Source organism: Somniosus microcephalus, chromosome 32, assembly GCF_052327205.1.
Source record: "Somniosus microcephalus isolate GS21.2 chromosome 32, FLI_Smic_1.0, whole genome shotgun sequence".
In the NCBI taxonomy this organism is placed as follows: domain Eukaryota; kingdom Metazoa; phylum Chordata; class Chondrichthyes; order Squaliformes; family Somniosidae; genus Somniosus; species Somniosus microcephalus.
In genome coordinates this window covers 29,308,875-29,795,430 of record NC_141018.1, presented here as the reverse complement: position 1 = coordinate 29,795,430, position 486,556 = coordinate 29,308,875, and the positions used below count along the sequence as shown (strand labels likewise).

The 486,556-nt window shown below is 48.8% G+C and overlaps 2 protein-coding genes across 2 annotated transcripts; both read right to left on the bottom strand.

Annotated features, from left to right (window-relative positions):
* Nucleotides 1-11,335: 11,335 nt before the first annotated feature.
* LOC147097355 (synaptotagmin-11) lies at nt 11,336-35,760 on the bottom strand. Its single transcript, XM_085972263.1, has 4 exons — nt 34,912-35,760; nt 21,096-21,264; nt 17,458-17,624; nt 11,336-14,367 (listed from the first exon to the last, which is right to left on the bottom strand). The coding sequence occupies exons 1-4, from the start codon at nt 35,680-35,682 to the stop codon at nt 14,218-14,220; spliced, it is 1,257 nt and encodes a 418-aa protein (XP_085828389.1). The 5' UTR covers nt 35,683-35,760; the 3' UTR covers nt 11,336-14,217.
* A 117,208-nt stretch (nt 35,761-152,968) lies between these two features.
* Nucleotides 152,969-455,076, bottom strand: LOC147097354 (AT-rich interactive domain-containing protein 3B-like). The gene is made up of 10 exons (XM_085972262.1): nt 454,886-455,076; nt 442,567-443,193; nt 350,858-350,965; nt 309,565-309,636; nt 297,263-297,335; nt 195,383-195,566; nt 188,977-189,221; nt 176,553-176,804; nt 159,302-159,391; nt 152,969-154,808 (listed from the first exon to the last, which is right to left on the bottom strand). The coding sequence occupies exons 1-10, from the start codon at nt 454,922-454,924 to the stop codon at nt 154,669-154,671; spliced, it is 1,830 nt and encodes a 609-aa protein (XP_085828388.1). The 5' UTR covers nt 454,925-455,076; the 3' UTR covers nt 152,969-154,668.
* Between the last annotated feature and the right edge of the window lie 31,480 nt (nt 455,077-486,556).

Sequence of the window (486,556 nt, the reverse complement as noted above, 5' to 3'; positions counted from 1 at the left end):
GGATGTTCCCGATGGCGGGGGAGTCCAGAAGCAATGGTCACAGTCTAAGGATAAGGGGTAAGCCATTTAGGACAGAGAGGAGGAGGAATTTCTTCACCCAGAGAGTTGTGAACCTGCGGAATTCTCTAACGCACAAGGCAGTTGAGGTCAACTTATTAAATATATTCAAGAATGAGTTAGATATATTTCTTAAGGCTAAAGGGACCAAGGGATATGGGGAGAAAGCAGGGACAGGGTACTGAATTTGGATGATCAGCCATGATCTCATTAAATGGCGGAGCAGGCTCGAAGGGCCAAATGGCCTACTCCTGCTCCTATCTTCTATGTTTCTATCCCCTTGGATTCCTCCACCATTGCCTCCTCACAATACATTGAGCTGGTAGACTGGGCAATTTGGGCTACATGTTTTCTGTAAAATTGTTGCCATAATCAAGGCTTGCATTTCTACAGCGTCTTTCACAACCTCAGGACGTCCCAAAGCGCTTTACAGCCAATGAAGTACTTTTTGAAGTGTAGTCACTGTCGTAATGCAGGAAACGCGGCAGCCAATTTGCACACCGCAAGCTCCCACAAACAGCAATGTGATAATGACCAGATAATCGGTTTTTAGTGATGCTGATTGAGGGATAAATATTGGCCAGGTATTCCCCTGCTCTTCTTCGAAACAGTGCTGTGGGATCTTTTACATCCTCCTGAGAGAGCAGACGGGGGTCTCAGTTTGACGTCTCGTCCAAAAGATGGCACCTCTGACAGTGCAGCACTCCCTCAGTTACTGCACTGGAGAGTCGGCCTAGATTTATACGCTCAAGCCTCTGGATGATGATGCCGGCTAGATCACAGGTTTTCAACAACCAGGCCCTATCTACACCTCTACTCTTTCCAACTATTATTGGTTTTCTGCCCCCTAGTACAGTGAGTTCAAAATCCATCCCCGCCCCCACCTCTCCCCACACTTTACAGCCAGCGTATTGTCCAACCATATCCAACTGTGCATTTTATACTTCTAGCTTACGGTTTTCATCGTAACACTCAATGACTGACAGAATATAACTAACCTAAGAGAATCCACTCGCCTCACTTACCCTTCCAATAAAAGTTTTCAACGTAAATCGAAATCTGGAATGAACAGTGCAATTCAATTAAACAGACTGGGTTAAAGTCTTTCCATGAAAAACCAGAGAGTGGCTGTAATTAATGGCCCATTAACGAAATTGTGGCAATTCTTGGCTATGAGTCGTGCCATTCCGTAAGAGGGTTGTTAAGCGTACCGAGACTAACGGACATTTTCCATTGAGAAGAATTTCACTTGTTTTAGATATTTATACAGTGTCAAGGCAAATGGGTGTCTCAAATCGGATCTTTGTTAATTTTATACTCGTGCCAATCGTGCTGGAGAGGTGATATGCGGAATATGTGTTTGATTCCTTATTTTATTGACTTTGTAAAGGCACATATTGAGCATGAATTTTTTTTTGACTTGTGTCATATACTTTATAATAACCAGAGCTGTAGCTATATTGATGTATCGCATTGTGTTTTGCTGGAATACTGATTCTGTTTTATGATAAAATACTCTAATATTCACCTATTGTCTTTCAAATGCTAGTAATTTTGATTTTCTTTCCTCCTCTCCTGAAGGTGCCTTCTTGTACTTGGGTATCAGCAACCAAAATATAGCTCTTTAGTGCCTTTGGCACCCCATCCACCACCTTAAACATTCACTCCCTCCACCACCGGCGCACCGTGGCTGCAGTGTGTACCATCTACAAGATGCACTGCAGCAACTCGCCAAGGCTTCTTCAGCAGCACCTCCCAAACCCGCGACCTCTTCCACCTAGAAGGACAAGGGCAGCAGGCGCATGGGAACACCACCACCTCCAAGTTCCCCTCCAAGTCACACACCATCCTGACTTAGAAATATATCGCTGATCCTTCATCGTCGCTGGGTCAAAATCCTGGAACTCCCTCCCTACCAGCACTGTGGGAGCACCTTCACCACACAGACCGCAGCAGTTCAAGAAGGCGGTTCACTACCACCTTCTCAAGGGCAACTAGGGACGGGCAATAAATGCTGGCCTTGCCAGCGACGCCCACATCCCAGGAACGAATAAAAAAAAGTGCTTTGCCCAGCTGGACATTTTTCTTGTAAGACCTTCAGCTGGAAGTCTAGGTGATGTAAGAAAACTCACTACGCACTTGGTTCGAGTATAAAGCAAGGCTTTAATCAACTTGTTTCAAAACATGGAGGTCTAGTTGTCTTTCACTAGTTCCTGTTTACACAATGTCCTGGGAAAGCTGGGCCCACACCCGAGTATTTATACTCCTTGGATGGTGCCACCAGCTGGCCGTCCAGTGTTATTTCATGGGTCTTTCTTCATGGATCATAAGATTCATAACACTAGGTTTGACTATTATCTGACTCTGGAGCCACACAACTGTTTGGCTCCACTGTCCCATTCACTCTTTGGATGAAGATGTTCTCCTGCCAGCTGTTGGATGAAGTAGGGTGGGAGGAAGCTCGTGTGGAGCATAAACGCCGACATGGACTGGTTGGGCTGAATGGCCTGTTCCTGTGCTGTATATCCTATGTAATTGTACGTAGAATTAGCCTTTTGCCAGATGCCCTACTATCGCGGCTTACCTTGAAGTAGATGTATCTTTTCTATATCTTTTAACAGCTTTTATGCTTCTGCGAGGTTCCCTCTCGGCCGTCTCCATTCAAGGCTAAACCAGCCTGAACTTCTCCAGTTTTCCCTTGTGTTTCAATCTTTTTTTGAACCCGGGATCATCGTTGAGGCTCTTCCCTGTACCGCCTATGAGGCTTGAATGTTTCCCTTATGTAGTGGTGACTGTAACTGAATATAGTCCTCAAGTATTACTGTTCGGGAAGCAAAACAATCCAAAGATTTGGTGGCTATAAAATGGTCAAACAAAAGGGAATAATGGAGGGAGGTTCTCCACTGAGATAATTGAGGTTTTAGAGTTGGAGGAGCAAAGTGAACCAAAAAGGTCAGCTTTCCCTCAGGCTCGATGGGCCGAAATGGCCTCTATCTTCACTGTGGGGTTTCTGTGATTCTGTGATTCTGTGACAGTCAGTACCTGCAGGGCAGAAGAGGGACGGCCCATCTAACTGCCACTATGCTGTCCATCTGACATCAAGTTGCGGATGAACCAGCGCCTTCTGCTGCTCGACGCTGGCACAATGGAAGTCACCTATGTTGACCCTCGGCAGAAACTCTGATGTCTAGCTCCTGATTCCACTCCTCTCCTGGAGGTCAACATGAGTTCAACGGTGTAGTGCGCAAACCTGGTGCCATCCTAGATCTTTGACTGTGGCGGGGGGGGGCGGTGGGGAAGACAGGAAATGGGGGAAACATAGAAGTAGGAGTAGGCCATTCGGCCCCTCGAGCCTGCTCCACCATTCAATGAGATCATGGCTGATCATCCAAATTCAGTACCCTGTCCCTGCTTTCTCCCCATATCCCTTGATCCCTTTAGACTTAAGAAATATATCTAACTCCTTCTTGAATATATTTAATGAATTGGCCTCAACAGCCTTGTGTGGTAGAGAATTCCACAGGTTCACCACTCTCTGGGTGAAGAAATTCCTCCTCATCTCTGTCCTAAATGGCTTACCCCTTATCCTTAGACTGTGACCACTGGTTCTGGACTCCCCTGCCATCGGGAACATCTTTCCTGCATCTAGTCTGTCTAGTCCTGTTAGAATTTTATAAGTTTCAATGGGATCCCCTCTCATTCTTCTAAACTCTAGCGAATATAAGCCTAATCGACCCAATCACTCCTCATACGTCATTCCTGCCATTCCAGGTATCAGTCTGGTGAATCTTCGCTGCACTCCCTCCATGGCAAGAACATCCTTCCTCAGATAAGGCGACCAAAACTGCACACAATACTCAAGATGTGGTCTCACCAAGGCCCTGTACAACTGCAGCAAGACATCCTTGCTGCTGTACTCAAAAGAGGTGGGGGAGGAAGGGAAGGAGGGAGAAAGAGATGGGGATCAACTTATTCCTCATTCCTACGCTACTGGAAGCCGTTTGCGGGCCACTTAGGTGAGGACAGCATCGAGCTCGAGTTTAATGCCTTGCTGACACTCATTTCTAGGTTCCCACATGAGGAATGGCCACTCGCTGAGGTAGCAGAGGGCCACAACAGGTGCCCATGATGAGCCTGTTCCCCAGCGAGAGTCAGCGCCTGCAGGGGAGGAGGGGAGAAAAATTGAACATTACGCAGGGACTTCTGTGAATAAAGAAACGCATGCGACAAAGGAAAAAAAGGAAAGCAATGGTTTGCATTTACAAGATTTAATTGAGATAACATTTGCACAAAATATACGTTAACAAAGCAATATATAAGGAAGAGTCCAAAAAATGTATACATACTTTGACTATTGACTCACCACAACCATTCAGTTTTATTTAAGTGAGATATTCTGGTTCACACAGTGAAAGACCCCTAACTACCATTGACCAATCAAAAGCACAACGTTTGATATTTCTCTTGGCGATCTAGCGAAGCTTGTGATATTACGTTATCTGAAGTTGTGCACAATGTGGAATAAGTAATCACCTTTGCATGTTACCAGCCACTTGATGAACCCTGTAACTGGTGCTAACAGACGGAGGTGATCTGGGAGCAGGAATGGGCTGCGATCACAAGGTCCCCCCTGTGATCCAGCCAAGATATAAAAATGCGTTTGTACAATGCATCCTGCAGAAGGTGCGTGCGTGATCATTTATCTACGTATCTGTCAAAGGAAGCCTTTATATTTAATGTAACTAGGCCACGGGGGGGGCAGCTTATGATGGATGTTTCTTCTACTGTGAAAAGCAACAGGAGTACCAGCAGGCATACAAACGTAATACTGGGCCTTCTCTCCTGTGCGCTGATATTCCTGTTAAAAGTCCGTGGGAGTGACTTGGGGCCTAAGCAGCCATCAGCCTACAGTTGCCTGGACCCTAAGCTCTGGAATGAACTCCCTAACCCTCTCTGCCCCTCTCTCTCCTGATTTAAGTCCCTCCTTAAAATCTACCTCTTTGACCAAGCTTTTTAGTCATCTGTCCTAATATCACCTTATGTGGCTCGTGGTCAAATTTTGTCTGATAATCGATCCTGTGAAGCGCCTTGTGGACGTTTTAGTACGTTAAAAGCGCTATATAAATACAAGTTGTTATTGTGTGTTTGCAGGTGAACAGGTTCCAGATCCACCTGCTGTGTGATTGAAATTGATACGGGTATCAGTGTTCCTATTTAATGTGGGGAAGATTTCCTTTAGTCCACACGTGTTATTGACTTAGTAAGATTTATCTATTCACTTTTTGTTAATGCGTCAAACACTGGGGCTCATGATCTTGCTAGAAATGGCACAGGAGGAAATTTCCCGACAAAACACACATTGGCACCAATATACCAGAGGAAACTGTACACATAAGCCAAGCCCCCTTAATGTTGCATGATACTCTTAATCCGCAAATCCCTTCCATTGGTGGCAGACCTACACCCACCCCCGAATGTTACATCGTTCCAGATGAAGAGACAGATGGGAATATTCACCTGTGTTTGTAAAGCTAAAGAATGGTTTCCTTGTTTGTTTATAATCGAGATTTGAGAGAATAAATGTTCTTTAACTGTTCACGGACTGCAATCACTCTCTGCAAATGTAATACTGGGCTGGGTGTTTTATCACAGGTCAGCTGGACGTAATGTGGCTCGGTGTCAAATTTTGTGTGATAATCGCTCCTGTGAAGCGCCATGGGATGTTTTACTATGTTAAAGGCGCTATATAAATGCAAGTTGTTGTTGTGGGGTAACTTTTCAGAAGCGAGCTTGGTCTGTTGGCACGGCCCAACAGGAAGTTATAGACAGCGTGCTTTTCCGATGCACCCCTGGTCGAACTCTCATCTTCTACTCTCCGTCAACTTGAGCTCATCCAAAACTCTGCTGCCCCGTGTCCTAACCCGCACCAATTCCCATTCACCCATCACCCCCCTGTGCTCGCTGACCTACATTGGCTTCCAGTCCGGCAACGCCTCGATTTTAAAATTCTCTTCTTGTTTTTCAAATCCCTCCGTGGCCTCATCTCTGTAACCTCCCTCCGGCCCTGCAAGCCTCTGAGATCTCGGCGCTCCTTCCATTCTGGCCTCTTGCGCCTCTCTCCTCTTTTAAAGACGCTCCTTAAAACCTGCCTCTTTGTCCAAGCCTTTGGTCACCTGTCCTAATATCTCCTTAATAACAACAGAAAATGCTGGAAAAACTCAGCAGGCCAGGCAACATCAGTGGAGAGAGAAATAGAGTCAACGTTTCAGGTCGAAACCCTTCGTCAGAACTGAGAGAAAACACAGGAAATGAAACAGATTAAAAGGCCAGTTTGGGGGCTGGGAAATGGGGATGAAAGAACAAAAGAGAAGTGACGAGACATTAAGAGGTATTCAAAACCAGATGAGATGGTGATAGGACTAGCGGAGACAAAAGACGGCTCGATCACCATCTCGTCTCGTCTTGAATACCTCTTAATGTCTCTTCACTTCTCTTTTGTTCTTTCATCCCCATTTCTCAACCCCCAAACTGGCCTTTTAATCTGTTTCATTTCCTGTGTTTCCTCTCAGTCCTGACGAAGGGTTTCGACCTGAAACGTTAACTCTGTTTCTCTCTCCACGGATGTTGCCTGGCCTGCTGAGTTTTTTCAGCGTTTTCTGTTGTTATTTCGAATTTCCAGCATCCGCAGTATTTTGCTATCGTACTAATATCTCCTTATGTGGCTCGGTGTCATTTGTTTTGAAAACGCTCCCATGAAGCGCCTTGGGAGATTTCAATCCCTTAAAGGCGCTATATAAATACAAGTTGTTGTTGTGTTGCTGGCAGCCGAGGTTCGTCACTGGCAGCACCAACTCAGCAGATCGGTGAAAATTGCTCCCGCTTTACTGAAAAGCCCAGTGACCGTGCATCAATAATCTAGAATTTACTGACAGTTTGAAGTATCACTGAAAGGCTAGCCGCAGGAATAGAGAGAAGAGCTGGCTTTAAGTTGGATATACTGTATATTACATTTAATTTCTAAGGTACTGTAATATTAAAGTGTTAGGCCCACGTGTGGCACATGTCTCTCAATGTCGGATACGTGCCGCATTAAGCCTTTGGGGTTTGGCCTACAGCGGACATGTTTACAATGCAAGGGTAGTTGCTCACGGTTACAGAGCAAGCGAGGAACCTGGGCTTCATTGCTGCCAAGTCATCAAAGGTCCACAGCAGTCTAATGAGACCATTGCAAAGACAAACCGGGCCTTGGGTTGTATTGCCAGGACAATACAATTGCAAACTAAGGACGCCATGCTTATGTTATACAAGGCTTTGGTGCAATATTGCGTCCAGCTTTGGTCCACACACATGGCAGGGGATATTACAGCCCTTGGGGAGCGATGGCCAGCATAACACCCAGTCTTAGGGCTCTTAATCGTCAGGCGAGCTTCCAGGAGTTAGGCTATTTTCATTGCAGAAATGCAGGCCCAGGGACAATATGATCGAGGTTTTTAAAATAATGAAGGAATTAGATTTTGTCCAGTTGACCAGATTATTTGAGATGGTTGGTGATGAGAGGACTAAAGACCATGCATATCTAAAACCCCTTAGGCAAGGAGTAATACGTAGAAATACATAGAAGTTAAAATAATGGAAACAGGCATTTACCCTCCACACAAGCCAATAGTTCTAATCACATTTACCTGTTCCCATATCCCTTCCACTTCTTTGCCTTCATCCTCCTATCCAATTTAATCTTGAATGTTGGCATAGTTTCTGCTTCGACCATTAACCCTGGAAGTGAATTCCACAGCCTCCCAACTCTCTGTGTGAAGAAGATTTACCTGCCCGCTGTTCTAAATCTGTTACATTTAATCTTGCATCGAAGGCCCCTCGTTCTTGACCCTCTGAACTGCTGGAAATAGCCTGCTTCTATCTACTGTACCTTGTCCCATCCTTTTATATTTTGAAATACTTCCATCATATTGCCCTATAAGCTGCATTGTTCTAACAAAGAAAAAGGACCCAATTTTTCAAGTCCTTTGTATTTCACACAAGAACACACAAGAACACAAGAAATAGGAGCAGGAGTAGGCCAATCGGCCCCTCGAGCCTGCTCCACCATTCAATAAGATCATGGCTGATCTGATCCTAACCTCAAATCTACTATCACTCTACATCCCTCCCGAACCCGTGTGATCTCCTGGGAGAGGCGAAAAACCAGATAAAAAAACCCAATGGCCAATTTGGGAGAAAAAAATCTGGGAAATTCCTCTCCGACCCATCTAGGCGATCGAAACTCGTCCAGGAGATCACTGTCCCTATATTTTCTACAGTACTTACCTTCTGTAAAAGGTGATCTCATAACAGGCAGCATCCTAGTGAATCTATATTGTGTTCTCTTCGCTGAAACCTCAATATCCTTTCTATAAATTGGCACCCATGATCTGAAGCTGAGAATGTTTGATGATCAATATTTACGCTGTTATTTTATGGGCCCCAGTGGAAAACTATTAATAACCTCCTACAAAGTTGTCATTCAAACCACATCTGAAACACAACCATAACTTGAAACTTCAGTGATAACAGATACCTGTTACCAGAGAATACCACGCCCTGGCAAAAAGTACAGCAATCGGCGTCCCCCCCGTCTGCCCTCTTAGGGGGACGTAAGAGATCCTATCACATTATTTGAAGAAGAGCAGCTTCTCCCCAGTGTCCTGGCCAATGTTCAACCAATACTGCTCAAAAAAACAATTAACTGGCCATTCATCTCATGGCTGTTGCTTTGCCTACCAAGGACAGATTACAGCTCTAGAATTGATAGACAGGCCAGCTTAATCCTCTACACAATGTGATACTGGCGTAGTGCTCCAGTGGGCTGTGGCAGCATTTCATTACTGCACTAACTCTGACGGGTGAAGTAATTAGTGCAGTGTGTAACCGATGACATGCGTTGCAGCGCCACACAGATTGTGGAGACGCCAAGCGTGTTGCCCCAGGGCGGTCCTACCACCCGCAGAGTGACACCCGGCTGCAGTCTGTATCATGAAGCAGTAGGGCCTGGGTTGTGCCCACCCTTGCTCCCTGACACACGGTGACCACCTGTCCTCAGGCATGGCATTGCAGAGAGCTGCTAAATGGAGGCCACCTGAGGCACAAATCGCACCACCTTTAAATGAGGTGGAGCATTGGCAGGTCACCCTTATGAACGCCCAGTCAGGGAACATGGATTTGAATTCAATATATTTGTCCCCTCTCCAAAACCTCCAGCAAAGCGACACACAAAGACATCATTGCATGGCAGAAAGCAAAAAGAATCGGCATTTATTTAGCGCCACATATGGTTTGCCAGCAATGCCCCAAATTGCATCACCTTCAGTGAATTACTTTTCGAAGTGTAGTCATTGTTGCTGTGTAGGAAAATGCAGCAGCAGTAGGCAAGAGAGCCCCAGGTGGGCAGAGGACACTCTTCAAGGACACCCTCAAAGCCTCCTTGAAAAAGTGCAACATCCCCACCGACACCTGGGAATCCCTGGCCCAAGACCGCACAAAGTGGAGGAGAAGCATCCGGGAAGGCGCCGAACACCTCGAGTCTCTTCGCCGGGAGCAAGCGGAAGCCAAGCGCAGGCAGCGGACGTCAACCCAAGCACCCCACCCACCCGCCCCTTCAACCACCGTCTGCCCCACCTGTGACAGAGACTGTAGGTCCCGCATTGGACTCATCAGTCACCTGAGAACTCATTTTTAATGTGGAAGCAAGTCATCCTCGGTTCCGAGGGACTGCCTAAGAAGAAGAAGAAGTAGGAAAATGCAGCAGCCATTTTGCACACAGCTACAGCATCAGCCATGAGATGAATGGCCAGCTAATTGTTTTTTGAGCAGTATTGGTTGAACATTGGTCAGGACACTGGGGAGAAGCTGCTCTTCTTCAAAGAGTGTGATAGGATCTCTTACGTCCCCCTAAGAGGGCAGAAGGGAGGGACGCCGGTTGCTATTTCGGTACTTTTTGCCAGGGCATGGTATTCTCTTGTAACAGGTATCTGTTATCACTGAAGTTCAAGTTATGGTTGTGTTTCAGATCATGAAAAGCCTACAGTCCATTCGATGCAGGAAATAAAAACAGGAATGAACAGCAGATTAGTCAGAATCTGATAGGGAAAAGATAAGTTGTCATTGTGGGTAAAGGACATTAATTGGAACTGTCCTGAGTGGTCTGGGTGAAGGGGCCCTTCTGGAACATGTCCTCTCTCAGGAGCTCTCTGCATTTTCTATTGTATTTCTGTTTCTCCAGCCTTTGCGGCTTTTCATTTTAGACATCCCCTTGAAAATGGGGCTGTCCTACTAACTGGGTTGAAATTTGTTGAGAAATAATGAAAGATATCATGAAGAATAATACAGACGAGGCTGTATAAATGCAGAAACATATCTTGGGATACCTATGAATTTTCGCTCGTGGGATGTGGACATCGCTGGCAAGGCCGGCACTTATTGCCCATCCCTAATTGCCCTTGAGAAGGTGGTGGTGAGCTGCCTTCTTGAACCGCTGCAGTCCGTGTGGTGAAAGTATCCTGTACGCCTTCTTAACCACCTTATCTACCTGTCCTGCTACCTTCAGGGACCTGTGGACATGGACTCCAAACTCCCTCTGTCCCTCTACACTTCTCAGTGTTCTACCATTTATTGTGTATTCCCTTGCCTTGTTAGCCCTCCCCAAATGCATTACCTCACAGATTGAATTCCATTTGCCACTTTTCTGCCCACCTGACCAGTCCATTGATATCTTCCTGCAGTCTACAGCATTCTTCCTCACTATCAACCACACGGCCAATTTTTGTATCATCTGCAAACTTCTTTATCATAACCCCTACATGACATCCCTAATCCAACAAAAATAATTGTAAACAGAATAAAACCATTCCCACTTGGGTACAGAAGCATAGACTGAGCGTGTTCTAAGGATTTAATATCTCAAAGTTCAGATATTGTGGGTCATCCACTTGGAAAAGGCCTCAGCCCAGCTCTAGGCTTATCTATGCCCGTCAAACAGTGAGAAGTGGTGAATTAACTTAAGGTTAGGCTGCTGTCGATCATTCAGCTGTTGATCATTCTGCCATCGCCATTTACACTTCATCTAGAGCCATCTTTTGTTTCTTAACTTGTCCCATTACCATCTCCTTTTGCCTCGCACCATCATCCCTTTTGTCTCTTAATCTCTCCTGCCTTCCACCCTATCACAGACCTTCCCTTTTGTTCTTTCCTCCCCTCCCCCCTTTCCCTGCCCCTACACTTGCTTAAAAACCTGTTCCATCTCCAACTTTTTCCAGTTCTGACGAAGGGTCATCGACCTGAAACGTTAACTCTGTTTCTCTCTCCACGGATGCTGCCTGACCTGCTGAGTGTTTCCAGCATTTTCTGTTTTTATTTCAGATTTCCAGCCTCCGCAGTATTTTGCTGTTGTAATAAGGTTAGGAACGTGCTTCAATGCATTAACGCATCTTGAAGTTTTGATGTTCCTGAATGTAACATCGTCTGAACCGCCTTCTAATTAGGGCAAGTGAATTGGTGCAGCACCATATCCCGCGGCAAAACATTCAAACGTTTAGATTCCTCACGTGCCACTTTCTGGCCGCAATTTTTAAAAAAGTTTGTGAGGCAGTGAAATGCGCACAAACAGCTCACTTACTGTGTAAATCAGTTACATAGACATAGAAGATAGGAGCAGGAGTAGGCCATTCGGCCCTTCGAGCCTGCTCCGCCATTCAATGAGATCATGGCTGATCATCCAAATTCAGTACCCTGTCCCTGCCTTCTCCCCATATCCCTTGATCCCTTTAGCCTTAAGAAATATATCTAACTCCTTCTTGAATATATTTAATGAACTGGCCTCCACCGCCCTCTGTGGCAGAGAATTCCACAGGTTCACCACTCTCTGGGTGAAGAAATTCCTCCTCATTTCAGTCCTAAATGGCTTACCCCTTATCCTTAGACTATGACCCCTGGTCCTGGACTCCCCGGCCATCAGAAACATCCTTCCTGCATCCAGTCTGTCCAGGCCTGACAGAATTTTATAGGTTTCGATGAGATCCCCTCTCAATCTTCTAAACTCCAGTGAGTATAAGCCCAATCGACACAATCTCTCCTCATACGTCATTCCTGCCATCCCAGGTATCAGTCTGGAGAATCTTCACTGCACTCCCTCCATGGCAAGAATGTCCTTCCTCAGAAAAGGCGACCAAAACTGCACACAATACTCAAGCTGCGGTCTCACCAAGGCCCTCCTAATACACCCAAATCCCTGTATGTTATACACTCCGGTGTATATCTGACGTGGGTCAGTACAAGTTATCAATACCAATTCTGACGAAGGGTCATCGAGCTGAAACGTTAACTCTGTTTCTCTCTCTCCGCAGATGCTGCCTGACCCGCTGAGTGTCTCCAGCATTTTCTGTTTGTATTTCAGATTTCCAACATCCGCAGTATTTCGCTGTTTTCGATATCAGTGCATTTTTTTGCCTCGTTACAAACTAGTAACTTGCCTGCAGTGATGAGCTGTTTGTGGGTTTTCATCCATCTCCTTATTTCAGGTTTATCTTCCTTTCTCTTTGGTCCTAGGGCGGAACGCTTGCTACCACGCGTCCTGCTTCTGGAAGGAAGCAGGGCCGCAGATGTTTCCATGACTGACCACTAGGTTTGCCCTGTGACCGATGGGCAGGAGGTGCGATCTGCATGGGGGCACGTCCAACCATCTCAGTACAGGAAACTTTTTTTTATCCAGCACGGATGGGACCGACGTGGTGCCGGTTCATCAAAAATTCCGGATAACCGAAAGCTATAGTAAAAGATACGAGAGCGGAGAGCTCCGTATAAAGCAACAAATCCTGTTGCTTAGCAACAGCTTCAGAACAATGGTCACAAGTTGCAAGCGTCTCTGTAGCTTAGCAACAGCTGCAGCCACACCCTTGCACAGCAACAAATGGAGGAAGGCAAGTAATAAAAGTTACCTGAACCTACTCCTGAATTTTGCCAGTTAACCGCGATTTCCGGTTATTTAGGTGCCGGTAAATCAAAAGTTTCCTGTATATCACTTCCCCTTAAAATGGGAGCCTTGGTCTCCTATAGTGCTCTACACACGGCTGAGCACTCACGAATCCACCCGCCGCCGCCCCCCTCATGGCATTTTGGAGATCAAACTCACAACCTTCTCTTGAGGATCACTTGTGCATCTTGACCTCCGTAAACTTGAGCTCATCCAAAACTCTGCTGGCCATGTCCTAACTCGCACAGGGTCCCGTTCGCCCATCACCCCCCTGAGCTCGCTGACCTACATTGGCTCCCGGTCGGGCAACGCCTCGATTTAAAAATCCTCATCCTTGTTTTCGAATCCCTCCGTGGTCTCACCCCCTCTCCCTATCTCTGTAACCACCCACATCCCCACAACCCTCCGCGATCTCTGCGCTCCTCCAATTCTGCCCTCTTGGGCGTCCCCGATTTTCATCGCTCCACCATTGGCGGCCGTGCCTTCAGCTGCCTGGGCCCTAAGCTCTGGAATTCTCTCCCTAAACCTCTCCACCTCCTTACCTCTCTCTCCTCCTTTAAGACGCTCCTTAAAACCTACCTCTTTGACCAAACTTTTGATCACCTGTCCTAATATCTCCTTATGTGGCTCGGTGTCAAATTTTGTTTGATAATCGCTCCTGTGAAGTGCCTTGGGGACGTTTTACTACGTTAAAGATACAAGTTGTCGTTGCGGCACTGTCTTTTCTCCCCCTGTGGTTGGCCAGCAGGAGGAAGACTTATTTCACTCCGTAAAGAATGTCTTGTTAACGCTTCTCACCACAAAGCTTTCATTCAGTGCTCTCCTAACATAGGATCAACAGGAGTAAATGGCTTTACACTGCAGACTGTGAGCCTCTGGGATCAAAGCTGAAACTGCCTCAACCTATTCCACCTGTATCCCTTAGCAACCAGCCATCAGTGGAAAAAAATGGCTGCACTCAACTGGGACCTGGACCTGCGCCTACAGAATGAAAGGGTAACATCTGGGACCGTTTACTTTGCCCGTGCAACACCAAGCTCCTAACGGACAAATGGTTTTTAGTACATTTTATTACATTTCACTGAACAGGTCGGGTGGAGGGGTGGGTGTACGGGATACCAAATGAATGCGTACGCGGGTGTCTAGAAAGTGTCTGGTTGGATGGTGTGCCACCTGGCGGATTCCACGTGACCCCGACTGGACATCTCCTTCCAATGCATCCTTCCCGTCTCTGAGGCATTTGCACCAATGAGCACACGGCCAAGGACACAGCTTCGAGTGTAAATGCGTCCCTGTAAGTTAAAAAGAAATTTACATAGAGTAACCCGTACTAAATCCATCTCCCTTTCCCTTCGAAAAGGGGGGGGGGTGCTGAGACTTCTATTGATCAGAGTCGGAACTGGTCCACGTCGGGGAATAAAGAATCGCACCGAACACTTTCCGAGCGGGAATAGAAAGAAAGACTTGCATTTCTATAGCGCCTTTCATGACCACCGGACGTCTGAAAGCGCTTTACAGCCAATGAAGTACTTTTTGGAGTGTAGTCACTGTTGTAATGTGGGAAACGCGGCAGCCAATCTGCACATAGCAAGCTCCCACAAACAGCAATATGAAAATGACCAGATTAATCTGTTTTAGTGATGTTGGTTGAGGGATAAATATTGGCCCAGGACACCGGGGATAACTCCCCTGTTCTTCTTCGAAATAGTGCCGCGGGATCTTTTACATCCACCTGAGAGAGAGCGGACGGGGCCTCGGTTTAACGTCTCATCCGAAAGACGGCACCCCTGACAGTGCAGCACTCCCTCAGCACTGCACTGGGAGTGTCAGCCTAGATTTTTGTGCTCAAGTCCCTGGAGTGGGACGTGAACCCACGACCTTCTGACTCAGAGGCGAGGGTGCTCCCCACCGAGCCACGGCTGACACAATGCCTCTCTTCCGCGGCTATGCCCGGGGACGAATTTAAGAAACAGCTGTAACGGAAAGATGGTCAGGTTGAAATTCCTAATTAAAACCCTTCATTCTGAATTTAACAAAGTTATGGGATGATTCCATTGTGCCATTTAAACTCATCATTCTATCACCCTTGTAGGATAATAATGTTATTCTACGGGAGAGGGAAGCATGCGGTGGGCGGCGGTACGATTGGGGGCCCCCTGCGACCGGTGGACACCGCAGGGACTGGAGGGCGTTGTCGATAGGAGGAACAAAATTATAATTTAAAAAGTTTAATTATAATTTGGAATTCATTGGGGTTTTTTTTTCTCACGTTACCGAAGTGGAAGAGTTTCCCCGAAGAGGTGCGCCGGCAGGAAAGGACGGTTGGTTGCCTTGTGTCTTGAAAAGACAGAGGACAGCCTGATCTTAAAAGAAAAAAGAAACAAAAAGCAAAAAAAAAAGCAAAAAACAAGCTGGGCCCTCATTCTGAACACACATCCCACCACCCCCAACCAAAAAAAAATAATAAATTTGTCCCAGGATCTGAACACAAACCCCTCCCCAAGAAAGAACGCAATGTTTGGAAGACTGTGAGCAGCTCACCCCCCAAATATTCCAACACGCACTCACGTTGCACAAAGCTGCCCCGTCATATTTGGAAAAATACCGGGCCTGTATAGTTACCTCACCTCAGAGCAAAGGCCAGGCTTTTTGCCTCAGCCGCCTAGCCCGTTTGAAGGTGGCGGTAATATTCCATTGAGAATAATCTGCTGCTCGGATGAGACGTTAAACCGAGGCCCCGTCCGCTCTCTCTCAGGTGGATGTAAAAGATCCCGCGGCACTATTTCGAAGAAGAGCAGGGGAGTTCTCCCCGGTGTCCTGGGCCAATATTTATCCCTCAACCAACATCACTAAAACAGATTAATCTGGTCATTTTCATATTGCTGTTTGTGGGAGCTTGCTATGTGCAGATTGGCTGCCGCGTTTCCCACATTACAACAGTGACTACACTCCAAAAAGTACTTCATTGGCTGTAAAGCGCTTTCAGACGTCCGGTGGTCGTGAAAGGCGCTATAGAAATGCAAGTCTTTCTTTCTATTCCCGCTGATGTTTCTGCAGCCAGTTCCTCGTAACTGTATCAAACCACCAGATCATTGGGGAAAAATTCAGTATCGCCCCGTTTGGGGTGCCATTATCGGCCGTGCGCAAAGTTTAGCGCCTGGCGCTAATTATCGCCTCCGACGGCAAACTTGGCTTTTATCGCCCCTGGAGGTGATTGGAGCGCTAAATCAGGTGCTTCACACCTGTCTTAAGGCGCTAACGCTGAGGAGCGAGGCGCTACCTCAGAGCGCTGGCGAAGCAAGGAAGGGCAAATCAAAATGAACCTGCAAAGTGCTGCTCAGTACCCAAAACTCCTTCACACAGCGTTGAATCTCTCCAGAAGTCTCTCTCTCTCTCTCTCAGAATGCGTGGTGCAAAAATGTCACCAACAAAAAAAGGCAGGAAGCGGTTGCCTTTAAATAACGCTCCCCTAGTCCCTTCCTGACTGCAAAACGCTCCCCTCAACCTGTCGTTGCTAGCGGCAGGCGGTAAGGCAGGGGGCGCCACTCACTAGCTGGTCCGGGGCGCTACTGGGGCGATGCGCACTCGACTGACGTCACGTTCTGCCGGCGCAGGAGATCGTGGCAGTAGTGTTTAGCGCCGCTGCAAAATGTCTAGTTAGTTTCGCGAGCGGCGCAAACATCGCCGCGCCCGGGCGCTAGTTGCTTTACGCCCTGTTAGCGCCCTCTTAAGGCGCTAACGGGAGGCGCAAACAACTGAATTTTTCCCCCATATCTGTTATGAGTCAAATATCAAATTCCTAATTAAAACCCGTCATCCTTAATTCAACAAAGTTATGGGACGATGCTATCGTGCCATTTAAACTCCTCATTCTATCACCCAGGGCTTTTTCCCTTGTAGGATAGTAATGTCATTCAACTCATTGAATTTTGTCCCCGGCCCTAACAACCCTTGATGGGGATGAATTTCCGCTTCAAGTGGTAAAGTTCAGACGAGGAAGAGTGAGGAGTGATTGCATTGTTCACTCATTAGGCTTTGTGCACAGGATTGGTTTGGATGAAGGTGACCTCTTCGGCCAATTTGGTCTCGTGGTTTCTCAATATCTACCCTACCATTTTTCCGTTACAGCTGTTTCTTAAACGAGTCAATTTTTTTGATTGCCTTATAACGCTCCTGTGCAGCGCCTGGGGACGTTTTACTGTGTTAAAGGCGCTATAGAAATGCAAGTTTGTTGTTAAGTCCAGTGTCCTGACCTCCATCGCCCTTTCTGGCTTTCCTATTTTTCACCTCTATCCAATCTCGGTTGAGTAAGGCCCAATATTGGCCATTACTTTGTTGAAACTGATGGGTTAGATAAACTGCAATCTTGACGCTGCCCTCACCTGCATGATAATAAACTCCAAAGAGAGCTGCAGACTTTCGATGTCTCCTGGGGGAATGCCAAACAGAAAGGGCGCGTTCCACACTGGATTGTAGCCACTTGAAGTTTTGGTTTCCTTGGTTGACAGTACTTGGCCATCTTGGTAAAGATTTATAATGACATAATGATCTACGCAGAAGCAGAAAAAGACAACAGTTTAAGCAATGACTTCCTTAGGAAATCAATGGGGTGAGCCCTCCCTCCGATGGCAGCGTTGGTTCATTGGCTGCGCTGCTTGGTGTTGAGCCAATCGAGACCAGCAAGGTCACCAGGTTCGATTCCCTTGCTCTACCTTCGTTCAGCTGATCTCTGGCCGCACAGGATGTTCTTGCCATGGAGGGAGTGCAGCGAAGATTCACCAGACTGATACCTGGGATGGCAGGAATGACGTATGAAGAGAGATTGGGTCGATTAGGCTTATATTCACTAGAGTTTAGAAGAATGAGAGGGGACCTCATTGAAACGTATAAAATTCTAACAGGACTAGACAGACTAGATGCAGGAAGGATGTTCCCGATGGTGGGGGAGTCCAGAACCAGGGGTCACAGTCTAAGGATAAGGGGTAAGACATTTAGGACTGAGATGAGGAGGAATTTCTTCACCCAGAGAGTGGTGAACCTGTGGAATTCTCTACCACAGAAGACAGTGGAGGCCAATTCATTAAATATATTCAAGAAGGAGTTGGATATATTTCTTAAGGCTAAAGGGATCAAGGGGTATGGGGAGAAAGCAGGGACAGGGTACTGAGTTTGGATGATCAGCCATGATCGCATTGAATGGCGGAGCAGGCTCGAGGGGCCGAATGGCCTACTCCTGCTCCTATCTTCTATGTTTCTATGTAGGGGCGTCACAATTATCCTCAGGACTTTAGGTTGCGGCCCAACAATCCCTGATGGACGTGCACGCATGTGAATAGACCTGCCCCCTGCCGTGTGGGCCACCATGGCCAATAGCCTGCCGCCACTCCCAGCCTACGTTTGCGTGAGTACTGGTCACTTGGACGAGGTACCAGAGGATGATGGGTGCTCACGCAATTGTCCCCTAGCAAGGAGTCAACACCGTCAGGAGGGGAGGATGAAAATCAGCAGAGGTTTAAAAAGGAAACTGTCATAAATCTCATCATCGAGAAACTACCTATGAAATAACACTGGACGGCCAGCTGGTGGCGCCGTCCAAGGAGTATAAATACTCGGGCGTTGGCCCCAGCTTGCCAGGGACATTCTGTAAGACAAGGAACTAGTGAAGTACAACTAGACCTCCATGTTCTGAAACAAGTTGATTAAAGCCTTGCTTTATGCTCAAACCAAGTGTGTAGTGAGTTTTATTACGTCACAAACCCTCTGCATTTGAACTTTTGCCATACAATGGCCTCTTGTGCATCCTTGATTTTCATCGTTCCACCTTTGGTGGCCGTGCCTTCAGCCGCCTGGGCCCTAAGCTCTGGAATTCCCTCCCTAAACCTCTCCGCCTCTCTCTCCCTTTAAGTCCCTCCTTAAAACCTGCCTCTTTGACCAAGCTTTTGGTCGCCTGTCCTAATATCTCCTTATGTGACTCGGTGTCAAATTTTGTTTGATAATCGCTCCTGTGAAGCACCTTAGGATGTTTTACTATGTTAAAAGTGCTATATAAACACAAGTTGTTGTTGTGCGCCACACTGCGGAGAAGAAGTGTGTCAAGGTTTGCCACAATCTCGTGCCATTTGATTTGATTTGCCGAGAATATTGAGATGCATGAGTCTTTTGTGCCATAAACTCAAAAGTTTTCCCAAAGACAGGAAGGCGATTCTAGAAGGACAATCCATCCCAGGCTGCTGCCTAGAGGCCAGTTTCTCAGCAGGGCTGGTTGAGGTCTCACCACCATCACTGCCTGTCCTATCGGCCATGATGGCACAAAGCATAGAGAGAGACCCAATTGGGAAATGCTCTTTCCAGCCAGAGGCCCAAAATGGTCTTCAACAGGGAGACTTTAAAGGAGGCAATTTGGTCTAGAAATTGGTTTGTGCTGGCCTGTTTGCACTAACTCGATCCCTGTGCTGGAATGGGTAGACCCGAGGCCCACCCGATATTGGGATTCAGGCCTCATTTACATCAGACCAGCGAGCTGCAGACACCTCCTGGGCCTCCCCAGGCAACTGCCTGAGGCTGACCCAGTCTGTTCGCAACCTTGGTGTTATATTTGACGATGAGATGAGCTTCCTACCTCATATCCGCGCCATCACCAAGACCACCCACTTCCACCTTCCTAATACCACCTGCCTCCGCCCCTTGCCTCAGCTCATCCGCTGCTGGAACCCTCATCCATGCCTTTGTTACCTCTAGACTTGACTAATCCAATGCACTCCCTAGTCCCACCCTCCATAAACTTGAGGTCATCCAAAACTCGGCTGCCCGTGTCCTAACTCGCAGCAAGTTTGAATATTTTTAAGGCAGAGGTAGATCGATTCTTGATTAGCAAGGGGGTGAAAGGTTATCGGGGGGTAGGCAGGAATGTGGAGTAATTGGATCAGCCATGATCTTATTGAATGGCGGAGCAGGCTCGAGGGGCCGAGTGGCCTACTCCTGCTCCTAATTCGTATGTAAGTCCCGTTCGCCCATCACCCCTGTGCTCGCTGACCTACACTGGCTCCCAGTTAAGCAACGCCTCGATTTTAAACTTTAAATGTGAAATGCCTTGGGATGTTTTAGTTTTACTGCATTAAAGGCGCTGTATAAATGCTGCTGTTGAAACCGAGTTGAATTTCGCAGCCTCATCAAATTTTTAGCCCTTCAGTTTTTTATTTATAAAGCAGTATTTCTGAGCGAAAGCAACCGATCTCAAAACATTACTTTGAATTGGGTAACCACTTTGCGGAACACCTCCGTTCAGTCCGTAAGGGAGACCCCGAGCTTCCGGTCGCCTGTCACTTTAATTCACCATTCCACTCCCACTCAGACCTCACTGTACTCGGGCTCTTGCATTGTTCCATGGAAGCTCAGCGTAAACTCGAGGAACAGCACCTCATCTTCCGATTAGGCACTCTACAACCTTCCGGACTCAATATCGAGTTCAACAATTTCAGATCATAACCTCGGCCCCCATCATATTTCTATATATTTTTTATCCACACTTTTGGTTTGTGCCTTTTCCTTTTCCTTTTTCTCTCTCCCACATGGCAGCTGTCTCTCACTCTGCCAGCGCATTTCACACTTCATCCAGAGCCATCCTTTGTCTCTTTACCTGTCTTATTACCATCTCGTCTCGCCTTGAATATCTCTTAATGTCTCTTCACCTCCCACAGACCTTCCCTTTTGTTCTTTCATCCCCTCCCCCATTTCCCAGCCCCCAAACTTGCTTTTTAATCTGTTTCATTTCCTGCTTTTTTCTCAGTTCTGATGAAGGGTTTCGACCTGAAACGTTAACTCTGTTTCTCTCTCCACGGATGTTGCCTGGCCTGCTGAGTTTTTCCAGCGTTTTCTGTTGTTACTTTGAAATAGCTTCTGCTTCTGTGTAACGAGATTAGGAAGATTGGCACGCAGCCCCATGCGCATCTATTGGACGAGCAATGCTTAGCGCAGGTTGTAAGAGTCTATCCCGCGGTTAATTCTCCCTGCGGCGCCTCACCTGGTGAGCCTGGCATACGAGTCAGCCTGCCCAGAGTCTCGGCCTTTCGCACCATGACCTTGATTCGGTTAGCCAGGGTCTGATACTGCAGCAGGACGAAGAGCTGACCCAACAGCTTGGGTTGCGCCGTGCCGCTTGAAGGTCCCATCACGTCTTGAGAGCTGAGACACTGAAAAATGACGCAAGGCGATTTAGTTACCACAGAATCGGAGAAACTGACAGCACAGGAGGAGGCCATTCGGCCCATCGTGCCTGTGCCGGCTCTTCGAAAGAGCAGTCATGCTCAGTCCCACATCCCCCCGCTTGTTGTCCGTATCCCTGTGAGTTCCTCATCCTCGAGTACCTGCCCAACTCCCTGTTAAAATGATTTATGTTACAGCTTCCACCACCTTTTCAGGTCGAGTGTTCCAGATCCCGACAACTCTCCGAGTGAAAATAATTCTCCTCATCTCCCGCCTAGATTTTTTGCCAGTGATTTTAAATCTATTTTCTCTGGTTATTGATCCACTCGCCACCAGAGGGAATAGCTTCTCTCTCTCTACTCTATCAAAACCTCTCATCATCTTGAAACCTCCATCAGGTCGCTTCTTAACCTTCTCTGTTCCAAGGAGAACAGTCCTAACTTTTCCAACCTCTCCTCATGACTGAAGACCCTCATCCCTGGTAACGTATGAGGAGAGATTGGGTCAATTAGGCTTATATTCGCTAGAGTTTAGAAGAATGAGAGGGGATCTCATTGAAACTTATAAAATTCTAACAGGACTAGACAGACTAGATGCAGGAAGGCTGTTCCTGATGGCGGGGGAGTCCAGAACCAGGGGTCACAGTCTAAAGATAAGGGGTAAGCCATTTAGGACTGAGATGAGGAGGAATTTCTTCACCCAGAGAGTGGTGAACCTGTGGAATTCTCTACCACAGAAGGCAGTTAAGGCCAATACATTAAATATATTCAAGAAGGAGTTAGATATATTTCTTAAGGCTAAAGTGATCAAGGGATGTGGGGAGAAAGCAGGGACAGGGTACTGAATTTGGATGATCAGCCATGATCTCATTAAATGGCGGAGCAGGCTCGAGGGGCCGAATGGCCTACTCCTGCTCCTATCTTCTATGTTTCTACACCTCTGTGTCCTTTCTAATCCTTTATATCTTTCCTGAAGTAGAATCCTTTATAGAATCATTGAAATGACAGTACATTATGGAAAGTATTGCGGCTCCGGTGTGCACTGTCTACAGGATGCACTGCAACAACTCGCCAAAGCTTCTCCGACAGTGCCTCCCAAACCCAAGGGCCTGCACCACCTAGAAGGACAAGGGCAGCAGGTGCGTGGGAACCTGTTTTGGTCCAGGCAGCAAGTGCCAACGCTAGACCCGTACAAAATGAATTGGGTCAGTTTCAGTGCAGAACTAAGAGGGTCTGAATCCACAGCTCGAAATAAAACCACCGGCAACTTGCCTAATTCAGCGGTAACGTTCAATCTTGGCGCCCACAGGACGACTGGTGTGGGAAATGGGGGGAATAAAATGTAACATTTGTGCCATGGAGGGAGTGCTGCGAAGATTCACCAGACTGATACATGGGATGGCAGGAATGACGTATGAGGAGAGATTGGGTCGATTGGGCTTATACTCGCTGGAGTTTAGAAGAATGAGAGGGGATCTCATTGAAACGTATAAAATTCTAACAGGACTGGACAGACTGGATGCAGGAAGGATGTTCCCGATGGCGGGGGAGTCCAGAACCAGGGGTCACAGCCTAAGGATAAGGGGTAAGCCATTTAGGACAGAGATGAGGAGGAATTTCTTCACCCAGAGAGTGGTGAACCTGTGGAATTCTCTACCACAGAAGGCAGTTGAGGCCAATTCATTAAATATATTCAAGAAGGAGTTGGATATATTTCTTAAGGCTAAAGGGATCAAGGGATATGGGGAGAAAGCAGGGACAGGGTACTGAATTTGGATGAATAGCCATGATCTCATTGAATGGCGGAGCAGGCTCGAGGGGCCGAATGGCCTACTCCTGCTCCTATCTTCTATGTTTCTATGTTTGTCTGAGGTTGGCATTGTTGGAGTGGAGTACAGGAAACTTCACTCTTGATTGAACTGTCGCCATAACCGGTGCCGGGAGCACCTGAGAGTGACGCTGGGTGACGGAAAACAAAAGTGTCGCATTGCACCTCACTTTGATGAGTGCAACATTAACAGAAATAAACACAAGATAAATGACCGTTCAAATGCGATGAGACAGAATTGGAACATAACCAGCCCCTGAGTTTGAGCAAAGTGCGTCATAAATAAGAATGAATGTTTCTTGTTATCAGCTCACTGCTGTCTGGCATGATTCAGGCCTATTGATAAAAGATAGTGTTCGTGCTTTCTAAAAATAAACAGGCACTGGCTAATAATTTATGTATATTCGCAATTATGAAATATTTACACAAACTGATGTGCACAAGGGCAAGCTACTGACCCAACTCCCGGTAGTGGAGTGACACGTAATAAGGGAAAACAGTGGGCTTAAATTATCATTAAATGGTTGCTCACAAATACACCCACGCTATCAAGGGTATCAGTGACAAGCACATAACTTCGAGGAAATTGTATCTGGTGCAAAATCTGTACAGAACTCCACTTGTTTCCAAATCCCTCCATCTCTACCTCTGTAATCTCCTTCAGCCCCACAACCCTCCGAGATCTCCGCGCTCCTCCATTTCTGCCCTCTTGAGCATCCCCGATTTTAATCGCTCCACCTATTGGCGGCCCTGCTTTCAGCTGCCTGGGCCCTAAGCTCTGGAATTCCCTGCCTAAGCCTCTCCGCCTCTCTACCTCTCTCTCCTCCTTTAAGACGCTCCTTAAAACCTACCTCTTTGACCAAGCTTTTGGTCACCTGTGCTAATAGCTCCTTATGTGGCTCGGCGTCAAATTTTGTCTGATAATCGCTCCTGTGAAACGCCTTGGGATGCTGTACTACATTAAAGGTGCTATATAAATGCAAGTCGTTGTAAAAAAGATAGGATGGATTTGATGACTTAGTGCTCCAGACACAGAACTTCATGGTAATTTTCCAGGACGGAAATCATATGGATTGCCCTGACCCCCGTGTTCAAATTCCCTAAATGCGCTCGACACTGGGAATGCTAATTCCTAAAAACCATCCCATAATTTGAAGACTATAGGGCTGATTCCCCACTCGAGTGGTGCTGGCTCCTGGTCCGTTTAAAATGGATGGAAAACACGGGCCTGGGACCTCCCGATTTCCCAATCACCACTTCCTTCCAAGGCCTCTCCTTGCTGGGCTCGTCCGCTCGGGGAACCATCCCTTATATTTATCCGTCGACGCTGATCCTTTTCTCTAGAGTCCACTCTTGTACTTTTTTTTTTACTGCTGTGGGATCTTTTACGTCCACCCAAGAGAGCAGCTGGGGCCTCGGTTTAACGTCTCATCCAGAATGACGGAGAGGTAGAGAGACCAAACATAACGAGAAAATTCACGGAACCGTGTTTTTTCATTTTTTTGCAAAACAATTGGTTTTGTCGCCAACATCCTTCTGATGATCTCATCACCTCACCTCTACTTTAGAAATGACAAACAGCAAATGTGAGAACATTGGTGCCATTGTTAGTGAAGGGACACATAAAAGCCCATCCCTCCTAATCTTCCCTTCCTGCCTCGACGTCCTCGTTTTTATTGTGCTGTTGTGTAAGTGCCTGGGGATGTTTCATTGGGGGAGAAATTCGGTATCGCCCCGTTTGGGGCGCGATTATCGGCCGGGCACAAAGTTTAGCGCCTGGCGCTAATTATCGCCTCCGACTGCAAACTTGGCTTTTATCGCCCCTGGAGGTGAATGGAGCGCTAAATCAGGTGCTGCACACCTGTCTTAAGGCGCAGAGGTCGAGGAGCGAGGCGCTACCTCAGAGCGCTGGCGAAGCTCATGTGATGTCAGCGATGGAACACAGACACACTGGCGCCGGCCAGTTCTTAAAGGGGAGGCTCGATCTTGCTCTCCAGCCACACCCTGCTCATTGCAGCCTTGAATCTAGGCCTGGAGAGACCTGTACATCAAATCTGTTGGAAAGAACAATGGAGAGGCCCAGGGAAAGAGCTCAGAGTGCAGCCCCCATAGACTCTTCTAAATCGAAGCAAGGAAGATCAAATAAAAAAGAACCTGCAAAGTGCTGCTCAGTACCAAAACTCCTCAACACAGCATTGAATCTCTCCAGAAGTCTCTCTCTCTCTCTCTCAGAATGCATGGTGAAAAAATTTCACCGACAAAAAAAGGCAGGAAGTGGTCGCCTTTAAATAGCGCTGCCCCAGTCCCTTCCCAACTGCAAAACGCTCCCCTCAACCTGTCATTGCTAGCGGCAGGCGGTAAGGAAGGGGGCGCCACTCAATATCCGGTCTGGGGCGCTAACGGGGCGTTGCACGCTCGACTGACGTCGCGATCTGCCGGCGCAGGAGGTCGTGGCGGTAGTGTTTAGCGCCACCGCAAAATGTCTAGTCAATTTCATGTGCGGCGCAAACATCGCCGCGCACGGGCGCTAGTTGCTTTGTGTCACATTAGCGCCCTCTTAAGGCGCTAATGGGAGGCGCAAACCAAACGAATTTTCCCCCCATTATGTTAAAGGCTGTAGATAAATGGGATTGTTGCTCAGACCTTCCAACCAAGGGGGAATCATGAATCATGTTAATAGACAATCAGGGTCACTCCAGTGCAGTGTTGAGGGAGTCCTGCACTGTTGGAGGTGCCGTCTTTCAGCTGAGATGCTAAAACCGAGGCTCGCTCAGGTGGACGTGAAAGATCCCTTGGCACTATTTCGAAGAAGAGCAGGTTCTCCCCGGTGTCCTGGCCAATATTTATCCCTCAATCAACATAACAAAAAAACAGATTATCTGGTCATTGTTGCATTGCTGTTTGTGGGAGCTTGCTGTGCGCAAATTGGCTGCCGTGTTTCCCACATTACAACAGTGACTACACTTCAAAAAAGTACTGCATTGGCTGTAAAGCACTTTGGACATCCTGAGGTCGTGAAAGGCGCTGTAGAAATGTATGTTCTTTCTTTTATCTGTATCATTTCTTTGTTTGTTGTGTCTGTAGCTTCAGCTTTGAGCTTTCTGGTTGGTTCAGCGTAGGCTCGTGTCTGAGTGCTCTAACTGGTTGACTTTCATGATAGAAGCACTGAGTCAATCAGAATCATAGAAATTTACAGCACAGAAGGAGGCCATTCGGCCCATCGTGTCTGTGCCGGCCGACAAAGGTCTATCCAGCCTAATCCCACTTTCCAGCTCTTGGTCTGTAGCCCTGTAGGTTACGGCACTTCACGTGCATATCCAAGTACTTTTTATTGAAACATATAGGATTCTGAAGGGGCTTGACAGGGTAGATGCAGAGAGGATGTTTCCCCTCGTGGGGGAATCTAGAACTAGGGAGGCATAATTTCAGAATAAGGGGGCACCCTTTTAAATCGGAAATGAGGAGGAATTTCTTCTCTCAGAGGGTCGTGAATCTTTGGAATTCTCTTCCCCAGAGAGCTGTGGAGGCTGGGTCATTGAATATATTTAAGGTGCAGATAGACAGATTTTTGAACGATAAGGGGGTCAAGGGTTATGGGGAGCGGGCAGGGAAGTGGAGTTGAGGCCAAGATCAGATCAGCCACGATCTTATTGAATGGCGGAGCAGGCTCGAGGGGCCAAATGACCGACTCCTGCTCCTACGTCTTATGTTCTTATGTTCTTATTAAATGCAATGAGGGTTTCTGCCTCTAACATCCTTTCAGGCAGTGAGTTCCAGACCCCCACCACCCTCTGGGTGAAAAAAGTTCTCAACTTCCCTCTAATCCTTCTACCAAATACAGGAAACTCTTTTTTATCTGGCACCGACGGGACCGGCGTGTTGCCGGTTTATCAAAATTTCCGGATGACAGAGAGGGTTATCTACCGAGGCTATTTTTAACAAAGAAAAATAAAAAAAATCAAGAAATGTGCATTATACAGTAATTGGGTACTCACCTACAGAATGTTGTGTTAAATGGATGGTGGAAGATGCTTGATTAAGTACAGTACTGCCAGTTGAGGGTAATGCAATGCCAAGACTACCAGCAGCGTGGGAGACACACAGTACCCCTGTAAAATGGCGGATCAGAAGAGACTAGCGGCAGCGCGGGAGAGTCAGACTCCTGTTACAGGGGTATTGAGGTGTTCCGACTTCCGACAGCGCCAAGAAGCCGAGTAGTGGCAGCTTGGAGAACTACCCCCACTGACTAACTCGCCCACCGCGGGAGACTCGGATTCGGCAACATTGCCGGTTATTGAGGTGTTGTTTTCGGAGTATGAATTTTGCCGGTTAATAGAGAATTCCGGATATTTAGGTGCCATTTAAACGAGAGTCTCCTGTACTTTAAATCTATGCCCCCTGGTTATTGACCTCTCTGCTAAGGGCAATAGGTCCTTCCGATCCACTCTGTCTAGGCCCCTCATAGTTTTATACACCTCGATCAAACCGCCGCTCTGTTCCAAAGAAAACAACCCCAGCCTATCCAATCTGCTCAATCAGCTAGCATGATAAACCAATTCCACTCTCTTTACAGCCACCTTGAGATTTCCTGCTCCAATCTACGCAGGCTGCTTCAGCAAACAGGCAAAAAACAAAAGAGGTAGGTCGGAACTTATCTCCCTCACAACTGCCAGCAGCTTCCTGGCGCCATAGCTACCAGCGCTGCCTCAGCCCTGCTCGCTCCCCAGACCGTCCAGCCCCCATCCCACCCCCCCCACCCCGCCTCCCAGCCTCGGCCCTCGACTGGCTCCTTACTTCCTGATGTATTTCAACTCTGACCTTCCGCTCACTCCATCACCTGTAACAATTCCCCTGCGGAGTTTATCAAAAGATATCTAAAGCTGGTTGCTAAAAATTGGACTCCTGGTTTAGTTGGAAGATCTCCAAGTTCCGTGCAAATCCAGAAACGGCAGTCTTGAGCATGTTGCAGGCCACCTCGCCCTTTGATTAGAATCGAGAGTAATTGAAAAATGGAGAAGGCCACGCAAGTTCGGCTTCTTGATTTGCTAGCACGCAATCAGATTCACAAAAAGGGAGAATGTTCAAAGGAAACTAATTGCAGCATCAGTGAATTGCAATTAAAAAAAAACCCACCCAAAGCAAGCGTTTTGCCACTGGCACATGTCACTGAAGTGAAACGGCGTAGATTAACCCTTTTGGGTGCTGGATGTCTTTTGGAACTTGCACGTTTTGCTAACTGTCAAAAGTGATTTTTCTTATTCACTGCTTATCAAAAAAGTATTTGCAATCAGAAAAAAATCTGCTGATGTGTTATTGCTGTGTTGAAATAGATTTCCAAACACTTCGATATTAATTGACAAGTTGTTCAACTTCTAGCTTTTGACATTTGGTGTGTCAGCTGTGGCTTAGTTGTGACTCTCGCCTCTGAGTCAGAAGGTTGTGGGTTCGAGTCCCACTCCAGAGCACACAATCCCAGGCTGACACTCCCAGTGCAGTACTGAGGGAGTGCTGCACTGTCGGAGGTGCCGTCTTTCGGATGAGACGTTAAACCAAGGCCCCGTCTGCTCTTTCTCGGGTGGACGTGAAAGATCTCATGGCACTATTTCGAAGAAGAGCAGGGGGAGTTCTCCCCGGTGTCCTGGGGCCAATATTTATCCCTCAACCAACATCACTAAAAACAGATTATCTGGTCATTATCACCTTGCTGTTTGTGGGAGCTTGCTGTGCACCAATTGGCTGCTGCCTTTCCCACATTACAACAGTGACTCCACTCCAAAAAATACTTCATTGGCTGTAAAACACTTTGGAATGTCTTGAGGTTGTGAAAGGTGCTATATAAATGCAAGTCTTTCTTTATATTGTATATGTTATGTTATTAGCAGAATCAGTAATGCAGACTCTATATTAGAAATGAAATAATTGGAAAGCGGACTTAATGGTGCTGGGTTAGGGATAGAGTTCACCTCTGGATCTCAGGTTTGAATCCAATCCAGATTGACGGAATGAAAATGTTTCTCTCTTTCTCTTGTTATCTCACTCTCTCATTGTCTGTCTCCCTCTCACTCCCCCCTCACTCTAGCACCCCGTTTAAAGGCAAAAGGAGCGCGGGAGGCAGCCTAAGTTGGTGTATTTATGGTTAAAGCATAAAATTGATCGTAGATTTCAGTCTTGCTCAAAACGAAAGGGCTCGCATTGATACATATCGTGTTTTCGCAGCTTCAAAGCGTTTCACAGCCAAGGAAGCCATCTCGAAGTGTCGTCACCGTGACGACAGTGCGGTAAAGAAACACTGAGGGGAGCTTTACTTTTTAACACTGATACTGAGGAAGTTAAGGAGAAAAGTGTTTCATTCCTTGGGACTAAAATCCCCCACCTTGATCAGCGGAAAATTCTTCTTAACAACAAACCGAATGCAACACATGGTTTCGCCGTGGCAGAATGGAACGTTCCATTCCAGATCCCAGGGGTGAAAGGACAGTGTTCCTTCTCGTGGTACCACCCTATACCTAGATCTCCATTGCTACCCTTCTCTACATAACAAATGTCTCTCCCCAGAATGCCTCTGACCAACAGTACAAACTAGAAAATAAGCAAAAGCAAATATCATTAAATCCATTGATATCTCACTGTATAATAGACAGGGCTATTACCTACAGATAACTGTTGGTGATATAGATATATGAGCTCTTGATGTGCTCATTATGATATTCAGAGCAGTAGTGATACCCGCCCTGCTGTATGCCTCAGAGACATGGACCATGTACAGCAGGCACCTCAAAGCACTGGAGAGGTACCACCAACGCTGCCTCCGCAAGATCCTGCAAATCCATTGGCAGGATAGGTGCACCAATGTCAGTGTTCTTGCTAAGGCCAACATCCCCAGTATCGAAGCTTTGACCACGCTTGATCAGCTCCGATGGACGGGTCACATCGTCTGCGTGCCTGATACGAGACTCCCAAAGCAAACGCTATACTTGGAGCTCCGACACGGCCAGAGAGCCCCAGGTGGGCAGAGGAAATGCTTCAAGGACACCCTCAAAGCCTCCTTGAAAAAGTGCAACATCCCCACCGACACCTGAGAATCCCTGGCCCAAGACCACACAAAGTGGAGGAGAAGCATCCGGGAAGGCACCGAACACCTCGAGTCTCTTCGCCGGGAGCAAGCGGAAGCCAAGCGCAAACAGCGGGAGGAGCACCCGTCAACCCAAGCACCCCACCCACCCGCCCCTTCAACCACCGTCTGCCCCACCTGTGACAGAGACTGTAGGTCCCACATTGGACTCAGCAGTCACCTGAGAACTCATTCTTAATGTGGAAGCAAGTCATCCTCGGTTCCGAGGGACTGCCTAAGAAGAAGATTCCTTTGTCTATTGTTTTAACAAAATGTGTTAACCGATTACAACAACAACTTGTATTTATATAGCGCCTTTAACATACTGAAACATCCCAAGGCGCTTCACAGGAGCGTTACCAAGCAAAATTTGACACCGAGACACATAAGGAGATATATGGGCAGATAAAGAGGTAGATTTTAAGGAGCATCTTAAAGGAGGAGAGGTTTAGGAAGGGAATTCCAGAGCTTAGGGGCTTGGCAGCTGAAGGCACGGCCTCCAACGGTGGCGCGACTAAAATTGGGGACGTTCAAGAGACCAGAATTAGAGGAGCGCAGATATTTTGGGGGGGGTTGCGGGGCTGGAGGAGATTACAGAGATAGGGAGTGCAAGGCCATGGAGGGATTTAATCTTAAGTGGGTTAATGTCTCTGTTAAGGGAATTCCATATGGAGGTGTTCATCTACAATTCTCGCAGACAGCAATTTCTATGTTAATGTAGAGTTGTAAAATAACAACCGAGCTCACGTAGTTGAGTCTACAGTATCGCTCTCCACATCTGAGCTTAGACAATACGTGATCAGGAGAGGAGAATTAGCATCCTCTCTATATCCAGCTACATGGGTGGGGGTGTTCCTTTGCCAACCCAGACCAGAACGGACTATCCAACTGGATGGCAATGGGCCAGCGCCCAATATAATTAAAACCCACGGCAAGGGAAAGCCATACTTAACGATAGCAAAATACTGCAGATGCTGGAAATCCAAAATAACAACAGAAAATGCTGGAAAAACTCAGCAGGCCAGGCAACATCCGTGGAGAGAAAATAGAGTCAATGTTTTGGGTCAAAACCCTTTGTCAAGACTGAAAAAGCACAGGAAATGAAATAGATTAAAAGGCCAGTTTTGGGGCTGGGAGAGAACAAAAGAGAAGTGAAGAGACATTAAGAGGTATTCAAAACCAGACGAGATGGTGATAGGACTAGTGGAGACAAAAGACGGCTCTAGATTAGGTATGAATGGCGCTGGCAGAATGAGAGACAGCTGCCATGTGGGAGAGAGAAAAAAAGCGGGGGGGGGGGGAAGACCAAAACAAAGGTGTGGATAAAAAATATAAGTAAAAATGTAATAGGGGCCGAGGTTATGATCTGAAATTGTTGAACTCGATATTGAGTCCAGAAGGCTGTAAGCCATACTTAATATTGAGCTCTGTGAAGACCAAGTCGATGTGGCTTCCCTTGGTCAGATTCACAGCTGGATATATGGAGATTGATGTTGAACTAAGGTCACCTGTTTCTGGCTGGGGTGGAGATCACCTCTTACAGAAGGTGGGTACTGCAAAGAATTCAGGGCCAGAGTTATCTTCTGAGCTAGTTTCGATCACCTAGATGGGTCGGAGAGGAATTTCCCAGATCTTTTATCCCCAAATTGGCCCTGGGTTTTTTATCTGTTTTTTTTTGCCTCTCCCAGGAGATCACATGGTTTTGGGTGGGGCGGAGTATATATATTGAGATCTTCTTCTTATGCAGTCCCTCGGAACCGAGGATGACTTGCTTCCACATTAAAAATGAGTTTGCAGGTGACCGATGAGCCCAATGCGGGACCTACAGTCTCTGTCACAGGTGGGGCAGATGGTGGTTGAAGGGGCGGGTGGGTGGGGTGCTTGGGTTGACGTGCGCTCCTTGCGCTGCCTGCGCTTGGCTTCCGCTTGCTCCCGGCGAAGAGACTCGAGGTGTTCGGCACCTTCTCGGATGCTTCTCCTCCACTTTGGGATACGCATATTGGGATACACAAGGTGTCGCGATTGTGTGGGACAGGCTTGGATGGACCAGAGGGTTGTTACTTGTCCATCATTGTTCGTACGTTTGTGTGCTCGCCCTCTGCCTGTTCAGGTGGATGTTAAAGATCCCAGGCAAATGCTCCACCCGCAATCAACAAAGCAGATTAACTGGTCATTCACCTCATAGTGGCCCATGGGTTGTTTCTGCCGTGGGAAATGGGCTGCTGTGGAGCAAAACAATCGCCGCATTTCAAAGTAAGTCATTGAGATGTTTCGATGTGATAAGGCACGGCCTAAATGTGAATATAATTATATCATTAAAAACCTACTAACGTCATAGTTTGGATTCCAAATGGATTGCTACAATGAGCAAACATTGCAACAAGATGTCAAACTTGAATAAATATTAACTTGGTAAAATGCCCTGACCTTGACATTGTTATGGTGGGTGGGGTACGTATGAAGGAAGGCCACAGAGACTCCCAGTTTTGATGAAGAATTGCCCCCAAACCTCTCTCTTCTCTTTACAGGTGCTGATGGACCTGCTGTGTATATTCAGCAATTTCTGGTTTTTGTTTCAGGTATCACTGGAACCACAGCAATAGGGCAGGTAATGCTTAGCTCTACTAATCTCCTGCCTTTAGTCTACAACAACAACAACAACTTGTATTTATATAGCACCTTTAACATGGTAAAACGTCCCACGGCACTGCACAGGAGTATTTTAAGACAACAAATCTGACACCGATCCAGATAAGGATAAATTAGGGCAGGTGACCAAAAGCTTGGTCAAAGAGGTAGGTTTTAAGGAGAGTCTTAAAGGAGGAGAGAGAGGTAGCGAGGCGGAGAGGTTTAGGGAGGGAATTCCAGAGCTTAGGGCCTAGGCAACAGAAGGCACGGCCACCAATGGTGGAGCGATGATAATCAGGGATGCTCAAGAGGGCAGAATTAGAGGAGCGCAGAGATCTCGGGGGGGTTGTGGGGTTGGAGGAGATTACAGAGATAGGGAGGGGCGAGGGTCATGGAGGGATTTGAAAACAAGGATGAGAATTTTGAAATCGAGGCGCTGCTTAACCGGGAGCCAATGTAGGTCAGCGAGCACAGGGGGTGATGGGTGACGGGACTTGGTGCGGGTTAGGACACGGGCAGCCGAGTTTTGGATGACCTCAGGTTTACGTAGGGAACATCTACTTTGCATCGAATCTGAATGCTCAGTTACTGACTTTGGGTGCCTGAAATGAATGTGTTCCAATATTAATACCCCTCACCCCTGTGCATTTCCCAGGATCTTTCACTTTTCATTTTAACCAGTTAGACAGTTCACAATTCATCCACCATGGATATGAGAATGACCACTATAAGCAACGGCAGAGCTGACATTTATCTTCACTGATCTAATGCCATTCAGTTGACTCAAAGAGTGTCTGCTGGTGCCCTGATTCGGCTCCCACTGCATAAGGTTATCTGTCATTGTTCATTATGCTCCCACTGAGGAGAATCAAGCTAAAAGGACATGTTAATACTTCTGGGTTTGGATGGGAATGTTGTGTTGCTTGAGGGATACCTATTGGCCGGACACCTGGGAGAACGCCCCTGTTCTTCTTCGAAATAGCGCCGTGGAATCTTTTACGTCACCCGAGAGGGCAGAGGAGAGAAACATAGAAACATAGAAGATAGGAGCAGGAGTAGGCCATTCGGCCCCTCGAGCCTGCTCCGCCATTCAATGAGATCATGGCTGATCATCCAAACTCAGTACCCTGTCCCTGCCTTCTCCCCATATCCCTTGATCCCTTTAGCCTTAAGAAATATATCCAACTCCTTCTTGAATATATTTAATGAATTGGCCTCCACCGCCCTCTGTGGTAGAGAATTCCACAGGTTCACCACTCTCTGGGTGAAGAAATTCCTCCTCATTTCAGTTCTAAATGACTTACCCCTTATCCTTAGACTATGACCCCTGGTTCTGGACTCCCCGGCCATCGGGAACATCCTTCCTGCATCTAGTCTGTCCAGTCCTGTTAGAATTTTATAAGTTTCAATGAGATCCCCTCTCATTCTTCTAAACTCCAGCGAGTATAAGCCCAATCGACCCAATCTCTCCTCATACGTCATTCCTGCCATCCCAGGTATCAGTCTGAAAACACCCTTTTCTTTGAAGAATTGAGTGAAACAAGATTTCTATTACACAATGAAGAGCATGTTGGAGATGAATATGCAGTAATTCAGCCATTGTACTACAAGAAGACTGAAGTTTAAGGTTTGTAACCTGAACAATTCACCACCAAGATTAGAATAGTAAAAGAAATGAAGTGTGAGCCAAAGAGGTCAGCTTGTTATTTAAGAGAATACAAATTGGCATGAAAGAGGACTGTAAAAGCTAAATGACTTTTGCAACACATCAGATTCCTTACAGGGAAAAAAAATCAGAAAGATAATGCAAGACCAATCATTTCAATGTCTTTTCTTGGAATTATATGCACTAATTTTCTAATAATATTTAGTCACAGACAGCCAATACCTTACCTTCAAACTTTTCTACAGGACTATACCCAGGGAAAACCATTGGAAAACTTCAGATAATATTCAGTCTGGGCTGGATGGGAACACAGACGATATAACTGATTTACCGCACCGCCCTTCGTCTGCAGCCCAGACGTCTGACGCTTAACCCACGCAGTCAGCTTTCGGAGGCGCTTACCTTTTTGAGCTTCGTCTTAGTGGCGGTCAGTTCCCTTGTGTAGGTCGAGGGAACATCTAGCTTCCAGTCTCCCTGCTCACAGGCGAAGAGCACCTCGCCGACAAAAGTGTCCTTAAAATTGTGGAACTCCTTGACATAGGTGGCAAAGCGAAGCTTGAAACACTTTACCTCCTCTAGCGTGTAGCCCGAGAATTGAAAGCTCTCCCGGAACTCTGGGTTCAGGCTCTTCCTGCAGACGGCGGTTTGCTGCGGCTCCATGAACTTCGGCAGGAGGTAGACCTTCACGTACGAGTCACAGCCTGCGCCAAATTTCTTGGGGAGGTTGGAGACGCTGACGACAGCCACCGTCAGGGTGACCTCGTAAGCCGAGTAGAACAGCGTGAAGTGCAGGATGGGCCGCTGCTTCGGTTTGACGCCCAAGAGGTCGTCGGGCACGGTCTGGGAATGGCCCATCACTGGGCCTGAGGGTGTGGAAGCTGAGCTTCTGAACGTGCCTTGTTCGCTGTAGACCGAGCAGTCGCCAGAAACGGTGCAACGTCTCTCCAGCATTCGCCTGGTTTTCTTGCTGGCCAAGCTGGCCTTTTGGACAACCGGGATGAACGGTAGGGACGCCCTGCCGTGTAGGCTTGGCTTGTATTGGGCGCCAGGCTCAAAGTCTGGCAGATTGCTGACAGCACACGGTGGGTAGTCCAACACAGACCCTTCTACCTCCTCGTACTGCTGCTTGATGGGCGTGCTGGTATTCCCAGGCATCGTCAGATTAGGGTCCATTATGATGCGCTCCGATGCCTGGTCTTTGCCATTGAGGTAATTGCGCTGTTTTCCTTTCCGCCAACAGATGGCACAGCCAATGATCAGACAGAAGCAGAGAAAGGCGAGACCAGCACCGAGGAGGACCTGCAGATGCACTGAACCAAAACATAGATGTTAATGCAACATTAAGCACCCTCATAGAGTCATAGGGCTGGATTTTCATTGAGGATTGGGGTAGGAGGCGGGACTACAGCTTTCGGGGTTGTAGTCCCGCCTCCATTGAGTTCTAGCCAATCCACGTGATTTAGACTTGATTGACCTTGTTGAGCCCGCCCAGCGGGCTCAGCAGGCAAATTAAGGGCCACCCAGCAACAGGTGACATCACAGATTGATATTTCCTCTGTGAAGAGCTTTTGACAGATGAAATATCAGCGTTTGACAGCTGTTTGAAGCTGTCAACCACTGACAATCTGTACTCAAATTAATTCCTTCCTGTCAGGATGATTTAGAGATCTCCCTGGAACAGAAAGCTGAATGCTGGAACTTTTGACAGATTGCGGCCATTCTGCTTTCTGTGCCAGTGAGATGAGGGACTCCCGAGACCTGAAGGAAGGAAGGCTGTTAAGGTAAGTAAAGGTAAGTAAAACTTCTTTAAACACTTTACACACACCAAACACACTTACCTCTGCACTCATGCACCCATCACTCACCTGGACACCGGACATCTTAAACCCTCCAAGCCCTTTATCCCGACGGTCCGCCTCCTCTAACTTGGCGTGGTTTGGAGCCGTCGGGAATCCCACATTTCAACAATGAAAATAGGGATTAGGCTAAAAACTGCCTGTTCACTACCTGTTAACAGGCAGTTAATTGGCACTAATCCCCTTCCTGGCTCGGGAAGGTGGGTCCCAGTGCGGGTTGGGTACCTGCCTCCTTTGAAACTGGCATGGAGGTGGATTGGGGGCGGGATGGGTTCATGCCCCCCGATTTCTGGATTTTAACCCCCCGCACGCCTCCAAGCCCGCCTCCACGGCTCAATGAAAATCGAGGCCATAGAGTTATACAGCACAAAAAGAGGCCCTTCGGCCCATCGTGTCCACGCCAGCCATCAAGCCCTGTCTATTCTAATCCCATTTTCCAGCACTTGGCCCGTAGCCTTGTATGCTATGGAATTTCAAGTGCTCATCTAAATGCTTCTTGAATGTTGTGAGGGTTCCTGCCTCTACCAGCCTTTCAGGCAGTGAATTCTGGATTCCAACCACCCTCTGGGTGAAAATGTTTTTCCTCAAATCCCCCTCTAAACCTCCTGCCCCTTACCTTGAAACTATGCCCCCTGGTTATTGACCCCTCTACTAAGGGGAAAAGTTCCTTTCTATCTACCCTATCTTTGCCCCTCATAATTTTGTACACCTCAATCAGGTCAAAAGGTCAGGTCACAGGAGCAAAGGCCTCCTGATTGCCCGGCCATTTTGAAGTGTCTACGGATAATTGTACTGTAGCTTGTAAGAGATTACTCAGTTTCACATATTCAATAGCAATCTTTCTTCAAAGCAAAAACTCAGTTCACAAATATTGAAAAGTAAACAATTTATCAATGACTTTTATGTCACGCTGCTACATCAACTTGCATTTACCTAGCGCCTTTAACGCAGTAAAACATCCCAAGGTGCTTCACAGGAGCGATTATCAAACAACATTTGACACCGAGCCAACACGAGGAGAAATTAGGGCAGGTGACCAAAAGCTTGGTCAAAGAGGTAGGTTTTAAGGAGCGTCCGCCCGTTATACGCAGCGCCGGATATTCAGTTCATTTGCAGTCATGACGGGCGGCCGATCCGATCCCGCCCGCTTTGCGCCACCTTCCGTGATGAATTTCTAGGCCAAGTTATGTTGTTGTAAAATGTAGCTCGCCACAACGTAAGAACATAAGAAATCGGAGCAAGAGGAGGCCTATTTGGGCCTTCGAGCCTGCTCCGCCATTCAATGAGATCATGGCTGATCATCGACCTCAACTCCACTTTCCTGCCTGATCCCCGTATCCCTTGATTCCATTAGAGTCCAAAAATCGATCGATCTCAGCCTTGAATATACTCAACGACTGAGCATCCACAGCCCTCTGGGGTCGAGAATTCCAAAGATTCACAACCCTATTAAAAACTATTATGGATTCTGCTCCCACCACTGTTTCCATGGGCTCTATAAATATAATCGAGATCTGGCCAGCTCTGCCACCACCCCCCTTGATTGAGAAATGGTGCATTGAATGGGCACACCTTGGACAGGGAGGGGCTGCAATACAGTTTACTTTATTGATGTCAACTTGCAGGATCATATTCGGTTTAACTGGGCTGAAAGTCTGTAATCTAGACGTATTAAATATCTAATATATGCATGATCCAATTCCTATATCCACTGTTTATACAGAGGCATTATCAAATACATTTTCCCTGCTGTCTACAGCTCCTCAACCTTTCAAAGGATGTTCAAGAAAATCCCCAAATGGTGTCAGTGGCAAATAATGGAAGGTTCAGCTTTGAGGCAAGAAAACAGATATGTGACTAGATAGCTCGCCAACCTTCAGTCGTTAAAGTAACATTCTCCTTGTGCTGGCCTATCCAGTTCCCATATTAAATATCACGTGTGTACAATGGTCTCTTTCTCACATCTAGGTCCATTCATAAGGGCAAAAGGTCATTGGGTCAAACAAGTCTTCTCCTTTTCGATGGGTCAGTCCCATCTAACCACCTTCTCGCCATATCCCTCCATCTCCTTTCTCTCCAGAGGCACAGCTAAATGTACCTTGAACTCATTTATATGAGGATATTGGCCAGGCTACACTACTAGTGCGTAGCCTTGTTAGATCGAAGTGTGGATTGCAGAATCGACCCATTGGTGCTGGGGCCTTATCTCCAATCCACCTCCCATCCTGCAACCTTTGTAAATTTTCAGCTTATCCAAAACTCTGTTGTCCAAATCCTAGCCTGTATCAACTTTCACTCACCCATCACCCCAGTCCTCAGTGACCTGCACTGGCTCCTAGTTCTCCAACGCCTCCAATGTAAACTTCTCATCCCCGTGTTCAAATCCCTTCTGGCTTCGTCCCTCCCCATCTCTGTAACCTCCTCCGGCCCTACAATCCCTCCCCTCCAAACTTCCTTTGCCTCTGGCCTCTTGTGTCTTTGCCCCACCTTTGGTGGCCATGCCTTCAGCTGCCTAGGCCCCATGCTATGGATTTCCCCACCTAAGCCCCTCTACCTCTCCACCATCTTTAAGACCCTCCTTAAACCATTCCACCGCCCCCGTCCCCGCCCCCTCCTCTATGACCAAGCTTTTGGTCGCTCCTCATACCTCCTTCTCGGGCTCAGCACTCATTTTTCTGATTACACTTCTGTGAAGCACCTTAAGGCGGTTTTCAGCGCTAAAAGCGTTTTTCTACACTAAAGGCACTATATAAATGCAAGTAGATGTATTCACTAATCTAAAATATAAAATTAAACTCACACCTTTAAAACTAAGTGTCAGCTCAGTGGGCAGTACCCTCGCCTCTGAGTCAGAAGATTTGTGGGCTCACAGTCCCACTCCAGCGTCTTGAGCACAAAATCCAGGCTGACACTCCCAGTGCAGTGCTGAGGGAGTGCCACACTGTCGGAGGTGCCGTCTTTCGGAGGAGATGTTAAACCAAGGCCCTGTCTGCTCTCTCTCAGGTGGACTCAGGTAAATGATCGCGTGGCACTATTTCGAAGAAGAGCAGGGGGAGTTCTCCCCGGTGTCCTGGGGCCAATGCTTATCCCTCAATCAATACCATTACAACAGATTATCTGGTCATTATCACAGTGCTGTTTGTGGGAGCTTGCTGTGCACAAATTGGCTGCTGCGTTGCCCACATTACAACAGTGACTACACTTGAAAAAGTGCTTAATTTGCTGTAAACACTTTGGGACGTCCGGTGGTTGTGAAAGGCCGCTGTAGAATTGCAAGACTTTTTTCTTTTACTAATCAACTTACTAAACAGTAAATGATACCGCAGCTCATAGCCTTTAAAGTATCTGATCACCCGCAACCCAGTTTCCTACCTGCAGTGTCCAGATGCGCAGTGGCTTCCATACAGCTGAGTGTTAAGCAGCACAGGGGACCAAGTACATGCTGCGAGGATCGGTCTCCGTGAGACCGAAGGAAAGCTGAGGTAAAGGTGAGCAGCTCTCTAAAAGCTCACCCGCTTTGTTCCTATCCTTACGTCAGCCGTTCCCCTGTGAAAATCTTCAGATGTTGCTTCTGAAGATTGTTCATATCAGCACAGCCAATGGAAACACATTCCATTGACGTTCAGAAAAATAACATTAAAAAAAAACTTAGCTTAAAATTAACTTGCCCAGCGTACCTGTAGCCAGCTGTTACCTGTCGATGACCGAGACCATTAATGAATGTAAACTTTTCCTTTGGTTCGGAACAGAAAGGAAAGCTTGCCAGAGGTTCTAAAACAGCTTTGACCTTCCTATGAACCACATTGATAAATATGGCTATCATTCTATTATGTAATTGCATCCATAAAAGAGAGTGTTAATATTTACAGATCCAATTTAGGGCAGACTAATTTCAAATGTTTAAACGTGTTAGCTCCCTTGATGGTTCCATGTGTAGGAGCTCCATGTCGTGCTTTCCTAACTCGCACCAAGTCCCGTTCACCCATCACCCCAGTGCTCGCTGACCTACATTGCCTCCTGGTCCGGCAACGCTTTGATGTTAAAATTCTCATCCTTGTTTTCCAATCCCTCCGTGGCCTCGCCCCCCTCTCCCTGGGCTGGATTTTCATTCAGCAGTCGGGAAGGAGGCGAGACTACAACTTTCGGGTTTTAGTCCCGCCTACATCGACGTCCAGCCAATCCACGTGATTTTAACTTGTTTGACCTTGTTAAGCCCGCCCAGCAGGCTCAGCAGGCCAATTAAGGGCCACCCGGCAACAGGTGATGTCACAGACTGAAATTTCATCTGTCAAGAGGTGTTGACAGATGAAATATCAGCATTTCACAGCTGTTTGAAGCTGTCAAACACTAACAGTCTGTATTCTAACCTGAGTCCTTCTCCACAGACTCAGTTAGAACTCACACCGGCACTGAAAGCTGAAGGCTGTCACTTTTGACAGCTCGCGGCCATTCTGCTTTCAGTGCCGGCTGAATGATGGACTCCCGAAACCTAGAGGAAGAAAGGCTGTTAAGATAAGTACAGGTAATTTAAACTTCTTTACACACTTTAGACACACCAAACACACTTACCTTTGCACTCATGCACACATCACTCACCTGAACACCGACATCGCGACCCCTCCAAGTCCTTCAACCCGACGGCCCGCCTGCTCTAACCTGGCGTGGTTTGGAGCCGTCGGGAATCCCACACGACACCCCTCAAAATAGGGATTAGGCTAAAAACTGCCTGTTAACTACCTGTTAACAGGCAGTTAATTGGCACTAATCCCTTCCCACCTCGGGTCGGCGAGTCCCAGTGCGGGGCGGGTACCCACCTCCTGTGAAACTTACGTGGAGGCGGGTTTTGGGCGGGATGGTGTCGGGACCCCCGAATTCGGGATTTTAGCCCCCCGCATGCCTAAAAGCCCGCCTCACGGCACACTGAAAATCTAGGCCCCTATCTCTGTAACCTCCTCCAGCCCCACAACCCTTCGAGATCTCTGCGCTCCTCCAATTCTGGCCTCTTGGGGGTCCCCGATTTTAATCAAGTTTTCCATCTTCTAAACCTTGTAGTATTGAGAACGTTTCTTCTTTATCCCCGCACACCACCCCCCCCCCCCACCGCCGACCCCCCCAACTCTCCTCATTTGGCTCCTCTGCTCTCCTGTAGAAGCTGACTGTTGCTGGGATACCAGCAGCGCCCCGTTTTCCACCCAAGTGGCCATTCTTAACGTGTAAGCCTCGGCCAATGATACTCTTATTATCCAACGAGATCTCTGCGCTCCTCCAATTCTGGCCTCTTGCATAACCCCCGATTTTCATCGCTCTACCATTGGTGGCCGTGCCTCCAGCTGCCTGGGCCCCAAGCTCTGGAATTCCCTCCCTAAACCTCTCCGCCTCTCCATCATGCAGGTGCAGCAAGCAGTTAGGAAGGCAAACGGCATGTTGGCCTTCATTGCAAGAGGATTTGAGTACAGGAGCAAGGATGTCTTACTACAGTTATACAGGGTCTTGGTGAGACCACACCTGGAGTACTGTGTGCAGTTTTGGTCTCCTTACCTAAGAAAGGATATACTTGCCATAGAGGGAGTGCAGCGAAGGTTCACCAGACTGATTCCTGGGATGGCAGGACTGTCGTATGAGGAGAGATTGGGTCGACTAGGCCTGTATTCACTAGAGTTTAGAAGAATGGGAGGGGATCTCATTGAAACGTCTAAAATTCTGACAGGGCTAGACAGACTGGATGCAGGGAGGATGTTTCCCCTGACTGGGGTGTCTAGAACGAGGGGTCACAGTCTCAGGATACGGGGTGGGACATTTAGGGCTGAGATGAGGAGAAATTTCTTCACCCAGAGGGTGGTGAACCTGTGGAATTCTCTACCACAGAAGGCCATGGAGGCCAAGTCACTGAATATATTAAGAAGGAGATAGATAGATTTCTAGACACAAAAGGCATCAAGGAGTATAGGGAGGGAGCGGGAATATGGTATTGAGATAGAGGATCAGCCATGATCGTATTGAATGGCGGAGCAGGCTCGAAGGGCCGAATGGCCTATTCCTGCTCCTATTTTTCCATGTTTCTATGTTTCTATCACTCTCTCTTCCTTTAAGACGCTCCTTAAAACCTACCTCTCTGTCCAAGCTTTTGGTCGCCTCTCCTAATATCTCCTTATGTGGCTTGGTGTCAAATTTAGTTTGACTACGCTCCTGTGAAGCACCTTGGGATGCTTGAGTACGTTAAAGGCGCTATATTAATGCAAGATGTTGTTTTGTAGTGTTCTTAGTTGGTTTCTAGATTTTAAATTTATAAATAAATGATGTTACAAATGTTTAATTAATGTTTAATATTTATTTCCAGCAATCATAAATAATCTTGGTCTGTCTTTACATCTAACGTGGTGACTGTATTGTTGTGGTAGAAATAAAATCTGGTTGACATTTAAATTGACTTCCATCGTGCGAAGACTGAAGCTGGAAAATAAACACACCTTCTAATACAAATGACTCACTTATCAAATAAGATGCGCGTGAGGATGACTACTAACTTCAAGATGAGCCACAAGACATCAATATTTTACCTTCAGCACACGCAAGTTGTGGTTATCATAGAACCATACAGCACAGAAGGAGGCCATTCGGCCCATCGTGCCTGTGCCGGCTCTTTGAAAGAGCGATCCAATTAGTCCCACTCCCCCCCTGTCTGTTCCCCATAGCCCTGCCTGTTGTGAGCCCAGTGTTACCACGGAACCAAGCCTGACACCTTAGGTACGTACTGTGGCCCCAAAGCGACTACATGTAAAGTTTAAATCTCGTCCTATTAATTTGCATATATCACGAATTGCTGATACGTATATATCTGGATGTTCTGAATTAGGATTTTATTCATCATCAAGACCACAGTGCTAAAAACAGACCTTTATCAACCTGCGGGCCCATGAAAGTCAACCAGCGAATTCTCCTCATCTCCCCCCTCAGTTCTTTTGCCAATTATCTTAAATCTCTGTCCTTTGGTTACTGACCCTCCTGCCAGTGGAAACACTTTGGGGGTGTGTGATATCCGAGTGGTAAGGTCAGAAACTGAGATAAGCGAAATATAAGGAACAAAACCCAACTGTTTATTACACGGTGTAGCAGAGAGACATAGCTCTTACAGGCTGGAAGCAAAGCACACAATTTCTTACTGCAAGATGGCAAGATGGAGGATTCACCTCTGAGTCATACCCATAATGCAATGCCACATTACCTTAATAACTGGTGTACCAGGACATTGACTACATGACCCATTACCTTAAATACTGGTGAATGTGAAACCTTACTCTTTGGCTCCATCTGGTGGATAACTTAAGCATTACATCCCAGATTACTATAGGGTGAAATTGGGTGCCCTTGCGCCTCCTGTAAGCACCCCCGGGGAGGGCACAATTGGCTTTGCAAGCGGGCGTGGTGCTGACATCGACTCCCGCCATATTCGGCGGGAGTTTTGCCACGGCGCTACGGCGTTGCGCCCCGATCTCCTTCGCCCGGAGATCGTGACGTCATCGCCGTGCGCATCGCCCCGGTAGCGCCCCGGACCCGAAACTGACTTCCGCCCCCTGCAGCAGCACCGGTTGAAAACACCGTGGCACTATTTCGAGGAAGAGCAGGGGAGTTATCACTGGTGTCGTGGCCAATGTTTGCCCCTCAATCAACATCGCTAACAAAAACAGATTATCTGGTCATTATCAAATTATTTGTGGGAGCTTGCTGTGCACAAATTGGCTGCCGCGTTTCCTATATTACAACAGTGACTACACTTCAAAAAGTACTTCATTGGCTGTAAAGCGCTTTGGGACGTCTGGCAGTTGTGAAAGGCGCTATTTAAATGGAAGTCTTTCTTTATTACTGTGAAGAACATCAATCAAAAGCAGCAGTAATCTTTAAATGAGCTTGTAGGGACTTGATTGGTCAATTGATTGATGATCTCATGCTTATTTCCTCACAATCATTCCCATGGAATGCAGGCAATTTGCTAACATCAGGCAAAATTAAGCCTGTAGAACTAGGGTCACAGTCTCAGACTACGGTGTTGGCCATTTAGGACTGAGATGAGGAGGAATTCCCTACCCCAGAGGGCTGTGGAGGCTCAGTCGTTGAGTATATTCAAGACAGAGATCGATAGATTTTTGGATATTAAGGGAATCAAGGGATATGGGGATAGTGCAGGAAAGTGGAGATGAGGTAGAAGATCAGCCTTGATGTTAATTTTTTTTATTCGTTCCTGAGATGTGGGCATCGCTGGCAAGGCCAGCATTTATTGCCCCTCCCGAGTTGCCCTTGAGAAGGTTGGTGGTGAGCTGCCTTCTTGAACCGCTGCAGTCCGTGTGGTGAAGGTACTCCCACAGTGCTGTTAGGGAGGGAGTTGCAGAATTTTGACCCAGCGACGATGAAGGAACGGCCGATATATTCCCGTCAGGATGGTGTGTGACATGAAGGGGAACTTGGAGGTTGCCCGATGTTAGCAAATTGCCTCCATTCAGTGGGAATGATTGTGAGGAAATATTCATGAGATCATCAATCAATGTTCCCATGCATCTGCTGCCCTTGTCCTTCTAGGTGGTGGAGATCGAGTTTGGGAGGTGCTGTCGAAGAAGCCTTGGCGAGTTGCTGCAGTGCATCTTGTAGATGGTACAGACTGCAGCCATGGTACGCCGGTGGTGGAAGGAATGAATGTTTAAGGTGGTGGATGGGGTGCCAATCAAGCGAGCTGCTTTGTCTTGGATGGTGCCGAGCTTCTTGAATGTTGTTGTAGCTGCACTCATCCAGGCAAGTGGAGAGTATTCCATCATTGTGCTAACTTGTGACTTGTAGATGGTGAAAAGGCTTTGGGGAGTTAGGAGATGAGACACTCGCCGCAGAATACCCAGCCGGTCCTGATAAGTTTCTGGTCAATGGTGACCCCCAGGATGTTGATGGTGGGGGATTCGATGATGGTAATGCTGTTGAATGTCAAGGGGTGCTGGTTTGACTCTCTCTTGTTAGAGATAGTCATTGCCTGGCATTTGTGTGGCGCGAATGTTACTTGCCACTTATCAGTCCGAGCCTGAATGTCATCTAGGTCTTGCTGGATGCGGGCATGGACTGCTTCAGTATCTGGGGTGTTGCCAATGGAACTGAACATTACTGAACACTTAAGCTCGAGGTGCCTAATACATAAGAACATAGAAACAGGATGGCCTACTACTGCTCTTATTTCTTATGCTCTTATGTTTATGTGTCTTTCTGAAGTTGTGGACCTTTATAAAGACAAATGAATATTGGTCGACAACTAAGCATTTCAAGTTAGACATTCCACTTGAAGAATATATATGCCAAACAATAATTATGTGTGTGTCCCTTTAAATGTATTTTCTATTAAAATATCTCTGAAGCTAGATATATTAATAATGAACATGGTGTACTGGAAGACACCGATGAGTACACTGCCATCCACTTTAATGGGTTATCCATAAATTTCAATCCATTTATATTTTTCTTAAAAATTGAAAATGTAATCTAGCCTTCTCTTCACATTAGGTTTTAATGCAGGTGGGATTTGAGTAGCAGTGAGTGTGCCAGCGAGTTATCATTGCATATTCTGACTTCATCCATGCTTGATTTACTTTGAAAGAAAGAAAGACTTGCATTTCTATAGCACCTCTCACCACCACCAGATGTCTCAAAGCGCTTCACAGCCAATGAAGTACTTTTGAAGTGGAGTCACTGTTGTAATGTGGGAAACGCAGCAGCCAATTTGCGCACAGCAAGCTCCCACAAACAGCAATGTGATAATGACCAGATCATCTGTTTTAGTGATGTTGGTTGAGGGATAAAACATTGGCCCAGGACACCGGGAAGAACTCCCCCTGCTCTTCTTCGAAATAGTGCCATGGGATCTTCTACATCCACCTGAGAGAGCAGGCGGGGCCTCGGTTTAACGTCTCATCCAAAAGACGGCACCTCTGACAGTGCAGCTCTCCCTCAGCACTGCACTGGAGTGTCAGCCTAGCTTTATGTGCTCAAGTCTCTGGAGTGGGGATTGTGAACCCACAATCTTCTGACTCAGAGGCGAGAGTGCTACCCACTGAGCCACAGCTGACACTTTGCTAAGTTTATCATTTCCTTTCCCTCAATCTCAGTGGTCCTGCACTAATGGGCCTTGGCCCTTCACCAAAGCTAAGCCTGGGAACCAATCTCAGGGCTTGCTGTTGCAAGTCCAATGCATTACGGTTATGCACTGTATGCCACCTTACATCTATTAGAAAGAACAAAAAATAAAATAAAATCTTGCATTTCTATAGCGTCTTTCATGACCTCAGGGCTTCCCCAAAGCGCTTTACAGCCAATGAAGTGTCGTCACTGTTGTAATGTAGGAAATGCACCTCGCAAGGCCCCACAAACAGAAATGAGATAATGACCAGATCGTTTGTTTCAGTGATGGTGGTTGAGGGCTAAACATTGGCCCAGGACACTGGGGAGAACTCCCCCTGCTGGTCTATCGAAAAAGTGCCACAGCACCTGAAAGGGAGGGCAGGGCCTCGGGTTTAACATCTCTTCCGAAAGACAGCACAGCCCCTCTGAACAGCACAGCACTGCACTGGGAGTGTCAGCCTAGACTTGTGCACGCAAGTCTCATGGAGGCAGGACTTTGAACCCACAACCGTCTGACTCCCAAGTGAGAATGCTAACTATTGAGCCACAGTTGACACCTCACAGCATCAGCAAGAGGTGTTAACACTGGGAGATGCCTGATAACTGATATTAGTACCTTGTTGGTGAGAATGCTATCCTTTCCTCTGACTCAAACCTGCAGAGGCACTTTACAGCCTTCTGGACTCAACATAGAGTTCAACAATTTCGGACTGTGATGAAATATATGTCTTCATCAGCCCCTGTGTTTTACCTGCATTGTATTGTGTGTACCGCCCCCTTTTCCCCTATTGTGTGTATTGGCTCCGCCCCTGTCTTTTGTCATATAAAGGTCTCAAGAGCTGTATGAGTCATTCTGCCAGACGAATCCGATGTGGAATGATGTGCAATGTTCTTAGCGATTAAAAGCCTTCAGTTGAATCCTTTAACTTCTTGTCCTTGAGTTATCGATGGCACATCACGGACTATAACCCCATTTTTTCAGGCGGCAGCTGTTGATGATTCTGCCATCCCCATTTGCAACATTTTTATCTCTCCTGAGTTCAGTCCTAGCACAGGCTGTCCTTTTAATTCCTTCCTCCACCTCCCCCCACGCTCCCCCCCCACCTTTCCCTGCCTCCGCACCTGCTTAAAACCCGTTACATCTCCAACTTTTACCTGTTCTGACGAAGGGTCACAGACCTGAAACGTTGGGCTAGATTTTCGGGGAGCCATCAGGCGGGGTTTGAGGCATGTGGGGGGGGGGGGAAATCCCGAATTCGGGGGTCCCGACACCAGCCCGCCCAAAACCCCGCCCCACGTAAGTTTCAGGGGCGGCGGGTACCCGCCCCGCACTGGGACCCGCCGAAACCAAGTGGGAAGGGATTAGTGCCAATTAATTGCCTGTTAACAGGTAGTTTACAGGCAGTTTTTAGCCTAATCCCTATTTTGAGGGGTTTCGTGTGGGTTTCCCGACGACTCCAAACCACGCCAGGTAGAGCAGGCGGGCCGTCGGGTTGAAGGAGTTGGAGGGGTCGTGATGTCGGCGCTCAGGTGAGTGATGAGTGCATGAGTGTAAAGGTAAGTGTGCTTGGTGTGTCTAAAGTGTGTAAGGAACTTTTACTTACCTGTACTTACCTGTTGCGTCCGTGTATAATAAGACACAGACTGCGGAGAACGGTACAACAGGTGTTTACTCAACGTGGCTCACACTGCAACTGATCTGTACTCAGTGCTATATACAGGTGTGGTCACTGCCGGTACTGCAGTATACATGAGCTGTAAAACGTAGTTCCCCCCTTAAAGGTATATACATTACAATTCCTCCCCTTTTAGATTAACAGTACCATAACACTCATTTAACAATTAAATATCAAACTAATTACAATTAACACTTTTAACATGCAACATTAGCTGAAAATAGTCTATTTATATATTCAGTCTTTGGGGAGGCTTCCTGATCCTTTCTGGATAGCGCCTTTCCCGAGTGTCTTGCTCTTGGTGCGGAGGCGATTCTGGCCCCCTGTCGTCGGTTGGTTCATCAGCTTCCGATACTACTGTTTGTGGGGTAGATGCGACCTGTACGTCGGGTTCCTCACCAGGTACGTATGGGCGAGGCATGGGGTTGACTTGTTCCTGTGACTCTAGGATCTGGTCAGCATGGCATCTCACGATGCTCTCCCCAACGTCCACTGTGTACATTAGTGGGCCCTGCCGTGTGCATATCGTTCCTGGCTGCCATTTTTCTGTTTGGTAGTCGCGGGCCAAGACTGGTTGCCCTACATTGAAGCTCCTTGTTGGCTTCTTATGGATGTGCTGGAATTGCTTACTCTCAACATCTCTTCGTACGTTTGGTCTGAGCAAATCCAGGCGAGATATTAACCTTCGGTTAAAGAACATCATGGCTGGGGCCTGGTTGGTGACTGCATGTGTCGCATTCCGGTAGGCGAACAGGAAATTGTCCACCTTGTGCTGCAGCGGAATGTTGTCATTGTACATAGCCTTTATTGCCTTCTTAAAGGTTTGTACGAACCTCTCAGCCAATCTATTTGTGGCTGGATGATATGGGGCGGATGTGTAATGCCTTACCCCATTCTTTTTCAAGAACCTCCGGAACTCTTCGGACACAAACTGTGGTCCGTTGTCAGAGCAAATCTGTTCTGGCAAGCCATTCCTGGCAAAAATGGTCCGTAGGACTGCAATAGTTTTCTCCGTGGTGGTGGAGGCCATTTTGATGACCTCAGGCCATTTCGAGTGCGCATCCACGGCTATTAAAAACATTGAGTCCATGAATGGACCAGCAAAATCAATATGCACCTGTTGCCATGGAGATGAGGGCCACTCCCATGGGTGTAGAGGGGCCTGTGGTGGTGCATTTTGGACTTTCTGGCATCCTGAGCAGCTCTTGGTCAGGTCCTCGATTTGTTTATCGATTCCCGGCCACCACACATAAGCCCTGGCTAGGCTTTTCATTTTTACCCCTCCCAGATGACCCTCATGAAGCTCATTGAGCACTCTATCCCTTAACTTGGGTGGAATTACCACTCGGGATCCACACATCAAGGTCCCCCGGCACACTGACAGCTGTTCTCTCAAGGGTATGTGTGAGAATAGCCGCTCGTAGTCCCGTCGGTTTATGACTGTTAGGGCTGATCCTGTGTCCAATTCCATCTTTACCTGGACTCCTTCTAACTTGAGAGTGACCCAAATGGTTCGGTGATCCTCCATTGTGATCACATTATGTAATTTCAGACAACTCAGTTCCCTGCTTTCGGAGTCGTTATCACTCTTTTGTTCATCTGAACTATTCTCCGTCATCTTATGTACCTTCTTGTACTTTCTTTTGGTAGGTTTCTTATTGCTGGTTTTCTTTCCTGACCTGCAGACTCGTGCTATGTGTCCTACTTTTCCACACTGTCTGCACACTTTCTCTTTGAACCAGCAATCATTCTGGTCGTGTGTTGTTCTGCCGCAGCGATAGCACTTCTCTGTTCCATATGACATTTTGTCTGTGCCATATTCTTGCGGTCTCCATTGTATCTCTGCAGCGCCCCGTGCTGCTGCTTCATATGATACCACAATGCTGAAAGCCTTTTCCAGCGTAAGGTCCTTTTCAGATAAAAGCCGTTTCTGGGTTCCTTCACTTTGAAGCCCACACACAAACTTGTCCCTTAAGGTATCTGCCAGTCCCGCTCCAAACTGGCAGTGTTTTGATAGTTTGCGCAGTTCTGTTAAATAATCAGCATTGCTTTCATCCTTATGCTGGTTCCGTTTGTGAAACTTGAATCTTTCTGCTATCAGCAGCGGTGTGGGGTTTAAATGTTCCTTTAGTATCGTTACTATGTCTTCAAAACTCTTTTCCATTGGCTTCATTGGGGTTACTAGATTTCGTAATAAACCATACGTCTTTGCACCCATTAAATTTAACAATACCGACGCTTTCTTGTCATTTGACACCTCATTTGCCTTGCAGTACACCTCTATTCGTTCGACATATGTAGTCCAATCTTCGACTTCATTGTCAAATGCGGTGATACTGCCACTCTTCGGCATTTTGGGTGTGGTTTAAAATGGCGTCTCCCAATGGCTTAAAATGGCGTCTCCCGCGCTTTCCTTCCTCCCCCACTCCCGGCGGTTCTCGTGGCAATAGCGGCGCCCTGTAGGTTTCGTGCGCTTCTCCTGCGCTGCTGCCAACGCCGCTCTCGGCGGTCCTCGTGGCAATGGCGGCGCCTTGCGGGTTTCTGCACATCTCTCTCTCCCTCTCTCCCCCGTTGATGCTGCTCGGCCCCTGAACACCGGCTGCGCCCTGTGCGCTCTGCCCTCTCTCTCTCTCCCCCGTCGACGCTGCTCGGCCCTTTGCTGTGCCGCTCGGTCGGGCTCTAGCCCGCCGCTGTCCGGGAAGGGTCTGCGCACTACCTGTTGCCAGCCCGTTTCGCTGGACCACCTCGACTGGAAAGCCAAGCCTGGCTCTCGACAGCCTCCCCCACAATTCTCGAGTCTCTGCTGGATGACTGGGCGGTTGCCCGTGGTTGACGCCCGAGTCTCTGGCCTTGACCTCCAATCCACTGCTCTCCAGGAACGAATCCCCGGGAGGTGATGCAGAGTTGCAGGTAGGTTCAAACCTGCCTCGTCGCCAATGTTGCGTCCGTGTATAATAAGACACAGACTGCGGAGAACGGTACAACAGGTGTTTACTCAACGTGGCTCACACTGCAACTGATCTGTACAGATTACTACTCAGTGCTATATACAGGTGTGGTCACTGCCGGTACTGCAGTATACATGAGCTGTAAAACATAGTTCCCCCCTTAAAGGTATATACATTACATTACCTTAACAGCCTTTCTTCCTCTAGGCGTCGGGAATGCATCACTCAGCCGGCACTTAAAGCTGAATGGCTGCGATCTGTCAAAAGTGACAGCCTGCAGCTTTGAGTGTCAGTGAGAGTTCTAACTGAGTCTGCGTAGAATGACTCAGCTTAGAAATCAGACTGTCAGTGTTTGACAGCTTCAAACAGCTGTGAAATGCTGATATTTCATCTGTCAGGAAATCTTGACAGATGAAATTTCAGTCTGTGACGTCATCTGTTGCCGGGTGGCCCTTAATTGGCCTGCTGAGCCCGCTGGGCAGGCTTAACAAGGTCAATCAAGGGAAAATCGCGCGGATTGGCCAGACGTCGAAGTAGGTGGGTCAAAAACCCGAAAAGGGAAGTCCCGCCTTCTTCCCGACAGGTTCCACAAAATCGACCTCGATATCTCTGTTTCTCTCTCCACGGATGCTGCCTGACCTGCTGAGGGTTTCCTGCATTTTCTGTTGTTACTGCAGTGGCAGCGCTGTTTTGAGATGATGACTACATCACTTTCAGTCAGCTATTCCTGATCACTGTACTTTATAGCCACAATAGATTTAATTGGAGACACTTGACTCTGATACACTTAAAATAAACTCAGAAACAGATGGGCAATGGGAAATTCATCTATCTAGTGTCAATCTGCCACATGACAGTGACCATATTGGTTGTTTGACAGCCATTTGTTTCCTGAAGCAGACAATTAAACACACCTTCAGCCCACAATAGGTTGGGAAACTGAAAACAGCTTGACCTTTACAGATACTATGGTGACATAATCTCTTTTTGTCAGCCAAGATAAGATAGGTATTGAGCTATTAGCGATAAGGCCAGTAGACTCCCATACACATCGCCCCTTCCCTAAACAAAGTTAAATTAAATTAAAGAATGGGTGTTGCCAATGCTCATAATTTGTTGGTTTTTGCCAATTTATTTTAGAGCACAAGATACAGCAAGACAGTAACCCATACCAGGGCAATGTTGACGTTTGAAAGAAAGAAAGAAAGACTTGCATTTCTATAGCGCCTTTCACAACCTCAGGGTGTCCCAAAGCGCTTTACAGCCAATGAAGTACTTTCTGAAGTGGAGTCACTGTTGTAATGTGGGAAACGCGGCAGCCAATCAGCGCACAGCAAGCTCCCGCAAACAGCAATGTGATAATGACCAGATAATCTGTTTTAGTGATGTTGGTTGAGGGATAAATATTGGCCCCAAGATACCGGGGAGAACTCCCCTGCTCTTCTTCGAAATAGTGCCATGGGATCTTTTACGTTCACCCGAGAGAGCAGACGGGGCCTCGGTTTAACGTCTCATCCGAAAGACGGCACCGCTGATAGTGCATCACTCCCTCAGCACTGCACTGGGAGTGTCAGCCTGGATTTATGTGCTCAAGTCCCTGGAGTGGGGACTGTGAACCCACAATCTGCTGACTCAGAGGCGAGGGTGCTGCCAGGAACAGGAAAGATAAAGTTATAAAAGTGCTTAGAAATTATTACTGTACCATCTTTAAATTTATAATGACAAGGAGAAGTTGACAATCATCTGCAGTAAGTGTATGGTTTTTGTATGCATGGGGGTGAGTTTCTTGGTCATACCAGAGGGTTAGGGGGGTATTTTTAAGCAGCTACACTCAGGGCTGTGTTGCTACAGGCTGAGAGCAGCCTGTTAGAATATTCTTAGTTGGTTTTCTGATATCCTGGGTGAGAATGGGCGAGTGTCTCAACAGGGAAGCTCAGATAGTTCAGCCTCCAAACTCGTCCCCTGCTCTCTCTCGCCGTGCGAGGTTAGGAAGAAGATTCAGTGTCGTATTGAGTCGGAGAGGAGCATGGGAGACTCTAAGGAGCAAGCAGCAAGGTGGAAGAGATATTAAGAAGCAGTATAGAGATGTTGGGCTGGATTTTGACTTTGCGCAATAGTGTAAAACGGGCGGTAGCGAATTGGCGGCCCGTTTAGCTCTCTCCCGAGTGTTATTTCCATTGCAGTCAACAGAAATAAAAATGGGATCTTGAGAGATGTAAAACAGTCTGCCGATTCATTATTACCCATTTTACACTATCCCACAAAGTCAAGTATATCCCCGCCGAGAGTGAAGCATTAAAGACCATCGTGGACAAGAGGAAAGGATAGGAACCGGAAGCACATGGGAGAGAGGATGAGAGACATGGAGCTGGCGGAGAAAATAACCATGAGTTGTCATTTTTCACAATGAACTGCAAAACAAGAGATCTGGAAATAATTTTAAAAATTGGTAAAAATTCAAAATAGTACCCACTGTTTACGAACGCAAGTTGGGGCCTCAGTAAGGTAAGCTCTGTGCAAAGATTTCCCTACAGTGCTGAAAAGCTGACGTTAAGTCCGTGTTAAGATGGCAGTTCCTGCCATAGTTCCCACACAGTGAGTCCTCAACACTTGCCGGGCTATTGGGGAGCGGCACCGATTGTTGGCAATTCAACCTGCACCGCCCGCGCAACTGACTGGCAGCAGCGTGCCGGTGGGCTGGGCGATCCCCATGCCATACAGGGGAATGTAGAAAAGGAGACAGTAAGACGAAAAGGGAACGCAGTAAATGCAAGCTTGCTGCTACGGTGTCGGATGTGGATCAGAGGGCCAGTTAAGAGTCAACCACATTGCCGTGGGTCTGGAGTCACATACAGGCCAGACCGGGTAAGGACGGCAGATTTCCCTCCCCATTGAAAGCCCTCGCGCTTTTGAGTCAGACGGTCGTGAGTTCAAGTCTTGCTCCAAGGAGGTGCCGTCTTTCGGATGAGACGTTAAACCGAGGCCCCCGTCTGCTCTCTCAGGTGGACGTAAAAGATCCCGCGGCACTATTTCGAAGAAGAGCAGGGGAGTTGTCCCCGGTGTCCTGGCCAATATTTATCCCTCAACCGACACCTTGATGTGCCTCAATGAATCCGAGACTCGACGTTAACGGAGCAAAGCAAGGCTTTTATTAACTCAGAAAGTAATACACATTGGAGAAGTGTCTCTCATCCAGAGATCTGCTGTACTGCTGTGAGACACGCTGGGGCTTGCTTAAGTAGGGGCCAGGTATGGGCGGAGCCCTACACACAATACAATACAGGTAAGGAAATGAAACTGAAACTAAACTAAACACAGGGAATACAGTGCCTGATGAATGGCATATTTCATCACACACCTTAAAGCAGATTATCTGGTTAGCAGATTACTGTTTGTGGGAGCTTGCTGTGCGCAAATTGGCTGCTGCGTTTCCATTACAACAGTGACTGCACTTCAAAAAATCATTGGTTGTAAAGCGCTTTGTTTGTGAAAGGCGTTGTATCAATACAAGTCTTCCTTTGCTATTATTTGAACTTATTTTATATTTTCTATCTTAAAAAGAGAACTCTAATAGTTCTTAAAGGGTTAAATGCAGGGGGAGATATGTTCTGATCTGAATCCTTGGCAGGATGTTCAAAAGTTTCTGATGTGCAATAACAGAATGAGCAAATATTACACCTACACCTCACGTGACTCGCCAAGTAATCGAATTGTCTTTCATGTTAACCCACCGATTCATCTCTAAATGCATTGTCTGCTCACTTGAAATCAAAGGTTGATTTTCTGTGGGTGCTCTTCCAACGTAATTAGCAATCCTGGCCAACGTTAAAGGGCAACGTCGTTTTTTTGCAGGGTTATTAATGAATACGTAGGCTGTGCCTCAACGTCAAGACTTTGCAATCGCTGCGCCAGCTGTTGAAACAATCGGTTGTGATTTTTCTAAGCTTTGTGCCTCGGTAGAGTGGGTTAGAGTGCTGTCTGTTCACCTCTAGTCGCCTGGCTTTCAATCTGGGCCTTGCGGGCTGGGTGAGGCCTTTCCCTCTGAGAGATGCTAAGTATCCCCAGGGAAAGTAGCCTGGAAGTTTCCAATCCATTTATTAGTGACTGCGAGTAAACACTGCAAATATTCCAGTATATTGGAACTGTTGTGTGTAAAGGAAACACTAATCCTGTTTCTACGAAGAGTGTTTTACATTCCTTTCGCCATTGTCACATGGGAGTCTGCCCAAACAGTTTGAATACGTGCTATTAAAATATTTTATATATTCTGAAAGTTGTTGGTCAATAATTGTCCAATAGGTAGATAATTTCTATGTTTCTATAGGCATCAAGGGCTATGGGGAGAGAGCGGGAATATGGTTTTGAGATAGAGGATCAGCCATGATCATATTGAATGGCGGAGCAGTCTCGAAGGGCCAAATGGCCTACTCCTGCTCCTATTTTTCTATGTTTCTAATTGAACTGAATTTTAACCACCTCCCTTAATGGTTACGGAACCAAGGCAGCGAGCTGGAGTTGAGAGACAGATCAGCCATGGTCTCATTGAATGGCGGAACAGGCTCGAGGGGCTGAATGGCCTCCTCCTGTTCCTATGCTCCTTTGAGCAGGTGAGCAGGGCACCTGCAGGAAGGCAGTGGGGTCCTCTTTAAACCGGCCGATCGGGTCCCGCTGATGTAACCGGGCCAGACCAGCTGGGAGTTGGATCCAGGCCCAGGTAGGCCCAGTTTTTTAAATGTTCTTTTAGGCTTCTTTGTGGGCCAGGAGGGGGGCAGGGGGTTTCCTCTGGCCCTCACAAGGAAGCCTTGGGCTTCCCCCCTCCCCCCCCCGATTGTGTCCAAATTGCACCCCCCGCCCCCCGCCCGTACCATTTGCCTAACTGCTGGGAACCATTCCCGTGGGTCCTTGGCAGTGGCTTCCTGTCACTAAGATTGCTGATTAATTTTCCTGTGTATTAAAATGTTCCGGCGAACCATTCTCAGACTGGCACCTGTACAGAGTGACCGGGGGTGGCAAGGCAGAGCCAACGTACACTGCCAGCTCCTGCATTGCACCCTGGCCAAGGAGAAGCGAAGATCTCCCACATCCGACCGTTGGTTACATTTGGACGTTCACACCGGTTTCCTACATTACAACAGCAACTGCACTCTCCAAAAAAGTACTTCATTGGCTGTGAAGCGCTGAGGCACGCCCTGAGGTGGCGATAGGCGCTATAGAAATGTTCTTGCAAGTCTTTCTTTTAATGTTCAAAATGAAGGTGAAAAAGCTGCCAAGCAAAGAAAAAGAATTTCCAAAGTTGTAATGTAGGAAAAGCGACAGCCAATTTGCACACAGCAAGCTCCCACAAACACCAGATCATCTGTTTTTCGTGATGTTGATTGAGGGATAAATCTTAGCCAAGGCACCAGGGATAAGTCCCCTGCTCTTCTTTGAATAGTGCCATGGCATCTTTTAATTGGTTAAAAAGGCATACGGAATGCTTGCCTTTATTAGCCGTGGCATAGAATACAAGAGCAGGGGGGTTATGCTTCAACTGTACAAAACACTAGTTAGGCCTCAGCTAGAGTACTGCGTGCTGTTCTGGTCACCACATTACAGGAAGGATGTGATTGCACTAGAGAGGGTACAGAGGAGATTTACAAGGATGTTGCCGGGAGTAGAGAATCTTAGCTATGAGGAAAGACTGGATAGGCTGGGTCTGTTTTCCTTGGAACAGAGGAGGCTGAGGGGAGACCTTATTGAGGTGTATAAAATTATGAGGGGTATAGATAAAGTGGATAGGAAGGACCTATTTCCCTTAGCAGAGGGGTCAAAAACCAGGAGGCACAGATTTAAAGTAATTGGGGGAAGGTTTAGAGGGGATTTGAGGGGAAATTTCTTCACCCAGAGGGTTGTGGGGATCTGGAACTCACTGCCTGAAAGGGTGGTAGAGGCAGGAACCCTCACCACATTTAAAAAGTACTTGGATGTGCACTTAGGATGCTCTAACCTGCAGGGCTACGGACCAAGAGCTGGGAAGTGGGATTAGGCTGGATAGCTCCTTGTTGGCCGGCGTGGACACGATGGGCCGAAATGGCCTCCTTCCGTGCTGTAATTTTCTATGATATACATCCACCTAAGAGAGCAGACGGGGCCTTGGTTTAATGTCTCACCCAAAAGACAGCACCTCCGACAGTGCAGCGCTCCCTCAGCGCTGCACTGGGAGTGTCAGCCTAGAATTTGCGCTCAAGGTCCAGCTGGAGTGGGACTTGAACCCACAACTTTCCAGCATCGAGGGAGTGAGAGTGCCACCCACTGAGCTGATTAGCAGCTCACTGTCTTCCAGGTGGAGTAGTGGAGGCGAAGGAAAAAGAGGCAGTTTGATGCTGCGATGTCCTGCCCCGGTCTCCATGCAAGGATAAGCTCGATCGACCAAATGGTGCCCCCTGCCCCATAATCTGTACTTTGTGATCTTCGTAACCTCCCCTTTTGTTTCTTTTGAGTAGCCTCTGCATAAATAATGCACAAATATTCGTGCAAGAACACAGGGGTGGGAACAGCATCTGTGAACATTAACAGAACTCACAGGAGCAGTGAATGCCGACCTCGCTATCAAAGTGCATGAGAGAAGATCAAAGTACCACCAACATCAGTTGAGGCCAGTCCATGGAGCAGCGAGGGACTCTGCTAACGTGGTTTTATCATTCGCTATCTTGAATTCCTTGCAATATTAAAGGAATCCATCTATTGGTATTTAAATGTATGGGAATAAAATATTATTGGTCTGTAATTACTGGGCTGTGTGCAAATCAAATCACTGCAATGTACTGTGAAAGGGAGGTCAGCATGGTGGGTTTAATTGAAACAGCAGAGAATTGAAACATTCAGTGCAGCGCATTCATTGAAAGAATTAAGCCGCGTTCTATAATCTCCACATTTTTTTAATTCATTCGTGGGATGTGGGCGTCGCTGGCAAGGCCAGCATTTATTGCCCAACTTGACCAACTGAGTGGCTTCCTGGGCCATTTCGGAGGGGCAGTTAAAAGTCAACCACGTTGCTGTGGGTCCGGAGTCACATACAGGCCAGACCGGGTAAGGACGGCAGATTTCCTTCCCCATTGAAGCATACAAAATGATTACAGGGCTTGATAGGGTGGATGCTGGGAGAATGTTTCCCTTGGCTGGGGAATCTAGAACCAGGGGCCACAGCCTCAGGACAAAGGGCTCAGCCATTCAGGACTGAGGTGAGAAGAAATTTCTTCACACAGAGGGTGGTGAATCTTTGGAATTCTCTACCCCAGATGGCTGTGGAGGCTCAGTCGTTGGGTATATTCAAGACAGAAGTCGGTAGATTTCTGACTAGTAAGGGCATCAAGGGATATGGCGATAGGGCCGGTGAATGGAATTGAGGCAGAAGATCAGCCATGATCTCATTGAACGGCGGAGCAGGCTCGAAGGGCCGAATGGCCTACTCCTGCTCCTATTTCTTATGTTCTTAAAGGGCATTAGTGAACCAGATGGATTTTTACAACAATCCGCTAGTTACATGGTCAACATTACTGATACTAGCTTTTTTAAATTCCAGATTTATTATACAAATTTAAATTCCCCAGCTGCCATGGCAGGATTTGAATTCATGCTCTCACCCTCGCAAGCTCCCACAAACAGCAATGTGATGATGACCAGATAGTCTGTTTTAGCGATGTTGATTGAGGGATAAATATTGGTCAGGAGACTGGGGAGAACTCCCCTGCTCTTCTTCGAAATAGTGGCTGTGGGATCTTTTACATCCACCTGAGAGAAAAGGCAAGGCTTTGGTTTAACGTCTCATCCGAAAGACGGCACCTCCCTCAGTACTGGAGTGTTAACCTAGATTTATTGTGCTACAAGTCTCATGGAGTGGGACTTGAACCCACAACCTTCAAACTGTGAAACTCAAATCAGCAAGGAGTGCTAACCACTGAGCCACAGCTGACACTGTATAGATCACCGACCAGTTAGGGGAATAAAAAGAAGCTTGCCCATCATTTTTTTTATGTAATAACGTCTTGACGTGCAATAAATCAATAAAACACTTTCAAAAGGCAACGACACCCATCACAGAAATCATGCCTAACATCACCCTGAAGGACTACTACGAGGTAAACATGAAACAAACACTTACTGCCGCACACATAGAGCTCTGGAGATGAAGATTCCACATCTGAAATCAGCCTCAGTAATGGAGGGAGTAGAATTGGCGCTGATCAAACACTGACAAGATGTATAAAGGTTGGGAAATGTTACACCCAGTGAAGAATGCACCAAACTACCCAGATTTGCATTAGAACAAGTGGGCCCCTGTATGAGGCATGTTCAGAAACTTGATAGATGAAACTTTTGCCCTGAATGTTTCTGTATTCACAGGTAATTTAATAAGCCGCAGTGCAGGAGAGAGGGGCACCTCCGCCCTGCTGGATGGCATCAGGGGCTGAGTCTAATAAAATCATCTCGGTCTCTCTATCAGAAGCACCTAACAGCAAAGCAGCACCTCCGATAGCTCAGGGGCAGTGACAAGTCCCAGCCAATGCAGCCATGAAGGTCGAAGATTCAATCCCCTTGCTCTGCCTGGAGCTGAGCTCAGGTAGGGCTGAAGTTGGGTTAGGAAAAGGAATAATAGCTCCTGGATTATCGCTGCATTTACATGCAAAGAACGGCCAAGTTGGCACTGTCAAGATGTTCGGGAAAAGGGAGCAAACTGGGGAATTAAAAAATGAAAAGAAAAGCTTATCATAAGCCTTGCAGCGGGTAGTCAAAACTGCCCAATGCATTACCGGCACCCGGCTACCGACCATAGAGCACATATACTAGAAACGCTGTCTACGGAGGTCACGGTCCATCATCAAAGACCCTACCCACCCCAGCCACAGTCTGTTCGCCCTCCTGCCATCTGGGAGACGCTGCAGATGCATTCGCACCCGTACGACCAGATTTAGGAACAGCTTCTTTCCCAGGGCTGTCATCCTACTGAACTCCACAAATAAACTCTAAAGCCTGCACATCTGCCAATGCACTTTATTATGGTTATGTTTATGTTAATGTATGTGGAATGTTTAAATGTCTTAATCTAAATGTACAATCTCGGGAGCCGCAAGCCTACATTTCGTTGTACTGCACTTGTGCACAACAATGACAATAAAAGTTGATTTGATTTGATTTGATTTGACAGATCTAAAATCAAGGAGGTAGAGTGTTGATCTTCATTTATAGGCTGAGTTTTTAATACAATGATGATCTAAAGGGCAGCACGGTGGCATGGTGGTTAGCACTGTTGCCTCACAGCGCCAGGGACCCGGGTTCGAATCCGGCCTCGGGTGACTGTCTGTGTGGAGTTTGCACATTCTCCCCGTGTTTGCGTGGGTTTTCTCCGGGTGCTCCGGTTTCCTCCCACAGTCCAAAGATGTGCGGATTAGGTTGATTGGCTATGATAAATTGACCCTTAGTGTTAGGGGGATTAAATACGTGGGGTTACGGGGATAGGGTGGGATATGTGTTGGTGTAGGGGTTACGGGGATCGGGTGGGATATGTGTCGGTGCAGGCTTGATGGGCCGAAATGGCCTCTATCTGCACTGTGGGGTTTCTGTGATTCTGTGATACTGTGATTGTATATAAAGCACCAATACACAATGTCAGCTATGACTCAATTGGTAGCACTCGTGCCTCTGAGTCAGAAGGTCGTAGGTTCATAGTCCCACTCCAGAGACTTGAGTGCAAAATCTAGGCTGACTCACCCAGTGCAGTGCTGAGGGAGTGCCGCACTGTCGGAGGTGCTGTCTTTCAGATGAGACGTTAAACCGAGGCCCCGTCTGCCCTCCCAGGTGAATGTAAAAGATCTTGTGGCACTATTTTGAAGAAGAGCAGGGGAGCCCTGGCCAATATTTATTCCTCAACCAACATCACTAAAACAGATTATCTGGTCGTTTTTCTCATTGCTGTTTGTGGGAACTTGCTGTGTGCCAATTGGCTGCCGCATTTCCTATATTACAACAGTGACAACACTTCTAAAGTACTTCATTGGTTGTAGAGTGCTTTCGGATGTACTGAGGTCATGAAAGGCGCTATATAAATGCAAATCTCCCCTTGACATTCAACGGCATTACCATCGCCGAATCCCCCACCAACAACATCCTGGGGGTCACCATTGACCAGAAAATTAACTGGACCAGCCACATGAATACTGTGGCAACAAGAGCAGGGCAGAGGCTGGGCATTCTGTGGCGAGTGTCTCACCTCCAGACTCTCAAAGCCTTCCCGCCATCTACAAGGCACAAGTAAGGAGTGTGATAGAATACTCTCCACTTGCCTGGATGAGTGCAGCTGCAACAACACTCAAGAAGCTCGACACCATCCAGGACAAAGCAACCCGCTTGATTGGCACCCCATCCACCACCTTAAACATCCACTCCCTCCACCACCGGTGTACTGTGGCTGCAGTGTGTACCATCTACAAGATGCACTGCACAACTCGCCAAGGGTTCTTCGGCAGCACCTCCCTAACCCGTGACCTCAAACCACCTAGAAGGACAAGGGCAGCAGGCGCATGGGAACACCACCACCTCCAAGTTCCCCTCCAAGTCACACACCATCCTGACTTATAAGTATATCGCCAATCCTTCTTCATTGCTGGATCAAGATCCTGGAACTCCCTCCCTAACAGCACTGTGGGAGCACCTTCACCACACGGACTGCAGCGGTTCAAGAAGGAGGCTCACCACCACCTTCTCAAGGGCAACTAGGGATGGGCAATAAATGCTGGCCTTGCCAGCAACACCCAGATCCCATAAACAAATTTTTTAAAAGTCTTTTTTTTTATAACAATCAGATGAATGTCCAGTCAAAGGCATCACTTTACACCCCAGATCACCCTGCCCCACTCCGCTCCTCTCTCCGCCACCTCACTGCGGTTCACTCCGCTTAACCCCATCATCAGTCACAGAGCCTTAGTACCTTTCTGGCCTCCTTCAGAAACCTCCTCCAAACCTACCTCTTCAACCATACTGCCACCCACTCTCCTTCAAATCGCTGCTTTACCTGCAACCCCTGAACTCACAACACCCATCGCATTTGTCAAGTGCCTTCGAACTTTTTGCAATGAAAGGCGCTGCATAAATGGAAGTTGCTATTGCCTACAAACACTGAGAAATAGCAGTGCTCAAATGATCAAAACTATTTTGTGGGGCTTAGCGCAAACATGCAAATTGCATTCAAATCACACTTTCCCTCATTGGAGCATGTCACCCTACCAAATTTAGGTCACTCAGGCATTTCCATTAACCGTGGCATTGCATTAATAACTGTTTAAGTTCTTATATTTTAATCAGTTGTTCTGTGCCGGACAAGATTAGCCCAAAGAGGCTTTGTCATAATTAATGTAATCCCTGGTATTCAGCGGTTGATGAAAGATTATTTTCTTTCGTGAGCTTGTTGGCTCACGGTGCAGAGGCATCACTGGGCTGCACTGTGCTCTCCCGTATGTTACTTCTAAATCCTGTTTCGGTACAAAGCTTGCAGAACTCAAAAGGCCGTATCAAACCCGACACTGTCGTCTTTAAATAGTAATCAGAATGGATTGCTTGAAAAAGAAAGACTTGCGTTTATATAGCGCCTTTCACGACCACCGGACGTCTCAAAGCACTTTACAGCCAATGAAGTACTTCTGAAGTGGAGTCACTGTTGTAATTTGGTAAACACAGCAGCCAATTTGCACACAGCAAGCTCCCACAAGCAGCAATGTGATAATGACCAGATACAGGAAACTTTCTGGTATCCGGCACGGACGGGACCGACGTGGTGCCGGTTCAGCAACAATTCCGGATAACCGAACGCTATAGTAAAAGATACGGACCTTAGAGCTCCGTGTGAAGCGACAAACCCTGTTGCTTAGCAACAGCTTCAGAACAACGTCCACAAGTTGCAAGCGTCTCTGTAGCTTAGCAACAGCTGCAGCCAAACCCTTGCCTTCCTCAATTTGTTGCTGTGCAAGTAATAAAAGTTAGCTGAAACTGACTCCTGAATTTTGCCGGTTAACTGACATTTCCGGTTATTTAGGGGCCGGTTAATCGAAAGTTTCCTGTAATCTGTTTATAGGGATGTTGGTTGAGGGATAAATATTGGCCCTAGGACACCGGGGAGAACTCCCCTGCTCTTCTTCAAAATAGTGCCGCGGGATCTTTTACGTCCACCCGAGAGGGCAGACGGGGACTCGGTTTAACGTCTCATCCGAAAGACGGCACCTCCAACAGTGCAGCACTCCCTCAGCACTGCACTGGAGTCTCAGCCTAGATTTTTGTGTTGCAATTCTCTGGAGTGGGTACTTGAACCCACAAACCTTCTTGACTCTAGAAGGCGAGAGAATGTGCTGCCCACTGAGCCACGGCTGGCACTAGCAGCGTTGCACCTCAAAGCTAATTTTTAGTTCGCAGTGGCGAAGCAAATTGATTATTACTACTACTCTGCCTCTAGTGACAATGGGATCTGCAGAAATCAAACCAAGTTTAAAAGAGATAAAAGAATATGGCTCACATTCCAAAAGGCAAAAAAAAAGGAGTGCATTAGTCAGCATGCTCGGCTATGTGTTCAGATAACAATTGATTCGTTGACTCAGAAAGGACAAAGAGAGCCAGAAAGGCATTTGAGAGCATCGATTAATCAAGAGTGTTGTTGTTAATGTAGAAGTTTGGAGGCTCTACAGACAGTCATGTACATGGCTTCTGGGCACAATTCAAAGCAACAGGTCATAAATATGGGCAGAGAATGGTTGTATTGAATACAAACACAGAATAGGGAGAGGCAGAAAACTCTGTGGAATTCTGCCCTGCAAAGCAAGGTAAAAAAAAAATGATTTGTAATCAGATTTACACAGCTCACGAGCGATTACATTCTGACAATATTCAGAAATAAATTAGCTTTGATAAGCGTTTGTTTTTATGGATTTCAATGTCTATTAATGCTATTTCAATCACTGCGTACTTTAGTACTAACTGCATGATTGCTGTAGTAGTAATGTTATTATTTTGATCTCGTTTCAGGGGTTATTGTGACCAGAGATTGAGCATAAAGGAATTATTACTTTACCAAGGTTTAAATATTACTTGCAACTGCAGTTTAGCTACCAGAGCTCCAGCTTCAATGCTTTGGCTGCAGCAGGCAGTGTCAAACTGGTTGAAACATTGCCAGATAATGATTGTTAAGGGAATGTCTCCACATTATACACTGAAGTTAATATGCAGGTAACCTTGGAGTACGGGCATGCAGTCCCCACCAGTTCACTAGTCACGCTCCATGACTGATAGGCACCATTGACTGCTTCCTTCATTCTGATCTGATGGTTGCGACTGAAGTTACCATTTATTTATGTTGGCATCAGTTACCTTAGTTTGCTCCTGCGGCCATAAAAGATCCCGCGGCACTGTTTCGAAGAAGACATAGAAACATAGAAACATAGAAGATAGGAGCAGGAGTAGGCCATTCGGCCCCTCGAGCCTGCTCCGCCATTCAATGAGATCATGGCTGATCATCCAAATTCAGTACCCTGTCCCTGCCTTCTCCCCATATCCCTTGATCCCTTTAGCCTTAAGAAATATATCTAACTCCTTCTTGAATATATTTAATGAATTGGCCTCAACGGCCTTCTGTGGTAGAGAATTCCACAGGTTCACCACTCTCTGGGTGAAGAAATTCCTCCTCATCTCAGTCCTAAATGGCTTACCCCTTATCCTTAGACTGTGACCCTTGGTTCTGGACTCCCCCGCCATCAGGAACATCCTTCCTGCATCTAGTCTGTCTAGTCCTGTTAGAATTTTATAAGTTTCAATGAGATCCCCTCACATTCTTCTAAACTCCAGCGAGTACAAGCCCAATCGACCCAATACAATGCACACAATACTCAAGATGTGGTCTCACCAAGGCCCTCTCGCTACGAAGGCCAACATACCATTTGCCTTCTTAACCGCCTGCTGCACCTGCATGCTTACCTTCAGCGACTGGTGCACAAGGACACCCAGGTCTCATTGCACTTCCCCTTCTCCCAATCTATTGCCATTCAGATAATAATCTGCCTTCCTGTTTTTGCTACTAAAGTGGATAACCTCACATTTATCCACGTTATATCTCTGTCCTAAATGGCTTACCCCTTATCTTTAGACTGTGACCCCACCATTGGGAACATCCTTCCTGCATCTAGTCTGTCTAGTCCTGTTAGAATTTTATAAGTTTCAATGAGATCCCCTCTCATTCTTCTAAATTCCAGCGAGTATAAGCCCAATCGACCCAATCTCTCCTCATACGTCATTCCTGCCATCCCAGGTATCAGTCTGGTGAATCTTTGCTGCACTCCCTCCATGGCAAGAACATCCTTCCTCAGATAAGGCGACCAAAACTGCACACAATACTCAAGCTGTGGTTTCACCAAGGCCCTGTACAACTGCAGCAAGACATCCTTGTTCCTGTACTCGAAGACCAGGGGGGAGTTCGCCCCGGTATCCTGGGGCCAGCATTTCTCCCTCAACCAACGCCACTCAAACAGATTATCTGGGTCATTGTCACGTTGCTGTTTTGTGGGAGCTTGCTGTGCGCAAATTGGCTGCTGCGTTTCCCACATTACAGCAGTGACCACACTTCAAATAAAAAGTACTTCGTTTGGCTGTAAAGCGCTTTGGGACGTCCTGAGGTCGTGAAAGGTGCTGTAGAAATGCAAGTCTTTCTGGGTTTCAGATGCTTGTGGAAGTGCTGCCCATGTCCGATCCCACCAATCTGTACAAGACATGATGTAATGGACCTCTATAAACACTATATTGTTCCGGCAGTCATTATGTACACTATTGAAATGCTCTATTGGTTTATCTTTATGTGCGACCAACGTTAGGACACCATTTATTTTCACCATTTGGTGTTTCAACTGTTTGCTACTCATGTCTGGTTCTCCAGTTAATGTTTCCCTAAGTTAAATATTAAACTTTATTTCAAACAAAGGAATAAACGAATGGCTCAGCAAGTTCATTCAGTCAACAGCTAAGCTGTTGAGACCCGGGAGGTCCCAGGTTGAATCCCTGGCCAGTGCTGATTTTTTTTTACATTCATTCCTGGGATGTGGGCGTCGCTGGTGAGGCCCAGCATTTATTGCCCATCCCTAATTGCCCTTGAGAAGGTGGTGGTGAGCCGCCTTCTTGAACCGCTGCAGTCCGTGTGGTGAAGGTGCTCCCACGGTGCTGTTAGGGAGGGAGTTCCAGGATTTTGACCCAGCGACGATGAAGGATCGTCGATATACTTCCAAGTCAGGATGGTGTGTGACTTGGAGGGAAACTTGGAGGTGGTGGTGTTCCCATGCGCCTGCTGCCCTTGTCCTTCTAGGTGGAAGAGGTCGCGGGTTTGGGAGGTGCTGCCGAAGAAGCCTTGGTGAGTTGCTGCAGTGCATCTTGTAGATGGTACACACTGCAGCCACGGTGCGCCGTTGGTGGAGGGAGTGAATGTTTAAGGTGGTGGATGGGGTGCCAATCAAGCGGGCTGCTTTGTCCTGGATGGTGTCGAGCTTCTTGAGTGTTGTTGAAGCTGCACTCATCCAGGCAAATGGAGAGTATTCCATCACACTCCTGACTTGTGCCTTGTAGATGGTGGAAAGGCTTTGGGGAGTCAGGAGGTGAGACACTCGCCGCAGAATACCTAGCCTCTGGCCTGCTCTTGAAGCCACAGTATTTATGTGGCTGGTCCAGTTAAGTTTCTGGTCAATGGGTCCCCCAGGATGTTGTTGTTGTGGGATTCGGCGATGGTGATGGCATGAATGTCAAGGAGAGGTGGTTAGACTCTCCCTTGTTGATGTTAGCTGGAAAGGTGGCAGAGGTCTTGGGATGTGCCAATCGAGCTGCCTTGGGATGTGCAGGGTACAAAATGCCCTTTCTGCTTGTTATCCAGTGACCCCTGCTGCAAGTATGTGGGTGTTGGGTGTGGGCAGGATTGGGTTTGGCATTGATGCTCCTGCCAACACTCACTGTCCAGCCTTGCACAGGAATAATGGCCACTTGAGATGGCACAGGCTGCCTGGCATCATGGATCTGTACCCCAGCAACAAGCCAAGCCTGCAGGAGGTGAGGTGAGAGAAGGAAGGTAATTTTTTTTCCAAAAACATGAATGAGTAAAAAGAATAAACCAGGAACGATTCAAAAATAAGACACAAGAGGGAGGCTGGTAAGGATTTGCCTACACATAATCTAAATTGGCACCCCAGAGAATAGTGGGCCTCTGGAACAGGCTGCCTTCTCGTGCGGTGGATGCTGATTCGCTGAATTCCTTCAAGCGAGAGCTTGACCTGTTTCTGGCTCGGGCGGAGATCCCCTCTTACAGAAGGTGGGTACTGCAGGGAATTCTGGGCCCGAGTGGTCTCCTGGACTAGCTTCGATCGCCTGCATGGGTCGGAGAGGAATTTCCCAGATTTTTTCCCCCCAAATTGGCCTTTTTTTAAAAATTGGATTTTCACCTCTCTCAGGAGATCACATGGCTTCGGGTGGGGCGGAGTGTATATATTGGGATACACAAGGTATCGCGATTGTGTGGGACAAGCTGGATGGGCCAGAGGGTCTTTACCTGTCCGTCACCTGTCGTATGTTCCTATGTACAATACTGAGGGAGTGCTGCATTGTTGGAGTAGCTTTCATTCAGATGAGATGTTAAACCAATATCCCGTCCGTCTGGACTTTAAAGATCCCATGGCACTATTCGACGAAGAGCAGGGCATTCCGCAGGAGTCCTGGCCAATGTTCCACCTCAACCACCAAGACCCAAAACAGATTAAGAGGCCATTTATCTCATTCTTTGCGGGAGATGGCAGAATGGCCACAGTATTTGCCTAATTAACAACAGATACTGCGCTTCAAACCAAATTTATTGTGTGAAGTGCTTTGAGTCATTTCAATAATAGGTTGAGACGCTCTATGAATGCAAGTATTATTATTACCAGTGGGCCAATGTGCGAAAGTCAAAATGGCGATGGTTCTTGATGCGCCTCAATAACTTCAAGGCTCAAAGTTAACTGGATAAAACAAGGCTTTTATTAGCAAAGAAAGATGCCCGTGTCTTCACCTAGCTTCACCTAGCATTCTGCTGTTCTGCTGCAAGACAAGCCTGGGCTTGTCTTAAGTAGGTCCAGGTATGGGCGGAGCCGACACACCCAATGGGGAGAAAGGGGGCGGTGCACTATATACAATACAAGGTAAAACACAGGAGCAGGCAATACAATATATGTAGTTAAATACAGAGTCTGATGAATGACATATTAGAGTCTGATGAATGACATATTTCATCACAGTTCTTACCCATACTCCTTAGCATCAGCGAAAGTGCTGTAAATGTTACTAAGAGCACAGAACCAGGCCATTCGGCCCAACTGGTCTATGCCAGCGTTTATGTTCCACACGAGCATCCTCCCACCTCTTTTCATCTAACTCTATCAGTATATCCCTCTATTCCCTTCTCCCTCATATGCTTATCCAGCATCCCCTTAAATGCATCTATATTATTCACCTCAACCACTCCCTGTGGTAGCGAGTTCCACATTCTCACCACTCTTTGGGTAAAGAAGTTTCTCCTAGATTCCCTATTAGATTTATTAGTGACTATCTTATATTTGTGACCTCTAGTTTTGGACTCCCCCACAAGTAGAAACATCTTCTCTACGTCTACCCTGTCAAATCCTTTCATAATCTTAAAGACTTCTATCAGGTCACCCCTCAGCCTTCTCTGTTCTATTGAAAAGAGCCCCAGCCTGTTCAGCCTTTCCTGATAAGTATATCCTCTCAGTTCTGCGATCATCCTTGTGAATCTTTTTTTGCACCTTCTCCAGTGCCTCTATATCCTTTGTATCAGTGTCAGCTGAGGCTCAGTGGGTAGCACACTCGACTCTGAGTCAGAAGGTTGTGGGTTCAAATCCCACTCCAGAGACTTGAGCACATAAACCTGGGCTGACACTCCCAGTGCAGTGCTGAGGGAGTGCCGCACTGTCGGAGGTGCCATCTTTCAGATGAGACATTAAACTGAGGCCCCGCCTGCTCTCTCCGGTGGATGTAAAAGATCCCACGGCACTATTTCAAAGAAGAGCAGGGGGGTTATCCCTGGTGTCCCGGCCAATATCTATCCCTCAATCACCAGAACAAAAACAGATGATCTGGTCATTATCACATTGCTGTTTGTGGGAGCTTGCTGTGCACAAATTGGCTGCTGCGTTTCCCACATTACAACAGTGGCTACACTTTGAAAAGTACTTCTTTGGCTGTAAAGCACTTTGAGATGTCCGGTGGTTGTGAAAGGCGCTATAGAAATGCAAGTCTTTCTTTATAATATGGAGACCAGAACTGTGCGCAGTGTTTGGAGTCACAAGGAGTGGTTGTGAGCAAAATGCATTTAAATCGATCAAGACTGTGGTAAATATGAAATAGAAGTGTAAACTTCAAACAATTAAGTGAACAAATAGTAGTTTAACACAACTGGGGTTGTGAAGTTACTGCTGTAAATAGCCCATACACTGAAAAAAGTTACACTTAATCGATACAATATAAACTAAGCTCTCAATTGTGGTGTATGTAACCTGTTCCACCTTAAGAGAACTACCTTAAGAGATGTACTACTTTCTCTTGGCTGCTGTATACTGTAATACCGGTGGTGACCACACCGGTATATAAGTGTTGTGTAGGGATTTGCTGGGCAGTTCAGCCCTGACCTCCGAATAGTAAAGACCTGTTAAAAGTTATTCTTGTTGTCTGTGTCCAGTGATTGATCATAAGCATAACTGGGACACACAGACTCAACAGTGGCGACGAGTCCGATCTTACCCTGCGGCAGTTTTACATCCAAGGCAGCTTCATCCTCAGAACGGGCGTCGAGAAGAGGCATCCGCCCTCATCATCCTGCTGAGCACCATCGCACGGGAGGCATCGAGAACCCGGGTTAAAAAGAAAAATTCTGACCACGAAGCCCTCCATCAGCGACAGGCAGTGATCATCCCTTCTACCACGGTGGTGGGTAAGCCGATCAGTGACACGAGCAGAAAGTCGGCCGCGTTGGCTGTGGAGTAGGGGAGGGAAAATGGAGGAATAAGGGCGGAGAACTCGACCACGGCCGGTAAAAAGGGCCGGGCTGCAATCGAGGCCGAGAGGCGCAGCGACTGGGGCAGCTTAAGGCACGAGAGCCGCGGAGAACTCAAACGCAGCCGGTGTAAAGGACCGGGCTGCAAGCGGGGCTGCGAGGCAAAGCAGCGTCGGGGAATTGAGAACCGCTGGGGAGGCGAGAACGGCAGCAGCACGGCAATCGCCATTGCAGCCAGTGGGGGAAGAAGGCAAACGCGGGAATCCGCCATTGTAGTCGGCGGGGGAAGAAGACGAGCGCGGGCAAGACCGCCAAGCGCGGGAAGCCGCCATTTTAGTAGGCGGGGGAAGAAGACAAGCGCGGGAAGCCGCCATTTTGAGAAAAAGAAAAATTAAAAAACTTGCAAGGATGCCTAAACATGGGAACATTAATACCTTTGATAGCGATATCGAAGATTGGACCACGTATGTAGAACGCATGGAAGTTTATTGTAAAGCAAATAAGGTACCAGATGATGAGAAAGCACTAACCTTATTAAGCTCAATGGGTGCGAAGACATACGGGCTATTGAAGCACCTTCTATCACCAAATAAACCGGCGGATCAGATTTTCGCGAATATTGTTACTGTCCTGAAAAATCATTTAAACCCCACGCCGCTGATGATAGCGGAACGATTTAAATTTTACAGAAGAACGCAGCTGAAAGACGAAAGCAACGCTGAATTTTTAATTGAACTGCGTAAGCTATCAAAGTACTGTCAGTTTGGAACAGGACTAGCAGATGCGCTGAGAGATAAATTTGTGTGTGGATTGTTAAAAGAAGGAACACAAAAGCGACTGCTTGAGAAGAATGATCTTACGCTTGATAAAGCTGTCACTATTGCAGCATCGCAAGAAGCCGCAGCGAGAGGCACGGCAGAAATGCAGCTATGGTCACCGGAACTCAGCACCAATCAAATGGTCTTGGGTACAGTAAAATGTTATCGTTGTGGAAAGACAACGCACGATCAGAACCAGTGCTGGTTCAAAAATCAGGAATGCAGAAAATGTGGCAGGCTTGGTCACATAGCTAAAGTATGCCGGTCAGGAAAGAAGACCAGCAACAAAAAGTCACCGCAGGAAAAGTACAGAAAGGTACACAAGGTGACAGAGAACAGTTCGAACGAACAGAAGTCAGATTCAGACTCCAGCAGTAATGAACTGGGTAGTCTAAGAGTACACAATGTTGGTAAGGAAGCAGACCTCCAAACAATTTGGGTCACACTTCAGATAGCAGGAGTCCAAGTGAAGATGGAATTGGACACTGGATCGGCATTGACGGTCATGAATAAGCAAGATTACAAGAGGTTATTCCCACATATTCCCCTACGGGATACGGAGATTGTATTGAAAACATACACGGGGCAAAGAGTATACCCTATTGGGAAGATAGAGGTAAAGGTGGTCCACAAGGGCAAAGAAAGCCGAGGAATGGACTTATATGTGCTACCTGAGGGAGGTCCACCACTACTGGGACGGGAGTGGATTAGGAAAATAAATATGGACTGGCATTCCTTAAAAGCACTAACGGTAGATTCCGGTAAAAAAGATGTCAAACCTAAACGATTGTCCAGAATATTGGACGATGCTAAAGAGGTGTTCCAACAGGGACTGGGAACACTGAGAGGAATTACGGCAAACATCAAGGTTGAAGAACATGCAAACCCGAAATTTTTCAAAGCCAGACCGTTACCTTATGCGATACGACCTGCTGTGGAAGCTGAGCTGGAAGGGCTAGAACGTTCAGGAGTACTGTCTAAGGTAGACTGGAGTGAGTGGGCCACGCCCATTGTTCCCGTCATGAAGCGTTCATCGAGCAACAAGCCAGGGGAACCGGGGAAGGTTCGCATCTGTAGAGATTTCAAGATCACTGTTAATCCAGTGCTTCACACGGTGCAGTATCCGCTTCCGCGGATTGAGGATATCTTCGCTTCGTTGTCTGGCGGGAAACACTTCACCAAGATAGACCTGGCGCAGGCGTACTTACAGATGGAAGTTGAGGAAGAGTCACGCCAGTATCTCACGATCAACACGCATAGAGGCTTGTACCGGTATAATAGACTGGTTTTTGGAGTGGCATCGGCTCCAGCAATTTGGCAGAGGGCCATGGAGCAGGTATTACAGGGAATTCCAGGCACACAATGTTACCTGGACGATATTCTGATTACAGGAGATGATGACGAGGAACACCTTGCAAATTTGGAACTGGTGCTCACCAGATTGAAAGAATATGGACTTCGAGTTAATCGCCAGAAATGTGAGTTCTTTCAGAAGCGGATCTCGTACTGTGGTCATGTCATTGACCAGGAGTGGCTTCATAAGTCTCCTGACAAGATCGAAGCTGTTGTGAAGGCTCCCGCTCCGGATAATGTATCCCAGTTGAGGTCGTTCCTAGGGTTGATTAACTATTACCATAAGTTTCTGCCAAATTTATCCACGGTGCTGCACCCGCTGAACGCTCTTTTGCAGAAGGGAGTACCATGGAAGTGGAGCGAGGACTGTAAGAGGGCCTTTCGCAAAAGCAAGGCATTGATCACCTCAGAGGAAGTATTGGCTCACTTCAACCCAACGCTGCCTATTCGTTTGGCTTGTGATGCTTCTCCATATGGTATTGGGGCAGTACTCTCACACAAGTTGCCAAATGGCCTGAAGAGGCCAGTCGCGTTCGCATCCAGATCATTGACCTCCGCGGAGCACAACTATGCTCAGATAGATAGGGAGGCTCTCAGCCTTGTGTGGGGAGTAAAGAAGTTTAATCATTACCTGCAGGGCCAAAAGTTTACGCTTCTGACAGACCACCAGCCGTTGGTATCCATTTTTAACCCTAAGAAGGGTGTTTCGGTGATGACAGCACAGAGACTCCAGAGATGGTCCCTTTTCCTAGGGGCACATCAATATCAGATAGAATTCAAAGGTACAAAGCAGCATGGTAATGCTGATGGGCTGTCGCGCCTGCCACTACCTACAGAGGAGGAGGCACCGACGGTTGACCCTGTTGAGTTATTTCACTCGACCATCATCGAATGTTTACCAGTCACCAATGCAAGTATTGAAAGAGAAACCAGGAACGACCCGACACTGTCCCGGGTCTACGAAGTGACAGTGAAGGGATGGCCAGCACATGGTGATCCACTGTTACCGGCATTCTCAGCAAGACGAGAACAGCTGTTCGTCTGTCAAGGAACATTGATGTATGGAACAAGGGTGATTATTCCTCCTAAGTTAAGAGAGAGAGTTCTAAAGGAACTGCATGAAGGTCATCTGGGGGGAGTCAAGATGAAAGGCCTTGCTAGGGCTTATGTGTGGTGGCCGGGTATCGACCAACAGATAGAGGATCTGACGAAAAGCTGCTCAGGGTGCCAAAAAGTGCAAAATGCACCTCCGATTGCACCGCTGCATCCATGGGAATGGCCTTCAACCCCATGGCAACATGTACATATTGACTTTGCTGGTCCATTCATGGACTCCATGTTTTTAATTGCGGTGGACGCACATTCTAAATGGCCAGAAGTGCCACCACTACCTCGGAAAAGACGATCGCGGTGCTAAGAACGATATTTGCAAGAAATGGATTGCCAGAACAAATATGTTCAGACAACGGACCGCAGTTCGTGTCAGAAGAATTCCAGAAATTCATGAAGAAGAATGGGGTGAAACATTATACCTCTGCCCCATATCATCCGGCTACAAACGGGTTGGCCGAGAGATTTGTACAAACGTTCAAAAAAGCAATAAAGGCCATGAGCGAAGATCAGATTCCACTACAACACAAGATGGACAAATTCCTACTGGCATATCAAAACGCCACTCATGCAGTGACAAACCAAAGTCCTGCCATGATGTTCTATAACAGGAGGTTGCGGTCCAGGTTGGACTTGTTAAAACCAAATGTGCGGAGGGAAGTTGAAAACAAACAGTTCCAGCATATAAATAACAAGACCACTCGGAGTTTCGAAATAGGACAACCAGTGTTAGCCCGGGATTATAAAAACGAGAAATGGCAATCTGGAACAATTCGGGCCAGACAAGGACCCCTGATGTACACGGTAGATATTGGTGAAAATGTAATACGGCGTCATGCTGACCAACTGGTAGAATCGAGAACAAGGGTCGAACCCATGGTTACGGCAGAGACAACCGTGGAAGAAGTTAGTGAACCTGAAGCATCTACCTCAGAGGTGAATGTACCTGATGATGATGTCCAATCCATAAGAGACCAACTAGATGAGTCACCCCAGCAACGAGGATCAGAGACCCCTGAAAGGCGTTATCCAACTCGAATCAGGAGGCCTCCTCAGAGACTGAATCTTTGAACTGTTTTGCATGAAGTTGTATATATATATGTTATTATGTTATGTTAAATGGGGATATAACTGTTAAGCTAAAAAGGGAGGATTGTGGTGTATGTAACCTGTTCCACCTTAAGAGAACTACCTTAAGAGATGTACTACTTTCTCTTGGCTGCTGTATACTGTAATACCGGTGGTGACCACACCGGTATATAAGTGTTGTGTAGGGATTTGCTGGGCAGTTCAGCCCTGACCTCCGAATAGTAAAGACCTGTTAAAAGTTATTCTTGTTGTCTGTGTCCAGTGATTGATCATAAGCATAACTGGGACACACAGACTCAACATCAATAGTCTCATCTTTATGTTTCCAGGTGAAATCTCTTATCTTACAGTGAATCCCATTATAGTGTTATTTTGCAGTTGTCATACAGAAACATAGAAACATAGGAGCAGGAGTCGGCCATTCGGCCCTTCGAGCCTGCTCCGCCATTCAATATGATCATGGCTGATCCTCTATTTCAATACCATATTCCCGCTCTCTCCCCATACCCTTGATGCCTTTGTGTCTAGAAATCTATCTATCTTCTTCTTAAATATATTCAGTGACTTGGCCTCCACAGCCTTCTTGGTAGAGAATTCCACAGGTTCACCGCCCTCTGAGTGAAGAAATTTCTCCTCATCTCAGTCCTAAATGGCCTACCCCGTATCCTGAGACTGTGACCCATACAACTACAGCCTCCCACAGTCATTAATTAGAGTAATCTTGCCAACTTTGTCCATCAATTTCCTTCCCCTGTTGTCCTCTTTGGAAACCACCGCCCCATTGCTGGTGTACAGGTATCTCACCCAGATGTGCAAGCCTTGGCAGTGACCATCAGAGATGAGCTGGGTCCAGTCCACACCCCAACAGTAACATAGACGCCTGTCCAGCAGTGGCCATGGGGCAGTGGCCAGGAGCGAGAGCCGTGCATTGTTCCCTGTAATTTCTTTTTATTTTTGGGTGCGCGGTCCCTTTAAACGGGCTGCGCGGCCCAGTGGGATTTTCGCGCCAACACGGTTTCTTGCATTGAAAGGCCGGTGAGCGGCCTGCGCGTGACCTCCAGGCTGCTGCCTGGCCAGGAGGCCACACAGCTCAGCGGGAACATCACAACCAATGACCAATTTTTTGTACCCTAACCCAGAAATAACTGAGTCTAAAATGTAGCCTCCGCATTCCCCGTACTGACAGAGATCTTCAGCTTTGGAAAATTGTTATTCATTCAGACCATCATATTGAAAAATGGCTTAGAACCATGGAGCGCGGAAGGAAGCTATCCAGGATGATTTGGACAGGTTGGGTGATTGGGCAGATGCATGGCAGATGCAGTATAATGTGGATAAATGCGAGGTTATCCACTTTGTTGGCAAAAACAGAAAGGCAGAATATTATCTGAACTGCAATAGATTGGGAGAAGGGGAAGTGCAACGAGACCTGGGTGTCCTTGTGCACCAGTCGCTGAAGGTAAGCATGCAGGTGCAGCAGGCGGTTAAGAAGGCAAATGGTATGTTGGCCTTCGTAGCGAGAGGGTTCAAGTACAGGAACAAGGATGTCTTGCTGCAGTTGTACAGGGCCTTGGTGAGACCACACCTTCAGTATTGTGTGCAGTTTTGGTCGCCTTATCTGAGGAAGGATGTTCTTGCCATGGAGGGAGTGCAGCGAAGATTCACCAGACTGATACCTGGGATGGCAGGAATGACGTATGAGGAGAGATTGTGTCGATTGGGCTTATACTCGCTGGAGTGTAAAAGAATGAGAGGGGATCTCATTGAAACTTATAAATTCTAACAGGACTAGACAGACTAGATGCAGGAAGGATGTTCCCGATGGCGGGGGAGTCCAGAACCAGGGGTCACAGTCTAAAGATAAGGGGTAAGCCATTTAGGACAGAGATGAGGAGGAATTTCTTCACCCAGAGAGTGGTGAACCTGTGGAATTCTCTACCACAGAAGGCAGTTGAGGCCAATTCATTAAATATATTCAAGAAGGAGTTAGATATATTTCTTAAGGCTAAAGGGATCAAGGGATATGGGGAGAAGGCAGGGACAGGGTACTGAGTTTGGATGATCAGCCATGATCTCATTAAATGGCGGAGCAGGCTCGAGGGGCCGAATGGCCTACTCCTGCTCCTATCTTCTATGTTTCTATGTATTCAGCCCATCGTGCCTGTGATGGCTCTTTGAAAGAATCTGCTTCCACCACTTTTCAGACAGTGCGTTCCAGATCATAACATGGAAGAGTGTGAGAAACACTGTAACCTAGGGGCTGAATTTGGAGAATGTTTTCAAATTAGGTGGCTTTGTTTTTGCAGTTTGACGTCATGTGAAGCTTGTAATTAAATTAAAATGTTTTTATACCCTTTGAATATTAGCTCTGTGGAAAAAAGATGTCTTTCGTAGAAATGAATGGGAGGAAATGTCAGATGATAATTAGCAATTAGCTACAGAAAGCATACACCTTAATGAGATGGAAATATCAAGCATCAAGGGATAAAGGAATGACTTTCTAAAAATAGATTTCATTCAAAGAAACACTCCTTCCCAATTGGCCTCACAGACGTTACTACGAACACAGAGGAGATGATTACAGCTGGCAGAACCTCAGCCCTGAGGGAAGTTTGCGGAAGCCATGGCTTCTTTCCCTCTGGGGAGAGGAGGAGTTGCGTGTCCCAGTTGAATTATTCGAAATTATGAAGGGAATTGGCAAAAAAATTAAAATAGATTCAGGCAAATCGTTCATCGTGCTGAAGGGTTGAAATACTGAGGTTGGGGGGGGATGACTGGGGGTGTGGGAGCGCGGAGAGAGGCAGGCTAACAGTTAGGAATTAAAAGGAAAATGATGCCGAGACGTCAATGTAAATGAAGATCGGGAGAGTTGGATAATGGGCAGCTGATCCGATAGCGTCCGCTTCGTGCAATCGCCAAAGGTTCAAATGACACCTCCCCCTTCCCCCCGCCGCCCCGTCCCTGATGTGGTTCCAAGGTGGAGGGAACTGATGAGGAAGCAGCTGGGTGGCATTGGTGGATGAAGGAAGGATCGGGTTACTGGATCTAATGGTCTCTGCGGCTTTGTCAAGTTTTTTTTATGCTTTTAAATATCAGTATTTGGTCGCAGGTTAGAAAACACATTTCACATGTTACTCTTACTGGCGGTGAGTATCAGTATTATAAAATTGCCTGCGGCACTGTCCATGGTTAGTTGGTGATAGGATTGACTTGGGAGTCTCCAGCAATTAAAAATTAATCTCCAGGATATTGCTGCCAGCAACGCAGGAGAAAAAAATCATTGGGGCATTCCAAAAGAAAAAGGTGTTCTTTTATCATTTTCTACATTAAAGGCGCTATATAAATACAAGTTGTTGTTGTTGTTGTGTTGAGTATACAAGATGGCCGTGAAGGTGGGAGCGAGCTTTCAAAAACCACTCCACTGCAGCACCTACTGGCCAGAGTCTGCAACTACATCATTACAGACAACTGGTTAACAAACTGGGTTTCTATTCTCAAACGCAGATCGGGCGACCGCTTTGCGGAACACCTCCGTTCAGCCTGTAAGGGGGTCCCCGAGCTTCCGGTCGCCTGTCACTTTAATTCTCCGCTCCATTCCCACTCAGACCTCTCCGACCTCGGCCTCTTACACTGTTCCACTGAAGCTCAGCGGAAGCTCGAGGAACAGCACCTCATCTTTCGATTAGGCACTTTACAGCCTTCTGGACTCGACATAGAGTTCAACAATTTCAGACTATAACCTCGGCCCCTTATCATATATATATTTTTCATCCACACTTTTTGTTTGTGTCTTTTCTTCTCTCCCACAGGGCAGCTGTCTTTCATTCTGCCAGCGCAATTCACACTTCATCTAGAGCCATCCTTTGTTTCTTAACCTGTCCCATTACCATCTCCTCTCGCCTTGAATATCTCTTAACGTCTCTTAACCTCTTCCGCCTTCCATCCTATCACAGACCTTCCCTTTGGTTCTTTCACCCCCTCCCCCATTTCCCAGCCCCTACACCTGCTTAAATATCTGTTCCATTTCCAGCTTTTTTCCAGTTCTGACGAAAGGTCATCGACCCTGAAACGTTAACTCTGTTTCTCTCTCCACGGATGCTGCCTGACCTGCTGAGTATCTCCAGCATTTTCTGTTTTTATTTCAGATTTCCAGCACCTGCAGCCTTTTCTTTTCCTATTCTCAATGTTTACAGAGGCAGTTTCAATGTTTAATGTTGACAAAAAAGCACGACCAAAAATCACGGCTCAGGAAGTTGGACAGGAATTGCATATATCCACAAGATATTTATTGATAACATATACGTAGATGAAGGGTTTTGATAGAGTAAATAAGGAGAAACTGTTTCCACTGGCGGGAGGGTCAGTAACCAGAGGACACAGATTTAATGTGATTGGCAAAAGAACCAGGGGGCAGAGGAGGAGGATTTTTTTTTAACTCAGCGAGTTGTTGTGATCTGGAACGCGCTGCCTGAAAGGGCGGGGGAAGCAGATTCAACAGTGACTTTCAAAAGGGAATTTGATAATACTTGAAAAGGAACATTTGGCAGGGTTTTGGTGAGCGAGCAGGGGAGTGGGACTAATGGCTAGTGGGACAAGGAGCCGGCACAGGCACGATGGGCCGAATGGCCTCCTCCTGTGCTGTATGATTCTATGATTCAATATACTTTTCTGAAAAGTGGAAGTACAAATCATATTATTCCTCACTACACATCACCATGTTTGTCATTTAGAACATATCAAGAATGAAGAAATAAAGACTTGCATTTATATAGCACCTTTCACAACCTGCCAACGCGCTTTACAGTCAATGAAGTGTAGTCACTGTTGTAATGTAGCAGCCAAGTTGCACGCAGCAAGCTCCCACAAACAGCACCGTGATAATCTGTTTTTTTTGGTGATGTTGATTGAGAGATAGATCTTGACCAGGACGCTGGGGAAAAACTCCCCTGCTCTTCTTCGAAACAGTGCCACGGGATCTTTTACATCCACCTGAGAGAGAGCAGACGGGGCCTCGGTTTAACGTCTCATCCGACAGTGCGGCGCTCCCTCAGCACCGCACTGGGAGCGTCAGCCTAGATTTTTGTGCTCAAGTCTCTGGAGTGGGATTCGAACACACAACCCTCTGACTCAGGGTGCCGCCCACCGAGCCACGGCTGACACTGCAATGAGACAAGCAGCTGACCCAATGTCATCAAGTTCCAGGCACCATTGCCGGAGTTCAGATCGAGAAACCCGTTTCACCCTTTACAGTTTATGCCCTAGTGACATCAAGAATGACAAGTGCTGCTCACAACCCTTTGTTTCCATTCCAGACTTTCCATTTTATGCAATGACTCAGCCAAGAGCCAAAGCGCCGTGGTGTAGTGCAACTTGCTGGAGATTGAAGGGCTGTGTGCCTTCAGCTGCCTGGGCCCTAAGCTCTGGAACTCCCTCCCTGAACCTCTCTGCCTCTCTACCCCTCTCTCTCCTGCTTTAAGACGGTCCTTAAAAGCAAGTACTGAAAGAAAGACTTGCATTTATATAGCGCCTTTCACGACCACCGGACGTCCCAAAGCGCTTTACAGCCAACGAAGTGCTTTTGAAGTGTAGTCACTGTTGCAATTTGCGCACAGCAAGCTCCCACAAACAGCACTGTGATAATGACCAGATAATCTGTTTTAGTGATGTTGATTGAGGGATGAATATTGGCCCCAGGACACCGGGGAGAACTCCCCTGCTCTTCTTCGAAATAGTGCCGTGGGATCTTTTGCGTCCACCTGAGAGGGCAGACGGGGTCTCGGTTTAACGTCTCATCCGAAAGACGGCACCTCCGACAGTGCCGCGCTCCCTCAGCACTTTATTGGGAGTGTCAGCTTTGATTTGTGTGCTCAAGTCTCTGGAGTGGGACTGAACAGTAACCACCCCCCCCCTCCATATTTAATATATTTATCTCATTATTCTAGTTTTCTGGGATATTTTGTATCAAACAGAATAAATAAATGGTTTGTGGCATCTCAAAGCTTTGGGGGACTCTAACACAACAACATGCATTTATATAGCACCTTGAACGTCCCGCTCCTGATCCTTAAAGAGAAGACAGTCTTACAATCACTTCCAGACCTATTATTCTGTATTAAATTGCTGGTCTATACAGTACGTTTAGAGAGTGACAGTGCATTCAGAAAGCCAGCATAGTACGATGGACTGAATGGCCTCTGTGTCTGCTGTTCGATTCTTTTATTTGTACATAATCAGTTGCAGAGGATCTTTAATTGCCCTCCCATAAAATATAATAATTCATATGTAAGAGGTCGTGTGCTGGAACATCTAGGATAGGCCCTCCCTCAAGGGTTACCTGCCCACAGCAGTTGCCTCGTGAGCTGTGGGCTAGCCTCCCCTGGGGTCGACAGAGTTAAAACCCTGCACCTCGACACTGAACCGGAAAGCAGCCACGTTATAAAGTGCTTGCTGGAAGGAGATTGCAGGTGACAAAATATTAAAGGTTTATTTCACTAGCTCTTGTAATACTGCTGTTTATATGTCAAAGCTTTGGGGAAATCTAACACAACATAGTGCCTTGAACGAAGTAAAATGTACTGCTCCTGATCCTTAAAGAGAAGACTATCTTACAATCACCTTACTCTGTGTTAAATTGCTGGTCTATACCGTATTAGAAAAAAACGCTGCAGAAATTGAAAAGCAGTAGAAAGACTTGTTATGGGAGGGTGGGGTTAATTAAACACAAGGGAATCAGCACGCGAGAGATTAATGATTATGACTTACATACATTCCATATAACAACCACTGTGCATAAAGCGATGCCCTCTCTACATGGTAGCTGAACCTGGGCTGCACACAGACACAGGGCGTATTTAATCTAAAATAAGCCGTATAAATCCTGGCTCCTTGTAAACCTTCGGACCCATAATAAACTCCCCACTGCGCCGCCTGCAAATACCACCATCAGAATTTTTTTTTTAAACGGGACACTTAAGACGACAGCTGTCTCGGTAAAGACACGAGCCCGCATTAAATTTTGAGTTCAGGTACTTACTCACGTTGGTGCCAAAGGAGCGTCGTGCTGCTGCAGTTGAATCAACTTTTTTTTAGCTTCCAGCTGACAATTGACAAGAGTTGATGCGAAGCCACACGAAAAAAAAAATGATAAAGTCCAGAGACTGGTTGTGTGAGGTGGGGGGTCTAACCAATCCACAAGCTTTCCCCCCTCTCTCTCTCTCTCTCTGTTTAACTGAGCAAATGTATCTTTAATGTCTCAGAGACAGACCGAGGGGGAAAAAAAATCTCCTGCCTCTGATCACCATAGAGTCCGAGGCCTATCTATGTCCAATTGATTTTCATTCAGTAGCCGTTCAGCAGTGATTTGGACAAACCTGTGGGAGGTTTTAGACAAACAGCAAAGTATGATTCATCCTCTCCCCGACCCACTCTCCGCTTCATTCAGAAAAAAAAATGCTCAGATGGCAGAGATAGGGGCCAGAGAGTAGAGAAAGGAGCAGCCTTACTGCCGCAGTCATTTATTTATTCCCCCCAGAATAAAACTATTTAACCATTTAGCCTCGATTGATCAGTCCTTTTTTTCCTCCACCCCACACAAATTTAAAGGGTTCTGTTCAGCTTGTAAGTCCCCAAAGGACTCATTTAATCAGTCGACCTCGGAATCATTTAAAAAAAAAACAGCCAGACTTCGTAAGTAAAACAGAAAATGATGGAATTGCCCAGCGGGGCTGTGAGAATCTGAAAAGAGCCGGGTTAGTGTTACAGGTCGAGACCCTTTGTCAGAGTTCAGATAACGCACTGGACGTGAGAACTTCACCTTTTACCTTTTCAGGAGCTGTGCATTTCCAACACTCAGACTATGTTTCTTTGTCTCTCCAGGGTGTATTTTCGGGTAGGGGGAGCTAGGATGTTCCGAGTGGTCTTCTACATCATATCAATCTTGTGAAAGGGTCCCACTAACTGTCACATTGTTGGCAGAAATTGATGGAAGCAACTGTTCACTCCCTCCCTTCCACAGGACCCCCACACACACACCCACACACACACTCACACACACTCACACACAGACAGACACATATAAACACACACATACACACACACACACACTCACACACAGACACCCACACCCACACACACACTCACACACAGACAGACACATATAAACACACACACACACCCACACACACACTCACACACAGACACACACATATAAACACACACATACCCACACACACACTCACACACACACACACACACTCACACACACACCCACACACACACCCACACACACACTCACACACAGACAGACACATATAAACACACACATACACACAGACACACACTCACACACAGACACACACACTCACACACAGACAGACACATATAAACACACACACACACACACACACTCACACACAGACACACACACTCACACACAGACACGCACATAAACATGCACACTCACACACACACACATATAAACACACACACACACACATATAAACACACACACAAACACACACAGACACACACACACAGACACACACATATAAACATACAAACAAACATACACATACACACACACAAACATATACACACACAAACACACACACACAAACATGCGCACAAACATACACACACATAAACATACATACACACTCACACACACACACACACACCCATACACACATACACAAACATATACATACACACATACACACTCACATACATACACACACACAAAAACACATGCAAAAACATACACACACACAAACATACATACACACAAACATACATACACACACAAACATACACACACACAAACATGCATACACAAACATACATACACATACACAAACATACACACACATACACAAACACATATGCACACACACATACATACACAAACATACACACATACACACACAAACATACATATACAAACATGCATACACACATAAACATACATACACACACAAGCATACATACACACACATACACAAACATGCATACACACAAACATACACAAACGTACATACACATAAGCATACATACACACATACACACACAAACATACATACACACATACATGCAGAAACATGCATACACACAAACATACACAAGCATACATGCACATAAACATACATACACACATACGCACAAACATACACAAACATACATATACAAACATGCATACACACACACATACACACACAAACATGCATACACACAAACATACATACACACACACAAACATACATATACACATAAACATACATGCACACACAAATATACATACACACACAAATATACACACACACAAACATACATACACACACATACACACACAAACATGCATACACACATACACAAATGTACATACACACATAAACATACATACACACATACACAGACAAACATACATACACACAAACATACATACACACAAACATACACACACACAAACATACACACACACACAAACCATTCATACACACACAAACATACACAAACATACATACACACAAACATACACACACACACAAACATACACACACACACAAACATACACACACACACAAACCATTCATACACACACAAACATACACAAACATACATACACACAAACATACACACACACAAACATACACACACACAAACCATTCATACACACACAAACATACACACACATACACAGACAAGCATACATACACACAAACATACATACACACAAACATACACACACACAAACATACACACACACAAACATACACACACACACAAACCATTCATACACACACAAACATACACAAACATACATACACACAAACATACACACACACACAAACATACACACACAAACATACACACACAAACATACACACACACACAAATATACACACACACAAACCATTCATACACACACAAACATACACAAACATACATACACACAAACATACACACACACAAACATACACACACACACAAACCATTCATACACACACAAACATACACACACAAACATACATACACACAAATATACATACGCATAAACATACATACACACACAAACATACATACACACAGATATATACGCACATACACACAAACATGCATGCACACATACACACACAAACATTCACACACACATACATACACACACATACACAAACCATATACACACGCATACACAGAACTTGCTTCCTTCCTATCTTCTGTCCCAACAAAAAACCTCACTGGACTTCCAGTGTCAAAAACCCTTCCTCCAATTTTTGATTGCAGTCATCTTTTAGCATTGGCACTGGATTAACTCATTGAAAGGATTTATTTGTGCCTGTCAGTTTTTGTTCTAATGAAAACCTGGGAGAGTTCAAAAGCAGCGGGAGCGGAGCGAGAGCGCCAAAACCCGGGAGAGTGCGGGAGCAGCGGGAGCGGAGTGAGAGTGCCAAAACCCGGGAGAGTTCAGGAACAGCGGGGAGCGGAGCGAGAGTGCCAAAACCCGGGAGAGCTCAAAAGCAGCGGGAGCAGAATGAGAGCAGAGCGGCAGCAGAGCGATAGCGCCAAAACCCGGGAGAGTTCGGGAGCAGCAGGAGCAGAGCGAGAGCGCCAAAACCCGGGAGAGTTCGGGAGCAGCAGGAGCAGAGCGAGAGCGCCAAAACCCGGGAGAGTTCGGGAGCAGCAGGAGCAGAGCGAGAGCACCAAAACCCGGGAGAGTTCGGGAGCAGCAGGAGCAGAGCGAGAGCGCCAAAACCCGGGAGCACAGCGAGAGCGCCAAAACCCGGGAGAGTTCGGGAGCAGCGGGAGCAGAGTGAGAGCGCCAAAACCCGGGAGAGTTCGGGAGCAGCGGGAGACGCTGAGATAAAAAGGACCGGTGAGTGTAAAGAAGAAAAAAGTAATCGAAGTGTGACGTCACCAGAAAGCAGGTAAGTGATTGGTTGGTGAGTATTTCTCTATTTCTCGCTTTTTTTCCAAACTTGGGAGACCAGGCAATGTGTTGTTGTTGTTGCATGTGGGAGCTGGCGGACACCATTGGGGTCCAGGGCGACCACATCTGCAGCAAATGTTGGCTGCTCGAGGAACTTCAGCTCAGAGTTGATGAGCTGGAGTCCGAGCTTCAGACACTGCGACACATTAGGGAGAGGGCACGTTACCAGGACACTGTTCCAGGAGACAGTCACACCCACTAGAATAATTACTTCCAATTTGGCCCATGATCAGGGACAGGAGGGTGTGACTACCAGCGAGGCAGGTATTGGGATCCAGGAGGTAGTGGTGGAGGAGCCTCAGCCCTTGGCCTTGACCAACAGGTATGAGATTCTTGCTCCCTGTATGGACGAGGCCAGGGACTGCAGGCAGGATGAGCAAACTGACCACAGCACTGTGGTACAGGGAGCCATTCAAGCGGGGGGAGCAAAAAGAAATATTGTAGTGATTGGGGACAGTATAGTGAGGGGGATAGATACTGTTCTCTGCAGCCGAGAGCGTGAGTCCCAAAGGCTGTGTTGCCTGCCCGGTGCCAGGGTTAAGTACATCTCCTCTGGGCTAGAGAGAAACTTGGAGTGGGAGGGGGAGGATCCAGTTGTCATGGTCCACGTAGGTACCAATGACATAGGTAGGACAAAGAAAGAGGTTCTGCTGAGAGAGTATGAGCAGCTAGGGGCTAAATTAAAAAGCAGAACCACAATGGTAATAATCTCTGGATTACTACCTGAGCCACGAGTGAATTTGCATAGGGTAAATAAGATCAGAGGAATGACCGAGTGGCTCAAAGACTGGTGTGGGAGAAATGGGTTTTGATTTGTGGGACACTGGCACCAGTACTGGGATAAGAGGGAGCTGTTCCGTTTGGATGGGCTTCACTTGAACCATGCTGGGGCTAGAGTCCTGGCAAATCGAATAACTAGGGCTGTAGAGAGGGCTTGAAACTAAATAGTGGGGGGGAGGATCCAGGTGAGCGGGAAAATAAAAAGTCAATGAGAAATGAGAAAGCAATAGAGCAGGCTAAAGATGGGGAAATAATAACCAGAGTGTGACAGGAAGGGACAGAACGTTTAAAAATAAGAGTGTAACAGAACAAAACAAGGAAAAATGGTAAAAAGACAAAGTTAAAAGCTCTATATCTGAATGCACGCAGCATTCATAACAAGATAGATGAGTTGAGATACAAATGGGTATGATCTGATCGCCATTACAGAGACGTGGTTGCAAGGTGACCAGGGCTGGGAACTGAATATTCCAGGGTATTTGACAATTTGGAAGGATAGACAGAAAGGAAAGGGAGGTGGGATGGCTTTGTTGCTAAAGGATGGGATCAGTGCAGTGGTGAGAAGTGATATTGGCTCAAAAGATCAAGATGTAGAATCGGTTTGGGTGGAGATAAAAAATAATAAGGGGAAAAAGTCTCTGGTGGGCGTAGTCTACAGGCCCCCGAACAGTAGCAATGCTGTTGGACAGAGTATAAATCAACAAATAATGGAGGCCTGTAAAAAAGGTACGGTAATAATCATGGGTGATTTTAATCTCCATATTGATTGGACAAATCAAATTGGCCATGGTAGCCTGGTGGAGGAGTTCATAGAGTGCATCCGGGATGTTTTCCTAGAACAGTATGTAATGGAACCAACCAGGGAGCAGGCTATCTTGGATCTGGTACTATGTAATGAGACAGAATTAATAAATGATCTCATAGTGAAGGATCCTCTAGGAAAGAGTGATCATAGCATGGTTGAATTTCAAATTCAGTTGGAGGGTGAGAAAGTTGTATCCCAAACCAGTGTCCTGATCTTAAACAAAGGCAATTATAATGGCATGAGGGCAGAACTGGCTAAAGTGGACTGGAAAAACAAATTAAAGGGTAAGACTGTTGAAATGCAGTGGCGGACATTTAAGGAGATATTTCATAACTCTCAACAAAAATATATTCCAGTGAGAAAGAAAGATTTTAAGACAAGGGAGCACCATCCGTGGCTAACTAAGGAAGTAAAGGATGGTATCAAATTGAAAATGAAGGCATACAATGTTGCCAAGATTGGTGGGAGACCAGAGGATTGGGAAATTTAAAAAAAACCAGCAAAGGATGACTAAAAAAAAATAAAGAGAGAGAAGATGAATTATGAGAGTAAGCTGGCAAGAAACATTAAAACAGATAGTAAGAGCTTCTACAGGTATACAAAAAGGAAGAGGGTAGTTAAAGTAAACGTTGGTCCCTTAGAGGATGAGCCTGGGGAATTAATAATGGGGAATGGGGAAAGGGCAGAGACTCTGAACAAATATTTTGTACCTGTCTTCACTGTAGAAAACATTAACAACATCCCAATAATGGATAATCAAGTGGCCACAGGGAGGGGGGAACTAAAGACAGTCACTATCACTAAGGAAATAGTACTTGGTAAAATAATGGGACTAAAAGACGACAAGTCCCCTGAACCAGATGGCCTGCATCCCAGGGTCTTAAAAGAAGTGGCTGCAGAGATAGTGGATGCATTGGTTGCAATATACCAAAAGTCCCTGGACTCTGGAGAGGTCCCAGCGGATTGGAAAACTGCAAATGTAACACCCCTATTTAAGAAAGGAGGGAGACAGAAAGCAGGAAACTATAGACCAGTTAGCCTAACATCTGTCGTTGGGAAAATGCTGGAGTCCTTCATTAAGGAAGCAGTAGCAGGGCATTTAGAAAAACATACTGCAGTCAAACAGAGTCAGCGTGGTTTTAGGAAAAGGAAATCATGTTTAACAAATTTGCTAGAGTTCTTTGAGGATGTAACAAGCAGGGTGGACAAGGGTGAGCCAGTGGATGTGGTGTATTTGGATTTCCAGAAGGCATTCGATAAGGTGCCACATAAAAGGTTACTGCATAAGATAAGAGCTCACGGAGTTGGGGGTAATATATTAGCATGGATAGAGAATTGGCTAACTAACAGAAAGCAGAGTCGTGATAATTGGGTCATTATCTGGTTGGCAAATGGTAACTAGTGGGGTGCCACAAGGATCGGTGCTGGGGCCTCAACTATTTACAATCTACATTAATGACTTGGATGAAGAGATCGAGTGTAATGTAGCCAAGTTTGCGGATGATACAAAGATGGGTGGGAAAGCAAGTTGTGCAGAGGACTCAAAGAATCTGCAAAGGGATATAGACAGGCTAGGTGAGTGGGCAAACATTTGGCAGATGGAGTATAATGTGGGAAAGTGCGAGGTTATCCACTTTGGCAGGAAAAATAAAAAAGCAAACTATTATTTAAATGGAGAGAGATTACAAAATGCTACAGTTTAGAGGGACCTGGGGGTCCTTGTGCATGAAACACAAAAAGTTAGCATGCAGGTACAGCAAGTAATCAAAAAGGCAAATGGAATGTTGGCCTTTATTTCAAAGGGGTTGGAGTATAAAAGCAGGGAAGTCCTGCTATAACTGTACAGGGTATTGGTGAGACCACACCTTGAGTACTGCGTACAGTTTTGGTCACCTTATTTAAGGAAGGATATACTTGCATTGGAGGCAGTTCAGAGACGATTCACTAGGTTAATTCCAGAGATGAGGGGTTTGACTTTTGAGGAAATGTTGAGCAGGCTGGGCCTATACTCATTGGAATTTAGAAGAATGAGAGGTGATCTTATCGAAACATATAAGGTACTGAGGGGGCTCGACAAGGTAGATACAGAGAGGATGTTTCCCCTCGTGGGGAAATCTAGAACTCGGGGGCATAGTTTCAGAATAAAGGGTCGCCCTTTTAGAACTGAGATGAGGAGGAATTTCTTCTCTCAGAGGGTCGGAAACCTGTGGAATTCTCTGCCCCAGAGAGCCGTGGAGGCTGGGTCATTAAATACATTTAAGGTGGAGATAAACAGATTTTTGCAAGATAAGGGAGTGAAGGGTTATGGGGAGCAGGCTGGGAAGTGGCTTTGAGCCCAAGGTCAGCCGTGATCTTATTGAATGGCGGAGCAGGCTCGAGGGGCCAAGTTGGCTATTCCTGCTCCTATTTCTTATGTTCTTATGATGTCCAGACGATTTTAATAAATGAAGCTCTCAAAATGAGAGCCACTTGACACCTCGGGGACATACCTCTTGTTGTGAATCTAAGGGGGTCAGGTTTAAACATGTCCTCACAGTGAATGTTCAGAAAGAGTCTTCTCACACATGCCTCAGACTTCATCTCATGCTCCATTTTCTGAGGTGAAAGACAACAAGGTCTCCATTGGTTAGATTCATGGACTTTGTTTAATTCCAATATTTAATAGCCCTCTTATGTGTGTGGCAGTAAACCAGCAGTTAAGAGCTGCATTGATTAAGTCCTCCAGCATTAGCGGCCGTGCCTTCAGCCACCGAGACCCTAAGCTTTGGAATTCCCTCCCTACACATCTCCACCTCTCTCTCCTCCTTTAAGACTCTCCTTAAAACCTACCTCTTTGACCAAGCTTTTGGTCGCCTGCCCTAATATCTTTCTGTGTGGCTTGGTGTCAAATCTTGTCTGAGAACCGCTCCTGTGAAAGCGCCTTGGGACATTTTTACTATGTTAAAGGCGCTATATAAATGGAAGTTGTTGTTGTTGTTGTTGCCTGCTTCCAGGCCTCTGCTGCTGATGCGCTCAAACCTACCTCTACGAAGCAATGCACAAGAACAGCCGCAGACAACATGCCTTCCTAATCTCCTCCTGCCCTTGTTTGTGGGTGGGTTGAAAAGATGACCCATCTTCTGCTTGTGTCCTCCCATCCTTATTGGCAGTGCCCAAGGCCCAGAGTTTGACTGGCTAGGACTCACAGGTTCAGGCTGGCATTCCGCTGCTGTATAGCAGTGGGTCTCACACTTTTCCGTGTAGGGATCCCTCTTCAACTCTCGTGGAACGCCCCCCACCTCCTCCCATCTTCACTTCCCAAAGACAGTGTCAACGGCCCAAAGTAGACAGTGCAGTCATTGCAAATGAAGATTTTTATTGGTACTTCTGTTCGTCAAATAATACAGAAAAATTCAGTAACAGACAGAAATTCGATGAACTTGAGGACCCCTGAGATCTCTCCGTTGCCCCCTAGTACTGAGGGAGTGCTGCACTGTCGGAGATGCCGTCTTTTGAGACGTTAAACCGAGGCCCCGTCTGCCCTCTCAGGTGGATGTAAAAGATCCTACGGCACTATTGGAAGAGGAGCAGGGCCTGTCCATTGGAGCTGATCGAGCTGATTGATATTAATGATCCCATGGCACTATTTAAAGAGCTCTGGCCAGCAGGTCTCCCATAGGTGTCAGATGGTGGCACTCTTGCCTCTGAGTCAGAAGGTTGTGAGGTCAAGTCCCACTCCAAAGACTTGAGCACAAAATCTAAGCTGACACTCCCAGTGCCAGTGCTGAGGGAGTGCTGCACTGTCGGAGGTGCCGTCTTTCGGATGAGACGTTAAACTGATGCCTGCCCTCCCAAGTGGACGTAAAAGATCCCATGGCAGAAGGAGAGCAGGGGAGTTCTCCCCAGTGTCCCTGGGCCAATATTTATCTCTCAACCAACATCACTAAAAAAAGATCATCTGGTCATTATCACATTGCTGTTTGTGGGAGCTTGCTGTGCAGTAAAATGGCTGCTGCATTTCCCTACATTACAACAGTGACCGCACTTCAAAAGTACGTCATTGGCTGTAAAGCGCTTTGGGACACCCTGAGGTCGTGAAAGGTGCTATATAAATGCAAGTCTTTCGTTTTGTTTTTCCTCAATGCACTGCTCAGCCAGAAGCCTGTACACAAAATTCCTCTTTTACAGGAAAATGGAACCTTGCTTTTTTTCCTCCCTAATTCATGAAAAATCTTTCAAAGCCACACATTCTCTTGATTTTGCTTATCCGTTGGTTAGTTATGGAGGAAAACAGGAATTTTCCCCATTATTAGTTAAAGCAGAAATGTCACGCCTTTCAACTAAAATCTCTACAAGATTGTCCGTGGAGCTACCAGACTTGGCTCAATCACTGCAAAGAGCGGCCAGCTTTGACTCATGTCTTCCAACTCCTGTTTGATCTGACTTAAATCTATTCAAAGACTTTGAAGTTCATTCCGCAGAAAAGACACGGAGCCTGTTAATCCCTTCAGTAGCATCGAACTGAAAAATCCACCCGACGCGCTGGACCAGAAGTAAAGATTACAGGCTGTTGCGTCAGAATAATGTATTGACTTTATTAAATTGATCATCGGATAACCCACGTAAGATCTTCCAATAAGGATCACTCTGCAACCAGAAGGAGGGGGGATTCCACCTCCAAAATTCCCATCAGAAGGATAACACCACACCACAACAGGTCTATCTGCCTTGCCTCCCTCTCCTCCTGCTCTGGAGAAGCTGTGCTCCAGTGTTGGAATGCAATGCCCATCACAGGAGACTTTGAACAGTCAATCATGTAAAAGCATTGAACTGTTTACCATTCTGGATTTCCTTTCATTTTGATTCATATATTTTTCTTCTTTCTATTTTTTTAATTCATTCCGGCCCTGGCAAGGCCAGCATTTATTGCCCATTCCTAGTTGCCCTCGAGAAGGTGGTAGTGAGCCGCCTTCTTCAACCACTGCAGTCCGTGTGGTGAAGGTGCTCCCACAGTGCTGTTAGGGAGGGAGTTCAGGATTTTGACCCAGTGGCGATGAAGGATCAGCGATATATTTCCAAGTCAGGATGGTGTGTGACTTGGAGGGGAACTTGGAGGTGGTGGTGTTCCCATGCGCCTGCTGCCCTTGTCCTTCCAGGTGGTAGAGGTCGCAGGTTTGGGAGGTGCTGCCGAAGAAGCCTTGGCGAGTTGCTGCAGTGCATCTTGTAGATGGTCCACACTGCAGCCACGGTGCGCCGGTGGTGGAGGGAGTGAATGTTTAAGGTGGTGGATGGGGTGCCAATCAAGCGGGCTGCTTTGTCCTGGATGGTGTCGAGCTTCTTGAGTGTTGTTGAAGCTGCACTCATCCAGGCAAATGGAGAGTATTCCATCACACTCCTGACTTGTGCCTTGTAGATGGTGGAAAGGCTTTGGGGAGTCCGGAGGTGAGACACTCCCTGCAGAATACCCAGCCTCTGACCTGCTCTTGTTGCCACAGTATTTATGTGGCTGGTCCAGTTAAGTTTCTAGTCAATGGTGACCCCCAGGATGTTGATGGTGGGGGAGTCGGCGATGGTAATGCCGTTGAATGTCAGGGGGCGGTGGTTAGACTCTCGCTTGTTGGAGATAGTCATTGCCTGGCATTTTATAATGATGATATCAGAACTGAGAGGTTATAACTATCAGGAAAGATTGAACAGGTTGGGACTCTTCTCTAGAGAAGAGAAGGCTGTGGGGTGACCTGATAGAGATCTTAAAAATTATGAAAGGGTTTGATAGTGTCGACGTAGAGATGTTTCCACTTGTGGGAGTCCAACACTAGGGGCCATAAATATATAACTGTCACTAATAAATCTAATAAGAAGTTCAGGAGGAACGTCTTTACCCAGAGAGTGGTGAGAATGTGGAACTCGCTACCACAGGGAGTGGTTGAGGCGAATAGTTTAGATGTCTTTAAGGGGAAGCTAGATAAACACATGAGGGAGACAGGAATAGAAGGATGTGTTGACAGGGTGAGATGAAGAGGGGTGGGAGGAGGCTTGGAACATAAACGCCGGCATAGTCCCGTTGGGCCGAATGGCCTGTTTCTGTGCTGTAATTTCTATGTAATTCTACGTATTCTTATCTATGCTTCTCAAACTATGGGGCCTATAAACATGGGTCCCAGAATAGTGGGAGGGGCAGAGAAGATATGTCTCTGTTGCTGTTACCTCTGCTTTTTATTGGTCACTCGTGAACTCTACTTTCTTATTGAAAGCATTCGGCACTATGGGAACCCACAAAGGAACTGCCGCCCACACCACTTTTTTACGATGTTATTTGAATGGCAAGTAAGAATAATGAAGTATTAACGAAAATAAAGTGTTTAACAATGCAAAATGGTGGACGACCCCACCAAACCAGCGAATGCATGGAGCAAATATCATTGTCAGGCGTGGCTCAGTGGTGGCACTCTACAGCGCCGAGGGAGTGCTGCACTGTTGGAGGTGCCGTCTTTCGGATGAGACGTTAAACCGAGGCCCCCAGTCTGCCCTTTCAAGTGGACGTAAAAGACCCGATGGCCACTATGTCGAAGAAGAGCAGGGGGTGTTCTCGCCCCGGTCTCCTGCCCAACATTTATCCCTCAGCCAGCATCACTAAAAAACAGATCGCAGTGCTGTTAGTGGGATCTTGCTGTGCACACATTGACGGCCGCGCTTCCGACATAACAACAGTGGCTGCGTGTCAAAGAAAGTACTTCATTAGCTGTAAAGTGCTATGGGATGTCCTGAGGTTGTGAATGTGTAAATGCAAGTCTTTCTTTCTTTCTTCTTCCTAACTTTGGCAGGAACCCTGGGGAAAGGACCGTTTGCAGCTACAGCGAGAGATCGGAGAACCTTGGTTTCTTGGCTTGAAGAAGGGCGAAGAGTTATAAAGCATATAAGGCCTGTTGATGCCAATTCCCAGGGCAATGCTATCAGTTACCAAAGTTTCTCTTTATTGACCGATCTCTGAAGAGCACCAGGATGCGACATATTGACCTGTTTTAAGAACATAAGAACATAAGAAATAGGAGCAGCAATAGGCCATTCGGCCCTTCGAGCCTGCTCCACCATTCAATGAGATCAAGGCTGATCTTCTGCCTCAACTCCATTCACCGACCCTATCGCCATATCCCTTGATGCCCTTACTAGTCAGAAATCTATCGACTTCTGTTTTGAATATACCCAATGACTGAGCCTCCACAACCCTCTGGGGTAGAGAATTCCAAAGATTCACCACCCTCTGTGTGAAGAAATTTCTCCTCATCTCAGTCCTGAATGGCCTACCCTTTATCTTGAGGCTGTGGCCACTGGTTCTAGACTCCCCAGCCAAGGGAAACATTCTCCCAGCATCCACCCTATCAAGCCCTGTAATAATTGTGTATGCTTCAATGAGATCCCCTCTCATTCTTCTGAATTCAAGAGAATACAGGCCTAGTTTACTCAATCTCTTCTCATACGACAGTCCCGCCATCCCAGGAAGCAATCTCGTGAACCTTCGTTGCACTCCCTCTATGGCAAGTATATCCTTCCTTAGGCAAGGAGACCAAAATGGTACACAGTACTCCAGGTGTGGTCTCACCAAGGCCCTATATAATTGGAGTAAGACTTCTTTACTCCTGTACTCAAATCCTCTTGTAATGGCTTGCTGCAGCTGCACATTCACTTTCAGTGACTCATGTACAAGGACACCCAGGTCCCTTTGAGCATCTGCAATCTTTCACCATTTAGGAAATACTCTGCCTTTCTGTTTTTTACACCAAAGTGGATAACTTCACATTTATCCACATTATATTCCATCTGCCATGTTCTCGCCCACTCACTGAGCCTGTCGAGATCCCCTTGAAGCCTCTTCACATCCTCTTTGCAACTGACACTGCCACCTAGCTTTGTATCATCTGCAAATTTGGAACTGTTACATTTAGTCCCCTCATCCAAATCATTGATATAGATTGTGAATAGCTGGGACCCAAGCACCAATCCTTGCGGTACCCCACTAGTCACAGCCTGCCATCCTGAAAAAGACCCGTTTATCCCTACTTTTTGTTTTCTGTCTGTTAACCAATTCTCAATCCATGCTAGTATATTACCCGCAATTCCATGTGCCCTAATTTTGTTCACCAACCTTTTGTGTGGGGCCTTATCGAAGGCCTTCTGAAAATCCAAATACACATCTACTGGTTCCCCTTTGTCTACTCCACTAGTTACATCCTCAAAGAACTCCAATAGGTTTGTCAAACAGGATTTCCCTTTCATAAATCCATGTTGACTCTGCCCAATCTTACTATTAGTTTCTAAGTGCCCAGTTATTGCATCCTTTATAATAGATTCCAGCATTTTCCCAACTACTGTTGTGAGGCTAACAGGTCTGTAGTTCCCCGTTTTCTCTCTCCCTCCTTTCTTAAATAGCGGGGTTACATTTGCTATCCTCCAATCTGCCGGAACCATTCCAGAATCTATAGAATTTTGGAAGATGACAACCAATGCATCCACTATCCCAATGGCCACCTCTTTCAAAACCCTAGGATGTAGGTCATCCGGTCCTTGGGATTTATCGACTTTTAGTCCCATTAATTTTGCTAATACTGTTTTATTACTAATAATAATTTCTTTAAGTTCCTCATTCTCGCCACACCCTTGGTTTTCTCGTATTTCTGGGAGGTTTTTTGTGTCTTCCTCCGTGAAGACAGAAACAAAGTATTTATTTAATTTCTCTACCATTTCCTCATTCCCCATTATAAATTCTCCCACCTCTGACTGTAAAGGACCTACATTTACCTTCGCCAGTCTTTTCCTTTTCACATACCTATATAAAAACAATCCGTTTTTATATTTTTCGCTAGTTTGTGCTCATATTCCATTTTCCCTTTCTTTATCAATTTCTTGGTCCCCCTTTGCTGATTTCTAAAAAGATCCCAATCCTCAGGCTGACCGCTTTTTCTGGCAACTTTATAAGCTTCCTCCTTTGACTTAATACTAGCTTTAATTTCTTTTGTTAGCCATGGTTGGATCACTTTTCCTTTTGGATTTTTATGCCCTAGAGGAATATATGTTTGTTGCAAATTATGCATTATTTCCTTGAATGTTAGCCGTTGTATGTCCACCTTCATACCTTTTAGTGTAGTCTCCCAATCTACCATGGCCAACTTGTCCCTCATACCCTTGTAGTTTCCTCTGTTTAGATTGAAGACCTTAGTTTCAGATTGGACTACATCACTCTCAAACTTAATATAAAATTCAATCATATTATGGTCACTTGTCCCTAACGGCCCCTTTACCACAAGATTATTGATTAGCCCTTTCTCATTACACAGTACCAGATCCAGAATAGCCTGTTCCCTGGTTGGTTCCTCCACATACTGATCCAGGAAACCATCTTGCATGCATTCCAAGAATTCGTCCTCCACACCATTAGTGGTAATTTGATTTGCCCAGTCAATATGTAGATTAAAGTCCCTCATGATTACCGTATTGCCCTTGTTACATGCACTTCTAATCTCTTTGATTAATACTGTGCCCTACATTACCATTACTGTTTGGTGGCCTATACACAACTCCCACCAATGTTTTCCGCCCTTTGCTGTTTCTTAGCTCCACCCAAACTGATTCCAGTTCTACATCACGATCTGCCAAGCCAAGATCTTTTATCTCTACCGTACCGATCTCATCCCTTATTAACAGCGCTACGCCACCTCCTTTTCCTTTTTGTCTGTCCTTCCTAAATGTTGAGTACCCTGGAACATTCAGTTCCCAGCTTTGGTAACCCTGCAGCCATGTTCTGTAATGGCAATTACATCATACCCATTTAGTTCTATTAGTGCCATTAATTCATCCACCTTGTTGCGAATGCTACGTGCATTTAGATAAAGTGCCTTCAACTTTGCCTGTTTAATATTTTTCTGCACTTTGACTCTCTTTACTGTTGGCCTTTGTTTCTGCTCCCTACTAGTTTTGCTGACTACTTTTCTAACTTGCACTTCCAGCTTTGTTTCTCTCTGTTCTGGGCCCACACTTAGGTTCCCAGCCCCCTGACAAACTAGTTTAAATCCTTCCCAACAGCACTAGCAAACCCCCCTGTGAGGATATTGGTCCCGGTTCTGCTGAGGTGTAACCTGTCCAACTTGTACAGGTCCCACCTTCCCCAGCATCAGTCCCAATGCCTCAGGAATTTAAACCCATCCCCCTGACACTGTTGTATCCGTGTGTTAATGGAGACACGGAATGCAGGAGTAGGTTTCACAGGTGTTTACTGAACAAAGTCTGGAGGTGAACTAACAGATACAAGACATTATACAGGCTTTACGAAGGAAGACACAAAAAACCTCCCTGGGATATCGGGAAAAATAGGGACATTGGCAAAGGAGGAACTGACGCAAATCAATATCTCTAAGGATATGGTGTTAAGGAAGCTAAAGGGATTGAAGGTGGACAAATCCCCAGGGCCTGATAACATGCATCCTAGGGTACTGAAGGAGGTGGCCCTAGAGATAGCGGATGCACTAAGGATGATTTTTCAGAATTCATTAGACTCGGGAACAGTGCCGATGGATTGGAGGGTAGCTAACGTTACCCCACTATTCAAAAAGGGGGGTAGGGAAAAAGCAGGTAATTACAGACCTGTAAGCCTTACATCAGTTGTGGGCAAAATGCTGGAGTCCATCATTAAGGATGAAATAGCGGAGCACTTAGCAAATGGGGACAGGATAGGACAGAGTCAACATGGATTTACAAAGGGTAAATCGTGCTTGACTAATCTATTGGAATTTTTTGAGGGAGTAACTGGTAGAATAGATGGGGGAGAGCCAGTAGATGTGGTGTACCTGGACTTCCAAAAGGCCTTCGATAAGGTCCCACATAAAAGATTAGCATGGAAAATTGAGGCTCATGGGATAAAGGGGAAAGTGTTGGCGTGGATAGGGAACTGGCTGTCAGATAGAAAACAGAGAGTTGGAATAAACGGCTCATTTTCTGAATGGCAGGCAGTAACAAGTGGGGTACCACAGGGATCTGTCCTGGGCCCCCAGCTGTTCACAATTTACATTAATGACCTGGATCAGGGAGTCGGATGCAGCATTTCCAAATTTGCAGACGACACTAAACTAGGAGGTGGGGTGGGCTCAGAGGAAGAGACCAGGAAGCTCCAGAGCGATTTGGACAGACTGGGCGATTGGGCGGATAAATGGCAGATGCACTATAATGTGGACAAGTGCGAAGTTATCCACCTTGGGTGCAGGAACGGGAGGGCAAATTATTATTTAAATGGCAATAGATTGGGAGAGGGGGAAGTACAGAGAGACCTGGGTGTTCTTGTACACCAGTCACTGAAGGCGAGCATGCAGGTGCAACAGGCGGTCAAGAAGGCAAACGGTATGCTGGCCTTCATAGCAAAAGGGTTAGAATACAGGAACAGGGATACCTTGCTGCAGCTGTACAGGGCACTGGTGAGACCACACCTCGAGTACTGTGTACAGTTTTGGTCGCCTCATCTGAGGAAGGATGTTCTTGCCATGGAGGGGGTGCAGCGGCGATTCACCAGGCTGATACCAGGAATGGCGGGAATGACCTATGAGGAGAGACTATGTAGTTTAGGGATGTACACACTGGAGTTTAGAAGATTGAGAGGGGACCTCATAGAAGTGTATAAAATTCTGACAGGTCTAGACAGACTGGATGCAGAAGGAATGTTTCCCTTGGCGGGTGAGAACAGAACTAGAGGACATAATTTAAGGATAAGGGCTAAACCATTTAGGACAGAGATGAGGGGGAATTTCTTCACTCAGAGAGTGGTGAACCTGTGGAACTCATTGCCACAGAGGGCAGTGTACGCCAGCTCATTAAATATATTTAAGAGGGAATTAGATATATTTCTACGGGCAAAAGGGGTTAAGGGTTACGGAGAGAAGGCGGGGACGGGATACTGAATTAAAGGATCAGCCATGATCTCATTAAATGGCGGAGCAGGCACGAAGGGCCGAATGGCCTACTCCTGCTCCTATCTTCTATGTATCTATGTATCTATATATAGCCCGAGTGGCCACTACCGGCATTACAGTATACAGGGGCTCTTAAAGGCACATACACCACAATTCCTCCCCTTTTAGACAACCAGTACATAATATTTTAAGTAATCATTAATTAACATATTACAAGAACAATAATCTACACATTTGCTGCAGTTAATCAATTATAAGTCAGTCTCTCTGGAGGCTTCCTGACTCGGTCCGGATAACGCCTTGGTGGTGTAGTAGGTTTTGGTGGTGCAGTAGGTTCTTTTGGCAAGGTCGATTCGGCTGGAATGCCAGTGTCGGGTTCATCTGGTTCCAGTATCACCGGATCGGAGGTAGATACCATGGGCATCTCTGCCTCATCATCAGGCATATAGAGTTGTGGTGTAGGTTGTCCCTTTTCGGATGACTCTATGATCTGGTCAGCATGGCGCCTTATTATGCTTTCTCCAATGTCCACGGTATACATCAGCGGTCCTAGTCGTGTGCAAATAGTTCCAGGCTGCCATTTCTCGGTACGGTAGTCCCGGGCCAAAACTTGTTGACCTATCTGGAAGGTTCTAGTTGGCCTTTCATTCATGCCTTGAAATTGCCGGTTCTCCACGTCCCTTCTGATGTTTGGCTTGATCAAATCCAGCCGGCATCTTAGGCTTCTATTGAAGAACATCATGGCGGGAGTTTGGTTTGTAACCACATGTGTTGCATTCCTGTATGCAAACAAGAAGTTATCTACCTTATGCTGAAGCTTTATGTCTTCATTACCCATGGCCTTTATGGCCTTCTTGAAGGTCTGGACAAACCTTTCAGCCAATCCATTGGTGGCGGGATGGTATGGGGCGGACATGTAGTGCTTCACCCCATTGTTTTTTAAGAACTTCCTATCAACAGCGGTGTTGGGTTTAAGTGCTCCTGTAGGGTATCAACAATCTCCTTAAAATTCTTGTCCTTTGGTTTGGTTGGAGTGATTAAGTTTCGTAACAGCCCGTATGTCCTTGCGCCCATTAGATTTAGAAGTACTGATGCCTTTTTATCATCTTCTATTTCATTTGCTGTGCAATATACCTCCACTCTTTCCACATATGTGGTCCAATCCTCTATATCGCTATCGAAAGCATTAATATTGCCAGCCTTAGGCATCCTGAAAAAAAAATGGCGCCTCCCGCGCTTTCCTTTCTTCCCTGCAGAAAAAAATGGCGCTTCCCGCGCTTTCCCGCCACTGCTGCTGCTGACAACGCTGTTCTCCGCGGTTTTTATTTACATAGGGTTTTTTTTTTCAATAGGTGGAGACTCGTTCCCGCCGGACTCTCTGGGACTTTTCCCTCCCTCTGCTTGGTCCGAACGCCGACCTGCTTTGCAGCGCCGGCCGTCTCCCGAGTGCTCCCCCCTTCTGTCTCTGTTTGCCTCCGCCTTCGCTGCTCGGCTCCGCTGCAGAGCCAGCCGATGGAGCCCCAGCCCGCCGCCCAGGAAGGACCACTGCAGTACCTGCCACCAGCTCGGCCAGCCGGTGAAACCACAGCCTTTCACTTTTCTCTTTTCTTTCTTGTTTTTCTTCGACTTTCGTCTGAGGAATCGACCTCCTTGAGGTGCTGCCGAATTGCAGGTAAGTCCGTTTCCAATTCGTCGCCACTGTTGTATCCGTGTGTTAATGGAGACATGGAATGCAGGAGTAGGTTTCACAGGTGTTTACTGAACAAAGTCTGGAGGTGAACTAACAGATACAAGACACTATACAGGCTTATATAGCCCAAGTGGCCACTACCGGCATTACAGTATACACGGGCTCTTAAAGGCACATACACCACAGACACCATCTCTCCAGCCACACATTCATCTGGTCTATTCTCCTATTTCTGCTCTCGCTAGCACGTGGCATTAGGAGTAATCCTGAGATTACTACCTTTGAGGTCCTGCTTTTTAATTTATTTGCTAGCTCCCTATATTCTGCTTGCAGGACCTCGTCCCTCTTTCTACCTATGTCGTTGGTACCGATATGCATGGCCACGACCTCTGGCTGTTCACCCACCCCCTTCAGAATGTCCTGCAGCCGCTCAGTGACATCCTTGACCCTGGTACCAGGGAGGCAACATACCATCCTGGAGTCAAGTCTGCGGCCACAAAAACGAAGGTAAGCATGCAGGTGCAGCAGGCGGTTAAGAAGGCAAATGGTATGTTGGCCTTCATAGCGAGAGGGTTCGAGTACAGGAACAAGGATGTCTTGCTGCAGTTGTACAGGGCCTTGGTGAGACCACACCTTGAGTATTGTGTGCAGTTTTGGTCACCTTATCTGAGGAAGGATGTTCTTGCCATGGAGGGAGTGCAGCGAAGATTCACCAGACTGATACCTGGGATGGCAGGAATGACGTATGAGGAGAGATTGGGTCGATTGGGTTTGTACTCGCTGGAGTTTAGAAGAATGAGAGGGGATCTCATTGAAACTTATAAAATTCTAACAGGACTAGACAGACTAGATGCAGGAAGGATGTTCCCGATGGCGGGGGAGTCCAGAACCAGGGGTCACAGTCTAAGGATAAGGGGTAAGCCATTTAGGACTGAGATGAGGAGGAATTTCTTCACCCAGAGAGTGGAGAACCTGTGAAATTCTCCACCACAGAGGGCGGTGGAGGCCAATTCATTTAATATATTCAAGAAGGAGTTGAATATATTTCTTAAGGCTAAAGGGATCAAGGGATATGGGGAGAAGGCAGGGACAGGGTACTGAATTTGGATGATCAGCCATGATCTCATTGAATGGCGGAGCAGGCTCGAGGGGCCGAACGGCCTACTCCTGCTCCTATCTTCTATGTTTCTATGTTTCTATCTGTTCCCCTTACGATAGAATCCCCTATCACTATTGCTCTCCCACTCTTTTTCCTCCCCTCCTTTTGTGGTAGTATGTGTCTTGAGTCCTTGTCAATGTTGAATAGACCTCCTCTCTCTTCTCTTTTTATGCTTTTGACACTTTTGAAGTGTGACAGACAGGTGCCAAGATGCGAGATACAGGCAAAAACATAAAATAATTGAAATTAATTCATCCCTAATAGTGTAAAAAAAAACAAGCAAAAGGACAGATCACTGGCTGCTCAACCTCTGATGCACCAGGATTGAAACACTCCGGATTTCTCTTTGTTGAAACGCTAACAAGGGCTCATTCTTTCCAATCAGTTTATGACATGTTTCCCCAGCATGGTCCTTAAGCATTGATGTCATTCACTGTGGTATCCATGGCAGCTTAGAACCATTTCCTGTCCATTAATGTGCTTGATTGTTGAGTGGAATTGTTATGAATGTGTTCAGGATAACAGCTACCTGGGAGTGAGCTGCAAGGCTTTAATTCAATTCAGGACGCTAATTGGTGCCAGCACTGGGAAATGAATCACAGAGGCTATTTTTCTTACCAGCGTTCTCCCTTTTCTTTCCTGGAGGTGCTTATTCTTAGAATCACAGAAGGAGGCCATTTGGCCCATCATGCCTGTGCCGGCTCTTTGAAAGAAAGAAAAAGACTTGCATTTCTATAGCGCCTTTCACGACCACCGGACGTCCCAAAGCGCTTTACAGCCAACGAAGTACTTTTTGAAGTGTAGTCACTGTTGTAATGTAGGAAACGCGGCAGCCAGTTTGCGCACAGCAAGCTCCCACAAACAGCATGATAATGACCAGATAATCTGTTCTTTGGTGATGTTGATTGAGGGATAAATATTGGCCCCGGACACTGGAGAGAACACCCCTTGTTCTTCTTTGAAGTAGTGCCATGGGATCTTTTACGAGAGGGCAGACGGTGCCTCGGCTTAACGTCTCAACTGAATGACCGGCTATCCAATTAGTCCCACTCCCCCGCTCTTTCCCCGTAGCCCTGCAGTTTTCTGCCCTGCAAGTATTTATCCAGTTCCCATTTGAAAGTTACTATTGAATCTGCTTCCACCGCCCTTTCAGGCAGCGCATTCCAGATCACAACAACTTGCTGCGTAAAAGAAATTCTCATCTCACCTCTGGCTCTTTTGTCAATTCCCTTCAATCTGTGTCCTCTGGTTACCGACCCTCCTGCCAGTGGAAACAGTTTCTCCTTATTTACTCTAACCAAACCCTTCATGATTTTGAACGCCTCTGTGAAATCTCCCCTTAACCTTCTCTGCTCTAAGGAGGGCTTGTTGGGATATGAGGGGTAATTCCATGATCTCATGGTCCCAGCTAAACAGCTTGAAGGAAGCATGGGTCAAAGGTAGAGCGACAGCAGTATAGTCCCAATTCTCTGACCCATGCTTCGGTCAAATGTGGCTTCCCCCTGGGCCTGTGGGAATCACACAATCGCCCTGATGGCCACGTCCAAACTACTGTAACATTCTTGATGTGCGAGCCTAGACAATGAGTGTTGGCAGGCTATATAACGATGGGAGCTGAATCTGATCTTACCCCCTCTCCCCCATGCTAGCCCAGGAGGCAATAGCAGGCTCTCTAATCATCCTCAGCATCCCTGAGCCACAGAGGGAACAATCAGCCAGGGTTCCCACTCCTGTTTGCTATCCAGGGATGTCTGGAGATTTCAGGTGTGGATATCTGGCGAGGAAAGGATTGAGCTCTGATGTGATGCCTCTTACAGTTGATAAGCTCACACATGAAGCTTGCTCAAGCTTTGTTAATGAGCTGTAACTACCCTGTCCTGCTTACCGCAACCCGACTCTTGAATTCAAGACTCATCGCACATCTCTAAATCGACCTCATTTTTCCCGTTCAATTTGGTTTCTCTTATAAACCTTGTTCTTGGGGCATTGGCAATGCTGGCAAGGATGCTTCAGAGAGCATCAACCAATCACACAGTGTGGATTAGAGCCGCGTATAGGCCACGCCAAGTAGAGGTGGCAGGTTTCCATCCCTGAAGGATATTAGTGAACCACAAATTACTAAATTGCCATGGTGGGTTTATGAACTCACAGCCTTTGAGTTGCTAGTCCAGTCCCGTAACTGCTATACCACACTATGCTACACTAAAGCACACTATACTACACTACAGTACACTACGCTACACTAAAACACACTATACTAAACTACAGTACACTATGCTACACTAAAGTACACTATACTACACTACAGTACACTATGCTACACTAAAGCACACTATACTACACTACAGTACATTACACTACACTACGCTACACTACACTACAGTACATTACACTACACTACGCTACACTACACTATTCTAAACTATGCTCAGTGGGTAGCACTCTCGCCTCTGAGTCAGAAGGTTGTGGGTTCACAGTCCCCACTCCAGAGACTTCAGCACAAAAATCTAGGCTGACACTCCAGTGCAGTGCTGAGGGAGCGCCGCACTGTCGGAGGTGCCGTCTTTTGGATGAGATGTTAAACCGAGGCCCCGTCTGCTCTCTTAGGTGGATGTAAAAGATCCCACAACACTATTTCGAAGAAGAGCAGGGGGAGATCTCCCTGGTGTCTTGGGGCCAATATTTATCCCTCAATCAACATCACAAAAACACATTGCTGTTTGTGGGAGCTTGCTGTGCGCAAATTGGCTGTCGCATTTCCTACATTTCTCTCTCTTTCTTTCTTTCTATTCTATGCTACAGTACACTATACTATGTCACATTACTCTAGTCTATGCTACGCTATTCTATGCCACACTACTTTACACTACATTATACTACGTCATGCTACGCTATACTATATTACGCTACAATACACTATAAAGGATACTATTATGAGGTAGCAGTGGGTTGCCGCTGCCCATGGTCCTGAGCAAACACCTTTAGGAGAAGATGGGAAAAATCCAGAACAGAAAACATGTATTGAAAATGAGCCGCAGATCGTTTATCTAAAAAGCAAAAAAAATCAGTGGCTGCTGAAAATCTGATACAGAAGCAGAAACTCGAAGCAGGGTCGGTCAGTATCTGTGGAGAAAACAGGCAAATTTAGCTTTCGGGGTGGATCTTTCATCAGAACTGAGGAGAAGACAGATGCATGCTCGTCGAGTCTCTTCACATGGCTTCTGGATTGGCTCACGGGAGCTGAGCTAAAACTATCAATGGTCACTCAGGTTGTTTGCTTTTTTTGTCCCCTTGTTGGGACGATGGGGGTTCTGGGATGTTCCTTGGCACCTTGCCCAACAGCTGGACTAGGATCGGGAGCTTGCCCAGTTGTTGAATTGCAGAGGCAGGCTCCCTGGGCTACAATGTGAAGGCCCACTGTGCAACTCAATATTATCAGCGTTATTCAAATTACCCAATTTAATTCATCAATGGAAGGATTTGGCTTCTGACATTAATTTCTCCAGCACTATTTTTTTACTAATACTAATTTCCTTTAATTCCTCCTTCTCACTAGGGAACCAAGGGTCTAGTGAGAAAGAGGAATTAAAGGAAATTGGTATTAGTAAAAATAGTGCTGGAGAAATTAATGGGACTGAAAGCCGATAAATCCCAAGGGCCTGATAATCTGCATCCCAGAGTACTAACAGAGGTAGCTGTGGAAATAGTGGATGCATTGGTTGTCATCTTCCAAAATTCTATAGATTATGGAACAGTTCCTGCAGATTGGAGGGTGGCAAATGTAACCCCACTATTTAAAAATGGAGGGAGAGAGAAAACAGGGAACTACAGACCGGTTAGCCTAACATCAGTAGTAGGGAAAATGCTAGAGTCTATTATAAAGGATGTGATAACAAGACACTTAGAAAATATCAATGGGATTAGACAAAGTCAACATGGATTTATGAAAGGGAAATCATGTTTGACAAACCTACTGAAGTTTTTTGAGGATGTAACTGGTAGACTAGATAAAGGAGAACCAGTGGATGTGGTGTACTTGGACTTTCAGAAGGCCTTTGATAAAGTCCCACATAAGAGGTTAGTGTGCAAAATTAAAGCACATGGGATTGGGGGTAATATACTGGCATGGATTGAAAATTGGTTAACAGACAGGAAACAGAGAGTAGGAATAAATGGGTCTTTTTCGGGGTAGCAGGCGGTGACTAGTGGGGTACCGCAGGGATCAGTGCTTCGGCCCCAGCTATTCACAATATATATCAATGATTTGGATGAGGGAACCAAATGTAATATTTCCAAGTTTGCTGATGACACCAAACTAGGTGGGATTGTGAGTTGTGAGGAGGATGCAAAGAGGCTTCAAGGCGATTTAGCCAAGTTGAGTAAGTGGGCAAATACATGGCAGATGCAGTATAACGTGGATAAATGTGAAGTTCTCCACTTCGGTGGGAAAATAGAAAGGCAGAGTATTATTTAAATGGTGATAGATTGGGAAATGTTGATGTGCAGAGGGACCTGGGTGTCTTTGTACACCAGTCACTTAAAGCAAACATGCAGGTGCAGCAAGCAGTTAGGAAGGCAAATGGTATGTTGGCCTTCATTGCAAGGATGTCTTACTACAGTTATACAGGGCCTTGGTGAGACTGTGGTGTATGTAACCGTTCCACCTTTAAGAGAACTATTTTAAGAGATGCACTACTTTATCTTGGCTGCTGTATACTGTAATACCGGTGGTGACCACACCGGTATATAAGTGCTGTGTAATGATTTATTGGGCAGTTCAGCCTGACCTTCGACTAAGTAAAGACCTGTTGAATTTATTCTTGTGGTCTGTGTGCAGTGATTCTTATTAACAATAATTAGAACACACAGACTTAACAGTGGCGACGATGACAATCTTACCCTGCGGCAGAGATATATCCAAGGCAGAGATATATCCAAGGCAGTTTAACGGGCGTCGAGAAGAGGCATCCGCCCTCATCATCCTGCTGAGAAAAGACTCGGGTCTGAAGAGCAAGGAAGAATCCTGACACGAAGCCTTCCATCAGCAACAGGTAGTGATCATCCCTTCTACCACGGTGGTGGGTATGCCGATCAGCGACGAGCAGCAAGTCGGCCACGTTGGCTGTGAAGTAGGGGAGGGAAAAACGGAGGATATAAGGGCGGAGAACTCGACCACGGCCGGGGAAAAGAGCCGGACAGAAGTCGGGGCCGGAGGCGCTGAGACTGGGGCAGCGTAAGGCATGGGAGCCGCGGTGAATGCAAACGCAGCCGGTGTAAAAGACCGGGCTGCAAGCGGGCTGGGAGATGCAACAGCGTCGAGAGAGAGCTCGACCACGACCGGGGAAAAAGGCCGGGCAGCTACCGAGGCCGCGAGGCGCGGGAGAAAATAAAAATAATTTTAAAAAACCGCGGAGAACTCAGCCGCAGCCGGGGGAAAGGACCGGACTGCAAGAGGGGCTGGGAGGCACAATTTGAAAACCGCTGGGGAGGGCGAACGCAGCAATACGGCAATCGCCATTACAGCCAGCAGGGGAGAAAGGCAAACGCGGGAAGCCACCATTTTCGTAGGCGGGGGAAGAAGACAAGCGCGGGAAACTGCCATTTTGAAAAAAAAAAGAAAAGAAAAATTTCTTTTTGTTTCTCAAGAAGATTGCGAGGATGCCTAAGCGTGGTAACATCAACGATTTCGATGCCGATGTTGAAGATTGGGCCACGTATGTAGAACGCATAGAGATTTATTGTAAGGCAAATAAAATATCAGATGAAGATAAAGCACTAACCGTACTAAACTCAATGGGTGTGAAGACATACGGGCTATTGAAGCATCTTCTATCACCAGCTAAACCGACGGATCAGGCTTTCGCTAATATTGTTGCTGTCCTGAGAAATCATTTGAACCCCACACCGCTGATGTTAGCGGAACAATTTAAATTTTATGCGAGAACGCAACAGAAAGAGGAAAGCAACGCGGAGTATTTAGTTGAACTGCGTAAGCTAGCGAAATACTGTCAGTTTGGGGAAAGACTGACAGAGGCACTGAGAGACAAATTCGTGTGTGGATTGTCGAAAGAAGGAACACAAAAGCGGCTGCTTGAAGAGAATGATCTTACACTTGATAAGGCTGTCACTATTGCAGCATCGCACGAAGCTGCAGCGAGAGGCACTGCGGAAATGCAGCTGAAGGCAGCGGTACTCAGCGTAGATCAAATGGCTTTGGGTACAGCGAAATGTTATCGTTGTGGAAAGACAACACACGATCAGAACCAATGCTGGTTTAAAAATCAGGAATGTAGAAAATGTGGCAAGCTTGGTCACATAGCTAAAGTATGCCGGTCAGGAAAGAAGACCAGCAACAAAAAGTCACCGCAGGAAAAGTGCAGAAAGGTACATAAGGTGGCTGAGAAGAGTTCGGATGAACAGAATTTGGATTCAGACTCCAACAGCAAGGAACTGGGTAGTCTGAGAATTCACAATGTGAGTAAGGAAGCTGACCTACAAACTATCTGGGTCACACTTCAGATAGCAGGAGTCCAAGTGAAGATGGAATTGGACACCGGATCGGCGTTGACGGTCATGAATAAGCAAGATTACAAAAGGTTATTCACATATATTCCCCTATGGGATACGGAGATAGTATTGCAGACATACACGGGGCAAAGAGTATACCCCATCGGAAAGATAAAAGTCAAGGTGGTACACAAGGGCAAAGAACACCAAGGAATGGACTTATATGTACTACCTGAGGGAGGTCCGCCACTTCTGGGACGGGAGTGGATCAGGAAAATAAATATGGACTGGCACTCCCTAAAAGCAATAACGGTAGATTCCGGAAAAAAAGATGTCAAACCTGAACGATTGTCCAGAATATTGGATGAGGCTAAAGAGGTGTTCCAACAGGGACTGGGAACACTGAGAGGAATTACGGCAAAAATCAAGATTGCAGAACATGCAAACCCAAAATTTTTCAAAGCCAGACCGGTACCTTATGCGATACGACCTGCTGTGGAAGCTGAGCTGGAAGGGCTAGAACGTTCAGGAGTACTGTCTAAGGTGGACTGGAGTGAGTGGGCCACGCCCATTGTTCCCGTCATGAAGCGTTCATCGAGTAACAAGCCAGGGGAACCGGGGAAGGTCCGCATCTGTGGAGACTTCAAGATCACGGTTAATCCGGTGCTTCACACGGTGCAATATCCGCTTCCGCGGATTGAGGATATCTTTGCTTCATTGTCTGGCGGGAAACACTTCACCAAGATAGACCTGGCGCAAGCGTACTTACAGATGGAAGTTGAGGAAGAGTCGCGCCAGTATCTCACAATCAACACGCACAGAGGCTTGTATCGATATAATAGACTGGTTTTTGGAGTGGCTTCGGCTCCAGCAATTTGGCAGAGGGCCATGGAGCAGGTATTACAGGGAATTCCAAGCACTCAATGTTACTTGGACGATATCCTGATTACAGGAGATGACGATGAGGAACACCTTGCAAATTTGAAACTGGTGATCACCAGATTGAAGGAATATGGACTTCGAGTTAATCGCCAGAAATGTGAGTTCTTTCAGAAACGGATCTCGTACTGTGGTCATGTCATTGATCAGGAGGGGCTGCACAAGTCACCTGACAAGATCGAAGCTGTTGTGAAGGCTCCCGCTCCGGAAAATGTATCCCAGTTGAGGTCGTTCCTAGGGTTGATTAACTATTACCATAAGTTTCTGCCAAATCTATCCACGGTGCTGCACCCGCTGAACGCTCTTTTGCAGAAAGAAGTACCATGGAAGTGGAGCGAGGACTGTAAGAAGGCCTTTCGCAAAAGCAAGGCATTGATCACCTCAGAGGAAGTGTTGGCTCACTTCAACCCAACGCTACCTATTCGTTTAGCTTGTGATGCTTCTCCTTATGGTATTGGAGCAGTACTCTCACACAAGTTGCCAAATGGCTTGGAAAGGCCAGTCGCATTTGCATCCAGATCATTGACCTCCGCTGAGCGCAACTATGCTCAGATAGATAGGGAGGCTCTCAGCCTTGTGTGGGGAGTAAAGAAGTTTAATCATTACCTGCAGGGCCAGAAGTTTACACTGCTGACAGACCACCAGCCGTTGGTATCCATTTTTAACCCTAAGAAGGGTGTTTCGGTGATGACAGCACAGAGGCTCCAGAGATGGTCCCTTTTCCTAGGGGCACATCAATATCAGATAGAATTCAAAGGTACAAAGCAGCATGGTAATGCTGATGGGCTGTCGCGCCTGCCACTACCTACTGAGGAGGAGGCACCGACGGTTGACCCGGTGGAGTTATTTCACTCGACCATCATCGAATGTTTACCTGTCACCAATGCAAATAATGAAAGGGAGACTAGGAATGACCCGACACTGTCCCGGGTCTACGAATTGACAGTAAAGGGATGGCCAGCCCATGGTGATCCACTGTTACCGGCATTCTCAGCAAGACGAGAACAGCTGTCCATCTGTCAGGGAACATTGATGTATGGAACAAGGGTGATTATCCCTCCTAAGTTAAGAGAGAGAGTTCTAAAAGAACTACATGAAGGTCATCTGGGGGGAGTCAAGATGAAAAGCCTTGCTAGGGCTTATGTGTGGTGGCCGGGTATCGACCAACAGATAGAGGATCTGACGAAAAGCTGCTCAGGGTGCCAAAAAGTCCAAAATGCACCTCCAATTGCACCGCTGCATCCATGGGAATGGCCTTCAACCCCATGGCAACGTGTACACATTGACTTTGCTGGTCCATTCATGGACTCCATGTTTTTAATTGCGGTGGACGCACATTCTAAATGGCCAGAAGTGATTAAAATGACTACCACTACCTCGGAGAAGACGATCGCGGTTAAAGAACGATATTTGCAAGAAATGGATTGCCAGAGCAAATATGTTCAGACAACGGACCACAGTTCGTGTCAGAGGAATTCCAGAAATTCCTGAAGAAGAATGGGGTGAAACATTATACCTCTGCCCCATATCATCCAGCTACGAATGGGCTGGCCGAGAGGTTTGTACAGACGTTCAAAAAGGCAATAAAGGCCATGAGCGAAGATCAGATTCCAATGCAACACAAGGTGGACAATTTCCTACTGGCATATCGAAACGCCACCCATGCAACAACAAACCAAAGTCCTGCCATGATGTTCTATAACAGGAGGTTGCGGTCCAGGTTGGACTTGTTAAAACCAAATGTGTGGAGGGAAGTCGAAAACAAACAGTTCCAGCATATCAATAACAAGCCCACTCGGAGTTTTGAAATAGGACAACCGGTGTTAGCCAGGGACTATAAAAACGAGAAATGGCAATCTGGAACAATTCGGGCCAGACAAGAACCCTTGATGTACACGGTAGATGTTGGTGAAAACGTAATGCGACGTCATGCTGACCAACTGGTGGGATCGAGAACAAGGGTCGAGCCCATGGTTACGACAGAGACAACCGTGGAGGAAGTTAGTGAACCTGAAGCATCTACCTCAGAAGTGAATATACCTGATGATGATGTCCTATCCATAGGGGATCAACTAGATGAGTCACCCCAGCAACGAGAACCAGAGACCCCTGAAAGGCGTTATCCGTCTCGGATCAGGAGGCCTCCTCAGAGACTGAATCTGTGAACTGTTTTTACATGAAGTTGTGTATATATGTTATTATGTTATGTTAAATGGGGAATATATATTGTTAAGCTAAAAAGGGAGGATTGTGGTGTATGTAACCGTTCCACCTTTAAGAGAACTATTTTAAGAGATGCACTACTTTATCTTGGCTGCTGTATACTGTAATACCGGTGGTGACCACACCGGTATATAAGTGCTGTGTAATGATTTATTGGGCAGTTCAGCCTGACCTTCGACTAAGTAAAGACCTGTTGAATTTATTCTTGTGGTCTGTGTGCAGTGATTCTTATTAACAATAATTAGAACACACAGACTTAACAGAGACCACACCTGGAGTACTGTGTTTAGTTTTGGTCTCCTTACCTAAGACAGGATATACTTGCCAGACTGATTCCTGAGATGGCAGGACTGTCGTATGAGGAGAGATTGGGTCGACTAGGCCAGTATTCACTAGGGTTTAGAAGAATGAGAGGGGATCTCATTGAAACATATAAAATTCTGACCAGACTAAACAGACTGGATGCAGGGAGGATGTTTCCCCTGGCTGGGGGGTCTAGAACGAGGGGTCACAGTCTCAGGATACGGGGTAGGACATTTAGGACTGAGATGAGGAGAAATTTCTTCACTCAGAGGGTGGTGAACCTGTGGAATTCTCTACCACAGAAGGCTGTGGAGGCCAAGTCACTGAATATATTTAAGAAGGAGATAGATAGATTTCTAGATACAAAAGGCATCAAGGGGTATGGGGAGAGAGCGGGAATATGGTATTGAGATAGAGGATCAGCCATGATCATATTGAATGGCGGAGCAGGCTTGAAGGGCCGAATGGCCTACTCCTGCTCCTATTTTTCTATGTTTCTATGAATGATATATCATACAGGAATCATATTTGTAGCGATCACGTGTCTGTAAAGATCAGCTGTAACTTCATACGAAGGGCTTTTATTCTCAATTTCTGTGGCAAAAATTTGTCGCAATTGTTGAAAGGATCAACATCCTCGAGCTGAAATGTTAACTCTGTTTCTCTCTCCGCACACACTGCCATGATCTTTGAGTGTTTCCAGCATTTTCTGTTTTTATTTCAGATTTCCGGCATCCGCAGTATTTTGTTTAAGTAATTTTGAACGTTGCCCTCAGCAAGGGCCCACAAACAGCAACGTGATAATGACCAGATCATCTGTTTTAATGATGTTGGTTGAGGGATAAACATTGGCCAGGACACCGGGGACAATTCCTCCCCCGCTCTTCTTCAAAATAGTGGCCGCGGGACCTTTTACGTCCACCAGAGGGGGCAGGCGAGGCCTCGGTTTAAAGTCTCAACTGAAAGACGGCACCTCCAACAGTGCAGCACTCCCTCAGCACTGCACTGGAGTGTCAGCCTAGATTATGCATTCTGGAGTGGGACTTTGAACCCACAACCTTTTAACTCAGAGTCAAAGGGCTGGATTTTGATACTGGAGGCGTGTAGGAGGCGGGACTACAACTTTTGGGGTTGTAGTCCCGCCTCCATCGAGTTGTGGCCAAACCACTCGATTTTCCCTTGATTGACCTTGTTGAGCCCGCCCAGCGGGCTCAGCAGGCCAATTAAGGGCCACCCGGCAACAGGTGATGTCACAGATTGACATTTCATCTGTCAAGAGCTTTTGACAGATGAAATATCAGCGTTTGACAGCTCTTTGAAGCTGTCAAACACTGACAATCTGTACTCCAAGTTAATTCCTTCCTCTCAGGCTGATTTAGAGATCTCGCCAGAACAGAAAGCTGAATGCTGCAATTTTTGACAGCTCGCGGCCATTCTGCTTTCTGTGCCGGTGAGATGAGGGACTCCCGAGACCTGAAGGAAGGAAGGCTGTAAAGGTAAGTAAAGTAAGTAAAACTTCTTTAAACACTTTACACACATCAAACACACTTACCTCTGCACTCATGCACCCATCACTCACCTGAACACCGGACATCTCAAACCTTCCAAGCCCTTCAGCCCGACGGTCCGCCTCGCTAACTTGGCGTGGTTTGGAGCCGTCGGGAATCCCACATTTCAGGGATAAAAATAAGGATTAGGCTAAAAACTGCCTGTTAACTACCTGTTAACTACCTGTTAACAGGCAGTTAATTGGCACTAATCCCTTTCCCGCCTCGGGGAGACGGCTCCCAGCACAGGTCGGTTATCCGCCTCCTTTGAAACTGGCATGGAGGCGGTTTGGGGGCGGGATGGGTTCATGCACCCCGATTTCGCGGTTTTAAACCCCCACACGCCTCCAATCCCGCCTCCACGTCCCAATGAAAATCCTGCCCAAAGAGTGCTACCAGCTGAGCCACAGTTGTCACCAATGTATTACAACCACACTCTACCTTTTGAACCAATTGTAATCCAGTTGGTTGCACTCTCGATAGCCTAACGCCAAAGCAATATCCGAGTGCAGTGCACACATTGTAAAAAGTGGTGTGTATATAAGTTAGAAGCATGCATAAATCACAAACCGCTTGTGTCAAAGAATGACACCCTCTGAGACCATCGGAGAATGCAAACACCTCCAGCCTATTTGGATCCAAAATATCATATCCATCTTTTACCAAAACAGCACCGCTTACATTCTGCTCTCTTGCGGTGGGCCTGCTAAACAGCTTAAAGCTGGGCGTGCATACGAAACACGAACATCCGGAGTTGATGGGCAGGAAAAGACCAGCTGGTCCATCAAGCCTACCCCACACTATGACAGCCGAAACATCATGACTAGACCCTTCCTCCCTCATGCAACAAACGCCCTCGCCATATAATCTCCTGGGAGAGGCATAAAGACAGGGAAAAAACCCAGGGCCAATAACAACAACAACTTGTATTTATAGAGCACCTTTAACGTAGTAAAATGTCCCAAGGCGCTGCACAGGAGTATTATAAGACAAAAAATTTGACCCCGAGCCATATAAGGAGAAATTAGGGCAGGTGACCAAAAGCTTGGTCAAAGAGGTAGGTTTTAAGGAGCGTCTTAAAGGAGGAGAGAGAGGTAGCGAGGCGGAGAGGTTTAGGGAGGGAAGTCCAGAGCTTAGGGCCCAGGCAACAGAAGGCACGGCCACCAATGGTGGAGCGATTATAATCAGGGATGCTCAAGAGGGCAGAATTAGAGGAGCGCAGATATCTCGGGGGGTTGTGGGGCTGAAGGAGATTACAGAGATAGGGTGGGGGCGAAGCCATGGAGGGATTTGAAAACAAGGATGAGAATTTTGAAATCGAGGCGTTGCTTAACCGAGAGCCAGTGTAGGTCAGCGAGCACAGGGGGTGATGGGCGAACAGGACTTGGTGCGAGTTAGGACACGGGCAGCCGAGTTTTGGCTGACCTCAAGTTTACGTAGGGTGGAATGTGGGAGGCCAGCCAGGAGTGAGTTGGAATAGTCAAGTCTAGAGGTAACAAAGGCATGGATGAGGGTTTCAGCAGCGGATGAGCTGAGGCAAGGGCGGAGACAGGCGATGTTACGGAGGTGGAAGTCGGCGATCTTTGTTATGCTGCGGATATGTGGTGGGAAGCTCATTTCAGGGTCAAATAGGACACCAAGTTTGCGAACAGTGCGGTTCAGCCTCAGACAGATGTTAGGGAGAGGGATGGAATCAGTGGCTCGGGAACGGAGTTTGTGGCGGAGGGAAAAAATAGTCTGGAAAATTCCTCTCCCACCCACCCCCACCACCTACCCTCCCCCCCCCCCGCCTCAGGCAATGGAAACCAGTCCAGGAGATCACTCGGACCAAGTGTTATCTGTAAAGGCTTTCCACATGATGTGATCTCCGTCCCAGTGAGGAACTGGTCCAGCTGCCTCTTAAAGGGATAGGGAGAGTCAGCACCCAACACACCAGCCGGGGACACCTTCCAGAAGCTCACTACTCCCTGGGAATAGACGAACCACAGGCCAGCGATGGGCTTGAAACAATGCACGATTGGACCCAGCCAAGGGTTGTATTGCAGCCCGATGCATCACCCTGACTAGCCAAGTCATAAGCACAGTGGCAGTTACACACTCGCGAAGGATACATATTAAAAAAATACACAATTACAAAATTAATAATTAAAAATAACTCTGTGTCTTACCTGGCACATTTGTTGCTGAATCAGTGTCAGGTGTGTAGAGGCCAGAAGATCCATTTGACCTCACGGTCACTGACATTTATGAAGCTTGCTCGTACAGAAACGGGAAGGTGCGAAACAGAAACTAAATCACCTGCAGATCATTGTGGATTCTGACAAAATGTTCGGAGAACTTAACTGGCCTCGCGCGGAAGGAATGTTCAGACTGTTTAAGTCCGGCACGGGATGATGTATTAGTGGAAATAAAAGTTATAAGCCCATTAACGAGCCCTGAGCAAACACAGCGCTTCCAGCTCTGATATTTATTCTGCTTTTAGTCACGTGATTTTGTGGAGGAGGATTTCATTAAAAAGCAGCTGATTGAGCAGAAGGAAATGTGTTTCCAAACAAACCATGGTGCGAGCTGGCTTGCTTGCTCACCTCCATCGTGCGACTGGTTTCTTCTCCTGTCAGGCAGAGCCATGCGATTCGGTGACAAGGAAGTAGAGGGCGGGACATTGAACAGCCATCTGCCCAGGGTGACTACAGCTTCGGGTTGCCAGCCCTCCTGGATTGTCCTGGAGTCTGCAGGAATTAACCTTTCCTAATATCTCCTTTTGTGGCCCGGTGTCAAATTTTGTTTTATAACACTCCTGTGCAGCGCCCTGGGACGTTTCACTACCTTAAAGGTGCTCTATAGATACAAGGGCCCAGAAATTCGGGTCGGAGGCTTCCCGCGGGTGCAAGCCCCCGACCTGCACTTACCTAGCGCGCCGGCCGTTGTGCTGCGGGCCCGCATGGGATTCCGATCCTGGGCCTCCTCCAACTGCCGGCGCGCAGTGCTTGTGTATCCCAGGGGCGCAGTTAGTTCAAAGCGTCCCCTGGGATCACGTGGGCCATGGAGAGCCAATGGTAGCAGGGAATGCTTCATTCATAAGTTTGACAGGAAGAGCTGTCAAACCTATAAATACTATAAGCCCCAAAACATCACTAAAACTTCAAATAAATTCAAACAAAATCACATTTTTAAAATAACTATAAATTACATGAAATAACTATTTTAAACAATAATTTAAATTTTTGAAAAAATTAATTACATTTTCTAATGGGGCTAAAAATAAACTTACCTTTCTTTAAAAAGAAACCTGTGGAAAAAGTTTTAATTTTAATTAATTCACCACTTACCTTGTTAAAAGCAGGCCTTGCGCCTGCTTTTTAAAAGTGTAACTGCTGGAGGCTTACCCTCCCGGAGAACCTTGCAAAAAAAACGTAAGTTCGATGCGCACGCGCTGCCTCTCTGGCGCACGCATTCAACCTGCGAACCCCTTCTTTCAGGGGAACGGAAGTTCCGGTTTCCCACGCATGCGCAGTGCATGCACAAAACCGGCACTTTTGTTGGGCCTACGGGTGAGTACCCTGTGCGTACTCACCTGTGGGGACCCGAATTTCTGGGCCAATTTGTCGTTGTGTTGATTTATCTCCTGGGCACGTCTGTGACCAACATGCAGGAGAAAACTCAAAGGAGCTTTAGAAAAATAACATATTTCTTTTTTTAGTGTTCTTTTGTTATAAAAATATTGGAGATGGGTGGGAGGGGTGGGGGTGGGGAGCGGGGGTGGGGGGAAAGGCTGTTCGACTGGGCGGGCCGGTTCGAAGTGGGAGGTCATGTGATGAAACCAACCAGGGATACGTCCAACCACGAGTTGGCAACCCTACTACAGCTGGTGGAGGAAGCCAGTTCTGAGTTTGGAAGCTAGGAGCAAGAAGGGAAGAAGTCAGGAGAAGGCAGTTGATGCAGACGTTGTGAATCGATTCATGAGAATTGAAGTGCGTTTCTGGAGAGAGATGAGGTATTTGGTGAGATGGCAGGTAGGTGAGATAGTCTACCCAAAAAGACAATGGGCTTCTGGGGCTTAATGACCATTCGCTCATCCTAAAAAATTCTAATATTCTCAATAAATAGATTATAGGAAAGCAGGACATTGGAGATGATGACATCACTTAGGAACATAGGACAAGAGGAGGCCATTCAGCCCCTTGAGCCTGTTCCACCATCCAATTAGATCATGGCTGATCTGTATCTTAACTCCAGTATTGATCGCTCATCTCTAGGTGCATTAACCATGTAATGTAGGACTGGAGTCACTTGTAGACCTCTCGCTCCTCCTTTATGACACTCCTTAAAACCTATCTCTTGGTCACCTGTCTTAATATCTCCTTATGTGGCTTGGTGTCAAATTCTGTCCTCCCTGTGAAGCGTCTTGGGATGTTTTACTACGTTAAAGGTGCTATATAAATGCAAGTTGTTGCTGTGGGCCAGGTAGGAGTGGCAGGTTCCCTTCCCTGGAGGACGTTAGTGAACCCGTTGGGTTTTTACAACAATCCGGCAGTTTTCATGCTCATTCTCTGGTACGGCCAGATTTATTGAATTCAATTTCCCAACTTGTCACGGTGTGATTTTATCTCTCAACCCCTGGGTTGCTAGTCCCTTACCATACCACAGAGCTAGTGTGCCCTTTGCCTACATAATAACCGTCCTTACACTTCAAAGTCATCGTCGTACGTGTCTTCACACTGTTCCCTTTGGGGAACTGTATGAAGTGGTGGAAGGATTTCTGGCCGCGATTAACGCTCCTTCCGTGACCGTAACCATCTTCGTACCAGCCATTAGGGTGGTTAGTCCTATGGTGGGAGGGTTTTACGGGCTCCCACAACCCATACGAGGGGGGGGGGGGCCACCCACACCCACGGACGCAAGTATCCTGCCGGATGTCAACCCAGAATTTAGAGCCGGAACTCCGACTCCGCTTGCCGGAGCGGGGTTCGAAATCCTACGCCTTCTGGCCCAGCGGCGGGGATGCTACCGCTACGCCAAAGGCCCACTCCACTTCAAAGTAAAGCGAGTGCTTTGCGATGTTGCTGAGAGACCCGAGAAGATGCATGTCTTTCTTTTGAGAAACGAGTGTGACAGGTGTGATGCCGCAACTTGACCAGGGAGGCTTTCCCGTGATCCCAGTAGTTGTGGGGTTGGCTCCCGGCCTCAACAAATGCCAACCGTAACCATAGCAACTCCTGACCAACAATGGCCGCTGAACTTTCGGTGGCTTCAGTAACACAAACAAAGAACGCTCACATTACACAGCGGACACAGAATAAGAACCAGATACCCTCACGCTTGCTTTCAGTGCCTGAAAGCATGCCACGTGTCGCCAGAGCAACTAACTGCACAAGCTCACACAAAGTTTACAGAATTAAAGATACATCGGCACCACATATAAACCCACAATAAATACCCAGTAAATCCTCATCAACAAAACTTGTAATAAGTTCAACATGAGAAGAAGTCACAGGTAAGAAAAGGCCATTCCTCTCATCCCTGTCGTAATCCAAATGACCCAGCCTAGTATCCAGCTCCATTTTGAACTCCACACTGTCTTTGATAATGTCACCTTATCTTGCTGATTATTCCACATGTCCAGCGCCTTTTGCTTCATGAAGCTTTTTCCCCCCAAGATCAGGTTTAAATTCATCTTTCACGCACTTGAATTTGAATTCTCCTGTTAGCCGAGTTGCTTCGAAATAATATTCTGGTCAGCTGTGGCTCAGTGGGCAGCACCCTCACCTCCTGAGTCAGAAGGTTGTGGGTTCAAGTCCCACTCCAGAGACTTGCAATACAAAAATCTAGGCTGACACTCCAGTGCAGTGCTAAGGGAGTGCTGCACTGTCGGAGGTGCCGTCTTTCAGATAAGATGTCAATCCATAGGCCCTGTCTGCTCTCTCGGGTGGATGTAAAAGATCCCATGGCACAATTTTGAAGAAGAGCAGGGGAGTCCTCCACCAGTGTCCTGGCCAATATTTATCAATCAACGTCACTAAAACAGATTACCTGGTCATTATCACATTGCTGTTTGTGGGAGCTTGCTGTGTGCAAATTGCCTGCTGTGTTTCCCACATTACAACAGTGACTGCTCTTCAAAAGTACTTCATTGACTGTAAAGCGCTTTGTGGTCGTGAAAGGCGCTATATAAATGCAAGTCTTTCTTTTCTTTTTTTGGTCGGATTATCTGTCCGTTGTTTAATATTTGAATGAGGTCTCTCCTTGACTGTCTATCTAGGCTGCAGAGCTTCCTTCCTCATAGTTTGTTCATTTTACAACTGGGATCATCCTTCATTTATGTAACTTATTTTCAATGGACCAACACCATCGTTAGAACCGCAGAGGGATCTCGCCCAGTCTCGTTAACACATTCCTCACTAATTTCAACCCTGAGGAAGACAACAACAACTTGCATTTATAAAGCGCCTATAACGTAGTAAAGCTTGGCATTGGTTGTGGAGCACAGTTGTGGTGTTTAGCTGCTAATGTCTGCTTAACTGAGCCTGAACATTAAAGGCCAGAAAGTCTACTCTTTTTGGGGAAGTGGTTTAAATGGGAACAGCGCAAGGTCAGCTAGAGTCCAATTGCTTTTGCTGCGTGTTCCTTTGAATAGGCAGCTGCTTGGCTTGGCTTCTCTCCATGGGGGAAGGCCAGTTGGTACTTTATCACATACCTCAGGAGATCCAAAATCATTTCACAGTCGAGCAATTACTTTCCAAGAGAAGCAGTGGTCACTATTGCCATGTGGGCAAACACGGCAGCCAAGATCCCACGAAAAGCAACGAGACGAATGACCAGTTCATGTGCTTTTTTTGGTGGGGTTTGTGGAGGACGTTGGGAGAACTCCTTGCTGTTCTTCAAGTTGCACCGTCAGATCTTTGAGATCCACCAGAATAGGTGGAGAACTTGGTTTAACGTCTCATCTCCAAGACGGCACTATTGACAGTGCAGCACCCCCTCAGTACTGCACTGAAGGGCCAGCCTGGATGATGTGCTGCAGTCCTGGGATTTGGGGCTTAGAACCCTCAACCTTGTGACTCAGAGGTGAGCAGGATGCTAACTGAACTAAGCTGAAAGTTAGCTCAAGAAAAACTAGCAGGAAATGAATGGCTTTCTTTCTTTAAGTATATATATTTTTTGAAGATTATTCCATTATGAGTTGTTGGTGTTTGAAGTGTGATGGGAACCAAAGGATTTTTTTATCTGTAGAAACACTTTCATTCGTTCACACAAACTCCAACATACAAAACATCACCAATCAATCCACAACATCCCCTTAAACCGTGATACTGTTCCCATCATACCCATCACCATAGCAACCTGAGGACAAGTAATCACAAAATTAATTTGAACTTCACTATGAACCTTGATGTACAGTTACTGAACTAAATGTTTTAAAGTGAAATGACAGAATCTGGTCATTATCTGCCCAGTCAGAAGAAATATCCACACAACTCCAGAAGATATCTGCCTATCTCCACCACTGACTAATTGCACACTTACCTTAAAGTGAGCGGCTGCCAATATCTGCCAGAATGGCCTTCTTTTCCAAATCATAGTACTTACAGCACAGAAACAGGCCAACTGGTCCATGCCAGTGTTTATGCTCCACCTCCCTCCCCTCTTCATCTCACCCCATCAACATAACCTTCTATTCCTTTCTCCCTCGTGTGCTTCTCTCGCTTCCCCTTAAATGCCTCTATACTATTCGCTTCAACCACTCCTTGTGGTAGCGAGTTCCACATTCTCACCACTCTCTGGGTAAAGACGTTTCTCCTGAATTCCCTATTGGATTTATTAGTGACCATCTTATATTGATGGCCCCTAGTTCTGGTCTCGCCCATCACGTCTACTCTTATCAATCCCTTTCATAACCTTAAAGACCTGTATCAGGTCACCGCTCCGTCTTCTCTTCTGACGGTGCTGACTGTTGCTGGGGTACGGTCCTCTGACACCAGCAGAGGTCCAGCAGCTCACCCAAGAGGCCATTCGTCTTGTGCAAGTGTTGCCAGGCTACTTGATCACTCTCCGATTCTCACATGTACGCCGGGGGACTCTGGATAGTCGTGAGAAGCTGGAACCTTGGCTGACTATAGCCCACAAGAACTTTTTCAACCAAAACAGAACTTAAAGCTGTCAATTTTTTTTTTAACTGCTGAACAATGAAACGGAAACAGAACAAAAAACCCAGAGTGAGACCAGAAGAACCATGTTGCATTGACAGGCTTTCAATAAATGCACAGAAGGACACAAGAGAAACTTAACGCGACGTGATGGACTCAATGCTGTTCTCAGACAACTTGTTCTTGTGTATGGGAATAAAAGTAATCTGCAGAAAATGACTGCAGCTTTGTGCTAAATGTTCGAGTCTTTCAAAGGGCAGTGAAAGCAGAAGAACTACACATGGTCATCTATAGATATCTATACAAATACAGACTTATCAGCACTTTTTATTTATTCTTTCATGGGATGTGGGCATCGCTGGCAAGGCCAGCATTTAGTGCCCATCCCTAGTTGCCCTTGAGAAGGTGGTGGTGAGGCCGCCTTCTTGAACCGCTGCAGTCCGTGCGGTGAAGGTACTCCCACAGTGCTGTTAGGGAGGGAGTTCCAGGATTTTGACCCAGCGACGGTGAAGGATCGGCCGATATACTTCCAAGTCAGGATGGTGTGTGACTTGGAGGGGAACTTGGAGGTGGTGGTGTTCCCATGCAACTGCTGCCCTTGTCCTTCTAGGTGGTAGAGGTCGCGGGTTTCGGAGGTGCTGCCGAAGAAGCCTTGGCGAGTTTCTGCAATACATCTCGTGGATGGTACACACTGCAGCCACGGTACGCCTGTGGTGGAGGGAGTGAATGTTTAAGGTGGTGGATGGGGGGCCAATCCAGAGGGCTGCTTTGTCCTGGATGGTGTCGAATTTCTTGAGTGTTGTTGGAGCTGCATTCATCTAGGCAAGTGGAGAGTATTCCATCACACTCCTTACTTGTGCCTTGTAGATGGTGGAAAGGCTTTAGGGAGTCAGGAGGTGAGACACTGGCCATAGAATACCTAGCCTCTGACCTGCTCTTGTAGCCACAGTATTTATGTGGCTGGTCCAGTTTTGTTTCTGGTCAATGGTGAGTCCCAGGATGTTGATGGTGGGGGATTCGGCGACGGTAATGCCGTTGAATGTCAGGGGGAGGTGGTTAGGCTTTCTCTTATTGGAGATGGTGTAGTGTATGTACCCATCTACCTTTAAGGGAACTATTGAATGTAACCGTTCACCTTTAAGAGAACTACTTTAGGTGTGGCACTATTTGTTTGGCTTCTGTATACTGTAATACCGATAGTGACCACACCAGTATATAAGTGTTGTGGCAGGATTGCTGGGGCAGATTCGCCCTGACCTTCGAATAGTAAAGACCTGTTTGTTTGTTACTTCTGAAGTCTGTGTATTTATTAACTGCACAACCCACAGACTTTACAGTGGCGACGAGTCCGATCGTACCCTGTGGCAAGACTACCAAAGCAACGAAGAGCGTCGAAGAGAGGCAACCGCCCTCGTCGTGCTGCTGAAAGAAAACACGAGGCTGCAGCAGGAGGAAGGAGGAAGACTTTAGCAACAAAAGCTTCCATTAGCAACAGGCACTGACTACCCTTCTACCACGGTGCGGAGTGAGCCGGTCAGCTGGAAACAAGGCGGCCGCGGAGACTGTGAGTAGGGGAAAGTGTAGAGAATATCCGGAGGATAAGGGCTGTGCACTCGACCACGGTCGAGGGGGAACAGAGCCGGTCAGAAAGTCGGGTCCAACGGCGTCGTGAGACAGTCGGACCTCGATCGGCGGGAAAAGCCGGGCAGCGACCGCAGCCACGAAGCGCTGAGACTGGGAGTAGGCGCGGGAAGAGAAACCCAGCTGCAGCCGGGGAGGGAAACACCGGTCTGCGAGAGGGCTGGGAGGCGAACAGGAACCGTGCGGGTGGGAGAGAGAGACAGAGCCGAGCAAGGGGAGAGAGACTGCACGAGAGCCAGTCCAGCGGCTGAGCTGTTCTCCACCAACGGGGTACCCAGAGCCGGTAGAACCGAACGTGCGGGAGAGGGAGAGACAGAGCCGAGCAAGGGGAGAGAGACTGTGCGAGAGCCAGTCCAGCGGCTGAACTGTTCTCCACCAACGGGGTACCCAGGGCCGGTAGAACCGAACGTGCGGGAGAGAGAGCGACAGAGCCGGGTACGGAGAGAGAGACTGCGCGAGAGCCAGTCCAGCGGCTGAACTGTCCTCCGTTAACGGGGTGTACCCAGCGCCGGTAGAGCCGTGCGGGCGGGAGGAAAAGACAGAGCCGAGTAAGGGGAGCTGTGCGAGAGCCAGCCCAGCGGCTGAACCTGTCCGCTGAGGGGAAAGCGTACCCCTTCCACCAGGAAGAAACGCGGGAAGCCGCCATTAGGCGGAGAAGACGCCAGAAGCGGGAAACCGCCATTGAAGTGGGCGGGGAGAGAAAGGAAGAGCGGGAAACCGTCATTTTCGCGGGAAAACCACCATCTTAACTGACATACCGCCATTGAAGTGGGCGGGGAGAGAAGGAAAGAGCGGGAAACCGCCGATTTCACGGGAAAACCGCCATCTTAGAAATAAACAAATAAATAAGAATACTTAAAGAAATACTGGTGCTGCTCCCAAGGGAAGAAAGATGCCTAAGCGAGGGAATATTAACGACTTTAATTCTGAAATAGAAGACTGGGCCACGTACGTGGAACGCATAGAGATCTATTGCGAAGCCAACAAAATAGAGGAAGACGACAAGGCGATAACATTGCTAAACTCGATGGGGGCAAAAACATACGGGCTCTTGAAGCATCTAATAGCACCAGATAAACCAGCGGATCAGACCTTCGAAGAGATTGTGGCTGTGCTGAAGGACCACTTGAACCCCACACCGTTGATGCTGGCTGAACGATTCAAATTCTACGCAAGAACGCAGAGGAAAGACGAAAGCAATGCGGAGTACTTGGTCGAACTGCGTAGGCTAGCGAAATACTGCCAGTTCGGAGGGAATCTGACAGAAGCACTGCGGGACAAGTTCGTATGTGGATTGTCCAAAGAAGGGACGCAGAAGCGACTACTGGAAGAGAACGACCTCACACTGGACAGGGCTGTCCTTATAGCTGCATCGCACGAAGCCGCAGCGAAAGGAACGGCGGAAATGCAACTAAAGCCGGCGGCACTCGGGGTGAACCAAATTACTTCAAGCACAACAAAATGCTACCGTTGTGGGAAGACAACGCATGACCAGAATCAATGCTGGTTTAAGAACCAAGAGTGTAGGAAATGTGGCAAACTGGGTCACATCGCGAAGGTATGCCGGTCAGGGAAGAAGACCAACAATCAAAGGAAGCCACCACAAGAAAAGTACAACAAGGTACACAAGGTGGCTGAGAAGAGTTCAGACGAACAGAATTCAGACTCAGACCCAAACAACCAGGAGCTGGGTAGTCTGAGAATCCACAATGTGGGTAAAGAAACGGATCTACAAACCATCTGGGTCATACTAAAAATAGCTGGAGTCCAAGTAAGGATGGAGCTGGACACTGGATCAGCTCTATCAGTCATCAACCGAAGGGACTACCACCGGCTATTCTCTCACATACCTTTAAGAAATACCAAGTTCGTATTACAGACATACACGGGGCATAACGTATACCCCATGGGGAAAATAAGAGTCAAGGTGAGAGATAGGGGTAAAGAACACCCAAGAATGAACTTGTACGTATTACCTGAAGGAGGACCACCACTTCTAGGACGGGAGTGGATTAAGAAAATAGATATGGAATGGCACTACCTAAAAGCCATAATGAGGGAGGACTTGGTGCAAGCTATCAGCTCAGATTCTGAAATGGATGACGATAAGACCAATTCAAATATGGAAGACAAGGCTAAAAGGGACTTGCCGACGATGGGGAAGGAAACGAAGACATGCAGAAGGACTTATGTTACCAAGAAGAATAAAGCTGCAGAGCAGAACTCCAGGTTGACAGAGAATTCTGAGCCTGTTCAAGCAAAGGATTCATCCACGACGGAAGAACACCGAGTTCGGACTCAAACTTATGTCAAAGTACGACAACAATTAGAACAGTTGAGTGACCGTCTCGTACAAGAGATGAAAAATATGGAAAAGTTCTGGGACACCGAATGGGAGAACCTGGAAAGACAACAGAGACAGCTAGCTCAAGCAGAGAGCGACCATAGAGCCATCGTGGCCAAGTACCAATCACATTCCCCTGATGCTGTTCAGGAACTAGAATACTTACAGAATGAACCAAAGGAAGAGGAATCTTCAGGAAGCCAGGATTTTATCCCAGTTCATCTCTACGACTCGTTGCAAGCAGAGTATAACAAGTTGAAAGAACAGTATGAACAGGCCCAGACTACAATCCTGGAAGGGGTTAACTCGGCAACCTCCGAAAAGCTAGTTTTAGTGAAAGCATCTGAACAGCTAAAGGTTGAACATGAGCGAGAATTACAAAGGCTGCAGGAAATGTTTGATGAGCTCCAGGCCAAGACAGACTCATCGGTAGAGATTCCATCCATCGATGAAAAATTAGAGGTGGATGACATAGCAGAACATGAAATTCAAGATGTCCAAGAACTCATTAAATTATTGAAGGCAACCCAGGACAAATATGAGGCGGCAATGGCCGAGGTTCAACAACTTGAAGAACATATTCAACTAGGAATCCGGGCAGTGGAAGGAAAGGCAACTGGAAGGATCACAGAGACTGTAGGAATGGCCCCTGAACAGGAGTTAGAGAACATCAAGGCGCAACTTCTTCGAGCGCTTAAAACCAAAGTACCGGAGGAAAGGAAGGTGAAAACATTGGAGGGAAAGGTGGATGAAATGGAGAAGACTCTAATCCACAGTGTCCCCGTAGAAGAGTTAACGGCCAGCCAACTCTTACACACGGTGAGGAACAAGACTCCAAAATGGGAACACGAGTTTCAGGGTTCAAAGGGAAAGAATTCGGAGCTTTCAAAAGTCACGGAGATAGCTGAGGGGGCAACACAGCTTTTACAAGGATGCCAAAAGTACGCTGAATTGCGTCAAGGGGAACAGAAGGGGGTGGAAACAGATACTCCAGTAGAAGGATTAAATAGCCTGACAACGAAATCCCCGATGGAAGGGAAGGTATTGAACTCACGAATGAGGCCAGTAGTGAAGGAATGGCAGACATCCCCGGAAGAGCAGAATGAATATGAATGTTTGAAGAAGTCTTTTCAAGAAACATGGTTAGGGAAGGAACCACCGTCGGCTAACGTCCAGATGGATAAGAAGGAAGTAGAAGGGCCTCTCACTGGCCTAACTCAGGACGACCCCGAATATTACCATGACCTGTTGAGTGACGCTGAATATTACGAGGATCTGGTCTGCTCAGTTTGTGATGAAAACTCCCAAAGTGCTGAAATCCGGATGAAGCACTTAAGGTCTAAGGAACATAGAGAGTTGGTGGCGCTACAGCTGGCAGCCGAGAAAGGAGCTCCGAGAGTGTCAAAAAGGCAGAAAAGAAAAAGAAGAAGCAGAAGATAATAACTGTCTAAAATATTAGCACTTCTACCATCTCAGGCGGGACACTACGAAAGGAACTAAATTAGTTGAAAAACTGGAAAATATCAAGACAGCCAGTTGGTTGTAAAAGTCCGCACTGCTGGTTCAACAGGACGAAAGTTCAAGCTGTTACGTCAAGAAAAAGGCTATGGAGGAGTCACGCTAGCCATGTGAACCGGCTACACCAAAGAGATGTTGTTTGGAACGAGTCAAGATCAGAGACTGAATCTATGAACTGTTTCCGCAGAGACTGAACCTGTGAACTGTTCCCACCAAGATTATATCTGTAAATTGTTTTATATGACATTGACTCCACCGAGATTATATCTGTAATTTGTTTTATAGGAAGTTGAAGATATGTATGTTTAACGGGGACTCTGTAAGTAATAAGCTAAAAAGGGAGGATTGTAGTGTATGTACCCGTCTACCTTTAAGGGAACTATTGAATGTAACCGTTCACCTTTAAGAGAACTACTTTAGGTGTGGCACTATTTGTTTGGCTTCTGTATACTGTAATACCGATAGTGACCACACCAGTATATAAGTGTTGTGGCAGGATTGCTGGGGCAGATTCGCCCTGACCTTCGAATAGTAAAGACCTGTTTGTTTGTTACTTCTGAAGTCTGTGTATTTATTAACTGCACAACCCACAGACTTTACAGATGGTCATTGCCTGGCACTTGTGTGGCGTGAATGTTACCTGCCACTTATCAGCACAACCCTGGATGTTGTCCGGGTCCTGCTGCAGGCGGGCACGGGCTGCTTCATTATCTGAGGAGTTGTGAATGGAACGGAACACTGTGCAATCATCAGCGAACATTCTGACCTTATGATGGAGGGAAGGTCGCCGATGAAGCAGCTGAAGATGGTTGGGCCTAGGACACTGCCGTGATCACTAATACATCCAATAGGGAATTCAGGAGAAACTTTTCCTTCAGCGATGTCCTGGGGCTGAGATGAGTGGCTTCCAACCACCACAACCATCTTCCTTTGTGCTAGGTATGACTCCAGCCAGTGGAGAGTTTTCCCCCCACCGATACCCATTGACTTCAATTTTACTGGGGCTCCTTGATGCCACACTCGGTCAAATGCTGCCTTGCTGTCTCCTAAAGCAACTCTGGTTGGATATATTCCTGGAGGTTTAATCACATGACCTCCCACCCACAACCGCCCTGCCCAATCAAACAGCTTTTCTCACCCTCTCCAAAATTTTATAACTACAGGAAACTTTGGTTTATCCGGAGGTTAAAAGTCCGGAAAGCTCTATCTACCGGCAAAATTCAGGAGCCGTTTCCTGTAAGTTTTTTTACTTCTCGTTGCTTTTTTTTTCCCAGTCAGGCTCTGCAAGGTCTGTAGCTATAGCAACAGCTTCAGCTAGAGACGCTTTTAAGCTGCAGCCGACTGTTTTGAAGCTGTTGCTAAGCAACAGGGTTTGTTGCTTCACACGGAGCTGAAAATCTCCGTATGTTTCAACATTAGCGCTGGTTTGTCCGGCAGTTTTGATGGGACGGCAACAGCTCGGTCCCGTCGGTGCCGGATATCACAAAGTTTCCTGTATTAGAATCATACAGCACAGAAGTTCGGCCCATCGCGCCTGTGCCGGCTCTTTGAAAGAGCTGACCAATTAGTCCCACTCGCCTGCCCTATCCCCATAGCCCTGCAAATCTTTTCTTTTCAAGTCTATATCCACAAAAGTAACAAGAAAGGAGGGAGAGAGAGAAAACAGGAGTTTAGAAGAATGAGAGGTGATCTCATTGAAACATACAAGATTCTGAGGGGGATTGACAGGGTCGATGCTGAGAGGATGTTTCCCCTGGCTGGGGAGTCCAGAACCAGGGTCACAGTCTCAGAATAAGGGGTCGGCCATTTAGGACTGAGACGAGGAGGAATTTCTTCACTCAGAGGGTGGCGAATCTTTGGAATTCTCTACCCCAGAGGGCTGTGGAGGCTTAGTCGTTGAGTATATTCAGGACAGAGATCGATAGATTTTTGAATATTAAAGGAATCAATCGGGCGGGAAAGTGGAGTTGAGGTCGAAGATCAGCCATGATCTTATTGAATGGCGGAGCAGGCTCGAGGGGCCGAATGGCTGACTCCAGCTCCTATATCTTATGTTTCTCACTGCCTGCAATAAAACACAAGCTGGAACAGATGGCAGAGAATGCCAGGGCTAATTTTTTAGTTCCAAATCATTTTTAATAAGGATTAAATATGTATGGCAAACAATTTAATCTCACTTAGTCCTGGCATCAATGTTTGGCAGCAAGTAACTTCTAATAATATGGAACGGAAGACGCACTACTTCATGACTCAGTGTTAGTTTCCTTAAATGAATATGAATTAGGACCAAGTTCGTTTGTAGCAGTTGCCATGGGAGACAGCACTAGGCCAAGGTCAGAGTTCAGTTTTAATTCAACTTGATTGGAGGCTGGTGTAAATTCTTCGAGTGAAAGGCTTGTTGGGACTTGGTTTGAGAACTTGGCTCCTGTGCGCTCACACACACAGCCAATGCTGCCACCAAGTGGTCGCTCACACACCCTGTCAGAAATACTAAAATAACAACAGAAAATGCTGGAAACACTCAGCAGGTCAGGCAGCATCCGTGGAGAGAGAAACAGAGTCAACTTGGCCCAGAAATTCGGGTCGGAGGCTTCCTGCGGGTGCAAGCCCCCGACCTGCACTTAGCTAGCGCGCCGGCCGTTGTGCTGTGGGCCCGCGTAGGATTCCGATCCTGGGCCTCCTCCAACTGCCGGCGCGCAGTGCTTGAGTATCCCAGGGGCGCAGTTAGTTCGAAGCGTCCCCTGGGATTACATGGGCCATGGGGAGCCAATCGGAGCAGGGAATCTCCATTCATAGATTTGACAGGAAGACCTGTCAAATTTATGAATACAATTCAGCCCCAAAACATCACTAAAACTTCAAATACATTTTTAAAAAACATCACATTTTTAAAATAACTATAAATTACATAAAATAACTATTTTAAACAATAATTTAAATTTTTGAAAAAATTAATTACAGTTTCTAACAGGGCTAAAAATAAACTTACCTTTCTTTAAAGTATTTAAAAATAATAAACCTGTGGAAAAAATGTTTTAATTTTACTTAATTCACCACTTACCTTGTTAAAAGCAGGCCTTGCGACTGCTTTTTAAAAGTGTAACTCCTGGAGACTTCCCTTCCCGGAGAAACCTGCAAAAAAAAACGGAAGTCCCAGGCGTACGCGCTGCCTCTCCGGCGCACGCGTTCGACCTGTGAACCCCTTCCTTTAAGGGAACGGAAGTTCCGGTTTCCCGCGCCTGCGCAGTGCACGCACGAAACCGGCACTTTCGTTGGGCCTACGCGTGAGTACCCTGCGCGTTCTCACCCGTGGGGACCCGAAGTTCTGGCCTGTAACGTTTCGAGTCAGGGACCCTTCGTCAGAACTGGAAAAAGTTAGAGATGCAACAGGCTTAAAGCAGGTGCAGGGGCAGGGAAACTGGGGGGGGGGGGGGCGGGCAGGGGAGGGGAAGAAAGAATAAAAGGGAGGGTCTGTGCTCGGGTCGGAGGCAGGAGAGATTAAATGTTGCAAATGGGGATGGCAGAATCAGCAACAGCTGCCATGTGAAAAAATAGAGGCCGAGGTTATTGTCTGAAATTGTTGAACTCGATGTTGAGTCCAGAAGGCTGTAAAGTGCCTAATCGAAAGATGAGGTGCTGTTCCTCGAGCTTACATTGAGCTTCATTGGAACAATGCAAGAGGCCGAGGGCAGAGAGATCAGAGTGGGAGTGGAGCGGAGAATTAAAGTGACAGGCGACCGGAAGCTCAGGGTCACCCTTACGGACTGAACGGAGGTGTTCCGCAAAGCGGTCGCCCAATCTGCGTTTGGTCTCCCCAGTGTAGAGGAGACCGCATCATGAGCAGCGAATACAGTATATTGCTATTCTGTTAGAAATACTGTTTGACTCACTCAACAGTGTAACTTCACTATAGCCACTACCTTGAAGGGCTATTCCTGCTAGGAATTATCTTATTTCTCCCCTCTTTCTTTTCTCTTTTGTATATTGGGGAGGGGGGCGATAAAGTTTCCCTCTTCTATCATTTGAAATGTTTTTTTCTTTGCTAATTTTCTCTCCCAGCTCTTCCTCGCCAAGCTACTGAATTTTTGCTGAGGGAACGCGCTTCCATGAGTGACAGAGGTCCTTCTCGCACTTGTCCAAGTGGCCGTTATTCAGCTGTGAGTCTTCACCATGAGAGTTGGAGGCCTATTCCACGGTGGGGGGCATCACAGTCAAGAACAATCTTGTTCACTCTCTGACATGAATCAGTCGTTCATGAAAGAAAGACTTATGAAATAATACTGAGCGGCCTGCGGGTGGCGCTGTCCAGGGAGAGTATAAATACTCGGGCACGGGCCCAGCTTGCGCAGGACATTCTTAACAGGAACTAATGAAGGACACAGCTAGACCTCCATGTTGTAAAACAGTTGATTAAAGCTTTGTTTAATGCTTAGACCAAGTGCCTAGTAGTTTTCTTACAAGTGCCTAGTAGTCTCTCTAGCCCCACAAGTCCACTTCCAGCAGAGAGTTTTGGATAGTGTTTGGGAGTATGAAAAGGACTCAGTTTCCAAAATTCCATAGATTCTAGAACAGTTCTCGCGGATTGGAAGGTAGCAAAAGTAACCCCATTATTTAAGAAAGGAGGGAGAGAGAAAACGGGGAACTACAGACCAGTTAGCCTGACATCAGTAGATGGGGAAATGTTAGAATCTATTATTAAGGACGTGGTAACAGGGCACTTAGAAAATAATAATAGGATTGGGCAGAGTCAACACGGATTTATGAAAGGGAAATAGTGTTTGACAAATCTGTTAGAATTTTTTGAGGTTGTAACTAGCAGGATAAGGGATGTGGTGTATTTGGATTTTCAGAAGGCATTCGATAAGGTGCCACACAGGAGATTATTAAACAAAATTAGGGCTCATGGGATTGGGGGTAATATATTAGCATGGATTGAGGATTGGTTAACGGACAGAAAACAGAGAGTAGGAATAAACGGGTCATTTTCGGGTTGGCAGGCTGTAACTAGTGGGGTACCGCAAGGATCAGTGCTTGGGCCTCAGCTATTCACAATCTACATCAATGATTTGGATGAGGGGACCATGTAATATATCCAGGTTTGCTGATGATATAAAGCTGGGTGGGAATGTAAGTTGTGAGGAGGATGCAAGGAGGCTTCAAGGGGATAGACAGGCTAAGTAAGTGGGCAAGAACATGGCAAATGGAATATAATGTGGAGAAATGTGAAGTTATCCACTTTGGTATGAAAATAGAAAAGCAGAGTATTTTTTAAATGGTGAGTGATTGGGAAATGTTGGTGTTCAGAGGGACCTGGGTGTCCTTGTACACAAATCACTGAAAGTTAACATGCAGGTACAGTAAGCAATTAGGAAAGAAAATGGTATGTTGGCCTTTATTACAAGAGGATTTGAGTATAAGAGTAAAGATGTCTTACTGCAATTATATAGGGCCCTGGTGAGACCACACCTGGAGTATTGTGTACAGTTTTGGTCTCCTTACCTAAGGAAGGATATACTTGCCATAGAGGGAGTGCAACGAAGGTTCACCAGACTGGTTCCTGGGATGGGGGGATTGTCCTATGAGGACAGATTGAGTAGACTAGGCCTATATTCTCTAGAGTTTAGAAGAATGAGAGGTGATCTCATTGAAACATACAAAATTCTTACAGGGCTTGACAGGGTAGATGCAGGGAGGATGTTTCCCCTGGCTGGGGAGTCTAGAACCAGGGGTCACAGTCTGAGAATAAGGGGTCGACCATTTAGGACTGAGATGAGGAGGAATTTCTTCACTCAGAGGGTGGTGAATCTTTGGAATTCTCTACCCCAGAGGGCTGTGGAGGCTCAGTCATTGAGTATATTCAAGACAGAGATCGAGAGATTTTTGAATATTAAGGGAATGAAGGGATATGGGGATAGTGCAGGAAAGTGGAGATGAGGTAGAAGATCAGCCATGATCTTATTGAATGGCGGAGCAGGCTCGAAGGGCCGAATGGCCGACTCCTGCTCCTATTTCTTACGTTATGTTCCATAATCCCCTCCCTAACTCGGATGCAATGATCCCAATTATAGCACTCCTATCACTGCCCTACTTCAGCACAGTCTGGGGACTGAGCCTTGTCTGCATGACTCACTGGACAAACCTTTAGGCCACTGGGGAACGACTTTGTATAATTAATGTTCCCTTTCCTCTAGAATGGGACTAAATTGGAGAGCTCTTTCAAAGAGCCAGCACAGGCACGACGGGCCGAATGGCCTCCTTCTGTGCTGTAAGATTCTAGTCACCTGACCGGACACCCCTGCAGTTCAGCAGTTTCCGTGTTGCTGCCCATACAGTCAGCCACTAGGGGGCACCGGGAGCGTGGTTATTCTGTTGATGTTGTTGCAATGTCCTCTTGACTGGGACTGTCAAAACATGTTGCAAAACCAGCACACTGTACAATTTGTTTAAATTTGTTGTCAGGACTCACAGACAATGTTGACAAGACTGCATTTTTTTTGCGCATCCGTGGCTCAGTGGGCAGCACCCTCGCCTCTGAGCCAGAAGGTTGTGGGTTCAAGTCCCACTCCAGAGCACGGAGGAATAGTGGTTAGCACTGTTGCCTCACAGCTCCAGGGACCCGGGTTCAAATCCGGCCTCGGGTGACTGTCTGTGTGGAGTTTGCACATTCTCCCCGTGTTTGCGTGGGTTTCCTCCGGGTGCTCCGGTTTCCTCCCACAGTCCAAAGATGTGCGGGTTAGGTTGATTGGCCATGATAAAAAAAAAAATTGGCCCTTAGTGTTAGGGGGGATTAAATACGTGGGGTTACGGGGTTAGGGCTTGGGTGGGATGGCTGTCGGTGTAGGGACCGGGTGCTAGGGTTTGGATGATCAGCCATGATCTCGTTGAATGGCGGAGCAGGCTCGAAGGGCCGAATGGCCTACTCCTGCTCCTTGTTTCTATGTTTAAGCACATAAAGCTAGGCTGACACTCCCAGTGCAGTGCTGAGGGAGTGCTGCAATGTCAGAGGTGCCGTCTTTCGGATGAGACGTTAAACCGAGGCCCCGTCTGCTCTCTCGGGTGGATGTAAAAGATCCCACGGCCACTATTTCGAAGAAGAGCAGGGGGAGTTCTCCCCGGTGTCCTGGGCCAATATTTATCCCTCAATCAACCTCACTAAAAACAGATGATCTGGTCATTATCACATTGCTGTTTGTGGGAGCTTGCTGTGCGCAAATTGGCTGCCGTGTTTCCCACATTACAACAGCGACTGCACCGCAAAAGTACTTCATTGGCTGCAAAGCGCTTTGGGACTTCCGGTGGTCGTGAAAGGCGCTATAGAAATGCAAGTATTTCCTTTCTTTTATCCTTATTTCCCCTGAGATAATGGTAGTGAGCTGCCTTATTCAAATAGCGACTGTTTTTAACCAGAAAAGTAACTGTCTGGAGGATTTGAATTGGCGAGAAGGAAATTGAAAATAGATATCAGGAAGAAGTTCTTTTCCCGAAGAGTAAGGAACTCTCGGAATGATCTTCCAACCAGAGCAGGAGACACAAACATCGAGAAGGTTTAAAAATAGCTGGATGTTATAACGGGAGTCATGGCACCCGAGAGGCGAGTGGGTAATGGCTTTGAAAGATGTCTCGTACAATAATAGTCTCTTAATATCTGACAGGCATCAGATTAAAAAAAAAATATAGTATGTGCTCTGTTTGCGTGGGCCTGTATCTGAAAGAGGGAGCAGACTTGCATTTATATAGCTACTTTCATGTCCTCAAACATCCCAGAGTGCTTCACAGCCAATGAAGTACTTTTTTAAGTGGAGTCGCAGTTGTAATGTGGGAAACGCGGCAGCCAATTTGCACACAGCAAGCTCCCACAAAACAGCAATGAGATAAATGACCAGATCATCTGTAGAGGCAGGAATGTTGACCAGGATAACAACAGAAAATGCTGGGAGCACTCAGCAGGCCAGGCAGCATCCGTGGAGAGAGAAACAGAGTTAACGTTTCAGGTCTGGGACCCTTCGTCAGAACATGTTGACTAGGATACTGGAGGAACTCCCCTGCTCTTCTTCAAATAGTGCGATAGGGTCCGTACCTGAGAGAGTGCAGACGGGGCCAAGGTTTAACGTCTCATCTGAAAGACAGCACCTCCGACAGTGCGGCGCTCCTTCAGCACTGCACTGGAGTGTCAGCCTAGATTTTTGTGCTCAAGTCCCTGGAGTGGGACTTGAACCCACGACCTTCTGTCTCAGGCGAGGGTGCTGCCCACTGAGCCACGGCAAAACGAACGCACGAAATTGACGGAAAAGACCAACTGGTCCATCTAGCCGGCCCCACACCATGATGGCCAGAGCATCGTGACTAAACACGTCTACCCCCCTCCCCACCCATCCCCCACCATGCCCCGCCCCCCCACCCCACAGCCATGTAATCTCCTGGGAGGTAAAAAAAAACCCAGAAAAAAATCAGGGTAAAATATCCTGCAAAATTCGACTCCGACCCCCCTCAGGCATTTGCAGCAGTCCAGGTGTTCACCTGGACCAAGTGTTGTCTAGAAAGACCCTTACCTTCTATATGATGCGATCTCCGCCCCAGCCAGGAACCGGTCCTGCTCCCTCTTGAAGGGATACAGAGAGTCAGCGCTCACCGCACGAGCCGGGGACACACTTCCAGAGGCTCACCGCTCTCAGGGGAAAGAAGAACCGCCCAACATCCAGTCTATTCCTCCTCTCAACACAGGGAATGGGGGCAGTTCAGTACGGAGGGTGCATCATCGACTCCATGATGCTTTGCACTCAACGTACAACTAATTTTAACCTGTGCTTTGTAGTTAAGCAAAAAAAATGCATAGATTACCAATGAAACAACTGGGCCGGATGCAACTATCCCAGGACATTCTTACAGCAACATCACATAGAACGACACCGATTCTACGGCACAGAAACAGGCTATTCGGCCCATCTGGTCCCTGCTGGCCGTTATGCTCCACCCGAGCCTCCTCACACCCCTATCAGCCCTGGGTCTCTTTGCTCTTGAAAAGAGAAGGCTAAGGGGTGACCTAATAGAGTCTTTAAAATTATGAAAGGTTTTGATAGAGTGGATACAGAGAGAATGTTTCCACTTGTGGGGAAGAGCATAACTAGAGACCATCAATATAAGATAGTCACCAATAAATCCACTAGGGAATTCAAGAGGGACTTCTTTACCCAGAGAGTGGTTAGAATGTGGAACTCGCTACCACAGGGAGTGGTTGAGGTGAATAGTATAGATACATTTAAGGGGAGGCTAGATAAGCACATGAGGGAGAAGGGAATAAAAAGACTTGCATTTCGATAGCGCCTTTCACGACCACCGGACATCTCAAAGCATTTTACAGCCAATCAAGTACTTTCGAAGTGCAGTCACTGTTGTAATGTAGGAAACGCGGCAGCCAATTTGCGCACAGCAAGGTCCCACAAACAGCAATGTGATAATTGTAATGATCAGTAACCTGTCATTCTAGAATGGTACACTAGGTGGAGCTGTAGAGCTGTATGTATATATAAGAGTGGACTACCCACGATGCACTAGGATACCCACAAGGCAGTAGTCAAGATGGAAGCCTGCACACTAGTCCACATGGCTGAATAAATGACTAGCTCCAAGCTAGCTGTTCATAATAAGAATGTCTATTTATTTATGAACATAACAATAATGACCAGATAATTTGTTTTTATTATGTTGATTGAGGGATAAATATTGGCCAGGACTCCAGGGATAACTCCCCTGCTCTTCTTCAAATTAGTGCCACGGGATCTTTTACATCCACCTGAGGGGGCAGACGGGGCCTCGGTTTAATGTCTCAACTGAAAGACGGCACCTCTGACAGTGCAGCACTTCCTCAGCACTGCTGTGGGAGTGTCAGCCTAGCTTTATGTGCTCAAGTCCCTGGAGCGGGACTTGAACCCACAACCTTCTGACTCAGAGGTGAGAGTGCTGCCCACTGAGCCACAGCTGACACAATAGAGGGTTCTGCTGATAAGAGTTAGATGAGGAAAGACAGGAGGAGGCTCGAGTGGAGCATAAATGTGGTTGGGCCGAATGGCCTGTTTCTGTGCTGCATATCCTATGTGAACATAACCTTCTATTCCTTTCTCCCCCATGCATGTATCTAACTACAGTACAAAGGGATCTGGGGGTCCTGGTGCATGAAACACAGAAGGTTAGTATGCAGGTGCAGCAGGTGATCAGGAAGGCCAATGGAATCTTGGCTTTTATTGCGAGGGGGATGGAGTATAAAAGCAGGGAAGTCTTGCTGCAGTTATACAGGGTATTGGTGAGGCCACACCTGGAATACTGCGTGCAGTTTTGGTTTCCATATTTAAGAAAAGATATACTTGCTCTCAAGGCGGTTCAGAGAAGGTTCACTCGGTTGATTCCGGAGATGAGGGGGTTGACGTATGAGGAATGGTTGAGTAGGTTGGGACTCTACTCATTGGAGTTCAGAAGAATGAGAGGCGATCTTATCGAAACATATAAGATTGTGAGGGGGCTTGATTGGGTGGATGCGGGGAGGATGTTTCCACTGATGGGTGAGACTAGAACTAGGGGGCATAATCTGAGAATAAGGGGCTGCCCTTTCAAAACTGAGATGAGGAGACACTTCTTCACTCAGAGGGTAGTAAATCTATGGAATTTGCTACCTCAGAGAGCTGTGGAAGCTGCAACATTAAATAAATTTAAAATGGAGATAGACAGTTTCCTAGCTGATAAGGGAATTAGGGGTTACGGGGGGCGGGCAGGGAAGTGGACGTGAGTCTAGATTCGGATCAGCCATGATCCTATTGAATGGTGGAGCAGGCCTGAGGGGCCGTATGGCCTACTCCTGCTCCTACTTCTTATGTTCTTATGTTCCCCTTAAATGCATCGCCGCTGCTTGCCTCAACCACTCCCCGTGGAATTCGCGGAGCGCGGAATGGCCGAAATTCAGCAAATCCTTTATTATGCAATAAAAGGATATAATCAAAGAAACACACGCTGGGAGCAGTAGAAGTTTATTTGGATAAAAAAAAAACATTCACGCGAATGTCAAAGAGAAGATGACCAAAATATACAGAAATATCATAAGTAGCATAATTTGAGGTATTGATGTCATCTAGTCTATTTACCAGTTAATACATAATATAGATACAATAGTCAATGCACACAAGGAATAAAAATTAATAAAAAGATTTGCAGCATGTTACTGCGTGGCCAGTCTACATTCCAAATCTTTGTTAACCAATCCTCAGATCTTTTCTTATATTGCTTTCGTGTCGCTAACGTTTTTTGTACAACGGTTCAGTGGCAACAGGCAAAAAACAGTTTTGGCTCACTTTGCCTTCATATATTTGATTTTTTTTTGTCGAGTCCCACTTTTTTTTTTAAATTAAAAAATATTTAAAATCTCTGAGCATTATGATAAAGAGTTGTAAGAGGTAGCTATAAAACTTTTTTTTTCTTTTACGTCGTAAAGTTCAAAAATGAAACACAGTAAGTTGTTTTAAACACTTTAAACGCCGAGGCTGACAGAAGGGTCATTCACTGTCGTTTTTTTCTCTCTCTCTCCGCCCCTGAGTACCACAAGATAACCTTTCAACTTTGGCCGGGTTTAAGTTGGAACCTGGCACCAGTCGGTTACTTCACGTTTTTGAAGTGCTCCCTGAATAATGGCGCTTATGTTAATGTCAATTCAGCGACGCACTGCACGCCCGGTATTTTTTGCTGTCGTCGCGGCTCAGCTGTAGAACATCAGGGCGGCAAAGCCGCCATTTTGGTTCAATTAAGGACCCCCTTTTTTAAAGCCATCCGATCAGGATTCAGTGTTACTCCTCATTGAAAGGTAGACCAGACACAGGAGCAATCCTCCTCTAATCTACAGGCTCCTCAAACGCAAAGCTTGGCGTCACCAAAATGGCCTGCTTCCTTGGTGGACCTGGTCTTTCTTGGCGTTGTCCCTGTGGGCTGTTGCCCATCACCTTTGGTTTCTCCGTTTTTTTGGTCGTGAGCTCATTAAAAAGAGAGAAACCAAAATCTAACCACCTGCAATGCCAAAAGGATCCCAAAACGATGGGCGTTCTTAGAATCGTACAGCACAGAAGGAGGCCGTTTGGCCCATCGTGCCTGTGCCGGCTCTTCTGTAAGAGCTCTCCGCTTAGTCCCACCCACTCTGCTCTTTCTCCATAGCTCTTGCTTCGAGACACGAATCTAGCATTAAACATTAAAACAGTCCCACCCGTCCTCCACACCCCCCAGAAAACAAGCATTGTGAAATCTGCCACGTACTCATTGCACCGGTTTGGATGCCCCAGACCTGGCCCCTTGCTTAGATGCAGAGTGACTGGTTTCTCCGCCATAAATTGCTGATAAGAACGGACTTTCATGAATTGAGGGCAGTTCAACGAGTTCCCCTTGCTCAGTGACATCCTCCGAACTGATAATGGTTGAACATTTACACTTAACAAGCTGCCCTGCAAGTTTCAATTAGGCCCACTGGGTGTTGTGAAACGTCCCATAGATTATACCATGTGTGTGAACTGGAAGGGAGGTGACCTGGATGTTGCAAAGTCAGCACCCGTCCATGTCAAGAAGTCAGCAGTGTCATGTGAACTACAGACTGCAAGAGTCTCACTGTGATGCGGCTCCAAGGGTCGGCTGTAATAACGGTGCACTCACGTACGGTGCAAATTCCACAATGTACTGTCGTTGTCTCTAGCTGTCAGATTTATTCATCAGATGCGGGCAACATTGGCAAGACCACGCTTATTGGCCATCCCCTAGCTTGTACAACAGAGGGCCTTGCTGGGCCAATTCAGCGGGCATCGTGCGGGACTAGTGTCACAGCTCGAGGAGGCGGGGAATCCCACTCCCGTAGGACATTAGTGAACCGGTTGGGTATCTTAAAAATACAGAGTGACTGCTGCCAACGGGCCAGAAGCTGCGCAGAAGCATTTTGTGCGTAAATGTTAACGTTAACCAATTCAACCTTTAACTTTTATTTTCTTCAGTTCAGCCACAGCCATCTCTTTTCCCCACTCCCTCCCCTCCTTTCTCTTTCAGCAGTCTGTGGGAAGTCAGGCGAGAACGACCAAAAAAAACACTGGACCTGCAGGTGAACAACTACTTTATTTCGCTGGCAGCAGCCGTGTCCCATTAAATATTCCAGCAGCTTTCATGATCATCAATGGTTCAGTCAGTCAGTGAACGGTTCAGTAAGTGAACGGTTCTTCAGTCAGTGAATGGTTCTTCAGTCAGTGAATGGTTCTTCAGTCAGTGAATGGTTCTTCAGTCAGTGAATGGTTCAGTCAGTGAACGGTTCAGTCAGTGTATGGTTCAGTCAGTGAATGGTTCAGTCGGTGAATGGTTCAGTCAGTGAATGGTTCAGTCAGTGAACGGTTCAGTCGGTGAACGGTTCAGTCGGTGAACGGTTCAGTCGGTGAACGGTTCAGTCGGTGAACGGTTCAGTCGGTGAACGGTTCAGTCAGTGAACGGTTCAGTCAATGAACGGTTCAGTCGGTGAATGGGTCAGTCAGTGAATGGTTCAGTCAGTGAATGGTTCAGTCAGTGAACGGTTCAGTCAGTGAACGGTTCAGTCAGTGAACGGTTCAGTCAGTGAAGGGTTCAGTCGGTGAACGGTTCAGTCAGTGAATGGTTCAATCGGTGAATGGTTCAGTCAGTGAATGGTTCAGTCAGTCAGTGAATGGTTCAGTCAGTGAATGGTTCAGTCAGTGAACGGTTCAGTCAGTCAGTGAATGGTTCAGTCAGTGAATGGTTCAGTCAGTCAGTGAACGGTTCAGTCAGTGAATGGTTCAGTCAGTCAGTGAATGGTTCAGTCAGTGAATGGTTCAGTCAGTCAGTGAACGGTTCAGTCAGTGAACGGTTCAGTCGGTGAATGGTTCAGTCAGTGAATGGTTCAGTTGGTGAATGGTTCAGTCAGTGAATAGTTCAGTCAGTGAATGGTTCAGTCAGTCAGTGAACGGTTCAGTCAGTGAATGGTTCAGTCAGTCAGTGAATGGTTCAGTCAGTGAACGGTTCAGTCGGTGAATGGTTCAGTCAGTGAATGGTTCAGTTGGTGAATGGTTCAGTCAGTGAATGGTTCAGTCAGTCAGTGAACGGTTCAGTCAGTGAATGGTTCAGTCGGTGAATGGTTCAGTCAGTGAATGGTTCAGTTGGTGAATGGTTCAGTCAGTGAATGGTTCAGTCAGTCAGTGAATGGTTCAGTCAGTGAACGGTTCAGTCAGTGAACGGTTCAGTCAGTGAACGGTTCAGTCAGTGAACGGTTCAGTCAGTGAACGGTTCAGTCAGTGAATGGTTCAGTCAGTGAATGGTTCAGTCGGTGAATGGTTCAGTCAGTCAGTGAACGGTTCAGTCAGTGAACGGTTCAGTCAGTGAACGGTTCAGTCAGTGAACGGTTCAGTCAGTGAACGGTTCAGTCAGTGAACGGTTCAGTCAGTGAACGGTTCAGTCAGTCGGTGAATGGTTCAGTCAGTGAATGGTTCAGTCAGTGAACGGTTCAGTCAGTGAACGGTTCAGTCAGTCGGTGAACGGTTCAGTCAGTGAACGGTTCAGTCAGTGAATGGTTCAGTCAGTCGGTGAATGGTTCAGTCAGTGAACGGTTCAGTCAGTGAACGGTTCAGTCAGTGAACGGTTCAGTCAGTGAACGGTTCAGTCAGTCGGTGAATGGTTCAGTCAGTGAATGGTTCAGTCAGTCAGTGATCGGCAATGTTCCCGCTAAGGAGTGCGGCCGCACAGTAAGCTGAAAGCTCCCGCGCCAGCCGCTCACCGGCTTTTCCACTGTAAATACTGCGTATGGGCAGAAACTTAAAGGGATCGCGCATTAAAAGAAACAGGCTGCGCAGAACAGAGCGCAGCTCACAGGGAACACTGGTGAACAGTCAGTAACAGTTATCTATCAAGATGAGTCATGACTGGATTTACATAGCATTCGTCAGAAGAAATTATTTTTAAAACTAGTTGACCCTTGTGGACTTGTCTAGCTTGCAGGCCACGCACTGGATTAACCTTTCGAGATTACTGCCCAGAATTGCACAAGTACTGTACCATTAAAATCCTGCAGCTGGGCCTTAGATATCAGCCCGTCCCTGTGTTTCTGCCAGTGCTCCATTGAGGCCCTTTATATGACTTTTACCTTGGAGATAAGGGGCAATGCACTGAACTCAGCTTACAGAGGGAACGATGAGCCGAGTGCCTCTTATTAAAAATATTACAATAAAGGTTTCTACTTAGCCTTTGTTCTTGCCGATATTAAAAGCTTTGGGCCTCGAGTGCGGTTAATGGGCTCAACAGGTGGGCAGACTTTTGATGGGCCCAATGGGTTCAAGGCTGCTGAATTATGGGAACTCAGTTGAAAGGTCATGAGGAACTCTGGAGCTTCTATCTCCATTGCCCTCTTGGGGTCAGTGACTCCTCCACATAAGCAGCCTGCTATCCTCATCGGAATTTAACGCTCGAGTATACAAGACGGAGAAACATCTGTGGAATTGCTCCTTTCAAAGAGCCGGCACAGACACGATGGGCTGTACGCTTCTATGAACGCGAACCTTCATTATAGCTCTTTCTTGTGGGCGGATTTTTAAGAGGTCAGACTATGCCACTGGGGTAGAATTTCCACTGGGTTTTCCCCCCCTCCTCTCCCCATCTTCCGCCATATCCTTGGCGGGAACACCGGAGCGAGGGCCTGAAGGGCCTTTTAGCGCCACTTCTTGCCTGGTTTCCGCTGAGGTTCCATTGGGAGGGCGGGGAAGAAAATCCCGCGGAAACTCTACCCCTCTCTCCGAAAAGCGGCGCGAGGTGTGGTTTGAAATGCAGCCCGCCTTTTCGCTGAAGCCCTCTCCTAAAAGCAAGCAGACCCATCCCACTGCCTTCAAGTAATTTGGCAGCTGGTAATACCAGTTCGTACCCATAAACTCGGTGCTCTTCAGAACCGGGCGAATGTCTGTACTGAGGAGCGGAGTGCTTAAGGCATCCAGTGTTGGCGTGTAGCCCTCCCAGGTCAGGTACAGTGTGGAGTGGAGCTCCCTCGACAGCGCCTCAACAGTGTAGCTGAACTACAACCTCAGACGTGATATTTCCATTCCTCGAGTGAGGCTGACACTTTAGTGACAAACTGCAGACAGTGCAATCCGCACACACTGGCTGGGAACTGGGATGAGACTGTGCAAATTCCTTTCTGGCCATGGGGGGGTGGTCTGGGTCGGTTCAAATCCCAGCCCCTAGAGCTACGGCGAGCATGCTTCTAAACCTACCCACCCGTCCGTGCCACTAGGAGGATATATCGCGTATGTCACGCCCTTGACTGGAATTCCAATGGTCATTCCGCCAACGTTTTCTGCCTCGCACCCGCGTTAAATCCATAGTGCGCGCAAGGTGCGAATCTTGACGGAGAAGCGCCGATTAAAACGCGGAGCCGCCAAGCATTGGCGGCGACACTAACATCAGTCTGCGGCCCTTCAGCTTAAATGTAGCTGGCTTCACTTTGTTTGGCCATGCTTAAGCCGACAGTAAAAGAGGGATGTACAGTGCAATCGGTGACAGTCACAGGCAACATATAAGCAAATCTCTTCGGTGCTCACCTCCAAAAAAAAAAGGACCCAACAGGGGTGACCGCGCTGGCCTGCATGATGCCTGCATTTTATTTCTTTTGGGCAGCTTACACGAGAATGTTTACATTACGGATCACGGATTGCTGCACAGACAAGGCGTTCTCATTCCCCCCCCCCTGCCCCCCCACCGCAAAGTCTGCGGTTCCAACACTACACAAAACACGGGGGGGGGGGGGGGGGTGGGAGGCGCGGGGAGGAGAGGGGAAACGCTTCATCTCAAAATCTTTGGAGGTGTTGAATGAGCGTTTTTGCGGGGAGCACGGAATTTACTCGCGAATTCTAGTTGTTCTTCATAAAATCTCATCTTTGGTGTTACATTTTTTTAAATGGTTAATTGTCATAACAAACTTGCAAGCATTAAAAAGTACAGACAGTTGAGGTATACACATATATATATATATATATATATATACAATATATATATATGTGAAGAGACACGGAAAAAAAAATCTGAGGTATTTTTTGTTTTCTTTTTCAAGCGTTGGATATAAATGTGCTGCTTCACAGCACTGATTATTATTATTTTTTTTAACCAAAAAAGGAGAGCGTTCCCAGTTGGTGACAATTCCCTTGTGGAACAGACTTATTTGCTTCATTTACAGTCTCGCCTCAAGTTGTCAAAATGGCCTCGAGAGTCAAGGGTCAAAGGTCTAATGAAGAAAAGGCAGGCGTTCCATCCCATTCATGACACCATAGGCCCCCCTTTCTTCAGTACTTGAGAGGTGCCTTTGCTTTTCAGCATTCGAAAACGTGAACAGCAAACACATTTTTTTATGATCTTGCAAATACAGTTGTATAAAAGAATATTTAATTGGCTTATTAAAAATGGTTTTCGGTGCGGTAATTCAATTGCGGTCTTGGAAATGTTAATAACCTTTAACCTTTTGAGTCTCGGGTGGGGGGGGCAGGGGAGCCATTTTGACTTTCTGTTACATCATCAGGAACGAGGCGAATAGATCACTGATCAGCTATGTTCACAGGCAGCTGAGAGCAGGCCTTCCAACTCACTCCCATTCCGAAGGCAATGCCTTAATTCCTGAACAAACTCACCCTTATTATTATTTAATATATGTGCAGTTATCTCATTCCTTACTGCACCGATGCATCAGATGGAATAGGTGAACAGTTTGTGACAAGCCAGTGCTAATAGGGCGGGGTAGGGAAATCCCCGGCCAATTTGGCTACACCTCGCTCGCCAGCACTCAAGTCCTCCCCTTCATGAAGGTTTTGCCAGTTTGGAAGCCCTGCTTTAGACAGATCAGACCTGCATCGCCTCGTTCTACCTTGAACAAAACAACAACAGTAAAACGTAAAATACTGGAAAACAGGTTTTCTACAGGCTAATATCTGTTCCACAAGGGCCCAAGGATCTCTTTGAAAGATGTCCATTTCAGATATAAAAACATCATGTGACTGAACAGAGACACTTCCACTTTCATTGGCCCATCCATATGGTCATTAAAAACTTGGTATATTTATATATATATAAAAAGAAAATCTTCGAAAGTATACAAGATTAAAATGGACTTGCTACAGACAAATTGAGGCACTGGCACATTTTAATCCGGTATTCTCAAAATACTGACTGTTTCAAGCTGTCCTCCTCAGTTGACTGAAATCCTTGGATGTGAATTGGAAATGCCGAGGTACGTAGAGGAAGGGTCCTCATCGGTTCAGTCTTGAAGCTCAGTCCACCTGGCCTTCTAATGGAATTGGTCTCTTCGAATCACACGACTGATTTATGACTGGTGGGTAATGCACACACGCCAGGGAGCGACCATTTGAATCCGAGAGCTGCGCTGTTTTTGAGGAACTTTTGAGCTCGTACTCAACCTTTAGCTATCCAAATCACAGGAGGTGAGGAGACCATTCCTGATTCTCAGCACTCTTGTTTTCATTCTTCCTGGCTCGCTTGTCGTTAAGCGGTTCGCTACCTTTTCAGAATCCTTGGGGAATTGCTTAGGCCGTCTTCGTTAGTACAAGAGTCATCAGGACGCAATTGGAGAGAGCCCGACAGATCAAGAGGGGTCTCAGCTTCACTCTTCCACTATCTCAGCAAGGGTGGTGGGCAGAAGGACTACAATTGGCCTTGGGAGGGGGGAGTATCAGTCGGACCTCCTAATTGCTATCCAGCGCTGGATGTCAGGTTTGGGCTGGGGTTGGGTGGTAATGTACACATTAACCCCCCACTCCCTCCCCGCAGTTCAATGGCCCACCACCGCTCAATGCTTAGACTGGCACATGAAGAACAGCCCATTAGGTGAGGTATCTAGGGGGAGCTAGCTGGCCACCCCGTGGAACTGCCCGACAACACGGCTCACGGCCCCCTTAGCAGAAATGGGGAAGGGGAGAAAAGGGTAAAAAAAAAAAATTGGAGAAGGAGAACAAGAAACATGAAAAATAGATGGCTGGGGGAAAAGAAGAGCAAGTTACACTCACCGAATAGTAGCTGCGAGGGATCACAACAGCTGAGTAAAGAGCTACCTTGTGGGTGGGACCAATGCTTTATGGTCACTGAATAAGTCAAATTCTGTCTTTTGTTATGGTATGTTCTGGGATTTTTTTTATGGTGGCTCGAATTCCGCGATTCCCTCCATTTTCCCCGGTGAAAAGTGTAAATCAGAGCGAGGCCTTGCTCGCAGGCTTTTTGCCCTCCTCCTGGTAAAAAGGCCGAAGGTGAAAGGGGAGGAATAAGGCTTGTTAGGAAAATGCTCTCTCACACACACACACACACACACACGAGCTTTCTCGGAACGAGTGTATAAAATTTGGCTGCAACTGAACGATTGGCACGCAAGCAGTGTGAAATTGAGGAGCGGCCAGGCTACTCTGTTACCATGGGGATGGTTGGCAAGGGGTTACTTTGGCAATATGCTTGAATGGGCACAGGCAAATCCATCCGTTGCTTTATTCCAGGACAGGGGATCATAGCAAACTGTTTCTGTATTTCTGACCCCCCACAGTAACTGGATGCGCCGAGAGTCGACTGGAACTAGCATGGGTGTCTCACGGCTTTGAGTCTAGGCCTATACCATGGAATCATAGAAACCCACAGCACAGGAGGAGGCCATTCGGTCCGTCGTGCCTGTGCCAGCTCTTTGAAAGAGCAGCCACGCTCAGTCCCACATCCCCGCTTTTTGTCCATAACCCTGTGAGTTCCTCATCCTCGATCACCCGCCCAACTCCCTTTTAAAATGATCTATGAATCAGTTTCCCACCACCTTTTCAGGTCGAGCGTTCCAGAATCCAGATCTCGCTGAGCGCAGACATTTCTCCTCATCTCCCTTCTAGATCTTTTGCCAATGGTTTTGAATCTATGACCTCTAATTGTTGACCCACTGGCCAGCGGGGATATTTTTTTCCCGATTTACTCTAGCAGTATCTGAGTTAACAGGTTGGAAATGCGTAGCAGGCCAAAAAGCACCTGAAAGAGAAAGATAGGCCAACCTTTAAGAGGGGTGGGAGGAGGCTCGTGTGGAGCAGAAACACCAGCACGGATCAGTTGGGCCGAATGGCCTGTTTCTGTGCTGTACATTCTATGTAATTCTCTTGTTAGTTTTCCTTCCTCTCCCTAGCCCCATCCAGCTCAGTATGCCCTGAACTGCTTAAGAACACACTGGGTCCGAGGATCTGGAACACTCTTATGTAGCACCAGATCCAGGCCCGAGCTGTGGAGTTCCTTCCGTCTAATGGTCACCTCGGGTGCCAGATGCACTGGCACTGGGCTTGTCTTCGGTGGTTCCCCATTGAAGACCCGCTGCTGTTTCGCGAGGAAACACCGCTAATTAACGGTTAGCTTGCTGGAATTGCGTATCAAGTTCCAGCCCACACTGGAATGGTGAAGTTGGTCTTCAGCTCGCTGGGGAAGGCTCTACTGGTTCATTTCGTTTTAGGAGTGGACTTTTTTGCCAGGCGAGGCTCCAGGCACGGAGTCTGGGTCAACCGTCGGTGGAAAGAAAGCAAGAGCACGGCCAAGCGGGGAGTGCGGCCCCACTCTTCCAGCTGTGCTCCTGTTTGTGAGACTCCAGCCCCCTCTTTAAAGGCCCGTGACCTTCCAGATCATCAGCGCAGAGCTGTCGCCACTCTTCCGCTCAGACCCGAGGACGGGGGAGAAATACCGCCAGCTACTGCCTGGGATTGACCAGGGAGCCCTTATTGACACCGGAGCGTAGTGAACCCGACGTCCTCATGCCATCGTACCGGCATCCTTATTCCGCCTGAGCGAGGCGGGATTCGAAAGCAGATTGGTGACTGTAGTGGTGTGGTGACACATTGGGGGTCATTTTGTACTATCAGCAGCCCGGATTATATCTCCCCCCCCATTTTTATTTCCATTAAAGCCCATGAAAGGAGGCAGATTTAATGTCATTGGCAAAAGAACCAGAGGGGGAGAGGAGGAGATTGTTTTTACGCAGCGAGTTGTTGTGATCTGGAACGCGCTGCCTGAAAGGAAGTAGATTCAATAGTGACTTTCAAAAGGGAATTGGATAAATACTGGAAAAGGAAAAAAAATTGCAGAGCTGTGGGGAAAGAGCAGGGGAGAGTGGGACTAATTGGAGCGCTCTTTCAAAGAGCCGGCACAGGCACGATGGGCCGAATGGCCTCCTTCTGTGCTGTATGATTCTGTGAAATAAAAATCGGGAGAGACTTATAATGCCTGCTGATCATTCAATATCCCCCATTTTACACTATCTGCCAAAGTCAAAATTACCCCCTTACTATGTCAGTGGCAGGAGTAAACTCCAGCTATGAATGCACTTCCCAGAATGAAATTTACCCCTTCTGTGTTCAGGCACGGTACGGCGGACGCTTAGATGTTTAGGGACAGAAGCAACGAACGATCACATCACGATAGCAAAATACTGCGGATGCTGAAATCCAAAATAACAACAGAAGACGCTGGAAAAACTCAGCAGGCCAGGGCAACATCCGTGGAGAGAGAAACAGAGTTAACGTTTCAGGTCGAAAACCCTTCATCAGAACTGAGAAAAAAAGCAGGAAATGAAACGGATGAAAAAGCAAGTTTGGGGGCTGGGAAATGGGGGAGGGGATGAAAGAACAAAAGGGAAGGTCTGTGGGAGGTGAAGAGACATTAACAGATATTCAAGGCGAGACGAGATGGTAAAAGGACAGGTAAAGGAACAAAGGATGGCTCTAGATGAAACAATCACATCACTCACTTTAGGGTCAGGCACGCAGTGGATTAGGAGTGTGTGAGGCCTCCTAAAAGGGGTCCTCGCTTGCCTCAGTGCCACACTTAGCTTCCTCCCCTGCTTGAAGAACATTAGAAATAGGAGCAGGAGTAGGCCGTATGGCCCCCCGAGCCTGCTCCACCATTCAGTAAGATCACGGCTGAACTTCGACCTCAACTCCACTTTCCCGCCTTATCCCTTGATTCCCTTAGTTCCCAAGAATCTATCGATCTCAGTCTTGAATAAACACGAGGCATAGTTTCAAGGTAAGGGGCAGGAGGTTTAGAGGGGATTTGAGGAAAAACTTTTTCACCCAGAGGGTGGTTGGAATCTGGAACTCACTGCCTGAAAGGGTGGTAGAGGCAGGAACCCTCACAACATTCAAGAAGCATTTAGATGAGCACTTGGAACGCCACAGCATACAAGGCTACGGACCAAGTGCTGGAAAATGGGATTAGAATAGACAGGGCTTGATGGCCGGTGCGGACACGATGGGCCGAAGGGCCTCTTTCTGTGCTGTATAACTCTGTCTATCGCTCGATGACTGAGCATCTACAGCCCTTTGGGGTAGAGAATTCCAAAGAAGGAGAAAGAGAAAGCTGAGGGGTGACCTAATAGAGGTCTTTAAAATGATGAAAGGTTTTGATAGAGTGGATACAGGGAGAATGTTTCCACTTGTGGGGAAGAGCAAAACTAGAGGCCATCAATATAAGATAGTCACCAAGAAATCCAATAGGGAATTCAGAAGAAACTTCTTTACCCAGAGAGTGGTGAGAATGTGGAACTCGCTGCCACAGGGAGTGGTTGAAGCGAATAGTACAGATGCATTTAAGGGGAGGCTGGACAAGCACATGAGGGAGAAGGGAATAGAGGGTTACACTGATAGAGTTAGATGAGGAAAGACGGGAGGAGGCTCGAGTGGAGCATAAACGCCGGCATGGACTGGTTGGGCCGAATGGCCTGTTTCTGTGTCGTATAGCCTGTATAATCCTATGTAAAAGCTCAATTATCTAAAACTCCTGCTCAACATGTAGAAGCCCCCCCGCCCCCAATCCCCTCTCACTCTAATGCTGCCTTTACCAGAGACTGGCCGCCCCATCAGAAGAGGAGTCTTCCCCACTTGGACAATAATTGAATGACCGCTCAGCTTCCAATCGTACTTCCAGCTCGCTGAAAACATCCAGGCTCAAGTGAGTGGCCTGAAGCTCGTCCCTCGAATGATGCGGCCAAGTTGTGGGTGGGGGGGCGGAGGAGTGGGAAGGAAAGAATTTAGAAAAAAGGTCATTTTCGGGGTTTGATTCCTACAGTGGGTCTTTGATGGGGACTGCTGCCGTCTTCAGCCTAGTTGCCAAAGCAAACGCCTCTTGCCTCGCACTGGTTTTTTTGCAAAACGCAGGCGTGATTTTGTGGAAGGATGTCTTGCTGCAGTTGTACAGGGCCTTGGTGAGACCACACCTTGAGTATTGTGTGCAGTTTTGGTCGCCTTATCTGAGGAAGGATGTTCTTGCCATGGAAGGAGTGCAGCGAAGATTCACCAGGCTGATACCTGGGATGGCAGGAATGACGTATGAGGAGAGATTGGGTCGATTGGGCTTGTACTCGCTGGAGTTTGGAAGAATGAGAGGGAATCTCATTGAAACTTATAAAATTCTAACAGGACTAGACAGACTAGATGCAGGAAGGATGTTCCCGATGGTCGGGGAGTCCAGAACCAGGGGTCACAGTCTAAGGATAAGCCATTTAGGAGAGAAATGAGGAGGAATTTCTTCACCCAGAGAGTGGTGAACCTGTGGAATTCTCTACCACAGAAGGCAGTAGAGGCCAATTCATTAAATATATTCAAGAAGGAGTTAGATATATTTCTTAAGGCTAAAGGGATCAAGGGGTATGGAGAGAAAGCAGGGACAGGGTACTGAATTTGGATGATCAGCCATGATCTCATTGAATGGCGGAGCAGGCTCGAAGGGCCGAATGGCCTACTCCTGCTCCTATCTTCTATGTTTCTATGTTAAGCTCGTTTGGTCCGTGCGGAAGGTGACTGGATTACCCGCCGGCCGCGCAGGTCGGGAAAATGCAGACCCGCGGTGCCTGGGATTTACCGGCCAGCGGAAATCAATGGTGGGAAAGTCACCGCCGTCGCTCCCGGGGGTTTCCCGTCACGCGGGGGCCAAGCGGGCAAGTCGCCCCAGCAGCGGCACGTACTCGGAAAACCAGGCCTCACGTGGCAAGCGGCCTGTTACCTACGTGATACTGTGAATGGAGGTTCTTTATAGAGCCAGCGCCCACCCTAGAGATAGCGCAGCTCTCTCGCATACACACACACACACACACACAAACTAGGGTGGCCAACCCCCCAGGATTGGCCTGGAGTCTCCAGGAATTGAAGGTTAATCTCCAGGACATGTCTGCGAGCAACTCAGGAGAAAAATAATAGGGGCGTTTAAAAAAAAAATTTGTGTTCTTTTTTCCATTTCCTTCGAATACTTCTGTTTATTAGTTATAAAAATATTGGAGACGGAGAAAAAGGCTGTTTGACTGAATCATCCAATCGGATAACAGAGAGTGTGTTCGCTTTCCAATTGGCCGTGAGAAGGCCAGGCACCGCGAGGATGGATATGGCTGGCCACCAATGGCGGAAGCTATCGTTGGGAGGCAGGAGGTCACGTGACAAAACTTCCAGGAATACATCCAGCCAGAGATAGCGACACACACACACACACACATGCACCAGCCAGATTTACTGCAAGATCAGGCCACTGTAAACACCCATAGGTAACCTGCGTGAACACAGGCACTTTACCAGGAACCGACCCCCTGACGGTCTGTCCCATTCGCAGTGGACCGCAGAGGTCCGAGCAACTGGTTTGCAGCAATCCCTTTTGTGAGACGGTATCCCTTCTGTTGGCAACTCAAGAGGGTTCGCGCCACCCAGCCCGGCATCAAATCAAGCCTACAGGACGGCCTGCGATCGCGACGGAGGTCCGCTGCAAGGGCAGCGACAAACTCAACTTGGATTCCAACTTTTCCTGCGCCGTTTTTGGTATTCTGCCTTTACCCCGCACAGACGCCACGCTGATGATCCCTATTGGGGTCCTCAGTGCCCGTCAGAGGAAGAGAAGATGGGGAACATCGGGTCAAAGTTCGGCCAAACAGCAGCAATTGGTGGAAGCTATGGAAATGTCCCTCCCAGAGGCCTATCCATTCGAGGCTTCTCAGCCAGAACCAAGGATGAATGCGGGAGGGGAATTTAATATGCATGTAACCTGTACAGATTTGAATTGATTTTTTCTTCTTTTTATTCCCTGATTCCAGCCTGGATTCTATCGAGGACACTTTTGTCACGCCTTCGTGACTGTAACCCTTATGGTGTTCAACCAACCAGGTGGGGTGGGGGGAGGGGTATGGGGGGGTCAATTCTCCCTCTGCACTGACACAAAGTGACCCTCAGGGTCCTCTCAACAGTGGCTGGCTGGCTCGGTGCCAATCACCCGGAAGGAGCGTCTAAACATCTACGCCAGCATACCGGTGCCCTCAGTCTCCTGACTGAGGGCCTCGCTCTCTATGTGGGAGTTCATAGGTCAAGCCGCCCTGCTGGGTAACCGAGCGGCTGCAAAACATAAAGTTTTTCTTATAAATATTATGTCCGCGGCCCGCAATATAAGTGCCATGTCACAAAAAGGGCAAGGGGCTTATATCCTTTGTACTTCTCCACAGAATATACTCTACGTGTATGCGCTGTGCTCTCATCTCTGCACATCCAGCAGTGATACCTGCAACACGCGAGTGCTATAAACCCACTACCCCCAACCCCCCGTCCCCAGCCTCTCCTCCACCCCCTTAAAAAAGACAAAAATGTAAAAAAAAAACTGTAGCGCCCCCTGTTGGCCCAGAGGTTAAGTGCACTGGTTAACGTGGAGCTGAGCCACACAGATGAGGTAGGCCCCACGGTCAATCTAGGGCCTGCAGTAAGCTAGCCGTTCTCAGCCGGGTTGGCTACAATTAGCCTCAGCAACCCCCTCCCCCCTGACCCACTCCCCTCCCCCCATCACCACGGGCTAGGCAGGGTTCCTCATGCTGATCGCTATCTAGTGACGCATAGAAACATAGAAGATAGGAGCAGGAGTAGGCCATTCGGCCCCTCGAGCCAGTTCCGCCATTTAATGAGATCATGGCTGATCATCCAAATTCAGTACCCTGTCCCTGCCTTCGCTCCATATCCCTTGATCCCTTTAGCCTTAAGAAATATATCTAACTCCTGGCGGACGTATTGGGTGGGGAAGAAAGTCCCGCATTTCTATAGCACCTTTCACAACCTCAGGACATCCCAAAGCGCTTCACAGCCAATGAAGTACTTTTTGAAGTGTTGTAATGTAGGAAACGCGGCAGCCAATTTGTGCACAGCAAGCTCCCACAAACAGCATCGTGATAGTAACCAGATCATCTGTTTGTTGAGGGATAAATATTGGCCAGAACACAGGCGAGAACTCCCTTTCTCTTCTTCAAAATAGTGTCGCGGGATCTTTTACGTCCACCTGGGAGTGCAGACGGGGCCTCGGTTTAACATCTCATCCGAAAGACGGTACCTCCGACAGTGCAGCGCTCCCTCAGCGCTGCACTGGGAGTGCCAGCATAGATTTTGTGCTTATGTTTCGTGGCAGTGGGTCTTGAACCCACAACCTCCTGACTCAGAGGGGAGAGTGCCACCCACTGGGCCACTGGCTGACACCTGAAAGGTGCGGGCAGGATTGGCTGCTGGTGTGATCGGTGGATTAGTCTGCTGACACTCAGTACGTAGGCTAACATGCTTGGCTGTGGAATTGGAGGGCAGCGTTGTGCGTGGACCCATAGCCCAGAGAGAGGCAAGTACCCAACATCCCTCTAACAGTTACGCAGTGAGTTGTCGCAATTTAAGGACACCACCTTTAACCTTCACAGTGACTCCCTATGAATTAATGAGCGAAATTACAATAAAAGCTTCTCCTTTTTAGAGGTATTCACGGTTGCATTTTTAAGAAGTTGCTGAACCTTATGAGTGGAGTGAGGAATGACCATAAATAACGTGGCCTCAATCCCTTTTGACTTTTGAATAGTTGCCACAAGCCAACAAAAGGGACACCGTCACTTTAAGGTAAAGTCAAGTAGAATTAAATCACACATATAATTGGCTGCATATTTATATAATATATTAAAAATCTTGCGTCTGCATGCACCTCCAATCAGCTTTATTATTAATTCTTGTGTCCACATTTATAATGGAAACTGGCCATGTAAACGTGTCACGCTGCAATTACACCCTCCTACCAGTGGTGGCACTACAGCTCCTCCACTGGCAGGAGGGCGTAATTACAGAGTGACAAACTGACAGAGTCTGTTCCTGTTGTAAATGCGGATGTATAAATTTGTAACGGATATATAAAAATAAGGACAGTATGTATGACTTTAAAATGGGGAGTGAGATACATCTGCACTCCCAGGTCCAATTAACCCTTGCCCTCTGACCCGCCCCGTTCACCTGAAGACGACACTTGGGTTTTGACCACCCCACTCTGTGCAACACAAGAGATCGGCCATATATTCTAAAAAAATGAATTGTCACATAGGTTCCTTGAGCTGAAAAGATCTGTGCAATCCTTTTCTGGTTTTTTTTTTTTTTTGCATTTTCCGCTTTCTTCTTTTTCGTAATTCCCTGCCCTTATTCTAGAAAAATACAATCGGGACGAGTCCATTGGCTGACGCAGTGGCGGAGGCCCGCCCTCAGGGGGAGCCGCTGGTGGAGGGCTCGGCGGAGGCGGGGCCCTTGACGGAGGTAGGACTGGATGTGCTCTGTGAGCCTGAGGTGTTGCTGCTGGGTCCTGCGATCACATGCACAGCTGGTCTCTGAGCGAACAGCACTCCTGTGCAGGGGGAGGGGGGGAAAGAATAAGGAGATTTCTTTTTTTTTTAAACGCAAGGGAAAATTACAAGATCTAACTAAAAGAATGAAAGAAAGAACCCGCATTTCTATAGCGCCTTTCACGACCTCAGTCAATGAAGCACTCGTTTTTTGGAGTGCTGTCACTGATGTAAGGCAGGAAACGCGACACCATATTGCGCACAGCAAGCTCCCACAAACAGCAATGTGATATTGACCAGATCATCTGTTTTAGTGATGTTGAGTGAGGGATAAATATTGGCCCCAGGACACCGGGGAGAACTCCCCCTGCTCTTCTTCGAAATAGTGGCCACAGGATCCTTTACGTCCACCCGAGAGGGCAGACGGAGTCTCGGTTTAACGTCTCACCCGAAAGACGGCACCTCCGACAGTGCAGCCCTCCCTCGGCACTGCACAAGACTTTGTGCTTGGGTCTCTGGGGTGGGGGCTATGAAACCACAACCTTCTGACTCAGAGGCATGGGTTCTACCCACTGAGCCACAGCTGACACCTTGACCGGTACGACAGTGACATAAAGTAGCTATCTAACTAAAAGAACGAGAGAAAGAAAGAACTCACATTTCTACATGAAGCGCTTTACAGCCAACGAAGCCGAAATGGCTGCGATTAGCCTCAGCACCCTCCACCCCAGCTGTTCCCCCCCACCGCCCCCCCACCCCTCCCGCCCGCAAAACCTCAGACTAGGCAGGGGGGAAAAAAAAGTCAATCTTCCTGCTCCTGTCGCTATCTAGTGATATGTTGGGTGTGAAAGAAAGACTTGCATTTATATAGCGACTTTCACGACCTCAGGACGTCTCAAAGCGCTTTACAGCCAATGAAGCACTTTTTTTTCCGAAGTGTAGTAACTGCTGTAATGTAGGAAAACGCGGCAGCCAATTTGCACACAGCAAGCTCCCACAAACAGCAATGTGGTAGTGACCAGATGATCTGGTTTGTAGTGATGTTGGTTGAGGGTAATGCTCCCGCCTAGCTGCGCGGTCACGCAGGCAGCTTGCCGCTTTCTCAATGGGTCGCCCAGTCCCTTAAAAGCACCCAAAAAAAAAATTAGAGGGGAACATTGGTTGAGGGATAAGTATCGACCAGGACACCGGGGAGAACTCCCTTGCTCTTACTTTGAATAATGCCATGGGATCCTTTACATCCACCTGAGAGGGCAGACAGGGCCTCGGTTTAACACCTCATTTGAAAGTTGACACCTCCGACAGTGCAGTGTTTCCTCAGTACTGTACTGGGAGTGCCAGATTAAATTGTGCGCTCGAGTCTCTGGAGTGGGACTTGAACCCACAACCTTCTGGTATCAAGAGGCGAGAGTGCTGCCCACTGAGCCACAGCTGACACAATGCCAGCTTTTTTTGACAGTTCTGTTTTCCCATCCGTACAGGGTCCAGTGCCGAGCGCGAGCTCAGCAACGCGAACTCATGGAATTTTTTGCTCCTGGTTTTATTACTCTTCGCCCTTTTTGTGTCACTGCGCTCAACCAGCCGAGGCGGGAGTGGAAAGTGAGGAAGCTTCCTTCTCGCCCTCACTCCCTTCTGTTCCGGCGACTCGTGCATGGTAAAACCGTGCAAGGCCAATAAACTATTGCCTGCCGGCAGTGCTGCGATCGGGACTTGGAGTATTCGCTTACCATCGGCGATTTGGCAGGGACTCAGCGAAACTGGACGGGCGCGGCCGGATCTACTTTCTCCTGGCACCGACGGACCGATGGGCAGCGGGAGCGGCTTTGGGTTGGTACCATCGCCCACTCACCAGCAGTCCATTCGCTCCCCGCCATCACCCCATTGCCGATGTAAAAATCGGTTGTAAGAGTTCAGTTGGCTTTCTGGCTCGATTCTTCTTTTATTTTTTGACAGCATTGCCCATTTTAAACAGAGTTTTGGAAGCAAAAAAAAAGGGCATTGGTGTAACAGCAGGAAATCAGGCCCAGCAGAATTCAAAATGTGCACAGTGCGATCCCGGCGGGCGCACCTGCAGGTGTTTTGCCGACAAAACCATGGCCCCCCCACCCCCTCAATGGCTCCACAACCAACAGCAGCAGCCCCAGAGTTTTAGATACTTTAAAGGAAGCCAATGGCTTGCTTCTTACCAGGGTTGCCAACTTTAGTTGGATATATTCCTGGAGTTTGCACCACGTGACTCCCAACTGCCCCACCCCCAGTCAAACAGCCTTCCCCCCCCCACCCCCCGCCCCATAACATAAAATATCAAAGTGTTCAAAGAAAATTTAAAAAATAATTATTTTTTCAATGCCCCTATGATTGTTCTCCTGAGTGGCTTACAGCAGCGTCCAGGGGATTGATCTTTATAACTCTTTTCTCTAGAAAAGAGAAGACTGAGAGGCGACCTAATAGAGGTCTTGGAAGATTATGAAGGGGTTTGATAGGGGAGGTGCAGAGAAAACGTTACCCCTTGAGGGAGAGACTAAAACTCGGGGTCAGAAGCAATATTCCCTGCTATGAATCCCTGCTATGAAGAAAGACTCATGAAATAACACTGGACGGCCAGCTGGTGGCGCCGTCCAAGGAGTATAAATACTCGGGCGTGGGCCCAGCTTTCCAGGGACATTTTGTAAGACAGGAACTAGTGAAGTACAACTAGACCTCCATGTTCTGAAACAAGTTGATTAAAGCCTTGCTTTATACTCAAGCCAAGTGCGTAGTGAGTTTTATTACGCCATTCCCTTTAAGCCACGTAGCGCTCTGGACCTCCCGTGCAGCTGGCTCACTGGCTTTTCAATGGGGAAAAACCGGGCCTGTGTGGTATTTTGAAGAGGCCTCGCACCCAAAAAAAAATTAACGGGTTATTGGTCATAAATATATATCAGATAGTCACCAATAAATCCACTAGGGAATTCAAGAGGGACTTCTTTACCCAGAGAGTGGTGAGAATGTGGAACTCGCTACCACAGGGAGTGCTTGAGGTGAATAGCATTGCTGCATTTAAGAACATAAGAAATAAGAGGAGTCGGCCATACGGCCCCTCGAGCCTGCTCCGCCATTCAATAAGATCATGGCTGATCATCGACCTCAACTCCACTTTCCTGCCCGATCTCCATATTCCTTGATTCCCCTAGAGTCCAAAAATCTATCGATCTCAGCCTTGAATATACTCAAATGCTCAGCATCCACAGCCCTCTGGGGCAGAGAATTCCAAAGATTCACAACCCTCTGAGTGAAGAAATTCCTCCTCATCTCAGTCTTAAATGGCCGACCCCTTATCCTGAGACTATGCCCCCTGGTTCTAGACTCTCCAGCCAGGGGGGGAAACAGCCTCTCAGCATCTACCCTGTCAATCCCCCCCCCTCAGAATCTTTAAGACGAAGCTAGATAAACACATGAGGGAGAAAGGAGTTGAAGGATATGCTGATAGGGTGAGATGAAGAGGGGTGGGAGGAGGCTCGAGTGGAGCATAAACACCGGCACGGACCAGTTGGGCCGAATGGCCTGTTTCTGTGCTGCACATTCCATGTCATTCCTGGAAACGCCAGGACAATACTGGAAGGTAGACAAGCCTACTTCTTGCCCAGATTTCTTCCGCGTCGAATTCTTCAGGCTCCCGCCAAATTTTGGAGAGGCTCTCTCACTGATTTCAATACTTAAAGGGTGGGCATCTCTTGCTATTTATTTGTGGGACTAACCTTTAAGTCTCTCCAGTTATGGGCGGGCCTTGTGGTCTCTGTTCTGACAGAAAACCTCCAGTTTACTGCACCGGGGGCACTGGGTCCCTTGTGCGAGCTCCTGACTCCTAGCGTTGCAGCTCAGAGTTGCCGACCATCCAGGCTTGCCCTGGAGTCTTCAGGAATGAAAGATTAAGCTTCAGGACGTTGCTGGGAGGCGTATTAAAATAAAATTGTCTTTTAAAAAAAATCTTTGAACACTTTTGTTTATTAATTATGGGGGGGGGAGGTGGGTGGGAAAGGCTGTTTGATTGACAGTCAAGAATCATCCAATCGGCTGACCGAGAGCCTGTTTGCTTTCCAATAGGCCGGGAGCAGGCGAGGCGCCGTGAGGATGGACGTGTTCGGTGGCCAATTGCAGGAGTGCAGAGGTTGGAGGTGAGAGGTCAAAGTGATGAACCCTCCAGGAATACGACCCACCAGAGTTGGCAACTACCTCCCCAGGCAGACAAACGCACCAGCGACACTGTCCCGGGTATGGGGAGTCGAACAGGTTGCCTGGGGTCGGGGAGCTGGGATTCTCCCACCGGATTGGGAAACATGTGAAGTATACAATAAATAAGTCTGCAATAAACGCTCTAATCCCCGGCTGCGCCCTTCGCAATTGCAAAGAGATAAAACAGGCCAGTTTCATTTAGAAACCCAAATTCCACAGACCTGCTAACCACATATTGCTTATTAAGCTCATTCCTTCTGAGCCAGGTGTGGCTGACGGGTCTACTTTGTGACCTTTCACCTTCGACCTGCCAGAATACGGATAAGAGGAGTCAGCACCTTACCTGTATAGAGAGTGCCATTAATCTCAATCGACATATTGATGCTGCTGATACCATTCGTCGACAAGTTCAAAGCGAGTTCCTGTCGATCATCTGCAAGAGAACAAAGGGGAGGGGAGTGGAGGGGTGGGGTGGGGCGGGGGGCAGGGAGAAAGCAGAGAGACAGGGGATGAGCGGACACATCTCGTGAGTGTCAGCCATCATAGAATGGCAAAGACCCGTATCGTTTATGTCTGAAGTGCGACCAGTGTAAAATCAAAGCGAACAATTGGAAAAGAAATGTCCACTTTCCCGCAGGCTTTTCCTTTTAACGTGTGGGAATTTCAGACTCATCGAATACGGCAGACTTTCCATTCTGGTCAACTAGTTTTGGCATCAAGCACTCCCAAGCATGGTTAGATTGGGCACCCCATCCACCACCTTAAACATTCACTCCCTCCACCACTGGCGTACCGTGGCTGCAGTGTGTACCATCTACAAGATGCACTGCAGCAACTCGCCAAGGTTTCTTCGGCAGCACCTCCCAAACCCACGACCTCTACCACCTAGAAGGACAAGGGCAGCGGGCGCGCGGGAACACCACCACCTCCAAGTTCCCCTCCAAGTCACACACCATCCTGACTTGGAAATATATCGGCCGTTCCTTCATCGTCGCTGGGTCAAAATCCTGGAACTCGCTCCCTAACAGCACTGTGGGAGCACCTTCACCACATGGACTGCAGCGGTTCAAGAAGGCGGCTCACCACCAACCTTCTCAAGGGCAACTAGGGATGGGCAATAAATGCTGGCCTTGCCAGCGACACCCACATCCCGTGAACTAATAAAAAAACCATGCAGAGTGAAAGTGCCCCTACTTGCTCCCGACATTGTGTCTTAGCCCGTGCTCACCAACCTCAAGAGTCCAGCCTCTACTGTAGCTCCGTGACATCAACCTCAAGAGTCCAGCCCCTACTGTAGCTCCGTGACATCAACCTCAAGAGTCCAGCCCCTACTGTAGCTCCGTGACATCAACCTCAAGAGTCCAGCCCCTACTGTAGCTCCGTGACATCAACCTCAAGAGTCCAGCCCCTACTGTAGCTCTGTGACATTTAACCATTTCCTACACTGACCATTCTGGGGCCAATATCGGCCTCAAACACACGCAGATTTGGAACGTCATTAAGGCTCAAATCGCAGCAACCCCTCATGGCCTGGTGGCACCAAAGACCCTCCAGGACCTCACCCACATGGCCATTCTTCACGGGTGAGCCACGAGAGCGGGCATCAGTAGGCTATTCGACCACAGACAGCATCACAGTAGAGCTCGGTCCTGTCCTCTCTCGATGTACGCATGCACACACATGTACAGATGCGCATGCATGTACATGCACACATGTACACGCATATACACACACACACACACACATATCCAGCAGAGATGGCTGAATGTAATCCAGAGTGGGAACTTTGGTTGATTTTCTCCTTCCTAGTCCAGAGACGCTGGTCTCAGTCATACTGCCCCGGCTCCTGCCTTGTCTGAGATCAGTGCAAAGCAAGGATCGAATCTTGGGACATTCCTGTCCTGTACAGCTCAGTTCCAACACTCGGTAGTGCCCTTAGCAACTGAACCAGCTGTGAGTGCAGAATTGATTTTTGAAAGTGATTCCAATCATAGAACAATACAGCACAGGAGGAGGCCATTCGGCCCATCGTACCTGTGCCGGCTCTTTCAAAGAGTGATCCAATTATTCCTACTCCTCCTGCTCTTTCCCCATAGCCCTGTAAATTTTTTCTCTTCAAGTATTTATCAAACTCCCTTCTGAAAGTTATTATTGAATCTGCTTCCACTGCCCTTTCAGACAGCGCATTCCAGATCACAACAACTCGCTGTGTACATTTTATTCCCCTTATGTCTCCTCTAACGTTAATGAGGAATCAGTGTCTGGCTAATGAAAAATAAGATTTCTTAGGAAAAGTCCTTTTAAGTGACAGTCACACACCTAACCGTTTGAACTGTGCATGAATGAGAGGGTTTAAAGAACTCTTTCCCATGACTTGTGCTTCACAAACTCGCCACAGGCCGGCGCCAAACCCTCACTCCAACCCCGACTATCAGCTGGGCTTTTAGCTTCGACACTGAACGGGACATCACACCGGCTCCAGTGACACTCAGTCACTCATCACAGGTTGGTTCCCTCACTGCCATTAAAAGGCAGCACCGCCACAACAACAACTGGCATTTATATACTGCCTTTAACCTCATAAAACGTCCTAAGGCGCTTCACAGGAGCGATTATCAAACAAAATTTGATACCGAGCCTCATAAGGAGATCTTAGGGCAGGTGACCAAAAGCTTGGTCAAAGAGGGAGGTTTTAAGGAGCGTCTTAAAGGAGGAAAGAGACGTAGAGAGGTTTAGAAAGAAAGACTTGCATTTCTATAGCGCCTATCACGACCACCGGACATCTCAAAGCGCTTTACAGCCAATGAAGTACTTTTGAAGTGTAGTCACTGTTGGAATGTGGGAAACGCGGCAGACAATTTGCGCACAGCAAGCTCCCACAAACAGCAATGTGATAATGACCAGATAATCTGTTTTTAGTGATGTTGGTTGAGGGATAAATATTGGCCCCAGGACACCAGGGATAACTCCCCGGCTCTTCTTCGAAATAGTGCCGCGGGATCTTTTACGTCCACCCTAGAGAGCAGACGGGGGCCTCGGTTTAACATCTCATCCAAAAGACGGCACCTCCGACAGTGCAGCATTCATAGAAACATAGAAGATAGGAGCAGGAGTAGGCCATTCGGCCCCTCGAGCCTGCTCTGCCATTTAATGAGATCATGGCTGATCATCCAAGCTCAGTACCCTGTCCCTGCTTTCTCCCCATATCCCTTGATCCCTTTAGCCTTAAGAAATATATCCAACTCCTTCTTGAATATATTTAATGAATTGGCCTCAACTGTCTTCTGTGGTAGAGAATTCCACAGGTTCACCACTCTCTGGGTGAAGAAATTCCTCCTCATCTCTGTCCTAAATGGCTTACCCCTTATCTTTAGACTGTGACCCCTGGTTCTGGACTCCCCCACCATCGGGAACATCCTTCCTGCATCTAGTCTGTCTAGTCCTGTTAGAATTTTATAAGTTTCAATGAGATCCCCTCTCATTCTTCTAAACTCCAGCGAATATAAGCCCAATCGACCCAATCTCTCCTCATACGTCATTCCTGCCATCCCAGGTATCAGCCTGGTCAATCTTTGCTGCACTCCTTCCATGGCAAGATCGTCCTTCCTCAGGTAAGGCGACCAAAACTGCATACAATACTCAAGGTGTGGTCTCGCCAAGGCCCTGTACAACTGCAGCAAGACATCCTTGTTCCTGTACTCAAACCCTCTCGCTACGAAGGCCAACATACCATTTGCCTTCTTAACCGCCTGCTGCACCTGCATGCTTACCTTCAGCGACTGGTGCACAAGGACGCCCAGGTCTCGTTGCACTTCCCCTTCTCCCAATCTATTGCCATTCAGATAATAATCTGCCTTCCTGTTTTTGTCACCAAAGTGGATAACCTCGCATTTATCCACATTATACTGCATCTGCCATGCATCTGCCCAATCACCCAACCTGTCCAAATCATACTGGAGTTCCCTCAGTACTGCACTGGGAGCGTCAGCCCAGCTTTATGTGCTCAAGTCCCTGGAGTGGGACTTGAAACCCACAACCTTCTGACTCAGAGGCGAGAGTGCTGCCCACTGAGCCACGGCTGACACTGGGAGGGAATTCCAGAGGGAGGGAATTCCAGAGCTTCGGGCCTCGGCAGCTGAAGGCACGGCCGCCAACAGTGGAGCGATGGAAATCGGGGATGAGCAAGAGGCCAGAATTGGAGGAGAATGAGGGGGAGGAGAAACAGCTGGAGCACCTCAAAGGTAAGTAAATGTTGTGCAAAGGGAGAGCATGGAAGGGAGAGACCTGCGTTAAATGGTTTACTGGAGCAGCACAAAGGAAAGTTCTGGGTCTTGCAAGATCTAACAGCAGGTTACAACGATATTTATTTAAATTTTCTCCCCTCCTTCCCTGACATCGCTGATTTGTATCGGAGTTACAGTTCGATGAATGTCAGTCCTTGTGGCCATTTGTTGGTAGACAGTGAGTATCAGTGGGCTATTTAACCATGCATGGCTTCACAGCGGTACCACACCCTGTCATCCCCTCACCTGGCATATCCCCCGTCCAGCGGGATTCAACAGGTAGTGATCAGGGGGCTGTTTATCCTCTCGAGTGGAGGCCCCACTGTTGGAGATCAATCTTGGATCGGCATTGATTCCGAGACTTCCCCGGTGTGTGTGTGTGTGTGTGAGAGGAGCAGCGAGGGTCCCGCCGAGCAGTGCGTGGAACCTCGAAGTTAACGACACAATAAACCCGCCCAATCCGGCCTCATACTGCATGGGGTCAGCAGCAGTGGTGTGACATAAAAGAACAAAGTGGCTGGTCTTTGCCTGTACAGGAAGCATTTAAGCTCTGTGATGCGAGACTAGGTGACTTTAAACTGCTGCACACGCTTAGGGCAGGATTTTCATTGTGCCGTGGAGTCGGGATTGGAGGCATGGCGGGGGGGGGGGTTAAAATCCCAAAATCAGGGGTCCCGACCCCATCCTGCACCCAAACCCGCCTCCATGCCAGTTTCAAAGGAGGCGGGTACCCGCCCCGCACTGGGACCCGCCTCCCCGAGACGGGAAGGGATTAGTGCCAGTTAACTGCCTGTTAACAGACAGTTAACAGGTAGTTTTTAGCTTAATCCCGATTTTGAAGGTTGAAGTGTGGGATTCCCGACGGCTCCAAACCACGCCAAGTTAGAGGAGGCGGGCCGTCGGGTTGAAGGACTTGGAGGGGTCGAGATGTCGGTGTTCAGGTGAGTGATGTGTGCATGAGTGCAAAGGTAAGTGTGTTTGGTGTGTCTAAATTGATTAAAGAAGTGTAAATTACCTTTTCAGCCTTCCTTCCTTTAGGTTCGGGGAGTCCCTCATCTAACCGGCACCGAAAGCAGAATGGCTGCGAACTGTCAAAAGTGACAGCCTGCAGCTTTCTGTGCAGGAGAGATTTCTAATTGAGTCTGTGGAGAAGGACTCAGGCTAGAAGTAAGCCCGTTAGTGTTTGACAGCTTCAAACAGCTGTGAAACACTGATATTTCATCTGTCAAAAGCTCTTGACAGATGAAATATCAATCTGTGACGTCACCTGTTGCCGGGTGGCCCTTAATTGGGCGGGCTCAACAAAGTCAATCAAGTTAAAATCGCGTGGATTGGCCGCATCTCAATGGAGGCGGGACTACAACCCCGAAAGTTGTAGTCCCGCCTCCTACCCAACTCCTGAGTTAAGTTCCTGCCCTTAGGGTTCCCATAACTTTGGTTTAATTCATTCTCAGGGTGTGGGCATCACTGGCAAGGCTGGCATTTATTGCCCATCCCGAACTTGCCCTGAGAAGGTGGCTGAGTGGTTTACTATCGTAAGAACATAAGAATTAGGAGCAGGAGTCGCCCTCAAACCTGGCACTAAGCTCATGGTCTACAGAGCAGCAGTGATACCTGCCCTCCTGTATGCCTCAGAGACATGGACCATGTGCAGCAGGCACCTCAAAGCACTGGAGAGGTACCACCAACGCTGCCTTTGCAAGATCCTGCAAATCCGTTGGCAGGATAGGCGCACCAACGTCAGTTCTCGCTCAGGCCAACATCCCCAGCATCGAAGCTTTGACCACGCTCAATCAGCTCTGATGGACGGGCCACATCATCCGCATGCCCGATACGAGACTCCCGAAACAAACGCTCTACTCGGAGCTCCGGCACGGCAAGAGAGCCCCAGTTGGGCAGAGGAAACGCTTCAAGGGCACCCTCAAAGCCTCTTTGAAAAAGTGAAACATCCCCACCGACACCTGGGAATCCCTGGCCCAAGACCGCACAAAGTGGAGGAGAAGCATCCGGGAAGGCACCGAACACCTCGAATCTCTTCGCCGGGAGCAAGCGGAAGCCAAGCGCAAGCAGCGGAAGGAGCGCACGTCAACCCAAGCACCCCACCCACCCGCCCCTTCAACCACCGTCTGCCCCACCTGTGACAGAGACTGTAGGTCCCACATTGGACTCATCAGTCACCTGAGAACTCATTTTTAATGTGGAAGCAAGCCATCCTCGGTTCCGAGGGACTGCCTAAGAAGAAGAAGATACAGAAAAGGGCCAGTGGCACCTGTGGAACTGTATCGCAAAATAAAGAGAACCGCACCTTCGGAAAGCAAGGGGAGCAATTTGGAAAGGGAAACAAAAATATAATCCTCCCCCCCCCCACTCAAAACAAATGCAGGTGTGCAAAAGGCAACGATTGCTTCTCAATAGCCAAAGGCAAACAAGCTGTCTCTCCAGCTTCAGATAACAGCTGGCTGGATCTGCAATCGATTTTATGACCCGGTTCTGCTGGAGCATCAGCCTTGCTTGGCCTGAAGGGCACAGGAGGTGTTGGCAATACGCCTTTCAATTGACAACTAAATTACATTCATTCAAAAACGGCCCCACCTTGAAGTCTTCTGGGTGCCCCTTCTAATCACAGCTCATGCAATGCAGCGACCCTTTAAACCACCATTGGGTCACAGGCCTGGACGTAGATGAAGGCGAGTGTGTAATACGTGGGTCCGGAGCAAGTCTTGTTCCGAGGTCAATCATCAAATTTCCCACATTACAACAGTGGCTACACTTCAAAAGTACTTCATTGGCTGGAAAGCGCTTTGGGACGCCCTGAGGTGGTGAGAGGCGCTATAGAAATGTATTTTTCTTTCTATCTCTCTTTCTCTCGTTATGCACGCACGGTATCTTCCAGCGGTGACAGCACGTGAGCGGCCTGCGCGGGGCCTGCCGATTGATGTGCGGCCGCGCACCTTGCGGGGAACATAGCAGCAAAATACTGCGGATGCCAGAAATCTGAAATAACAACAGAAAATGCTGGAAACACTCAGCAGGTCAGGCAGCATTGAGGAGAAAGAAATAGAGTTAACGGGGGCTAAATTCAGTTGTTTTGCGCCTCCCGTTAGTGCCCTAAGAGGGCGCAAATCAACTAGTGCCTGGGCGCGGCGCCGCTAACGCCTCCCGCGAAATTCAGCGGGAGGTTAGCTGCAGCGCTAACTGTTAGTGTCCCGGCTGTAATATTGGGTGGCGCCCAATGACTTACCGCCGGACACTATGTCCGCCGGGGTCAGGGGGTCCTACCTACGGCCGGGGCGGCGCTAGTTAAAGGGGAGGTGGCGGGCGGCCATTTTTGTTGCTGGCCGCCTGCCAGCACCCGCCCCCGTTAAGCCCCCCCCCCACCCGCAGGGTGCCGGCTGCTCTCCGTGAGCCCGGCACTCCTCTTGAGTGTCTGGGCTCGTATGCCGGCACTCCCGATCCTCGGTGGTCCAGCTGGGCGCCGGGACGCACTGCACCAGGCCCCTCCCCTTTAAGAAGGAGAGGAAGGCCTGCAGTACCGCGGCACGTAGCGCCACGATATTGGCTCACAGCGCCCCAAGAGGGATGCGGGGCGCTTCCAGTAGCGGCCCTCCTCCCTCTCAGGGTGCTACCTGGGAAAATCGGCCGCGGGGACACTAACTTTTTCGGGACGCTAAAACATTTCGGATCGAGGACCCTTCGTCAGAACTGGAAAAGGTTAGAGAAGAGAGATATCCCCCTTAGGGGGAACATTGCTCCTCCTATATTCCAATTAGCCTCAGTGCTGCTGGGTTAGGCTGTGGAGGGGGGGTGGAGGGGGGGGAGAGAGTAGGCCAAGGTCCCCACCCACCCTGATTGTTATCCATGGACTCTTGCTGGAAAGTGTCACTCTGGACATTGGCCGAGGACAGGACTAGGCTCAGCAGTGAGGCCCGCCACAGGAGAATAGCCTGCGTACACTGCCTGGGGTCCGACATAGAGAACGGCTGGTGGGGTCAGCCGAGGAAGGGAGGCAGGCACATACGAGGCGGCAGTCCATCGAAAAACAGCGGCTTACGGAGGAGGGGAGGAAGTTGGTGAGGAAGTCAAACAGATTAGAAAATAAGAAAGAAGACAGTAGCTATACCGCGCCTTTCACAACCTCGGACATCCCAAAGCACTTTACAGCCAATGAAGTACTTTTGAAGTGAAGTCACTGTTGTAATGTAGGAAACGTGGCAGTTAATTTGAACACAGCAAGGTCCCACAAACAGCAATGTGATAATGACCAGATAATCTGTTCTCGGGGGCTAGTTGAGGGAAAAATATTGGCCAGGACACTGGGGTGAACGCCCCTGTTCTTCTTCGAAATAGTGGCCGTGGGATCTTTTACATCCACCTGAGAGAGCAGACGGGGGCCTCGGTTTAACGTCTCATCTGAAAGACGGCACCTCCGACAGCGCAGCACTGGCGTGTCAGCCTAGAATTTTGTGCTCAAGTCTCTGGAGTGGGATTTTGAACCCACAACCTTCTGACTCAGAGGCGAGGGTGCTACCCACCGAGCCACGGCTGACACAGGCCCCAAAGACGGTCCCCGCGCAGTTTCATGGGGGCAGCCACCTTGGTCGCAACTGAACGGGAATCGCTCGGGAAATCTTCTGGCTCGCAGTCAGTCTGACCTCCCTGACAGCACCATCAGCTAGAAGTCTCAAGCTGATAAAAGGTTATTAAATTACAGCTGTAATAAGGCAATTAAACAAAACCTTTGGACAGCAGCCAGCAGCAATACAAGGTCACAATTTCCCCATTAGGTATTTTTGTACAACAACACAACAACTTGCATTTATATAGCGCCTTTGACCTGGTAAAGCTCCTAAAATATATTTTTAAATGGAATCCTACTTTCCATTGACTTTCTTTCCTTGTTTTCGGGACGTGGGTGACTCTGACTAGGCCGCATTTACTGCCCAACCTCAGTTGCCGTGACGACCGAGTGGCTTACTAGGCCGCTGGGGCCGAACTGGGCAAAGGAGGCAGGTTCCCCTTCCCCGAGGAGCATTGATTAGTGAACCAATCGGGTTTGGACGACAATCCGGCAGCTTCCGTGGTCATTTCATTCTTGGTGCCAGCCCATAAACCACCATATTTATTGAATTCAATTTCGCAGCTTGCCACAGCAGAAGCTTCATTACTAAATCCAAATCGGGCTGCCGTGGTGGGGCTCCGATGGAATTTTAACCGGCTCCTGTTGCGGCCACCACTATAGGCAAACGTGTCGGGAAGCCAGTGACGTCCGCTAAGGTAAGTTAAAAAAAGATTTCCTTGTGAGGTCCGGAGTAGCATTTATATAGAACCTTAAACATAGTAAAACATCCCAAGGCGCTTCACAGGAGCGATTATCAAACAAAATTTGAAACCGAGCCACATGAGATATTAGGACAGGGGACAAAAATGCTTGATCAAAGAGTTAGGCTTTAAGGAAAATCTTAAAGGAGGAGAGAGAGGCGGAGAGGTTTAGGGAGGGAATTCCAGCATTTAAGGGCCCAGGCAGCTGAAGGCACGGCCGCCAAAGGTGGAGTGATTAAAATCAGGGGTACGCAAGAGGCCAAAATTGGAGGAGCACGGCGATCTCGGAGGAGCGTGGCCATGGAGGCATCTGAACACAAGGATGAGCGCTCCCATCGTTTGGTGGGGGTTCTCCCGGGTCCTGGGTTTTCCCCCCCTCTCTCCCCAGCCGCGAGACCCTCCCCTCCTGGACTGACCTTACTGACCCAGCAGCTGCCTTCTGATGCCAACGGGCCACCTCACCTTTGTCCCGCTCTCCCCGCCGGCAACGGACGGTCAGCTGACCGGCGGGGATTTAAACAAAGCACGGATAGTTAAAATCTGCCGGGCAACCGGCTCAACCCTGCCCCCCACCTCCCCCACCCACCAAATGCGGGAACGCCATCTGTTCCCACCGGGAGTTTAAAGTCACCCCTTTGGTTTCTACCTTTGAGGTTTTCAATTTTTTTTTATTCGTTCACGGGATGTGGGCGTCGCTGGCAAGGCCAGTATTTATTGACCATCCTTAATGGCCCTTCAGAAGGTGGTGGTGAGCCACCTTCTTGACAACTGAGTGTCTTGCTAGGCCATTTCAGAGGGCAGTTAAGATCAACCACATTGCTGTGAGTCTGGAGTCACATATAGGCCAGACCGGGTAATGGCGGCAGATTTCCTTCCCTAAAGGACATCAGTGAACCAGATGGGTTTTTACGACAATCCGGTAATTTCATGGTCACCATCACTGATACAGTTCCAGATTAATTTAATTTAATTTAATTTAAATTCCCCAGCTGCCGTGGTGGGGTCTGAACTCACGTCTCTTGGATGGTTAGTCCAGGCCTCTGGATTACCAGTCCAGTAACATTACCACTGTAATTTATCATAGAACGATACAACACTGAAGGAGGCCATTCAGCCCATCGTGGCGGTGCTGACTCTCTGGAAGAGCTATCCAATTAGTCCCACTCCCTTGACAATAAGAGGACTGGGAAGCCCCAGTCAGATTATAGAGACAACGAATTGGATTAAAAACCTACCGCGTTCACTGGCTGGCTCCATTTCGTCCGGAGGCTGCAGCTGCTACAAACCTAAGACACTGAGCACCGAGACTGAGAGAGACCGCAGAATAATTGTCTGTTTTAATCCACTTTATGCTGAATCATACGACTAACAGTCACCGAGATTACATCAAATACTATCTACAGGGACCCCAGTCCTTTATCTTCGGAAGGCTGCACATTCTCAATTGTCTTTTAATGTTACTGGCCTCCCCTCCCCTCCACCCCGGCTGTGGCCAGGCCACAAACCGTCTGTTCATTCGAGGCTCCACTAATAATCTCGACTGAACGAGTTGGTCCCTGGTGAGGTGCTGACAATCTTGCCTCCATTTCTGTAACTGCGTGTTTCCCACTCCCATTCTTTTTGGTTCCATTTCTGTTCCTCATACACGTCCTCTCGTTGCTGACTGTCCCCGTCTCCAAATTTCTTCACTCCTTCTCTCTCGCTTTTTCGATTATTCTTTCCTTCCCTCCATCCCCTGTATGTTTACTACTGTCTCTGTACGCCTCTCACGCACTTCCTCTCCTGGTTGCTCTCTCTCAATGACTCTCTCCCCCTCTCGCAATCTCTCTCCCCCTCTCACTGTCTCTTTCTCTCATTGTCTCTCTCTCTCTCAATATCTGTCTCTCTCAATGTCTCTCCCCTCTCTCTCCCCCTCCCGCTGTCTCTCTCCTCCCTCTCTAAATGTCTCTCTCCTCTCTCTCTCTCAATGTCTCTCTCTCTCTCTCTCAATGTCTCCCTCTCTCTCAATGTCTCTCTCTCTCAATGTCTCTCTCTTTCTCTCAATATCTGTCTCTCTAAATGTCTCTCTCCTCTTTCTCTCCCCCTCTCTCTCAATGTCTCCCTCTCTCTCAATGTCTCTCTCTCTCTCTCAATGTCTCTCTCTTTCTCTCAATGTCTCTCTCTCTCAATGTCTCTCTCTTTCTCTCAATATCTGTCTCTCTAAATGTCTCTCTCCTCTCTCTCTCCCCCTCTCTCTCTCAATGTCTCTCTCTCTCTCTCAATGTCTCTCTCTCAATGTCTCTCTCTCTCTCTCAATGTCTCCCTCTCAATGTCTCTCTCTCTCTCTCAATGTCTCCCTCTCTCTCAATGTCTCTCTCTCTCAATGTCTCTCTCTTTCTCTCAATATCTGTCTCTCTAAATGTCTCTCTCCTCTCTCTCTCCCCCCTCTCTCAATGTCTCTCTCTCTCTCTCAATGTCTCTCTCTCTCTCAATGTCTCCCTCTCAATGTCTCTCAGTTCAGTTCAGTTCAGTTCAAATGCTTTATTGGCATGAAAGTTTACAGAGAACCATATTGCCAAAGCTTACATTGCAAAAAGGTACAGTTTTCCAACATTCTGTAGGTGTCAATCGATTTGACATTTGTTGGGTATATACAATATTACTTTTAAACAATATTAATTTTAAACAGTCTTTCTACTTCATTTGGTACGTTCAATATTAATTTTAAACAGTCTTACTTTTAAACAGTCCTCAGGTTGTGACATGTTGTTACATATTTAGCCCCAAGGTATGGTCTGTCTCCTTCTCCTAGGACTAATCTCAATTTTGACAGATCATCCAATTCCTTGAAATCTGGGGTTGTTTGGCTTAGCTTGTTGAATAATATGTTTCTTGATGTGTTGAATTTTTCGCATTTTAGGAGGAAATGCATTTCTGTTTCAACCTCGCCAGCCAGACATTGATCGCATATTCTATTCTCTCTAGGCTGCCAGGATTTCTTGTATCTGCCTTTTTCAATTTCCAGTTGGTGGTCGCTTAGTCTGTACCTGGTGAGGGTCTGTCTCTGTTTTGTGTCTCTGATGGTCGTGAGGTAGTCTGCCAGTTTATATTCTCTTTTTAGGGCCCGGTAACATTCTAATCTGCTTTGGCTTTCGGTTATTTTGTTCCAATGTTCCAGGTAGGTTTCTTTGCATTTTTTAATGATTTGGTTCACTCGGATTGGTGTTTGGACGGCTGTGTTGGTCTGGGGCTGGTCAGGGTCCGGCTGAGTACTTAATTTCAGTAGCAGCTGACTCAGGGGACTCTTTTCTGGGTTTAGCTCTTGGGTCTGAAAGGCTTTGAAATGAAGGGTGTCTGGGGAGCTAGATTTGAGGTGATTTAGGAAGTTTAGTGCTCGTTTTTGGATGTTTATTATCAGTGGGTATCTGCCTAGTTCGGCTCTGCATGCATTTGTTGGCGTTTTTCTTTGGGTGCGAAGGATGCTTCGGCAGAATTCTGCATGTAGGGCTTCTATTGTGTGTTTTTCCCATTTAGTGTAGCTTTGGTGATTTAGCGGGCCCCATACTTCACTACCGTACAGTGCAATGGGCAGGATTATGCTGTCAAAAATTTTGAGCCAGATTTTGATTGGGATTTGGATGTTGTAGAATTTTCTTTTTATTGCATATAGGGCTCTTCGGGCTTTTTCTTTTAGTGCATTCACTGCTATGCTGAAGCTCCCTGATGCTGTAATAGTTAGACCAAGGTAGGTGTAGCTCATAGTGTGTCCTATAGTGGTATCACTGAGGGTAAACTGGTATTTGTTTTCCTGACATCTGGGTCTTTTCTGAAAAATCATGATGTTGGTTTTCTTTAGATTTACTGTTAGAGCCCAATTTTGGCAGTATTTGTCGAGTAGGTCTAGTTGTTGCTGTAATCCCTGTTCTGTGGGAGACAGCAGAACCAGGTCGTCCGCATAGAACAGGGACTTCACTTCTCCATCCAGGAGACGGAGACCTGGTGACTCGCTTTGCTCCAGCATGTCTGCTAATTCATTTATGTATATGTTGAACAGGGTCGGGCTCAAATTGCAGCCCTGCCGGACGCCTCTTCTCTGGGTGAAGAAATCGGTGCGTTTGTCTCCAATTTTGACCCCGCATTTGTTTTTCAGATACATTGATTTAATAAGGTCATAGACTTTGCCCCCTATTCCACACTGAAGAAGTTTATAATAGAGCCCTTCGTGCCATATAGAGTCAAAGGCTTTCTTGAAGTCGATGAAACAGGCGAATATTTTCCCATTTTTTGTTTGGTGTTTATGTTTTTCAATGAGGGTGTGAAGGGTATAGATATGGTCGGCGGTGCGGTGTTTTGGAAGAAAGCCTATTTGGTTTTTTCTGAGGATATTATGTTTGTTAAGAAAATCAAGTAATCTACTATTTAGAATACTGCAGAATAACTTCCCTAGACAACTGTTGACACAGATGCCGCGGTAGTTATTTGGGTCTGATTTGTTTCCACTTTTATATATGGGGGAGATTAGTCCTTGGCACCAGATATCGGGAAAACAGCCTGAGCGTAATATGATGTTGAATAGTTTGAGTATCGCACCCTGCATCTCCATATTGCTGAACTTTAGCATTTCATTTTTGATGTTGTCTGGGCCACAGGCTTTCTTTAGGTGGAGAGATTTTGTTTTTGTGGCCAGTTCTTTCCGTGTGATTGGGGAGTCTAGAGGGTTTTGGTTGTCTTTAATTGTTGCTTCTAATGTGTGGAGTTTTTCTGTGACCTGATGTTGACTTGTGTTTGTTTTGTTTTTTGGGATGTCTTTGTAGAGGTTTTCAAAATGTGTTCTCCAGATGTCGCCATCTTGGATTGGTAATGCTTGCAATTGTGTTGTACTCAGGTTATTCCACATTTCCCAGAATTGTTTTGGATTGGTGGAGTTTTCAATTTCTTCGAGTATTTTGTGGGTATAGTTTTGTGTTTTGTTCCTAATGGTGTGTTTATATCTTTTGAGGGTTTCGTTGTATCTAGTACGTAGGTCCGGGTTGTTTGGTTGCCGATGCTTTTGGTTTGATATTTTTCTCAGGTCTTTTCTGGCATTTTTGCATTCGTGGTCAAACCATTTCATATTTTTATTTTGTCTTTTGTGATGCTTCCTCTTCTGTTTCACGAGGTCGGCTTTTACAGCTGCCTCATGGAAGATCATATTTATATCCTCTATGGCCGTGTTTACACCATCTCTGGTGATCTCATATAGATTTTCTTTAAATTTTGAAATTTTACTTGTGAGATCAGGTGAATTTAGTGCTGTGATGAATTTATCTCCACTGTCTGGGGCCCATCTGTATGTCTGGTTTATTTTATGTAGCTTACTGTGTTCTTTTTTTGTGTCTGTAGTTTGGGCAGAAAGTTTAAGGTACACATTTATTTGGTTATGGTCTGAGAGGGGGGATTGCTGCCTGACAGTGAATGCGTTGATATCGCAGGGGTCCAGGTCAGTGATTGTATAGTCCACCACACTAGACCCAAGAGTTGAGGAGTATGTGAGTCTCCCTAGGGAGTCCCCTCTAAACCTACCATTAACTATGTACAGGCCTAAGGCTCGGCAGAGTTGCACTACCTCCCTACCGCTTTTATTTATTTCACGATCAAGGTTGTTCCGATTTGCGATGGCTGGTGTGACATCTAAAGGGGTCTGGCCAAACACATGGTTGTTTCCCTGTGGGTCTATGAAGTCAGGTTCACAACCAGTCCTTGCATTTAGGTCCCCACATATTATCACCTTTCCTTGGGCCTGGAAATGGCTGATTTCCATGTGGAGAGTATCAAATAACTCTCTCTCTCTCTCAATGTCTCCCTCTCTCTCAATGTCTCTCTCTCAATGTCTCTCTCTTTCTCTCAATATCTGTCTCTCTAAATGTCTCTCTCCTCTCTCTCTCCCCCTCTCTCTCAATGTCTCTCTCCTCTCTCTCCCCCTCTCACTGTCTCTCTCTCCTCCCTCTCTTAATGTCTGTCTCTCTCTCTCTCTCAATGCCTCTCAATGTCTCTCTCTCAATGTCTCTCTCTCTCTCAATGTCTCCCTCTCTCTCAATGTCTCCCTCTCTCAATGTCTCTCTCTCTCTCTCAATGTCTCTCTCTCTCTCTCAATGTCTCCCTCTCTCTCAATGTCTCTCTCTCTCTCAATCTTTCCCTCTCTCTATGTATCTCTCTCCCTCACTTCTCTTGATGTCTCTCTCTCTCCCCCTCTCAATGTATCTCTCTCAATGTCTCTCTCCCCTGCTCTCCCCCTCTCTCAATGCCTCTCCCCCTCTCCTTTACCCGGTGTGTCGCTCTCACTGTATTTCCGTCCTATGTGTATTTCTGTCATCTTGCATGAGATTGGAAACCAAGCAGAGGTTGACCCTCTGATAGTTGCAGAACTCTCCCTAACTCTCTCTGGGAGGGTGTAGGTTACCTTACTATATCTATGTGTAGCAGGCTGTGCCCCCGCAAGTCCCCTGCCCCAGAGTGCAGGCTCCGGATCTCTCTCCTTCTCTTTTCCGGGCTAGGAGGGAGCAAGAATGGAGGGTAAGGGGTCGGATCAGGACCAGGAGGGAGTAAGAATCAGAAATCAGGGGTTAGGAAGGAGTGAGCAGGGAGGCTTCAGCCTTGGCGGAGGTGAGGAATTTACGGAATATTATTGAAATGGTGAGAAACTATTAAATGTTGGTGTTCAGAGAGATTTGGGTGTCCTTGTAAAGGAAACAAAAAAGTTAGCTTGCAGGTACAGCGAGCAATTAGGAAGGCAAATGGTATGTTGGCCTTTATTGCAAGGGGATTGGAGTACAAGGGTAAGGCTTACTACAACTGTACAGGGCTTTGGTGAGACACCCCCTGGAGTACTGTGCACAGTTTGGGTCTCCTTATCTGAGGAAAGATATACTTGCCACAGAGATGGTGCAGCGAAGGTTCACTAGATTGACTCCTGGGATGAGAGGGCTGTCCTATGATGAGAGATTGTGTAGAATGGGCCTTTACTCTCTGGAGTTTAGAAGCATGAGCGGTGATCTCATTGAAACATATAAAAAGGGGGATTGACAGGGTCGATGCTGAGAGGCTGTTTCCCCCTGGCTGGAGAGCCTAGAACTAGGGGCCATAGTCTCAGGATAAGGGGTCGGCCATTTCAGACTGAGATGAGGAGGAATTTCTTCACTCAGAGGGTTGTGAATCTTTGGAATTCTCCACCCCAGAGGGCTGTGGACGCTGAGTCGTTGAGTATATTCAAGGCTGAGATCGATAGATTTTTGGACTCTCGGGGAATCAAGGGATATGGAGATCGGGCGGGAAAGTGGAGTTGAGATCGAAGATCAGCCATGATCTCATTGAGTGGCGGAGCAGGCTCGAGGGGCCGTATGGCCGACCCCTGCTCCTAATTCTTATGTTCTTAAAAACAGGTCACACACGCACAATCTATTGCTATGATACTGGGCCATAACGAAACCTCAATTCCCCGTTCTGTGCTGCTGTAACTGATCTCAGGCAGGGCAGGAGGAGATCAAGTAGAGAATGTCCTCGGTAGCCGAGTAGCCTGCCGACGCTCTCCGTCGAGGCTGACTAGGCCAAGTTCCCGGACTATTGCTACTCTCAGGCACAAGCTAGAGATTGAATTGTGTCACACTAAAAACCGTCGGCACGGAACACACAGCACAACAGTCGCTTCCATTAGAGCATGGCGCGAACAGTAATGGTGGGGGGGGTGGAACATTTATTGGGGGGCATAAATTGGCGTTGGGGGAGGGGTTAACGCAAAACGGGAGAAAGCAAATCAGCTGTCGTCTTTCAGAGCAGAGGTGAAACCGAGGCCCAGTCTCCATGGGCAACGGGCTGCCGATTGGCTATCGTCCTCTTGGCACCACCACCTCCTCCAAGACACCCACTTTGCTTTTAGTGGAACTCCCGGGTTGGTGTCGACAAATTGGGATTAGCCCCCCCCCCCCTGCCCGGGGGTGGGGGCAGGGGGCCAACGCCCCTCGAAACAGGCCCTCTCACCTTTCCCGTTGATTTTGATGCTCATCGGCACGTGGGTGGCCATGGCGAAGAGGTTGTGCTGCAGGGCCTGCTGCATCAGGCGCTGCTGCTCCTCGGCCAATCTGGCCATCCTCTTCTCGGGCGGCTCCCCGCTCTCCAGCTTCTCCTTCAGCTGCTCCAGAGTGATGGCCTGGGCGGCGGACTGGTGGCCCCCCAGGGCCAGTGGGATGTGGATCCGGCTTGGCGTCAGAGAGCAGGCCGCGGCGGCGTCTTCTGAGGGGGGGGGGGGGGTGGGTGGGTGGGGAGGTGGAAACAAAAACAGACACAGGGTAAGAGTTAGCCCACCATTAATTACACAGCAGCATTAAAGTGTGGGCCGTGGCTCAGTGGGCAGCGCCCTCGCCTCTGCGTCAGGAAGTTGTGAGTTCACGTTCCACTCCAGGGACTTGAGCACAAAAATCTAGGCTGACGCTCCCAGCGCAGTGCTGAGGGAGTGCTGCACTGTCGGAGGTGCCGTCTTTCGGATGAGACGTTAAACCGAGGCCCTGTCTGCTTATGTTCTTAAAAACAGGTCACACACACACAATCTATTGCTATGATACTGGGCCATAACAATTCCTCGTTCTGTACTGATCTCAGGCAGGGCAGGAGGAGATCAAGTGGAGATCGTCCTCGGTAGTCGAGTAGTCTGCTGATGCTCTCTGTCGAGGCTGACCAGGCCAAGTCCCCGGACCATGCTACTCTCAGGCACAAGTTAGAGATTGAATTTTGTCACACTAAAAAGAAGAGCAGGGGAGTTATTGTAATTGCAAGGAGTCCTGAGGCTAATATTTATCCCTCAACCAACATCACTGAAACAGATGATCTGGTCATTATCACATTGCTGTTTGTGGGAGCTTGCTGTGCGCAAATTGGCTGCGGCGTTTCCCACATTACAACAGTGACTACACTCCAAAAAGTACTTCATTGGCTGTAAAGTGCTTTGGGACGGCCTGAGGTTGTGAAAGGCGCTATAGAAATGCAAGTATTTCTTTGAGTTGAAAGGGTCAGATGTCATCAAGTAGTATGAACTTACATTTGTATAGCACCTTTCATATCCTCGGCACGTCTCATGACACGTTACAGCCAGTAACTACATTCTGAAGTGTAGTCATTCTTATTACTTTGGCAAACACAGTGGCCAATTTACACAAAGCAAGATCCCACGACCAGCATTGAGATAAATTAGCAGATAATCTGTTTTAGTGATGTTGGTTGAGGGATAAATATTGGCCCCAGGACACCGGGGAGAACTCCCCTAGCTCTTCTTCAAAATAGGTCCACCTGAGAGGGCAGACGGGGCCTCGGTTTAACAGCTCATCCGAAAGACGGCACCTCCGACAGTGCAGCACTCCCTCAGCACTGCTCCGGAGTGTCGAATAGGTCCTCCCGGCACGGGGCGTGCACTCACAACCTTCTGACTGAAGTGTGTGTGTGCGACCACTGAACCAATACATCGGAGCTAGTGCTCCCCCAGTGGCGCTGCTGGTTATAGCAGTAAGCAGCTGAGACGAGTCAAGGTTGTAGCTTCAAAAATAACAACAGAAAAAGCTGGAAAAACTCAGCAGGCCAGGCAACATCCGTGGAGAGAGAAACAGAGTCAACAGTTCAGGTCGAAACCCTTCTTCAGAACTGCAAGAAGGATTTCGACCTGAAACGTTGACGCTGTTTCTCTCTCCACGGATGCTGCCCCTGGCCTGCTGAGTTTTTCCAGCTTTTCCTGTTGTTATTTCAGATTTCCAGCATCCGCAGTATTTTGCTATCGTATTGTAGCTTCAAAACCTTGGCATGGACTGAGTTACCCGCTCTCAGCTAAGGCGTTGCTGGACTGGGAGCCAATGTAGTTCAGTGAGCGAGTGGGTATCGGCAGGCTATTTGCTCAAAGGAGAAATCGCAGTCAAACCAGATCCTGTTCCAACAACCACAACTTGCATTTATATAGCGCCTTTAACGTAGTAAAACGTCACAAGGCGCTTCACAGGAGTGTTATAAGACAAAATTTGACACGAGCCACATAAGGAGATATTAGGGCAGATGTTTTAAGGAGCATCTTAAAGGAGGAGAGAGAGGTAGAGAGGCGGAGAGGTTTAGGGAGGGAATTCCAGAGCTTGGGGCCCAGGCAGCTGAAAGCACGGCTGCCATGGTAGAGCGATTAAAATCAGGGATGCTAAAGAGGCCAGAATTAGAGATCTCGGAGGGTTGTGGGGCTGGAGGAGATTACAGAGATAGGGACGGGCGGGGGCCATGGAGGGATTTGAAAACAAGGATGAGAATTTTAAAATCGAGGCGTTGCTTAACCGGGATCCAATGTAGGTCAGTGAGCACAGGGGGTGATGGGCGAACGGGACTTGGTGCGCGTTAGGACACGGGCAGCCGAGTTTTGGATGACCTCAAGTTTAAGGAGGGTAGGACGTGAGAGGCCAGCCAGGAGTGCGTTGGAATAGGCAAGTCAAGTCTCGAGGTAACAAAGACATGGTTCCAGCAGGCCAGACTGGGAATTGTAACGAAGACCAATGGCGGTGCCTCTACTGCTGCCTCTCTCGCTCTCTTAGGCAGTCCCTTGGAACCGAGGATGACTTGCTTCCACATTAAAAATGAGTTCGCAGGTGACTGATGAGTCCAATGCGGGACCTGCAGTCTCTGTCACAGGTGGGGCAGACGGTGGTTGAAGGGGCGGGTGGGGTGGGGTGCTTGGGAGCAGTACGGCATTCCGGTCTTTCGCTGTTGGGGTTGTCCATGAGGGTCCTGACGCTCCAGGTCCCGAACTTCATTTTAAAGGGGTGGAAGATGCCTGTGCGTGAATTCTTTTAACGTGGGGTGGCCGTTGCACACCAGCTACCACACGGGCTTGACAGAGCAAGGTCTTGGTCCAGTGGCAAGGGGATCCAAGACGATTGGAGACCAGGCTCTGCTACAACGGCCTAGCACACACTACCCACTGAACCACAGCAAGGAGTGCGACCCACTGAACCACTGCTGACAGTCAATCATAATAGAAGTATAGAATGAATGACATCTGTGCGCCCTGCTCCAATTATTCCCGCACCCTCTAGCCCCGCTTGAGTTACCTTTTGACTCCTCATATGTAAGGCCACAGGAGATTGACTCGTCTGTTATGAAATATGGGTACAATAGCTTAATGGTTCTGGACCAGGAACCCAGAGGTCAGGAATTCAAATGTCACCATGACAAACTGTGAAACTGATCCCAACTCAGTACACAGGCCAGGGACTGAAGCTGGAACAGTCTTGTATGTCGGTATTGGTTCAGGATCACACTTGGCGCGGCACTTACATATTGCGCCACTGGGGGAGCTCACGAACCAGCCTAGTGGCCCATTCCTGCTCTCAGTGCTACAGACGGTGATCTCACCTGGAACCGGGGTGGAAAGGAGCAACACATTTGATCAGATAGAAAGGATTGCAAAAGAACGGAAGATAAAAAGGAAACTAAAGAGGGATTAGGGGGGATTATCTGAGAGATCAAAGAGAAGTACAGCAGTAATTGATCTGCAACTGCTTGTGAAACCCACTTAGGCCAGGTGTGAAAAATATGTTGGATAGCAAAATACTGCAGATGCTGGAAATCCGAAATAACAACAGAAAATGCTGGAAAAACTCAGCAGGCCAGGCAACATCCGTGGAGAGAAATTTGAGTTGACGTTTCGGGTCGAAACCCTTCTTCAAAACTGGAAAGAAAATAAAATAGAAGAACAAGGTTGAAGAGCCAAACGGAGATCCCGTCGAAGAGAAGAGCAGAACCTCTTCAAGGTAGGCATTCCTAGAAGAGGTGTGGCAGTGAACCAAACACTAGTATGATAGAATCAGGGACCACACCAGACAGTGAGGGTGACTTTAACCTAACTCTCCAGGAGGGAAACCCACGGGATCAGGTGGAACGCAGGTCTTACACCCCACCTGATTTTACTCCCCATTGACTTCAATATAGAATACAATCGGGGCGGGGTGTAAACCCAGTGGTGCCCCCGATCCCTCCCGTTTCCCGACGGACGGGTTCGGATAAAATTTCCCGGTCGGCGCTAGGCGCTTTCGGAAAGCAGCTTGAAGAGCTGGTGGGTGATGTGTGGGGGGTGGGTGATGTGTGGGGGGTGGGTGATGTGGGGGGTGGGTGATGTGCGGGCGGTGGGTGATGTGCGGGCGGTGGGTGATGTGCGGGGGGTGGGTGATGTGGGGGGTGGGTGACGTGCGGGCAGTGGGTGATGTGTGGGCGGTGGGTGATGTGTGGGGGGTGGGTGATGTGTGGGGGGTGGGTGATGTGCAGGCAGTGGGTGATGTGGGGGGGTGGGTGATGTGGGGGGTGGGTGATGTGGGCGGTGGGTGATGTGTGGGGGGTGGGTGATGTGTGGGGGGTGGGTGATGTGGGGGGTGGGTGATGTGGGCGGTGGGTGATGTGGGCGGTGGGTGATGTGTGGGGGTGGGTGATGTGGGGGTGTGGGTGATGTGGGCGGTGGGTGATGTGCGGGCGGTGGGTGATGTGGGGGGGGTGGGTGATGTGGGGGGTGGGTGATGTGGGCGGTGGGTGATGTACGGGGGGTGGGTGATGTGGGCAGTGGGTGATGTGCGGGGGGTGGGTGATGTGTGGGGAGTGGGTGATGTGCGGGGGGTGGGTGATGTGGGGGGGTGATGTGTGGGGAGTGGGTGATGTGTGGGGGGGTGGGTGATGTGGACGGTGGGTGATGTGCAGGGGGTGGGTGATGTGTGGGCGGTGGGTGATGTGGGGGGGGTGGGTGATGTGTGGGGAGTGGGTGATGTGTGGGGGGTGGGTGATGTGCAGGGGGTGGGTGATGTGTGGGCGGTGGGTGATGTGGGCAGTGGCTGATGAGGGCGGTGGGTGATGTGCGGGGGGTGGGTGATGTGGGGGGGTGGGTGATGTGGGCGGTGGGTGATGAGGGCGGTGGGTGATGTGAGGGCAGTGGGTGACGTGCGGGGAGTGGGTGATGTGGGGGGGTGGGTGATGTGGGCGGTGGGTGATGTGGGGGGGTGGGTGATGTGCGGGGGGTGGGTGATGTGGGGGGGTGGGTGATGTGGGCGGTGGGTGATGAGGGCGGTGGGTGATGTGCAGGGGGTGGGTGATGTGGGGGGGGTGGGTGATGTGGGCGGTGGGTGACGTGCGGGGGGTGGGTGATGTGGGGGGGGTGGGTGATGTGTGGGGAGTGGGTGATGTGTGGGGGATGGGTGATGTGAGGCCGGTGGGTGACGTGCGGGGGGTGGGTGATGTGGGGGGGTGGGTGATGTGGGGGGGGTGGGTGATGTGCGGGGAGTGGGTGATGTGCGGGCGGCGGGTGATGTGGGCGGTGGGTGATGTGGGGGGGTGGGTGATGTGTGGGCGGTGGGTGATGTGCGGGGGGTGGGTGATGTGGGCGGTGGGTGATGAGGGCGGTGGGTGATGTGCGGGGGGTGGGTGATGTGGGGGGGGTGGGTGATGTGGGCGGTGGGTGATGAGGGCGGTGGGTGATGAGGGCGGTGGGTGATGTGCGGGGGGTGGGTGATGTGGGGGGGTGGGTGATGTGGGCGGTGGGTGATGTGCAGGGGGTGGGTGATGTGGGGGGGTGGGTGATGTGAGGGCGGTGGGTGATGAGGGCGGTGGGTGATGTGCGGGGGGTGGGTGATGTGGGGGGGTGGGTGATGTGGGCAGTGGGTGATGTGGGTGATGTGCGGGGGGTGGGTGATGTGGGGGGGGTGGGTGATGTGGGCGGTGGGTGATGTGCGGGGGGTGGGTGATGTGGGCGGTGGGTGATGAGGGCAGTGGGTGACGTGCGGGGGGTGGGTGGTGTGGGGGGGTGGGTGATGTGTGGGGAGTGGGTGATGTGTGGGGGGTGGGTGATGTGAGGGTGGTGGGTGACGTGCGGGGGGTGGGTGATGTGGGGGGGTGGGTGATGTGTGGGGAGTGGGTGATGTGCGGGCGGTGGGTGATGTGGGCGGTGGGTGATGTGCAGGGGGTGGGTGATGTGTGGGCGGTGGGTGATGTGCGGGGGGTGGGTGATGTGGGGGGGGTGGGTGATGTGGGCGGTGGTTGATGAGGGCGGTGGGTGATGTGCGGGGGGTGGGTGATGTGTGGGCGGTGGGTGATGTGCGGGGGGTGGGTGATGTGGGGGGGGTGGGTGATGTGGGCGGTGGTTGATGAGGGCGGTGGGTGATGTGCGGGGGGTGGGTGATGTGGGGGGGTGGGTGGTGTGGGCGGTGGGTGATGAGGGCGGTGGGTGATGTGAGGGCGGTGGGTGACGTGCGGGGGGTGGGTGATGTGGGGGGTGGGTGATGTGGGCGGTGGGTGATGTGCAGGGGGTGGGTGATGTGGGGGGGTGGGTGATGTGAGGGCGGTGGGTGACGTGCGGGGCGTGGGTGATGTGTGGGCGGTGGTATTACCTGGGATCCTCATCCATCAAGCGAGCTCTTCCTCTTTTATTCACTCGGGTGTTATTGACCATGTAAATTCAGCCAATTCACCGACACTGTACACATTTCACTAACCTATAGGGTCACTCAGGGACAATATACCAGCACCTTCACTCAAAGGGTGAATGGAAACATTCCTAACAGTCTCACAGAACTGTGCCGGGATACATTCTTTCATGCACTTTTTTAAAAATGCACTTTATTCCGATATAGATAAAGCTGCTGTACTCCCACCGGCACCAAATTCCATGAACCAACACTACAATAACACACACAGATGTACCAGCAGACAATAATGAGCGGGACTGTGAAGGGTCACACAGCTGCATGTCAGAGCTGGATAGGACGGGAGAGCTTTGGTTCTGATTTTACTCCTGTTAAGTCTGTGTGTTATAGTGAGAATTACTACACAGACCACAAGAGTAAATTTTAACAGGTCTTTACTAGTCGAAGGTCAGGGCGGAACTGCCCAATAAATCATTACACAGCACTTATATACCGGTGTGGTCACCACCGGTATTACAGTATACAGCAGCCAAGATAAAGTAGTGCAACCCTTAAAATAGTTCTCTTAAAGGTGGAACGGTTACATACACTACAATCCTCCCTTTTTAGCTTAACAGTATATATTCCCCATTAAACATAACATCATAACATATATACACAACTTCATGTAAAAACAGTTCACAGATTCAGTCTCTCTGGAGGCTTCCTGACTCGGTCCGGATAACGCCTCGGTGGTGTAGTAGTTTTCGGTGGTGTAGTAGGTTTTTGTTGCTGGGGTGACTCATCTAATAGTCCTTCACTGGACTTAACAGCTTGAACTTTCGTAACTTCAGAACCAGCATTGTTGACTTCTAAAGACTCGAGTACCTTGGGAAGTTTTTCTGCTTCCAGACTGATTTGGCTCAGTTCAGAGGGACCACGTGCGTGACCTGGTAGGGGTGATAATGGTTCAGATGAGTCATCATCTTCTGCTTCCTCTCTATGGTCTTCTATTTCCTCCCTCACTTCAGCTTTTGCCTCTGCCACCAATTCCCTGAGTGGCTTATTACTGCTGACACTGCTCACAAAAGGGTGCTCTTTCTTCTTAGCTTTCAACTGATCGATGAATTTGACATATTCCCTTTCTTGCTCAGCTTTGATTCGTTTGGCCTCATCGCGCAGACGGTTTGTGTGTTCCTGTTCCATTTTCTCAATCAGCTGCTTCTGCTGTCTTTCCAGATTCTCCCACTCTGTGTCAAAGAACTTTTTCTTTGCATTCATCTCTTGCTCAAAACGGCGAATCATTTGTTCTAATTGCTGTTGTAGTTTGAAATTGAGTTGAGTTCGAGCCCGGTGTTCCTCAGAAATGTGCATGTCTGTAGACTGGACAGACTCAGAATTCTCTGTCAAACTATGTTGTTGTTGTTCAGTGGAATTCTGTTCTGATACTTTGTTCTCTTCTGAAGCATTTATGCACTCCTTCGTTTTTCCATCATTAGTCTGCAAGTCCATTTTAGACTTGTCTTTTGCACATGGGCTGGTCTTACCATCATCAGTTCCAGAGTCTGAGCTGATTGTCTGCACCGAGTTCTCACTCTCTGCTTTGTCACTGTCACTGCTGCATATGCCCTCATCCAATATTCTGGACAATCGTTCAGGTTTGACATCTTTTTCTCCAGAATCTACCGTTGTTGCTTTTAGGGAGTGCCAGTCCATATTTATTTTCCTGATCCACTCCCGTCCCAGGAGTGGTGGACCTCCCTCAGGTAGTACATATATGTCCATTCCTTGGTGTTCTTTGCCCTTGTGTACCACCTTGACTTTTATCTTTCCGATGGGGTATACTCTTTGCCCCGTGTATGTCTGTAATACTATCTCCGTATCCCGTAGGGGAATATGTGTGAATAACCTTTTGTAATCTTGCTTATTCATGACCGTCAACGCCGATCCGGTGTCCAATTCCATCTTCACTTGGACTCCTGCTATCTGCAGTGTGACCCAGATAGTTTGTAGGTCAGCTTCCTTACTCACATTGTGAATTCTCAGACTACCCAGTTCCTTGCTGTTGGAGTCTGAATCCGAATTCTGTTCATCCGAACTCTTCTCAGCCACCTTATGTACCTTTCTGCACTTTTCCTGCGGTGACTTTTTGTTGCTGGTCTTCTTTCCTGACCGGCATACTTTAGCTATGTGACCAAGCTTGCCACATTTTCTACATTCCTGGTTTTTAAACCAGCATTGGTTCTGATCGTGTGTTGTCTTTCCACAACGATAACATTTCGCTGTACCCAAAGCCATTTGATCTACGCTGAGTACCGCTGCCTTCAGCTGCATTTCCGCAGTGCCTCTCGCTGCGGCTTCGTGCGATGCTGCAATAGTGACAGCCTTATCAAGTGTAAGATCATTCTCTTCAAGTAGCCGCTTTTGTGTTCCTTCTTTCGACAATCCACACATGAATTTGTCTCTCAGTGCCTCTGTCAGTCTTTCCCTAAACTGACAGTATTTCGCTAGCTTACGCAGTTCAATTAAATACTCCGCGTTGCTTTCCTCTTTCTGTTGCGTTCTCGCATAAAATTTAAATCGTTCCGCTAACATCAGCGGTGTGGGGTTCAAATGATTTCTCAGGACAGCAACAATATTAGCGAAAGTCTGATCCGCCGGTTTAGCTGGTGATAGAAGATGCTTCAATAGCCCGTATGTCTTCGCACCCATTGAGTTTAGTAAGGTTAGTGCTTTATCATTATTTGATATTTTATTTGCCTTACGATATATCTCTATGCCTTCTACATACGTGGCCCAATCTTCAACATCGGGATCGAAATCGTTGATGTTACCATGCTTAGGCATCCTCGCAATCTTCTTGAGAAACAAAAAGAAGTTTTTCTTTTATTTATTTATTTATTTCAAAATGGCGGTTTCCCGCGCTTGTCTTCTTCCCCGCCTACGAAAATGGCGGCTTCCCGCGTTTGCCTTTCTCCCCCGCTGGCTGTAATGGCGATTGCCGTATTGCTGCGTTCGCCCTCCCCAGCGGTTCTCAAATCGTGCCTCCCAGCCCCTCTTGCAGTCTGGTCCTTTCCCCCGGCTGCGGCTGAGTTCTCCGCGGTTTTTAAAAAATTTTCTCCCGTGCCTTACGCTGTCCCAGTCGCTGCGCCTCGCGGCTTCGGTAGCTGCCCGGCCTTTTTCACCGGTCGCGGTCGAGCTCTCTCTCGATGCTGTTGCGTCTCCCAGCCCGCTTGCAGCCCGGTCTTTTACCCCGGCTGCGTTTGCATTCACCGCGACTCCCGTGCCTTACGCTGCCCCAGTCTCAGCGCCTCTGGCCCCGACTTCTGACCGGCTCTTTTCCCCGGCCGTGGTCGAGTTCTCCGCCCTTATACCCTCCGTTTTTCCCTCCCCTACTTCACAGCCAACGTGGCCGACTTGCTGCTCGTCGCTGATCGGCTTACCCACCACCGTGATAGAAGGGATGATCACTGCCTGTTGCTGCTGGAAGGCTTCGTGTCAGAATTCTTCCTTTGCTCTGCAGACCCGAGTCTTTTCTCAGCAGAATGATGAGGGCGGATGCCTCCTCTCGACGCCCGTTAACTGCCTTGGATGTATCTCTGCCGCAGGGTAAGATCGTACTCGTCGCCACTGTTAAGTCTGTGTGTTATAGTGAGAATTACTACACAGACCACAAGAGTAAATTTTAACAGGTCTTTGCTAGTCGAAGGTCAGGGCGGAACTGCCCAATAAATCATTACACAGCACTTATATACCGGTGTGGTCACCACCGGTATTACAGTATACAGCAGCCAAGATAAAGTAGTGCAACCCTTAAAATAGTTCTCTTAAAGGTGGAACGGTTACATACACTACAACTCCAACAGTCTGCAAGCCAGGGATTACATTCCAGGTGGCATCAGCTCTAAAGCTGGCATGTCTATGATCAAGCTGTGGCTCAGTGGGTAGCACACTCGCCTCTGAGTCAGAAGGTTGTGGGTTCAGGTCCCACTCCAGAGACTTGAGCACATAAAGCTAGGCTGACACTCCAATGCAGTGCTGCATTGTCAGAGGTGTCGTTGTGCGGATGAGACGTTAAACCAAGGCGCCGTGTGTCTGCTCAGGTGGTTGTAATAGATCCCATGGCACTATTTCGAAGAAGAACAGTGGAGTTCTCCCCAATGTCCTGCTCAACATTTATCACTCAACCAACATCACGAAAACAGATAGTTTGTGGGAGCTTGCTGTGTGCAAGTTGGCTGCCGTGACCCTTACATTTAAACAGTGACTACACTTCAAAAAGTATATCATTGTGAAAGGTGCTTTATAAATGCAAGTCTTTCTTTAATAATGATTAATACCACAGTGGAGCCTGCTTCAGTGGAGGAGACCCTCTCCTCCTGGCTGGTTAATGGAGATTGGCGGATAATTGAGTGACATCTCCAATGCTGCTGAAGGTCCAACCCAGATCCCAATGTAACCTTGAAGAAGCAGCCAACCAATTCAACTCAGTAAAAGACCTAAAATAACAACAGAAAATGCTGGAAATACTCAGCAGGCCAGGCAGCATCCGTGGAGAGAGAAACAGAGTTAACGTTTCAGGTCTGGGACCCTTCGTCAGAACTGGAAAAAGCTGGAGATGTAACAGATTTTAAGCAGATGCAGAGACGGGGGGGGGGGGGTTTAGGAGGGGAGGAAGGAATTGAAAGAACACCCTGTACTTTTGTAAGAGGCAGGAAAGATAAAATGTTGCAAATGGGAATGGCAAAAATCATACTGCATGAAAAATGGGGGCAGGGATAATTATCTGAAATTGTTGAACTCAATGTTGTGTCCGGCAGGCTACAAAGTGCCCAATCGAAAGATGAGATGCTGTTCCTCGAGCTTACGTTGAGCTTCATTGGAACAAGTGGCATAGTGGTTAGCACTGGTGCCTCTCAGCGCCAGACACCCGGGTTCGAATCCAGCCTCGGGTGACTGTCTGTGTGGAGTTTGCACATTCTCCCCGTGTTTGCGTGGGTTTTCTCCGGGTGCTCCGGTTTCCTCCCACAGTCCAAAGATGTGCGGGTTAGGTTGATTGGCTATGATAAATTGACCCTTAGTGTTAGGGGGATTAAATACGTGGGGTTACAGGGATAGGGTGGGATATGTGTTGGTGTAGGGGTTACGGGGGTCGGATGGGATATGTGTCAGTGCAGGCTCGATGGGCCGAAATGGCCTCTATCTGCACTGTGGGGTTTCTGTGATTCTGTGAATGCAATAGACAGAGAGATCAGAGCGGGAGTGAAGCGGTGAATTAAAGTGACAGGCGACCGGAAGCTCAGGGTCACCCTTACGGACTGAACGGAGGTGTTCCGCAAAGCGGTCGCCCAATCCACGTTTGGTCTCCCCAGTAAAAGACCTACTCTGGCCTAGGCTGAATCCCTCATCTGAAGGATTCCATGCAGCGTGCTTTAGTGCAAGTGGATTTCTTACAGCCACAAGACATGACCCAACCCAACCCAAATCCTTAACTCAACTTGTAAACGTTCATTGATGTGGCCCACAGCCCCGAATGACTGTGAACACAAAGGATAAAAGGGTGGTCGTATTTTAATATTTACCAACAACAGCTTGCATTTATGTAGGACTTTTAACGCAGTAAAGTGTCCCATGGCGCTTCACGGTTATCATAGAAAATTTGACACTGAGCCACATAAGGAGATATTAGGACAGGTGAGCAAAAGCTTGGTCAAAGAGGTAGGTTTTAAGGAGCGTCTTAAAGGAGGAGAGAGAGGTACAGAGGCGGAGAGGTTTAGGGAGGGAATTCCAGAGCTTAGGGCCCAGTCAACAGAAGGCACGGCCGCCAATGTGGAGCGATGAAAATCGGGGAGGCGTAAGAGGCCAGAATTGGAGGAGCGCAGCGATCTCAGAGAGTTGTAGGGCTGGAGGAGGTTACAGAGATAGGCGAGGTTTTAAGTGCTCGGGTCGGGTCCAACCGGCCCCTTGCTGCGATGATCTAAACACGACAAAGAGTCAACGCTATTTACCTTTTTTGATGAGCTGGCCTGGGGAGAGGTGGGTGCCATTGGTGGTGGGAACATTCATAGACGACATGTGGACCTTGTGGGGGGACAGGAGGGCGGGGGCCGTGCTGGAGGAGTAGCCGAAGAGAGCCGAGCTGTAGCTGGGCCTCCTGCCCTCCCGCCTGTTGCTGTCAATTGCTGCCTGGAGTTCCACGGGAGAGCTGAGTGATTGCTTTTCACATTCATATGGGTAGAGGTATTTCATGTATCTGCAGGCGGACAAAGGACACACGTTACACAGCCTTCTGCGCACTGAGCACCGGGTACACCGCACCTTGTAACAATAGGGGTATGGTAGCATAGTGGTTATGTTACGGGACTAGCAATCCGGTAAACCTGAGTTCAAATCCCACCATGTACAACTGGGGAAATTTAAATTCAGTTAATTAAATAAATGTAAGAAGTCACACAACACCAGGTTATAGTCCAACAGCTTTATTTGAAGTCACAAGCTTTCGGAGCGCTGCTCCTTCATCAGGTGAAGTGGAGAGATGCATAAAGACACAGCTAATAATGTCAGATGTTTACTGGTAATCTTTCTAACTGCCATTTATCACACCTTGGCAGAGAGATAATCACAGCAATCAAAAGTGTGAATGCGGCCGGACCTGCTGTGATTTCCAGCAAAAAAAATGTTTTTTGTCTTTTTTTGTTTTTCACAGACCCCAGCATCTGCAACATTTGACCCCTTGTGGCCCCACCTCATTGTTCTTTGATGTAATGTTTTCCTGACTAACCTGTTTGGACACCATTCACACTTTTGATTGCTGTGATTATCTCTCTGCCGAGGTGTAATAAATGGCAGTTAGAAAGATTACCTGTAAACATCTGACATTATTCTCTGACTATATAAGCTGTGTCTTTATGCATCTCTCCACTTCACCTGACGAAGGAGCAGCGCTCCGAAAGCATGTGACTTCAAATAAAGCTGTTGGACTATAACCTGGTGTTGTGTGACTTCTTACATTTGTCTACCCCTGCCCAACTCCGGCATCTCCACACCATAATTAAATATAAACCTGGAATACAGGAAACTCTTTATTATCCGGGACCGGCGTGGAGCCGGTTTATCAAAAAGTTAAAAGGTAAGAGAGCTCCGTACACAGCAACAAATCCAGGCTTCCCTGTTGCTTAGCAACATGTGCAGGAACTCCGGCCACAGACCAAGCGTCCCTGTTGCTTAGCAACAACTGCACGAACCCCAGTTACACAGCCACAGCTCCAGGAACTGCCACTAATATGAAGTAAAACTTACCTGAACCTGCTCCGGAATTTTGCCGGTTAACAGAAATTTCTGGTTATTTAGGTGCCGGTTAAAAGAGAGTTAGTAACGGTGACCATAAAACCTTCATTGGTGTGGCCCACAGCCCTGAATGACTGTGAACACTGAAGGATAAAAACCCAATGTCCTTTAGGGAAGGAGATCTGCTGCCCTTACCCGGTCTGGCCTATATGTGACCCCTAGATCCACAGCAATGTGGTTGACTCTTTTACATAGAAACATAGAAGATAGGAGCAGGAGTAGGCCATTCGGCCCTTCGAGCCTGCTCCGCCATTCAATGTGATCATGGCTGATCATCCAAATTCAGTATCCTGTCCCTGCCTTTTCCCCATATCCCTTGATCCCTTTAGCCTCAAGAAATATATCCAACTCTTTCTTGAATATATTTAATGAACTAGCCTCCACCGCCCTCTGTGGCAGAGAATTCCACAGGTTCACCACTCTCTGGGTGAAGAAATTCCTCCTCATTTCAGTCCTAAATGGCTTACCCCTTATCCTTAGACTATGACCCCTGGTTCTGGACTCCCCGGCCATCAGAAACATCCTTCCTGCATTTAGTCTGTCCAGACCTGACAGAATTTTATAGGTTTCGATGAGATCCCCTCTCACTCTTCTAAACTCCAGTGAGTATAAGCCCAATCGACACAATCTCTCCTCATACGTCATTCCTGCCATCCCAGGTATCAGCCTGGTGAATCTTCGCTGCACTCCCTCCATGGCAAGAACGTCCTTCCTCAGGTAAGGTGACCAAAACTGCACACAATACTCAAAGTGCGGTCTCACCAAGACCCTGTACAACTGTAGCAAGACATCCTTGTTCCTGTACTCGAACCCTCTTGCTACGAAGGCCAACATACCATTTGCCTTCTTAACCGCCTGCTGCACCTGCATGCTTACCTTCAGCGACTGGTGCACAAGGACACCCAGGTCTCTTTGCACTTCCCCTTCTCCCAATCTATTGCCATTCAAATAATAATCTGCCTTCCTGTTTTTGCCTCCAAAGTGGATAACCTCACATTTATCCACATTATAGTGCATTTGCCATGTTTCTGCCCAATCACCCAACCTGGCCAAATTGTACTGGAGTTTCCCGACATCATCCTCGCAGCTTACCCTCCCGCCCAGCTTTGTGTCGTCTGCAAATTTGGAGATATTACATCCAATTCCCTCGTCCAGATCATTAATATATATTGTGAACAGCTGGGGTCCTAGGACCGATCCTTGCGGTACCCCACTAGTCACTGCCTGCCACTCGGAAAACGACCCGTTTATTCCAAATCTTTGCCTTCTGTCCGCCAACCAGTTCTCTATCCAAGTCAATACCTTGCCCCCAATCCCATGTGCCTTAATTTTGCACGCTAATCTCTCGTGTGGGACCTTATCGAAGGCCTTCTGAAAGTCCAAATACACCACGTCCACTGGTTCTCCCTTATCTATTTTACCAGTTACATCCTCAAAAAATTCCAGTAGATTAATCAAGCATGATTTACCTTTCGTAAATCCATGTTGACTTTGTCCGATCCTGTCACTGCTTTCCAAGTGCTCTGCTATTACATCTTTTATAATAGACTCTAGCATTTTCCCCACTACCGATGTCAGGCTTACCGGTCTATAATTCCCCGCTTTTTCTCTACCACCTTTTTTGAATAGTGGGGTAACATTAGCTACCCTCCAATCCATGGGTACCGTTCCAGAGTCTATCGAGTTCTGGAAGATGGCCAGTAATGCATCTACTATCTCTAGGGCCACTTCCTTAAGTACCCTGGGATGTAGACCATCAGGCCCTGGGGATTTATCGGCCTTCAGTCCCATCAATTTTCCTAACACCATTTTCCTACAAATACTGATTTCTTTCAGTTCCTCTCTTTCATCAGACCCTATGTTCCCCGGCATCTCTGGGAGGTTATTTGTGTCCTCCTTTGTGAAGACAGAACCAAAGTATGTATTTAGTTGGTCTGCCATTTCCTTGTTTCCCATTATAAATTCCCCTGATTCTGACTGTAAGGGACCTACGCTTGACTTCACTAATCTTTTTCTCTTCACATATCTATAAAAGCTTTTACAGTCAGTTTTTATGTTCCCTGCTAGCTTACTCTCATATTCTATTTTCCCTTTCTTAATTAATCCCATTGTCCTCCTTTGTTGAATCCTAAACTGCTCCCAATCCTCAGGATTATTGCTTTTTCTAGCCAATTTATATGTCCTCTCCTTGGATCTTATGCTATCCCTAATTTCCCTTGTTAGCCACGGTTGAGTCACCCTTTTTGTTTTATTTTTATGCCAAACTGGGATGAACAAATTCTGTAGCTCATCCATTCGGTCTTTGAATGTTTGCCATTGCCTATCCACCGTCAACCCTTTGAGCGCGATTCCCCACTCAATCCTACCCAACTCGCTCCTCAGACCATCGTAGTTTCCTTTATTTAAATTGAGGACCCTTGTCTCTGAGTCAACTACTTCACTCTCCATCTTAATGAAGAACTCGATCATATTATGATCGCTCCGACCCAAGGGGCCTCGTACAACAAGATTGCTAATTAATCCTTTCTCGTTACATAATACCCAGTCTAAGATGGCCTGATCTCTGGTTGGTTCCTCGACATATTGGTCCAGGAAACCATCCCGTAAACACTCCAGGAATTCCTCCTCCACAGTATTGTTACTAATTTGGTTGGCCCAATCTATATGTAGATTAAAGTCACCCATGATGACTTCTGTGCCCTTATTGCACGCTTCTTTAATTTCCCTTTTAATGCCATCCCCAACCTCCACTTTACTGTTTGGAGGTCTATATACCACTCCCACTAATGTTTTTTTCCCCTTAGTATTTCTCAATTCTACCCATACAGATTCCACATCATCAGAGCTAATATCCTTCATTACAATTGTATTAATCCCTTCATTAACCAGTAATGCTACCCCACCTCCCTTTCCTTTTTGCCTATCTTTCCTGAATATCGAATACCCCTGGATGTTGAGTTCCCAGTCTTGGCCATCCTTGAGCCACGTTTTTGTAATCCCAACCAAATCGTATTCGTTTACCTCTATTTGCGCAGCCAATTCATCCACCTTATTACAAATGCTCCTCGCATTAAGACACAAAGCCTTCAGGCTTGTTTTTTTAACGCTCTTAGACCTATTAGAATGATTATTTACTGTGGCCACGTTTGATTTAAACCGTTGATTTCTCTGACTGCCACTTTTGTTTTTCTCCTTCCTATCTTTTGCTTACTGCCCTGCCTCAGTTGTTAAACAAAAAAGGTATAGGGCAGCGGTTCCATAAGGCGGCTCACCACCACCGCCTCGAGGGCAACTAGGGATGGGCAATAAATGCTGGCCTTGCCAGCGACGCCCACATCCCGCGAACGAATTAAAAAAAAAAAATGCAAGGTAGCCCCTCCCCCGTGTGGGCGACATCGACGGGATATAAATGACGTGATGTTACAGCCTCCAGTGCGGTTGGCTCTTAACTGCCCTCTGAAGTGGCCCAGCAAACTGCTCGGGGCAACTGGGGATAGGCAATAAATTCCAGCCTTGTCATCGATGTTAACTCCTTATTTGGGATACTAGGTGCCCCGAGATACACTCGCTGTGAGTGTTTCTCCCCCCCAGTGGGGGTGCTGGCTCATGCAATCATCCCTTTAACCGTTTATAAGCAATAAAAGGCCTTCTTTTAAGTCAAGAACATGCATCACATAATAGAATGGAAGAGCTTTTGACGTGTTGGCGGGAGTCATACATCGGAGACTACCCTCCGACGTCCCACCAATATGTGCAGGATAGGCAGTGACATGAATCAGTCATTCATAAAAGAAAGACTTATGAAATGATACTGAGCGGCCTATGGGTGGCGCTGTCCAGGGAGAGTATAAATACTCGGGCACGGGCCCAGCTTGCTCAGGACATTCTTAACAGGAATTAGTGAAGAACACAACTAGACCTCCATGTTGTAAAACAGTTCATTAAAGCTTTGTTTAACGCTTAGACCAAGAGCTTAGTAGTTTTCTTACGTCAGGCAGTTCTCAACATTTCTCTTTCTAGAAGCCACATTAAAAAAAAACATTATTGGGATATGGGCATCGCTGGCAAGGCCAGCATTTATTGCCCATCCCAATTTGCCCTTGAGAAGCTGGTGGTGAGCCGCCTTCTTGAACCGCTGCAGTCCATGTGGTGAAGGTGCTCCCACAGTGCTGTTAGGGAGGGAGTTCCGGGATTTTGACCCAGCGACGATGATGGAATGGCCGATACATGTCCAAGGTGGGATGGTGTGCGACTTGGAGGAGAACTTGTAGCTGATGGTGTTCCCAAGGATGTCTTGCTCCAGTTGTGCGGGGCCTTGGTGGGACCACATCTTGAGTGTTGTGTGCAGTTTTGGTCGCCTTGTCTGGGGAGGGATGTTCTTGCCGTGGAGGGAGTTCAGCGAAGATTCACCGGGCTGATGCCTGGGATGGCAGGAGTGATGTATGAGGAGAGATTGGGTCAATTGGGCTTGTACTCACTGGAGGTAAGAGGAATGAGAGGGGATCTCATTGAAACTTATAAAATTCTGACAGGACTGGACAGACTAGATGCAGGAAGGATGTTCCCGATGGTCGGGGAGTCCAGAACCAGGGGTCACAGTCTAAGGATAAGGGGTAGGCCATTTAGGACTGAGATGAGGAGGAATTTCTTCACCTAGAGAGTGGTGAACCTGTGGAATTCTCTACCACAGAAGGCAGTAGAGGCCAATTCATTAAATATATTCAAGAAGGAGTTGGATATATTTCTTAAAGCTAAAGGGATCAAGGGGTATGGGGAGAAAGCAGGGACCGGGTACTGAATTTGGATGATTAGCCATGATCGCATTGAATGGCGGGGCAGGCTTGAGGGGCCAAATGGCCTACTCCTGCTCCTATCTTCTATGTTTCTATGTTTCCCATGCACCTGCTGTCCTTGTCCTAATTGTCCCCTTTAGCCATGCGACAGATACAGCTCGTCGCTGGTGCCTCTGGCCCGAGTGGACTCATCAGACTTGCCAGTGATAATCCCACACCCAGAGGATTGACGGCACTGGATGTGGTTCAATGGAGTGAAGTAGCTGCTACTTACTGAGTCCTGAGTGTAAAGGCTGCACTGGTAATTGAGGTAGGTAAGTTGAGGCCTTTTGTGATTTCCCGCCATATCTTCTTATTGATAACTTCCACCAAGCCACCCTTCTCTGTGACGAGCTTATACAACATGTACAGGTCCAGCACGTGCTTTGCCATTATAGGGATCCGGTTCACCGGGGTTCCTGTAAAACAAAAGAGGCAGAAGGGTTTCCGTCAGCACTGCTGTTTCCCCAGTCCCTAACAGCCTGAATGAAAGGCAGATTCCTGCGCGTTGCTCTCTCGCCCGGTTAGGAGGTGACGAGCTCGGGTTTTAATGGTGTGAAGACTGTAAGAGGAAGGGAAGGCCGAAGGGGTGTGAGGGGTTCCACAGCCTTGAGATCCTGGATGTGTTTATCTGCTCTCACCCTGTTAAGTAAATACGAACTGCAGATGGTTATAAAAAGATGCTCGGACTAGCACCTTTAACAGTTAAAGGGGCATGGTCATCATGAAAAAGTGTTAGGAGCATAGGAACAGGAGGAGGCCATTCAGCTCCTCGGGCCTGCTCCGCCATTCAATTCGATCATGGCAGATCTGAACCTCAATTCCATTTTTATGCCGTTGCTCCATATCACGGAACAAAAATCTAGCAATCTCAACAACAACTTCAACACCAACAACAACCTGTCTTTATATAAGCTCCTTTAATGTAGTAAAACGTCCCAAGGTGCTTCACAGGAGCGATTATCAAACAAAATTTGACACCGAGCCACATAAGGCGTTTCTCTGCCCCTCCCCTTCTGTTAAAGGGGAGGGACGCTGCGAGCTCTCCAGAACATCCGATGGCCCACACTAGGCCACCAGGGCGGCGTGGTGCCGCGGCCGCAGCCTGGCGGAAACACGTAGTGGAGCTGTGCAGATTAAGGAGGATAAAACACAACACTAAAGTTTTATTGCATCACTCGCATTTCTCATAGGATTTTTCAAAAAAAGACAACAAACGTTAATGGTTTGTTGAAGCACAGGTTGAGCGTCCAAAATCCAGAGTTCCGTATTCCGGAACATTTTACGGATTCCGGACGACCCTGCCACCAATCGTCCCGAAGTCCGGATTCCGGAATATCACGGATTCCGGAACTCCGGTTTTTGGACGCTCAACCTGTATTTCATAAGTACCAGGATAAAAGACTTGCATTTCTATAGCACCTTTCACAACCGCAGGACGTCCCAAAGTGCTTTACAGCCAATGAAGTACTTTCAAACTGTTGTAATGTGGGAAACGCAGCAGCCAATTTGTGCACAGCAAGCTCCCACAAACAACAGTGAGGTAATGACCGGATAATCTGTTTCAGTGAGGCTAGTTGAGGGATAAATATTGGCCAGGGCACCGGGGAGAACTCTCCTCCTCTTCAAAATAGTGGCCGTGGGATCTTTTACGTCCACCTGAGAGAGCAAATGGGGCCTCGGTTTAATGTCTCATCCATAAGACGGCACCTCCGACAGTGCAGCACTCCCCCAGTACTGCACTGGGAGCGTCAGTCTGGATTTTGTGCTCAATTCTTTGGAGTGGGACTTTGAACCCACGACCTTCTGACCCAGAGGGGAGAGTGCTACCCACTGAGCCACAGCTTAAAAGCTATAATGTCGCCCTCAAAGACAACAGGCCGCAGCAGAGGTCCTCACAGATTAAAGGACACCACAGAATAACGATCAGCAATGTGAGGGCTGGCTGAGATGTTGAGGTGGACGTGTTTAAAATTAATTTTGATCACTGGCACCTTGACTCCTTCAATCCTCTGCACCCGCACTGGCCGGGACATTGAAATTTTAATTGGTTGCAATGAGGACATGATGGGCCGGATATTCCGATCCCTACGGGTGGGTACGCGCTGTGTACACACCCGTAGGGACATCGGAAATGCCGGTTTCAGTCATGCACAGTGCATGCGCTGAAAACCGGCATTTCCGATCTGTCAAGAATCCTCTCGACAGATCGGACGCTTGCCCTGAAGAAGGGCCTCTGCGGGGGGAGAGTTCCGCTTTCTGGAGAACCTCCGCCCGCAGAAAACCCTTAGAAATCTTACGCCTGGTAAAAGCAGGGTTAGGGTTAGGATTAGGCCTGCTTTTACCAGCATAAGAGTTGAAAAAAAGTTTTAAAAAATAAAAAAAAATCCACTCATTTATCATTTAAAAATACTTTTAAAAAAGGTAAGTTTATTTTTAGCCCTGTAAAAAACTTTAATTATTTTTTTCAAAAAATTACATTTTTGTTTACAATATTTAATTTATTGTAATTTCAACTCATTTTAAAAATGTGATTTAAAAAAATGTATTTAATGTTTTACAGTGTTTTTGGGGTGATCTCCATTCATATATTTGACAGGTCTTCCTGTCAAGTGTATGAAGGGAGATTCCCTTCTTTGATTGGCTCCCCATGGCCCACGTGATCCCTGGGGCGCTTGCGAACCGCCTGCGCCTCTGGGATACGTGGGCCCTGCGCACTTGGAGTTTGGAGAGGCCCAGGAGCGGAGGTATAGGCACCTCGGGAGCCCCTCAGATAAGTCCGTAGATTTTTTTCCAGATCGGAGGTCTCCGCACGCGGGAAGCATCCGATCGGAAAATACGGCCCAGCATCTTTTACACGCTTTGCCTGTTACCTCTAAGAAAAGAAGGGATTGGTTTACCCTGACGTGCGACCTGGGTGTTGTTTTGTGCAGAGAGGAGGCAACAGCGCTACCGGTGGCTCAGTTTGGAGGTGTGCCTCTCCCTCTCGAACCGATAAAGCAAGCCCCACATTCGACCCCCTCGACAGCCTGAATTATGGGCTTGGGTTCCTGACGTGGGACTCGAAGTCACAGCCTTCGGGCTCGGAGACGAGCAGACGCGAGACGACGTGAAAGATGCCAAATTGGGTCAAGTACAGGGCTGTTGTCACTCAACAGCAACCTGGATTTATATAGCGCCTTTAGTAAAACATCCCAAGGCGCTTCACAGGAGCGTTACCAAGCAAGATTTGACAGCGAGTCACGTAAGGAGATACAGGAAACTTTTTTTTATCCGGCACCGACGGGACCGACGTAGTGCTGGTTGATCAAAAAGTCCGGATTACAGAGAGGTATACTCACTAAGGTATGAGAGCCCCGTACACGGCCACAGATCCAGGCGTCCCTGTTGCATGGCAACAGGTGCAGGAACCCCGGTTACACGGCCACAGATCCAGGAATCTCGGTTACACGGCCACTAAATATGAAGTAAAACTTACCTGAACCGACTCCTGAATTTTGCTGGTTAAGAGAGATTTCCGGTTATTTAGGTGCCGGTAAAAAGAGAGTTTCCTGTATTCAGTCAGGTGACCAAAAGCTGGGTCAAAGAGGTCGGTTTTAAGGAGGAGAGACTGGTAGAGAGGCGGAGAGGTTTAGGCAGGGAATTCCAGAGCTCAGGGCCCAGGCAGCTGAAGGTACGGCCACCAAAGGTGGAGCGATGGATATTGGCGATGAGCAAGAGTCCAGCATTAGAGGAGCGCAGATATCTCGGAGGGTTGTGGGACTAGAGGAGGTTACAGAGATAGGGAGGGGTGAGGCCATGGAGAGATTTGAAAACAAGGATGACATTTTTTCCTTCCTCGGCTGATTGATGGGTATAAATCCCCGGGACATGAGCTGTGCAGTTGCTGCAGATTATTTTTGGACTGGCTCTTGTTCTACTAGCCTCAAAAAGAGAAGCAAATGGAAAGTCTGGGCCACTCTAAACAGGTGTCGACAGGTGGATCTCATTTCCCCCTCTTTAATCTCTGGTGCTACCATGTAACATTTACAGGAAACTCTCGATTTACCGACACCTAAATAACCGGAAATCTCTGTTAACCGGCAAAATTCAGGAGTAGGTTCAGGTAAGTTTTACTTCATATTAGTGGCCGTTCCTGGATCTGTGGCTGTGTAACCGGGGTTCGTGCACTTGTTGCTAAGCAACGGGGAAGCCTGGATCTTGTGGCCGGGTTCCTGCACCTGTTGCTAAGCAACAGGGAAGCCTGGATCTGTGGCTGTGTACCGGGCTCTCGTACTTTTTACTATACCTCTCTGTAATCCGGACTTTTTGATAAACCGGCACCACGCCGGTCCCGTCGGTGCCGGATAAAAAAGAGTTTCCTGTATTAAGGTTGGATGGTGTCGTTCTTCTCACAAGTCAGGATGCTGTGCGACTTGGGAGGAGACCTTGGAGGTGGTGGTGTTCCCATGCGCCTGCTGCCCTTGTTCTTCTAGGTGGAAGAGGTCGCGGATTTGGGAGGTGCTGCCGAAGAAGCCTTGGCGAGTTGCTGCAGTGCATCTCGTAGATGGTACACACTGTGGGACCTGGCCACGGGAAATACACCCGACTTGTAGTGAAATGCTCACAGCAGGGCTGCCTCAAAGAGCAGAGACCACTGCCTAATATTAGTTGCATTTTCAGCGCTAGGACTGTTGAATGTGAAATTGGTTCTGTAGTTACGGGACATCGCAGCGAGGAAAGCAAGTGGGGGGGGGGGGTGGAGGTGGGAGGAAGAAGGATAATAAACTATGAGTTATGGCATATTAACTGTTTTCATACACAATTCAACGATGGTTGAATCAATACAGGGTGACCTAGGATCACACTGAGTTTAACAGTGCAACTTAAACCAGTGCTCCCACCCATATTGTACTTCTTGATTTATAGACATTACATATGCCAGCACTTCACATTTAATCACAAATTGTAACTAATTTCAATTCAATTCAATTCAATTCAATTTTATTTGTCATATATGCAGCAGACGTGTGTACTGCACAATGAAATGTTGATTTTTACGAGTCCTCCCAACATTGGAATAAATATGGCATAACAATGATAAAAATACTAATAGAAATACTAATAGAAAGACAGTAGTAATAAATAAAACAACAGTAATAAATAATAATAAATTAATCGTTCATGAGTCTTATGGCCTGGGGGTAGAAGCTGTTTCGAAACCTGCTGGTACGAGACCGTATGCTTCGGTATCTCTTACCGGACGGGAGCAGGGCAAAGAGGTTGTGGCTGGGGCGGCTCGCGTCTTTAATGATTCTCAGGGCCTTCCCCCGGCACCTCTCGGGGTAGATATCCTGCACAGCAGGTAGGTTAATTCCTATAGTGTGTTGTGCAGCTTTCACTACCATCTGTAGAGCCTTGCGGTCTGTGGCGGTGCAGTTGCCATACCAGGTAGTGATGCAGCCGGACAGGATACTCTCGATGGTGCACCGGTAGAAGTTGGTGAGAATCTGGGGGGCCATTCCAAATTTCTTCAGTCTCCTGAGGAAGAACAGGCGTTGGCATGCCTTCTTGGTTACAACGTCGATGTGATGGGACCACGTTAAGTCCTCCGTAATGAATACACCCAGGAATTTGAAGCTGCTGACCCTCTCCACCTCAGCCCCTTTGATGTAGATTGGGGTGTGTCCCTCCCCCTGCCGCTTCCTGTAATCCACGATCATCTCCTTTGTTTTGCTGATGTTGAGGGAGAGGTTGTTGTACTTGCACCATTCTCCTAGGGCTCTTACTTCCTCCCTGTAGCCTGTCTCGTCGCCATCTGTGATCAGGCCTACAACGGTAGTGTCATCAGCAAACTTGATGATGGAGTTGAAGTTGTGCATGGCCACGCAGTCGTGAGTAAACAGGGAGTACAGAAGGGGGCTGAGCACACAACCGTAATGATCATTTTCTTCATTGACTGCGGAGATGGGGCACAGGGCTCCCATGGACTCACAGCCTGCATCGCTCTCGAGTCCTAGCTGGACAGTGAAGTGCAGCAGTATTTGTCTTTAACAAACCCCCAACTCTGGGTTAGAAAGCAGTTAGAAAACGGTAGAATAATAGAAAAGACAGCCAAGTGCCGATTTGTTACAGCAACAGAGGCTGGCAGTCCGGACCGTCAGCAGAGTCGAACCTTGGTCTTTGTCACACTTACACCGTCTTTTAGCACTGGTTTGATACGGCCACAACCCCACACTGATGGAATCCACTGCTTCGCGTGAAGCACCTTGGTCTGTATAAACATAGAAACATAGAAGATAGGAGCAGGAGTAGGCCATTCGACCCCTTGAGCCCGCTCCGCCATTCAATGAGATCGTGGCTGATCATCCAAATTCAGTACCCTGTCCCTGCTTTCTCCCCATATCCCTTGATCCCTTTAGCCTTAAGAAATATATCTAACTCCTTCTTGAATATATTTAATGAATTGGCCTCTACTGCCTTCTGTGGTAGAGAATTCCACAGGTTCACCACTCTCTGGGTGAAGAAATTCCTCCTCATTGTAATGATCAATAACATGTCATTATATAGTGGACACTAGGTGGAGCCGTAGAGCTGTGTAGAGCTGTATATAGCTGTATGTATAAGACTACACTACCCAGCTGTATGTATATTAAGACTACATTACCCATGAGGCACTAGGCTACCCACAAGGCAGCAGTCAAGATGGAAGCCTCTACAGATACTGTACCTAGTCCACATGTGCTCAATAAAAGTGTCTAGCAAAAGCTAGCTGTGTTCATAATAAGAATGTCTATTTATTAATGAACATAAGATGGTACCAGGATACCAAGAGTTGTAAATATCTGCTAAAAAATTGTGAAAAGCGACATGGAGAATTTGAAGCCACCAGAGCGTTTGAATCTCGAGGGAAATGTCGACTACAATTGGCGGATTTTTAAACAACAATTCGAACTCTACATTGCTGCCATCGGATTCGGTACGAAGCCAGACGCAAGAAAAATAGCATTGCTGCTTACGGTTGCAGGCCCACAGGCGATAAAGGTGTTTAATACATTTGTATTTAATCCAGAGGAGAACAGAGAAAAATTAGAAGATGTGCTAAAAAAATTTGATGCACATTGCTCTCCCAAAAAGAATGAGACCTATGAAAGATACTGAGACTTTTGATAGCTTTATAACTGATCGGAAACTGAAAGCACTGACATGTAATTTCTCTGAGCTGAAATCATCCATGATTCGTGACCAGATTGTGTTTGGTATTCATGATAAAAAAAGTCAGGGAACGTCTGTTGAGAGAAACCGAACTAAATTTGGAAAATGCAGTGAAAATATGCCAAGCCAGCGAGCTAGCTCGAAAGCACGCGAAGACTTTCAGTGCAATCAATAATGATGCGATTGTAATGAGTGATAATGCTGCTGTCGGTGCTGTGTCCTATAAGGGGAAGAAACATGGGCAGAACAGAAATGAAAAGCAATCGGAGGATGAAATTTTTAATTGTAAACGCTGTGGTTACAAACACCAGTTAAGACAATGCCCAGCGTTTGCAAAAATGTGCACAAAGCATAATGGAAAGAATCACTTTGCCAAACAATGCTTTTCAAAAGTAAAAACAATGAAAGGGCAACAAGTTAATGTGATTGAGGACACTGATTTAAGTGAGACATTTTTTGTAGGAATGGTGTCATGTGGCGATATCAAAAAAGATACAGAAAATGTGCAGCCCTCAGAAATGGACAATGCTGAACATAAAGTCAATGCAGTAAAAGTGGACAAATGGATGATCCCACTGCAGATAAATGGAGCATTAGTTACATTGAGACTGGACACTGGGGCAAAAGCAAACTTAATCAGTATGAGTGACATAAAAAATATGAAAGAAAAGCCCAAAATACAGAAAAAGTCAGTACTACTGAACAGCTATAATGGACAGAAAATAGATAGCTTAGGTGTATGCAGACTTAAAGTGACAGTCAAAGACAAAGTGCATCATCTCATGTTTTCTGTTGTGGCTGAAAGACTTGATTCGATACTAGGTGACAAAGCTTGTGAAGACTTAAAACTGGTCAAGAGAGTCTGCCGTATAAACTGTGCCATAAGCAGACCAGATGACTCAGGTGATGAAGCAGAGAGCCCATCAAGGATGAAAAGGCCAAAGGGTATCCATGTCTTCAAAAAGCCTAGTTTCTCCAAGAAGAAAGAAAAAGACTTTAAGGTCAAAGAGAAGCCAAAGGAAGAAAAGCACAAAGAGGAAAAATACAAGGAGAAAAAGTCCAAAGATATAACCGCAGCAGATGTTGTTAAGCAGTGGAAAGAGAAAAAGAAAAAGAAGAAGCCTGCACCAGAGTAGGAAGCAGTTCCGGTGGATACTCCTTCTTCCCTCAGGCCAATCTTTGGTGTTCCATTAGCCGAGGCTGCTGAGAGGACTATGCTGTATGATGGGATCCAGCTGCCAGCAGTTTTTCGAGAGTGCATTGACTACATTGAGAGTTATGGCATGAAGAGTGAAGGAAACACTGAAACCCTCTCCAAGCAAAGATCGCAAGGAGACCTCGATCTATACAAGAGCAGATTGATGACAATGCCGCAACTGCATCTTGTCATTCACTGCCAGAACAATCTCATGAAGACACATCAGACTTACCCGTGTTGAGAAGATCCACACGTGAAGTAAAAGAGCCTGATAGACTTAATCTTTGAGTACAATGTAAAGCTTTGAAAATGTGTTGACTGTTTTGAAAATGTTTATGTTTATAGAGCACTAACAAAAGTGTTACTGATATTATCTTTATTGTTTTCTTGAAAGTTGATTGATATTGATTTTGTTAAACCTCAAAGAAAGGGGGATGTAATGATCAATAACATGTCATTCTATAGTGGACACTAGGTGGAGCCGTAGAGCTGTGTAGAGCTGTATATAGCTGTATGTATAAGACTACACTACCCAGCTGTATGTATATTAAGACTACATTACCCATGAGGCACTAGGCTACCCACAAGGCAGCAGTCAAGATGGAAGCCTCTCCAGATACTGTACCTAGTCCACATGTGCTCAATAAAAGTGTCTAGCAAAAGCTAGCTGTGTTCATAATAAGAATGTCTATTTATTAATGAACATAAGACTCATCTCTATCCTAAAAGGCTTACCCCTTATCCTTAGACTGTGATCCCTGGTTCTGGACTTATGTTGCAACGGTTTTAGAGTCTTATACACCTCTGTTGCCCGTGTCCTAACGCGCACCAAGTCCCGTTCACCCATCACCCCACTGTGCTCGCTGACCAACATTGGCTCCCGGTCCGGCAACGCCTCGATTTCAAAATTCTCATCCCTGTTTTCAAATCCCTCCATGGCCTCGGCCCCTCCCTATCTCTGTAACCTCCTACAGCCCCACAACTCTCCGAGATATCAGCGCTCTTCCAATTCTGGCCTCCTGCACATTCTTGATTTTCATCGCTCCACCATTGGCGGCCATGCCTTCTGTTGCCAAGTCCCTGAGCTCTGGAATTCCCTCCCTAAACCTCTCTGCCTCTCTCTCCTCCTGTACGTCCTTCCTTAAAATATTCCTCTTTGACCAAGCTTTTGGTCATCTGTCATAATATCTTCTTTTGAGGCTCGGTGTCAAATTTTTTCTGATAATCGCTCCTGTGAAGCGCCTTGGGACGTTTTACTACGTTAAAGCAGTTATATAAATGCATGTTGTTGTTGTTGTTACCTCCTGCGGTTCTATGACCCAGGCGTGCTGAGGTCGATTGTTGTTGTATTTGTGTGTACTTGTCGGCATAAAAAGGGCCTTGCTTGGCGTTGGTCCGTGAATGGGCGAGTGTACGACTGGCCTCTGCCACCTTCATGGTCGAATAGCCTGCCAACACCCACTGCTCATGCTGGTACAGGAAGAACGGCTACTTTTAGATGAGCACTTGAAACGCCATAGCATACAAGGCTACGGACCAAGTGCTGGAAAATGGGATTAGAATAGACGGGGCTTGATGGCCGGCGCGGACACGATGGGCCGAAGGGCCTCTTTCTGTGCTGTATAACTCTATGACTCTCTATGACTCTACTTGTCAGCCATGGCTCAGTGAGGTAGCACTCTCGTCTCCTGAGTCAGAAGGATTTGTGGGTTCAAGTCCCACTCCGTGAGACGTGAGCACAAAAATCCAGGCTAACACTCCCAATACAGTGCTGAGGGAGTGCTGCACTGCCGGCGGTGCCCTCATTTGGATCAGATGTTAAACCGAGGCTCAGTCTGCCCTCTCAAGTGGACGCAAAATATCCTACACCACTATTTCGAAGAAGAGCAGGGGATATTTGTCCAATATTTATCCCTCAATCAACATTACCAAAACAGATGATCTGGTCATTATCACATTGCTGTTTGTGGGATCTTGCTGTGCGCAAATTATATAACTGAATATATTTAAGAAGGAGATAGATAGATTTCTAGAAAAAAAGGCATCAAGGGGTATGTGGAGAGAGCGGGAATATGGTATTGAGATAGAGGATCAGCCATGATCATATTGAATGGGGGAGCAGGCTCGAAGGGCCGAATGGCCTACTCCTGCTCCTATTTTTCTAAATTGGCTGCCGCGTTTCCGACATTACACAGTGACCGCACTTCAAAAAGTACTTCATTGGCTGTGAAGCGCTTTGGGACATCCTGAGGTGGTGAAAGGCGCTATATAAATGCAAGTCTTTTCTTTCTTTTTAGCTGAGTGAGACCAGGACCCATGGAGTCACACCCCAGGAAAGAGTCGCTGCCTTCAGGAGCGGGGGGAGCAAAAAAATAAATCGCAGGAAGCTTGGGGGTTATCTCAATCTATTAGATACACGACAGACAAACAAAGGGAATCAATTACAAAAAAAATTGAATGAACTAGATTTTGAAACTCCAATGTTGCAAGTCAGCTGTGACAACTTCATTCACAAACTTTAAACAGACCGTGTGTGTGTGTGTAACATCACACTGTACAAGATGAACGAGCCTCCGGCAATGCTCGTGCTAGGATCGGATTTCATCTGTACCGGAGCCAGCTGCTCGACTTATTAAAGCATCAAAACCATTACTCAGGCACTCTGCGAGTGATGGCTCGGCCTCCGCGCTGCACGCACCGCCTCCCAAGCTCCCGGACCAAGCCAGCTGATGTTAAAAAGAGAGCCAGCCGGTTGGCTGGGCGAGGGCGTGGATCAGCTGTGTGGAGCGCCAGGGGTGAGCGCTGGCTCAACTGGCTTCACCCAGGACAGCAGTAGGAGCAGCACAATCGACCTCAGCACGCCTTGGGGGGTCATAAGATCGAAGGGGCAACAACAACAATGACCAACCTGCATTTATATAGCGCCTTTAACGGGCGTTATCAGACAATATTTGACACCAAACCACAGGAGGTGTTAGGGTTTGGTCAAAGAGGTAGGTTTTAAGGAGCGTCTGTTGGAGGCGTGAGAGGCGGAGAGGTTCAGGGAGGGAATTCCAGCGCTTAGTGTCTCGGCAGCTGAAGGCACGGCCGCCAACGGTGGAGCGATTATAATCAGGGATGCTCAGGAGGCCAGAATTGCAGGCGCGCCGAGCTCTCGTAAGACCTTGAGGGAGAAATTCGGTGGCTCCACCTTTCGGGGCGCTAACTTCGCCAGGGCGCTACTTTTGGCGCTTCGAAAAAGTTAGCGCCCCCCGCGCCGTAAATTCAGTGGTAGTGCCCCAAGCAGGAGGCGGGACGCTACTGGAAATGCTCCTCCTCCTTCCTGGGGCGCTACAACTGAATTTCGCGGCGCTACGTGCAACAGCACCACGCGCATCGGCACGTGGCGCCGCGGTACTGCAGACCTCGCTCCCCTGATTAAAGGGGACGGGCCTAGTGCTGCGCGCACCGGGGCCCTGCCCCGAATAAAAGAGGGGAAGGGGGGGCAGGTGCTGGCAGGCGGCCAAAAAAAAAGGTCGCCCGACCCCTGCCCTTTAAGTAGCGCCGCCGTGGCTGCAAAAACACCCCCCTGACCCTGTTGGACATGTCGGCCGGCAATAGGTCAGGGGGCACTACCCAAGTTTGTGGCCGGAGCGTGAGCGGGGTGCTGTGCACGGCAATGACATCATCGCCAGCGGCGCAGCGCGCTACCAGCTGCCGCCGCCGCTAACCCCCCGCTGAATTTCGCGGGAGGCGTCAGCGGGGCCGCGCCCGGGCGCTAACGGGAGGTGTGAACCGACCCAATTTCCCCCCCCACCTTTGACTTTGTGCAAAAGTGTAAAACGGGTGACCGCGGATGGACTGCCCACGTTACATCTCTCCCCGATTTTTATTTCCATCAAAGTCAACGGAAACGAAAGTTGGGGGGTTGGGGGGCGGGGGGGAGGGGGCGAGGGTGCTTGTAGCAAAACTGCAACAAATGACAAGCTTCAGTCAAGAGGCTTCAGCACTTTAATGGTCTTTTGCGAATGTAGAATTCCTGGGACAGTTCATGGTGAAAACACTGCTGGCGTGCTTCCTTAACAATTAAAGACAGAGCTTGCTTCTGTACAGCACCTTTCATGTCCAAAAGCCTTCGCAGTCAATGAGGTAGTGTGAACTATAGTCACTGTTGTAATGTAGGGAATCACAGCAAAGTCCCACAAACAGCAATGAAATAAATGACCAGAGAACCTCTTTAGCGCTGTCGATCGAGGGATAAACATTGGCCAGCACCAAGCTCATGGTCTACCGAGCAGCAGTGATACCCGCTGATGTAAGAAAACTACTAGGCACTTGTCTGAGTATCAAACAAGGCTTTAATCAACTGTTTTTCAACATGGAGATCTAGTTGTGTCTTCCACTAGTTCCTGTTAAAGAATGTCCTGCACAAGCTGGGCCCATGCCCGAGTATTTATACTCTCCCTGGACAGCGCCACCAGCAGGCCGCCCAGTATTATTACAAAAGTCATTTTCACATGAATGACAAGATTCATGTCACCCGCCCTCCTGTATGCCTCAGAGACATGGACCATGTACAACAGGCACCTCAAAGCACTGGAGAGGTACCACCAACGCTGCCTCCGCAAGATCCTGCAAATCCATTGGCAGGATAGGCGCACCAACGTCAGTGTTCTTGCTCAGGCCAACATCCCCAGCGTCGAAGCTTTGACCGCGCTCAATCAGCTCCGATGGACGGGCCACATCGTCCGTATGCCCGATACGAGACTCCCAAAACAAGCGCTCTACTCGGAGCTCCGACACGGCAAGAGAGCCCCAGGTGGGCAGAGGAAACGCTTCAAGGACACCCTCAGAGCCTCCTTGAAAAAGTGCAACATCCCCACCGACACCTGGGAATCCCTGGCCCAAGACCGCACAAAGTGGAGGAGAAGCATCCGGGAAGGCGCCGAACACCTCGAGTCTCTTCACCGGGAGCAAGCGGGAAGCCAAGCGCAGGCAGCGCAAGGAGCGCACGTCAACCCAAGCACCTCACCCACCCGCCCCTTCAACCACCGTCTGCCCCACCTGTGACAGAGACTGTAGGTCCCGGCATTGGACTCATCAGTCACCTGAGAACTCATTTTTAATGTGGAAGCAAGTCATCCTCGGTTCCGAGGGACTGCCTAAGAAGAAGAAGAAGAAATATTGGCCAGAACACCAGCTCTTCTTCAAAGTACGGGAAACTTTGGTTTATCCGGAGGTTAACTGTCCGGAATGCTCGAGCCACCGGCAAAATTCAGGAGTCGGTTCAGTAAGTTTTTTTTCTTTTCGTTGCTTTTTTTTCACCAGTCAGGCTCTGCAAGGTCTAGCTAAAGCTGTTGCTTAGCTACAGAAACGCTTGCAAGCTACGGCCGACTGGTTAGAAGCTGTTGCAACAGGGTTTGTTGCTAGATACGGAGCTCAAAAGCTTCCGTATGTTTAAACATTAGCGCTGGTTTGTCCGGCAGTTTTGATGGGACGGCAACAGCTCGGTCCCGTTGGTGCCGGATAGCACAAAGTTTCCTGTAGTGCCGTGTGATTTTTTTACATCCACCTGACGGGGCCTCGGTTTATTGTCTCATCTGAAAGACGGCATCCACCGCCAGTGCAGCACTCCCTCAGCACCGCAATTCAGTCTCAGCCTAGATTTCATGCTCAAGGTTCATGGAGCGGGGCTTGAACCCCCAACCTTCTGACTCGGGAGACGAGAGTGCTGCCCACTGAGCCAAAGCTGACAGCAGGTACCATGGTGTGAGGATTGTTTTTTTTGTGACAGGAAAGTTGGGAGCCACTCAAATCAAGTCGGCGGAACCCCGCCTCCCCCAGTCTCGATTCTCCAATCAGTGCTGCTCTCAAGTGGGGGGCTCGATTTTGGGGAGGGAGTGGGTACAGAGTCATAGAGTTATACAGCACAGAAAGAGGCCCTTCGGCCCATCGTGTCCGCGCCGGCCATCAAGCCCTGTCTATTCTAATTCCATTTTCCAGCACTTGGTCCGTAGCCTTGTATGCTATGGCGTTTCACGTGCTCATCTAAATGCTTCTTGAATGTTGTGAGGGTTCCTACCTCTACCACCCTTTCAGGCAGTGAGTTCCAGATTCCAACCGCCCTCTGGGTGAAAAAGTTTTTCCTCAAATCCCCTCTAAACCTCCTGCCCCTTACCTTGAAACTATACCCCCTGGTTATTGACTCCTCTACTAAGTGGAAAAGTTCCTTTCTATCTACCCTATCTATGCCCCTCATAATTTTGTACACCTCAATCAGGTTCCCCCCTCAGCCTTCTCTGCTCCAAGGAAAACAACCCCAACCTGTCCAGTCTCTCTTCATAGCTGAAGCGCTCCAGCCCAGGTAACATCCTGGTGAATCTCCTCTGCACCCTCTCTAATGCAGTGGGGTAGTGAGCAAAGACTTGACAATGTTCTTCTTCTTAGGCAGTCTCTCGGAACCGAGGATGACTTGCTTCCACATTAAAAATGAGTTCTCAGGTGACTGATGAGTCCAATGCGGGACCTACAGTCTCTGTCACAGGTGGGGCAGACGGTGGTTGAAGGGGCGGGTGGGTGGGGTACTTGGGTTGACGTGTGCTCCTTGCGCTGCCTGTGCTTGGCTTCCGCTTGCTCCCGGCGAAGAGACTCGAGGTGTTTGGTGCCTTCCCAGATGCTTCTCCTCCAATTTGTGCGGTCTTGGGCCAGGGATTCCCAGGTGTCGGTGGGGATGTTGCACTTTTTCAAGGAGGCTTTGAGGGTGTCCTTGAAGCATTTCCTCTGCCCACCTGGGGCTCTCTTGCCGAGTCGGAGCTCCGAGTAGAGCGCTTGTTTTGGGAGTCTCATATCGGGCATGCGGACGATGTGGCCCGTCCATCGGAGCTGATCGAGCGTGGTCAAAGTACGACAATGTACCTATGTATCTGTCACAGTGCGAGCGCTTGCAAGGGAATTTTGCAGATCCGAGGCAGAATTACAACCAGAGATCCGAATTGATAGTGACAGCCACCGACAGTGAACTGATCAAACTTTCTTCAGCACCACCACCCCGCCCAAGGACCTCTACCGCTAAGAAGGTCAAGAGCAGCAATGCCGTTGGAACTCCATCTGCTCCAGGTACCTCGCCACGTCACACACCATCCTGACTTGGACGTAATTCCTTCATTGTCGCTGGGCCAATATCCTGGGCTTCCCTACCTAATGCCACCATGGGAACTGTGTGCAGTTTTGGTCTCCTTACCTAAGTAAGGATATACCTGCCATGGAGGGAGTGCAGCGAAGGTTCACCAAACTGATTCCTGGGATGGCAGGACTGTCGTATGAGGAGAGATTGGGTCAGCTCGGCCTGTATTCACTAGAGTTTAGAAGAATGAGAGGGGATCTCATGGAAACGTATAAAATTCTGACTGGGCTAGACAGACTGGATGCAGGGAGGATGTTTCCCCTGGCTGGTGGCTCTAGAACGAGGGGTCACAGTCTCAGGATACGGGGTAGGACATTTAGGACTGAGATGAGGAGGAATTTCTTCACTCAGAGGGTGGTGAACCTGTGGAATTCTCTACCACAGAAGGCTGTGGAGACCAAGTCACTGAATATATTTAAGAAGGAGATCGATAGATTTCTAGACGCAAAAGGCATCAAGGGGTATGGGGAGAGAGCGGGAATATGGTATTGAGATAGTGGATCAGCCATGATCATACTGAATGGCGGAGCAGGCTGGAGGGGCCGAATGGCCGACTCCTGCTCCTATTTTTCTGTTTCTATGAGCTCCGTCACCACAAGGACTGCAGCGTTTTCAAAGAGAAGGTGGCCCACTGTCACCTTCCCAAGGGGCAACTAGGGACGGGCAATAAATACCAGGCTTGCCGGCGACGCCCACACCCCCGAGAACGAATAAGAAAAAAAATTCTAGCCACACTAAGATTGCATGGCGCCAAATTCCCACTGCAGTTCCTCCGAAATGCAGCCCCGCTCTACAGTCTTACCGGCAGTGCCGGGAAATTGGGCGTAACCTGGGTGGAGATAAATCGGGCGGGGAGCAAGTTAATGTTCCCTTTAAGCTGCGCGGCCTCACTCCAGGGGTCCCGGGCACCCTGGCTTTCAAATTGAAACAAAAACGCGCGCGCGGGCGGATAGTTGAATTACGGGGCACATAGGAGCTACTCCAATGGCTCCTCGGCACCCGGTGGCAATCCTGGCGGCAACCAGTTGCGCTCGGCAAATTCACAAGGAAAACGAAACCAAGAAAAATAATTAATTGTTAGGTCCGCAGGAGCCGTGCCATCCTGCTGCGGGCACCTCCAACCACCAAAAAGGTGGCCGTCTCGAAGCAAGATCCCGTCGAGGTACGCAGGCAGGGAGGTCATCCCGGGTCACGGGCGCAGGCCAGCTGAAAGGCGCTTGTTGCCCGCGCGGACGGGACCATGCTCTGCGGCGGCGACTCCCCCCACGGTCGAACAGCCCGCCCACATTCCCACCGCGTGCGGCAAACGGGCACTTGGAGACGATGCGCCGAGACGGTGCCTGCCAAATCGCGCCCCCTCGCCTGAGTCGCCACGGGATAAATAGTATAAGAGTGAATTAATACAGCAGAGCAGCAAATTTGTCAATGGATTAGTGGTCTGAATGTTCTCAAAAGGGAAGGGAAAAAAGGAGGAAATTTAATTATGCCCGGCTTTGAAGCGCACTTCAAATAGTTTATATTAGCCAGACTGTTTTCTCACGTTGAAAATGTTGATTGAATTTACAGAGATTGAATGGAAACTAATAGGCCTGTCAGTGAGAGCTGCTGCAAACCTCGAAGCCGGGACAAAGGCCCTCGGCCTACTTACAGCTGATAAACATCTGTGTTGCCACATGCCAGGGGCAGGAAGTGATTGAAAAGGCTGCGGTGACCTACCGCAGGACTGGTGAATGAAGTCTTCTTCTCATTAAACGGGGCAACGCCTCGGATAAGCAAGGGAGGCCCGTCGCCGCGGGCAACCACGGCCTGTCCCACAACACGTCAACAGAAAAAGGCTGGGGTGGGGTGCGGGGGGGGGCGCAGAACGCGATCCCGGTACAAGAAAAATCAAGGAATTCACGCGATAAAAATGAAACTTGACTTATTCGGTCCCCTGTGAGTCAGAGGCCTCCCAATATTGCATTAATTAAGTTAGATTTAAAAATTTAGCGAGGCCCATTTGGGCCTAAAAATTGCAATCGGGGAAGGACACCAATTTGCATATTTAAGCAGCCCCTTGCCCGAAACAGGGGCCATTGGCATCCCGTCCCATCCCATCCCATTTAACCCATGTGCATAAATCCCCACCCTCCCAAACAATAGATTTGCAGCCTCCCACCAAGCTAATAATTATTAATGACTCCCCTACAGGTCGCACTCTGAATTTGAAACCCATTTTCTATGTTTCTACAGTGATTATTTGAGGAAATGGTTAAATTGGTAAATCTCCCCTGGCATTGCTCGTGGTGTGTGGGTAACAGTCCAATATTGGGAGAGATGTAGGGGGTGACTTACGCTCGCCCATTTACAGGCCCTTCTGAAAATTGCATACGGTGGCGCTCTAAGACGTCAATCGGGCGGCCCCTTGATCTTCAGCAGTGTCAGCAGTGGCTCCGTTGATAGCACTCTCGCCTCTGAGTCAGAAGGTTGTGGGTTCACAGTCCCCACTCCAGAGACTTGAGCACAAAAATCTGAGGGAGCGCTGCACTGTCGGAGGTGCCGTCTTTCGGTTGCGACGTTAAACCGAGGCCCCGTCTGCTCTCTCGGGTGGACGTAAAAGATCCCACGGCCACTATTTCGAAAAAGAGCAGGGGAGTTCTCCCTGGTGTCCTGGGGCCAATATTTATCCTTTAATCAACATCACAAAAAAACCCAGCTTATCTGGTTATTATCACATTGCTGTTTGTGGGAGCTTGCTGTGTGTAAATTGGCTGCCGCATTTCCTACATTACAACAGTGACCACACTTCAAAAGTACTTCATTGGCTGTAAAGCGCTTTGAGACGTTCCGAGGTCGTGAAAGGCGCTATAGAAATGCAAGTCTTTCTTTCTCGCCACATAACTGAAGTATAAATCGCAGAATTCCCATTCCATCTTGATTCCCGGGTCTGTGCTGTTAACTGATCTCAGCTGCGGCCTACAATGGGCTTCTGCACTGCCAGGTTCGGGAAGGAGGGTGGGAAAAAATCAGCCGGGCTCTTGCTCCTGATGGCAATCAAGTGGTCCCCCACCCCACCCCCCTGGAAAATGTGCGGACGTCGGATTACGATAGGTTCGGGGCCAATGTTCCCCGTAATTTAACTTTTGGGTGCGCGGCCCCTTTAAGGGGCTGCGTGGCCCATTCAAAATACCGCACGCGGGCGCAGTTTTCCCTATTTAGCGGCCGGTGAGCCGGCTGCGCGGAGGCTGCGGGTCGCTGTGCGGCCGCACAGCTTAAAGGGAACATTGGCTGTGATGCCCGCTGCAGTGCAATAGTCCGCCGACGGCAACAGCCTGCGCTGACATAGAGCCTTTAACGCAGGAAAACGTGCCCAAGGCGCTTTCGCAGGGGCGCTATCGGAGAAAAACTGACACCGAGCCGCGTGAGGAGATATCAGGACAGGGTTTGGTCGAAGAGGTAGGTTTTAAGGGGGGACGTCTTAAAGGAGGAGACGGTCGCTGTCTAGCTCGCGAATGAACAACGGCCGAACGAGTGAGGTACTAAATGGGTGCTGACAGCTGCAGAACTGTACAGTAGCAGGAGTAATCCTCACCAGGGAGGGCAAAGTTGGCGAGGGGGGGGTGGGGGGGAGTAAAAGAGCGGAAATTGAGGTGGGGAAGTTTTTTTTTTTAAATGTCGAGGCAGCTTCAGGAAAAGAAAATCCAATAACCCGCCTTTTATTTTAAAGCAGGCATCAAACGCCGACGGAAAATGAGCGTCTAGGAGCCTGAAGATCTGAGACTTGGTCTCAGTTAACGCTGGCGATTTGAGCCTTTTCACTGCTGTTTTCACATCTTGTCACCTCCATGATGAATGATTGTCATTTGGTACATCATGATTAATGATGCTGTGGGTCGGAGGGCAGAATTCCAGAGGGGAAAGGTTGCGGACCTTTCAGCCAAGCCCAGCTTGAGTTCCAAGGTAGGACCTCCAACTACTGAATGCACCGTCCAATCCCCTCTCCATTTCTTTCCCCCGAAACGGCCAGGAATAATTTATCCGGCGCGCCAAATTGCGAAGGTTTTTTTTTCTATCCACCCCCCCCTCCCTCCCCTTTCATCTGATAAGAAATCAAAGTCTCCTGCACTGGCACCAATTTCCATGGACTCCTTGTGGCCGGGAGGAGCTAGCTTGGGGCCGTGTGTAATCTAATACAGGTACACACTAATAACACCCCTTCAAAGTAGAAAATCAAACTCAGATGGCCCTGTTTAACACTTCGTAATGCTGCTGGACTCGGAGGCCCATTCATCAGCAAATATCAGGGACACAAGTTCCTTTCATTGGGCTCCTCCAGCCCGGCTTTCAAGAGAGCGAAGAAAAAAGAAAAAAAAACTCCTGCACACAAAATCCATTTGAACTTTTCGGCCTGGAGGCTTTCGCCAAGCCGAGGCTTCAAAACACGGTCCAAGCAAAGAGGTTCGGGGATACTTGCTGCTAACGTTCAGCCTCCTTCAAGCGTCTGTAAGGTATCACCGTTTTTCAGGAAGGGTTCAACATTTAAACAGCTGCTGACTACTTCTGTTTGTGTGCGCTTAGTCCTGCATCACATTCCTTTCAGGTCCAACGAGGGGATTCTTTTTTTTTAAGGTCATTCAACAACAACAATTTGCATTTATATAGCGCCTTTACAGAGTCATAACGGCACAAAAGGAGGCCATTCGGCCCATCGAGTCCGTGCCGGCTCTCTGTAGAGGAATCCAGTCAGTCCCATTCCCCCGCTATATCCCCATAGCCCTGCAAGTTTATTTCCCTCAAGTGCCTATCCAGTCTCCCCTTGAAAACATTGAGTGTCTCCGCTTCCACCACTTCCGTTGGCAGCAAGTTCCAGGTCCTCACCACTCGCTGCGTAAAAAAGTTTTTCCTCACATCCCCCCTGTATCTCTTGCCCGAAACCTTAAATCTGTGTCCCCTAGTCCTTGTACCATCAACTAGTGGGAACAGCCTTTCCCCGTCTAGCCTATCCAAACCCGTCATAATCTTGTACACCTCGATCAAATCACCCCTCAACCTCCTTTGCTCTAATGAAAACAAATCCAGCTTCTCCAACCTGTCCTTGTAGCTAAGATCCCCCATCCCCAGAACCATTCTGGTAAATCTCCTCTGCACCCTCTCAAGGGCCTTCACATCCTTCCTAAAGTGTGGTGACCAGAACTGGACGCAATACTCCAGTTGTGGCCTAAGGTTCAGCATAACTTCTCCACTTTTGTACTCAGCACCTCTATTTATGAAGCCCAAGATCCCATATGCTTTGTTAACCACTCTCTCAATGTGTCCCGCCACCTTCAGGGACCTATGCACATTAACTCCCAGGTCACTCTGTCCCTGTTTCCTTTAACGTAGGAAAATGTCCCGAGGCGTTTCACGGACAACATTTGACGCCGAGCCGCATCAGGAGATATTAAGACAGGTGGACCAAAAGCTTGGTCAGAGAGGTGGGTTTTAAGGAGAGTCTTAGAGGAGGAGAACGAGGTAGAGGTGTTTAGGGAGGGAATTCCAGAGCTTAGGGCCCAGGCGGCTAAAAGCACGGCCACCAATGGTGGAGCAATGAAAATCGGGGGTTACGCAAGAGGCCAGAATTGGAGGAGCGCAGAGATCACGTTGGATAATAAGAGTATCATTGGCCGAGGCTTACACGTTAAGAATGGCCAGTTGGGTTAAAAAAAAAACACGCCCTGCTGGTATCCCAGCAACAGTCAGCTTCTTCAGGAGAGCGGAGGAGGCAAATGAGGAGAGTTGGGGAGTGGGGGGTGGAGGGGCGGGGGATAAAGAAGAAAAGTTCTCAATACTACAAGGTTTAGAAGATGGAATACTTGTCTTGTATTTGAAGATCAAGAGCTAGAGGGGAGGAGAGATTTAGCGAGGGAATTCCAAGATTAAATTATGGAGAAAGGGTGAGGCGACTCGAAGCGTTGGGGTGGGGACACGAAGACTGGTCAGCAAGTTCACACGGCTGACGGAAAGCCATTAGCCGTGCATTCTGGCTAATCACAGGGGCACTGCCCATGTGATCCACCCACCCTGGCCCACCTCAGAATAAAGCAGAGGTACGCCCACCTCGATTTAACATCCAAGAAAAGAAAGTCAGCGAGCCACTGAACTTGGGACAATGAACCAGGCACGAGAGGACACAAGTGCAAAAAGCTCAACCGTCACGCGAGGCAAACATCTTCTTTGCCCCTCGCGGTATAGCGGGCAACATGGTACAACGCCCAGAGAAAGTCGTTTTGAGGTCAATTGACACCTTTAGAAGGAAAAGGATTAACATCTGCTGAGCTAGAAGGTTGAGGGTTCCAGAGACATTAATAGCGTTTCTTGAGTGTTTCCAGGGCGGTAGGGGGAACGGACTGATGGGTAAATTCCCCAATCCCACACTCCCAGTAGGGAGCCACGTTCAAAGGGAGCGCGGGGTCGGGGCACCTGCACTGTCCTGTGTCTGACTCACGTTCCTCCTGAGTGCGGGATTGGCGCATTTTAATGTTTCTGAACGAGGGGAGGGGAAGGGAAGATCACGAAGAGGTATTCACCCATGGACTCTGCAGGGGGGGACGGGTTTGATGGGCTGAATGGCCTTTGCTCGCCCTGTACTTTCTCATGAGAATGATGCTTCAAGGCCAGGCCTTTGTGTGCAGAGGTTGTTTCTTAATTTTCGCATTGTGCATGTTTAATGATCTAATGCTAATCCAAAGCCAGTAGCTGAAAAGGCCATTATGCCGCGCAACAGGTTAACCTCGCAATTAATCAGATGGTCTGACAGCTTGATTTGAAGGTTAGAATTTTCATTATTTGTAAACATCATCAATAAGTGGCCCGTGAGGCTGGCCAATCAATCTACTGATGGCCAGCGGCAGTGTGTGATGTTTGGGGAGGCTTTAGTCTGCTTCTTGAATAACCTGTTATAGGCCATAGTGACAGGCCTAATACAGCCATATCGGGAACAAACAAGAGAACGCCCCACTGAAAAGGCTCAGGTAAAAGGCACAGAACGCGCTAAGCCCCACTCAGACACTGGCCGTCTTTGCAGCAAACCCAAAAGACTTTTAGCTTCCAGCGAGAAATTGAAGCCCGTTAGCTGGCGCCTTCTGTTTCCTCGACAGATCCCCGGCTCCCTTACCCCAGAGCCAGAAGAGCTAGAGAGCCCCGGGAATCTAAGGCTGAGGGAGCTGGATTCAGCGGTGTAAATATCGCCAGCTAGCTCATGGGAGCCAAGCGCCTGGAGTCTGATCTAAGTGAGTGGAAACACAGCATTGAAAGAAAGGAAAAAGAAAGACTTGCATTTATACAGCGTATTTCACAACCTCAGGATGTCCCGAAGTGCTTTACAGCCAATGAAGTGTAGTCACTGTTGTAATGTAGGGAAGCGCGGCAGCCAATTTGCACACAGCAAGCTCCCACAAACAGCAATGTGATAATGACCAGATAATCTGTTTTATGGATGAGGGATAAATGTCGGCCAGGACGCCTGGGATAACTCCCCTGCTCTTCTTCGAAATAGCGCTGTGGGATCTTTTACATCCACCTGAGAGGGCAGACGCGGCCTCGGTTTAATGTCTCATCCGAAAGACGGCACCTCTGACAGTGCAGCACTCCCTCATTAATGTACCGCACTGGTGTGTGAAAAATAGAAAACTTAAAAATGGAGCTACTGCCCCCGCGCCCTCCGTTAATAAGCACTGTACATCTTTTGAAGGGAAGAGGAAGTCCAGAGGGATGTAGATTCCTCAGCCTGGAGAATGGCATCCTGGGGTCTGGGAGGAGGTTTCCCCACGGTGGCCCTGGAAACGTAGTTGAAAGCACAGCCCTGTTGTTTATCCGCGGCCTCGCCCCCTCATTGTCTCTGTAACCTCCTCCAGCCGCCTGGGCCCTAAGCTCTGGAATTCCCTCCCTAAACCTCTCCACCTCTCTCTCCTCCTTTAAGACGCTCCTTAAAAAACTTAGCTCCTTGACCAACCTGTCCTAATATCTCCTTATGTGGCTCGGTGTCAAACGTTGTTTAGTTGCACTCCCTCTGAAGCGGCCCAGGGACGTTTTAGCACGTTAAAGGCGCTATATAAATGCAAGTTACTGTTGCTGTTTAAACAGCGCTCACATTGCTAACTCTTAAGAGAGCTGGACTGTGCGCTGGGTGGAGATTGCCTGAGCTAACATTATTTTGCATCCAGCACATCAAGCCACTATATTAACTAAGCAAACACTGATAATAGACTCTCAATCCAGTTGAAATGGTTTTGAAGACTTTCACAAGATGAATTCGAGAGCGCCGACTGCTGTTATGTGGACGGACGGCCTTTAAGGAGCATTGCAAAAAAAATCAGAAAAATGCCGACTCGGATTTGTTACGAACACTGGTTTATCGTGCTGATAACAATTCAGTCGTGTCGACACCACAGCTCAGCATCCAACGAAGATGCAAATGACAGGCAGCCCTCAATTAAACAGTCCGGTGCCTTGGCCTTTGACCCCTGCTGAATATAAATCCATTTCATGTCGCAACAAGGGCATCAGCAATCGATAGGGTTCACGAGTACAGAAAGAATGCAAAAATAATGTGGATGGCAGGCATCGAGTTTGAAGGCTGTAACTGTTCGGAGCTGTTCTCGTGAAGCCACAGTAGCGCTCTCGCCTCTGAGTCAGAAGGTTGTGGGTTCAAGGCTTCTTCGGCAGCACCTCCCAAACCCGCGACCTCTTCCACCTAGAAGGACAAGGGCAGCAGGCGCCTGGGAACACCACCACCTCCAAGTTCCTCTCCAAGTCACACACCATCCTGACTTGGAAATATATCGGCCGTTCCTTCAGCGTCGCTGGGTCAAAATCCTGGAACTCCCTCCCTAACAGCGCTGTGGGAGCACCTTCACCACACGGACTGCAGCGGTTCAAGAAGGCAGCTCACCACCACCTTCTCGAGGGGCAATTCGGGATGGGCAATAAATGCTGGCCTTGCCAGCGACGCCCACATCCCATAAACAAATAAAATAAAAACTTCAGAGACTTGAGCACAAAATCCAGGCCGACACTCCCAGTGCAGTACTGAGGGAGTGCTGCACTGTCAGAGGTGCCGTCTTTCAGATGAGACGTTAAACCGAGGCCCCGTCTGCCCTCTCGGGTGGACGTAAAAGATCCCACAGGCACTATTTCGAAGAAGAGCAGGGGAGTTCTCCCCGGTGTCCTGGGGCCAATATTTATCCCTCAACCAACATCATTAAAACAGATTATCTGGGTCATGTCAATATCTCATTATCTGGTATAACAATTTCCCCTCCGAGGAGATTTCCAGCATCCGCAGTATTTTGCTATCTCATTATCTGGTCATCCCCACACTGCTGTTTGTGGGAGCTTGCTGTGCGCAAGTTGGCTGCTGGGTTTCCCACATTACAACAGTGACTCCACTTCAGAAAGTACTTAATTGGCTGAGGTCGTGAAAGTGCCAGTCTGAATTGCGAGGGGGGTGGGCGGGAGACGATAGTGCCAAGTTGAATTGAGCAGGGGAGGAGGGGGGCGGGGGAGAAGAAGGGTAATGCCAAGTTGAATTTCCCCCAACCAGCATTCTCCTTGAGCATGGCTCCTCACCAGGAGCGTAGGATTGATGATTTTTCCTTTAAATTACCTTTAAACGGTTTCTCCAGTGCAGTGATTTATCCCTTTAGATCTTCTACCAGCACCATGGTTGTCCTCATTAAAGGGAGAAGCATTCACCATTAAAACCCCTTCACCTTCCTGAACCACACTTGACACGTCCAGGAAGCCTCTTCTCAAGACTTGATTTAGAAAGTAAATAGCCCTCAGTGGGATCACAGAATATCATTAAAAGCGCAGACACGGAGATCAAAGTCCCCCTGTCTCTGTGGTGTCCTCCCTGTGCGCCGAGTATTAGCACAGGAACTGCGGCAGAATGAAGCACTGTTTTTGCTTTCAGTGGGAGATCCACTCTGCTCGCCTCTCCACGCGGCCGCCGGGACATTAAAATGTTCAAACTTGCCAATGTGTAGCGAAACCCTAGAATTCCAACAGCACCAGCCCAACCTGATGATTATTTTGAATACAAATTATCCCGACAATGTCAAAATAAACCCTGGTCGAGTCAGGTTACCAGAATATTTAGTCACGGGCTCCCAATGAAGCTTCAACGGTGGCCTCCCAATGCGAGTGGGACAATGAGACAGACTGGCCCGCCCCCAAACTAGATGGAAGAAGGTTGGCCACCAAACATGCAGAGGAGATGGGCAACACTTAGGAAGACTTGTTGTGATGATGATGTGGAACGCGCTGCCTGAAAGGGCGGAGGAAGCAGATTCAATCGTAACTTTCAAAAGGGAATTGGATAAATACTTGAAAAGGAAAAAAATTTGCAGGGCAGGGGGAAAGAGCAGGGGGTAGTGGGACTAAACTGGAGAGCTCTTTCAAAGAGCCGGCAGAGGCACGATGGGCCAAATGGCCTCTGATATGAATCAGTCATTCGTGAAAGAATGACTTATGAAATAATACTGAGCGGCCTGCGGGTGGCGCTGTCCAGGGAGAGTATAAATACTCGGGCACGGGCCCAGCTTGCGCAGGGCATTCTTAACAGGAACTAGTGAAGGACACAACTAGACCTCCATGTTGTAAAACAGTTGATTAAAGCTTTGTTTAACGCTTAGGCCAAGTGCCTAGTAGTTTTCTTACGTCAGCCTCCTTCTGTGCTGTGCCATTCTAACTCGCATTTATATAGCACTTATCACAACCTCAGGACATCCCAAAGTGCATCAGTCAATGAAGCGCTTTTGAAGAGCAGTCACTGTTGTAATGTAGGAAACGCGGCAGCCAGTTGGCGCACAGCAAGCTCCCATAAACAGCAATGTGATATTGACCAGATAATCTGTTTTGATGGTATTGCTTGAGGCATAAATATTGGCCCAGGACACCGAGGAGAACTCCCCTGCTCTTCTTCGAAATAGTGCCGTGGGATCTCGTACGTCCTGCTGAGAGGGCAGACGGAGTCTCATCCAATGTCTCATCCAAAAGACGGCTCCTCCGACAGTGCAGCACCCCCCTCAGCACTGCACTGGGAGTGTCAGCCTGGATCATGTGCTCAAGGGCTCGAATTTCCAAGCCCCGAGGAGGCGGGTATGGTGGGAAAATTGCAGAATCGGGGGGCAGGAACCCTTCCCGCCCCCAACCCGCCTCCGTGCCAATGTCCCAGGAAGCGGGTATCCGACCTCTGCTGGGAGCCGCCTCCTCGAGGCGGGAAGGGGATTAGTGCCAATTAACTGCCTGTTAACAGGTAGTTAACAGGCAGTTTTTTGCCTAATGCATATTTTTAGCCCTAAAGTGTGGGCTTCCCGATGGCTCCGAACCACGCGAAGTTAACAAGGCGGGCCGTCAGTCTGAAGAGGTTGGAGGGGTCGAGATGTCCGTTGTGCAGGTGAGTGATGGGTGCATGTGTGCAGAGGTAAGTGTGTGAGGTAAGTGTAAAGTGTTTTAATAAGTTTTACTTACCTTTACTTTCTCCTGCAGGCTTCCTTCCTTCAGTTCTCGGGAGTCCCTCAGCTCACCAGCACAGAAAGCAGAATGGCCGCTGAACTGTCAAAAGCTGCAGCCTCTGCTTTCTGGTCTGGAGAGCTCTCTAACTGAGTCTGAGTAGAAGGACTCAAGTTAGATGACAGATTGTCAGTGTTTGACAGCTTCACAGAGCTGTCAAATGCTGATTTTTCATCTGTCAAAAGCTCTTGACAGATGAAATGTCAATCGCTGACGTCACCAGTAACCAGGTGTCCCTTAATTGGCCTGCTGAGCCCGCTGGGCGGGGCTGAACAAGGTCAATAAAGGGAAAGTAGCGTGGGTTGGCCACAAGTCGATGGAGGTGGGACTACAACCCAAAAAAGTGGGAGGCCCGCCTCCAAAAGCTCCCCATTGACAAAATCCAGCCCCAAGTCTCAGGAATGGGGCTTGAAAATACGACCATCTGACTCAGAGGCGAGAGTGCTACCCACCGACACATCAGGAGAGTGTGGAGTGATGTTTGACGCAGAGTGTTGAGAAGTATGCGAGTGTGCATGTTGGCTCAGCCGTGATGCCCTCGGCAGTCAAAATAGCTTGGCCACGCTCACTGGGCTCACAAATGAATAACGTCTATTTGGGCAAGGCATCAGAGGCTAACCAGTGCCTGTAGAGTCAAGCCCATCAGGAGAAAGGTATATATAAAATATACACAGGTTTGAGGCTACGTCTGACACCGAGGACATCCACGGTGTCTTGAGTCAGTTGCTTGGAGACCAGACCCGACTCACACCCCAATTCCCCCTCATTGCCTGTGGGCCAAGGCCTCAACTCCCATCAGCGCCGTGCCAGCCAGCCAATAGCCTGGAGACCTCACTGCCTTACTCCAGTGTTACCAAAGTGCGCCAGTGCACTGCGCTGAAACTGGAAGTAGCTTCAAACCGACTTCCTCTGAACTTCTAAACTTTAGTGGCAGCCACCTTAGATCATTGTGAACACTGCAGGAACAAACAAATGAAGAAAAAAAAACCACCACCAACCACACAAACTGCCTGCCCCCCGCGGCTGTCCCTTCAAAGAAACGGTGTTGGTATTTTTAGTATGTGACACTCCAACATGAAACATTTGGGTTTTTCAGGTCACTGATGCTTTCGACTGTGACTAGAAAGAAAAAGCTTGCACGCTGCCTTGTCGCGTGTCTCGGAAACAAACTGCTTTGAGAAGCGGTGGCGGCCATTTTTTGCGCACTCCTGGTCGCCAACCCTTCTGGATTGCCCTGGAGTCTCCAGGAATTGAAGATTAAGGGGGACAAATTCGGTTGCTTGGCGCCTCCCGTTAGCGCCTCCGGGGGTGGGGGGTGGCACTAACGGGACGCTAGGAACTTAGCGGCAGAGCGCGGCGATTTTAGCGCCGCTCGTAAAATTGACCAGTCATTTTGCGGGGGTGCTAAACACTACCGCCACAATCTCCTGCGTCCGCAGATCGTGACGTCAGTCAAGTGTGCAATGCCCCAGACTGGGTATTGAGTCGTGTCTCCTGCCTTAGCGCCTGCTGCTAGGAACGACAGGTGGAGGAGAACGTTTTCAAGTCGGGCAGGGGCTGAGGGAGCGCTATTTAAAGGCGGGCGCTTCCTACCTTTTCTTGTCGGCAAAATTTTTGATTTTAACGCTGTCCTAAGGAGTTTTGGTCCTCAGCACCACTTTTGATGTTCCTAAGCGCTGAGCTCATTCCCTGGGCCTCTCCATTAGTGCTTCCAACACAATTGCTTTTGAGGTCTCTCCAGGCCGAGATTCAAGGCTGCAATGAGCAGGGAGTGGCTGGCCAGCAAGATGGCCCCTCCCCTTTAAGAACTGGCCGGCGCCAGTCTGTCTGGCTTCCATGGTAACTGGCATCGCCTGAGCTTCGGTAGCGTTCGGAGGTGGCGCCTCGCTCCCTGACGTCTGCGCCTTAAGAGAGGTGTATAGCGCCTGATTTAACGCTCAAATCACCTCCAGGGGCGATAGAGGCGAATTTTGCAGTCGGAGGTGTTAATTAGCGCCGGGCGCTAAACTTTGCGCCCGGCCGGTATTAGCGCCCCCAAAACGGGCGATATCGAATTTTCCCCCCTAAGACACTGCCGGGAGCAAACCCAGGAGAAAAATCGTGGGCGGTAAAACAAAATTGTGGGGGGTTTTTTTGGTTTCCATTTTCTTTGAAGACTTTCGTTCATTAGTGCGTCGGAATTGCGGGAGAAATGGCTGTTTGGCTGACGGTCAAGAATCATCCAGTCGGGTCACCAAGCGCCTGGCCGCTTTCCAATTGGCTGTGCGAAGACAATGGACCTGCTGGCCGGCCAATGGCGGGAGCGTGGGGGCGGGGCAGTGGGAAACAGCATGTCAGCTGATGAAGCCTCCAGGAATACATCCAACCAGAGTTGGCAACCCTTGTGTACTGCAAAACCCTCCCCCCCCCCCCCCACACCGATCTGACTGCTCAGTTAATGTGGGGGGTTTATTTGGTTGAGGGAGCAATGCTGAGCAGGAAACACCAGCATGGCAAGTCCTGGCGCGAGGGCTTGAACCCACAACCTTCTGACCCAGCACGGAGAGTACAACCAACAGAACCAAGCTTGTCCGTCATTAGAACGAGGCCTCCAAAATTCTGCTGTGTAGCGCAGATGAAAGAGACTTGATAATTAGATACTTCTCAATGTGTGATTATATCAAAGGTAACAGCCACTTATCTCACGTGTAGGTACAATCATTTGTGCTCCTGGATTAACAGATAAAAATGTGGTTAAACTTCAGAGAAATTTGGCTTCTTAAAAAAAGGGTAGAAGTTTTAAAGAGTGTGCAGGGACAGAGGGACCTGGGAGTTAATGTGCATCGGTCCCTGGTGGTGGCGGGACATATTGAGAGAGTGGTTAGCAAAGTATATGGGATCTTGGGCTTCATAAATAGAGGTATTGAGTGCAAAAGTAGAGAAGTTATGCTGAACCTTTATAAAGCGCTGGTTAGGCCACAACTGGAGTATTGTGTCCAGTTCATCTCACCACACTTTTGGAAGGATGTGAAGGCCCTTGAGAGGGTGCAGAGGAGATTTACCAGAATGGTTCCAGGGATGGGGGATCTTAGCTACAAGGACAGGTTGGAGAAGCTGGATTTGTTTTCATTAGAGCAAAGGAGGTTGAGGGGTGATTTGATCGAGGTGTACAAGGTTATGACGGGTTTGGATAGGCTAGACGGGGAAAGGCTGTTCCCACTAGCTGATGGTACAAGGACTAGGGGACACAGATTTAAGGTTTTGGGCAAGAGATACAGGGGGGAAGTGAGGAAAAAACATTTTATGCAGCGAGTGATGATCACCTGGAATTCGCTGCCGACGGAAGTGGTGGAAGCGGAAAGATTCAATGTTTTCAAGGGGAGACTGGATAGGCACTTGAGGGAAATAGGACTGACTGGATCGCTCTACAGAGAGCCGGCACGGACTTGAGGGGCCGACTGGCCTCCTTCTGTGCCGCTATGACTCTATGGGGGAAAAATTGTGTCGCGCTCCCTTAGGGGCGCTAACTTTTGCTGTGGCCAAAACTGAGTGGTAGCGCCCCAAGAGGGACGTGGGGTGCTACTGGAAGTGCCCCGCCTCCCTCTTGGGGGCGCTGCGAGGGAATATCGCGGCGCTATGTGCCGCAGTGCCACGCTAACAGAGACTGGTGTGGAGCATAAACACTGGCATGGACCTTATTGGGCTGAATGGCCTGTTTCTGTGCTGTAAACACGACCTGTCCCAGCAATGTGCCTTCACCCCAAACTCGGTTTAATGCCACTCCTGCACCAGCATAGCACTTCTAGAGGGAGATTGCAAATGTGTGCCAAATATGGTCGGTGCAGTTCTGTGGCGTGCAGTCACCAGAGATAGAGACTACGTCAGATCCTTAGGGTGAGCAGAGACAGGAAATATTATTCAAACTCTCCCAAGATTAAAGGATAATATGGCAACTCACTGTGCCAGACTCGATCAACGCTGCCTCATTCTCTGGATGCCATCCTGGTCGATGGTGATAAGTTGTTTTCACCAATCAGCAAGATGGCAAGACGAGTGCACAAATGTAAAAGAACGATAAAATAATTAAAAAGGAAGGCGGAGAAAAACTTCCTTTAACCGAGAGTGGTTCGAATTTGGAATACTTTGCCAGAAGGCATTGTTGAAGTAGAGTCCATACTCTATTTCCAAAAGGAAAATAAGATAGTGGCTTGAAGAAGAGGACTGTTGGGAGATATGCAGTGCAGTTGCAGCGTCAGGAAGCAATTCTTTGCAAAAAAGGGGCGTGGAAACATGGAACTCTCTCCCCAGCTGTTGAGGCTGGGGGTCAATTGAAAATTTCAAAACTGAGATTGATATTGTTGTTAGGCAAGGGTTGAGGGTTATGGAACCAAGGCGGGTAGATGGAGTCAAGGTACAGATCAGCCATGATCTCACTGAATGGCAGAACAGGCTCGAGGGGCTGAATGGCCTCCTCCTGTTCCGATATGGGGAAGGAGAGGGGGATTAGAGATATTAAAGGGTAAGGGGGAAATGAACAGGGGAGAAGGATTGGCTATTAAAGGTTATTTAAAATTTGTTTATGGGATGTGGGCGTCGCTGGCAAGACCAGCATTTATTGCCCATCCCTAATTGCCCTTGAGAAGGTGGTGGTGAGCCTCCTTCTTGAACCGCTGCAGTCCGTGTGGTGAAGGTACTCCCACAGTGCTGTCAGGGAGGGAGTTCCAGGATTTGGACCCAGCGACGATGAAGGAACAGCCGATGTACTTCCAAGTCAGGATGGTGCGTGGCTTGGAGGGGAACTTGGAGGTGGTGGTGTTCCCGTGCGCCTGCTGCCATTGTCCTTCTAGCTGGTAGAGGTTGCGGGTTTGGGAGGTGCTGCCGAAGAAGCCTTGGCGAGTTGCCGCAGTGCATCTTGTAGATGGTACACACTGCAGCCATGGTTGGGGGACGGTATAAGGAGAGGGATTAAATATTAAAGGGTATGGGGGAATAAACAGCGAAGAGGGTGTCTCGTGTGAATTAAAACACTAGAGCAAACTCGAAGGGTCAAATGGCCGGCTTTGCCACATTCTACGGTTCTATCCTCCACGGAACGGCGGTAATATTTAACAAGGCACAGCTTCAGCATAAATATTCTTACGGGCAAAGTCTTTTAATAACAAGCACTTCAAAGCATTTGATCTATATTATGTATCAACATCAATTCTACGAAGCAGCTTGTTGATGTTAAAAGTTATGTCAATATTTTTGCCGTACATCCTGCACTCTGTCTACATGGCAGAATAAAAACAATCGAATCCCAATTAACCCTTACTTAATCGAAAGACCTGCATTTACGTAGCACCTTAACACAACTCAAAGGAGGTTTTAAAGTGCGTCACAATCCCAATTAATTACATTGAAGTGCAATGATTATTGCCACGTAGTCAAACACTATTGACAAGTAGGCCTTGATAACATAATTTAAAATTGAAAAGTCTTAAGATTTTAACAATTAACAATTAAAATCTCTCAACAGGTAGCTCGCCCATGGAGCAGTCAGTAAGCACACAATCTAGGTGCTGTTGAGTTACATAGGAGCTGTCATTGGAGTTCAGAAGAATGAGAGGTGATCTTATTGAAACATATACGATCCTGAGGGGGATTGACAGGGTGGATGCTGAGAGGATGTTTCCCCACGTGGGGGAATCTAGAACGAGGGGGCATAGTTTCAGGATAAGGGGTCGCCCATTTAAGACGGAGATGAGGAGGAATTTCTTCTCTCAGAGGGTCGTGAATCTTTGGAATTCTCTACCCCAGAGAGCGGTGGAGGCTGGGTCATTGAATATATTCAAGGCGGAGATAGACAGGTATTTGAGTTACAGGGGAGTCAAGGGATAGGGGGAAGAAAGTGGAGTTGAGGCCAAGATCAGATCAGCCATGATCTTATTGAATGGCGGAGCAGGCTCGAGGGGCCGAATGGCCGACTCCTGCTCCTATTTCTTATGTTCTTATGTCAGCTGTGGCTCAGTGGGGAGAACCCTCACCTCTCAGTCAGAAGGTTGTGGGTTCAAGTCCCACTCCATGAGACTTGAGCACATAAAACCTAGGCTGACACTCCCAGTGCAGCGCTGAGGGAGTGCTGCACTGTCGGAGGTGCCGCCTTTCGGATGAGACATTAAACCTCCTCCTGCTCCTAATTCTTCTATTCTTCAGTGTAGTGGAGCGTGTGGGACCGACTTCACCCCCCCCCCCGCATTTAGCTTGAGGAATAAGAGGCCCTTGATCCAACAAGTGCCATCCTTCAGGTGAGGCGTTAAACCGAGGCCCCGTCTGCCCTCTCTGGTGCAGCGCTCCCTCAGCACTGCACTGGAGCGTCGGCCTAGATTTTGTGCTCAAGTCACTGGAGTGGGACTCGAACCTACGACCTTCTGGCCCTTGGAGACCGCGAAGTTCACGGCTCTCACGTGCCATTGGTTCCATGGAGGTCAGTGCAGCCAATGGCAGGAGACACCCACAGGTCCAATGTTGGCCATCAGACTCTGGAGCAAGAGCATTTTCAATGCCTGTTGCGGCTAAAGGGTATCGCTATGGTGACCGTCAATGAAGGGTTTCGACTCTACCCTTGTGATTAACCTCCATTAGGTGGGATTAATAAAAGGTTCCTGCACAAGCTTAATCAAAGTTCAAGTGCTGCTTTATTGGTGAGCAGACCATGGCTTAATGGCGAGGTTGTACAGTGAATAATGGATACCTGCAGGGTTTCAAAAGTAGTTGTAAATGGCAAGATCAAAGCTGAAGTGATGCCCCATCAACCCGAAATTAGATTCCAAGCACATAATCACTCCCTGCTACCTGTTACCAACCTGACTTCAAAGCGGGGGGAAACTTTGCGGCCCATTATTTGTTAGGGTGGAGCCTGTCGACGCACAGGTCACCGCCGCCTCGTAACAATGGCCAGACGTTATGGTTGTACAACACTTTTCACAATCCTGGGACGTCCCAAAGCGCTTTACAGCCAAAGAGGTTTTTTTTTTTAAGTGTAGCCGCTGTTGTAATGTGGGAAACGCGGCAGCCAATTTGCGCACAGCAAGCTCCCACAAACAGCAATGTGATAATGAGCAGAGGAAGGATGTTCTTGCCATGGAGGGAGTGCAGCGTAGATTCACCAGGCTGATACCTGGGATGGCAGGAATGACGTATGAGGAAAGATTGGGTCAATTAGGCTTATATTCGCTAGAGTTTAGAAGAATGAGAGGGGATCTCATTGAAACTTATAAAATTCTAACAGGACTAGACAGACTAGATGAAGGAAGGATGTTCCCGATGGCGGGGGAGTCCAGAACCAGGGGTCACAGTCTAAGGATAAGGGGTAAGCCATTTAGGACAGAGATGAGGAGGAATTTCTTCACCCAGAGAGTGGTGAACCTGTGGAATTCTCTACCACAGAAGGCAGTTGAGTCCAATTTATTAAATATATTCAAGAAGGAGTTGGATATATTTCTTAAGGCTAAAGGGATCAAGGGATATGGGGAGAAAGCAGGGACAGGGTACTGAATTTGGATGATCAGCCATGATCTCATTGAATGGCGGAACAGGCTCGAGGGGCTGAATGGCCTACTCCTGCTCCTATCGTCTATGTTTCTATGACCAGATAATCTGTTTTAGTGATGTTGATTGAGGGATAAATATTGGCCGGGACACCAGGGAGAACTCCCCCTGTTCCTCTTCGAAATAGTGCCGCGGGATCTTTTACGTCCTCATCCGAAAGACGGCACCTCTGACAGTGCGGCACTCCCTCAGCACTGCACTGGGAACGTCAGCCTAGATTTTGTGCTCAAGTCTCTGGAGTGGGAGTCGAGCCCAGTACCTTCTGACTCAGAGGCGGGGGTGTGATACCCACAGAGCCACAGCTGGTACCCTATCATCACGCTTTAGCACATCTCTGTGAGCTGCTCCATGGGAGATCTGTATGATATCTACAGGAAACTTTTTTTGATCCGGCATGGACGGGACCGATGTGGTGCCGGTTCATCAAAAATTCCGGATAACCGAACGCTATAGTAAAAGATAGGGAGCTGAGAGCTCCGTATAAAGCAACAAACCCTGTTGCTTAGCAACAACTGTAGAACAATGGCCACAAGTTTCAAGCGTCTCTGTAGCCACACCCTTGCACAGTACAGATGGAAGAAGGCAAATACAATATGAAGTAAAACCTACTCCTGAATTTTGCCGGGTAACCGAGATTTCCGGTTATTTAGGTGCCGGTAAATCGAAAGTTTCCTGTATTAAAGAAATTTTATTTTTGAACAGTATCTTCATCACTTTTTTCTATCAGTGACGTCACAGGAGAACAACTAGTAATATGTTAAAAGTCTTTCATAGGGCGTACATTTCCTGCAAGCGCCAGGCTTTCCTGTAACCATTCCCCTGTCACACTTCTGTTGATTAAGACCCCTATTTTTATAACAGGGCTCTGGCAAAGTGCTTGCGGAACAGGCTCGAGGGGCTGAATGGTCTAGTGATAGAGTCATTACAGCACAGAAGGAGGAGGCCATTCGGCCCATCATGTCCGTGGGCAGTTTTGGTCGCCCAATTTGAGGAAGGATGTTCTTGCCATGGAGGGAGTGCAGCGAAGATTCACCAGACTGATACCTGGGATGGCAGGAATGACATATGAGGAGAGATTGGGTCGATTGGGCTTATACTCGCTGGAGTTTAGAAAAATGAGAAGGGATCCCATTGGAACTTATAAAATTCTAACAGGACTACACAGAGTAGATTCAGGAAGAATGTTCCCGATGGCGGGGGGGGGGTGGGTCCAGAACCAGGGGTCACAGTCTAAGGATAAGGGGTAAGCCATTTAGGACAGAGATGAGGAGGAATTTCTTCACCCAGAGAGTGGTGAACCTGTGGCATTCTCTACCACAGAAGGCAGTTGAGGCCAATTCATTAAATATATTCAAGAAGGAGTTAGATATATTTCTTAAGGCTAAAGGGATCAAGGGATATGGGGAGGAGGCAGGGACAGGGTACTGAATTTGGATGATCAGCCATGATCTCATTGAATGGCGGAGCAGGCTCGAGGGGCCGAATGGCCTACTCCTGCTCCTATCTTCTATGTTTCTATGTTGCTTCTTCCTACGTCTAGGAGATCCGCCCGTTTGCGCAATAAGCCTGGCGACAAGGCAAAGTCGGCATTTGCGAGAGCTTCTTTGCAAAAAACGGCGTGCCGGAATTCCCCTCCAAAGCCCAGCGCCCTTGCTAGAAGCACGGTCTCGCACCGGGAACGGACATTACAGTGAGCTGGCGCGGCCCCGTGGTGACTTCAGTCGCTCCTGTTACGGTGAAGGAGACGCCGCCTATTAAATAACAAAGAACACCGATCCCCAGAAGAAATTTTTAAAAAGCCTTCCAGCATCCTCTCTTCCTCGGTCTCACCTTTCCTTATCATTCCCTGAGCCTCTCATCAGCCCCCCCGCTAGCGTTGAAGAACCCCGGCCAAGTCTGCAATCTTGCACCAGACCATGGCAGCTCAAATGTACAGTCATTAATCACTCTCTATTTGACAGGGGGTGTTTGGGGGGTGGGGGAGGGTGAGGGGGGGGAGGCCGTAGCTTGATCTGGTCCCGAGTCTATAATCCTCCCCCTTCCCCAGCTGAGGAAACAGCTTCTTGGGTTCCATCCAGCCCGGCCTAACGTGGCAGCTCCCACAGAGCCCGGAGTTATCGCGTTACAGCCTCCGCCGCTGGAGACGGCAGCCATCATATTGTGACAGCGTGTCAAGAATCCTTGTAACGCGCGACATGGGGTCGCATCGACCCCATCCCCCTCCCCCGCCGCTCTCCCCTCTCTGTAGCAGCCTTGTTTCAGTTTGCAGCGAGTGAAGGCCTCTTTATTTTCAGCAATGAAAGCCAGTCTGAGCGAACGGGATTTTTGAGGTGGCTTTTGTCGGCCCCTTCGGTGCTGCCCGCATCTAGCACGCAAGCCCGGAAAGTTCCCCGGGGGAGCAGCTTGGGAAACGGTAGCAATTTGGGGGATTTTGAACAGGGAGCGAGCTTACAAGGCCGGCACACTCCTTGGAACTGCATTGTGTGCAGTTTTGGTCGCCTTATCTGAGGAAGGATGTTCTTGCCATGGAGGGAGTGCAGCGTAGATTCACCAGGCTGATACCTGGGATGGCAGGAATGACGTATGAGGAGAGATTGGGTCGATTGGGCTTATACTCGCTGGAGTTTAGAAGAATGAGAGGGGATCTCATTGAAGCTTATAAAATTCTAACAGGACTACACAGAGTAGATGCAGGAAGGATGTTCCTGATGGCGGGGGAGTCCAGAACCAGGGGTCACAGTCTAAGGATAAGGGGTAAGCCATTTAGGACAGAGATGAGGAGGAATTTCTTCACCCAGAGAGTCGTGAACCTGTGGAATTCTCTACCATAGAAGGCAGTAGAGGCCAATTCATTAAATATATTCAAGAAGGAGTTGGATATATTTCTTAAGGCTAAAGGGATCAAGGGATATGGGGAGAAAGCAGGGACAGGGTACTGAGTTTGGATGATCAGCCATGATCTCATTGAATGGTGGAACAGGCTCGAGGGGCCGAATGGCCTACTCCTGCTCCTATCTTCTATGTTTCTATGAATGCTCCTGCAGATTGAGTGGGGCGAGCGGGATAGAGGGTGTTCCAAATCACACGAGGTTCCGATGAAGTAAAATGGGGGGACGTTGGTCTGTGAGTCGCTACGTACAAAGCATTACTGTACATAGTATTTACAGCACAGAAACAGGCCATTCGGCCCTACAGATCCGTGCTGGTGTTTATGCTCCACACGAGCCTGCTGCACCCCTCTTCATCTCACCCCATCACTTCTGTAGGGCCTGGGGTCTCCAGGAATTAAGGATTACTCTCCTAGACCCACCGCTGTGAGCCTTCCCGGAGAGAAATCCTGGGGCAATACCAAAACTGTGTGCTTTTTTTTCTTTGGCCATATTTGTTCATTAGTTGTAACAACACTGGAGATGGAGGGGGTGGGGGGGCGGTGGGGGTGAGGGAAAGGCTGTTCGACTGGGTGGGGCGGTCCGAGGTGGGAGGTCATGTGAGAAAACCTCCAGCAATATATCCAACCAGAGATGGCGACCCCGGCGGGTCCTCTGCTGGAACGGTCCTGCAAGCCACAGCGTTGGGACTGCCGTCCTTCTTTCCAGAGAGGTCGCCCAAGTGCCCACTCATTGCGCGGGGCCGGGGCGGGGGAGGGGGAGGGGCGGGTGGGGGGTTCTGGACGCATCCCGACGGCGAGCCGACTTTTCCGCCGCGGAGCAGGATCTGCTGCTGATGTCCCGCTCCCCCAAAAACCCACTGCGTCTCTCCGGCACTGGCGGCGATTTTTCTTTCGCTCAGATCAGAACAGACTGCGCAATATCATACAATTCATCCGAGCAATGACGGAATGAGGAACAGGCCGCTGGTGCATCCAGCCTGTCCCCCGTACAATTATGCTACCTCGAGCATCTACAATATATACGCTCTCCACCGACATTCCCTCTAATTTTTTTGGGGGACTCTTTGGGCTGGATTTTGATACTGGAGGCGTGTATGAGGCGGGACTACAACTTTCCGGGTTGTAGTCCCGCCTCCATCGAGTTGTGGCCAACCCACTCGATTTTCCCTTGATTGACCTTGTTGAGTCCGCCCAGCAGGCTCAGCAGGCCAATTAAGGGCCACCCGGCAACAGGTGATGTCACAGATTGACATTTCATCTGTCAAGAGCTTTTGACAGATGAAATATCAGCGTTTCACAGCTCTTTGAAGCCGTCAAACACTGACAATCTGTACACTAAGTTAATTCCTTCCTCTCAGGCTGATTTGGAGATCTCTCCGGAACAGAAAGCAGAATGTTGCAGATTTTGACAGCTCGCTGCCATTCTGCTTTCTGTGCTGGTGAGATGAGGGACTCCCGAGACCTGAAGGAAGGAAGGCTGTAAAGGTAAGTAAAGGTAAGTAAAACGTCTTTAAACACTTTACACACACCAAACACACTTACCTCTGCACTCATGCACCCATCACTCACCTGAACACCGGACATCTCGAACCCTCCAAGCCCTTCAGCCCGACGGTCCGCCTCGCTAACTTGGCGTGGTTTGGAGCCATCGGGAATCCCACACTTCAACATTAAAAATAGGGATTAAGACTAAAAACTGCCTATTAACTACCTGTTAACAGACAGTTAATTGGCACTAATCCCCTTCCCGCCTCGGGGAGGGGGCTCCCAGCACAGCTTGGGTACCCGCCTCCTGGGAAACGGGCATGGAGGCGGGTTGGGGGTGGGATGGGTTCGTGCCCCCCCGATTCTGGAATTTTAACCCCCCCACACGCCTCCAGTCCCGCCTCCACTGCCCAATGAAAATCCTGCCCTTTGACTGTTTGAAGGGCTGGTGCGGCCCATTCAGAAATACACGCACGCGCGTTTTTTGCATTTAAAAGCCGGCTCACCAGCTGCGTGGGACCTCTAGAGCATTGCGCGGCTGCGCAGCTTAAAGGTCAGAAGGTCGTAGGTTCACAGTCCCACTCCAGGGACTTGAGCACATAAAGCTAGGCTGACACTCCCAGTGCAGCGCTGAGGGAGTGCTGCACTGCCGGAGGTGCCGTCTTTCGGGTGAGACGTTAAACCGAAGCCCCGTCTGCCCTCTCAGGTGGACGCAAAAGATCCCGCGGCACTATTTCGAAGAAGAGCAGGGGAGTTATCTCCGGTGTCCTGGGGCCAATGTTTATCCCTCAACCAACATAAAAAAATCACAAATTATCTGGCCATTATCGCATTGCTGTTTGTGGGAGCTTGCTGCGCGCAAATTGGCTGCCGCGATTCCCACATTACAACAGTGACTCCACTTCAAAAGTACTTCATTGGCTGTAAAGCGCTTTGAGACGTCTGGTGGTTGTGAAAGGCGCTATGTAAATGCAAGTCTTTCTTTCTTCTTTCTAAGTGATCTCCTGGGAGAGGCAGATAAAAATCATGGGCCAATTTGGGGGTGGGGGGGGGGGAAATCTGGGAAATATCCTCTCCAACCGCCCCCCCCTCCACCCCCCCACAAAGCGATCAAAACTAGTCCAGGAGACCACTCTGGCCCTGATAAGCCACCTTTTGTACAAGGGGCTCTCCGCCCCCTGGCCAGAAACAGGTTCAGCTCTCGCCTGAAGGTAGTTCAGCGAATTCACCCCGGCAGCCTGTTGCACAGGCCGCTGTCCTCTGGGGAAAAGGTGAACCTCCCGACGTCCAACCCAGACCTGGCTTTCTATAACTTATAACTGTGTCGTCGGTCCTCCCTGGCCTATTTCATTTGAAACAAACTGCCAGCTCTTACACGACCCTTTCAGCAGGAACAGCCACAGAGTGGGACTGCCATCATATTCGCATCGTTTGGACTGAACAATCCTCCGAATTCACTTGCCCTCTCGTCCACAGGTGACCTTTACTCTGCCTGCGTGTTATTATAAATGACTGCCGTTCTCAGTTCAATTACAAATGATTTAGAATGGCATTGACCTAGCCTTAATTTGTTTTTGTCGCAATGCCTTGATCGAGGACACGTCGCCGGCGACAAGTGTGAAAGCTTGGAGCGTGAGGGCAATAACTTGCTGCCTTCACCCCCACCCCTGGTGTAACCTGCTTTAAAATACCCGGCAGTGACCCCCCCTCCCACCCCTCTCCCATTGTGATACGGGTGTAGCCGTGGATCTCCGAGAGTCGAGCCCACCCAAAGCCGCTCTGGCGCGTCCTTGTCAGTCTGGAGCTGTGTACACAGCGGTCACGGTGCGCGGACATGCAAACAGCTCAGTTTTCTGAAAGGTCTGGGTGGACAGCCAGTGAATGTTATCACAGGGAGTACATGGAGTACATTAATCATTCCTCCCGACAGCAGTGACAGTGAGTCAATCAACAGCGATGGAAAGCTTCACCACACCCGCCCCCACAACCCCCCTCCCCCCATCTCGTAGGATGCTCTTCAAAAGCTGCAATATTCCCCTGGTACAAAGGGAACCCAATTTCACATACAGTACAGCCACCTCTTGGGGTACGACGTGCTCGCTTTCACACTAAGCTTATGAATGGGAGTTTTGTACGGAGGTTGAATTGCTCTTTGAAAGAAAGGGAGACTTGCATTTCTTTAGCACCTTTCACACCCTCAGGACGTCCCGAAGCACTTTACAGCCAATGAAGTACTTTATGAAGCGTAGTCGCCGTCGTAATGTGGGAAACACAGCAGCCAATTTCTGCACAGCAAGCTCCCACAAACAGCAATGTGACAATGACCAGATCATCTGTTTTTTAGTGATGTTGATTGAGGGGTGAATATTGGCCAGGACACCGGGGAGAACTCCCCCTGCTCTTCTTCGAAATAGTGCTGTAGGATCCTTTGCGTCCACCTGAGAGAGCAGACGAGGCCTCGGTTTAACATCTTATCTGAGAAACAGCAGCTCCAGTAGGGCAGCGCCCCCTCAGTACAGGAAACTTTCTGGTATCCGGCACGGACGGGACCGACGTGTTGCCGGTTCATCAACAATTCCGGATAACCGAACGCTATAGTAAAAGATACGGAGCTCAGAGCTCCGTATAAAGCAACAAACCCTGTTGCTTAGCAACAGGTTCAAAACAATCGGCACAAGTTGCAAGCGTCTCTGTAGCTTAGCAACAGCTTCCGCTATACCCTTGCACAGCAACAAATGAGTAAAAAAAGTAACTAAAAGTAAAAAAAGTTACCTGAACCGACTCCTGAATTTTGCTGGTGGATAGAGCGTTCCGGTTATTTAGGGGCCGGTTAATCGAAAGTTTCCTGTACTGTACTGGAGTGTCAGTTGAGATTTTGTGCTCCAGTCTCTGGAGTGGGACTTGAACCCATGACTTTCTTGACTCAGAGGTGAGAGTGCGACCCACTGCGCCACTTTGTAAACTAACATTCAGTGAGCAAACAGAACTGGAGCGAAGCAGGAGTGAAGCAGGAGTGAATACTTACCAGCAGTAACTGGCACCGTCTCCGATGCTAACCTCAATATGTTAAGCAGTGTCTCCTCGTTCTCTCTCCCCGACGTATTTTAATTCAGTCGCTGACCGCAATTGATGTCAGGCTCCAGATTCCTGGTGGGGGAGATTTCAGCCCAGCATTGACCTTGTCCCAAATCATGGGGACAAGGTCACCAGTATAATGGAGGTGGGTGTTGCACTGTTTACAGAGCTCCCTGGCCAGTGGAGTACATGAGATACAACTTGACACTTCAAATGCCTGCCCAGATAACAGTAACGTTACGTCACCAGAAGGAGTTTTGTCAGTTGAGAAATTCAGAGGTGCTCTCAACAATAACAACAACTTGTATTTATATAGCACCTTTAACATAGTAAAACGTTCCAAGGTGCTTCACGGGATCGTAAATCAAACAGAATTTGACAACGAGCCACATAAGGAGATGTTAGGGCAGGAGCTTGGTCACAGAGGTAGGTTTTATGGAGTTTCTTAAAGGAGAAAAGAGAGGTAGAGAGTCGGAGAGGTTTAGGGAGGGAATTCCAGAGGTAAGGGCCTTGGTAGCTGAAGGCACGGCCACCAATGATGGAGCGATTAAAATCGGGGAGGCTCAAGAGGCCAGAATTGGAGGAGATATTGCGGAGAGTTTTAGGGCTGGACGAGATTGCAGAGATAGGCAGGGGGGGGCGAGGCTACGAAGGGATTTGAAAACAAGGATGAGAGTTTTAAAAGTAAAGTCGCCCTCTGTGATGCAGACAATAGCGGGGGAGAGCAATGTTTAACTCTAGGTCTCAGCGTCAGTGTTTAATTGCAATGTAATTTTATTTTCAATTATCTTTACAGCTAAACTGGAAGCACCGGCTCACGTTGGAGTGTGGTCCTTAGATGCTAGACTACCTGATAGTTTCTGCTAACAGTTGGATAACTCCATCACTTATACTGCACCTTGCGGTTTATTATCCTCCCTGCTTTCAGTGATGTCTCATCTCAAATATGCCCTTTATCTGCCCCACTAATGACGTCATTCAGTGGAACAGTTCATGTGTGCACGCATTTGGGGAGGGGGGAGGCGGTGAACTTTGGCAATTAAAGGCCCTTTTACTTTATTGATTTGGTCCCTGGGGAGCGATGCTCATCTGCCTTCATCAATCTACCCTGATTTATACTGTGATTGGTTTTGCTTTGCCTGTAGGCTTGATGGGGGCTGAATTGTGGGGCCCAATATCACAATGGAACCGCGTGCTACAGCACACCACACATCCAGCAAATGGCCCAATATTGATGCAGAGATAGTTCGGAAATCCACGAACATGCCGCCCTCAGAAGTCCAGAGGTCGCCTCCTTTATAATTCCACATGTCAACCGCGGAAGAACTCTGTATCCATCATTGACAGGCCTCACCAAAGGTAGAAGAGCCCTAAGGTGTCAGCCATGGCTCTAGTGGGTAGCACTCTCACCTCCCGAGTCAGAGGTTGTGGGTTCACAGTCCAACTCCCGAGACTTGAGCACAAAAATCCTAGGCTGACACTCCCAGTGGGAGGTGCCGTCTTTCAGATAAGAAGCTAAATCGAGGCCCCCGTCTGCTCTCTCAGGTGGACCTCAAAGATCCCACAGCACTATCTCGAAGAAGAGCAGGGGAATGGTCAACCTTTATCCCTCAACCAACATTGCTAAAACAGGTTATCTGGTCATTTATTTCACTGCTGTTTGTGGGATTTGTTGCCACGTTGCCTACATTACAACAGTAACTACGCTTTAAAAGTACTTAATTGGCTGTGAAGCGCTTTGGGACGTCCTGAGGTGGTGAAAAGCAATTTTTCTTCCTGAACATTTAGGAACAGGTTTACGGGCTTGAATTCTGATGGGTTCGCATCCCATTTATATTACAACGGTGCAGGAGGCAGTAAGACGGAGCCTTACTGCAATTAGAGAGGGCCCTGGTGAGACCACACCTGGAGTACTGTGTACAATTTTGGTCGCCTTACCTAAGGAAGGATATTAGGCCTAGAAATTCATTGTAGCCACTTTTGGAGCGGTAAATTCGGGCGGCCGCTAAAGTTTGCGCCCGGCGCAAAATCGAGGCCACTTCTCCGATATTCATTAGCTTCGCCCTAAGAGTTTGCTCGAGCGCTAAAACTGGTGCTGGACGCCTCTCTTTAGGCGCTAAGCCGGAGGTGCTGAGCGAGAGCGCCAAGGCCGGGCGCAGCGCAGGTGCGGCCATCTCGTGATTGACAGCAGACACCCTGGCGCCGGCCAGCTCTTAAGGGGGAAGGGTCGACTTGGTCTGCTGCCACGCCCTGGATAGTGGAGCCCTCCAGCTAGGCCTGAACACTGCTGCTGGACCCAAATAGCGCCTGAAGCCATGCAGAAGGCCCGTGAACGAGCGCAGCGCTTCTCAGAGCTTGATCTGAGTGTGCTGGTTGGTGGTGTGGAGAAGAGGCGCCATCTTTTGTACCCGGACAATGGCAGGACGGCGCCGGTCCGCGTCTACCGGAGAGCCTGGAGGCATGTCGCCAGCAAGGTGTCAGCCAACAGCGAGGTCCACAGGACCGGTGTCCAATGCCGCAAAAAGTTTAATGACCTCACTCGGATTGTCAGGGTGAGTACCCTTTCCAGTGTCCTCCTCATCCTTGCATGTGCACCTCACATTATGGGCAAAGGGACCTGAAAGCCCTAATGGCCAGCCCTCATCCAGCAGCTATGGGACAGGCATGAACATCAATTGCACATTCTGCACTTAACACACTGGCCAAGCTATTCCACCATGGGAGGCAGTGCACACAAGATCAGGGCGACACACTGGCCAGGCTATTCCACCATGGGAGGCAGTGCACACAAGATCAGGGCGACACACTGGCCAGGCTATTCCACCATGGGAGGCAGTGCACACAAGATCAGGGCGACACACTGGCCAGGCTATTCCACCATGGGAGGCAGTGCACACAAGATCAGGGCTACACACTGTACTTAGAGGCCGTCCTTTCTCTTGCAGGCCAAGCTGGCCAATAATAGGAAGAGCCGGACTGCGACCGGGGGAGGCCGACCCCAGATCCAGCCGCTCACCGAGCTGCAACATCGCGTGGAGCGCATCATGGGTGCCCGGGTGATTGGCCCCGTTGCATGTGGAGATGCCGACCCTGTTCTGGGCACCAATGGTAAGGACATCAACGTTTGGACCTCTCTCGTCCCACTTGCGCATCAGATCTACATCCTTTGCCACTGTCCGACCAATGCGCTGAATGCCACCACTCATGCATCCCTCGCTGACGCCCTCTCCTCACACTAAAGCTACTCTTGTGCCTTCCTGCTTTCAGATGGTGAGGAGGAGGTCCCTGAACTTGCCAGTGACAGCCCCTCAGAAGAGGAGGAGGAGGAGGAGCAAGAGGAAGGCGGCCCATCAGGGGAACCCTCATCCGCGGCAACCCATGCGAATGTAGGGGACACGTCTTCCCTGGAGGGGAGCGTGGCGGAAGTGTCGGAGGGGAGGGGAGCTCATGGGACCTGCGGCCTGCAGAAACGCGGGAGGGGGGTGGAAGCTCAGCAGCCTTCTCCCCAGAGGGGGGAAGGGTCGGAGGGGAGTCCAATTGCTGGGCCCAGCAGCGTCCAGCAACGCAGGAAGGGTTGGCCAGCTCGGCGGCCTTCTCCCCAGAGGGAGAGTCCGGCCTCCAGTCTGGAGATGGTCTTCGCCAAGGAGATGGAACGCCTCGAGGACTTGTCCGCGGACTCGGAGCGCCGGCACACGGAGCTCATGGGGGTAGTGGCACGGTTGCCTGAGGCCATCGAGTCCCTCTCTCGGAGTGTCACCGACGTCGGGGCCTCACAGGCCATCAGTTTGGCGGAATTCGGGGCAGAGCAGGCAGCGAGTCGGGCGGCATTCGGGGCAGCTCAGGCAGCGAGTGGGCAGCTGATTAGTGGTGCCGTGCAGTCACTGGGTGCTCTGATGAGGTCACTGAACAGGTCAACACGGACACTCACTGCTGCCACACTCGCTGTGTCAGCCAGGCATCGCCAGGGCACCCGGCGCGCTGCAGCAGCACAGCGGACTGTCCCTCGGCAGATTGGTGCGCATGCTGCAGTGCTGGCCCGGGCGAGTGCCAGTGTCTCAGGCGACCAGCGAGCGTCTGCCATCCGCCAGCTTGCCCCCATTCCTCCAGCCGCCACTGCCACTCCCCCAGTGGAGCTGCCAGGAGCTGCTGCAGCGACTGATGCTGGCCAGCCACAGCTGCAGCATTCAACAGCCGCCCGCTCGACGGCCAGACCTCGACTAGGCCGACCCCCAAGGGCATCTGCCATCACGACATGTGCCCCTCTGGAGCCTGCCCCCAGCCTTGCAGCAGCCAATGGCCTTACTTTGAGGAGGAGCAGCAGGGCGGGCAGGGGCCACACAAAGATGGCCAAGGCATCGCCCTAGCGGGCCAAAAAGTCGAATGTGTGGCCAGTTGTGTTTGTTTTTTGAGGCCGAGAATTGGATGTTTGTTTTTTGAGGCCGAGAATTGGATGTTTGTTTTTTGAAGGCCGAGGATGTGATGTTTGTTTTTTACGAAGGCCGAGGATGACGGCCATTTTAGTTGCACTGTTTTGTTAATCCTCTCCAGGTTGTGGGAGCGAGTAATGTGTTTGAATGTTTTTTGGGGGTTTCGTCTGTTTTTGGTTTTCATGTGGGAAGGGCCCTGAGTTTGTACAATAAAGCATTTTATTTATTAACATTGTCCATGTTTGATCTTTGAAGTGTTTGTTGCCTTAACCGGCTGAGGGCTTGCGGAGCGGCTGCAATCATGTTCTTTCATTGGCACAAGCCATTCCCTGACAGGGGGCCTAGAAGTGACGTTCAATAAGCCGCCGACGGGCGGCCCTTGGACCTTCTGCCTCCCTCCTGGGCTGGTACTCCTCGTCCTCCTCCTCCTCATGCTCCTCCTCCTGAGGTAGGGGTCCAACGTGAGGTGGCAGTGCCTGAGTCCTGCGGATAGCCAGGTTGTGCAGCATGCAGCAAACGACGACGAATTGGGAGACTCGCTCCTGCGAATACTGGAGGGCTCCCCCGGAGCGATCGAGACAGCGGAACCGTTGCTTGAGGACACCGATTGTTTGTTCTATGATGTTCCTAGTCGCTTGATGGCTCTCGTTGTATGCCTCTTCAGCAGGGGTCGTGGGCGCGCGGAGCGGGGTCATGAGCCAGGTACACAAAGGATAGCCTTTGTCTCCGATAAGCCATCCTCTTGGGTGAGGCTGTGCCTGGAACATGTCAGCCACAGTTGTCTGTCGCAGGATAAAGGCATCGTGGCTGCTGCCTGGAAAGCGGGCATTGACAGCTAGGATGCGCTGCCTGTGGTCACACACCAGCTGTACGTTGAGGGAATGGTAGCCCTTCCGTTTGCGGTAATCCTCGGCATGCTCCAGAGGTGCCCGCAAAGCCACATGCGTGCAGTCAATGGCGCCCTGCACCATGGGGAGGCCCGCTATTCTTGCAAATCCCACTGCATGCTGCTGCTGCTTGTCCAGGGTCATGGGGAAGGAGATGAATTGATGTCTCCTTCTGAAAAGGGCTTCGGTCACCTGGCGGATGCAGCAATGCACGGTGAACTGGGAGATGTTAGCGATGTCCCCAGCAGCGGATTGGAAGGAGCCGGTGGCATAGAAGTTGAGAGCCACCGTCACCTTCACTGCCACCGACAGAGACGTCCTGCGCATCAGCTGTGGCTGCAGATCTCTGTGAAGCAGCTGGCAGATGTCTGCAACCACCTCCCTTCTGAATCGCAGCCTCCTAACACACATCGCAGCAGACATGGTCAGATAGGAGGACTGCTGGCGGTATACCCTGGGTGGGTAAGGCCTCAGTTGGCGATGCCTGTTGCCACCTCTGCGTCTAGCCAGGGCTGCCACTCTCTCACGGCGTCTGTAAGCCCTTCTGGCATAAGGCTGAAAGTCAGCGTTGGCACCCAATGCAGCCCCCATTATATGCTGGCAAACACTGAGCTCTCAATGAAGGCAAAGATAATTGCTAAGCTCTGGCCTGAGCCAAAAATACCTGTCCTAGTGTTGGTCCAAACCAGTAAGCTCTCCTCCTTGGTCTCTCTCCAAAAAACCGTTGCACAAGAGTGAATGCTGCAAAATGGCTGGCCTTTATAGTGCAGGGTAAGTGCCCTTTAATTAGCGCTCCCCGCCTCGGCTGTGTGCCGTTCCACTTCACAGTCGTTAGGGCTGCCCGGCGCACAATGGGCCGGCGTGAGTGAAGTTCCGGTTCGGGGCGCACAAAGGGCGTTGCACTAGTAAATGACGTCATGATCTGCGCGCGCAGCAGGGCGCGCTAAGACTTTGTGCCGGCGCTAAATGTGTACTGAAGTTGGGGCGAGGCGCAGATCGCGCTGCGCCCGGGCGCTAAGCACCTAGCGCTCGAGATCTACTCCTCCTAAGGCGCTAACGGCTGGCGCGCCCAACTGAATTTTTAGGCCTTATTGCCATAGAGGGAGTGCAACGAAGGTTCACGAGATTGATTCCTGGGATGGCGGGACTGTCGTATGAGAAGAGATTACATAGAAACATAGAAGATAGGAGCAGGAGTAGGCCATTCAGCCCCTCGAGCCTGCTCCGCCATTCAATGCGATCATGGCTGATCATCCAAATTCAGTATCCGGTCCCTGCTTTCTCCCCATACCCCTTGATCCCTTTAGCCTTAAGAAATATATCCAACTCCTTCTTGAATATATTTAACTAGCTGGAGAGCCCGGCGTTGCCAGGGCTGTTTTGGGGCAGGCGGTTTAAATCGAGTGCCAGGCTTTGGGGCCCTGTCTGTGTCCCTTTGTGAATCTGGTGCTGGGCAACATTTTAAATCAAGTGCCAGGCTTTAGGGCCCTGTCTGTGTCCCTGTCTAGGGCCCTGTCTGTGTCCCTGTCTGTCTACCTTTTAAAAGCTTGAAAAATGAAAGTGAAAGTACTTATAAAACATTTTTGGTAAATCTTATGTTATTTTTAAAAGAGATACTAACTTTCAAAGTAGTTTTAGCTGGAAGCTGAAGTCATTTGAGCTGGAAGCTGAACAGAGCTGGTAGTGAAACAATGGCGGCCACATCCCCGAGATGAAAACGAATAGTCCCGCCCACACACACACCGATTGGCCAACCATCAGGGGACCGTACTGTAGGATTGGTCAATCGTGACGGAACAGGATTGGTGGAACCTTGACGTCAGTCAATCAATGCTAGCAGATAATGAGTTTAATTTTGAAGGTTTTTTGCATAAGGCGCGAACAATTTTCGTCCGACCGAAAAGTAAATACGCTTAAAACCGTCTCGGAAGCGTAAGCTTTCTTTGGAGTTAACGCGCGCGTAGGTACGCCCTGTAACTTTCGAGCGCATAGCCCGACAGACGCACAGGCGATGACAGACAGAATGACAGACAGACAGAATGACAGACAGACACACCGACCGATTTATATATATAGATAGATAGATAGATAGAAGATGTATTGGCCTCTACTGCCTTCTGTGGTAGAGAATTCCACAGATTCACCACTCTCTGGGTGAAGAAATTCCTCCTCAATTCTGTCCTAAATGGCCTACCCCTTATCCTTAGACTGTGACCCCTGGTTCTGGACTCCCCCGCCATCAGGAACATCCTTCCTGCATCTAGTCTGTCTAGTCCTGTTAGAATTTTATAAGTTTCAATGAGATCCCCTCTCATTCTTCTAAACTCCAGCGAATATAAGCCTAATCGACCCAATCTCTCCTTATAGATTGAGTAAACTAGGCCTGTATTCTCTTGAATTCAGAAGAATGAGAGGGGATCTCATTGAAGCATACAAAATTATTACAGGGCTTGATAGGGTGGATGCTGGGAGAATGTTTCCCTTGGCTGGGGAGTCTAGAACCAGGGGCCACAGCTTCAGGATAAAGGATAGGGCATTCAGGACTGAGATGAGAAGACATTTTTTCACACAGAGGGTGGTGAATCTTTGGAATTCTCTACCCCAGGGGGCTGTGGAGGCTCAGTCATTGGGTATATTCAAAACAGAAGTCGATCGATTTCTGACTAGTAAGGGGATCAAGGGATATGACGATAGGGCCGGTGAATGGAGTTGAGGCAGAAGATCAACCATGATCTCATTGAATGGCGGAGCAGGTGTGAAGGGCCGAATGGCCGACTCCTGCTCCTATTTCTTATGTTCTTATGAGTATCCGAGGAGACTCTGGAAACAAAATACGGCACCAGTTAATGGGCACCACTGGCAAAAATGGATGCTGCTAGATGCTATTGTTTCAGGCCAAAGGGTTCATCCTACTCATAAAGGCCAGCCATGTGGTTGTAACATAGCTGGACTGTAGGAACCTTCTCTCGACATCTGCGCAGGTCCACTTTGCGTGAGAAACATAAAGTTGTGAGCATGACTGTTGAAAACAATTGTGATGCTGGTTCTCCAAATCTGCCCTGCGATATTAAACAGGGCAAATCTGGATCAGAAATTTTCCTCTCACACACCGAGCAAGCACATCTACTGGAAGCAGTGCTTCGATCTAAAACAGGGGGAAATCAATAAAGAGGCCCATGAGACGACACAACTTAAGTATCTGCTTAGTCAATGAAGTCCCTACTGCATGTCACATGTCAAACTGCCTTTCCTTCCCTGTTGCAAGCAATCTACATCCATCGGAACCACATCAATCATGGATTCCATAATAGGGTTGATCTCTATCACCTTTCCGGGAATGACACAAGGTTGGACCGGAGAGGCTCTGTGTGATTTCACAGCTTCTGCATAAAAGTCATCGGGAATGCTTCCGATCAAAGGCCGAATTTCAGAATTGGCGTACAGTCAAAATTGGTTTCCTACAACGTTTTATATCATAAATTCATATTTTTAAAAATAATCTCTTAATCCAAACAGGCCACATTGTGTTTTCAACTTGACAACTGCTGTAGTAAACTGAATGAAACATTAACTACGGTTTTACTGAGCTAAAATGCACATTGTAAGCACCTTTGGTATAATGGAGAGCATCAGTACATCTAGAATCTGAACTGAACAGTTAAAAGCCAAATTTGAACCACCAAACCAAGTACAACAACTTGTATTTATATAGCGCCTTTAACGTAGTAAAGCGTCCCAAGGCGCTTCACAGGGGCGACTTTAAAAAAAATTTTGGCACCGGGCCACATAAGGAGAAATTAGCACAGGTGACCAAAAGCTTGGTCAAAGAGGTAGGTTTTAAGGAACGTCTTAAAGGAGGAAAGAGAGGCAGAGAGGTTTAGGGAGGGAATTCCAGAGCTTGGGGCCCAGGCAGCTGAAGGCACGGCCGCCGATGGTGGAGCGATGAAAAATCGGGGCTACGCAAGAGGCCAGAACTGGAGGAGCGCAGAGATCTCGGGGAGGGGGGTCGTGGGGCTGGAGGAGGTTACGGAGATAGGAAGGGGCGAGGCCACGGAAGGATTTGAACACAAGGCTGAGAATTTTAAGATCGAGGCATTGCCGGACTGGGAACCAATGTCGGTCAGCGAGCACAGCACAACATATCAGATCTGTCAAAGTTAGATACCCCTTTAATGAACAAGAATTTAATGTGGGGGTGGGGGCGGGTGGGAGGGAGAGCAGAAAACCACCTTTGTACTATGTTAGGTACCCCATTACAGAAAGGAATCAAAAGCAATGGAAAGGGTGCAGTGTAGACTCACTAGGACGCTATCAGGGCTGTCAAAATAATTTTTCTGACTGGGCGCTCGTGTGGGAAAAAAAAGGATCTTCCTTCTTTACTTTTAGTAATTCTAATTACAGGTTACGATAACATAGAATATTGTGAAGGACGATTATATACAGCTTCCAGCACCTGGTGAAAAGTCTCTAAGCGTGTATAGTTTCATACACTTGGTATGAAATCCTTAGCTTTGGTGAGTTCAGTTGAACGGGTGAACACATCTGGGGAACATTACACAGGCCAATGATATGACACGTCTAACACAGAGGTGAACCGATGTAGTATAACTCAGGTGTGAATTTTCCGACACTCCAATGTGCACAGCGATACCAGCTTAACGCGGTTCGTTGACGCCGTAATCTGTGTTTGATCAATGGAACTTACGAAAGGTTCTCCTGAAGGCCTGATGGGAAAGATGACCGCCTTATTTAGCCAACAGGCCGGAAGGCCCAAGGGTTTGATTCCAAGTCTGTGCTGAGTTAGCTGACCTCAGGAGGGGGGCGAGAGTAAAGGCACACACTTCACTTCAACCTCTTGGATTGGGATGGGCGAGTGGTGGTGAAAGCATCATTCGGTGTTCCCATCTGATCACTATCCAGTGACCTACCTTGGCAAGTGCATGTGTGTGTGTGTGTGGACAATGGCCAAGGACAGGATCAGGCTTGGCTGTGATGCTTCCACAGTCGAACTGCTGCCGACAGTGCAACATCTTGGTTCACATATGACGAACGACCGCTGGTGTGAGGTTCTGGAGGGATCGCAAAACCCATGGGACCAAACCCGAGGAGAAGGTAGCAAATTGAGAAGGGGATAAGAAGAAGATTAAGTGGGGATGGGGGGGGGCGGGAAGAGGATGAGAAAATGCCCCTTTAATTAGACAGCTCATTCTTTTCTTTGAAGTTACGGAGCGGATATTAAAATGACCACCCTATTCCTTTCAACTGGAGTAAATTGGTAGATAGGAAGCGATTTAAAAAGAGGCAGATAATTGAAACTGTAAATTGATAAATAGTCTTGAAAATCACAGCCCATATAGAGAATAATTGCTGTCTGGGAAGGATTATAAGCCAGTGATTACCTGCCAGGTTTCAGGCCCCATCGTGAATGGCAAGAGTGGAGGTTTGAGGTGAATCACGGTCCAGAAAATCACTTAGGAACACGGGAACGAGTGGAGGCTATTCAGCCCCTCGAGCCTGTTCAACCATTCAATTAGATCATGGCTGATCTATATCTTAACTCCATTCACCCGCCTTGGTTCCATAACCCTTAGTACCCTGGCCAAACAAAAATCCATCAATCTCGGTTTTGAAATTTTCAATTGCTCCCCCAGCCTCAACAGCTTTTTGGGGGAGAAAGTTCCAGATTTCCACGACCCTTTGTGTGAAGAAGTGCTTCCTGACATCACCCCTGAACGGCCTGGCTCTAATTTTAAGGTTATGCCCCCTTGTTCTGGACTCTCCCCACCAGAGGAAATAGTTTCTCTCTCTCTCTCTACATTATCAACTCCTTTAATCATCTTAAACACCTCAATTAGATCACCCCTTCATCTTCTAAACTCGAGGGAATACAAGCCCAGTCTGTGCAACCTGTCCTCATAGTTAACCCTTTTAGCCCCGGTATCGTTCTGGTGAATCTGCGCCGCAGCCCCTCCAAGGCCAATCTATCCTTCCTGAGGTACGGGGCCCAGAACTGAACACAGAGGGCAGGCAGGCCTTGGTTTAACATCTCATCTTCAGAAAAGGAGGGGAGAATGTGAGGGGCGTGAGGGGAGGGAGGGGGAGACTAAAAGGCAAGGGGAACTCACCTCAGATAGTCTTCTCCAGTAAGTGGTTCAAGAATCCCTAGGCCAGAGCACAATGGGTGAACTAGCACACCTCCTGTGGCATTGCTCACAGTACCTAGCGTTTCAGTGGCGATTTGCCGCTGCTTTACTTTGTACCAGTCAACTAAGAGAGAGAGTAACAGGATGTAAATGTAACACTTGGTGCAAGACTATTAATATATTACAAGTAGATTGCCATGGCATGTCCCACATTCAGTTGATGAATGTAATTATATATACATTCATTTCCTCCACCACCGGCGTACTGTGGCTGCAGTGTGTACCATCTATAAGATGCACTGCAGCAACTCGCCAAGGCTTCTTGGGCAGCACCTCCTAAACCCGCGACCTCTTCCACCTAGAAGGACAAGGGCAGCAGGCGCATGGGAACACCACCACCTCCAAGTTCCCCTCCAAGTGACGCACCATCCTGACCTGGAAATATATCGCCGTTCCTTCATCGTCGCTGGATCAAGATCCTGGAACTCCCTCCCTTACAGCACTGTGGGAATACCTTCACCACACGGACTGCAGCGGTTCAAGAAGGCGGCTCACCACCACCTTCTCAAGGGCAATTAGGGATGGGCAATAAATGCTGGCCTTGCCAGCGACGCTCACATCCCAGGAACGAACAAAAGAAAAATATATATACACACACACACACATGATGACAATGGAGGTGGGGAACTTCTTCTGCAGAGCCACCTGGTGGCCAGAGCCTGTAACTGCATCGTGACAGTTGACATAGCAAAATTGAATGGGAGATTCTGATATAGCAATTTACAATGATGAAAGTCGACACAAAAGTGTGACTACAAATTGTGACAACAAGGTTGGTGAACAGAAAGTGCATGCCCTACACAGGATTTTTAATAATATTTATATAGATACAAGATATATATGTTCATCTGCTGGTGGTAAAGACGCAATATTAGAAATGCATAACCCCCCCACTGTCTTAATAGCCTGCCAACATCCACTTGACCAGACTCAAAACTCGAGAGAACGGCCAATTGGGTGAGAGCTGCACACCACAGAGGAATTTTTTTTTTAAGAAAGTGAAATGTCATGGCTTGTTTAAAAAAAAGTGGTTTGCTTTTTGTGTCTATTTTCTGGTCCAGAAGCGGGGGGCTAAACAGCACAAGTTGCTGCGTTGTTCTGCAGTCTGTTGTGTGGCCGTTCCTCCATCACTGGCTTCTTCAAAGCCTTTCCTGCCAGGAAACGAAAGATTAATTTTGCCTGCCCTTATGTCATGCTTTATGGAAGTCTGTGACTAATTGGGTTAGGGTCCACCCTGTAGACATAATACTCCAGAAATGGCTCTAATTTTGATTAATAGTATGTCGTATTAGAACTGCTAATTACCAGTAACTACTATGGAGCTTTTTTCATTAGCTGGTAATGGAGTGGGTTGCAGCAGAAATGGGCCTTTTAGGGTAGGCAGGAATGCACTCCATTTTGCACAAGAATGACAGCAAGTGGCTAATAATGATAGATAAGCAGTTTCCATTCCCAGGGTAGTGCCAGAGCAGAAATATTCGTCAAGAACAATGAGAGCCTTCCAAGCCTAAATCGTGTCGTGGTGCTGGTGTGTCCGATGGCACTGAGTCTGGCCGGGTGATCACTCAGAGTGGGCCATCAGTTGGAGAGTCCAAAAACGGTGGTGGATGAGACAAGTACTGAACTTCGTAGTTTGGCGTGCTTTACTCTTTAAATGAGAATGCAGTTTCAGGAAAATCGCCTCCTCCGTAGTAAAACCCTTCAACGAAGACCATAAATGCTCATCTTGTACATCCCCGAATTCCCCGTCAGTTCCCGTCTGGCAACGCCTTGATCTTAAAGTTCTCATCTTTGTTTCAAATCCCTCCATGGCCTCTCCGCTCCCAATCACCATAAACTCAAGATCTCTGCACTCCTCCAATTCTGGGGACATCCTTGATTTTAAATCGCTCCACCATTGGTGGCCGTGCCTTCAGCTCCCGAGGCTCTAAGCTCTGAAATTCCCTCCCGAAACCACTCCGCCTCGCTCACCTTCTTTAAAGACGTTCCTGAAAAAACCTACCTCTTTGACCAAGCTTGTGGCTCGGTGTCAAAATCTTGTCTGATAATTGCTGCTGTGAAGCGCCTTGGGAACGTTTTACTGGGTTAAAGACGCTATACAAAGGCAAGATGTTGTTGACTCTTTTACCATGCCCACAACCCCTTCAAATAGAAGCAATTCTGTAATATAAACTCAACACTGGAATCATCTCAGTGCAGCACTGAGATCAGGGGGCAAAGTTTTGCCTTCGCCATGAGTGGTAATACGGTAGACCTGGTACAGGACCCGCCTGATTTTACTTTCATAGCACGGTGGCATAGTGGTTAGCACTGTTGCCTCACAGCGCCAGGGACCCGGGTTCGAATCCGGCCTCGGGTGACTGTGTGGAGTTTGCACATTCTCCCCGTGTTTGCGTGGGTTTTCTCCGGGTGCTCCGGTTTCCTCCCACAGTCCAAAGATGTGTGGGTTAGGTTGATTGGCTATGATTAAAAAAAAAAATTGACCCTTAGTGTTAGGGGGATTAAATATGTGGGGTTACGGGGATAGGGTGGGATATGTGTTGGTGTAGGGGGTACAGGGATCGGGTGGGATATGTGTCGGTGCAGGCTCAATGGGCCGAAATGGCCTCTATCTGCACTGTGGGGTTTCTGTGATTCTGTGATTTCATTGGAACGAAGAGCAGGCAGGTGCTAAAACAGGCAGGCGACACACTCCACTAGGTCACTGCCCCTTGCGGTGATGAACTTTAGCACCCCCAACCCCGCACCCCAGGGCAAATCCTTGACCTGGTTTCAGCGCCTCTTTCCACTAGCCGCAGAATTACGGAGAGTGGGCGAAGCAGCAGTGAGGATTCCGGGCGGCATCGAGGTGCAGGGCACAGAGCATTGGTGTAAAGTGCCCCAGAGGCAAGCGTCAAGAGGGCTTTGACAAGTCAGAGTCAGTTCAAGTGTTTTGCAATCCAAGGTGCGATGAGCGCAGATATTAAAAGGTCTCTTGAGGTTAACGCAGCCCAGCAGAGTTACACCTAGGACTTAACTGCTTTATGTGCCACCTTTGCATAGATTTGTGAAGAAAATTCACCTGTAAAGATTTGGGAATTGCTCGGATCTCAGTATTTTTTTTATTCGTTTATGGGATCTGGGCGTCACTGGCAAGGCCAGCATTTATTGCCCATCCCTAGTTGCCCCTTGAGAAGGTGGTGGTGAGCCGTCTTCTTCAACTGCTGCAGTCCGTGTAGTGAAGGTGCTCCCACAGTGCTGTTAGGGAGGGAGTTCCAGGATTTTGACCCAGCGACGATGAAGGAACGGCGATATATTTCCAAGTCAGGATGGTGTGTGACTTGGAGGGGAACTTGGAGGTGGTGGTGTTCCCATGCGCCTGCTGCCCTTGTCCTTCTAGGTGGAAGAGGTCGCGGGTTTGGGAGGTGCTGCCAAAGAAGCCTTGGCGAGTTGCTGCAGTGCATCTTGTAGATGGTACACACTGCAGCCACGGTACGCCGGTGGTGGAGGGAATGAATGTTTAAGGTGGTGGATGGGGTGCCAATCAAGCGGGATGCTTTGTCTTGGATGGTGTCGAGTTTAAGGCCTAGGATGACGCTTAGGACAATTTATCCGGGCAGATTTTCCTTTTCAGTGCCTGAGTGCAAGAGTTTGGTGGGGCGGGAGGTGGGGCATTTTGTGGGGAGTGCTCATTGCAGACTTGGGCACAGACTGCTCACTATTTTCCTTCCATTAATTCTAGCGGACAGAAAACAGTGAGCCGCTTGTGCCCAAATTGTGATAAACACTTCCACCTCACCGAGATAGAAGTCAAGATGGTGGCTGAGACGGTCCGGTGCTGAGCGCGCTCTCCCTGCTTCGGGCGGCCAGCTCTCGCCGCTCGCTCCCGCAACCGGAGCGAAGTGTTCGGCAAGTCGGGCAGAGGCAGCGCAGCGCGGCAAGCAGCAGCAACGACGACCCGCTGGAGCACGTCGGCTGGCAGCTCTTCAGCGGGAAGGCATTCCGACTGGGAGGAGGGGAGCCGAGCATGGCGGCCAGAGGCCGAACCGTGAGAGGGAGAAGCAGGCCCCGGGCTGTCGGACCGTGGAGCCGGCGACGGTGAGGAGGAGGCCGCGGCGACCGGAGCAGTCACATCCCGACGATGTGTTCGGCAAGTCGGGCGGAGGCAGCGCAGCGCAACGAGCAGCAGCAGCAGCCACGACGTCCCACTGCAGCACGTCGGCCGGCAGCTCCATGGCAGGAAGCTCGCAGTCTGACTGGGAGGTAGGGAGCCGGGCATGGCGGCCAGAGGTCGGATCGCGAGCGGGAGAAGCAGGCCACCACTTGGAGCCGGCAACAGTGAGGAGGAGGCCGCGGTGACGAGGAGGACGGAGCGGCTGAGGGACATCGTGCTCCCACTGCCACTGGAAGCCATTGTATTGACTTTCTGAACACGGCGCTGTATGTATAGCTGACGCGTCCCGACGGGGAGTAAGCATTCCATTGTAATTGTACTTGTACTGGTTACATATGGCAAATAAAATTGAATTGAATTGAATTGAGCTCCTCCTCCCGGGGTGGAGTGTTTGGAGGAGGAGGAAAATCTGCCCCAACAAGTCTCAAACAAACAGCAACATTTAAGAGGGAATTAGATAACCACTTCAAGAAGAAAAACATTACGGCCACGGGGAAATTCAGGAGCGAACTCAGGAAGCACTTTGTCCACACGTAGGGTGGTAGAAATTTGGAACTCTCTCCCCCCAGAAGGTTGTGGATGCTGGGGGACAATTGGAGCTTCCAAGACTGAGATTGATAGAGAGGAACATAGGAACAGGAGGAGGCCATTCGGCCCCTCGAGCCTGTTCCGCCATTCAATAAGATGATGGCTGATCTGCGACCTAACTCCTTTCTGCCATATCCCTTAATACCTTTGGTTAACAAAAAGCCATCAATCTCAGATTTAAAGTTAACAACTGACCCAGCATCAATTGCCGTTTGCGGAAGAGAGTTCCAAACTTCTACCACCCTTTGTGTGTAGAAGTGTTTCATAACTTCACTCCTGAAAGGGCTGGCTCTAATTTTTAGACTATGCCCCCTAGTCCCAGAATCCCCAACCAGCAGAAATAGTTCGATAGCAAAATACTGCGGATGCTGGAAATCCAAAATAACAACAGAAAATGCTGGAAAAACTCAGCAGGCCAGGCAGCATCCGTGGAGAGAAATTAGAGTCAATGTTTCAGGTGAAACCCCTTTATCAAGACTAAAGGGCCTCTTAATCTATTTCATTCCCTGTGCTTCTTTAGTCTTGACAAAGGGTTTTCACCCGAAACGTCGACTCTATTTTCTCTCCACGGATGTTGCCTGGCCTGCTGAGTTTTTCCAGCATTTTCTGTTGTTATTACAGCAGAAATAGTTTCTCTCTATCTACCCTATCTGTTCCCCTTAATATCCTGAAAACTGCAATCAGATCACCCCTTAACCTTCTAAATTCTAGGGAACGCAACCCTAGTTTGTGTAATCTCTCCTCGTAACTTAACCCTTGGAGTCCGGGTATCATTCTGGTAAACCTACGCTGCACTCCCTCCAAGACCAATCTATCCTTCCTAAGGTGTGGTGCCCAGAACTGCTCACAGTGCTCCAGGTGTGGTCTAACCAGGGCTTTGTACAGCTGCAGCATAACTTCTACCCCGCCTTGTATTCTAGTCCTCTAGATATAAAGGCCAGCATCCCATTAGCCTTTTTGATTATTTTTCTGAACCTGTTCATGCCATTCATGATTTTTGTTGGGTGAGGATATCTTGGGATATGGAGCAAAGGCGGGTAAATGGTGTTGAGGTGCAGATCAGCCACAATCTAATGGAACGGCAGCCCAGGGCCCGAGGGGCTGAATGGCCTCCTCCTGTGCCTACACGGGCCGAGAGTAGGTAACTGTGACGCGGAGCTCGCGCTGGCACAGACCTAGTGAACGGCCTCCTTCGGAGTGGAAATTTCTGTGACGAACAGCAACCAACATTACTTGAATAACAACAGAAAACGCTGGAAAAACTCAGCAGGCCAGGGCAGCATCCATGGAGAGACAAACGGAGTTAATGTTTCAGGTCGAAGACCCTTCGTCAGAACTGGAAAAAAAAGCAGGAAAAGGGACTGATTTTAAAGCAAGTGGGGGCTGGGGAAAGGGGGAGGGGATGAAAGAACAAAAGGGAAGGTCAGTGATAGGATAGAAAGCCGGAGAGATTAAGAGACATTGAGAGACATTCAGAGATATTCAAGGCGAGAGGAGGTGGTAATGGGACAGGTTAAGGAACAAAGGGTGGCTCTAGATGGGGTGTGAATTGCGCTGGCAGAATGAAGGACAGTTGAAGGGAGGGAAGAAAAAACAAAAAGTGTGGATAAAAAAAAGAAGAAAATATATATATGTGATAGGGGCCGAGGTTATGATCTGAAATTGTTGAACTCGATGTTGAGTCCAGAGGGCTGTAGAATGCCTAATCGAAAGATGAGGTGCTGTTTCTCGAGCTTACCCTGAGCTTCCGTGGAACAATGCAAGAGGCCGAGGACGGTGAGGTCTGAGTGGGAGTGGAGCGGTGAATTAAAGTGACAGGCCACCGGAAGCTCGAGGTCCCCCTTACGAACTGAACGGAGGTGTTCCGCAAAGCGGTCACCCAATCTGCTCTTACTTGAATGCTCCTCTCGTAAAAAAAAAAGGCAGAAGAAAAGGAACGCTTTGGGGGAGGAGGCCAAGTGCATGCTTGAAGAGTTTTTAAAAGGAGGCTTTTGAAAGCAGGGAGGTAGATAATAAATGTTTGCTCCTGAACTTTACAGGGTGGGTTTTGCGAGGCCCTGCGCACAGAGCAAGTGCACGCCAGATGACAGTGGGCCTGCGCTTAGATAGTCATAGAGTTATACAGCACAGAAAGAGGCCCTTCGGCCCATCATGTCCGCGCCGACCATCAAGCCCCGTCTATTCTAATCCCATTTTCCAGCACTTGGTCCGTAGCCTTGTATGCTATGGCGTTTCAAGTGCTCATCTAAATGCTTCTTGAATGTTGTGAGGGTTCCTGCCTCTCCCACCCTTTCAGGCAGTGAGTTCCAGATTCCAACCACCCTCTGGGTGAAAAAGTTTTTCCTCAAATCCCCTCTAAACCTCCTGCCCCTTACCTTGAAACTATGCCCCCTGGTTATTGACCCCTCTACTAAGGGGAAAGGTTCCTTTCTATCTACCCTATCTATACCCCTCATAATTTTGTACACCTCAATCAGGTCCCCCCTCAGCCTTCTCTGCTCTAAGGAAAACAACCCCAGCCTGTCCGGTCTCTCTTCATAGCTGAAACGCTCCAGCCCAGGTAACATCCTGGTGAATCTCCTCTGCACCCTCTCCAATGCAATCACATCCTTCCTATAGTGTGGCGACCAGAACTGCACATAGTATTCCAGCTGTGGCCTAACTAGCGTTTTGTACAGCTCCATCATAACCTCCCTGCTCTTATATTCGATGCCTCGGCTAATGAAGGCAAGTATCCCATATGCCTTCTTAACCTTTAAGCTTGCGATTTTCCGATTTGTGCCGCGTATGTGGATCTGCCGACAGTCCTCACTTAATTGACTCTCACATTTACATCTTGCAACAAAGCATTCGGAAGGCCAGTCGCTTTCAACATGTATCTCACTCTTGAAAATATACAAAGCTCCATTTGTGCGAATGGGCCTGCGATCTGTCTCTTTTTGACGGTACAGTATATACATCTTACTTTCATTCTTCTGAAGGAGCCCGTTTGCTCCTTTCAGGCCTGAAATACTTTACATGGTGGGCGGGCGGTGGGGGGGCGGGGGGGCGGTTGGAGTTTACAACATTGCACAATCTTTGGGACAGTGGAATGCACAGACTTTTTCCTCCCCAAATTTTCTTCCCGTCTTCTAAGAGCCGGGATGCAGTTTTGTCATGTCTCGTGGTCATGCCTCGTGCATTAGCCCGGACAATGCGCCAACAACCGGCAGGAGGACATCAAAGACTCATCCCCCCGCCACCTCCGCCATCTTTGACCAACCATTCGCGCAGGCACGTCCAGCAGGAACGTGTAGAATGGGCCTATACTCTCTGGAGTTTAGAAGAATGAGAGGTGATCTCATTGAAACATACAAGATTCTGAGGGGGATTGACAGGGTAGATGCTGAGAGGCTGTTTCGCCCTGGCTGGAATGTCTAGAACTAGGGGGCATAGTCTCAGGATAAGGGGTCGGCCATTTAAGACCGAGATGAGGAGGAATTTCTTCACTCAGAGGATGGTGAATCTTTGGAATTCTCTGCCCAGAGGGCTGTAGATGCTGAGTCTTTGAGTATATTCAAGGCTGAGATTGATAGATTTTTGGACTCGAGGGGAATCATGGGATATGGGGATCGGGTGGGAAAGTGGCGTTGAGGTCGATGATCAGCCATGATCATACTGAATGGTGGAGCATGCTCGAGGGGCCATATGGCTGACTCCAGCTCCTATTCTTATGTTCTTATGTTCTGAATCACGGGACCGCACGATGTTCTCTTTACTGGTAAAATGGCTGACTGCTGCTTTCCCGGGTAATCCCCATAATGCAATGCACACTACATTACCGTATTTACTGGTGTCAAACTCGCAATCAATACACGACATCCGCCAACTCTGATTGGGCGTAATCCTGGAGGTTTCATCACATGACCTCCTGCCTCCAACCGCCCCCACGCTCTCCCGCCATTGGTCACCCAGCATGTCCATCCTTGCGACGCCCCCACTCTCCCACGCCAATTGGAAAGCAACAAGACTCTTTGTTACCCAATTGAATGATTCTTGACAACTGCCAAACAAACAGCCTTTTTTTCCAGCTCCAAAATTTTTACAACTAATAAACAGCAGTGCTCAAGGAAAATGAGAAAAAAAATATTTTTACTGCCCCTAACCCTCTGCTTTTTCTCCTGGGTTTTGCTCCCAGCAGCGTCCTGGAGATCAATCTTTAATTCCTGGAGACTCCAGACCAATCCTGGGGAGGGTTGGCAACCCTACTCGGGAGTGGGAAGTGATTGAGTGTCAGTTGTGGCTCAGTGTGTAGCATACCCCCGCCTCTGAGTTAGAAGGTTTGTGGGTTCATAGTCCCACTCCAGCACCTTGAGCACATAAAGCTAGGCTGACACTCTGAGGGAGTGCTGCACTGTCAGAGTGTGGTAAACCACTTTTATCGTTACACTATAGTTATCACTGTTGTATTGTTATCACCGTTATCACTGTTGTATCACGATACGAGGTCGCCTCTTGTCGCGCTGTTATACCTGGGCTGACCACCTCCGACTCCGCCCATGGCTCCACCTACCTGCCCAGGTATAAAGGTAGTCGACTGGCTGGTATTCCTCCTTGTTGGACTCGGTCACCCACGAGGGTGGGCTCTGTTATTTAGTCAATAAAAACCTTTAGTTACGTTCCTAACTCGTCGCTTTTTATTGGACGAATTGATAGGTATATCACAGAGGTGCCATCTTTCGGCTGAGACGTTAAACCGAGGCCCCGTCTCAGGTGGATGTAAAAGATCCCATGGCCACTATTTCGGAGGGGAGTTTGTCCTGGGCCAATATTTATCTCTCAATCAACATCACTAAAACAGATTATCTGGTTATTATCACATTGCTGTTTGTGGGAGCTTGCTGTGTGCAAATTGGCTGCTACATTACAACAGTGACTACACTTCAAAAACAAAGTACTGCATTGGCTGTAAAGCGCTTTGAGACCTCCAGTGGTCGTGAAAGGCGCTATAGAAATGCAAGTTTTTCTTTCCCTCCTCCAGGGGATCATGGCCGACTGTCGAAGCCTCACCCTCACTGTGGATGGCGAGTGGTGGGGGTCAAACCTAGGACCTTCCTGGTCCGTGTGGCTTGGCACAACACCAGGCAGTGACCTCATCATCGAAGCCAGCAGGGGAGGAGTCTGAATGCGCGGGACACGGCAGCCAACGATCCTGCGCAGCCCGCGACCGGATTTCCAAAACGTAAAATTTGGTGCACGCGCGAAACTTTGAATGGGACGCGCGGCCCGTTAAAGGGACCGCGCATCCCCCAAACAATAAGGGGGAACGGTGGTTGCAGCTTGCTCCTGAATTACAATAAAAGCCATCTGCAGAGGCCACTCAAAACACAGCAAGTGCCCTGTGTATTGTCGTGTTCAAAGACGCGCTTGACATGAATCTTTTCATTCATGTGGAAATGACTTACGAAATGATACTGGGCGGCCTGCTGGTGGCGCTGTCCAGGGAGAGTATAAATACTCGGGCACGGGCCCAGCTTGCTCAGGACATTCTTTAACAGGAACTAGTGAAGGACACAACTAGATCTCCATGTTGTAAAACAGTTGATTAAAGCTTTAACGTTTAGACCAAGTGCCTAGTAGTTTTCTTACGTCAGCGCTCACTGACTAAAAAACAAACTTGTATTTATATTTCAGGACATCCCAAAATACTTTACTGCCAATGAAGAACTTTTGAAGTGTTGCAATGTAGGAAACGCAGCAGCCAATTTGCGCACAGCAAGCTCCCACAAACAGCAATGAGATAATGACCAGATAATCTGCTTTTTTATTGATGTTGGTTGAGGGATAAATGTTGGCCCAAGACACCGAGGAGAACTCCCCTGCTCTTCTTCCAATAGTGTCATGGATTCTTTTACGTCCACCTGAGAGAGCAGACGGGGCCTCGGTTTAACGTCTCATCCGAACGACGGCACCTTTGACAGTGCAGCACTCCCTCAGCACTGCACTGGAGAGTGTCAGCCTAGATTTTTATGCTCAAGTCTCTGGAGTGGGACTATGAACCCACAACCTTCTGACTCAGAGGCGAGAGAGAGAGTGCTCCCCACTGAGCCACTGGCTGGCACGACCGGACTTGACGGTAGTCATTTTAGCAGCGATCAAACTGAAGGCTTGTAACGTCCGCAAACAGTGAAAAATCCAGTGGCCAGTCCTTCAACTGCTGAAAGATCAGAACTGGCACAGGTGGGTGGCTGTTCGACAATGTTAGCTCAAGGGTCAGCGTGACATTTATTTGCTAAAATTAGCGAAAGGTGGAAATACACCCAGCAGTCTTCGAACATGCCAATCTGTCTGCACTGCTTAATTGACATGAGGGGCTGAACTCCTGACTAGGACACACCATTAAAGTCCTGCCTGCACGCAAAGTGAATAACTGGTGGCTCCAGCCATTCTAGGCCTCCATTTATAAAAGATACGGACGGCTTTCTTTATCCGATTACCATGACATCTTATGGCCTGAATGTGAAATGAAGACTAATGAATCGGTTCCTTCCATATCAATCAGAAAGCCATTTCCTAATAGAAGATAGCTTGTGCGCATCTGTCTGTTGGCCTTCATCTAGAAGGCAAACCCAATAAAAGTTCCGTCAAACAAACATTCATCATGCCTTATGAAATAAAGCTGTTCGAGATGTCTGCCCCGTCTTGTAATTCTCACAATATCCAAGGCAATAAGATTGATCTGATTCTGCTCACCATCCCATAGGAGTTAGTTGCCTTAAGGAATGGCTGGTTTCCAGCCAGCACCAAGTCTTCATCTCTCTCTGCAATAGTTAACTCACCTTAACTCTTTCAACACTGGCTCAGTGGGTAGCGCTCTCACCTCTGAGTCAGAAGGTTGTGGGTTCACAGTCCCTCTCCAGAGACTTCAGCACAAAAATCTAGGCTGACACTCCCAGTGCAGTGCTGAGGTCTAGAATCGCCCCTCCCTATCTCTGTAATCTCCTTCAGCCCCACAACCGCGCCCGCCCCCCCCCTGCTGAGATATCTGCGCTCCTCTAATTCTGCCCTCTTGAGGATCCCTGATTATAATCGCTCAACCTTTGGTGGCCGTGCCTTCTGTTGCCTAGGCCCTAAGCTCTGGAATTCCCTGTCTAAACCTCTCCGCCTCGCTACCTCTCTCTCCTCCTTTAAGACGCTCCTTAAACCTACCTGGGAAGTGGGATTAGGCTGGATAGCTCTTTGTTGGCCGGCGCGGACACGATGGGCCGAAATGGCCTCCTTCCGTGCTGTAACTTTCTATGATTTATAGTTCTTTGAGGAACGCTGGTGTTGTAAATCACAACAAAAAACAGTCTAACCGTCCATCATAAGAGACCAGAGCGCCACTGCAGTCACATGCCATCAGGGACCAACCGAGGAATTAAATTTCAAATGGATCATCGATGCAAGAAACAGGTTTTAATGATCAATCACAAGATGACAATTTTTTTTTTGGGAAGAGGACTGACAACTGGGGGGGGGGGGAGCGTGGCCACTTTAAGAAGCCACAGTTGTTAAACAACTCTCATCTTAAAGGGGAATAACCTGCGTTTTATAAGACAGCCCGGGGTCACAACTGTTTCATTTCTCCCAAGTGTGGCTGAGAAAACTATGAGGTTAGGCGCTGGGGCCCGATAATTAAAAAGGGACGGCGACAAATGGAAGCTACATCTTCCGCTTTGGTACCCGCGTCGTCGTCGAGCCGCCCTCCTTGGAGATAATGCCTGCCCCTGTTAACAAGCTGGAGATTATCCAGCGATAAATCCCCTTCAAAAACTCGGCGCAAAAAAAAACTGTGCTCTTTAATTTATCTTTCTACTCCTTGTCCATCCGCAACCCCCTCCCCTCCCACCTTTCTGGCAAACCAGGCCAGAAAGCATAAGTCAACAATGTGTCCCCGGCATTCTGGTTCTGCAGGTTTGAGACCCTGGGGTCCTAAAAGGTCTAATCACGACCGCTGAGACAATTTAGAAAGGAATGTCAGAAAGGTGATGCCCTACCTCACCTTAATTCCTCCAGGCATTAAACTGCCACGGAAAGAATAGACGTAATCAGGCCTTCTCCTTAATCCTAGCAACACTAGGCCTGCCATTAATAAAAACAGAACAAAGGCACTCTCACCATAGAAGAGAATGCTCAAGTCATCAATAAAAAGCAGCAGGCCCAACAAAGCCATCAACGTCCCATCTACCACACTGATCAAAGGCTGAGGGCTCCACTGATAAAATCTGGGACTCTCAGATGCGTGAGCACTCACAGGAATGCCTCGCAGGTAGGCTTTCAAATTTGTAAACAGCCATCTCTTTTGGAGAGGACCCTCGCTTTACAAATTTGTCACGTAACTGTAGCGGGAGGCTCCCCTTCTTCGGTTCCGGATGCCTCTGAATGCGGTCCCACATGACTGGCGCGCTGTGCCTCTGCCTGATGAGGCACGAAGAATCTCCCAAACGCCACCTATTTAATACCCCATTCGTTCTTGTGGAGAGAGCAGGGAATATGGTATTGAGATAGAGGATCAGCCATGATCATACTGAATGGCGGAGCAGGCTCGAAGGGCCGAATGGCCTACTCCTGCTCCTATTTTTCTTTGTTTCTATGTTTCTGTGTTCGATAGCACTGCCTCTCACCGTGGTTTTGCTGTCTGCCTCTTTTACCTTTGACGGCTGGGTTCTGGGAGAGCAGCCTCAGTGTGTCACTGTCCCGTGTTTAGGCCCACACAGTGCAGCCGGTCTCCGTGCAGACTGGCCGCGAACTTAATCCCATGACTGTCTGCGACTGTTTGGCCGGTACATGAATGAAGTACTGACAGCAATGGGGAAACTCACGGGATATCACGACGCGCACAGAATCATACAAACATAGAAGATAGGAGCAGGAGTAGGCCATTCGGCCCCTCGAGCCTGCTCCGCCATTCAATGAGATCATGGCTGATCATCCAAATTCAGTACCCTGTCCCTGCCTTCTCCCCATATCCCTTGATCCCTTTAGCCTTAAGAAATATATCTAACTCCTTCTTGAATATATTTAATGACTTGGCCTCAACTGCCTTCTGTGGTAGAGAATTCCACAGGTTCACCACTCTCTGGGTGAAGAAATTCCTCCTCATCTCTGTCCTAAATGGCTTACCCCTTATCCTTAGACTGTGACCCCTGGAATCAATCCCCCCCCACTTATCACCGTAAGCCTCACATCCAAACCAGCTCAGATGGTATTCCAGACCGACACAAGTGTTGTGGTGTAATAGAAGTCCAGAGTCCTTGTTCAGGGCTTCCATTATAGGACCTCGTCCCATGGCATTAAGCTTCTCTACCTCTATCTTTCACATGACTCTTTTGAGCACAGAGTTTATCTACTCTCGCCTCTCTTCCTAGCTCGACTGTCAGCCTTGGCACTCACACCTCTCAAGGTCAGATCGCCATGGTTTCAACTCCCACACCAGAGGCTTGATCGCACAATCTAGGCTGACAGTTCAGCACTGAGGGTTTCTTACGTGGTTGGAGGTGGCAACTTTTTGATGAGGCGCTCTGGTGGCACTATTTGAAGAAGAGCATGGGAGTACTGCCCCGGTGTCCTGGCCAACATGTAATCCTTGCCCAACATCACTATAACAAGTCATCTAGACATTGATCTCTTTGCTGTTCGTGCTGAGCGCCAATTGGTGGCTGTGTTTCCCTACTTCTTCTTCTTAGGCAGTCCCTCGGAACCGAGGATGACTTGCTTCCACATTAAAAATGAGTTCTCAGGTGACTGATGAGTCCAATGCAGGACCTACAGTCTCTGTCACAGGTGGGGCAGACGGTGGTTGAAGGGGCAGGTGGGTGGGGTGCTTGGGTTGACGTGCACTCCTTGCGCTGCCTGCGCTTGGCTTCCGCTTGCTCCCGGCGAAGAGACTCGAGGTGTTCGGCGCCTTCCCGGATGCTTCTCCTCCACTTTGTGCGGTCTTGGGCCAGGGGTTCCCAGGTGTCGGAGGGGATGTTACACTTTTTCAAGGAGGCTTTGAGGGTGTCCTTGAAGCATTTCCTCTGCCCACCTGGGGCTCTCTTGCCGTGTCGGAGCTCCGAGTAGAGCGCTTGTTTTGGGAGTCTCGTATCGGGCATGCAGACAATGTGACCCGTCCATCGGAGCTGTGTTTCCCTACATTGCAACAGTGACTACACTTCAAATCGGGAAGCGCTTTGGGACGTCCTGAGGACGTGAAAGGTGCTATATAAATACAAGTTTGTCCTTATTTTCCTCACTGGTTTAAGAACCAGCTCCATCCTTGACTAACACAATATAAAATAGGTTAACCGTCTCAAACATGGAGAGACTGGCATCTAATTCTTGGTAGCAACAGAAAACACTGGAAAAACTCAGCAGGCCAGGCAACATCCATGGAGAGAGAAACAGAGCTAATGATTCAGGTCGAAGACCCTTCGTCAGAAGTGAGAAAAAAGCAGGAAATGAAACGGATTAAAAAGCAAGTTTGGGGGCTGGGAAATGGGGGAGGGTGTAGTGTCCGTGTATAGATAAAGACACTGAAGACAGGAGTTGGTTCATAGGTATTTACTAAGCAAGTCTGGGCGGGGGGGTTTCTAAAGGATATACACAATACACAGGCTTATATAGCCCAAGTGGCAATTACCGGCATTACGCACACCTGGGGCTCTTAAAGGCACATACACCATAATTGCTCTTAAAGGCACATACACCACAGAGGGGATGAAAGAACAAAAGGGAAGGTCTGGGAGAGGTGAAGAGACCTTCGGATTTCCAGCATCCGCAGTATTTTGCTATCGTATTACAGGAAACTTTCGATTAACCGGCCCCTAAATAACTGGAAATGTCGGTTAACCGGCAAAATTCACGAGTCGGTTTCAGCTAACTTTTATAACTTTTATTAGTTGCACAGTAACAAATTGAGGAAGGCAAGGGTTTGGCTGCAGCTGTTGCTAAGCTACAGAGACGCTTGCAACTTCTGGACGTTGTTCTGAAGCAACAGGGTTTGTTGCTTCATACGGAGCTCTAAGGTCCGTATCTTTCACTATAGCGTTCGGTTATCCGGAGTTGTTGCTGAACCGGCACCACGTAGGTCCTGTCCGTGCCGGATACCAGAAAGTTTCCTGTAGTGTCTAATTCCTGGTTTTAGATTCCTTTCTGCTCCACATTAATGCAACCGCCTGCCTGTTTAAGAACATAAGAACATAAGAATTAGGAGCAAGAGTAGGCCATGGGGCCCCTCAAGCCTGCTCCATCATTCAGTAAGATCATGGCTGATCTTCGACCTCAACTCCATTTTCCCGCCCGATCCCCATATCCCTTGATTCACCTGGAGTCCAAAAATCTATTGATCTCTTTCTTGAATTTACTCAATGAGTGAGGATCAACAGCCCTCTGGGGTAGAGTACAGGAACAAGGATGTCTTGTTGCAGTTGTGCAGGGCCTTGGTGAGACCACACCTTGAGTATTGTGTGCAGTTTGGGTCGCCTTATCTGAGGAAGGATGCTCTTGCCATGGAGGGAGTGCAGCGAAGATTCACCAGGCTGATACATGGGATGGCAGGAATGACGTATGAGGAGAGATTGGGTCGATTGGGCTTATACTCACTGGAGTTTAGAAGATTGAGAGGGGATCTCATCGAAACGTATAAAATTCTGACAGGATTGGACATACTAGATGCAGGAAGGATGTTCCCGATGGTCGGGGAGTCCAGAGCCAGGGGTCACAGACTAAGGATAAGGGGTAAGTCATTTAGGACAGAAATGAGGAGGAATTTCTTCACCCAGAGAGTGGTGAACCTGTGGAATTCTCTACCATAGAAGGCAGTGGAGGCTAATTCATTAAATATATTCAAGAAGGAGTTGGATATATTTCTTAAGGCTAAAGGGTTCAAGGGATATGGGGAGAAGGCAGGGACAGGGCACTGAATTTGGATGATCAGCCATGATCTCATTAAATGGCGGAGCAGGCTCGAGGGGCCGAATGGCCTACTCCTGCTCCTATCTTCTATGTTTCTATGTAATTCCTAAGATTCACAACCCTCTGCGTGAAGACATTGCTCCTCATCTCAGTCCTAAATGGCCGACCCCTTATCCTGAGACTGTGACCCCTATCGCCAGCCAGGGGAAAACAGCCTCTCAGCACCGACCCTGTCAAGCCCTCTAAGAATATCATACGTTTCAATGAGATCACCACTCATTCTTCTAAATTGCAGAGAGTATCGGCCATTTCTACGCAATGAGGTTTATTTTAAATGCGTTTAAGGGCGGCATCAAATTAACGCGCAAAGGAATCAAGTGCAAAAGCATTCGCCTGTGTTCTATCACAGGAAATTAAAGTCCTCATCGTCTATGAATAACTCTGCAGGTCAGAGTTCTCCTGCTACAAGTGTGAACAGTATGTTGCAGGAACCATGGGTGTGAGCGAAGTGTGAAACCCTTTCACACAGCCAAAGGAACTGCAGCAGCTCAGTGTCAAGATGGAGCTGTATGCATTTGTTTTAGGCTTTGTCGGTTGGCAAACATCACAAAATGTTGTTGGGATGCTGCGACCCTTTGGACTCCACGCCCGTATCACTGCATCACATTGTAACAGCGCGTTACTACAGGAAATCCAACCTCCAGGAGTACGAATAATCTGCAGAACTAAGTTCACAAGTCACTTCTTTTGTTCAAAGATTTCAAAATTCTCATCCTTGTTTTCAAATCCCTCCGTGGCCTCATAGAATCATAGAAAGTTACAGCACGGAAGAGGCCATTTCGGCCCATCGTGTCCGCGCCGGCCAACAAAGAGCTATCCAGCCTAATCCCACTTCCCAGCTCTTGGTCCGTAGCCCTGCAGGTTAGAGCATCCCAAGTGCACATCCAAGTACTTTTTAAATGTGGTTCGGGTTCCTGCCTCTACCACCCTTTCAGGCAGTGAGTTCCAGACCCCCACAACCCTCTGGGTGAAGAAATTTCCCCTCAAATCCCCTCTAAACCTTCCACCAATTACTTCAAATCTGTGCCCCCTGGGTTTTGACCCCTCTGCTAAGGGAAATAGGTCCTTTCTATCCACTTTATCTATGCCCCTCATAATTTTATACACCTCAATAAGGTCTCCCCTCAGCCTCCTCTGTTCCAAGGAAAACAGACCCAGCCTATCCAATCTTTCCTCATAGCTAAGATTCTCTACTCCCAGCAACATCCTTGTAAATCTCCTCTGTACCCTCTCTAGTGCAATCACATCTTTCCTGTAATGTGGTGACCAGAACTGCACACAGTACTCTAGCTGAGGCCTAACTAGTGTTTTATACAGTTGAAGCATAACCCCCCTGCTCTTGTATTCTATGCCACGGCTAATAAAGGCAAGCATTCCGTATGCCTTCTTAACCACCTTATCTACCTGGCCTGCTACCTTCAGGGATCTGTGGACATGCACTCCAAGGTCCCTTTCTTCCTCTATATACACTACTCAGTGTCCTACCATTTAATGTGTATTCCCTTTCCTTGTTAGCCCTCCCCAATTGCATTACCTCACACTTTTCCGGATTGAATTCAATTTGCCACTGTTCTGCCCACCTGACCAATTTATTGATATCTTCCTGCAGTCCACAGCTTCCTTCTTCAGTATCAACCACACAGCCGATTTTAGTATCATCTGCAAACTTCTTAATCATACCCCCTATATTCAAGTCTAGATCATTGATATATACCACAAAAAGCAAGGGACCGAGTACTGAGCCCTGCGGAACCCCACTGGAAACAGCCTTCCAGTCACAAAAACACCCATCAACCATTACCCTCTGCTTCCTGCCTCCGAGCCAGTTTTGAATCCAACTTGCCACTTTGCCCTGGATCCCATGGGCTTTTTAACTTCGTGACCAGTCTGCCATGTGGAGCCTTGTCAAAAGCCTCCTAAAGTCCATGTACACTACATCAAACGCACTACCCTCATCTACCCTCGTTATCTCCTCAAAAAATTCAATCAAGTTTGTCAGACATGACCTTCCCTTAACAAATCCGTGCTGACTATCCTTGATTAATCCATGTCTTTCTAAATGAAGATATATCCTGTCCTTCAGAATTCTTTCCAATAATTTTCCCACCACCGAGGTTAGGCTGACTGGCCTGTAATTACTCGGTCTATCCTTTTCTCCCTTTTAAAACAAGGGTACCACATTAGCAGTCCTCCAGTCCTCTGGCACCACACCTGAAGCCAGAGAGGATTGAAAAATGATGGTCAGGGCCTCTGTTATTCTCTCTTTTGCTTCGCTTAACAGCCTGTGTGCTGTCTCTCCCTCTAACTTAACCTTACTGTATGTACATAACCTACTTATATATGTATAACTTACCTGTTAGGGCCATTGCCCCTTTAACTTACCTTTTAGGGCCATTGCCCCTTTAAGACGCGCCTTAGCGTGCTGACGTCACGTACGACGTAGCGTGCTGACGTCACGGCACGTACGACGTGACGTGCGTGAGGCGGCTGCCGGCCCAACTCGGCCTTCCAGAAAGGCCGCCGGCACAGCCCGACTTAGCGTCCTCGGCCGCATCTACCAGCCGCCGGGAGCGGCGCGATCTTCCGCTCCCGCGGCAAGCACCGGCTCAGCCTGGCCTCCAGCTCCCGCTCCCGACTTCGGCCTCAATGGCCAGAAACGCGACCACGCGCATCACGTGATGCCCCAAGCGCGGACAACGCGACCGAGCGTGATGAGGTCATCACGCTCCCCACAGGACTGCTACGTAGTCCTCGTGGAGTCCTCGCTGGGACACAGACCTACACCACGGTGCTCCTACAGCAGCACAGGCTCCGGGCAGTTGTATTGTCCCCATGCTTGAGTCTTGGAAATTGTTTGTCTGTAAGTATTTTAGAATGCTATAGATGATTAGTGTACACTGTATGTTGTAGAAAATGTTTAGTTGTAACTTTTCTCTGTCTAGCTGGTTAACTAGTAGCTGTATTTGATACACTATGTACAGGGCTAATTTAAAGAGAATGCCTTCCAGTTTGCTAAATGTATATTCGTTGCCAAATGTACTGTGTTGCCCAGGCGTACCTAAATTTGTGTATACATATCAGTTATGCGTTTGTATACTAATGTGTGCTTCCATTTCTGTGTTGTATTTCAGTTTTACAATAAGAATCTTTCAATAAAGCGTTACAAGAAAAGTCAAGCCTTGTGATTTTATGGGAAGATATCAAGTTGTTCGCTATCTGTCTAGCTCTGCATAGGATCGCGTTGTGAGGGCAGAATAGCCTGGGATACATTTCATCTGGGCCTGGGATACATTTCATCCGGGCCTCGCTCCTCCCTATCTCTGTAATCTCCTTCAGCCCCACAACCCCCTCCGAGATATCTGCGCTCCTCTAATTCTACCCTCTTTAGCATCCCTGATTTTAATCGCTCAACCTTTGGTGGCCGTGCATTCTGTTGCCTGGGCCCTAAAGCTCTGGAATTCCCTGCCTAAACCTCTCCGCCTCGCTACCTCTCTCCTTTTTTAAGCCGCTCCTTAAAACCCACCTCTTTGACCAAGCTTTTGGTCACCTGCCCTAATTTATCCTTATGTGGATCGGTGTCAATCTTTTGTCTTATAATACTCCTGTGCAGCGCCTTGGGACATTTTACTATGTTAAAGGTGCTATATAAATACAAGTTGTTGTTGTTGTTTTAGGAAAGTCTTTGATCAGATGGTCCCAATGTATTAATCCTGTTGGCTAAGTCCCCATCATGCAGCTAAGATGGTGGCCTATAAATTCAGCCGCTAACTGGCCTAATTAGCCCCCAAAGTGGCAGGCAGGAAGTGCGCGCACACATCTGTCCATAAGTGCGACGCCGGCCATATTGGGAAAGGGAAATAAATAGGCGACCTTTACCCGCGCATATGCAAATAAAGAACCTAATGCCTACTTGAGGCCTCCCACTTCAAGACTGGTTTTTTAAACCAGACCTTGGGATTGCCTGCAACCTGCAAGCTAAGTTTTTTTTTAACATTTACTTACCTAAAGCGCATAAAGCTAGGCTGACACTCCCAGTGCGGTGCTGAGGGAGAGCGCACTGTCGGAGGTGCCGTCTTTTGGATGAGACGTTAAATCGAGTACAGGAACAAGGATGTCTTGCTGCAGTTGTACAGGGCCTTGGTGAGACCGCACCTTGAGTATTGTGTGCAGTTTTGGTCACCTTATCTGAGGAAGGACGTTCTTGCCATGGAAGGAGTGCAGCGAAGATTCACCAGGCTAATACCTGGGATGGCAGGAATGACATATGAGGAGAGATTGTGTCGATTGGGCTTATACTCACTGGAGTTTAGAAGATTGAGAGGGGATCTCATTGAAACCTATAAAATTCTGTCAGGCCTGGACAGACTAGATGCAGGAGGGATGTTTCTGATGGCCGGGGAGTCCAGAACCAGGGGTCATAGCCTAATGATAAGGGGTAAGCCATTTAGGACTGAAATGAGGAGGAATTTCTTCACCCAGAGAGTGGTGAACCTGTGGAATTCTCTGCCACAGAGGGCGGTGGAGGCCAGTTCATTAAATATATTCAAGAAGGAATTGGATATATTTCTTAAGGCTAAAGGGATCAAGGGATATGGGGAGAAGGCAGGGACAGGGTACTGAATTTGGATGATCAGCCATGATCTCACTGAATGGCAGAGCAGGCTCGAAGGGCCGAATGGCCTACTCCTGCTCCTATCTTCTACGTTTCTATGTTTCTATGCCCCCTCTGCTCTCTGAGGTGGAAGTAAAAGATCACACGGCACTATTTCGAAGAAGAGCAGGGGGAGTTATCCCCGGTGTCCTGGGGCCAATATTTATCCCTCAACCAACATAACAAAAACAGATTATCTGGCCATTATCACACTGCTGTTTCTGGGAGCTTGCATTGCGCAAATTGGCTGCCGTGTCTCCCACATTACAACAGTGACTGCACTTCAAAAAAAGTACTTCGTTGGCTGTAAAGCGCTTTGAGATGTCCAGTGGTCATGAAAGGCGCTATAGAAATGCAAGTCTTTCTTTCTTTTTCTTTACCTGAATTTATGCCTGGGAGGAGCAGGAGTGTTCAACAAATGCTCTCGGCCGCTCCTGACCACGAACCTCCTTTCCCGATCCCTGGAAACAAGGGATTTTATAAACAGGAAAGGGGCCATTAGGCCCAACAGGGATTGAGCTCTTCCATAAATCAACCCCAGCCACCTTCTTCCCATGTCCTTCCATCCCTTCTTTCTCCAGAAACCCATCTAATTCTAAAACCCACTTCAATGGTCTTCCCTGCTAATTCATTCCACAAGGCTAGAAGACCCTTTTCACTCCGAAAGTCTTAATTATTTTTTAAAACTTGCCATTCCAACCCTTCACCACAGGGAACAGTTTGCCCGGATCAACTTTGACTGTTCCTTTCCTAATCTCGAAGAAGTCCAGTTATCCCACCCAACGGTATTGAGACAAGGGACCGAGTCTAAAAATACCCTCACTACGGTGAGTTGCTATGACAGCTGGGGAAAACATAGATTCCTGACGTTACACTACAGATATGAGGGCAGGAGAATTTTTTTTCTCAATTCTTATTCTTAGCCATCACTGGACGATCGGCTGAGGAGATGTGATAAATGACGAGGTTAATGCAAGTCAAAGACAGAGTTTCCCATTTAATCGACACCGTTTACTTCAACACCATGTTTTTTGTGCAAAAATAATTCAAATGATCCGGTCCCGTGAATTCAACAACTTCATTAGAGCAGTTTTTATTTCTCTCTGTGATTGAAAATCAAATTAATGGGTAATTCCTAAGTGACTCTGAATATAAAAGGAATGGACTGTTTATTCACACTGACTAGATGGGGCTGAAAACGTGAAGCCCCTGAGATTTGGTTTTCTTGACAATAAATTTGTGTTTGGTTTAAACATTGCGATCAGCAAACACCGCGGCTTCGAAAAGAGCCAAAGAAAGACTTTTACGATAAAAAATCGGAGCACAGGTGCCGCCATCTTTGATTTTTATGGAGCTGGCTCAGTTACTATGGTAACTGCTTAGACCGTTGACTTAACAGTTTTGTTGCTTCCTCTTCTGCTCCACAGGACACTGCCTTATCTGCGAAAGATACAGCCACTTCCCGAATCGATTTGTGAACAAAAGATCAATATACGAGTAAGTGTGAAGCAAGATAATATCCTGCCAGGGGAATATCTTCCCAGTGCTGTCCCCCCACTGGACCTGCAAACTCACTGAGTTAGTCTGGCTCTATACGCTTGCTGATATTTCAAAGAAAGAGAGAGCTTGCATTTATATAGCGCCTTTCACAACCTCAAGACGTCCCAAAGCGCTTTACAGCCAATGAAGTACTATTTTGAAGTGTTGTAATGTAGGAAACGCGGCAGCCAATTTGCGCACAGCAAGCTCCCACAAACAGCAAAGTGATAATGACCGGATAATCTGTTTTAGTGCTGTTGGTCCAGGGATAATTATTGATCAGGACACTGGGGGGGGGGGGAACTCCCCTGCTCTTCTTCAAAATAGTGCCACAGGAACTTTTATGTCCACCCGAGAGAGCGAACGGGACCTCGGTTTAACGTCTCATCCAAAAGACGGTACCTCCGACAGTGCAGCGCTCCCTCAGCACTGCACCCGAGTGTCAACCTAGATTTTTGTGCTCAGGTCTCTGGGGTGGGGGCTTGAACCCTTTATAAAGCGCTGGTTAGGCCACAACTGGAGTATTGCGTCCGGTTCTGGTCACCACGCTTTAGGAAGGATGTGAAGGCCCTCGAGAGGGTGCAGAGGAGATTTACCAGAATGGTTCCGGGGATGGGGGATCTTACTTACAAGGACAGGTTGGAGAAGCTGGATTTGTTTTCATTAGAGCAAAGGAGGTTGAGGGGTGATTTGACAGAGGTGTACAAGATTATGACGGGTTTGGATAGGCTAGACGGGGAAAGGCTGTTCCCACTAGTTGATGGTACAAGGACTAGGGGACACAGATTTAAGGTTTTGGGCAAGAGATACGGGGGGGATATGAGGAAAAACTTTTTTACGCAGCGAGTGGTGAGGACCTGGAACTCGCTGCCGACGGAAGTGGTGGAAGCGGAGACACTCGATGTTTTCAAGGGGAGACTGGATAGGCACTTGAGGGAAATAAACTTGCAGGGCTACGGGGATAGAGCGGGGGAGTGGGACTGACTGGATTGCTCCACAGAGAGGCGGCACAGACTTGAAGGGCCGAATGGCCTCCTCCTGTGCCGTTATGACTCTATGGGGGAGAAATTCAGTTGGCTGCGCCACCCGTTAGCGCCTTAAGAGGGCGCTAAGTGGGTCGCAAGCCAACTCGCGCCCGGGCGCTGCACTGCCCACGCCTCCCGCTAAATTCTGCGGGACGTTAGTGGTGGTGCTAATCGTTAGCGCTGCGCCGCTGCCGATGACATCATCGGAGTGCGCAGCGCCCCGCTGACGCCCCGGCCGCGATATACGGCAGCGCCCCCTGATTTACCGCCGGACGCTATGTCCGACAGGGTCAGGGTGGCCTACCTGCGGCCGGGGAGGCGCAAATTAAAGGCGAGGTGCGGGGCGGCCATTTTTGTTGTTGGCCGCCTGCGCTCCCGTCCCCCTGAACGCCCCCCCCCTGCCCCCGCAGAGTGCCGGCTGTGCTCCAAGAGCCCGGCACTTCTCCTCGGTGCCGGGCTCTTTTGCCTGCACTCCCGATCGTCGGGGGCCCAGCTGGGCCCCAGATCGCGCTGCACAAGGCCCCTCCCCTTTAAGAAGGGGAGGAAGGCCTGCAATACCGCAGCGCGACGTGCCGAAGCGTGTGGCGCTGCGGCACGTTGCGCCACGATATTCACTCGCAGCGCCCCAAGAGGGATGCGGGGCGCCTCCAGTAGTGCCGCGCTTCCCTTTGGGGCGCAACCACTCAATTTCCGGTGCGGGGGCGCGAATGTTTATGGGGCGCTACTTTTAGCGCCCTGGCGAGGCTGGCGCCCCAAACGGGGCTATACTCAATATACTCAATTTCTCCCCCATGACTCTATGGCAACCTTCTGACTCGGAGGCGAGAGTGATACCCACTGAGCCAGCGGCTGACAAAGTCTCCCTTCTCCTGTACGCTTGTAGGGCACAGAATTGTACAAAAAAAAGCAGCTTAATGGCAATTTTGAATTCATCGCTGGTGCTCCACACAGGTTGGGACTGGAACCCACATTTAACCCTTAGTACAAAGCATACACTGTTTCATACCTGCTGAAAGGATTAATCCACAGATTACAGCAGTGATTACATGGCCCGGAGTTCATTTACAAGATTATGGCAGAACCAGCAGGTACAGCTAGACAAAACCATTTCTAATTATGAGCGATTCAACTATTTCAGCGAGTGCTTCTTGACAAAAGCGTCTATCACGCATTAAAATAAATAATCAGCCTTTTCTGCCCTTTGTTGAACTTGTGTTTAATGCCCAGGTAGAACATTCGGGGAATCAACTTTTTAATATTCAGAATGAATTTTGCACTCAACAAGGCGATGGGCGTCGACACCGGGGAACGGAACACTTTCCCCAGCCTCCAGACGAGGTGCTAAACCGAATCCCCATCGCTGTGTTTCAGGTGGGTGTTTAAGATCTCACGACACGATTCAAAAAGCAGGGAGATCCCCCAGTGCCCTGGACAGCCTCCCTCTTCTTCTTCTTAGGCAGTCCCTCGGAACCAAGGATGACTTGTTTCCACATTAAATGAGTTCGCAGGTGACTGATGAGTCCAATGCAGGACCTACACTCTCTGTCACAGGTGGTTGAAGGGGCGGGTGGGTGGGGTGCTTGGGTTGACGTGCGCTCCTTGCGCTGCCTGCGCTTGGCTTCCGCTTGCTCCCGACAAAGAGACACGAGGTGTTCGGCGCCTTCCCGGATGCTTCTCCTCCACTTTGTGTGGTCTTGGGCCAGGGATTCCCAGGTGTCGGTGGGGATGTTGCACTTTTTCAAGGAGGCTTTGAGGGTGTCCTTGAAGCGTTTCCTCTGCCCACCTGGGGCTCTCTTGCCGTGCCGGAGCTCCGAGTAGAGCGCTTGTTTTGGGAGTCTCGTATCGGGCATACGGACGATGTGACCCGTCCACCGGAGCTGAGCGAACGTGGTCAAAGCTTCGATGCTGGGGATGTTGGCCTGAGCGAGAACACGGACGTTGGTGCGCCTATCCTGCCAATGGATTTGCAGGATCTTGCGGAGGCAGCGTTGGTGGTACCTCTCCAGTGCTTTGAGGTGCCTGCTGTACATGGTCCATGTCTCTGAGGCATACAGCAGGGCGGGTATCACTGCTGCCCTGTAGACCATGAGCTTGGTGCCGGGTTTGAGGTCCTGGTCTTCAAACACTCTCTTCCTCAACCTCCCACAGCCAACAGCAATACAAACAAATCAGATTAATTGATCATTCAATATAAGTACTGTATAAGCTGTGGCTCAGTTAGTAGCACTCTCTCGCCTCTGACTCAAGAAGGCTGTGGGTTGAAGTCCCCACTCCAGAGACTTGAGCACAAAAGTCCAGGCTGACAGTTCCAGCGCAGTGCTGAGGGAGCGCTGCACTGTCGGAGGTGCCGTCTTTCGGATGAGACGTTAAACCAAATCTGCTCTCTCTCAGGTGGATGTAAAACATCCCACGGCAATATTTCGAAGAAGAGCAGGGGGAGCCATATTTATCCCTCAACCAACATAACAAAAACCAGATGATCTGGTCATTATCACATTGCTGTTTGTGAGAGCTTGCTGTGCGCAAATTGGCAGCTGTGTTTACTACATAACAAAAAAGTAATTCATTGGCTGTAAAGCACTTTGGGACGTCCGGTGGTCGTGAAAGGCGCTATAGAAATGCAAGTCTTTCTTTCTTTTTACACATTGGTTTCTGCCCCAGCTCTGCTGAACATACACTGTGACAATTATACACTCACACAAATATTTATGGTCTGCTCTTCTCCAATTGATTTTTGCTTTCAGTTGCATGTTTACACTAAGATTCTTTTTCACTGTGCAATTTCCTGACAATTCTATTACTGTGCAATGTTGCAGATTATGGTTTCGCTGATTCATTTACTGCTAGGCGCTGTATCTTAGCAACAATTCCGACAATACTGTGTTGGCACAGAATGTCTGTTTGAGGGACCCACTGATCATTGAAAAATATCTTCCGTTTAAATTGTTTTGTATCATGTGTGGGGACTGTAAGCTATGGAGAGCGAGGGGGCTTGTTGGAGCTGGAGGTAATAAAGAAGGAACAATAGCAAGATACTGCGGATGCTGGAAATCTGAAATAACAACAGAAAATGCTGCAAACACTCAGCTGGTCAGGCAGCATCCGTGGAGTTCTGACAAAGGGTCACAGACCTGAAATGTTGGTGCCGATTTTGCCAGCCCTGGGGAGGCGGGACTGCCGGGATAATGGCAGAAACTGGGAGCGGGTACTGAACCCGCCCCCATCCCGCCTCCGTACCATCTTCCCAGGAGGCGGGTACCCGACTCGCGCTGGGACCCGTCTCCTCGAGGCGGGAAGGCTCGTATTATAGCTGTTCCCACGAAATATTCCGAAGCCTCGTCATTACCCTGACCACTCCCAGCCCCTCTCATAATTTAAAAAGATGTAAATATTTAAAATGTTTCCCTTCACTGTTAATTGGCTGCACAGTTACTTCAGTGGGAACAAGTAGTGAAGAGGATTATCCCCATTTTACCCACACAAGTGCAGGCTTCCCGACGTCGGGAAACCCCGCCAGGGTCAGCGAGGCGAGCAGTGGGTCTGCGGGGGTCCAAAAGTGCGCTGTGGAGGTGAGTGATGGTGCAAGTGTGGAGAGGTAAGTATGTGAGGTAAGTGGAAAGTGATAGAAAAAGTTTACTACCTTTGTTTCTTCCTGCAGGCTTCAATCCTAGGGGATGCGGAGACTCCCGCATCTCACCGGCAGAGATGACAGAATGGCTGCTGCATTCTCCAATGCAACAACCATCTAATTTCTGCTCAGAAAAGAGGTTTGCTGAGTCTTGATTACAAGGACTGATCAAACAACAGAGAGTGTCAGTGTTTGACAGCTTCACAGTCGTCAAACGATGACAATTCATCGGTCAAAAATTTTTGACAGATGAAACGTCATACGCCGACATTCTCCGTCACCGGATTTCCCTTAATTGGCCCGCTTAACCCGCTGGGAAATGGCCGGACGTCGATGGAGGCGGGACTAAAACCCGACAAGCGGCAGTCCTGCCTCCAACGCGTCCCCATTGACAAAATCATCCCCGTTAAGTCTGTTTCTCTCTCCACCGATGCTGCCTGACCCGCTGAGTGTTGTTATTGTAATAAAGAAGGAAGAGGTGTCTAAGTCGAGGTTTTACCAGGCTGGTATGATGTTAAAACAATCGCTTGTTTAACGTGTTTAAAACTCATCCCATTTCCCCCACCCAACCCCCACCCCCCCGCCACTCCTCTCTCCTGGAGGCACTGACCAAGGATGAAAGAAAGAAAGACTTGCATTTATATAGCGCCTTTCACGACCACCGGACGACACAAAGCGCTTTACAGCCAATGAAGTAGAGTCACTGTTGTGGTGGGAGCGCAGTACCCTCCAGCATCTCTCCCAAGCGGGCATTCTTTAATGGGCAAGGATTGAGCAACTCTTCGACCTTGAGGGGCATCACGACGGAAATCAACCCCGACCTCAACCCAACATCCCCAAACAGGCACTTCCACTTCAGTCGCGCTGGGTCTAGATAATGTGGTCACAGCCACCCCGGCTGAGATCGGTTAAGTTAGCACAGACTGGAGCCTTGCTGCAGTATCTGGCTCAATACCACACATTTACCCACAAGGTCGGGGGGGGGGAGAGCTGGACACTTTGGAAAACCTCGATGCACGCAAATTTACTGAGCGATTTTCTACAGTTCGGATACATTGGACGTCCTGTCCATCGGGGCCACACCACGGAGCTGTGGCGAGGGAGACTGCACGACGACATCGGGTAGTGAACTGTCCAGTCACTGCTGGGATACATCTCTGGGGCAGGAGGTTGTGGGTTCAAGTCCCACTCCAGAGGCCGGAGCACAAAAATCTAGTGCAGCGCTGAGGGAGTGCCGCACTGTCGGAGGGGCCGTCTTTCAGATGAGACGTTAAACTGAGGCCTCCGTCTGCCCTCTCGGGTGGACGTAAAAGATCCCCAGGCTGCATTTCGAAGAAGAGCAGGGGGGTGAGTTCTCCCCGGTGTCCTGGCCAATATTTATCCCTCAACCAACATCACTAAAACTAAGGGGGTCATAAATATAAGATGGTCACTAATAAATCCAAGAAGAAATTCAGGAGAGTGGTGAGAATGTGGAACTCGCTACCACAGGGAATGGTTGAGGCGAATAGCACAGATGCATTTAAGGGGAAGCTGGATAAACACATGAGGGAGACGGGAACAGAAGGATATGCTGAGGGGGAGAGGTGAAGTGGGGTGGGAGGAGGCTGGTGTGGAGTATGGGCTGGTTGGGCCGAATGGCCTGTTTCTGTGCTGTAAATTCTATGTCACGCTATGTAACATAAACTCTCCTTCCCCAAAAGAATCGTCGCATTTTTTTTTTCCACAGAGCCCTCTCATAAACCCCCAACACAGTAGCACTCTTTTAAACCAAGTGTGGCACCCCCCCCCCCGCAGCTGTCCAAACCCGCTCCAGGACAGTAGGCAAAGCTAGCCAGGGAAAAATCCCTCGGATTGGCTCCTCTCTCAAAATGTATATATAAAGAAAGGGTTGCTCAGGACACATTAAATCCCTGGTGTCGTAAATACTGCCAGGCCTCATCAATCACTGTCTGCCGGCCAAAGTCCTTTGAGCAACGAGGGAAAGCTAACAGCCAAGAGCTACTGTATCCCAGGATCAGTGAGTGCATATTACAGCTACCGAGGCTTAGCAAGAATCCCGAAGGAGTCAGCCTGGTGCCAATCTCTTCCACCGCCCCCCCTTCCCCCACACCCCCCCCCCCCCCCACCCCCCTGCTTTATTTTTTGTTAAGGGATGGAACTCCACACCGTGCTGAACCTTTCAATATAAACAGCACTGAGGTCATTAATCCAATCCCCCTCCACCACCTCCCCAGCTGTCTCCCTGACGTGACTGACAGAATGTGAAGGAGCTATATCTAACAACGTAATGGGAGCCAAATCCATAATGAATCATTAGCATTGCAGTGGCCCTCCGCTGCCAGTGAATGCCAGAGATCCATCATCTCCCGTATGAAGAGAAATGGGACATGCATTTAAACAATCCCTTAAGCTGGCGCACACAAAGAGGACCTGAACCACGTCCCTGGTTATAACTGGCCGCACTTGCTCATTCGGTTTAAAACTGCAAACACTAGAACCAGGGATGAGGGACTTCAATTACATGGAGAGACTGGAGAAGCTTAGAGCAGAGAAGGTTAAGAGGAGATTTAATAGAGGCCTTCAAAATCGTGAAGGGTTTTGATAGAGTAAATATGGAGAAACCGTTCCCACTGACAGAAGGGTCGGTAACCAGAGGACACAGATTTAAGCTAATTGGCAGATGTGAGGTGAAGTGAGAATTTTTTTTACGCAGCGAGTTATGATGATCTGGAATGCACTGCCTAAAAGGACGGTGGAAGCAGATTCAAATGAGTAATTTTCAAAAGAGGATTGGATATATAATTCAGAGAAGAAACTTCTTTACCCAGAGAGTGGTGAGAATGTGGAACTGGCTACCACAGGGACTGGTTGCGAAAATAGCACAGATGCTAGATAAGGGAAGGCTAGATAAGCACATGAGGGAGAAGAGAAGAGAGGGCTATGCTGATAGACTTAGATGAGGAAAGACGGGAGGAGGCTCGAGTGGAGCATAAACGCCGGCATGGACTGGTTGGGCCGAATGGCCTGTTTCTGTGCTGTACATCCTATGTAATCCTACACTACTTGGGTCTGTAGGACTCAGTACCATACCGTACTCGAACGTTGGGTACTTAAGATGCTTGCCTTCCTTCCTTTGTGGAGACAGAAGGTGTAAAGTCTGTGGGTTGTATAGCGAAGTAATACACAGACTACAAGAGTAACTTAAACAGGACTTTACTATTCGAAGGTCAGGGCGAATCTGCCCAATAAATCCTGACACAGCACTTATATACTGGTGTGGTCACCGTCGGTATTACAGTATACAGCAGCCAAGATAAAGTAGTGCCACACCTAAAATAGTTCTCTTAAAGGTGAACGGTTACATACGATAGTTCTCTTAAAGGTAGAACAGTTACATACACTACAGAAGGTTTCACCAATCCTGTGCTCCCAGCGTGGTGCTGTGCTCAAAGGCAGTGCAGGTCGGAGGTCGAGCTGATTCCCGGACCCGGGCTGCCTCGGAGAGAGGCTCATTGCAGGGGAGCGTGGGATTGGCAAATATACCCTACAAACACCTGACTACCATTTCAATGGACCTTCTCACGATCGGTAGTCGCAAAGTAGTCTTCTGCAAACAGTCCTGTTCCTTTTTGCATTTTACGAGGTCAACAGCTTTGCCACCGGAACAGAGCAGAGCCCCAGTATTTGAGGATTCAGTTCTTGCTGTGGTGAGTTTGAAGATTAGAAGCTGGCACTATGGTGGTGCACATCGATGCTCTGATACCCCTGGGCCTCAGAGTGATGTGACGTGGGAGGGAGGGGAGCCGGTGATTCTCTGTGCAGTGAGTTATCTCAGCCACTGCGGGCAGTGCGAGCAGAGGGCAAGGACTTCTTCACGTGAACGGAGAGGACTTCAAACTACTCTTGAGTAGTGTGTGCAGTTTTGGTCGCCTTATCTGAGGAAGGATGTTCTTGCCATGGAGGGAGTTCAGCGAAGATTCACCAGGCTGATACCTGGGATGGCAGGAATGACGTATGAGGAGAGATTGGGTCGATTGGGCTTATATTCGCTGGAGTTTAGAAGAATGAGAGGGGATCTCACTGAAACTTATAAAATTCTGACAGGACTGGACAGACTAGATGCAGGAAGGATGTTCCCGATGGTCAGAGAGTCCAGAACCAGGGGTCACAGTCTAAGGATAAGGGGTAAGCCATTTAGGACAGAAATGAGGAGGAATTTCTTCATCCAGAGAGTGGTGAACCTGTGGAATTCTCTACCACAGAAGGCAGTAGAGGCCAATTCATTAAATATATTCAAGAAGGAGTTAGATATATTTCTTAAGGCTAAAGGGATCAAGGGATATGGGGAGAAAGCAGGGACAGGGTACTGAATGTGGATAATCAGCCATGGTCGCATTGAATGGCGGAGCAGGCTCGAGGGGCCGAATGGCCTACTCCTGCTCCTATCTTCTATGTTTCTATGTTTACTCATCAAGCAGCCTGAGAGGGGACGACTGCTGAACGAGTGTGTGTGTGCGTGCAGGTCTGAAAGGTGGGCGAGAATGCATTCGAGCTTAACTGTGATGCCCACTCCTATTGGCCAGTCTCATACGTGCTTTTAATGGCCACTTGGACAAGGCATTGAGGAGAGCCCGTGTAATCTGCACCCCAGCAAGGAGTCAAAGGCTTTGGGGATGGAGGAAGGGAGGAAGAGAAAACTGGTGGGCGAGGAATGGACTAAATGGCCAGTGGGGGCGTGGACCTGCATCCCAGTGGATATCAGTGCAGTGGTCCAGCATCTCGTGAAGTGGTGCGCCGATAACAACCTGGCCCTTAACATCAAGAAAACCAAAGAAATCATTGTGGACTTCAGGAAGTCTAAAGGCGGAAGTCACACCCCCATCCACATCCATGGGGCTGTGGTGGAAAGGGTGGACAGCTTTAAGTTCCCGGAGTCCACATCACGGAAGACCTCTCCTGGTCCCTCAATACCTCCTCTCTGGTGAAGAAGGCCCAGCAGCGCCTATATTTCCTAAGGAGGCTGAAGGGATGTAACCTGTCACCCCTGATCCTCTCTAACTTTTACCGCTGCACAATAGAGAGCATCCTGACGAACTGTATCACAGTATGGTATGGCAGCTGTAGCTACTATGACCGGAAAGCCCTGCAGCGGGTAGTCAAAACTGCCCAACGCATTACCGGCACCCGGCTACCGACCATAGAGCACATATACCAGAAACGCTGTTTACGGAGGTCACGGACCATCATCAAAGACCCTACCCACCCCAGCCACAGTCTGTTCGCCCTCCTGCCATCTGGGAGACACTACAGATGCATTCGCACCCAAACGACCAGATTTAGGAACAGCTTCTTTCCCAGGGCTGTCATCCTACTGAACTCCACAAATAAACTCTAAAGCCTGCACATCTGCCAATGCACTTTATTATGGTTATGTTTGTGTTAATGTATTACAAGCCAAATGAATGTTGAATGTTTAAATGTCTTAATCTAAATGTACACTCTCGGGAGCCGCAAGCCTACATTTCGTTGTACTGCACTTGTGCACTAACAATGACAATAAAGTTGATTGATTGAAAAGAGGGGATATGATTGGGACAAAAATAAAGACAGCCACTGACTGAATGGATCTGCCTTGCCCCCCACACCGCGCCCCCCCCCGCCCCGCCTTTCTCAACCAGTGCACAAAGCAAGCCAACAGCCCAGCACCAGTACTTGAGGCAAATCACTTCAAAGGAGTTCATTTTACAGCACTACGATATCTCAATTTGACAGCAAACAGTGAACTCAGTCAAACAAGGAAACCCCTCCACTGTGACCACAATGTTTAATGGGTCATGTCCCTCCAGCGGAGCAAACCTGCGCTCTCCAATACACAGAAACAAAATGAAAACATTTCACATACTACCGCCTGCATTCATGTTGCATTGATTACAAGTGTAGGAAAGTTGAATAACTGAGCTAGTAACCCTTTGGCCATTAACTACCAAATAAGCTGGAGGGATTAATGGGGACACTTTGTTAATATGCACATACAGGAAACTCTTTTTTATCCGGCACAGACGGAACCGGCGTGGTGCCGGTTTATCAAAAAGTCCGGATTACAGAGCTATAGTTAAAAGGTACGAGAGCTCCGTACACAACAACAAAAACAAGGCTTCCCTGTCAACAGCTGCAAGAACCCGCCCACAGACCAAGCGTCCCTGTTGCTTAGCAACAAGTGCAGCAACCCCCGATTACACAGCCAAGAATCAAGAAACGGCCACTAATATGAAGAAAAACTTCACTGAACCTACTCCTGAATTTTGCCGGTTAACCGAGATTTCCGGTTGTTTGGGTGCCGGTAAATCGAGAGTTTCCTGTACATTATTACAGGGCCGGATTTTTCCGATCGGAGGCGTCCTGCGGGCGGATGCCTCCGATTGGGAAAAATTCTACGCACTTACCTGCTGGCTCCGTAGGTCCCGAGACTTCCGATTCTGGGCCTCTGCTCTCCGAAATGCGCAGAGGCCCAGGTATCCCAGGGGCGCAGGTGGTTCGCAAGCGCCCCATGGATCTCGTGGGCCATGGGGAACCAATGAAAGAAAGGAATCCCCCTTCACACTTTTGACAGGTCTCTCTGCACAGATCTGTCGAAAGTATCAATGGAGATCACTCAAAAAACCAGTTAAACGTTAAAAACACATTTTTTTAAAAACATCACGTATTTAAAATTAGTTAAAATTACATTAAATTAAATATTTTAAACAAAAATTTAATTTTTTGAAAAAAAGAATTAAAGTTTTTCACGGGGCTAAAAATAAACTTACCTTTCTTAAAAGTATTTTAAAATTATAAATGAGTGAATTAAACATTAAAAAAAAACTCATGCTGGTAAAAGCAGGCCTTACGCAGGCTTTTACCAGGCGTAATATTTCTAAGGGTTCTCAGTGGGCGGAGGTTGTACAGAAAGCGGAACTCCTCCCCCCGCAGAGGCCCTTCTCCAGGGCAGGTGGAGGATCTGTCAAGATCATTCTTGACAGATCGGAAGTGCCGGGTTTTAGCGCATGCCTGAAACCGGCACTTGCGAGGCCCCTACGGGTGCATAAACACCTCGTACGCACCCGTGGGGGTCGGAATATCTGGCCCATTATATATCTGTACTGCACACGTACATACGCACACACGAGCGCACACACACACACGCGCACACACGTGCGCACACGCGCGCGCGCACACGCGCGCGCACACACGCGCGCACAGACACGCGCGCACAGACACGCGCGCAGACACGCGCGCACACAGACACGCGCACACAGGCACGTGCGAGCTGGAGAGACTTTTTTTAATTAAAAAAACAGGTGAAGGGACACCACCAAGATTGAAAAAAGGGTAGGAAAGGAGATGAGGTAAATTAAGAAAGCTGCAAACTGTAGGAGGAAGGGGAGACTGAGACAGGTTGTGAACTTCCACAGTGTTCAGGGCCCAGGCAAGAGACAATATGATGACATTTGATTTCAACACAGTGAGAATGCAGGGAGAAGGAACAGCATTCAGATAAGATATTTACGAAGCTAATTTGCTGCTTAATGAAAATGACTACCTCACTAATCTAAAGCTGACCCCTAAAATCTGTCGGCTTCCTACTCTTTCTATTCCTGTTCATGATAAATCTCACATCCACTTAAACCAAACAGCTGCAATATCAATGTCAACCGTACTGTTTAACGTTACTGCCCACAGCGTCATGCTGAAATGAATATGGGTAGAGATTTCAGGGGAAGCCCGTTAATGTATTGACCACCCCCTCACCCCCTCCACCACCCCTCCTTCCTGTACGACTCTCCTCTCGTCATGAGTTACACACACACACACACACACACACACACACACATCCCAACTCTGGATATGTAACAATGGATTTCAATGCAAAAGCAAAATACTGCAGATGCTGGAAATCTGAAATAAAAACAAAGATTTTTAATACTGACGAAGGGTCATCGACCTGAAACGTTAACTCGGTTTCTCTCTCCGCAGATGCTGCTCTGACCCGCTGAGTGTTTCCAATAGATTTCAATGGTCTGGGGACCATTTCAGGTGGATTCAATTGTAAGGGGAATAGGCAGGCGTTTCTGCAGCCACAAACAAGACTACAGGATGGTGTGTTGCCTCCCTGGTGCAAGGGTCAAGGATGTCTCCGAGCGGCTGCAGAACATCTTGCAAGGGGAGGGTGAACAGCCAGTTGTCATGGTGCATATAGGCACCAACGATATAGGTAAAAAGTGGGATGAGGTCCTAAAAGCGGAATATAGGGAGTTAGGAGGTAAATTAAAAAACAGGACCTCAAAAGGTAGTAATCTCAGGATTGCTACCAGTGCCACGTGCTAGTCAGAGTAGAAATAGAAGGATACTTCAGATGAATACGTGGCTAGAGGAATGGTGCCAGGGGGAGGGATTCAAGTTCCTGGGACATTGGAACCGGTTCTGGGGGAGGTGGGACCAGTTCAAACCGGACGGTCTGCACCTGGGCAGGGCTGGAACCGATGTCCTAGGGGGAGTATTTGCTAGTGCTGTGGGGGAGGGTTTAAACTAAAATGGAAGGGGGTTGGGAACCTGAGCAGGGAGACAGAGGAAAGGTAAACAAGGATAAAAGCAAAAGATAGGAAGGAGAAAAACAAAAGTGGCAGTCAGAGAAATCAACGGTTTAAATCAAACGTGGCCACAGTAAATAATAATTCTAATAGGTCTAAGAGCGTTAAAAAAACAAGCCTGAAGGCTTTGTGTCTTAATGCGAGGAGCATTTGTAATAAGGTGGATGAATTGGCTGCGCAAATAGAGGTAAACGAATATGATTTGGTTGGGATTACGGAAACGTGGCTCAAGGATGGCCAAGACTGGGAACTCAACATCCAGGGGTATTCGATATTCAGGAAAGATAGGCAAAAAGGAAAGGGAGGAGGGGTAGCATTACTGGTTAAAGAAGGGATTAACACAATTGTAATGAAGGATATTAGCTCTGATGAGGTGGAATCTGTATGGGTAGAATTGAGAAATACTAAGGGGAAAAAAACATTAGTGGGAGTGGTATATAGACCTCCAAACAGTAAGGCGGAGGTTGGGGATGGCATTAAAAGGGAAATTAAAGAAGCGTGCAATAAGGGCACAGCAGTCATCATGGGTGACTTTAATCTACATATAGATTGGGCTAACCAAATTAGTAACAATACTGTGGAGAAGGAATTCCTGGAGTGTTTACGGGATGGTTTCCTGGACCACTATGTCGAGGAACCAACCAGAGATCAGGCCATCTTAGACTGGGTATTATGTAACGAGAAAGGATTAATTAGCAATCTTGTTGTACGAGGCCTCTTGGGTCGGAGCGATCATAATATGATCGAATTCTTCATTACGATGGAGAATGAAGTAGTTGACTCAGAAACTAGGGTCCTCAATTTAAATAAAGGAAACTACGATGGTCTGAGGAGCGAGTTGGGTATGATTGATTGGGGAATGGCACTCAAAGGGTTGATGGTGGATAGGCAATGGCAAACATTCAAAGACCGAATGGATGAACTACAGAAGTTGTTCATCCCAGTTTGGCATAAAAATAAAACAAAAAGGTGACTCAACCGTGGCTAACAAGGAAAATTAGGGATAGCATAAGATCCAAGGAGAGGACATACAAATTGGCCAGAAACAGCAATAATCCTGAGGATTGGGAGCAGTTTAGGATTCAACAAAGGAGGACAAAGGGATTAATTAAGAAAAGGAAAATAGAATATGAGAGTAAGCTTGCAGGGAACATAAAAACTGACTGTAAAAGCTTTTATAGATATGTAAAGAGAAAAAGATTGGTGAAGTCAAGCGTAGGTCCCTTGCAGTCAGAATCGGGGGAATTTATAATGGGGAGCAAAGAAATGGCAGACCAACGAAATACATATTTTGGTTCTGTCTTCACAAAGGAGGACACAAATAACCTCCCAGAAATACCGCGGAACATAGGGTCTGATGAAAGGGTGGAACTGAAAAAAATCAGTATTTGTATGGAAATGGTGTTAGGAAAATTGATGGGACTGAAGGCCGATAAATCCCCAGGGCCTGATAATCTACATCCCAGGGTACTTAAGGAAGTGGCCCTAGAAATAGTAGATGCATTGCTGGTCATCTTCCAGAACTCGATAGACTCTGGAACAGTACCCATGGATTGGAGGGTAGCTAATGTTACCCCACTATTCAAAAAAGGTGGCAGAGAAAAAGCGGGGAATTATAGACCGGTAAGCCTGACATCGGTAGTGGGGAAAATGCTAGAGTCCATTATAAAAGATGTAATAGCAGAGCACTTGGAAAGCAGTGACAGGATCGGACAAAGTCAACATGGATTTACAAAAGGTAAATCATGCTTGACTAATCTACTGGAATTTTTTGAGGATGTAACTGGTAAAATAGATAAGGGAGAACCAGTGGATGTGGTGTATTTGGACTTTCAGAAGGCTTTCGATAAGGTCCCGCATAAGAGGTTAGCGTGCAAAATTAAGGCACACGGGATTGGGGGCAAGGTATTGACTTGGATAGAGAACTGGTTGGCGGACAGAAAGCAAAGAGTTGGAATAAACGGGTCGTTTCCGAGTGGCAGGCAGTGACTAGTGGGGTACCGCAAGGATCGGTCCTAGGACCCCAGCTGTTCACAATATATATTAATGATCTGGATGAGGGAATTGGATGTAATATCTCCAAATTTGCAGTCGACACAAAGCTGGGTGGGAGGGTATGCTGTGAGGAGGATGTCGTGAAACTCCAGTACGATTTGGACAGGTTGGGTGATTGGGCAGAAACATGGCAAATGCACTATAACGTGGATAAATGTGAGGTTATCCACTTTGGTGGCAAAAACAGGAAGGCAGATTATTATTTGAATGGCAATAGATTGGGAGAAGGGGAAGTGCAAAGAGACCTGGGTGTTCTTGTGCACCAGTCGCTGAAGGTAAGCATGCAGGTGCAGCAGGCAGTTAAGAAGGCAAATGGTATGTTGGCCTTCGTAGCAAGAGGGTTCGAGTACAAGAACAAGGATGTCTTGCTGCAGTTGTACAGGGCCTTGGTGAGACCACACCTTGAGTATTGTGTGCAGTTTTGGTCACCTTACCTGAGGAAGGACGTTCTTGCCATGGAGGGAGTGCAGTGAAGATTCACCAGGCTGATACCTAGGATGGCAGGAATGACGTACGAGGAGAGATTGTGTCAATTGGGCTTATACTCACTGGAGTTTAGAAGATTGAGAGGGGATCTCATCAAAACCTATAAAATTCTGTCAGGTCTGGACAGACTAGATGCAGGAAGGATGTTTCTGATGGCCGGGGAGTCCAGAACCAGGGGTCATAGTCTAAGGATAAGGGGTAAACCATTTAGGACTGAAATGAGGAGGAATTTCTTCACCCAGAGAGTGGTGAACCTGTGGAATTCTCTGCCACAGAGGGCGGTGGAGGCCAGTTCATTAAATATATTCAAGAAAGAGTTGGATATATTTCTTGAGGCTAAAGGGATCAAGGGATATGGGGAGAAGGCAGGGTACTGAATTTGGATGATCAGCCATGATCTCATTGAATGGCGGAGCAGGCTCGAAGGGCCGAATGGCCTACTCCTGCTCCTATCTTCTATGTTTCTAAATATAAAACACATGAGACAAAAAGAAAATACTGCAGATGCTGGAAATCTGAAATAAAAACAGAAAATGCTGGAGATACTCAGCAGGTCAGGCAGCGTCTGTGGAGAGAGAAACAGAGTTAACGTTTCAGGTCAATGACCTCTCGTCAGAACTGGAAAAAAGCAGATCATAACCTCGGCCCCTATCATATATATATTTTATCCACACTTTTTGTCTGTGTCTTTTTTTCTTCTCTCCCACAGGGCAGCTGTCTTTCATTCTGCCAGCGCAATTTACACTTCATCTAGAGCCATCCTTTGTTTCTTAACCTGTCCCATTACCATCTCCTTTTGCCTTGAATATCTCTTAATGGCCTAGAAATTCAGTTGTTTGCGCCAGCCGCTAGCGCCTTAGGAGGAGAAGTGGGGTGCTAAGCGGCTAGCGCCCGGTCGCAGCGCGATCTGCGCCTCTTGCGAACTTCAGTTAAGATTTAACGGTGGCGCAAAACCTTTGCGCGCGCTCAGCTGCGCGCGCAGATCCTGACGTCATTTCATGGTGCAACGCCCTTTGTGCACCCCAAACCGGAAATTCAGTGGCGCCGGCCTATTGTGCGCCTGGCGCCCCTAGCGACTGGTAGAAGGGAACGGTTCCCAGTCGTTGCGGGGCGCGGGGGGCGCTAATTAAAGGGGACTCCTCCTGCAGTATAAATGGCAGCCATTTTGCACCACTCCTTCTTTGTGAGAGACGGATCTTTGGAGAGAGACAAAGGTAGAGCGCTTTCTGGTTTGGCTCAACACTCGCACAGGTACTTGTGGCTTCAGGCCACAGCTTTGCACTTGTCTTTAACTTCAGAGTCAGAGTCATAGCATTGATTGGAAACATATAATGGGGGCTGCAATGGGTGGAAACGTTGGGCTTCTCCATTGCATTCAAAGGGCTCAGAGACGCCGTGAGAGAGTGCCAGTCATGGCCAGACAGAGAAGGGGCAACAGGCGTCGGCAAAGGAGGCCTTACCCACCCAGGGTATACCGCCAGCAGTTCTCATATCTGAACATGTCTGAGGAGCAGTGTGTTTGGAGGCTGCGATTCAGAAGGGCGGTGGTCACTGAGATCTGCCACCTGCTTCGTGGAGATCTGCAGCCACAGCTGAGGAGCAGGACGTCTCTGTCGGTGGCAGTGAAGGTGACGGTGGCTCTCAACTTCTATGCCACCAGCTCCTTCCAATCCGCTACTGGGGACATTTCCAACATCTCCCAGTTTGCGGTACATTGCTGCATCCGCCAGCTGACCAATGCCCTTTTCAGAAGGAGACGTCAGTTCATCTCCTTCCCCATGACCGTTGACAAGCAGCAACAGCGTGCAATGGGCTTTGCAGCATTAGCGGGCTTCCCCATGGTGCAGGGCGCCATTGACTGCATGCATGTGGCATTGCGGGCACCTCTAGAGAATGCCGAGGATTACCGCAACCGGAAGGGCTACCATTCGCTCAATGTGCAGTTGGTGTGTGACCACAGGCAGCTCATCCTAGCTGTCAATGCCCGCTTTCCAGGCAGCAGCCACGATGCCTTCATCCTGCGCCAGACTTCTGTGGCAGACATGTTCAAGGCCCAGCCTCACCCACGAGGATGGCTTCTCGGGGACAAAGGCTATCCTTTGTGCACCTGGCTGATGACCCCGCTCCGTGCGCCCAGCACCCCTGCTGAAGAGGGATACAATGAGAGCCATCAAGCAACCAGGAACATCATTGAGCAAACAATCGGCGTGCTGAAGCAATGGTTCCGCTGTCTGGATCGTTCCGGGGGAGCCCTACAGTACTCGGCTGAGCGAGTCTCCCATTTCGTTGTCGTGTGCTGCATGCTGCACAACCTGGCTATCCGCAGGGCTCAGCCACTGCCAGCAGACATTGGAGGACCACCAGAGGAGGAGGAGGAGGACCAGCACAGGAGGGAGGCAGAAAGTGCAAGGGCCGCCCGTCGGCGGCTTACTGCAAGTCGGTTCTAGGCCCCCTCTCAGGGAATGGCTTGTGCCAATGGCAGAAGATGAATGTAGCCACTCCACAAGCCCTCAGCCGAGCAGGGCAACCAGGACTTCCAAAAGAAAGCATGGACAGTGCGATTTAAGAAATTTTTTTACTGTGATACCTCTGTGCCCTTCCCACATGACAAACTAATGGAGAGAAACCCCCCCCAAAAACACAAATACACCAGTCTCGGCCTTTAAATATGAAACAAATACACCAGTCTTGGCTTTTATATATGAAACAAATACACCAGTCTCGGCTTTTATAAGTAAAACAAAACATTTGGCCACACCTTCTACTTTTTCCCCTGCGAGGGTGATCCGTTTCGCTTCCGTGACTGGCCCCTACCCGCCCTGCAGCTCCTCCTCAATGGGACCCCAGTGGCTGCAGCAAGGCTGGGGGAAGGCTGCTGAGGGTCAGATGGTGAGACGGCAGATGCCCTTGGGGGTCGGCCTGGACCAGCTCTGGGCCTGGAGGGGCCGGCTGCTGACTGCTCCAACTCTGCTTGGGCGGCAGCAGTCTGTCCAACAGCTGGTGGCAGCTGCAATGGAGGAGTGACAGTGTTGGCTGCAGGAATGCTGGCAACCTGACAGATCACAGGCACTCCCTGGTTGGCTGAGACATTGGCACGCGCACGGGCCAGCACTGCAGCATGCGCAGCAATCTGCTGAGGCACAGACTGCTGGGCTGCTGCGGCACAGCGAGTGCCCCGGCGATGCCTGGCCGATCCAGCGAGTGTGGCAGCAGTTAGTGCCCGTGTGGCCCTGGTCTGTGTCTGCATGACAGCAGCCAGTGAATGCACGGCACGACTGAGCACTTGGCTAGAAGCCGCCTGTGAAGCAGCGAAGACCTGCTGACTCCTAGCCTGTGCTGCCGCGATGTCCTGCAGACTCCTGGCCTGTGCTGCACTGAATTGTTGCAGACTCCTGGCCTGTGCTGCCCCGAATTCCTGCACACTCCTTGCCAGTGACTCTATGGAGTCAGGCATCCTTGCCACTGCAGCCATGAGCTCAGTGTGCCTGCGCTCAGCCTGGGCGCCCATTTCCGCTAGGAGCCGCACCTCCTCTGCACTCACCGTAGCAGGACTGGAGGCCGCACTCACCCTCCGGGGAGAAGGCCGCCGAGCTTCCCCACCCCTCCCGCATTGCTGCAGCCTGCTGGTCCCCGGAGCTTCACTATCCTCTGACCCTTCCCCCCTGCTCCCCTCCAGGGAAGACGTGTCACCATCATGGCCATGGGCTGCCTCGGCTGAGGGTGTCCCTGATGGGCTGGCTTCCTCTTCCTCCTCCTCTATGTCTGACTCGAACACAGTGCCAGCTTGAGGGGCCGCCTCCTCACCTGGCGAGTCACCATCTGAAAGGAGGGAGGCACAAGAGTTGCTTTAGAGTGAGGACAGGGCGGCAGCGAGGGAGGCATGAGTGCTGCTGCGCACTGCATTGGTTCGATAGTGGCAAAGGATGCTGGCGTGAGGCGCAAGTGGAAAGGGAGAGGTCAAAAAGGTGATGACCTTACCATTGGTGCCCAGAACAGGGTCAGCATCTCCAGTGGCGACGGGGCCACTCAGCCGGCCTGCCATGATCCGCTCCACTCGCTGCTCGAGGTCGCTCAGCTGTTTCAGGTCAGGACGGCCTCCCCCGGTCTGTCGCCACTGTCTTCTGTTATGCGCCAGCTTGGCCTGCAAGAGAAAGGACCGCCTCTAAGTACAGTGTCAAGCCCTGATCTTGCCCGCACTGCCTCCCATGTTCGAATAGCCCTGACAGTGTCTAAAGTCCTGATTGCGCAAGTACTTTTCATGACAGTCCCATAGCTGCTGGATGAGGGCTGGCCATTAGGGCTTTCAGACCTGTTTGGCCATAAAGTGAGGTACACATGCAGGGATGAGGAGGATACTGGAAAGGGTACTCACCCTGACAACCCGAGTGAGGTCGTTGAATTTTTTCCGGCACTGGGTTGGTGTCCTGCCAACCACGCTGTTGGACGTGACCCTGTTTGCCACATCCCTCCATGCTTTCCGATATTCGGCGGGCAGCAGCCTCCTGCCACCCTCAGGGAAGAGGATATGGCGCCTGCGGTCCACTGCACCAACCAGCAGCCTCAGGTCACCCTCGCCGAAGCGCTGCGCTCTCTCCCTGGCCTTCTCCATTCTCCTGGGCGTGGAGCTGTTCCAGAAGCAGTGTTCAGGCCTTGCCTTAGGGCTGCAGTGTGCAGGGCATGGCAGCCAAGCAATTCCACCCTCCCCCTTTAAGTGCTGACCGGCGCCTGACTGTCTGGCCTCAATGAGCAACTCGCCGCACCTGCGCTGCGCCCGCCTTCGGTGTTTGCGCCCCGGATCGCCGGCTTAGCACCTAATGATAGTCGTGCATCGCCTGCTTTAGCGCAGCAGCAACCTCTTGGGGCGATGCAACTGAATATCGGCGAAGGTGGCGCTAAGTTGCGCCGGGCGCAAAAGTTAGCGAACGCCATGCTGTAGCGCCCCAAACGTGGCTATACTGAATTTCTAGGCCAATGTCTCTTAACCTTTCCTGCCTTCCATCCTATCACAGACCTCCCCTTTTGTTCTTTTATCCCCTCCCCCATTTCCCAGCCCCTAAACTTGCTTAAAAATCTGTTCCATTTCCTGCTTTTTTCCAGTTCTGACGAAAGGTCATCGACCTGAAACGTTAACTCTGTTTCTCTCTTCACAGACGCTGCCTGACCTGCTGAGTATCTCCAGCATTTTCTGTTTTTATTTAAAACACACGAGGCTCGACTGGCCTGTTTCTGTGCTGTGTCATATAATTCTATGTAATCATGACACTGGCCAAATTCAACAGAAACTCTTTTCAGAGTCAAAGAAAAGACAGAAAAGGCAATGTGTGCATTCTGACTGGTTGAAAACCTTTCCTCCCCCAATTTGACACCTGGTTTGGTTTGCTAGATTCGCCAATGGCTTCACGTGACTCCGGCTACAGGGGTTTACACTGTAATGGTTTATTTTGAAAGACTTCAGCTCTTTTTAGCGCCCATTTGTGCCATTCCACTGTTGTGCTTCAGTCTGCAGTGGGAAGCCGAGACAGCTTAAGCCAAGAGCTTCTCCCTCTTCATACCCAGCGTGATTGACTGGCAGGGAGAGTGCTTCTGAAGCACAAAGTTCTTCACCCCCCTCCCACCTCTTGTGAGTTCTGATCAGCAGCCACACTTAATGACATCCACTCGCTAGCCTAGCGACAGCAAGTCCCTTCCCAGCTAGGTCCAAAATGTATAATTCACCCTCACCAGCTGACTGCCTGTAACAATCCAATAAACAGCAACATCTTACAGGTGTGCGAGGTCCAACTGCATCCGGTAAGCACTGGGGACTCCGAGGTCAGGTGTGGCATGGTCAAACCTAAAGCAAAGCCCCTCCCCTCCCTTATTTCCCTGTAATAAGTGTCCTAACTCACACCAAGTCACGTTCGCCCATCACCCCGGTGCTCGCTGACCTACACTGGCTCCCGGGTAAGCAGCGCCTCAATTTCAAAATGTTCATCCTTGTTTTCAAATCCCTCCATGGCTTCGCCCCCTCCCTATCTCTGTAATCTCCTCCAGCCCCACAACCCCCCCCGAGATATCTGCACTCCTCTAATTCTGCCCTCTTGAGCATCCCTGATTATAATCACTCAACCATTGGTGGCCGTGCCTTCACAATCACAGAATCACAGAAACCCCACAGTGCAGATAGAGGCCATTTCGGCCCATCGAGCCTGCACCGACACATATCCCACCCGATCCCCGTAACCCCTACACCAACACATATCCCACCCTATCCCCGTAACCCCACGTATTTAATCCCCCTAACACTAAGGGCCAATTTATCATAGCCAATCATCCTAACCCGCACATCTTTGGACTGTGGGAGGAAACCGGAGCACCCGGAGGAAACCCACGCAAACACGGGGAGAATGTGCAAACTCCACACAGACAGTCACCCTTCTGTTGCCTAGGCCCTCAGCTCTGGAATTCCCTGCCTAAACCTCTCTGCCTCATTACTTCTCTTTCCTCCTTTAAGACGCTCCTTAAAACCTACCCTTTGACCGATCACCTGCCCTAATTTCTCCTTGTGTGGCTCGGTGTCAAATTTTTTTGTCTGATAACGCTCCTGCGAAGCACCTTGGGACGTTTTACTGCATTAAAGGCGCTATATAAATGCATGCTGTTGTTGTTGTTATAATTACACCCGACCTCAGAAGAAAACACCGTCTACATCACCGGTGCACTTTCCACATCGGACGTCCTGTGACTTCCTGAAATTGGTGCCATGCTACAGCCAGTTTTATGCAGCACTCGCCCTCACCGAGAAATGGGTTACGCCAATTCGGATGAAACCTTCCAGCCAGTAGCGAGACGAGGTTTTAATCCCACCCCAAATCCAGCTTCCAAACAGGTGAAAGGACAGTGCGTTAAACCCATTGCCCCATCCAGCCCCCCCCAGTTTGGTGCCTTCCCATCCATTTGCCGGATCTTGTATTTCCTGATGGTTGGTGAACCGATTGACCATCGCCAGCTGCAGGAAACCCAGGGCTGCGTGACAACACAGCTCAGCCCACTGACCTCTGACCCATACACAATATGTACAGCTGCCGATTTGGTACCTAGTTGTCTCTCTGGAGATGAGGGTCCTCTCGTCGCTATTGTGAAACTTAGGGTGAGCCACGAAACTGCACATGATTCGTTCGGAGACAGTGCAACTGCTCGCTGCTAACCACAAGAAGGCTTCAATAGGCCTGTCCCTTTATATCTCCATCAGATATCAATGGAAGGGTTCAAGGGAAATCATGAAGCTCGAGATCAAATCTTCTGTGGAAAAAGAAAACCATTTTTTTGTGCTCATTAAAGGCACTACTGGTGGGGAATGGGACCCTTTCCAGCCAGGCACTGAATGACAGCAAAGAAAAAAATCACTCGGAGACAGGTCAGGTGTAGCACAGAAAGATCCCATCCATTCCGCCTCAACCACATGCTTCTGTCTCAACTTCAGAAGAGCCGCTACTGGACCAGTGTGACAGCCGCTAAATGAAGCAGAAATAAAATTTGGTATGTAGAGAGACTATGAAGAGAGACTGGACAGGCTGGGGTTGTTTTCCTTGGAGCAGAGAAGGCTGAGGGGGGACCTGATTGACGTGTACAAAATTATGAGGGGCATAGATAGGGTAGATAGAAAGGAACTTTTCCCCTTAGTAGAGGGGTCAATAACCAGGGGCATAGTTTCAGGGTAAGGGGCAGGAGGTTTAGAGGGGATTTGAGGAAAAACTTTTTCACCCAGAGGGTGGTTGGAATCTGGAACTCACTGCCTGAAAGGGTGGTAGAGGCAGGAACCCTCACAACATTCAAGAAGCATTTAGATGAGCACTTGAAACGCCATAGCATACAAGGCTATGGACCAAGTGCTGGAAAATGGGATTAGAATAGACAGGGCTTGATGGCCGGCGTGGACACGATGGGCCGAACGGCCTCTTTCTGTGCTGTATGACTCTATGACTCTATGGGGGAGAAATTGAGTATCGCCCCGTTTGGGGCGCCAGCCTCGCCAGGGCGCTAAAAGTAGCGCCCCGGAAACATTCGCGCCCCCGCACCGGAAATTGAGTGGCTGCGCCCCAAAGGGAAGCGCGGCGCTACTGGAGGCGCCCCGCATCCCTCTTGGGATGCTGCGAGTGAATATCGTGGCACAACGTGCCGCAGTGCCACACGCTTCGGCACGTCGTGCTGCGGTATTGCAGGCCTTCCTCCCCTTCTTAAAGGGGAGGGGCCTTGTGCAGCGCGATCTGGGGCCCAGCTGGGCCCCCGAGGATCGGGAGTGCAGGCAAAAGAGCCCGGCACCGAGGAGAAGTGCCGGGCTCTTGGAGCGCAGCTGGCACTCCGCGGGGTGGAGGGGTGGTGGGGGGGGAGGTTCAGGAGGTCGGGAACGGGAGTGCAGGCAGGTACTGGCAGGCGGCCAACAAGAAAAATGGCCGCCCCACACTTCGCCTTTAATTTGCGCCTCCCCGGCCGCAGGTAGGCCCCCCTGACCCCGTCGGACATAGCGTCCGGCGGTAAATCAGGGGGCGCTGCCGAATATCGCAGCCGGGGCGTCAGCGGTGCGCTGTGCACACCGGTGATGTCATCGGCAGCAGCGCAGTGCTAACGGTTAGCGCCACCACTAACGTCCCGCGGAATTTAGCGGGCGGCGTGGGCAGTGCTGCGCCCGGGTGCAAGTTGGCTTGAGACCCACTTAGCGCCCTCTTAAGGCGCTAACGGGTGGCGCAACCTACTGAATTTCTCCCCCTATGACTCTATGTTGACAGGGTGAGATGAAGAAGGGTGGGAGGAGGCTCGTGTGGAGCATAAACACTGGCACGGACCAGTTGGGCCTAATGGCCTGTTTCTGTGCTGTAAAATTCTATGCGATCCTATGTAACCATCGTTAGGCCTGTCCTGTCTCAGAGACAATACACATCAGGGCTGGTTTTTTTGTGTGCTGTAGGCTCATGTTTGCTAGGAGCTAAATGGAGATCGCCCAAACTCATTTCGCATTGGGTCCTTAGAGCCGACAAGACAGAGGAAGCCAACTTGGGCTGGATTTCAACTCAGGTTCTCAGGTGAGAAAGGCCAAGTGCCCAACTGATTGTGCCCCCGAGTGGGTGAGAGGCCGCCTGGAGCCCATTAAGATTGTTTGTTGGCCACCTGAAGAGAGATGGCTGATTTTTTTTTTCCTCAACGGCATGATTTTGCCCCTTTCCAATTCTCATCCCGGCAAGAGCGTCAACAGGGTTAGAAATTCCGTCTTGAGCAGTAGCACAACACGGGCGGTATGGTATTGGCCGCCCGATGTTCCGTTCCGTCGACTTCAAGGAGAACTTGAATATCAAGCGGAGCCTAGAACCCAAGAGGAATTTCCACCCCGAAGACTTTGGGGTTGGGGAGAAGATTGAGAGTGGGAAAAAAAGTAACCGAGAGCAGTTTGTGGAGTCTTTCCAAACGAGAAGGGAGAAGTGACTGACATGAATCAGTCATTCATGAAAGAAAGACTTATGAAATAATACTGAGTGGCCTGCGGGTGGCGCTGTCCAGGGAGAGTATAAATACTCGGGCACGGGCCCAGCTTGCGCAGAACATTCTTAACAGGAACTAGTGAAGGACACAACTAGACCTCCATGTTGTAAAACAGTTGATTAAAGCTTTGTTTAACGCTTAGACCAAGTGCCTAGTAATTTTCTTACTTCAGTGACCGCATTGCGCAAGAGAGAGAGAGAGACAATATCGTTACAAATAGGATATCAGAAGGGGGAAGCTTCGACTCACCTCGCTTCTGCATAAATACAAATAGGTCGTCCAAGAACTCTTTTCGCTTGGGGTCACTGTCCAGTTCATAAAGCTGTTAAAAATAGAAAGGGAAGCATTGAACAGAGAGCAGTGGGAACGGCAGGCACAATGTCAACTGAACTGAATCACCACAGTATTCCCAGAACTGATTCAGAAACAGATCATCGTTTCAAACCATACAAGACAACGCCTTGTGATCTCTCCGAAGCACCCAGTATTGTCTATATGTGCACAATCTCACTGCAGTAAATTGGAGAGTCTTTCTGGATGGCTCTGCAATAATGACAGTGCAACTATAAATTCTTGTGTACGAGGGCACACCGGTGGTTTGGGGAGCACAGAGATCTTAAAAATCTCATATACAATGGAAACAATGTATAATAACCAATAAAGGGCTGGAGGGGTGGGGTAGGAGGAGTTCAGTTTTTGAAATTTATTAATTCCCCTGGCTGGGGGGGGGGGGGGGTTTAGAACGAGGGGTCACAGTCTCAGGATACGGGGTAGGACATTTAGGACTGAGATGAGGAGAAATTTCTTCACTCAGAGGGTGGTGAACCTGTGGAATTCTCTACCACAGAAGGCTGTGGAGGCCAAGTCACTACTTAAGAAGCAGATAGATAGATTTCTAGACACAAAAGGTATCAAGGGGTATGGGGAGAGAGTGGGAATATGGTATTGAGATAGAGAATCAGCCATGATCGTATTGAATGGCGGAGCAGGCTCGAAGGGCCAAATGGCCTACTCCTGCTCCTATTTTTCTATGTTTTATGGGATGTGGCGTCGCTGGCAAGGCCGGCATTTATTGCCCATCCCTAGTTGCCCTTGAGAAGGTGGTGGTGAGCCGCCTTCTTGACCCGCTGCAGTCCGTGTGGTGAAGGTACTCCCACAGTGCTGTTAGGGAGGGAGTTCCAGGATTTTGACCCAGCGACGATGAAGGAACGGCCGATATATTTCCAAGTCAGGATGGTGTGTGACTTGGAGGGGAACTTGGAGGGGGTGGTGTTCCCATGCGTTGAAGCCCTTGTCCTTCTGGGTGGTAGCTGCCACCACTTTTTCAGGTAGAGCGTTCCAGATCCCGACAGATACCAACTAATCCATAATTAAAACATATTCAGTGTTCAGAAAATGAAAAATCAATAGTCATAACTTAAAGTGACTAATGGAAGCAGCATTAGCAGTACAGCCGTTTGGCCTGTCAAATTCTTTTCAGTTCAATGCCTCCAGGCACAACACTGGGCTCCTTATGGAGAGCTCGGACTGTATTCTACAAACAATGTGTGAGGCACCAGACATTGCTGATCCAATAAGCTTCAAACCTTGAAGTGCTGCCTCTCCCGCTGGCCCGGTGAGCTTATCGAGTGAGGAATGGAGCCCCACAGACCAGGGAGGTCCCGCGTTTGATCTTTTAGCTCTGACATGATGGGCCGAATGGCCTCCTTCTGCGCTGTAAAAATTCTATGATTCTATCTATCGGCGCTGAGCTACTGATAGTCGCTGCTGCGACTGGCTTCAAAACCTGATGGGTTAGGGGTTATTTCTTTCCGTTTTCCCCTGCCCCCTTCACTTTTGAAAGAAACCAAAAGAACCTTCCATCATTCACATCCTCAGGATGTCCCAAAGTGCTTCACAGTCGAGGACTTACTTTGCAAGTGCAGTCACTGCTGTTACATCGGCAGAGATGGCAAGAAGGAGTTAGATATATTTCTTAAGGCTAAAGGGATCAAGGGATATGGGGAGAAAGCAGGGACAGGGTACTGAATTTGGATGATCAGCCATGATTGCATTGAATGGCAGAGCAGGCTCGAGGGGCCGAATGGCCTACTCCTGCTCCTATCTTCTATGGCAGCCAATTTGCACGCAGCACGGTCCGACAAACAGCTGTGAGATAAATGCCCAGCCGGGACTGTTTTTGGTGGGGTTGGTTGAGGGAGGTGTGTTGGTCAGGACAGCAGAGAACACCCTTGCTCTTCTTCGAATAGTGCCCTGGGATCTTTTACGTCCACCAGCACAGGCACATTTGCGGGGTGGGTGGTTTGGGTTTAATGTCTTATCGGACACTGCAGCGCTCCCTCAGCAGACCAGAGATAAGAATTCGCTTCCCTCCCAGCGTTGTGGAAATGCGTGGCAGATTCCCAGAAAGCGCAGTTGACGCTGTGCCAATGAATCCCTTCAAACAGAGCTGGACAAATACTTGTGGGGGGTTTGGGGGATAACCTCGGTGTGCTTATGCGCAACAAAACTGTAAACTGTAAACTATGGAGGGTCATTTAGTACTTCGCCAGAACTTTCCTTCAGATTAAATGGGTGGGCTAGAGTACTTGGACAAATGGATTGTACACGGTCTGTGGAAGCAAAGGCTCGATGGGCCAGATTTGGAAGGAAGGCAGGCCTTAATTACATCACTGAGATGTCTCAAATCGCTTCACATACAATGAATCTTTTTTTTTTGAAGTGATTTTGGTAACTCTTGAGTATCGAAGAGGGTGTTTGGGAGACAGAAAAAAGTATTGTAATTGTGATAAAGGCTTTTTAATTTCTCCAAGTTTACCTGGATTAGCTCCTTCAGCCCCTTAGTGTAGGTTAATCCATCGAAATTATTCAGCATTTTTGCAGTTAAATGCATTGACTTGCTGAGGTACAAGTCCGTGGGCAACAACAGTTCTTCACCCGTGCGATCAACTGGTCAACTGTGGCTCAGTTGGGCAGCGCCCTCGCCTCTGAGTCAGGAGGTTGTGGGTTCAAGGTCCCACTCCAGGAACTTGAGCACAAAAATCTAGACTGATGCTCCTAGTACAGTACTGGCGGAGTGCTGCACTGTCAGAGGTGCCATCTTTCGGATGCGGTCCTGTCTGCTCTCTCTCAGGTGGATGAAAAAAGATCCCATGGCACTATTTCGAAGAGGAGCAGGAGATTTATCCTGGAGCCAATGTTTATCCCTCAACCAACATAACAAAAACAGATGATCTGGTCATTATCACATTGCTGTTTGTGGGAGCTTGCTGTGCGCAAATTGGCTGCTGCGTTTCCTACATTACAACAGTGACTACACTTCAAAAAGTACGTCATTGGCTGTAAAGCACTTTGGAACGTCCGGTGGTTGTGAAAGGCACTACAGAAGTGCACATTTTTCTTTTTTATTCTTCACATGAGCCTGGACAGCGAGTTCCAACCGGCTGTTTAACAGTGGAGGGCACAATGGCCGGGCCCAATCCTGTCCTAGAACCTCCACTCCCATCGCCCCCTTCACCCCACCCCAATCCCCCCACCTACCTGACTTAACAGCCGCTACCTGATGCCCCTCCCCCCACTTCCCCCCCCCATAAGCCATTTTGGTCGTGAGGTAATGAGGCCCGGCCACAAGCTAGACCGCTTTCCGGCCCAGGAGTTCAAATCCCCCAGGGTCTCGAGGTTCCGCTGGGCAGCAGCCCTCCACGGAAGCCCGTCTTCCTGGCTCAATACTGCTGGAGCCGTTCAAACATCCAATACAAGCAAGAAAGGGATGGGAGATCAGCATTCCGAAGGGACCGCTCCCCCCGCGACACCCTGGTCCACTCCTCTATCACCCCCAACAGCCCTGCCCCTTCGCCCGGCACCTTCCCGTGCAAGCGCAGGAGATGCAACACCTGCCCTTATACCTCCTCCCTTCCCACTGTCCAGGGCCCCAAACTCCTCTTCCAGGTGAAACAGCGATTTACTTGTACTTCTTGCAATCTATTACACTGTATTCGCTGCTCACGATGCGGTCTCCTCTACATTGGGGAGACCAAACACAGATTGGGTGACCACTTTGCAGAACACCTCCGTTCAGTCCGTAAGGGTGACCCTGAGCTTCCGGTCGCCTGTCACTTTAATTCTCCGCTTCACTCCCACTCTGACCTCTCTGTCCTCTCTGTCCTCGGCCTCTTACACTGTTCCAATAAAGCTCAACGTAAGCTCGAGGAACAGCACCTCATCTTTCGATTAGGCACTTTACAGCCTTCTGGACTCAACATTGAGTTCAACAATTTCAGACCATAACCCCTGCCCCCATTTTTCAGGCTGTTTATGATTCTGCCATCCCCATTTGCAACATTTAGGGGGGAAAATTCAGTATCGCCCCATTTGGGGCGCCATTATCGGCATATAAGGTAGCCAAATCTAGTGGGAAGATAGAAGATTGGGAAGTCTTTAAAAGACAGCAAAAAATAACTAAAAGATTGATTAAGAAAGGGAAGATAGATTATGAAAGTAAATTAGCAAAAAATATAAAAACGGATAGCAAAAGTTTCTATAGTTATGTAAAAAGAAAAAGGGTGGCTAAAGTAAATGTTGGTCCCTTAGAGGATGAGACTGGGAAATTAATGGTGGGAAACATGGAGATGGCAATAACGCTGAACAAATATTTTGTATCAGTCTTTACGGTAGAGGACACTAAGAATATCCCAACACTGGACAAACAGGGAGCTCTAGGGGGAGAGGAGCTAAATACGATTAAAATCACTAAGGAAGTGGTACTTGGTAAAATAATGGGACTTAAGCCGGATAAATCCCCTGGACCTGATGGCTTACATCCTAGGGTCTTGAGGGAAGTGGCGGTAGGGATTGTGGATGCATTGGTAATAATTTTCCAAAACTCCCTGGACTCAGCAAAGGTCCCGGCAGATTGGAAAACTGCTAATGTAGCACCCTTATTTAAAAAGGGCAGTAGACAGAAGGCTGGAAACTATAGACCTGTTAGCCTAACATCTGTGGTTGGTAAAATGTTAAGAGTCCATTATTAAGGAGACAGTAACGGGACATTTGGATAAACATAATTTAATAGGACAAACTCAGCATGGTTTCATGAAGGGGAAGTCATGTTTGACAAATTTGCTTGAGTTCTTTGAGGAAGTAACATACAGGGTGGATAAAGGAGAACCAGTGGACGTAGTGTATTTAGACTTCCAAAAGGCATTTGACAAGGTGCCACACAAAAGCTTATTGCTCAAGATAAAAAATCACGGGATTGGGGGTAATATTCTGGCGTAGGTGGAGAATTGGCTCTCTAACAGAAAGCAGAGAATTGGGATAAATGGTTCATTCTCAGACTGGCAATCAGTAACTAGTGGTGTTCCGCAGGGGTCAGTGCTGGGTCCCCAACTCTTTACAATCTATATTAACGATTTGGAGGAGGGGACCGAGTGTAACATATCAAAGTTTGCAGATGATACAAAGATGGGAGGGAAAGTAGTGAGTGAGGAGGACATAAAAAACCTGTAAAGTGACATAGACAGGCTAAGTGGGCAGAGATTTGGCAGATGGAATACAATACTGGAAAGTGTGAGGTTATGCACTTTGGCAGGAAAAATCATAGAGCAAGTTATTATCTTAATGGCAAGAAACTGGAAAGTACTGAAGTACAAAGGGATCTGGGGGTCCTGGTGCACGAAACTCAAAAGGTTAGTATGCAGGTGCAGCAAGTGATCAAGAAGGCCAATGGAATGTTGGCTTTTATTGCTAGGGGGATAGAATATAAAAACAGGGAGGTATTGCTGCAGTTATACAAGGTATTGGTGAGACCGCACCTGGAATACTGCGTACAGTTTTGGTGTCCATACTTAAGAAAAGACATACTTGCTCTCGAGTCAGTACAAAGAAGGTTCACTCGGTTAATCCCGGGGATGAGGGGGTGGTCATATGAGGAGAGGTTGAGTAGGTTGGGACTCTACTCATTGGAGTTCAGAAGAATGAGAGGCGATCTTATTGAAACATATAAGATTGTGAAGGGGCTTGATCGGGTGGATGCGGTGAGGATGTTCCCAATGATGGGTGAAACTAGAACTAGGGGGCATAGTCTTAAAATAAGGGGCTGCTCTTTCAAAACTGAGATGCAGGAGATCGTGGCGGCAGTGTTTAGCGCCGCCGCAAAATGTCTAGTTAATTCCGCGAGCGGCACAAACATCGCCGCGCCCGGGCGCTTAAGTCGCTAACGGGAGGTGCAAACAACAGAATTTTCCCCCCTTAGCCTCTCCTGCCTCCTACCCTAGCACAGACTGTTCCTTCAATTCCTTCCTCCCTCCCCCTCCCCCTGGCTCGGCACCTGCTTAAAATCTGTTCCATCTCCAGCCTTTCCCAGTTCTGATGAAGGGTCCCAGACCTGAAACGTTAACTCTGTTTCTCTCTCCACGGATGCTGCCTGGCCTGCTGAGTGTCCAGCACTTCCTGTTGTTATTTCAGATTTCCCGCATTCGCAGCATTGTATGATGAAAGATCAAAAGTGAAACCTCGCAAAAAAAAAGCTACTCTTTCATTTCATTCTTTTAGTTTCAGTACTGTGACGGGAATGGCCATCAATAATAACCTAATCTGCCAACTGTGGCCGCAAGCTACCCTGTAGCTGAGTAATTCTGCCGAGATCTGCTTAACCCTTTCAGTAACGCATCAACTTTGGCAGTTTTCCCTGATTTGCATACACATCTTTTTTTAATACCTACGGTGAAGAGAAACTCGAGGGAATTTTTTTTTTGATTGATTAAGGCGTTAGTGACGTGAACACCATTTTGCGGCCAATATTAGAACCGAGTGGTCAGACCCAGCAGATGACTTTTGCTCCGAGAAACCCGAGGGAGTTTTTATAATTGGCACGTCCGCCGTTTGGATCGGCGGGGGGGGGGGGGGGGAGTCAGGTTTGATGCTCCCGCTCCCCACGTTTTTAGACTTTTGAAACAGGTCTTAAACTGGTGGCAAATATATAGACCGACGGAAACGTGATGGGTCTAGAAATTCGTCTCGGGCAGTGGCTCAATGCGGGCGGTATCGGATAAGCCGCCCGTTATACGCAGCGCCTGGTACAGTAAACTCACGTCTAAACAGCACCTAATCAACCGGAATTCTTTAATAGCCGGCAAAACAGGTAATCTTGCCGAACTCGTCCATTTTTCATTTTTCCGAGTTTCCCGCGGTGGCTGAGTTAGTTACTGGTTTTTTATTTTTTTTTGCGTTAAAAATCGCCCACCTCTCGGTTATCCGGAATTTTTAATCAACCGGCGCCATCCCGGTCCCGTGGGTGCCGGATACCAAAGAGTTTCCTGGATTCAGTTGCATTGACTGCAGCGGAACTGAATATGAAGCGCTGCCTTTAACTGGCGACCGATCCGATACCGCCCGGTTGGCGTCACCGCCCGGAGATGGAGTTCTCAACCGGGGTCTGTGTCAGGATTATGGAATTTGACTCAAGCCGTTTAAAGACAGGAGGTTGGGGCCCAGGCAGCCCGTGATCCGAATGACAGAAGTGGCAAATATAATAAAACCGAGGAGCCGGTCCCCAAGGTGGGGGGGTGGGGGGGGGCCAGCTAACGGCAAACTTGAAAAGAAACAAGGTACAGGAAACTCTGGTTTATCCGGAGGTTAACTGTCCGGAATGCTCGATCCACCGGCAAAAATCAGGAGCTGTTTCGTTAGGTTTTTTTTCTTTTCGTTGCTTTTTTTTCACCAGTCAGGCTCTGCAAGGTCTCGCTGAAGCTGTTGCTAAGCTACAGAGATGCTTGCAAGGTACGGCCGACTGTTAAGCAACAGGGTTTGTTGCCAGATACGGAGCTCAAAAGCTCCGTATGTTTCAACATTAGCGCTGGTTTGTCCAGCAGTTTTGGTGGGACGGCAACAGCTCGGTCCCATCGGTGCTGGATATCACAAAGTTTCCTGTAAATCAGGAAGTAAATGATTAGGTGACTCCCAAGATCGGGTTTGGAAAAGCTTGAAGACTGTAGGAGGAAGGGGGAGGGGGAGATTCACCAGGATGTTATCTGGGCTGGAGCGCTTCAGCTATGAAGAGAGACTGGACAGGCTGGGGTTGTTTTCCTTAGAGCAGAGAAGGCTGAGGGGGGACCTGATTGAGGTGTACAAAATTATGAGGGGCATAGATAGGGTAGATAGAAAGGAATGTTTCCCCTTAGTAAAGGGGTCAATAACCAGGGGGGCATAGTTTCAAGGTAAGGGGCAGGAGGTTTAGGGGGGATTTGAGGAAAAACTTTTTCACCCAGAGGGTGGTTGGAATCTGGAACTCACTGCCTGGAAGGGTGGTAGAGGCAGGAACCCTCACAACATTCAAGAAGCATTTAGATGAGCACTTGAAACGCCATAGCATACAAGGCTACGGACCAAGTGCTGGAAAATAGGATTAGAATAGACAGGGCTTGATGGCAGGCGCGGATACGATGGGCCGAAGGGGCTCTTTCTGTGCTGTATAACTCTATGACTCTATGAGAGTGTCGGAGGAAGGGGGAGGGGGAGAGTGAGCCATTGCCAGCCCCAATGAAACAAGAGCTGGTTGATGCTCTTACTTCAGGGCTGATTCAGTATTGAAGTTCCTGGCCATGCTGTGGCAGTTAGCTTGATTTACCATCGGGGGCAGGGAATAACCTCTGCAGAACATTCCCACCATGGAGTACACACTGCTCAGTGACGACTTTCAGATGAGACGTTAAACCGAGGCCCGTCTGCCCTCACAGGTGGACGTAAAAGATCCCGCGGCCACTATTCGAAGAGGAGCAGGGGAGCCCTACCCAATATTTAGCCCTCAACCACCGCCACTAAAACAGATTATCTGGTCAATGTCTCATTGCTGTTTGTGGGAGCTTGCTGTGCGCAAATTGGCTGCTGCGTTATCCTACATTACAACAGTGACTACACTTCAAAAAGTACTTCATTGGCTGTAAAGCGCTTTGGGATGTCTTGAGGTTGTGAAAGGCGCTATAGAAATGCAAGTCTTTCTTTCTTTCTCACCTTCTATATAACGGCCCGTATTTTCCGATCGGAGGCTTCCTGCGTGCGGAGACCTCCCATCTGGAAAAAATCTACGGATTTACCTGAGGGCTCCCGAGGTGCATATACCTCCGCTCCTGGGCCTCTCCAAACTCGAAATGCGCAGAGGCCCAGGTATCCCGGGGCGCAGGCGGTTCGCAAGTGTCCCTGGGATCACGTGGGCCATGGGGAGCCAATAGGAGAAGGGAATCTCCCTTCATACACTTGACAGGATGACCCGTCAAATATATGAATGGAGATCACCCCAAAAACACTGTAAAACATTAAATACATTTTTTTTTTAATCACATTTTTAAAATGAGTTGAAATTACAATAAATTAAATATTTTAAACAAAAATTTAATTTTTTGAAAAAAATAATTAAAGTTATTTACGGGGCTAAAAATAAACTTACCATTTTAAAAAGTAGTTTTAAATGATAAATGAGTGAAAAATTTTTTTTTTTAACTTTTTCAAATCTTATGCTGGGGTAAAAGCAGGCCTTACGCTTTTACCAGGCGTAAGATTTCTAAGGGTTTTCTGCGGGCGGTGGTTCTCCAGAAAGCGGAACTCACCCCCCGCAGAGGCCCTTCTCCAGGGCAGGCGTCCGATCTGTCAAGAGCTTTCTTGACAGATCAGAAATACCGGTTTTCAGCGCATGCGCTTGGCTTGCCTGAAACCGGCATTTCCGATGTCCCTACGGGTGTGTACACAGCGCGTAGACATCGGAATATACAGCCCTATGTGTTGCAGCCATCCTAAACCACTATGAACAATGATTATTCTGAAGTGTATCCTTGGTGTAAATAAAACTCATCACGTATATTTTGCAGATGTCCACGGGTTGGATGGAAGAATCCTCCAGCAAAGTCCTGAAACCTGGTCAGTCCTGGCCAGCCAGTAATAATTCTATCTTGTAATATTAAAAAAAAATAAAAGGATACAGGGAAAGGGCAAGTGAATGGGACCAAGTGGATAGCTCTTTCAGATCATCAGCACAGGCATGCTGGAGGCAAATGCAGCCGTGCCTTCAACCAGCTAGGCCCTCAGCTCTAGAATTCCATCCCCAATCCTCTCCGCCTCTCTCTCCTCCTTTAAGACTCTGCTTAAAAGAGCTACCTCTTTGACCAAGCTTTTGGTCACCTGTCCTAATGTCTCCTCTTTTGGATGGGTGCCAGGTTTTTTTTTAAATTCGTTCCTGAGATGCTGGCAAGGCCAGCATTTATTGCCCATCCCTAAATTGCCTTTAACTGAGTGGGCTTGCTCGGCCATTTTCAGAGGGTGGTAACCACTTTGCTGTGGGACTGGAGTCACATGTAGGCCCAGACCGGGTAAGGACGGCAGACTCCCTTCCCTGAAGGGGGAAGGAAGGAGGGGAGAGGGGGAAGGAAAGAGGGGAGAGGGGGAAGAAAAAGCAGAGAGGGGGAAGGAAAAGCAGAGATGGGAAGGAAAAAGAATAAATGAGGGGAAGACAGGGAATTGAACCCACTTCTCCAGATCATTAGTCTAGGCTTCTGGATTACTCGTCCAATAACATAACCACTACGCTCCTGTGAAGCACCCTGGGACGTTTTACTAAGTTAAAAGCGCTATATAAATGCAAGTGGTTGTTTGTTGTTGGTGGTGGACGATTCAGTGCAAAACTCTTAAAGGGATTTGGTCAACAATTAAATTCCCTTGCAAATAAGACCGTGCAATGACACCAGCACACCACTGATCTCACGCGGGTAAAATCTTTCACTTCACATCAAAGTAAAAAGAAAAACTGTAAGGACAGCATCCCCCCCCCACCCACCCTCCCCAGTGAACGAAGGCAGCGGAGTTATTTCCAGAACTAGCGGTTCCAAGAATGAGGTGGCATCAGCACTTTAAATCAAGGTCCCGCGAGTGGAGCCCGATGGGAATTAAAGTAGCTTTTATTCTCACATCAGGCTGATGTTTAAGAAAAGAAATATCTGCTGATGCTAGAAAAAAAGAAGTATTTCCCGGGCAAAACTTTTGTTTCTGGGAAGAACAATTAAAAAAAAAGAATTTAGGGAATGTGGGCGTCGTTGGCAAGGTCAGAATTTATTGCCAATCCCTATATTAGCCTTGAGATGAGCCGCGTTCTTGAGCCGCTGCAGTCCGTGTGGTGAAGATACTCCCAAAGTGCTGTTAGACTTCATTGTAGTGACTGAGTGGCCTTGCTAGGCTATTTCAGAGGGCAGTTAAGAGTCAACCACATTGCTGTGGGTCTAGAATCACATATAGGCCAGACCGGGTAAGGACGGCAGATTTCCTTCCCTAAAGGCCATTCGTGAACCAGATGGGTTTTTACGACAATCCAATAGTTCCATGGTCGCCATTACTAATACTAGCTTTTTATTGCAGATTTATTTAATTAACTGAATTTAAATTCCACCGCTGCTGTGGTGGGATTTGAACTCACGTCTCCGGATCATTAGTCTAGGCCTCATGGATTACTAGTCCAGTAACATAACCACTGTGCTACCGTACCCTGGAAAATAATCATTACCGACCTTCTGAGGTCAGGGTGGGGTTAGGGCAATGGAAGAGAGGAGAGAAGAAGGGGAGAGGGGAGAGGGAGAGGGAGAGGGGGAAGGAAAGAGGGGAGAGGGAGAAGAAGGGAGAGAGGGAAGGGAAGAGGGGGGAGAGGGAAGGGAAGAGGGGAGGGGGGAAGGGAAAAGGGGGGGGGGGGGAGGGAAAAGGGAGGGGGGAAGGAAGAGGGGAGTGGAAAGGAAGAGGGGAAGAGAAGAGTGGAGGGGAGGGGGAAGGGAAGAGCGAAGAGGGGAGGGGGACGAGAAGAGGGGAGGGGGAAGCGAAGAGCGAAGAGGGGGAAGAGAAGAGGGGAAGGGAGGGGGAAGAGAAGAGGGGAAGGGAGGGGGAAGAGAAGAAGGGAAGGGAGGGGGAAGGGAAGAGCGAAGAGGGGAAGGGAGGGGGAAGAGAAGAGGGGAAGGGAGGGGGAAGGGAAGAGCGAAGGGGGGAAGAGAAGAGGGGAGGGGGAAGGGAAGAGTGAAGGGGGAAGAGAAGAGGGGAGGGGGAAGCGAAGAGGGGTGAGGGGGAAGGAAAAGCAGAAAGGGGAAAGGAGTGGGGAGAGAGAGAGAATAAATGAGGGGAAGACAGGGAAGGCATATTTTCTGCCTCAGTCCTGAAGCGAGTGCAAAGTAGACAATGTCACAGGCCACTCATCTTCGGTCTCTTCTGAGGCTCCCGCTTCACATTAATATCCCCGTGTGACGAGGAATTCTTTCAGACATTTAGCCTTGGCGCCTGGTTTCAGCGCGGGCCTGTTGGGGGTTAGTGGTCTCCAGAGCCCAACGTTACGCAATTTTGCTCGGAATCCAGCCAAATACAGGTGGAGATTTGAGGGCAGGAGTCAAGATGCCGGAGAGGTAGAGCAATTATTGGCCCAGTGCCGAACCCGGAGAGGGCAAGATTCCCCCCCGCCCCCCCGCCCCGCCTCAACGTTGAGATTAGACGGCCCTCCCACCCAGAGAGAAAGGAAACAAAACATAAAGTCCGACCTTTGCGAAGTCTTTGGCTGCCTCCCTTGCTCGTCCACCATCAGCATCATCATTCCAGGCCAGACTCTCATTCTGAACGTAAAAAAGGGAAAGAATAAGAAATGAAGGGAGAAGAAAATAAATAAAGAAGACGGATCTGTGCATCTCTGGCCTGGAATATGCACCGATAGCGGAGGCAACATAGAAACATAGAAGATAGGAGCAGGAGTAGGCCATTCGGCCCCTCGAGCCTGCTCCGCCATTTAATGAGATCATGGCTGATCATCCAAATTCAGTACCCTGTCCCTGCCTTCTCCCCATATCCCTTGATCCCTTTAGCCGTAAGAAATATATCTAACTCCTTCTTGAATATATTTAATGAATTGGCCTCTACGGCCTTCTGTGGTAGAGAATTCCACAGGTTCACCACTCTCTGGGTGAAGAAATTCCTCCTCATCTCTGTCCTAAATGGCTTATCCCTTATCCTTAGACTGTGACCCCTGGTTCTGGACTCCCCGACCATCGGGAACATCCTTCCTGCATCTAGTCTGTCTAGTCCTTTTAGAATTTTATATCATCGAGTGTAGATCAGTGAAACCCTTCCCCATTCAGATTCCAGGGCCAGCAGTCAAATCAGCATTTTGCGGCCTACTTTGCTTTTATCAAGCAGCTTTCTATTCATTTTTCGTGCCAATTTTCATTCCTTTCCTCTCCTGAAGCTGCCGACTCCTTGCTGGGGTACATTTAAGTGTTAGCACGACAAGACGGACTGCAGCGGTTCAAGAAGGCAGCCCGCCACCGCCTTTCTGAAGGGCAACTGGAGATGAGCAATAAATGCCGGCCTTGCCAGCGACGCCCACCTCACGAGAATGAACAAAAAAAATCCCCATTTTGCAGGCGCATACTCTTGTGCACAGATCAAACACATGACGGGGGGCAGCCTGCTCTCCCAGTTAGTCGTGTTTAGCCGTCACTTTGACATCTAAAAATCCAAAGAAGGCAGAAATGTCCTGGTCAACACACAAGCACTGATCGGCCCCTACTCCGGCCTGGCCTGAGCGGAAGAGAGAAGGCCTGACCCTTCCCAAAACTTACAACACACTTTCACTTCAGCTCTTTTTGATAAAAGGCCACGCCTGTTAGTTAAAAAAAAAAAATCCTTTGGGCTCGATAAACGTGACGTGATGTTCGGCCGAAACCAGATTCGAATGTTCGGCCGAAACTGAGTGTGGCTCTAACATTCAAGAGCGGCTGTTGTCACAGCAACGTGGAGCGGGTTATTTTTTGTACCTACACTGAGATTTCTCCTCATTTAGCGTCAGTGGGGGGTCACCATTAACCAGAAACTTAATGTCAGTGAACAGTTCAGAACTGGGATGCCATGTGTCACTGTGGCGATTGTAGTCTGGAAAGCACGCTGTGTGACATTATCATCCAGTCACTTAACACATTCATATCAAATTCCATTGCCTGCTATTTAAATGGAGGCACTAATCCGTCAGGTTACGTGTCATGCGACTGGATGATGATATCAGTGTTAACACTCCATTAAGTGTTTATATATCACACTGTGCAGGTTTCAGTCAAACACAAGGCAAGAGCAATTGTCTTTTCCGGTTGTACCTAAAAAAAAATGTATTCATTCACAGGATGTGGGAGTCGCTGGCAAGGCCAGCACTCATTGCCCATCCCGAGTAGGTGGTGGTGGTGAACCGCCTTCTTAAATACAACTGCGTGGCACAGGGCAGCTAAGAAACAACCCACATTGCTGTGGGTCTGGAGTCACATATAGGCCAGACCGGGTAAGGGCAGCAGATTTCCTTCCCTGAAGGACATTAGTGAACCAGATGGGTTTTTATGACAATCCGGTAGTTTGATGGTCACCATTACTGATACTAGCTTTTTATTCCAGATTTATGTTGCCGTGGTGGGATTTGAACTCATGTCTCTGGATCATTAGTCCAGGCCTCATGGATTGCTAGTCCAGTCATATAACCATTATGCTACTGTACCCTGGAAAATAATCATTCCTGACCTTCTGAGGCCAGGGTGGGGTTAGGGCAATGGACGAGAGGAGAGGAGGAAGGAGAAGAGGCGAGAGGGGGAAGGGAAGAGGGGAGAGAGGGAAGGAGAGAGGGGAGAGAGGGAAGGAAAGAGGGGAGAGAGAGGGAAGGAAAGAAGGGCAAGGGGGAAGGAAAGAGAGGAGTACAGTTCATTTCATTTTAGGTAGGGTCGCAGGATGGTCTAGAAGTCATCTGTATATATTAGGTTTGCGATGCATGGTCCACACTCCTTATTTGGGCGTCACCATTCTGTGACACAAAGTCACGCCTGCAGTTGCGCACTTCTACCACCATATGGAGCTTCACAAGTCCCAGAAGCTTCTGAACCCTATACAGACACCCACAGCACTGCCAATGCACGGAGGGAAATTCACATTGTCTCGACTTACCATGGGGAACTGCTTTAAAATAGAATTCAACTCAAAAAAGGTTTATGCCGCCAGTGCACAGATATCAGGTAAGGTGCAGGATCGGACCCTTTGGGGACCACGCTGGGGTCCAGCTCCACTGCCATGAGCTTCAGGCTCGGCCGTGATGCCTTACATGGTCAAATAGCAGGAGATCATTTTCAGTTTTCAATTCAAAATTGGAATATCTGAGCTAAGTCTGCAAGTCTTGCGCATTAACATTTCAAAACCATGAAGGGCTAGCAAAATAAACTTGCTTTTGATTACACACAATGATACATTAATGGTATGCCAACAACATCCCCTCCCCCCTTCCCTAAACGAGCATCGAGCTCCAGACAATTTTGTGAATAGTCTTACTCGCCACAAAGACAAAATAACTGCAGCCTACAGCCAAGTGTCAGCTGTGGCTCAGTGGGCAGCACTCCTTGCCTCTGAGTCAGAAGGTTGTGGGTTCAAACTCCACTCGAGACTTGAGCATAAAAATCTAGGCTGACACTCCAGGGGAGTGCCACACTGACGGAGGTGCCGTCTTTCGGATGAGACATTAAACCGAGGCCCCCGTCTGCTCTCTAGGGTGGACGTAAAAGATCCCGCGGCACTATTTCAAAGTAGAGCAGCGGAGTTCTCCCCGGTGTCCTGGACCAATATTTATCCCTCAATCAACATCACTAAAAACAGATTATCTGGTCACATTGCTGTTTGTGGGAGCTTGCTGTGTGCAAATTGGCTGCCGTGTTTCCTACATTACAACAACAATTTGTATTTATATAGCGTCTTTAATGTAGTAAAACATCCCAAGGTGCTTCACAGGAGTATTAGAAGATAAAAAATTTGACACCGAGCCACATAAGGAGAAATTAGGTAGATGGTCAAAGAGGAGCATCTGGAAAGGGAGAGTAGAGAGACGGAGAGGTTGAGGGAGGGAATTCCAGAGCTTAGGGCCCAGGCAACAGACGGCACGGCCGCCAATGGTTGAGCGATTATAATCAGGGATGCTCAAAAGGGCAGAATTAGAGGAGCGCAGATATCTCTGGGTGTTGTGGGGCTGGAGGAGATTACAGAGATAGGGAGGGGCGTGAGGCCATGGAGGGATTTGAAAACAAGGGTGAGAATCAACAGTGATTACTCTTCAAAAGTACTTCATTGGCTGTAAAGCGCTTTGGGGCGTCGTGAAAAGCGATGTAGAAATACAAGTTCTTTCTTTCCTTCCTGCAAACGTGGCTGCTGCATTTGACTACACAACACCAGTGACTGCACTTCACACGAATCAATTCAATTCAATTCAATTCAAATGCTTTATTGGCATGAAAGTTTACAGAGAACCATATTGCCAAAGCTTACATATCAAAAAGGTACATTTTCAAACATTCTGTAGGTGTCAATCGATTTGACATTTGTTGGGTACATACAATATTACTTTTAAACAATATTAATTTTAAACAGTCTTTCTACTTCATTTGGTACGTTCAATATTAATTTTAAACAGTCTTAATTTTAAACAGTCCTCAGGTTGTGACATGTTGTTACATATTTGGCCCCAAGGTATGGTCTGTCTCCTTCTCCCAGGACTAATCTCAATTTTGACAGGTCATCCAATTCCTTGAAATCTGGGGTTGTTTGGCTTAGCTTGTTGAATAATATGTTTCTTGATGTGTTGAATTTTTCGCATTTTAGGAGGAAATGCATTTCTGTTTCAACCTCGCCGGCCAGACATTGATCGCATATTCTATTCTCTCTAGGCTGCCAGGATTTCTTGTATCTGCCTTTTTCAATTTCCAGTTGGTGGTCGCTTAGTCTGTACCTGGTGAGGGTCTGTCTCTGTTTTGTGTCTCTGATGGTCGTGAGGTAGTCTGCCAGTTTATATTCTCTTTTTAGGGCCCGGTAACATTCTAATCTGCTTTGGCTTTCGGTTACATAGATACATAGATACATAGAAGATAGGAGCAGGAGTAGGCCATTCGGCCCTTCGTGCCTGCTCCGCCATTTAATGAGATCATGGCTGATCCTTTAATTCAGTATCCCGTCCCCGCCTTCTCTCCGTAACCCTTAACCCCTTTTGCCCGTAGAAATATATCTAATTCCCTCTTAAATATATTTAATGAGCTGGCGTACACTGCCCTCTGTGGCAATGAGTTCCACAGGTTCACCACTCTCTGAGTGAAGAAATTCCCCCTCATCTCTGTCCTAAATGGTTTAGCCCTTATCCTTAAATTATGTCCTCTAGTTCTGTTCTCACCCGCCAAGGGAAACATTCCTTCTGCATCCAGTCTGTCTAGACCTGTCAGAATTTTATACACTTCTATGAGGTCCCCTCTCAATCTTCTAAACTCCAGTGTGTACATCCCTAAACTACATAGTCTCTCCTCATAGGTCATTCCCGCCATTCCTGGTATCAGCCTGGTGAATCGCCGCTGCACCCCCTCCATGGCAAGAACATCCTTCCTCAGATGAGGCGACCAAAACTGTACACAGTACTCGAGGTGTGGTCTCACCAGTGCCCTGTACAGCTGCAGCAAGGTATCCCTGTTCCTGTATTCTAACCCTTTTGCTATGAAGGCCAGCATACCGTTTGCCTTCTTGACCGCCTGTTGCACCTGCATGCTCGCCTTCAGTGACTGGTGTACAAGAACACCCAGGTCTCTCTGTACTTCCCCCTCTCCCAATCTATTGCCATTTAAATAATAATTTGCCCTCCCGTTCCTGCACCCAAGGTGGATAACTTCGCACTTGTCCACATTATAGTGCATCTGCCATTTATCCGCCCAATCGCCCAGTCTGTCCAAATCGCTCTGGAGCTTCCTGGTCTCTTCCTCTGAGCCCACCCCACCTCCTAGTTTAGTGTCGTCTGCAAATTTGGAAATGCTGCATCCGACTCCCTGATCCAGGTCATTAATGTAAATTGTGAACAGCTGGGGGCCCAGGACAGATCCCTGTGGTACCCCACTTGTTACTGCCTGCCATTCAGAAAATGAGCCGTTTATTCCAACTCTCTGTTTTCTATCTGACAGCCAGTTCCCTATCCACGCCAAAACTTTCCCCTTTATCCCATGAGCCTCAATTTTCCATGCTAATCTTTTATGTGGGACCTTATCGAAGGCCTTTTGGAAGTCCAGGTACACCACATCTACTGGCTCTCCCCCATCTATTCTACCAGTTACTCCCTCAAAAAATTCCAATAGATTAGTCAAGCACGATTTACCCTTTGTAAATCCATGTTGACTCTGTCCTATCCTGTCCCCATTTGCTAAGTGCTCCGCTATTTCATCCTTAATGATGGACTCCAGCATTTTGCCCACAACTGATGTAAGGCTTACAGGTCTGTAATTACCTGCTTTTTCCCTACCCCCCTTTTTGAATAGTGGGGTAACGTTAGCTACCCTCCAATCCATCGGCACTGTTCCCGAGTCTAATGAATTCTGAAAAATCATCCTTAGTGCATCCGCTATCTCTAGGGCCACCTCCTTCAGTACCCTAGGATGCATGTTATCAGGCCCTGGGGATTTGTCCACCTTCAATCCCTTTAGCTTCCTTAACACCATATCCTTAGAGATATTGATTTGCGTCAGTTCCTCCTTTGCCAATGTCCCTATTTTTCCCGATATCCCAGGGAGGTTTTTTGTGTCTTCCTTCGTAAAGACTGACCCAAAGTATGCATTTAGTTGATCTGCCATTTCCTTATTTCCCATTATATATTCCCCCGTATCTGACTGCAATGGACCAACTTTGGTTTTCACCAGTCTTTTCCTTTTGATATATTTATAAAAGCTTTTGGAGTTAGTTTTTATATTTTCCGCCAGCTTGTTTTCGTAAGCTATTTTGCCCCTCTTGATCATGCCCTTTGCCCTCCTTTGCTCTATCTTAAACTGTTCCCAATCTTCCGCTCTGGCGCTTTTTTTGGCTATTTTATACGCCCTATCTTTGGATTTTATGCTGTCTCTAATTTCCCCTGTTATCCACGGTTGAGTCACCTTTTTAGATTTCCTTTTATGCCAGATTGGTATAAACAATTTTTGCAATTTTGTCATTCTATCTTTAAATGTTTGCCATTGTTTATCTACCTCCAGTCCTCTCAGGAACGTTGTCCAATCAGACCTACTCAGTTCCCGTCTCATGGCATCATAATTCCCCTTGTTTAAATTCAGGACCTTAGTCTCTGAGTCAATTTCTTCGCTCTCCATTTCGAGTGAGAAATCGATCATGTTATGATCGCTCTGACCCAAGGGTCCCCGTACAACAAGATTACTGATTAGTCCCTTCTCATTGCACAGTACCCAGTCCAATATAGCCTGTTCCCGAGTTGGTTCCTCGACATATTGATCCAGATAACCATCCCTTAAACACTCAAGGAATTCCTCCTCCTCATTATTTTTACTGATTAGGCTAGTCCAATCTATATGTAAGTTAAAGTCACCTATGATGACAGCTGTGCTCTTATTGCACGCTTCTCTAATTTCCCTCGTGATGCCCTCCCTAACCTCTATTTTACTATTTGGAGGCCTATATACCACTCCTATTAATGTTTTTCGCCCCTCGCTATTTCTTAGCTCCACCCATATAGATTCTGTATTAACTGAGTTAATATCCTTCCTTTCAATTGCATTTATCCCCTCTTTTACTAGCAATGCTACCCCTCCTCCCTTTCTTTTTTGTCGATCCTTCCTAAATACTGAATACCCCTGTATGTTAAGCTCCCAGCCCTGCTCACCCTGCAACCATGTTTCCGTAATCCCAATTAGATCATAATTATTAACCTCTATTTCCACAGCTAATTCATCTACCTTGTTCCTGATGCTTCTCGCATTAAGGTATAAAACCCTCAGGCTTTTTTTATGCTCACATTTTTTATGAATTAGTTTGGCCCTTTGTTTTTTGTTCCTCACCCTTTTACCATTTATTTCTGTCTGCCTTTCACTTTCCTCTATTTCACTACATAGGTTTCTAGCCCCCTGCCATACTAGTTTAAATGCTCCCGAACTGCTTTATCAAAAATTACCCCGAGAACATCAGTTCCATCTCTGCACAGGTGTAGACCGTCCCTTTTGTATAGGTCACACCTACCACAAAACTGGTTCCAATGCCTCAAAAATTTAAAACCCTCCCTCTTACACCACTGCTCAAGCCACGTATTTAGCCTAACTATCCTGTTCTCTGTACTCTTACTAGCACGTGGCACTGGTAGTAATCCAGAGATTACTACCTTCGAGGTCCTACTTTTTAGCTTGGCTCCTAACTCCCTAAATTCTACTTGTAGGACCTCTTCCCTTTTTTTAGCTACGTCGTTGGTACCAACATGTATCACGACAACTGGCTGTTCCCCCTCCCCCTCCAGAATGTTCTGCACCCGCGCCGAGACATCCTTGACCCTTGCACCAGGGAGGCAACATACCATCCTGGAGTCTCGGTCGCGACCACAGAAACCCCTATCTATTCCCCTTACAATCGAATCCCCTATTACTATAGCCCTGCCACTCTTTTTCCCTCCCTTCTTTGCAACAGAGCCAGTCATGGTGCCATGAGCCTGGCTGCTGGTGCCTTCCCCCGATGCGTCACCCCCCCCGACAACAGTACCTAAGACGGTGAACCTGTTGCTAAGGGAGACAACCCCAGGGGATTTCTGCACTACCTTCCTGCCCTTGCTCTGCCTTTTGGTCACCCATGTACTGTCTACGCTGGCCTTAACCTGCGGTGTGACCAACTCACTAAATGTGCTATCCACACCCCTCTCAGAATCGTGGATGCTCCAAAGTGAGTCCATCTGCAGCTCAAGGGCCGTCATGCGGTCCCACATGAGCTGCAGCTGGACACACTTCCCGCACACATAGTTGTCAGGGACACAGGAAGCGTCCCTGATTTCCCACATGTTACAGGAGGAGCATGACACAGGTCCGAGCTCTACTGCCATGACTTAACCCTTATATTACTTTTTAATTTTCTAGTTATTTTGTTCCAATGTTCCAGGTAGGTTTCTTTGCATTGTTTAATGATTTGGTTCACTCGGATTGGTGTTTGGACGGCTGTGTTGGTCTGGGGCTGGTCAGGGTCCGGCTGAGTACTTAGTTTCAGTAGCAGCTGACTCAGGGGACTCTTTTCTGGGTTTAGCTCTTGGGTCTGAAAGGCTTTGAAATGAAGGGTGTCTGGGGAGCTAGATTTGAGGTGATTTAGGAAGTTTAGTGCTCGTTTTTGGATGTTTATTATCAGTGGGTATCTGCCTAGTTCAGCTCTGCATGCATTTGTTGGCGTTTTTCTTTGGATGCGAAGGATGCTTCGGCAGAATTCTGCATGTAGGGCTTCTATTGTGTGTTTTTCCCATTTAGTGTAGCTTTGGTGATTTAGCGGGCCCCATACTTCACTACCGTACAGTGCAATGGGCAGGATTATGCTGTCAAATATTTTGAGCCAGATTTTGATTGGGATTTGGATGTTGTAGAATTTTCTTTTTATTGCATATAGGGCTCTTCGGGCTTTTTCTTTTAGTGCATTCACTGCTATGCTGAAGCTCCCTGATGCTGTAATAGTTAGACCAAGGTAGGTGTAGCTCATAGTGTGTCCTATAGTGGTATCACTGAGGGTAAACTGGTATTTGTTTTCCTGACATCTGGGCCTTTTTTGAAAAATCATGATGTTGGTTTTTTTTAGATTTACTGTTAGAGCCCAATTTTGGCAGTATTTTTCGAGTAGGCCTAGTTGTTGCTGTAATCCCTGTTCTGTGGGAGACAGCAGAACCAGGTCGTCCGCATAGAACAGGGATTTCACTTCTCCATCCAGGAGACGGAGACCTGGTGACTCGCTTTGCTCCAGCATGTCTGCTAATTCATTTATGTATATGTTGAACAGGGTCGGGCTCAAATTGCAGCCCTGCCGGACGCCTCTTCTCTGGGTGAAGAAATCGGTGCGTTTGTCTCCAATTTTGACCCCGCATTTGTTTTTCAGATACATTGATTTAATAAGGTCCCTATTCCACACTGAAGAAGTTTATAATAGAGCCCTTCGTGCCATATAGAGTCAAAGGCTTTCTTGAAGTCGATGAAACAGGCGAATATTTTCCCATTTTTTGTTTGGTGTATATGTTTTTCAATGAGGGTGTGAAGGGTATAGATATGGTCGGCGGTGCGGTGTTTTGGAAGAAAGCCTATTTGTTTTTTTCTGAGGATATTATGTTTGTTAAGAAAATCAAGTAATCTACTATTTAGAATACTGCAGAATAACTTCCCTAGACAACTGAACGAATCAATCTCAGAGATGTGATAAGGTGTTAGATAAGTGCAAGTCCTTGCTGATCAGCTTCCCATTGTGTGTTGCAGCTGTGAGAATTACAGGTGATCACTGCTGGTCTCCTCGCTCAACACAGCTGCAAACTTCAAAGCAGCACTACAAAGACACTCCCTCATAAAGAGCCATTAACTCACCTGCTCTGTACAGCGACTCTCCATGCCAGGTCAGGTCAGGACTTTTAACATTCTTTTCCCCCCCAATTTTCGAAAACGATTATCAGCGGAATAAACTTTCGAGCGGATTTTACTTCGCGCCACAGAAGTGCCAGGCTATGACTACCTCCAACAAGCGAGGGTCTAACCACCTCCCCATGACAGTCAACGGCATTACCAATTCCTAATCCCCCACCATCAACATCCTGGGGGGTCACCATTGACCAGAAACTTAACTGGACCAGCCACATAAATATTGTGGCAACAAGAGCAGCTCAGAGGCTGGGTATTCTGCGGTGAGTGTCTCACCTCCTGACTCCCCAAAGCCTTTCCACCATCTACAAGGCACAAGTCAGGAGTGTGATGGAATACTCTCCACTCTCCTGGATGAGTGCAGCTCCAACAACACTCAAGAAGCTCGACACCATCAAGGACAAAGCAGCCCGCTTGATTAGCACCCCATCCACTACCTTAAACATTCACTCCCTCCGCCACCGGCGCACCGTGGCTGCAGTGTGTACCATCTACAAGATGCACTGCAGCAACTCGCCAAGGCTTCTTCGGCAGCACCTCCCAAACTCGCGACCTCTACCACCTAGAAGGACAAGGGCAGCAGGCGCACGGGAACACCACCACCTCCAAGTTCCCCCAAGTTCCCCTCCAAGTCACATACCATCCTGACTTAGAAGTATATCGGCCGATCCTTCATTGTCGCTGGGTCAAAATCCTGGAACTCCCTCCCTAACAGCACTGCGGGAGCACCTTCACCACATGGACTGCAGCAGTTCAAGAAGGCGGCTCACCACCACCTTCTCGAGGGGCAATTTGGGATGGGCAATAAATGCTGGCCTTGCTTGCGACGCCCAGATCCCATAAGCAAATTTTTAAAAAATGAATGAACTGACAACACGGCGAGGATCATGGGAGACCCGGGGGATTGTGGGATGCCTACCCTTCTGCCGCAGGGCATTGATCCTTTGGGCAATTTGTCACAGCAATCGCTACACCAGATTCTACTGTAGAAAGGAGGTGACAGCGTTCTGGGCCTGACATCTCCAGTACAACACCGAAGGCAGCGCTGAACTTGGGCCTCCATCCTATTGGTCCTCGCGACAGGCTTAATCGGGACTGGCGGTACAACAACAACAACTTGCATTTATATAGTGCCTTTTAATGTAGTATAAAATGTCCCAAGATGCTTCGCAGGAGCGTTATCAAACAAAAATTGACACCGAGCCACATTAAGGAGATATTGTTTCCCCCTGGCTGGAGTGTCTAGAAATTGGGGTCATAGTCTCAGGATAAGGGGTCGGCCATTTAGGACTGAGATGAGGAGGAATTTCTTCACTCAGAGGGTGGTGAATCTTTGGAATTCTCTACCCCAGAGGGCTGTGGATGCTCAGTCGATGAGGATATTCAAGGCTGAGATCAATAGATTATTGGCCACTGAGGGAATCAAGGGATGTGGAGCTCGGGCGGGGAAAGTGGAGTTGAGGTCGAAGATCAGCCATGATCTTATTGAATGGCGGAGCAGGCTTGAGGGGCCGTCTGGCCTACTCCTGCTCCTAATTCTTATGTTCTTATGTTGTTATATTAGGACAGGTGACCAAAAGCTTGGTCAAAGAGGTAGGGTTTTAAAGCAGGAGAGAGAGGCGTCATGGAGTCACAGGGGTCGATTTTCAGTGTGCCGTGAGGCGGGCTTTTAGGCATGCGGGGGGCTAAAATCCCGAATTCGGGGGTCCCGACACCATCCCGCCCAAAACCCGCCTCCATGTAAGTTTCAAAGGAGGCGGGTACCCGCCCCGCACTGGGACCCGCCGACCCGAGGCGGGAAGGGATTAGTGCCAATTAACTGCCTGTTAACAGGTAGTTAACAGGCAGTTTTTAGCCTAATCCCTATTTTGAGGGGTGTCGTGTGGGATTCCCGACGGCTCCAAACCACGCCAGGTTAGGGGAGTCGGGCCGTTGGGTTGAAGGACTTGGAGGGGTCGAGATGTCGGTGTTCAGGTGAGTGATGGGTGCATGAGTGCAAAGGTAAGTGTGTTTGGTGTGTCTAAAGTTTGTAAAGAAGTTTAAATTACCTGTACTTACCTTTACAGCCTTCCTTCCTCTAGGTTTCGGGAGTCCATCATTCAGCCGGCACAGAAAGCAGAATGGCCACGAGCTGTCAAAAGTGACAGCCTGCAGCTTTCAGTGCCGCTGAGATTTCTAACTGAGTCTGCGTAGAAGGACTCAGGTTAGAAGTAAGACTGTCAGTGTTTGACAGCTTCAAGCAGCTGTAAAACGCTGATATTTCATCTGTCAACACGTCTTGACAGATGAAATTTCAGTCTGTGACGTCACCTGTTCCCAGGTGGCCCTTAATTGGCCTGCTGAGCCCGCTGGGCAGGCTCAACAAGGTCAATCAAGCGAAAATCGCGTGGATTGGCCGCATCTTGATGGAGGTGGGACTACAACCCGAAAGTTGTAGTCCCGCCTCCTTCCCGACTCCTGAATGAAAATCCAGCCCATAGAGTCATAGAGTTATACAGCACAGAAGGAGGCCCTTCGGCCCATTGTGTCCACGCCGGCCATCAAGCCCTGTCTATTCTAATCCCATTTTCCAGCACTTGGGCCGTAGCCTTGTATGCTATGGCGTTTCAAGTACTCATCTAAATGCTTCTTGAATGTTGTGAGGGTTCCTGCCTCTACCACCCTTTCAGGCAGTGAGTTCCAGATTCCAACCACCCTCTGGGTGAAAAAGTTTTTCCTCAAATCCCCTCTAAACCTCCTGCCCCTTACCTTGAAACTATGCCTCCTGGTTATTGACCCCTCTACTAAGGGGAAAAGTTCCTTTCTAACTACCCTATCTATGCCCCTCATAATTCTGTACACCTCAATCAGGTCCCCCCTCAGCCTTCTTTGCTCTAAGGAAAACAACCCCAGCCTGTCCAGTCTCTCTTCATAGCTGAAGCGCTCCAGCCCAGGTAACATCCTGGTGAATCTCCTCTGCACCCTCTCCAATGCAATCACATCCTTCCTATAGTGTGGCGACCAGGTGGCGAGGCTGAGGTAGAGGGAGGGAATTCCAGAGTTAGGGCCTCGACGGCTGAAGGCACGGCCACCAATGGCGGGGCGAGGGGAGTGGTAGGATGCGCAGGAGGACAGAATTGGGAGGAGCGCAGAGAATCGCGGAGGTACATTGCAAATAAAAGACACAGAGAGCAGTGTTTACAGGTAACAGGTCTGTTCTCGATTCCTCACTGAACTGCCTCAAACCAGAGGGCCAGAGAGCACCCGAAACAAATAGCTGTTTGCAAAGCAGCTGGACTCGGGAAGTGGTCGTAATTCATAGCAGATTCCCAATAAGGTGACCTTGAGATTCAAAGGCCTCAATATGGACTCGTGTTGAAACCCAAACACATCTCACTCTGGCACTGGTAACACCGATGGCGGCACGACAGTAGAAAATCGGGCCCCAAGAAGACAAGTGCAATACAACAACATGCATTTATATAGCGCCTTTAACGTAGTAAAACATCCCAAGGCACTTCACAGGAGTATTTTAATACAAAAAATTTGACCCCAAACCACATGGAACCATAGAGCTATACAGCACAGTAAGAGGCCCTTCAGCCCATCGTGTCTGCGCTGGCCATCAAGCCCTGTCTATTCTAATCCCATTTTCCAGCACTTGGTCCGTAGCCTTTTATGCTATGGCGTTTCAAGTGCTCATCTCAATGCTAAGGAGAAATTAGGGCAGGTGACCAAAAGCTTGGTCCAAGAGGTAGGTTTTAAGGAGCGTCTTAAAGGAGGAGAGAGAGGTAGCGAGGCGGAGAGGTTTAGGCAGGGAATTCCAGAGCTTAGGGTCGAGGCAGCTGAAGGCACGGCCACCAATGGTGGAGCGATTATAATCAGGGATGCTCAAGAGGGCAGAATTAGAGGAGCGCAGATATCTCGGAGGGTTGTGAGGCTGGAGGAGATTACAGAGATAGGGAGGGGGCGAGGCCGCGGAGGGATTTGAAAACAAGGGTGAGAATTTTGAAATCGAGGCGTTGCTTAACCGGGAGCCAATGTAGGTCAGCGAGCACAGGGGGTGATGGGTGAACGGGACTTGGTGCGAGTTCGGACACGGGCAGCGGGGTTTTGGATGACCTCAGGTAATACAAGTAACAAAGGAACTGTGTAGATTTATTCAACAAGAGGACATCTAATGGAGTTCTTTAAAATGATGAAAGATTTTGATAGAGTAGACACACAGAGAGAGATTCCACTTGTGGGGAAGAGCAAAACGAGAGGCCATCGATATAAGATAGTCACCAAGAAATCAAATAGGGAATTCAAGAGAAACTTCTTTACCCAGAGAGTGGTGAGAATGTGGAACTCGCTACCACAGGAAGTGGTTGAAGCGAACAGTATAGATGCATTTAAAGGGAAGCTAAATAACATATGAGGGAGAAAGGAATAGAGAGAGTTAGAGGAGGAAAGACGGGAGGAGGCTCGAGTGGAGCATAAACACCGGCATGGACTGGTTGGGCCGAATGGCCTGTTTCTGTGCCGTATGTTCTATGAAATCCGATGTAGAGGGAGTGACCATTCTTCAATGCAGGGCTCAGCTCCACGTAACAAGGGGCATTATTAGTTAATGCAAATGAAGAATTTTTATTGCACAAAATGCCTTTCCTCTACGTTCAAACATCAATGAAGCATCTTTTCCAATAATTCAATACTTGTAGAGGTAAAAAAAAATACTGATCCTGCTTTCAAAAAGCAAAATGTTCCCCTGCTTTTTTTTAAAACTTGGCAAACGGCAGCAAGAAATCCCTCTAGCCGCTATCCTGGCCCCTTGGAATCGGCATCGCCACTGGTGCCGTTTTCATAACAAAGCGGCCCCTAAAGAGGCTGTCCTCCCTTTGGAGGTACTGCTCCAATATGAACCATATATGAGATGCCACCAGCGATCTAGAGACACCAGAGCCGCTGTTATGAATCTTATGACCCATGAAGAAAGACTCATGAAATAACACTGGATGGCCAGCTGGTGGCGCCATCCAGGGAGTATAAATACTCGGGCGTGGGCCCAGCTTGACCAGGACATTTTGTAAACAGGAACTAGTGAAAGATAACTAGACCTATGTTTTGAAACAAGTTGATTAAAGCCTGGCTTTATACTCGAACCAAGTGCGTAGTGAGTTTTATTGCGTCAGCTGCATTGCCAGGTCAGGTTCCAAGGAGCCTCCAGTGATGGTACATAGAATTTACAGCCCAGAAACAGGGCAATCGGCCCAACAGGTCCACACAGGCGTTTATGCTCCACACCCTACTTCATCCCACCCTATTAGCATAACCTTCTATTCCTTTCTCCCTCAAGTATTTGTCCAGCTTCCCCTTAAATGCATCTATGTTTCAACCACTACCTGTGGTAGTGTGTGCCTCATTCGCACCACTCTCTGGGCAAAGATGTTCCTCCTGAATTAATTATGGGATTTATTAGTGACTATCTTACATTCATGGCCCCTCGTTTTGGACTATCCCACAAGTGGAAACATCTTCTTTATGTCTACCCTATCGAACCTCTTCATAATTTTAAAGACCTCTATCGGGTCACCCCTCAGCCTTCTCTTTTCTAGAGAAAAGAGCCCCAGCCTGTTCAATCTTTCCTGATAGTTATAGCCTCTCAGTTCTGGTGTCATCCTTGTAAACCTTAGTTGAATGCAGCTCGTCTACCACTTTTCTGGCTGTGGGCGCGTTGCGCTTTCAGCCAGTTTGTACAGGCTATTTTCACGTTACTGTCCCAGGCAGACCTTATCCCAACATTGAGGAGGGGCCATGCTGGAATCTTCAAACCGTTACTGTGCAAATGCACAGTTACCTTAAAGCTACGATCGATGCATTGGAACAACTGCATGGACCCCATCTTGCCCATATAGAGTTGTTTCATCGTTAGAACATAGAGAGGCAGACAGCCACGAGGCTGATCCCTCTGGTCAAAGGAAAGATCCAAGATGGATTAAACTTGGCCTTTTAACTCAAAAGGTGTATTAAGGCAGTAAATGGTATGAAAACGTAAATCTGGAACACTGCTTCAGTTTTAACTTAGTGAGACATAGGGATTATGCATCAGATTCAGGAAGTCCTTTTGGATGCTTAAAAACAGGCCTCTGATTGAAAGCAAAAATCCTGGACTTGTTTAAAAAGAAGTTCGATGCTCAGGGGAGATGGAGAAGAGAGGAAATGTAGGTTCTTTTTGGATGGTGGATGGGCCAAATGGCCTCTCTGACCCGTGAGTTCAGAGGACCATCAGTCTCACAGTGTAACCGGTGTCGATGAAGGTGATGTGGTGGACATCGCACTGTATATTCGCCAGCTCTGCGCCACACGGAGGAAACAACTACATTCACAACGAGGCATGACTTTCTCCAAAGCTCAGCTTGGCCACCACGCCGGGAACAGATTTGACATAATCTAATTTTATCTGGAAAACGGACCTTGTGCTGACAGCGAAGAGGTCGATGAGAGCAACCTCACTGCAAACCCAATCAATACATTATCAAACAGGCGGCAGATAAACAGTGTTCGTCTTCACTTACTTGACACAGAACATCTGGCTCAGTGACACAGAAGGACAGTGGGATCACTGGGCCTCGAGAGTTCTTTCAGGTTACGGGGCATCAAGTCTGGTAAACTGGGAAAGAAAAGGGTTTTTTCCCCCATTAAGGGAGAGTTCCACAGTGGATTTCCGCCTCCCCCCCCCACACACACAGGGTTCTGAAATCATACTTAAATGAAACAGAAGTCCAACTAATCAACAAAAAAATCATAGGCTCCTTCGCTGTGAAGGCCCCCTCCTCATATTTTGAAGGGGAGGCCTTCAAACTCCACTCAGGTGTGGCAGCAGTTGGGGGAGGTGGGGGGGAAGAGGCTACAAAGGACTTCAGCATTCCTGGGCTCGTAAGGTTGGTGGTGGGGGGGTGGGGGTGGCAGGGTGCTGTGGGGGTGGCAAGAATCAAGCTCTACCAGGGCTTCTCAATCCTCGTTACTACCCGGCATTTATTGTCCATCTCTAGAAACATAGAAGATAGGAGAAGCAGTAGGCCATTCGGCCCCTCGAGCCTGTTCCGCCATTTAATGACATCATGGCTGATCATCCAAATTCAGTACCCTGTCCCTGCTTTCACCCCATATCATTTGATCCCTTTAGCCTTAAGAAATATATCTAACTCCTTCTTGAATATATTTAATGAATTGGCCTCAACTGCCTTTTGTGGTAGAGAATTCCACAGGTTCACCACTCTCTGGGTGAAGAAATTCCTCCTCATCTCAGTCCTAAATGGCTTACCCCTTATCCTTAGACTGTGACCCCTGGTTCTGGACTCCCCTGCCATCGGGAACATCCTTCCTGCATCTAGTCTGTCTAGTCCTGTTAGAATTTTATAAGTTTCAATGAGATCCCCTCTCATTCTTCTAAACTCTAGCGAATATAAGCCTAATCGACCCAATCTCTCCTCATATGTCATTCCTGCCATCCCAGGTATCAGTCTGGTGAATCTTCGCTGCACTCTCTCCATGGCAAGAACATCCTTCCTCAGATAAGGCGACCAAAACTGCACACAATACTCAAGGTGTGATCTCACCAAAGCCCTGTACAACTGCAGCAAGACATCCTTGCTCCTGTACTCGAATCCTCTCGCTATGAAGGCCAACATACCATTTGCCTTCTTAACCGCCTGCTGCACCTGCATGCTTACCTTCAGCGACTGGTGCACAAGGACACCCAGGTCTCGTTGCACTTCCCCTTTTCCCAATCTATTGCTGTTCAGATAATAATCTGTCTTCCTGCTTTTGCCACCGAAGTGGATAACCTCACATTTATCCACATTATTCTGCATCTGCCATGCATCTGCCCAATCGCCCATCCTGCCCAAATCGTACTGGAGTTTCTCGGCATCCTCTTCACAGCACACACGCCCACCCAGCTTTGTGTCGTCTGCAAACTTGGTGACAATCTCTAGTTGCTCTAGTACAAATGAGTGGCTTGCTAGCCCACCTCAGAGGGCAGTTAAGAGTCAACCACATTGGTGTGGGACTGGAGTCACCTATAGGCCAGATCCCAGGTAAGGACGGCAGGTTTGCTTCCCTAAAGGGCATTAGTGAACCAGGTGGTTTATTTTCCCAACAATCCGACAGCGTCACGCCATCTTTTTATGTCCAGACTTATTCATTCAAATCTTCCAACTGCCATGGTGGGCACCTGGACTCGCGTCCCCTGGAGTAATTAGTCCAGGTCTCCGAATCACGAATCCAGCAACATAACCACTACACTACCGTACTCGGCCAAGGGACGGGAGGCCAGCCCACAGAACCAGACGGCAGCATGGTTTAATGGCTTCCAAAAAAAAGAATTAAACAGGGAGAAAGGGACAGATCTTTACTAAATCCGGAGACAATGTAGGGCTTGTTTGACTTTTATTTACTAAGATGTGTTACCATTATCATAGAATCATAGAATAGTACAGCACAGAAGGAGGCCATTCGGCCCATCGAGTCTGTGCCGGCTCTTTCGAAGAGTAATCCAGTCAGTCCCGCTCCCCCGCCCTTTCCCCATAGCCCTGCAATTTTTTTCTCCTTCAAGTATTTATCCAATTCCCTTTTGAAGGCTACTATTGAATCTGTATCCACCGCCCTATCAGGCAGCGCGTTCCAAATCCTGACCACTCGTTGTGTAAAAAAGTTTTTCCTTATCTCGCCTCTGGTTTTTTTGCCAATCACCTTAAATCTGTGGCCTCTGGTTATCGAGCCTTCAGCCATTGGAAACAGTTTCTCTTTATTTACTCCATCTAAACAGTGGGCAGCACTCTCTCTCTCGCCTCTCAGTCAGAAGGTTGTGGGTTCAAGTCCCACTCCAAGGACTTGAGCACATAAAGCTAGGCAGACACTCCAGTGCAGTGCTGAGGGAGTGCTGCACTGTCGGAGGTGCCGTCTTTCAGATGACACGTTAAACCGAGGGTCTGCCCTCTCAGGTGGACGCAAAAGCTCCCGTGGCACGATTTCGAAGAAGAGCAGGGGGAGTTCTCCCCGGTGTTCTGGCCAATATTTATTCCCCAAACAACGTCACTAAAACAGATGATCTGGTCATTATCACTTTGCTGTCTGTGGGAGCTTGCTGTGCGCAAATTGGCTGCCGCGTTTCCTACATTACAACAGCGACTACACTTCAAAAGTACTTCATTGGCTGTAAAGCGCTTTCGGACGTCCTGAGGTCGTGAAAGGCGACCTCTGATTTTAAACACCTCTATCAAATCTCCTCTCAGCCTTCTCCACTCATGGTTAGCTTTCTATTCAACACAAACCTTTCTGTCGTGTGCAACTGCTTGGGGTGGGGGAGGGGAAGGTCTAGACCACTCAACGTAACAGCCGACAGGGCAGGTTGGCAGCTAGCCAGAATCAGTTCCGTTGATTACTCGGAGGCCTTGCAGCTAATTCACTTTGGGGAGGAGGATTTATCAGATCAAATTAAACAAGACAAACATAAGAACATAGGAAATAGGAGCAGGAGTCAGCCATACGGCCCCTCGAGCCTGCTCTGCCATTCAATAAGACCACGACTGATCTTCTACCTCATCTCCACTTTCCCGCCCGATCCCCATATCCCTTGATTCCCTTAATATCCAAAAATCTATCGCTCTCTGTCTTGAATATACTCAATGACTGAGCCTCCACAGCCCTCTGGGGTAGAGAATGCCAAAGATTCACCACCCTCTGAGTGAAGACATTTCTCCTCATCTCGGTCCTAAATGGCCGACCCCTTATTCTGAGACTGTGACCCCTGGTTTTAGAATCTCCAGCCAGGGGAAACATCCCCCCAGCATCTATCCTGTCAAGCCCTGTAAGAAGTTTGTATGTTTCAATGAGATCACCTCTCATTCTTCTAAACTTTAGAGAATATAGGCCTAATCTACTCAATCTCTCCTCATAGGACAATCCCCCCATCCCAGGAACCAGCCTGGTGAACCTTCATTGCACTCCCTCTATGGCAAGTATATCCTTCCTTGGGTAAGGAGACCAAAACTGTCCACAATACTCCAGGTGTGGTCTCACCAGGGCCCTATATAATTGCAGTAAGACGTCTTTACTCTTATACTCAAATCCTCTTGTAATAAAGGCCAACATACCATTTGCTTTCCTAATTGCTTGCTGTACCTGCATGTTAACTTTCAGTGATTCGGGTACGAGGACACCCAGGTCTCGCTGAACTCCAACATTTCCCAATCTCTCACCATTTAAAAAATACTCTGCTTTTCTATTTTTCCTACCAAAGTGGATAACTTCACATTTCTCCACATTATATTCCATTTGCCATGTTCTTGCCCACTCACTTAGCCTGTCTATATCCCCTTGAAGCCTTCTTGCATCCTCCTCACAACTTACATTCCCACCTAGCTTTGTATCATCAGCAAACTTGGATATATTACATTTGGTCCCCTCATTCAAATCATTGACGTAGATTGTGAATAGCTGAGGCCCAAGCACTGATCCTTGCGGTACCCCACTAGTTACAGCCTGCCAACCTGAAAATGACCCGTTTATTCCTACTCTCTGTTTTCTGTCCATTAACCAATCCTCAATCCATGCTAGTATATTACCCCCAATCCCATGAGCCCTAATTTTGTTTAATAACCTATTATGTGGCACGTTATCGAATGCCTTCTGAAAATCCAAATACACCACATCCACTGGTTCCCCCTTATCAATTCTGCTAGTTACAACCTCAAAAAATTCTAACAGATTTGTCAAACACAATTTCCCTTTCATAAATCCGTGTTGACTCTGCCCAATCTTATTATTTTCCAAGTGCCCTGTCACCATGTCCTTAATAATAGATGATAGCTTTTTCCCTACTACTGATGTCAGGCTATCTAGCCTGTACTTCCCCGTTTTCTCTCTCCCTCCTTTCTTAAATAGTGGGGTTACATTTGCTACCTTCCAATCTGCGAGAACCGTTCTAGAATCCATGGAATTTTGGAAGATGACAACCAACGCATCCACTATCTCTATATATAGGCACCTCTTTCAAAACCCTAGGATGTAGTTCTTCAGGTCAAGGGGATTTATCAGCTTTTAGTCCCATTAATTTCTCCATAGAATCATAGAATGGTTACAGCACGGAAGGCGGCCATTCGGCCTGTCGAGCCCCTGCCGACTCTCAGTTAGTCCCACTCCCCCGCCCTTTCCCCGTAGCCCTGCAATTTTCTTTCCCTTCAGATACTTATCCAACTCCCTTTTGAAAGATAAAATTGAGTCTGCCTCCACCACCCTTTCAGGCAGTACATTCCAGATCTTAACCACTCGCTGTGTAAAAATAGTCTTTTCTTACGTCGCCTTTGGTTCTTTTGCCAATCACCTTAAATCTGTGTCCTCTGGTTCTCGACCCTTCCACCAAGGGGAACAGTTTCTCTCTATCTACTCTGTCCAGACCCCTCATGATTTTGAACACCTCTATCAAATCTCCTCTCAACCTTCTCTGCTCCAAGGAGAACAGCCCCAGCTTCTCCAGTCTATCAACGTAACTGAAGTCCCTCATTCCTGGAATCATTCTCGTAAATCTTTTCTGCACCCTCCCTAAGGGTGCTATTTTTTTTTACTAATACTAATCTCTTTCAGTTCCTCATTCTTGCTAGACCCTTGGTTCCCCACTATTTCCAGGAAGTTTTTTGTGCCTTCTTCCGTGAAGACAGACACAAAGGGCAGGAATCGGGCTGGAGGTGGGACTACAACTTTCGGGGTTGTAGTCCCGCCTCCATCTAGATGCGGCCAATCCACGCGATTTTAACTTGATTGACCTTGTTGAGCCCGCCCAGCGAGCTCAGCAGGCCAATTAAGGGCCACCCGGCAACAGGTGACGTCACAGACTGAAATTTCATCTGTCAAGAGGTTTTGGCAGATGAAATATCAGTGTTTCACAGCTGTTTGAAGCTGTCAAACACTGACAGTCTGTATTCTAACCTGAGTCCTTCTCCACAGACTCAGTTAGAAATCTCTCCTGCACAGAAAGCTGAAGGTTGTCACGTTTGACAGTTCACAGCCATTCTGCTTTCTGTGCCGGTGAGATGAGGGACTCCCGGAACCTACAGGAAGGAAGGCTGAAAAGGTAAGAAAAGGTATGTAAAACTTATTTAATCACTTTAGACACACCAAACACACTTACCTTTGCACTCATGCACCCATCACTCACCTGAACACCGACATCTCGACCCCTCCAAGTCCTTCAACCCGACGGCCCACCTACTCTAACTTGGCGTGGTTTGGAGCTGTCGGGAATCCCACACTTCAACATCAAAAATAGGGATTAGGCTAAAAACTGCCTGTTAACTACCTGTTAACAGGCAGTTAATTGGCACTAATCCCCTTCCCGCCTCGGGTCGGCGGGTCCCAGTGCAGGGCGGGTACCCGCCTCCTTTGAAACTGGCACAGAGACAGGTTTGGGGGCGGGATGGGGTTTTAACCCCCACCCCACGCCTCCAATCCCGGCTCCACGGCACAATGAAAATCCTGCCCAAAGTATTTGTTTAATTTCTCTGCGATTTCCTTATTCCCCATTATAATTTCTCTTGTCTCAGCCTGTAAGTGACCTACATTTAATCTTTTCCTTTTTACATACCAATAAAAGCTTTTACAGTCTGTTTTATGTCTCTTGCTAGTTTACTCTCATATTCTATTTTCCCTTTCTTTATCAATTCCTTTGCTGAATTCTAAAATTCTACCAATCCTCAGGCTTACTGCTCTTTTTGGCAACATTAGAAGCCTCTTCCTTTGATCTAATACTACCTTTAACTTCTCTTGTTAGCCATGGTTGGACCACTTTTCCTGTGGGGTTTTTGTGCCTTAAAGGAATGTATATTTGTTGTAAATTATGTATTAATTCTTTAAATGCTAGCCATTGCTTCTCTGCCATCATACCTTTTAATGTAGTTTCCCAATCTACTATAGCCAACTCACCTCTCATACCGACGTAGTTTGCTTTGATTAGATTTAAGACCCTAGTTTCGGATTTAACTAAATCACTTTCAAGCTCAATATAAAATTCTATCATATTATGGTCACTCTTCCCTAAAGACCCCTTTACTACAAGGTTATTAATTAACCCTTTCTCATTGCACAATACTAGATCTAAAATAGCCTGTTCCCTAGTTGATTCTTCAACATACTGATTAGAAAACTATCTTGCATACATTCCATAAATTCGTCCTCATCACTATTACTGCAAATTTGGTTTGCCCAGTCTATATGTAGATTAAAGTCCCCCATGATTACTGTATTACCCTTGTTACATGCGCCTCTAATTTCCTGATTTATACTCTGCCCTACATTACAACTGCTGTTTGGGAGTCTATAAACAACTCCCACCAATGTTTTCTGCCCCTTGCTGTTTCTTAGCTCCACCCAAACTGATTCTACTTCTTGATTTTCGGAGCTAAGATCCTTTCTCTCTACTGTCTTTATCCCACCCTTTATTATCAGAGCTACCCCTCCTCCTTTTCTGTTTTGCCTGTCTCTTCTAAAAGTTAACTATCCTGGGATATTTAGGGGGAAAATTCAGTTGTTTGCGCCTCCCGTTAGCACCTTAAGAGGGAGCCAATTGGGGCGCAAAGCAACTCGCGCCCGGGCGCGGCGATGTTTGTGCCGCTCGTGAAATTAACTAGGCATTTTGCGGTGGCGCTAAACACTTCCGCCACGATCTCCTGCACTGGCAGATTGTGACGTCATTCGAGTGCGCAACGCCCCGGACCGGATATTGAGTGGCGCCCCCCCCTGCCTTACTGCCTGCCGCTAGCAACGACAGGTTGAGGGGAGCGTTATGCTGTCAGAAAGGGACTGGGGGGGCGCTATTTAAAGGCGACCACTTCCTACCTTTTTTTGTTGGTGACATTTTTGCACCATGCATTGAGAGAAAGAGAGAGAGACTTCTGGAGAGATTCAACGCTGTGTGAAGGAGTTTTGGGTACTGAGCAGCACTTTGCAGGTTTATTTTGATTTGCCCTTCCTTGCTTCGCCAGCGCTCTGAGGTAGCGCCTCGATCCTCGGCGTTTGCACCTTAAGACAGGTGTGAAGCACCTGATTTAGCGCTCCAATCACCTCCAGGGGCGATAAAAACCAAGTTTGCTGTCGGAGGCGATAATTAACGCCAGGCGCTGAACTTTGCGCACGGCCGATAATGGCGCCCCAAATGGGGCGATACTGAATTTTTCCCCTTAGTTCCCAACCTTGGCCACATTGCACCCACATCTCCATAATGGCTATTAGATCAAACCTATTAATTTCTATTTACACTATTAATTCGTCTATTTTGTTGCGAATGCTTCGCGCATTCAGATATAGTGCCTTTAACCTTGACTTATTTCTATTTTTCCCTGATGTCACCTTAGTCACTGATGCCTTATTACCTTTGTTACTCTTTCCGTTCCTTCCTGACCCACTCTGCTTATTTTTACCCAAAACTCTACTCTGCTCCAGAGCCTTGACAGTTCTCTCGAGCAGAAGAACAATCTCAGTGGTACTGATTTCCACAATATCGACACACAAACATATTAGAGAGAGACAGAGGAATGGTGAGCTCTGTAACCAGCGGTGTATGTGAATTTTCAGAAGGGAAGGCAGTTTTGTGAGTGATTCACCCCAGCAGTCATTTGTAATTGCAACCGTTGCCTCTCACTTGGTTACAAGGGACGTCTTGGACTTGTCTCACCGCACATAATTTGTCCCGGGGAAGCATTCATAAAAATTGCAGCATCTGATGCAATGTGCAGAATGACGGCTTTTTAAGGCTCTTTAAAAAGGCTGGAACTGCAGGGTAATATATCTTGTCACAAACATCTTGTACGAAGGGTGTACAAAGAAGGCAAATAGGACCTCTTGATTTCTGAATGACGCGTTTATAAAAAAGAAAAAAAAAGAAAGACTTGCATTGATATAGCGCCTTTCACGACCTCAGGACGTCCCAAAGCGCTTTACAGCCAATGAAGTACTTTTGAAAGTGTAGTCACTGTTGTACTGTGGGAAACGCAGCAGCCAATTTGTGCACAGCAAGCTCCCACAAACAGCAATGTGATAATGACCAGATCATCTGTTTTTGTGATGTTGGTTGAGGGATAAACATTGGCCCAGGACACCGGGGAGAACTCCCCTGATCTTCTTTCAAATAGTGCCGTGGGATCTTTTATGTCCACCTGAGCGAGCAGACGGGGCCTCGGGTTAACGTCTCATCCGAAAGACGACACCTCCGACAGTGCAGCACTCCCTCAGCACTGCACTGGGAGTGTCAGCCTAGCTTTATGTGCTCAAGTCCCTGGATAAAGACGAAAGTGATTTATATCGGGGTTTGGGGGTGGCAGGAAGGCATTGCAAAGTTTAGTGTGACCAGCTGCCTTGCTGTGAGTCTCTCTTGGCCCCCGGTAGCTCTCCCTAGTTCCTACGCGCGAGCACAGACGCTGAGTGTCGGCGAGCTATTCGACAGTGGCAGGCATGGGAACTGGTACCCATCAGGAGAAGGAACAGAAACTGGAAGGAGAAACACTAAAGCCGCTTACGAGGTAGTAAGAGCAGTAGTGCTGGCATGAATCAAGGGAAAAAAGAAAGACTTGCAGCTATATAGCGCTTTTCACGGCCTCAGGACGTCTCATCCTTGGCTCGGTGGGCAGCACTCTCGCTTCCGAGTCAGAAGGCTGTGGGTTCAAGTCCCACTCCAGAGACATTGAGCACATTAAAGCTAGGCTGACACTCCCAGTGCAGTGCTGAGGGAGTGCTGCACTGTCAGAGGTGCCGTCTTTCAGATGAGACATTAAACCGAGGCCCCGTCTGCTCTCTCAGGTAGTCTTAAAAGATCCCACGGCACTATTTTGAAGAAGCAGGGGAGTTCTCCCCAGTGTCCTGGGCCAATATTTATCCCTCAATCAACATAACAAAAACAAAGATTTTCTGATCATTAGCACATTGCTGTTTGTGGGAGCTTGCTGTGCGCAAATTGACTGCCGCGTTTCCCACATTACAATAATCACTCCACTTCAAAAGTACTACATTGGCTGTGAAGTGCTTTGAGATGTCCGGTGGTCGTGAAAGGCGCTATATAAATGCAAGTCTTTCTTTCTTTCATCCCACTCCAGAGACTTGAGCACCAAAATCCAGGCTGACACTCCAGTGCAGCACTGAGGGAGTGCTGCACTGTCAGAGGTCCCACCTTTTGAATGAGGCATTAAACCAAGGCCCCGTCTGCCCCCTCAGATGGACGTAAAAGATCCCACGGCACTATTTTGAAGAAGAGCAGGGGAGTTCTCCCTGGTGTCCTGGGGCCAATATTTATCCCTCAACCAACATCACTAAAACAGATTATCTGGTCATCATCACATTGCTGTTTATGGGAGCTTGCTGTGCGCAAATTGGCTGCCGCGTTTCCTACATTACAACAGTGACTACACTTCAAAAAGTACTTCATTGGCTGTAAAGAGCTTTGGGACGTCCTGAGGTCGTGAAAGTTGATTCTTTCTTTATCTTTTTGCCAGCGATTTCTCGGTATTTCAAATCTCCAAATTCATGCCTCAAATATAGTCATTAACTGTAGTGGTGGGGGCACAGACATCACACAGCACCCTCTACAAATCAAACCCCTCAAACAGCCTCGGCACAGTCGCGAATCACGTGACCCAGATATTTGGCAGCTGACCTCAGTGACCTTTAGGGTTGATCACGGATATCAGCCCAAGGGAAATATCAGTTTTTATTGCAGGACAAGCAAACACTATATTTGGAGATCATTTATAATCATCTATTAAATGTTAACTCTTTGAGTGATGAGCTTTCCAATTTCCTGTCTGAACTGCAAAAGGCTAAATTTGACATAAAGCCAATATGATGATACCTGGCCTGTCATGATCCCCCAACACTGAAATTCAAGCTGGCTAGATGAAAGCAGTCACTTCAGATTCCACAGGTAGCGGTGCTTTTACATCGCGCAAGATGGAAGCAAGGGACTTGTATGGGGTACGGTGGCCCAGTGGTTATGGGAAAGAAAGCAAGAGAGTGAGCGAGAGAGAGAGAGAGAGCAAGAAATGAGAGTGAGAGAGTGAGAAAGAGAGAGCGAGCGAGAAATGAGAGCGAGAAAGAGAGAGTGAGAAAGAGAGAGTAAGAGAGTGAGAGCGAGAAAGAAAGAGTGAGCGAGAGAGTGAGAGAGAAAGAGAGCAAGAAATGAGAGTGAGAGAGCGAGAAAGAGAGTGAGAGAGCGAGAAAGAGAGTAAGAGAGTGTGAGAGCGAGAGCGAGAAAGAGAGTGACAGAGCGAGAAAGAGAGAGAGCGAGCGAGAAAGAGAGTGAGAGTAAGAGAGCGAGAGAGAGTGGCAGAGCGAGAGAGAGTGAGAAAGAGAGAGTGAGAAAGAGAGCGTGAGCGAGAAAGAGAGAGTGAGAGAGCGAGAAAGAGAGAGTGAGAGTGAGAGAGTGAGGGCGAGAAAGAGCGAGAGCGAGAAAGAGAGAGAGAAAGCGAACGCAAGAAAGAGAGAGTGAGCAAGAGAGAGAGCAAGCAAGAGATAGAGAGCGAGAAAGAGACAGAGACAGACAGACTTGCATTTCTATAGCGCCTTTCATGACCTCAGGACGTCCCAAAGCGCTTTACGGCCAATGAAGTACTTTTTGAAGCGTAGTCACTGTTGTAATGTGGGAATCTGAACCAGCAATCCAGAGCTTGGAGTTCAAATTCCATTATGGCAAATTGGGAAACTGAATTCAATAAATTCTGATAACGTGTGGACTGGCACCAGAAAGATGGCCATGAAAGCTGCTGGATTGTAGTAAAAACCCAACAGGTTCAACTGATGTCCTTCATGTCTGCTTTACATGCGACTCCAGTCTCACAGTACACGGTTGACACTTCATGCCCTCTAGGGGTAACTAGGACTGGGCAATAAATGCGGCCTTTCCAGCATCACCCATATCACAGAACAGGAGGAGGCCATTCAGCCCCTCGAGCCTGTTCCGCCATTCAGTGAGATCATGGCTGATCTGCCACCTAACTCCAGCCACCAGCCTTGGCTCCATATCCCTCAATACCCATGGCGAGCAAAAATCTATCAATCTCGGACAACATATATAAAAAAAATTTAAAAGCTGAACGTAAAACTGTTGGGGCCACCTAGGACCCGCTAGGACTGGCTGTGTGGAAGATCCAATAAAAACAAGTCTTCTTTAAAGGCGATTCCAGCTTTATATTCGTCTTAGACCCAGCTGAGCAGAACTCTGACTCCCGGCAACCAGTGCGGCTCTCACACAATGTGAAAGCGCCTTCATATCCTTAAGATCTTTTCCTGAATTCAGGCTACAAGAAGTAAAATCAGCTACAGGCCAAAGGTGGTCAGAAATATAACCAAACGTTTATCAACAAACAATTTTTGGAAAAGTCAAATAAAATACTTTTACAATAAAGGCCGACTTCACCAAGTCGCATCCTGTAGAAGGAGCTGACCCACACGATTAGATTCATCTTCAGTGTCTCCTCCCCTTGTGGGCCTTTGTTCTGTCTGTACTGCAGGTGAGAGAAGGTCCACTCCATGTTCTAAGCTGACGCTCCAGTGCAGTGCTGAGGGAGTGCTGCACTGTCGGAGGTGCCGTCTTTTGGGAGAGACATTAAACTGAGGCCCCGCCTGCTCTCTCAGGTGGATGTAAACGATCCCATGGCCACTATTCAAAGGGGAGTACTCCCGGGTGTCCTGGGGCCAATAATTATCCCTCAACCAGCATCACATGATCTGGTCATTATCACACTGCTGTTTGCGGGAGCTTGCTGTGCGCAAATTAGCGGCTGCGTTTCCTACATTACAACAGTGACTACACTTCAAAAAGTACTTCATTGGCTGTAAAGCGCTTTGGGACATCCTGAGGTTGTGAAAGGCGCTCTAGAAATGCAAGTCTTTCTTGCTTTATTTTTTTAAATTTGTTCCTGGGATGTGGGCGTCGCTGGCAAGGCCGGCGTTTATTGCCCATCCCTAGTTGCCCCTTGAGAAGGAGGTGGTGAGCCGCCTTCTTGAACGGCTGCAGTCCGTGTGGTGAAGGTGCTCCCACAGTGCTGTTAGGGAGGGAGTTCCAGGATTTTGACCCAGTGACGATGAAGGATCGGCCGGTGGTATAGTGGTTAGCACTGTTGCCTCACAGCGCCAGGGACCCAGGTTTGAATCTGGCCTCGGGTGACTGTCTGTGTGGAGTTTGCACATTCTCCCCGTGTTTGCGTGGGTTTCCTCCGGGTGCTCCGGTTTCCTCCCACAGTCCAAAGACGTGCGGGTTAGGTTGATTGGCTATGATAAATTGACCCTTAGTGTTAGTGGGATTAAATACGTGGGGTTACGGGGATAGGGTGGGATATGTGTTGGTGTAGGGGTTACAAGGATCAGGTGGGATATGTGTCGGTGCAGGCTCGATGGGCCGAAATGGCCTCTATTTGCACTGTGGGGTTTCTGTGATTCTGTGATATATTTCTAAGTCAGGATGGTGTGTGACTTGGAGGGGAACTTGGAGGTGGTGGTGTTCCCATGCGCCTGCTGCCCTTGTCCTCCAAGGTGGAAGAGGTCGCGGGTTTGGGAGGTGCTGGCGGAGAAATTAAAGAACGGGAGCACCTTGCTTTGTTTGAACTTACAATGGGACTGACAGTAGATTGTTTTAAACAGAGTACAATCGTTATTTGGCAAGAGGAAAACAATTTAAAAAAAACTTAATCTTCCAAAGAATTATTTCCAAAATAAACAGAAAAGGTGGTGGGAGACAAATATAGTCCCACATGAGCTACATTTCTCAAATTACCTGAAAGCTGATCGGGTTTCCCCAGCCTTGGGGGGTGGGGGGCGGGGGAGGGAGTGGTCTGTAAGAAAGGTCAGCATCATAATGGAGCCAACATCCCAATCTGAATCATCAATAATTAAATCACTAAAGAGGCTAAGCTTCCTTTATTAAAACAAAAGGCGATACAATAGATGTAAATGGTCACTCACGATGTCCCTTCCACTGGGCTAAGTCAACGGACTCCTATTCTTTACAGCTTTCTACTTAGCATGAATTTTTCATGCCCCCTTACTGATTTTCAGCACCGACTCCAACAAGGCTGATATTATCAGAAGCGGAGAAGCGTTTACTTTTGGCCAAGTCTCTCCTCTTTCATTGCACGGTGCAAGATTGCCTCCAAATTCGCACGATGTTTGGCAAAATCATTGGAGAGGCCAAATGAGGCAGAAAGGAATAGTAGGGTGTGCTGATGGGGTGCGATGAAGCGGGGTGGGAGGAGGCTCGTGTGCAGCGCAAACAGCGACATGGGCCAGTTGGGCCAAATGGCCTGTTTCTGTGCTGTACATTGTGTGTAATTCTCTCTCCCCTCCTCTCCCTGCCCTGCCCTGATTCTTCTTGGGGCAGGGCAGGTTTAACGGCCGTTGGTAACTTGACCAAGTGGTGCGTCGGCCATGGGGATTTTTGGGAGGCATCTCAACCATGGAGGGCATCACAACCAAGACCCATCCTGCCCTCACTCGATGTCCGCACGTCCACTTTCCAAGAGGAGTCACTGGATAGCAATCAGCAGCGGGGACCCCGACTGATTTCCACCTCCTGCCCCGCCCTCCTCTCCTCAGCCCAGAGGCTTACAGACCAATCATAGTACAACCAATTCCTTCACTTTGGCCTCATGCTACATTTCCCCCTCTATTGGCTATATTTTTTTACTAATTTCTGGGATGTGGGCAGCACCGCCAAGGCCGGCATTTATTGCCCATCCCCTAGTCTCCCCTTGAGAAGGTGGTGGTGAGCCGCTGCAGTCCCGTGTGGTGAAGGCGCTCCCACAGTGCTGTTAGGGAGCGAGTTATAAAATTCTAACAGGACTAGACAGACTAGATGCAGGAAGGATGTTCCCGATGGTCGGGGGAGTCCAGAACCAGGGGTCACAGTCTAAGGATAAGGGGTAAGCCATTTAGGACTGAGATGAGGAGGAATTTCTTCACCCAGAGAGTGGTGAACCTGTGGAATTCTCTACCACACAAGGCAGTTGAGGCCAATTCATTAAATATATTCAAGAAGGAGTTAGATATATTTCTTAAGGCTAAAGGGATCAAGGGATATGGGGAGAAGGCAGGGACAGGGTACTGAATTTGGATGATCAGCCATGATCGCATTAAATGGCGGAACAGGCTCGAGGGGCCGAATGGCCTACTCCTGCTCCTATCTTCTATGTTTCTATGAGTTCCAGGATTTTGACCCAGCGACGATGAAGGAACGGCCGATATATTTCCAAGTCAGGATGGTGTGTGACTCGGAGGGGAACTTGGAGGTGGTGGTGTTCCCATGCGCCTGCTGCCCTTGTTCTTCTAGGTGGTGGAGGTCGGGGGTTCGGGAGGTGCTGCCGAAGAAGCTTCTCTCCTCAGTTCTGGGTGGGAGAGTTCAACAAATGGGGCCCAGCAGCTAATAGAAAGACAACTGGCAGCTGAGCCCCTTTGGCTATTATCAGTTACTGGGAGGCAATTTTATTGTGACATAAGGACAGGAGTCCAAACAGAAAGGAATCTGCCTGTAACATGAACCACTCCAGTAAGAGAAAGAGCAAACACATGAGAGAGAGAGAGAGACAGAGACAGAGAGAGAGAGAGAGAGAGAGAGAGAGAGGGAGACAGAGAGAGAGAGAGAGAGAGAGAGAGAGGGAGAGGGAGACAGAGAGAGAGAGAGAGACAGAGAGAGAGAGAGAGAGAGAGAGAGAGAGAGACACAGAGAGAGAGAGAGAGAGGGAGACAGAGAGACAGAGAGAGAGAGAGAGAGAGACAGAGAGAGAGAAGCGCCTGGAAGGAAAGGAAGGAATGAAACTTCAATGTGCTACATGTATTAAAAGCTAAATGGTAATTATTGATACAACACAACCTGTAGCTCTCAAGCTCTTAGTCCTATTTGCAATGGTATTGCTTACTTCTTACTACAACAACTACTTATATATTTATATAGCGCCTTTTAACATAGTGAAACGTCCCAAGGCACTTCACCGGAGCGTTATCAGACAAAAATTAACACCGAGCCACCGAAGGAGATATTAGGACAAATGACCAAAAGCTTGGTCAAAGAGGCAGGTTTTAAGAAGGAGAACTAGGTAGAGAGGCGGAGAGGTTCCGGGAGGGAATTCCCCGATCTTAGGGCCGAGACAGCTCAAAGACACGGATGTCAGTAGTGGGACGAAGGAAGTCCAGGGTGCACAAGAGGCCAGGCTTGGAGGAGCGCAGAGATCTCAGAGGGTAGTCGGGCTGCAGGAGGTGACAAGAGATAGGGAGGGGCGAGGCCATGGAGGGATTTGAGCGCCACAATGAGAATTTTACATTCGGACAGGGAGCCAGTGTAGGTCAGCGAGCACAGGGGCGATGGGTGAACGGGACTTGGTGCAAGTTAGGACACGGGCAGCAGAGTTTGGATGAGCTCAAGCTGTTGGAGGGTGGAATATGGGAGGCTAGCTAGGGGAACGCTGGAATAGTTGAGTCTGGAGGTAAATTCTCCAGTTTGAATTTTGGAGACCTGGAGGTTTGGATATGCTTTTTTTTCGGTGGTCTTGCTTCATTACAACCCAAAAGCACAACAGCAAGGTCTACATAAGAAACAGGAGCAGGAGTCGGCCATTTGGCCCTTCGAGCCTGCTCCGCCATTCAATAAGATCATGGCTGATCTTCTACCTCATCTTCACTTTTTTGCACTATCCCCATATCCCCTGATTCCCTTAATATTCAAAAAATCTATCGATCTCTGTCTTGAATATACTCAAGGACTGAACCTCCACAGCCCTCTGGGGTAGAGAATTCCAACCCTAACCACAACAGCAATGTCTGCTACCATCATCAACTTGAGGCAAGTGCTGATCAATGGGAACTCAGATTCAAACTTAATACGTGGCCATCAAGGCTCCGTGGTACACACCCAAGTGACCCCCTAAATGAAAATTAAAAAAAATATATATATGAAGTTCGGTTGCAGATCAGCCATGATCTCACTGAATTGCAGAACAGGCTCGAGGGGCTGAATGGCCTCCTGCTGTCCCTATGAAAACTTTGGTCACCCCTGCACTACAGTCCTTCAAAAAGCGACTGGCTGAGTTGCCGAGGGAGGGGTACATTGGGTGCATCAGAGGAAGGAATGTGGGAATGAAATTGAGGAAGGGAGCAAGGAATGATGGAAGCAAGGAAGGATGGGATGAAGGAAAGAATTAAGAAACTTGCATTGATATAGCACCGTTTACATCCTCAGGATGTCCAAAAGCACTTTGGTTAAATTTGCCTAGTGATGTGTCACAGCAGGGAAACTGCAGTGACTGGATAAGTCAAATTCTGTTTGTATTACGTAGAATTTGGGGATTTTGTGGCTCAAAATTCAGTGATACTGCTAGTTTGTAAGAGGCCCATTGGTTTATGGCAACAAGACAAATGCTGTTCGTCATGGAATTACAGCATTTTCATTGGCATATTGGGTGTATTTTTCCACAATTCCAACCCTTTTTTTTTAATGAAACCCACAAAATTAGTGGTCCTTGGGTAACCGTGGCCTCCTGAACCTTGTTTGAATAGAGAGAAAGGCTCTTAGCTGCGAAAATCAAGAAGTAGAATCAGTTTGGGTGGAGCTAAGAAACAGCTAGGGGCAGAAAACATTGGTGGGAGTTGTTTATAGGCCCCCAAACAGTAGTTGTAGTGTAGGGCAGTGCATAAATCAGGAAATTAGAGGCGCATGTAACAAGGGTAATACAGTAATCATGGGGGACTTTAATCTACATATAGACTGGGCAAACCAAATTTGCAGTAATAGTGTGGGGGCGAATTAATGGAATGTATGCAAGATAGTTTTTTCAATCAGTATGTTGAGGAACCAACTAGGGAACAGGCTATTTTCATCTAGTACTGTGCAACAAGAAAGGGTTAATGAATAACCTTGTAGTAAAGGGGCCTTTAGGGAAGAGTGACCATAATATGATAGAATTTTATATTGAGTTTGAAAGTGATTTAGTTAAATCCGAAACTAGGGTCTTAAATCTAAACAAAGCAAACTTACGTAGGTATGAGGGGCGAGTTGGCTAAGGTAGATTGGGAAACGACATTAAAAGGTATGACGGTAGAGAAGCAATGGCTAGCATTTAAAGAATTAATACATAATTTACAACAAATATACATTCCTTTAAGGCACAAAAACCCCACAGGAAAAGTGGTCCAACTGTGGCTAACAAGAGAAGTTAAAGATAGTATTAGATCAAAGGAAGAGGCTTCTAATGTTGCCAAAAGAGTAGCAAGCCTGAGGATTGGTAGAATTTTAGAATTCAGCAAAGGAGGACCAAGAAATTGATAAAGAAAGGGACAATAGAATAGGAGAGTAAACTAGCGAGAGGCATAAAAACAGAGTGTAAAAGCTTCTATAGGTATGTAAAAAAGGAAAGATTAGCGAAAGTAAATGTGGGTCCCTTACAGTCTGAGACAGGAGAAGTTATAATGGGGAATAAGGAAATGACAGAGAAATTAAATAAACACTTTGGGCTAGATTTTCGGGGAGCCGTCAGGCGGGGTTTCAGGCGTGTCGGGGGGGGGGGGGGAAATCCTGAATTTGGGGGTCCCGACACCATCCCGCCCAAAACCCCGCCCCACGTAAGTTTCAGGGGCGGCGGGTACCCACCCTGCACTGGGACCCGCCGAAACCAGGCGGGAAGGGATTAGTGCCAATTAACTGCTTGTTAACAGGTAGTTAACAGGCAGTTTTTAGCCTAATCCCTATTTTGAGGGGTTTCGTGTGGGTTTCCCGACGGCTCCAAACCACACCAGGTAGAGCAGGCGGGCCGTCGGGTTGAAGGAGTTGGAGGGGTCGCGATGTCGGCGCTCAGGTGAGTGATGGGTGCATGAGTGCAAAGGTAAGTGTGTTTGGTGTGTCTAAAGTGTGTAAAGAACTTTTACTTACCTGTAGTTACCTTCACAGCCTTTCTTCCTGTAGCCGTCGGGAGTACATCATTCAGCCGGAACTTAAAGCTGAACGGCTGCGATCTGTGAGAAGTGACAGCCTTCAGCTTTGAGTGCCGGTGACAGTTCTAACTGAGTCTGTGCAGAATGACTCATGTTAGAACTCAAACTGTCAGTGTTTCACAGCTTCAAACAGCTGTGAAACGCTGATATTTCATCTGTCGAGAAATCGTGACAGATGAAATTTCAGTCTGTGACGTCACCTGTTGCCGGGTGGCCCTTAATTGGCCTGCTGAGCCCGCTGGGCGGGCTCAACAAGGTCAATCAAGGGAAAATCGCGCGGATTGGCCGGACGTCGAAGTAGGCGGGTCGAAAACTCGAAAGGGGGAGTCCCGCCTTCTTTCCGACAGGTTCGGGAAAATCTACCCCTTTGTGTCTGTCTTCATGGAAGAAGATGCAAAAAACTTCCTGGAAATAGTGGGGAACCAAGGGTCTAGCGAGAAGGAGGAACTGAAAGAAATTAGTATTAGTAAAAAAACATAGCATCCTTCAAGAGGGTGCAGAAAAGATTTACGAGAATGATTCCAGGAATGAGGGACTTCAGTTAAGTTGATAGACTGGAGAAGCTGGGGTTGTTCTCCTTGGAGCAGAGAAGATTGAGAGGAGATTTGATGGAGGTGTTCAAAATCATGAGGGGTCTGGACAGAGTAGATAGAGGGAAACTGTTCCCATTGGCAGAAGGGTCGAGAACCAGAGGACACAGATTTAAGGTGATTGGCAAAAGAACCAAAGACGACCGTTCTATGATTCTATGGAGAAATTAATGGGACGAGAAGCCGATAAATCCCCTGGACCTGATGGCCCACATCCTAGGGTTTTGAAAGAGGTGGTTATAGAGATGGTGGATGCATTGGTTGTCATTTTCCAAAATTCCATAGATTCCAGAATGGTTTTTGAGGATTGGAAGGTAGCAAATGTAACCCCACTTTGTAAGAAAGGAGGGAGAGAGAAAACAGGGAATTACAGACCAGTTAGCCTGACATCAGTAGTAGGGAAAATGCTAGAATCTATTATTAAGGACGTGGTAACATGGCACTTGGAAAATAATAATAGGACTGCAACTTCCTTTATCTGTTGCCTTGAATGGCCTATAGATGAAAGAAAGAAAAAAGAGGAAAAAGTTTGGTTGATTAGTGCCTCCTGTTTGTGCCCTAAGAGGGCACTAACGGGGTGCAAAGCAACTAGCGCCCGGGCGCGGCGATGTTTGCGCCGCTCACGAAATTGACCAGAGTTTTTGCGGCGGCGCTAAACTCTACCGCCACGATCTCCTGTGCCCACAGATCGTGACGTCAGTCGAGCGTGCAACGTCCTGGATCGGATATTGAGTGGCGGCCCCTGCCTTTCCGCCTGCCGCTAGCAACGACAGGTTGAGGGGGACGTTTTACAGTCGGGAAGGGACTGGGGGAGCGCTATTTAAAGGTGGCCTCTTCCTGCCTTGTTTTGTCGGAGACATTTTTGCACCACGCATTCTGAGAGAGAGAGAGAGAGAGAGATTCTGAGAGAGAGACTTCTGGAGAGATTCAACGCTGTGTGGAGGCGTTTTGGGTACTGAGCAGCACTTTGCAGGTGCTTTTTGATTTGACCTTCCTTGCATCGATTTAGAAGAGACTATGGGAGCTGCACTCTGAGCTCTTTCCCTGGTCCTCTCCATTGTTCTTTGCAGCAGATTTGAAGTTCAGGTCCGTCCAGGCCGAGATTCAAGGCTGCAATGAGCAGGGTGTGGCTGGAGAGCAAGATCGACCTTCCCCTTCAAGAACTGTCTGCTGCCGGTGTGTCTGTGTTCCATTGCTGACTGACATCACATGAGCTTCGCCAGCGCTCTGAGGTAGCTTCTCGCTCCTCAGCGTTAGCGCCTTAAGAGAGGTGTGTAGCGCCTGATTTAGCGTGCCAATCACCTCCAGGGGCGATAGAAGCCAAGTTTGTGGTCGGAGGCGATAATTAGCGCCAGGCGCTAAACTTTGCGCCCGGCCGATAATTGCGCCCCAAACGGGGTGATACCGAATTTCTCCACCAAAAAGACTTAAATTTCTATAGCGCCTTTCATGGCCACTGGACATCTCACAAAAGCTGTATCAGCTGTGGCTCAGTTGGTAACACCCTGGCCTCTGGGTTTGAAGGTTGTGGGTTCGCAGTCCCCATGCCAGAGACTTGAGCACAAAAATCTAGGCTGACGCCCCCAGTGCAGTGCTGAGGGAGTGCTGCACTGTCGGAGGTGCTGTCTTTCAGATGAGACGTTAAACCAAGGCCCCGTCTGCTCTCTCAGGTGGATGTAAAAGATCCCACGGCACTATTTCGAAGAAGACCAGGGGAGTTATCCCCGGTGTCCTGGGCCAACATTTATCCCTCAACCAAGATAAAAAAAAACAGATTATCTGGTCATTATCATATTGCTGTTTGTGGGAGCTTGCTGTGCGCAATTTGGCTGCTGCGTTTCCTACATTACAACAGTGACTACACTTCAAAAAGTACTTCATTGGCTGTAAAGCGCTTTGGGACGTCCTGAGGCACTATATAAATGCAAGTCTTTCTTTCTTTGCTCTTTCCCCATAGCCCTGTAAAGTTTTCCTTTTCAGATTCCCTTTTGAGAGTTATTATTGAATCTGCTTCCACCACTCTTCCAGGCTGCGCATTCCGGATCGCAGCAACTCAACGATTCCCACTGAAAATCCACTCATTTTACTTTCTAGTGGAGGCCAAGGGGAAATCCTTGATGAAGCGCATATTATCCCGAGTCCTCGATCATTCTTCCTGGCTAACTGTGAAGGCAACTTCCCAAATGTACTGCTGCGTAGCCTGTGAAGCAGGATGGCATTAGTTGGCTAAGTGTTCCAGTCTCGGGGGATCCTGGAGCTTCCCTTAGTCTACCGCCTATCACTGAAACTCACACACAGGCGTACCACACACAGGAAAGATAAGGACTCTTTCCTGTGGAACAGAGGCGTTCCAAGATTTTTATCTGGGATGTATAGGGGCATACCATAGTGGCTCAAGGACTGACACACACTTCACAAATACTGTTTACATAGAACTTACAGCACAGAAACAGGCCATTCGGCCCAACGGTGGGAATAGGCTGGATAGCTCTTTCTCGGCCAACACAGGCACGATGGGTCGAATGGCCTCCTTCTGTGCCGTATATGATTCTACGAACTGGTCCGTGCCGGTGTTTATGCTCCACTCGAGCCTCCTCCCACCCATCTTCATCGAGCCCCATCAACATATCCTTCTATGCCTTTCTTCCTCGCGTGTTTAAGAAGCTTCCCCTTAAATGCATCTGTGCTAATCGCCTCAACCACTCCCTGTGGTAGCGAGTTCCACATTCTCTCCACTCTCTGGGCAAAGAGGTTCCTTCTGAATTCCCTATTGGATTTCTTGGTGACTATCTTATATTGATGGCCTCTAGTTTTGCTCTTCCCCACAAGTGGAAACATTCTCTCTGTGTCTACTCTATCAAAACCTTTCATCATTTTAAAGACCTCTATTGGGTCACCCCCTTAGCCTTCTCTTTTCAAGAGAAAAGAGACCCAGCCTGTTCATCCTTCCCTGATGGGTATACCCTTGCATTTCTGGTATCATCCTTGTAAATCTTCTCTGCACCCTCTCCAGTGCCTCAATATCCTTTTTATAATATGTGGACCAGAGCTGTACGCAGTACCCCAAGTGTGATCTAACCAAGGCACGGTACAAGTAATTCATTGTACGTGAGGCACTTGTGAGAGGTTTGAGGATGTGATGAGGCGTAAGATCAGTTGTGTGTACGGCGCTGATCTCCCTTGGCATCGCTCATGATGGGTCAAAGTTTACACTGGTTTCAGAACAATAGGTGCTTTTATCAACCAAGTGTGCCGGGGAAAGTGTGACAAATATATAAACGTGCACTTCCTGTACGAGAGTTTTAATATATATGATTTTAAACATAAAATGAATTAAAACAACTTGCACCTGCCTTGGCTCAGTGGGCAGCACTCTCGCCTCTGAGTCAGAAGGTTGTGGGTTCAAGTCCCCACTCCAGAGATTTGCGCACAAAAATCTAGGCTGACACTCCCAGTGCAGTGCTGAGGGAGCGTCGCACTGTCAGAGGTGCCGTCTTTCGGATGCGACGTCAAGCTGAGGCCCCGTCTGCCCTCTCTTGGGTGGACGTAAAAGTTCCCGCAGCACTATTTCAGAGAGGAGCAGGGGGAGTTCTCCCCGGTGTCCTGGGGCCAATATTTATCCCTCAACCAACATCACTAAAGCAGATAATCCAGTCATTATCACATTGCTGTTTGTGGGATCTTGCTGTGCGCAAATTGGCTGCCGCGTTTCCCACATTGCGACAGGGACTACACTTCAAAAAGTACTTCATTGGCTGTAAAGTGCTTTGGGACATGCGGTGGTCGTGAAAGGCGCTATAGAAATGCAAGTCTTTCTGGACAGACTATATGCAGGAAGGATGTTCCCGATGGCGGGGGAGTCCAGAACCAGGGGTCATAGTCTAAGGATAAGGGGTAAGCCATTTAGGACTGAGATGAGGAGGAATTTCTTCACCCAGAGAGTGGTGAACCTGTGGAATTCTCTACCACAGAAGGCAGTTGAGGCCAATTCATTAAATATATTCAAGAAGGAGTTAGATATATTTCTTAAGGCGAAAGGGATCAAGGGATATGGGGAGAAGGCAGGGACAGGGTACTGAATTTGGATGATCAGCCATGATCTCATTGAATGGTGGAGCAGGCTCGAGGGGCCGAATGGCCTACTCCTGCTCCTATCTTCTATGTTTCTATGTTTTTATATAGCGCTTGTTAATATTGTAAAAAAATTCCAAGGCGCTTCACTGGAGTGTAATCAGGCAAACATTTACACTGAGCTAATTAAGGAGCTATTAGGACACATGACCAAAAACTTGGTTAAAGAGGTAGGTTTTAAGGAGCGTTTTAAAAGGAGAGAGAAGTAGAGAGATGGGGAGAGGTTTAGGGAGGGAATTCCAGAGCTTGGGGCCGAGGCAGCTGAAGGCACGGCCGTCAATGGTGGAGCGATGGAAATCGGGGACGTGCAAGAGGCCAGAATTGGAGGAGCGCAGAGATCTCAGAGGGTTGTAGGGCTGGAGGAGGTTACAGAGATAGGGAGGTGGGGGGCGAGGCCACGGAGGGATTTGAACACAAGGATGGGAATTTTAAATCTGAAGCGTCGCCGGACCGGGAGCCAGTGTAAGCCAGTGTAGGTCAGCGAGCACAGGGGGAGCGGGGTGATGGGTGAAGGTGGCTTGATGCGAGGTAGGATACAGGCAACAGAGATTTGAATCGCCTCAGGTTTAGGTAGGGTAGAAGGTGGGAGGGAGGGCTTGAGGGAGGAAGAGAATGAGGCCGGGCCAGGAGAGCATTGGAATAGTCGAGTCTTGGAGGTAACAAAAAGCATGGGTGAGGATTCCAGTCGCACAATTCACAGCTTTAAAGATGCTTTAAAACAAAAAATGAATAGGTCGGCAAATAAAGAGTTAAATTGTGCGCCGAGGGCCAACATTAGGAATTGTCCACTTGCGTCAGTCCTTCCTGTGGATACAGTTTACATTCACTCTCCCTCTCTTGGGTCCCTCTATGGGCCCGTGGGCCTTTCATTCCACCCGCTCACTTCCTCGTGCATCTCATTTTCTATTGTTCTGTTAAGTGCCATCAGCTGAACTGTGCATCGCGTCCCGGTCCGGACGTCCAATGCGGTCACATGCTCATAAACTCAGCGGCTGTTGCTGAAGGGGGCATTAATCCAGAAGCTGTTGCTCCCATCACTACCTCAAACTCAGAGAACCGAAAACGTACAATTCGGTTAAGCGACGGAGGAACGGCCAAAATAAACAGTGGACTTTCATCTGACCTCCCGCTGGCGCTGATCGCCAGTCAGACGACATAGGAAGATAGGAACAGGAGCGGCCCCTCGGGCCTGTTCCGCCATGGAATTAGATCATGGCTGCTCTGTGACCTAACGCCACCTACCCGTTTTTGCGCCACATCCTTTGATACCCTCGCCCACCAAAAATCTATCGCTCTCAATCTTTGGACCATTTCAATGGACCTTCCCCAGCATTTTGGGGGCTAGGGTGCCCAGATTTCCCACTAACCGTTTGTGTGGGAAAAGTGCTGCCCGATTTCACTCCTGAATGTCCCAGCTCTAATTTTAAGATGATGCCCCTTTGCTTTCGACTCCCCCCCCCACCCCCTCCCCACCGGAGTAAATAGTTCCTCTGTATCTAGCCGGGCGGGCAGGGTTTTGTGGGGATTTGCGCGGTCCCATTCTGAGCTGGAAAACGGGATGGCTATTGATGGGGTGGATTGTTAGTGGAGTGGCTGGGATCACAGCAGAGCGAGAGAGGGCTTCAGAGTCGGGTACAACAGTTTTCAAAGTAAAACCACTGGACTTTTGAATGAAATAGGGGGCTTACCTGTTTAATAGTGCCGGGGATGTGGGGAACTGTCGCACCAGCTGTTCGGACAGAGTTTTTCCCCCCTGACTCTGATTGGTCATTTGTCATCCAATCAGAAGGCTGTATCTAGGGAGACAAAAATTTTGGTCGTCCAATCAGAAAATCTGGATGCAACACTTCGGCCACGACATTCATAGGATTATGTAGGATATACGGCACAGAAACAGGCCATTCGGCCCAACCAGTCCATACCGGTGTTTATGCCCCACTCGAGCCTCCTCCCGTCTTTCCTCATCTAAATCTATCAGCGTAACCCTCTATTCCCTTCTCCCTCATGTGCTTGTCTAGCTTCCCCTTAAATGCATCTATACTATTCGCTTCAACCACTCCCTGTGGTAGCGAGTTCCACATTCTCACCACTCTCTGGGTAAAGAAGTTTCTTCTGAATTCCCTATTGGATTTCTTGGTGACTATCTTATATTGATGGCCTCTAGTTTTGCTCTTCCCCACAAGTGGAAACATTCTCTCTGTATCCACTCTATCAAAACCTTTCATGATTTTAAAGACCTCTATTAGGTCACCCCTCAGCCTTCTCTTTTCAAGAGAAAAGAGACCCGGCCTGTTCATCCTTTCCTGATATGTATACCCTCGCATTTCTGGTATCATCCTTGTAAATCTTCTCTGCACCCTCTCTCGTGGCTCTATATCCCTTTTATAATATGGCGACCAGAACTGTGTACAGTTGTACATGGTCTCTTCGCCGGGAACAAGCGGAAGCTAAGCGCAGGCAGCGCAAGGAGCGCCCGTCAACCCAAGCACCCCACCCACCCGCCCCTTCAACCACCGTCTGCCCCACCTGTGACAGAGACTGTAGGTCCCGCATTGGACTCATCACTCACCTGAGAACTCATTTTTAATGTGGAAGCAAGTCATCCTCGGTTCCGAGGGACTGCCTAAGAAGAAGAAACACAGTACTCCAAGTGTGGTCTAACCAAGGTTCGATACAGGTTTAGCATAACTTCCCTACTTTTCAATTCTATCCCTCTAGAAATAAACCCTAGTACTAGGTTTGCTTTTTTTATGGCCTTGTTAACCTGTGTTGCTATTCATCCAATCAGAATGCACAAAAATGACACTTGACTATAATTCACATAGATAATCAATCATTAGTTCTTTCTTTTCCCCCATTTGCAGCCCCCCTTCAGTCGTGTTACCAGTTTCGAAAGTTGAAAACCAGACACTGACAGAAATGGGCCAGAGTGTGTCTCATGGTTTGAGTTCACTACATTACTTCAGTGACCACACTTCAAATGTGATTACTTGGTTGTAAAGTGATTTGGAATGTCCTGAAGTAATGAAAGGTGCTATATAACAACAACGACTTGCATTTCTATAACGCCTTTAACATAGTAAAACATCCCAAGGCGCTTCACGAGGAGTGATTATCGAACAAAACCTGACACCGAGCCACATAAGGTGATATTAGGGCAGACGAGGCAGGTTTTAAGGAGCGTCTCAAAGGGGGAAAAGAGAGGCGGAGATGTGTAGAAAGGGAATTCCGGAGCCTAGGGCCGAGGCAGCTGAAGGCAAGGCCGCCAATGGCGGGAGCGATTAAAATCGTGAATGCGCAAGAGGCAAGAATTGGAGGAGCGCCGATATCTCGGATGTGGGGCTGGCGGAGGTTACAGAGGTAGGGAGGGGTGAGGCCATGGAGGGATTTGGAAACAAGGAAAACATTGGAACTCCTAACAGATCGGACATTGTTTCGTACCCATTGGTTATTGAATTGTGTCTAGGTCCTTGGCTAGTTCACTGCTCTTTCTCCCCTTGGCTAGTTCAATGTTCTTCACTATTCCTGCTCCTCATGTCTGTACCATGTTTATGGAATCCAGGTTTAAGGAATGAACGATGAAGAACAGCCTCCAAAAGAAGAGACGTGAACAAGGAACCCTATTGAGGTATGGAAGATGCTTAACAGCATGAAGGAGTACAACCCAGAACAGTCCCTTCAGATATACAAGGGCAGCAGGACGAGGGCACAGGTTCAAGGCAATGAAGGACCAATTTAGGATAGACGCCAGGAAATATTTCTTTACACAGATGATGATCAACAGCTGGAATGAGCTGCCAGGAACAACGGTCAAGGCCAGGGCACTGGACTCATTTCAGAAACAGCTGGACGTTGTAATGGGGAAAAGGTCAGGGTGGTATTCTGGGAGTGTGGGACTGAATGGGTCAAATAGCTTTCTTCACCTAAACCTCTTATGATCTTGTAATCAGCTCTTTTTTGCAAAACTTTACACTGCAGGGATACCAAAACACACAGTGTCACCACCATCCCATTTGCCTCCCCTTATTTCTACGCTCCCCTTATTTCTACCCTACCCTTATTTCTACCCTACATAAACTTGAGGTCATCCAAACCTCGGCTGCCCGTGCCCTAACTCGCACCAAGTCCCGTTCACCCATCACCCCTGTGCTCGCTGACCTACAATGGCTCCCGGTTAACCAATGCCTCGATTTTAAAATTCTCATGCTTGTTTTCAAATACCTCCATGGCCTCGCTCCCTCCCTATCTCTGTAATCTCCTCCAGCCCCACAACACCCCCCGCCTGAGATATCTGCGCTCCGCTAATTCTGCCCTCTTGAGCATCCCTGATTATAATCGCTCCACTCCAGGGACTTGAGCACATAAAGCTAGGCTGACACTCCAGTACAGTGCTGAGGGAGTGCTGCACTGTCGGAGGTGCCGTCTTTCGGATGGGACGCTAAACTGAGGCCCCTGTCTGCTCTCTCAGGTGGACGTAAAAGATCCCGTGGCACTATTTTGAGGAAGAGCAGGGGAGTTATCCCCTGGTGTTCTGGCCAATATTTATCCCTCAACCAACATAACAAAAAAGATTACCTGGTCAGAATCACATTGTTGTTTGTGGGAGCTTGCTGTGCGCAAATTGGCTGCCGCATTTCCCATATTACAAGAGTGAATCCACTTTTTAAAAAAAAGTACTTCATTGGCTGTAAAGCGCTTTGAGACGTCCGGTGGTCATGAAAGGCGCTATATAAATGCAAGTCTTTCTTTCTTTACCTTTGGTGGCCATGCCTTCTGTTGCCTGGGCCCTAAGCTCTGGAATTCCCTCCCTAAACCTCTCCGCCTCGCTACCTCTCTCTCCTCCTTTAAGACGCTCCTTAAAACCGACCTCTTTGACCAAGCTTTTGGTCATCTGCCCTAATTTCTCCTTATGTGGCTCGGTGTTAATTTTGTTTGTTTTATAACACTCCTGTGCAGCGCCTGGAGACGTTTTACTATGTTAAAGGCGCTATATAAATACAAGTGTCATGAATCTTATCATTCATGAAGAAATGACTCATGAAATAACACTGGGCAGCCAGCTGGTGGAGCCGTCCAAGGAGTATAAATACTCGGGCGTGGACCCAGCTTGCCCAGGATGTTTTTGTAACCAGGAACTAGTGATGTACAGGAAACTCTTTATTATCCGGCACCAACGGGACCGGTGTGGTGCCGGTTTATCAAAAAGTCCGGATTACAGAGAGGTATAGTTTAAAAGGTACGAGAGCGCCGTACACAGCAACAAATCCAGGCTTCCCTGTTGCTTAGCAACATGTGCAGGAACTCCGGCCACAGACCAAGCATCCCTGTTGCTTAGCAACAAGTGTAGGAGCCCCAGTTGCACAGCCACAGATCCAGGAACTGCCACTAATATGAAGTAAAACTTACCTGAACCTACTCCTGAATTTTGCCGGTTAACAGAGATTTCCGGTTATTTAGGTGTCGGTAAATCGAGAGTTTCCTGTAACTAGAATCTCATGGTTGTGAAACAGTTGATTAAAGCCTTGTTTTATACTCAAACCAAGTACTCAGTGAGTTTTCTTACATCAATAAGTTGTTGTTGTTGTTGATCAAACTCCACGCACGTCTAGATTTCTTTGCTCAGCCTGCCCCAACAGCTCACTTAGTAAAGGCACTGCTCAATGTCGGATGGAGCCAGCCGCACCAAGGAGGTCAAATTTTAACCCCTGGTCTCGATCCTAGTCCAATTCAACTGTTCCGGATCCTGGATTCCAATTGCTGCCTCGTGCCCTGTGAGTGTAAATCCATTACTCCGAGGGAAGTGCGTTAATAAGCATGACTTCACCCAGGCTCCGTCAGGAGTGCCCTTCAGTTTTCTCGCACATCTGTTACGAGTTGGCTACTGGTAATTGCAGGGCGCCTCCAGCCTTGATATCTCATTTTCGGCTAACTGCCTCCAGCAATTACGCTTTTTTTTCCTCCCTTCCCCACATTACAGTAATTAAATAAATGCAGCTTCCTCGCCCCAGTGAAAAGCCACTGGGAGCGAGGTCTTACAATTCAACTGGAGCTTTGAGAAAAGACGAGAAATTAAATCTCTCCGCAGGCAGGTTACTGGCCTGATTTGGGGTTTCACGATAAAACCAGTCACGCTGAAATATAGTCAATCCCGAAGGCATGCCTGGCGGTTTTTGTCACTCACCAGGGACTTAGCATTGAAAGTAAAGAAACAACCTCACTTTTAATCTTGCTTAAAAACCTGTTCCATCTCCAACATTTTTCCCAGTTCTGGCGAAGGGTCATCGACCTGAAACGTTAACTGTTTCTCTCTCCGCAGATGCTGCCTGACCTGCTGAGTGTCTTCAGCATTTTCCGTTGTTATTTCACTTTTAATAATCTCCACCGCGATACAGGTGGAGAGCAGGTAGAGTGTAGGACCAAACATGCTTCTGAAGGACCTCTGTGTAATGTCTCATAGAAACATAGAAGATAGGAGCAGGAGTAGGCCATTCGGCCCCTCGAGCCTGCTCCGCCATTCAATGAGATCATGGCTGATCCTCCAAATTCAGTACCCTGTCCCTGCCTTCTCCCCATATCCCTTGATCCCTTTAGCCTTAAGAAATATATCTAACTCCTTCTTGAATATATTTAATGAATTGGCCTCTACTGCCTTCTGTGGTAGAGAATTCCACAGGCTCACCACTCTCTGGGTGAAGAAATTCCTCCTCATCTCAGTCCTAAATGGCTTACCCCTTATCCTTAGACTGTGACCCCTGGTTCTGGACTCCCCGACCATCGGGAACATCCTTCCTGCATCTAGTCTGTCTAGTCCTGTTAGAATTTTATAAGTTTCAATGAGATCCCCTCTCATTCTTTTAAACTCCAGCGAGTGTAAGCCCAATCGACCCAATCTCTCCTCATACGTCATTCCTGCCATCCCAGGTATCAGCCTGGTGAATCTTCGCTGCACTCCTTCCATGGCAAGAACGTCCTTCCTCAGATAAGGCGACTAAAACTGCACACAATACTCAAGGTGTGGTCTCACCAAGGCCCAGTACAACTGCAGCAAGACATCCTTGTTCCTGTACTCAAACCCTCTCACTACGAAATCTCATGGCGCTGCGGCACGTAGCGCCACGATATTCCCTCGCAGCGCCCCGAGAGAGAGGCGGGGGCGCTTCCAGTAGCGCCCCACTTCCCTCTTGGGGCGCTACCACTCAATTTCCGTCGTGGGGGCGCTAATTTTTCCGGGGCGCTAAAAGTAGCGCCCCAGCGAAGTTAGCACCCCAAAAGGAACGCGACTCAATCTTTAGCCCTGGATCTTTTACTTCCGGCTTTCTGTGCTCGCTGTACAACTGGTTTTGTCTGCTGAAGTATTTTGAGCAAAGCATCGTGATTATTCATGCTACAGCTTGGCAGAATGGAACAATCCCAGCACATTCCTACAGCAACAATATATTTAACATTACTTGCCGGGGTGGCTGCTAAAGTAATCTAAGCATCCATTTCTCAAGGCCTCTCGGCCTTAGAGGAACTATCCAGTTGACCGACCCATCCGGTACGGCATGCAAGGGCAGCGTCTCAATAAAATGAGATTGCCATATTCTACTGAAGGCTCTGGGAAAGCCGAGCTCTGGCATCATTAATCAATCGACTGATTCCGAAACCAAATCAGTGTACAAAAGTCTCAGTAACCCTGAAACCATCCCCTGCACACAATGGTGCCGGTAACACAAACCCCTTTCAGTGCCACTGAAATTGCAATCTGTATAGTCTGCCACTAAATGACCTTTATATTCCACAGTCACTTCAAGTAGAGGTGACTCTGTGATCTTACTGGAGTGCCCAGTGCTGTGAAGTCTAAATTGTCGGGGCAACAAGATCTTGGGGGAAAAATTCAGTATCGCTCCGTTTGGGGCGCCATTATTGGCCGTGCGCAAAGTTTAGCGCCTGGTGCTAATTATCGCCTCCGACCGCAAACTTGGCTTTTATCGCCCCTGGAGGTGATTGGAGCGCTAAATCAGGTGCTACACACCTCTTTTAAGGCACTAAGGCCGAGGAGCGAGGCGCTACCTCAGAACGCTGGCGAAGCAAGGAAGGGCAAATCAAAATGAAGTTGCAAAGTGCTGCTCAGCACCCAAAACTCCTTCACACAGCGTTGAATCTCTCCAGAAGTCTCTCTCTCTCTCTCAGAATGCGTGGTGCAAAAATGTCACCGACAAAAAAAGGCAGGAAGCGGTCGCCTTTAAATAGCGCTCCCCCAGTCCCTTCCTGACAGTAAAACGCTCCCCTCAACCTGTCGTTGCTAGCGGCAGGCGGTAAGGCAGGGGGCGCCACTCAATATCCGGTCCAGGACGCTACCAGGGCATTGCGCACTCGACTGACGTCACGATCTGCCGGCGCAGGAGATCGTGGCGGTAGTGTTTAGTGCCGCCGCAAAATGTCTAGTTAATTTCGCGAGCGGCCACAAACATCGCCGTGCACGGGCGCTAGTTGCTTTGCGCCCCATTAGCGCCCTCTTAAGGCGCTAACGGGAGGCACAAACAACTAAATTTTTCCCCCCTTGTACTTAAACAGCGCCTTTAACGTAGTAAAATGTCCCAAGGCACTTCTTCTTAGGCAGTCCCTCGGAACCGAGGATGGCTTGCTTCCACATTAAAAATGAGTTCTCAGGTGACTGATGAGTCCAATGCGGGACCTACAGTCTCTGTCACAGGTGGGGCAGACGGTGGTTGAAGGGGCGGGTGGGTGGGGTGCTTGGGTTGACGTCCGCTGCCTGCGCTTGGCTTCCGCTTGCTCCCGGCGAAGAGACTCGAGGTGTTCGGCGCCTTCCCGGATGCTTCTCCTCCACTTTGTGCGGTCTTGGGCCAGGGATTCAATCCCAGGTGTCGGTGGGGATGTTGCACTTTTTCAAGGAGGCTTTGAGGGTGTCCTTGAAGCGTTTCCTCTGCCCACCTGGGGCTCTCTTGCCGTGCCGGAGCTCTGAGTAGAGCGCTTGTTTTGGGATTCTCGTATCGGGCATGCGGATGATGTGGCCCGTCCATCGGAGCTGATCGAGCGTGGTCAAAGCTTCGATGCTGGGGATGTTGGCCTGAACGAGAACAACTGACGTTGGTGCGCCTATCCTGCCAATGGATTTGCAGAATCTTGCGGAGGCAGCGTTGGTGGTACCTCTCCAGTGCTTTGAGGTGCCTGCTGTACATGGTCCATGTCTCTGAGGCATACAGGAGGGCGGGTATCACTGCTGCTCTGTAGACCATGAGCTTAGTGCCGGGTTATCGAACAAACACAGGAGCGATATCAAACAAAAATTGACACCGAGCCGCATAAGGAAATATTAGGACAGGTGACCAAAAGCTTGGTCAAAGAGGTAGGTTTTAAGGAGCGTCTTAAATGAGGAGAGAGAGGTAGAGAGGCGGAGAGGTTGAGGGAGGGAATTCCTTAGCTTACAGCCCAGCCGGCTGAAGCCACGGCCGCCAATGGTGCAGCCAGAATTGGAGGAACGAAGAGATCAGAACCAGGGGTCACAGTCTAAGGATAAGGGGTAAGCCATTTAGGACAGAGATGAGGAGGAATTTCTTCACCCAGAGAGTGGTGAACCTGTGGAATTCTCGACCACAGGAGACAGTTGAGGCCAATTCATTAAATATATTCAAGAAGGAGTTGGATAGATTTCTTAAGGCTAAGGGGATCAAGGGATATGGGGAGAAGGCAGGGACAGGGCACTGAATTTGGATGATCAGCCATGATTGCATTAAATGGCGGAACAGGCTCGAGGGGCCGAATGGCCTGCTCCTGCTCCTATCTTCTATGTATCTATGTTTCTATGTATCTCTGGAGGAAGTTACAGAGATAGGGAGGAGCGAGGGCACGGATTTGAATACAAGGATGAAAATAAAAAATTTGGACCGGGTGTCAATGTCGAACACCTTTACAACTCATCTGTTTTCCTCCTACGATTAAGTTCTGACTAAATTTTGGAAACAACAGACTGGACTAAAGTGCAAGAAAAAAAAACGCTTACATTTCTATAGCGCCTGTCACCAGGCGGGATGTCCCAAAGCCCTTTAGAGCCAATGAAGTACTTTTTTTTTTGAAGTGTAGTCGCTGATGTAATGTGGGAAACGCAGCAGCCAATTTGCGCACAGCAAGCTCCCACAAACAGCAATGTGATAATGACCAGATCATCTGTTTTAGTGATGTTGATTGAGGGATAAATATTGGCCCCAGAACTCCCCCTGCTCTTCTTCGAAATAGTGGCCCCTGGGATCTTTTGGCCGCAAAATTCATCTCCTTTGCACCTGCTGTTCGCGTCTCTGGGGGGCGCTAATGGGGCACTATGGGCTTATACTGAGGCGCTAGCCGATAGCGCCGTGCCCCCGCTGGTAGCACCCGTGCCGCTGCACCACCGGCGATGACATCATCACCGTGCGCCGCAACCCCTTACCACCCCGTGGCAGAAATTTGTCTGCACCCAGCGAGGCTGCTGCCGGCGGTGTCAGTGCCAGCCTCGTGTGTTGCGAGCCAAGTCGACCTCTGCACGCGGGGCGCTAATTAAAGGGAGGAGCGGCCACGACCCACGCCGCCATTTTATTTTTTGGGCCGAACTCCAGGTCGGCCCTCCGTGGCGGCCCTTGCCGTGGTCGGTGGCCATCATCGTGAAGCCCGGCACCGCGTCTCAGCGCCGGGCTGCAGCCATGGTACCACGCCACCCTGGTGGGCTAGTGCGAGCCATCGGAGGCCCTGCAGAGCTCGCAGCGTCCCTCCCCTTCAACGGACGGGGAGGGGCGCTGAAACACGTCAGTGCTACGAGGAGCAGCCGCATAGCGCTCCGGCGCTACCGCGCTTTGCGCCCCGTTGCACCACCCCGAGAAGAAATGGAGCGCCCGAGATAGTGCTCCGCTTCCTCGCTGGCGCAATACACCGAATTTAGCGGCTGTGGCAGTACTTCCGCACCGGGCACTAAATCTCCGGCGATAATTTGGTTACCACCCCCAAACAGGGCGTAACCGAATTTCACCCCCTTTATGTCCACCTGAGACGGGGCCTCAGCTTCATGGCTGATCCGAAAGATGGCACCTCCGACAGTGCAGCACTCCCTCAGCACTGCACTGGGAGTGTCAGCCTGGATTATGGGCTCAAATATCGGAGGTGGAGCTTGAACCCAAGAGCTTCTGACTCAGAGCGGAGAATGCTACCCACTGAGCCAAGAGACAGAGAGCGACAGTGAGAGAGAGCGACTGCGAGTGGGAGAGAGAGAGCGACAGTGAGAGAGAGAGAGAGCGACAGCGAGCGAGAGAGTGAGAGAGAGCAACAGTGAGCGGGAGAGAGAGAGCGACTGCGAGCGGGAGAGAGAAAGCGAGCGGGAGAGAGAGAGAGCGACTGCGAGCGGGAGAGAGAGAGAGCGACTGCGAGCGGGAGAGAGAGAGAGAGAGCGACTGCGAGCGGGAGAGAGAGAGAGAGCGACTGCGAGCGGGAGAGAGAGAGAGAGCGACTGCGAGCGGGAGAGAGAGAGAGAGCGTGACAGCGAGCGGGAGAGAGAGCGACAGCGAGAGAGAGAGAGAGCGACAGCAATAGACAGAGACAGAGCGAGAGAGAGAGAGAGAGAGCGAACGAGAGAGCGACAGCGAGAGAGACAGCGAGCGATAGTGAGCGAGAGAGCGACAGCGAGAGAGAGACAGAGAGAGACAGCGAGCGAGAGAGAGAGTGACAGCAAGAGAGAGAGCGACAGAGAGAGAGAGAGCACGACAGCGAGAGAGAGAGAGACAGAGGACAGCTAGAGAGAGACAGTGAGCGAGAGAGAGCGACAGCGAGCGAGAGCAGTATTCTAAATAGTAGACTACTGGATTTTCTTAACAAACATAATATCCTTAGAAAAAATCAAACAGGCTTTCTTCCAAAACACCGCACCACCGACCATATCTATACCCTTCACACTCTCATTGAAAAACATATACACCAAACAAAAAATGGGAAACTATTCGCTTGTTTCATTGACTTCAAGAAAGCCTTTGACTCTATCTGGCATGAAGGGCTCTATTATAAACTTCTTCAGTGTGGAATAGGGGGCAAAGTCTATGACCTTATTAAATCGATGTATCTGAAAAATAAATGCGGTGTCAAAATTGGAGACAAACGCACCGGTTTCTTCACCCAGAGAAGAGGCGTCTGGGCAGGGCTGCAATTTGAGCCCGGCCCTGTTCAACATATACATAAACGAATTAGCAGACATGCTGGAGCAAAGCGAGTCACCGGGTCTCTGTCTCCTGGATGGAGAAGTGAAATCCCTGTTCTATGCGGACGACCTGGTTCTGCTGTCTCCCACAGAACAGGGATTACAGCGACAATTAGACCTACTCGACAAATACTGCCAAAATTGGGCCCTAACAGTAAATCTAAAGAAAACCAACATCATGATTTTTCAAAAAAGGCCCAGGTGTCAGGAAAACAAATACCAGTTTACTCTCAGTGATACCATCATAGGACACACTATGAGCTACACTTACCTTGGTCTAACCATTACAGCATCAGGGAGCTTCAGCATAGCAGTGAATGCACTAAAAGAAAAAGCCCGAAGAGCCCTATATGCAATAAAAAGAAAATTCTACAACATCCAAATCCCAATCAAAATCTGGCTCAAAATATTTGACAGCATAATCCTGCCCATTGCGCTGTACGGTAGTGAAGTATGGGGCCCGCTCAATCACCATAGCTACACTAAATGGGAAAAACACACAATAGAAGCCCTACATGCAGAATTTTGCCGAAGCATTCTTCGCACCCAAAGGAAAACACCAACAAATGCATGCAGAGCCGAACTAGGCAGATACCCACTGATAATAAACATCCAAAAACGAGCACTAAACTTCCTAAATCACCTCAAATCTAGCTCCCCAGACACCCTTCATTTTAAAGCCTTCCAGACCCAAGAGCTAAACCCAGAAAAGAGTCCCCTGAGTCAGCTGCTACTGAAACTAAGTACTCCTACTCAGCCGGACCCTGACCAGTCCCAGGCCAACACTGCCGTCCAAACACCAATCCGAGTGAACCAAATCATTAAACAATGCAAAGAAACCTACCTGGAACATTGGAACAAAATAACCAAAAGCCAAAGCAGATTAGAATATTACCGGGCCCTAAAAAGAGAATATAAACTGGCAGACTATCTCTCGACCATCAGAGACACAAAACAGAGACAGACCCTCACCAGGTACAGACTAAGCGACCACCAACTGGCAATTGAAAAAGGAAGATACAAGAAATCCTGGCAGCCTAGAGAGAATAGAATATGTGATCAATGTCTGGCCGGCGAGGTTGAGACAGAGATGCATTTCCTCCTAAAATGCGAAAAATTCAACACAACAAGAAACATATTATTTGACAAGCTCAACCAAACAACCCCAGATTTCAAAGAATTGGATGACCTGTCAAAATTAAGATTAGTCCTGGGAGAAGGAGACAGACCATACCTTGGTGCCAAATATGTAACAACATGTCACAACCTGAGGACTGTTTAAAATTAATAATGAATGTACCCAACGATGTTCAACAACTGTTTAAATTAATATTGTTTAAACTAATATTGTATGTACCCAACGAAGGTCAAAATTGTTTGACACCTACAGAATGTTGGAAAACTGTACTTTTTGTTATGTAAGCTTTGGCAATATGGTTCCCTGTAAACTTTCATGCCAATAAAGCATTTGAATTGAATTGAGAGAGCGACAGCGAGCGAGGGAGAGAGTGACAGCGAGAGAGCAACAGCGAGCGAGAGATAGCGAGCGAGGGAGTGACAGTGAGAGAGAGAGCGACAGCGAGAGAGAGACAGTGAGAGAGAGCGACAGTGAGAGAGAGCGACAGTGAGAGAGTGACAGTGAGAGAGAGTGACAGTGAGAGAGAGAGAGGGACAGCGAGAGAGAGCGACAGTGAGAGAGAGAGCGACAGCGAGAGAGAGCGAGCGCGACAGCGAGAGAGAGCGAGAGCGACAGCAAGAGAGAGAGCGACAGCGACAGAGAGAGCGACAGCGACAGAGAGAGCGACAGCGAGAGAGACAGTGACAGCGAGAGAGAGCAAGAGAGTGACAGCGAGAGAGAGAGCGACAGCGAGCGAGAGCGACAGCGAGAGATGGAGAGAGCGACAGCGAGAGAGAGAGCGACAGCGAGAGAGAGAGAGAGAGTGAGAGAGACAGCAAAAGAGAGAGCGACAGCGAGAGAGAGAGAGAGTGAGAGAGAGAGACAGCAAAAGAGAGAGAGAGCGACAGCGAGAGAGAGAGAGTGAGAGAGCAACAGCGAGAGAGACATCGAGAGAGACAGCGAGAGAGAGAGAGAGCGACAGCGAGAGAGAGAGAGTGAGAGTGAGCGACAGCGAGAGAGAGAGAAAGAAAGCGACAGCGAGAGAGAGACAGCGAGCGACAGCGAGAGAGAGCGAGCGAGAGAGAGACAGCGAGCGGGAGAGAGAACGACAGCGAGTGAGAGAGAGAGAGAGAGCGACAGTGAGAGAGAGAGCGACAGCACGAGAGAGTGACAGCGAGAGAAAGAGAGCGACAGCGAGAGAGAGACAGCGACAGAGAGAGAGCGACAGCGAGAGAGACAGCGACAGAGAGAGACAGCGACAGCAAGCAATAGAGCGACAGCGAGAGAGTGAGAGCGACAGCGAGCGAGAGAGAGAGTGCGAGGGAGCTACAGCGAGCGAGAGCGATACAGAGAGCGACAGCCAGAGAGAGAGACAGCGAGAGAGCGAGAGCGACAGCGAGAGAGCGAGTGACAGCGAGCAAGAGAGCGACAGCGAGAGAGAGAGCAACAGCGAGAGAGAGAGCAACAGCGAGAGAGAGCAACAGCGAGAGAGAGCAACAACGAGAGAGAGCAACAGCGAGAGAGAGAGCAACAGAGGGAGCGACAGCGAACGATAGAGAGAGCAACAGCGATAGAGAGAGCGACAGCAAGAGAGAGAGAGAGCGACAGCGAGAGAGAGACAGCGAGAGAGAGAGTGAGCGACAGCGAGAGAGCGACAGCGAGAGAGAGAGAGCGAGAGACAGAGAGCGACAGCGAGAGAGAGCGACAGCGAGAGAGAGACAGAGAGAGACAGAGAGAGAGAGCGACAGCAAACGGGAGAGAGAGAGCGACAGCGAGCGCGTGAGAGGAGAGAGAGAGAGAGAGCGACAGTGAGAGAGAGAGACAGCGAGTGAGAGAGCGACAGCGAGCGAGAGAGTGCGACAGCGAGCGAGAGAGTGCGACAGCGAGAGCGACAGCGAGAGAGAGAGCGACAGCGAGAGAGAGAGCGCGACAGAGAGAGAGCGACAGAGAGCTAGAGAGCGACAGCGAGCGAGAGAAACAGAGCGACAGCGAGCGAGAGAAACAGAGCGACAGCGAGAGAGAGAGACAGTGAGCGAGAGAGAGACAGAGAGAGAGAGAGAGACAGTGAGCGAGAGAGAGACAGAGAGAAAGAGACAGACAGAGCGACAACGAGAGAGAGCGACAGCGAGAGAGAGTGACAGCAAGAAAGAGAGTGCGAGAGAGAGCGAGAGACAGAGAGAGCGACAGCGAGAGAAAGAGCGATAGCGAGCGAGGGAAAGAGTGACAGTGAGAGAGAGAGCGACAGCGAGAGAGCGACAGCGAGAGCGACAGCGTGCGAGAGAGCGATAGCGAGCGAGGGAGAGTGAGTGAGAGAGAGAGCGACAGCGAGAGAGAGCGACAGCGAGAGAGAGAGTGTCAGTGAGAGAGCGCGACAGCGAGAGAGAGCGAAAGCGAGAGAGAGCGACAGCAAGAGAGAGAGAGCGACAGCGAGAGAGAGAGCGAGCGCGAGAGCGACAGCGAGAGAGAGAGCGACAGCGAGAGAGAGAGCGACAGCGAGAGGGCGAGCGACAGCGAGAGGGCGAGCGACAGCGAGAGGGCGAGCGACAGCGAGAGGGCGAGCGCGACAGCGAGAGCGACAGCGAGAGAGAGAGCGACAGCGAGAGAGAGAGAGCGACAGCGAGAGAGAGCGACAGCGAGAGAGAGAGCGACAGCGAGAGAGAGAGCGACAGCGAGAGGGCGAGCGCGACAGCGAGAGAGAGAGCGAGAGAGAGAGCGACAGCGAGAGAGAGCGACACGAGAGAGCGACAGCGAGAGAGAGAGCGACAGCGAGAGAGAGAGCGACAGCGAGAGAGAGTGACAGCGAGAGAGAGCGACAGCGAGAGAGTGACAGTGAGAGAGCGCGACAGCGAGAGAGAGCGACAGCGAGAGAGAGTGAGAGAGCGCGACAGCGAGAGAGAGCGACAGCGAGAGAGAGCAACAGCGAGAGAGAGAGTGACAGTGAGAGAGAGCGACAGCGAGAGAGCGACAGCGAGAGAGAGAGACAGCGAGCGAGACAGCGAGAGAGAGACAGTGAGAGAGCGACAGCAAGAGAGAGAGCGACAGCAAGAGAGAGCGACAGCGAGAGAGTGACAGTGAGAGAGAGAGAGCGACAGCGAGAGCGCGACAGCGAGAGCGACAGCGAGAGAGAGCAACAGCGAGAGAGAGAGAGTGACAGTGAGAGAGAGACAGCGAGAGTGCGAGCGCGACAGCGAGAGAGAGCAACAGCGAGAGAGAGAAAGAGTGACAGTGAGAGAGCGACAGCGAGAGCGACAGCGAGAGAGAGCGACAGCGAGAGACAGAGCGAGCGCGAGAAAGTGACAGCGAGAGAGAGCGACAGCGAGAGAGAGACAGTGAGAGTGAGAGCGACAGCGAGAGAGCGACAGCGAGAGAGTGACAGTGAGAGAGAGTGACAGCGAGAGTGCGAGCGCGACAGCGAGAGAGCAACAGCGAGAGAGAGCAACAGCGAGAGAGAGAAAGAGTGACAGAGAGAGAGCGACAGCGAGAGCGAGAGAGAGCGACAGCGAGAGACAGAGCGAGCGCGAGAAAGTGACAGCGAGAGAGAGCGACAGCGAGAGACAGTGAGAGTGAGAGCGACAGCGAGAGAGAGAGCGACAGCGAGAGAGTGACAGTGAGAGAGAGCGACAGCGAGAGAGAGCGACAGCGAGAGAGTGACAGTGAGAGAGTGACAGTGAGAGTGAGAGCGACAGCGAGAGAGCGACAGCGAGAGAGTGACAGTGAGAGAGAGCGACAGCGAGAGAGAGCGACAGCGAGAGAGAGCGACAGTGAGAGAGTGACAGTGAGAGTGAGAGCGACAGCGAGAGAGAGAGCGACAGCGAGAGAGTGACAGTGAGAGAGAGCGACAGCGAGAGAGAGCGACAGCGAGAGAGAGTGACAGCGAGAGAGAGCGACAGCGAGAGAGTGACAGTGAGAGAGAGCGACAGCGAGAGAGAGCGACAGCGAGAGAGAGCGACAGTGAGAGAGTGACAGTGAGAGTGAGAGCGACAGCGAGAGAGAGAGCGACAGCGAGAGAGTGACAGTGAGAGAGAGCGACAGCGAGAGAGAGAGTGACAGTGAGAGAGAGCGACAGCGAGAGAGAGAGCGACAGCGAGAGAGTGACAGCGAGAGAGAGTGACAGCGAGAGAGAGAGACAGCGAGAGAGAGAGACAGCGAGAGAGAGAGACAGCGAGAGAGAGACAGCAAGAGAGAGAGTGCGAGAGAGAGCGAGAGAGAGAGACAGAGAGAGCGACAGCGAGAGAAAGAGCAATAGCGAGCGAGAGAGAGTGACAGTGAGAGAGAGAGCGACAGCGAGAGACAGAGCGAGCGCGAGAGAGAAAGTGACAGCGAGAGAGCGACAGCGAGAGAGAGAGACAGCGAGAGAGTGACAGCGAGAAAGAGCGACAGCGAGAGAGAGCGACAGCGAGAGAGAGCGACAGCGAGAGAGAGCGACAGCGAGAGAGAGCGACAGCGAGAGAGCGACAGCGAGAGAGAGAGCGACAGCGAGCGACAGCGAGAGAGTGACAGTGATAGAGAGCGACAGCGAGAGTGCGAGCGCGACAGCGAGAGAGAGCGACAGCGAGAGAGAGAGAGAGTGACAGTGAGAGAGAGCGACAGCGAGAGAGAGCGACAGCGAGAGAGCGACAGCGAGAGAGACAGCGAGAGAGACAGCGAGAGAGAGAGACAGCGAGAGAGTGACAGCGAGAGAGACAGCGAGAGACAGCGAGAGAGCGACAGCGAGAGAGAGAGCGACAGCGAGAGAGCGACAGCGATAGAGAGCGACAGCGAAAGAGAGAGTGACAGTGAGAGAGAGAGAGTGACAGTGAGAGAGAGCAACAGCGAGAGAGAGCGACAGCGAGAGAGAGAGAGTGACAGTGAGAGAGAGCGACAGCGAGAGCGACAGCGAGAGAGAGCGAGAGCGACAGCGAGAGAGCGCGACAGCGAGAGAGGGAGAGCGACAGCAAGAGAGAGAGCGACAGCGAGAGAGTGACAGCGAGAGAGAGGCAGCAAGAGAGAGAGTGACAGCGAGAGAGAGAGCGACAGTGAGTGAGAGAGAGCGACAGCGAGAGAGAGAGACAGCGAGAGAGCGACAGCGAGAGAGAGAGCGACAGCGAGAGAGCGACAGCGATAGAGAGCGACAGCGAAAGAGAGAGTGACAGTGAGAGAGAGAGAGTGACAGTGAGAGAGAGCAACAGCGAGAGAGAGCGACAGCGAGAGAGAGAGAGAGTGACAGTGAGAGAGAGCGACAGCGAGAGCGACAGCGAGAGAGAGCGAGAGCGACAGCGAGAGAGAGAGCGCGACAGCGAGAGAGGGAGAGCGACAGCAAGAGAGAGAGCGACAGCGAGAGAGTGACAGCGAGAGAGAGGCAGCAAGAGAGAGAGTGACAGCGAGAGAGAGAGCGACAGTGAGTGAGAGAGAGCGACAGCGAGAGATGGAGAGAGCGAGCGACAGCGAGAGACAGCGAGAGAGACAGCGAGAGATAGAGCGACAGCGAGAGAAAGCGACAGCGAGAGAGAGAGCGAGCGCGAGAGAGCGACAGCGAGAGAGACAGCGAGAGCGACAGCGAGAGAGAGACAGCGAGAGAGAGAGCGACAGCGAGAGAGAGCGACAGCGAGAGAGAGAGTGACAGTGAGAGAGAGAGCGACAGCGAGAGAGTGACAGCGAGAGAGTGACAGCGAGAGAGCGACAGCGAGAGAGCGACAGCGAGAGAGAGAGCGACAGCGAGAGAGAGCGACAGCGAGAGAGAGCGACAGCGAGAGAGAGCGACAGCGAGAGAGAGAGCGACAGCGAGAGAGCGACAGTGAGAGCGAGCGACAGCGAGAGAGAGTGACAGTGAGAGAGAGCGACAGCGAGAGAGAGAGAGCGACAGCGAGAGAGCGACAGCGAGAGAGTGACAGTGAGAGAGAGCGACAGTGAGAGCGAGCGACAGTGAGAGAGAGAGAGAGTGACAGTGAGAGAGAGAGCGACAGCGAGAGAGCGACAGCGAGAGAGAGTGACAGTGAGAGAGAGAGCGACAGCGAGAGAGCGACAGCGAGAGAGAGTGACAGTGAGAGAGAGCGACAGCGAGAGAGAGAGAGTGACAGTGAGAGAGAGCGACAGCGAGAGAGAGAGCGACAGCAAGAGAGAGAGTGACAGCAAGAGAGAGAGTGACAGCAAGAGAGAGAGTGACAGCGAGAGAGACAGCGAGAGAGACAGCAAGAGAGAGAGCGAGAGAGAGACAGAGAGAGCGACAGCGAGAGAAAGAGCAATAGCGAGCGAGAGAGAGTGACAGTGAGAGAGCGACAGCGAGAGACAGAGCGAGCGCGAGAGAGAAAGTGACAGCGAGAGAGCGACAGCGAGAGAGAGCGACAGCGAGAGAGCGACAGCGAGAGAGAGCGACAGCGAGAGAGAGAGCGACAGCGAGAGAGAGAGCGACAGCGAGAGAGAGCGACAGCGAGAGAGAGCGACAGCGAGAGAGAGAGCGACAGCGAGAGAGCGACAGTGAGAGCGAGCGACAGCGAGAGAGTGACAGTGAGAGAGAGCGACAGCGAGAGAGAGAGAGCGACAGCGAGAGAGCGACAGCGTGAGAGTGACAGTGAGAGAGAGCGACAGTGAGAGCGAGCGACAGTGAGAGAGAGAGAGAGTGACAGTGAGAGAGAGAGCGACAGCGAGAGAGAGAGAGAGTGACAGTGAGAGAGAGAGCGACAGCGAGAGAGCGACAGCGAGAGAGAGTGACAGTGAGAGAGAGCGACAGCGAGAGTGACAGTGAGAGAGAGTGACAGCAAGAGAGAGAGTGACAGCGAGAGAGCGACAGCGAGAGAGAGAGACAGCGAGAGCGAGAGACAGCGAGAGAGACAGCAAGAGAGAGAGCGAGAGAGAGAGAGACAGAGAGAGCGACAGCGAGAGAAAGAGCAATAGCGAGCGAGAGTGACAGTGAGAGAGAGAGCGACAGCGAGAGACAGAGCGAGCGCGAGAGAGAAAGTGACAGCGAGAGAGCGACAGCGAGAGAGAGAGACAGCGAGAGAGAGCGACAGCGAGAGAGCGACAGCGAGAGAGAGCGACAGCGAGAGAGCGACAGCGAGAGAGAGCGACAGCGAGAGAGCGACAGCGAGAGAGCGACAGCGAGAGAGCGACAGCGAGAGAGAGCGACAGCGAGAGAGAGCGACAGCGAGAGAGAGTGACAGTGAGAGCGACAGCGAGAGAGAGCGACAGCGAAAGAGAGAGTGACAGTGAGAGAGAGTGACAGCGAGAGAGAGTGACAGTGAGAGAGAGCGACAGCGAGAGCGACAGCGAGAGAGAGTGACAGTGAGAGTGAGAGCAACAGCGAGAGAGCGCAACAGCGAGAGAGAGCGACAGCAACAGCGAGAGAGTGACAGCGAGAGAGAGACAGCGAGAGAGAGCGACAGCGAGAGAGCGACAGCGAGAGAGCGACAGCGAGAGAGCGACAGCGAGAGCGACAGCGAGAGAGAGCGACAGCGAGAGAGAGAGTGACAGTGAGAGCGACAGCGAGAGAGAGCGACAGCGAAAGAGAGAGTGACAGTGAGAGAGAGTGACAGCGAGAGAGAGTGACAGTGAGAGAGAGCGACAGCGAGAGCGACAGCGAGAGAGAGTGACAGTGAGAGTGAGAGCAACAGCGAGAGAGCGCAACAGCGAGAGAGAGCGACAGCAACAGCGAGAGAGTGACAGCGAGAGAGAGACAGCGAGAGAGAGAGTGACAGCGAGAGAGAGAGCGACAGTGAGTGAGAGAGAGTGACAGCGAGAGATGGAGAGAGCGAGCGACAGCGAGAGAGAGCGACTGCGAGAGAGACAGCGAGAGAGAGAGCGCGACAGTGAGAGAGCGACAGCGAGAGAGAGCGACAGCGAGAGAGCGACAGCGAGAGAGAGCGACAGCGAGAGAGAGTGACAGTGAGAGAGAGCGACAGCGAGAGAGTGACAGTGAGAGAGAGCGACAGCGAGAGAGTGACAGTGAGAGAGAGCGACAGCGAGAGAGAGAGCGACAGCAAGAGAGTGACAGCGAGAGAGTGACAGTGAGAGAGAGCGACAGCGAGAGAGAGAGCGACAGCAAGAGAGTGACAGCGAGAGAGACAGCGAGAGAGAGAGAGACAGCGAGAGAGAGAGAGACAGCAAGAGAGAGAGTGACAGCGAGAGAGAGAGTGACAGCGAGAGAGAGTGACAGCGAGAGAGACAGCGAGAGAGAGTGACAGCGAGAGAGACAGCGAGAGAGAGTGACAGCGAGAGAGAGAGCGACAGTGAGTGAGAGAGAGTGACAGCGAGAGATGGAGAGAGCGAGCGACAGCGAGAGAGAGCGACTGCGAGAGAGAGCGACAGTGAGAGAGAGACAGTGAGAGAGAGAGCGACAGCGAGAGAGAGCGACAGCGAGAGAGCGACAGCGAGAGAGAGACAGTGAGAGAGAGAGACAGCATGAGAGAGAGAGAGTGACAGCGAGAGTGACAGCGAGAGAGAGACAGCGAGAGAGTGACAGCGAGAGAGAGACAGCGAGAGAGCGACAGTGAGTGAGAGAGAGTGACAGCGAGAGATGGAGAGAGCGAGCGAGAGCGACTGCGAGAGAGAGAGCGACAGTGAGAGAGAGACAGTAAGAGAGAGAGACAGCATGAGAGAGAGACAGCATGAGAGAGAGAGAGCGACAGCGAGAGAGACAGCGAGAGAGAGACAGCGAGAGAGAGAGACAGCATGAGAGAGAGAGAGTGACAGCGAGAGTGACAGCGAGAGAGAGACAGTAAGAGAGAGAGCGACAGCGAGAGAGAGCGACAGCGAGAGAGAGAGAGTGACAGTGAGAGAGAGCGACAGCGAGAGAGAGAGTGACAGTGAGAGAGAGCGACAGCGAGAGAGTGACAGTGGGAGAGAGCGACAGCGAGAGAGAGAGCGACAGCAAGAGAGTGACAGCGAGAGAGCGACAGTGAGAGAGAGAGACAGCGAGAGAGAGAGCGACAGCAAGAGAGAGAGTGACAGCGAGAGAGAGAGAGACAGCAAGAGAGTGACAGCGAGAGAGCGACAGTGAGAGAGAGAGCGACAGCGAGAGAGCGACAGCGAGAGAGACAGCGAGAGAGAGAGAGTGACAGCGAGAGAGCGACAGTGAGAGAGAGAGCGACAGCGAGAGAGCGACAGCGAGAGAGACAGCGAGAGAGAGAGTGACAGCGAGAGAGAGCGACAGCGAGAGAGAGACAGCGAGAGAGAGAGCGACAGCGAGAGAGAGAGCGACAGCGAGAGAGAGCGACAGCGAGAGAGAGCGACAGCGAGAGAGAGCGACAGCGAGAGAGCAACAGCGAGCGAGAGCGATAGCGAGCAAGGGAGAGAGTGACAGTGAGAGAGTGACAGCGATCGAGAGTGACAGCGAGAGAGCGACAGCGAGAGTGCGAGCGCGACAGCGAGAGAGCGACAGCGAGAGAAAGCAACAGCAAGAGACAGAGCGAGCGCGAGAGAGAGTGACAGCGAGAGAGCGACAGCGAGAGAGAGATAGCGAGAGAGAGAGTGACAGCGAGAGAGAGCGACAGCGAGAGAGAGCGACAGCGAGAGAGAGACAGTGCGAGAGAGCGACAGCGAGAGAGAGAGTGACAGTGAGAGAGAGCGACAGCGAGAGCGACAGAGAGTGACAGTGAGAGAGAGAGGGCGACTGCAAGAGAGAGCGACTGCGAGAGAGAGACAGCGAGAGAGAGAGTGACAGCGAGAGAGAGAGTGACAGCGAGAGATGGAGAGCGAGCGACAGCGAGAGCAACTGCGAGAGAGAGCGACTGCGAGAGAGAGACAGCGAGAGAGCGACAGTGAGAGAGAGAGCGACAGCGAGAGAGAGCGTGACAGCGAGAGAGCGACAGCGAGAGAGAGAGCGACAGCGACAGTGAGAGAGAGCGACAGTGAGAGAGAGAACGACAGCGAGAGAGAGGGACAGTGAGCGAGAGAGAGACAGAGAGAGACAGTGAGCGAGAGAGAGACAGAGAGAGAGAGACAGCGAGCGAGAGAGCGACAGCAAGAGACAGAGAGCGAGAGAGAGAGCGACAGCGAGAGAGAGAGAGCGACAGCGAGAGAGAGAGAGACAGAGAGAGAGAGAGAGAGAGCGCGAGAGAGCGAGAGACAGAGAGAGAGAGAGAGAGAGCGACAGTGAGAGAGAGAGAGAGAGAGCGAGAGAGCAACAGCGAGAGAGAGCGACAGCAAGAGAGAGAGCGACAGCGAGCGAGAGAGAGCGACAGCAAGAGAGAGAGAGAGCGACAGCGAGCGAGGGAGGAAGAGAGAGAGCAACAGAGAGAGCGACAGCGAGAGAGCGACAGCAAGAGAGAGTGAGAGAATGAGTGAGTGACAGCGAGAGAGAGAGTGACAGCGAGCGAGAGAGAGCAACAGAGAGAGCGACAGCAAGAGTGAGAGAATGACAGTGAGAGAGAGTGACAGCGAGCGATAGAGTGTGACAGCAAGCGAGAGATAGAGAGTGACAGCGAGTGAGAGTGTGACAGCGAGAGAGAGTGACAGTGAGCGATAGAGTGCGACAGCGTGTGAAAGAGTGAGAGAGAGTGAGAGCGAGTGATAGCCAGTGTGTGCGAGTCCAGTGAGGGCAGGCTAATGGTTGGCTTTGATGCTCTCACTGTTGAATAGCCTGCGCAGACTATCTTGGCTCACACACGGAGAATGACCACTTGGGCGAGGTCGCAGACAGCGGCTTTGTGAAATCAGAGCCCAGCAGGAGTTGGTGCCGTGAGAGAGAGGGTAGAATGTTGAAACAAAGGGCAAAAAAAGCTCAAAAATATTTCCCTGCGCTCCTGACAGTCTGAACCCATTAGCACAATATTTAAGGCAGGCAGCAGTTGGACCACTAATACCATCGATTCTTTAAGGGCGGGTCAGTATCGGCCGAAGGAAAGATTTTGGCCGAAGATTATTGAAGTGATCTTGTGCTGTAAACCTTCCCTTCTGCAGAACTTTCCCCGATCACACACACCCCCGCCCCCACCCCCACCCCACCCCGCCTGCTCATTTCTTGGCCGCCAGTTTAATAGCAGCTCCTCGCTGTTAAACAGGTCAGGGACTGTAAAAAAAAGAGCAGCGAAAAGCGAGAGCCCGAAGCTCAGTGATGCGAAGCAGGCGGTGACCCCAAAAGGTCAGGCAGGAAGGGCCGACATTCCACACCAGCGGTTCAGCTGCACACCTCGGAATGGCAACAGCACCGGCCGGCCATGAGAACACCAGCTGAGGAGAGGAGGGAAGCGAGCAACACACCGGGGCAAAGCCCTGCTCAGTTCCAGCTCCCCTGCTGCCCGGGCGGGGTTATCTGTGATGAGCAGCTGGGCCAGAGGGAAGTCGCTCGCCACCCCCTGATCCATTCCCAGCTGAAGTCAGCCCATCACAGCTGGGGTGGCTGCGGTGGGCGGCGGGGGGTGGGGGGGGGGGGCGGTCCCCGACAGTTGGCCTCAGTGCCTCAGATTTGGAGGGGAGGACAAATCAGCCTGGGCCGCGGTCGGACCTGGCTGTGATAACACTTGCCAGTTGAATGGCCAAGACTCGCTGGCGAGGCTCATAGAAGATAGGAGCAGGAGTAGGCCATTCGGCCCCGCGAGCCCGCTCCACCATTCAATGAGATCATGGCTGATCATCCAAATTCAGTACCCTGTCCCTGCCTTCGCCCCATATCTCTTGATCCCTTTAGCCTTAAGAATAGAAACATGGAAGATATCGTGCGTCCAGACCGAGGTCACAGCAGCCTGGAGGTCCCGCGCGGGCCGCCCGACGGCTTTTCAAGGCAAATTTGAATGGGGCGCACAGCCCCTTAAAGGGACTGCGCACCCCAAAAAAGAATTAGAGGGAACATTGGTAGGTAGCCCAGCAAGGAGTCAATGCTTTCAGGAGGCCGGGGGGGTGGGGGAGAGGGGGGGGGAGCAGAGGGATAAGAGGAGAAAGAAAGACTTGCATTTCTATAGTGCCTTTCACAACCTCAGGACGTCCCAAAGTGCTTTCCTGCCAATTTTTGAAGTGTAGTCACTGTTGTAATGTAGGAAACGCAGCAGCCAATTTGCGCACAGCAAGCTCCCACAAACAGCAATGTGATGATGACCAGATCATCTGTTTTAGTGATGCTGGTTGAGGGATAACTATTGGCCCCAGGACACCGGGGAGAACTCCCCTGGTCTTCTTCGAAATAGTGCCGCGGGATCTTTTACGTCCACCTGAGAGGTCGACGGGGCCTTGGTTCAACATTTCAGCTGAAAGACGGCACCTTCAACAGTGCGGGGCTCCCTCAGTACTGCCCCTCCGACAGTGCAGCGCTCCCTGAGTACTGCCCCTCCGACAGTGCGGCGCTCCCTCAGTACTGCCCCTCCGACAGTGCGGTGCTCCTTCAGTACTGCCCCTCCGACAGTGCGGCACTCCCTGAGTACTGTCCCTCCGACTGTGCGGCGCTCCCTGAGTACTGCGCTCCTTCAGTACTGCCCCTCAGTGTGGCACTCCCTCGGTACTGCCCCTCCGACAGTGCGGCACTCCCTCGGTACTGTCCCTCCGACAGTGCGGCACTCCCTCGGTACTGCCCCTCCGACAATGCGGCGCTCCCTCGATACTGCCCCTCCGACAGTGCGGCACTCCCTCGGTACTGCCCCCCGACAGTGCGGCACTCCCTCGGTACTGCCCCTCCGACAATGCGGCGCTCCCTCGATACTGCCCCTCCGCCAGTGTGGCACTCCCTCAGTACTGCCCCTCCGACAGTGCGGCGTTCCCTTGGTACTGCCCCTCCGACAATGCAGCGCTCCCTCAGTACTGCCCCTATGACAGTGCGGCACTCCCTCGGTACTGCCCCTCCCACAGTGCGGCGCTCCCTCAGTACTGCCCCTCCCACAGTGCGGCACTCCCTCAGTACCGCCCCTCCCACAGTGCGGCGCTCCCTCGGTACCGCCCCTCCCACAGTGCGGCGCTCCCTCGGTACTGCCCCTCCCACAGTGCGGCGCTCCCTCAGTACTGTCCCTCCGACAGTGCAGCGCTCCCTCAGTACTATGAAGAAAGACTGGACAGGCTGGGGTTGTTTTCCTTGGAGCAGAGAAGGCTGAGGGGGGACCTGATTGAGGTGTACAAAATTATGAGGGGCATAGATAGGGTAGATAGAAAGGAACTTTTCCCCTTAGTAGAGGGGTCAATAACAAGGGGGCATAGATTCAAGGTAAGGGGCAGGAGGTTTAGAGGGGATTTGAGGAAGAACTTTTTCACCCAGAGGGTGGTTGGAATCCGGAACTCACTGCCTGAAAGGGTGGTAGAGGCAGGAACCCTCACAACATTCAAGAAGCATTTGGATGAGCACTTGAAACGCCATAGCATACAAGGCTACGGACCAAAGGCTGGAAAATGGGATTAGATTAGACAGGGCTTGATGGCCGGCGCGGACGCGATGGGCCGAAGGGCCTCTTTCTGTGCTGTATAACTCTATGACTCTGAGTACTGCCCCTCCGACAGTGCGGCGCTCCCTCAGTACTGCCCCTCCGACAGTGCAGCACTCCCTCAGTACTGCTCCTCCGACAGTGCAGCACTCCCTCAGTACTGCTCCTCCGACAGTGCAGCGCTACCTCAGTACTGCTCCTCTGACAGTGCTGCACTCCCTCAGTACTGCCCCTCCCACAGTGCGGCACTCCCTCAGTACTGACCCTCCGACAGTGCAGCGCTCCCTCGGTACTCCACTGGCATGTCCCCCATACTCCAAAACAAAATCAATGGAATTTGAGCAAATCAGCCTCCAGAGAATGTACAAGCACAGAGAACCCACATTAGATTTGTTTGCATTGCTCCACACACTGACGGCTACAGTTCCCCATTTAGCTGCAAATTCCTTAGCCGGCCAGCTGAAGATTGCCGATCAGGATCACACCCCGCAGAACTGTGGCAACAATACAAGCAGCAGAGCAAGAAAGGTGGAGGGGGGGCGGCAAGTCCAGGTACGTTTGGCATTACTCACAGGGTGGAATTTGGAAAGACCCAACAAGATAAAAACAGGGCGAGATGCGGGGCTGAAATTCTCAGTCGCAAGACACAGACACTGGGACATGTTTTAAAATATATATATTTGTAACAGTGCGATTGGAATTTCAAATATTCCAGCTCAAGTTCTTCTGAAAGTTGAGTTGCTAAGTTGTCCAATAAACAAGCAAGTTAGACTGGTAGCAAGAAAGAACTTGCATTTATATAGCGCCTTTCACGACCTCAGGACGCCCCAAAGCGCTTTACAGCCAATGAAGTACTTTTTGAAGTGGAGTCGCTGTTGTAATGTGGGAAACGCGGCAGCCAATTTGCGCACAGCAAGATCCCACAAAAACAGCAATGTGATAATGACCAGATCATCTGTTTTAGGTGTTGATGGAGGGATAAATATTGGCCAGGACACCGGGGAGAACTCCCCCACTCTTCGAAATAGTGCCACATGATCGTTTACGTCCACCCGAGAGGGCAGACGGGGGACCTCGGTTTAACGTCTCATCTGAAAGACGGCACCTCCGACAGTGCGGCACTCCCTCAGTACTGTCCCTCCGACAGTGCGGTACTCCCTCAGTACTGCCCCTCCGACAGTGCAGCACTCCCTCAGTACTGCCCCTCCGACAGTGCAGCACTCCCTCAGTACTGCCCCTCCGACAGTGCAGCACTCCCTCAGTATTGCCCCTCCGACAGTGCAGCACTCCCTCAGTACTGACCCTCCGACAGTGCGGTACTCCCTCGGTACTGCCCCTCCGACAGTGCAGTACTCCCTCAGTACTGCCCCTCCGACAGTGCGGTACTCCCTCGGTACTGCCCCTCCCACAGTGCAGCACTCCCTCAGTACTGATCCTCCGACAGTGCAGCGCTCCCTCAGTACTGTCCCTCCGACAGTACGGTACTCCCTCGGTACTGCCCCTCCCACAGTGCAGCACTCCCTCAGTACTGATCCTCCGACAGTGCAGCGCTCCCTCAGTACTGCCCCTCCGACAGTACGGTACTCCCTCGGTACTGCCCCTCCGACAGTACGGTACTCCCTCGGTACTGCCCCTCCCACAGTGCAGCACTCTCTCAGTACTGCCCCTCCGACAGTGCAGCGCTCCCTCAGTACTGCCCCTCCCACAGTGCAGCACTCCCTCAGTACTGATCCTCCGACAGTGCAGCGCTCCCTCAGTACTGCCCCTCCGACAGTACAGTACTCCCTCGGTACTGCCCCTCCGACAGTACGGTACTCCCTCGGTACTGCCCCTCCGACAGTGCAGCGCTCCCTCAGTACTGCCCCTCCGACAGTGCAGCGCTCCCTCAGTACTGCCCCTCCGACAGTGCTGTACCCCCTCGGTACTGTCCCTCCGACAGTACGGTACTCCCTCGGTACTGCCCCTCCCACAGTGCAGCACTCCCTCAGTACTGATCCTCCGACAGTGCAGCGCTCCCTCAGTACTGCCCCTCCGACAGTACGGTACTCCCTCGGTACTGCCCCTCCGACAGTACGGTACTCCCTCGGTACTGCCCCTCCCACAGTGCAGCACTCTCAGTACTGCCCCTCCGACAGTGCAGCGCTCCCTCAGTACTGCCCCTCCCACAGTGCAGCACTCCCTCAGTACTGATCCTCCGACAGTGCAGCGCTCCCTCAGTACTGCCCCTCCGACAGTACGGTACTCCCTCGGTACTGCCCCTCCAACAGTACGGTACTCCCTCGGTACTGCCCCTCCGACAGTGCAGCGCTCCCTCAGTACTGCCCCTCCGACAGTGCAGCGCTCCCTCAGTACTGCACTGGAGTGTCAGCCTAGATTTTGTGCTCATGTCTCTGGAGTGGGACTTGAACCCACAACCTTCTGACTCCGAGGCGAGGGTGCTACCAATCCGAATCTACTTTGTCCACACACACACACACAACGTGTATTTATACAGCGCCTTTAACATAGTAAAACATCCCAAGGGGCTTCACAGGAGCGTTATCAGACAAAACGTAACACACACATACATAAAATCGCTCACATCTGAGTTTGCCTTTCTGTTTATTTTCACGTGCTATAAACACAAGGCTAAAATTCAACGGAGAAATGAAGAAGCTTTTAATGGGCTTCAGCAACGATGGATATAAATCAACACCCTACTTTGAACAACAAGATCAAAGTGAGTCTGGGGCGATTCTTTACATACCCAATAGCAGGATGGACAATGTGTGAAAAGGGGTGGGCAGAATATCAGTTGTGTTTTAGTATTTAAATCTTCAAAATGTAAAAGGAGTCTCAGTCACCGATGGCAGATGCTCCGGTACTTAACTATCACCACGAGCATCATATAACCCCTTTAACACAGGAGGCTCATCAAGCCCAACAAAAACAATGGGACACCCAACACAATGAACTCATTTGACATTCTTTAACCCTTGCTCTCCTGCTGCCCTGCAACAACTTGCATTTGTACAGCGCCTTTCACGGAGCAAAACCTCCCAAGGCGCTTCACAAAAAATGGACACCGAGCCACAGAAGGAGACAACATCAGGACAGGGGACCAGAAGCTCAGACAAAGAGGTCGGTTTTAAGGAGCGACTTAAAGGGGGAGAGAGAGGCGGAGAGGTTTAGGGAGGGAATTCCAGAGCTTAGGGCCCAGGCAGCTGAAGGCACGGCTGCCAATACATCTTGTAGGTTAATGGGGTGCATTCTACGTACATCTGTCCCTCCCTGACATGAATCAACTGAGCGGCCTGCGGGTGGCGCTGTCCAGGGAGTGTATAAATACTCGGGCACGGGCCCAGCTTGCGCAGGACATTCTTAACAGGAACTAAAGGACACAACTAGACCTCCATGTTGTAAAACAGTTGATTAAAGCTTTGTTTAACGCTTAGACCAAGTGCCGAGTAGTTTTCTTATGTCACTCCCCCTAACCGCTTTCCCAACACAGCACAAGCTTGGATATAATGCATATGGACTATGGCTCCTTGTCGAATACCCTGGATACCAGAATTAACTGATACCAGAGGACTCCCGCTCCTGACCACTGTTGGCATTGGGTATAGAGTCATAACGGTACAGAAGGAGGCCATTCGGCCCATCGAGTCCGTGCCGGCTCTCTGTAGAACAATCCAGTCAGTCCCATTCCCCCGCTCTATCCCTGTAGCCCTGCAAGTTTATTTCCCTCAAATGCCTATCTGGTCTCCCCTTGAAAACACTGAGTGTCTCCCCTTCCACCACTTCTGTCGGCAGCAAGTTCCAGGTCCTCACCATTCGCTGCGTAAAAAAGCTTTCCTCACGTCCCACCTGTATCTCTTGCCCAAAACCTTAAATCTTTGTCCCCTAGTCCTTGTACCATCAACTAGAGGGAACAACCTTTCCCTATCTAGCCTATCTAAACCCGTCATAATCTTGTACACCTCGATCAAATCACTCCTCAACCTCCTTTGCTCTAATGAAAACAAATCCAGTTTCTCCAACCTGTCCTTGTAGCTAAGATCCCCCCATCCCCGGAACCATTCTGGTAAATCTCCTCTGCACCCTCTTGAGGGCCTTCACATCCTTCCTAAAGTGTGGGGACAGAACTGGATGCACCGCTCCTGACCACTGTTGGCCTTGAGTATGACATGACTGTGATGTCCTCCAGAGTCACATAAGCTTGCCAATCCTTATAGTTGAAACTTGCACATGGGAAACAGTTGCGCTCACACAGGAATCCTGTTTCAGTTCAGCTCCCAGGACACTATTGTCCATGGTATGTCTCCTCTCGTCTACACTGCTCAGTTCAGTCTTCTTATATCTGGGCCCAGACTGGTAGGCCTGTGGGACTATGAGATTGCTGCTGGGATAAGGGAACCAGATTTAGTCTGAACGTTCTCCTGAAAACAAGACCAATATAAAAGCAGCTAATGCCTGCCTGGACTCGGCAGAATCCGTGTGGGGCCATACCTCAGAATGGGGAGGGGGAAACAGAACTGGGGGTTGGGGGGAATAAATCCAAAAAAAATTGCAAAGCGTAAACTGTGGACAGGCAACACACAAAATACAACCCAGCAACCGTAGATGACGCCAGCCATTCCAGTACTTAAGAGGGACACTAACGTTTAAGTGCAAATTGATCCAGTTAGCATAAAAGGATAATTACTAGTCCTAGCCCCTTTAGGGCTACCCCAGATCAGGCGTATTCCTCAGACGTTCACTTTCAACTAAAGTTTGGGGTGGCCGAATCCTAAAGATGCTTAATTGGGTCTAAAGGTCCGGACTATCTCTCCCTAAAGGAAAGGAACAACCTGAAAATGTTACCATCCTCCAGATAGCACTTTTAATAAGTTTAGCTAGACTGTAACGTTCCAGATATTATGAGGGTCTGGAAAACTCCCCCAGAATTCTGCAACTCCTCACCAGTGTACAGAGATTGAGTTTGCGAGTTTGATGCAGAAGTATTATGTGAGACAATTCTAAAAATATATAGATTTATTAAAGAACCTGACATAATAAAACTCACTACACACTTGGTTCGAGTATAAATCAAGGCTTTAATCAACTTGTTTCAAAACATGGAGGTCTAGTTATCTTTCACTAGTTCCTGTTTACAAAATGTCCTGGAAAAGCTGGGCCCACGCCCGAGTATTTATACTCCTTGGACGGTGCCACCAACTGGCCGTCCAGTGTTATTTCATGAGTCTTTCTTCATGGATCATAAGATTCATAACAGAACCGACATATAATTTACAGTTGGTGAGTCAATCGCAACATTAACAGTTCCAAAAAGAGAAAGCTTTATGATCTTATCAGAGATCCTTACTCTCAAATCTTAACTTCGCTACAGTTTTACAGTTTTTAAAGTTTATTCAGGATATCCGCCAAAATCAAATACAGTACCTTAATCCCCGAGGTACAAAGAGGTACAAAGAGTTGTAGGCTTACAGAGCTGGCTCTGAAGCCAAGAATCGTTTTGCCCCTTTAAGCGAGTCTATTATCCCATTTGAGAGTTCGATATTTATACCCTTTTCCTGTAGTATTTTCTTTAAGGTTTTCTGCTGATGTAAGCTAATTATCTCTAGTCATTTTTCTGCTGACCCCTGCAGTTCTTACAGTCACCTCAGCTGGTAGCACTACAGAACCATGGCCTAGAAATTCAGTTGCTTGCGCCACCAGTTTGCGCCCAAAGAGGCCACCCAGAGGCTTTAGCGCCACTGGCCACAACCACCGCGATATTTAGCGGGGCGCTAATGGCGGCGTTAGCCTGTAGCGCTGCGCCGCCACCGATGACGTCATCGGTGTGCGCAGCACCCCGCTACCGCCCCGAGCGCCATATTAGGTCGCGGCCGCCTCTTCCGCGCCGGCCGCAAATAGCGACCGGTACACAGGGGCCTACCTGTGGCGGTAGTGGGGCGAGTTAAGGTGGAGGTGCGGCCGGCTGGTTTTTCGGCGGCCGCCTGCCCGCACCTCCGTCCCCGGCCTCCTACACCCCCCCCCCCCTCGCGGCATTGCCGGCTGTTTCCTGAGAGCCCGGCACTTCTCCTTGGTGCCGGGCTCATTTGCCGGCACTCGCGAGCAGGGATCGCGCTGTTGCAGGCACCTCCCCCCCTTAACAGTGGGAGGAAGGCCTGCAGTACCGCAGCCTGCCGTGCCGCAGCGGGTGGCGCTGCGGCACTTTGCGCGCCGAAATTCAGTTCCAGCGCCCTAAGCGGGGCGCCTAAAGCCTTGTTTAGTGGCCGGCTTCCATTTGGGGCGCTGAAACTGAATATCCCGATGGCGCAAGTGGCTCCGCGCGCAGCGGTAATTCCGGCGCCCAGGCGAGCTTGGCGCCCCAAACTGAATTTTTAGCCCCATGTCTCTTCACTAGGTGTTCTAAATTTATCATAAAAAACGGTGTAATCAGCAGGTGTGCTTTACTTGGTATCATTTTTATGAAGGCAGATGTTTGTTACTTTTATGTGTTCCTTTATGAGGTGTAAATTAGAACACCTTGTACCGGGTAACTATTGTCTTGTTCCCAAAAATTCAGACTTCAGGAGACTTTAACCTTCTGTTTCAATAAGGTTACTGATTCAGTGTCAACAACTTATCTTATCTCTATAGCCAGAATGCTATTGATATGCCTATCAATTAGTCCAATAAAAGGCGACGAGTTAAGAACGTAACTGAAGGTTTTTATTGGCTAAATAACAGAGCCCACCCTCGTGGGTGATCCGATCCAACAGGGAGGAATACTAGCCAGTCAGCTACCTTTATACCTGGGCAGGTAATGGGCGGAGTCGGAGGTGGTCAGCCCAGGTATAACAGTGCGACAAGAGGCGACCTCGTGTAGTGATGTGACAGTGAGAACAGTGAGAACAATATACAGTGATAACTATAACAGTGGTTTACCACATTCACCCCTTGTTTAGATTAGAGTCCGGCGGGGTGAAGTGTATTACCAGCTCTGGTATGTCAGTCTGTCCGGAGGCTTCGTTAGCCTCTCCGATCGTCGCAGCGGCGGTGTTACATTATCCGGTGTTAAAGCTGGTGTCTGCGTAGTCGGCAAAGGCTCGTGGGGTTCCGGCATGCCGTCTACCTCGGCTGGACTCGGGGGGTTGGGAGGGGGGGGTGAGGGTGCGAGGTCTCGTAAGGAGACAGTGTCCTCCCGTCCGTCTGGGTAAGCCACATAGGCGTACTGGGGGTTGGCGTGCAGGAGGTTCACCTTCTCGACCAGGGGGTCCGTTTTATGGGCCCTCACGTGCTTTCGCAGCAAGACGGGTCCCGGAGAGGTCAGCCAGGTTGGTAGGGTGGTTCCCGTAGTCGACTTCCTGGGGAAGACAAACATTCGGGCATGGGGGGTGGTGTTAATAGCAGTGCAAAGTAGTGACCGGATGGAGTGCAGCGCAATCGGGAGGACCTCTTGCCAGCGGGAGGTTGGGAGGCCCTTAGACTTTAAGGCTAAGAGGGTGGCCTTCCATACCGTCGCGTTCTCTCTTTCCACCTGGCCGTTCCCTCGGGGGTTGTAGCTGGTGGTCCTGCTTGCTGCAATACCCCTCTCCAATAGGAACTGACGGAGTTCCTCGCTCATGAAGGAGGCGCCCCGGTCACTATGTATATAGTTCGGGAACCCGAACAAGGCGAAGAGTTTGTTCAGGCATTTAATGACCGTGTTACTGGTCATGTCTGGGCAGGGGAAGGCAAAGGGGAAACGGGAGTACTCATCAACGATGTTGAGGAAGTACACATTACGGTCGGATGACGGTAGGGGCCCCTTGAAGTCGATGCTCAGACGCTCGAAGGGGCGGGTGGCCTTGATCAGGCTTGCTCTGTCCGGCTTATAGAAGTGCGGTTTGCACTCAGCACAGATCTGGCAGTTCCTGGTCATGGTCCTGACCTCCTCGATGGAGTATGGCAGGTTGCGGGCCTTAATGAAATGGTAGAGTCTGGTGACTCCGGGGTGGCAGAGGTCATTGTGGAGGGTCTGAAGTCTATCACTTTGCGCGCTGGCGCATGTAATGCGTGAAAGAGCATCAGGGGGGTCGTTCAGTTTACCGGGCCGGTACAAGATCTCATAATCATAGGTGGAAAGCTCGATTCTCCACCTCAAGATTTTGTCGTTCTTGATCTTGCCCCTCAGCTTGTTATTAAACATGAAGGCAACCGAGCGTTGGTCGGTGAGGAGGGTAAATCGTTTGCCTGCCAAGTAGTGCCTCCAGCGCCGTACTGCCTCCACAATTGCCTGGGCTTCCTTCTCGACCGACGAGTGTCGGGTCTCGGGGCCCTGTAGGGTCCTTGAGAAGAAGGCTACCGGCCTACCCTCCTGGTTAAGGGTAGCGGCTAGGGCGAAGTCGGATGCATCGCTCTCCACTTGGAAGGGGATTGACTCATCCACTGCGTGCATTGTGGCCTTGGCTATGTCTCCCTTAATGAGGGAGAAGGCCGCGCACGCCTCTTCCGTGAGGGGGAAGGATGTGGTTTTCAGGAGGGGTCTGGCTTTGTCCGCATAATTGGGTACCCATTGGGCATAGTAGGCGAAAAGCCCCAGGGTTCTCCTAAGTGCTTTTGGACAGTGGGGTAGGGGTAGCTCCATGAGGGGGCGCATTCTTTCAGGGTCGGGGCCGATGACTCCGTTCTCTACTACACAGCCAAGGATGGCAAGGCGCGCTGTGTTAAACACGCATTTCTCCTTATTGTAGGTGAGGTTCAGCCGTTGGGCCGTACGGAGGAATTTCTCCAGATTCACGTCGTGGTCCTGCCGGTCGCGGCCGCAGATGGTGACGTTATCTAGGTAGGGGAATGTGGCCTGCAGTCCGTTCTGGTCAACCATCCGGTCCATCTCCCTTTGGAAGACCGAGACCCCGTTGGTGACACCGAAGGGGACCCTAAGGAAGTGGTATAGGCGCCCATTCGCCTCGAAGGCGGTGTACTGGCGGTCCTCGGGGTGGATAGGGAGTTGGTGGTAGGCCGACTTAAGGTCGATGGTCGAGAATACGCGGTATTGTGCAATCTGATTGACCATGTCAGATATGCGGGGAAGGGGGTATGCGTCCAGCTGGGTGTATCTGTTTATGGTCTGGCTGTAGTCGATGACCAGGCGATTTTTATCGCCGGTCTTAACGACCACGACCTGGGCACGCCAGGGGCTGTTGCTCCCCTCGATGATGCCCTCCTTCAGGAGACGCTGCACCTCAGAGCTAATGAAAGCTCTGTCCCCAGCGCTGTACCACCTGCTCTTGGTAGCGACGGGTTTGCAGTCGGGGGTGAGGTTAGCGAACAGGGAAGGTGGCGGCACCTTGAGGGTGGATAGGCTGCAGGTGTTACGCGGTGGGCGGTTTAACCTTCGCTGGTTGTCGACTGTGAGTGGGGGGAGGGGTCCACCGTATGCTAGGGTTACACTTTGGAGGTGGGATTGGAAGTCCAGCCCTAGTAGGACGGCAGCGCAGAGCTGGGGGAGGACGAGGAGTTTAAAGTTTTTATACTCTGTACCCTTAACCGACAAGGTCACAGCACAGTAGCCGCTAATGTCCGTGGCGTGGGACCTCGATGCCATCGAGATTCGGTTGCGCGTTGGCAGGACAGGGAGGGAGTAGTGGCTCACCGTGTCTGGGTGGATGAAGCTCTCCGTGCTTCCGCTGTCGAACAGGCAGGTCGTGGCGTGGCCGTTTACTTTGATGTCCATCATCGACTTGGACAGGTGGTGTGGGCGGGCTTGATCCAGAGTGACGGAGGCTAGCGTGTAGGTAAGCGAGTCGTTGTCGTCTGCGGGCGAGGCGGTCGTCGGGTCCGGGGGCCCGGTGGCAGTCGGGCGTGGTGTGTAAAATGGCGTCTCCCACGAGGTAGGACAAAATGGCGGAGAAGATGGCTGCCCCCATAACTCACATGAGGCACTATTGGGGTCGGTTGCCTTGATCAAAGATGGCCGCCCCCATGACTCACGTGTGGGGATACTGGCCTCAGTTGCCGTGAAAGAAGATGGCCGCCCCCACAGTTCGCATGAGGCACTGCTGGCCTCTGAAGATCCGCTCCTGCAGGCCTTAGAGAAGTGGCCTTTCTTCCTGCAGGTTGTGCAGGTAGAGTTCCTGGCTGGGCAGCGCGACCTCGGGTGCTTCTCCTGGCCGCAAAAGAAGCAGCCGGCGGCCCGATCGCGGGTGCCCGATGTCGGAGCCGGTACCGGGGGTGGCGGGCCCGGTCGGGTCCGGGACGCCGACGCTGAGGTAGGTCCCGGGGGCGGCGCTGCGAAGGGTATTGCGGTAGGGGTCGGGCCCGAGTCCCAGGGTCGCGAGCAGTACCTGGAAAACGCCTCCTGGTCCTGATGGGCCACCTCCAGGGAGAGAGCGAGGGCTTCAGCTTTGTCCAGGTCGAGGTCTTTAGCTTCAAGCAGTCTTTGCCGTGAGTAGTCGGACCGTAGGCCTTTCACAAAGGCATCGCGGATATTATCTTCCGTATTTTCAACAGCCGTCACCGCTTTAAAGTCACAGTTCCTGCCGAGTGCTCTTAGCGCCCGTAAAAATTCAGCTACAGGCTCTCCTGGCTGTTGCGGGCGGGATCTTAGGAGGTGCCTGGTGTACATGTAATTTACCGGGCTGCGGTACTGCTGTTTCAGTAGGTTGATAGCGGCCTCGTACGTAGTCGTGTCCTGTATGAGTGCGTATACTCTCGGGCTCGCTTGGGCGTTCAGAAGTCTTAGTTTGGATCTCTGCGGGGCGCCGGATTCTTCCAGGTAGGATTCGAAGCAGTCCAGCCAGTGTTTGAAGTTGAGGGCTGCGTTTGGTGCCTGTGGGTTTAGATCCAGGTATGGTGGTTTCAAGGCTTGCAGCCAAGCCGGCTGGTGTGGCCCGTTGTCTGGAGGCTGCTGTTGCTGTGCTGCTGGGTGAGCTCCTTGCTGTTGCTGTTCATTATCAGACATCTTTAAAATTTAGTCAATAAAATTGATATGCCTATCAATTAGTCCAATAAAAGGCGACGAGTTAAGAACGTAACTGAAGGTTTTTATTGGCTAAATAACAGAGCCCACCCTCGTGGGTGATCCGATCCAACAGGGAGGAATACTAGCCAGTCAGCTACCTTTATACCTGGGCAGGTAATGGGCGGAGTCGGAGGTGGTCAGCCCAGGTATAACAGTGCGACAAGAGGCGACCTCGTGTAGTGATGTGACAGTGAGAACAGTGAGAACAATATACAGTGATAACTATAACAGTGGTTTACCACAGCTATCACAGCTTTCTCATCGTTAGGTTTCTAGATTTCCAGACCCAGTTTGTCATGTTTTAGTAAGGCCAGAATTCTTTCATAGAATGGTGTATTTTTCTGAATAGGTTATATTGCTTATTCCTTCACAACCAGTTGTGCCTTTAATGTACGGTCAAGTCCCATCAAAAAGGAGCAAAGGCCTTGAAAAGATGATGGGATAATAGAACAAAAATGTGTTACACGCGGCCATGATATCTTCTGCCATTTTAATGGAGGCCTCGCCCATTTATTTCAAACTGAGTTAACCCTCTCCAGGAAAATAGCAGAGGAAGAGGTTTTCTGCCAATATGTTAAGCACTTGTTCGCCAATAGCCCAGAGTGTCATTTCCAGGCTCAATTCTTTCAGTGCCAGCTTGGCTCAATGGGTAGCAGCCTCAACCACTGCCCCACCCCGAGTCAGAGGCTTGTGGGTTCAAACCCCACTCCAAACTTGGCTGACACTTCATTGCAGTGCTGAGACCAAGCTAAATTTAAGGGGAAGCGAGATAAAACACATGAGGAAGAAAGACTGCTTATTTCCACCTCTGTAACGTCGCCTGTCTCTGCCCCTGCCTCAGCTCATCTGCTGCTGAAACCCGCATCCATGCCTTTAGAAACATAGGAGCAAGAGTAGGCCATTCAGCCCCTCGAGCCTGCTCCGCCATTCAATGCGATCATGGCTGATCATCCAAATTCAGTACCCTGTCCCTGCCTTCTCCCCATATCCCTTGATCCCTTTAGCCTTAAGAAATATATCCAACTCCTTCTTGAATATATTTATGAATTGGCTTCCACTGCCTTCTGTGGTAGAGAATTCCACAGGTTCACCACTCTCTGGGTGAAGAAATTCCTCCTCATTTCTGTCCTAAATAGCTTACCCCTTTGAAATAAAGTATAGATTTGCCTTTCTAATCTAGGCTTTATTAACTTAAAAATCCGGTAGCACATCTTCAACACCCAGTCCCAACTAAAGGCTGGAAAGAACTGAATTTAAGGTGGCCGCCACAAATCACATGACATCAACTACCAATGAGATTACAGCATATATCCCAAGGCAGGAAAAAAACAACCAATCACAATACTTCTTACTAAACATAAAGAATAATCACCACATTCACCCCTCCTTTTAAAATATACTCCAACCTAAATAACCTTTACCATTTATAATTAATTATTTACAACTAAAACTATGCACAGACAAAATAAAACTATTCAACATGACACAATACTAAGTGAGCAACAACAAATAGTAACATTGCACATAAGTATTAAGTATCTCTCAACTAAAACAATATAATATAATATTTCAACAATTTTAAAACATTACTGTCAATTTAAAAGTCCATTTTCAATCGGTCGACCGGATATCTTGTTCGTGTCGACCTTCTTAACCTTGGTGAAATTCCTTGCCCTCCCACACCAGGAGACACAGAAGTATCTTCTGCAGGAAGGCTATCCATATCCTGATTTTCAACGGTTTCCGGATTAGAAATCCCATCAGGAGGTAAACTGGGACGGTCATGAACATCCATCGAGGGCTGACTAATAGAAGTATAATTATCTGCAGTCGGATTGGAAATATTCGTAGTATCTGTAACAGCATCCACATTATCTGAATCATGACTATTGTTAATATCCTCAGAAGAGGGCTGGCCACCACAAGGAGCCAAGTCTTTAATTGAAACGGTACTTTCTTTCCCATCTTGGAATCGAATATGAGCATATTGGGAATTTGCCTCCAACAGCTCCACCTCCTCCACTAAAGGATCATATTTTGACAATCTAACATGGCGTCGAAGCAGCACAGGTCCCTGCATAGTAAGCCATGAAGGTACCGAATATCCTGTAGTAGATCTCCGTGGATAGTTAAAGAGCCTTTCATGGGGGGTCACATTAGTAGCCGTTGAAAGCAATGATCTAATGGAATGCAGGGCATCAGGCAGTACCATTTCCCACTGTGTATTCTTAAGGTTCCGGGATGTCAAAGCCAACATGACTGCCTTCCAGATCACCCCATTGTATCGTTCGCACTGTCCATTACCCATGGGATTATACGGGGTAGTTCTGCTAGTAGAAATTCCCCGACTCTGAAGGTATTCCTTCAACTGGGAAGACGTAAAAGAACTTCCCTGATCCGAATGGATATACGCAGGCATCCCAAAGATGACAAAAAGTTGAGTCAGACATTTGATAACTGTAGCAGCTGATACATCTGCGCAAGGAAAAGCAAAAGGGAACCTTGAAAACTCATCCACAACAGTAAATATATATCGGTTTTGAGTAGTTGAAGGAAGAGGCCCCTTGAAATCGACGCTCAAACGTTCAAAAGGAGAAGTAGCCTTTATAAGATGAGCTCGTTGAGGCTTAAAGAAATTCGGTTTACACCGAGCACAGATAGAACATGATGAAGTCATCCGCTTGACGTCTTCAACTGAAAAGGGCAAATTCTTACTGCGTACGAAGTGTATCATCCTCGTAACCCCAGGATGGCATAAGGCATTGTGAAGATTAATAAGCGTATCTCCGTGAATCACAGAACAATAAGCCCTCGACAGCGCATCAGCAGCAACATTATCCTTCCCCGGACGATAAACTATATCAAAATGGTAACATGCCAACTCAATCCTCCACCTCATTATTTTATCATTCTTAATCTTTCCAAAATGTTTGACATCAAACATAAAGGACACAGACTTTTGATCAGTTACCAACGTAAAATGTCGCCCCGATAAATAATGTCTCCATTTACGCAGTGCTTCTACTATTGCATACGCCTCTTTCTCTATTGAAGAATGCCTTTTTTCACTATTGTTCAAGGTACGTGAGAAAAAGGCCACAGGTCTTCCATTTTGGTTCAGAGTAGCCCCAATTGCAAAATCAGAAGCGTCCGTCTCAATCACAAAAGGAACCTGCTCATCAATAGAATGCACAACTGCTCCAAGGATATCCTTTTTAAAATTATCAAAACACGTCCTGGCCTCCCATGATAGAGGATATGTCGTAACCCGAATAAGAGGCCGGATCTTCTGTGAAAAATTTGCAATCCAATTAGAATAGTAAGAAAACAGTCCAACAACTCGTTGCAAAGCCTTAGAATTAGTAGGACAAGGTAAATCAATCAATGGTCGCAGACGTTCTGGGTCTGGTTTAATCTTGTTTCCCGAGATAATGTACCCCAGTAGATTTACCTCAGTGGTCGAAAAGGTACACTTCTCTTTATTGAAAGTTAAACCAACTTTTTCCGCAGCTTGAAGGAATCTTTCTAAATTAGAATCATGCTCCACCCTTGATTTGCCACACACCGTGATGTCATCTAAATATGAAAAGGTGTCAGAGAGAGAGTTAACACTTATAAAAGCATCCATTGCCCGTTGAAAACAAGCAACACCATTAGTAACACCAAATGGTATTCAGCAAAACTGATACAGCTTTCCACCAGCCTCAAAGGCCGTATATGGTTGATCCTTCTTAACAATAGGAATCTGATGATAAGCACTCTTTAGGTCAATAGTGCTAAAAACCTTATACTGAGATACTTTATTGATAAGCTCATCAATCTTAGGCAAAGGGTACGCATCTAATTGAGTATACCTATTAATAGTTTGGGAATAGTCTATCACCATTCGTTTCTTATGTCTCTCGTTAGTCATGACAACTACCTGTGCCCGCCAAGGCGAACAACTAGGTTCAATGATTCCTTCCAATAAGAGACGTTGAACTTCAGAATTAATAAATTCTCTATCCTGACTGCTATACTTTCTTGACTTGGTAGCAATTGGCTTACAATCCGGCATCAAATTGGAAAAAAGTGATAATGGAGAAATGGATAAAGAGGTTAATCCACAAATAGATAAAGGTGGCTTAGTCCCTCCAAATGAAAGACTGAGACTCTCGTGTAACTGAAGCACATCATGACCAATCAAAATATCCGCACAGAGATTAGGCAAAACAGATAGGCATATATCAGTATACGTATTACCTATAAGAATCAATTTCACAAGGCAACAACCAGCTACTTGTGAAGTGAGAGTCGTCTGAGCCATACACACCTGATAGGAAACAGGCGAAATTTTCAAATGCTTCTCCTTTGCAAACTGAAGACTTATAAAACTCTCGGTACTGCCCGTATCTATAAGGGCCTTCACTTCCAACCCATTAACTTGGGCCGTAACTATAGCTTTGTTTAGGCCATGAGCAAATGCAGCAGAAATTGATGCAATAAACGCCCTATCTAAAGGCTGAATAGTCACAGAGGAGGTAATTGAACCTAATGATTTACACACACGTGCGTAATGACCTCTCTTGCCGCATTTACTACACACAGCCTCCCGAGCAGGACACTTCAGACGAGGGTGCCGGACGTTCCCACAAAAATAACACTTCTGAATCCTAGAGGCAACAGCCGCTGAAGTAGAAACTGTTTCAGAATCTAGTAAACCACTCCTATTAAGTCCACATAATTCCTTTTCATCCGGAACTGCCGAAACCACAGTCACAGGCCGATTAAAAAGAGCATAAGAATCCGAACTTCTCTGAGCCACATCCAATGTAGAAGCTTGCTCAAAAGCACTCTTAAGATCCAAAGTCTTATTTTCTAACAACCGCTGACGAATTGATCTAGACAGTAATCCATTAATAAAAGCATCCCGTACCGATTCTTCCTTATATTCTTCAGCGTCACGGCCTTATAATTACAGTTAACACTAAGGCACCGAAGTGCTTGTAAATAAGTATCCAAAGATTCTCCCACCTGCTGCCTACGGGCAGATAGAAGGTGACGTGCAAATACCTCATTCTTTGGTTTAACAAAAATCTTTTCCAATGTAGAAATAGCCACTTCGTAAGTTTTACAGTCCAAAATATACTTATATATACACATCCGGAGCAATGTAGTTGATCAGCATATTCAGCTTATTTAGAGACTCTTGATCCAACACGCCCAAAAAGTTTTTAAATGTACAATACCAATGTTTCCATTTATCATCCACTCCTGCAGAATTAGGGTCAGCATTGAATCGTTCTGGTTGAAGATATCGCGCCATTCTGACATAAAGTTAATAAATTGAAATAAAGTATAGATTTGCCTTTCTAATCTAGGCTTTATTAACTTAAAAATCCGGTAGCACATCTTCAACACCCAGTCCCAACTAAAGGCTGGAAAGAACTGAATTTAAGATGGCCACCACAAATCACATGACATCAACTACCAATGAGATTACAGCATATATCCCAAGGCAGGAAACAAACAACCAATCACAATACTTCTTACTAAACATAAAGAATAATCACCACACCCTTATCCTTAGACTGTGACCCCTGGTTCTGGACTCCCCGACCATCGGGAACATCCTTCCTGCATCTAGTCTGTCTAGTCCTGTCAGAATTTTATAAGTTTCAATGAGATCCCCTCTCATTCTTCTAAACTCCAGCGAGTATAAGCCCAATCGACCCAATCTCTCCTCATACGTCATTCCTGCCATCCCAGGTATCAGTCTGGTGAATCTTCGCTGAACTCCTTCCATGGCAAGAACGTCCTTCCTCAGATAAGGCGGCCAAAACTGCACACAATACTCAAGATGTGGTCTCACCAAGGCCCTGTACAACTGCAGCAAGACATCATTGTTCCTGTACTCAAACCCTCTCGCTACGAAGGCCAACATACCATTTGCCTTCTTAACCGCCTGCTGCACCTGTATGCTTACCTTCAGCGACTGGTGCACACTTTGTTACCTCTAGACTTGACTATTCCAACGCACTCCTGGCTGGCCTCCCACATTCCGCCCTACGTAAACTTGAGGTCATCCAAAACTTGGCTGCCCGTGTCCTAACCCGCACCAAGTCCCGTTCGCCCATCACCACCTGTGCTCGCTGACCTACATTGGCTCCCGGTTAAGCAATGCCTCGGTTTCAAAATTCTCATCCTTGTTTTCAAATCCCTCCATGGCCTCGCTCCTCCCTATCTCTGTAATCTCCTCCAGCCCCACAACCCCCCCCCCCGAGATATCTGCGCTCCTCAAATTCTGCCCTCTTGAGCATCCCTGATTATAATCACTCCACCATTGGTGGCCGTGCCTTCTGTTGCCTGGGCCCTAAGCTCTGGAATTCCCTGCCTAAACCTCTCCGCCTCGCTACCTCTCTTCCCTCCTTTAAGATGCTCCTTAAAACCTACCTCTTTGACCAAGCTTTTGGTCACCTGCTCTAATTTCTCCTCATGTGGCTCGGTGTCAAATTTTGTTTGATAATCGCTCCTGTGAAGCGCCTTGGGCCGTTTTACTACGGTAAAGGTGCTAGGTAAATGCAAGTTGTTGTTGTTGAAAGCATTATGCTGATCGGGTCATATAAAGAGGGGGTGGGAGGAGGCTCGTGTGGAGCATGAACACCGTCATGGACCCGTTGACCGAAGGGCCTGTGTCGGTGCTGTAGATTCTATGTAATTCTATCTCAATTCCGTCAGAGCTGCCGTTTTTTTTCCAGATAAAACATTAAGCTAAACCTGCCTGCTCAGGTTGACATAAAAACCACTTTTCAGGTTTCCCGAGGACATGAAAGGCATTATTATTAAGGGTACGTTCTTCCTTTAAAGTTTTGTTTTCGGAGGGGAAAGGCCGTAATAGCTGACAGACGCAGCACTGTAAATAACGAGAGGAGAAAGCCAGCTTCTTCAGAACTAAATAAATCAGGAGGGCCGGTATTTGTGCGTAGCAGGCAGTGAGCAGACGCCAGCTGTGTTTATTCAGAAGGCTATCTTTAATCCTGTAGCTTCTTGTCATTATCTCTGACTAGAGTCCATTATCTCTAACTGGAGTCCATCTTCCTGTAGGTGACATGTTAAATGTAATTTAACACCAGGATTTTTATACTAATCAGAAGCCTTCTGTCAGGCCTTATCTAACTACAATTGCCACATGACCTATTAATAATCCCTTCCAAATGGAAGTCCAATTTGACTCCCAAGAATGGCTACCAGATATAAGATTTCCAGCTTCTCGCAGGATAGGACCGCAACAGAATTAGTCCATTAACCCTTCCCTTGACTGATCTCTTGGGCGTTTCAATCTCTGTCTTCCCCCCCCCAGAGGATCACTGGGGAGTGCGAGTGCGTGCACGTCAGGTGAGAACGGGATTGGATTTGGCTACCATGACCTCCGTGGCCAAATCAGTCTGCTCAATACTTGGGAAGAATGGCCACTTGGGTGAGGTCAGCAGCTCCAGGAACGGAGGGGAGAATTTAAACCCTTGCCAGCGAAGCTGATCACAGGCACAGAGACCCTACCAGAAGGGTCGCATTTCCACCTAAGTGGCTCACAGTTAGTCAATGTACCTTCTCTTAGGCAGTCCCTCGGAACCGAGGATGACTTGCTTCCACACTAAAAATGAGTTCTCAGGTGACTGATGAGTCCAATGCGGGACCTACAGTCTCTGTCACAGGTGGGGCAGACGGTGGTTGAAGGGGCGGTTGGGTGGGGTGCTTGGGTTGACGTGCGCTCCTTGTACCACACAGGCCAGGAGAGTCCCAAGTTCGATCCCTTGCTTTCTATGGCTTCACTGATCTCAGCCAGGGTGCGGTAGGCATGCTACACTTGGTAGAAGGGGCATTGCAATTGGCATCTGCGTCCGCGGGACAAAGAGTTTCATCTAGGGTTTCCACTCTTTACTGCTACCCATTAACTCCTCCTGCAAAGTGGTTGTGTGTTGGTATTGAGCGAGGGCAAGATTGGACTATTTTTGCAATGATCAGGTAGCCTGCTGCCCGGTTCTGACCAGGCTCGCACCTGAAGAATGGACACTTGGGTGAGGTACTGGAAGTTAAGGATTGTAACCCAGCAAAAGTCAGTGCGAGGGCAGCAGGGGAGAACATTGAGCACGGGGAGGTTAAGGGTGAACACAGCAGGATTGTCCCAGCCAGGTTTCTCGCATTGAAACAGCCCTAATAAAAAGTCACAAATGACATCCTCTGTTACTTCAGGAGCGAAGTTAGGAAACACTTCTACACACAAAGGGTGGTAGAAGTTTGGAACTCTCTTCCGCAAATGGCAATTGATACTGGGTCAGTTGTTAATTTTAAATCTGAGATTGATAGATTTTTGTTAACTAAAGACATTAAGGGAAATTGGACAAAGTCGGATATATGGAGTTCTTCTTCTTCTTAGGCAGTCCCTCGGAACCGAGGATGACTTGCTTCCACATTAAGAATGAGTTCTCAGGTGACTGATGAGTCCAATGCGGGACCTACAGTCTCTGTCACAGGTGGGGCAGACGGTGGTTGAAGGGGCGGGTGGGTGGGGTGCTTGGGTTGACGTGCGCTGCCTGCGCTTGGCTTCCGCTTGCTCCCGGCGAAGAGATTCGAGGTATTCGGCGCCTTCCCAGATGCTTCTCCTCCACTTTGTGCGGTCTTGGGCCAGGGATTCCCAGGTGTCGGTGGGGATGTTACACTTTTTCAAGGAGGCTTTGAGGGTATCCTTGAAGCGTTTCCTCTGCCCACCTGGGGCTCTCTTGCCGTGCCGGAGCTCCGAATAGGGCGCTTGTTTTGGGAGTCTCGTATCGGGCATGCGGACAATGTGACCCGTCCATCGGAGCTGATTGAGCATGGTCAGAGCTTCGATGCTGGGGATGTTGGCCTGAGCAAGAACACTGACGTTGGTGCGCCTATCCTGCCAATGGATTTGCAGGATCTTGCGGAGGCAGCATTGGTGGTACTGCTCCAGTGCTTTGAGGTGCCTGCTGTACATGGTCCATGTCTCTGAGGCATACAGCAGGGCAGGTATCACTGCTGCTCTGTAGTGCTTAGTGCCGGGTTTGAGGTCCTGGTCTTCAAACACTCTCTTCCTCAGGCGACCGAAGGCTGCACTGGCACACTGAAGGTGGTGTTGGACTTCGTCGTCGACGTCTGCCCTTGTTGGCAGTAGGCTCCCGAGGTATGGAAAGTGGTCCACGTTGTCCAAGGCCTTGTCGTGGATTTTGATAATCAGGGGGCAGCACTGTGTGGCGGGGGCAGGTTGGTAGAGGACCTTTGTCTTACGGATGTTTAGTGTAAGGCCCATGCTCTCGTATGCTTCGGTGAAGGTATTTACAATGGTTTGGAGTTCGACCTCCGAGTGAGTGCAGACGCAAGCATCGTCTGCATACTGTAATTCGACGACAGCGGATGGGACGACCTTGGATCTGGACTGGAGGCGACGGAGGTTGAACAGTTTCCCGTTTGTTCTGTAAATTAGCTCCACTCCAGTGGGGAGCTTACTGAGGGTGAGATGGAGCATTGCAGCAAGGAAGATTGAGAAGAGCGTTGGTGCGATGACACAGCCTAGGTCACAGATGAATGGCGGAACTGGCTCGAGGGGCTAAATGGCCTACTCCTGTTCCTATGTTGCACTCTCTCTCCTCGCCCTTCTCAAACTCTCTGCGGTCTTTGACATGGTTGGCCTCACCATCCTCTTCCAAAACCTCTCCTCTGTTGTCCAGCTCAGTGGGACTCCCCCCCACCCCCCCTGCCCCCTCACTTGATTCCACTCTTACCTATCCAATCGTAACCAGGACACCTCCGGCAATTGCTTCTCTTTCCACCCACACTGTTACCTCTGGAGTCCCTCAAAGATCTGTCCCTTGCACCCTCCTCCTCAGCGACATGCTGCCCCCTTAGGGACATCATCATCCGAAGACATGGGGTCAGGTTCCACATGTACGCTGATGACACCCAGCTCAACCTCTTCACCACCTCTCTCGACCCCCGCCATTGCCTCGGTATTGTCAGACTGCTCGTTTGACATTCAGTCCTGGATGAGCTGCAATTTCTTCCTGTTAAACATTCGGTAAACAGAAGCCACAAACTCTGTACCCTCGCCAACAATTTCATCCAGCTCCCCGGCCGTTGTCTCAGGCTGAACCAGATTGTCCGCAACCTCTGTGTCCTATTTGACCCCGAGCTGAGCTTTCGACCGCATATCCTCCCCATCGCAAAGACCGCCTACTTCCACCTCCATAACATCACCTACCTCCGCTCCGGCATCAGCACATCTGCTGCTGAAACCCTCATCCATGCATCTGTCACCTCCAGACTCAATTATTCCAATGCCCTGGCTGGCCTGCCATCCTCCATAAACTTCAGCTCATCCCAAAACTTTGCTACTCATATGCTATCCCACTACTTACCCATCACCCCTGTCCTCTCTGACCTAGGGCTGGATTTTGCCAGCCCTGGGGAGGCGGGTCTGCCGGGAAAACGGCAGAATTTGGGGGCGGGTGCCCATCCCGCCTCCGTGCCATCTTGCCAGGAGGCGGGTAGCCGTCCCGCGCCTGGTCCCGGTTCCTTGGAGGCGGGAAGGGATTAAAGCCGTGAATTCAAGAACTCATCAAACTACAGAGAATGTCACTGTTTGACAGCTTCACAGAGCTGTCAAACGATGACAATTCATCTGTCAAAAGTTTTTGACAAGATGAAACGTCATACGCTGACGTTCTCTGTAACCGGCTTCCCCTTAATTGGCCTGCTAAGCCCGCTGGGCGGGCTTAACAAGGTCAATCAAGGGAAAATAGCGTGGGTTGGCCAGAAGTCGATGGAGGCGGGACTGAAACCCGACAAGTGGGAGTCCCGCCTCCAAAAGCTCCCCATTGGCAAAATCACCCCCCAACATTGGCTCCCGGTCCTCCAACACCTTCAATATTAAGTTCTCATCCTTGTGTTTATTTCACTTCATGGCCTCCTCAAGCCCTACAAGCACGGTGGCATAGTGGTTAGCACTGTTGCCTCACAGCGCCAGGGACCCGGGTTCAAATCCGGCCTCGGGCGACTGTCTGTGTGGAGTTTGCACATTCTCCCCGTGTTTGCGTGGGTTTCCTCCGGGTGCTCTGGTTTCCTCCCACAGTCCAAAGATGTGCGGGTTAGGTTGATTGGCTATGATAAAAATTGACCCTTAGTGTTGGGATTAAATACGTGGGGTTACGGGGATAGGGTGGGATATGTGTTGGTTTGGGGTTATGGGGATCGGGTGGGATATGTGTCGGCGCAGGCTCGATGGGCCGAAATGGCCTCTATCTGCACTGTGGGGTTTCTGTGATTCTGTGATTCTGAACCCTCTGAGATCTCTAGAATTCTTTTGATTCTGGCCTCTTGTGCATCCCCCACTTCCTTCGCCCCCACCATTGGTGGACATGCCTTCTTCCATCTAGGCCCTACGCTCTGGAATTCCCTCCCTGAAACTGCTCTCATCTCCTCCTTTAAGGCTTTCCTAAAACCCACCTCTTTGATGAAGCTTTGATCACCCCTCCTAGTATCTCCTTCTTTGCCTTGCAGTGATGTGATGTGGACCCTCATCCATTAGAATTTTTTTTTGTATTCGTTCATGGGATGTGGGCATTGCTGGCAAGGCCAGCATTTATTGTCCATCCCTAATTGCCCCTTGAGAAGGCGAGCCACTTCCTTGAGCCGCTGCAGTCCGTGTGGTGAAGGTGCTTCCCACAGTACTGTTAGGGAGGCAGTTCAAGGATTTTGACCCAGCGACGATGAAGGAACAGCCGATGTATTTCCAAGTCAGGATGGTGTGTAACTTGGAGGGGAACTTGGAGGCGGTGGTGTTCCCATGCGCCTGCTGCCCTTGTCCTTTTGGTGGAAGAGGTCGCGGGTTTGGAAGGTGCTGCCGAAAAAGCCTTGGTGTGAGATGTTCCAATCGCTCTGCCTACAGCCAGGCCAGGGGCAGTTGGAGTCAAACCCAGATCCTAGAGCTATTCTAACCCAATGCACCTCTAGCCCCCAGTTCCTGTTGTTTTTAACTGTAATTGCCATAACAACGCTAACTACCCTTCAAAGAATAATTGATTGAAATATCTCCAAAGTGCTTCAGACAATTAAAAAGACGCTAAATAAATGCATCCCATTAGTATTATCCTGTACTTAGTAGCAGAAACTTTTGCTTAAAAATTAAAAAGACAATCAGTGAACATAAAAAGAGTAAATAATAAGCGGGAGTGTAGGCAAGAATGAAAAACCCGAGTAAATAGTACGGTGAGATATTACCATATGGACATTTCATAGATTCACCTGAAGTTCCTGTCCATTATTTTAGTTGAGGGCAATGTTCCCGTTAAGTTGCACGGCCGCGTGGCGGTCTGGAGCTCCCACGCAGCCGGCTCACTGGCTTTTAAAATGGAGAAACCACGCACGCAGGGAAATTTGAACGGGCGTTAAAGGGGCAGCGCGCGCCGCCATAATAAAAACTAGAGGGATCATTGGTGGAGGGGCTAATCTGTTTAAAGTAAAAGGGATTAACTCCACTGCGTAAACCGAGAAGGGAATTACAGCCACACACTTATCAGTTTTTGGTATGAAACTGTGATGTTTTCGGAGAACAGGTGTCGATTTCTGTTCTGCGAGATTCCAGGTACTCTAAAGCATTACGCTCTTCGCAAATATTCATCCTTTCTCAACGACACAGCGCGCAATTTTAAAAGTGTAGAGCACATCGCGGAACTCGTGTCAAAGCTCCTTCCTCTGTGGGTATCTTAAAGTGTCACGCAAGGCATTACCATGGAGACAGCACCTGTTTAATGTTTAATGATATTCAACTGCATGTAAAGTAATGAACGCCACACTAGATAGAGTTGCTTCCCTATTTAGGTCAATCTGCTTAATTAGGTGCTCTTTCTATAAATATCGGTGATGGGAGCGATTGGGTTTACAATGTCCTGAGCAAAATATATCAGATGGCCATCGCTAATGAAAGGGTGCCTTGGCTTAAGCTTCTGTTGGTGGCAGCTTGTGATTGAGATCATTCAATAAAAAAACGTCGGAGGGGTTTTATTGTATCAGTAGCACAAAGAGCGCCCCCTCCCTTTACTGGAAAGTTACAGTAGCGTCGTCCTGCCTCCCACCCCCCGGATGGAAGGTGGTGCACTCCCCAAACATAAAGTTGGCCTTTGAGAAAGCACAGCGAATCTCCCAATCCCAACCCAACCCTCCACCCACTACCCAGTACACTTATCAATGTCTGTGGTTTATAGGCGCGGACACGTGGGTCAACCAAATGGTCATTCTACACACTGGCAAGTGAATGCTGGGAGACTATTTGATCGCGGGGAGGCGAGGGGGGGGGCGGGGGGAGATTAACAACCGAGTCGAGTCCATCCAGCAGCAGAGAGTGGATGATGATTGTTTCTCTCCCTAGCCTGGTGGGTGGGGGGGTACTGAGGCCAACTTATAGCACGGCCCCCACACGCGGTCAGCGAGCTCTCTTTACCCACTGCGCCACTGGGGAAGCTGCTTTCTCTCTTCTGGAAAAGGCAACCGTACGAGCTAAAGGTCTTTTAAAAACGCTTTAAAAAAAAACACCCCCTGACATGAATCTGTCATTCATGAAAGAAAAACTTATGAAATAATACTGAGCGGCCTACGGGTGGCGCTGTCCAGGGAGAGTATAAATACTCGGGCACGGGCCCAGCTTGCGCAGGACATTCTTAACAGGAACTAGTGAAGGACACAACTAGACCTCCATGTTGTAAAACAGTTGATTAAAGCTTTGTTTAACGCTTAAACCAAGTGCCTAGTAGTTTTCTTACGTCACCCCCCCCCCAACAAGGCTTGCATTTATATAGCGCCTCCTCAAGAAAAACCTTCGCAAAGCATTTCACATGCAAGGAATGGCACTGTAACTCATCATGTAGGCGAACGTGGCAGCCATTTCATGCACAGCACCATCCCACAATGGGAGGAATGGCCAATTGATGGGGTTTTTTTCTTGGCTGTTGTGGTTGAGATGGCGGTGTTTTGGGGCCAGGATACAGGGAGAACGCCTCGTTGCCCGGTTTGTTTTTCCAATAGTGCCTCGGGACCTTTAACATCCAACTGAACCACTGCGACCCAAGCTCAACGCCTCACCAGGAGGAAGGCACCACCAGCAACGCAAGGGGGTCTGTGAACCCACAACCTGCTGACCCAGAGGGGCCGAGTGCTACTAACCCGAGCCAACCGTACACATCAGTAACGTTAGTGCTTAAGTTAAAAGCAAAACATTTCGTTGGAATTCAACAGTTTTGAAATGCAAGAACGCAACATGTTAAAACAGAACATGTAGATAAACAGATGTCCGCAGCAAGTTGCAAGAGCAATAATTCAAGAGAGCAGTGTGGATAATGTTTACAAAGTTCAATAAAGCCACTGGATTCAATTACTCATTGCAGACATTTGTTATTCATTACACTATATAATCTAACCAATTCAGCAAAGTGTAATGGTAGGGACATGAAAATTTAGTGTGCTGTCCACTTGAGCAAAGAAAAACCACCCCAACAGTGCAATTATAGACTCTGGACTTCAGTTAGATCTGCAGAGTGAAGTACTGATGGCTACAGATAGGATCTAGGAACAGCAGTAGGTCATTCAGCCCCTCGAGTCTGTTCTACCATTCAATTTTTGTCAGCCTAGCATAAAAATCCATGCTGACACTCCCGGTGCAGTGCTGAGGGGGTGCTGCACTGTTGGAGGCGCCGTCTTTCGGATGAGACGTTAAACCGAGGTCCCGTCTGCTCTCTCAGTTGGACGTAAAAGATCCCACGGCACTATTTCGAAGAATAGCAGGGTGAATTATCCCCGGTGTCCTGGGCCATTTATCCCTCAATCAACATCACTAAAAACAGATTATCTGGTCATTATCACATTGCTGTTTGTGGGAGCTTGCTGTGCGCAATTTGGCTGCCGCGTTTCCTACATTACAACAGTGACCACACTTCAAAAAGTACATCATTGGCTGTATAGTGCTTTGGGAGGTCCGGTGATCGTGAAAGGCGCTATACAAATGCAAGTCTTTCTTTCTTTCTAATCAGATCATGGCTGATCTGCATCTTAACTCCATCCATCCGCCATGGTTCCATAACCCTTAATACCCTTGCCCAACAAAAATCTATCAATCCCAATTTTTGACATTTTCAACTGACCCAGCCTCAGCGGCATTTTTAGGGAGAGTTCCAGATTTCCATGACCCTTTGTGTGAAGAAGTGCTTCCTGACATCACCCCTGAATGCCCCAGCTCTAATTTTAAGGATACGTCCCCTTGTTCTGGACTCTCCCAGCAGAAGAAATAGTTTCTCTCCATCAACCCTATCAACTCCTTTAATCATCTTAAACATCTCAATTAGATCACCCCTTCTATACTCAAGGGAATGGAAGCCTAGTCTATGCAACCTGTCCTCATAAATTAACCCTTTTATCATTCGATCATGGTAGGACCAGTCTCGAGTTGGTGGCTCGAGAACATCAAGCAAGAGCTCCCGCAATGCGCCAATTAGTTTATCCGCTAAGCAATGGGGCCCAGGAGGTCCCCAGGTCCAATCCCCGAGCGTGTTGAGTGAGCTGACCACAGCCATGGCAGCAGTAGAACTGATGTCAGCGCCCCCTGTGTCAGGGAGGGGAGAATTGGCCAGAAGTCCTTGCCCCGATCCAGCAAACCCTGCAGTAAAGCTGTGTGTGGCTGGTAGTTGAGTACAGAAAAGAAAAAGCAAAGACTTGCATTTATGTAGCGCCTTTCATGACCTCGGGGCCTTCCAAAGCACTTTACAGCCAATGAAGTACCTTTGAACTGCAGTCACTGTCGTAATGTAGGAAACGCAGCAGCCAATTTGAGCACAGCAAGCTCCCACAGAAAGCAATGGATAACGACCAGATAATCTGGTTTAATGATGATGGTTGAGGTATAAATATTGGCCAGGACACCAGGGAGAACTAATAAAGCATTACACTGGCGGGTACTGAAGAGAGTGGAATTATATAGTATTGTAACTTGCGCCATTGGCCCAGAAATTCGGGTCTCCACGGGGTACTCACCCGTAGGCCCGATGGAAGTGCCTGTTTCCTGCATGCACTGCGCATGCGCGGGAAACCGGCACTTCCGATCCTCTGAACGAAGGGGTTCAGAGGTCGAACACGTGCGTGGGAGAGGCTGCGCGTGCGCATCAAACTTCATTTTTTTTTTACAGGTTTTCACATGAGGGTAAGTCTGCAGAATTTAGGAATACAAAAAGCAGGCGTAAGGCCTGCTTTTTACAAGGTAAGTGGTGAATTAATTAAAATTAAAACATTTTTTCCACAGGTTTATTATTTTTAAATACGTTAAAACAAGGTAAGTTCAATTTTAGCCCCGTTAGAAAACAAAATTATTTTTTCCAAAAATTTAAATTATTGTTTAAAATAGTTACTTCATGTAATTTATAGTTTATTTAAAAAATGTGAGTTTAAAAAAAATGTATTTGAAGATTTAGTGCTATTTTGGGGCCGTAGTATTTATAAGTCTTGACAGCTCTTCCTGTCAATCTTATGAATGGAGCATTCCTTGCTCCGATTGGCTGCCCATGGCCCACGGGATCCCAGGGGATGCATTGAACTAACTGCGCCCCTGGGATACGCAAGCACTGCGCACCGGCAGCTGGACCAGGCCCTGGATTGGAATCCCACGGGAGCCCAGAGCTCAACGGCCGGCGCGCAAGGTAAGTGCAGATCGGGGGCTTGCACCCGCGGGAAGCCCCTGACCCGAATTTCTGGGCCACTAACTTTAAGTGTCAGCCGTGGCTCAGTTGGTGGTACCCTTGCCTCTGAGTCAGAAGGTTGTGGGTTCATAGTCCCACTCCAGAGACTTGAGCATAAAAATCGAGCTGACACTCCAGGGCGTACTGAGGGAGTGCTGCACTCTCTGAGGGGCCGGCTTTCGGATGAGACGTTAAACTGAGGCCCCGTCGGTGGATGCAAACAATCCCATGGCACCATTTAGAAGAAGAGTTATCCCTGGTGTCCTGGGCCAATATTCATCCCTCAATCAACATGACTAAAAAACTGATTATCTGGTCATTATCACATTGCTGTTTGTGGGAGTTTGCTGTGCTCAAATTGGCTGTCGCTTTTCCTACATTATAACAGTGACTGCTGTTCAAAAAGTACTTCATTGGCTGTAAAGCGCTTTTGGACGTCCCGAGGTCACGAAAGGCGCTATAGAAATACAAGTCTTCCCTTCTTGCTATAGCAAAAAATAATGGCCCAGAAATTCGGATCTCCACGGGTGAGTACGCGCTGGGCACTCACCCGTAGGCCCAATGGAAGTGCCGGTTTCGTGCATGCACTGCACATGCGCGGGAAACCGGAACTTCCGTTCCCTTAAAGGAAGGGGTTCAGAGGTCGAACGCGTGCGCCGGAGAGGCAGCGCGTGCGCCTGGAACTTACGTTTTTTTTCCAGGTTTCTCCGGGAGAGTAAGTCTCCAGGAGCTACGCTTGTAAAAAGCAGGCGCAAGGCCTGCTTTTAACAAGGTACAGAATTTACCTGCACCTAAATAACCGGAAATTTCGGTTAACCGGCAAAATTCAGGAGTAGGTTCGGGTAAGTTTTACTTCATATTGTACTTGCCTTCCTCGATCTGTTGCTGTGCAAGGGTGTGGCTGCAGCTGTTGCTAAGCTACAGAGACGCTTGGAACTTGTGGCCATTGTTCTGCACCTGTTGCTAAGCAACAGGGTTTGTTGCTTTATACGGAGCTCTCAGCTCCGTATCTTTTACTATAGCTCTCGGTTATCCGGAATTTTTGATGAACCGGCACCACGTCGGTCCCGTTGGTGCCGGATAAAAAAAGGTTTCCTGTAAGTGGTGAATTAATTAAAATTAAAACATTTTTTCCACAAGTTTATTATTTTTAAATACTTCAAAGAAAGGTAATTTATTTTTAGCCCCGTTAGAAAATGTAATTAATTTTTTCAAAAATTTAAATTATTGTCTAAAATAGTTATTTTATAGTTATTTTAAAAATGTGATTTTTTAAATTTATTTGAAGGTTTAGTGATGTTTTGGGGCTTATAGTATTTATAGTTTTGACAGCTCTTCCTGTCAATTTTATGAATGGGCATTTCCCTGCTACCATTGGCTCTCCATGGCCCATGTGATCCCAGGGGACGCTTCGAACTAACTGCGCCCCTGGGACATGCAAGCACTGCGCGCCGGCAGCTGGAGCAGGCCCAGGATCGGAATCCCATGCGGGCCCTCAGCACAACGGCCGGCACGCAAGGTAAGTGCAGGTTGGAGGCTTGCACCCGCGGGAAGCCTCCGACCCACATTTCTGGGCCAATGTTGCTGATCCACGATGGCATGTACACCACGCAGTCCAATACTGAACATGCCTGCACCAAGCCAGCTGTGTTTTCATGTTACACAAGGATTTGTTGCTGGTAAAAAATGACCTTTCTCCGGGGCTGATCAGTGCAGTTTTGCAGATAGATCTTGTCTAATGTTCACATTTCCACATGTCGGATCCAAAATGAGCAGCTGTCAGCAGATTGAATCAAAGGGGACTGAACAGAGTCGTTGTTGGTTTAATCACCTGAACTAATAGAGGGGCCAGAACACCAGGTCAAACGTACAGCTCGTCGAGTGCAGCCAAAAAAAAGGATGTCGCGCAGACTCAGTGGTGGAGCTAGGTTTGGCTGACTGGGCAGTGGGCCCAATTGGAGATCTGGGAACTGGGGCGATCGCTTCGCTGGTTTGCAGGTCGGGCTGGGGTTTGTAGGCCGAACCCGGAGGCCAAAGGCAGGCGGCGGGGGCGGGGGGGGAAGGTTCCTAGGAGCGAAATGGAGGAGATGCTCCAAAGCCACGTTGGCCGTCCTCAAATTAATTGGGGGTCATGACCCCTGCAACACCTCCCTGCCCCACCATGCCCCAACCAACCCTACCCATTTAATTCTACTCCATTGTCTAAAAAAAAACCTGAGCCACCATGTAAGCTTGATGGCGCTTTTCAATACTTAATAGTGTAGAATTTCTCAGAGAAAAAAATAGAGGGCAGTTTGAAAGGTGATCACCTTTGGAGGCATCATGCTAATAACATTCTACGTTATAGAAACCAGGTAAGCCGCAGTACTCATCTTGTTGAATCATTCCCCAATGGAAGAACTTGAATTTTATGGGAGGTAGGGTGGACAGACGGAAAGAAAGATGAACAAAGAAGGAAGGAAGAAAAGAGGGACAGATGGAAAGAAGGAAGGGAAGATGGACGGACAGAAGGAAGTCTCATTTATAAAGTGCCTCATCACATCTCTGAGAAATATCTCAAATACTTCACATACAATGAATTATTTTGAAGTGTTGTCACTGTTCTATTGGGAAACAAAACATTTGTGGAATCTCTGAAGTGTCCAATTGCTGAATGCAGTCTAATTCAAGTTACAGCCCAAAGTGAGATCTTCCAAGGTATTTTAAGACGACCCCCTCCCCTCCCCAAATATGTGTAAGAAACCCGCAATCCTCCATGGATTAGCGAGCAGCCTTGCCTTCCTCCAGATGGGAGGCGGTATTAAATTCTGCCTGGGGTATGAAAAGTATTGACAGATGTCCTGCCATTTTCTGGGGGTCCTGAAAAGGATGGGAGTTTTTAAATGGCTTCTGTAAGGAATTGGACACGGACAATAAATAGGGATATAGAACAGTGGGAGAAGGTGGCATCAACTGGAGCCACGGCCACGACATCAGTACCGCCTACAGTAAGATATCCCATTAAATACATTTACTCACTCTGACCTCAATGGGAATTGTGCGGTTGCTGAATTTAGTTTAATTTCAAAGCTCCCCTTGTTTACTGTGGTATTATCACACTAAAACGTGAAGTCTAAACATCTGTTAGATCCAATAAAGTATATGGCTTCAGCGGTGTGGTGAGGACTGTGAACATTCCACCAGCTGTTTTTTCTTAATGAAATCCTTATGCGGTCATCCTCCAGCTCAACACAACAAAAAAGACGACCTCCGCATTATTATCAGTGATAAATGCTACATTGTGTTGCGGCCTTTAGAGGTAACGGCAAGAACCTGTTGTTTTTCCTCTTCAAATTTTATCCTCCGCTCCCCCCTAGTCTCCTCCACCACGCCCCCTTTTCATCCCCCACCCCCCCCCCCAATCCCGTTGCCACCCACCTCCTGCCCCCATCTCAAAAAAGCGCCAACTCACGCTGGGAGTACGATTCCACAGACAGACTGATACCTGGGATGGCAGGAATGACGTATGATGAGAGATTGGGTCGATTGGGCTTATACTCGCTGGAGTTTAGAAGAATGAGGGGGGATCTCATTGAAACATAAAATTCTAACAGGACTAGACAGACTAGATGCAGGAAGGATGTTCCCGATGGTCGGGGAGTCCAGAACCAGGGGTCACAGTCTAAAGATAAGGGGTAAGCCATTTAGGAGAGAGATGAGGAGGAATTTCTTCACCCAGAGAGTGGTGAACCTGTGGAATTCTCTACCACAGAAGGCAGTTGAGGCCAACTTATTAAATATATTCAAGGAGGAGTTGGATATATTTCTTAAGGCTAAGGGGATCAAGGGATATGGGGAGAAAGCAGGGACAGGGTACTGAATTTGGATGATCAGCCATGATCTCATTGAATGGTGGAGCAGGCTCGAGGGGCCGAATGGCCTACTCCTGCTCCTATCTTCTATGTTTCTTTCATCTGCTCACCCAAGTGGGCATGCCACACGTGCTGGAGAGTGCGCATCAAAAGGCTAGTCCGTCGTGAAAGGCAAAACCGGCGAAGCACTCTCCCATTCTTGGCCAATACCCACTTCCCAGCAAGGATAGCTAGACAGCGATCAAATGCAAGAATACTTGGCTGATATTCAATTGTCTCAGTGGGCAGCACTCTCGCCTCTGAGTCAGAAGGTTGTGGGTTCAAGTCCCACTCCAGAGACTTGGGCACATAAAGCTAGGCTGACACTCCCAGTGCAGTGCTGAGGGAGTGCTGCACTGTCGGAGGTGCCGTCTTTCAGATGAGATGTTAAGCCGAGGCCCCATCTGCTCTCTCAGGTTGATGCAAAAGATCCCTTGGCGCTATTTCGAAGAAGAGCAGGGGAGTTCTCCCCGGGGTCCTGACTAATATTTGCCCCTCAACCAACACCATCAAAACAGATTATCTGGTCATTATCATGTTGCTGTTTGTGGGAGCTTGCTGTGCGCAAACTGGCTGCCACATTTCAACAGTGACTACACTTCAAAAAGTACTTAATTGGCTGTAAAGCACTTTGGGATGTTCTGAGGTTATGACAGGCGTTGTATAAAAGCAAGAGAATTTTTTTAAATCAGCGAACTAAGCACAGATGAAGAATTGAAATCGGGATCTTGCTGAACTGTATGGGCCAGTTTCACACTGCCTTTGCCAACTGGTCCATTGGGGAGCCCACCAGCTACTTTGGTCCAATCGAACAAAGAAGGAGGTCCCAGTAGGTCTCCATGTTGTCCCATGTTATGTTCAGCAACGATGGAAGCAAAAGAAACTGAAGGTTAATAATTAGGGTTTGGTTGTTTGAAGGCCGCGCATATCCCCCTCCTGAACTCTTTAGCCCTCGGATTCAGGTCTCCTGTATGTCATCCCATCACTTTACCCCACCATTGGTAGCACAGCCCTCAGTAACCTTGGCCCAAGTCCATGGGCCTCCCTCCCTAAACCCCTTTGTCTCTTCACTTTGCGTTTCTTTTAACATAGAAACATAGAAGATAGGAGCAGGAGTAGGCCATTCGGCTCCTCGAGTCTGTTCCGCCATTCAATGCGATCATGGCTGATCATCCAAATTCAGTACCCTGTCCCTGCTTTCTCCCCATATCCCTTGATCCCCTTAGCCTTAAGAAATATATCCAACTCCTTCTTGAATATATTTAATGAATTGGCCTCAACTGTCTTCTGTGGTAGAGAATTCCACAGGTTCACCACTCTCTGGGTGAAGAAATTCCTCCTCATCTCAGTCCTAAATGGCTTACCCCTTATCATTAGACTGTGACCCCTGGTTCTGGACTCCCCTGCCATCGGGAACATCCTTCCTGCATCTAGTCTGTCTAGTCCTGTTAGAATTTTATAAGTTTCAATGAGATCCCCTCTCATTCTTCTAAACTCCAGCGAATATAAGCCCAATCGACCCAATCTCTCTTCATACGTCATTCCTGCCATCCCAGGTATCAGTCTGGTGAATCTTCGCTGCACTCCCTCCATGGCAAGAACATCCTTCCTCAGATAAGGCGACCAAAACTGCACACAATACTCAAGGTGTGGTCTCACCAAGGCCCTGTACAACTGCAGCAAGACATCCTTGTTCCGGTACTCAAACCCTCTCGCTATGAAGGCCAACATACCATTTGCCTTCTTAACCGCCTGCTGCACCTGCATGCTTACCTTCAGCGACTGGTGCACAAGGACACCCAGGTCTCGTTGCACTTCCCCTTTTCCCAATCTATTGCCGTTCAGATAATAATCTGTTTTCCTGTTTTTGCCACCAAAGTGGATAACCTCGCATTTATCCACATTATACTGCATCTGCCCAAATTCTTCCCAGAGCCCATTTTTCGACCTAGCCTTCAGTCGCTTCTCCCGTGGCCCGACATCCGTTCGTTCCTTTTTTTTTGTAATTTCTCCATCAGGCACTTTGGGATGTTAAAAGGGCCACATGAGTTCAAGGCGTTCCTCGAGTTGGGAGTTGCAAACTTATCCCGAGAGTTAGATTGCTTCCCGTGACACGAGAGGTCACCTTCAGAGTTCCAACTGGTTTGGTCCATGTGTTGTAGCAGTGGGTCACTTCACAAATATTTTATTCAGAGTGTAAACCCAAAGCATTCCTCCAGCATTATCCCGATATTAATTCCTGCAAAAGGAACTTCCCGCTCCCCCTCTTCGGAAAATCCTGACTTTCGCTGGGCAACCGTCAGATGGGTTTGCCAGACCCTCCTCCACCTCAACAACAGCTTTAACGCAGTGAAGCATCCCAAGGCGCTGCACAGGAGCGTTATAAGACAAAAAAATTGACACCGAGCCACATAAGGAGAAATTAGGGCAGATGACCAAAAGCTTGGTCAAAGAGGTAGGTTTTAAGAAGCGTCTTAAAGGAGGAAAGAGAGGTAGCGAGGCGGAGCGGTTTAGGCAGGGAATTCCAGAGCTCAGGGCCTAGGCAACTGAAGGCACGGCCACCAATGGTTGAGTGATTATAATCAGGGATGCTCTAGAGGGCAGAATTCGAGGAGCGCAGATATCTCGGGGGGTTGTGGGGCTGAAGGAGATTACAGAGATAGAGAGGGGCGAGGCCATGGAGGGATTTGAAAACAAGGATGAGAATTTTGAAATCGAGGTGCTGCTTAACCGGGAGCCAATGTAGGTCAGCGAGCACAGGGGTGATGGGCGAACGGGACTTGGTGCAAGTTAGGACACGGGCAGCCGAGTTTTGGATGACCTCAAGTTTACATAGGGTGGAACGTGGGAGGCCAGCCAGGAGTGCATTGGAATAGTCAAGTCCAGAGGTAACAAATGCATGGATGAGGGTTTCAGCAGCAGATGAGCTGAGGCAGGGGCGGAGACCGGACATGTTACGGAGGTGGAAATAGGCGGTCTTTGTTATGCTGCAGGTATGTGGTCGGAAGCTCATTTCAGGGTCAAATATGACACCAAGGTTGCGAACAGTGTGGTTCAGCCTCAGACAGATGTTAGGGAGAGGGATGGAGTCAGTGGCTCGGGAACGGAGTTCGTGGCGGGGACCGAAAACAATGGCGAAGATCTCAACCAAGTACAGGAAACTTTGCGATATCCGGCACCGACGGGACCGAGCTGCTGCCGATCTATCAAAACTTCCGGACAGACCAGCGCTAATGTTGAAGGATACGGAGGTTTTCATCTCCGTATCTGACAACAAACACTGTTGCTTAGCAACAGCTTGTAAACACTCGGCCCGTACCTTGAAAGTGTCTCTGAAGCTGTTGCTAAGCTACAGAGACGCTTTCCAGAGCCTGACTGTTAAAAAAAAATGCTAGGAGAAGAAAAAAAACCTAACCAAAATGGCTGCTGATTTCTGCCGTTAGATCGAGGTTTCCGGACATACTACCTCCGGATAAACCAAAGTTTCCTGTAAATATCTTCTCCCCCCTCCCTGGAAGATGCTGACTTTTCCCATTCTTTATGTGTGAGCCGAGGCAGGGAATGATAATTGACTACGAAATTTTGGGTCCTCTCCCGACAGCGTCCAATTCCCAACAGGGGCCATTGGGTAATGAAAAGGAGCTGGAACAATTTCCACCCTCCTTAGTCCAATGGGTACTGAAGTGAACTGTAGCACTCCCAAACTACTGGCCTAGATAAGGTCAGCTAGCTCAGCATGGACTGGAACACCTCAGTTCCCTCTTCCATGCAAAAGGTCTTTCTCGGTGTGCCAGATGGGAGTGCTCAAGAGCATTAGCAAAGTGTGCGTGTGTGCGCGTGTGTGTGTGTGTGAATGGGGGGGGGAAGGAAAGCAGTAAAGGAAACTCTTAGTAGAACCCCATATCAAGTCAGGCGATCACTGTAGTTCAAGAAAAAGAAACCCTGCATTTCTATAGCGCCATTCACAACCTCAGGACGTTCCCAAACCGCTTTACAGCCAATGAAGCTCTATTGAAATGTAGGAAACGAGGCAGCCAATTTGCACACAGCAAGCTCCCACAAACAGCAATGTGATAATGACCAGATAATCTGTTTCAGTGATGTTGATTGAGGGATAAATATTGGCCAGGACACCGGGGAGAACTCCCCTGCTCTTCTTCAAAATAGTGCACAGGATCTTTTACGTCCACCTGAGAGAGCAGACGGGGTCCTTGGTTTAACGTCTCATCTGAAAGATGGCACCTCCGACAGTGCAGCACTCCCTCAGCACTGCACTGGGAGTGTCAGCCTGGATTATGTGCTCAAGTCTCTGGAGTAGGACTCCGAACCCACAACCTTCTGGGCTGAAAGGTGAGGGTGCTGCCCACTGAGCCACGGCCACAGTTACAAGTGCACAGTAGTTTTCTTTCCGTGAGAAACAATCTGTGAACCCCTCCGCTGAGACGCAATGGAAAATAGAGAGAGAGTCTATATTTCATGTTGACTCGCTGGTTGTGTAGACAAGGGCTACATTCCTGTACATGCCTCCCGTCAATCGAGAGAAGGAATTAATCTCAAACAATTTGTTATTTTAATAAATAAATTTACAACCTTCAAAACAGCCATTTTACTGGCAGCTATGACAACCAATACACCACCCAACCCCCCACTACTCAACTGCGAGCTTCACTTATACAGTAGTTTGTTATTGATGCGGGCACTCCCCTCCCCCCCACCTCAGGAAGGCTGCATTTTGCTTAGTGCTAAACCGGGGGGAGGAGACTGAATTAACAGGATGTATACTTTAATCAAATTCCTTTCTGTAACTCCGGGCAATCAACGTTACACTAGATTTTTATCTAACAAGGTCCAGCGGATTCTATTTTATCTTTTCCCTGGCGGGGGCCAGCTGTGCCCCAGTCGGACGAGAAAGCCAAGGCCCCAGACACCTAAGGGTACTTCAGAAACCATGAATAATTTAGCTCGCAAATAGCACAGGACCATGAGGTACAGGGAACTTCTTTCATGTACGACGCGGAACAACAACAAAAAAAATTTACATCAACAGCCCCATAATTAGTGAGCGTGGACCAAATTAGAAAACTACACAGCTCTGAGTTTTCAAATCAATTTTTTTTTTAAAAAGTGGCTATTTGTTAAAATGCGCGCACGGCCTTTCCCCTGGTCGGGGCTCCTGGTCATTAGGAGCTAATGTTTTTACAGCTTTAATAGCTGTTTACCAGACTCCAAATGCTAATTAAAGGCGGGGTGTGTGACAGCTCAATAAAATGTCAAGCATCTCACAGAGTCCCGACGCTCGCGCGGGTGGTATTCCTTCTGTATTTCAAAAAAGTGGGGGATGGTGACTGGGCTTCTTTCTTCCCCCCCCCCCCACCCCCGCCCCCTCCCCTTTGGAGACTTATAACCAGAGAGCAGAGGTCCCGTATGAAACCACAAGGTCCAACAAAATCACTTCCGACTGTTATGCCTTACTAACGATTTGTAATGAGGCCCTCTACCTTCCGTTCATTTGCTACCCCAGTATGACTTTTACCAATTATATTTATCGTGTACTTATTATAGGGCACCAGTAAAACGCTTTGGAGTCAGATGGTTGTGGGTTCAAGCACTACTCCTAGACTTGAGCACATAATGAGAACATAAGAAATAAGAGCAGGAGTCGGCCATTCGGCCCCTCGAGCCTGTTCAATAAGATCATGGCTGATCATCAACCTCAGCGCCACTTTCCCGCCCGATCCCCATATCCCTTGATCCCCCTAGAGTCCAAAAATCTAGCGATCTCAGCCTTGAATATAATCAAAGACTCAGCATCCACAGCCCTCTGGGGCAGAGAATTCCGAAGATTCCGAACCCTCTGAGTGAAGAAATTCCTCCTCATCTCAGTCTTAAATGATCAGCCATGATTTCATTGAATGGCGGAGCAGGCTCGAGGGGCCGAATGGCTTACTCCTGCTCCTATCTTCTATGTATCTTCCATGTTAAATGGCCGACCCCTTATCCTGAGACTATGACCTCCTAGTTCTAGACACTCCAGCCAGGGGGAAACAACCTCTCAGTATCTACCCCGTCAATCTATGCTATTTGCCTTAACTACTCCCTGTGGTAGCGAGTTCCACATTCTCACCGCTCTCTGGGTAAAGAAGGTTCTCCTGAAATCCCCACTGGATTTATTGGAGATGATCTTATATTAATGGCTCCTATTTTTGGACTCCCCCACAAGTTAGAACTATTAGATAGCACGCCAGGAACGTGGAGCAGCAGCCAGCTTGAAACAATGAAAGACAAGTACTGCGCGTGTCAGGGCAACCTCTTTTCTTTGACTCTTAAAGAAGGCCCAGTCTTCATGAGACGGCATCTGGTGAAAACCGCTTGTTTTCGGAGTTGGCCTGGACAAAAAAGCCGCACGTAATTGGCCAGGCCCAAGTGGACGGATGCTGCGTTCCAGGGCAGTCGGTGTCACTGTGAGGGCACAGCTGTAAACAAATGTTGTCAGGAAAGAAGTGCCCTTGAACGAAGCCAGGCTCCGTCGTCAGTTGCGAAGGCTGGGATCCCGGTTGAGAAGGCTGGGTCTTCGCAAAGACCACCGCGTGAGAAGTGCATAGGTGCAATCCTTCAAAAGGGCACCTTTGCCCAATGGCTTTGTGGGTTAATTATCATCCTTGTTTTCAAATCCCTCCATGGGCTCGCCCCTCTGAAATCTCCTCCAGCCCTACAACCCTCCGAGATCTCAGCGCTCCTCCAATTCTGGCCTCCTGCGCATCCCTGATTTTAATCGCTCCACCATTGGCGGCTGTGCTTTCAGCTGCCTAGGGCCCCAAACTCTGGAATTCATTCCCTAAACCTCTCCTTAAATCTGACCTCTTTGACCAAGCTTTTGGTCGCCTGGCCTAATGTCTCATGATGTGGCTCGGTGTCAAATTTTGCTCGTTAACGCTCCTGTGAAGCGCCTTGGGATGTTTTTACTGCGTTAAAGGCGCTATCGGTAGCCCAGCACACTCTGCTGAGGTACAGATCCAAAGACACAAGAAGGTCCCGGGTTTGATTCCTAACCGGTGCCGATTTATTGGATCGCAATCAGGGCATCAGTTGGAGCACGGTAGTTATCCGCAGTGTCCCTGGCATAGAGAGGAGGGGGGAAATTAAAAGTCAGCCTTGATGGCGATTCAGTGACTAGTGTTGCCAACTCTGGTTGGATATATTCCTGGAGGTATATCACATGACCTCCGGCCTCCAACCGACCCGCCCAGTCGAACAGCCCGTTTTCCCATTTCCAATATTTTTATGACTAATAAATGAAAGTTCTCAAAGGAAATGAACAAAACAGCGTGTTTTTTTACAAAATATCCCTATGATTTGACTCCTAGGTTTCTCTCATCAGAGTCCACGAGATTAACCTTTGATTCCTGGAGCCTCCAGGACAGTCCTGGTGGGTTGGCGACTCTACCAGTGAAAGCATTCGAGTGGATGCGCAGGCGACGACGGGGGCCCGACCTCGTCCTTCGAGCCGAGCACAAGTCATTGGCTTCAGAAAAGCGGGAGAGGAAACTGCGGGTAAGGGAAGAGAAGTGCTGCCAATAACGTCACTGTTAAAATTGCTCTGCGTTTGCACGTCTTTACACCTTCCCTGATGCTGGCACAAAAAGAGTTGCGTTGAATGCAAGAATATTTGGCTGTACTACAAACCTCAATCGCACTACAGAGACATGAAAGCTCAACCTTGCCCTCACGTTACATGCCACATGGGCCTTCCAAGCATCCGCCAGGCCATCGTCGGCCATTTTGTTGTCCACTGCTCCATTAGTGAGCCAACTGAACCCTGCTTCACCACACACCCATCTCCATTCAGCAGGGAGCACCTATCCAATTGCCCAATTCCGAGCTGCGAAAGTGGCCAGCTATATTCTTTGTCCAATGCTCCCGATAGTCAATAATCAAGCAGGATTTCTCCTGTCTGGAGTTGTTCAGACATGGTCGAGAACCATCAAGGATGTCTGTGGGATCTTTTACGTCCACCCGAGAGAGCGGGCGGGGCCTCAGTTTAACGCCTCATCCGAAAGACAGCACCTCCGACAGTGCAGGCGAGGGTGCTCCCCACTGAGCCACGGCTGACAGGCAGGGTTCTGAGTCAGAAAGTTTGTGGGTTCGAGTCCCACTCCAGAAACCTGAGCACAAAATCTAGGCTGACGCTCCCAGTGCCAGTGCTGAGGGAGAGCTGCAATGTCGGGGGTGCCGTCTTTCAGATGAGACGTTAAACCGAGGCCCCGTCTGCTCTCTCAGGTGGACGTAAAAGATCCCATGGCACTATTTCGAAGAAGAGCAGGGGAGTTCTCCTGGGGCCAATATTTATCCCTCAACCAACATCACTAAAACAGATGATGTGGTCATTATCACATTGCTGTTTTGTGGGAGCTTGCTGTGTACAAATTGGCTGCTGCGTTTCCCACATTATAACAGTGACTACACTTCAAAAAAGTACTTCATTGGCTGTAAAGCGCTTTGGGACGTCCGGTGGCCATGAAAGGCGCTATAGAAATGCAAGTCTTTCTTTTTTGCATGAGGTCTTGTGGCCTTTATACGGGAGCTGGCTGGCGGTCTTTATATGGGGGCTGGTGGTCTTTGTGTGGGGGCTGGCGGTCTTTATATGGGGGCTGGCGGTCTTTATATGGGGCCTGGCGGTCTTTATGTGGGGCCTGGCGGTCTTTGTGTGGGGCCTGGCGGTCTTTGTGTGGGGCCTGGCGGTCTTTGTGTGGGGGCTGGCGGTCTTTGTGTGGGGGCTGGCGGTCTTTGTGTGGGGGCTGGCGGTCTTTATATGGGGCTGGCGGTCTTTGTGTGGGGGCTGGTGGTCTTTGTGTGGGGGCTGGCGGTCTTTATATGGGGGCTGGCGGTCTTTATATGGGGCTGGCGGTCTTTGTGTGGGGGCTGGCGTTCTTTGTGTGGGGGCTGGCGGTCTTTGTGTGGGGGCTGGCGGTCTTTGTGTGGGGGCTGGCGGTCTTTATATGGGGCTGGCGGTCTTTATATGGGGGCTGGCGGTCTTTATATGGGGGCTGGCGGTCTTTATATGGGGCTGCCAACAGCTGTGCAAGTCTTGCATCGGGAGTCAGCAGTAAATCTGAAGTAAATGCGCCAAATTCGCTAATAAGGGCAACCAGGAGGACGGATCTCCCTGGCCACCAGCCTCAGCCACTCTGGCAGGTTTATGGTGGGGTTGCCATTAGCCGCGTGAGATCTGTGCGGAGGGAGCTGGTGGAACAAACACCTGACCAAACCCAACACAAGAGCAGTTTCTTCCCCACATTCCCGCCCTGCCCACCACCACCTGTTCTCCTGAAGGTGCTGAATCTTGGGAGAGATACCGTTCCACTGGGGTTGCCCACCTTCTGATACCTCACCGAGTTGGCCATTCTCCACGCGCAAGACCGCACAGCGAGTTACCCAACCGCGGGAGTCACAGCCGAGACCAGACCTGCCCGCACCCAGCATCCGTACACGCTCACTGACATAAGAAAACTACTAGGCACTTGGTCTAAGCGTTAAACAAAGCTTTAATCAACTGTTTTACAACATGGAGGTCTAGTTGTGTCCTTCACTAGTTCCTGTTAAGAATGTCCTGCGCAAGCTGGGCCCATGCCCGAGTATTTATACTCTCCCTGGACAGCGCCACCCCGCAGGCCGCTCAGTTGATTCATGTCACTCTCCTTCCAACATGATGGGACAACAGGAGCCAACCACGTGAAATATCAGCACTTATACCGTGCAGAAACGTCTCAAAGCCACCGCTCTCACTGCGGTGTGACCAGCAGTAATTTCGGAAGTAACTTAGGGGCAGCCCTTCCCCGGCTCCGGTACTTCCAGCTGGCCACGCGGCAGGCTCGAGTGCCGAGGGGCGCGAGGCGTGATTGGCAGTGTGCGCCTTGTTCGAGGCCTGCGCCCCGCACACCCACACGAGGCTGCAATGTTTTGGCTTTGAAGGGGTGTCCGACGCGTGCCTTAGAAGCGGAAGGCAATCTGCGGTTTCAGGTGGCCAAGTCATTGGAAATTCTGGCAGCGCTCTCAGGCAGGAGTAGTCACAGGGTTTTGAAGTATCCACTGTAGTTCAATGGAGCTTGGCAACCAGCCAGTGACTGGAGTGTAAGTAGAGCCAAGAGAACAGAGTCAGCATAAGCTTCCAGCTAACAAGAGCCAGCGGCGCGCACCCAAACAATAGTTCTGAGGGGAGGTATTCAGTGGGAGGCCTTATTTGAAAACAAGACATGCTAAGGGTGCAGAAGTGCATGTCATCTGTCAGAGTAGCGTGCTGCCTTAGAGACCAGCGGAGCACTGGGGTGTTTGATAGATCGGTTTTCATTTGACTATACAGGAACCTTTCCAGGTCCAATTGAGTCAAGCACACTGTAGGGTTAGACGTGGAATCTTGGTTTTAAAAAGGAGGGCATTTGGCCCATCGCATCTCTGAAGGAGCCATTCCATTAGCCCCATTAGCCCTTTCCAATCCCCATACACTTTTTAAAAAATTTTCAACTTCAGATATTTATCCACTTCCCTTTTAAAAACCACTTACGGATTCTGCTGCCCCCGCTGCTTCTGGTCGGAAGTCCCATCAACCCACTGCGCCTGAAACTTCCTGCGAGTCGCTGCCTTTAGTGCCCCCGCCTCCACCGCCCCCCTCCCCCACTGTAGCTCGTTGGTTCTGGGCTGAGCTGAGGGTGGGGAGGAAAAAGGGGCGGGCAACGTTCCCACAAAGCTGCGTGGCCGCGCAGCGGTCTGGAGATCCCGCGCAGGCCGCTCAACGGCTTTTCTATGGGAGAAGCCGCGCCGCGCGGCCATTTAAAGGGTCCGCGCACCCAAAAAAGAAGAGGGAACATTGGAGGCCTGGTATAGTGGCCCGCAGTTTTTTTTTACATGGGCCCAGGAGAAGCAACTCTACGACCAGGCAAGCGCCCATCACTCTTTGGATTCTGGTCTACTGTGTTTTCCCTCCCCTTCCCCACAACAGTGACATTCAGTCATCACACTCCCACACTCTCGGCCTCAACCCAACCCTTGCTACTCAAGACTTACCACTGATGTCCTCTTGAACACCTCCCCCTAAATCTCTCCCGCTCCCTGCCCTGGTCTCACAACCCCCTGTAAAGTTCCTTGGAAAGTTTTCGCGCCATTGAAGCTTCTGTGACAGGCCAGGTCGCTGTAGCTGCATAAATGCAACGTATCTATTTACGTTCTTGTGTTCTTGATGAACGCAATCATTTAATTCTAAGAAAGAACTTGCATTTCTACAGCGCCTTTCACGACCTCAGGAAGTCCCAAAGCGCTTTACAGCCAATGAAGCACTTTTTGAAGTGCAGTCGCTGTTGTAATGTAGGAAACGCGGCAGACAATTTGCGCACAGCAAGATCCCACAAACAGCAATGTGATAATGACCGAGTCTGACATGAATCTTGTCATTCATGTGGAAATGACTTATGTAATAATACTGAGCGGCCTGCTGGTGGCATTGTCCAGGGAGAGTATAAATACTCGAGCATGGGCCCAGCTTGCTCAGGACATTCTTTAACAGGAACTAGTGAAGGACACAACTAGATCTCCATGTTGTAAAACAGTTGATTAAAGCCTTGTTTAATACTCAGACCAAGTGCCTAGTAGTTTTTTTACGACAAGGCCATCTGGTTTTTTTTCTTTCAAAGTGATGTTGGTTGAGGGATAAATAAAGGCCCAGGACACTCAGGGGAGAACTCACCTGCTCTTCTTCGAAATAGTGCCGCGGGGTCATTAACTGAGAGGGCAGGCGGGGGCCGCGGTAAAGCGTCTCATCCGAAACACGGGCACTTCAGAAAGTTAAAACTTCACATCAGTGCACACACGAAGTTCGATGCTATCGTGAGAACGTGTTACAGTTCCCAAGGAAGGTTCTCATCCTTTTTTCCTTGCCACGGCTACTCATTAAATCATGTGTATAGCTCCCTGACAGCCTTTTATACAAAGCAGGTATCTGATTTGTGTATTAAAGCATCATTTATCTTCCCCTCTACCCCCCCGATAACTACAGAGACAGTTGAACTCCCTGATCAGAGAACTGTGGGAGTTTCTGTACTGTCAGGGGAGTGCTGATGGATTTATGAGGTGGCCTGGGTTCAGGGGAAAGTGAATGAGGCCTTTTCCGCTAGGCCCCGGCGTTGACAGGTCCCCCCCCCCCACTGCCCGGTGTCAGCATCTGACTGCAGCCCTTTTGTTGGGCTGCTTGTTCAACAATTATTTACTCTTGTGCTGGCTACACAGTTAGGGTCAAAATTCAAAAGACTTGCATCAATGGCGAGCCAAAGGCTTTCAAAAATGGAGGACAAACAGGCTGGCACAGTATGGGGCACAGACAGAGACTCCCATCAGATAGAAAAGGAAAGAAAAAAAAGACAGCACAATGATTTTAAATAGCAGTGCTTGCCGCAGTGGCAAAAAAACATGGGGATGGTTAATTAGGGGAATGATATTCTAAAGTTTAAATTAACATTCATTTTAGAGTTAAACCCCTTCTATTTAAAAAAAAGGTTAAATCGAATGAAATTATTTTCTCTTTAAAAAATTCCCCTCCAATTTTCCCCCTGCTCTCTAGATGGTGCCATAGAAACATAGAAGATAGGAGCAGGAGTAGGCCATTCGGCCCCTCGAGCCTGCTCCGCCATTTAATGAGATCATGGCTGATCATCCAAACTCAGTACCCTGTCCCTGCCTTCTCCCCATACCCCTGGATCCCTTTAGCCTTAAGAAATATATCCAACTCCTTCTTGAATATATTTAATGAATTGGCCTCAACTGCCTTCTGTGGTAGAGAATTCCACAGGTTCACCACTCTCTGGGTGAAGAAATTCCTCCTCATCTCAGTCCTAAATGGCTTACCCCTTATCCTTAGACTGTGACCCCTGGTTCTGGACTCCCCCGCCATTGGGAACATCCTTCCTGCATCTAGTCTGTCCAGTCCTGTTAGAATTTTATAAGTTTCAATAAGATCCCCTCTCATTCTTCTAAATTCCAGCGAGTACAAGCCCAATCGACCCAATCTCTCCTCATACGTCATTCCTGCCATCCCAGGTATCAGCCGTCTTATCGGGAGCTCGATTCCATATCTCGTGTCGAGCCTGAATGCTGGCATGGGCCAGTTGGGCTGACTGGCCTGTTTCTGTGACTGCTGTACATTCCACGTAGTTCTACGCAGCTGTCGGGGGCGGTATCTTGGCCAAGTGGTCATTCTTTGTGGAGCAACCCAGACAGCGGGCAATCGGCATGGCTATCCGACCACAGGCATCGCCACCAGTGCGGTCAGGAGCAATGAATCCTGAAGTTACTTTCAATAATTCCACATCAAAGCTCAATGGGGGGGGGGTGGGAAAGACAACAGCAACCGATATTCTTCTCCCTTGCATGAAGATTCTGTAGCTCCTTTACTGTCACTTGGCTGAGATCAGCCTGCTTGATTGGCACCCCATCCACCGTCTTAAACATTCACTCCCCCCACCACCGTGGGGGGGGGGAACTTGTCAACGCCGGGGCCTAGCGGAAAAGGCCTCATTCACTTTCCCCTGAACCCAGGCCACCTCATAAATCCATCAGCACTCCCCTGACAGTACAGAAACTCCCACAGTTCTCTGATCAGGGAGTTCAACTGTCTCTCTAGTTATCGGGGGGGGGGGGGGCGGCGGGGTGGAGGGGGAAGATAAATGATGCTTTAATACACAAATCAGATACCTGCTTTGTATAAAAGGCTGTCGGGGAGCTATACACATGGCGTACCGTGGCTGCAGCGTGTACCATCTACAAGATGCACTGCAGCAACTCTTTGGCAGCACCTCCCAAACCCATGACCTCTTCCACCTAGAAGGACAAGGGCAGCAGGCGCATGAGAACACCACCACCTCCAAGTTCCCCTCCAAGTCACACACCACCCTGACTTGGAAATATATCGCCGTTCCTTCATCGTCGCTGGGTCAAAATCCTGGAACTCCCTCCCTAACAGCACTGGGGGAGCACCTTCACCACACGGACTGCAGCGGTTCAAGAAGGCGGCTCACCACCACATTCTCAAGGGCAACTAGGGATGGGCAATAAATGCTGGCCTTGCCAGTCCCTTGAATGATTTTTTTAAAAATCAGCTATCTCAGCACAGATCAGTGATCAAACCTAGGACCACTTCCTGCTTTTCGATGGACGGGGAAGAGATATTTATAATAACTCTTTAAAAAAAAACATTCTTGCGAGATGGCACTCGTCACCGAGGGCAACTCCCTCCCACAGTGACAGGCCCCTTTAATTAAAGGGGAAGTTCGTGGGCGGTGCAAAATGTAATCATTTTAGCGGGCAGGGTCTGATTTATAACGTTTTAACCAGACAGGCAGTGGCCGCTCAGACCTTCGCGCATCATCTGTGCCACGTTTCTCTCTCGCCATCTAATTCGTTAAATGGCAGGAATTTCAGGTCAGGCAAGTCGTGGCGTGCATCAAAGAAAACAAAACAAAATTTAAAAATACACGTGCGACAGCCAGAGTGCCCTTTGCTCAGGGTTGGCCTCCTGCGATCGCAGCTCGGGGACACCCACCTCACGGTTCGGCAATCGAACCGCTCGATGTACTAACCGGTGCTGCAAAAAAGAGGCCGTAAATTTAAATCAAAGCAAAGCCGCAGCTCACTGATACAAGTGGCCCAAAAAAAACAAACAGAGGGAGAAGAGGTGAAGTAGCATATCAGGGCTGAAGTGACACCGGAGGCCTGGATGCCTGGTTTTGGTCAATGGCTTTGACATGAATCTTGCCATTCATGTGGAAATGACTTATGTAATAATACTGGGTGGCCTGCGGGTGGCGCTGTCCAGGGAGAGTATAAATACTCGGGCATGGGCCCAGCTTGCTCAGGACATCCTTTAACAGGAACTAGTGAAGGACACAACTAGACCTCCATGTTGAAAAACAGTTGATTAAAGCTTTGTTTAACGCTTAGACCAAGTGCCTAGTAGTTTTCTTACATCAGGCTTCATAGACCAGGATGGTAAAGTGAGGACCGACTTAACAGGGATTGAGAAAGTGAGACTCTAGCTGCCGACGCGATTGTGGAACATTTCGAGAACATTCGAATCAGACCTGCATTGCCCACCAACAGCGCAATCCTGAGCATGTTGTGCAGGCCTGTATCCAGAAGATTGGGGGTTCAACTCCCACGCCAGAGACTTGAGCACATAATCCAGGCTGACACTCCCAGTGCAGTGCTGAGGGAGTGCTGCACTGTCAGAGGTCCCACCTTTTGAATGAGGAGGTGCCGTCTTTCAGATGAGACGTTAAACCGAGGCCCCGTCTGCCCTCTCAGGTGGAAGTAAAAGATCCCACGGCCACTATTTCGAAGAGCAGGGGAATTATCTTTGGTGTCCTGGTCAATGTTTATCCCTCAAACAACACCTAAAAAAACAGATTATCTGGTCATTATCACATTGCTGTTTGCGGGAGCTTGTTGTGAGCAAATTGACTGCCGCGTTTCCTACATTACAACAGTGACTACACTTCAAAAATACTTCATTGGCTGTAAAGAGCTTTGGGAAGTCCGGTAGTTGTGAAAGGCGCTATAGAAATATAAGTCTTCCTTCTTCCATCCTTACCCAATGAAGACACAATGTCCTTTAGAGCAGGAATCACCAGAAAATGACGGTGGCAGGGGTGGGGTTAGGTGGCGGAGGAGGGGGTGGGGTTAGGTGGCGGGGGAGGGGGTGGGGGGATTGGCGGGGAGGGGGTGGGGTGCCGGGGGAGGGGGAGGGGGTGGGGTTGGGGTGGGGTGCCGGGGGAGGGGGTGGGGTGCCGGGGGAGGGGGAGGGGGTGGGGTTGGGGTGGGGTGCCGGGGGAGGGGGTGGGGGGAGGGGGAGTGGGTGGGGTTGGGGTGACGGGGAGGGGGAGTGGGAGGGGGTGGGATGGGGTGGCGGTGGGGGGGGTGACGGCCTGTGGTCACTATACTGAGTAACATTATAAACATGTTTATTTTGAACGCATGATTTTTATAAAAGGAAATCTTTGTGCCTTTGCGTTAACTGCAGAAATTACAATCGGCACTGTCCTTACTCGAGTGCACAACGCACTTGCGTCAACCTCTCCACTCTGGTGTTAATCTGGGTCGCGGATTAACACCTACATTAAGATAGCACAGAGAGGAAACGCACCCGAGCATGTTAAGCCTTCATACAAGAACAGCACCAAGCAGAATCTCCGGCCCACAGTGACCAAGAGTCGACTAACCCATACCAATGGAAACCACGTTGATTATTCCCCTCCCGAAACCACTGGCACTGAATCCAATTGCATTGCCCCAACTTAAATTCGATAATGCGAGTTCAGATCCCACCACGGTAGCTGGAGAGTTTGAATTCAGTTCTTTTTAAAATCGGGAAATAAAAATCTGGTAGCAGCAAGAGTGACCATGAAGCTGTCGGATTGTCGGTAAAAATCCAACTGGTTCAGTCATGTCCTGTAGGGAGGGAAATCTGCCGTCCTGGCCCGGTCTGGCCTATATGGGATTCCAGTCCCACACCAATGTGGTTGGCCCTTAACTGCCCTCTCATGCGGCCTAGCAAGTCACTCGGTTGTACCACCACTTTCTCAGGGCAACCGGGGAAATGGGCACTAAATGCCGGCCTTGCCAGCGACGCCCACATCCCAGGAATGAACGAAAGCTGTTTAATAACTCAGCATGGACTGGGCCAACGGATGCGGCACCTTGCGCCGTGCAGTTCAATGCCGGGCAAGGCTTTCCCTAACTAGTGTCAGCCATGGCTCAGTGGGCAGCACCCTCGTCTCTGAGTCAGAAGGTTTTGGGTTCAAGTCCCACTCCAGAGACTTGAGCACATAAAGCTAGGCTGACACTCCCAGTGCAGTGCTGAGGGAGTGCTGCACTGTCAGGGGTGCTGTCTTTCGGATGAAACTTTAAACTGAGGCCCTGTCTTCTCTCTCAGGTGGATATAAAAGATCCCATGGCATTATTTCGAAGAAGAGCAGGGGAGTTCTCTCCGGTGTCCTGGGCCAATATTTATCCCATAACAAATAACAGATTATCTGGTCATTATCACATTGCTGTTTGTGGGAGCTTGCTGTGCGCAAATTTGCTGCCGCGTTTCCCACATTACACTTCATTGGCTGTAAAGCGCTTTGAGACGTCCGGCAGTCATGAAAGGCGCTATAGAAATGTAAGTCTTTCTTTCTTTAACTTAGGCCGCAGGGACGCAGAGGAGTTAGTCCTTCACACAAGCACGCGTTGCCGAGATCATTCCTAACTGCAAGTCATCCTTCCTCACAGCACCTCGGTGTGGTGAGGTAACTGGAAAAGGACGCGGACTGTCTGGAAATATGTATTCATAAAATGCAGCACCAGCAGGGAGGGGGAGGGCCGAGAGTAACTGGATACTGTAAGTAACTCAGTCAACATGTCCATCAAGTGAAGTTTCCTTTTATTTTTATGAATGGGGAAATTTAATATCGTTGTTTGGCATGCGAATTAAACTGCCGTGGCTAACCTCACTGCGCGGGGGAAACTCTATAGCCCAATTAGACTTTTAAACAGGAGCACCGGAGGAAAACATCGAAGGCCCCCCCGAGAGTAGAGTGGGAATGGCCGAGGGGTGCGGCCAGCAAATCCATTTAATTATTGAAAGAGGAGTTCGGCATCAAAGCAAAGACGGATATGCTGGCTTTTCTCCCCGCCACCCCTCCGCACCCCCCCCCCCCCCACTCACTCAAGTTAGGAACGGGCACCAACCAGTGTGGAACAGACACACACACACACACAGACACACACAGAGACACACACACACACAGACACACACACACAGACACACACACAGACACAGACACACACAGACACACACACACAGACACACACAGACACACGCACGCACACACACACACACAGACACACACACACAGACACACACACACAGACACACACAGACACACACAGAGACACACACAGACACACACACACACAGACACACACACAGACACACACAGACACACACACACACACAGACACACACACACAGACACACACACACAGACACACACACAGACACACACACAGACACACACACACAGACACACACACAGACACACAGAGACACACACACAGACACACACACACACACAGACACACACAGACACACACACACACACACACGCACACGCACACATGCACACGCACAGACACACACACACAGACACACGCACACACAGACACATGCACAGACACACACACACAGACACACACACACAGACACACGCACGCACACACACACAGACACACACACACAGACACACACACACAGACACACACAGACACACACACACACAGAGACACACACACAGACACACACACAGACACACACACACACACACACACAGACACACACACAGACACACACACACAGACACACACACACAGACACACACACACAGACACACACAGACACAGACACACACACACAGACACACACACACAGACACACACACACAGACACACACACAGACACACACACACACACAGACACACACACACAGACACACACAGACACAGACACACACAGACACACACACACAGACACACACACACAGACACACACACAGACACACACACACACAGACAGACACACACACACACACACACACACACACACACAAGGTTTCAGTTGAATTCCAGTCTATGTCGAGTTTGCTAATCTCAGCTAACGGCGCAGTCTCGGTGGGCTGAAGGACCATCTTCTGTGCAAGACGAGGCAATAGTTGGGGCCTCTATAATTGGCCTCAGTGCCCTTTTGGGGGAAGGGGAGAGCAAAGATACCAGCAAAGGTTTGCAGTTCTGATCAATATCCAGAGATATCGCCGAGAAGGTGCATTGGCCTGGAGGTCAGGGGCCAATGGGGGGGTGGCGGGGAAATCATCTCTTGTCTGTGATGTGTTCCACGGCCTGTTGACACTCATACGAAGCACAATGGTCACTTGGATAAAGACAGTGGAGGGCAACCAGTGACCGTGAAACCTTGCCCCCAGCAGGAGTGCCCCTTTGGAGGGGGGCGGGGGATAAGAGGGGAGGACCTTTTCTAGGCATACTACAAACAGAAAGCGCATCAAGATGGTGTCAGCTGTGGCTCAGTGGGCAGCACTCCCTCGCCTGTGGGTCAGAAGGTTGTGAGGTTCAAGTCCCCACTCCAGAGACTTGAGCACAAAAATCTAGACCTGACACTCCCAGTGCAGTGCTGAGGGAGTGCCGCACTGCCGGAGGTGCCGTCTTTCGGATGAGGCGTTAAACCGAGGCCCCGTCTGTCTGCCCTCTCAGGCGGATGTAGAAGATCTCATGGCACTATATTGAAGAAGAGCGGGGTGGGTGGGGAGGGGGTGGGATTTCTCCCCGGTGTCCTGGGCCAATATTGATCCCTCAACCAACGCCTAAAAAAACAGATGATCTCATTGCGGTTTGTGGGATCTTGCTGTGCGAAGATTTGACTGCCGGGTTTCCGACATCACAGAGTGACTACACTTCACAAACGACTTAGTTGGCTGTAAGGCACTTTGGGACGTCCAGAAAGGCGCTATGGAAATGCGAGTCCTTACTTTAAAGCACGTTAGAAATGCGAGTCCTTTCTTTGGGCCAAGGGCCCACTCTTCGCCAGGCAACCTGCTGCCTCAGAAAAGCTCTCGCTGACAGATGTTGGGTAATTCAATTAAGAGCTAAAAGCAACACGAAAGCACCTGCATAGTTGCACCATCCAGTTAATGCTCTCGCTTTTGACAGGCTGTGTATTGGCGGCACGAGGTAGTGCTTATAAATCTTTTGATACGCGTCCAAAACACAGGAGCTGTGCCAGAGGCCCTCCCTCTGCGAGCTGTTCTTTGAAAGCTCCACCTGGCCTCCTGCCAAACATCATAGTTTCAATTTTCATACTAACAGATGGCAGCTATTACCAACTCTGGTTTGTGGTACAGTTACACTAATAACCTCTCCACTTTGTCAAGAAAAATACTTCTTGCTATCTCTCATCGCTCTCGTCTTCTTTCCCTCCCCGCCGCCCCGCGAAGAGGCTTAACCCATCGGAGAGCCATTTAACACTAAAGTGCGCAGCTTAAACGCCCTTCATTTTAGTGCGGCAGCCCCTCGGGGACTAACGCTAGCGATTCGGGGAATTCATGCCCTTCTCGTTCAACGACGCAAATGATTTAAAATATCACCGTCCTCTCCCCATTCAGAACGCCAGGTGAAGGGCCAAGCGTGAGAGAGCGTGCGCAAGAAAAATAGGAGTGCAAGAGAGAACAAGAGAAAGAGAGCACATGAGAGAGAGAAAGAGAGCGCGCGAGAGAGAGAGAGCGAGAGAGAGAGAGAAAGAGAGCGCGCGAGAGAGAGAAAGAGAGCGCGCGAGAGAGAGAAAGAGAGCGCGCGAGAGAGAGAAAGAGAGCGCGCGAGAGAGAGAGAGAGCGCGCGAGAGAGAGAAAGAGAGCGGCACGACAGAGCGAGAAAGAGAGCGTGAGTGAGAGAGAGAGAGAGCGCGAGAGAGAGAAAGAGCGCGCGCGGGAGAGAAAAAGAGCGCGCGAGAGAGAAAGAGGGCGCGCGAGAGGGAAAGAGAGCGCGCAAGAAAGAGAGCGCGAGAGAGAGAGCGCGCGAGAAAGAGAGCCCGTGAGAGTGAGAAAGAGAGCGCGCGAGAGAGAGTGCGAGAAAGAGAGCGCGAGAGAGAGAAAGAGAGCGTGAGAGAGAGAAAGAGAGCGTGAGAGAGAGAAAGAGAGCGCGCGAGAGAAAGAGAGCGCGAGAGAGAAAGAGAGCGCGAGAGAGAAAGAGAGCGCGCGAGCGAGCGCGCGAGAGAGAAAGAGAGCGTGAGAGAGAGAAAGAGAGCGCGAGAGAGAAAGAGAGCGCGAGAGAAAGAGAGCGCGAGAGAGAGAGCGCGAGAGAAAGAGAGCGCGAGAGAAAGAGAGCGCGAGAGAAAGAGAGCGCGAGAGAGAGAAAGAGAGCGCGCGAGAGAGAAAGAGAGCGTGAGAGAGAGGAAGAGAGCGCGAGAGAGAAAGAGAGCGTGAGAGAGAGCGCGAGAGAAAGAGAGCGCGAGAGAAAGAGAGCGCGAGAGAAAGAGAGCGCGAGAGAAAGAGAGCGCGAGAGAGAAAGAGAGCGCGAGAGAAAGAGAGCGCGAGAGAGAGAGCGCGAGAGAAAGAGAGCGCGAGAGAGAGAAAGAGAGCGCGAGAGAGAAAGAGAGCGCGCGAGAGAGAAAGAGAGCGCAAGAGAGAGAGAGCGCGCGAGAGAGAGCGCGAGAGAAAGAGAGCGCGAGAGAGAAAGAGAGCGCGAGAGAGAAAGAGAGCGCGCGAGAGAGAGCACGCGAGAAAGAGAGCGCGTGAGAGAGAAAGAGAGCGCGAGAGAGAGAAAGAGAGCGCGAGAGAGAAAGAGAGCGCGCGAGAGAGAGAGAGAGCACGCGAGAAAGAGAGCGCGCGAGAGATAAAGAGAGCACGCGAGAGAGAAAGAGAGCGCGCGAGAGAGAAAGAGAGCGCGAGAGAAAGAGAGCGCGAGAGAGAAAGAGAGCGCGCGAGAGAGAAAGAGAGCGCGCGAGAGAGAAAGAGAGCGCGCGAGAGAAAGAGAGCGCGCGAGAGAAAGAGAGCGTGCGAGAGAGCGCGAGAGAGAGAAAGAGAGCGCGCGAGAGAGAAAGAGAGTGCGCGAGAGAGAAAGAGAGCGCGAGAGAGAGAAAGAGAGCGCGCGAGAGAGAAAGAGAGCGCGAGAGAGAGAAAGAGAGCGCGAGAGAGAGAAAGAGAGTGCGAGAGAGAGAAAGAGAGCGCGAGAGAGAGAAAGAGAGCGCGAGAGAGAGAAAGAGAGCGCGAGAGAGAGAGCGCGAGAGAAAGAGAGCGCGCGAGAGAAAGAGAGCGTGCGAGAGAAAGAGAGCGCAAGAGAAAGAGAGCGCGCGAGAGAGAGAGAGAGCACGCGAGAGAGAAAGAGAGCGCGCGAGAAAGAGAGCGCGAGAGAAAGAGAGCGCGAGAGAAAGAGAGCGCGAGAGAAAGAGAGCGCGCGAGAGAGAAAGAGAGCGCGAGAGAGAGAAAGAGAGCGCGAGAGAGAAAGAGAGCGTGCGAGAGAGAGAGAGCACGCGAGAAAGAGAGCGCGCGAGAAAGAGAGCGCGCGAGAGAGAAAGAGAGCGTGAGAGAAAGAGAGCGCGAGAGAGAAAGAGAGCGCGAGAGAAAGAGAGCCCGAGAGAAAGAGAGCGCGAGAGAAAGAGAGCGGGAGAGAAAGAGAGCGCGAGAGAAAGAGAGCGCGCGAGAGAGAAAGAGAGCGCGAGAGAGAAAGAGAGCGCGAGAGAGAGAAAGAGAGCACGAGAGAAAGAGAGCGCGAGAGAGAAAGAGAGCGCGCGAGAGAGAGAGAGCACGCGAGAAAGAGAGTGCGCGAGAGAGAAAGAGAGCGCGAGAGAGAGAAAGAGAGCGCGAGAGAGAAAGAGAGCGCGCGAGAGAGAGAGCACGCGAGAAAGAGAGCGCGCGAGAGAGAAAGAGAGCACGCGAGAGAGAAAGAGAGTGCGCGAGAGAGACAGAGAGCGAGAGAGAAAGAGAGCGCGAGAAAGAGAGCGCGAGAAAGAGAGCGCGCGAGAGAGAGAGAGCGCGCGAGAGAGAAAGAGAGCGCGCGAGAGAGAAAGAGAGCGCGCGAGAGAGAGCGTGCGAGAGAGAGAGCGCGAGAGAGAGAAAGAGAGCGCGCGAGAAAGAGAGCGCGAGAGAGAGAAAGAGAGCGCGAGAGAGAGAAAGAGAGCGCGAGAGAGAGAGCGCAAGAGAAAGAGAGCGCGCGAGAGAAAGAGAGCGTGCGAGAGAAAGAGAGCGCAAGAGAAAGAGAGCGCGCGAGAGAGAGAGAGAGCACGCGAGAGAGGAAGAGAGCGCGCGAGAGAGAAAGAGAGCGCGAGAGAAAGAGAGCGCGAGAGAAAGAGAGCGCGAGAGAAAGAGAGCGCGAGAGAAAGAGAGCGCGCGAGAGAGAAAGAGAGCGCGAGAGAAAGAGAGCGTGAGAGAGAAAGAGAGCGCGCGAGAGAGAGAGAGCACACGAGAAAGAGAGCGCGCGAGAGAAAGAGAGCGCGCGAGAGAGAAAGAGAGCGTGAGAGAGAGAAAGAGAGCGCGAGAAAGAGAGCGCGAGAGAAAGAGAGCGCGAGAGAAAGAGAGCGCGCGAGAGAGAAAGAGAGCGCGAGAGGGAAAGAGAGCGCGAGAGAGAAAGAGAGCGCGAGAGAGAGAAAGAGAGCGCGAGAGAGAAAGAGAGCACGCGAGAAAGAGAGCGCGAGAGAGAGAAAGAGAGCGCGAGAGAGAAAGAGAGCGCGCGAGAGAGAGAGCACGCGAGAAAGAGAGCGCGCGAGAGAGAAAGAGAGCGCGCGAGAGAGAAAGAGAGCGCAAGAGAAAGAGAGCGCGAGAGAGAAAGAGAGCGCGCGAGAGAGAAAGAGAGCGCGCGAGAGAGAAAGAGAGCGCGCGAGAGAAAGAGAGCGTGCGAGAGAGAGAGCGCGAGAGAGAGAAAGAGAGCGCGCGAGAAAGAGAGCGCGAGAGAGAGAAAGAGAGCGCGAGAGAGAGAAAGAGAGCGCGAGAGAGAGAGAGCACGAGAGAGAGAAAGAGAGCGCGAGAGAGAGAAAGAGAGCGTGAGAGAGAGAAAGAGAGCGCGAGAGAGAGAGCGCGAGAGAAAGAGAGCGTGCGAGAGAGAGAGAGCGCGCGAGAGAGAGAGAGAGCACGCGAGAAAGAGAGCGCGAGAGAGAGAAAGAGAGCGCGAGAGAGAGAGAGCGCGAGAGAGAGAAAGAGAGCGCGAGAGAAAGAGAGCGCGAGAGAGAGAAAGAGAGCGCGAGAGAAAGAGAGCGCGAGAGAGAAAGAGAGCGCGCGAGAGAGAAAGAGAGCGCGCGAGAGAGAGAGCGCGAGAGAGAGAAAGAGAGCGCGAGAGAAAGAGAGCGCGAGAGAGAGAAAGAGAGCGCGAGAGAGAGAAAGAGAGCGCGAGAGAGAGAAAGAGAGCGCGAGAGAAAGAGAGCGCGAGAGAAAGAGAGCGCGAGAGAAAGAGAGCGCGCGAGAGAGAAAGAGAGCGCGAGAGAGAGAAAGAGAGCGCGAGAGAGAAAGAGAGCGCGCGAGAGAGAGAGAGCACACGAGAAAGAGAGCGCGCGAGAGAGAAAGAGAGCGCGCGAGAGAGAAAGAGAGCGTGAGAGAGAGAAAGAGAGCGCGAGAAAGAGAGCGCGAGAGAAAGAGAGCGCGAGAGAAAGAGAGCGCGAGAGAAAGAGAGCGCGCGAGAGAGAAAGAGAGCGCGAGAGGGAAAGAGAGCGCGAGAGAGAAAGAGAGCGCGAGAGAGAGAAAGAGAGCGCGAGAGAGAAAGAGAGCACGCGAGAAAGAGAGCGCGCGAGAGAGAAAGAGAGCGCGAGAGAGAGAAAGAGAGCGCGAGAGAGAAAGGGAGCGCGCGAGAGAGAGAGCACGCGAGAAAGAGAGCGCGCGAGAGAGAAAGAGAGCGCGAGAGAGAGAAAGAGAGCGCGAGAGAGAAAGGGAGCGCGCGAGAGAGAGAGCACGCGAGAAAGAGAGCGCGCGAGAGAGAAAGAGAGCGCGCGAGAGAGAAAGAGAGCGCAAGAGAAAGAGAGCGCGAGAGAGAAAGAGACCGCGCGAGAGAGAAAGAGAGCGCGCGAGAGAGAAAGAGAGCGCGCGAGAGAAAGAGAGCGTGCGAGAGAGAGAGCGCGAGAGAGAGAAAGAGAGCGCGCGAGAAAGAGAGCGCGAGAGAGAGAAAGAGAGCGCGAGAGAGAGAAAGAGAGCGCGAGAGAGAGAAAGAGAGCATGAGAGAGAGAAAGAGAGCGCGAGAGAGAGAAAGAGAGCGTGAGAGAGAGAAAGTGAGCGCGAGAGAGAGAGCGCGAGAGAAAGAGAGCGTGCGAGAGAAAGAGAGCGCGCGAGAGAGAGAGAGAGCACGCGAGAAAGAGAGCGCGAGAGAAAGAGAGCGCGAGAGAGAGACAGCGCGAGAGAGAGAAAGAGAGCGCGAGAGAAAGAGAGCGCGAGAGAGAGAAAGAGAGCGCGAGAGAAAGAGAGCGCGAGAGAGAAAGAGAGCGCGCGAGAGAGAAAGAGAGCGCGCGAGAGAGAGAGCGCGAGAGAGAGAAAGAGAGCGCGAGAGAAAGAGAGCGCGAGAGAAAGAGAGCGCGAGAGAGAGAAAGAGAGCGCGAGAGAGAGAAAGAGAGCGCGAGAGAGAGAAAGAGAGCGCGAGAGAGAGAAGGAGCGCGCGAGAGAGAAAGAGAGCGCGAGAGAGAGAAAGAGAGCGCGAGAGAAAGAGCGCGCGGGAGAGAAAGAGCGCGCGAGAGAGAAAGAGAGCGCGCGGGAGAGAAAGAGAGCGCGAGAGAGAGAAAGAGCGCGCGGGAGAGAAAGAGCGCGCGGGAGAGAAAGAGAGCGCGCGAGAGAGAAAGAGAGCACGAGAGAAAGAGCGCGCGGGAGAGAAAGAGAGGGCGCGGGAGAGAAAGAGAGCGCAAGAGAGAGAAAGAGCGCGTGGGAGAGAAAGAGAGCGCGAGAGAGAGAAAGAGCGCGCGGGAGAGAAAGAGCGCGCGAGAGAGAAAGAGAGCGCGAGAGAAAGAGAGCGCGGGAGAGAAAGAGAGCGCGGGAGAGAAAGAGAGGGCGCGGGAGAGAAAGAGAGCGCGAGAGAGAGAAAGAGCATGCGGGAGAGAAAGAGAGGGCGCGGGAGATAAAGAGAGCAGGCGGGAGAGAAAGAGTGCGAGAGAGAAAGAGAGCGCGCGAGAGAGAAAGAGAGCGCGGGAGAGAAAGAGAGCGCGCGGGAGAGAAAGAGAGCGCGCGGGAGAGAAAGAGAGCGCGAGAGAGAGAAAGAGCGCGCAGGAGAGAAAGAGAGCGCGCGGGAGAGAAAGAGAGGGCGTGGGAGAGAAAGAGAGCGCGCGGGAGAGAAAGAGTGCAAGAGAGAAAGAGAGCACGCAAGAGAGAAAGAGTGCAAGAGAGAAAGAGAGCACGCGAGAAAGAGTGCGAGAGAGAAAGAGAGCAAGATTGAAAGAGTGCGCGCGAGAGATAGCGAAAGCACGATAGAAAGAGAGCGCACAAGACACATATGGAGAGAAGGACCAGTTACTAACAGAGCGCAATCCTTCTTATACCCTGATCAAGATTGACAGTAAGGTATCACATTTCTATGTCTGATAACATGTCTGTGAAGCGCCTTGGGACGTTTTACTACGTTAAAGGCGCTATATAAATACAAGGTGCTGTTGTTGTATTGGAAGAGCCTCCCCAGATGCGAGAGCCATACTTAACTCTTGCACTTACAATAATATAAGCTATGAAACAGACCAGTGCATGCCGCACACAACTTGCCACTTCTGCTTTGCTCTCTCCCACTGAGGTGAAGGGAAACTATTTTATGCCCATTACGCCCGGCATCAATTTAACATGCTGACCAAATTGGAAAGCATTAACCTCGCAGATACGTTTCCCTGCAGCAAGGCCACCCGATCCTTCCCATCCATCTTGCTGTTTACGGAAGGAGGACCAGGAGTGCATTATTGAGTCCACTAAAGGATAAAAAGCCCGGGGAAGGCCAGAATGGTTCTCATACTGTACGTGGCTAAACGGAACAGTAAAAAAAAAGTGAAACTTTTATGTTAAGGTTTCGAAATTTATTTGTTAGGAATTCTAAGAAAACCATATAAAGACACATAGCGCCTTTCAGGACCACCGGACGTCCCAAAGCGCTTTACAGCCAATGAAGTACTTTTCGAAGTGTAGTCACTGTTGTAATGTGGAAAACACGACAGCCAATTTGTGCACAGCAAGCTGCCACAAACAGCAATGTGATAATGACCAGATCACGACCTAGAAATTGAGTGGGGTTAGCGCCCATTTTGAGGCGCTAGAGGGCCTAGCGCCGCAAGTACAGCCGATTGAGAAATTCACTTGGGCGCTGCCATCGGCGTTAGCCGGTTGCGCTGCGCCGGCACCAATGACGTCATCGGTGTGCGCAGCGCCCCGGTTGCCGTGGCAACGCGCCCGAACGCCGAAATTGAGTTGCGGCCGCCTCGCCCGTGGCAGCCGCAACCAACGATTTTTCAAAAGTTCGCTACGGGTCTTAGCGCCGGCGCATTAAGGTCGCGCGGCGGCCGGCCGCTTTCCCGGCGGCCGCCTGCCCGCACCTCCCTCCCCGGACTCCTCCAACACCCCCCCGCGGCACAGATGCGTGTGGGCCGCGAGCCCGGCACTTCTCCGAGGTGCCGGGCTCATTTTTCTCCACAGACCAACGGCCAGCGGTCGGGTGCAGGCAGCTCCTCCTTAACGGAAGGAGGAGGCCTGCACTTCCCCAGCCTGCCGCACCGCATCGGGTGCCGCAGCGGCGGATTAGCGCCGCAATGCGGCAGTCAGCGCCCATTGCGAGGCGCTGACACCCTCCAGTAGCGCCGGCAGCCGTCTGGGCGCGGCGCTACTGAATTTGTGGCGCGCGCAGGGGGACTTAGCGCCGGCGCTAAATTTCCGGCGCTAAAGCCCTGGCGCGGCGCCAACTCAATTTCTAGGCCCATCTGTTTTAGTGATGTTGGTTGGGGGATAAATATTGGCCCAGGACAAACTCCCCTGCTCTTCTTTGAAATAGTGCCATGGAATCTTTTACATCCACCCGAGAGGGCAGACGGGGCCTCGGTTTAACGTCTTATCTGAAAGACGGCACCTCCGACAGTGCAGCACTCCCTCAGCACTGCACTGGGAGTGTCAGCCTAGCTTTATGTGCTCAAGTCTCTGGAGTGGGGACTGTGAACCCACAACCTTCTGACTTGGAGGCAAGGGTGCTGCCCACTGAGCCACGGCTGACACCTATCAGCCAGCGACGCCACTCTCAACAGCCACGCTTGGTCTGGTAAGGACGGCACTGATCTCAGCTACAATGCCACCTGCAGTCAAAAAAGTGACATCCAGCAGGCAAAAGAAAGGTCTGGGCTGCCCACTTCTACTCCCAGCCTTCAGATACCAAAACAAACTCCTCACTGGAGTAGCGTTCCGACATCTCGGGGGGTCGGTTTTCAACTTGCCGCACGGCTTGAAACTGGCATCACGGAAGGACTGCCCGCTTTAGAAACCACACAATTTACATCTCCATCGGAATCAACGGCAAGGAAAGACAGATGGTGTCCCTTAACAGGCCGACATATCCACAAGGCCAGTTTCCCATCCGGGCGGCTAGCTAAAAATCCGCCTCCTCGTTTCCTCCTGACCATTCGTTTAGATATTCAAGCAAGCAGCTTCTCGTTCCATCAGGTGCTGATATCCCCGTTGAACGTGATCAAAGTAATCCCACTGCTCACCCTCCCAGCACAGCCAAGTGCCACATTCAGGTGTCTCGTGTTATGCCAACCTGCACAGGTCTGCTTAAGAACACAAGAATTAGGAACAGGAGTAGGTCATACGGCCCTTCAAGCCTGCTCCGCCATTCAATAGGCTCATGACTGATCTTCGACCTCAACTCCACTTTCCTGCACTATCCCCATATCCCTTGATTCCCCTAGAGTCCAAAAATCTATCGATCTCAGCCTTGAATATACTCGACGATTCAGCATCCACAGCCCTCTGGGGCAGAGAATTCCAAAGATTCACAACCCTCTGAGTGAAGAAATTCCTCCTCATCTTAGTCCCAAATGGCCATCCCCTTTGGGGTTTACCCTTCCTGACTAGCAGAACTGGAATCAAATAATTCTCACAGACCAGGAACCTGAACCTGGAACCTTATGGTCTGGCTGACTGCTGCATACGGTAGTGCCTCTACCCACATTGCCATCAAAGGGAACCCAGGTTATTTGCTTTCCATTCATGCTCGGGATGTGGGCGTCGCTGGCAAGGCCAGTGTTTATTGCCCATCCCTAGTTGCCCCAACTGAGTGTCTTGCTAGGCCATTTCAGAGGGGCAGTTGAGAGTCAACCACATTGCTGTGGGTCTGGAGTCACATACAGGCCAGACCGAGTAAGGACGGCAGATTTCCTTCCCTAAAGGACATTAGTGAACCAGATGGGTTTTTACGACAATCCGACAGCTTCACGATCACTTTTACAGACACCGGCTTTTTATTTCCTGGATTATTAGTTCAGTAACATAACCACTACACTACCGTACCCAAAACATTTGTTGCTGATAGAATTAAGTTTACCCCACGACTCTGGCTACTGGTCTGGCGCTGGACTTACAGAATCATAGACTCCACCAAACAGAACATATTTCGTAGCTTTGGTGTTTGGCGATATGCAGTTGAGGTGCCAATCACTGTACACGAGGCTAACCCTGGAGAGGATCCTCCAACTACCAGGGGGAGAGGTTTTGATCGCGTAGAGAGAGAGGAACCGTTTCCACTGGTGGGAGGGTCGGTAATCGGAGGACAGATTTGAAATAATTGGCAAAAAAAGATGAGGAGAAATTTTATTTTATGCAGCGAGTTGTTATGATCTGGAATGCATTGCCTGAAAGGGCGGTAGATAGTAACTTTCAAAGGGGAATTGGATAAATACTTGAAAAGGAAATATTTGCAGGTCTTTGGGGGAAGAGCAGGGGAGCGGGACTAATTGGAGAGCTCTTTCAGAGAGCCGGCACAGGTATGATGGGCCGAATGGCCTCCTTCTGTGCTGTATTATTCTAGGAATTGAATTTGAACCTCCTCAGCTTCCCAAATTTGCTAGGTCGCTCATTCCCAACTTAATTTGTAGCTCACTTCAGTAACTTGAAGAGCCGAGAGCCTAGATAAGGATGCAGTACCTCAGAGTCAACATCCTTCTGTACACAAGTGAGCTTCTTCCAAACAGGAGTAATGAAAGTGAGTTATCTAGCGTCCGCGCGATGCAGAAACAAGTAGCTGCTACAATGATTAACCACTGATGTGCAAGATGGGTCTCGGGCAGCCCCATCCACATATTCAAACACCAGTGAAAGAGGTTGACACTTCAGATCAAGGCAACACCAACAGATAACATTCACTCCCTCGACCACCGGCACACCGTGGCTGCAGTGTGTACCATCTACAAGATGCACTGCAGCAACTCGCCAAGGCTTCTTCGGCAGCACCTCCCAAACCCGCGACCTCTTCCACCTAGAAGGACAAGGGCAGCAGGCGCATGGGAACACCACCACCTCCAAGTTCCCCTCCAAGTTACACGCACCACCCTGACTTAGAAATATATCGGCCGTTCCTTCATCGTCGCTGGGTCAAAATCCTGGAACTCCCTCCCTAACAGCACTGTGGGAGCACCTTCACCACACGGACTGCAGCGGTTCAAGAAGGAGGCTCACCACCACCTTCGCAAGGGCAACTAGGGATGGGCAATAAATGTTGGCTTTGCCAGCGACGCCCACATACCATAAATGAATTTTTTTTAAATAACGAACTCGGCCATTTTAAGTTTTCCTGCCTTTTACAACTGGAAAAATCCCTACTGCCCCACCGTTTTCACAGAAAACTTCAAGGGACAAAGGCAAGTCCACTTAGTCATCCCTGAAGGCATTTTTAAGCTAGGTCTATAATTACAATCTTCAAAGATCATGCGGAGCAGGCTTGAGGGGCCGTATGGACTACATGTTCTTAACAGTGTCGCAGTCATTGCAACAGGCCTGCAATAAAAGTGAAGCAGGCTATATTCAGCCACACCAAGCATTGCCTGCATAAGTTCCCAACAGCTTTCTGGCTGCATTTAATGAATAACTCAACTTAAAACTGAAAGGATGCCTTGTCTAGGAGACGGAGTGATGGGTGGGGCTGTGGAGAGATGGGGAACAGCTCACCAGAAGACTTACCGTCCCACGGTTTCATGCAGACGCACAGATATATAGCATTTGTTACGGGGCAGAACCGCGGGCAAATTCAGTGATCCTGTGCTCCCAGCACGGGGCCTCACTAGGCGGGAGCGCAAGTCGGAGACGGGGCTACAGCGCTGGAGCAGCCTAACCTCCGACCTGCAATCCCACTGAGCAAGGCTCCACGCTGGGAGCACAGGAGGGCTGAATCAACCCGCCGATCCTCATTTCTCACCAAACCAGCGTATACTCGACTCTGCGGGTTAACAAGACCAGAGAGTGGTCAGAATGTGGAACTCGCTGCCACAGGGAGTGGTTGAGGCGAATAGCATAGGTGCGTTTAAGGAAACGCGAGATAAACACATGAGGGAGAAAGGAGAAGGATGTGCTGATAGGGGTGAGATGAAGCAAAGTGGGAGGAGGCTCGTGTGGAGCATAAACACCGGCATGGACCTGTTCACAGAAACCCCACAGTGCAGATAGAGGCCATTTCGGCCCATCGAGCCAGCACCGACACATATCCCACCCGATCCCCGTAACCCCTACACCAACACATATCCCACCCTATCTCTGTAACCCCATGTATTTAATCCCCCTAACACTAAGGGTCAATTTATCATAGCCAATCAACCTAACCCGCACATCTTTGGACTGTGGGAGGAAACCGGAGCACCCGGAGAAAACCCACGCAAACACGGGGAGAATGTGCAAACCCCACACAGACAGTCGCCCGAGGCCGGATTCGAACCCGGGTCCCTGGTGCTGTGAGGCAACAGTGCTAACCACTATGCCACCGTGCTGCCGAATGGCCTGTTGGGCCAAATGGCCTGTTTCTGTGCTGTAAATTCTGTTATTCAATGCAAGGTGGATGTGAAACTTCAGGAAAAGTCATCGCCCATGGACTCTGGAGAAACGGTCTGTTCTCACTCTGGGCTTTATGTTCTTATGTTCTTCCTCAAGCTTTATGAATAATCTGGATTGGAACTGCTTTGGCACCAGTTTAGATGCATTAATATTGGCCCAGAAATTTGGGTCGGGGGCTTCCCGCGGGTGCAAGCCCCCAACCTGCACTTACCTAGCGCGCCGGCCGTTGTGCTGTGGGCCCGCGTGGGATTCCGATCCTGGGCCTCCTCCAGCTGCCGGCGCGCAGTGCTTGCGTATCCCAGGGGCGCAGTTAGTTCGAAGCGTCCCCTGGGATCACGTGGGCCATGGAGAGCCAATGGTAGCAGGGAAATGCCCATTCATAAAATTGACAGGAAGAGCTGTCAAAACTATAAATACTATAAGCCCCAAAACATCACTAAAACTTCAAATACATTTTTTAAAAATCACATTTTTAAAAATCACATTTTTAAAATAACTATAAATTACATAAAATAACTATTTTAAACAATAATTTAAATTTTTGAAAAAATTAATTACATTTTCTAACGGGGCTAAAAATAAACTTACCTTTCTTTAAAGTATTTTAAAATATACACGTTCGGCCTGTGAACCCCTTCCTTTGAGGGAACGGAAGATCCGGTTTCCCACGCATGCGCAGTGCATGCACGAAACCGGCACTTTCGTTGGGCCTACGGGTGAGTGCCCAGCGCGTACTCACCCGTGGGGACCCGAATTTCTGGGTCATTGACTTTAAAGTAGTTTTGATCCTAAGCCCAGAGGAAGGCACTGGATCCTGGTACAAGCAAAGCCGTGTTGCAGTCTAAGTAAACCTTCCTCATTTAAACTGGACCACAATCTATCTATCAAAGCGGTTGGTTTGTCTGTCTGTCTGTATGTCTGTCTGTCTGCTATACACTCAAAAGTTATAGAGCGTACCTACACATCTGTTATATCAAAAGAAAGCTGATGATCAGGGGAGTGTCATAGGCATATTTACTTTTTGTCAGACAAAAATTGTTCCGACAGTATACAAAAAACGTTCAAAAATTCACTCATTAGCGGTTGACCAATCCTACCGCTCATTAGCGTTGAGTGACGTGATGGTTGACTAATCCTACAGTTCAGTGACCTGATGGTTGACCAATCGGTGCGTCACAGGCGGGACCTAATCCTGCAGCCTCCCGAAACTTCACCGCCATTTTTTCCCCTGCTTTTCCTCAACTGCGTCGGCCCGCTGGAGCGGGAGGTGAGTTGGGGTCACTCGGGCCGGGCCTCACAACCGCTCGGCCCGAGACACAAAGTGGGGGAGCGGCAGCAGCCAGCCGTCAACCGCGCGGCCCTCTAAACTGCCCTGGCAACGCCGGGCCCCCCCTGCTAGTAGCTTATATAAGAAAGAAAGACTTGCATTTATACAGAGCCTTTCATGACACCGGACATCCCAAAGCACCTTACAGCCAATTAAGGACTTTTTGAAGTGTAGTCACTGGTGTAAAGCGGGAGTCAATTTGCGCACAGCAAGCTCCCATGAACAGCACTGTGATAAAGAGCAGCTAATCTGTTTTTAGTGATGTTGGTTGAGGGATAATTATTGGCCCCAGGACACTGGGGATCACTCCCCTGCTCTTCTTTGAAATAGTGGCCGTGGGATCTTTTACGTCCACCCGAGAGAGAGCAGACGGGGGCCTGGGTTTAACGTCTCATCTGAAAGATGGCACCCTTCATCAGTGCAGCGCTCCCTCAGCACTGCATTGGGAGTGTCAGCCTGGATTTTTGTGCTCAATTCCCTGGAGTGGGGTCTGCGAACCCACAACCTTCTTGACTCACGGGCGAAGATGCTGCCTACTGAGCCACAGCTGACACGGACGACTGGATAGATCCAAATTGGACACTTGGCTGTGGTTACATGAGAATATTGAACGGTTTATATGTGTGTGTATACCAACAAGAAGTGGGAAGAATGATTACGTAAGAAAACTACTAGGCACTTGGTCTAAGCGTTAAACAAAGCTTTAATCAACTGTTTTACAACATGGAGGTCTAGTTGTGTCCTTCACTAGTTCCTGTTAAGAATATCCCGTGCAAGCTGGGCCCATGCCCGAGTATTTATACTCTCCCTGGACAGCGCCACCCGCAGGCCGCTCAGTATTATTTCATAAGTCTTTCTTTCATGAATGACTGATTCATGTCAAGTGGTATATTGGAGATGGAGTCACAAAGCCAATGCCCATTTATAGCAGGCGTCTACTGTCTGAATATGGCCGAGAACGAGATTTGTCCTTGGAGGTAGCTTCATTCATCCCAGTACTCATTGGGAGCATATATACATAGAAGATAGGAGCAGGAGTAGGCCATTCAGCCCCTCGAGCCCGCTCCGCCATTTAATGAGATCATGGCTGATCATCCAAATTCAGTACCCTGTCCCTGCTTTCTCCCCATATCCCTTGATCCCTTTAGCCTTAAGAAATATATCTAACTCCTTCTTGAATAGATTTAATGAATTGGCCTCAACTGCCTTGTGTGGTAGAGAATTCCACAGGTTCACCACTCTCTGGGTGAAGAAATTCCTCCTCATCTCAGTCCTAAATGGCTTACCCCTTATCCTTAGACTGTGACCCCTGATTCTGGACTCCCCTGCCATCGGGAACATTCTTCCTGCATCTAGTCTGTCTAGTCCGGTTAGAATTTTATAAGTTTCAATGAGATCCCCTCTCATTCTTCTAAACTCCAGCGAATATAAGCCTAATCGACCCAACCTCTCCTCATATGTCATTCCTGCCATCCCAGGTATCAGTCTGGTGAATCTTCGCTGCACTCTCTCCATGGCAAGAACATCCTTCCTCAGATAAGGCGACCAAAACTGCACACAATACTCAAGGTGTGGTCTCACTAAAGCCCTGTACAATTGCAGCAAGACATCCTTGCTCCTGTACTCGAATCCTCTCGCTATGAAGGCCAACATACCATTTGCCTTCTTAACCGCCTGCTGCACCTGCATGCTTACCTTCAGCAACATACAACTCACGCGATGTATACTGGGAAATAAATGTCAGATTTCAGATGATTGAGACAAGTCAAAGGTCAGCTTGCCATTAGAAATAAACTGGAGCTCCAGACAGGACCTGACATGAATCGGTCATTCATGAAAGAAAGACTTATGAAATAATACTGAGCGGCCTGCGGGTGGCGCTGTCCAGGGAGAGTATAAATACTCGGGCACGGGCCCAGCTTGCGCAGGACATTCTTAACAGGAACTAGTGAAGGACACAACTAGACCTCCATGTTGTAAAACAGTTGATTAATGCTTTGTTTAACGCTTAGACCAAGTGCCTAGTAGTTTTCTTACGTCAAGACCCCCCCTGACAAAATAAAATGGAATACTTTCTCACCCACTCCAGCACATATTGGAGTGACACAACACAGGCCACCTCCTTGTAACACAGATATGTTAGTCTTTAATTCGGCCAATTTTTTGGGTAATAACATCCATTCGTAGAATAAAAATGTCTTACCTGTTTGAACTGTTCTTCGTAACCCCAATCGTGGTGGCTAGCGGGCGATTTAGATTGTGCTCGAGTTGGTGAAAGAGGCTGACTGCTTCCCTGCTGCTGGGATTGTCCACTAATAGACGGATGATGGGCAGGTGGAGGCCTTTGAGTAGGCAGTACAGCAGCAGCTTGTTTCCTGAGGTACTCTACGTCTTCTGCTTCTTCTTCTTCATCTTCATCATCCTCATCAAGATCTCCTCTCTCCATTTCCTCATCCTCCAGATCACTGGCGGGGTCCTCTCCTTCGAAGGCATCATCTTCGGGTTCAGAGTCCATGCTGCTCTTATCAGAGACCCGAGGGACGGCGGGCCCGGCAACCAAAGGTCTGGCCAGTGCGGTGACTAGCGACCCCGGCGACGATCTGGAGGAAGCGGCCGCCAGGGCCGCCTGCTGGGCGGCAAGCTGCTGAGCGTAAAAGATGTGAGCATCTCGGATCTCCTGGTCTTTCCTCTCCCTGCCCTCCATCTCCAATCGGGCTTGCTGCTGTCTTTGCAAATGCTCCATCACAGCTTCCAGTTTCATCCCTTGATGGTGAAACTGAGAGTTTCCAGTCAGAACCAGGTTTAATCCTTCTCCCGCTGTCAAGCCAGGCTGTTAAAAGAAAAAGGGGCAAATTAAATATTGTTTGGGATTACTAACAGACGGAGAAGTCGGCCTACAGTTCGCCACTGCTTGATATTCGCCTACAGAGGGAGTGCAACGAAGGTCCATGGGATTGTGACTGGCAGCCTGTGTCCAGTGGGGTACCGCAGGGATCGGTGCTGTTTGTGGTCCACATTAATGATTTGGATGTAAATGTAAAAGGTATGACCAGTAAGTTTGCAGATGACACGAAAATTGGTGGGGTGGTAAATAGCGAGGAGGGAAGCCTCAGGCTACAGGACGATATAGACGGGTTGGCCAGTAGGGCGGAGCAGTGGCAAATGGAATTTAACCCTGAAAAGTGTGAGGTGATGCATTTTGGACGGGCTAACAAGGCAAGAGAATACACAATGAACGGTAAGACCCTAGGAAAGACAGAGGATCAGAGGGACCTTGGTGTGCATGTACATAGATCCCTGAAGGCAGCAGAACAGGTGGATAAGGTGGTTAAAAAGGCATATGGGATACTTACCTTCATTAGCCGAGGCATAGAATAGAAGAGCAGGGAGGTTATGATGGAGCTGTACAAAACGCTGGTAAGGCCACAGTTGGAGTACTGTGTGCAGTTCTGGTCGCCACACTATAGGAAGGATGTGATTGCCTTGGAGAGGGTGCAGAGGAGATTTACCAGGATGTTACCTGGGCTGGAGCGCTTCAGCTATGAAGAAAGACCGGACAGGCTGGGGTTGTTTTCCTTGGAGCAGAGAAGGCTGAGGGGGGACCTGATTGAGGTGTACAAAATTATGAGGGGCATAGATAGGGTAGATAGTAAGGAACTTTTTCCCTTAGTAGAGGGGTCAATAACAAGGGGGCATAGATTCAAGGTAAGGGGCAGGAGGTTTAGAGGGGATTTGAAGAAGAACTTTTTCACCCAGAGGGTGGTTGGAATCTGGAACTCACTGCCTGAAAGGGTGGTAGAGGCAGGAACCCTCACAACATTCAAGAAGCATTTGGATGAGCGCTTGAAATGCCATAGCATACAAGGCTGCGGACCAAATGCTGGAAAATGGGATTAGATTAGACAGGGCTTGATGGCCGGCACGGACGCGATGGGCCAAAGGGCCTCTTTCTGTGCTGTATAACTCTATGACTCTATTGATTCCTGGGATGGCGGGACTGTCATATGAGAAGGGATTGAGTAAACTAGGCCTGTATTCTCTTGAATTCAGAATACTGAGGGGGATCTCATTGAAACATACAAAATTATTACAGGGCTTGTTAGGGTGGATGCTGGGAGAATGTTTCCCTTGGCTGGGGAGTCTAGAACCAGGGGCCGCAGCCTCAGGATAAAGGGTAGGCCATTCAGGACTGAGATGAGGAGAAATTTCTTCACTCAGAGGGTGGTGAATCTTTGGAATTCTCTACCCCAGAGGGCTGTGGAAGCTCAGTCATTGGGTATATTCAAAACAGAAGTCGATAGATTTCTGACTAGTAAGGGCCTCAGGGGATATGGCGATAGGGCCGGTGAATGGAGATGAGGCAGAAGATCAGCCATGATCTCATTGAATGGCGGAGCAGGCTCGAAGGGCCGAATGGCCGACTCCTGCTCCTATTCCTTATTTACTTAAGTTCTTATAGTTCACCACTGCTTGATATTAGTGGGTGCCATTTAATACGTTTAACATTTGCTCTTGGGATTGGGGCAACTTTGCCCCCACTGAAGGTGATGGCAGGTCTTCAAATAAGAGATTGTTTTCACCCTTATACAAAAGCAAAATACTGCGGATGCTGGAAATCTGAAATAACAACAGAAAGTGCTGGAAACACTCAGGCAGCACTGAGGAGAGAGAAACAGCGTCAACGTTTCGGGTCCGACCACCTCCGTTCAGTCTGTAAGGGTGACCCCCGAGCTTCCGGTCGCCTGTCACTTTAATTCCCCGCTCCACTCCCACTCTGACCTCGGCCTCTTACATTGTTCCAACGAAGCTCAGCGGAAGCTCGAGGAACAGCACCTCATCTTTCGATTAGGCACTTTACAGCCTTCTGGACTCAACATCGAGTTCAGCAATTTCAGACTATAAATTGGCCCCTGTATTTCTTTATATATTTTTTTCTCTCTTGTTTCCTCACATGGTAGCTGTTAATGTTGCTGCCATTATCATTCACACATCATCTAGGCTCATCTTTTGTTTCTTGACTTGTCCCATCACCTCTCCTTTTGCCTCGCACCATCATCCCTTTTGTCAGTCAATCTCTCCCGCCTTCCATCCCATCACAGACCTTCCCTTCGTTCTCTCCTCCCCGCCCCTGCTTAAAAATCTCTCCTCCCTAACCTTTTCCAGTTCGACCCGAAACATTGACTCTGTTTCTCTCTCCTCGATGCTGCCTGACCTGCAGAGTGTTTCCAGCACTTCCTGTTGTTATTTTTGTTTTTACCCTCCACTAGAGGAAATAGCTTCTCTCTCTCTACTCTATCAAATCTTATAATTATCTTGAACACCCCCGATTAGATCGCTCGTTGATCTTCTATACTCATTTAGCTTGCCAAAGCCTGTAAATTGTAACTGAAAAGACTGAAGAAGATGGAAATTCCACAGATTTCAGATCCTGCTGTTACTGTCTTTCGTTATCAATCAATCATTTGGTACCAAGTTCAGGTACCCTTCTGAGAATGCACAATCTTTCTTACCAGGCTACTAGAATATCACTTGCCTAATCACATGGCCATAGTGTCTTACCACAGGCAGCCTGGGGATGGGACGTATTACCTTATGTCGGGATAAGTCTGGAATCCTCCAACATAGTACAAAGCCTAACTTTCTACCCATTAAAGTCCACAGATAACTGACCCTGCAGTCTTATGGTGCCACTTCGAAACTCAACAGAAAGCTGGATGCCACCCGAGATGCCTGCTCCATGGCAAATTAATCGCCTGGAGTGAGTTTTTATAAAGATGGGAGCCACCAGCAGACTTCAACGACTTAAATCAGTGAGCTCAACACTTTTACTCGCAAAAGGATCATTTTCCAATTCCTCTCTCTCCCACATGGCAGCTGTCTCTCACTCTGCCAGCGCATTTCACACTTCATCTAGAGCCATTGTTTGTTTCTTTACCTGTCCTATTACCATCTGGTCTCACCTTGAGTATCTCTTAATGTCTCTTCTTTCATCCCCTCCCCCATTTCCCAGCCTCCAAACTGCCTTTTGTTTCATTTCCTGCCTTTTCTCTCAGTCCTGACGAAGGGTTTCGACCCGAAACGTTGACTCTATTTCTCTCGCCACGGATGCTGAGTTTTTCCAGCGTTTTCTGTTGTCTTTTTTTCATTTTCCAATCTGTGGGCGACGTCGATCTCGAAAGACCGAGCAGGTTACAATCATAGGACAGAGGGTTAACCAGCAAGACTCGCGATGAACACCCAGGTTGGCTTGGAGCGGTCGACTCGTCGTGGTGTTTCAGCTCTGCAGTGGCTACTGTTCTGGGGAAGGGATGTCACCACAGAACCCAGTTACGGAAAAAAAAAAGCACGATTCACTTCAAACGTCCTCTCTCATTTTCTGTTGGTTGTAGGTGCTGGTTGCACGGGGCAGAGGGTGCTCAGGACTGGGGAGGGAGAACTGGTTGAGGGTTCCCCAGTAGATAAATTACCTTCAGCAATAATAGTCCATTTTTTTCCTCTTCCTACAATGTTTTTCTGTCCTGTTAAAGCTGTTGGGGCCCTCGTTAGTTCGACAGACGGCGAGCGTCCTTAGCTACCTGGCCCGAGTGGTCATTATTCAGGTGCAAGCCTCAATCGCAAGGCCTGCCCACCTATTGGACGGTGGAGGCCAGCACAACAAAGCCTGATCCTGTCCTCCTCCGAAGTCTACAAATATAGGAGGGGTGGCTGTGTGGCAATCAGGAATGGGAACTCCCCTGCTCTTCTTCAATTAGCTCCGCGGGATCTTTTACTTCCGCCTGAGAGGGCAGACGGGGCCTCGGTTTAATGTCTCATCCGAAAGACGGCACCTCCGACAGTGCAGCACCTCCCTCTTTTCTATTTACAATATATATAAATGATCTGGACAAGGGAACTAGATGTAATGTCTCCAAGTATGCAGATGACACAAAGCTGGCTGGGCTGTGAGGAGGATGCACAGAAACTCCAGTACGATTTGGACAGGTTGGGTGATTATACTGCATTTGCCATGCATCTGCCCAATGTGGATAAATGCGAGGTTATCCACTTCGGTGGCAAAAACAGGAAGGCAGATTATTATCTGAATGGCAATAGATTGGAAAAAGGGGAAGTGCAACGAGACCTGGGTGCCCTTGTGCACCAGTCGCTGAAGGTAAGCATGCAGGTGCAGCAGACGGTTAGGAAGGCAAATGGTATGTTGGCCTTCATAGTGAGAGGGTTCGAGTACAGGAGCAAGGATGTCTTGCTGCAGTTGTACAGGGCCTTGGTGAGACCACACCTTGAGTATTGTGTGCAGTTTTGGTCGCCTTATCTGAGGAGGGATGTTCTTGCCATGGAGAGAGTGCAGCGAAGATTCACCAGACTGATACCTGGAATGGCAGGAATGACGTATGAGGAGAGCTTGGGTCGATTAGGCTTATATTCGCTAGAGTTTAGAAGAATGAGAGGGGATCTCATTGAAACTTATAAAATTCTAACAGGACTAGACAGACTAGATGCAGGAAGGATGTTCCCGATGGCGGGGAGTCCAGAACCAGGGGTCACTGTCTAAGGATAAGGGGTAAGCCATTTAGGACTGAGATGAGGAGGAATTTCTTCACCCAGAGAGTGGTGAACCTGTGGAATTCTCTGCCACACAGGGCAGTTGAGGCCAATTCATTAAATATATTCAAGAAGGAGTTGGATATATTTCTTGAGGCTAAAGGGATCAAGGGATATGGGGAGAAGGCAGGGACAGGGTACTGAATTTGGATGATCAGCCATGATCTCATTGAATGGCGCAGCAGGCTCGAGGGGCCGAATGGCCTACTCCTGCTCCTATCTTCTATGTTTCTATGTTGACCTCGGCACTGCACTGGGAGCGTCAGCCTGGATTATGCGCTCAAGTCTCTGGAGTGGGAATTGAACCCACGACCTTCTGACTCGGGGGCAAGAATGATACACTGGAGGGAGACCCACACCCTGCGCTGCTTCCACACGACGACTGTCCAGTTCCGGCACTGCCGGGAGGTGCAAACTTCGCCTCCTCGGAGGTAGAACCCTGTGGGCGTGCCGCTGAAACCAGGGTTTAAGCCTTCGCAAGCCTCCCATTTTTGTGTTCCTGCTGTAACGCAGCAAAGTATACGAGGCGGGATGGAGTGGGGTCTTATTAACAATTTTACAAGCAGCTCAATAACCACACATCGTGCTTTTATCAAAATTAGAACGTGCGGTCATTATCCCATCAACCTATAAAGCTTTTTGCTTTTGTGGGCCACTTAGGATCATGCCATGGAGCCCCGAGGGTCACAGCAGTTGAAATCAATGTTCCCATTAACGTGCGTGTCTCAAGCTCTTGCATTATAACAGTGACTACACTGCAAAAGTACTTCATTGGCTGTAAAGCGCTTTGGGATGTCCCGAGATTGTGAAAGGCGCTATAGAAATGCAAGTCTTTCCCTTACTTAACAAACCTTGGTGTTCTGATTGAGGCTCTACCCATTAAGGAAGCAACAGTGCTAAAAACAGCCTTTTCCAAACCTCCGAGGACACAGAATTCATACAGGATTAACCACAATAACAACTGGTATTTACAGGAAACTCTCGATTTACCGGCACCTAAATAACCGGAAATCTCGCTTAACCGGCCAAATTCAGGAGTAGGTTCAGGTAAGTTTTACTTCATATTAGTGGCCGTGTAACCGGGGTTCCTGGATTTGTGGCCGTGTAACCGGGGTTCCTGCACCTGTTGCCATGCAACAGGGACGCCTGGATCTGTGGCCGTGTAACCAGGGTTCCTGCACCTGTGGCCGTGTACGGGGCTTTCGTAACTTGGTGAGTACACCTCTCTGTAATCTGGACTTTTTGATCAACCGGCACCACGCCGGTCCCGTCGGTGCCGGATAAAAAAAGAGTTTCCTGTATATAGCGCCTTTAACATAGTAAAACGTCCCAAGGTGCTTCACAGGAGTATTATAAGTTTGACATCGAGCCACATAAGGAGAAATTAGGGCAGGTGACCAAAAACTTGGTCAAAGAGGTAGGTTCTAAAGAGCGTGTTAAAATAGGAAAGAGAGGTAGAGAAGTGGAGAGGCGGAGAGGTTTAGGCAGGGAATTCCAGAGCTTAGGACGGTGGCATAGTGGTTAGCACTGTTGCCTCACAGCGCCAGGGACCCGGGTTCAAATCCGGCCTCGGGTGACTGTCTGTGTGGAGTTTGCACATTCTCCCCGTGTTTGCGTGGGTTTCCTCCGGGTGCTCCGGTTTCCTCCCACAGTCCAAAGATGTGCGGGTTAGGTTGATTGGCTATGATAAATTGACCCTTAGTGTTAGGGGGATTAAATATATGGGGTTACAGGGATAGGGTGGGATATGTGTTGGTGTAGGGGTTACAGGGATCGGGTGGGATATGTGTTGGTGCAGGCTCGATGGGCTGAAATGGCCTCTATCTGCATTGTGGGGTTTCTGTGATTCTGTGACCCAGGCAACAGAAGGCACAGCCACCAATGGTTGAGCGATTATAATCAGGGATGCTCAAGCGGGCAGAATTAGAGGGGCGCAGATATCTCAGGGGGGTTGTGGGGCTGGAGGAGATTACAGAGATAGGGAGGGGGCGAGGCCATGGAGGGATTTGAAAACAAGGATGAGAATTTTGAAATCGAGGCGTTCCTTAACCGGGAGCCAATGTAGGTCAGCGAGCACAGCGGTGATGGGTGAACGGGACTTGGTGCAAGTTAGGACATGGGCAGCCAAGTTTTGGACGACCTCAAGTTTATGTAGGGCGGAATGTGGGAGGCCGGCCAGGAGTGCGTTGGAAAGAAGATGTGGAAGTAAAAATGGAACTCGAGTTGCCTGGGCTTAATGGGGTGGATTGTCCAGTTTGATATCATGGACCCACACAGGCCAATTTCATACAACAACTGGTGGTCCAGACAAACTTACTCTATTTCAAAACACTTCAAAAGACCGCAACTTGACTTTTAATAAACTTGAACATTATCATAAAATCATAGCAATGAGAGCACAAGGAGGAGGCCATTCGGCCCATTGATACCCTGTGACGGTGCCTTCTCATTAACTGTGCCAATCTACTCTAATCCCATTTCCCTGCCCTTTACCCATATTATAACCTTCTATATTCTTACACAGTAACAAAATAACAATACGACTGGTTATTATTATAACAACAGAAAATGCCGGAAACACTCAGCAGGCCTGGCAGCATCCGTGGAGAGAGAAACAGAGTTAATGTTACAGGTCCCGGACCTGAAACGTTAACTCTGTTTCTCTCTCCACGGATGTTGCCTGGCCTGCTGGGTGTTTTCGGCGTTTTATGTTGTTATTTCAGATTTCCAGCATCGGCAGTATTTTGCTATTGTATATGGTTATTATTATGGTATGGCTTGCTCTATTGATGTAACCGAATTGATGACAGAATTGCTATCTATAATTAAAGATGTGGGGGGGGGGGGGTTTCCCATACAAATTTTTAGTAAATAGAAAATTTCTAGCCAAGCTGACTGATTTTCAGATTCCACAGAAAATTGGGCAGTATTCCCAAAATCCTGGAAAATGGAATGCATCTTACCCAGTCGCTGTAAGTCAATGGTCCTGATTATACAGAATACAAACTTCTGGGTCAGGCACCAGCTCTGCATTTTCATGGTATAAAGGGGTGGCCAAAACACGGGCAGGGCAGGGCAGGGCAGAAATGAGTAACATTAATTGATTCATTCCTGCAGGCTAAATGATGCTCAACTGACATTCTACAATCGTTATCTTTCTTGGGGGAGGGGGTGCAGAGTGACAAACATAAAACGACAGTCACAGGATTGGGGGTATTTATACGCATGCCCAATATGTACGAGTTATATACACACACCCTGGTCTAAAGCAGTAACATAAAAGAGGGATGAAGAGATTCAATGGCATAAAATGCATTTACACACTGTCTGATCGCATCACAGACTAGATGCAGGAAGGATGTTCCCTGACGCAAGAAAACTACTAGGCACTTGGTCTAAGCGTTAAACAAAGCTTTAATCAACTGTTTTACAACATGGAGATCTAGTTGTGTCCTTCACTAGTTCCTGTTAAAGAATGTCCTGCACAAGCTGGGCCCATGCCCGAGTATTTATACTCTCCCTGGACAGCGCCACTAGCAGGCCGCCCAGTATTATTACATAAGTCATTTCCACATGAATGACAAGATTCATGTCATTCCCGATGGCGGGGGAGTCCAGAACCAGGGGTCACAGTCTAAGGATAAGGGGTAAGCCATTTAGGACTGAGATGAGGAGGAATTTCTTCACCCAGAGAGTGGTGAACCTGTGGAATTCTCTACCACAGAAGGCAGTAGAGGCCAACTTATTAAATATATTCAAGAAGGAGTTAGATATATTTCTTACGGCTAAAGATATCAAGGGATATGGGGAGAAGGCAGGAACAGGGTACTGAATTTGGATGATCAGCCATGATCTCATTGAATGGCGGAGCGGGCTCGAGGGGCCGAATGGCCTGCTCCTGCTCCGATCTTCTATGTTTCTATCTCTCAAAGTCTCAAAATGCTTCACCGACAATGAATGACTGACTATGAGGGCACACCTTCAGCAGTTTATCAGTCCGGAATCAGGTTATTGCCTCATGACAAACTGCTGGCTGTACATTATTCAGTACCATCAGGGTTAAATGACCCAGCGCCACGCAAAATCCCAGGGCAAATCTCAAATTTCCACACTTGACCCGTGTTTGCTGCCCAAGCACCACAAGTTTGCGTTAAAAAAAGGTCCCAGAGGCAGTTAAAATGCTGCTTTCTGAGCAATAACAAGAGTAAAATGTTACGTACACACACCAACACCTTGATTTTAAAATTCACATTCTAGTTTTCAAACCTCTCCGCGGCCTCGCCCCTCCCTATCTCTGTAATCTCCTCCAGCCCTACAGCCCTCCGAGATCTCTGCGCTCCTCCAATTCTGGCCTCTTGCCCATCGCCGATTTCTTTCGCTCCACCATTGGCAGCCGTGCCTTCAGCTGCCTCAGCCCTAAGCTCTGGAATCCCCCCTTGAACCTCTCCGCCTCTCTCTCCCCCTTTAATACGTTCCTTAAAACCTACCTCTTTGAGCAAGCTAGTGGTCACCTGCCCTAATATCTCCTTATGTCGCTGGGTGTCTAAATTTGTTTGATAACTATCCTGTGAAACACCTTGGGGATGTTTTACTATGTTAAAGGCGCTATATAAATACAACTTATTGTTGTTGTTGTAATGTTATGTACCCTTGTTCATGGGTTTCATTCTTTTGATGGGGGGGCGGTGGTGGGTGTCAGACTGCGAGTAATTTCCACTATCAAATGACAGGATGAAGAGAAACGTATCACGTGGGGGTTGTTTATTTTGCTGCATATGATCAGGGTCTATCATAGCGTGTACATATCTACACGGACATTCATATCCACAGAAATAGAACTGAGCTGGAGAAAGTCAAATAATGCATCAACAAATTTAACATCTTACTTTTCATGTTTATAATAGATAGAGACAGTGAGATAGAGAGACAGTGAGATAGAGGGAGTGAGATAGGGATAGATGGAGATAGAGACAGACAGAGAGATAGAGAGGGAGAGAAACAGGGGGAGAGACAGAGGGAGAGAGAGAGGGGGATAGAGAGAGGAATAGAGAGAGAGATAGAGAGACATAGAGAGATAGAGATAAATAGAGAGAGAGAGATAGAGAGATAAGGGATAACTTAGTCATTCAAATCAATATTTGGTTATATTCTTACACATTCTAGCAAAACATTTGGAAGTAAATTAATACATTTCGGAAATTCTATTCCAGCCATTTAATGTTAAACACTGGAGATTAGTGTTGGGGGTTGGGGTGGGGGGATTTAATGGTTTCGATTCGATTAGAAATCGCTAAGTGTCAGCGTGAAAGCCGCGAGCGAAGGGAACCGTGAATCGCTGCTCGGATTTAAACTGGGGGCGGGGGCGATTTCCACCAAAAACCACTTGAATCGCCCGGCAATTGGGCGGTGGGCCGGACCACGGTAACCGCAGGCAGGCAGTTTCAGCCACAGTAACGCCAGGATACTGACCAGCATCGGGGCTGCAATTCCCAGCGCTCGCCAATTTCAGCTCCGACACACTTTGGCCTCAGCGCAGATTGGCAGCGTCGTTACAAAGTTTCTCAGCGCTAATCCCAGCTCAGGAGAAGCAACTTGTCACTTGCTCGGCTTAAAGAAAAGTTCGAGAGAGGGAGAAGAGAGAAAGAAAGAAAGAGAGAGAGAGAAAAGAGGGAGAGAGAGAGGAAGAGAGAGAGGGGAGAGAAAGGAGAGAGAAATACACACACGCAGAAACACAGAGAAAGGGGGAAAGAGATATAAAGATAGCAAAAGAGCCGAGGAAACACAGATGTGTTTAACACAGCTCCCCTCTGTCAGAGGCTGTGGATCGACTCTCGGATCCGATACACGTCACAAAACAAATCCGTTTGGTGTAACAAAAATGTTAATTTTCACGGGAAGCACGAAATATTTATTATTTTAAACAAGCCCTTCAACAAAAAACCAGCACAATCATTGGCTGTACCGAACAGGCTGCAATAGACGAGGGAGAGAGGGAGAGAGAGAAGGAGAAACAGAGAGAGACACAGAGAGAGAGAGACAGAGAGAGAAAGAGAATGAGAGAGAGAAAAACAGAGACACAGAGAGAGAGATTGAGAAACAGAGAGAAACAGACAGAGAGAGAGAAAGAGAATGAGAGAGAGAGAGAGAAAGAGAATGAGAGAGAGAAAGAGACAGAGAGAGAGAGATTGAGAAACAGAGAAACAGACAGGAAAACAGACAGAGAAACAGAGCGAGAGAGAGAGAAAGAGACAGAGAGAGAGAAAGAGAAAGAGAGAGAGAGAGAGACAGAGAGAATGAGAGAGAGAGAGAGAAACAGAGACAGAGAGAAAGAGACAGACAGAGAGAGACAGACAGGAAAACAGACAGGGAAACAGAGAGAGAAAGGGAAACAGAGACACAGAGCGAGACAGAGAGAAAGAGACAGAGAAAGAGAGAGAGGAGAAACAGAGAGGAAACAGACAGGGAAACAGAGAGAGAAAAACAGAGAAAGAGAAAAACAGAGAGAGAGAGAAATCGCCCCTTTTACAATTTTGATCACAGTTTTTCAGAAACGAACTCAGGCTCGCAAACCGAACTAAAAGCACATGCAGAGAAAATAAACTGCTCGAGTTCTCCGGCTCTATAGACAGAAATAAATAACGCTGCCTTTCCCACGCACAACAATCTGGGACATACCTACCCCCACTGGCTTGCCTTTTCACTCCCCTCCCTCCCGCCCCTCCGTGTTAATCGAAGGATACTTTTCTGGTCAAACTTTCCAACAAACTGCAATCAGCACTTGTCCACCCCGCGGACCGGGGCTGGGTGGTTACCCTCGATGTCCCCATTTGCCGCTCTGTCTGTCTGTCTGTCTGTGCGCCACTTTTACACTGCATTCATATTCCGGATACAGAGATTATCAGGATCCAACCAATCCCTCTTACCATCGGGTTGCTGCGCTCATTCCCTGTGTTCTCCACCATGCCGTTTCACAGATGATATACATGTACACACATGCACGCCCCAAAAGACAAAAGCCAGCGCGGATTGCAGCTTTCAAAAGCGAAAATTAAGCAGTAAAAGAATGATATCTCCCCAAAATAATCATCAGCCCCTAATTTGCTGGCGTTTTTTTCCTCCCAACACTGTTAGATAGCACTCCCAGCATGCAACAAGTAATGGTAACTCGCGCCTGCGTGGGTCTGGGTCACTTTATGCAAATATATGGAGATGTCCAGTCGAATGCAATTAAACAAGGGCTGTGCGCTTCAAGCCAGAGGCAGAGCCCGGGAGGCGAGATGTTGCTGTGTGTTGTGTTGTAGCGGCCGAGGCTGCACGCTCACTTTCCAGCCCAGCTTCTTTGGCCACATTTTTTGCACTTGGAGTGGTCAGAGCCTGGGAATCAATGTGCATGTGTGAAAGGGGGCGGCTCTGTGCTGGGGCAAAGGATTGTACTCGGACATTGTGGGATGTTTCAGAGAGTGGAGGGTGATTCACTTGGTTGTTGATTTGATTATTTCTGTAAAAAGAGATTCAGGGAGGGGGGAAAAAGGACAACTTTAAACTTCAGCCTCCTTGTTTCTGTCTCTCAAACTGGTGTCATTTTCATTTTTGTTTCTATTGCCTGTTTTCTGTCTAATTATAAGGTGGACCGACCCTCCCTCCCCCTCTCTGCCTCCCTCCTTCACTCCCTCCCTGCCTCCTTCCCTTCCTCCCTCCCCCACACCCTCCCTCCTTCCCTCTCTCCTTTACTCCCTCCATCATTCCCCCCTTCCTCCCTCATCCCCTCCCTCCCTCCCTCATTCACTCCCTCCCTCCCTCGCTCTCTCCCTCCCCCATTCACTCCCTCCTATTAACTCGCTCTCCCATTCACTCCCTCCCTATTCACTCCTTCCCTCCCTCATTCACTCCCTCCCTCATTCACTCCCTCCCTCCTTCACTCCCTCCCTCCTTTACTCCCTCCCTCCCTCATTCACTCCCTCCCTCATTCACTCCCTCCCTCCTTCACTCCCTCCCTCCCTCATTCACTCCCTCCCATTTACTCCCTCCCCCATTCACTCCCTCCCTCATTCACTCCCTCCCTCCCTCATTCACTCCCTCACTCATTCACTCCCTCCCTCATTCACTCCCTCCCTCATTCACTCCCTCCCTCTCTCATTCACTCATTCACTCCCTCCCTCATTCACTCCCTCCCTCCCTCATTCACTCCCTCCCTCTTTCACTCCCTCCCTCCCTCATTCACTCCCTCCCTCATTCACTCCCTCCCTCATTCACTCCCCCCTCCCTCATTCACTCCCCCCTCCCTCATTCACTCCCTCCCTCATTCACTCCCTCCCTCCCTCATTCACTCCCTCTCTCATTCACTCCCTCCCTCCCTCATTCACTCCCTCCCTCATTCACTCCCTCCCTCCCTCATCCTCTCCCTCCCTCCCTCATTCCCATTCCCTCCCTCCCTCATTCCCATTCCCTCCCTCCCTCATTCCCTCCCTCCTTCCCTCCCTCCCTCATTCCCTCCCTCCCTCATTCACTCCCTCATTCACTCCCTCCCTCTCATTCACTCCCTCCCTCATTCACTCCCTCCCTCCCTCATTCACTCCCTCCCTCATTCACTCCCTCCCTCCCTCATTCTCTCCCTCCCTCATTCCCATTCCCTCCCTCCCTCCCTCATTCCCTCCCTCCCTCATTCACTCCCTCCCTCCCTCATTCACTCCCTCCCTCCCTCATTCACTCCCTCCCTCCCTCATTCACTCCCTCCCTCATTCACTCATTCCCTCATTCCCTCCCTCCCTCCCTCATTCCTCCCTCCCTCCTTCCCTCCCTCATTCCCTCCCTCCCTCACTCATTCCCTCCCTCATTCACTCCCTCCTTCCCTCCCTCCTTCAGTGGGAAAGATCCCACCTTCCAGTTCCTCTCCACAGACACTGTGCCCGCTGAGCATCTCCAGCCTGCTCTGTGTTGATTGCCCACTCCCCTCCGCTTGCTGGGCCATATCTCACATCCCGCAGGCCCGTGTGATCCTGCATTCAACGTGAAATAAAAGGCAATGTCGGGGGGTGGGGGCAAGCTATTGATCGGTGCGGGCAAGTATCGGGGCGGTACCGTTTCCACGAGTCTCTACAGTTTGCGGGCAGGGTGAATTGTGCATTGAATGTCCTGTGGGGGGTGGAAATGTGGGATTCTGAACGGATTAGAGTTTTCATAAACCACTCGCCCTATTAATCTGAGTGATTTCACAGACAATGTTATAAGCCCAGGTACCCTGTCATACTTACATGTAAAAATAAAAGAATTAGCAGTTCATGGGGCAATTCCAGTGAAGAGTGAAGGGTTCATTATACCAGCAGAGCGCAATGATGTTGTTCAATTTGCACTATTCTGCATTTGTTCAATATACTGTAGCATTGGATGCTTCTCGCTGTCAGAATATTTTGGCGAGTAACATGATTCAGAGGCTGCGCCGACACGGCGAGCGTAACACGGTCCCAGTTCAAAGGTGCTTCAGTGAATCGCGCCGTGCGGACCCCTGGTGTTTGGGGGTTTTCGTCCTTGGGCAGTAAGGGCGCTTTCTGCTACCAGCCGGGCTCAGCGCGCAGGTTAGAGAAGTACAGCCAGACCAGCAGACATACCAGCAGCCAGACCAGCAGGCAAACCAGCAGACATACCAGCAGCCAGACCAGCGGAGAGACCAGTAGCCAGACCAGCAGCCATACCAGCAGCCAGACCAGCCGGAAGACCATTAGTCAGACCAGCAGACAGACCAGTAGCCGGACCAACAGGCAGACCATTAGCTAGATCAGTAGCCAGACCAGCAGCCAGACCAGCCAGAAGACCATTAGCCAGACCAGCAGACAGACCATTAGCCAGACCAGTAGACAGACCAGTAGCCAGACCAGCAGCACCTCAGCATCCCGAGCAATCTGTTGGAGCACAGATTGCTAGCCTGCTGTGACACTGTGAAAGCCCCAGTGGGCGGTGGTAGACCCAGCCACGATGGCAGCAGTCAGAGCTTGCATGGCATCAAGCTGAGACTGCATGAGAGCAGTCTGAGATTGGATGCCACCAAGCATAGACTGCATTACAGCACTAAAACATTGCGTCGCTTCCGCCTGTGCTGCAATGGAAGCTGCCAGATCGCCCGTCACACGCGGCATCAGGTCTGGGTCGCCACGGTCTCTCTGGGAGTCGACCATCCTTTGCAGACTGGAAATGATGGGCTCCATGGTGTGCGCAGAGCTCTGTGCAGCCCACTTGTCCCCGGTGCCTCACCCTGTGCAGATCCCGCTACTATGCTAGCCTCTAAAGAACGTGTAGTGCCAGTGTCTGAACTGGTGCCTGCGGGTGAGACATGCAGTGACACGGTGTGTTTCATCCTCCTCCTCTTCTCTCACCTCGCTCTCTACGGTGTCCTCAGGGACAGGCTGCTCAGGCGCTTGCTGATTATCTGAAAGCATAAAGGCACAAGAGTCGGGTTAAGGTGAGGGGAGCAGGGCAGGAAGGGAGAAATGCATGCATACAGCATGATTAGCTGGAAAGTGTGAAACGCTTGTGGGGTGAAGGGGAAGTGGGATGTGAGAAGGAGGAGTAGGGATGAACATACCGTTGTTGTCCCCAAGGAGGTCAACGTCGCCGGTGGCCACGGCGCCCACCACCTGGAGCCCAGTACTCTGCAGCACTCAATTCTCCAGCGCAGACAGTGGTTGGTTGTTGGCTTGTCCCCCGCCTGTGTGCTCCTGCTCCCTCCTGTTGTGAGCTACCTTGGCCTGCAAGAGAAAGGAAAGTGTGTGAGTGACTGTGGAGCAATGTGTTTGGGTGATGTGCCTGCCATAGTTGAATAGCTCTCATTGTGTGCAAGGTGTGAGATGTTGGTGTGAGTGTTGGTAGGTAGAGATTGTTGGTGGGTGAGTGCTGGGGGTGTCGTGCTTTAGGCAGTGTGTGAAGCCTGTGGTTCAGATGGTGGTATGTAGCATTTGTTGAAGCATTCACTCACCCTGACCACCCGAGTGAGGTCGTTAAATTTCTTCCTCTACTGTGTGTGTGTGTCCTGGGGACCACAGTGCTGCCCGAGACATGCTGCGCTACCTCCCTCCACATGGTGCGGAAGACTTGCGTCGAGGGCCTCCTGCCACTTGCTTGGTAAAGCACCGCCCGCCGTCTCTCCACAGCGAACACCAACGCCTCCAATACTTTCTCCCTGGGGCGTGGATCTGCCATGAGTACAGCTGCTTCAGTCCTCCGGCTCCTTCTCCTTGACCTGCTGCTGCTGGTTGAGGCAGCTGCACAGCCAGCAATACTGAGAATGAGGTTCTGCAGCATCAATGAACCTCCCCTTTAAGAACTGGGAAAAACCTGTGGCATTCTTGACTTGCGATTAGACTGCACCTGATATTGGTCCACCCTTTGAATCTAACGCCAATGAGCTTGGGCTTAAAGACTTGAATTAGGACTCCAATCATTTCTTTGAGCAGTGAGCATGAATTTTGCGTGCAGTCTAAAGCATTCACGGCTGGCTCTAATTCTCCAACTTTTCTAATGATACCGTCCATTCCTGGCCTATAATGAATTTCTAGCCCAATTTAGTCTAAAGGAGCCTTTCACTTACCTCTGAGCTGGCTCCATCTAGGGGTGTCTTAAGAAATTGCACCGTTATGAAAGCATAGACATGGGGTCCTGTAACAATTCTTTTACTTTCAGAAATAAATTCTGTCAGATATTAAGTTTAGTAAAGATCAGTTATGTCAATTATTCATTCAAATTGGAACAATTTTAAATCAGCAATTACAAAGGGTTTTGCTCACACATTTAAGTAATACTGATTTTTATGTTAGAATTTTCTGCGCAAGAAAGACTTGCATTTATATAGCGCCTATCAAGACCACCGGATGTCCCAACGTGCTTTACAGCCAATGAAGTACTTTATTGAAATGTAGTCACTGTTGTAATGTAGGAAACGCGGCAGCCAATTTGCGCACAGCAAGCTCCCACAAACAGCAATGTGATAATGACCAGATAATGGCCGCGATTTTACTAACCTCGGCGGGTCCATGGCGGGCAACGTCGATAGTGGGTCCCGACCCTGCTGCTGGCTCCAGCCCGTTCTGTAAAATGAATTTCCCTTGATTGGGCTTGTTAAGCCCCGCCCAGCGCGTTTCCCGGCCAATTGAAGGAAGCGGGTCTGGTGACGTCATTTGATGACGCGTCATCAGCCGGTTTCTTAAAGGGACCATGTCCAACTTTATTTTGACAGTTGCGCTGTCAGTGTTCTACAGCATTGAAGTGCTGCAAACACTGACAAGCACTGCACAGAGGTGCACGGCTGCACCCAGGCTCTCCCATAACTCCCTCCAGATGCTTATGGAGGGAGGCACAGCACGCAGGGAGGTCCCATGGGCGGAAGAGACCTCCCCAGGAGATCAACACAGCGTGGTTGCACATTGCAGAGGAGGGAACAAGCAGGGATGTGGTCAGGAGGATCTGGGTGCAGTGCCACAAATGTTTTAATGATTTCAGTAGATCACGAAACGTTAGTACAAAGTCACACTCAGCCTTATCCTGCTGTGCCTCTCATCACATCCCCATCACTCTACCTTCCCTACCCTACTCCTGCACATCCTTACTCACACCAACTTACCTTACACCTCCACCCATCCCTTTCTATCTACATTATCACATCCCCATTTCACTAGCCACCCCTCACACTCACCCTCATCCTAGTGTAATCATATCAACTAACAACACACAAGGGTAGCCACTTGGGTGTTTTATGCAATGTTCTTGTAAAGTTTCTGTTAATGTGCTGTCAAACATTGAAACCTTTATTTTCAACGCTTTCCATTCTTGGACAGATGTGTGTGCACCTTTGGAAGTGGCTTAGTGCGTTTCAGTGAATGTTGAGACATAACGGTACCGCCCGCAATGGTGGTGAGTGTGAAAGGAATGGCTTGGGCATTGTAGGGATGATTTATGGCGTTGGTGTGGGGTGGTGCCAACCTGGCACATCATGTGGCAGCCAGGGTGTACAGCGCCAAGTGAAGTAAATCTGGCCACGGTGAGGCCATTCCTTGCCTCCTGGGCAGAAATGTGGTTGGGAGCTGATGCCCTTTATCCTGTGCAGCATCAGTTGATTTCGGAGAAGGTTGGTGTTGTTGTTGGTGCTGCTGGTGTACCTGGTGCTGCTGGTGTTGGGGCTGATTGTGGTGGGATTCTGAGGACCAAGTTGAGAGAATATAAAGGGCACCCAAGCTAATGGAATAGATGGCAGGTGAAGTAGAGATGATAGAAGCGATCTGCTAATGGTGAGAGAGGTAATGATGTCAGACTGGATGGAGACTTGTGTCAAGACTTGCAGCATGGTGACTCTGTTGTGGAAATGCAGTGAGGAAGAGCTTGTGGCTGAGGGAAGCTATCTCTGTAAGGTGGGACCTTTTACTGTACATTTGAAGCTGTCAACTCAACAGGTGATTCAATGGCCACTGAACTCCCACCTCAGCTTAACAGACGTGGTCCACGACCAGCGTGAACCCCATGGGCGAGCTGTCAAATGCAGAAGGTGAGCTGAAATTCATTCTTAAGTGGCTCTAAACAAGCCACCAATTACCTGAATTGGGTCCCCCGCTGTGAACCTGCCGCTGCGTGTCGGGTCTGTTCAGCGCCGACAGACCCGACATTTGGTAAAGGCGCAAGGTTCAGAGCGGGGTCCCGACCCACTGGGGAAAAATACACTTTCCCACCCGACCCGCCACCAATCGCGCCCACTGACCCCCACAAAATCCAGCCCAATGTTTTTGCGATGTTGATTGAGGGATTGGTCAGGACATCGGGGAGAACTCCCCAGCTCTTCTTCGAAATAGTACCGTGAGATCTTTTATGTCCACCTGAGAGGGCAGACTGGGAGGGGAGGAGAGGGAGAGGAGAGGTGAAAAGATGAAACAAAATATTTTTGCATTAGGCACTTTACAAGTACATATTTCTGTTGCATTTTTGTTTTGCGCCGAGCACTAGTATAATATTCAGAAAATTTGGATTGAATGTTGGTGTCTCTGTGTTGCTGTTTTAAACAACGATTGATTTCCCCCGCTTGAATTGTAACCCTTACAATGACGATAAGCCACATTCTATTCAGTGCAACTTTACACCTTATTTTGCTTTCTGACACAAAAGTCTAATTAGTTCTCAAGGGTGACTAGGGATGGGCCTTGCCAGCGACGCCCACGTGAATGAATTGAAATTTTTTTTTCAAATAGAATGACCTCAGATAGTGGTGCTCAAATCACTTTGAATTATTCTACAGTTCACCGTGTTTATAAATGTGAATATCTAAAACTAAATAGAGAATATAGTGCACAGTAACACAAACAACCTTTACTCAGGAAGAGTCACTCGTTTAGGTATTTCTCATACTTCTTCTTCTTCTTAGGCAGTCCCTCGGAGCTGAGGATGACTTGCTTCCACATTAAAAATGAGTTCTCAGGTGACCGATGAGTCCAATGCGGGACCTGCAGTCTCTGTCACAGGTGGGGCAGACGCTGGTTGAAGGACGGGTGGGTGGGCTGCTTGGGTTGACGTGCGTTCCTTGCGCTGCCTGCGCTTGGCTTCCGCTTGCTCCTGGCGAAGCGACTTGAGGTGTTCGGCGCCTTCCCGGATGCCTCTCCATAATTTCTCATACAATTACAGGAAACTCTCGTTGACACGGCACCTAAATGTCCGGAATTCTCTATCAACCGGCAAAATTCATACTCCGAAAACAACACCTCAATAACCGGAAATGTTGCCGAGTCCGAGTCCGAGTCTCCCGTAGTGGCCGAGTTAGTCAGTGGGGGTAGTTCTCCAAACTGACACTACTCGGCTTCTTGGCGCTGTCGGAATTCCGAACACCTCAATAACAGGAGTCTGACTGTCCCGCACTGCCGGTAGTCTCTTCCAATTCACCATTTTTCTGTTTACTGTATAAGTTTTGTTTTACTGTTAAGTAATTAAAGAGTTATGGATTACCCTCAACTGGCATTACTGTACTTAATCAAGCATCTTCCACCATCCATTTAACACAACATTCTGTAGGTGAGTACCCAATTACTGTATATTGCACATTTCTTGATTTTTTAATTTTTCTTTGTTAAAAATAGCCTCGGTAGATAACTCTCTCCGTCATCCGGAATTTTTAATCAACCGGCAACACGCCAGTCCCGTCGGTGCCGGATACCAAAGAGTTTCCTGTATGTATTTGTTATAGATTTCCTATCGCTGATCTAGGCTGACACCCCAGTGCGGCACTGAGGGAGTGCTGCATTGTCAGAGGTGTTGTCTTTCGGATGAGACCGTCGGCCTGTTCCACTGAACGTTGGAGCTCCCATCACATGACTGAAGAAGAGCAGGAAGCTCTCCCGGTGACCTGGTTTTAAGATTTCCCCCCTCAACCATCACAACCCGGCCTTCCCTTCATTCGATGGCTGTTGGTGGAATCTTGCTGTGCACAAAAATGGCTGTTGTGTTTGCTTAGATCACAAGTGTCAATGCACTTCAAAGCCGTTAATGGCGCTTTGGGCTGTTTCTGAGAGACACCGAAAGACGAGGTACAACAACGACAAGTGGCATTTATATAGCGCCTGTAACGTAGTAAAACATCCCCAAGGCGCTTCACGGGAACTTGGTCAAAGAGGTGGGTTTTAAAGGAGCATCATAGAATAGCACAGCACAGAAGGAGGCCATTCGGCCCATCGAGTCTGCGCTGGCTCTTTCGAAGAGTGATCCAGTTAGTCCCACTTCCCCGCTCTTTCCCCATATCCCTAAGTTGAAACCTGTTGTAATTCTGGAAAAGTACACACTCGACAGGATCAGTCAACTAAAACTCTATTGATAGATTCGACACCCCTTCATTCTTTTATCTACATTGAAAGCAAATATGAAACGGGAGCACTGCACTGCACCCTAAACCATTCCGTCTAGAATGGGGATGGAGGCAAAGGAGAACAGAGAGCTGGAGAGGTTTAGGGGAGGGAGTTCCAGAGCTTAGGGCCGAGGCAGCTGAAGGCACGGCCGCCAATGGCGGGACAAAGGAAATCGGGGACGCGCAAGAGGCCAGAGTTGGAGGAACGCAGGGATCTCGGAGGATCGTAGGGCTGGGGGAGGTTACAGAGAGCGGGAGGGGGGGGCGAGGCCACGGAGGATTTATACACTGTATGAATAGAACTGCGTTTATGTGCTAAACCATAAATGTATTTTGATGCTTTGGCAACATAAGATGTAACTTATCATGCCAATAAAGCGATTTGAATTGTGAATTGTGATTTGAACACAAGGGAGATAATTTTATAATGGAGGCGTTGGTGGGCCGCGTGCTAATATAGATCAAAGAACACAGGGTGATGGGTGAACGGGACTTGGCGCTAAGTATAAAGGTAAATCTGTAAGAGTGAATTCAACACTGCATCATATTCAATCAGGTCATCTTAACTGGAGCTTGAAAAGCTAATTGTCCTTCTCTTGCGCCATCCTGTGTTTGATCCCTGTCCCTACAGGACCTGGGGAAAGGCACACGGCCTTGCAATGAGGCTGTTTAGGGTATGGGCACTTAATGCATTCCTGCGATATTCCTTTGCCCTCTATTTCAATGGTGGCATCAACCGGTTAATTTTTTAAAGAGGCCAAATCTGAGTTAAAATAGCAGGCAAAAGAATTTTGTTCAGCGGCATAACTGAACATCGCATTTCAAATCACCAATTGCTTCAAAAAATGGGCTCTTCCCACAAAATCATAGAAATTTACGGCACAGAAGGAGGCCGTTCGGCCCATCGTGTCCGTGCCGGCCGACAAAGAGCTACCCAGTCTAATCCCACTTTCCAGCTCTTGGTCCGTAGCCTTGTAGGTTACGGCACTTCAAGTGCATATCCAAGTACTTTTTAAATGTGATGAGGGTTTCTGCCTCTACCACCCTTTCAGGCAGTGAGTTCCAGACCCCCACCACCCTCTGGGTGAAAAACATTCTCCTCAACTCCCCTCTAATCCTTCTACTGATTACTTTAAATCTAGACCCCCTGGTTATTGACCTCACTGCTAAGGGAAATAGGTCCTTCCTAGCCACTCGATCTAGGCCCCTCATTATTTTATACACCTCAATTAAATCTCCCCTCAGCCTCCTCTGTTCCAAAGAAAACACCCCCAGCCTATCCAATCTTTCCTCAGAGCTAGAGCCAGAAGAGAAGTAGTTTTAAAATTTTATTTTTAGGTTTCTTTGTGGTCCAGATGTAGCATCCCCCCCTCTCCATCCTTCCTCCCCCTCGCCCCCCACTCTCCCCTCCTCTGACCACGATCCCTGTCCTAGCACCCTTAAAATTACTTACCTGCCTATGGGGTAAGAGCAGGGGGGAGAGTGGGACTAATTGGAGAGCTCTACCAAAGAGCCGGCACAGGCACGATGGGCCAAATGGCCTCCCTCTGTGCTGCAAGATTCTATGATTCTGGTGCCGGGGGAATTCTCCCTCGGTTCCCCGGCCTCCTGCTGCCCGGAATCCCTCTCACGCCCACTGGCAGTGTACTGGATCCAGACGGGAGTCCAACGAGACCCATTTAAATGAGGCCTGGCAGTTAAATTCTCACTTTGTGGAGGGCCAGCGGATTTGTCACTGGTTCCCTCCCCCCCGCCCCAACACATACCGATCATGTCCCGCAATGATATCGCCCCCACTGTGTGCTCCATTCTTGTACTGCCAAGTGGCTTCGGAGGAGACCTCAAGACAGACGACAGATCCTAGTCTCTATACTGCGGCGCTGCCTTCTATGAGGGATTAATGGACCGCTTTATCTGTTGCCTTGCACTTGTCAAATCCCATTACGTTTGAAAGTGCTAAAAACATTAAGCTTCAAACTGATTCTTCCCAACAGGCCAATTTCTTTGCACTGCTCAGTATATCAGTGCGCCCAAACACCGATTAACTGTGCTGCAACAAACACCAAAACCTATTACACAGGGCCGAATGTGAGCTGTTTTTTAATGAGGGGATGCATATTAGTTTTTTTAAGATATAAAACGGCGGCGGAGTTGAGAGAGAAACTTCAAAATCTCACTCCACACCGCCACCTACTGGCCAAAGCTTGCAACCCCATTGTCACCGGTAATGTTTACCGGCAGAATTTCCATCTAAATGTTTACATAGGAAGTTTCAATGTTAAATGTTGACGTAATTATGTGAGCATGAAGTTGGACAGGAACTGTCTAGTTAAACACGATTTTTAATGTGTAGATTTATTTCCCTCCAAATGCTCATCCCTTCTTTTCCTGAAGGTGCTGACTCCTGCTGGGGTACTGTTCCACAGCCCTTGGCAACTCTCTGATTCCTTGGGGCCAGTTGATGATTCTTAACCACTCGAAGAATGACCACTTGGATGAGGTACCCGGAGAATGACTGCCCCCTTTATGGAACTGTACTACAAAGAGTGAGTGCCCTTCAGGAGAAGAGACCTGGCAGAAAAGTAGTTATATGGGCAGAGCTCTGCTTTACCCAAGTACGGAGTTGTGTGGAGCCCGCAGTATAACTTAGTGACCCAATGGCACTTTCAGGTTTTCCTGTAACCTGGCTACACTGTGGGTCTTCACGGTAGTATAGTACAGGAAACTCTTTTTTATCCGGCACCGACGGGACTGGTGTGGTGCCGGCTGATCAAAAAGTCCGGATTACAGAGAGGTATACTTACTAAGGTACGAGAGCCCCGTACACGGCCACAGGTGCAGGAGTCCCGGTTACACGGCCACAGATCCAGGAGTCCCTGTTGCACGGCAACAGGTGCAGGAACCCCGGTTACACGGCCACAGATCCAGGAGTCCCTGTTGCACGGCAACAGGTGCAGGAACCCCGGTTACACGGCCACAGATCCAGGCGTCCCTGTTGCACGGCAACAGGTGCAGGAACCCCGGTTACACGGCCACAGATCCAGGAGTCCCTGTTGCACGGCAACAGGTGCAGGAACCCCGGTTACACGGCCACAGATCCAGGAGTCCCTGTTGCACGGCAACAGGTGCAGGAACCCCGGTTACACGGCCACAGATCCAGGAGTCCCTGTTGCATGGCAACAGGTGCAGGAACCCCGGTTACACGGCCACAGATCCAGGAGTCCCTGTTGCATGGCAACAGGTGCAGGGACCCCGGTTACACGGCCACAGATCCAGGAACCCCGGTTACACGGCCACTAATATAAAGTAAAACTTACCTGAACCTACTCCTGAATTTTGCCGGTTATTTGGGTGCCGGTTAAAAGAGAGTTTCCTGTCGTTATGTTACTGGACTAGTACTCCTGAGGCCTGGACTAATAATCTGTGAGATGTGAGTTCAAACCCTACGCTAGCAGCTGGGGAATTTAAATTCAGCTAATCTGAACAAATGTGGAATTAAAAAGCTAGTGTAGTCACTGTAGCAGTCAATTTCTGCACAGCAAGCGCCAACAAACAGCAATGTGATAATGACCAGATAATCACTAGTGATGTTGGTTGAGGGATAACTATTGGCCCCAGGACACTGGGGAGAACTCCCCCTGCTCTTCTTTGAAATAGTGCCGTGGGATCTTTTATATCCACCTGAGAGAGCAGACGGGGGACCTGGTTTAATGTCTCATCTGCAAGACGGCACCTCTGACAGTGCGGCATTCCCTCAGCACTGCACTGGGAGTGTCAGCCTAGATTTTTGTGCTCAAGTCCCATGGAGTGGGAATTAAGCCCACAACCTTCTGACTCAGAGGCGAGAGTGCTACCCACTGAGCCACAGCCCCCCCCCCCCGCAAAGCCAATGCCCATTTATAGCAGGCGTCTACTGTCTGAATATGGCCGAGAATGAGATTTGTCCTTGGAGGTAGCTTCATTCATCCCAGTACTCATTGGGAACATAGAAACATAGAAGATAGGAGCAGGAGTAGGCCATTCGGCCCCTCGAGCCTGTTCCGCCATTTAATGAGATCATGGCTGATCATCCAAACTCAGTACCCTGTCCCTGCCTTCTCCCCATATCCCTTGATCCCTTTAGCCTTAAGAAATATATCCCAACTCCTTCTTGAATATATTTAATGAATTGGCCTCTACTGCCTTCTGTGGTAGAGAATTCCACAGGTTCACCACTCTCTGGGTGAAGAAATTCCTCCTCATCTCTGTCCTAAATGGCTTACCCCTTATCCTTAGACTGTGACCCCTGGTTCTGGACTCCCCGACCATCGGGAACATCCTTCCTGCATCTAGTCTGTCTAGTCCTGTTAGTATTTTACAAATTTCAATGAGACCCAGCGATGAATTGCTCACTCACTGGGAGTATGGAGACACTGGGAAAGCCTTTACTGCTCCAATGATATTTACTTCTAGAATCCTTTCCCAGGCTTTTAGCCTTAAATCGGAAAGATTCTGCCCATTCTGTCAATCCCGGGCATCTCTGTCCCCTGAACAAATACGCTCAAACGGTAGGGCGTTTAGGTCGTGCTGTACAATATTAGTAATGGAGGGGGTACAATGGTTTCAGAACTTAAGGGAATGGCGCACAAGGAGAAAGATGGGCTTCCCTGAGACTTTTTTGTGTTTAAAATTAAGAAAGGTTCCGACAAATTGGATCCACATAAGCTCATCTCCCATGTATAGCATTCACGCACAAGGGGTCCTCTGTGACTCAGTGGGTAGCACTCTCACATCTGAGTCAGAAGGTCGTGGGTTCAAATCCCCACTCCAGGGACTTGAACACAAAAATCTAGGCTGACACTCCCAGTGCAGTGCTGAGGGAGTGCTGCACTGTCAGAGGTGCCGTCTTTCAGATGTGATGTTAAACCACGGCCCTGTCTGCTCTCTCAGGTGAATATAAACGATCCCATGGCACTATTTCAGGAGTTCTTCCTGGTGCCCTGGCTAATATTTATCCCTCAATCAACATCACTAAAAAAAAAACAGATGATCTGGTCATTATCACATTGCTGTTTGTGGGAGCTTGCTGTGTGCGAATTGGCTGCTGCGTTTCCTACATTACAACAGTGACTGCACTGCAAGAAAGTACTCCATTGGCTGTAAAGCGCTTTGGGACGTCCGGTGGTCGTGAAAGGCGCTATATAAATGCAAATCTTGCTGTTCTGGGTACTGAAGGTTGCTAGGTAACGGGAAGCTAAATTGTCTGAGAGTAGCGACAACTGTGGCAATAATCCAGTCATTGGTGCGATTAGTTTCTTTAAAGCAGGTTTTCCAATTAGATCGAAGACTGAGTTAATCAAATCCTTAGCAACCTCGGTGCACTTATCACTGGGGGTAAGTGTTGGCCAGGACACCGGGGAGAACTCCCCAGCTCTTCTTAGGAATATAGAAACATAGAAGATAGGAGCAGGAGTAGGTCATTCGGCCCCTCGAGCCCGCTCCGCCATTCAATGAGATCATGGCTGATCATCCAAATTCAGTACCCTGTCCCTGCCTTCTCCCCATATCCCTCGATCCCTTTAGCCATGGGATCTTTCTCGTTCACCTGAGAGGGCAGACGGGGCCTCGGTTTAACGTCCCAGCCGAAAGACGGCGCCTCCGACAGTGCGGCACTCCCTCAGCGCTGCACTGGGAGTGTCAGCCATGATCGCATAGAATTGGGGAGCAGGCTCGAGGGGCCGAATGGCCTACTCCTGCTCCTATCTTCTATGTTTCTATGTCAGCCTGGATTATGGGCTCCAGTCACTAGAGGGAGCCTTAAACTGATCCGTTAAAACCATTGGGCAAAGTTACAAAAAAAAAACCCAAACTAACTTTAAAAATAACGCTGACGTTCGCGGGTGACGAATTTCCTTGACAGAAATTGAGGAGTGACAGGCGGAAATGCTGTTGGTTCCAGAGTTAGCCAGCCTTTTGTTGCAAAAGGTGATAAACTGCTTCTGTAAACCTTTGCAGCTACAAGGCAGCAGTGCAGTCATCCGTGCGAGTGAGAGGATTATTTCATAAACTCCTTTAGTTGCCGCAAATCCAACGCCTGCGAGACATCCAGCCGGATTCGAGATCTAATCTATCCCGCACGGTTGGACGAGCAACACAAACTTCTATTAACCAAGGGCTCCCTTCCAGAGCTTGGCGCAGCGATCCCTCAGAGCTGTATTTGCAAAAACTCATTTGCCAATTGCGGTAGTTTAAGGAACCCTGGCAGGAGACGGCTCTGCATACAAAACAAGCGGAGACTCCCGCTGAATGTCATCCAGGAGAATGCAGCAGAGGGCTCGGCAATGCACCAGCCGGGTACCGCTAGCAAATGACGCTCCAACATTTCCCATTGCTTTTTAATCCATTTGAATTTATTTTACAAGCCGAAGATCTTGTGATTATTTGTCATTATGACAGATACCAGCTTGTTCTTATATACTTTTTCTGGGTCCCTGCCCCTCCCCTTTCCCCTCTCCCCTCCTCCTCTCCTCCCCCTCCTCCCCTCTCCCCTCTCCTCTCGCTCCCCTCTATATTCCTTTTCTCCTCTTCCCCTTCTCTCTTCCCCTCTCCTCTCCTCCCCTCCCCTCTCCTCTCCCCTCCTCTCCTTCCTCTCCTCTCCTCCTCTCCTCCCCTCCTCTCCTCTCCTCCTCTCCTCTCCTTTCCTCCCCCTCCTCTCCTCTCCTCTCTTCCTCCCCTCTCTCCTCCCCCTCCTCTCCTTCCCCTCCTCTCCTCCCCTCCTCTCCTCTCCTCCTCCCCTCTCTCCTCCCCCTCCTCTCCTCTCCCCTCCTCTCCTCTCCCCCTCTCTCCTCCCCCTCCTCTCCTCTCCTCCTCTCCTCTCCTCCTCTCCTCCCCTCCTCTCCTCTCCTCTCCTCCTCCCCTCTCTCCTCCCCCTCCTCTCCTTCCCCTCCTCTCCTTCCCCTCCTCTCCTTCCCCTCCTCTCCTCCCCCTCCTCTCCTCTCCTCTCCCCTCCTCTCCTCTCCTCTCCTCTCCCCTCCTCTCCTCTCCCCTCCTCTCCTCCCCCTCCTCCCCTCTCATCTCCTCCTCTCCTCTCCTCCTCTCCTCCTCTCCTCTCCTCCCCCTCCTCTCCTCTCCTCCCCCTCCTCCCCTCTCTCCTCTCCTCTCCTCTCCCCAGCAATGGTCACTAGATGGCCTTCAAGAGGGGCGGGTGGTGGGGAAGCCAGGATGATTTCCTCCTTTGTAAGCCAAAAATGCTGGTGTTCCTGTGATTTTCCTTCCAGTTTTTCCCCCCTTTCTCTCCTGAAGGCGCTGACTCCTGATGGGGTACGGTTCCATTTGAGCTGGAAACCCTTCAGGAGCTCACCCAAGTGAGAATTTCCTTAAACCTGAGCCCAGTCAACCATGGGGGTGGGGGGGCGGTGGGGGGGGGGGGGGTGCGTGTGGAGCATCACAACCATGCTTGATCCTGTCCTTACCTGTCATTTACGCACCTATAATGAGGCTCATTAAAGAGGAGCGTCACGATGACGGGGGGCAAGAATTGCAAAGACCTTCAGAAAGGCTCCAAAAAGTCATCTCAACCCATTCGCGGCCCTTGCCCAAACTGAAGTAATGGGCGATTAAGAAATGATGTTCAAAAAAAAAATTGAAACTCATTGAAACTTATAAAATTCTAACAGGACTAGACAGACTAGATGCAGGAAGGATGTTCCCGATGGCCGGGGAGTCCAGAACCAGTGGTCACAGTCTAAGGATAAGGGGTAAGCCATTTAGGACAGAGATGAAGAGGAATTTCTTCACCCAGAGAGTGGTGAACCTGTGGAATTCTCTACCACAGAAGGCGGTTGAGGCCAAGTCTTGAAATATATTCAAGAAGGAGTTAGATATATTTCTTAAGGCTAAAGGGATCAAGGGATATGGGGAGAAAGCAGGGACAGGGTACTGAATTTGGATGATCAGCCATGATCTCATTAAATGGCGGAACAGGCTCAAGGGGCCGAATGGCCTACTCCTGCTCCTATCGTCTATGTTTCTATGTTTCTATGATGGGAAAGGAAACTCCTTGTACAGGCTTGGAGGGGGTAGCGCGGGGCATTTCCGTCACCGGCAGTGCCCGTCCAATGGGGCATGTTAGCATGACCCTCTAGTGCCTGGCACAGGTCTTCCCCTGCGTGGCTGCTGGCCCACATGCCGTAGGGGACACCTCCCCGCAGTTGTGGCCAGTTAAGTGGGGACAATGTCCGCAAGTGTGGCCGGTGGCCTATTGGCAGCTCTGGTCACTCAGGCGGTTCATCACCACCTCTTCCGTGCAGCAGCGTGTAAAACGTGTCGTGCTGCGACTGAAAAAGCTCTTGAAGAACCGCCGAGCACAATGGCCTGCACACACCTGTTGTCACAAGCTACATTCAAGTGTCTATATACACTAGTCGTCTGGTGAAGTGAAGTCAGGTCTCTCCAAGCAGGTTTCCGCCCCTGCCCCAGCACTGAAATGGCCCTGGGGTCAATACTTAACCCTCAATCAACATCACCAAAAACAGATGATCTGGTCATTATCACATTGCTGTTTGTGGGAGCTTGCTGTGCGCATATTGGCTGCTGCGTTTCCTACATTACAGCAGTGACTCCACTTCAAAAGAGTACTTCATTGGCTGTAAAGTGCTTTGGGACGTCCGGTGGTTGTGAAAGGCGCTATATAAATGCAAGTCTTTCTTTCTTGGTGTTCTGGGTACTGAAGGTTGCTAGGTAATGGGAAGCTAAATTGGCTGAAGTAGCGACAACTTTTCTTACCAAAGTCACAAATGACATCCTCTGTGACTGTGACCGTGGTGCATTTTCCCTCCTCGTCCTCCTTGACCCCTCTGCAGCTGTGGACACAGTTGACCACACCATCCTCCTCCAACACCTCTCCCCCTTTATCCAGCTCAGTGGGACTGTCCTCGCCTGGTTGCACTCTTACCCATCCGATCGTAGCCAGAGCATCTCCGGCAATGGTTTCTTTTCCTGCTTCCTGCACTGTTAAAACCTGAAAATTCTCAACCCTGTTTTCAAATCCCTCCATGGCCCTCGCCCCTCCCTATCTCTGTAACCTTCTCCAGCCTTACAACCCTCCGCGATCTCTGCGCTCCTCCAATTCTGGTCTCTTGCGCATCCCCGATTTCCGTCGCTCCGCCATTGGCGGCCGTGCCTTCAGCTGCCTGGGCCCTAAGCTCTGGAATTCCCTCCCTAAACCTCTCCTCCTCTCCTCCTACTTTAAGATGCTCCTTAAAATTCTTTCACCTGTCCTAATATCTAATATCTCCTTATGTGGCTTGGTGTCAAATTTTGTTTGATAATGCTCTTGGGAAGCGTCTTGGGACATTTTACTATGTTAATTTTCTTTTAATTCATTCATGGGATGTGGGCGTTGCTGGCAAGGCCAGCATTTATTGCCCATCCCTAATTGCCCTTGCGAAGGTGGGGGTGAACCACCTTCTTGAATACAACTGAGTGGGCTTGCTGGGCCATATCAGAGGGCAGTTAAGAGTCAATCACATTGCTGCGGGTCTGGAGTCACATATCGGCCAGACCGGGTAAGGGCGGCAGATTTCCTTCCCTAAAGGACATTAGTGAACCAGATGGGTTTTTACAACAATCTGATAGTTTCATGGTCAACATTACTAATACGAGTTTTTCATTCCAGATTTATTTAATTAACAATTTAAATTCCCCAGCTGCCATGGTGGGATGTGAGCTCATGTCTCCGGATCATTAGTCCAGGCCTCTGGACTTCTAATCCAGTAACATAACCACTATGCTTCCTGTAATGATATCAGCAAATAGAGATGGTATTTGCCTGTTCGATTATGATGCCTTAACAGCATGTTTGCAGGTATTGATTGCTTGTGCCTGACCAGCAGAGGGCATGTGACCGAGACAAGCAAGGCAGTTTAGTTTGGTTTCAGTTTCGTTCTAGATGCATCACAAGCATCGTGTCTCCTCTAAAGCTGTATAAAGAGTTGAACAGACTTTAGATTAAAAGACATTCTCTTTCATAAATGAGTCATCATTGAACCCACAAAGAAATCAATACATGGTGTCAGAAGTGATTGAAAGAGATGAAGAGGAAAAATCTGAAGTTAAATCAGCTCTCCACAGATTAGCAAGCCAAAAGAGAACATCGTTACTTACCATTAGAGAATAGCTAACGAAGTGAAAAATGGAAGGTTTACTCCCACCGGCGATGTTTCAGTTGACAGGTAATGTGGCTGAAAATTGGAGGAGATTCAAACAACGTGTGGGGTTGTATTTAGCGGCAATCGGAGCTGACAAGGAAAGTGATAATAAGAAATCGTCAGTGTTCTTACATGTCGTGGGTGATGAAGCGCTGGAGGTGTATAATAACTTCACATTCGCTGCTAATGGAGACAAAATGAAGCTAGATAAAATAATGGAACAGTTTGAGGCCTACTGCATACCTAAACGTAACGTGACGTTTGAGAGGCACAGATTTTTCACATGTGTACAGAAAACGGGAGAGACTATTGATCAGTATGTGACTGAACTGAGAAACAGAAGCAAAACATGTGAATTTGGGGGACTGACAGACTCACTGATAAAAGACAGACTGGTGTGTGGTATTCCAGATAATGGTCTAAGGGAAAGACTGCTAAGAGAGCAAGATCTAGACCTGGGAAAAGCCATAGCACTGTGTAGGGCTACAGAGACTGTGAAGTTGCAGGCAAAGGAGCTGTTCAGTGACAGTAGCTGCAACATGGATGCAATGAGTAAGAACAGACACAAACCGTTTAACAAAAAGAGCGCCAATGTGAAAAAAGAGGCGTGGCCAGCAAACGAAAATGAAAGGGACAATCGAAAGTCATGTAGTCGATGCGGTACACAGCATCCACCAAGAAAGTGTCCAGCATATGGTAAAACATGCAATAGTTGCAACAAGAACAACCATTATGCCCGTTGCTGTAAGAACCAAATGCAACAAAGCAAGGTCCATGCAGTAGATGAAAGCGACATAGAGGAGTTCTATGTAGATGTTGTGTCTGAAAACAAAAAAGAAGAAAGAGACTGGATGTTGACACTAAAAGTGAATGACATACACATTCCATTTAAATTGGATACTGGAGCACAAGTTAATGTGATATCAGAGACTGATTTTAAGAAAATTAGACCCAGACCAAAGATACATGGAATAAAAGTGAAAGTGACAGGATACTCAGGTACTGATATACCAGTGAAAGGAAGATGCATTGTCAAAGTAACACACAAGGACAGAGAGCACACGCTAGCATTAATCGTGGTGCCAAAGGATGTGCAAGCCATACTAGGTTTAAAAGCCTGTGAGAGACTGAACCTGGTAAAGAGAGTCCTCGTTGTGGAAAGCAAAGGAGAGACAGTCTATGATGAACTCATGAAAGAGTACAACGACCTATTTAAGGGTCTAGGCTGCATTCCAGGAGAACACACGATCAGAGTAGATAAAAGTATACCAACGGTCATACATCCATGCAGAAAAGTTCCGTTTGCTCTTCAAAAGCAACTGAAGGCAGAGTTGGACAGGATGGAAAGCCTGAACGTGATTCAGAAGATAGATGAGCCAACTGAGTGGGTGAGTTCCCTTGTCATAGTGGACAAAAAGAATGGAAAGCTCAGAATTTGCCTGGATCCAAGAGATCTAAACAGAGCAATAAATAGAGAGCACTTCAAGCTTCCTACACGTGAGGAAATCATGGCACAGTTTGCAAATGCAAGGTATTTCAGCAAGTTAGATGCATCATCAGGATTTTGGCAGATGAAATTGGACGAAGCAAGTTCAAGACTGTGCACGATACAGATTCCTAAGGTTACCATTTGGCATTGCCTCAGCTCCTGAAGTGTATCACAAAACTATCCATATGATCTATGAGCACCTGGAGGGAGTTGATACATCAATGGATGACATCATAGTATGGGGAACCACGAGAACTGAGCATGACGAGAGACTGAAAAAAGTGCTGGAAGCAACAAGGAAAACAAACCTGAAGCTGAATAGAGAGAAATGCCAGCTCGGGGTGACAGAACTGACATTCGTGGGAGATATCCTTAGCAGTGAGGGCATCAGACCAGATCCCAGAAAGGTGTCCGCCATTGAGAATATGCCAAAGCCACAATGCAAAAAGGACGTGCAGAGGTTTAATGGAATGATCAACTACATGGGGAAATTCGTATCCAACCTCTCAGAAAAGATGGCGCCACTGAGAAGACTAACTGAAAAGAACATAGAATGGGAATGGAATCATGAGCATGAGAAGTCATGGAGCGATCTAAAGAAACTGCTCACAGAGGAACCAGTTCTGAGGTTTTATGACCCAGCGAGACCCATCAAGATATCATCAGATGCATCACAGAGTGGGCTCGGTGCCGTTCTTCTGCAACAATATGACTACTGGCAACCTATTGCATATGCATCGCGCTCAATGACAGACGCGGAGACGCGATATGCTCAAATAGAAAAGGAGCTGCTCAGCATCACATACGCCTGTGAAAGATTTCACCAGTTTGTGGCAGGACAAGCAATCAGTGTAGAGACTGACCATAAGCCCTTGATTGCATTGTTCCAAAAGCCACTAAATAGCTGTCCGCTTAGAATACAAAGAATGATGATCAGGCTGCAACGCTATACACTGAATGTTGCGTACACACCGGGTAAACTGATGTATACAGCAGACACGTTGTCCAGAGCTGTTGACCCAAGTGAGCCCGCAAACACCACAATGGATGAAAAAGTGAACGCCTACGTGGACATGATCACAAGTGCACTGCCCATAGCAGATGCAAAAATGGATCTCATAAAGACTGAGACAAACAAAGATGAAACAATGAGACGACTGAGAAAAAGCATCTTGGATGGATGGCCCAACATGAAGCAAGACTGCTCACCTGACATGGCAGAGTACTGGAACTGCAGGGTGGAACTATCAGTGGTTGAAGACATCATCTGCAAAGGAAGTAAAATAGTTATCCCAAAGAGTCTGAGAAAAGAGATGTTAAAAAAGATCCATGGAGGACATCTGGGAATCGAAAAGTGTAAGAAAAGAGCATGAGAGGTGATGTACTGGCCACGAATCAACCAAGATGTGACAAATGAGGTGTCAAACTGCACAATATGCCTGAAATATCGAGCAAGCAATCCGGTAGAACCACTAAAGCCACACCCAGCGCCAGACAGACCTTACCAGAAGGTAGGCGCTGACCTATTCGTATGTCAAGGGAAGGACTATCTTGTAGTCACAGACTATTACTCCCTGTATCCAGAGGTTTGTAGACTGTACACCACCACTGCAGATGCTGTGATAACATGTATGAAAGCCATATTCTCCAGACATGGCGTGGCAAGCGAGGTCTTCACAGACAACGGACCCCAGTTTTACAATGCAAGTTTCCGACACTTTGCCAAAGAGTGGGACTTTGTCCACACAACATCAAGTCCTCACTTTCCACAGTCCAATGGTCTAGTGGAAAAATCGGTCCAGACAGTGAAAAGACTGATGTACAAGGCAAAAGACAGTGGAACTGACTTCTACCAGAGCATGCTTGTATACCGCACAACGCCGCTCGAGTGTGGTATGTCACCAGCCCAACTCCTGATGGGACGTCGGCTAAGGTCAAACCTACCCATCCCGGAGAACCTCCTGAAAACAAAAGAGGGGGAGAAAGTGAGGAAGTTCAAAGAACAACAGAAAGAAAAGCAAAAGTACTACTATGACAGAGGAACACAAAACCTACCTGAACTCCACACTGGTGACCAAGTAAGGTTCAAAGACAAAACAAACACATGGACTCAGAAGGGAACTGTCCTGAGTGAAGTTCAACCAAGATCATACACCATTCAGACAGATGAGGGTGCTGTTCTGAGAAGAAATCGTCGAGATCTTCTCATGGGACCAGCCACAGCAGGTCAAGAGACTGATACTGTTGAACAACCTGATCACACAGCTGAGAAAACATCATCTGAGGCAACAACTCAGATTCAAGGACAATCAATCAGAAAATCCTCAAGACACGTGAAGCCTCCTGAGAGACTCATTGAGCAAATTTAAGGACTATTGTTATAGAAGGAAGTAATGTTATCTTATTCTTTCTTCAAGTTCTAGTGTATTGACATATTTCTTGTGAACACACAAAGCAAGGTTAAAAAACCTTGATCATGATAATGATAATGTAAGTTCATTAAGTGTTACAGTTAAAATGCAGATTAATACAAAGAAAACATGTTGTTAGTTAAAAGTAAAATACTTTTGTTTTAAGAAAAGGAGCTGTAATGATATCAGCAAATAGAGATGGTATTTGCCTGTTCGATTATGATGCCTTAACAGCATGTTTGCAGGTATTGATTGCTTGTGCCTGACCAGCAGAGGGCATGTGACCGAGACAAGCAAGGCAGTTTAGTTTGGTTTCAGTTTCGTTCTAGATGCATCACAAGCATCGTGTCTCCTGTAAAGCTGTGTAAAGAGTTGAACAGACTTTAGATTAAAAGACATTGGCCTAGAAATTCACTAGCCTTAGCGCCGCTTTTGAGGCGCTAGAGGGACTAGCGCCAGAGTTATGGCCAGTTTAAAAATTCCCTGGGGCCCTAAATCGGCGTTGCACCGGTAGCGCTGCGCCGGCACCGATGACGTCATCGGTGTGCGCAGCACCCCGGTTGCCGTGGTAACCCGCCCGAACTCCGAAATTGAGTTGCGGCCGCCTCGCCCGTGGCAGCCGCAAGCAACGTTCTGGCAGAGGTGCCTTACTCCAGTTTGTGCCGGCGCATTAAAGGCCCCGCGGCGGCCTGCCACTTTCCCGCCGGCCGCCTGCCCGCAGCTCCCTCCCCGGACTTCTCCCCCCCCCCCCCGGAACAGATGCAAGCCCGGCACTTGTCCGAGGTGCCGGGCTCATTTTTAAGCTGATTTGCGCGGGCCGCGGCCGGGTGCAGGCAGCTCCTCCTTAACGGGAGGAGGAGGCCTGCACATCCCCAGCCTGCCGCACCGCATCGGGTGCCGCAGCGCCGGAATTGCGGCGCGAAACGGCAGTTAGCGCCGATGTACCGCCGCAAAGACCCTTCAGTAGCGCCGGCAGCCGTTTGGGCGCGGCGCCACTGAATTTTTGGCGCGCGCAGGGGACTTAGCGCCGGCACTAACTTCCGGCGCTAAAGCCCTGGCTAAGCCAAAACCCAATTTCTAGGCCATTCTCTTTCATAAATGAGTCGTCATTGAACCCACAAAGAAATCAATACACTTCCTGGCTGCAATGCTCCATCTCACCCTCAGTAAGTTCCCCGCTAGAGTGGAGCTAATCTACAGAACAAACGGGAAACTATTCAACCTCCGTCGCCTCCAGTCCAGATCCAAGGTCGTCCCATCCTCTGTCATCGAATTACAGTATGCAGACGATGCTTGCGTCTGCGCACACTCTGAGGTCGAACTCCAAACCATCGTCAACACCTTCATCGAAGCGTACGAGAGCATGGGCCTTACACTAAACATCTGTAAGACAAAGGTCCTCTACCAACCTGCCCCCGTCACACAGTACTGCTCCCCGATGATCAAAATCCACGACGAGGCCTTGGACAACGTGGACCACTTTTCATACCTCGGCAGCCTACTGTCAACAAGGGCAGATGTCGATGACGAAGTCCAACACCGCCTTCAGTGTGCCAGTGCAGCCTTCGGTTGCCTGAGGAAGAGAGTGTTTGAAGACCACGACCTCAAACCCAGCACCAAGCTCATGGTCTACAGAGCAGTAGTGATACCCGCCCTCCTGTATGCTTCAGAGACATGGACCATGTACAGCAGGCACCTCAAAGCACTGGAGAGGTACCACCAATGCTGCCTCCGCAAGATCCTGCAAATCCATTGGCAGGATAGGCGCACCAATGTCAGTGTTCTTGCTCAGACCAACATCCCCAGCATCAAAGCTTTGACCACGCTCGGTCAGCTCCGATGGACGGGTCACATCGTCCGCATGCCCGATACGAGACTCTCAAAACAAGCGCTCTACTCGGAGCTCCGGCACGGCAAGAGAGCCCCAGGTGGGCAGAGGAAATGCTTCAAGGACACCCTCAAAGCCTCCTTGAAAAAGTGCAACATCCACACCGACACCTGGGAATCCCTGGCCCAAGACCACACAAAGTGGAGGAGAAGCATCCGGGAAGGCGCCGAACACCTCAAGTCTCTTCGGCGGGAGCAAGCGGAAGCCAAGCGCAGACAGCGCAAGGAGCGCATGTCAACCCAAGCACCCCACCCACCCGCCCCTTCAACCACTGTCTGCCCCACCTGTGACAGAGACTCCAGGTCCCGCATTGGACTCATCAGTCACCTGAGAACTCATTTTAATGTGGAAGCAAGTCATCCTCGGTTCCGAGGGACTGCCTAAGAAGAAGAGAAGAAGATACTACTATACCTCCATTTATGGTGGTATATAAATGCAAGTTGCTGTTGTTACCTCTGGAGTCCCCCAAGGATCTATTCCTGGCCTCCTCCTCTTCCTCATGCATGGGATCGCAATCTGGACTTGCATTTGAAGAACGGCCATTGGGTGGAGGCATTCGAGTGACCGGCAAGTCTCCTAGAATCATCGCTCCCCCGCCTTCAGGAGAGGAGTGGAAAAAACTGGGCCCTAAAAAAGGAGAGACTGCCAGAGATGTTCGGTAATAACCACCGCAATGCTCTTGCCACCCAATGAGCTGAAACCGTACATAGTCTCAATGACTGGCGCCAAGAGAAAATGTCAGATCCTGGCGGAGCTGAGCAGTAGAAAGGGGGAACGATTTGGCAGGAGTAATAATAAAAAAAATGATCAATGGGGTCATTAAGAAAAAAATGAATCACACTTACTGAGCAACAGACTGCAGCACAGTGATTAATGAGGCCAACTATACACAATGAAAGTGCAATGAGTAATCTCCAAAGTTGAACGTAACTTGTTTTTTTTAATTCACTTATGGGATATGGGCGTCTCTGGCAAGGCCAGCATTTATTGCCCATCCCTAATTGCCCTTGAGAAGGTGGTGGTGAGCCACCTTCTTGAACCGCTGCAGTCCGTGTGGCGAAGGTACTCCCACAGTGCTGTTAGGGAGGGAGTTCCAGGATTTTGACCCAGCGACGATGAAGGATCGGCGATATACTTCTCAGTCAGGATGGTGTGTGACTTGGAGGGGAACTTGGAGGTGGTGGTGTTCCCATGCGCCTGCTGCCCTTGTCCTTCTAGGCGGAAGAGGTTGTGGGTTTGGGAGGTGCTGCCGAAGAAGCTTTGCCGAGTTGCTGCAGTGCATCTTGTAGATGGTACACACACTGCAGCCACGGTGCGCCGCTGGTGGAGGGAGTGAATGTTTAAGCTGGTGGATGGGGTGCCAATCAAATGGGCTGATTTGTCCTGGATGGTGTCGAGCTTCTTGAGTGTTGTTGCAGCTGCACTCATCCAGGCAAGTGGAGAGTATTCCATCACACTCCTGACTTGTGCCTTGTAGATGGTGGAAAGTTTGAAGGCACGGTATGGTTTCTGCTTGAATAGAATTCAGTTTTCTAGACACATACGCTATTCAGGATTAGCTACCCTCACAGTTACCTTAAAAGATCTATCGATGTTTTTTTTCTCACCCTGGAATTAAGGATGAATGTTCAAAATTAATTTTAAGATCTAATTTATTTCAGGACGCGAGCACATACGAAATAGGAGCAGGAGTAGGCCATTCGGCCCTTCGAGCCTGCTTCGCCATTCAATGAGATCTTGGCTGTTCTTCTACTTCAACCCCACTTTCCTACACAGTCCCCATATCCCTTGATTCCCCTTCGTATCCAAAATTCTATCGATCTCTGTCTTGAATATACTCAACGACTGAGCCTCCACAGCCCTCTGGGGTAGAGAATTCCAAAGATTCACCACCCTCTGAGTGAAGAAATTTCTCCTCATCTCAGTCCTAACTGGCCGACCCCTTATTCTGAAGGATGACACGATACATCGTTGGTAAGCATATAATTTTCTTCTGCCGTTGCCAGCATGTCTTCAGTAATTATAATAGAATACTTACATAGAACTTACAGCACAGGTACAGGCCATTTGTCTCAACTGGTCCATGCTGGTGTTTATGCTCCACACAAGCCTCCTCCCACCCCTCTTCATCTAATCATATGCCTTTATACCCTTATCCAACAAAAATCTATCTATCTCAGACTTGAAAGCTCCCACTGTGTCGCAGCATCCACAGCCCCTAGCAGAGAGATTTCCAGATCTGCGCCACCTCGCCGCCGTGTGTGAAGAAGTGCTTCCCGACATCACCCTTGAATGGCCCAGCTCCAACTCCAACTCCAAGGCTATGCCACCCCTGCTCTGTTTTCTATATAGGGGTAGAGTTTACTCTTTTGTTTGCCCAAGTAATATCAGCCCAATCCGGGCGGAATCGGTCAAGCCAGCGCAGAAGGTGGGGGAATTTTAAACGTAAGTGAGTTACGCCCGAAACTACTTACACTCGTGTTTTCCATGATCTTTTACGCTGGTTTAAGATTCAATTTTAAAAGTGGAAGGATAAACATTGGTCAGTGATGTAAGAAAACTACTAGGCACTTGGTCTAAGCGTTAAACAAAGCTTTAATCAACTGTTTTACAACATGGAGGTCTAGTTGTGTCCTTCACTAGTTCCTGTTAAGAATGTCCTGCGCAAGCTGGGCCCGTGCCCGAGTATTTATACTCTCCCTGGACAGCGCCACCCGCAGGCTGCTCAGTATTATTTCAGAAGTCTTTCTTTCATGAATGACTGATTCATGTCAGTCAGGACACCAGGGAAACTGCCCTGCTCTTCTTCAAATAGTGCCACGGAATCTTTTACGTTCACCTGAGAAGGCAGACGGGGCCTCGGTTTAACATCTCATCCAAAAGACCTCCAACAGTGCCGCACTCCCTCAGACACTGGGAGTGTCAGCCTAAATTTTTGTGCTCAAATCTCTGGAGTGGGACTGTGAACCCACAGCCTTCTGACTCAGAGGCAAGTGTGCTACCCACTGGGCTACGGCTCACATTGACAGATATATGTAGAGTGACGGGACCATCCATTTAATTTGGATTCGGGTAGTTTTCGGACTTCGCACTATCCTGACTTGCCGTGGGCAATGCCCTGGGAAATCCACTACTCTTTAAAGAAATGTGTCACGTTCTACCCGCTCTTGGTTGTTGCAGTTGATTTTTTAAATCCATTTTCAGGATGTGGGTGATGCTGGCAATTATGGCCTGATGTAAAAAGATTACTAAGCGCTTGGTTTGAGTATAAAACAAGGCTTTAATCAACTGTTTCACAACCATGAGATTCTAGTTACATCACTAGTTCCTGGTTACAGAAACATCCTGCACAAGCTGGGCCCACGCCCGAGTATTTACAGGAAACTTTTTTTTATCCTGCACCGACGGGACCGGCGTGGTGCCGGTTTATCAAAAAGTCCGGATTACAGAGAGGTATAGTTTAAAAGGTACGAGAGCTCCGTACACAGCAACAAATCCAGGCTTCCCTGTTGCTTAGCAACATGTGCAGGAACTCCGGCCACAGACCAAGCGTCCCTGTTGCTTAGCAACAAGCGCACAAACCCCAGTTACACAGCCACAGATCCAGGAACTGCCACTAATATGAAGTAAAACCTACCTGAACCTACTCCTGAATTTTGCCGGTTAACAGAGATTTCCGGTAAATCGAGAGTTTCCTGTATACTCCTTGGACGGCGCCACCAGCTGGCCGCCCAGTGTTATTTCATGAGTCATTTCTTCATGAATGATAAGATTCATGACATGGCCCATCCCTAGTTGCCCCGAGAAGGTGGTGGTGGGCCTTTGTAGCAGATGGATACAACTTAGTGGCCTGGCTAGGCCTCGTCAGAGGGCAGTTAAGAGTCTACCATGTTGGTGTGGGATTGGTACCCTATAGGCCAGGCAAGGATGCCAAGTTTCCTTCCCTAAAGGACATTAGTGAACCAGTTGAGTTTTTACAACAATCTGACTTTTATCGCTACCAGCTTTTTACTTCCAGTCATTTAAAAACATTTCTGTAAATGCCATGATGGGTTTTGAACTCACGTTCTTAGAGCTGGATTATTAGTCTACTAAGGCCCATGAATTACTTGTCCAGTAACATAACCACTACACACTACTGTACCCTAGGTCATCAGACACAGGGGGAGAAGAAGTAGTTTGATTCTGAATTACATAGGATGTACAGCACAGAAACTGGGCGATGCCGGTGTTTATGCTCCACACGGGCCTCCTCCCACCCAACCTCATCTCAGCCTATCCGCGTATCCTTCTCTTCCTTTATCCCTCACGTGCTTATCTTATTTCCTTAAATGTATCTGTGCTAGTCGCCTCAACCACTCCCTGCGGCAGCGAGTTCCACATTCTAACCACTCGCTGGGCAAAAGAGTTTCTCCTGAATTGCTTATCGGATTTATTAGTGACTTATATCTTATATTGATGGCCCCCTAGTTTTGGTCTCCACATTAAGTGGAAACATCTTCTCTACGGCGGCCCCAGTGTTCCCCCTAAGCTGCGCAGCCGCGCAGTACTCCGCAAAGTTCCGCCCCGGCCGCTCACTGGCTTTTACACTGGAAACTTAAAGGGACCGCGCATTGAAAGGAACAGGCCGTGCAGAACACAGCGCAGCCTGCAGGGAACCTTGGTCTGCCCCTTCATAATTTTGAAGACCTCCAATCAGGTCACCCCCTCAGCCTTCTCCTTTCTCGGTTATTACCAGATGCTGGCTCACAGTTGCCATCGAAGTCAACAAAACGCACGGCACTTGGGCGATGCAGGTACACACAACAGATGGCTACTTTAACGGTAATTAGTCAGATATTCAATCCCAATGGAAGTGGAATAATAGAAAAATAGAATGTGTGTGCTGAAGACCACCATTCAGTTTAAATTCTGGCCATGTTCGTTGCATCGTAATTGATGGCTGCTATTCCTTCTACACAATTCCCCGATCCCCTCTCATCTCCTACACAATGTCTTTCAATTTGCTTTCACACTGCTAATTTCTTTCTTTATGGTCCCTTCCTCATTTGGTTTGTAGGCGAGGAGAGTTTCATCATCGCTCCCAGTGGCCCCTCGAGGGGGACGGTTTCCTCTGCGGTTTTGATAAACAGGTAGAGAGAGAGCTGGCTTATCTTTTAGCTACAGATAATGAACAGAATCAATCTCCCTCCAACCCCGTTTCAGTCACTAAGAGGCATATGCTGCAGGCTAGCAAGGAACAAAGCGAGAATGAAGCACATCACCGCCCGCATCCAAATCTTGCCAGCCAGGAGGGAGTGGTCTAGAATTTGGTCCACGCACCAGCCATTTTTCGGGCGCGACTCGGACTACTAAGGCCCCAATATGGCGGGCGGGAAGCCGGCCCCAACCTCTGACCTCCCACACTCCCGACCCCTGACCTCCCACACTCCCGACCCCTGACCTCCCACACTCCCAACCCCCGACCTCCCACACTCCCGACCCCCAATCCCCAACCTCCCACACTCCTGACCACCCACACTCACGACCCCTGACCTACCACACTCCCAACCCCTGACCTCTCACACTCCCGACCTCCCACACTCTCGATTCGCCTGACCTACCACAATCCCGATCCCTGAACCTCCCACACTCCTGACCCCTGACCTCCCACACTTCCAACCCCGACCTCCTACACTCTCGACCCCTGACCTCCCACACTCCCGACCCCAGACTCCCACACTCCCGACCCCTGACCTCCCACACTCCCGACCCCTGACGTCCCACACTCCTGACCCCCGACCTCCCACACTCCTGACCCCTGACCTCCCACACTCCCAACCCTGACCTCCCACACTCCCGACCCCAGACTCCCACACTCCCGACCCCAGACTCCCACACTCCCGATCCCCCTGAACTCCCACACTCCTGACCCCTGACCTCCCACACTCCCAACCCCGACCTCCCACACTCCCGACCCCCCCGACCTCCCACACTCCCGACCCCATAACTCCCGACCCGCCCGACCTCCCACACTCCCAACCCCCAGACTCCCACACTCCCAACCCCTGACCTCCCCCACTCCCGACCCCTGACCTCCCCCACTCCCGACACCCGATCTCATTCCCCCTGACATTTGGAAGTACAGAATCTCTGAAATCCCCTCCCTAAACCTCTCTGCCTACCTCTTTGACCAAGCTTTTGGTCGCCTGTGCTAATATCTTGTGGCTCGGTGTCAAACTTGGTTTGATAACACTCCTGTGAAGCGCCATGGAATACTTTACTGTGTTAAAGACGCTATATAAATGCAAGTTGTTGTTGTTGCAAATGAAGGGTTTTTAGTGTAGTGGAATATACTGGCGTATTATTGTGAACTTTCCTACAGAAAGGTGACTAATTCCTATACCACGACAGCCCTGAAGAGGGAGAGCTTTGCCTCATGAAGAGATTGGGTTGAATAATTTTGTGAATCTAAAAGTTAAAGGATCTAAAGATCACAATTAGGAGCAAGTATAATCAATGGCTCTTATCGAAAGTTACTTACAAAGAGTTTTAATTAACTTTAATAACATCCTTTTAGCTTTGGGCCTCCCATTGTCTCCCCTGAACTGAAGGTGTTGACTCTTGCTGTGCACAACTCCACATTTGCTGGCTGTTAACCTCAAATCATAGAGTCTTATGGCACAGCAGGAGGCCATTCGGTCCATCGTGCCTGTGCCGGCTCTTTGAAAGAGCGATCCAATTAGTCCCACTCCCCCTGCTCTTTCCCCGTAGCCCTGCA

What these genes read in the sequence shown, in the direction of transcription:
- LOC147097355 (XM_085972263.1), bottom strand. Translation starts at nt 35,682, where the DNA reads ATGGACCCTAATCTGACGATGCCTGGGAATACCAGCACGCCCATCAAG. An exon ending in TCGTATGCCAGGCTCACCAG is followed by an intron (nt 17,625 to 21,095) that starts GTGAGGCGCCGC and finishes GCTTCTGCGTAG; the next exon opens with ATCATTATGTCATTATAAAT. An exon ending in TGGAGTTTATTATCATGCAG is followed by an intron (nt 14,368 to 17,457) that starts GTGAGGGCAGCG and finishes TTTAACTTACAG; the next exon opens with GGACGCATTTACACTCGAAG.
- LOC147097354 (XM_085972262.1), bottom strand. Translation starts at nt 454,924, where the DNA reads ATGGTGGAGAACACAGGGAATGAGCGCAGCAACCCGATG. An exon ending in TCCCCGGCACTATTAAACAG is followed by an intron (nt 309,637 to 350,857) that starts GTAAGCCCCCTA and finishes TTTTACGTTCAG; the next exon opens with AATGAGAGTCTGGCCTGGAA. An exon ending in GCCTTTACACTCAGGACTCA is followed by an intron (nt 189,222 to 195,382) that starts GTAAGTAGCAGC and finishes GTCCGCCTGCAG; the next exon opens with ATACATGAAATACCTCTACC.